Source organism: Globicephala melas, chromosome X, assembly GCF_963455315.2.
Source record: "Globicephala melas chromosome X, mGloMel1.2, whole genome shotgun sequence".
NCBI lineage: Eukaryota > Metazoa > Chordata > Mammalia > Artiodactyla > Delphinidae > Globicephala > Globicephala melas.
The window spans coordinates 59,349,696-59,926,411 of NC_083335.1; the positions used below are offsets into that span (position 1 = coordinate 59,349,696).

General features: G+C 35.7%; 1 pseudogene; it reads left to right on the forward strand.

Annotated features, from left to right (window-relative positions):
- Positions 1–276,801: 276,801 nt before the first annotated feature.
- On the forward strand, positions 276,802–277,215 carry LOC115850483 (ferritin light chain pseudogene; annotated as a pseudogene).
- The last annotated feature ends 299,501 nt before the right edge of the window (positions 277,216–576,716 follow it).

The window sequence follows — 576,716 nt, forward strand, 5'->3', positions numbered from 1 at the left end:
TATCCTGTAAAATACTTTTTCTGCATCTATTAAAATGATTATATGATTTTCATCTTTCATTTTGTTAATGTGGTGTATCATGTTTCCTTCTTTTGGTTGTCATTTACATGGAGTATCATCTTCTATGACTTCACTTTGAGTATTTGTTTGTCTGTAGAGCTGAGATTATTCCCCTAGAGAGAGGCTATAGTTAGATCCTATTGTTTTTAACCCATCTAGCTACTCTGTGTCTTTTGATTAGTGAATTCAATCCATTTACATTTTGGGTGATCATTGATAAATGAGGATTTAGTACTGCTATTTAATATTTTCTTTCCTTTTTCCCTTATATCTCCATTGTTTCTTTTTCCTTGTGTTTCTGTCTTCTATTTGAGTTTAGTTGTTTTCTATGATGTTTTTCTCAGTTTCTTTTTTTATGTTTTATATCTCTGCTCTAGATTTATGTTTTATTGTTACCATGAGATTTCTAAACAGAGACTCATAGATAATATAGTCATTTTTCTGCTGATAGCATCTTATTTTCATTTGCCTATATGTGTTCCATCCTTTTCCCCTTTTATGCTTTTGTTGACTTAAATTATCACTTTTTTGTTATGAATTTATTAGAAAATTGCAGTAGCTACTGTTATTTACTGTTGTTTCCCTTTAACCTTTATGATATAATTAAGTTTTTAACAAACTATTCTGACATAGTGTTGCAATTTTCTGATTCTGTCTTCCCATTTACCACCTTAATCAGAGTTCTGTTTATTTTTGCCTTTTTTATTCCAGGTAGAAGAACTTCTTTAAACATTTCTTGCAAGGCATGTCTAGGGTTGATGAAATCCATGAGATTTTGTTTGTCTGGGAAAGCCTTTATTTCTTCTTCATATCTGAAGGATAATTTTGCTGGATAGAGTATTCTTGGCTGAAAGTTTTCAATCTTTCAATATCTCTAGTATCCCATTCCACTCTGTCCTGGCCTGTGGATATTCTGCTGAGAAATCTGATGATAGCCCAATGGAGGTTCCTCTTTAGGTTACATCCTTTTTTCCATGGCTGCCTTTAAATTCTTTCTTTGTCATTGACTTTGACAATTTACTCTAATGTGTCATGGAGAAGGTCTTTTTGCATTGAGGTAATTAGGTGTTCTCTTAGCTTCATAGGCTTGCATATCCAGTTCATTCTACAGATATGACAAGTTTTCAGCTGTTATGTCTTTAAATAAACTCTCTGCTCCTTTCTCCCTCTCTTCTTCTAGGATGCCCGTTACCCTATTGTTTCTCTTCCTAATAGAGTTTGATAGTTCTCAAGGAAGTTCTTTTTTTTTTTCTTTTAGATCTTAATATTCTTTCCTTTTTTACCTGTATCATTTCTAGATTTCTTTCTTTGGACTTACTAATTCTCTTTTCCATATAGTCTTCTATTTCCAATGCTTTCTAGTGCATTCTTCATCTCATTTATTGAGTTCTTTGGCTCCAGAATTTGTTTGGTTCTTCTTTTAGAGCTTCAGTCTATTTGGTAAAGTTTTCCTTCTGTTCATTAATTTTATTCCTGGACTCAGTGATCAGCCTTTATGCATTTTCTTGTAGCTCATTGTGTTTCTTCATGACAGCTATTTTGATTTCTCTATCAGATCACAATATTCCATGACTTTAAGTTTGGTTTCTGAAGAATTGTCACTTTCTTTATGTGATACCATTCTACCTGGTTTTTCATGGTATTTAATGAGTTGCTCTTCTGCTAATTAATTTGAGGAAGTAGTGTACACATTTCTTCTTAGGTAAAACTTTTTCTTTTTTATAAGTTTAATTTTAAAGTTTCAACAAGTTCAAAATTAAATGATTTTTTTTTTTGTTATTTTCAGTAAGTGGTGCTATAGCACAAGGTTTTTGGGGTTTTATTGTTGTTTTTTTTTTTTTCCGGCACGCGGTCCTCTCACTGTTGTGGCCTCTCCTGTTGCGGAGCACAGGCTCTGGATGCTCAGGCTCAGCAGCCATGGCTCACAGGCCCAGCCACTCCATGGCATGTGGGATCCTCCTGGACCGGGGCACGAACCTGTGTCCCCTGCATCGGCAGGCAGACTCTCAACGACTGAGCCACCAGGGAAGCCCTATAGCACAAGTTTTTAGTTTCACTTACTTGAGCTGTCTTTGTTTATATTTGAGAATTCACACTTTCCACCCTTCACCACTTCTGCCAGAAGTGATGCTTGGTTTCCATTTTGCTGCTGTTTGTGCATCCATGGTCTCCAGTCCCTTGTTGCCACTGGTGTCACTGATGCTGTCACTGTCACTTAGGGAACCAGGATGTTTTTTGCCTCTACCATGTTCATGGTCTTCTGGGTCACAGACTCTGCCACAACAGGGGGGAAGTTGGGGGTGATCCAGGGTCATGGATGCCTCCGCCACTCCTGGGGTCATTGGGTTTGCAGGCATTAATGTTTTGGGTAGAGGGCCAGAGTTGCATACATCTTCATAGCTAGAGGTCTGTTGTCTCAGGCTCCACTGCTGCTGCTGCACTGCTCCTTGTGGCCATGTGCATTGCTGTGGCCAGGATGTTGAAATTGTGCACCACTTCCCCTGCTACTATCAGGTTCTCTGGGGCATTAGGCACATCTGCCATGACCAGGGGTACAAGATTGCAGGCATCACCTCTGCTGTTTCTCTGGTCCCAGTTCCTCTATGTGTTCTAGTCAAACCACCTTTAGATGTACAGATCCGTGGAATTCTCTAGCATCTCAGTGAGTTTGGCACAGACACCTTGTTATGTTATGGACGTTTTACTTGTTGTAGATTGAAGCACAGAGACAAAGGAAACATCTCAGAGTGATATGATGCTGACATAGCTCTCTTTTTTTTTCCACAATGTAGGTATTTATCACTATAAACTGCCCTCTTAAAATTGCTTTTGTAGCATCTCATACATTTTGTTATGTTGTGTTTCCATTATTGTTTGTCTCAAGATTTTTAAAATGTCTTCTTTGACTTACTGGTTGTTCAGGAGTATGGTCTTTAATTTCTATATATTTATGAATTTTCCACTTTTCCTTCTGTTATTAAGTTCTAGTTTCATACCATTGTTTTCAGAAAAAAATACTTGATATCATTTCAATTTTCTTAAATTAGAACATTTTTGTGGCCTAACATATGATTCATCCTGGAATATGTTCCATGTGCACTCGAGAAGAATGTGTATTCTGCTGCTGTTTGATGGCATATTCTGATATGTGCATTATACATTTGATTTATAGCCTTGCTGAAATCTGTTTCCTTATTGATTTTTGGTCTGGATAATCTTTCCATTTCTGAAAGTGAGGTATCATAAAAGTGAGGTATTAGAGCCCCTTGTAACATCATTATATTGCTGTTTATTTCCCCTTAAGTTCTATTAATATTTGCTATATATATTTAGGTGATCCTATGTTTAGTATATATATATATATATACAGTTCTTTCTCTTGATGAATTGACTCATTTATCATTATATAATAACTTTCATTGTCTCGTGGCAATTTTTGATTTAACGTCTGTTTCATCACATGCAAATGTAGCCATTCCTACTTTCTTTAGGCTATCATTTGCATGAAATATTTTTTTCATTCTTTCACTTTCATCCTACATGTGTCTTTAAAGCTGAAGTGAGTTTCTTATAGGGAGCATATAGTTGGGTCCTGTTTATTTTTATCCATTCAGTCATTGTGTGTCACTTGATTGGATAATTTAAACTATTTACATTTAAGTAATTATTGAAAGGTAAGAACACACTATTGCCATTTTGTTTTTTTCTGACTCTTTTGCATTTTCTTTGTTCTTTTGTCCTTCTATTGCTATTTTTCTTTGTGATTTGATTATTTTTTGTAGTGTATGCTCTGACTTCTTTCTTTTTATATTTTGTGTATCTATTATAGGTTTTTTTCTTTGTGATTCCCAAAAGGTTTACAGAAAATATAACAGTCTAAGATGATAACAGCTTAACAGAAATCATATACAAAACTCTGTATCTTGCTTCTCTTTCTTCACCATTTATATATTTTATGTTAAAATTACATTTCTTTATATTGTGTATTCCTCAACAAACTAATGAAGCAATAATTTAAATGATTTTGTGTTTTGATTTTTATACTTGAGATATATGTGATTTATGTACCATCATTACAGTATTATTCTGGATTTTAGTATATACTCACCTTTACCAGTTGGTTTTATATTTCCATATGTGTAAATGTTGCTAAATAGCCACTTTTAAATTTCAATCTGAAAAACTCCTTTTAGCATTTCTTGTAAGACAGGTCTAATGGTGATGAACTCCAATGGAGTTTCTTTGTCTGGGAAAGTCTTCATCTAACTTTAATTTCTGTAGGACAGCTTTGTCACATAAAGCATTCTTGTTGCAAGTTTGTTTGTTTGTTTGTTTTTCTTTTAAGCATTTTGAATATATCATTCCACTCTCTTCTGGAATGAAAGATTTCTGCTGAGAAATCACTAGCAGTCTAAAGGAGGTTACTTTGTATGTGAAAAGTCACTTTTTTTTTTGGTGATTTCAATATTGTCTCTTTGTCCTTGACTTTTGAAAATTTGATTATAATGTGTCTTTGTGTAGACTTCTTTAGCTTCCTCCTATTTGGAGGTTTTTGGACTTCATGGATCTATATGTTAATATTACTCCTGAAATTTGGAAAGCTTTCTGTCATTGTTTATTTAAATAAGATTTGTTGCCCTTTTTCTTTTTCTGCTCTTTCTGAGACTTTCATAGTGTATATTGTTTTGCTTCATTATGTTCCATAACTCCTGTAGGCTTTCTTTACTCTTTTTCATTATTTTTTTTCCTCTAACTGGGTAAGTTAAAGTATTGTCTTTGTGCTCACTGACTTTTTCCTCTGCATGATCAAGTCTGTTGTTGAACCTCTCTACTAAATTTTTCAGTTCATTAATTATATTCTTTAGCTCCAGAATTTATGTTTTTTTTGGATTCTATCTTTCCTTAACTTTTCATTTTGTTCATGTATTGTTTTCCTGATTACATTTAATTGTCTATCTGTGTTCTTTTTTTAGTTTGATGAGCTCCTTTAAGACAATATTTTGAATTCTTTTTCAGGCAGTTCATAGAACTCCATTTATTCAGGATTGGTTACTAATGCTTTATTTTTTTTCATTTGGTGGTATAATGTTTCTCTGTTAGTTAATGACCCTTGTAACCTGGTATTGGTGTATGCTCTTTGGAAGATGTAGTCACGTCTTTCAGTCTTTATAGACTGGCTTTGTCAGGGAAAGCTCTTCATTAAACAGCCTGTCCAGAGATTCTGGATGAGTTGGCTGGTGGTGACTGTGGAAGGGCCTGTTGTCATGTTCCATGGGAAGGCATACCTGTTACCTAGGTCTCTGGGTAGGCAAATTTGTTGCACTGGTCCAAGTGTGAGTAAGTGCTTGAGTCCATATGGGCTGATCTCACATCAAGGTCTATTGAGACGTTTCTGGTTCCTGGGTTCATGGGTGTGGCTGGTACCTGGTCCACAGATGCCAGCCTAGTACTGGGACAGGCCTGGAGTCTGGGTCCTTGGTGGCCAGTCTTGAACCATAGGCAGATTTTGAGCCTGAGTTCATAGGGGTGGGCCTGGAGCCTGGGTCCATTTGGGTGACCTGGTGCTGGGATAGACTGCACCTTGGTTTGTGGAGACTGACTTGATGTGAGCCTGGAACCAAAGTTCACAGGGGATTAGCAGGCTCTAAGGTAGGCCTTGAGGTTAAGTCAGTATGTGTCAGTTTGATATCAAGGACTGCTGGTGTGAGCTGAAATATGGGTCTAAAGGGATCAATCTGATGCTAGGATCCACTGGATAGGACTGCAGCCAGAATGTGTGGTGAAGTTGGATGCTCACCTCACTCTTTTTTTCTCCATGGGAGTGTTCCAGGGCAGAGGGAATCTCTGTGCCTGGGGGAGATATGACTCAGGTAAACTGTTCTTCTTACCCTCTTCGATGTGTGTGTGTGGTTTTTTTTTTCCTAATTTCTGTGTTCAGCCTACCTGGTGCTTGGTGAAGTAATTACCTCTAGATTCTCTGCTAACTTAGACTGTTGACCATAAGTGCAGGTGGATACATGTGAATTTTGCCAGAAACAGAGTAAGCAAGCAATTTAACTATACTCTACTTAACGGACAACTGCCATTTAACTCAGTCTATCTGATCCTGTATGCTAGCTCTATTCTGCCCTGGACATCTTTAGGAAGGCCATAATGTTGACCTTGCTAAAGATAATCTTGCCAGTATCAATCAATGGAGAGCCTACTGTTTATACTACTTGAGAGAAATGCTCCCTGACTCTTGGCTTTTTCCCTCCATTAATTAAGCCATGTTTGGTAGAGAATGTGTGTCTATACTTCGGAATTTTGAAGGAGGTATTCAAATACTGCACTGAGAATCCAGAAAATCATATTAAGGACAAGAAGGAGTACCCAAAATCAATTCCATTTGATCTATTTTTACTATGCTCTATGAAATATACCTATATATCTATATCAATGTCAATAATGGCATAGATATACAGAGATAGATATGTAAATATATAGCTATATTTAGAAACATATACAATAAGTTCCCTACATAAAAACCTTCAAGTTTTGAACTTTCAAAGATGCAAACGTATCTTACTTTACGTTATTCATTAAATATTCGTTAACATATCTTATGTTACGTGATACATTAGTTCATGTTTCTGGAGTACATTGTCAGATGTGTGCATCCTCTAAAAGTGATTGTGCTTTTATGTACTTTAATGTACAGTACTTTATAAAATACAGTAGTACAGCATCTTTATTTCAAGCCCAGGAAAGAGCTACTACACAAACATCACTTGCTCCTTTTTTCAATAGTGTAGATAGAATGAAATCCAACAAGGAACCAGAACCTGTGCCATCAATGTCAGGCTTGAGTGAAATTACAGCTTGCCCTCCATCTCCTATTGCTGATCATCCTTCAGCTCTACCATCTCCCACCTCCTCTCCCTCCTCCAGTCAGTAACTCTTCTTGCCTGTTCACTCAATGCCAACCCCTGTATGCCAGCTGTTGTACTGTACTATGTACTTTTCAAGGTACTGTACAGTAAGATTAAAAATGTTTTCATTATGTTTGTTTGTTTTTTATGCATTATTTGTGTGAAAAGTATTATAAACCTATTACTGTAGAGTATTATATAGCCGATTGTGTTAGTTGGGTACCTAGGCCTACTTCTTTGGACTTATGAATAAATTGGACTTACGAATGTACTCTCAGAACAGAACTCGTTCATATATAGGGGCTTACTGTATCTGTATAAATCCTATACACTAGATACAAGCTTTTCTATATTTAGTGTTTATTTATAATAAAAGAGCCAAGAGGATTTGGATTTAAATTCTTTCTCACTTACTTACTAGCTGTGTATTATCTTAAGCAGATAGTTAACCTTTGGAGACTTCAGTTGCTTTATTGGATAATATTAACAGGCATCTCATAAGGCTGTTATTATCAAATGAGACGATGTTGTATTGAGTGTTTAGCATGTTGTCTTACATACCATAAATACACAATAATATTTTGAATTGATAATAATGCCAAATTTTCTATAGGTTTCATTTTCAGAATCACATAATATACCGCCTGTGATAGTAATTCTATTAGAGACAGGATGGTGGAATATCATTTTGAGACTGAATGAATAAACAGAATGAGGAAGGAAGGAAATTCTCATTTTGCTTTTTCCTATAATCTCTTTTTCTATAAAATGATAACTCAGCTCAGGGGAAAATATACTTCTTTAAAAAAAGTGTCATTATTTCTCTCTAACAAAGTGGATAATTCTATAAAAGATAGAGAAAGGTCAATATTTTGGTACTAGAATAGACTTTTGAGGACATCTTTTCGAACCAGCTTATTTTGTGGATGATAAAACAGATGCAGAAGGCAAAGTGACAAAGGTGACTTAGTCAAGAGCCAAAGCTAGAATATATATCTCACCAAAATATTTTGTTTTGTATTTTTAAAACAAAATACGTTGTTAGGAAAGGCATCCATTAGTACATTGTCCACATAATTTCCGATTTGTCTCAGCTTGGTATCATTTTTAGTATGGCACACTTTCTTCATTATCTATGATAAAATCAAAGAGGTCACAGGACCCATTTTTAAAATGTTATTTATTTCACTTTGGCTAAATGTCAAAATATGAGTGGCTTCTCTTCTTTTGTTTGTGTGTGTGTGTGTGTGTGTGTGTGTGTGTGTGTGTGGCTGCACCATGTGGCATATGGGATCTTAATTACCCCACTCAAAGATTGAACCAATGTCCCCTGCATTGGAAGCATGGAGTCTTAACCATTGGACAACCAGAAAAGTCCCTGAGTGGCTTCTCTTTTATGAGCTGACTATGTTTTTCATTGCATTAATTTATATATATATATATATTTTTTTAATTTTCAGGGACAGATATGTAACAAATCAATAAAATTAAATTTCTTTATATAATCTTGGTTATTCAGGAGAATTAGTTGTGTTGTAGATTGATAATACAAATTCTTCACATCTATTAAGTACTTTACAGGATTTAAACCTTTTATACCAATTATTTCACTGAATATTTTAAACTTCAAGCTAGTTCTTCTTTCTACCTCCCTACTCACTCCTGAGTCACTATATTACTCAGGGTAGATTAATTGTTTTAACAAACAACTCCAATATTTGTGGTTTCACTGTTGTGTATTACTACTTCCTCATGAAAGAGGTGCCCTTACCTGGACATCTCTCCTCCAAAGGTGAGTCAGAGACACATCAAGTTTTCTTCCATGTTTTGATGTAGTTATCTTCAACACATGGTCTCCAAGATCACCATGGAAATGGAAGAGAGCTTGAGAAAGGCTCAGTGGATATTTAAATACCTTGGATTAGAAGGTACACACAGAATTTCCATTCTCATTCAGTGAGTCAGAGCCAGTTACACATCTCCAACTAGATGCAAGGGAGAGCTGGTGATATAGTCCCTGGCAACAAATCTACAGTATGCAAGAGGAATCTGAATCTTTGATGGTCACCTGTCCCTATCATACAGACCTTCTAAGACAGTTTGTAAGTATGTTTAAGTGACAATAAACTTCCAATAGTTTGGGTGTTTTCTGGGAAAAAATGTTTTATTATTTCAAATTATCATTATGTTCTTAAGACTGGGCTGAAATTCATGATAGTGTTTATTTCACATATGCATTTTTATAAATTGCTTGCAGTTTGCCTATGTTTCTCCTCAAGTGGCATTAAAAGTAATTTCCTATGAACTTTTAAAAACAAATGTGCTATGATACATATAATGAACTTTAGCAAAGAACCTTTTGCTGAGACAAATGCAAGAAATAGTTTCTACATTATGGTTTCTTATGTTGCCACTAGAATAAGTTCTTCCAACAGCTTGTTTCTTTTATGCTTAAAATTCAGAACCATTTCAGCTTGGCTGTATGCATCATTTCAGATTCACAAAGAGTTGGTTGTATTTTCTTTCAACAAAAGCCTATCTCACACATTTTATGCTCTTGGAAATTTGTTGTGTGAAGATGAAGGTTATGTAGCTCATAACTATTAAAGTTTAAGGAGGATTTAGAATTAGATATAGCAAATTTCCCCATATAGTGATTTTAATATTATTATGTCTTGCTGGGTTGAAGTTGGAATATTGCTTCTTAATCTCTTCACATGAATGAGAAAGAAGTCTCTTCAAAAGTTGTTAAGATATTTACCTTTTTGCTTAATTTGAATGTCTGCATGTGGAGCCTGGGATATTGAACAGTTCTGTTCTCTTAGGAAATTACTTAAAATATCTTCTGGTTGCATTACATACTAAAGCTTGATACTGGTGATAAAATGTAAAGGTGTCTTTGCTTCTGATTTTAGTAGTTTAACAATAGGTAGTGATTTAGGACCCAATTTATCCAAGTTTACTTACATTGACATTACAATGATTCTGGGCTAATTAGGGAATACATTTCAGACAAAATTTACATTCCAACTAGAATTGTTTAAAAAGTGTATGGAAACACAAATGGAGAGAAAATATATGAGCAAATTATAATTATGATTGTGTAATTTACCTTTATATGTGTCTACTTGATATTTCTACATGTTTTTTCCAGAACTGAATATACTTCAGAACTTATTGATGCACAGATTGATCTCTTTGTAGTTAAAGTCAACTTCTCAGCAGTGACAAGAATTATAGGCATTGGAGAGACCTTCAAGATGACAGAAGAGTAAGAGGTGGAGATCACCTTCCTCCCCATAAATAATTCAGAAATACATCTACATGTGGAACAACTACTACAAGACACCTACTGAACACTGACAGAAGACCTCAGACTTCCCAAAAGGAAAGATACTCCCCATGTACCTGGGTAGGACAAAAGAATAAAATAAAAAATAGAGACAAAAGAAAGAATAGGAATGGGACCTGCACCTCTGGGAGGAAGCTGTGAAAGAGGAAAAGTTTCCACACACTAGGAAACCCTTTCACTGGTGGAGACAAGGCTGGGCGAGGGAGAAGCTTTGGAGCCACAGAGGAGAGAGCAGCAACAGGGTGGCAGAGGGCAAAGCAGGGAGATTCCCACACAGAGGATTGGTGTTGGCCAGCACTCACAACCCAGAGAGACTTACCTGCTTACCCGTCGGGATGGGTAGGGGCTGGGAGCTGAGGCACCGACTTCAGAGTTCAGATCACAGGGAGAGGACTGAGGTTGGCAGCATGAACACTGCCTGAAGGGGGCTAGTGTGTCGCAGCTAGATGGAAGGGAGTCTGGAAAAAAGTCTGGACAGGCCAAAGAGGCAAGAGACCATTATTTTGGGGTGCACGAGGAGAGGGGATTCAGAGAACTGCCTAAATGAGCTCCAGAGATGAAAGTGAGCCACGGCTATCAGCGTGGATGCCAGAGACGGGCATAAGATGCTGAGGTGGCTGCTGCAGCAGCCACCAAGAAGCCTGTGTTCAAGCACAGGTCACTATCCACACATCCCCTCCTGGGAGCCTGTGCAGCCCGCCACTGCCAGGGTCCCGTGATCCATAGACCACTTCTCTGGGAGAATCCATTGCACACCTCAGGCTGATGCAATGTCACACTGGCCTCTGCCACTGAAGGCTCACCCAGCATTCCATACCCATTCCTACCCCTGCCTGAGTGAGCCAGAGCCCCCTAATCAGCTGCTACTATAATGCCATCCTGTCTAAGTGAAGAACATATGTCCTCAGGTAACCTTCAACCAGAGGCATAACCAAATACAAAGCTGAAGCCCAGGAACAGTGAAAACAAAGAAGAGAAAGGGAAATCTCTCCCAGCAACCTCAGCAGCAGCAGATTGAATCTCCACCATCAACGTGATGTACCCTGAATCTCTGGAATAGGTGAATAGAAAAAGAATCATCCCAAAATTGAAGCAGTGGACATTGGGAGCAACAATATATATATATATATGTTTCCTTTATCTCTTTTTGTGAGTGTGTATGTGTATGTTTCTTTGTGTGTTATTGTCTGTATAGCTTTGCTTTTAGAGTTTGTCCTTGGATACAGACTGTCCATTTTTTTTTGGCTTTTTTTTTTTTTTTAGTATACATTCAGCACTTGTTATCATTGGTGGATTTGCTTTTGGGTTTGGTTGCTCTCTTCTTTCTTCTTCACTTTTTATTTTTCTTTATTAAATTACTTTTTATTTTTTTAATAATTGTTGTTCTTTTATTTCAATAACTTTATTTTATTTTTCTTTCTTTCTTTCTTTCTTTCTTTCTTTCTTTCTTTCTTTCTTTCTTTCTTTCTTTCTTTCTTTCTTTCTTTTCCTCCCTTCTCTTCTGAGCCATGTGACTGACAGGGTCTTGGTGTTCCAGACTGGTGTCAGGCCTGTACATCTGAGGTGGGAGACAGGAGTTCAGGACATTGGTCCACCAGAGACCTCCCAGATCCACATAACATCATCAAATGGTGAAAGCTGTCCCAGATCTCCATCTCAATGCTAAGCTCCAGCTCCAGTCAACGACCAGCAAGTTACAGTGTTGGACACACTATGCCAAACAACTGGCAAGACAGAAACAAAACCCCACCCAGTAGCAAGGAGGCTGCTTAAAATCATAATAAGTCCACAGACACCCCAAAACATACCACTGGACATGGTCCTTCCCACTAGAAAGACAAGAGCCAGCCTCATAACACAGGCACTAGTCCCCTCCACCAGGAAGCCAACACCACTGACTGAAACAACCTTAGCCACTGGGGGCAGACAACAAAAACAGTGGGAATTTCACAGCATCACCCTGTGAGAAGGAGACCCCAAACACAGTAAGTAAAGTAAAATGAGAAGACCGAGAAACACACAGCAGATGAAGGAGCAAAAAAACCCCACCAGACCAAAAAATAGAGAGGAAATAGGCAGTCTACCTGAAAAAGAATTCAGAGTAATGATAGTAAAGATGATCCAAAATCTAAGAAATAGAATGGAGAAAATAAAAGGAACATTTAACAAAGATCTAGAAGAAATAAAGAGCACACAAACAATGATGAACAGCACAATAAATGAAATTAAAAATTCTCTAGAAGGAACCAATAGCAGAATAACTGAGACAGAAGAACGGAAAAGTGACCTGGAAGATAAAATAGTGGAAAAATTACCATAGAGCAGAATAAAGAGAAAAGAATGAGAAGAATTGAGGACCATCACAGAGACAACTGGGACAATGTTAAACACACCAACATTCGAATTATAGGGGTCGCAGAAGAAGAAGAGAAAAAGAAAGGGACTGAGAAAGTATTTGAAGAGATTATAGTTGAAAACTTCACTAATATGGAAAAGGAAATAGTCAATCAAGTCCAGGAAGTGCAGAGAGTCGCATACAGGATAATGCCAAGGAGAAACACACCAAGACACATATTAATCAAACTATCAAAAATTAAATAAAAAGAAGAAATATTAAAAGCAGCAAGAGAAAAACAACAAATAACATACAAGGGAATCACCATAAGGTTAACAGCTGAACTTTCAGCACAAATTCTGCAAGCCAGAAGGGAGTGGCAGGACATATTTAAAGTGATGAAAGGGAAAAACCTCCAACCAAGATTACTGTACCCAGCAAGGATCTCATTTAGTTTTGACAGAGAAATTAAACCTTTAACACACAAGCAAAAGCTAAGAGAATTCAGCACCACCAAACCAGCTTTACAACAAATGCTAAAGGAACTTCTCTAGACAGGAAACACAAGAAAAGGAAAGACCTACAATCAGAAACCACAAACAATTAGTAAAATGGTAATAGGAGCTTGCATATCAATAATGACCTGAAATGTAAATGGATTAAATGCTCCAACCAAAAGACATAGACTGGCTGAATGGATACTAAAACAAGACTTGAATATATGCTGTCTACAGAATACCCACATCAGACCTAGGGACACATAAAGCCTGAAAGTGAGGGAATGGAAAAATATATTCCATGCAATAGGAAATCAAAAGAAAGCTGGAGTAGCAATTTTCATATCAGACAAGATAGACTTTAAAATAAGGACTATTACAAGAGACAAAGAAGGATATCACATAATGATCAAGGTATCAATCCAAGAAGATAAAACAATTGTAAATATTTATGCACCCAACATAGGAACACTTCAATACATAAGGCAAATGCTAAGAGCCATAAAAGGGGAAATTGAAGGTAACACAATTATAGTAGGGGACTTTTTAACACCCCAATTTCACTTGAAAATAAATAAGGAAACACATGATTTAAATGATACATTAAACAAGATGGACTTAATTGATATTTAAAGCACATTCCATCCAAAAACAACAGAATATACTTTCTTCTCAATTGTTCATCGAACATTCCCTGGGATAGATCATATCTTTGGTCACAAATCAAGCTTTGGTAAATTTAAGAAAATTGAAATCATATCAAGTATATTTTCTGACCACAACACTATGAGACTAGATATCAATTACAGGAAAAAAATTTGCAAAAATACAAACGCATGGAGGCTAAACTATACACTACATAATAACAAAGAGATCACTAAGGAAATCAAAGAGGAAATCAAAAAATACCTTGAAACAAAGGAAAATGAAAACACAATGACCAAAAACCTATGGGATGCAGCAAAGCAGTTCTAAGAGGGAAGTTTATACCAATACAATCTTACCTCAGGAAAGAAAAAACATATCAAACAAACAACCTAAACTTACACCTAAAGAAATTAGAGGAAGAAGAACAAAAAAAGCCTAAAGTCAGCAGAAGGAAAGAAACCTTAACTACCAAACAGAATCCAAAAGCACATTAAAAGGATCATACAACATGATCAAGTGGTGTTTATCAAAGGAATGCAAGGATTCTTCAATATATGCAAACCAATCAATGTGATACACCATATTAACAAACTGAAGGATAAAAACCATATGATCATCTCATAGATGATCATAGATTCAGAAAAACCTTTCAACAAAATTCAACACCCAATTATGATAAAAACACTCCAGAAAGTAAGAATAGAGGGAACTTACCTTGACATAATATAGGTCATATATGAAAAACCCACAGCCTACATTTTTCTCAATAGTGAAAAACTGAAATATCTCCACAAAGATCAGGAACAAGACAAGGTTGCCCATTCTCACCATTATTATTCAACATGGTTTTAAAAGTTTTAGCCACAGCAGTAGAAGAAAAATAAACAAAGGAATCCAAATTGGAAAAGAGGAAGAGAGGCTGTCACTGTTTGCAGATGACAGGATAATATACATAGAGAATCCTAAAGATGCTACCAGAAGATTACTAGACATAATCAATGAATTTGGTAAAGATGCATGATACAAAATTAATGCACAGAAATCTCTTTCATTCCTATACACTAATGTTGAAAAATCTGAAAGAGAAATTAATGAAACACTCCCATTTACCATTGCCACAAAAATAATAAGATACCTAGAAATAAATCTACCTAAGGACACAAAAGACCTGTATGCAGAAAACCATAAGAAACTGATGAATGAAATTAAAGATGATACAAAAAGATGGAGATATATACCATGTACTTAGTTTGGAAAGCTCAATATTGTGAAAATGACTATACTACCCAAAGCAATCTACAGATTCAATGCAATCCCTATCAAACTACCAATGGTATTTTTCACAGAACTAGAACAAAAATTTCACAATTTGTATGGATACACCAAAGACCCCAAATAGCCAAAGCAATCTTGAGAAAGGAAAACGCAGCTGGAGGAATCAGGCTATACTACAAAGCTACAGTAATCAAGACAGTATGGTACTGGCACAAAAAAAGAAATATAGATCAATGGAACAGGATATAAAGCCCAGAGATAAACCCATGCACATATGGTCACCTTATTTTTGGTAAAGGAGGCAAGAATATGCAATAGAGAAAAGACAGCCTCTTCAATAATTGGTGCTGGGAAAATTGAACAGCTACATGTAAAAGAATGAAATTAGAACACTCCATAACACCATGCACAAAAATAAATTCAAAATGGATTAAAGATCTAAATGTAAAGCCAGACACTATAAAACTCTTAGAGGAAAATATAGGCAGAAGACTCTATGATATAAATCACAGCAAGATCTTTTTGAACCACCTCCTGGAGAATTGGAAATAAAAACAAAAATAAACAAATGGGAGCTAATGAAACTTACAAGCTTTTGCATAACAAAGGAAACCATAAACCTGATGTAAAGACAACCCTCAGAATTGGAGAAAATATTTGCAAATGAAGCAACTGCCAAAGATTAATCTCCAAAATTTACAAGCAGCTCATGCAGCTCAATATCAAGTAAACAAACAACCCAATCCACAAAAGGGCAGAAGACCTACATAGACATTTCCGCAAAGAAGATATACAGATTGCCAACAATCACATGAAAGAATGTTCAACATCATTAATCATTAAAGAAATGCAAATCAAAACTACAATGAGGTATCACCTCACATCAGTCAGAAAGGCTATCACCAAAAATCTACAAACAGTAAATGCTGGAGAGAGTGTGGATAAAAGGGAACCCTCCTGCATTGTTGGTGGGAATGCAAAATGATACAGCCACTATAGAGAACAGTATGGAGGTTCCTTAAAAAACTAAAAATAGAACTACCATACAACCCAGCAATCCCACTACTGGGCATATACCCTGAGAAAACCATAATTCAGAAAGATTCATATACCACAATATTCATTGCAGCTCTATTTACAATAGCCAGGAGATGGAGACAATCTAAGTGTCCATCGACAGATGAATGGATAGAGAAGATGTGGCACATACATACAATGGAATATGACTCACCATAAAAAGAAATGAAATTGAGTTATTTGTAGTGAGGTGGATGGACCTACATTCTGTCATACAGAGCGAAGTAAGTCAGAAGGAGAAAAACAAATACCATGTGCTAACACATATATATATGGAATATTAAAAAAAATGGTTTTGAACAACCTAGGGTAGGACAGGAATAAAGTTACAAACTTAGAGAATGGACTTGAGGACACCCGGAGGGGGAATGGTAAGCTAGCTACCAAATGTAAAATAGATAGCTAGTGTGAAGAAGCTGCATAACACAGGGAGATCAGCTCTGTGCTTTGTCACCACCTAGAGGGGTGGGATAGGGAGGGTGGGAGGGAGATGCAAGAGGGCGGATATATTGGGATATATGTATATGTATAGCTGTTTCACTTTGTTATAAAGCAGAAGCTAACACACCAGTGTAAAGCAATTATACCCCAATAAAGATGTTAAAAATAAAAGATTTAGACATTGACAAGAATTATATGCAATGGGATTATATGCAATATATATGCATTGGGAATATATTATTTATTATTTCAATATAATTTATTAATTCATGCATTTGCCACCTTTAATTATATTTATTGTTATTTTTTAATTAATATTTTTAATACTATAAGAATTAATAATACACTTAATATAATACATTTTATTTGTTTTCTTTTCTTATTGGAGTTTAGTTGCTTTAAAATGTTGTGTTAGCTTCTGCTGTATAGCAAAGTGAATCAGTATATGCATACTTATATCCACTCGTTTCTAAATTTCCTTCCCATTTAGGTCACTACAGGTCATTGAGTAGAGCTCCCTGTGTTATACAGTAGGTTCTTATTAGTTATCCTTTTTATACATAGTAGTGTATGCATGTCAATGCCAATCTCCCAATTCTTCCCACCCCCCTTCCCCCCTTGGTAACTATAAGTTTGTTCTCTACATCTGTGACTTTATTTCTGCCTTGCAAATAAGTTCATCTGTACCATTTTTCTAGATTCCACATGTAAGTGATATTATACAATATTTGTTTTTCTCTTTTTGACATACTTCACTATGTATGACAATCTCTAGGTCCATCCACATCTCTGAAAATGGCACTATTTCATTCATTTTTATGGCTGAGTAATGTTCCACTGTGTATATATACCACATTTTCTTTATCCATTCCTCTGTTGATTGACATTTAGGGTTAAGGTTAGGGTTAATATAATACATTTTATTATTATATAATGCATTTTAAATTTATACTTCATACGAGCATATGCTTATGCTTTCATATATACAAGCATATATATGTTTTAACTCTATGTATCACAGAAAGACTAGTGAATGTCTTCGGGACCAACATTGTACTTGTTCTAACATAGACATGTGAGTAATTCACAAGCAATTTTTTGGGGGAAAATAAAAGATACAATGTGGTCACATATGGTAAGTTGATAAATTTGAGTATTAAAACAGTGATTCCACCCACACAATGCCTCACACCTTGAAAAAACAGATAAAATAGAAATTAAGACATTTTCCCTATACTCAAAGAAAAGCATTCAGAGAATTGGGTTATTTTGTTCTTTTTATTTTGATAGTTGGCATCACAGAAATTCTATTAGTCCAAAACTATTTCTTACAAGACATGAATTATTTACGTATATAAGCTGTAAACTAAAAAATTCAAGGGTATGCACTAGGTGAGGTGCCAATGGGAAAGGAATCTAGAGAGAAATGACTGCTAATATAGACTGGTGACTATATGTTGTCTAACCGTGAAACAATAGACTAGAGACAGCTGGGAAAGAAATTTTAAAATGGCAAATTCCACACAGAAGAAGTGAATTTCCTTTTCCCCTGCAAAATCAGTGAAGTCTCACTTTTACTGAGTCAAGGGGGGAAAGTAGATAAACAACTAACACAGGCAGAATTTAATGACACAACAACTAATTCAAGAAATATAGGAAGAAAGGCCATGTGGATATCAAAATGAGGGAATAGAGAAGGCACAATATCAGGATAAATTTGGATGGAAAGAATTCTTATATTTTCATTCATTATGATAGCATGCACAAGATTAGAAACAGGGTAAGAGGCAGAGGTATGAAATTCATATATCAACCACTGACATAATGTTTTTTATAGTAATTACTTTTATAATTATATAGTGTTCTAGTCCCATATTTCCAATATTCTGAAGAGTTCTTGGAGAGAGCCTATTCCAAAAAAGTACCACGAAACTATTTGACTGGGGAATTTATATTTTGAAAAGGGAAATTGAAAAAATATTAACTAAATGTGTTATGGTATTGCTCAACATAGAGCTCTACTAATACTTGTACTCATGAGTATGAATGACACTTCATGAACATTTTCATTATGTATACATAGGAGCTTAATGCCAAGTCAAAATCCAGCTTAAAAAATAATTGAAAATTACCCAGAAAATCAATGATGATACAAAAGGAGCTTTCTGGGGTAAATTCAATTCAGTATGTCTAAAAGTTAATGGCAAAGCTTTATACACATTATCTACAAGTTGCAATAAATAATATGGCACAACTTCAAAAAAATCAAAAGAGGAAAAGCAATCAACATGCATAATTTTTATTGTGCTTAGACTGTGAAATTATGTTATTGTTTTTATCTAAGGAAACACTGAAAGTAAATTCTGTTGGTTTTCTGTTTCCATCTACTCCTTTGGTAATTTTCTTCCTTTCACCTGGTGTATGATGTGGTAATAATTTTAGCATAATGAAACACTGTGGTTATGATAGAAAAGGAAATCAGTATTGTTAAGAATAAGGCCTTTTTTTTCTTAAGCATGTCCCATTCTGAAGAACCTTGAAAGATCTAAACCTATTCCTAAGAAAGATTATTATTGTCTTCATGGTCTACAACTGGCTTCCCAGAATGGAGGCAGGGTTAATGGCTTTCATGGGCTTAACTTCATTACTTGTTGCAAGAATGAACCTTCCTGCAAGAATAAGTCAGGACCCCAGTGGATAGGTATACAGAAGTAAACAAACAAACAAAAAACAAAACAAAACAGAAGGGAGACATGAGCGAAAGGACCCCTAGATGTTGGTCCAAAGTTTAATATTTCAATGTGTGTGGTAGACAGAATTATAAGATGTAACCCATGAACATTGCCCTCTGGAATTACTCCAGTGTCCAGTGATTATATTATATGGCAAATGTATTATTTTAGATCAGTTACTAATCATATAATAATATTATCCTGTGGTCCTAATCTAATCACATGTGTACTTTGAAAGCAGAGAGCTTTCTTCAGTAGGTAGCAGAAAAGGAAGTCAAAGTGATTCCAAATGTGAGAACAATTTAACATGCTTTTATGGAATCTGAGATGAAGGAGCTCGAAGGCATGACCTGATTATTGCCTCTAGGAACTGAAAGAAGTCCTTGGCTGACAACCAGCAAGAAAACAGGGACCTCAGTTCTATAACTATAAGGAATTAAATTCTGCCAATAACTAGGATGAGCTTGTAACCAGATACTTCCTCATAGCCTTTATATAATAGCTCAGTCTAGTCAATACCTGGATTTCAGCCTTGTGATTGCCTGAGCAAGAGAACCCAGTGAAGCCAACAGGACTTCTGGCCTACAAAACTCTTAGATAACAAATGGATATAGTTTTAAGTTGCTAAGTTTCTGATAATTTGTTTTGAAGCAGTAGAAAGCATATACAATGGAAAAAGTAAAGCAAACAAACCAAAACTATGTTGTAACAGTCTTTTGCTTCCATAAACATTTGTGACTAATAGTGTTGTTTTATTCTGTAATGGCCTGTAACTGAATGTCCTTCCAGATATTAAGGAGCATAAAGGAGGTGTAACCTATGTAAATTGGGTAGTTTGTCAAAAGAATTTAAGCCACTAAAACTTGGAAGGACATGTAAAATCTTGCAGAAAATCATGAAATAAAAATTTGAGGTGTTGAGATCAGAAAAGTTGAAATATCTTTGCCAATATATTGGTAATCCACTCACCTAGACATTAGATTTTTAGTAGAAACAACTATCTCATTCTTTTATGAAACAGAAATAAGAAAAATGGGAAATGAGCAGGAAATATCAGTCTAAAGTCTCATGAAATAGCTTTCACGAGAAAGTGACTAAGTGATTCTCAGATTATCACCCAAAGAATTTTGTATAATGTAAGAAAATATTAAGAATGCACCGAGAATTAACTGCTAATGGAAAAGAAAAGGAAAGAAAATAAAAGAAAGAAAGAAATTAGAATAGTTAAAAAACTATCAGTCCAGGGCACTTTGGAGTATAAATAAGCTCTCTCAATGCTAAGAAATCCTCAAGAACATCATTCTTTTACAGCACAGTAGACAATAAGTCCTAAAATGCAAAAAGATCATAGAATGTTAAAAGTTTAGATTAGTCCTTACAGATCATCTTATCTAACATACTTAGTGTATAAAGCTCCAGAGAAGTGAAACGATTTACCAAAGGTAAGTACTAGAACTCCATGATCATGTCCAGGTTACTTTCTAGAGCACTTTAATAATTAATATTTACTTTTATGATTTTTTTTTTGTGGTATGCGGTCCTCTCACTGTTGTGGCCTCTTCCATTACGGAGCACAGGCTCAGCGGCCATGGCTCACAGGCCTAGCTGCTCCACGGCATGTGGGATCTTCCTGGACTGCGGCACAAACTCATGTACCCTACATCGGCAGGCAGACTCTCAACCACTGTGCCACCAGGGAAGCCCTACTTTTATGATTTTAACCATCAATAAAATGTTAAGTTATCATCTAAATTTTATCAAATTTTTTTAACTAAAATGAAAAAATACTGTTGAACGAGTAGGAATATCTATGAAGAAAACTAATTTATGACCTAGGATAAAGAATATATCTTCTTAAAAACTTCTGAAAATGAGAGGATTTCTGAGAATTGAAGTGTTTGTGAAACTTTATTTATTTATTTATTATTTATAAATTTATTTAAAATTTAAAACTGATCAGTCCAATTACATCCATCCCTTTAGTATTTAGGAGTGGGGCAATTGGACACATAGGATTTATTCCATAAATCAGGAGGGCTAGATACACCATCAAACTCATTGCGTTTGACCATATGACTTAACAGTGATAGCCATATACCCTTCTTACAGGGAGGCCTATCTGGTGCTCTGTGTATTTCTTACACCCCCTTTGTAGGAGGGGTTTTCTTAACTAAGGGAAGTAGACACATGACCAATATTCTCAAGCATTCCTTTCCTTGCTTTTGTTTAATATTGGAACGTAATTTTTAAAATCTTTTTAACAACTTTATGGGAGTATAATTGCTTTACAATGGTGTGTTAGTTTCGGCTTTATAACAAAGTGAATAATATATATATATATATATATATAATCTCCCCATATCTCTTCACTTTTGTGTTTCCCTCCCTCCCATCCTCTCTATCCCACTCCTCTAGATGGTCACAAAGCACTGAACTGATCTCCCTGTGCTATGCGGCTGCTTCCCACTAGCTATTGGTTTTACATTTGGTAGTGTATATATGTCCATACCACTCTCTCACTTTGTTGCAGCTTACCCTTCCCCATCCCCATGTCCTCAAGTCCATTCTCTAGTAGGCCTGCGTCTTTATTCCCATCTTGCCCCTAGGTTCTTCATGACTATATTTTTTTTAGATTCCATATATAAGTGTAAAAATACAGTATTAGTTTTTCTCTTTCTGACTTACTTCACTCTGTAGGACAGACTCTAGGTCCATCCACCTCACTACAAATAACTCAATTTTTGTTTTTCTTCTGGCTCAGTAATACTCCATTGTATATATGTGCCACATCTTCTTTAACCATTCATTTGTCGATGGCCTTAGGTAGCTTCCATGTCTTGGCTATTGTAAATAGAGCTGAAATAAACATTGTAGTACATGACTCTTTTTGATTTATGGTTTTCTCAGGGTATAAGCTCAGTAGTGGGATTGCTTTAAAACAAAGGCTATTACAAGAGAGAAAGAAGGACACTACATAAGGAGCAAGGGATCAATCCAAAAAGAAGATATAAAAATTGTAAATATTTATGAACACAATATAGGAGCATCTCAATACATAAAGCAAATACTAACAGCCATAAAAGGGGAAACTGACAGTAACAAAATCATAGTAGCAGATTTTAATACCCCACTTTCACCAATGGACAGATCATGTAAAGTGAAAATAAATAAGGAAACACATGCTTAAAATGATACATTAAACAAGGTGGATATAACTTATATTTATAGGACATTCCATCTGAAAATAACAGAATAAACTTTCTTCTCAAGTGCTCATGGAACAGTCTCCAGGATAGATCATATCTTGGGTCACAAATCAAGCCTTGGTAAATTTAAGAAAATTAAAATCATATCAAGTGTCTTTTCTGACAACAATGTTATGAGACTAGATATCAATTACTGGAAAAAATCTGTAAAAAATAAAAACACATGGAGGATAAACAATATACTACTTAAAAACCAAGAGATCACTGTGGAACTCAAAAAATACCTAGAAACAAATGACAATGAAATCACAATGACTCAAAACCAATGGGATGCAGCAAAAGCTGTTCTAAGAGGGAAGTTTATAGCATGACAATCTTACCTTAAGAAACAAGAAACATCTTAAAAATACAACCTAACTTTAGACTTAAAGCAATTAGAGAAAGAAAAAGAAAAAAAAAAAACAAACTTAGCAGAAGGAAAGAAATCACTAAGTTCAGATCAGAAATAAATGAAAAAGAAATGAAGGAAATGATAGCAAAGATCAATAAAACTAAAAGCTGGTTCTTTGAAAAGATAAACAAAATTGATAAACCATTAGCCAAACTCATCAAGAAAAAAAGGGAGAAGACTCAAATCAATAGAATTAGAAAAGAAAAAGGAGTAGTAACAACTGACACTGCAGAAATACAAGGATCATGAGAGATTACTACAAGCAAATATATGCCAATAAATTGGACAACCAGGAAGGAAAGGACAAATTCTTAGAAATGCACATTTTTCCGAGAATGAACCAGGAAGAAATAGAAAATACAAAGAGACCAATCACAACAACTGAAATTGAAAATGTGATAAAAAATCTTCCAGCAAACAAAAGCCCAGGACCAGAAGGCTTCACAGGCGAACACCAAACCTTCAGAGAAGAGCTAACACCTATACTTCTCAAACTATTCCAAAATATAGCAGAGGGAGGAACACTCCCAAATGCATTCTATGAGGCCACCATCACCCTGATACCAAAATCAGACAAAGATGTCACATAACAGGAAAACTACAGGCCAATATCACTGATGAACATAATTGCAAATATCCACAACAAAATACTAGCAAACAGAATCCAACAGCACATTAAAAGGATCATACATGATCAAGTGGGGTTATCCCAGGAATGCAAGGATTTCTCAGTATAAGCAAATCAATCAATGTGATACACAATATTACCAAATTGAAGGAGAAAAAAAAACATATGATCATCTCAATAGATGCAGAAAAAGCTTTCAACAAAATTCAACACCATTTATTATAAAAACTCTACAGAAAGTAGGCATACAGGGAACTTTCCTCAACATAATAAGGGCCATATATGACAAAGCCATTGTCATCATCCATGGTGAAAAACTGAAACCATTTCCAGTAAGATCAGGTACAAGACAAGGTTGTCCACTCTCACCACTATTATTCAACATAGTTTTGGAAATTTTAGCCACAGCAATCAGAGAAGAAAAGGAAATAAAAGGAATCTAAATTGGAAAAGAAGAAGTAAAGCTGTCACTGTTTGCAGATGACATGATACTATACATAGAGAATACTAAAGATGCTACCAGAAAACTACTAGAGCTAATCAATGAATGTGGTAAAGTAGTAGGATACAAAATTAATACACAAAAATCTCTGGCATTCCTATATACTAAAAATCTGTAACTGAAATTAAGAAAACACTCCCATTTACCATTGCAACAAAGGAATAAAATATCTAGGAATAAACCTACCTAAGGAGACAAAAGACCTGTATGCAGAAAATTATAAGACACTGATGGAAGAAATTAAAGATGATACAAATAGATGGAGAGATATACCATGTTCTTGGATTGGAATAATCTACATTGTGAAAATTTCTATACTACCCAAAGCAATCTACAGATTCAGTGCAATCCATTTGAAACTGCTACTGGCATTTTTCACAGAACTAGAATAAAATATTTCAAAATTTGTATGGAAACACAAAAGACCCCGAATAGCCAAAGCAAACTTCAGAAAGAAAAACTGAGCTGGAGGAATCAGGCTCCCTGACTTAAGACAATACTACAAAGCTACAGTAATCAGACAGTACAGTAGTGGCACAAAAACAGAAATATAGATCAATGTAAGAGGATAGAAAGCCCAGAGGTAAACCTATGCACATATGTTCAACTAAATTCTGATAAAGGAGGCAAGAATATACAGTGGAGAAAAGACAGTCTCTTCAATAAGTTGTGCTGGGAAAACTGGACAGGTACATGTAAAAGAATGAAATTAGAAAACTCTCTAACACCATACACAAAAATAAACTCAAAATTGATTAAAGACCTAAGTGTCATGTCAGACACTATAAAACTCTTTGAGTGAAACACAGGCAGAACACTCTATGACATAAATCACAGCAAGATCCTTTTTGACCCAACTTGTAGAGAAATGGAAATAAAACCAAAAATAAACAAATGGGACCTAGTAAAACTTAAAAGCTTTTGCACAGCAAAGGAAAGTATAAACAAGATGAAAAGACAACCATCAGAATGGGAGAAAATATTTGCAAATGAAGCAACTGACAAAGTATGAATCTCCAAAATTTACAAGCAGCTCTTCTGGCTCAATATGAAAAAAAACAAACAACCAAATCCAAAAATGGACAGAAGACCTATATAGACATTTCTCCAAGGAAGATATACAGATTGCTAACAAACACATGAAAGAATGCTCAACATCATTAATCATTAGAGAAATGCAAATCAAAATTAAAATGAGATATCATCTCACACCAGTCAGAATGAGCATCATCAAAAAATCTACAAACAATAAATGCTGGAGTGTGTGTGGAGAAAAGGGAACGCTCTTGCACTGTTGGTGGGGATGTAAATTGTTGCAGCCACTATGGAGAACAGTATGGATGTTCCTTAAAAAAATTACAAACAGAAATACCATACAACTCAGGGTTCCCACTTCTAGGCATATACCTTGAGAAAACAATAATTCAAAAAGAGTCATGTACCACAATGTTTATTGCAGCTCTATTTACAGTAGTCAGGATATGGAAGCAACCTAAGTGTCCATCAAGAGATGAATGGATAAAGAAGATGTGACACATATATATAATGGAATATTACTCAACCTTAAAAAGAAACAAAACTGAATTATTTGTAGTGAAGTGAATGGACCTAGAGTCTGTCATACAGAGTGAAGTAAGGCAGAAAGAGAAAAACAAATACTGTATGCTAACACATATATGTGGAGTCAAAATAAAAGAAACAATGGTCATGAAGAACCTAGGAGCCAAACGGGAATAAAAATGCAGACTTACGAGAGAATGGACTTGAGGACATGGGGAGGGGGACAGGTAAGCTGGGACAAAGTGAGAGATCGGCATGGACATATATACACTACCAAATGTAAAACTGATAGCTAGTGGGAAGCAGCTGCATTGCACAGGGAGATCAGCTTGGTGTTTTGTGACCACCTAGAGTGGTGGGCTAAGGAGGGTGTGAGTGAGGGAGACACAAGAGGGAAGTGATATGGGGACATATGCATATGTTTATCTCATTCACTTTGTTTTGAAGCAGAAACTAACACACCATTTTAAAGCAATTATACTCCAATAAAGATATTTTAAAAAATGAAATAAATAAATACAAAGAAAAATATTTACAGCAGCAAGGGAAAAGAAACAAATAATTTACCAGGAAATCCTCATAAATTTACAGCTGATCCTTCAGCCGAAATTCTGCAAGCCAGAAGGCAGTGACAAGACATATTTAAAGGGATGAAAGGGAAAAAGCTACAACCAAGATTTTTGTACCCAGAAAGTATCTCATTCATACTCGACAGAGAAATTGAAACCTTTACAGACAAACAAAAGTTAAGAGACTTCAGCACCACCAAAGCAGCTTTACAAAAATTCTAAGGAAATTTCTCTAGGCATGAACCACAAGGGAAGGAAAAGATCTACAAAAACAAGCCCAAAACCATTGAGAAAAAAGTGATAAGACATATAGGTAATAACCTTATATGTAAATGGATTAAATGCTCCAACCAAAAGACACCAACTGGCTGAATGGATACAAAAACAAGACCCTTATATATGCTGTCTACAAGAGACCCACTTCAGACTTAGGGACACACACATACTGTAAGTGAGGGGATGGAAAAATATATCCCATGCAAATGGAAATCAAAAGAAAGCTGGAATAGCAATACTCATATGAGATAAAATAGACTTTAAATTAAAGACTATTACAAGAGATAAAGAAGGACACTACATGATAATCAAGGGTTCAATCCATGAAAAAGTTATAACAATTGTAAATATTTATGCACCCAACAAAGGAGCACCTGAATACATAAAGCAAATGCTTACAACCATAAAATGGGAAACCGAGAATAACACAATAATAGTAGGAGACTTTAACACCCCAGTTTCAACAATGGACAGATCATCCAAAATGAAAATATATAAGACAACAAAAGCTTTAAATAGCACCTTAGACCATATGGACTTAATTGAAATTTATAAGACATTCCTTCCAAAAGCAACAGAATTCAGTTTCTTCTCAAGTGCTTATGGAAATTTACCCAGGATAGATCATATTTTGGGTCACAATACAAGCCTCACTAAATTTGTGCTTTGAAGATTCTGTTTTTCTATGATATTTTTTCCAAGGAGACTGAGTTTTCTTCTCAATGGGACCTTGCAAGGCAAGGTGTGTTTCCCTCATTTCTGTTCAGGTGGGTTGATTAAACATGATGTTTTGTTCTCAAATAAATAAATAAGAAAATTGAATTCATATCAAGTATTTTTTCCAACCACCACACTTTGAGACTAGATATCAAGTACAGGAAAAAAAAACTGTAAAAAATACAAACATATGAAGCCTGAAAAATCCACTACTAAAAAGCAAGTGATCAAATAAGAAATCAAAGAGGATGCAAAAAAATACCTAGAAACAAATAACAATGAAAAATCAATTATCCAACATCTATGGGATACAGCAAAAGAAGCTCTAAGACAACAGTTTATAGCAATACAATCCTACCTCAAGAAACATCTCAAATAAGCAAACTAACCTTACAGCTAAAGCAATTAGAGAAAGAAGAAAAACAACAACAACAGGAAAAAAAAGCAATATTAGCTGAAGGAGAGATATCAGAAAGATCAGATCAGAAATAAATGGGAAAAAAATGAAGGAAATGATAGCAAATATCAATAAAACTAAAAGCTGGCTCTTTGAGAAGATAAACAAAATTGACAAACTATTAGCCAGACTCATCAAGAAAAAAAGAGAGAAAACAAATCAACACAATTAGAAATGAAAAAGAAGTAATAACTGACACTGCAGAAATACAATGGATCATTAGAGATTACTACAAGCAACAATATGCCAAGAAAATGGACAATCTAGAAGAAATGGACAAATTCTTAGAAATGTACAACATTCCTGGACTGAACCAGGAAGAAATAGAAAATATGAACAGACCAATCACAAGCACTGAAGTTGAAACTGTGATCCAAAATCTTCCAACAAACAAAAACCCAGGACCAGATGGCTTCTCAGGCAAATTCTATCAAACATTTAGAGAAGAACTAACACCTAGCTTTCTCAAAATCTTCCAAAATATAATGGAGGGAGGGACACTCCCAAACTCATTCTACGAGGCCAGAATCACCCTGACACTAAAATCAGATAAAGATGTCCCAAAAGAAGAAAACTACAGGCCAATATCACTGATGAACACAGATGCAAATATTCTTAACAAAATGCCAGCAAACAGAATCCAAAGTACTTTAAAGGGACCATACACAATGACTGAGTGGGGTTTATCCCAGGAATGCAAGGATTCTTCAGTATACAAAAATCAATCAATGTGATACACCATATTAAGAAGTAGAAGGAATAAAATTATGATAATAGATTCACAAAAAGCTTTCAACAAAATTCAACAGCAATTTATGATAAAAGCACTCCAGAGAGTAGGTATAGATGGAACTTACCATAATATAAAAAAGGTCATAGGTGACAAACTCACAGCCAATATCATTTTTAACAGTGAAAAACTAAAACCATTTCCTCTAATTTCAGGAAAAAGACAAGGATTCCCACTCTCAACACTATTATTCAGCATAGTTTGGAAGTTTCAGCCACAGCAAACATAGAAGAAAAATAAATAAAAGGAATCCAAACAGGAAAAGAAGTAAAATTGTCACTGTTTGCAGATGACATAACACTATATGTAGAAAAACCTAAAGATGCTACAAGAAAAATACTGGAGCTTATCAATGAACTTGGTAAAGTAGCAGGATACAAAATTAATGCACAGAAATCTCTGCATTCCTACACACTAACGATGAAAAATCTGAAAGAGAAATTAAGGAAACACTGCAATTTTCCACTGCAAGAAAAAGAAAAAAATACGTAGGAATAAACCTACCTAAGTGGACAAAAGACCTGTACACAGAAGACTATAAGACACTGCTGAAAAGAAATTAAAGATGATACAAACAGTTGGAGAGATATTCCATGTTCTTGGACTGGAAGAAACAACATTGTGAAAATTACAGTACTATCCAAAGCAATCTACAGATTCAGTGCAATCACTATCAAGCTACCAATGGCATTTTTCACAGAACTAGAATAAAAATTTCACAATTTGTAAGGAAACACAAAAGACCCAAAATAGCCAAAGCAATGGAGCTGGAGAATCAGGCTCTCTGACTTCAGACACTACTACACAGCTACAGTCATGAAGACAGTATTGTACTGCAGCAAAAACAGAAATATTGAAATATGGAACAGGATAGAAAACACAGAGATAAATTCACACACATATGGTCAGCTTATCTTTGATAAAGGAGGCAGGAACATACAATGGATAAAAGAGAGCTCCTTCAATAAGTGGTGCTAGACCTCAATACATAAGGCAAATACTAACAGTCATAAAAGGCGAAATCGACAGTAACACATTCAGAGTAGGGGACTTTAACACCCCACTTTCACCAATGGACAGATCATCCAAAATGAAAATAAATAAGGAAACACAAGCTTTAAATGATACATTAAACAAGATGGACTTAATTGGTATTTATAGGACATTCCATCCAAAATCAACAGAATACACATTTTTCTCAAGTGCTCATGGAACATTCTCAAGGATAGATCATATCTTGGGTCACAAATCAAGCCTTAGTAAATTTAAGAAAATTGAAACTGTATCAGTATCTTTTCTAACCACAATGCTATGAGATTAGATATAAATTACAGGAAAAGATCTGTAAAAAATACAAACACAAGCAGGCTAACCAATACACTACTTAATAACGAAGTGATTAATGAAGAAATCAAAGAGGAAATAAAAACATACATAGAAACAAATGACAATAGAGACAAGACGGCCCAAAATCTATGAGATACAGCAAAAGCAGTTCTAAGAGGGAAGTTTATAGCAATAAAATCCTACCTTAAGAAACAGGAAACATCTCGAATAAACAACCTAGCCTTGCACCTAAAGCAATCAGAGAAGGAAGAACAAAAAAACCCCAAAGTTAGCAGAAGGAAAGAAATCATAAAAATCAGATCAGAAATAAATGAAAAAGAAATGAAGGAAACAATAGCAAAGATCAATAAAACTAAAAGCTGGTTCTTTGAGAAGATAAACAAAATAGATAAACCATTAGCCAGACTCATCAAGAAAAAAAGGGAAAAGACTCAAATCAATAGAATTAGAAATGAAAAAGGAGAAGTAAAAACTGACACTGCAGAAATACGAAAGATCATGAGATTACTAAAAGCAACACTATGCCAATAACATGGACAACCTGGAAGAAATGGACAAATTCTTAGAAATGCACAACCAGCCAAGACTGAATCAGGAAGAAATAAAAAATATGAACAGACAAATCACAAGCACTGAAAGTGAAACTGTGATTAAAATTCTTCCAACAAACAAAAGCCCAGAACCAGATGGCTTCACAGGCAAATTCTATCAAACATTTACAGAAGAGCTAACACCTATCCTTCTCAAACTCTTCCAAGATATAGCAGAGGGAGGAACACTCCGAAATCCATTCTACGAGGCCACCATCACCTTGAAAACAAAATTAGACAAGGATGTCACAAAGAAAGAAAACAACAGGCCAATATCAATGATGAACATAGTTGCAAATATCCTCAACAAAATACTAGCAAACAGAATCCAACAGCACGCTAAAAGGATCATACACCATGATCCAGGGGGGTTTATTCCACGAATGCAAGGATGATTCATTATATGCAAATCAATCAATGTGATAAACCATATTAACAAATTGAAGGAGAAAAAACATATGATCATCTCAGTAGATGCAGAGAAAGCTTTTGACAAAATTCAACACCCATTTATGAAAAAAACCCTCCAGAAAGTAGGCATAAAGGGAACTTTCTTCAACATCATAAAGGCCATATATGAAAAACCCACAGTCAACCTTGTCCTCAATGGTGAAATACTGAAAGCATTTCTACTAAGATCAGGAAGAAGACAAGGTTGCCCACTCTCACCACTGTCATTCAACATACTTTTGGAAGTTTTAGCCACAGCAATCAGAGAAGGAAAGGAAATTAAAGAATCCAAATCAGAAAAGAAGAAGTAAAGTTGTCAATGTTTGCAGATGACATGATACTATACAGAGAGTATCCTAAAGATGCTACCAGAAAACTACTAGAGCTAATCAATGAATTTGGTAAAGTAGCAGGTACAAAATTAATGCACAGAAATCTCTAGCATTCCTATACACTAATGATGAAAAAGCTGAAAGTGAAATCAAGAAAACACTCGCATTTACCACTGCAACAAAAAGAATAAAATATATATGAATAAACCTAACTAAGGAGACAAAAGACCTGTATGCAGAAAATTATAAGACACTGATGAAAGAAAGTAAAGATGATGCAGATAGATGGAGAGATATACCATGTTCTTGGATTGGAAGAATCAACATTGTGAAAATGACTCTAGTACCCAAAGCAATGTACAGATTCAATGCAATCCCTATCAAACTAACCACTGGCATTTTTCACAGAACTAGAACAAAAAATTTCACAATTTGTATGGAAACACAAAAGTCCCCGAATAGCCAAAGCAATCTTGAGAACGAAAAACGGAGCTGGAGGAATCAGGTTAACCTGATTTCAGACTATACTACAAAGCTACAGTAATCAAAACAGTACAGTACTGGCACAAAAACAGAAAGACAGATCAATGGAATAGGATAGAAAGCCCAGAGATAAACCCACCACATATGGTCACCTTATCTTTGATAAAGGAGGCAGGAATGTACAGTGGAGAAAGGACAGCCTCTTCAATAGGTGCTGCTGGGAAAACTGGACAGGTACATGTAAAAGTGTGAGATTAGATCACTCCCTAACACCATACAGAAAAATAAGCTCAAAATGGATTAAAGACCTAAATGTAAGGCCAGAAACTATCAAACTCTTAGAGGAAAATACAGGCAGGACCCTCTATGACATAAATCACAGAAAGATCCTTTTTGAGCCACCTCCTAGAGAAATGGAAATAAAGACAAAAATAAGCAAATGGGACATAATGAAACTTCAAAGCTTTTGAACAGCAAAGGAAGCCATAAACAAGACCAAAAGGCAACACTCAGAATAGGAGAAAATATTTGCAAATGAAGCAACTGACAAAGGAGTAATCTCCAAAATTTATAAGCAGCTCATGCAGCTTAATAACAAAGAAACAAACAACCCAATCCAAAAATGGGCAGAAGACCTAAATAGACATTTCTCCAAAGAAGATATACAGACTGCCAACAAGCACATGAAAGAATGGTCAACATTACTAATCATTAGAGAAATGCAAATCAAGACTACAATGAGACATCATCTCACACCAGTCAGAATGGCCATCAGCAAAAAATCTAGAAACAATAAATGCTGGAGAGGATGTGGAGAAAAGGGAACCCTCTTGCACTGTTGGTGAGAATGTAAATTGATACAGCCACTGTGGAGAACAGTATGCAGGCTCCTTAAAAAACTACAAATGGAACTACCATATGACCCAGCAATCCCACTACTGGGTATATACCCTGAGAAAACCATAATTCAAAAAGAGTCATGTACCAGAATGTTCATTGCAGCTCTATTTACAATAGCCTGGAGATGAAAGCAACCTAAGTGTGCATTATCAGATGAGTGGATAAAGAAGATGTGGCACATATATACAATGGAATATTACTCAGCCATAAAAAGAAACGAAATTGAGCTATTTGTAATGAGATGGATAGACCTAGTCTGTCATACAGATTGAAGTAAGTGAGAAAGAGAGAGACAAATACCGTATGCTAACACATATATGTGGAATTTAAGAAAAAAAATGTAATGAAGCACCTAGAGGTAAGACAGGAATAAAGACACAGACCTACTAGAGAATGGACTTGAGGATATGGGGAGGGAGAAGTGTAAGCTATGACAAAATGAGAGAGATGCATTGACATATATACACTACCAAATGTAAGGTATATAGCTTGTGGGGAGCAGCCGCATAGCACAGGGAGATCAGCTCAGTTCTTTGTGACCACCTGGAGGGGTGGGATAGGGAGAGTCGGAGGGAGGGAGGCGCAAGAGGGAAGAGATATGGGAACATAGGTATATATATATAACTGATTAATTTTGTTGTAAAGCAGAAACTAACACACCATTGTAAAGCAATTATACTCCAATAAAGTTGTTAAGAAAAAAAAAGACAACAACAAAACAACAAGAAAAAATTCGTGCTGGGAAAACTGGACAGCTACATGTAAAAGAATGAAATTAGAACATTCCCTAGCACCATACACAAAAGTAAACTCAAAAAGGATTAAAGACCTAAATGTAAGCCCATATACTTTAAAACTGTTAGAGGAAAACATAGGTAGAACAATCTATGACATAAATCACAGCAAGATCCTTTTGATCCACCTCCTAGAGAAATGGAAATAAAAACAAAAATAAACAACTGGGAACTAATGGAACTTAAAAGCTTTTGCACAGTAAAGGAAACCATTAACAAGATAAAAAGACAACCCTCAGAATGGGAGTCAATATTTGCAAACGAATCAACAGACAAAGGATTAATCTCCGAAATATATAAGCAGCTCATGCAGCTCAATATCAAGAAACAAACAACCCGATCCAAAAATAGGCAGAAGTCCTAAATAGACATTTCTCCAAAGAAGATATACAGATTGCCAACAAACATATGAAAGGATTCTCAACATCACTAATCATTAGAGAAATGCAAATCAAAACCACAATGAGATATCACCTCCCACCAGTCAGAATGGCCATCATCAAAAATCTACAAACAACAAATGCTGGAGAAGGTGTGGAGAAATGGGAATTCTCTTGCCCTGTGGTGGGACTGTAAATTGATACAGCCACTGTGGAGAACAGTATGGAGTTTCCCTAAAAAACTTAAAATAGTGCTACCATATGACCCAGCAATCCCACTCCTGTGCATATACACTGAGAAAACTATAATTCAATAAGAGGCATGTACCACAATGTTCATTGAAGCACTATTTACACTAGCCAGGACCTGGAAGTAACCTAAGTATCCATTGACAGAAGAATGGATAAAGAACATGTGGCACATATACAATGGAATTTTACTCAGCCATGAAAAGAAATGAAATTGCATTATTTTTAGTGAGTTGGATGGATATAGAGTTTGTCATACAGAGAGAAGTATGTCACAGAAAGAAACACAAATGCCATATGCTAACACATATATATGGAGTCTTAAAAAAATGGTTTGATGAACCTAGGGGCTGTCCAGGAATTAAGATCCAGATGTAGAGAATGGACTTGAGGACATGGGGAGGGGTAAGTGTAAGCTAGGATGAAATGAGATAGTTGCATTGATGACATATATATACACTACCAAATGTAAAATTGATAGCTAGTGGGAAGCAGCTCCATAGGACAAGGAGATCAGTTTGGTACTTTGTGACCACCTAGAGGGGTGAGATAGGGAGGGAGGCACCACAGGGAAGGAATATGGGGATATATGTATACATATAGCTGATTCATTTTTAAACAGTAGAAACTGATACAACATTGTAAAGCGATTATACTCTAATAAAGATGTTAAAAAAAATAAGCAAATGGGACTGGGTTAAACCCAAATACATTCTCACAGTAAAGGAAACCATCAGCAACCAAAAAGAGAACGTACTGAATGGGAGAAAATATCAATATTTGCAAATGATATGACCGATAATGTGTTAGTATCCAAAATATACAAACAGCCATACAAGTCAATATATAAACAAACAGATAAACCTGATTAAAATGGGCAATGTCCTGAATAGACATTTTTCCAAAGAAGACACACAGATGACAAAGAGGCACCTGAAAAGATGCTCAACGTTGCTAATTATCAGAGTAATGCAAATCAAATTCACAGTGAGATATCACAGCACACCTGTCAGTATGACTATCATCAAAAACACTGGAGAGAAGAGAATTTGGTGTGGAGAAAAGGGAACCCTAGTGCACTGTTGGTGAGAATGTTTATTAGTGCAGCCACTATGGAAAACATTATGGAGGTTCCTCAAAAACTAAAGATAGAGCTACATATGATCCAGCAATCCCATCCCTGGGTATATACTTGAAGAAAACAAAATTACTTATTTTAAAAGACACATGCATCCCAATGATAGCAGCATTATTTACAATAGCCAAGATGTGGAAGCAATTTAAGTTCCATCAACAAATGAATGGATAAAGAAAAGTGATATATATATATATATATGTGTGTGTGTGTGTGTGTGTGTGTGTGTGTGTGTGTGTGTGTGTGTGTAAATGGATTTGGTTGCTTTTATGTTAGTGAATTAAGTCAGAGAAAGATAGGTCCTATATGTTACCATTATTTGTAGAATCTAAAAGTGAAACAAATGTATGAATATAACAAAACAGGCACAGGCTCACAGATGTAGAGAAAAACTAGTTGTTACTTGTGAGGAGAGTAAAGTGGGGAAGGGAAAGATAGGTTTGGGAGATTAAAAGTTACTATGTATAAAATAATCTATAAGAATACATTGAACAGCAGAAGGAATAGAGCCACTATTTTATAATAATCTTTAAAGGAGTATAATCTATAAAATAATGAATTACTATGTTGGTCACCTGAAACTAATATATTTTATTTTATTTATTTATTTTTTTGGCTGTGTTGGGCCTTTGTTGCTGTATGCAGGCTTTCTCTAGTTGCCACAAGCAGTGGCTACTCTTTGTTGTGGTGTGTGGGCTTCTCATTGCAGTGGCTTATTTTGTTGCAGAGCACGGGCTCTAGGCATGCACGCTTCAGTAGTTGTGGCTCACAGGCTCAGTAGTCATGGCTTGCAGGCTTTAGAGCGCAGTCTCAGTAGTTGTGACACACATGTGTATTTGCTCCGTGGCATGTGGGATCCTTGCAGACCAGGATTGAAACCATGTCCCCTGCACTGGCAGGTGGATTATTAATCACTGTGCCACCAGGGAAGCCCTAGCATGATATTTTAAATGTACTATACTTTAATAAAAAATGGAAAGGAAACTATTCTATGACTCAGAAAATCTACCACCTGGAATTTTCCCTAGAGAAAACATATGTGTGTACAGGGAACATGCAATGGGATGTTTATTGTAATAGTTTAATAAATGCAAATAACCTAACTGTCCACCTTTCTAGAAATGGGCATATCAATCGTGATTTATTCACAAAAATGAACACTATACAGATGTCTTAATGAATGAATGAATTTTCTAGGTAACAATGTGTATACAACTCAAAAAAAAACTAAGAAAGCACATCAGAATGGAATGTACAGTGCATTATAAAGTTACAAAACTATAAATGGGTATAATATGGCTCAACTATGAGGTATTTTACCACTGAGGAATAGGGATGGAAGAGAAGGGAGATGATAGTGGGGACTTAGATGTTTTTCTAATGTTTTATCTGTTAAAAAGTTTAGAGAGAGAGTCAGAGGAAGACGGCGGAAGAGTAAGACACGGAGATCACCTTCCTCCCCACAGATACACCAGAAATACATCTACACGTGGAACAACTCCTACGGAACACCTACTGAACGCTGGCAGAAGACCTCAGACCTCCCACAGGCAAGAAACTCCCCATGTACCTGGATAGGGCAAAAGAAAAAAGAATAAACAGAGTCAAAAGTATAGGGACGGGACCTGCACCAGTGGGAGGGAGATGTGAAGGAGGAAATGTTTCCACACACTAGGAAGCCCCTTCGCAGGAAGAGACTGCAGGTGGCGGAGGGGGGAAGCTTTGGAGCCACGGAGGAGAGCACAGCAACAGGGGTGCAGAGGGAAAAGAAGAGACGTTCCCGCACAGAGGATCGGTGTCAACCGGCACTCACCACCCCGAGAGGATTGTCTGCTCACCGGCCAGTGTGGGCGGGACTGGGAGCTGAGGCTCAAGCTTCAACCGGAGCGCAGGGAGAGGACTGGGGTTGGCAGCGTGAACACAGACTGCAGGGGGCTAGTGCACCACATCAGGCAGGGAGGGAGTCCGGGGAAATGTCTGGACCTACCAAAGAGTCAAGATACATTTTCTTCCCTCTTTGTTTCTTGGTGCGTGAGGAGAGGGGATTAAGAGCGCTGCTTAAAGGAGCTCCAGAGAAGGGTGCGAGCCGCAGTTAACAGTGCGGACCCCAGAGACGGGCATGAGATGCTAAGGCTGCTGCTGCTGCCACCAAGAAGCCTGTGTGTGAGCACAGGTCACTCTCCACACCTCCCTTTCTGGGAGCCTGTGCAGCCCGCCACTGCCAGGGTCCCGGGATCCAGGGACAACTTCCCCAGGAGAACGCACGGTGCGCCTCAGGCTAGTGCAACATCCCGCTGGACTTTTGCCACCGCAGGCTTGCCCTGCATCCGAAACCCTCCCTCATCCCGGCCTGAGTGAGCCAGAGCCCCCGAGTCAGCTGCTCTTTTAACCCCGTCCTGTCTGAGCGAAGAACAGACACCCTCCAGTGACCTACACATAGAGGCGGGGCCAAATCCAATGCTGAGCCCCAGGAGCTGTGCAAAGAAGAGAAAGGCAAATCTCTCCCAGCAGCCTCAGGAGCAGTGGATTAAATCTCCACAATGAACTTGATGTACAATGCATCTGTGCAATAGATGAATAGACAACGAATTAATCCAAATTGAGGAGGTGGACTTTGAGAGCAAGATTTATAATTTTTTCCCCTTTTCCTCTTTTTGAGAGTGTGTATGTGTATGATTCTGTATGAGACCTTGTCTGTAAAGCTTTGCTTTCACCATTTGTCCTAGGGTTCTATCCGTCCGTCTTTTTCTTGTTTTGTTTTTTAACATCTTTATTGTGGTATAATTGCTTTACAATGGTGTGTTAGTTTCTGCTTTATAAAAAACTGAATCAGTTATACATATACATATGTTCCCATATCTCTTCCCTCTTGCATCTCCCTCCCTCCCACCCTCCCTATCCAACCCCTCCAGGCGGTCACAAAGCACCGAGCTGATATACCTGTGCCATGCGGCTGCTTCCCACTAGCTATCTACCTTACGTTTGTTAGTGTATATATGTCAATGCTTCTCTCTCGCCGTCACAGCTCATCCTTCCCCCTCTCCATATCCTCAAGTCCATTCTCCAGTAGGTCTGTGCCTTTATTCCTGTCTTACCCCTAGGTTCTTCATGACATTTTTTCCCTTAAATTCCATATATATGTGTTAGCATACATTATTTGTCTTTTTTCTTTCTGACTTACTTCACTCTGTATGACAGATTCTAGGTCTATCCACCTCATTACAAATAGTTCAGTTTCGTTTCTTTTTATGGCTGAGTAATATTCCATTGTATATATGTGCCACATCTTCTATATCCATTCATCCGATGATGGGCACTTAGGTTGCTTCCATCTCCGGGCTATTGTAAATAGAGCTGCAATGAACATTTTGCTACATGACTCTTTTTGAATTTTGTTTTTCTCAGGGTATATGCCCAGTAGTGGGATTCCTGGGTCATATGGTAGTTCTATCTGTAATTTTTTAAGGAACCTCCATACTGTTCTCCATAGTGACTGAACCAATTTACATTCCCACCAGCAATGCAAGAGTGTCCCCTTATCTCCACACCCTCTCCAGTATTTATTGTTTCTAGATATTTTGATGATGGCCATTCTGACTGGTGTGAGATGATATCTCATTGTAGTTTTGATTTGCATTTCTCTAATGATTAAAGAGATTGAGCATTCTTTCATGTGTTTGTTGCCAGTCTGTATATCTTTTTTGGAGAAATGTCTATTTAGGGCTTCTGCACATTTTTCGATTGAGTTTTTTGTTTCTTTGTTATTGAGCTGATTAAGCTGCTTGTAAATTTTGGAGATTACTCCTTTGTCAGTTGCTTCATTGGCAAATATTTTCTCCCATTCTGAGGGTTGCCTTTTGGTCTTGTTTATGGTTTCCATTGCTGTGCAAAAGCTTTGAAGTTTCATTAGGTCCCATTTGTTTACTTTTGTTTTTATTTCCATTTCACTAGGAGGTGGGTCAAAAAGGATTTTGCTGTGATTTATGTCATAGAGTGTTCTGCCTATGTTTTCCTCTAAGAGTTTGATAGTTTCTGGCCTTACATTTAGGTCTTTAATCCATTCTGAGCTTATTTTTTGTGTATGCTGTTAGGGAGTGATATAATCTCATACTTTTACATGTACCTGCCCAGTTTTCCCAGCACCACTTAATGAAGAGGCTGTCCTTTCTCCACTGTACATTCCTGCCTCCTTTATCAAAGAGAAGGTGCCCATATGTGCGTGGGTTTATCTCTGGGCTTTCTATCCTGTTCCATTGATCTATCTTTCTGTTTTTGTGCCAGTAGCATACTGTCTTGATTACTGTAGCTTTGTAGTATAGTCTGAAGTCATGGAGCCTGATTCCTCCAGCTCCGTTTTTCGTTCTCAAGATTGCTTTGGCTATTCGGGGTCTTTTGTGTTTCCACACAAATTGTGAAATTTTTTGTTCTAGTTCTGTGAAAAATTCCAGTGGTAGTTTGATAGGGATTGCATTGAATCTGTAGATTGCTTTGGGTACTAGAGTCATTTTCACAATGTTGATTCTTCCAATCCACGAACATGGTATATCTCTCAATCTACTTGTATCATTTTAATTTCTTTCATCAGTATCTTATAATTTTCTGCATACAGGTCTTTTGTCTCCTTAGGTAGGTTTATTCATAGATATTTTATTCTTTTTGTTGCAATGGTAAATGGGAGTGTTTCCATGATTTCATTTTCAGATTTTTCATCATTAGTATATAGGAATGCAAGAGATTTCTGTGCATTAATTTTGTATCCTGCTACTTTACCAAATTCATTGATTAGCTCTAGTAGTTTTCTGGTAGCATCTTTAGGATTCTCTATGTATAGTATCATGTCATCTGCAAACAGTGACAGCTTTACTTCTTTTCCGATTTGGATTCCTTTTATTTCCTTTTATTCTCTGATTGCTGTGGCTAAAACTTACAAAACTATGTTGAATAAGACTGGTGAGAGTGGGCAACCTTGTCTTGTCCCTTATCTTAGTGGAAATGCTTTCAGTTTTTCACCATTGAGGATGCTGTTGACTGTGGGTTTGCCATATATGGCTTTTATTATGTTGAGGAAAGTTCCCTCTATGCCTACTTTCTGCAGGGTTTTTATTATAAATGGGTGTTGAATTTTGTCAAAAGATTTCTCTGCATCTATTGAGATGATCATACGTTTTTTTCTCCTTCAATTTGTTAATATGGTTTATCACATTGATAGATTTGCGTATATTGAAGAATCCTTGTATTCCTGGAATAAACCCTACTTGATCATGGTGTATGATCCTTTTAATGTGCTGTTGGATTCTGTTTGCTAGTATTTTGTTGAGGATTTTTGCATCTATGTTCATCAGTGATATTGGCCTATAGTTTCCTTTCTTTGTGACATCCTTGTCTGGTTTTGGTATCAAGATGATGGTGACCTCGTAGAAGGAATTTGGGAGTGTTCCTCCCTCTGCTATATTTTGGAAGAGTTTGAGAAGAATAGGTGTTAGCTCTTCTGTAAATGTTTGATAGAATTCACCTGTGAAGCCATCTGGTCCTGAGATTTTGTTTGTTGGAAGATTTTTAATCACAGTTTCAATTTCAGTGCTTGTGATTAGTCTGTTCATATTTTCTATTTCTTCCTGATTCAGTCTTGGCAGGTTGTGCATTTCTAAGAATTTGTCCATTTCTTCCAGATTGTCCATTTTATTGGCATCGAGTTGTTTGTAGTAATCTTTCATGATCTTTCATATTTCTGCAGTGTCAGTTTTTATGTCTCCTTTTTCATTTCTAATTCTATTGATTTGAGTCTTCTCCCTTTTTCTCTTGATGAGTCTGGCTAATGGTTTATCTATTTTGTTTATCTTCTCAAAGAACCAGCTTTTGATTTTATTGATCTTTGCTATTGTTTCCTTCATTTCTTTTTCATTTATTTCTGATCTGATTTTTATGATTTCTTTCCTTCTGCTAGCGTTGGGGTTTTTTTGTTCTTTCTCTGATTTCTTTAGGTGCAAGGTTAGGTTGTTTATTTGAGATGTTTCCTGCTTCTTAAGTTGGGCTTGTATTGCTATAAACTTCCCGCTGAGAACTGCTTTTGCTGCATCCCATATGTTTTGGGTCGTTGTGTCTCCATTGTCATTTTTTTGTAGGTATTTTTTTATTTCCTCTTTGATTTCTTCAGTGATCACTTCGTTATTAAGTAGTGTATTGTTTAGCTTCCATGTGTTTTTATTTTTTACAGATCTTTTCCTGTAATTGATATCTAGTCTCACGGTTGTGTGGTCAGAAAAGATACTTGATACACTTTCAATTTTCTTATATTTACCAAGGCTTGATTTGTGACCCAAGATATGATCTATCCTGGAGAATGCTCCATGAGCACTTGAGAAAAATGTGTATTCTGTTGTTTTTGGATGGAGTGTCCTATAAATATCAATTAAGTCCATCGTGTTTAATGTATCATTTAAAGCTTGTGTTTCCTTATTTATTTTCATTTTGGATGATCTTTCATTGGTGAAATTGGGGTGTTAAAGTCCCCTACTATGAATGTGTTTTTGTCGATTTCTCCTTTTATGGCTGCTAGTATTTGCTTTATATATTGAGGTGCTCCTACGTTGGGTGCATAAATATTTACAATTGTTATATCTTCTTCTTGGATCGATCCCTTGATCATTATGTAGTGTCCTTCTTTGTCTCTTGTGATACTCTTTATTTTAAAGTTTATTTTGTCTGATATGAGAATTGCTACTCTAGCTTTCTTTTGGTTTCCATCTGCATGGAATATCTTTTTCTATCCCCTTACTTTCAGTTTGTATGTGTCTCTAGGTCTGAAGTGGGTACCTTGTAGACAGCATATATAAGGGTCTTCTTTTTGCATCCATTCAGCCAACCTGTGTCTTTTGGTGGGAGCATTTATTCCATTTAGAGTTAAGGTTATTATTGATATGTATGTAACTATTCCCATTTTCTAAATTGTTTTGGGTTCATTATGATAGGTCTTTTCCTTCTCTTGTGTTTCTTGTCTAGAGAAGTTCCTTTAGCATTTGTTGTAAAGCTGGTTTAGTGGTGCTGAACTTTCTCAACTTTTGCTTGTCTGTAAAGGTTTTAATTTCTCCATCAAATCTGAATGAGATCCTTGCTGGGTAGAGTAATCTTAGTTGCAGATTTTTCTCCTTCATCACTTTCAGTATGTCCTGCCACTCCCTTCTGGCTTGCAGGGTTTCTGCTGAGAGATCAGCTGTTAACCTTATGGGGATTCCCTTGTGTGTTATTTGTTGTTTTTCCCTTGCTGCTTTTAATATGCTTTCTTTGTATTTAATTTTAGACAACTTGATTAATATGTGTCTTGGCGTATTTGTCCTTGGATTTATCCTGTATGGGAGTCTCTGTGCTTCCTGGACTTGATTATTTCCTTTCCCATATTAGGGAAGTTTTCAACTATAATCTCTTCAAATATTTTCTCAGTTCCTTTCTTTTTCTCTTCTTCTTCAGGAACCCCTATAATTCGAATGTTGGTGTGTTTAATGTTTTACCAGAGGTCTCTGAGACTGTCCTCTGTTCTTTTCATTCTTTTTTCTTTATTCTGCTCTGCAGTAGTTATTTCCACTATTTTATCTTCCAGGTCACTTATCCGTTCTTCTGCCTCAGTTATTCTGCTATTGATTCATCTAAAGTACTTTTAATTTCATTTATTGTGTTGTTCATCGTTGCTTGTTTCATCTTTATTTCTTCTAGGTCTTTGTTAAATGTTTCTTGCATTTTTTCCATTCTATTTCTAAGATTTTGGATCATCCTTACTATCATTATTCTGAATTGTTTTTCAGGTAGACTGCCTATTTCCTCTTCATTTGTTAGGTCTGGTGCATTTTTATCTTGCTCCTTCATCTGCTGTGTGTATTTCTGTCTTCTCATTTTGCTTATCTTACTGTGTTTGGGGTCTCCTTTTTGCAGGCTGCAGGTTCGTTGTTCCCATTGTTTTTGATGTCTGTCTCCAGTGGCTAAGGTTGGTTATGTGTGTTGTGTAGGCTTCCTGGTGGATGGGACTAGTGTCCGTGTTGTGGTGGATGAGGCTGGATTTTGTCTCTCTAGTGGGAAGGTCCATGTCTGGTGGTGTGTTTAGGGGTGTCTGTGGACTTATTATGATTTTAGGCAGCCTCTCTGCTAATGGATTTGTTGTGTTCCTGTTTCGCTAGGTGTTTGGCATAGGTTGTCCAGCACTGTAGCTCGCTGGTCATTGAGTGAAGCTGGGTGCTGGTGTTAAGATGGAGGTCTCTGGGAGATTTTCACCATTTGATATTATGTGGAGCTGGGAGGTCTCTTGTTGACCAGTGTCCTGAAGTTGGCTCTCCCACCTCAGAGATAGAGCCCTGCCTCCTGGCTGGAACATCAAGAGCCTTTCATCCACACGGCTCAGAATAAAAGGGAGAAAAAGTAGAGCGAATTAGTAGAAGTATGAAGAAAGAAAGAAAGAAAGAAAGAGAAAGAAATGATGGAAGGAAGCAAGGAAGGAAGGAAGGAAGGAAGAAAGAAAGAAGAAAAGAAGCAAAGAAGGCAAAAAGGAAAGAAAGGAGGGAGGGAGAGATTGAGGAAGGAAGGAAGGAAGGAAGGAGGGAAGGAAGCAAAAAAGACAGAAAGAAAGAAGATATAGTAAAATAACATAAAGTAAAGTATAATAAAGTTATTGAATTAAAAAATAATTATTTAGGAAAAAAAAGGGACGGATAGAACCTTAGGACAAATGTTGGAAGCAAAGCTATACAGACAAAATCTTGCACAGAAGCATACACATACACCCTCAGAAAAAAATGTAAAGGGGAAAAAAATCATAAATCTTGCTCTCAAAGTCCACCTCCTCAATTTGGGATGATTCATTGTCTAAAGGAGGGAAGGAAGGAAAGAAAGAAAGAAAGAAAGAAAGAAAGAAAGAAAGAAAGAAAGAAAGAAAGAAAGAAAGAAAGAAAGAAAGAAAGAAAGAAAGAAAGAAAGAAAGAAAGAAAGAAAGAAAGAAAGAAAGAACGAGGGTAAAATATAATAAAGTTATTAAAATTAATTATTAAGAAAAAAATTAAAAAAGAAACAATGGATGGATAGAACCCTAGGACAAATGTTGGAAACAAAGCTATACAGACAAAATCTCATACAGAAGCATACACATACACATTCACAAACAGAGGAAAAGGGGAAAAAATCATAGATCTTGCTCTCGAAGTCCACCTCCTCAATTTGGGATGATTCGTTGTCTATTCATGTATTCCACAGATGCGGGGTACATCAAGTTGATTGTGGAGCTTTAATCTGCTGTTTCTGAGGTTGCTGGGAGAGAGTTCCCTTTCTCTTCTTTTTTCTCACTGCTTACAAGGGCTCAGCTTTGGGTTTGGCCCTGCCTTTGTTGTAGGTCGCTGGAGGGTGTCTGTTTTTTGCTCAGAGAGGATAGGGTTAAAGGAGCCACTGATTCGGGGGCTCTGGTGCACTCAGGCCGGGGGGAGAGAGGTGCATGGCATGCCGGGCGGGCCTGCAGCGGCAGAGGCCAATGTGACGTTGCACCAGCCTGAGGCCCGCCGTGCATTCTCCCGGGGAAGTTGTCCCTGTTTCCTGGGAACCTGGCAGTGGCAGGTTGCACAGGCTCTCCAAAAGAAGGGTGTGGATAGTGACCTGTGATCGCACACAGGTCCCTTGGTGGTGGCAGCAGCAGCCTTAGCGTCTCCCGCCTGTCTCTGTGGTCCATGCTTTTAGCCGTGGATTGCGCCCATCTCTGGGTTTCGTGCTTTTAGCCGTGGCTCGCTCCTGTCTCTGGAGTTCCTTTAAGCAGTGCTCTTAAACACCTCTCCTCTCGCACCAGGAAACAAAGATGGAAGAAAAAGTCTCTTGCCTCTTTGGCAGGTGCAGACTTTTCCCCAGGCTCCCTCCGGGCTAGCCGTGGTGCACTAATCCCTTCAGGCTATATTCAAGCCTCCAACCCCAGTCCTCTCCCTGTGCTCTGACTGAAATCCGAGCCTCAGCTTGCAGCAACGCCCACCCCAGGAGGTGAGCAGACAAGCCACTCAGGCTGGTGAGTGCCGGTCGGCACCGATCCTCTGTGTGGGAATCTCCCCACTTTGCCCTCTGCACCCCTGTTGCTGTGCTCTCCTCCATGGCTCCGAAGCTCCCCCATCTGCCTCCTGCAGTTTCCGCCCACTAAGGGGCTTCCTAGTGTGTGGAAACTTTTCCGCCTTCACAGCTCCCTCCCACTGGTGCAGGTGCCGTCCCTATTCTTTTGTCTCTGCTTTTTCTTTTTTTCTTTTGCCCTATCCATGTACATGGGGAGTTTCTTGCCTTTTGGGAGGTCTGAGGTCTTCTGCCAGCATTCAGTAGGTGTTCTGTAGGAGTTGTTCCACATGTAGATGTATTTCTGGTGTATCTGTGGGGAGGAAGGTGACCTCTGTGTCTTACTCTTCCACCATCTTCACAGCACCCACCCTGTCCGTTCTTTTTGTTTTGTTTTTTTACTTTTGAAAATAATTTTTTAATAATTATTTTTATTTTAATAACTTTATTTTACTTTATATTATCTTATTTTATGTTATTTCTTTCTTTCTTTCTTTCCTTCTTCCTTCCTTTCTTTCTTTCTTTCTTTCTTTCTTTCTTTCTTTCTTTCTTTCTTTCTTTCTTTCTTTCTAGTTTATCTCCCTTTTATTCTGAGCCATTGGATGAAAGGCTCTTGGTGCTGAAGCCAGGAGTCAGTGCTGTGCCTCTGAGGTGGGAGAGCCAACTACAGGACACTGGTCCACCAGAGACCTCCCAGCTCCACATAATATCAAATGGTGAAAATCTCCCAGAGATCTCCATCTCAACACTAGCACCGAGCTTCACTCAACGTCGAGCAAGCTAAAGTGCTGAACACCCTATGCCAAACAACTAGCAAGACAGCAACACAACCCCACCCATTAGCAGAGAGGCTGCCTAAAATCATAACAAGTCCACAGACACCCCAAAATACACCACCAGACGTGGACATGCCCACCAGAAAGACAAGATCCACCTCATCCACCAGAACTCAGGCACTAGCCCCCTCCACCAGGTAGCCTACAAAACCCACTGAACCAACATTAGCCACTGGGGACAGACACGAAAAACAACAGAAACTATGAATCTGCAGCCTGCAAAAAGGAGACCCTAAACACAGTAAGATAAGCAAAATGACAAGACAGAAAAACACAAGAGATGGAGGAGCAAGATAAAAACCCACCAGACCTAACAAATGAAGAGGAAATAGGCAGTCTACCTGAAAAAGTATTTAGAATAATGATAGTAAAGATGATCCAAAATCTTGGAAATAGAATAGACAAAATGCAAGAAATATTTAACAAGGACTTAGAAGAACTAAAGATGAAACAAGCAATGATGAACAACACAATAAATGAAATTAAAAATACTCTACATGAGATCAATAGCAGAATAACTGAGGCAGAATAATGGAGATCTTACCTGGAAGATCAAATATTGGAAATAACTACTGCAGAGCAAAATAAAGAAAGAAGAATGGAAAGAACTGTGGACAGTCTCAGAGACCTCTGGGACAAAATTAAACACACCAACATTCAAATTATAGGTGTTCCAGAAGAAGAAGAGAAAAAGAAATGGACTGAGAAAATATTTGAAGAGATTATAGTTGAAAACTTCCCTAATATGGGAAAGGAAATAATTAATCAAGTCCAGGAAGCACAGAGAGTCCCATACAGGATAAATCCAAGGAGAAACATGCCAAGACACATATTAAAGAAACTGTCAAAAATTAAATACAAAGAAAGCATATTAAAAGCAGTAAGGGAAAACAACAAATAACACACAAGGGAATGCCCATAAGATTAACAGCTGATCTTTCAGCAGAAACTCTGCAAACCAGAGACAACTGGCAGGACATATTTTAAGTGACGAAGGAGAAAAACCTACAACCAAGATTACTGTACCCAGAAAGTATCTCATTCAGATTTGATGGAGAAATTAAAACCTTTACAGACAAGCAAAAGCTGAGAGAGTCCAGCACCACCAAATCAGATTTACAACAACTGCTAAAGGAACTTCTCTAGGCAAGAAACACAAGAGAAGGGAAAGACCTACAATAACAAACACAAAACAATTACGAAAATGGGAATAGAACATACATAGCGATAATTACCTTAAAGGTAAATGGATTAAATGCTCTTACCAAAATACACAGACTGGCTGAATGGACACCAAAACAACAACCATATATAAGTTGTCTACAAGAGACCTACTTCAGGCCTAGTGACACATACAGACTGAAAGTGAGGGGATGGAAAAAGATATTCCATGCAAACGGAAACCAAAAGAAATCTGGAGTAGCAATTGTCATCTCAGACAAAGTAGACTTTAAAATAAAGACTATTACAAGACACAAAGAAGGACACTACATAATGATCAAGGGATCGATCCAAGAAGATATAACAATTGTAAATATTTATGCACCCAACATAGGAGCACCTCAATATATAAGGCAAATACTGACAGCCATAAAATGGGAAATTGACAGTAACACTCTCTTTGTAGGGGACTTTAACACCCCACTTCCACCAATGGAAAGATCATGCAAAATGAAAATAAATAAGGAAACACAAGCTTTAAATGATACATTAAACAAAATGGACTTAATTGATATTCATCGGACATTCCATCCAAAAACAACAAAATACACTTTTTTCTCAAGTGCTCATGGAGTATTCTTCAGAATAGATCATATCTTGGGTCACAAATCAAGCCTTGGTAAATTTAGGAAAATTGAAATTGTATCAAGTATCTTTTCCGATCACCACACTATGAGACTAGATATCAATTACAGGAAAAGATCTGTAAAAAATACAAGCACATAGAGGCCAAACAATACACTACTTAATAACGAAGTGATCACTAAAGAAATCAAAGAGGAAATCAAAAAATACCTATACACAAATGACAATGGAAACACGATGGCCTAAAACCTATGGGATGCAGCAAAGGCAGTTCTAAGAGGGAAGTTTATAACAATACAATCCTACCTTAGGAAACAGAAAAAGTCTTGAATAAACAACCTAGCCTTGCACCTAAGGCAATTAGAGAAAGAAGAACAAAAGAACATGAAAGTTAGCAGAAATCATATAAATCAGATCAGAAATAAATGAAAAAGAATTAAAGGAAAAAACAGCAAATATCAATAAAACTAAAAGCTGGTTCTTTGAGAAGATAAAAAAAATTGATAAACCATTAGCCAGACTCATCAAGAAAAAATGGGAGAAGACTCAAATCAATAGAATTAGAAATGAAAAAGGAGAATAAATAACTGACACTGCAGAAATACAAAAGATTATGAGAGATTACTACAAGCAACTCTATGCCAATAAAATGGACAACCTGGAAGAAATGGATAAATTCTTAGAAATGCACAACCTGCCAAATCTGAATCAGGAAGAAATAGAAAATATGAACAGACCAATCACAAGACCTGAAATTGAAACTGTGATTAAAACTCTTCCAACAAACAAAATCCCAGGACCAGATGGCTTCACAGGCAAATTCTATCAAACATTTAGAGAAGAGCTAACACCTATCCTTCTCAAACTCTTCCAAAGTATAGCAGAGGGAGAAGCACTCCCAAACTCATTCTATGAGGCCATCATCACCCTGATGCCAAAAGCAGACAAGGATGTCACAAACAAATAAAAATACAGGCCAGTATTACTAATGAACATAGATGCAAAAATCCTCAACAAAATATAAGCAAACAGAATCCAATAGCACATTAAAAGGATCGTAAACCATGGTCAAGTGGGGTTTATTCCAGGAAAGCAAGGATTATTCATTATATGCAAGTGAAGCAATGTGATACACCATATTAAAAAATTGAAGGAGAAAAAACATATGATAATCTCAATAGATGCAAAGAAAGCTTTTGACAAAATTCAACACCCTTTTATGATAAAAACCCTGCAAAAAGTAGGCATAGAGGGAACTTTGCTCAACATAATAAAGGCCATATATGAGAAACCCACAGCCAGCATCGTCCTCAAAGGTGAAAAACTGAAAGCCTTGCCACTAAGATCAGGAACAAGGCAAAGTTGACCACTCTCACCACTCTTATTCAACATAGTTTTGGAAGTTTTAGCCACAGCAATAGAAGAAAAGGAAATAAAAGGAATCCAAATCAGAAAAGAAGAAGTAAAGCTGTCACTGTTTACAGATGACATGATACTATACATACAGAATCCTAAAGATGCTACCAGAAAACTACTAGAGCTAATCAATGAATTTGGTAAAGTAGCAGGATACAAAATTAATGCACATAAATCTCTGGCATTCCTATACACTAATGATGAAAATTCTGTAAGTGAAATCAAGAAAACACTCCCATTTACCATTGCAGCAAAAAGAATAAAATATCTAGGAATAAACTTACCTTAGGGGACAAAAGACCTGTGTGCAGAAAATTGTAAGACAGTGATCAAAGAAAGTAAAGATAATACAAATAGATGGAGAGATATACCATGTTCTTGGATTGGAAGAATCAACATTGTGAAAATGACTCTATTACCCGAAGCAATCTACAGATTGAATGCAATCCGTATCAAACGACCACTGGCATTTTTCACAGAACTAGAACAAAACATTTCACAATTTGTATGGAAACACAAAAGACCCTGAATAGCCAAAGCAATCTTGAGAACGAAAAACGTAGCTGGAGGAATCAGGGTCCCTGACTTCAGGCTATACTACAAAGCTACAGTAATCAAGACTGTATGGTAGTGGGACAAAATCAGAAGTATATATCAATGGAACAGGATAGAAAGCCCAGAGATAAACCCACGCACATATGGGCACCTTCTCTTTGATAAAGGAGGCAGGAATATACAGTGGAGAAAGGACAGCCTCTTCAATAAGTGCTGCTGGGAAAACTGGACAGGTACATATAAAAGTATGAGATCAGAACAATCCCTAACATCATACACAAAAATAAGCTCAGAATGGATTAAAGTCCTAAATGTAAGGCCAGAAACTATCAATCTCTTAGAGAAAAACATAGGCAGAACTCTCTATGACATAAATCACAGTGAGATCCTTTTTGACCCACCTCCTAGATAAATGGAAATAAAAACAAAAATAATCAAATGGGACCTAATGAAATTTCAAAGCTTTTGCACAGCAAGGAAACAAGAACATGAACAAGACCAAAAGACAACCCTCAGATTGGGAGAAATTATTTTCAAATGAAGCAACCGTCCAAGGATTAATCTCCAGAATTTACAAGCAGCTCATGCAGCTCAATAACAAAAAACAAACAACCCAATCCAAAAATGGGCAGAAGACCTGAATATACATTTCTTCAAACAAGATATACAGATTGCCAACAAACACATGAAAGAATGCTCAACATCTTTAATCATTAGAGAAATGCAAATCAAAACTATCATGAGATATCATCTCACACCGGTCAGAATGGCCATCATCAAAAAATCCACAAACAATAAATGCTCTACAGGGTGTGGAGAAAAGGGAACACTCTTGCACTGCTGGTGTGAATATGAATTGGTACAGCCACTGTGGAGAACCGTATGGAGTTTCCTTAAAAAACTACAAATAGCACTACCATAAGACCCAGCAATCCCACTACTGGGCATATACCCTGAGAAAACCATAATTCAAGAAGAGTCATGTACCAAAATATTTATTACAGCTCTATTTACAATAGCCAGGATATGGAGACAACCTAAGTGTCCATCATTGAATGAATGGATAAAGAATATGTGGCACATATATACAATGGAATATTACTCAGCCATAAAAAGAAACAAAATTGAGTTATCTATAGGGAGGTGGGTGGACCCAGAGTCTGTCATACAGAGTGAGGTAAGTCAGAAAGAGAAAGAGAAATACCATATTCTAACACATATATATGGAATCTAAGAAATAAAATGTCATGAAGAACATAGGGGTAAGATAGGAATAAAGACACAGACATACTAGCAAATGGACTTGAGGATATGGGGAGGGCCAAAGGTAAGCTGAGAGAAAATGAGAGAGTGCTATGGACATATATACACTACCAAATGTAAAATAGATAGCTAGTGGGAAGCAGTCACATAGCAGAGGGTAATCCTCTCGGTGCTTTTTGACCACCTGGATGGGTGGCATAAGGATGGTGGGAGGGTGTGAGACACAAGATGGAGGAGATATGGGAATATATGTATATGTATAACTGATTCACTTTGTTATAAAGCAGAAACTAACACACCATTGTAAAGCAATTATACTCCAATAAAGATGTAAAAAAAAAAACATTAGAGAACGTCTTCAATGTAAGCATGATAAAATTGTAGATCTATTAAATATGGTTTGTGGCTACATATCTACCATATTAATTTATGCAAGTTTGAGATATTTTATAAATAATTTTTAATTAAAAGAATATATATTATTCCTAATGATACAAAATATCTTCACTTTCATCTATTGTCATTATAAAAGATTGTTGATTTAAAGAAAATCGCTAATGTTTTGTTGTAGAAATATATTGTTAAGGTACAAAAACTTTCAGCTTTTAAGTAGAAATAATGCTACATATATGGAAATAAGATTTAGCTAGATTTATATAACAAATGGACTTTGATGAAAACTGGGATAACAGACATGGTGTATTGTTTTCTTTGAAGGATTGTGGGCATTTGATGTAGCTTGGATGGAAGACCTTATAAGTATTGTGGTTCTTTTAACCTATAAGTAGGTGTTTGGAACTTCAGTATGTACAAGAGCAATTGGCAGCTAGGGAAGTGAGTGTTCACTCTTTTGGCGAGGAAAAGAACATTCAGAATACAACTGCTTGCGTGGGGGCAAAGACAGTGAACCTTTGTCTGCACTATACTTGAGTATCCAGGTAAAATAGCACAGTGACTTTACCTGGATATTAAGAGAGAACCATATAATGACCAAGAGCACAAATTCTGGGATCTGGCTGCTATCCACTCACCAGGTTATTTCATTGCTGAAAGTCTCAGTTTCCCTAGATGTAAATGTGGTTGACAAAATAGTATCTATCTCATTAGACTGATGAGATGACTGTATGAAATAATCCACATAAAATTATTAAAGCATTTTCTGACATGTAGTATGTTCTAAATAAATATTAGCTTTATTGTAGAGACACACTGTGTCCAATTTGGGGCACTATCTGGGTCTGAGCCCTGTATAAAGTATTAAGATTAGATGGGTTCTAATGGCAGGAGTTTCAGATAGCATAAATACCCGTGAGTGCTTTCTCATAATAGCTGATTTGGGGCACTTTCTGGGCCAATCATCTCAGTCAGGATGATAATTTTATCCCAAACAGCAGTCTTATAAATATATGAACATAAGAGAGTCATATATGAAACTCAGTTATGTTCAACACTCACGGTAATACCTCTGGCCTTTTTTGCTGTTCTTTATCTTGTTTAAAGGCCCTGCCGTCTGAATGGATGCTAGAATCCTAGAAGTTGTGCTCGGCACCCCTTTCTTTCATTTCCATTCCCTATTCATGAATTTATTATGTGGATTTTACTTCACAAAGGACCCTAAAATAGATCTTTCTTCCACATTTCTACAAACACTGTCACCACCAAAGCCCAGGACAACATCACCCTGACTGAGGCAACCACATTAAACTCCTGGACTAGTCTCTCCACATCTACCCTTCCTTGACATCCAATCCTTTATCTTTACAGAAGCTACAGCCTTTTTTTTAATACATGACTAATGATCACTGTCTTGCTTTAAAAAGCCTTATATGGCTCCCAGTTGTTCTTAGAATACAGAATAAAATTATGCACTGAATTGTCTGGACCCAAATTACCCTCCAATCCCATCTTATAGCAAGAACTTCCTTTCCTTCTATTCTTAACCACATTCTTTCTTTTTCACTTTCTCAATGGTGTCATACCCTCACCCAATGTAGGGCTTTTGCACATGCTGTTCTCTCTGCTGAAATATTCTTTCTATTCTTGTCTTACATAGCTCCTACTTTTCTTTCAGTTTTCTGCTCCATTGTCATTTCTATCACTTGTTCAGCTGTTCTTGTTATATGCTTTCCTAGAACCATCACACTTTACTTCATAACATATATCTTTTTACATTTATTTAAGTTGCCATCCATGGTTTGTTAGTATCTCACACTAATCATAAACATATGTTTTTGTTCACTTTTCTTATACTCAGAACCTTAACACAGTGCCTAATGATTGTAGTTCAATAACTACTTGTTCAATGCATGCAATATAATTATACATAGATGTTTATCATTATATATTTGAAAGTCTCAATTAAAATATTACCTCCTCTGAGAGGCTTTTCCAGATTGCCTTAACCAAAGATGCTCAACCTACCTACTGACTCCCTATGTTGCTCTCTACTTTATTACCTTTTTTATTTTTTTAAATTGGAATGTATTCCTACTGGAACATATATATTTATTTATTTAGCTATAAACTCTCTTTACACCACTAGAATATGAAGTCTGTGAGAGTAAAGACTTTAATTTTCTGATTTGCTGCTGTATCACCAACAACCCGCACAATGCTTTACTCAGAGGAGACCCTAAATTTATTTGTCAAATGAATGAATGAATAAAAATATTTAACTATACTTCTACTTAGTTTTAGATGTTCAGACAAATGAAAGTCTTCCCTAGAAAGAATTATTTCTAGAAAAATGTTTATCTTCCAAATGTTGAGATCCCCCAATACTTTAAAACTTAATAAATAAAAAATAATGGCAAAAAGTATTTATCAAAAATACTAGGAAAATATTAATAATTAGATTGATGAGTCCAAGTAAGCATGGAATTTTGTTATCTCTCCTGTCTGACCCCAAGATTAAAACAACAAAAGTAACAGAACATAGAAGTTATTTGATGCCTGTAATTGTTGCAAAAAGAAATGAAGTAGTGAAATGATGTTTCTAAGTATCTAGGCCTCTAAAGTATATTATCTATAATGTAATAGGATGGTTTCAAGTCCTCCTGAGAAGAAGACTAATCTCCCTTCAGCCCCTTATCTACTCCTTCAACCCATCCACAATCCCCATTTCAAAATAATAAAATGTTTATTTATTTATGTATTATACTCTCTTTGGTTTCATAAAGGATAAAAGCAGTTTTATAAAGTATGAGTGACCAATACATTTCAATGGCAAATTTTATAAAAAGGTAAAATGAGGGAACATGAACATACCAAATGACTAAGTTGATATAGTTAGAATACTTGAGCTATAATTTTAGCACTGAGAGTCATGTCAGCTACAGTTAACGAGGAATAAAATGGGTAGCCTGATAGAAGGAAATGGGCCAGCTTGCTGGGAGAGGGAAATTTTTCTCTAGAATTGAGTATTAAAAGCTAATTATTTTTTCTTTTTTTTGGTACGCGGGCCTCTCACTGTTGTGGCCTCTCCCACTGCGGAGTGCAGGCTCAGTGGCCATGGCTCACGGGCCTAGCCGCTCCGCGGCATGTGGGATCTTCCCAGACTGGGGAACGAACCCGTGTCCCCTGCATTGGCAGGCGGACTCTCAACCACTGCGCCACCCAGGGAAGCCCAAAAGCTAATTTTTTATGTAAATCATTAATTAGTATCAATGACTAATATAAAAGACTATGTTTTCAACAGTATGTTAAAGTTTCTGTTATTTTGGTAAGATGTGACGTGTTTCCTAGAAAATGTTCAAAAAGCTTCTTGGGAGCAGCCTTCCAGGCATCGTGGTGTTTTCTAGGCTCTATATTCTAATAGTGAATTTTCAATTCCTATTTCTAGCCTTGAGAAATATGTACTGTATTTGTTATGATGTGGTTGACCTTTGGCTTCTCCATCACTTACATTAACCACCTATGATATTCATAATAATATCCTTTAAATTATGTCTGCAGAAGTCTACAGTGCACAGTCAAAGCACACATTGCACTTTATTTATTTACCCAGTAAAATATTCCTTGACAAGATGACCTCAGGAGCGTAACACTCATTACCATAAGGCTTCAGGATGGGAGCTGGAGAGTGAAGGTGGGAGACAACAGACTTATGTTCATCTCAGATACACTCTTGGGAGTTTTCTTCCCATGTTATTTTTTAAAAAATAGCAAGCATGGGCTTCCCTGGTGGCGCAGTGGCTGAGAGTCTGCCTGCTGATGCAGGGGACACGGGTTCGTGCCCTGGTCTGGGAAGATACCACATGCCGTGGAGCAGCTAGGCCTGTGAGCCATGGCCACTGAGCCTGCGCGTCTGGAGCCTGTGCTCCACAACGGGAGAGGCCACAACAGTGAAAGGCCTGCGTACTACAAAAAAAAAAAAAAAAAAGCAAGCAACAATATATGTATCCTGAATTGTAATTGAGAAAAAAGCCACAAGGTTTTGGAAGAGAAAGAAAAGGTCATCAAAAATTGTATTTGACTGCAACAGCAAACAGATATGCCATACATTTATTTTTAAATGTCAAGATAGAAGAACCCCTCCAAACAGAAGTTGAAAGTCAATTCCATAACCATTAAATGAAGTTGTTGAAATCCCTTGCTCCAAGGGATTTGAGATTATACTCTAGACAGGTTGAATAGCCTGCTGTTTCTCACCTCAATGAGCAGCCAGAAATGTGCAGTGACAAAAGATTTCACAAGATTCTGGGTCACAGACATAAAGTGCCATATACATGAAATGAATCTTTAAAATAACATATGCTATAAATATTGTATCCTGACTGCACACTTAGAAAGACTGAGAACAAAAATCATAAAATAAGATACATTTGGCAAACTTTGAGTGACTTCCTTTACTCAATCTTGGAACATTTTGGCTGAAATAACTGTTTGGATGAAATCATTTTTACAATTTAATAATGACATGCACATGTTAGTACTAATCTCTGTAGTGATGATTAATTAGTGAATAAATGATGTCCAACCTGCCAAAAATTGGAGCAGGAACAATAATAACTTTACCTGATAATGAGACTTCATTATTTGTAGGAAGAAATCTGCTTAAGTAAAGATTTTATTGAAACCATTTCATGTGGTCATTAGAAATGCCTGGTGACTTGAGACTCAGATATGACAGCCACTGAAAAAATTGACTAGGACAAACTAAGAACTGGAAATTAGTATAATTTAACGTAACTGATATAGCAGTATTTAGGATTGAACCTCAGCAAAACTATGAATGAGATTGTCTCTGATTCATGACTATCTCTCCTCTATTTCACCTACCTCCATCTTACTTGCTCCTGATGAATAGTTATCAATAAAGATGTTAGGTATTAAGATTGTCAGTTGTACAGTATTTGTTCTCTATTGCTGAATAACAAATTATCACAAGTTTAGCAACATAAACAAACACATTTACTAGCTCAGAGTTTTATAGGTCAGAAGTCATGACAAACTCAGCTAGAGTCTCTACTTAGGTTCTCACAAGGCCAAAACCAAGGTGTTTCTTGGGTTTGATTCAACTGGAGGCTCTGTGAAGACTCTACTTCCATTTTCATTCACACTGTTGGCTGAATTAGATGCCTTGTGGTCATAGGTGTGAGGTCCCCATTTCTTTGCTGACTGTTAGTAATGGGCTGCTCTTAGCTTTTATGAGGCCACCTGCTTTCCTTCTCACATGGCCTAATCCATCTTCAAGGCCAGAAATAATTCATCAAATCTTTGTCTTACTTCAAATCTCTGAATTCTTCTTCAACTGCCAGTGGGAGAAAATTCTCTGCTTTTTTTTTTTTACCTTTATTGGAGTATAATTGCTTTAAAATGTTGTATTAATTTCTGCTGTACAACAAAGTGAATCAGCTATATTTATACATATATCCCCATATGCTCTCCCTCTTACGCCTCCCTCCCACCCCCCCATCCCACTCCTCTAGGTTGTCACAAAGCATTGAGCTGATGTCCCTGTGCTATGCAGCAGCTTCCCACAGCTATCTATTTTACATTTGGTTATATATATATATATATATATATATATATATATATATATATATATATATATATATATCAACGCTACTCTCTCACGTTGTCCCAGCTCACCCTTCCACCCATGTGTCCTCAAGTCTATTCTCTACATCTGCATCTTTATTCCTGCCCTGTCACTAGGTTTACCAGTACCATTTTTTTAGATTCCATATATATGCATTAGCATATGGTGTTTGTTTTCCTCTTTCTGTCTTACTTCACTATGTATGACAGACTCTAGGTCCATCCACCTCACTACAAATAACTCAGTTTTGTTCCTTTTTATGACGAGTAATATTCCATTGTATATATGTGCCACATTTTCTTTATCCATTCATCTGTTGATGGACACTTAGGTTGCTTCCATGTCCTGGCTATTGTAAATACTGCTGCAATGAACATTGTGGTACATGATTCTTTTTGAATTATGGTTTTCTCAGGGTATATGCCCAGTAGTGGGATTGCTGGGTCTTATGGTAGTTCTATTTGTAGTTTTTTAAGGAACCTCCATACTGTTCTCCATAGTGGCTGTTTCAATTTACAGTCCCACCAACAGGGCAAGAGGGTTCCCTTTTCTCCACACGCTCTCCAGCATTTATTGTTTGTAGATTTTTCAATGATGGCCCTTCTGACCAGTGTGAGGTGATACCTCACTTAAACTCTCTGCCTTAAAAGGGCTTATTATGATTAGATTAGATCCACCCAGATAGACTCTCATTGCCATGTAATGTGACAAAATCGAAAGAGTATATCATGTCATATTCACAGGTTCTACCCTCATTCAAAGGGGAGGGTATATACAGGAAAGTCACAGGGTGCCATTCTTAGAATTCTGCCTATCACATCAGCTAAATCTATTATCTGCTAAGACTTAAAACCTTCCACTTTATTTATATTTACAGTGACTTCTTTCATGGAAAAATAAGCATCCAAAGCCCAAAGGAATGAACGTACAATTGTAAAATGCTGACACAAGGGTTGATAATCTGGGTCAGAACACAAAATTTTGGTTATAACTGAGGAATATTATTTTATCCTTTTTCATAGTTACTGATTTTTAATAAAATCAATACATTTATTGCTAATTTAGAGTTATATTTAAAATTTGTTTTGATATGTAGTCTTGAATTTAAGAGCAGTTAAAACAATAATTATAGTCTCAGGTCAGCCTACAGGAGCAGAAATATTTTATATTTTCAATGAAAAAAGGGAAACCAGTAATCGTACTAGAACATAAGCATTTAAACAAAACCAAAATATAGTAATAAGAACAATCATAAGGTATATGAAATAGCCTTTTACTTACCTTGAATATTGTAATTTGGGAATGGCATATTAGATTAGAGTATGAACGTTCTGTGGTGGATACACACAGCCCCAGCCCAGGTTTTGAGGTTAGTCCCTAGAAGAAGGTAGAGTGGGTAGTAGATTGTTTTGGGGCAATGTGAGGTAAAGCTGGAACCAAATTCATAGGGGAAGAAGGGTAAAAGTCAGGAGATGCTAAAAGTCATGACTGAGTTTTCAGGATTGATTGTGTGTCAAAGAACACACAATTCTAGGCTGAGTCTTTAGGTATATAAATTCAGGATGAGTGAGTTAAGAGTGAAAAAAAGGCAGTTGATGAAGTTACTAATTCAAACATCTTCTGGGGCCAGCAAGTTGACATAAATATGTGAAGAGACTGTATGTATGAGTGAAAGGAATGGGACCTGGGAATGAAAGTAGAGTACTTTCCCCACCTAAAGGCATTTATTAAAAAATAATAAAAACACTGCCCCATTTTGCAAAATATATCTATATGGCTGAATGTGACGTTATGGTGTGTGACCCATGAGTACAGACATGTGTGTGTGTGTTTTTTTAATGTTTTAATGCTTGAGTCTAACTGAGGTAATTTAAATAAGGGATAGACTAATATTATGGATAAAAGTAAGGTGGTGGTGGTGTGATGGTGGTGATGATGATAGTGGTGATTTATGATAATGTGTTGGGATTTCTCTGGTGATTCTCCTGGATGGTAAACTTCTAGCCTGAAAGTTTGAAGGTCTGAATGTGCTGATCTTTACTCATACTAATTCTTACTTTATCTAACAATTATGATCTCTAGAGAGAAGAGTGAAAGGAACTAATAATATGAGCAAAGGGCAAGGTTGTCTCCACTTGGCAGATGATGAAACTGGAGCTCAGAGTGGTTATATGAGTTGTTCAAGCTTAAACAGCTAAGCTTAAGGGGTAAATAAGGGGTAAAGCCTGTGAACCGCTTTTCTTACATAACAGTCATAATCGCTTACAAAAAGAGAACCTCGGCTGGGGTGCCAAGGAGCTAAATCTTGCCACAGTTTTGTGTGAATAATTTGTATATATCAGAGCTGCTTTGTGCCCTTCATCATCATGGTGTTAATGTGCTGTAACCTATGAACCTGAGTATAAAAGTACTAATCTCTGAATGTAACAAAGATAAGGAAGTAGTAGAATTCTTTGGGGAAGAATCAGATGAGAACTACTGGACACTTTAAGGTACTTTGGTGGTTATATATAACGGTAGATTTCACTCTCAAACACTCCTTAAGAATATGTGATAAGCTTCTCTGACAAACATCTGAGTAAAAGCCTATAAATCATGCCTAGGGAATTTGGCTCTTTTGTTTGGTTTTAAAATGGAATGAAATATGTGTTGTAAGCAAGAGAGAACTTTTATGTAATAAAGCACGAAATATTTGGCAAGGAAAATAGAACTATAATTGGATTAAAGAAGACATTGTGAAAGAAATAGCCAAATGTAAAACTAACTGAAATGTGAACAGAGGGACACAGAATAAAACAGGTGTGCACAATCCCCTTAAGGGAGAAAATGGAGGGAATACAAAAGAAAATTTGGCTGCTTCCTATGCCAGTAGGTAGGTGATGTTGTTGGCCCAGGAAATTTCTGGCTTATTTGGCCTGGATAAAGGGTAGTATTTGACAGGCATTCTTAAAGTGAGGAGCTTTATATGTGTTCAAATACGAAGTTACAAGATGGATATATCAGGGGTGATGTTTGCATTATGAAACAATTATTGCTTTGCATGAAGATTCACTGCAGGGCTCCTTTAATTATGGAGTTCCCTAAATACATTTACATATCTGCTTACAGATCATTAACTACACAAAGCAGCTGGGTTAGCTGGCAGCAAAGCAGAAAACTAAAAATTTAGGAGTGTCTTCCCCTGAAAATCCATCAACTGTAGAGATAAGAGCTTCTCAAGAGCAGGAAACGTGTCATATTTTTTATGTCCTATGCATACTAAGTACTCAGTAGATCTTCAATAAATCAATGGAGATTTGATGAACAATATCTAAAATTTAATGAATACTTTTATAAATACACCTGGCTTCTTCCAGAAAAGACTTTGACTTGGCCTAAAAGAAAATAAACATGTCCAAATGATGACTGGTGACTGTGTAATAGGCAGAATACTGGTTCTCCAGAGATAGCCATGTCCTAATTCCCAGAACCTTTGAATATGCAATATTATATGGCAAAGGGTAATTGAGGTTGCAGATGGAATGAAGATTTCTAAATATTTATTTGACCTTAAAATGGAGAGATTATCCTGAATTATCCACGTGAGCCTACCGTAATTACAAAGGTACCTAAAAGTGGAAGAAAAGGAAAAGAGTCTGTCAGAGTGCTGTCATGTGAAAAAGACTTGATTAATTATTGCTGTCTTTGAAGAGACAGGAAGGGAGCCACAAGCCAAGGAATATAGACAGCTTCTAGAAACTGGAAAAGGAAAGGAAATGGATTCTCCCCTAAAGCTTCCAAGGAGAATCAGCCCTACTGACTTTGGTTTGGTTTTAGTCCAGTGAAACCCATTTTGGTTGTTTGACCTCCAGAACTGTAAGATAATAAATTTGTGTTGTTTTAAACCACTAAATTTGTGCTAATTTGTTATATCAAAAGCAAGAAATTAATACACTTAGAAACAGAGAAGTCAGATTCCAAGGGTCTGTTTTCAGACATTTTCAGGATGTATTCATTGCATTTAAAGAAGAATGCCTACACCAAGGAATGTTTGGTAAGAAACTCTATGTCTCCTTATTTTGAAAAGTATATCTAGTAGCAGCATCAATTAACATTGCAAAGAGTATATTTTGTTGCTGGTGCTGGAATACCCTCAAACCTTGCTTTGGAAACCATGGCCTTCCTGAGGATCCCCAGAGAGAGGATATCTCATTTGACAGTGAATGGCACTATTCTAAGTGACCAGGATACAGCAATGGATGAAACAAATGTTTACTCTTAGGAGCTTACATCTTAGAGGAAATGCGATAAAAAATTAACAACAACTAAATATAAAATACAATATTAGGCACTATGATAGATATTATTAAAAAAATATAAAGAAAAGTAAGAAGATAGACAGTGATGGAGTATAAGATGTATTTTAGGTAAGATGCCCAGTGAAAGGCTCTCTAAGGAGGTGACCTTGACCTGAATGACGTAAAGACAGAGATTAATATAAAAACGAAATTTCTTGGGAGGTGACGATATGATGTCTCAAATTCAGGTTAAAGGAATAAATATTTACAGAGAAGATTTTTGTTTGTTGCATAAGTTTAAGACCCTCCACATAGCACTTCTTTTCTAGATTTTTCCTAGTTCAACCTTCTTCCAATGCCATAAAAACCCACTTCCCCACAAGAACAATAGAGCCTTATATCAGAAGAAAAAAGGCAACTGAGCATAAGGATGCTGCATTTGCCCCTTTGGGAAGGTGTTTGTTGTGAGGTGTCTTATTTCTTAGTATCTCATGAAATTCATATGGACCAGCCACTTAAAAGCTCCTATCTGAGACAAGGTAAGGCTGCATAAATGCTAAGAATTTATTCTAGAACTATCTACACTACGATTGCAAAAGGGACTTAAAAATTCCTCCAAAATGAAAGGAAATGGCACATATATACAATGGAATATTACTCAGCCATAAAAAGAAACGAAATTGAGCTATTTGTAATGAGGTGGATAGACCTAGAGTCTGTCATACAGAGTGAAGTAAGTCAGAAAGAGAGAGACAAATACCGTATGCTAACACATATATATGGAATTTAAGAAAAAAAAATGTCATGAAGAACCTAGGGGTAAGACAGGAATAAAGACACAGACCTACTAGAGAATGGACTTGAGGATATGGGGAGGGGGAAGGGTAAGCTGTGACAAAGCGAGAGAGAGGCATGGACATATACACACTACCAAACATAAGGTAGATAGCTAGTGGGAAGCAGCTGCATTAGCACAGGGAGATCAGCTCGGTGTTTTGTGACCACCTGGAGGGGTTGGATAGGGAGGGTGGGAGGGAGGGAGACACAAGAGGGAAGAGATATGGGAACATACATATATATATATATATATATATATATATATATATATATAACTGATTCATTTTGTTGTAAAGCGGAAACTAACACACCATTGTAAAGCAATTATACTCCAATAAAGATGACAAAAAAATAAAAAAGAAATAAAAGAAATAAACCACGATAAAATCTCCCTACAAATCTGAAAAAATAATAGTGGGGGAAAAAGAATGCAGGCCATGGTGCATTTTAAATTTAGTAATCACTTTTTCTAATGTAATTATCACCCACAGATCCAACACCCAAAATTAAACCAAGGCCTTAATAATAACTTAACATTTAGTCATATATTTCCCATCTACCATTCTATTATTCTGGGTCACCTACCCTGAATATCTCATTTTCCATTTTCATTCTGTTCCTTTACTTTCTCTTACCTTTGTTGTATTTAAATATATTCTGAAGAAATATATATATATATATATATATATATATATATATATATATATATATATATTCAGAGCCCACCAGGCCCTGAATACCACTAGTCATCTTTCTGTGCCTATTGATACTCTTATTCTGGGTATTTCATACAAATGTAATAACATAATGTACAATCTTTAGTGTCTTGCTTCTTTCACATACTGTAATATTTCCAAGGTTCAAGCATGTTGTAGCACAAATCAGTACTTCATTACTTTTTATGGATGAATAATATTTGATTGTATGGATATACCACATTTATTTATCCTTTCATCAATTGATAGATATCTGAGTTGTTCTAACCATTGGCTATTATAAATATTGCTGCTTCTATTAACACTTGTGTGTAAGTTTTTGTGTAGACATTTGTTTTTATTGATCTTGAGTATATATCTGGGAGTAGAATTGCAGGATCATGTGGTAATGCTGTGTTTAACATTTTGAGGAACTGGCACACTCTTTTCCAAAGTGACTATACCATTTTACATTCCCATCAGGATTCATGAGACTTCAGATTTCTCCAAATCCTTAACAACATTTGTTATTCTCCATGTTTTTTTTATTATGGCCATCCTAATGGTTGTGGAATGGTATATTGTGGCTTTGATTTGCATTTCTTTGATGAATAATGATGTTGAGCATCTTTTAATGTGCTTATAGGTCATTCTAATATCATTTTTGGAGAAATGTCTACACAGATATTATGCTCATTTTTAAAAAATATTATTTATTTTTTGCGGTATGCAGGCCTCTCACTGTTGTGGCCTCTCCCATTGCAGAGCACAGGCTCCCAACGCGCAGGCTCAGTGGCCATTGCTCACGGGCCAATCTGCTCCGTGGCATGTGGGATCTTCCCGGACCGGGGCGCGAACCCACATCCCCTGCATCGGCAGTCAGACTCTCAACCACTGCGCTACCAGGGAAGCCATATGCTCATTTTTAATTGAGTTATTTTTCTTTTTCTTGTTGGGTTATAATGGTTCTTTATATATTCTGGATTCAAGGCCGTTATCAAGTATATGAGTTGCAAATATTTTCTCTCATTCTGTGGCTTATACTTTAACTTTCTTTTGTTTTTCAACATCTTTATTGGAGTATAATTGCTTTACAATGGTATGTTAGTTTCTGCTTTATAACAAAGTGAATCAGTTATACATATATATATGTTCCCATATCTCTTCCCTCTTGCATCTCCCTCCCTCCCACCCTCCCTATCCCACCTCTCTAAGTGGTCACAAACCACCAAGCTGATCACCCTGTGCTATGCAGCTGCTTCCCACTAGCTATTTTACGTTTGGTAGTGTATATATGTCCATGCCAGTCTCTCACTTTTTCACAGCTTATCCTTCCCCCTCCCCATATCCTCAAGTCCATTCTCTAGTAGGTCTGTGTCTTTACTCCCATCTTACCCCTAGGTTCTTCATGACCTTTTTTTTTTCTTAGATTCCATATATATGTGTTAGCATATGGTATTTGTTTTTCTCTTTCTGACTTACTTCACTCTGTATGACAGACTCTAGGTCCATCCACCTCAGTACAAATAACTCAATTTCATTTCTTTCTATGGCTGAGTAATATTCCATTGTATATATGTGCCACATCTTCTTTATCCATTCATCTGTTGATGAACACTTAAGTTGCTTCCATGTCCTGGCTATTGTGAATAGAGCTGCAATGAACATATTGGTACATGACTCTTTTTGAATTATGGTTTGCTCAGGGTATATGCCCAGTAGTGGGATTGCTGGGTCATATGGTAGTTCTATTTGTAGTTTTCTAAGGAACCTCCATACTGTTCTCCATAGTGGCTGCATCAATTTACATTCCCACCAACAGTGCAAGTGTGTTCCCTTTTCTCCACACCCTCTCCAGCATATACAGATTGCCAACAGGCACATGAAAGAATGCTCAACATCATTAATCATTAGAGAAATGCAAATCAAAACTACAATGAGATATCATCTCACACCAGTCAGAATGGCTATCATCAAAAAATCTAAAAACAATATATTTTAACTTTCTTCATGTTGTCCCTTGAAACAGAGAAGTTTTTAATTTTGAGGAGTCCATTTTTTCTATTTTGCTTTTTTCACTTTTGATTTTGGTGTTATATCTAAAATGGTCAGGAAAATTTACTCATATGGTTTCTTCTAATAGTTTTAGCTCTTAAACTTGTGTCAATGATCCATTTTGAGTTAAGTTTTGTATATGATGTATGGTAGCGGTACAACCTCATTCTTTGTCATGTGGACACCCAGTAATCCCAGCATCATTTGTTTAAAAGACTATTTTTTCCCTATTGAATGGTCTTGGCTCCCTTGTCAAAAATCAATTGGCTATAAATGTAAGCATCTATTTCTGGAATCACAATTATATTCTGTTTATCTATATGTTTATTCTTATGCTAGTAGTACACTGTTGGTTACTGTAGCTTTGTAGTAAAGTTTGAAATAACAAAGTATGAGTCCTCTAACTTTTGTCTTTTTCAAGGCTGTTTTCGCTATTCTGGGGCTCTTATTTCCATTTTAATTTTAGGATCAGCTTGTCCATTTCTGCAAAAAAATGTCAGTTGGGGTTTTGACAGGGATTGAATTGAACTTATAGATCAGTTTGGGGAATACTGCCATTAATGATATTAATTTTTCTGTTCCACAAACACCAGATGCCTTTCTATTTATTTAGGTTTTCTTTAAATTATTTTAACAATATTTTATACTTTTCAGTATACATGTCTTTCACTTCTTTTTAAAAAATTTATGTGTAAGTATTTTACCCTTTTTGATGCTATTGTATGTAGAAATTTCTTAATTCTATGTGTAGATTATTCATTGTTCAAATGATTTTTTATACTAACTTTTTACCTGCAATCTTAGTGAACTCATTTATTAGAATTATTAGTGAATAACTAATAAGTAATAAACTCTTATTATTAAGAGTTTTAGTTATTTTTTAGGATCTTCTATATAAAAGATTATATAATCTTTAAGTAGAGATAGTTTTACTTACTCCTTTCCAGTCTGCATAATTTTTATTTCTGAGAAACAATTTTATTTTCAAACCCAGTACACCCTGCCTCCTTTACATTCAAAAGTTTTTACTTTAGCTTAACACTTTTTTTCCATCACATTTTACTATAACAGCAAGAAGAAGCCAGGAGTCCTTTCTATGTTCTGCCTGGAAATCTCCTTAGTTATATCATCCATTTCATTAGGTGAATTTTCTTATTTCCACATTACTATAGACAGAATTGTTGTTAAACTTTCCCTTTTCCTCTAGTTTACAATAATAACTACTGATTTCACTTTAAGTCTTCACCTACAACCTACTAGAGAGCCAACAATCTGTAACTAATAACCTCTTCACAGCCCTTACAATTTTTTCCTGTCTCCTTGTCCTAAAGACTCTGCAAGATTTTTAGATTTTTCTTATGACAGCAGTCTACTCCCAGTATCATAATCTATTCCCATTATCTCATGTTGTATAATAAATTACTTGAAAACTTACTGGCTTAAAATAACAAATAATTTACTATATCTCACTGTTTCTGTGGATTTGAAATTAATGTATGGCACAATAGGAAGAGCTTGTCTCTGCTCCATGATTTCTGAGCCTTTGTTTCAAGCATGGCTCATTGCACAGAAGGCTTGGGCCTAGAATCAACTGAATCAATATGATGTATATATTTGTTGTTTCTGTTTCATGAAAACATACACACCCACAAACAGCCTAACTGAATTAAGCTTTATATTTTTTATGGATCCTGTGTTTAAACTATTCTTCAGAACTAAATACTCACATCTCTTTAGTTCTAAGTAGAGAAAAAGAACTATGGAGGACAAGGGAAGTTGGAAAGAAGGTGCAACTGGCTCATTCCAATATCAACAGTAGGCTTAAGTGGTAATTGTGAATGAATCACAGTATTTTATGCCAAAGTGAGAAAAAGATACTCTAGCAATTTTACAGAAGGTAAATTATCTTCTGTCCAAAAAAACAGTAACATACTTCATTTGTAAAAAAAACATTATTACCAATGTGTAAGCCATATAATCTTGTAGTCTACTATAGTTGTTTTATTGAAAACATCTTTGGTAAGCTAATGTCTATACACTCCTGGTTTTCATTTTTGAATTTTAAAAATATTGTACATTCTAAACTTATAGTTTAAGTTGTTTCTTCTTTCATGGAAATGACATTTATATTGTCACACAATTCCTGTCCAGCATGGAAGCAGAGAATATCTTCTGTTCCCTTTACCAAACATTTCCTTCCTCTTGAGGCAGCCAGAAATGTGAGCTGACCACTACCACAGACATTAAAACACCCAATACTCACCAGTGTAAAACAATGCCCACAGCAATACAGTATTTGTTACACAAGACTTGAGTTCTGCCTCTGTCTCTGTGAGTGAATCACTTCATCTTTTTGTAACTTTTTCAACTGTTTTTTACAAGTTCTTTACTTGTAAAACAAGGTTAATAATGTCAACAATTTATACTTTAAGCATCACTGTGTTGCATTTGCTGGCTTACTTGTATCCATCCTCCTCTCCTCATGCCCAACATAACTCTACCACAAAGTGAATGAAGGAACAATGCTTGTATTCCTCATCATTATTTTTCAAGTGTCAAAAATAGTTCCTGGAACATAGTAGGTGCTCTAAAAAGTTTGTTTTAATAAACAAACAGAAAATTTCCTGTTGCATTTCAGTTTGCTTTGTTTTTACTATTCCGACAGACGGTATAGCAAAGTAATTTGACTTACATAAATTTCAGTTTTATTTTATTTTATATTATAAAATTTTATTATGATGTTCTTTATTAGTAGTACATTTGTTCACAACTACCTTTCGAGATTTTTGTTTAGGTTGCATATGCTGAGTTTAATAGGAAGCTACAATTATAGAGATTTAGGAAATTTTCAGAAAGATATGGCAATTCTATTGCTTCTTCACATCCTATACAATTAAAATGTAAATATGGACATATGACTATGATTTGTAGTATGACATCCACATGATCTAACCTTTGGTATATTTTTAGTTTTATTACCACACAGAAAATGGAGAAAAAATCAACACGGCCAGAAGTTTGAGATTAGTTTATTCTCCCATATGAAGTTTGTTTGTTGCAGAGGGATGATGAATCACTAACATGTGTAAAAGAGGGAAATTTTAATGTAAACTTATAAAACAACTTTAGCTGTTTTCTTTTTATCAACTTATTGAGACTATTTCTCTTAAACAATATGCCTACTGTACAGTTTTTATTCCCACTAGCTAGCTTTGAGGATTCCATGTTATAATAATAAAAATAACTACAATAATAATAATGGTAATAATAATCACTGAAAAAATGGAGGAATTAGTTTTACATTATAGTGGGTGATGGCTTGAAAAAAGCAGTGCCCTGTTCTAATTGCTATGTAATATGGCACTAGTTCCATGCGTTCTATAACTTTATGACTCACATGTTTTGTACTCCTTTAGTAGCACAATTTTAGGTTTGATTTGGAAAGGTAACTCACAGAGGCTTGTTTCTAACCACATCTTCATGCTCCAAGGGTAGCACAAATAACTTCTTGAATATAGAAGAGACTTCATCAGACATGAAGTTCTAACTCAATTAGTGTTTCGATTTCCTTGAAATTCTATATTCCTGTGCAGTGGTTTTATCCAGTGGAATGCTGTGAAGAGAATAGCCTTGGCAAAATTGTAAGATAAGTTTGTCCTGGGCTTTTTTATTCCCCTTCTACCTGCCACCCTTCCTATGTCCTCTTCTGCCTTTACATGCTCTCCTACTATCACAAGCAATAAAGTGGTCCCATACTGCTCCTTTACTGCCAAGGTCCCACAGTGTAGAGTCCTAAACAAACCAAATCTCTATAAGCATATAGTACTGCTCTGGTTCTTCTGTTGTTTCTACCATAAAAATTTACTTTGCCTAGGCTTTTGTTGCTAGAGCCTCATTTTGTGGCTGGCTAGCATCCTAGCAAAGTTATTCAACACATTCAATATTAGGCATAAGAAAATAACAGTGTAGAGAATGAGATCCACAGTTCCTTGGCATTGGTAGTCTACATTTTTGGCACCTAGACCTTAGTGTCTTCTTATCCTCAATGTTTTAATGACTTTCCCTAGACCAAGGACCCCCAGAATTTTGGCAGTTAAAACTTCACTGGCATCTGACTGAAATGATACCCATGTGTTTCTCTTCCTCTCCAAACTGTTGTTCTATTTCTTTCTACTTATAATTTGGTATAAATCCATTGTGTCACAAATTAGCTAATTTTCTCTCATATCATAATTCACTTCTTGGAAAAAACATTTATTGAATATATACTACATAATCAGCACTATGCTATGTATCAAATGGATGCTCCTAAAGATCATGTAATAAGAATATGATGGTGATAAAATAGTCATACTTGAATTATATTCAACATTTCACAGTGCAAAAGAGTTTTTATATTTATTATATTACTTTATTTATTTATTAAACAAATATCTTAAAAAAAACACAAATATTTGTTGACCACCTTGCTATATTCCAGTCACTGTGCACAATGTTAAAAGATATAATGGTGGACAAAACAGGTTTTTATAAATCTTACAGTTTAGTGGGTGACATAAACATTAATCAAATAATTATAGAAGTAAATATATAATTATAAACTGTGATAAGTGCTATAGAAAATTAGAGTATTATGATACTATATAATAGGAGTCCAAATTAATTTTTATTTATGGGGCATTAGGGAAGGCTTTTCTGAAAACTTGACCTGTGAACTGATGTCTAATGGTTAAGTTATTTGAATATCTGGAGTGCAGGGAATGGCAGGGAAGGAAAAAAGGGACTAGTACATACATGCTATAAGATAAGAACTTCAGACTGCTACAGTGTTTTGTCTTTATACTAAAAGAAATGGAAGCCTTTGAAAGGATTTAGGCAGGAAACTAGTATATTAGACCCTACAGTTTGAAAATATCACTCTGTATTAAACTTGAATGAGAGATAATGGTGAAAAATGGAAGACTAGAAGGCTGTTATTATCATAGTACAAGTGAGATATGTTGGTGGTATGAACTAAGGTGGTGTGGTGAAAATGGAGAGAAATTATAAATTTGTGAACTTTTAGAGAGTACTCACTATTATTCTTTGAGGTAGACAGGGAAAGGATTATAATTCTCATTGTGAGAATTAGAGAATGAAGTTTAGGAGATATTCAGTTACTTTCCCAGCATCTTATCAATAGCTCTTAAATGGTGAATGTGGGTCTTAAACCTATGTCTTCTGAATGTCTTCCCAAACAACTTTCAATTTACAAAGTAATATAGGATATGTCCACAAGTAATGTATGGATTTTTACCTCTCTATACAGGATAAAATATTGGGAATGATCTATGATAGATTCAAGATAAAAAAAGAGAAATCATATAGAATTGATTAGACTATGAATAACCAGTCTTGACCTCCATGTTTAAGCTGTGAAGCCTTATTCAAGGTAGTTAACTACTCTGGGCCACACTTCAATTGTCTACTAACATAAACATAAAACTGGTTTTGCAAAAGAGTACTATTTTTAAGAATAACTTCAGGATATATCCAAATATTTGGTGACTGTAACAAAACTGCTTTTATAAGCTAAGGTTGGTGTTCAGATACCAGGTTTAGTTAGCAATTCAAAGAGATTAAAAGAGTTTTAGCATTGAAGATCATTTAAAGAGCATAGGACAGATTAAAATATTGGCAAATAGATTTAGTGTCCAATGAAGGAGAAAAGGAAAACTATATACCTTTCCCAAAGCAATTGCATAACTTGCCTAACTATAGAACCCAACACTATCTTTATGGAAAAGACTGACAGAGGGAGGGAGATCAAGATGGTAGATTAGGAGAATACAAAGCCCACCACCTCCATTAACACATCAAAAAACTTCGACATGTAGAGCAATTCTCAATGAAAAGAAAACAAAAATGGACACTGAAAGAAATATTTTTATACAACAAAGGCTGTAAGAAAGATCCACACAGAATCAGGTAGGAAGGGAAGAGAAACAATCAGGTCAAGACCTGTACCCATGGGAGGGGACACAGAAGAAAAGGGAGATTGCATGGTCTTGGAGACCCTCTGGGCAGTGAGCAGTTCTAACCACATACTGGGAGTCCCAGCCCTGGTGTCAGACATAAGGAAGATGAGTTCCCTTAGCTGGTTTGAAACCAGTGAGACTGACAAAAGGACTATAAAAAACAAGGCTCTGCTTGTGAATAGTGTGCACATGCTTGCTCACTCCCCCAAAAAAGGTGGAGGAATCAGATTGAAATTGCCTAGGACTCTGGCCAGCTTCCCTCAAACACATCAGTGCCTGTCTCAGCTCTAACTGAATACACAGTCCTGTCTGGCTTGCTCTGCAGTGCAGCTCAACACTAGGGCAAAGGCTGCCATGACAAGGGGAGTATGCAGTTGTGGGGGACAGAGCCAGCTCAAACTTAGCATGGTGTGTAAACAAGGTGATGGTGGCCATTGCTGTTGCTCATGGAGGCAGTGAATTGGAATGGTACATGATTCTGACCCCAAGTGCTAGGAACCATACATCTTGTACCCTGAACTATGATAAGTGCCCACTCCAGCCCCTCTTGCTCCAGCACTTCTCCCCACCAGGATGAGGTTGCTGATGATAGGATGAGGGAAAGCACACACTCAGTGGAAATGGAGGTAACTCAGCCCCAACCCTCAGGATTTATACTACAGCAACTTGAGACCTGACTCCACCACCCAATAAGGTGGAGTTGGCCACTGAGCAGAGGAGAAGCCTAGGCATACACCTAACTGTAACCCTAGCTCTTCAATCTCCAGCCCCACTTCCCACCAAGACAATAGCTGCCAGCAAACTCTGAGGGAAGAGGTGATTCATGCTCACTTCAGATCCAGCTCTCCAAGCAAAGCCAACAGGCACATGTAGACTGCATAGGGATGCTCCCACATAAGCACACCCCTTCAAGACCTGGATATGTAACTGTTTCACCCAATTTCATAGAGACAGAGAACCATAAGCAAAATGAAAGACAGAGGAGTATGTTTCAAATGAAAGAACAAGGAAAACCCTCCCCAAAAATTAATGAAACAGAGATAAATAAGTAACCAGATAAAGAGTTCAAAGCATTTGTAATAAGAATGCTAACTGAATTAGGGAAAATAATAGAAGTGAGGATTTTAACAAGGAACTAGAAAATATAAAATGTAACCAGTCAGAGAATACAGACTGGAAACAGAAAAATAAATAACTGAAATGAAAAACACACTACAAGGAATTAAGAGCAGACTAGGTGATACAGAAGGACACATAGTGATCAGTAAGATAGAATAATGGAAATCCTTCAATTAGAACAGGAAAAAGAAAAACAAATGAAAAATTGAAACACATTAAGGGAACTCTGGAACAACATCAAGTGTACCAATATTCCCATCATAAGGGTCCGAGAAGAAGAGAGAGAGAAAGGGGTTGATGATATATTTGATGAAATTTTGGCTGAAAAATTTATGAACTTGAAGAAGGAAATTGATATCTTGGTATAGGAAGCACAGAGGGTCCCAGACAAGATGAACCCAAACAGACCCAGAGGAAGACATATCATAATTAAATGGCAAATTTTAAGATAAAGAAAGAATTCTAAAGGCTGGAAGAGAAAAACAAAGAATCATACACAAGGGAACCCACATAAGGTTATCAGCTGGTTTTTCTCCAGAAAATTTGCAGGCCAGAAGTGTGTGTCATGGTATATTTAAAGTGCTGAAAGGGAAAACAAAATCCATGACCTATGATAATTTACCAGCAAGATTGTAATTTAGAATTGAAAGAGAGATAAAGAACTTCTCAGACAAACAAAAACTAAGAGTTCATCAATACTAAACCTACGCTAATTTTTTTAAAAGAGTCTTCTCTAAGTGGAAATGGAAAGGCTACATCAAGAACTAAAAATATATAGTAACAGAAAGATCTCACCAGTCAAGGAAAATATACAGTAACAGCTGTAGATCAACCATTTAAATAAGTTAGTGCAAAGACTAAAAGACAAAAATTGTAAAATCAAATATAACTGCCATAAACATTTAAGAATAATCATGAAGATGTGAAATATGACATCAAAAACCCAAAACATGGAAGACAGGATGAAAAAAAACGTGGAACTTTCAGAATATGTTTGACATTAAATGGTTACCCATTTTAAAAAACTGGATATATTTATAGGTCAACATATATGAGCCCCTGGTAACAACATAATAAAAGAACAATAAGAGATACACAAAAATGACAAAAGCATTACACTCAAGAAAGCATCAAATCACAAGAGAAGAAATTAAAAGAAAAATAAAAGAACTACAACACACACACAAACACACACACACACACACACACAGAAAGCAAGTAACAAAATGGTAATAAATACATACCTGTATCCATGATCACTTAAGACATCAATGGACTAAATGCTCCAATCAAGAGACAGAGGGTGGCTCACTGGATAAAAAAAAAAAATTAAAAATATAAAAAAAAAAAACTATACATATGCTTCTTACAAAAGATTTATTTCAGAGCTAAAGAGACACATAGACAATAAAGGGGAAGGAAAGGGATATTTCATGCAAATGGAAATGACAGAAAAGCTGGGAGCTAACAATACTCATATCAGACAAAAAGACTAAAAGTCTATAACAAAAGACAAAGAAGCGTGTTATGTAATGATAAAGAGATCAATATAAGAAGAGAATATAACACTTGTTTACATAAACGCACCTTATATAGGGCCACTTAAATAAGTAAAGTAAATAATAACAGAAAAAAAGAGAGAATTGACAATAACACAATAATACTATGGAACATTAACACCCCTACATCAATGGACAAATGATGCAGACAGAAAATCAAGAAGGAAACAGGAGTCTTAAGTGACACATTAGACCAGTTGAATTTAATAAATATCTATAAGATATTTGACTCCCAAACAGCAGAGTATGCATTCTTTTCAAGTTCATGTGAAACATTATCAAGAATAGATCACATGGTAGGCCACAAAGAAAGTCTCACCAACATAAGAGGTTAGAAAGTATATGAAGCACTTTCTCTGAACAAAATGGTATGAATCTAGAAATCAGTTACAGGTAATAAAGTGAGAAAAACACAAACACATGGAGACTTCAAAATTCTACTAAAAAACCAATGAGTCAATGAAGAAATCAAAGAGGAAATTAGAAAATACGTCATAGCAAGTGAAAATATAAACATAATTTTCCAAACTCTATGGGATTCAGGAAAAGCAGTTCTAAGAGGAAAGTTTATAGCAATAGAGACCCACCTCAAGAAACAGGAGCAATTTTAAATAAACAACTTAATTGATCATCTAAAGGAATTAGAAATAGAACAAACAAAGCCCAACATCAGTATAAAGAAGAAAATAATAAAGATCAGAGAGGAAGTAAGTAAAATAGAGATGCTCCCTCCCCCAAACGTAAAAGATCAACAAAGCCAAGAGCTGGTTTTTTGAAAAGATAAACAAAATTGATAAGTTTTTAGCCAGGCTCATCAATGAAAAAAAAAAAAAGAAAGAAAGAAAAAAACAGAGAGGATGAAAATAAATAACATAAGAAAAAAAAGAAATTTCAATCAATTTCACACAGATACAAAAAATCATAAGAGAATACTGCAAACAGCTATATGCTAATAAATTCAACAACCTAGAAGAAATGGATCAATTTTTAGAAACACACAATCTACCAAGACTGAACCAGGAAGAAACAGACAATCTGAACACATTGATCACTACCAGTGAAATTCGATTTGTAATTTTAAAAAAATACCTCCCAGCAAACAAAAGTCCAGGATTGGGCAGCTTCAACTGGGAATGCTTGTGACAGAAGCCCAGACCACCACAGAAGTGAAGTGCCATCGATGAATGATACATAGAGGACAGGGCCACCTTTGCAGCATCTCTCCTCACACACCAGCCCCTGCCTCCAAGGGCACTAAAGAGGGGTCCCACCAGAGCCAGCTCAGGTGTCCCTGTAATCACCTCCTCCACTGCCTGACTGCCTGGGTGGCCTGCTTCTCCCAACTGCAGTCTCATGGGCTCTCATATTCCAATCGCTACCCCAGCACCTTCCTGCCTGAGTAGCCTGCTCGCCCTGACAGCCACCTAGGCTCCTTCCTGCCTGATGGGCTCCTGTGCTCCAGCAACCTCTGGAGAAGATTCTGGTGGGAGGAATACATGCAGAGGTGGGGATAAAACCACAGCTGCATCCCAAGAGTTCTGTGACTAAGGAAGAAGAACTGAAATATCTTCTCGCAGCTGTGGGAAACATGGAGTTACAACTCTGCAGAAGGTTTTCTAAATTCAGCACCTGCAAAATATCCAAAAAGACTACAAGTAATCCTGATGCTTGGTCAGGTCTGGTTTTGGCAGCTGTGAGCTTTGTGGGCATGTACACACAGGTGTTGGGCCAAGCCAGAGTCTGAGTGGCCTCCATACCTCCCACAGCAGGTCCAGATGCATGACTACTGCAGTCCTGGGAACTGACCTCAGTGGATCTGCACCAGTGGCCTGGTGAAAACAATGCTTGAGAGACACCAGGGCCAATAGCCATCATACCCACCATTAAGGTGGGACTGGGAGCAGAGCCAAAAACAGTGTACTTTGTGAGTCCACACAATGGGTGAAAGGAGACACAACAGAACACATTCACAAGTGAACAGCTCCAGAGCAGGATACTCAGTGGCTTCTCTCCCAGTGGAAGTGCTCCAGTTCCACCTAACTTACACTGCAGATCAGAGACACAGCTAAAAACAGATCTGAGGGCCTCTATTCCAACAACTAGGGAGAAGACGCTGCCCCTGACAGGGCAGTGACAACCACAGAGCAAAGGAGAGACCCTGCTCAATATCCAGGGCAGGCTCTGGTCTCCACAAGACCAATCAAATCACCTACCAAAGGGATAATGGCATGAGTCTCTGGACCAATCTCATCCACCAGGGGGAAGACGCCAGAAGCAAGAGGAACTGTGATCCTGCAACCTGAAGAAAGAAGACCACAAACACAGTAAGTTTGACAAAATGAGAAGACAAGGAATTATGCTGCAGATGGAGGATCAAGATAAAAACCTACAAGAAAAACTAAATGAAGAGGAGATAGGAAAACTACCTGAAAATAATTCAGAGTAATGATAGTAAAGATGATCCAAGATATTGGATAAAGAATGGAGGAACGAATCAAGAAGATACAAGAAATGATTAACAAAGACCTAGAAGAACTAAAGAACAAACAAACAGAGATGAAGAATGCAATAACTGAAATGAAAAATACAATAGAAGGAATCAATAGCAGAATAACTGAGGCAGAAGAATGGATAAGTGACCTGGAGGACAGAATGGTGGAAATCTCTGCTGTGGAACAAAACAAAGAAAAAAGAATGAAAATAAATGAGGACAGTCTTAGAGGTGTTGGGGACAATATTAAACACACCAACATTTGAATTATAGGAGTTCCAGAAGAGGAAGAAAAAAAAGAAATGTGCTGAGAAAATATTTGAAAAGATTATAGTCGAAAACTTCCCTAATGAGGGAAAGGAAATAGTCACCAAGTCCAGGAAGCACAGAGAGTCTCATACAGGATAAAATCCAAGGAAGAACATGCCAAGACACATATTAATCAAATTCACAAAGATTAAATACAAAGAAAAAATAATAAAAGCAACAAGGGAAAAGTAACATATAATGTACAAGAGAATCCCCATAAAGTTTTCAGCTGATTTTTCAGCAGAAACTCTGCAGGCCAGAAGGGAGTTGCATGATATATTTAAAGTGATGAAAGGGAAAAACCTACAACCAGGATTACTCTACACAACAAGGTTCTCGTTTAGATTCAATGGATAAATCAAAAGCTTTATAGACAAGAAAAAGCTAAGAGAATTCAGCACCACAAAAGCAGATTTACAACAAATGCTAAAGGAAGTTCTCTAGGCAGAGAACACAAGAGAAGAGAATAAAATAGGAAGGGAAGAAAAAAGACCTATGAAAACAAACCCAAAACAATTAAGAAAATGGCAATAGGAATATACATATGGATAATTACCTTAAATGAAAATGGATAAAATGCTCCAACCAAAAGACATAGATTGGCTGAATGGATAAAAAACAAGACCTGTATATATGCTGTCTACAGTGGAACCATTTCAGGCATAGAGACACACTCTGAAAGTGAGGGGATGGGAAAAGATATTACGTGCAAATGGAAATCAAAAGAAAACTAGATATACTCATATCAGACAAAATATACTTGAAAATAAAGACTGTGACAAGAGACAAGGAAGGAAACTACATAATGATCAAGGGATCAATCTAAGAAGAAGATATAACAATTATAAATATATATGCACTCAATATAGGAGTACTTTAATATATAAGGCAAAGCTAACAGCCATAAAAGGGGAAAACAACAGTAACACAAAAATAATGGGGGACATTAACACCCCAACCAATGGGCAGATAATCCCGACAAAAAATTAATGAGGAAATGCATCCTTAAATGACACATTAGACCAAATAGATTTAATTGATATTTATAGGATTTTTGAACCAAAAGCAGCAGAATGCACTTTCTTTTCACATGCATACAGAATATTCTCCAGGACAGATCACTTTTTGGGTCAGAAATCAAGGCTCAGAAATTTAAGAAAATTGAAAACATATAAAACATTTTTTCTGACAACAATGCTGTGAGATTAAAAATCAATTACAGGAAACAGTGTGTATAAAACACAGACCTATGGAGGCTAAGGAATATGTTACTAAATACCCAATGTATCACTGAATAAATTTAAAAAAACAAAGGAAAAATAAATGAAATAGAGACAAAGAAAACAAGAGCAAAGATCAATGAAAATCAAAGCTATTGTTTTGAGAAGATAAACAAAATTGATAAAACTTTAGCCAGACTCTTCAAGGAAAAAAGAAAGGGGAGGACTGAAATAAATAAAATTAGAAATAAAAAAGAAGTTACAATGGACAACACAGAAATGAAATGGATCTTTGTGACTACTATAAGCAAATATACACAAATAAAATGGACAACCTAAAGAAATGGACAAAATCATAGAAAGGTACAACCTTCTAAGACTGAACCAGGAAGAAACAAAAATATGAACAGACACATCACAAGTACTGAGATTGAAAAAGTGATTAAAACTCTTCCAACAAACAGAAGTCCAAGACCAGATGGCTTCACAGGTGATTTCTATCAAACATTTAGGGAATAGTTAAGTAATACCCTTCTGAAACTCTTCCAAAAAATTGCAGAGGAAGGAACAATCCCAAGCTCATTCTATGAGGTCACCATCACCCTGATACCAAAACCAAAGATATCACAAAAAAAAGAAAATTACAGACAAATATCACTGATGAACATAGACAAAAAATCCTCAACAAAATACTAGCAAACTGAATACAACAACACATTAAGAGGATCATACACCATGATCAAGTGGGATTTATCCCAGGGATGCAAGAATTCTTCAATATAGACAAATCAATCAGTGTGATACACGACATCAACAAATTGAAGAATAAAAAACATATGATCATCTCAATAGATGCAGAAAAATATTTTGAAAAAATTGAACACCATTTATGATAAAGAATAAAATAAAAAACACTCCAGAAACTGGGCATACAGGGAACCTATCTCAACATAATAAAGGCCATGTATGACAAACACACAGTAAACATCATTCTACATGGTGAAAAAAATGAAAGCATTTCCACTAAGATCAGGAACAAGACAAGGATATCCACTCTCATCACTTTTATTCAACATAGCTTTGGAAGTGCTAGTCATGGCAATCAGAGAAGAAAAAGAAATCAAAGGAATCCAAATTGGAAAGAAGATGTGAAAATGTAACTGTTTGCAAATGACATGATACTATACATAGAAAATTCTAAAGATGCTACCAGAAAACTACGAGAACTAATCAATGAATTTGGTAAAGTTGCAGGATACAAAATTAATACACAGAAATCACTTGCATTCCTATACAGTAATAACGAAAGATCAGAAAGAGAGATAAAGGAAACAATCCCATTTACCATCACATTAAAAAGAATAAAGTACATAGGAATAAGCCTATCTAAGGAAGCAAAAGACCTGTACTCAGAAAACTATAAGATACTGATGAAGGAAATAAAGGTGACAAAATCAGGTGGAGAAGGATGCCAGGTTCTTGGATTGGGAGAGTTAATATTGTGAAAATAACTATACTACCCAAAATAATCTACAGATTCAATGCAATCTATATCAAATTCCCAATGGCATTCTTCACAGCATTAGAACAAAAAAAAATTAGAATTTGTATGGAAACACAAAAGACCACAAATAGCCAAAGCAATCTTGAGAAAGAAAAAGGAAGATGGAGTAATCAGGCTCCCTGACTTTAGACAATACTACAAAGCTACAGTCATCAGAAGACTATGGCTCCAGCACAAAAATAGAAATATAGATCAATGGAAAAGGATAGAAAGCCCAGAGATAAACCCATGCACCTATGGTCAACTAATCAATGGCAAAGGAGGCAAGGATATACAATAGAGAAAAGACAGTCTCTTCAATAAGTGGTGCTGCAAAAACTGGACAGCTACATGTAAAAGAACGAAATTAGAACACACTAACACCATACACAAAAATAAACTCAAAATGGATTAAAGACCTAAATTCAAGGCAGGGTACTATAAAATTCTAGGAGGAAAGCATAGGTAGAAATCTTACTGACATAAATTGCCACCAAGTATTTTTTAATCCACCTCCTACAGTAATGAAAATAAAAACAAAATAAACATATGGGACCTAATGAAACTTAAAACTTTTGCACAGCAAAGGAAACCATAAACAAAATGAAAAGAGGACTCACAGTATGAGACAAAATATCTGCAAAAGAAGCAACTGACAAGTGATTAATCTCCAAAATACACAAACAGCTCATGCAGCTCAATATCAAAAAACAAACAAACAACCCAATCAAAAAAATGGGCAGACAAGCAACTATATGCCAATAAAATGGACAGCCTCAAAGAAATGGACAAGTTATTGGAAAGGTAAAATTTTCCAAAACTGAGCCAGGAAGAATTATAAAATATAAACAGACTTATCACAAGTAATGAAATTGAAATTGTTATTAAAAATCTTCCAATAAACAAAAGTCCAGGACCTGATGGCTCAACAGGTGAATTCTATCAAACATTTAGAGAAGAGCTAACACCTGCACTTCTGAAATTCTTCCAAAAAATTGCAGAGGAAAGAACACTCCCAAGTTCATGCTATGAGGCCACCATCATGCTGTAAGCAAAACCAGAGAAAGATATCACACACAAAAAATTAAAGACCAATATTAATGATGAACATAGATGCAGAAATCCTCAACAAAATGCTAAAAAGCAGAATCCAATAACACATTAAATGTATCATACACCATGATCAAGTGGGATTTATCCCAGGGATGCAAGGATTCTTCAATATATGTAAATCAATCAATGTGATACACTACATTAACAAACTGAATAATAAAAATCATATGATCATCTCAATACATGCAGAAAAAGCTTTTGAAAAAATTCAACACCATTTATGATAAAAATTCTCCAGAAAGTGGGCATAGAGGGAACATAAGTCAACATAATAAAGGCAAACACACAGCAAACATCATTCTCAATGGTGAAAAACTGAAATAATCTCCTCTAAGATCAGAAACAAGAAAAGGATGTCTACTCTTGCCACTTTGATGCAACAGTTTTGGAAGTTCTAGCCTCAGCTATCAGAGAAGAAAAAGAAATAAAGGAATCCAATTTGGAAAAGACAAAGTAAAACTGTCACTGTTTGCAGATGACATGACACTATACACAGAAAATCTTAAAGATATACCAGAAAACTACTAGAGCTCATCAATAAATTTGGTAAAGTTGTAGGATACAAAATTAATATACAGAAATGGGTTGCATTCCTATACACTAACAATGAAAGATCAGAAAGAGAAATTATGGAAACAATCCCATTTACCATCACATCAAAAAGAATAAAATACCTAGGAATAAATCTACCTGACGAAGCAAAAGACCTGTACTCAGAAAACTACAAGACACTGGTGAGCGAAATCAAAGATGACATAAACATATGGAGAAATATACCATGTTCTTGGATTGGAAAAATCAGTTTGGTGAAAATGACTATATTACCCAAAGTAATCTACAGATTCAATGCAATCTCTTTCAAATTACCAATCACATTATTCACAGAATTAGAACAAAAATTTTACAACTTGTATGGAAACACAAAAGAACCCAAATAACCAAAGCAATCTTGAGAAAGAAAAATGGAGCTGGAGGAGTAGGCTCCCTGACTTCAAACTTTACTACAAAGCTACAGTCATCAAGACAGCATAGTACTGGCACAAAAACAGAAATATAGATCAATGGTATAGGATAGAAAGCCCAGAGATAAATCCACACACATACGGTCACCTAATTTATGACAAAGGACACAAGAACATACAATGGAGAAAACACAGGCTCTTCAATAAGTGGTGCTGGGAAAACTGGACAGCTACGTGTAAAAGAATGAAATTAGAACACTCCTTAACACCATACAAAAAATAAACTCAAAATGGATTAAAGACCTAAATGTAAGAGGAGACACTATCAAACTCTTAGAGGAAAACATAGGAAAAACACTCTTTGACATAAACTACAGCAATATCTTTTTTGACCCCCCTCCTAGAGTAGTGAAAATAAAAACAAAAATAAACAAATGGGACCTAATTAAACTTAAAAGCTTTTGCACAGCAAAGTAAACTATAAAAAAGATGAAAAGACAACCCTCAGAATGGGAGAAAACATTTGCAAATGAATCAACGGACAAAGGATTAATCTCTAAAATATACACAAGTCATGCAGCTCAATATGAAAAAACAAACAAACAGCACAATCAGAAATGGGTGGAAGGCTTCCCTGGTGGCACAGTGGTTGAGAGTCCGTCTGCCGATGCAGGGGACATGGGTTCATGCCCCAGTCCGGGAAGATCTCACATGCCATGGAGTGGCTATGCCTGTGAGCCATGGCTGCTGAGCCTGCGCGTCCAGAGCCTGTGCTCTGCAATGGGAGAGGCCACAACAGTGAGAGGCCCGTGTCCTGAGAAAAAATAGAAAAGGAAAAGACAACCCTCAGAATGGGAGAAAATATTTGCAAATGATATGCCTGGTAAGGGGTTAATATCCAAAATATATAAAGAACTCATCAACTCAATACCCCATCCCCCAGAAATAAACAACCCAATTAAAAAAGGGGACAGAATACCTGAAGAGACATTTTTCCAAAGAAGATATATAGATGACCAACAGGCATATGAAATGATGCTCAACATTGCTAATCATCAGAGAAATGTAAATCAAAACCACAGTGAGATATTCCCTCAAGCCAGTCAGAATGACTATTATTGAAATGTCTACAATAAAAAAAACAATGGTGAGGATGTGGAGAAAAGGAAACATTGGTTCACTGTTGGTGGGAGTGTACATTGGTGTACCCACTATGGCAAATTCTAAGGAGGTTCCTCAAAAAACTAAAACTACCATATGATCCAGCAATTCCAATCCTGGGTACATACCCAAAGAAAACAAAAATGCTAATTCAAAAAGATACATGCCCCAACTACTTAAGACCTTAACCAGGGTCAGCCAGCCTTGCCACCACTGTTATGCTCAGCACAAGACCCTCCTTCCTGGAATCTCTCATTGTTGATTTTACAGTATTAAATGTCTTTGATAACTCTTCTATGCTCCCATCCCTTCTTTCTAGAGACGGGGGGTTGCATTTTGCAGCTCTGCTACTCCAGAGCGGAAATGGAGCTGATTCTCATTTGGCCAGGTTTCTTCATTCAAACCCTCCTTAATGAAGCATCTACAAAACTCTTCTTCCAGAAGGGCTTAGAAGCAACTAGGAAATAAGCCAAATTGGCCTCCGATCCTGCCCACCCTACCTCAGAGTATTTACCTTACTTAGGTTCCCTTCTCCTGGGCTGACATTAAGTCCAACTGACTAATTGCACTCAAGAGAAAGAAAATAAGTAAATGGCAAGGAGACATTGAGAAACATATACTTTAAAATTGTTTTCATAACTTTTAGGAAGCTGCCATTGAAGACATTTACTATGCTTATAATTTTCTATTGTTTGATCTATATAAAAAAACCTTCCTTTAAATTTTAATACAAAGAAAACATCTCAAAAAAAAAAAAAAAAAGATACATGCTCCACAATGTTCATAGCAGCATTATTTACAATAGCCAAAATATAGAAGCAACCTAAATGTCCATCAAGAGATGATTTGATAAAGAAGATGTAGTAAATAAATATATATATAATCTATATTTATATCAATCTATCTATCTTCTATCTATATTAGCCATAAAAAGGGAAATTTTGCCATTTGCAACAACATGGAAAGTATTATGCTTAATGGGAAAAGTCTGAGAAAGAGAGATACTCTATTTTATCACTTATATGTGGAATCTAAAAAATAAAACAAATGAACAACTATAACAAAACAGAGAAAAACTTACAGATATAGAGAACAAACTAGTGGGTACCAGTTAGGAGAGGGAAGATTGGAGGGGCAAGGTAGGGAAAGGTTGGAGGTACAAAAGACCACGTGTAACATAAATGAGCTATAAGAATATATTGTGCAGTACAGGGAATATAGCCAGTATTTTATAATAATTTTAAATAGAGTATAAGTTATAAAAATAGTGAATCACTATGTTGTACACCTGAAACTAATATAATATTTTAAATCAACTATACCTCATTAAAAAGACAGATAATTACGTATAAATATCCATTCTCACCTTCTTCTTTAGTAACAGAACCCTAGATTGGGAGCTGATACTGCAGAAAAAGTACACTTTCAGCTTTCTTGTGGATAACATTGGCTATGAGATGTAAGCAGTCATTCCGTGATAGTTCTTTAAAACATGGATGTCTTATTCAGCTAAAAGATGTTTATCTTTTGTCCTAATCTTTTTTGCTACCTCGAACATGACTACGTTGTCCTGACCAATAGAAACCATGTAGTGAGCATGACACAAATTTGAAGGTTGAAGTTACTTACATGTTAAGTGTAAGAAAGAAGCAAAATAAAAAGATCTGATGATATCATGGAACCAATCAATGAGCCCTAGATTGGCTACCTCCTGAATACATTTTTTTGTGTGTGTGAGAAAAGCAACAACAACAACAAAAACCCTACAACTTGCTTAAGCCAATATTTTTTTTCAGATTTTTTTTTTACTGACTATAAATGCAATTCCTAGGCAATTGAGTCCTGGAAGTTAAAGAATCTGGTTCTAGGTAAATGTCCATTAACCTGGAAAATGGAAGTTACAAGAAACAACTCTGTCATGTGTTTTCTTTACTGGGACCACACACATCGTTACCTGTCTTCCCAGGTCCTGCCTATTAACCCAAACAACTCTCAATGCCATGAGCAGGGGATGGGTAAAATATGTCTCAAACTCAAAACTGTCTCAGTTCTCTCTTCAAGTATGCTAAAATTTTGTCAAGGTTTTATCATCAATCATCCATTTAGGAGATTAGGTCTACATTGACACATTAATGCCTCTGCCCTTAGGTTTGATATGCTGAACTCCATAGTAGAAGAGACAAATAAACTAAAGAGGGTATAAAAAGCTCATCTTTTAGAACAAAAGAGTAAATACATGTATACTTTATCAATTTTTCAGCCTTCCCAAACACTTAGCAGCTTTCAATTAGCAACAAATATATTCCAACCATAATAAAGGTAGAGATCATATGATCACAGCAAAACAAACTTACTAGATTGAGCATTGTGATGTCACACAGGGAATATATACTAATTTTGATTGCCCACAGACTGTGGACAATAATGAAATAAATGCAAATGAAAATTTCAGCTGAACAATTTACTTCATGCCACAGAGGAAAAATAAAAATGGATTACAAATGGTATTAAGTTACAGTCGAATTATATTGTAACCACTGTTTCTTTTAAGGCTAAATTGAGAATTAAAACTACCTACAGGCGTCTTATAGGAAAATAGAAATCAAGTCATTTGTGAAGTACTGAGCCACTGGTTTATTGCAATGTGAATCACCGACAGCTAGGAAGGACTAAGAACTGAGAAGCTTGAGTGAAGGAAAGATGGTAATCTTCCAGCTTGCAGAGAGTGTGGAATTGTCAAGAACAGAGAGAATGAGAAAAGTGTTACTTTGCAAATTCAGGATAAATACCAAATAAACAGTGAGCTATGAAGAAGGGATTGGGAAAGTGTGAGGCAGTCTGGCCAGACATAAACATGAAAGGGAATAAGACAAAATGGTTAAAAGAGAAAAGTGAAAAAAAAATCAGATGTTAGCTAGCAAGGAAAAATATGATGGAAATACTACAGGCATGTTGGGCAATAGGGTGCTAAACACTATTCTCTATTTTCATACCTCTACCTGTCACATTTAATGTATTAGATTTGAGCATCCCCAACATTGTTATGTATATTCACTTAGATCAAAGCATCAGGCAAAGTCTTGTAGAATAAAATCCATAGAGAAAAGGATCTATTCATTAATATAGGACTTTAGAGAAAATATTAAAGCTCTCAAAACCAAGAGAGTGAAGTGATCACTGAGTAGCCAGATAGACACAAATTCCTTTGCCAGAAGTGTTTTAAGATAATTTGAGGAGAGAAGTGGATTATTAGAGTGGCAACAAGGGTGATAAAAGGAAAAACTTGGAAGTACATATTATAGGAAATAATGAAAGATTAAAGCATAAACAATAAAATTTCCAAATTCCTGAGTCAGCAAAGGGTTGCAGGTTATGATTGCATAGTTGAAGAATTCTGAAAGAAAGTTCTTAAATTGTGCATTAATCAGGTATTTACCATTTGCAAATGATGGAAAACTGTAATCAGACTGGATTTAGCAAAAAATATAAAATAAATGGCCTCTCTCTCCCTCTCTCTCTCTCTCTCTCTCTCTTTCTCTCTCTCTCTCTCTCCCCTCTACGCTGTACTCTGTGCTTATTTCACAGTCAAATTCTCCCCAAGTGTCTCTCCTCGGAAGCTTCAGTCTTACTTCCTACTCTGTTGGTAACCTCCAGTAGATAAATAAAATTTTATCACCCTCTGTGACCAAAACCAGATTTCTGAGCCTAATGTCTTCCAATCTTTGACTACTCTCAAACTATCCTGGATCTTGTTTTCTCACGACATAAGGATTTGAAAATAAGCAGTGGGAAATTGAGCTGAGAAACTTGTGAAGATATAATAAGTAGAGCTCAGAAACTAGGCTGGGATTTCTAGATTTCTAATTGAGAATAATTATTATATACCTTTGTCTTAGAGATCATCCACACTGCAGTAAGGATATCCTGCATTCCAGACAGCTGACAGTGTGTGAAAATTTAGACTTGCTAGAGAGGAAAGGGGACTGAATGATGTAGCCTAGGCTGTAACTGAAATAGAAGGTAGCTCCTTCTTTCCTTGACTGGTGGTGGAAGGCAGTAGTAGAAGATTTATTTGAAGTCCTTGATAGCTTGTTACAGTACACATGATGGAAGAGAGTCCCAGTCTCTTTCTTTTGGTCTATAAAGTCCAGCAAAGAAAGGCATAGAAATGTAAATAACATAAAATTTGGGAGCAGATAGTGGGAAATAGGAAGGGAGAAAGTTTAAGAATTCTTCTGTATCTAGAGAAGAGGGCCATAGCAAGATGTATTTCGAAGAAGGAAAATAGAAGAAACTAGAATGTGGAAGGTATTTTATGTCATAAAGACAGAGAAAGATCACCACAAAAGGCCAGTCAAAGGCAAATAGTGGAACTTTAAGGTCAGTCAATTTTATTTTCATTGCTGGATAATCTTTTAATGCCAACTTAAAGTGTAGCTGAAATGAAGAGGGCTCATCTCTCCTGGTTTATGAAATGGTGGTAAAGGTGTAGAAATCTCATTGGAAAATATAACCTTTGTTCAGCTACCACTCTGTTGTATTCACCTGCTGTCATCTTCTGCATTCACAAATTTTGAAGTTGAATCTTTTTAAGGGAATAAATTCTCTCCCCAGGCAAAAGGCTAGATTTGATTACAAGTCTACATCTTTCCTGCATCTAGCACTTAGAGGTCTGCCTAGCAAATGGGAGGGCAGTAAAACCTTTACATTTAAATCTTACAACATTAGTCCCTAATGAGCTATATTCTTCTCCCTTGGAAGATGTGTGTGTGTGTGTGTGTGTGTGTGTGTGTGTGTGTGTGTGTGTGGATATAGAAAATTGTTTCCCTTCTAGGTTAAGATAGGGATAGGGGCAAGGGAAGAAACAATGCTTAGGGAAACAAAGAGCCTGACTTTGGCTAGGGCTATGATATAAAATGCAAGACGTTCAATTAAATTTGAATTTCAGATAAATAATAAATGATTTTTAGTATAAGTGAGTCCCAAATATCTCAAATATTGCATATTAAATGTTTTACTGAAATTCAAATTTAGCTTGAAATTCTGTACTTTTATTGCTTAATCTGGCAACCTTAGTCTCAAAATGGTAAATCTAGAGGTGAGAAGCTGTCAGTCTTCTATGGTATCTCTAGAAAGATATTTGAGTGATACATTTTCACGACCTACACAATCCACCCCATACATCATATAGATCTACTTACCCATACAGGTTTTAGGAGTAGCTTCTCCATGGTTCCCATGTATAACACATTGAAATTTGGGGGCGTAGATGAATATATTTTGCATTTTGGAAAGACATAAATCTCTGGTGCCCAGATGGTAGACTGTGGAAGACAGAATAATGCCACCCCCCAAAACATCCACATCCTAATCTCCCAAAACTGAATATGTTACCTTTCACAGAAAAAGAGACCTTTTAAATGTGATTAAGTTAAGGATCTTGAGCTGAGGGGATTATTCTGTATTATCCATAGGGACCCAGTATTACCATAGAGGTCCTTATAAGAGGGAGTCTGGAGTGTCACAGTCAGAGATGGAAGCAGAGGGTGAATAGGCAATGTGATGTTAAAAGAGAGATAGAGAAGATGTGACAAAAGAGCTAGAGGTAAGAGTCAGAGAGAGACTTAAAATTGCTACACTGCTAGTTTTGAAGATGGAGTATGAGACTATGAGCCAGGTAATCAGGCAACATCTATAAGCTGGAAAAGACAATAAAACAGATTCTCCACTAGATCCTCTAGAAGGAACAATCCCACTAACACTTTGACTTTAGCCCAGTGTGACCTATTGTGTACTACAGACTTCCAGAAGTTTTAGATAATAAATGTGTGATGTTTTAAGCCACTATGTGGTAATTTGTTAAAAATAACAATAGGATACTACTACAGCGTTAGACTCACTTCCTGAGGGTAAACCTAAAGGGACAAGGCCAGTAAAATAAACTCTAACACATCACTGCATTTGGTCTAGGAGTACACAAATTGTACTCTTCCTTCTTCTCCTCCACTATTATAATTTACCTTCTCTTTCATCTATTACTTCTTGCAGGTTTTGATGGCTTTTCTGGGTGCTGTAAAACCTTTATCTTTTTAGAGGTTTGCTTCCTTGGTAATTATGCTTTTTTCAGGTGGGGGATATTACACATGTCTTTCCATAATTACAATTGAACAGAAGAATTCTATGTGTTCCCAGGTAGGTCACCTGGGCTCCACATGTATTCTTTTCTATCCCTATTATATAAAAGCATCCCTACCTCTTCGTGCTGATCAGATTCAGTTACCTCTGCCAAAATAGAAACTCATTTTCTTACCTGCTAGTCTCTGGACATGAGGAGTTCAACATGCCAAGGCAGAAGCTGTGGCTTATAGTTCAATGGGATTTTTGCTTTCTCATGACAAGAGTGTGCCCCCTTTTGGCAACCTAGATCATCAATTTTATACACTTTGTATTTGTAAGAATGGGAAAGCACAAAATCTTCCAGTGTGTCGTTGAGAATGATAATGAGTGGAGTCATTCTCGTTTCCACCTTTTGATCGTATTGGAGACACAGCAGCATAGAGATTTCTGATTAAGTGAGCATTCATCTTGAGTAATCCAGGATGATAACCCATCTTTTCAAGGTATACTTCCTCTGACCTGACAATCCAACTGTTCCTTCATCAAGATAGCCCAGTTACTATATTAGGCAAGATCCTTCTGTATGGTTTGGTATATAATACATTTGATGGATTTTGTGATCATAGGTCCATTCCTTTTTCTCCTTCACTGTGCAGGATGTCCCATAGTAGGATGATATGTTGTGTGGAATTCTATGACTATGGATTAAACATTTAATAAGCCCCCCAGATAGTGATACTAGTTGAAGGACTGTCAGCAGGAGATGCAAAGGCATCCATCCTATGAGAATAAATTGCTGTTCCTCCCAAGATACACAAAACCAAGACCATTGCATGTTTTAGGTCATTAATATTAGCAATAATCTCAGTCATTATAATACAGTTTTATGAATGCTATCTTGCATCAGTTCTGAGTTCATGTCCTGGGGCTAGACAGTTAAGCTTCTTGAGCAGCTGATTAAATCCACACCCCTAACCAGCTCCCTTATTTTGCTTTCACACTTTGAGCCACAATACACACACCCTAACTATCCCAGGGTCTAGTAATAGACAACCAGGGACATCCTAATTCAGAGCCTGCTGAAATTGTTCAAACTAACCAATCCTAAAGCTGCTTGCCCTGCCTCTTCCATTTCTTCCTACAAAAACCACAATAAGGTCCTCACTGGCAGTTTTCCTCTCTCCCTCTGACTCCTGACCAACACTGGTGTTTCCCTTGAGAGGCCCTGCATGACATCAGTATTCTCCTCAGGAACTAAGTATAGTCAGTCCTGCATATCTGCGGTTTCCACATCCTCAGATATGAAGGGCTGACTGTACTACGCCATTTTCTATGAGGAACTTGAGCACCCGTGGATTTTGATGTGCAAGGGGAATCCTGGAACAAATCTCCCGTGACTACCTAGGGATAAATGTATACCACAACAAGACTCTTATTTCTCTCTTTTGATATGCATCTGGCCTCACCATACCTCATCCAAAGTAATATAGTTAAAACAGTCTTCTCCCATGGGAAGTGAGATTGTTTTTAAGTCTGTGATCATGACAAATGGAGTTTCAGAGGTTTCTACTTGGCCTTCTCCACTAGATTAATTTGATTCTACATGCTAAAGACTCAACGTGGAGGTTACTTCAATTGGAAGTATATTGATTCAAGTTATACATTTGGAGACACATTGGGAAAATGACTACTATGTGGGTCCTTGGCCCCTGATAGCCCACTTTGAGCTGAACTTCAGGTAGGACACCTTTTGTTATGTGACTCTTTTATGCCTCTACTCTAGCAAGGTGGCTGTGATTATCCATTGGATCTCTAGGCATCAAAGTCAATCTAGTCCTTTGTCTAATAGTCATTGAAATATCAAAGTATTCCGTTTTCTTCGAACTTCTAGTAGCTGTGTGTTTTCCCTATTTTGACTAGTCCTTTCAGCTAATGCTAGAGAAGTGTTAGCTCATAATAGAAAGAGATGGTAAATATCAGGAAGTTCAGAGGGTCCAGGAGAGTCTACAGAGTGAAAATATTCCAAGGCAACCATCCAGATGCACCCATTCCACGTTTCAAAGCCCCAAATAGGGGACTGGAATTATCATAACAGACTTGTCTTGCTGAGAAATGAAATGTGTCTGAAGCTCGGCCTTACTATTAAATTCAGTGTCTGCACCTTAGCTATTTCCACTCTTTCAATATGGAAAATGTGTCTTTTTGTAAGGTACCGAAGAGGTCCACTGGTTTTCACACTTAGTCTTTTTCTTTAATTTTATTTTATATTTGAATATAGTTAGTTTACAACGTTGTGTTAGTTTCAGGTGTACAGCAAAGTTACTCAGTTATACATAAACATATATCTATTCTTTTTCAGATATTTTTCCCATATAGGTTATTACAGAGTATTAAGTAGAGGTTACTGTGCTATACAGTATGTCCTGTTGATTATCTATTTTATATATAGTAGTGTGTATCCATTAATCCCAACCTCCTAATTTATCCCACCACCCCCCCTCCCACATTTCCCCTTTGGTAATCATAAGTTTCTTTTTGAAGTCTGTTTCTGTTTTGTAAATAAGTTCAGCTGATTCATATTTTTAGATTCCATACATAAGAAATATCATATGATATTTATCTTTGTCTGACTTACTTCACATAGTATGATAATCTCTAAGTTCATCCATGGCATTAGTTCATTCTTTTTTAATGGCTGAGTGATATTCCATTGCATATATGTACCACATCTCCCATATCCATTCATCTGTTGATGGACACTTAGGTTGCTCCCATGTCTTGGTTATTGTATATATTGCTGCACTGAACATTGGGGTGCATGTATCTTTTTTGAATTATGGTTTTCTCCAGATATATGCCCAGTAGTGGGATTGCTGGGTCATATGGTAGTTCTATTTTTAGTTTCTTAAAGGAACCTCCATACTATCCTCCTTAGTGGCTGTACCAACTTACATTCCCACCAAGAGTGTAGGAGAGTTCCCTTTTCTCCACACCCTCTCTGGCATTTATTATTCATAGACATTTTGATGATGACCATTCTGACCAGTGTGAGGTGATACCTCATTGTAGTTTTGATTTGCATTCTCTAATAATTAATGAAGTTGAGCATCCTTTTATGTGTATTTTTGGCCATCTGCATGTCTTCTTTGGAGAAATGTCTATTTAGATCTTCTGCCCATTTTTTGATTGGGTTGTTTGTTTTTTTGATAGTGAGCTGCATGAAGTGTTTGTATATTTTGGATATTAATCTCTTGCTGTCACATTGTTTGCAAATATTTTCTCTCGTTCTGTGGGTTGCCTTTTTGTTTTGTTGATGGTTTCCTTTGCTGTGTGAAAGTTCTTGTTTATTTAGGTCCCATTTGTTTATTTTTGTTTCTATTTTCATTACGCTAGGAGGTGGATCCAAAAAGATATTGCTGTGATTTATGTCAAAAAGTATTCTGTCTATGATTTCCTCTAAGATTTTTATAGTATCCAGTTTTACACTTAGATCTTTAAGACATTTTGTGTTTATTTTTGTGTATGTGGTTTGAGAATATTCAAACTTAGAATTTAATAGTTTATTAACTGCCCTTAGTTTCTCATGATGCCTATGGAGGCTGTCAGTTCCACTTAGCAATAAACAAAATACTCCACTGTCCTTACAGATATTGTCTTTCTCAATTATTTCAAACCCTTTAATTTTTGCAAATGTAAGGATATTCTAAACTGGAAAAGGGTCACTACAAGTGAAATCATTGACAATTGTACTGCCACTTTTTCCCAAAGACATTAATTTCCCCACATACCAGTGAGAATGGGGTTCGTTTGCTAGCTGAGATATGAGTGACTCAAACTTTTTCTTACTGGTACTACTTACATCCACTTGGTTCCTCTGAGAAGCAGATTACAAGGTGGGATTAGATGTGCAAGAGACTTACTGGTGAGAGGGATAAGGACTTATGTTGGAAAAAGGTAAGGATTGCTTTCACACTGTGATGTGTCTCTGACACTTGTAAAAGGAAAAAAGAAATGAAGGACAATTATATAGGAGGAGTTTCAGACTGCAGCACTCTTCTAAAGAAAGTTCTGGGTTAGCTGATGAGAATACCTCAACGTAACATTGCCTGATAGAGGATTCCAGAGAAATGGGCCTGTCCTAGTACTCTTATTGTGCTCAGTCATTGTCTGGGAAGAAACCTATAGATGTGTGGACATAATGTGAATGTAGCAGTATTCCAAAGAAATGACAGGGTTGTCAGTCAAATATACTTACCACAATCTAAGAACTGAATGGTGCATTTTGACTGCCGCCACATGTGGTTAGAACATTTTTTTCAGACATATTGTGGTCCAAGTTATCTTATCAGCTATTGAACTTTATTTGACCTCTCTGAACCTTATTTTACTGCCCAATTTCATTAAACAAATGTGAAAATTTCATTCTAATATGGCTACCGTAAGTGCATGATAAAGTATAAGTAAAGGATCTTGGGAAATTTTCAGATACTAGAGATATGAGGACATTTATTATCATACAAAATTAGGTAAGTTAAAGGAAGACTTCTTTTCTATGCATATTTAATTTTAAATCACTGAATTGAAACAAGAAATTATATTTCAGGTATAGCTTCCATGTACAAATGAACTACTCTGTAGCTCAATGAATTAACTTTATTCAAATGATACATTCAGTCTGTTCTGTCCCAGGTATTTTCCCAGACTTCTCTCAGGCTCACCCATTTCAATTGGCTCTTTCTTACTCTCAATTCCTTAACTAACTCTTCTATCCTTTGGCTTCATGTCTTACTTCCAATTATTTGCCTCTTGCCCTCTTTGTTTTGGACAGGGTTTTCTGTCTCTGAAAAGTGTACTAATCCTTGATCTCCATTTGTTTGCACCCACTGGCTAAACATATCAACAGATTTGTAATGAGGTGTGCTTCCCACTTCTGCCTTGGTTCTGCATAGCTCATGCTATCTAGGCTATCTCCACCTATCCTCCAATGAGGATATTGGAATCAGACACTTATTAGATTCTAATTTCTGACTGTTTAACACAGCAATCTATTTCTAACACCTAATATTTCTGGTGCTCATTGATGGTTTGTTAAATACATTAATGAATGATCAATCTTTTTTCTCATATTTTGGGTACTAGGCACATTAATGGCCTTCCCAGTTTCTTCTTCCCCAGTCTTTTCTCACTCTTATTTATGCCAGTTCCGATTATGGCATTGCTTGCTCAAAAACTTTTAGTTAATATCTACTGCCTTAAAAAATCAATAAAGAGTCCTTTGTAGTCAGAATTCTCTTTTTGAGGGATGTTTCTTAGTTCTAAGTCTGTGCTAATGTTTGCTCATTGAAGTAGAACAGCCTTTGAAATATGTAAAGCTGTTTTGCTCACATACTAAGACCTATGCCAAATGCTATATCTCCCTTGATTAATTCTTCTTAATCAAGGGACAAATATTCTTGAGAATCTCCCCCTTTCCATGGAGGCCATTATTCCTAAGAATATATTTGTTTTCTAAACAGTGTGGATAATGGATATGGGAAATCCAAGATTATAAGTATCTGGACAGAGCTTTTGTTCTACATAAGGAAAGGAACTCTTTGTATAGATATACCTAGAGGGAAGGTCCAAGGACCTTGAGGTACAGAGCGGGTTGAATAGGAGATATTTGAGGATTTTCTGGAAAGCAATTATAAGTGGGAGGCCTGGTTAGGTGGCAGTTGAAAAGGAAGTGATTCTGATGTAAACATATCTAATTTGGGGTTATTAAAACATATACTGTTATGAAATATAAACTATTTGTCCTTTATTTTCACAAAATATGCAGCAAAATATCCATTATGCACCCTTACTGTGTAGAATAAATTTTCTTGGAAGAGTTGGTTGAAGGGTGCTATAGGACAGGTGGAATAAAGCCAAGTATGGAGTCCTTGGGTTGGCCAACAGGATTAGCTAACACTGAAATTAGTGTCTACCACACGTGGGTTAAATAACATTGTCCAAACAAATGCGATTTCTCCCCTTTTGAACACCCCAAACATTTTGTCTATACATGTATTTGTCATATTCTGCCATGTGTTTAAACCTTGTTTATTTGTCTTAGACCCTTTTCTTGACTACTTGATTATAATTACCTTGAATGTAGGAACTATATGTAGTCTCTCTGTATCCCTTAAAGGGGTAATTTTTACATAAAGTACCCCTTATTCTCATTGATGTTGCTTGAGAAACTCATAGGTGTGCTGTAATTGAGAGGATTTTTTTCAAAATTATCCACTTTTTGTTATTGAAACAAATGCAAGGTAGCATTTTTAAAATTTGTATTTCACATGATTAAATTACTTTATGTAGATATTTCTGTGTATTTTACTTTTGGGCAATATTTGTTTATATTTTTGGAGGGGTAGAATATTTTAATTTTTCCCCAACAATGTATTGTTTAATATTCTATGCTAGTTTAGACCATAACTTGGCAGTCAGCATGGTTTGATTCCTACTTCTGCCACCTTCTAAATGTGTGATGCTGAGAAAATTTTTGAGCTTTAGTGTTCAACCTGTACAATTGAAATGCTAGAAAAACTTAACTCATAGGAGAGCTGTAATGATTAGATGAGCTAGCCTTTAAAAAGAGATTTATAAATGGCAACTGTATGAGTCAGCTCTTACTACCATAAAGGAATATTCTAGCCTGGGTGGCTTAAACAAGAGTAATTTATTTCCCCATGGTTCTGGAGTCTGGAAAGTCGGAGATCAAGGTTCCTGCAAGGTTTGATTTCAGGTGAGAGCTCTTTCTGGCTTGCAGATGGTCACCTTCTCACTGTGCCCTCAAATGGTTGAAAGAGAGAGGGTGAGCTCTCTGGAGTCTATCCTTATAAAGACATTAATCCTATCAAATCAAAGTCTCACATGTGAATCTATATGCTACATTATTTCAATGTCTATGCTAAGGGTAGTTGAAGCAGACCTCATTTAACCTTAATTACCTCCTTCTAGGCCCTATCTCCAAATACAGCTGCATAGGTGTTAGGACTTCAACTCATGAATTTTAGAGGGATATAATTCAGTCCTTTGTAGCAATCCAACTAGTATTTTAAAATGTTGCATAGCTGCACAATGTACCAGGTTTTGTATTCAGTAGGTATACAGTAAACATTTGTAAGTTAATTTTGTGGGGGAAGGCAAAAAGTGAGAGGAATATCACTCCACTTCATCTGCTCTTTCCTTTAAAATCTATCTCCACCTTACTCTTTCTCTTTTCCATTCATTTACACTATCCTTTCTTACTAAAGTTGAAGCAGCATATGAGGGAGGGAGCCAGGCAGTTCCAGGAGATATGGTCAGGATTGGGGGATCGAATCAGGCCTAGGAGAATCATTTCAAGTTACCCACCTTCAAGTCTTCCTTAATTGACTACATTATAATCATTAAATGATCCTAGTTACCTGACATATGTGTAACTGAGTATGTAACATAATGAGAAGTGTATATGTTTCCTCAAAGCACATGTCTCATCACTAAAAAAATATTTCAATGAAAGTGAATACAGAGCTTGAAGAAGAAAACTTCATTTATATTGTTAAGGTGTTTTATTTTGTAAAGTTACAGACAAATATCCAACTCTGTGTGGCACAGCTCTACTTTACCTCAATACATGTGCTTAAGAAATGTAATTACTTTTTATTTATTTATTTCTCCAAGTTACATAAAAGACTCACAAAGCTAGGAGGAGAAAAATACTGACACATATCATCTCATTCCAGCCCTGAGGAATCCCTAAGGTCCAGTGGAAGGTCTTGAGAGGTTGGAGAGTATGTGCCCATATGGAATTATTTCACAGGCTCTAGTGAAATCATCTCAACTAGGGAAACATGTTATTTACAGCATTAAAGCATGGCAGAAAATATTTACCTAAAGGATAAGCAGGAATTCATAGTGTCAAGTAGATGTTGGTATTTGGGGCAAGATTTTATTTGAGGATAAAGACAATCACTATTGCTGCTTCATGTCTTGGAAATATTATAGAAAATCCTTAAGCTGCATCACATGACCATGGAACAGAATGAAGCAACTAATACTAACTGGGGAAACTGCAGCCATGGTCTTAATATCTAGTATTAACCCAATGGATCTCAAAATTGAGCATTCGTGAGAATCACCTCAAGGGTTTTTAAAAACACATATGCTGGACCCCACTTCCAATATTACTAAATCAGTAGGTATGAGGTAGGGCCTGATCATTTGAATTTATAAAGAATTTGGTGGTGATATTGATGCTGTCTGTCTAGACACCACACTTTATGTTAACCAGCTGAGCTTAAGACTAGCCCCATCGCCTTCTAGGAGGCACATTTTATAAATATTTGCTAAACTCTGATGCCAAACTTTTTAGTTGAGAGATGTTCACAGCACAGATTCTGCAGGCCTATGTTGCCACTAAAAGTATTCCTTATGAGGTAAGGAATTATATACCTTATATATATAAGTAAAATAAAGTATACCTCTATAACTTCTATAGTATACCAATATAACCTATTGTAAGTCTGTCCGTTTCAGGAGCAGGAAAAATTTAGAAAACATAGAGACCATGGATTCTGCAGCCATCTCTTCAACAGCTGAGGAAAATAAAGTCCTAAGAATGGAGTGGAGTCTCATAAGGGCATAGTGATGGAACTGGCATTTAAATCTTCTATTCCTGACGTACATTTTTTTCATCTGTCAGTTTTACCCTTACAGTATGACATTTTAAGATGTGGGGTGCAGAACACCTCTGTCATAATCAATTGGAGACTTTGTTAAATGTAGCTTCTTGGGCTCTGTATCAGCCATACTGAATCAGAATGTGCGAAGATGGAAGCCTGACATGTGCATGTCTATTAATGTCTGATACTTATCCTTAAAATCACTAGTTAAAAAACAAACACCCTAATTTTCCACATGTGAATCTAAATCCTACATTATTTTGTTATTGAACCATAGTTGATTTATACTATAGTGTTAGTTTCAGATGTACAGCATATTGATACAGTTACATATTTTTTCAGATTATTTTACATGGTAGCTTATTCCAGGATATTGAATATAGTTCCCTGTGCTATACAGTAAATCCTTGTTGCTTATCTATTTTATATAATGTATTGTGTATCTATTAATTCTATATTCCTAATTAATCCCTCCATCCCTTCCATTTCCCCTTGGGTAACCGCAAGTTTGTTTTCTATGTCTGTTAGTTCATTTATGTTTTGTAAATAAATTCATTTGGATTAACTTTTAGATTTCATATCACATAAAATTTTCTTTCTCTGTCTGAGTTACTTCACTTAGTATGATATTCTCTAGGTACATCCATGTTGCTACAAATGGCAATAATTCATTCTTTTTATGGATGAGTAATATTCTGTGAGATATATATATATATATATATATATATATATATCCTGATTCTTGATGTATTTTTTTCATTTGTCAATTTTACCCTTATTGTATAGCATTTCAATGTGTGGGGCACAGATCACCTCCATTACAATCAATTGGAGACTCTGTGACTTTGTTATATGTAGATTCTTGGGATCCGTATCATCTATACTGAATCAGAATGTGTATGTGTGAAGATGGAAGCCAGGCATGTGAGATATATATATATATATATATATATATATATATATATATATATATATATATATATATATATATATATAAAATCACATCTTCTTTATCCATTCATCTGTTGATGGACATTTAGCTCACTTCCATGTCTTGGCTATTGTAAATAGTGGTGCTATGAACATTGGGGTGCATGTATCTTTTTGAATTAGAGTTTTCATCTTTTCTGGATTAAGTCTGCTACATATGAATGAGTTCCATTTCGAGAGCATGTTCGTAAGTCCAATTTGTTCGTAACTCCAAAAAAGTTAGCCTAGGTACCCAAATAACAAAATCAGCTATTTAGTACTGTACTGTAATAGGTTTATAATACTTTTCACACAAATAATACATAAAAAACAAACACAAAAAATAAAGAAGACATTTTTAATCTTACAGCACACTACCTTGAAAAGTACAGTAGTACAGTACAACAGCTGGCATACAGGGGTACATTCGCATCTTTGAAAGTTCGCAACTTGAATGTTCTTATGTAGGGGACTTACTGTATATGCCCAGGGTGGGATTGCTGAATCATATGGTAGCTCCATTTTTAGTTTATTAAGGGACTTCCATACTGTTTTGCATAGTGGCTGCACCAGTTCACATTCCCACCAATAATATATGAAGGTTCTCTTTACTCCACACCTTTTCCAGCATTTATTTATGGTAGACTTTTTGATGATAACCATTCTGAGCCATGTGAGGTGACACCTCACTGTGGTTTTAATTTTAATTTCTCTAAAGTTAGCGATTTTGAGTATCTTTTCATGTGTCTCTTGGTCATCTGTATGTCTTCTTTGGAGAAATATCTACTTATGTTTTCTGCCCATTTTCTGATTGGGTTATTAGTTTTTTTGATATTGAGTTGTATGAGCTGTTTATACATTTTAGAAATTAACATCTTGTCAATCTCATCGTTTACAAATATTTTCTACCATTCCATAAGTTTTCTCTTCATTTTGTCTATTCTTTCCTTTGTCATGCAAAAGCTTTTAAGTTTGATTAGGTCCTATTTGTTAATTTTTGCTGTTACTTATTTTGCCTTGGGAGAATGACCTAAGAAAATATTGCTACAATTTATGTCAGAGAATGTTTGCCTATGTTCTTTTCTAGGAGTTTTATGGTGTTATGTTTCATATTAAGGTTTTTAAACAATTTTGAATTTATTTTTATATATGATGTGAGGTAGTTTTCTAATTTCATTGATTTACATGAGTCTGTCCAGCTTTTCCAACATTACTTGCTGAAAAGACTTTTTCCCACTGTATACTTTGCTTCCTTTGTCGAAGATTAATCAACCGTAGGTGTATGGGTTTAGTTCCAGGCTCTCTATCCTATTCCATTGATCTATATAACTGTTCTTGTGCCAATAGCATGTTCTTTTGATTACTGTAGCATTGTAGGACTGTATCAAATCTGGGAGGGTTATGCCTCCAGCTTCGTTCTTTTTCCTTAGGATTCATTTGATGATTCTAGGTCTTTTGTGGTTTCACATAAGTTTTAGGGTTATTTGTTCTACTTCTGTGAAAAATGTCCTGAGTATTTTGATAGGGCTTACATTAAATCTGTAGATTGCTTTCGGTAGTATGGCCACTTTAACAATATTAATTCTTCGGATCCAAAAACATGGGATATCTTTACATTTCTATTAATCACCTTCAATTTATTTTATCAATGTAGTTCTCAGTGTATAGGTTTGTCACCTACTTCAATAGGCTTATTCCTGGGCATTTTATGTTTTATTAACATGGTTTTAAATGGGATTTTCTTAAACTTTCTCTTTCTAATATTTCATTGTTAGTGTAAAGAAATGCAACAGATTTCTGTATATTTATTTTGTATCTTGCCACCTTGCTGAATTTATAAATTCTAATAGTTTTTGTAAGGGGTCTTTATGGTATTTGTATATAGAGTATTCTGTCATCTGCACATAATGACAGATTTAACTCTTCAATTTGGATACGTTTTATTTATTTTTTATTCCTGAATGCTGAGGCTAGGACTTCCAATATTATGTTGAATAGAAGTGGTAAGAGTGAGCATCCTTGTTTTGTTCCAGAATTTATCAGGAACGCTTTCAGCCTTTCACCCTTGAGTACTTGAGGACAAAGTTTGCTGTGGGTTTGTCATAAGTGACTTTTATTCTGTTGAAGTATGTTCCTTCTATATACACGTTGGTGAGCGTTTTTGTCATGAATGGATGTTGAATATTATTAAATGCTTTTTTTGCATCTATTGAGATGATAATGTGGATTTTCTCTTCTATTTTGTTAATGTGGTGTATCACATTGGTTTATTTCTTTATGTTGAACCATACTTGCAACCCTGGAATTAATCCAACTTCATCATGTTGTATGGTCTTTTTTATGTATTGTTGTATTTGGTTTACTAATATTTTGTTGATGATTTTACATGTATATTCATCAAATATATTGGCTTGTAATATTTTTCTTTGTAGTGTCTTTGGTTTTGGTATAAGTGTGATGGTGGCTTCATAGAATGATTTTGAGAATATTCCCTCCTAATCAATCTTTTGGAATAGTTTGAGAAATTTAGATAAAACTTATTATTTGTGTGTTTGGTAGAATTCCTGAGTAAAGCCATCCAGTCATGGGCGTTTGTTTGCAGGAAGGTTTTTTTTTCTTCTTAAATTACAGATTCTATTTCAGTTCTAGTGATCAGTCTGTTCAAATTGTCTGTTTCCTCTTGACTCAGTTTTGGAAGGTTTTATGTTTCTAGAAACTTTTCCATTTCTTCTAGGTTGTCCAATTTGTTATTGTATAACTGTTCAAAGTGTTTCTTAGGATTTTTTTTTGTATTTCTGTGGTATCAGTTGTTATTTCTCCTCCTTTATTTTTTATTTATTTCTTTGGGTCCTCTCCCTTTCCTTCTTGGTAAACCTGACTTGAAGTTTCTTGATTTCATTTATCATTTCAAAAAACCAAATCTTGGTTTTATTGATATTTTGTATTGTTTTTTTAATCCGTATTTTATTTATTTCCTCTCTGATCTTTATTATTTCCTTCCATTTGCTGACTTTGAGTTTTGTTTGTTCTTTTCTTTAGTTATTTTAGCTGCTAGTTTAGGTTTTTCATTTGAGGTTATTCTTGTTTCTTGAGGAATGCCTGTATCATTATGAACTTCCCTCTTAGAACTGCTTTTGCTGCATACCATTGATTTTGTAATGTTTTGTTTTTATTGTCATTTATTTTCAAGGTATTTTCTGATTTCCTCTTGGACTTAATTGTTGAACCCCTGTTTTTTTTTTTAATAGCATGTTGTTTAGGGTGCATGTAACCACTTTTTTCTCATATTTCTTTCTGTGGTTAATTTCTAGCTTCATACAGTTTTGGTCAGAAAAAATGCTTGAAATATTTTTTTTCCTCTTAAATTTGTTAAAGCTTGTTTTGTGTCCTAGGATGTGGTCAGTCATAGAGAATGTTTCATTCATGCTTGTTGATTTTTAGTATGGAAGATCTGTCTGAAAGATCTGTCTATTGATGTTAGTATAATGTTAAAGTCTTTTATTGTATTCTTGTCAATTTCTCCCTTTATCTTTTTCAGTCTTTCTTTTGTATATTTAGGTGCTACTGTATTGGGTGCATATATGTTAAGGAGTGTAATATCCTCCTCTTGTATTGATCCCTTTATCATTATATAGTGTCCTTCTTTGTCTTTCTTTATAAATTTTGTTTTAAAGTCTATTTTGTCTGAGTATTGTTATACTTGCTTTCTCGTCATTTCCATTTGCATGAAAATCTTTTTCTCTTCCCTCACTTTCAATTTATGTGTCTTTTGCCCTAAAGTGAGTCTCTTGGAGGCAGTATATTGTAGGTTCATGTTTTTTATTAGACAATCTGCCACTCTATGCCTTTTGATTAGAGCATTTAGTCCATTTACATTTAAAATAATTATTGATAATTGTGTATTTATTGGATTTAAACCTTGTTTCCCAGTTAATTTTGTATCAATAGTTCTTATGTGTTCCTTGCTTTTGTGTGTGTGTGTGTGTGTGTGTGTGTGTGTGTTATGATGGTTTTCCTTTTTATTATGCTTGAGTTCCTTTCTTTTTGTTTTTTGTGACTCTATTGTATGGTTTTGATTTGTGGTTACCCTCATTTTCAATTATGTTAGCCCAGAACTATATCTACTTGTTTTAGATTGATAATCATGTAAGTTCAAACACATTTTAAAAATTGTACTTTTTTTACTCCCCTCTCCCAGAGTTTGTGATTTTCTTGTCCTATTTTATATCTTCATGTTTATCCTTTTGCTGCTAATTGTAGTTGTAATTGCTTTTACAAAAATTTTTGATGGTTTATTCATCTATGTACTGGCTTATTTAAGTGAGCTTCAATTCTTACTACATGTTTGCCCTTTCTATTTTGTTATTCCGTTTCCTCTAGATTCTTGCTTCTTTTCTATTTAGAGAAGCCCTTTCAATATTTCTTTTAGGTTAGATTTAGTATTAATGTATTCTTTTAGTTTTTGCTGGTGGTAGTCTTGCTGGATAGAGTATCCTAGGTTGCAGGGTTTTCCCTTTCAAGATTTTGAATATATCACGCTACTCCCTTCTGGTCTATAAAGTTTCTGTAGAGAAATCAGCTGAGAGCCTTATGGGGGTTCCCTTGTAACTGACTTTTTGTTTATCTCTTGCTGCCTTTAGAATCCTCTTTAAAAAAAAACTAGTGAGGATTTTATAGTTTTAAGCTTTTACACTTAGGTCTTGGGTTCATTTTGAGTTAACTTTTGAATATGGTGTAAGGGAATGATCCAAAATCTTTTTCTTTTTTTTTGAAAGTAGGTATGCAGTTTTCACAGCAACATTTTATTTTCCCATTAAATGGTCTTAGTGCCCTGGTTAGAAAATCATTTAAACATATATTTGAGAGTTAATTTTTGGACTATCCTATTTCATTGGTTATTGTGTCTGTATTTGTGCCTCTCCACACTACCATAATTTCTGTAGCTGTTAAGTAAGTTTAAAATCACGAAGTGAAAATCTTCCAACTTTATTCTTTTTATTTTCAAATGTGTAATTGTTACTTAGGGGTCCTTGAGATTTTCTATTTCTGCAAAAACATCACTGAGATTTTGATTAGGATTACATAGAATCTGTAGATCAATTTGAGTACTATTGACACCTTAAAATCTTTGCTGTTCAAGCCATGAACAAAGGATGTTTTTCCTCTTATATGTTTTCTTTAATACTTTCAGCAATATTTTGTACATTTTAGCCTACAAGTCTATTGACTACTTGGTAAATTATTCCCCAAGTTTTATTTTTTTAATGCTATTGTAAATGGAATTTATTTCATAATTTATTTTAAATTGCTAGCATATAAAGTAAAACTGATATCTGTGCATTGATTTTATGTCATGCAATTTGACTGAAGTAATTTATTAATTCAAAATTTTGTGTATATGTGTGGAGTCATTAGTTTACATATAAGGACATGTCATTAGTCTACATATAAGGACATGTCATCTGTAAACAGAGATAATATTACTTCTTTATTTCCAGTTTGAATAACTTTTATATCTTTCTTTCTTGTATAATTGCTCTAAGACTTCCAGTACTATACTGAATAAAACTGATGAAAGTGAGAGCATATGTTTTGTTTCTGATCTTAGGGGAAAAGCTTTCAGTCTTTCACCATTAAGTGTGAGGTTAGTTATGGGTTTTTCATATATGGCCTTTGTTATGTTGAGATAATTTACTTTTATTCCTAGTTTCTTGAGTTTTTTTTAAACATTAAAAGCTATTGAATTGTGTCAAATGCTTTTTCTACATTACTTGAGATACTCATGTGATTTTTTTTTATTCTGTAAATGAAATATATTGCATTGATTGATTTTATTTTCTTTCCAGGTTTATTGAGCTATAAATAACAAATAAAATGGTATACATTGACACTTATAATTTGATGATTTGACACACATATATATTATGAAATACTTGCAAAATCAAGTTATTTATCACATCCATCATATCATATAGATGCATTTTTAAAATTTTATTTTATTGAAGTATAGTTGATTTTAGATGTCTTTAATTTTTTTATGGTGACAATGCTTAAGATTTATTCTTTTAGCAAATTTCAAGCATACAATACAGTATTATTAACTAAAGTAACTATACTGTACATTGGATCCATAGAACATATTAGTCTTGTAAATAAAATTTGTACCCTTTTAAAATTATCTCTCCATTTTCCCCACCACCCAGTCCCTTGGGACCGCTATACTTACTATTCCTTGTTTCTACTAGTTTATAGATATAGTTTCCACATATAAGTGATATCATACAGTATTTGTTTTTGCCTGGCTGGCTTATCTCACTTAGCATAAAGCCCTCCAGAATCACAAAGATCACAAATGGCAGGATTTTCTTTATTACAGCTGAATAATTTTCCATGGTGTATATACACACCATATTTTCTTTATCCATTAATTCATCAATGATGGACACAGGTTTTTTCCATATCTTAGCTATTGTGGATAATGCTGAAATGAACACAGGAATCAGACATTTCCTTATGAGAGTAATTTTATTTCCTTTGGATTTATAGTCAAAAATGGATTGCTGGATCATATGGTAATTCTATTTTTAATTTTTCAGGTATCTCTACAACGTTTTCCATAGTGGCTACACCAATTTACACTTCCATCAATAATACACAAAGTTTCCTTTTTGGCAACATCCTTGCCAACACTAGTTACCTCTTGTCTTTTGCTACTATCCATCTGAACAGGTGTGAGGCAGCTTTGATTTGCATTTTCCTGATGATTAGTGATGTTGTTGAACAATCTTTCATGCACTGTAGGCCATTTGTACATCTTCTTTAGAAAAAGTTATTTTCCCTATTTCTTTTTCAACATCATTATTGCAGTATAATTGCTTTACATTGTTCTGTTAGTTTCTGCTGTATAAAAAACTGAATCAGCTATACGTATACTTATACCTCCATATCCCATCCATCTTGTGTCTCACTCTCGCTCTCTCCATCCCACCCCTCTAGGTGGTCACAAAGTACCAAGCTGATCTCCCTGTGCCATGAGGCTGTGTCTCACTAGCTATCTATTTTACATTTGGTAGTATATATATGTACATGCAACTCTCTCACTTTCTTCCAGCTTACCCTTTGCCTTACCAGAGGCCTTAAGTCCATGCCCTACATCTGTGTCTTTATTCCTGTCCTGCCCTGAGGTTCATCAGAACCACTTTTCTTTTTAATCCATACTTATGTGTTAGCATACAGTATTTGTTTTTCTCTTTCTGACATAGTTCACTATGTTTGACAGATTCTAGGTCCATCCACCTCACCACAAATAACTGAAATTCATTTCTTTTTATGGCTGAGTAATATTCCATTGTATACATGGGCCACATCTTTATCCATTCATCTGTTGATGGACACTTAGGTTGTTTCCATGTCCTGGCTATTGTAAATAGTGCTGCAGTGAACACTGTGGTACATGCCTCTTTTTGAATTATGGTTTTCTCAGGGTATATACCCATGAGTGGGATTTCTGGGTCATATGGTAGTTCTATTTTTAGTTTTTTAATGAACCTCCATACTGTTTTCCATAGTGGTTGTATCAATTTACATTCCCACTAACAGTGCAAGAGGGTTCCCTTTACTCCACACCCTCTCCAACATTTACTGATTGTAGATATTTTGATGATGGCCATTCTGACCGGTGGGAGGTGATACATCATTGTAGTTTTGATTTGCATTTCCCTAATGATTAGTGATGTTGGGCATACTTGCATGTGTTTGTTGGCAGGCTGTATATCATCTCTGGAGAAATATCTATTTAGGTATTCTGCCAATTTTAGGATTGGGCTGTTTGTTTTTAGATATTGAGCTGCATGAGCTGCTGGTATATTTTGGAGATTAAGCCTTCATTTGCAATTATTTTTTCCCATTCTAAGGGTTGTCTTCCATTCTTGTTCATGGTTTCTTTTGCTATGAAAAAGCTTTTAAGTTTAATTAGGTCCGATTTGTTTATTTTTGTCTTTATTTACATTTCTCTAGGAGGTGAGTTAAAAAGGATCTTGCTGTGATTTATGTCATACAGATTTCTGCCTATGTTTTCCTCTAAGAGTTTTATAGTGTCTGTTCTTACATTTAGGTCTTTAATCCAGTTTGAGTTGATTTTTGTGTATGGTGTTAAGAAGTGTGCTAATTTCATTCTTTTACATGTAGCTGCCCAGTTTTCCCAGCACAACTTATTGAAGAGGCTGTCTTTTCTCCACTGTATATTCTTGCCTCCTTTATCAAAGATAAGGTGACCATATGTGTGTGGATTTAACTCTGGGCTTTCTCTCCTGTTCCATTGATCTATATTTCTGTTTTTGTGCCAGTACCATACTGTCTTGATTAGTGTAGCTTTGTAGTATAGACTGAAGTCAGGGAGCCTGATTCTTCCAGCTCTGTTTTTCTTTCTCATGTTTGCTTTGCCTATTCGGGGCCTTTTGTGTTTCCTTAAAAATGGTGAAATTTTTTGTTCTAGTTCTGTGAAAACTGCCATTGGTAGATTGATAGGGATTGCAGTGAATCTGTAGATTGCCTTGGGTTGTATAGTCATTTTCACAATGTTGATTCTTCCAATCCAAGAACATGGTATATCTCTCCATCTGTTTGTATTGTCTTTAATTTCTTTCCTCAGTGTCTTATAGTTTTCTGCATACATGTCTTTTGTCTTCTTAGGTAGGTTTATTCCTAGGTATTTTATTCTTTATTTTTGCAGTGGTTAATTGGAGTGTTTCCTTAATTTTTCATTCAGATTTTTTATCATTAGTATATAGGAAAGCAAGAGATTTCTGTGCATTAATTTTGTATTCTGCTACTTTACCAATTTCATTGATTAGCTCTAGTAGTTTTCTAGTGGCATCTTTAGGATTCTCTATATATAGTGTCATGTCATCTGCAAACAGTGACAGATTTACTTCTTCATTTTCGACTTGGATTCCTTTTTATTCTTTTTCTTCTCTGATTGCTGTTGTTAAAACTTCCAAAACTATGTTGAATAATAGTGGTGAGCGTGGGCAACCTTGTCTTGTTCCTGAACTTAGTGGAAATGGTTTCAGTTTTTCAACATTGAGAATGATATTGGCTGTGTGTTTGTTGTATATGGCCTTTATTATATTGAGGAAGGTTCCCTCTATGAGTACTTTCTGGAGAGTTTTATTTTTTATCATAAATGGGTTTTGAATTTTGAGGACATTGATTTTTTTCTAATATTTTTCTACATCTATTTGAGATGATCATATATGTTTTAGGTTTCAGTCTGTTATTTCGGTGTATCACAGTTTTTGATTTGCATATTTTGAACCATTCTAGCACCCCTGGATAAATCCAATTTGATCAAGTTATATGATCTTTTTATAATCTTTTGAATTCAGTTTATTAGTATTTTGTTGAGAATTTTTGCATGTATGTTTATTAGGGTTATTGGCCTGTGTTTTCATTTTCTTCTACTTTCCTTGTCTGTCTTTGGTATCAGGGGAATACTGGCTTCACAGGATAACTCTGAATCTATTTCCTCCTCATCAATTTTTTCAAGGAGTTGAGAAAGATTGATGTTAACTATTTTTTAAATGTTTATTTCAATTCACCCAATAATTCATCTGGTCTGAGTTATCTTTTGTTGGAAGATTTTTGACTACTGAGTCAACCTACTTAGTAGTTATATGTGTATTCAGATTTTCTATTTCTTCATTATTTCAGTCTTGGTAGATTGTATTCATTTTTTATAATTTTACCCAATTCGTTAATGTACAATTGTTCATAGAAGGTTTCTTATGATCTTTTGTATCAGTTGTTATGTTTCCTCTTTCATTTCTTATTTTATTTATTTGAGTCTTATTTTTTATTAATGTAGGTAATTGTTGGTCAATTTTGTTTATTTTTTCAAAAACTGCTATATTTGTTGATCTTTTTTTTTCTTTATTTCATTTATTTTTGTTCATATCTTTGTTATTTCTTTCCTTCTACTAATTTTGGACTTTGATTTTTCTTCTTTATGTAATTCCTTGTTTTCTTGAGCTATAAAGTTAGGTTGTTTCATTGAAAGCTTTCTTTTTGTCTTAATTTAGGTGTTTATTGCTGTAAACTTTTCCTCTTAGAACTGCTTTTGCTGTGTCCCATAAAATTTGATATGTTGTGTTTCCAGTTTCATTTGTCTCAATATAGTTTTCAATTTTCTTTTTAATTTCTTATTTGACCCATTCAAGAATATGTTGTTTTGTTTTCAGATATTGTGAAGTTTCCAGTTTTCTTACAGATTTTGATCTCTAGTTTCACATGATTCTGGTCAGAAAAGGTTCCTCTTATAAGTTCAATGTTTTAAATTTGTTAAGATTTGTTCTGTGATTTAACATATGATTGATCCTGGAGAATGTTCCATGGGCACTTGAGAGAATGTATATTCTACTGCTGTTTGACAGAATGTTCTCTATATGTCTTAGATCACTTTGCTCTCAAGTGTAGTCTGAATCCATTTTATCCTTATTAATTTTCTGTGTGCATGACCTATCTATTGTTGAAAGTGGGTTATTTAAGTCTATTATTATTATTAAATTTCTGTCTATTTCCCTCTTCAGAGCCATTAACATTTGCTTAATATATTTAAATGCTTCAATGTTGGGTACACATATATTTACAAGTGTTACATCTTTTCCATAAATTGACCCCTTTACTATTATTCAATGACATCCTTTGTCTTTTGTTACAGTTTTTACTTAAATATTTTCTCTCATATATTTATAATTACCCATGTTCTTTTTTGCTTGTTTCCATTTATGTGAAATCTTTTTCCATCTCTTAACTTTTTCACTTCTAGTCTATTTGTTCACTTAAAGCTTGAGTGAGTCTCATTTAAGCAGCATAGAGTTCGGTATTTTTTTTAATCCATTCAACCACTCTGTGTCTTTTGATTGATAAATTTATTTTTGTACATTTAAAAGTAATTATTGATAAGTTATGTACTTACTCTTGCCATATTATTGTTTTCTGGCTGTTTTCTGGTAGTTCATATCTTCCTCTCTGTCTTCCCTTGTGATTTATTGCTTTTCCATAGTGGTATGTCAAAAAAAATGTTTTTGACAAATTCCGTCACATGTGACAACATCTTTAGCATTGATGAGGTGAAGACAGGCTCTTCATGTCTTTCTCCTTTGGAGCTGCCAGACAGGTCAAAACAATAGTGACAAATTTTTGTGAATGAAGTCTGTTCTGCAACTTTCAGAAGCAGAAATGTGGACTGTTATTTTCAAGGCTATTTTTGCACTGGGTATTGGGAAATGATACTGGGATAATTTAAAATGCCACAAAGCTAATTTTTCTTACTGAGATTTATCTATTTTCTTGAATAAGCAATCCCTGTGTTTCTGCAATCCTTTGGTTAATTTCCACAATTCTGAAAATTTAATTCTTTTTTTCTTTACTTTTTTAAGTTTTTAGAAAACATCTTTATTGGAGTATAATTGCTTTACAATGTTATGCTAGTTTCTGCTCTATAACAAAGTGAATCAGCTATATGTATATATTAATTCTTAAAAATTATAGAGTGGCAGAAATTCAGAGTTTCTTCTCCACTGTTTTCTCTGAAATACTCCAGTGAATTTTGAATTTTACATATTGTAATTTTTAGTTACAATTTAAACTTAGTTCTGTTTTGTATTTCTTATCTTGAGTTGAGATTTTCTATTTTAATTATTTTCAAGAGCCATTATTTCTTGTAGTATTTTTTTTATGATAGCTACTTTAAAGTCTTCTTCTGGCAGTTCTGACATGTGTGCCTTTACAGTGTTGGTGTGTGCAGATTGTCTTTCTCTTGGTAAACTGACATTTTCCTTGTTCTTATTATGTACAATAATTTTAGATTGTATTCTGAAATCTTTGAATATTGCATTATTAGATATTCTGTTTTATTTAAGTTCTGTTTTAACATGCAATGGACCTTTGAGTTCAAGCCTCAAGTTCTGTGGGTGGCAGTTTCAATATCAATTCCATTTTAAAGTCATTTGCAGTGCTATTTAGAACTGTCCCATATATATGCCATTCAGTGATAAGTCTGGACCACTGGGAATCAATCTATCACAAAGCTATTACTATGTTCTCAATGTCTTTGTTATGCTGAATATAATGAAATCCAAGCAGTGAGCCTAGAAATCTATGCACATCTTTATATGGTTGGTTTCAGAACTCTCCTTTCTCCATGATATTGCTAGTACTTTATGGTTCCCAGGACCTCCCCATTTTGATTTTCCAGACAGAAAACAGGAACTTTATTTACACTGTGTGCTTTCTATGTCTGTGCTAACATTCAGGGCCAAGCAATAATAGGACAGATAGTAAAAACTCAGTTGGGCTCTGCCCCAAACTTTTGGGTCCACGGCTACTCCAGTACGAAAATAAGATCCACCTCTCTGAGGTTGTTAGGTTTCCATTGGCCCCTATTTTTGCTATTCTGACCATCATAGGATTAATTAGGAGAGGATCAAGAGTATCAAGAAATGAAGAATAAAATCAAGTGATTCTTCTCCACCTTTACTGAGCATTAGGAAATAATCTCTCCAATATTTGATCCAGATTTAGAATGTTTATTCTGAAGCTCTGTCTGTTGGTGTCAACTGTGACTTCCAGGTTTTGAGCTGTGGTGGATTTTGGTCAGGTCAAAAGAAACAAACAAACAAAAAAGGTAAACTAATGACAATTTTGGTGCTACTTCAAATTCTTTTCTTCTTCCCTAATCCATTTGCTACTATGTAATGTCAATGTTTTCAAATAACTGTCCCATGCATTCTGTCAAGTTTTTATAACTACTTTCTGTAGGAGAGATTGGATGGGAATGTATTTACTCCACCTTACCCAGAAGAGGATCATGTAGGTATTATTGTAATCCATGTTTTAGGGCTGAAAAAACCAAGGCTCATATGAATGTGAAAACATGTCAAAGATCAACAGCAAAGAAGTGGCACAGACAGAATATATACCTCTATTTATGTTGCTGCAAAGTTCTGACATTGAGACACAATACCATTCTACCTTTTACCATGAAGATACTCCAAAACAAGTATACGTTTTGTTCTTGATTGCCCAGCTGACATTCTTTCCTACATGTCTAAGAATTCTTAGATACAATATCTGGTAGCTCATGCCAATTCCTAGAAAAGCAGTCTTATGTATGGTTCAACCACACTTCTCCATTCCCATCCACCATTCCATAGCTCTCTCATCTCTAAATCTCAACTCACAGTGCACTTACAAAGCCTCTACCTATACTGTAAATTTATTCCTTTCTGTCCTCCCTACCTAACCTTATCTCCTGACACCTCTCAGTCTGAATACTTGTATAATGGCTATAGTTTTCTATAAATTTTCTCATTTATTATGTTTGTCTGTTTTCATGTCCACTTTCTATCTTCCTTTATTTTAGGTATCTCTGGAGCCTGTTTGCATTTTAAAAAAATTGTATCCTGTGACATTAGAACCAGGAAATTATTTTACACAGTAGTTTATTTTTTTTCATTTAATTTATCAACAAACATATTCCTCTATGTACCAAGGACTTTGAGAAATGTTGGGAACTCAGAGATTTAAAAATCAAACAAACAAACAAACAATACACTTGCTTTCTTCAAGTGACTCAAAATTTCTTCCTTCATTTCCTTCTTTCTTTCCATCTTTCTCTTTCTTTCTTTCCTTCTTTCTTTCTTCTTCTTCTTTCTTTCTTTCTTTCTTTCTTTCTTTCTTTCTTTCTTTCTTTCTTTCTTTCTTTCTTTCTTTCTTTCTTTCTTTCTTTCTTTCTTTCTCTCTCTCTCTCTCTCTCTCTCTCTTTCTTTCTTTCTTTCAAGGGAACAAAGAGAACAACTTATAAAAGTTATCAAAAACAGAATGTTTAAGTTATGGGAACATAAAAGAGGATTCCCAATGTACATTTGAGGTGGGGAGTATTACAGAAGGATTCTGGTTAGATACTTGGCACCTAACTTCTCAACCTGTTTCACAGAAATTAATGTATATACTTGGTTCTGCCAGTCCCTTCTGTATCATTTCCACAAACATTCAGTGGCCAATGGAATCAGCTGGATCAATGTCACTCTGTCACTGTGACTATATCACTGGACCTATGTCATTTCAGTATCTACGCTTCAGCCCTAAAGGATGAAACTGTTTTATCAGCTGCTCCAACATGGAGAATCCATCATTTTACTCATACCTCATGCAATCTATCCTAGACTTCTTGACACTCTTGAGTTGGAAAAGCCAGAAGAGTCAGTTACTTACACTGTAGTTTAGATAAGGCATTTTCCTTTCAGTTCTGGTTTTCTGATTCTGAGAGTTGCTTCTTCCTTGATGTATATTTGACACCAAGAATTGCCTCACATTAAAAAGTGAAATTTTGGGCTTCCCTGGTGATGCAGTGGTTGAGAATCTGCTTGCTAATGCAGGAGACACGGGTTCAAGCCCTGGTCTGGGAAGATCCCACATGCTGCAGAGCAACTAGGCCCATGAGCCACAACTACTGAGCCTGCACGTCTGGAGCCTGTGCTCCACAACAAGAGAGGCCGCAATAGTGAGAGGCCTGCGCACCGCGATGAAGAGTGGCCCCCGCTTGCCACAACTAGAGAAAGCCCTCACACAGAAACGAAGACCCAAGACAGCCAAAAAAAATAAATAAATAAACAAGTGTGTGGTTTTTTAAAAAAAAAAAAAGAAAAGAATTTAAAAAAAAATGAAATTTGCCTTTACATACAAGCACAATATTTTAACAGCATATTAAACTTATAACAACCTTAACATACATTTATTTATTTTTAACATCTTTATTGGAGTATAATTACTTTACAATAGTGTGTTAGTTTCTGCTTTATAACAAAGTGAATAAGCTATACATATACAGATATCTCCATATATCCACCCTCTTGCATCTCCCTGCCTCCCACCCTCCCTATTCCACCCCTCTAGGTGGTCACAAAGCACCATGCTGATCTCCCTGTGCTATGCGGATCCTACCCACTAGCTATCGATTTTATATTTGGTAGTGTATATATGTCCATGCCACTCTCTTACTTTGTCCCAGCTTACAATTCCCTATCCCTGTGTCCTCAAGTTAATTCTCTAGTAGGTCTGAGTCTTTATTCCTGTCTTTCCCCTAGGTTCTTAATAGTTTTTTTTTTTTAGATTCCATATACATGTATTAGCATATGGTATATGTTTTTATCTTTCTGACATACTTCACTCTGTATGACAGACTCTAGGTCTATCTACCTCACTAGGAATAACTCAGGTTTGTTCCATTTAATGGCTGAGTACTATTCCATTGTATATATGTGACACATCTCCTTTATACATTCATCTGTTGGAGGACTCTTAGGTTGTTTTCATGTTCTGGCTATTGTAAATAGAGTTGCAATGAACATTGTGGTACATGACACTTTTTGAATTATGGTTTTCACAGGGTATACACCCAGCAGTGGGATTGCTGGGTTGTACTGTTGTTCTATTTTTAGTTTTTTAAGGAATATCTATACTGTTCTCCGTAGTGGCTGTATCAATTTACATTCCCACAAACAGTGCAAGAGGGATCTCTTTTCTCCACACCCTCTCCAGCATTTATTGTTCATAGATTTTTAATGATGGCCATTCTGACAGGTGTGAGGTGACAACTCATTGTAGCTTTGATTTGCATTTCTATAACAATTAGTGATGTTGAGCATCCTTTCATGTGTTTGTTGGCAATTGGTATAACTTCTTTGGAGAAATGTCTATTTAGGTTTTCTGCCCATTTTGGGATTGGGTTCTTTCTTTTGCTGATATTGAGCTACATGAACTCCTCATATGTTTTGCAGATAAATCCTTTTTCAGTTGTTTCATTTGCAAATACGTTCTCTCATTCTGAGGGTTGTCTTCTCATCTTGTTTATGGTTCCCTTTGCTGTGCAAAAACTTTTAAGTTTCACTAGGTCCCATTTGTTTATTTTTGTTTTTATTTCCATTTCTCTAGGAGGTGGGTTAAAAAGAATCTTGCTGTGAATTATGTCAGAGTGTTCTGCCTATGTCTTCCTCTAAGAGTTTTATAGTGTCTGGCCTTACATTTAGGTCTTTAATCAATTTTGAGTTTATTCCTGTGTATGGTGGGAGGGGGTGTTCTAATTTCATGCTTTTACATGAAGCTGTCAAGTTTTCCCAGCACCACTTATTGAAGAGGTTGTCTTTTCTCCACTGTATATTCTTCCCTTCTTTATCAAAAATAAGGTGACCATATGTGCATGGGTTTATCTTTGTGCTTTTTATCCTGTTCCATTGATCTATATTTCAGTTTTGTACCAGTACCATACTGTTTTGATTATTGTAGCTTTGTAATATACTCTGAAGTCATGAAGCCTGATTCCTCCAGCTCTATATTTCTTTCTCAAGACTGCTTGGGCTATTCGGAGTCTTCTGTGTTTCCATAAAAATTGTGGAATTTTTTGTTCTACTTCTGTGAAAAATGTCATTGGTTGTTTGATAGGGATTGCATTCAATCTGTAGATTGCTTTGCTTATTATAGTCATTTTCACAATGTTGATTCTTCCAATCCAAGAACATGATATATCTCTCCATCTGTTTGTATCATCTTAAACTTCTTTCCTCAGTGTCTTATAGTTTTCTGCATACAAGTCTTTTGTCTCCTTAGGTAGGTTTATTCCTAGATATTTTATTCTTTTTGTTGTATTTGGAAATGGGAGCATTACCTTAATTTCTCTTTTAGAGTTTTAATCATTAGTGTATAAGAATGCAAGAGATATCTGTACATTAATTTTGTATCCTGCTACTTTACCAAATTAATTGATTAGCTCTAGTAGTTTTCTCATAGTATCTTTAGGTTTCTCTATGTATAGTATCATGTCATCTGCAAACAGTGACAGCTTTACTTCTTCTTTTCTGATTTGGATTCCTTTTCTTCTCTGATTGCTGTGGCTAACACTTCCAAAACTATGTTGAATTATAGTCATAAGAATGGGCAAGCTTGTCTTGTTCCTGATCTTAGTGGAAATGGTTTCAGTTTTCCATCATTGAGGACAATGTTGGCTGTGGGTTTGTTACATTTGGACTTTATTATGTTCAAATAAGTTCCCTCTATGCCTACATTCTGGAGTGTTTTTATCACAATTCCATGTTGAATTTTGTCAAAAGGTTTTTCTGCATCTATTGAGAAGATCATATAGTTTTTCTCCTTCAGTTTGTTAATATGGTGTATCACATTGATTGATTTGTGTATATTGAAGAATATTTGCATTCCTGGGATAAACCTCACCTGATCATGGTGTATGATGCTTTAATGTGCTGCTGGATTCTGTTTGCTGATATTTTGCTGAGAATTTTTGCATCTATGTTCATCAGTGATATCAGCCTGTTGTTTACTTTATTTGTGACATCTTTGTCTGGCTTTGATATCCGGGTGATGGTGGCGACGTAGAGTGAGTTTTGGAGTGTTCCTTCCTCTGCTATATTTTGGAAGAGTTTGAGAAGTGTAGGTGTTAGCTTTTCTCTAAATATTTGATAGAGTTCACCTGTGAAGCCATTTGGTCCTGTGCTTTTGTTACTTGGAAGATTTTTAATCAAAGTTCCAATTTGAGTCCTTGTGAATGGTCTGTTCATATTTTCTATTTCTTTTTGTTTCAGTCTGGGAAGGTTGTACATTTCTAAGAATTTGTTCATTTTTCCAGGTTGTTGATTTTATTGGCATATAGTTTCTTTTAGTAATCTCTCATGATCCTTTGTATTTCTGCAATGCCAGTTTTTACTTCTTCTTTTTCATATCTATTTCTGTTGGTTTGAGTCTTCTCCCTTTTTTTTTTTTGATGAGTGTGGCAAATGGCTTATCAATTTTGTTTATCTTCTCAAAGAACCAGTAATTTTACTGATCTTTGCCATTGTTTCCTTCATTTAGTTTTCATTTATTTCTGATCTGACCTTTACGATTTCTTTCCCTCTGTGAAATTTAGGTTTTTTTGTCCTTCTTTCTCTAATTTCTTTAGGTGTATTTAGGTGTTTAGGTTGTTTATTTGAGATGTTTTTTGTTTCTTAAGGTAGGATTTTATTGCTATAAACTTCCCTCTTAGAACTTCTTTTGCTGCATTCCATAGGTTTTGTGTCATTGTGTTTTCTTTGTCATTTGTTTCTAGGTATTTTTTTAATTTCCATTTTGATTACTTCAGTGATCTCTCGGTAATTAAGTAGTGTATGGTTTATCTTCCATGTTTTGTATTTTTTACAAGTTTTTTCCTGTAATTGATATCTAGTCTCATAGCATTGTGGTCAGAAAAGATACTTGATATGATTTCAATTTTCTTAAATTTACCAAAGCTTGATTTGTGAGACAAAATATTATCTATCTTAGAGAATGTTCCATGAGCACTTGAGAAGAAAGTGTATTCTGTTGTTCTTGGAAGGAATGTCCTATAAATATCTATTAAGTCCATATTTTTTAATATATAATTTATACCTTGTGTTTCCTTATTTATTTTCATTTTAGATGATCTGTCCATTGGTGAAAGTGGGATGTTCAAGTCCCCTACTATGATTGTGTTACTGTCAATTTCCCCTTTTATGGCTGTTAGCAATTGCCTTATGTATTGAGGTGCTCCTATGTTGTGTGTATGAATATTTACAATTGTTATATCTTCTTCTTGGATTGTCCCTTGATCATTATGTTGTGTCCCTTTGTCTCTTGTAATAATCTTTATTTTAATTCTATTTTTCTCTGATATGAGAATTGCTACTCCAGGTTTCTTTTGATTTCCACTTGCATGGAATAACTTTTCCTTCCATTCACTTTCAGTCTATATGTGTCCCTATGTCTGAAGTGGGTCTCCTATAGACAGCATATGTCTGGATCTTGTTTTTGTATCCATTCAGCCAGTCTAGGCTTTCTGGTTGGAGCATATAATCCATTTACATTTAAGGTAATTATTGATATGTATGTTCCCATTACCATTTTCTTAATTGATTTGGGTTTGTTATTGTAGTTCTTTCCCTTCTCTTGTGTTTCCTACCAAGAGAACTTCCTTTAGCATTTGTAGTAATGCTGGTTTGGTGGTGCTGAATTCTCTTAGTTTTGCTTGTCTGTAAAGTTTTTAATTTCTCCATAGAATCTAAATGAGATCCTTGCTGGTTAGAGTAATCTTCATTTTTCACTTTCATCACTTTAAATATGTCCTGCCACTCCTATCTGGCTTGCAGAGTTTCTACTGAATTTCAGCTGTTAACCTTATGAGGATTCCCTTTTGTTATTTTCCCTTGATGCTTTTAATATTTTTTTCTTTATATTTAATTTTTGATCATTTGATCAAATGTATTTTGGTGTGTTTCTCCTTGGATTTTTCCTATATGTGACTCTCTGTACTTCCTGGAATTGAATAACTATTTCCTTTCACATATTAGGAAAATTTTCAACTATAATCTCTTCAAATATTTTCTCAGTCCCTTTATTTTTCTCTTCTTCTTCTGGGACACCTACAATTTGAATGTTTGTGTGTTTAATGTTGTCCCCAATGTCTCTGAGACTGTCCTCAGTTCTTTTCTTTCTTTTTCCTTTATTCTGCTCTGCAGTAGTTTTTTCCACTATTTTATCTTCCAGGTCACTTCTCTGTACTTCTGCTTCAGTTATTCTGCTATTGTTTCCTTCCAATGAATTCTTAATTTCTTTTATTGTGGTGTTCTTTATTGTTTGTTTGCTCTTTAGTTCTTCTAGGTCCTTGTTAAACGTTTCTTGTATTTTCTCCATTCTATTTCCAAGATTTTGGATCCTCTTTACTATCATTACTCCAAATTCATTTTCAGTTAGACTGGCTATTTCCTCTTCACTTGTTTTTTTTTTTTGGTCTTTTGGGTTTTTACCTTGCTCCTTCATCTGCTCTGTGTTTCTCTGTCTTCTCATTTTGCTTAACTTACTGTGTTTGGGGCTCCTTTTTGCAGGCTGCATGTTCGTAGTTCCCTTTGATTTTGGTGTCTGCCCCCAGTGGCTAAAGTTGGTTCAGTGGGTTGTGTAGGCTTCCTGGTGGAGGGGACTAGTGCTTGCATTCTGGTGGATGAGTCTGGATCTTGTCTTTCTGGTGGGCAGGTCCTCGTTTGGTGGTGTGTTTTCGGGTGTCTGTGGACTTATTATGATTTTAGGCAGCCTTTCTGCTAGTGGGTGGAAGTGTGTTCCTTTCTTGCTAGTTGTTTTGCATTGGGTGTCCAACACTGTAGCTTGCTGGTCATTGAGTGGAGCTGGGTCTTGGTATTGAGATGGAGATCTGTTGAAGATTTATGCTTTTTGATATTTTCTGGAGCTGGGAGTTCTCTTTTGGACCAATGTCCTGAACTCATGTCTCCCACCTAAGAGGCACATGCCTGACAGTCAGCCGGAACACCAAGATTGGGTCATCCACATGGCTCAGAATAAAAGGGAGAATGAAAGAAAGATAGAAGGAAAAAGAATATAAAGTTATTAAAATAAAAAATACTAAATATAAAAAATTAAAAAGTAATAAAGAAAGAAGAGACCAACCAAATCAAAAAACAAATCCACCAATAATAAGAAGCTCTAAAACCTATACTAAAAAAAAAAAAAAAAAACTGGCAGACAGAACCCTAGGAGAAATGGTAAAAGCAAAGCTATACATACAAAATTACACACTGAAGCATACACATACACACTCACAAAAAGAGAAGAAGGAAAATATATATATATATCATTGCTCCCAAAGTCCACCACCTCAATTTTGGGATGATTCATTGTCTATTCAGGTATTACACAGATGCAGGGTATATCAAATTGATTGTGGATATTTAATCCACTGCTCCTGAGGTTGCTGCGAGAGATTTCCCTTTCTCTTCTCTGTTCACACAGCTCCTGGGGTTCAGCTTTGGATTCGGTCCCACCTTTACCTGTAGGTTGCCTAAAGGTGTCTGTTCTTTGCTGAGACAGGACGCAGTTAAAGTAGCAGCTGATTAGGGGGCTCTGGCTCACTCATACTAGGGGGAGGGAGAGTTGCGGTGTTACCCTGAGATGGCAGAGGCCATCGTGACATTGCAGTAGCCTGAGCAATGCCGTGTGTTCTCCCAGGGAATTTGTCCCTGAATCACGGGAACATGGCAGTGGCTGGCTTCACAGGCTCCCAAGAGGGGAGGTGTGGATAGTGGCCTGTGCTTGCACACAGGCTTCTTGGTGGCTGCAGTAGCAACCTTAGTGTCTCATGCCTGTCTCTGGTTCACACTGATAGCCAGGTCTCGCACCCATCTCTGGAGGTCATTTAGGCAGTGCTCTTAATCCCCTTTCCTCATGCACCATGAAACAAAGAGGCAAGAAAATGTCTCTTGCCTCTTTGGCATTTCCAGACTTTTTCCCGGACTCCTTCCCAGCTAGCTGTGGCACACTAGCCCCCTTCAGGTTGTGTTCATGCAGACAACCCCAGTTCTCTCCCTTAGATCTGATTTCCGAAACTGGAGCCTCAGCTCCCAGCCCCCATGTACCCCGGGAGGTGAGCAGACAGGCCACTCTGGCTGGTGAGTGCTGGCCAGCACCAATCCTCTGTGCAGGAATTTCTCCGCTTTGCCCTCTGCACCCCTGTTGCTGTGCTCTCCTCCGTGGCTCTGAAGTTTACCCCTGCCCACCCCCCGTCTCTGCCAGTGAAGGGGCTTCCTAGTGTGTGGAAACTTTTCCTTCTTCACAGCTCCCTCCCACTGGTGCAAGTCCAGTCCCTACTCCTTTGTCTCTGTTTTTTTCTTTTTTATTTTGCCCTACCCAGGTACGTGGGGAGTTTCTTGCCTTTTGGGAAGTCTGAGGTCTTCTACCAGCGGTCAGTAGGTCTTCTGTCAGAGTTGTTCCACATGTAGATGTATTTCTGATGTTTGTGGGGAGGGAAGTGATCTCCACGTCTTACTCTTCCGCCATCTATAATGTCTCCTAACATACATTTAAAATGAATCTATTACATGTATAAACAGAAGTCATTTCCACTACGTTTTCAGGTATACCAAATTTAGAATTAATTTTTTTTATTTTATCATTTAATAACAAAATTCTTATACTTCTATTATGGTTCTAATTTCTCTATGCCTTGTACTCTGTGTACAGATATATCACTCTAATAGATTACAAAGTCCTCCAGGGCAGACTATGTGTCTTTGTTCTTTGTTTTTTTTTTTTTTTTCTCTTCCTCTACAACAGCACTTTACATGAAGTCAGAATTCAAAAAAATGAGTATAAATTGGGGTTTATGCACTTTTAATGTAGGAAGTAAATATAATTTACTTCATTGTGGAAAATATTTTGTTAAAATACATCTAGAGAAAAAGATGTAGAAATCGATTTTTTAACTAAAATAATGCTTTGTTTTCAAAATATCCTCTTCTAAACCAGATTACATTTTCAGTTTCCCCAGGTGTCTCTGTAGGATTTAAAAAGGTTCTAAAAAGGTAATAATCAATTTTAATAGTTTCTTAAGAAAATTGTATTTCCTTATATGTTTAATGTGTCCATGCTGTGAGAAATAGATAAATTACTGGACAAAATTATTCCCTCCTGTGAGAATATCTTTGTTCAGATAATCATGAACATTAAAAATCCTTTGGTTTAATTTCCTAATTTTAAAGAAAGGAAAATTATAACAAATAAATGAAGTGACTAAACCAAAGTTACAGGCTTAGGTTGATGGAGAATTTGTAGTAGAATCCATAGTTTAAACAGTCACAGTTTTAAGAGGTCTTTCATATATATGTAGACCAATGTAAATTAGAGTCAGTTGGTAAACTAATAGTGTAAAATCTAGGTAATAGAGTCAGCCTGGATAGCATATGAAAAAATCTACTTTGGATGATAGTTCCCTGAGAACAGCATGTAGCCTGATTTCCTAATCCCATCTCAGACTCCTCAGTCACCTAGGGTGGGGTGTGGAGTGGTGGTCTGTGCTGGTGTATGATGACTCTAGGCTAACTTCTACAAAAGTTATCACCTGATATCCTAATTTTATCACATTTATAGGCTTAATGCAGACAGAAATTCGAATTCTCATCTATGACTCTGAAAAAGCTGGCATTACCAGTAGAGGATATTTACCATATTCAAGGTATTATATGAGTCCACACAGATTGTGTGTGGATTCACTTCAGTTCTTTGAAGGTGATTTCTTGCCAATAATTTTGCCTAAGGTATGTGAAATGGTTCCATTATATTTAATTATTTTTATAGTTCTCAGTTATGTGTAATTCTTTATTATTTTTTAATTCTCAAGTGAAGGAAGACAGATAAGGCCCCAAAATTGGTGTACTTGTTTCTAAACCAAAAACTCACATAATTTTTGCTTGGGATTTTCCTTTAAGTATTTCATTGATTTATTCAAATACTGTTTAATATAATTTAATACCCACTGTTATGCTTGACTCTAAGTGATATTATGTTCTGAGGTATACTAAGATATAATCTTTGCCTCTTAGGAACTTGCAGCCTAGTAGGCTGCAGTTGAGAGGTGAAAAGGCTATAAGAATTATAAATATTTATGCAAAAGGAAAAATTCTGCAAGTAACATACAAATGGTGAAAAATTGAATGGGAATTTGGAAAGATAAGAGCTTGCATTTTATACAGGAAGTCTTTGCTCATTCCCAAAAGTGATCTTTCTTCCCTGAGAGTTTCCCACAACACTTTCTCAACATTTTTCTTATGCATTTTCTCATATCCTACCTTATATATATTTATATACATGTGTTATGTTTCTTCTATAAGAAACACATAGATAGCAAACCAGAGTTCTTTATTTGAGTGGGGTTCTTATCAAATGGATTTTTTTTAATTGGGAAAATATTAAGAGGAATGAATAAAGTGAGTTCTAAAGTCAATCACTGACAGCTCCTATAAACTTAATTTGGAGGTGATGCCTATGAAATGGTACAGTATAAATCTTGGACAAGAAATGTGAAAATAGGCTACAATTGTAAAAATCAACATTTTCAGAATTCTAGAAATTAACCTAAGGCTCGCAGCAATCCAAAAAGCTTTTATTTTAGAAAAAAAAGTTATTACTTGGTAACATCGGTGAGCTTTTACACATTTTAACTTGGCCTATTCCTATCTCTTCCTCTACAGCTCCATGGTAGTGTTAAAATTCTACATCCCATGGTTCACAATTAAATATAGCAACCTGGCACCAACTAGGGGAAAAATAGGGTTAGAGCTCCTTCAAAACTTCATTTTCAGGGATTTGTCAATTATATGGCCTGCCTCGCAGTCCCCTGAAAGACACAACTTGAAAGGATTTTTTTTACATGACTTGGAGTTTGTCAACTGTGAAGCCTTTTCCATGTGGGCATAATTTGAAAATATTTACAGGCAATTGTTTAACTTTAAGACTGTCTGTGATAGTGGATATGAGCTGGGGCCAACAATAGACTGACCAAAAAGCTTAACAAGAAAAATATGGAGAATTAGCCCCCATTGGGGCTTTGAAAATTTTTAGCATATTCTTGCTAATGTAGAAGGAGTTGTATTCATAGGACTATGTGCATATTAAAACTAAGAAGCCTCTATGCTCTTGCTGTGGCTGAACTCAAGGCTCTGTACAAGCAGGAAAGGAAGGCTAAATTAGTTATAAACTACTTTAATGAGTGTGGAAGATGTGTCCTCACACACAGAGAACCTAGGAAATGACTGTGAGACTTTTTGGTTCAAGACATTTGAGGAATAATATGTGCAATTACTAGCTGACTGCTGACATAAATGAGAAGATATTTCATTGGCTAAACAAGCCAAAGGATAAAGACTTTACAAAATAAGATGAGAAATGTCACTAAGCAAGCAAACAATGCCACAAACAACAAACAATGAAAACAAACACTGTACAGGGGCAATCTGATATATACGGCTAACACATTTTTAATTTAAAATATCCAGTTTTCAACAACAAAATCAATCATACCATTCAAAGAAGCATGAAAGACTGGCTCAAACATGAATAAAAAGGCAATCAAAAAAACTTTCCCTGAGAGAGCACCCAAAGACTTTGAATTGGTTTTAAATTGGCTACAGAAAGTATTTTCAAGGGACTAATGAAAAAACATTTGATAGAATTAAAGGAAGTACAAGAACATCTTACCAAATAGAATATCAATACAGAGATAAAATGGTAAAACATTGAATAGAGGTCAGAGGGAAGACGGCGGAAGAGTAAGACACAGAGATCACCTTCCTCCCCACAGATACACCAGGAATACATCTACACGTGGAACAACTCCTACATAACACCTACTGAATGCTGGCAGAAGACCTCAGACCTCCCAAAAGGCAAGAAACTCTCCACATACCTGGGTAGGGCAAAAGAAAAAACAGACACAAAAGAATAGGGACAGGACCTGCACCAGTGGGAGGGAGCTGTGAAGGAGGAAAGGTTTCCACACACTAGGAAGCCCCTTCACGGGCAGAGACTGCGGGAGGCGGAGGGGGGGAGCTTCAGAGCCGCGGAGGAGAGCACAGCAGCACGGGTGCGGAGGGCAAAGCAGGGAGATTCCCGCACAGAGGATCCGGGCCAACCAGCACTCACCAGCCCGAGAGGCTTGTCTGCTCACCTACCGGGGCGGGCGGGGCTGAGAGCTGAGGCTTGGGCTTTGGTTGGAGCACACGGAGAGGACTGGGGTTGGCTGTGTGAACACAGCCTGAAGGGGTTAGTGCACCACGGCTAGCAGGGAGGGAGTCCGGGAAAAGGTCTGGAGCTGCCGAAGAGGCAAGAGACTTATTCAGCCCTCTTTGTTTCCTGGTGCGCTAGGAGAGGGGATTAAGAGTGCTGCTTAAAGGAATTTCAGAGATGGGCACAAGTCGCGGTTAAAAGCGCGGACCCCAGAGACGGGCGGGAGACGCTAAGGCTGCTGCTGCCACCACCAAGGGGCCTGTGTGCGAGCACAGGTCACTATCCACACCCCTCTTCCGGGGAGCCTGTTTAGCCCACCACTGCCAGGTTCCTGGGATCCAGGGACAACTTCCCCGGGAGAACGCATGGCAGGCCTCAGGCTGGTGCACCGCCACGCCGGCCTCTGCCACCTCAGGACTGTCCCGCACTCCGTGCCCCTCCCTTCCCCCGGCCTGAGTGAGCCAGAGCCTCTGAATCAGCAGCTCCTTTAACCCCGTCCTGTCTGAGCAAAAACAGACGCCCTACAGCGACCTACACATAGAGGCGGGGCCAAATCCAAAGCTGAGGCCCTGGGAGCTGTGAGAACAAAGAAGAGAAAGGGAAATCTCTCCCAGCAGACTCAGTAGCAGTGGATTAAAGCTCCACAATCAACTTGATGTACCCTGCATCTGTGGAATACATGAATAGACAACAAATCATCCCAAATTGAGGAGGTGGACTTTGAGAGCAAGATTTATGATTTTTTCCCCTTTTCCTCTTTTTGTGACTGTGTATGTGTATACTTCTGTGTGAGATTTTGTCTGTATAGCTTTGCTTCCACCATTTGTCTTAAGGTTCTATCTGTCCATTTTTTCTTAATTTTTTTCTTAATAATTATTTTTTAATTTAATAACCTTATTATATTATATTATATTTTATTTTATTTTATCTTCTTTCTTTCTTTCTTTATTACTTCCTTTCCTCCTCCCTTCCTTACTTCCTTCCTCCCACCATCCCTCCCTCCCTCCCTCCCTCCTTTCTTTCTTTCCTTCTTTCCTTCTTTTCTTCTTTCTTTCTTTCTTCCTTCCTTCCCACCTTTCTTTCTTTCTTTCTTTCATTCTTCCTACTTCTACTAATTTTTTCTCTCTACTTGTTCTCCCTTTCATTCTGAGCCGTGTGGATGAAAGGCTCTTGGTGCTGCAGCCAAGAGTCAGTGCTGTGCCTCTGAGATGGGAGAGCCAAATTCAGGACACTGGTCAACAAGAGACCTCCCAGCTCCACATAATATCAAATGGTGAAAACCTCCCAGAGATCTCCAATTCAACACCAGCACCCAGCTTCACTCAACGACCAGCAAGCTACAGTGCTGGACCCTAAGCCAAACAACTAGCAACACAGGAACACAAACTCACCCATTAGCAGAGAGGCTGCCTAAAATCATAATAAGTCCACAGACACCCCAAAACACACCACCAGACATGGACCTGCCCACCAGAGAGAAAAGATCCAGCCTCATCCACCAGAACACAGGCACTAGTCCCATCCACCAGGAAGCCTACACAGCCCACTGAACCAACGATAGCCACTGGGGACAGACATCAAAAACAATGGGAACTCCGAACTTGCAGCCTGCAAAAAGGAGACCAAAAACACAGTAAGATAAGCAAAATGAGAAGACAGAAATACACACAGCAGATGAAGGAGCAAGGTAAAAATGCACCAGACCTAACAAATGAAGAGGATATAGGCAGTCTACCTGAAACAGAATTCAGAATAATAATAGTAAAGATGATCCAAAATCTAGGAAATAGAATAGACAAAATGCAAGAAACATTTAACAAGGACATAGAAGAATGAAAGATGAAACAAACAATGATGAACAACACAATAAATGAAATGAAAAATACCCTAGATTGGATCAATAGCAGAATCACTGAGGCAGAAGAATGTATAAGTGACCAGGAAGATAAAATAGTGGAAATAACTACTGCAGAGCAGAATAAAGAAAAAGGAAGAAAAGAACTGAGGACAGTCTCAGAGACCTCTGGGACAACATTAAATGCACCAACATTTGAATTATAGTGGTTCCAGAAGAAAAAGAGAAAAAGAAAGGGACTAAGAAAATATTTGAAGAGATTATAGTTGAAAACTTCCCTAATATGGGAAAGGAAATAGTTACTCAAGTTTAGGAAGCACAGAGAGTCCCATACAGGATAAATCCAAGGAGAAATAAGCCAAGACACATATTAATCAAACTGTCAAAAATTAAATACAAAGAAAGCATATTAAAAGCAGCAAGGGAAAAACAACAAATAACACACAAGGGAATCTCCATAAGGTTAACAGCTGATCTCTCAGCAGAAACTCTGCAAGCCAGAAGGGAGTGGCAGGACATACTGAAAGTGATGAAGGAGAAAAACGTGCAACAAAGATTACTCTACCCAGCAATGATCTCATTCAGATTTGATGGAGAAAATAAAACCTATACAGACAAGCAAAAGTTGAGAGAGTTCAGCACCACAAAACCAGCTTTACAACAAATGCTAAAGGAAATTCTCTAGGCAAGAAACACAAGAGAAGGAAAAGACCTACAATAACGAACCCAAAACAATTTAGAAAATGAGAATAGGAACATACATATCGATAATTACCTTAAATGTAAATTTACTAAATGTTCCCACAAAAAGACAGAGATTGGCTGAATGGATACAAAAACAAGACCTATATATATGCTGTCTACAAGAGACCCACTTCAGACCAAGAGTCACATACAGACTGAAAGTAAGGGGATGGAAAAAGATATTCCATGCAAATGGAAACCAAGAGAAAGCTGGTGTAGCAATTCTCATATCAGACAAAATAACCTTAAAATAAAGACTATTAAAAGAGACAAAGAAGGACACTACATAATGATCAAGGGATCGATCCAAGAAGAAGATATAACAATTGTAAATATTTATGCACCCAACATTGGAGCACCTCAATACATAAGGCAAATACTAACAGCCATAAAAGGGGAAATCGACAGTAACACATTCATAGTAGAGGACTTTAACACCCCAATTTCATCAGTGGACAAATCATCCAAAATGAAAATAAATAAGGAAACACAAGCTTTAAATGATACATTAAAGATGATGGACTTATTTGATATTTATAGGACATTCCTTCCAAAAACAACAGAATACACATTTTTCTCAAGTGCTCATGGAACATTCTCCAGGATAGATCATATCCTGTGTTACAAATCTAGCCTTGGTAAATTTAAGAAAATTGAAATTGTATCAAGTATCTTTTCCGCCCACAACATCATAAGACTAGATATCAATTACAGGAAAAGATCTGTAAAAAATACAAACACATGGAGGCTAAACAATACACTACTTAATAACGAAGTGATCACTGAAGAAATCAAAGAGGAAATAAAAAAATACCTAGAAACAAATGACAATGGAGACACGGTGACCCAAAACCTATGGGATGCAGCAAAAGCAGTTCTAAGAGGGAAGTTTATAGCAATACAAGCCCACCTTAACAAACAGGAAACATCTCGAATAAACAACCTAACCTTGCACCTAAAGCAATTGCTGAGTGTAGATTTTGGCCCTGTCCCCCAGAAATCTTGGCCAGAATACTTGAAAATCTGCATAATTCAGCAACACTGAGTAGGCAGGGGTGATTGTCTATAGAGAAAAACTAGTGGCCCTGTTTAGTCAGAAAACTTGGGGTGTGGGTTGGCTTGAGACAAGTCCACAATCAGAGAGCCTTTTCATCCTTGGAATTAATCTTTCCTCTCCATCTGGGCAGAGAACCTTATTCATAGCCCAATCAATTGCTGAGTATAGCCTTCAGTCAGTGACCAGGGAACCTAACCAGAGCACATGGGAAGTTGCATAGCCCACCCTTGCTTATAGTGGCACTTGAACAGAGAACATAGTTCATGGCTTGCCCTATCTGCTGAGTAAATCAGGTGGCTTTCCCTGGCCAGAGAATTTTGTGCCAAGTCTTGCCTAATTTGGGTCCCCAAACAATGAGCCATGCAGACCTTGGGGCTCATTCTGATGTCCTTCCAGGCAAAGGAGGCTAATTCATATCCATGCCTACCTTTGAGTATAGCACGCAGTGATGACACTTTAGAAAGCCTGGCCAGAGAACACAGGCAAACTGAAGTCTATTCTACAGCCTTGAATGGACAGGGAACCAAGGCAGTCATTCTATCCAGCTGTTCTCAGCCAGTGATAACCTTCCCTACACTAGAGCCTGGGCAGTGGCCTTGACCAAAAATAGAACTTAATAGCAAGCCACACCTGCCCAAGGACATTACCAGCTGACACATCCAGAAACACAAACTGAGCTGACTAGTGAAGTACTGTCTATGCCAAGTCAAATCTGTAAAGTCTGGAAGAGGAGACTGCTTACACAAATGCCAGCTATGAATGTAATAGATCGAGAATATTGAAAAATCAGATAAGCATAACTCTACCAAAGGAAACTAATAAAGCTCCAATAATCTACCTTAAAGAAATGGAGTTCTGTGAACTGCCCAACAAAGAATTCAAAATAACCCTTTTAAAGAAGTTTAGTGAACTACAACACATACAGATTAGAAGTTGAACAAAGAAATAAAAACCATTAAAGCAAAACGGTAATGCTAGAGCTGAAAAATATAATGACTGAATTGAAAAATTTAATATAGAGCTTCAAAAGCAGACTCAAACATTCAGAAGAAAAAATAATTGCTTTACAATGTGAGACATTTCAAATCATCGAGTCAGAGGGACAAAAAGAAAAAAAAGAATTAAAAAAGAGTGAAGAGTGCTACAGTATTTATGGAATATAATCCAAAGAAACAATATCCTCATTATGAGAATTCCAGAAGCAGAATAGAAAGGGACAGAAGGTGTATTTAAAACAATAATGGCTGAAAACTTCCCAAACCAAGGGAGAGAATTGGACATACAGATCCTGAAGCCCAAAGTATCCAAAATAGATTGAACTCAAATAGGACTACAATGAAACAGATTATAATTGTCAAAAGTCAAAGACAAAGAAAGAATTTTGAAAGCAGCAAGAGAAAAGAGAGAAGTTACATATAAGGGAACCCCCAAAAAACTACAGATGGATTTGTCCACAAAAACTTTTCAGGTCAGAAGAGAATAAATAACATATTCAAAATATTGATAAAAAATAAACTGTCTACCAAGAATTCTATACCTGAAAAATCTGCTCTTCAGTAATAAAGGATAGATAAAGACTTTCTCAAAAAAGTACTGAGGATGCCACTGTCTTAGATCTGCCATACAAGAAATAATAAAGGGAGTTCTTTGGGTGGAAGTAAACGTATGCTAATTAACATCATAAAAACATAGGAAAGTAGCATAAAACTACAGTTGAAAGACACAGAATGGCTGAATGGGTAACAAAACAAGATCCTGTGTTATTCTGCTTATAAGAGAGTCACTTTAGCCTTAATGACCTACATAAACTAAGAGTGAAGGGATAGAAAAATATTATATATATTATATATATTTCAAGCAAACAGTAACCCCCAGAAAGCATGAGTAGCTATACCTATAACAGACAAAAGAGACTTTGAATTAAAAATGGTAACGAGACAAAAAAATGTCATTATATAATGACAAAGTCAATGTATCAAGAAGATATATTAATATATTAATCATAGATTTTTAGGAACCCAACATTAGAGCACCTAAATACATTATAAAATAATTAACAGAGCTAAAGCAATACAATAATAGTTGGAGGACATTAATATCCCATTCTCAACACTGAATAGATTATCCAGAGAATCAACAAGGAAACAAGAGATATGAACAACACTGTAGACCAAACAGACCTCATGTATACCCACCATTCTATCTGAGAACAGCAGAACACATTGTCCTTGAGTGCACATGGAACATTTTTCTAGGAAATATCATGTTAGGCCACAAAACAAGTCTTAGAATTTCTAGAAGATTTAAGTCATACCAAATACTTTCTCTGACTACTATGGTATGAAACTGGAAATCATGATAAAGAAAACTGGAAAACTCATGAATTCATAGAAATTAAATTACACTCTCCTGAACAGCCAATGGATCAAAGAAGAAATTAAAGGAGAATATAAAAAGTATCCTGAGACAAATAAAAATGGAAATATAACATATCAAAACTTATATGATGCAAAAAAAAACAGTTCTAAGAGGAAAGTTCAAAGCCATAAATACCTACATTAAGAAACAAGGAAGGGCTTCCCTGGTGGCGCAGTGGTTGAGAGTCCGCCTGTCGATACAGGGGACACGGGTTCGTGCCCCGGTCCGGGAAGATCCCACGTGCCGCGGAGCGGCTGGGCCCGTGAGCCATGGCCGCTGAGCCTGCGCGTCTGGAGCCTGTGCTCCGCGACGGGAGAGGCAACAACAGTGAGAGGCCCGTGTACCACAAAAAAAAAAAAAAAACAAGGGAAATCTTAAACAATCTAACTCTATGCCTCAAGGAACTAGAAGAAAGAAGAACAAAGTAAGCTCAAAGTTAGCAGAAAGAAGGAAATAATAAAGATTAGAACAGTAATAAATAAGAAACAATAAAAAGATTAACAAAATATTTGGTTATTTGAAAAAAATAAATAAAATTTACAAACTTTAACTAGGATAAGCAAGGAAAAATTAGAAGACCAAATCAACAAAACTATAAATGAAAGAGGAGACATTACAACTGATAACACAGAAATACAAAGCATTATAAGAAGCTACTATTAACAAGTGTAACCAATACACTGGACAACCTAGAAGAAATAGAAAAATTCTTAGAAACATAGAACCTACCTAGACTGACTCAGGAAGAAATAGAAAATCTGAGCAGACAAATTAATAGTAAGGATATTGAATCAGTAATCAAACCTATCCCAGGGGAACAAAGCCTAGGACTAGATGGCTACACTGATAAATTTTATCAAACATTTAAAGAAGTAAAACCAATCCTCAAAATCTTCCCAAAAATCAAAGAAGAGAGAACACTCCCAAACTCATTTTACAAGTCCAACATTATCCTAACCTCAAAGCCAGAAAAGAACACTGAAAGATCAAAAAAAGAAGTACATATCACTATCCCCAATGCACATAATACATACAGATGCAAAAATTCTCAATAAAATACTAGAAAACCAAAATCAGCAACACATTAAAGGATCTTTCACAATGATCAGGCAGAATTTGTTAGTGAGAAGCAAGAATAGTCTAACAATCAGAAAAGAAAATGTGATACATCACATTAATTGCATGAAAGATAAGAAGTATATGATCATCTAAATTGATGCAGGGAAAGCACTTGAAAAAATTCAACATCTATTCATGAAAATCTCTTAACAAAAGAGGTATAAAAAGAACAAATCTCAACATATTAAAGTTCATATATGACAAGCCCACAGCTAACATCATACTCAATGGTGATAGTTTGAAAGCTTTCCTCTAAGATCAAGAACAATACAAGGGTGCTCAATCTCACCACTCCTATTCAACATTCTGCAGGCATTCTTAGCCAAAACATATATATATATATATATATATATATATATATATATATATATATATATATATATATATATGAAGTATTACTTAGTCATGGGAAAGAAGAAAATCCTGTAATTTATGACAACATGTATGGACATTGAGAGCATCATGACAAATTAAATGTCAGATAAAGGCAAATACTATATAATATGTGCAATCTAAAAAAAATCACAGAAAAAGAGATCAGATTTGTGATTAGCTGAACAGGGGTGAGACATGTGGTAAATGGATGAAAATGGTCAAAAGGTACAAACATCCAGTTATAAGATAAATAAGTACTGAAGCTATAATGCACAACATGATGACTATATTTAATACTGCTGTATGGTATATTTGAAAGTTGTAAAGAGTGTAGATCCTAAGAATTCTCATCAGAAAAAATTATTTTTCTTTTTTATATCTAAATGAGATGATATATCAACTAAATTTATAGTGGCAATAATTTCAAAATATATGTAAGTCAAATCAGTGACTTGTACACCTTAAACTTACACAGTGTATGTCAATTACATCACAATAAAGCTAGGGGAAAAAACCAAATACATAAAGACAAAATGTGATACATTAAATTGATGAAACACTGCAATGAAAAGGCAGAAATTAGCAGAATGAATAAAAAAAACATGATTCTACTGTATGCCTTCCACAAGAGACATGTAGATATAAATAGATTCAAAGATACAAATAGATTGAAAGTAAAATGATGGAAAAAGTATTTCATTCAAACAGTAACTAAAAAAGAGATGGAGTGGCTACTAATATTAGACAAAACAGATTTTACAACAAAATTTTTGTTAAAGACAAAGGATATTTTATAATAACAAAAGTATCAATCCATCAAGAAAATATAACAATTATAAACATGTATTCACCAAACAACAAAACCTTGAAATAAATGATTTAAAAATTACAGAATTGAAAGGAGAAATACAGAATACAACAGAAATAGTACAATACAATATTCCACCTTCTGTAATGGATAGGACAACAAGATAAATACTTTCATATGAAAATAGAAGATTTGAACATCTGTATAAAGCAACTTGATCAAATTATAGAGAACTATGCAAGAGTAAGATAATGTACATGAAAAATTCTACAAGATATACCATATATTAGGCCATAAAGAATTCTCAATACATTTAAAAGAACTGGGATCATGGTACCAAGTCCAAGCTCACTCTGCATGCCACACGACAGGCCAATAAATTGGGAGGCAGGGTGTTGAGGCAAGGAATACAACTTCATTGAAAAGCCAGCAGACCAAGAAGATGGCAGACTAATATCTCAAAAAAAAAAAACCATCTTATCGGGGTCGGGATGCCAGATTCTTTTATAGAATCAGAGAGGGAGAGGCAGTGAGGAAGTAAAGTAAAAAGGTCCATCAGTCTTACAAAACAACTCTTGGAATGGCCAGCCTTGGGGAGGGGATGTGTTAATTTCTTCATTTTTTCTGCTGTTCACAGGTGGGCAAGGTCAGATTTTCTCCCTGTGAGCTGAACAAAGGCACTTTAGTTTAACATTCAGGCAGAGGGGCAGAGTTCCCTGAGGCAGGCCATTATGTATGATTGTAATAACAAAAGCAACTAAAAGCAAAGTTTAAAGTCAAAGAAACAGATCCAACGTGGAGTCCAATTTAGCTCTTCTGTGTTATAATCACACAAAGTATATTCTTTAAACACAATGAGACAATATTAGAAATCAATAACTGAATGAAATTTGGAAAATTCAAAAATATAGGGAAATTTTATAATGCTCTATTTAATAATCAATGGATCAAAAAATAAGTCATAATCTAAATTAGAAAATACTTTGAAATTAGTTAAAATGAAAACACAACAAATCAAAATATGGGACACAGATATGACAGTGTCTAGAAGGAAATTTCTAACTGTAAATGCCTTACTGAGAAAGAAAAAAGTCATGAAATCAATAATCTCACCTACCACCTTAAAACTTATGAAATAGAAAAAAGTAAACCCATAATAATCAGCATAAAGGAAATAATAAAATTTTAATATAACAAAACAGAAACTAACAGATACAGAAAACAAACTAGTGGTTACCAGTGGGAAGAAGGGTGGGATTAAGGACAAAAGAGGGGAAGGGTATTAAGAGGTACAAACTACTAGGTAATAAAATAAATAAGATATAAAGATGTACTATAGAGAAAAGGGAATATAGCCAATATTTTATAACTTTAAATGGAATATAATCTATAAAAATATTGAATTACTATGTTGTACACTTGAAACTAAAAGAATATTGCAAATCAAATATATATCAATTAAAAAGATTACAGTGCAAAATACTAATGTAGAGAATAAAGAAATAAGAAAACTAATGAAATCAAAAGTTTTTTTTTTTTTTGAAAAGACATTGAGACTGAAACATTTTATCTAGATGGACCAAGAAAAAAATTAAATTACTAAAATCAGAAAAGAATGAAGGTATATTACTGTCATTCTTAGAGAAATAAACAAAAGTATTATAAGGCAATAATATGCATGATTGTATGAAAACAAATTAGATTACCTAGATGAAATAAAAAAATTACTTGAAAGACAAATTATCAAAATAGAATTAAGAAGAAATAGAAATTATGAATACACATATAACAAGATACTGACTTAGTAATGAAAATGTTCCCATTATTTTAATGAAAATGTTCCCATTTTCTTAAAAGCCCAGGAACATTTGGCTCTTCTTCATAATTATGCCAAATATTTAAAGTAGAATTATTACCAATTCTTCACAAACTCTACCAAAAAATAAAAGAATGAGTTCCCAAATTATTCCAGCATGCTAGCATTACCCTGATACCAAAATCAAAGAAAGAAATAAGAAAATTATCTACACGGACATTTCCTCATAAATATAGATACAAAAATTCTAAAAGAATACATGCAATCTGAATCCAGTGACATATAAAAAGCATCATAAACCATGACCAATTGTGATTTATTGTCTGGAATACAAGATTAGCTTAATATGTTATACAGCTAAAATCAATAAACATAATATTCCATACAATTGAATAAAAGTCAAACACCAAATGGTCATCCTAATAGATGGATAAAAAGCATTTGACATAATTTAACAACAACCTTTCATGATACAAACACTCAATAAACTAGGAATAGAAGGGAACATTCTCTAACTGATAAAATCACTTGGAAACATACACAACTACATCATAACAGTGAGAGACTGATTGCTTTCACCTTTAGATCAGAAACAAGATTAAACTGTCTTCCTTTGCCACTACTATTTAACCTTCTACTGGAGGTTCTAACAATGACAACTAGGCAAGAAAAATAAATAAAAATCATACAGATGAGAAATAAAGGAATAAAACTATTTTGCAGATGGCATAATCTGTATATAGGAAATCCCAAGTAATCAACAAAAAATTATTACAGCTAATAACAAATTCAGTTCATTTTCAGGATACAAAGTCAATAGAAAAAATTATATTTCTATACACTAGCAGCAAACAACCTGAAAATGAAAACAATTACATTTAAAACAGCATAAAGAAGAATAAATTACAGATAAATACAAAGAAGTGCAAGACTTGAACACTGTAAACTTCAAAACACCATTGAAAGACATTAAAGAAAATCTAGAAAATGAAATAGCATACTGCTTACTAGGATTGGAAGTCCTAATATTTTTAAGATTATAATATTCCACAATCTGACCTACAGATTCAATGAGATATCTATCAAAATCCCAACTGCATTTTTTTTCAGTAACTGACAGGTTGGCATTAAAATTCTTATGTAAATGCAAAAATCCAGAATAACCAAAACAAACTTGAAGAACAAGAGTTGGAGGATTTACACTTCCCAATCTCAAAACTTGCTACAAAACTACAGTAATCAAAAAAGTGTAGTACTGTCATAAGAATAGATATATAGACCAATGAAATGGAATTGAGAGTTCAGAAATAAACCTATGCATTATCATCAATTGATTATCAACATAGGTGACAAGACATTTAATAGGAAGGAATAGTCTTTTCAATAAATGGTGCTGAAACAATTAGACCTCCACATGGAAAAGAATGAAGTTAGCCACATACCTCAAAATTAACCCAAAATGGATCAAATACTCAAATGTAAAAAATAAACTATAGAAATCTTAGCAGAAAAATGAGGTGCATATCTTCTTGACCTTGGATTAAGTAGCAGTTTCTTAGATAAGACACCATAAGCAACAACAACTTATATGGAATGGATGATTGTGTCTTCTCAAAATTTATGTGTTGAAGGCATTACCCCCAGTGTGATGGTATTTGGTGGTGGGCCTTTGGGAGATAATTAGCTATAGATGAGGTCATGAGAATGGGATGGGATTAGTGTCCTCATGTGAAGAGGAAGAGACCAAAGTTTTTAACCTTCCTGCCATGTGAAGAGACAATAAGGCAGCAATCTACAAATCAGGAAGAAAGTTTTCACCAGGAACCAAATCTGCCAGCACCTTGATCTTGGACTGCTTAGTCTCCAGGACTATGAGAAATAAATGTACATTGTTAAAGCTATACAGCCCATGGCATTTTGTTATGGTAGCCAGTGGTGACTAAGAAAGAAATCAAAGAAAATACACATAAATTAGACTTTGTCACAATTGAAAACTTTTGTGCTTCAAAGGACAACATCAGAAAGTAAAAAGAAAACCCACAGAATGGGAAAAATCATTTGCAAATCATATGTATGATAATTGGCCTGTTTTCAGAAATACATATACATATATATATATAATTTTTTATTGAACTGTAGTTGATTTACAATGTTGTGTTAGTTTCAGGTGTACAGCAAAGTTGTTCAGTTATACATACATATATATATATATATTTTTCAGATACTTTTCCCTATAGATTATTATAAAATACTGAGTAAAGTTCCCTGTGCGATACAGTAGGTCCTTTTTTTATTTATTTTATATATAGTAGTGTATATGTGCTAATTCAAAGTTCCTAATTTATCCCTCCCCACATTGCCCTTTTGGTAACCATAAGTTTGTTTCTATGTCTGCTGATCTGTTTCTGTTTTGAATATAGGTTCATTTGTATCACCTTATTTTAGATTCCACATGTAAGAAATATCATATGTCTGTCTTTGTCTGGCTTACTTCACTTAGTATAATAATCTCTAGGTCCAACCATGTTGCTGCAAAAGGCATTATTTCATTCATTTTTTGGCTGAGTAATATTCCATTGTATAAATATACCACATCTTTATCCAGTCATCTGTCGATGAACGTTTAGGTTGCTTCCATGTCCTGGCTACTGTAAATTGTGCTGCAGTGAATATTTGGGTGTGTGTATCTTTTAGAATTATGGTTTTCTCAGGATATATGCCCAGGAGTGGGACTACAGGATCATGTGTAGCTCTAGTTTTCGTTTTTTAAGGACACTCCATATTGTTTTCCATAGTGGCTGCACAAATTTACAATCCCCCCCCAAAGTGTAGGAGGGTTCTTTTTTCTGCACACCCTCTCCAGCATTTATTATTTGTAGACATTTTCATGATGGCCATTCTGACAAGGGTGAGGTAGTACCTCACTGAAGTTTTGATTTGTATTTCTCTAATAATTAGCAATATTGAGCATGCTTTCATGTGCCTGTTGTCCATAGCATGTCTTCTTTGGAGAAATGTCTATTTAGATCTTCTGCCCATTTTTGAATTGGGTTGCTTAGTTTTTTGTTCTTTTTAATAAATTTATTTATTTTATTTATTTTATGTTTGGCTGCATTGGGTCTTCTTTGTTGTGGGTTTTGCGGGCTTTCTCTAGTTGTGGCAAGCTGGGGTTACTCTTCATTGCAGTGTGCAAGCTTCTCATTGAGGTGGCTTCTCTTGTTTCAGAGCATGGGACCTAGGTGTGCAGGCTTCAACAGTTGCGGTGTGTGGGCTCAGTAGCTGTGGCTCATGGGCTCTAGAGCACAGGTTCAGTAGTTTTGGTGCATGGACTTAGTTGCTCTACAGCATGTGGGATCTTCCTGGACAGGGATTGGACCCATGTCTCCTACATTGGCAGGCGAATTCTTAACCACTGCACCACCAGGGAATTCCCAGGTTGTTTGTTTGTTTTTGATATTGAGCTGAATGAGCTGTTTGTGTATTTTGGAGATTAATCCCTTGTGAGTTACAATGTTTACAAATATTTTTTTCCCATTCTGAGTGTTATCTTTTTGTTTTGTTTATGGCTTTAAGTTTAATTAGGTTCCATTTGTTTATTTTTGTTTTAATTTCCATTACTCTAGGAGAGGGTTCCAAGAAGATCTTGCTGCAATTTATATCAAAGAGCGTTCTGTCTGTGGTTCCTCTAAAAGTTTTATAGTGTCTGGTCTTAGATTTAGGTCTTTAATCCATTTTGAGTTTATTTTTTGTGTATGGTATTAGGAAGTGTTCTAATTTCATTATTTTACATGTAGCTTTCCAGTTTTTCTGGCACCACTTATTGAAGAGACTGTCTTTTCTCCATTGTATATTTTTTCCTTCATTATTATAGACTAATTGACCACGAGTGAGTTTATTTCTGGGCTTTCTATCCTGTTCCATTGATCTATATTTATGTTTTTGTCCCAGTACCATACTCTTCTGATTACTGTAGCTTTGTAGTATAGTCTGAAGTCAGGGAGCCTAATTCCTCCAGCTCCGTTTTTCTTTCTCAAGATTGCTTTGGCTATTCAGGGTCTTTTGTGTTTCCACACAAATTTTACATTTTTTTTTTTCTAGTTCTGTGAAAAATATCACTGTTAATTTGTAGGGATTTCATTGAATCTGTAGATTGCCTTGGGTAGTATAGTCATTTTGACAATATTGTTTCTTCCAATCCAAGAACATGGTATATCTTTCCACCCGTTTGTGTCATCTTTGATTTTTTCATCAGCATCTTATATTTTTCAAGGTACAGGTCATTTGCCTCCTTAGATCAATATATTCCTAGTTATTTTATTCCTTTTGATGCAATGGTAAATGGGATTGTTTCCTTAGTTTCTTTTTCTAATCTTTCAATGTTGGTGTATAGAAATGAAACAGATTTCTGTGAATTAATTTTGTATCCTGCAACTTTATGTAATTCATTGATGAGCTCTAGTAGTTTTCTGGTAGCATTTTTAAGATTTTCTATGTATAGTATCCTGTCATCTGCACACAGTGACAGTTTTACTTCTTTTCCAATTTGGATTCTATTTCTTTTTCTTCTCTGATTGCTGTGGCTAGGACTTCCAAAACTGTGTTGAATAAAAGTGGTGAGAATGGACATCCTTGTCTTCTCCCTGATCTTAGGGGAAACACTTTCAGCCATTCACTGTTGAGTATGGTGTTAGCTTTGGGTTTTTCATATATGGGCTTTATTCTGTTGAGGTATTTTCCCTCTATGCATATTTTCTGGAGAGTTTTTTTTAATCATAATTAGATGTTGAATTTTATTGAAAGCTCTTTCTGCATCTATTGAGATGATTGTATTGTTTCTCTTCAATTTATTAATTTGGTTTATCACACTGTTTGATTTGCCGATATTGAAAAATCCTTGCATCCCTGAGATACATCCCAGTTGTTCATTGTGTATAATCCTTTTAATATATTATTGGATTTGGTTTACTAGTATTTTGCTAAGAATTTTTGTGCCTATATTCATGAGTGTTTTTGGCCTGTAGATTTTTTGTGTGTGGTATCTTTGTCTGCTTTTGATGTCAGGGTGATAGTGGCTTCACAGGATGAGTATGGAAGGGGTAACGTGAAGTGAGTAATGACTGCTATTGAGTATATGGTGTTTCTTCTGGGGTGATGGAAATATTCTGGAATTAGTTACTGGTGATGGTTGGACAATTTAGAATATAAATGAATTTGAATACAATTTAAAAAACACACTGAATTATATAGTTTAAAAGAGTAAATTTTATGGTATGTGAATTATATCTCAATTTTAACAAAACTTTGTCATCAACATGCATATTTGTATAACCCAACTTCTTGGGAATACTATAGAGAGTAGATTTTCGGAGAGCCTGTTTGAATTCTTGAGGAACACCTACAGTTTATGGCCTCTGCTCTTTATTTGGTTCATTCTTAAGAGTAGCTGTTATTAAAGTCTTCTCTCATCCTCCAGGGTTCCAAAATTTTCCATGAAAGAGCTTAAAACACTTTACTTATTTGAACTTAGCAAGTGGTTATGTTGAAGCCACATCATAAAAATGGTAACTGACTCATTTCTCCTCATTCCCTGGGCAAAGAAAAATCCAGTGGGCTTTAGGTGTTTGACACTAAGCAAGTCATATAGTCCTTCTGTAGCATAAGTTTCTTTTCTGTAGAATGGAGGTGAAGTTTGACCCCTGCATACTTCTAGTGGATGTTCTACTAATTGAGAAAATCTCTGCAATGAAGACATTAGAACTTCTCAGTGTTCAGGTACAACTTTAAAATGTTTTTTTTTCTTTTGCTTTATGAGGGAGTTGGAAAAAAATATTCTTCATAAGAAGTATATAAAATATTTTACATGTAAACTTTAAAAGATTATTGGGAAATTGAGGCTACTTATACTGCTTTGATTGGATGCACCATGTATAATAATACAACAGAGAAACAACTGAACATAAACAATGCTCTTTAAACTTTATTGTGCCAGTATTGATTGGTATTAGAATATATACTATGTAAACATGTGTCAAAACAGTAGGAGAAGGGTTATTCCTCCAGAATTTATTCCAGTTAGGCAAAATCAGAGAAGAAATTTTTTGTGGCGTCTGTTGTTTTGGTGCATGTCTCTGAAGAAATATAAATATTAATTGCTAACTGTTATTGGGTTCTTACTATGTTCCAAGGTGTTTTCTATATTCTTTATATGCATTAATTTGTCAACCGTCACAAAATTCTCATTATCATTTTAGTTAGGCAAGACTAGTGTCATTTTGTTTCAGAAATGAGGCAATTAAGTTTGAAAAAACCTAATTAATTTGCTGAAAGTGAAATATGTGATAAGTGGTAGAATCAGGATTTGAACTCTGGAAGTGTGTCTCCAGAGCAGGAGCTCTTAATCCATATGCTTTATTCCTCCATAAATAAGGTTTAAGCTGTCTGTGTAAATGTGGTATAAGGGATATGGGAAGGGGAGTACTAATGATGTGGGATGGTATTGTGCCATTTTATTGAGAATATAAATCCATTTTTACTTCCCAAAAATTATGCCTTTGTGTCCATTATTGAAAAGTTTGATTAGAAAAATCAGTAATCAAAAGTTAACTATTTATTTGCCACCATTAAGGCATAGTACTTGTATATTAAAATTATTTAACAGCATCCTTAATTTATATCTGTATGCATTTTAAATGTGTTAAAATTTTAATTTATTTTGTTTTGCAATTACATTTATTTGGTGACTTCAAACTATATGCAATCAATAAATATGTCAGAGTGTATTTGTGATTTTAATGAGAACTGCACTTATGAGATCTTATTTCTAGTTTTTAAATGGAAATTTTATGAACCTGTGAGGCTTTTGAGGGACAGAAGTAGATGTACCCGTATGATCCTAAGCATGACACAAAAAGCCTGACCTCAATTTCAGCTTCCAATGTGACATTTGGGCATATATTAAAAAGAATGTTAAAAATATAAGATACTGCCTACCATTTTTTGAGCTCATACTACCTTCTACCTTCTAGTTGCTCTTATAATCTTTTTACATGTTAATTCATTTAATCATCACAACAATACTATGAGGCATGCGTTATTATTATTCCCATTTTACATATAAGAAACAGAGGCTCAGGTTATTAGGAGAAGGAGCTATCTTAAAATACTGCTTCTTTTTTTTCCTTTTTCTGTTTCATGAGCTCTAAGTTAAAAATGCCAGTTGGACCAAGGGCCATGATGAATAGCTAGGAAATACATCATTCATCTTTCAGGCTGAGTAGTACTTAGGATTTTCCATCAGAATGTGAACAGGAAGAGATTTTTCTAGCATTTGAATTTGGTAAATAAATGTTACTAAATGCATACTGAAACAGGAATTTTAACGAACAGTTTAAAGGATAAAGAAATGTCTATAATTACAGAAAACATAATGTTCAGGGTGCAAGTAAGCTGGTTGTTTTATAAATGTTGTTTGCTAAAAGATAAGTAATCTTGAGGCATGATTTTTAATTATTTTTCATGAATCAACAATTCAGGACTAACAAATAAAATCGGGAAGGCTAATTTAAAATGTTGAAAGTCAAATATAGTTGAAGAAAAAAAAGACGCTGTAAATGGAAAGAAATATATCACAAAATAGCTGCAGCTGTATATCTCATGAACATAGTAGCAAACAAGGTCTAATTAGTGAGTACAAGTTTATAAAGAGGAAGAAGTCAACTATACATTCTATTTAGTAGATGATTCTCATCTTTAATATTTGGGAAACCAAAGTTTTATGCTCTAAGTGTTGCCTCAAGAATGAGCTACTTAAGAAATTTAAGTCGTGTGTCTATTTGGAAATCTATTGTTATTGTTCCTAGGGATCTGAGCCAAGTAAAATATTGGATCAGTTCATGTTAATTTGGGGAATATTTTGGCATTCATCCTTGAGCCTGGTTCAATAGAGTAGGAGAATGTATTGGCCTGGTCCAAGTTCAAACATATTCAATTAACATTTTTGCTTTTAACTTTGGTTTCATTTGGTAACTCAGTAACTTTATTCCACTTTTATATTTGATGTCTCAGTTTATTTGAAGTCCCCACCTATTTGGAATTCATCCAGGTAAATTATCCCAAATATTTTCCTAGAAGTGTATAGAATTTAAATTGTGAAGAACTCTGCTTGTTTAATGTATACCTGCTTGGTTAATGGTCTACCTCTCTTATACTATTTTAGATTAGTGACAAGATAGTCTAGGCCCCTTAAATGACCTGGCTGTTGAATTTTGCTTGTAAAGATAGCTGAGAATAGGAAAATTGGGAATAGATACAGTAGGCAAAGTACAAGAATGGGCTTCAACTAAGGAAAAAGGCAATAAGAAGGAAAGATCTCCACAGCAAATACAGAAATTGTTCTAAAAGGAGCCTGCTCCAGAAGAAACAACTCATAAGTAAGGCAGAGAAGAAAGAGTAGCTCATGAAGAAAGAAAAAGGGATAGAAAAACAGAGAATGGCTACCTTGAAAATAAAGAAATGATTTGAAATAATGAAGAAAATACTAAACAACAAAGTTACAAAAGAGCTGGCTGAGTCATTATATGATTTAGTAAGAACAATCAATATGTTTAAACACTTAGATGCTGAAAGCTGAGTGCAAGCTAGAAAAGGCAAAATTAAACAGGAGTTTAGGCATACAGTTCAGATTTTTTAAATTTTATTTTCTTTTAGGTTTTGCTTTTCATGGTGATGTTTTAACCATTTAATTCTATTTTTAAAAACAAATGAATATTTCGTAAATAAGTCACTTTCTTACTATATTCAGGAAAACCCTACTGGCATATAACCTAGATTTTCTGAGATCAGAGTGCTCTGTGTCAAAGTTCTAAGATAGGTAAAGAGTATATAACTGTCGCATGAACTTGGAGATAAGATTACTGCCTTGGAGATAAAAGTAGTAAAACATACAATGAATAATATTAGAAGGTTATCATCATTCATCTTACAGGACAATATGTAGTTGTGGTTATTAGGAGATACTGTGTCTCCTATAATCATGGTGATTGTCTTATTTCCTCAGGACTAAGATGTGACTAAAGTTGTAACTTGATCAGTGCTTTGGTGCTCTGAAGAAAGAATGCATCATAGCTGGAGGTGGTCTGCCAAATTCTTCACAAAGAGAAGAAAAGAGTAAGAATTTAAATTAGCTTTTTAATTTTAGTTTTATTGAGATATAATTGGCATACAAAACCATATATGTTTAATATGTTCAACATTATGACTTGATTGACACATATTGCAGAATGATTACCACAATAAGTTTAGTGAACATCCATCACCTCATATAGCTACAAAAAAAGACAAAAAAGTTTTCCCTTGTGATGAGAACTTTTAGGATCTAGTCTCTTCATAGCCTAGTTTATTCAGTAAAATACAATGAAGAGATACACTGCATCTGGTTGACATAAGGTTTCTGTCACTAGACATGTCTGTTTTATTGTGGATCAATAATAAATCATAACTCTATCTTATGATCTAGATCTCATAAGTCTCAATTCTTGCCCTGTTTGGATTTCCTGTTAACTAGTCCCATGACTACCTTCAGTCTACCAAGTACTTTGATGTCATATACATTTTCTTTTTTACTTTTAGATTGAGGTATCTCCCATTGCAAATTTAAAAATAGCATTCTGGCTTATATATCTATCCCTTCTGAAAACGGTTCATGTGAGACTCATTAAGAGAGTATCACCTCTGGGCATAGAAAGAAAAAGGAGTAACTGAGTCTGTATATTTTGTATGGTAAACTAAACTTTTGTAACAAGTACAATAAAAAGTTCAATATACCAAACCCAAACACAGGCTTATTTCTTGCTATTTCTAACATTTCAATTTGGGAGCTTATTGCTGGCAGGATACTCTCCTCCACGTGGTGTTTTCTGAACCCATATTTTTTCTATTTTTTGAATGTGCCACCTTCTAAAGTTTAATTGTCATCTGCATTTAGTTTAAAGAAGAGAAAGTTGTGGGGAAGGCGTACTCACAGCTTATAAGCCTTACCAGAAAATAGCACAACTTCTGCTCTTATTCCATTGACTAAAAATCCACCACATAGCTACATCTAATTTCCAAAGAAGCTGAGACATTTAGTCTGTGTGCCCAGAAGAAGAATAAGTGTTTTTGGTAATCAGCTGGTAGTTTCCGCCAAAACCTGTGAGGCTGAGAGTGAATTTATACCTTGATGAGAGCACCAAATAATGCCAGACAGCCATATTATTAGATATCTATCTTTAATCTCTAACTGTGCTACCAAAAACAGGAATTTATTACTTTGTGATAATAACTGAAGATAAGGTTAAAGTGCTAAGTGCTAGAAGGATTTCATTCTGACATTGGAATTGTCATAATTTTTAACCCCTCAGTAGTAATTAGTGGATCATAATAGGTAGCTAGACAAAACTAGGGGAGAATGTGACTTTGACCTCAAGTCTTAGGGTTTATTGTAAATGTGGGCAAATAAAGAAAACTTACAGAAATATGAGAAAGGATTAAAATCCTTAGGCTATTTAGGACAATTTATTTTACATAGATTATTGGCATTAGAGATGACTTAAATACCTTGTCAGCCTATGTTCCTAGTAGTTTTAAAGTTAGGAGGGAGGGAAGAAAAACTGATGTAAGGTAGACATAAACAACTGAGTAGAAAGAAACTATATGTTAACTATAGCCTGAATAGTAGTGAACACCTATTTATCATCCTATTCATTCCTCTTCTCTATACCCTAGCTAGTCATTCCATTTCATATTATTTTCACGTGGCTCTGATAAGATAGAAAATCCATTCTTAACATTAAACTTACAAAACCAAGATCACAAGAAAAGGTTCTTCTAAAGTAAATGAAAAAAATGTGATAAAGAAACAGAAATAATTCTCAATTTTGTTTAGTATCAGATCAAGTATTATATAATAAAGACATACTTATTATAACTCAATATAACATTAAAACAAATACTTTGTATAAGTACAATATTCACTGCCTCAAATACCTTCTCTCTACAATATTGTCAGATATTAAAAGGTTAATTGTGTCTTGTGAATTTACTGCTATGCATTTTTTAACATCTTTATTGGAGTATAATTGCTTTACAATGGTGTGTTATTTCCTGCTTTATAACAAAGTGAATCAGATATACATATACATATATCCCCATATCTCCTCCCTCGTGCATCTCCCTCCCACCCCACTCTCCCTACCTGCTATGCATTTTTAAAGCCATAAAAAATAACAGCTACCACTATGCTAATACTTTTAATTGATTGAAAGTAATTCATGGAAATTGTAATACATTAACCTGTGTATATATACAGTGACATCACTGAATAGTGTGTCTGAGAGATAGAACATGATATAAGTGAAAAATTAAATGATTTCTTGCTCATGATCCCAATTCATATTTTATAATCAAGGTTTCTTTCACCAATTTCTCAGGTTTTTGGGAAATATATATTGGAGAAGTCTTGGAAGGAGAAAATAACTGCTGAAAACAAATATACATTACTATTTGTAAGTGCAATAGAGCAGACAGTATAAACTCCTTAAAAAAATATTGGGGTGTTCTGAAGATGGTGGAAGTGTAAGACGTGGAGACCACCTTCCTCCCCACAGATACACCAGAAATACATCTACACGTGGAACAACACCTACATAACACCTACTGAATGATGGCAGAAGACCTCAGACCTCCCAAAACGCAAGAAAATCCCCATGTACCTGGGTAGAGCAAAAGAAAAATGGAAAAAACAGAGACAAAGAATAGGGACTGGACTTGCACGAGTGGGAGGGAGCTGTGAAGGAGGAAAGGTTTCCACACACTAGGAAGCCCCTTCGCGGGCAGAGACTGCGGGTGGCAGAGGGGGGAACTTCAGAGCCGCGGAGGAGAGCACAGCAACAGGGGTGTGGAGGGCAAAGAGGGGAGATTCCCACACAGAGGATCGGTGCCGACCGGCACTCACCAGCCCGAGAGGCTTGTCTGCTCACCCACCGGGGCGGGCAGGGCTGCGAGCTGAGGCTCGGGCTTTGGTCAGAGCACAGGGAGAGGACTGGGGTTGGCTGCGTGAACACAGCCTAAAGGAGTTAGTGCACCACGGCTAGCCGGGAGGGAGTCCGGGAAAAGGTCTGGAGCTGCCGAAGAGGCAACAGACTTTTTCTTCCCTCTTTGTTTCCTGGTGTGCAAGGAGAGGGGATTAAGAGCACGGCTTAAAGGAACTCCAGAGACTGGCACGAGCTGCCGCTAAAAGCGCGGACCCCAGAGACGGGCGGGAGATGCTAAGGCTGCTGCTGCCGCCACCAAGGGGCCTGTGTGTGAGAACAGGTCACTATCCACACCCCTCTTCCGGGGAGCCTGTTCAGCCCACCACTGCCAGGTTCCCGGGATCCAGAGACAACTTCCCTGGGAGAACGCATGGCGAGCCTCAGGCTGGTGCAACGTCACGCCGGCCTCTGCCGCTGCAGGCTCACCCCGCACTCCGTGCCCCTCCCTCATCCCGGCCTGAGTGAGCCAGAGCCCCCGAATCAGCGGCTCCTTTAACCCCATCCTCTCTGAGCAAAAAACAGATGACCTCCAGCGACCTACACGCAGAGGCGGGGCCAAATCCAAAACTGAGCCCCAGGGAGCTGTGAGAAAAAAGAAGAGAAAGGGAAATCTCTCTCAGCAGCCTCAGGAGCAGCGGATTAAGTCTCCACAATTAACTTGACGTACTCTGCATCTGTGGAATACTTGAATAGACAACAAATCATCCCAAATTGAGGAGGTGGGTTTTGAGAACAAGATTTATGATATTTTCCCCTTTTCCTCTTTTTTTGAGTCTGTATGTGCATGCTTCTCTGTGAGATTTTGTCTGTATAGCTTTGCTTCCACCATTTGTCCTAAGGTTCTATCCGTCCGTTTTTTTTTTAAATTATTTTTCTTAATAATTATTTTTTAATTTAATAACTTTATTATATTTTACTTTATTTTATTTTACTTTACATTCTTTCTTTCTTTTTTTCCTTCCTTCCTTCCTCCCATCGTCACTCCTTCACTCCCTCCCTCCCTCTCTCCTTTCTTTCCTTCTTTCCTTCTTTTCTTCTTTCTTCCTTCCTTCCTTCCCTCCTTTCTTTCTTTCTTTCTTTCTTTCTTTCTTTCTTTCTTTCTTTCTTTCTTCCTTTCTTTCTTTCTTTCTCTCTTTCTTTCTTCCTACTTCTACTAATTCTTTCTCTCCACGTTTTCTCGCTATTATTCTGAGCCGTGTGGATAAAAGGCTCTTGGTGCTGCAGCCAGGAGTCACTGCTGTGCCTCTAAGGTGGGAGAGCCAACTTCAGGACACTGGACAACAAGAGACCTCCCAGCTCCACATAATATCAAGCGACAAAAATCTCCCAGAGACCTCCATCTCAACACCAGCACCCAGCTTCACTCAACGACCAGCAAGCTACAGTGCTGGAAACCCTCTGCCAAACAACTAGCAAAACAGGAACACAACCCCACCCATTAGCAGAGAGGCTGCCTAAAATCATAATAAGTCCACAGACACTCCAAAACACACCACCAGATGTGGACTTGCCCACCAGAGAGAAAAGACCTAGCCTCATCCACCAGAACACAGGCACTACTTCCCTGCACCAGGAAGGCTACACAACACACTGAACCAACCTTAGCCACTGGGGACAGACATCAGAAATAAAGGGAACTATGAACCTGCAGCGTGCAAGAAGGAGACCCCAAACACAGTAAGATAAGCAAAATGAGAAGACAGAAAAACACACAGCAGATGAAGGAGCAAGATAAAAATGCACCAGACCTAACAAATGAAGAGGAAATAGGCAATATACCTGAAAAAGAATTCAGAATACTGATAGGAAAGATGATCCAGAATCTTGGAAATAAAATAGACAAAATGCAAGAAACATTTAACAAGGACATAGAAGAACTAAAGATGAAACAAACAATGATGAACAACACAATAAATGAAATGAAAAATACTCTAGATGGGATCAATAGCAGAATAACTGAGGCAGAAGAACGGATAAGTGACCTGGAAGACAAAATAGTGGATATAACTACTTCAGAGCAGAATAAAGAAAAAAGAATGAAAGGAACTGAGGACAGTCTGAGAAACCTCTGGGACAACATTAAACGCACCAACATTCCAATTATAGGGATTTCAGAAGAAGAAGAGAAAAAGAAAGGGACTGAGAAAATATTTGAAGAGATTATAGTTGAAAATTTCCCTAATATGGGAAAGGAAATAGTTACTCAAGTTTAGGAAGCACAGAGAGTCCCATACAGGATAAATCCAAGGAGAAATACGCCAAGACACATATTAATCAAACTGTCAAAAATTAAATACAAAGAAAGCATATTAAAAGCAGCAAGGGAAAAACAACAAATAACACACAAGGGAATTCCCATAAGGTCCTTTACAGACAAGCAAAAGCTGAGAGAGTTCAGCACCACAAAACTAGCTTTACAAAAAATGCTAAAGGAACTTCTCTAGGCAAGAAACACAAGAGAAGGAAAAGATCTACAATAACGAACTCAAAACAATTTAGAAAATGGGAATAGGAACATACATATCAAAACTTACCCTAAATTTAAATGGACTAAATGCTCCCACCAAAAGACAAAGATTGGCTGAATGGATACAAAAAAAAGACCCATATATATGCTGTCTACAAGAGACCCACTTCAGACATAGAGACACATACAGACTGAAAGTAAGGGGATGGAAAAAGGTATTCCATGCAAATGGAAACCAAAAGAACGCTGGAGTAGCAATTCTCATATCAGACAAAATAGACTTTAAAATAAGGACTATTAGAAGGGGCAAAGAAGGACACTACATAATGATCAAGGGATCGATCCAAGAAGAAGATATAACAATTGTAAATATTTATACACCCAACATAAGAGCACCTCAATACATAACACAAATACTAAGAGCCACAAAATTGGAAATTGACAATAACATATTCATAGTAGGGGACTTTAACACCCCACTTTCACCAATGGACAGATCATCCAAAATGAAAGTAAATACGGAAACACAAGCTTTAAATGATACATTAAACAAGATGGAGTTAATTGATATTTATAGGACACTCCTTCCAATAAAAACAGAATACACATTTTTCTCAAGCGCTCACGGAACATTTTTCAGGATAGGTCATATCTTGGGTCACAAATCAAGCCTTGGCAAATTTAAGAAAATTGAAATTGTATCAAGTATCTTTTCCGACCACAACACCATAAGACTAGATATCAATTACAGGAAAAGATCTGTAAAAAATACAAACACATGGAGGCTAAACAATACACTACATAATAATGAAGTGATCACTGAAGAAATCAAAGAGAAAATTAAAAAATTACTTGGAATCAAATGACAATGGAGACAGGACGACCCAAAACATATGGGATGTAGCAAAAGCAGTTCTAAGCGGGAAGTTTATAGCAATACACCCCAACTTAAGAAACAAGAAACATCTCAAATGAACAACCTAACCTTGCAGCTAAAGCAATTAGAGAAAGAAGAACAAAACAAAAAACCCAAAGTTAGCAGAAGGAAAGAAATCATAAAAATCAGATCAGAAAAAAATGAAAAAGAAATGAAGGAAACAATAGCAAAGATCAATAAAACTAAAAGCTGGTTCTTTGAGAAGATAAACAAAATAGATAAACCATTAGTCAGCCTCATCAAGAAAAAAAGGGAGAAGACTCAAATAAATAGAGTTAGAAATGAAAAAGGAGAAGTAAAAACTGACACTGCAGAAACACAAAAGATCATGAGAGCTTACTACAAGCAATTCGATGCCAATAAAATGGACAACCTGGAAGAAATGGACAAATTCTTAGAAATGCACAACCTGCCAAGACTGAATCAGGAAGAAATAGAAAATATGAACAGACCAATCACAAGCACTGAAATTGAAACTGTGATTAAAACTCTTCCAACAAACAAAATCCCAGGACCAGATGGCTTCACAGGCGAATTCTATCAAACATTTAGAGAAGAGCTAACACCTATCCTTCTCAAACTCTTCCAAAATATAGCAGAGGGAGGAACTCTCCCACGCAGCCACCATCACCTTGATACCAAAACCAGACAAGGATGTCACAAAGAAAGAAAACTACAGGCCAATATCACTGATGAACATAGATGCAAAAATCCTCTACAAAACACAAGTAAACAGAATCCAACAGCACATTGAAAGGATCATACACCATGATCAAGTGGGGTTTATTCCAGGAATACAAGGATTCTTCAATATACGCAAATCAATCAATGTGATAAACCATATTAACAAATTGAAGGAGAAAAACCATATGATCATCTCAATTGATGCTGAGAAAGCTTTTGACAAAATTCAACACCCATATGATAAAAACCCTGCAGAATGTAGGCATAGAGGGAACTTTCCTCAACATAATAAAGGCCATATATGACAAATCCACAGCCAACATCATCCTCCATGGTGAAAAACTGAAAGCAGTTCCACTAGGAACAGGACAAATTTGCCCACTCTCACCACTCTTACTCAATATAGTTTTGGAAGTTTTAGCTACAGCAATCAAAGAAGAAAAGGAAACAAAATGAATCCAAATCATAAAAGAAGTAATGCGGTCAATGTTTGCAGATGACATGATACTACACATAGAGAATCCTAAAGATGTTACCAGAAAACTACTAGAGCTAATCAATGAATTTGGTAAAGTTGCAGGATACAAAATTAATGCACAGAAATCTCTGGCATTCCTATACACTAATGATGAAAAATCTGAAAGTGAAATCAAGAAAACACTCCCATTTACCAATGCAACAAAAAGAATAAAATATATAGGAATAAACCTACCTAAGCAGACAAAAGACCTGTAGGCGGAAAATTATAAAACACTGATTAAAGAAATTAAAGATGATACAAATAGATGGAGAGATATACCATGTTCTTGTATTGGAAGAATCAACATTGTAAAAATGACTCTAGTACCCAAAGCAATCTACATATTCAATGCAATACCTATCAACCTACCACTGGCATTTTTCTCAGAACTAGAACCAAAATTTTCACAATTTGTATGGAAATACAAAAGACCCCGAATAGCCAAAGCAAAGTTGAGAATGAAAAACGGAGCTGGAGGAATCAGCATCCCTAACTTCAGACTATACTACAAAGCTACAGTAATCAAGACAATATGGTAGTAGAACAAAAACAGAAATACAGATCAATGGAACAGTATAGAAAGCCCCAAGATGAACTCAGGCACATAAGGTCACCTTATTTTTGATAAAGGAGGCAGGAATAAAGGACAGCTTCTTCAATAAGTGGTGCTGGGAAAACTGGACAGGTACATGTAAAAATATGAGATTAGATCATTCCCTAACACCATACACAAAAATAAGCTCAAAATAAATGTAAGGCCAGAAACTGTCAAACTCTTAGAGGAAAACACAGGCAGAACACTCTATGACATAAATCACAGCAAGATCCTTTTTGACCCACCTCCTAGAGAAATGGAAATTAAAACAAAACTAAGCAAATGGGACCAAATGAAACTTCAAAGCTTTTGCACAGCAAAGAAACCATAAACAAGACCAAAAGACAACCCTCAGAATGGGAGAAAATATTTGCAAATGAAGCAACTGACAAAGGATTAATTTCCAAAATTTACTAGCAGCTCATGCAGCTCAATAACAAAATAACAAACAACCCAATCCAAAAATGGGCAGAAGACCTAAATAGACATTTCTCTAAAGAAGATATACAGACTGCCAACAAACACATGAAAGAATGCTCAACATCATTAATCATTAGGGAAATGCAAATCAAAATTCAGTGAGATATCATCTCACACCAGTCAGAATGGCCATCATAAAAAAATCTAGAAACAATAAATGCTGGATTGGGTGTGGATAAAGGGAACACTCTTGCACTTCTGGTGGGAATGTGAATTGGTACAGCCACTATGGAGAACAGTATGGCCGTTCCTTAAAAAACTACAAATAGAACTACCATATGACCCAGCAATCCCACTACTGGGCATATACCCTGAGAAATCATAACTCAAAAAGTGTAATGTACCAAAATGTTCATTGCAGCTCTATTTACAGTAGCCTGGAGATGGAAACAACCTAGGTGTCCATCATCAGATGAATGGATAAAGAAGATGTGGCACATATATACAATGGAATATTACTCAGCCATAAAAAGAAATGAAATTGAGGTATATGTAATGAGGTGGATAGACCTAGAGTCTGTCATACAGAGTGAAGTAAGTCAGAAAGAGAAAGACAAATACTGTATGCTAACACATATATATGGAATTTAAGAAAAAAAAATGTCATGAAGACCCTAGTGGTAAAATAGGAATAAAGACACAGACCTACTGGAGAATGGACTTGAAGATATGGAGAGAGGGAAGGGTGAGCTGTGACAAAGAGAGAGAGAGGCATGCACATATATACACTACAAAACGTAAGATAGATAGCTAGTGGGAAGCAGCTGCATAGCACAGGGATATCAGCTCAGTGCTTTGTGACCGCCTTGAGGGGTGGGATTGCTAGGGTGGGAGGGAGGAAGATGCAAGAGGGAAGAGATATGGTAACATAAGTATATGTATAACTGGTTCACTTTGTTATAAAGCAGAAATTAACACACCATTGTAAAGCCATTATACCCCAATAAAGATATTAAAACATGTATATATATATATGTATATATATGTATATATATATACGTATATGTGTATATATATATACATTTTTTGTTTGTTTGTTTGTTTGTTTTGCTTTGTGGTACGCAGGCCTCTCACCATTGTGGCCTCGCCCATTGTGGAGCACAGGCTCTGGACACGCAGGCTCAGTGGCCATGGCTCATGGGCCCAGCCACTCCGCGGCCTGTGGGATCCTCCCGGACTGGGGCAAGAACCCGTGTCCCCTGCATCAGCAGGCAGACTCTCAACCACTGCACCACCAGGGAAGCCCTATATATATATATATTTATTTATTTATTTATTTTTGGCTGTGTTTGGTCTTCGTTGTTACGTGTGGGCTTTTCTCTAGTTGCAGCAAGCTGGGGCTACTCTTAATTGTGGTCTGTGGGCTTCTAATTTTGGTGGCTTGTCTTGTTGTGGAGCATGGGTTCTATGTGCATGGGCTTCAGTAGTTGTGGCACATGGGCTCAGTCATTGTGGTTCACCGGATCTAGAGCACATGATCAGTAGTTGTGGCTCACTGTATTAGACGTTCTGTAGCATGTGGTATCTTCCCAGACAAGGGCTTGAACCTGTGTCTCCTGTATTGGCAGGCAGATTCTTAACCACCACACCACAAGGGAAGTCCAACTCCTTGGGTTTCAAACGAGTAAAATACTTGATCAACCTGAAAGTCTTCCTTGCTCAAAATGTCATATATAAACATATAAATTAAAACTTGTCTATGCACCCAGATTAACTTATTTGGGAAGCTATTCACAGAGATCTAATAAGGATGCCATTGCTCAAAAATGTTTTACACATTCCTCCCCTTTGAAAAAACTTCTGGGAGTGAGTAACATTATTTTCAATATTCTTAGTGGTGACAAATAATAATCTTTTGAGGATGAACTTCATTTTTAATTAAAATGCCCTCAATACTTAAAGAAGGTTACTACAGGAGAAGACCTTCATGATGGAGGAGGAGTAAGACGTGGAGATCAACTTCCTCCCCACAGATACATCAGAAATACATCTACATGTGGAACAACTTCTACAAAACTCCTACTGAACGGTGGCAGAAGACCTCAGACTTCCCAAAAGGTATATTTTTTTTACATTTTTCTCTTTTTGTGAGTTTGTATGTATATGCTTCTTTGTGTGATTTTGTTTGTTTAGCTTTGCATTTACCATTTATCCTACGGTTCAGTCTGTCTGTTATTTCTTTAATATAGTTTTTAGCACTTGTAATCATTGGTGGATTTGTTTTTTGGTTTGGTTGCTCTCTTCTTCCCTTCTCACCAAACATAAAATAGATAGCTAGTGGGAAGCAGCCGCATAGCACAGGGAGATCACCTCAGGGCTTTGTGACCACCTAGAGGGGTGTTATAAGGAGGGTGGGAGGGAGGGAGACACAAGAGGGAATAGATATGGGAACATATGTATATGTATAACTGATTCACTTTGTTATGAAGTAGAAACTAACACACCACTGTAAAGCAATTATACTCCAATAAAGATGTAAAAAAAAGTTAATTTTTTAATTTTTAATATTTTTTAAATTTAAAAAACATTATTTGTTTTTATTTTATTTATTTATTTCTCCTTTTTCTTCTGAGCCGTGTGGCTGACAGGGTCTTGGTGCTCTGGCCGGGTGTCAGGCCAGTGCCTCTGAGGTAGAAGAGCAGAGTTCAGGACTTTGTTTCACCAGAGTCCTCCCAGCTCCACATAATATCAAAGGGGAAAGCTCTCCCAGAGATCTCCATCTCAATGCCTAAGACCCAGCTCCACTCAACAACCAGCAAGCTACAGTGCTGAACACCTTATACCAAACAACTAGCAAGACAGGAAGACAACCCCACCCATTAGCAGAGAGACTGCTTAAAATCATAAAAAGGTCACAGGAACCCCCAAACAAATCAACAGACCGAGTCCTGCACAACAGAAAGACAAGATTCAGCCTCAACCACCAGAACACAGGCGAAAAATCCCATCCACTAGGAAGCCTACACAACCCAGTAAACCAATATTAGCCACTGGGGGCAAACACTAAACAAAGGGGATTACAAACATGCAACCTGCGAAAAGGAGATGCCAAACACAGTAAGCTAAGCAAATGAGAAGACACAGAAACACACAGCAGATGAACGAGCAAGGTAAAAACCCAACAGACCAAACAAATGAAGAGGAAATAGGCAGTCTACCTGAAAAAGAATTCAGAGAAATGATAGTAAAGAAGATCCACAATCTTGGAAATAGAAAGGAGAAAATAAAAGAAACATTTAACAAGGACCTAGAAGAACTAAAGAGCAACAAACAATGATGAAAAACACAATAAATGTAATTAAAAATTCTCTAAAAGGAATCAATAACAGAATAACTGAGGCAGAAGAACAGATAAGTGACCTGGAAGGTAAAATAGTGGAAATAACTGCTGCAGAGCAGAATAAAGAAAAAAGAATGAAAAGAATTGGGGACAGTCTTAGAGACCTCTGTTACAACATTAAAGGCACCAATATTAGAATTATAGGTGTCCCAGAAGAAGAAGAGTAAAAGAATGGGACTGGGAAAATATTTGAAGAGGTTATAGTTGAAAATTTCCCTATCATGGGAAAAGAAATGGTCAGTCAAATCCAGGAAATGCAGAGAGTCACATATAGGATAAATCCAAGGAGAAAAATGCCAAGACACATATTAATCAAACTATCAAAAATTAAATACAAAGAAAAAATATTAAAAGCAGCAAGGGAAATACAACAAACAATATACAAGGGAATCCCTGTAAGGTTAACAGCTGAACTTTCAGCAGAAAATCTGCATGCCAGAAGGGAGTGGCAAGACAGGTATAAAGTGATGAAAGGGAAAAACCTAAAACCATGATTACTCTACCCAGCAAGGACCTCATTCAGATTTGACAGAGAAATTAAAACCTTTACAGACAAGCAAATCTGAGAGAATTCAGCACCACCAAACCAGCTTTACAACAAATGCTAAAGGAACTCTCTAGGCAGGAAACACAAGAGAAGGAATAGACCTACTATAACAAACACAAAACAATTAAGAAAATGGTAATAGGAACATACATATCGATAATTACCTTAAATATAAATGGATTAAATGCTCCAACCAAAAGACATAGACTGGCTGAATGGATACAAAAAGAAGATCCATATATATGCTGTCTACAAGACACCGATGTCAGACCTAGGGATACTTATAGACTGAAAGTGAGGGGATAGGAATAGATGTCCCATGCAAATGGAAATCAAAAATACCTGGAGTAGCAATTCTCATATCAGGAAAAAATAAAATTTAAAATAAAGACTACTACAAGAGGCAAAGAAGGACACTATATAATGATCAAGGGATCAATCCAAGAAGAAGATATAACAATTGTAACTATTTATGCACCCAACATCGGAACACCTCAATAAAAAAGGCATATGCAAATAGCCGTAAAAAGGGAAATCAACAGTAACACAATCATAGTAGGGGATGTTAACACAGCACTTTCACCAATGGACAGATCATACAAAATGAAAAATATAAGAAAACACAGCGTTAAAAGATATATTAAAGAGGGCTTCCCTGGTGGCACAGTCGTTGGGAGTCCGCCTGCTGATGCAGAGTACATGGGTTCGTGCCCCAGTCTAGGAGCATCCCACATGCCATGGAGCCGCTAGGCCCGTGAGCCATGGCCGCTGAGACTGCGTGTCTGGAGCCTGTGCTCCGCAACGGGAGAGGCCACAACAGTGAGAGGCTCGCGTACTGCAAAAAAAAAAAAAAAAAAAAAAAGATACATTAAAGAAGATGGACTTAATTGATATTTATAGGACATTCCATCCTAAAACAACAGAATACACTTTCTTCTCAAGTGTTCATGAAATATTCTTCAGCATAGATCATATGATGGGTCACAAATCCAACCTTGGTAAATTAAAGAGAATTGAAATTGTATCAAGTATCTTTTCCGACCACAATGCTATGAGATTAGGTTTCAATTACACGAGAAAATCTGTAAAAAATACAAACACATGGAGGCTAAACAATACACTACTTAATAACCAAGAGATCACTGAAGAAATCAAGGAGGAAATTTAAAAATACCTAGAAACAAATGGCAAAGAGACAAGACGACCCAAAACCTATGGGATTCAGCAAAAGCATTTCTAAGAGGGAAGTTTATGGTAATACAACCCTATGTCAAGAAACAAGAAACATTTTAAATAAACAACCTAAACTTACACATAAAACGTTTAGAGAAAGAGGAACAAAAAATCGCAAAGTTAGCAGAGGGAAAAAAATCATAAACACCAGATCAGAAATAAATGAAAAAGAAATGAAGGAAACAATATCAAAGATCAATAAAACTAAAAGCTGGCTTTTTGTGCAGATAAACAAATTTGATAAACTGTTAGCCAGACTCATCACGATAAAAGGGAGAAGACTCAAATCAATAGAATTAGAAATGAAAAAGGAGAAGTAACAACTGACACTGCAGAAATACAAAGGATCATGAGAGAATACTACAAGCAACTGTATGCCAATAAAATGGGCAAGCTGGAAGAACTGGACAAATTCTTAGAAAAACACAACCTTCCATGACTGAACTAGGAAGAAATGAAATAGAAAATATAAACAAACCAATCACAAGCACTGAAATTGAGACTGTGATTAAAAACCTTGCAATAAACAGAAGCTCAGGACCATAAGGCTTCACAGGTGAATTCTATCAAATATTTAGAGAAGAGCTAATGCGTACTTTCTCAAAACCTTCTAAAATATAGCAGAGGGAGGAGCACTCCCAAACTCATTCTATGAGGGCACCATCACCCTGATACCAAAACCAGACAAAGATGTCACAAAGAAAGAAAACTATAGGCCAATATCACTGATGAACATAGATGCAAAAATCCTCAAAAAATTACTAGCAAACAAAATCCAACAGCACAGTAAAATGATCATACAACATGATCAAATGGGGTTTATCCCAGGAATGCAAGGATTCTTAAATATATGCAAATCAATCAATGTGATAAAACATATTAACAAATTGAAGGAGAAAAAACATATGATGATCTCAAAAGATGCAGAAAAAGCTTATGAAAATTCAACACCAATTTATGGTAAAAAACATCAAGAAAGTAGGCATAGAGTGAACCTACCTCAACATAATAAAGGTCATATATGACATTCCGACAGCCAACATCATTCTCAGTGGTGAACAACTGAAACATTTCCTCTAAGGTCAGGAACAAGACAATGTTGTCCACTATCTCCATTATTGCTCAACATAGTTTTGGAAGTTTTAGCCACAGCAATTAGAGAAGGAAAATAAATAAAAGTAATCCAAATCAGAAAAGAAGAAGTAAATCTGTCACTGTTTGCAGATGACATGACTATACATAGAGAATCTGATAGATGCTACCAGAAAACTACCAGAGCTAATCAATGATTTTGGTAAAGTAGCAGGATACAAAATTAATGCACAGAACTCTCTTGTATTCCTATACACTAATGATGGAATAATTGAAAGAGAAATTAAGGAAACTCTCCCATTTATCACTGCAACAAAAAGAATAGAATACCTAGGAATAAACCTACCTAAGGAGACAAAAGACCTGTATGCAGAAAACTACAAGACACTGAAGAAAGAAATTACAGATGATACAAACAGATGGAGAGATATACCATGTTTTTGGATTGGAAGAATCAACATTGTGAAAATGACTATACTACCCAAAGCAATCTACAGATTCAATGTAATTCCTACCAAACTACCAATGGCATTTTTCACAGAAGTAGAACAAAAAACTTCACAATTTGTATGGACACACAAAAGACCCCAAATAGCCAAAACAGTCTTGAGAAAGAAAAACAGAGCTGGAGGAATCAGGCTCCCTGACTGCAGACTATCCTACAAAGCTTCAGTAATCAAGAGAGTATGGTACTGGCACAAAAACAGAAATATAGATCAATGGAACAAGATAGAAAGCCCAGAGATAAACCCACACACATATGGTCACCTTAGTTTTGATAAAGGAGGAAAGAATATATTATGGAGAAAAGAGAGCCTCTTCAATAAGTGGTGCTGGGAAAACTGGAAAGCTACTTTTAAAAGAATGAAATTAGAACACTCCCTAACACCATACACAAAAATAAACTCAAAATTGATTAAAGACCTATGTGTAATGCCAGACACTATAAAACTCTTAGAGTGAAACATAGGCAGGACACTCTATGACATAAATCATAGCATGCTGCTTTTCAACCCCCCTCCTAGAGAAATGGAAATAAAACCAAAAATAAACAAATGGGACCTAGTAAAACTTAAAAGCTTTTGCACAGCAAAGGAAAATATAAACAAGATGAAAAGACAACCGTCATAATGGGAGAAAATATTTGCAAATGAAGCAACTGACAAAGTATTAATCTCCAAAATTTACAAGCAGCACATGAAGCTCAATATCAAAAAAGCAAACAACGCAATCCAAAAATGAGCAGGAAACCTAAAAAGACATTTCTCCAAAGAAGATATAGATTGCCAACAATCACATGAAAGGATGCTCAACATCAGTAATCATTAGAGAAATGCTAATCAAAAGTACAATGAGGTGTCACCTCACACCAGTCAGAATGGCCATCATAAAAAATTCTACAAACAATAAATGCCAGAGAGGGTGTGGAGAAAAGGAATCCCTTTTGCACTGTTGGTGGGAACGTAAATTGATAGTGCCACTATCGAGAACAGTATGGAGGTTCCTTAAAAAACTAAAAATAAAACTACTGTATGACCCAGCAATCCCACTACTGGGCACATACTCTGAGGAAACCGCAATTCAAAAAGAGTCATGTACCACAATATTCATTGCAGCTCTATTTACAATAGCCAGGACATGGAAGCAACCTAACTGTCCATCGACAGATGAATAGATAAAGACGATGTGACACATATATACAAGGGAATATAACTCAGCCATAAAAAAAGATGAAATTGAGTTATTTGTAGTGAGGTGGATGGACCTAGAGTCTGTCATACAGTGTGAAGTAAGTCAGAAAGAGAAAAAATAAATACCGTATGCTAACACATATATATGGGTTCAAAAAAAAATAAAGAATGGTTCTGAGAAACCTAGGGGCAGGACAGAAATAAAGACACAGATGTTGAGAATGGACTTGAGGACACGGGGAGGTTGAAGGGTAAGCTGGGATGAATTGATTGAGTGGCATGGACTTATATATACTACCAAATGTAAAATAGATATCTAATGGAAAGCAGAAGCATTGCACTGGGAGATCATCTCGGTGCTTTGTGACCACCTAGAGGCGTGGGATAGGGAGGTTGTGAGGGAGATGCAAGAGGGAGGAGATATTGTGATATATGTATATATATAGCTGATTCACTCCGTTATAAAGCAGAAACTAACGTATCATTTTAAAGCAATTATACTCCAATAAAGATGTAAAGAAAGAAAAAAATAGGTTACTACAGTACTGAATAAATTGGCTAATATTACTTTAGGCTAACAAATAAAATTTTAAATTACAGTGACATGGCTAGTGTATCAGTGTGATTAAAACTAGTTTCATTAAACATGTATTTACTGAGTATTTGATATGTATGAAAAACTCTGTTCTAGATAATATAAAGAGTTCTTAACTCTGGCTATGCAATAAAATTACTTGGTAAGCTTTATAAATACTGAGTTCCACTCCTATAAATGATGACTTATTAGTCTGAGGTGCAGCCAAGTTATTGATATAAGAATTTTTAATAACCTCAAGTGACTGTAATGTGTTGCCATAGTTGTAAATGGATGAAGTAAAAAATTGAGATAAGTAAGAGAAATAAGATATAACTGAGGTCAAATTGCTTCTAACTCCCTATTCTATGAGCTTCTCTTTTGGGGTCACAATCTATGGAGTAAGACTAAAAGATGAAATCCAAGTACCATTTCCTGAGTGTTTCCTTTGTACCAACCAGGATTTTGGGGTCTTTATATGTTATTTAATTCACAACAATTATATAAATATATAATTGCTATGGTCTGAATGTTTGTGTCACTTCAATATTAATGTTTTGAAATCCTAACCCTCAAAGGTGATGATGCCAGCAAGTAAGGCCTTTAGGAGATGCTTAAGTCATGATCCTGGAACCCTCATGAGTGAAATTAGTGCTTTATAAAAAAGCTGCAGAGCGATCCCTGCCCCTTCTGCCTTGTGAGGACACAGCAAGAAAGTACCATCTGTGAATCAGAAAGTAGACCCTCACTAGACACTGAATCATCAGGTGACTTGATGTTGGCATTCCAGCCTCCAGATCTGTGAGAAATAAACTTCTGTTGTTTATAAGCCACCTAGTCTGTGGCCTTTTATCATAACAGTCTGAACAAACTAAGATAATTATTTTGTCCCTTTTTTCATAAATGAGGGGGGAAAAAAAGTCCAGAGAGGTTATATAACTTACATGCAGTCACCGTAAATAATAGAGCCAGGATTCAGATCCAGACCTTCTAGCTTCAAAATTTTTGTTCCTTCTACTCTACAAAATTGATTCTAATAAGAATAATATAAGATATGACGTATTAAGTTTTTGAAGATGAATTCCGAAGGAGAAGAGAGAATTTCTAGCTGAAGATAATAAGTAAGATGCTGTAAAATATAACATTTAAGTTGAAGTATTGAAGACTGGTGATATTTTTATAGGTGGACTTAAAAAGGCAGGGATTTTAAATATAAAAAAAGCATACAGAAAGAAAAACATGGCGTATATGTTAATGATTAAGAATGGTCCAGATTAATGGACCTCAAGCATGGCAGTACTGCTGTGATGTTTAGAAATGAATCTGAGCAATTTTGATTGTCTCAGAATTGGGGACATTCTACAATGCATACAACAGTCTTGCCAAATTAAAAATTATAGTGTAAATACCAAAAATGTCTTCATTGAAATTTATGCATGTCATATGTGTAGGAAAGGAGCAGGAGATAAGCTATGGTAGAAAATACTAGTACTTACCAATACTTCCAGTTCTTTCTTTCTGGATACATGGGAAGTTTGAGTCTCTTTGCATCCTAGAACTTAGGTACAGCTAGTGAAAGATGAGATAAGGGCAATGAGTTATTTGTAGGCAGAAATATTTACAAGCAGGCATACATTTCTAACTCTCTTCCCCTACTGATTTAAACCCTGAAGCTTAGTAATGAGAAAGTGATGCCACAAAACCAAAGCATCTTATACAACTAAGCCATCGCAGGGAGGAGAGTTATCCTGAAAAGATGGCCGAGACCACATAAGATTTTGTAATATACTTTTGTTACTTTCAGCCATTGAGATTTTGGTATTGTTTGTCATAACCTAGCTTATAGAAACTAAGTTTAGATAGATGAATTAAAAATAGTTTACAAAAGTATTTGAATATTAGAACATGGAGTTTTGACATGGCTCTGAAAGCCTTTCAAATATAGGATTTCCACCAATGTTCAGATTATTGATAGCATGATTGGATTATATGTGTAATCTGCCAATTTAAATTCTTTGAAGGATAGCACTCATCATCAGATGTACAGTTCTGATATTTTAAAAATCACTATCATTCCTTTTTAGTCACAAAGCATGCAAATGATCAGAACAACTACTACATATGTCTGCTGCTCAGCATCAAAAGCAACTGTACAGGTGAACGAAGGGGAAAACTGTCACTGAAATGCAACTGAACCTCACCAGTAAATACAACTGTTCACCACATGGAGTAGAAAGCTATCCTTCATGCATGTTTGGAAGTACTTAAAAATAAGAAACTTTCATTACAACTGTATCCTTTATATAAAAAGGGAGTCTAAGTTCCTCTTACGAAATTACTCATCTCTGTAACAAACATATAGATTCTAATAGTCTGGCTTTCTATAGAAATGAGAGACGTGCCCAAGATATATTACAATGTTTCTGAGCTCTTCTGCTCAGATACAGCCTTCTCTAGCTCTGTATGAAGTTAAGATAAGCTAAAACCATTTTAATACAAATTGGCAACACTTACTAAGGGACTAAACAATGTTTATAGTTTTCAATTGAAGTAATTTCACTTTGGGAAATCAAGCCTAAGAAAATAATACCAAATATAATCAAACTTTAACCACAAAACTATTCAATGCAGCAGTATTTATAATAACAAAAGATCATAAGCAAGTTATTTTTCTAGCAATGGAAATTTACTAAAGTAAATTATAGTACATCCATATTATAAAATATTTTTATTTTTAATATATAAATAATCTATAAATAAGTTAATATAATGTTAATGATTTTATTAATTAAACATATACATGTTTATATTTAAAAAATAAAAACTGATAAAAATAAGAACTAATATAGTATGCACAGTATGTATAATACTATGCTAAATAGATTTGAAGAAAATAGAAGTATACCAAAACTGTTAAGTGGTCATCTCAGGGTGGTAGAATTTTGAGCCCTTTTTCCCATTTTAGGCTTTTCTACATTTTGCAAAATTTCTATACTAAATATGATTCGTTTTAAAATCAAAATATAAATATCCTAAATTCTGCAAGTGCTTCAGCCCAGTCAAGCCCAGCACAACAACAAGGGACAGAGAAAAGAGGTTTTTATAGTGCATCTTGCTTCATTTCTAATATATATCACTCTATTTTACTCCAACTATTATCTACTCTTTCATTCATATTTAGAATATTAGAAGACATTGTTTCAATTCCAGGCCATGATTGCATAAACAAATGATTTATCAGTAAGAAGTCTAGATCATTTATACTAACTCACATATGTATTTGTAAATTACCAGAAATATTTCCATTTTATATGCATATATAGATATATATGTATATATAAGTACAAATATAAGCATATATATGTACATGTCTACATGCAAACACATATATATATATTATGAGAGAGAGAGAAATGAGAAATACATTTTTCCATGGACCAGTGTTGATCTGTGATTAAGTTTTTACTAGTCTTATAAGAAAGTGAAAGGTAAATGAGAAAAATAAAGATCATGCAGTGGGATTTTTCCTGTTTTATACTTACATTTAATTTACTGATTTATATTGAGTGTTTCCCTTTCCTGCTATTTTGGCGTTGATTTTTTTGGCATAAAACTTGTGACGGTATATCGTTGTTTGTTGTTGTTGTTTTCAATGTGTCTATTTAGCAGAAAGAAAATGACAATCCTATGAAATAATCAGTGAAATAAATAATCTCTAGAGTGTCATTACATATCTCTGATACAGTTTAAGCCTGTATTTTGAGGCTAGAGAGTCTTTCTGATCTTTCACCATTCAGAACTTTTATGTAGCTGCTTATATGAGACTAGCCCTGACTAGAAGCCTTGGAAGATAAAACCCATTTTTCAAGTAGGACCTATAACATTATTAAAGATTAAAAAAACCCCTGAGTTTCCTATACTCCCTTATTTCACTCTCCTAAAAAGAAAAAAGCATCTGTCTCTCTGGGGTCAGAAGCCTGGGAATGGTGTGGAAAATAATAAAACGAGGAGAGAACCATGTTTAAACAATAAACAATTGTTACTGCAATACAATGGTCACCTATTTTCTGGCAGTTTCTGAGTTAGAGGGGTAAAGTTTGTCCTACGCATCCCTCATTCTAACATATATAGGTGAAACCTGCCACCAAAGCTATGACATCTGCTGCTGTTCTCTTCATAGCCTGCTAAAGGCCTCTTCATGCTTTTCACTTGGTGTGCTGTTCCTTTCAGGCTGCTGTAATAAAAATACCATAGACTGGGTGGCTTAAACAACAAAGATTAATTTCTTATAGTTTTGGAGGCTGAGAAGTCCAAGATCAAAGTGCTGGCAGAGTCAGTGTCTGGTGAATGCCCTTGTCCTGATTCATAGAAAGCCATCTTCTTGCTATGTCCTCACATGGCAGAAGTGGCAAGAGAGCTCTCTGGTCTCTTTTATAAGGGTAATAATTCTATTCATGAGGGCTTCACCTTTATGACTTAATCACCTTCCGAATGTCTCACCCTTTAATATCGTTACATTGGAATTAGTATTTCATTGTATGAATTTTATTTAGGAGAAACACACATTCAGCCCATAAAACTTGGCCTTTCCTAGTGTCTTCCTGGCTCTATTCTAAAAAGGAGCCCTTCAGATCAGTCTCAGGTGAACCAGTTAGTAGGACTATAAATACATTCCTCTGACTTGACACCTCAGGTCTCTAGCCCTGCTGACCAGGGAGCCAGGGGCAATCTTAGGTAGCAACAGTGGTTACGGAATCTGGAAGAAAATCAGGGGCTCAAGTTACTTGGTTTCTTCCCTTATGGGACACTATCACTCTCCATTTTATTTATTTTTCTGTATTGACCTTAGCAGAAAACAACACCAAAAAAAGAAGGAAATAATGTTTTTGTGTCGCCCCATCATGTGATAGGCAGAGAAAACATTATGCTTGGTTATTTTGGCAAAAGGCAACTGTCCATCCGCTAGTTGAAAGAAATTGACAAACAAAATACACATAAATGACATGAGCTATATATAGCATTTCTCACACACCCAATAGTCTCTGTGGTTGCTGGTTCCAGTAAGGCAAAGCTTGGAGGCTGCTATTATAGGTCTAAAATGTGAGAGAGATGGATCAGACCACCACCCTTTATTTTTTTTATTATTTTTCTCTTTTTGTGGTATGCAGGCCTCTCACTGTTGTGGCGTCTCCCGTTGCAGAGCACAGGCTCCGGACGCGCAGGATCAGCGGCCATGGCTCACGGGCCTAGCCGCTCCGCGGAATGTGGGATCTTCCCGGACCGGGGCACGAACCCATGTCCCCTGCATCGGCAGTCGGACTCTCAATCACTGCGCCACCAGGGAAGCCCACCACCACCCTTTAAATGTTCTTTTCCTGCAAAAAAAATTGAGGCTTTGCAGGAAAATGGTGCCTCTTTGTATAATTAATGAAGATAAAATCCCTACTCCTCTGGTCATAAAATTATTTTTATGGAACACACCCCCATTTTAGACCCCACTTCTAATATTCCTAACTCTTGCTCTATGATGGGGATTAAATGTTTCCATATATTTTCACCAAGTATTGTGTTGGAGACACTCAAAACCTTGCATCATACACACTGCTTTATTTAAAATGAATAACTAAAAAGGACCTACTGTACAGCACAGGGAACTCTGCTCAATATAATGTAACAACCTAAATGGGAAAATAATTTGAAAAATAATAGACACATGTATATGTATAACTGTCACTTTGCTGTACACCTGAAACTAACACAACATTTTTAATCAACTATACTCCAGCATAAAATAAAAAGTTAAAAAAAAACTCACCTTGCATCATGTATATTTGTGAACAGAACACCTGGCTTTGACGTCGATTAACCCCTATTGCTGGGTCATTGCCATTCAGACAATGAGTGTGTTGGCAAGAAACAGAGAAATAGACTTCTGTGGCTGAGACTGGCCACTCCAGCAGCTGTGGTTCTTTATTGCCTACATTAGAGGGGCAGGGACTTTTCACACCTGCCATTCCCTTCAAACGTAAAAACTCACTAAAAGGTGAATTCCTGTGGGGGTTCAACTGGACTTTAAATAGACAATGTCAATGTAAAACTCATTTACTTTTTCAAAGTTGGTTTCTTTAAGTTCTGGCACCCTCATGATTATCACTCAAAAAATATGCTTTTATATCTGGGTTGTTTATATAGTCAACTGATTCACTGACACCTCTGACATCTAATTTTTTTATTTATTGAAAATAAGCTCTTAAAAGTATTGTGGTCTTTTGCTCCCACTTGGTAGGAAAAAATTCTAAAAATTGGCTCGTTTATTGGCTATGGTTTTCATAAGATGTGCCTAATGTTGTTCCAGTTTATTTTTGTAAAAGTTTTCTAACCTATTCCATCACCCCTTAACTGATTTTTGAAGTCAAAGGAAATATGGCTATTCTCTTTTTTATAAGGTTAACATAAAGCTAAATGTCTTATTGAAATAGTTAAGACTGGAAATAGAAGACATTGATAAACATTTCCAAATAGTTTTACTGGTTAAGATGTTACATTTCTCTTTATGCTGTAATTCAATATGTCATTTGTCTCCAAATTAGAGTATCAGAGAATTAACAAAAGGTAATGATTTCTCCCAAAATTAGTATGAGCCCCAAGAAATCACCCAAAGTTTATATGTCGGTAAGCATTACTATGTTTACTTTCTGTTAAAGTCCCATCATTAGACACTATGGGAATAATTAAAATGAAAAGGTTTCTGTGGCAAGACCTAACATCAACAATAAAGTTTAAAATGTCTTTGATCAAATCTGCAGGTTAGAGAAGCAAAATATCCTCTCAGTAAAGATATTTTTGGAATATTAAGAAACTTTTATCCATGTATATGATTTATTTATTTTGAACACTTGAAACCATTGACATTTTCTCCTTCACAACTCTTATAAACCAAATCCGACAAAGATAGACCATTCAAAGTACCAAGCTCCAAGAAATGTCTTTCTTCCATTAGTGGCTACAGGGAGAACTGTAAAAAGCTCTGAAATACCTTCACCTGTAGGAAGTGGGCATCTAGGGAGATCATTATGAAAAGGATTGGTAATTCCTAATGGAGGCCTTACAAAAAGATACATCTATGCAAACCAAAAAAATGAAGCAGTTTGTAGATTGGAAGAATGTAGGTTACTCATTTGCAGGGACCAAAAGCGTGAGTTTTCTTTAACCCTCTATATACCTTGACTGAAATAGAACATACTATTCACTCTTAGTTGACTACAGAGACTAGCTCCTTATTTCCCATAACAAAAAGCTGCTATGAATCTTCTTGCTCTAATTCTCATTCTCCATCTTCCTGAGCAGCCCTCTCTCCTTTACTCAGCCTTGGCTACTTCTTTGTATTTGTAATGGTGCAGTTAATCCTGGCCTTCTCTTCCAATTTCTTATCATCCTTGTCAAAATTTCCTCCTTTAGTTCACTGTGGCTCCCATTTTCTATGCTCCTTCATTTATGCTATATTGAAATATTTATATGCAAATAAGTTTTAACCATCAAATGAAATTATAAGTTCCTTAAGGGTAGAGGCTCTTTTAAATGTACTCATATCCCCCTACAGGACTCATAACTAAAATAGAGAGCCCAGAAATAAACTTTCACATATATGGTCAATTGATTTTCAAGAAGGGTACCAAGACCATTCAATGAGAAAAGGAAAATTTTTGTAAAACATGGTGCTGGGAAACTGAATATCTAATGCTTAAGAATAAAATTGGACCCTTATCTTATATCATATATAAGAATCAACTCATAATGGATCAATGGCCTAAACATAAGAGCTAAAACAATAAAACTGTTAGAAGAAAACATAGGGAAAATTTTCATAACATTGGATTTGACAATATTTTTTTGGATATGACATCAAAAGTATAGGAAACAAGAAAAAAATAGATAAATTAGACTTCATTGAAATTATACTTTTGTTCATCTGGGGACACAATCAACAGAATGAAAAGGTAACCCACAGAATGGGAAAAAATTTGCAAATTATATATCTGAAAGGGATTAATATCCAGAATGTATAAATAAGTCCTACAACTTAAGAACAACAAAACAATTTAATTAAAAATGGGCAAAATATTTCAATAGGCATTTGTCCGAAGAAGATACACAAATAGCTATTAAATGCATGAAAATGTGCTCAATATCATTAGTCATGAGGGAAGTGCAAATCAAAACCACAATAAGATAACAATTCACACCTACTACGATGGATATAATCAATAAATTGGAACATATTTTTGGCATGGATGTGCAGTAATTGGAGCTCTTGTGTTTTGCTGGTGGGAATCTAAAATGGTACAGCCATTGTGGAAAACAGTTTGACACTTTCTCAGTAGTTTAAACAGAACTACTATATGACCTAGCAATTCCACTCCTAGGTTTATATACAAAGGAATTGAAAACAGGGACTTGAACAAATATGTGTACACTAATGTTCATGACAATATTATCCATAATAACCAAAAGGTGGAAACAACTCAAATGTACATTGATGGATGAATGGGTAAACAAAATGTAGTATACGCATACAATGATGTGGGGATGTGTGTGTGTGTAGCTGATTCGCTTTGTTGTGGAGCAGAAACTGACGCACCATTGTAAAGCAATTATACTCCAAAAAAGATGTTTAAAAAAAAGATATTGACGGTTGTATAAAAGAAAATAAATGAGATAATAACACACACACAAAAAATGTTGTCTTTCTATTTGAGTAAGGAATGATCATGGATTTTCTCTCCTCCTTCTTCACCTTCTTTTCTTCTTTTAATATTGAAAAATAAACCAATTCCATTTTCCCCCTAGTCTCTTGAATCATTCTTCTTCCTCTACTACTTGATGTGGATACTCAGGCCCTGAAAAGCTATTATTTAATCTCAGCCTCCTGTGAACTATCTTTTCATTCCTTACCTTTGTGTTTAAAATCACTCTTAGTGCCCTCTTAAACTTCATTAAACTATCATTGGCATTGGTCTCTCAATTTGATGTATTGTAACCTATGGATGCACTTTCTAATTGCTTGATTACCTTTTGCACTTCTTTTCTCTACGCTGGCCTTTAAAACCCACCACTTCACATGCTCTCAATTGTTATTATTTCTATATGGTGTGCATAACCCATGGGAATACATTCATTTACCTTTGAGCACTTTTCTATTTCCCCTCTGTCCCTTGCCTCCATTGTACTAGCCTGCTCAAATTTATCATGCACTTCCAGAAGATGTCTGACTGGCTTTGCTGACTATCACACAGCTCAGTTCTCTATTCCTTTAATTAAAACTCAATTATGAAGTATGACTGTTTAACTGTTCCACATTTCCCAACACAGCAAGTCTAATAAGTGTGGTTTTCTCTAAATCAAATCAAAAATTAATCTTAACCTTAAATATTTTTATTTATACTGTGAGAAATTTTAAAGTCTAAAAAGTAGACTACCTAGCTCAATGCTTTTCCCATACAAAATTCTCAAAAGAGGGTAGGGCTTAGTGGTTAAGGATAATAGTCTTAATATCTACACTTAATATCTAATTCAGTAGCTACAAGATACATTTGGATGCAAGAGATATGGGAACATATGTATATGTATAACTGATTCACTTTGTTATAAAGCAGAAACTAACACACCATTGTAAAGCAATTATACTCCAATAAAGATGTTAAATTTAAATTAAATAAAATGTTATTCCTTAGTTGCACTAGCCACATTTCAAGTGCATAATAACCACACGTGGCTAGTGGTTACCATATTAGACATGGATAGATAACAGTTTCATCATCACAGGTAGTTTTAGTAGACAGTATTACACTAGAGTCTAATAGTCCTAGATGTGACAGCTGTCTTCATTTCCAGCTGTATAATTTTGAGCAAACAAGTATATAACATCACTAAGACACTATTTCTTGGTCTGTAAATATTGGATCATTACCAACTGAAAGGTTTATTTCCTAGATACATAGCATTATACATGACATATAATACATGCTCAAAAAAGTGTTTGTTATTATTAGTATTATCATTAGTATCTGTCCCCTTCCTCTCACTATCAAACATACATCACATTAATAATTAATAAAATATAATTCACTAAATATATTTTAATTGAAATATTATCAATATATATAGTACTACTGCTGATAATTATGCCCAAGTCAGACATAACTATTACTCCTCTTTTATTGAGGACTTTCACTGGATTCACAGAAACATTCTTTTAGGAAACTTTTAGGTGACCCTAATCTAGTAGGATAGCTCAAACAGAAAGTTTTGTATTTAGCAAAAAAAAAAAAAAAATTACCTCTGGGTTATGTTTACACAGCAAAAGTGAGGCAGAAATAGAGCATATTCCCAGTGAATCAAAATCATCTATCTATATAATAAGCCATAATGGATTTAACTATGCCTCTGTGTGTGTGTGTGTGTGTGTGTGTGTGTGTTGTGAATTTTACTAAATTTAGGAAAATGACTGACTCAGCACCACACTACAGCTTGGTATCAGTTCAGGTACTGACTTTAAAAATTGCCTTATATATGTTGTGCTTTCAGCAATTTTATTTTTCTGTCATCTCAGAGAGTTGTAAGTTGGCAGATCCCAAAAACTGAAACTGTATTTGACTAACTTCTGTATGGCATACTGTTTCACTGGCCTGTGTGGTTATTAATATGACTTTGGACATGATTTCTTTTTCCTTATTGGAAATGCTTGATTGTATTTTTTCTTTTAGATCTAAGCGAAGAGTTATGTTAAACTTTTTCATATGAAAAAAATTGTTATCCTTTTCCTGGCTTTGGAAACTTCTTGTTTTTAATCTTCTCTTTAATAATATAAACATTTCTGGTACATAACACTTTCCTTTGAATATGCTGTAGTAAATGAAAATAGAAGAAACAAAGGACCAATCATTTTCAATATTTCAGCAAAATATTTAAAATGCATTACCTGTCTCATTGCTTTTTATAACATTGAATATTTGTGTCTGTTTGATTTAAATAATAACAATAATAATATTGGTTAAAATTACAGCAGGAAAAATGAACAACATAATACACACAAAAGTCTCTTTAGCTATGATTTATTGGCCTTGGTTCTAATTTTTACTACTTAGCTCTCTGTTTAGTAACACAAATAAGATGATATACCACAGCCTGTCTTTCACAATCTTCCAATCTGCAAATCAGTATACTTTGCTTATAATGCCTTAGGTTACAATCTACAGCATATTGTGCTGTTTTAAGTTAGCAGTAAACAAGAGACCTTTCCAATGTTCATTGCTAATTAGAAGTTAAGAAAATTCATACCATGGTGCAGAAAAATTTGAAATGGTAATCTATGAATTCCCAAATGTAATTAAGATAATCTAAACCAACAGTTCATATATTTCTTGATCTGAGAAGGACCCAGAAAGAGCTTTGGACTATATGGGTTATACCTACCAATAACATCCATATTAGAAATTAAATTGAAAGTTTTAAAATATATTAATTCATTAAAAATCATAACAATATTAAACCCATTATATGTTTATATATAGAGTATATTATGAAAAATAACTATTATTTCTACAACAAAAGTAGTGAGAATAATAACTTACCAGACGACAGCTGGATTCTTCTATCAAATTCTGCATTCAGTACTTTGAGATATTTCTTTAATCAAAGAATGTGAAGAAAATCTGGGTTTATGCAGATATATATGGAAAAGGGAGTGTTGCTTGAACAGTGTTTTTAGATAGCTAGATTTTTTTTTGATATTACAGCAAACTGGACATTAGTATTTTCTTAAAGATTATAATTCAGAATTTGAAATTCTCAACGTATTTTATAATGTTATATTAAATTTCATTTCTCCATCTTGCACTTGGGATGAATTTTTTGCACATGTATGATTTTGCACATCACACATCGGTCATTTGAAAAAGGTAATTGTTCATGGAATTAGGCAGAATACCCAAATGTGATAAATATCACTATATAATATAAAAAACATTTATTAATATCACTACTGATCTCATCAGAAAAGATTGTAAGTCAGGGAAGCTATCATGTACATGGTGACGTGTACAAGTTTTCCAAAATTCTACCATATCTTGAGAGCTTAAATTTTAACAATGGCTAAAAATATCACTGTTTCCCTTTGAAGTGAAAGGTTCACTGTTATTTTTTCAGAATATATCTGCCAAATGCCCACAGCTGAATAATCATAGACTCTTTGTTAGGTATTCTTCGAAGTAAAAATTGTTTCTTAAAAAATTAGACAGTTCAGCCAGAGAGTCAAACAATGGCAAAAGCTTTTCTCCTTAAGACAATTATCATGCGTCAGTATGTTTATGTTTCCTTCAGACACTGAAAGAAAAAAAAAGTATTATATTTCACATCTGGTTAAAATTGGTAGAGATTAATTTTTAGGAATTAGTTTCTAGAAACATAGCCTAGTAATGTACTTTCATTCACTTATTTTTAACATCTTTATTCAGATATAATTGCTTTACAATGGTGTGATAGTTTCTGCTTTATAACAAAGTGAGTCAACTCTACATATACATATATCCCCATACCTCCTCTCTCTTGTGTCTCCCTCCCACCCTCCCTATCTCACCCCTCTAGGTGGTCACAAAGCACGAAGCTGATCTCCCTGTGCTATGCGGCTGCTTCCCACTCGCTATCTATTTTATATTTGGTAGTGTATATATGTCCATGCCACTCTCTCACTATGTCCCAGCTTAACCTTCCACTCCCCATGTGCTCACGTCCATTCTCTACATCTGCGTCTTTATCCCTGTCCTGCCCCTAGGTTCCTCAGAATCTTTTATTTTAGATTCCATATATATGTGTTAGCATACAGTATTTGCTGTACTCTTTCTGACTTACTTCACTCTGTATGACAGACGGTAGGTCCATCCACCTCACTACAAATAACTCAATTTCGTTACTTTTTATGGCTCAGTAATATTCCATTGTATATATGTGCCACATTTTTTTATCCATTCATCTGTCAATGGACACTTAAATAGTTTCCATATCCTGGCTATTGGAAATAGAGCTTCAAGGAATATTGTGATACATGACCCTTTGAATTATGGTTTTCTCACAGTATATGCCCAGTAGTGGGATTGCTGGGTCATATGGTAGCTCTATTTTTAGTTTTATAAGGAACCTCCAACTCCATAGTTGCTGTGTCAATTTACATTCTCACCAACAGTGCAAGAGGGTTCACTTTTCTCCACTCCCTTGCCAGCATTTATTGTTTTTAGACATTTTGATGATGGCCATTCTGACTGGTGTGAGGTGATACCTCATTGTACTTTTGATTTGCATTTCTCTAATGATTAGCGATGTTGAGCATTATTTCATGTGTTTGTTGGCAATCTGTATATCTTCTTTGGACAAATGTCTATTTAGGCCTTCTGCCTTGTATTCGGTTGTTTGTTTTTTTGATATTGAGCTGCATGAGTAGCTTGTAAATTTTGGAGATTAATCCTTTGTCAGCTGCTTCATTTGCAAATATTTTCTCCCATTCTTAGGATTGTCTTTTCATCTTGTTTATGTTTTCCTTTGCTGTGCAAAACTTTTAACTTTCCTTAGATCCCATTTATTTATTTTTGTTTTTATACCCTTTTCTCTAGGAGGTTTGTCAAAAAAGGATCTTGCTGTGATTTATGCCATACAGTGTTCTGCCTATTTTTCCCTCTAAGAGTTTTATAGTGTCTGGACTTACATTTAGGTCTTTAATCCATTTTGAGTTTACTTATGTGTATGGTGTTAGGGAGTACTCTAATTTGTTTCTTTTACATGTAGCTGTCCGGTTATCCTAGCACAATTTATTGAAGAGGCTGTCTTATCTACATAGCATATTCTTGCCTCCTTTATCAAAACCAAGGTGACCATATGTGTGTGGGTTTATCTCTGGACTTTCCATCCTGTTCCATTGATCTATATTTCTCTTTTTGTGCCAGTACCATACTTTCTTGATTACTGTAGCTTTGTAATATAGTCTAAAATCTGGGAAGCTGATTCCTCAAGCTCTGTTTTTCTTTCTTAAGATGACTTTGGCTATTAGGGGCCTTATATGTTTCCATAAAAATTGTGAAATGTTTTGTTCTACTTTTGTGAAAAATGATATTGGTAGTTTGATAGGGATTACATTGAATCTGTCGATTTCTTTGGGTAGTATAGTCATTTTCACAATGTTGATTCTTCCAATCCAAGAACACGGTGTATCTCTCCATCTATATGTATCATCTTTACTTTCTCTCATCAATGTCATAGTTTTCTACATACCGGTCTTTTGTCTCCTTTGGTAGGTTTATTCCCAGGTATTTTATTCTTTTTGTTGCAATGGTAAATGGGAGTGTTTCCTTAATTTCTCTTTCAGATTTTTCATCATTAGTGTATAGGAATGCAAGAGATTTCCATGCATTAATTTTGTATCCTGCTACGTTACCAATTTTATTGATTAGCTCTGGTAGTTTTCTGGTAGCATCTTTAGGATTCTCTATGTATAGTATCATGTCATCTGCAAACAGTGCCAGCTTTACTTCTTCTTTTCTGATCTGGATTCCATTTATTTCTTTTTCTTCTCTGATGCTGTGGTTAAAACTTCCAAAACTATGTTTAATAATAGTGGTGAGAGTGGACTACTTTTTCTTGTTCCTGATCTTACAGGAAGTGGTTTCTGTTTTTCACCATTGAGAACGAGGTTGGCTGTGGGTTTGTCATATATGGCCTTTATTATGCTGACATAAGTTCCCTGTATGCTTACTTTTTGGCAGGTTTTTATCATAAATAATGGGTGTTGAATTTTGTTGAAAGCTTTTCCTGCTCTTTTTAGTTGATCATATGTTTTTTCTCCTTCAATTTGTTAATGTGGTTGATCACATAGATTGATTTGTGTATATTAAAAAATCATTGCATTCTTGGTATAAACTCCACTTGATCATGGTGTATGATCATTTTAATGTGCAGTTGGATTCTGTTTGCTAGTATTTTCTTGAGGATATTTGCATCTATGTTCATCAGTGATGTTAGCCTGTAGTTTCCTTTGTGACATGTTTGTCTGGTTTTGGTATCAGGGTGATGGTGCCCTCGTAGAATCAGTTTGGGAGTGTTCCTCCCTCTGCTATTCTCTGGAAGAGTTTGAGAATGATACACATTAACTCTTCTCTAAATATTTGATAGAATTCACCTGTGAAGCCATATGTTCCTGGGCTTTTGTTTGTTGCAAGATTTTTAATCACAGTCTCAATTTCAGTGCTTGTGTTTGGTCTGTTTATATTTTCTATTTCATTTCTTCTTGGTTCAGTCATGGAAGATTGTGTTTTTCTAAGAATTTATCCATTTCTTCCAGTTTGTCCGTTTTATTGGCATATATTTTCTTGTAGTAATCTCTCATGATCTTTTGTATTTCTGCAGTGTCAGTTGTTACTTCTCCTTTTTCATTTCTAATTCTATTGATTTGAGTCTTCTCCCTTTTTTTTCTTGATGAGTCTAGGTAATTGTTTATCAATTTTGTTTATCTTCTCAAAGAAGGAGCTTTTAATTTTGTTGATCTTTGCTATTGTTTCCTTCATTTATTTTTCATTTATTTCTGATCTGATCTTTATGATTTCTTTCTTTCTGCCAACTTTGGGTTTTTTGTTGTTGTTCTTCCTCTTCTTTAATTGCTTTAGGTGTTAGGTTAGATTGTTTATTTGACCTGTTTCTTGTTTCTTGAGGTATGATGTTATTGCTATAAACATCTCTCTTAGAACTGCTTTTGCTGCATCCCATAAAATATGGGTCATCAAGTTTTCATTGTCATTTGTTTATAGTTATCTTTTTATTTCCTCTTTGATTTCTTCAGTGATCTCTTGGTTATTTAGTAGTATATTGTTTAGCTACCATGTGTTTGCATTTTTTACAGATTGTTTTCCTCTAATTGATACCTAGTCTCATTGCATTGTGATTAGAAAAGATACTTGATATGATGTGAATTTTCTTAAATTTATCAAAGCTTGATTTTTGACCCAAGTTATAATCTATCATGCAGAATGTTTCATGAGCACTTGAGAAGAAAGGGTATTCTGTTGTTTTTGAATGGGATGCCCAATAAATATCAATTAAGTCCATCTTGTTTAATGTATCATTTAAAACTTGCATTTCCTTATTTATTTTCATTTTGGATGATCTGTCCATTGGTGAAAGTGTGGTGTTGAATTCCCCTACTATGATTGTGTTTCTATCAATATCCTCTTTCATGGCTCATAGCATTTGCCTTATGTATTGAGGTGCTCCTATGTTGGGTACATAAATATTTACATTTGTTATATCGTCTCCTTGCTTTGATCCCTTGATCATTATGTAGTGTCCTTTTGTGTCTCTTTATTTTAAAATCTATTTTGTTGCATATTAGAATTGCTACTCCAGCTTGCTTTTCACTTCTATTTGCATGGTATATCATTTTCAATCCACTCTCTTTCCGTCTGTATGTGTCCCTAGGTCTGAAGTGGGTCTCTTGTAGACAGCATATATACAGGTCTTGTTTTTGTATCCATTCAGCCAGTCTACATCTTTTGTTTGGAACATTTAATTCATTTATTTAAGGTAATTATCAATATGTATGTTCCTATTATCATTTTCTTAATTGTTTTGCATTTGTTATTGTAGGTCTTTTCCTTCTCTTGTGTTTCCTGCCTAGAGAAGTTCCTTTAGCATTTGCTGTAAAGCTGTTTTAGTGGTGTTGAATTCTGTCAGCTTTTGCTTTTCTTTAATGGTTTTAATTTCTCCTTCAAATCTGAATGAGATTTTTGTTTGGTAGAGTAATCTTTGGTGTAGGATTTTACCTCTCATCACTTTAACTATTTCCTGCCACTCCCTTCTGCCTTGCAGAGTTTCTGCTGAAAGATCAGCTGTTACCCTTTTGGGAATTGCCTTGTATATTATTTGTTGTTTATCACTTCTGGTTTTAATAATTTTTCTTTGTATTTAATTCTTGATAGTTTGATTAATATATGTTTTGGCATGTTTCTCCTTGGATTTATCCTGTATGGGACTTGCTGCATTTCCTGGAATTGACTGACTATTTCCTTTCCCATGTTAGGGAAGTTTTCAAGTTTAATCTCTTTAAATATTTTCTTAGTCCTTTTCTTTTTCTCTTCTACTTCTGGGAGGCCTATAATTCGAATGTTGTTGCATTTAATGTTATCCCTGTGGTCTCTGAGACTGTCCTCAATTGTTTTCATTCTGTTTTTTTAAATTAATTTACTTTTGCTGTGTTGGATCTTCATTTCTCTGCGAGGGCTTTCTCTATTTGTGGCAAGCGGGGGCCACTCTTCATCGCGGTGCATGGGCCTCTCACTATCACGGCCTCTCTGGTTGCAGAGCACAGGCTCCAGACATGCAGGCTCAGTACTTGTGGCTCACGGGTCTAGTTGCTCCATGGCATGTGGAATCCTCCCAGACCAGAGCTCGAACCCGTGTCATCTACATTAGCAGGCAGATTCTCAACCACTGCGCCACCAGGGAAGCCCCATTCTCTTTTCTTTATTCTGCTCTGCAGTGGTTTTTTACTCTTTTATCTTCCAGGTCACTTATCTGGTCTTCTGACTCAGTTATTCTGCTATGGATTCCTTCTAGATAATTTGCAATTTCATTTACTGTGTTGTTCATCATTGTTTGTTTGGTCTTTCTTTCTGCTAGGTCCTTGTTAAACGTGTCTTGTATTTTCTCCACTCTATTTCCAAGATTTTGGATCATCTTTACTGTCATTACTTTGAATTCTTTTTCAGGTAGACTGCCTATTTCCTTTTCTTTTGTTTGGTCTGTTGGGTTTTACTTTGCTCCTTCATCTGCTGTGTGTTTCTCTTTCTTCTCAGTTTGCTTTACTTATTTTGTTTGGTGTCTCCTTTTCGCAGGCTGCATGTTCGTAGTTCCTGTTGTTTTTGGAGTCTGCCTCCATTGGCTAAGGTTAGTTCAGTGGGTTGCGTAGTCTTCCTGATCGAAGTGACTAGTGCCTGTGTTCTGGTGGATGAGCCTGGATCTTTTCTTTCTGGTGTGGAAGAACAGGTCCAGTGGTGTGTTTTGGGTTTCCTGTGACCTTATTATTATTTTAGGCAGTCTCTCTGTTGATGGTGTCATTGTGTTCCCGTCTTGTTAGTTTTTTTGCCTAGGATGTCCAACACTGTGCCTTGCTGGTCATTGAGTGGAGCTGGTTCTTAGCGTTAAGATGGAGATCTCTGGGAGAGCTTTCGCCATTTGATATTATGTGGAGCAGGGAGGTCTCTGGTGGACCAATATCCTGAACTCAGCTCTCCCACCTCAGTGGCACAGGGCTGACACCTGGCCAGAGCACCAAGGCCCTGTAAGCCATGTGCCTCAGAAAAAAAAAGGAGAAAAAAGAAAGAAAAAAAAATTAAATTAAAAGAGTTTTTAAATATAAACTTTAAAATGTCATAAAAAAAGAGAAAAAAACAGCTTACACAGAGAAACTTAGGATAAATGGTAAAAGCAAAACTATACAGACAAAGTCACACATGGAAGCATACACATACACACTCACAAAAAGAGAAAAAGAAAAAAACTATATGTATATATATATATAAAAAGGAATGGAACACTCAAATCAATAAAGAAATCTATCAATGATAATAAGCTCTAAATACTAAACTGAGATAATCATAAAGCCAGAAACATATTTGATACAGAAAGCAAACCCCAAGTCTACAGTTGCTCCCAATGTCCACTGCCTCAATTTTGGGATGATTCACTGTCTATTCATGTATTCCAGAGATTCAAAGTATATCAAGCTGATTGTGCAGTTTTAATCTGTTGCTCCTGAGGCTGCTGGGAGAAATTTCCCTTGCTCTTTGTTCACACAGTTCCTGGGGTTCAGCATTTGATTTGGCTCCACTTCTGCGTGTAGGTCACCTGAGGGAATCTGTTCTTCGCTCAGACAGGATGGGGTTAAAATAGCAGCTGATTGGGGGCTCTGGCTTATTCCGGCTGGAGGGATGGCAGGGTACAGAATGCGGGGCAAGCCTGTGGTGGCTGAGGCCAGTATGACTTTGCTATAGCCTGAGCCATGCCATGTGTTCTCCTCGGGCAGTTGTTCCTGGATGAGGGCACCCTGGTAGTTGTGAGCCTCACATGCTCTTTGGAGGGAAGCTGTGGATAGTAACCTGTGCTTGCACACAGGCTTTTTGGTCTCTGCAGCAGCAGCCTTAGTGTTTCATGCCCATCTCTGGTGTCTGTGCTGATAGCCGTGGCTTGCGCCAGTCTCTACAGCTCGTTTAGGCAGTGCTCTGAATTCCCTCTTTTGCACACCCCACAACAATGGTCTCTTTCCTCTTAGGAAGTTTCGGACTTTTACCAGGACTACCCCTTAGCTAGTTCTGGTGCACTAGCTCCCTTCAGACTGTGTTCACACAGCCAACCCCAGTCCTCTCCCTGGGATCTGACCTTTGAAGCCAGAGTCGGAGGTCCCAGCCCCCACCCACCCTAGCATGTGACTAGACAAGCCTCTCAGACTGGTGAGTACTGGTTGGCACCAATACTCTGTGTGGGAATCATTCCGCTTTGCCCTCTGCACCCCTATTGCTGCCCTCTCCTTCATGGCTCCAATGCTTCCCCTCCGCCCATCTTCTCCAGTGAAGGGGTTTCCTAGTATGTGGAAACTTTTCCTCCTTCACAGCTCCCTCCCAGAGGTTCATGTCCTGTCCCTATTATTTTGTCTCTGTGATTTATTTTTTCTTTTGCCCTACCCAGTTACGTGAGGAGTTTCTTGACTTTTGGGAAGTCTGAGTTCTTCTGCCAGCATTCTGTAGGTGTTCTGTAGGCATTGTTCCATGTTTTTTATGTATTTCTGATGTATTTGTGGAGAGCATGATGATCTCCAAGTCTTACCCTTCTGCTATCTTGAATGTCTCCCCTCTTATTCAATTTTGATTGTCTAAAAAATGAAAACATTTAAATATATTTCATCTGTGACATTTTCACATGTACTTATCTCTAAAGAGCTAATCAAATGGAACTAATGATTGTTTTCAGAAAAATATAATATGTTTACAGCACCATGGTTTTCTAGCTTTTTAAGAAAATGCTATAAATAAATTTTTCTGTACTTGACTCCCTCCACCAGTCTAATTTTAAAATGTTTTACTCTACCTGTCCTACAAGGCCCACCAAAAATGTGATTTCTTTACAAAGTATTCCCTGAATTTTTCAAACAGCAGTAATATCTCCTTCCTCTCAATTCACACAGCTGTATGTTCATTACCCCTATTTTGGCACTTCTCAGTCTCATATTTAGTATAATGATTTTTTGTGTGTGTGTGGTATGTGGGCCTCACACAGTTGTGGCCTCTCCATTGCAGAGCACAGACTCTGGACGCGCAGGCTCAGCGGCCATGGCTCATGTGCCCAGCTGCTCCACGGCATGTGGGATCTTCTCGGACCGGGGCACAAACCCGTGTCCCCTGCATCGGCAGGCAGACTCTCAACCACTGCACCACCAGGGAAGCCCTAGTATAATGAATTTTATAAATGTCCTCTCTTCACAACTCTACTGTAAGCTCCTTGAAGTCAAGGGCCATAACCTTACCAAAAATAAAAGTAGAAAATCCCAAAACATTGCAAAATATTTTTTCTATATTTCTTTTATTTTGTATTTTGGTAAAATGTAGATAATATATAATTTATCATTTTAATCATTTTAAATGTACAATTCAGTGACATTAATTACATTTGCATCGTAGTGCAACCACCACTGCTATTTCTCCAGAAAATTTTCATTACTTCCAATTGAAACTCTGTACCTATTAAATAGTAACTCCCCATCCCCCTTTCATATAGTCCCTAGTACTCTATATTCTACTTTCTTGCTTGATAAATTTACCTCTCCTAGGTACATCAAGTCTATGAAATCATACATATTTGTCCCTTTATATCTAGCTTATTTCACCTAACATAATGTGTTTAAAGTAAATCCATGTTTTATCATGCATCAGAATTTCATCAAGTGGAGTTCTTGATGGCAGAGTAAGAGAATGTGAAGCTCACCTCCTGCCACTAACAAACACATCAAATTTTATTGTCATGTGGAATAATTCTCATGGAAAACTAACTGGAAACTGGCAGAAGGACTCATTTACAGCCAAAACTGTAAGAAAGATACGCATGTATTTGGGTAGGACAAGAAGAAAGGCATCAGGTCAGTACCAGTGTCCCTGGGAGATGCCTATGAAGAAGAAAGAGGTCACACAGGTAAACATTTGCCCTGGAGATTGTAACCAGGTTGAGCCACAGACTGGATATCTCAGACCTGGGGTCCTACATGTAGGAGGCAAGCACCATTGGCTGCTTGGAAGATACCTAGAACAGATAGAAAGTCTGGAGAAGCCTTGGATCCACTCCTGGGGAGTCCAGCTTGGTGCTAGCTTGACCCCAGACAGGGCAAAAAGTGGTCTGCCTTAGAGGCTCTGCCTTGCCACACTCCCCAGTCCTAGCTGAGTGAATGTCCCTGGCTACTCACTACATGCCACAGATTAGCACCAGATTTAGGGTGGTCAGGGCATGGAAAACACTTGATCTAGGGATGAAGTGGTAACCCAGGGGCCCAGGGCTCAGCTCAGGTGGGACAGAAGCAGCCATTTTTTGGTGCTTATTCAAACAGTGCCCCAGAAGCAGACCAGACTTCTGATAGCATCCTGGCCACCAGAATTCCCACAACTGCTTCACTGCACTCAACAGCCACAGCCAAAGGAATATGCTGGCCCCACCCATCCCATGTCACAGCATTTCACTGGATCTGGCATAGACACAACATGGGAAAGGACATAAATTTAGGCAGTATCTGAGCAGAGCCACAGACACCTACACAGGCAGAGCATCAGACCTCTGTAAGCATATATGTCTCACTTGCTTCAGCACTCCACTCCTTTGGGGAAAACGTCACAGCACAGGGAGAAGAAGAAAAGCACACATTTATAGAGAATAGAGCCAGCTCAAGCCTGACCCTCAGTGCTTCCACTCCAGCAACTTGGGAGCAGACCCTACCCATGAAAGGATGATAACTGCCACCAAGCAGAAAGGAAGTCCCTTTTAACACCATGTACAGGCTCCATCACCAGCCACATACCTTACCAAGGTGACAGCTGCCAGCATAACCTGAGGAAAGCCATGATTGGTGATTACATTAAAACCAGCTCTCTCACCAAATGCATAGGGCATACAGTTTACAAAGGGGTATTCACACTTAAGAACACCCCTTCAAAATCATACTAGGCAACTATTTCACCTAAATTCAGAGAGACAGAGAAAGTTAAGTAAAATAAGTAGGCAGAGGAAATACTGTCAATTGAAAGAGCAAGAGGAAACACCTGAAAATTACATAATAAAACAGAATTAAGCAATATATCTGACAGAGAATTCAAAACATTGATTAAAAAATGTTAACTTAATTATGAAAGAAAAGTTATCTAAGCACAGATCATTTTAGCAAGTAGTGGGGAAGGATAAAGACCAAATCAAAATATATACTTCAATATCTGATATTAAAAGCATTCTGGAAGCAATGAATAGCAGACTAAATGATATTGAAGAACACATACTTGATCTGGAAAATAGGATAGTGGAAATCACACAATCAGAACAGAAGAGAGAAAGACAAATGAAAAAAAATAAGATTAAGACAGCATACAAGGTCTCTGGGGTAAGATAACATGTGCCGTCATTTGCAATATAAAATTCTCAGAAGGAGAAGAAAGAGAAGGGGATTGCAAATGTATTTGAAGAAATTATGGATGAAAACTTCCTAAACCTGAAGAAGGAAACAGATCCAGGTACTGGAAACACATAGGGTCCCCCACAAAATTAACCCAAATAGACCCACACCAAGACATATCATAAATAAAATGGAAAAAGTTAAAGAGAATTCTAAAGGCAGCAAGAGAAAAATCAAAGAATCATATACAAGGGCATTCCCATAAGGCTACCAACAGATTTTTCCGCAGAAACATTACATGACAGAAGGGAGTGGTGTGATACAATTAGACTGCTAAAAGGGAAAAAAATTACAAACACGGATACTCTATACAGCAAGATTATCATTTATAATACAAGGAGAGTAAAGAACTTCTCAGACAAGCAAAATCTAAAAGAATTCATCAATACTAAACCTACCTCATAAAATGTTGAAGGCTTGGGCTTCCCTGGTGGCGCAGTGGTTGAGAGTCCACCTGCCAATGCAGGGGACATGGGTTCGTGCCCCAGTCCGGGAAGATCCCACATACTGTGGAGCGGCTGGGCCCGTGAGCCATGGCCGCTGAGCCTGCACGTCCAGAGCCTGTGCTCTGCAATGGGAGAGGCCACAACAATGAGAGGCCCACGTACCAAAAAAAAAAAAAATATTGAAGGCTCTTCTCTAAATGGAAAAGAAGTAAGATCTATAGAAAAGGGAGAATTCCAATAAGAAAGGCAAATACTTAGGATGGAAGATCACTTAATTAAGCCAGTACGTAAATTAAAGAATAACAAAATTGTAAGAGCAACTATAATTATAATAAACAGTAAAGAGATAAGTATGAAGATGTAAAATATGACATCAAAAACACAAAATGTGAGGGAGAGGTATAAAAATGTGGTTTCCATAGAATGTGTTTTAATGTAAATGACTATCAGTTTAAATCAAGTAGATATAACTATAGGTCAACATATATAAACCCCATGGTAACCACACATAAAAAAACAACAAAAACAACCATACATTAGATATATAAAAAGCAAAAAGAAATGAATCCAAGCATATTATGGAAGAAAATCATCAAACCAAATGGAAGGAAGAAAAAGAATAAGAAATGAACAGAGAATAACTACTCAAACAACTGGAAAACAGGTAATAAAATGGCAATAACTACATACTTATAAATACTTACCTTAAATACTTGCCTTAAATGTCAATGAACTAAAAGCTCATATCAAAATACATATGGTAACTTATTGGATTAAAAAGAGAGAGAGACCTTTAAACAGGCTGCCTACAAGACACTCTCTTCAGTGGTGAAGACACACACTGACTGAATGTAGGAGGATAGAAGAAAGATATTTCATGCAAACAAATATGACAAGAAAGCAGAAGTAGGAATACTCGTCAGAAAAAAAATAGACTTTAAAGCAAAGGCTATAATTAAAGACAAAGCAGGGTATTATATAATGCCAAAAGGATCAATACAAGAAGAGGATATTACACTTGTTAACATATACACACCCAGTACAGGAGCAACTAAATACATTTTTAAAAATTAACAGCATAAAAGGAGAAATTGACAGTAAGACAAGAGTAAGAGACTTTAACACTCCACTGACATCAGTGGAAAGATCATCAGATAGAAAATCAATAAAGCAACTGTAGTCTTAAATGAAACTATAGACTAGTTGGACTTAGTTGATACCTACAGGACAATACAAATAAAACAGTAGAATGCACATTCTTTTCAAGCTCACAGTTAACATTCTCCAGGATAGATCACATACTAGGTCAAAAAAGAAGCCTCAACAAATTTAAGAGAACAGAAATTATATCAAGGATTTTTTCCAATTACAATGGTATGAAACTAGAAATCAACTAAAGAAAAAAATAAAAACAGGAAAAAAACAAACACATGTTGAATAAACAGACTGCTGCTAAAAAAAAATGGATCAACAATGAAATCAAGTAGGAAATCATAAAATACCTGGAGACAGATGAAAGTGGGAACAAAACTTTCCTAAATCTATGGGATACAGCAAAACATTTCTAAAAGGGAATTTCATGGTGCTTCAGGCCTTCTTCAAGAAACAACAACAACAACAACAAAAAACCTCAAATAAACTATATAACCTACCACTTAAGAGAATAGAAAAAGAAGAAAAACCAAAGCCCAAAGTCAGCAGAAGGAAGGATTACAAAAGATCAGAGAGAAAATAAATAGAGATTTAAAAGAAAAAGCAATTGAAAAGACCAACAAAACCAAGGTCTGGTTGTGTGAAAAGTTAAGCAATACTTATAAACCTCTTTTAAATTGTTTTTATTTTACATTGGAGTATAGTTGATTTACAAAATTGTGTTAGTTTCAGATGTACAGCAAAGTGATTTAGTTATACATATATCTACTCTTTCTCAGATTCTTTCCCAATATAAGTTATTACAGAGTATTTAGTATAGTTCACTGTGCTATACAGTAGGTCCTTGTTGATTATCTATTTTATATATAGTAGTGTGTATATGTTAATCCCAACTTCCTAATTATCCCTTCTCCCTACCTTTCTCTTTTTTGAAATTTGTAAGTCTGTTTTCTGTTTTGGAAAAATGTTCACTTGTATCATTTTTTAAATTACATTCCACATATAAGTGACACCATATAATATTTGTCTTTCTCTGACTTACTTCACTTAATATGATAATCTCTAGGTCCATCCATGTTGCTGCAAATCACATAATTTAATTCATTTTATGGCTGAGTAATATTCCATTGTGTATATGTACCACATCTTCTTTACCCATTCTTCTGTTGATGGCACTTAGGTTGCTTCCATGTCCTGGCTAAATAGTGCTGCAATGAATATCAGGGTGCATGTATCCTTTAGAATTACGGTTTTCTCCAGATATATGCCCAGGAAGGGGATTTCAGGATCATATGGTAGCTCTATTTTTAGTTTTTAAGGAACCTCCATACTGTTCTCAATACTGGCTGTACAAATTTACATTCCCGCCAACAGTGTAGGAGGATTCCCTTTTCTCCACACCCTCTTCAGCATTTATTGTTGTAGACTTTTTGATGGCCATTCAGACTGGTGTGAGGTGATACCTGATTGTAGTTTTGATTTGCATTTCTCTGATAATTAGTGATGTTGAGCATCTTTCCATGTGCTTTTTGGCCATCTGTATGTCTTCTTTGGAGAAATGTCTATTTAGATCACCTGCCCATTTTTTTATTGGGTGGTTTGTTTTGATATTGAGCTGCATGATCTGTTTGTATATTTTGGAGATTAATCCCTTGTTGGTTGTACTGGTTGCAAATACTTTCTCTCATTCTGTAGGCTTTCTCTATGTTTAGTTAATGCTTTCCTATGCTGTTCAAAAGCTTCTAAGTTTAATTAGGTCCCATTTGTTTAATTTGTTTTTATTATCATTATTCTAGGACCTAAAAAGATACTGCTGTGATTTGTGTCAAAGAGTGTTCTGCTCTGTTTTCCTCTAAGAGTTTTATAGTACATGATTTTTTTTTAATTTATTTATCTTTGGCTGGGTTGGGTCTTCGTCTCTGTGCGAGGGCTTTCTCTAGTTGTGGCAAGTGGGAGCCATTCTTTTTTTTTTTAACATCTTTATTGGGGTATAATTGCTTTACAATGGTGTGTTAGTTTCTGCTTTATAACAAAGTGAATCAGTTATACATATACATATGTTCCCATATCTCTTCCCTCTTGCGTCTCCCTCTCTCCCACCCTCCCTATCCCACCCCTCCAGGCTGTCACAAAGCACCGAGCCAATATCCCTGTGCCATGCAGCTGCTTCCCACTAGCTATCTACCTTACTACGTTTGTTAGTGTGTATATGTCCATGACTCTCTCTCGCCCTGTCACAGCTCACCCTTCCCCCTCCCTATAACCTCAAGTCCGTTCTCTAGTAGGTCTGTGTCTTTATTCCTGCCTTACCCCTAGGTTCTTCATGACATTTTTTTTTCTTAAATTCCATATATATGTGTTAGCATACGGTATTTGTCTTTTTCTTTCTGACTTACTTCACTCTGTATGACAGACTCTAGGTCTATCCACCTCATTACAAATAGCTCAATTTCGTTTCGTTTTATGGCTGAGTAATATTCCATTGTATATATGTGCCACATCTTCTTTATCCATTCATCCGATGATGGGCACTTAGGTTGTTTCCATCTCTGGGCTATTGTAAATAGAGCTGCAATGAACATTTTGGTACATGACTCTTTTTGAATTTCGGTTTTCTCAGGGTATATGCCCAGTAGTGGGATTGCTGGGTCATATGGTAGTTCTATTTGTAGTTTTTTAAGGACCCTCCATACTGTTCTCCATAGTGGCTGAACATGGTGCATGGGACTCTCACTATCGTGGCCTCTCTGGTTGCGGAGCACAGGCTCCAGACGTGCAGGCTCAGTAGTTATGGCTCACAGGCCCAGTTGCTCCGTGGCATGTGGGATCTTCCCAGACCAGGGCTCGAACCCATGTCCCCTGCACTGGCAGGCAGATTCTCAACCACTGCACAACCCTATAGTATATGGTTTTACATTTAGGTCTTTAATCAATTTTGAGTTTATTTTTGTGTATGGTGTTAGAGAATAATCTAATTTTATACTTTTACATGTAGCTGTCTAGTTTTCCCAGACTCACTTTTAGAAGAGACTGCCTTTTCTCCATTATATATTCTTCCCTCCTTTGTTATAGATTAACTAACCATAGGGTGGTGCATTTATTTCTAGGATTTCTATTCTTTTCCACTGATCTGTGAGGTCTGTCTCTGTGCCAGCACCATACTGCCTTAATTACTGTATCTTTGTAGTATAGTCTGAAGTCAGGGAGCCTGATTCCTCCAGCTCCATTTTTCTTTCTCAAGATCACTTTGGCTATTCACGGTCTTTTGTGTTTCCACACAAATTTCAAGATTTTTGTTCTAGATCTGCAAAAACTTTCACTGGTAATTTCATAGGGATTAAATTGAATCTGTAGCTTGCTTTGGGTTGTATGGCCATTTTGGCAACATTCATTCTTCCAATCCAAGATTATGAGAAATCTTTTGATCTGTTTGTTTCGCCTTTGACTTCTTTCATCAGCATCTTATACTTTTCAGAGTACAGGCATTTTGCCTCCTTAGTTAGGTTTATTTCTAGGTATTTTATTCTTTCCGATGGGATGGTAAATGTGATTGTTTCCTTAATTTCTTGTTCTGATCATTTGTTGTTAGTGTATAGAAATGAAACAGATTTCTGTGTGTTAATACCGTATCCTGCAACTTTAGCAAATTCATTGATGAACTGTAGTAGATTTCTGGTAGTATCTTTAGGATTTTCTATAATATCATGTCATCTGCAAACAGTGACAGCTTTACTTCTTCTTTTCCAATTCAGATTCCTTTCATTTCTTTTTCTTGTCTTATTGCCATGGCTAAGATTTTTAAAGCTATGTTGAATAATATAGGCAAGTGTGGACATCCTTGTCTTGTTCCTGATCTTGAAGGAAGTGCTTTCAGCTTTACACCTTGGGCATGATATTAGCTGTGGGTTTGTTATATATGGCCTCTATTATGTTGAGGTATGTTCCCTCTATGTCCACTTTATGGAGAGTTTTTTTAATCATAATTGCTTTTTCTGCAACTATTTAGAAGATCATATGGTTTTTATTCTTCAATTTATTAATGTGATGTATCACACTGATTGATTTGCAGATATTGAGAAATCCTTGCATCTCTGGGATAAATCATGGTGTATGATCCTTTTAATGTATAGTTGGATTTGGTTTGGTAGTATTTGGTCTGTAATTTTCTTTTTTTGTGGTATCTTTGTCTGGTTTTTGTATCAGGGTAATGGTGGCATCATAGAATGAGTTTGGAAGTGTTATCTCTTCTCCAATTTTTTGAAATAGTTTCAGAAGGATAGTGTTAACTGTTTTCTAAATGTTTGATAGAATTTGCCTGTGAAACCAGCTAATCCTTGTCTTTTGTTTGCTGGAAGTTTTCAAATCACAATTTCATCTTTAGTACTTGTGATTGGTCTGTTCATATTTTCTAGTTCTTCCTGATTCTGTTTTGGGAGTTTGTACCTTTCTAAGAATTTGTTCATTTCTTCTTGGTTGTCCATTTTATTGGCATATAGTTGCTTGTAGTAGTCTCTTACCATCCTTTCTATTTCTGCAATGTTATTTTAACTTCTTTTTCATTTCTAATTTTATTGATTTGAGACTTCTCCCTTTTTTTCTTGATGAGTCTGGCTAAAGTTTTATCATTTTGTTTATCTTTTCAAAGAACCAGCTTTTAGTTTTATTGATCTTTTCTATTGTTTTATTTTTGTCTACTTCATTTATTTCTGCTCTTATCTTTATGATTTCTTTCCTTCCACTAACTTTGGGTTTTGCTTTTTCTTCTTTCTCTAGTTGCTTTAGATTTAAGGATAAGTTGTTTATTTGAGATTTTTCTTGTTTCCTGAGGCAAGATTTTATTGCTATATACTTCCCCCTTTGAACTTGTTTTACTGCATTCCATAAGTTTTTGACTACCATGTTTTCTTTTTCACTTGTCTTTAGGCATATTTTTTATTTCCTATTTGATTTCTTCAGTGATCCATTGGTTATTTAGTAGCATGTTGTTTAGCCTCCAAGTGGTTTTGATTTTCACAGTTTTATTCTTGTAGTTGAATTCTAATCTCATATTGTTGTGGTTGGAAATGATGCTTGATATGATTTCAATTATCTTAAATTTACTGAAGCTTGCTTTGTGGACCAGCATGTGATCTGTCCTGGAGAATGTTCCATGTGCTTTTGGAAAGAATGTGTATCCTGCCGTTTTTGGAATGCTCTATAAACTTCAATTAAATCTATCTGGTCTAATGAGTCATTTAAGGCCTGTGTTTCCTTATTAATTTTCTGCCTGGATGATCTGCCCATTGAACTAATTGTGGTGTTAATGTGCCCCATTATTATTGTGTTAGTGTCAATTTCTCCTTTTATGGCTGTTCACATTTGCCTTAAATTATGAGGTGCTCCTATGTTGCATGTATATATATTTACAGTTGTTATACCTTCTTTGTGAACTGATACCTTGATCATTATGTACTGTCCTTCTTTGTCTCTTGTAACAGTCTTTATTTTAAAGTCCATTTTGTCTATATGAGTATTGCTGATCCAGCTTTATTTTTGATTTCCATTTTCCCATTACCAATCAATCCTGATAAAAAGAACAAAACTGGAGGTATAACACTCTCAGACTTCAGACTATACTACAGTGCTACAATAATCAAAATAGTATGATACTGGCACAAAACTAGACATATAGATAAATGCAACAGAATAGAGAGCCCAGAAATAAACCTGTGAACCTATGGTCAATTAAGCTATGACAGCAGAGGTAAGAATACACAACAGAGAAGATAGTCTCTTCAACAAATAGGGCTGAGGAAAACTGGACATCCACATGTGAAATAACGAGATTAGAACATTCCCTCACACCATATACAAAAATAAACTCAAAATGGTTTGAAGACCTAAATTTAATTCATGAAACAATAAAACTTCTGGAAGAGAACATAAGTGGAACAGTCTTTGACATAAATCATAGTAGCAATATTTTCTTGTACGAGTTTCTTAAGGCAAAATAAATAAAATCAAAATTAAACAAATTTGACCTAATTAAATGTTAAAGCTTTGCACAGCAAAGGAGACCATCAACAAAACTTAAAGACAACCTCCAGAGTGGGGGAAAATATTTGCTAAGTATGCAACTGACAAGGGGTTAATATTTAAAATATATAAACCACTCATATAACTCAATATTGAAAAAACAGAGAGTCCTATGAAGAAATGGGCAGAAGACCTTAATAGACAATTTTTTCGCAAAGATGACATATAGATGGCCAACAGACAAATGAAAAGGTGGTCAGCACCTCTATTTTTTAGAGAAATGCAAATATAAACAACAATGAGATATTACTTCATACCTGTCAGAATGGCTATCATCAAAACATCTACGAATAACAAATGCTGGAGAGGATGTTGAGAAAAGAGAACGGTTTTACACTGTTGAAGGGAAGGGAAGTTGGTGCAGCCACTATTTGAAACAGCATGGAGCTTCCTCAAAAAACTAAAAATAGAACTACCACCTGATCCAGCAATTCCACTCCTGGGTATATATCTTGAAAAAATCAAGGACACTAATATAAAAAATACATACACCCTAATGCTTATAGCAGCACTATTTACAATAGCCAATGCATGAAAGCAATACAAATTGCCCATCAAAAGAATTGGGTTAAAAAACGTGGTATACGGGCTTCCCTGGTGGTGCAGTGGTTGGGAGCCTGCCTGCCGATGCAGGGGACACGGGTTCATGCCCCGGTCCGGGAGGATCCTGCATACCGTGGGGTGGCTGGACCTGTGAGCCATGGCCACTGGGCCTGCGCGTCCAGAGCCTGTGCTCCGCAGCAGGAGGGACCACGAGAGTGAGAGGCCTGTGTATCGCAAAAAAAAAAAAAAAAAAAAAATGGTATAAATATATGTGTGTGTGTGTGTGTGTGTGTGTGTGTATCCAATAGAATATTAGCCATTAAAAAAGGATGAAATAATGCTATTTTCAGCAACATGTATGGAACTAGAGGATATTATGTTTAGTGAAATAAGTCAGACAAAGAAAAGTAAGTAGTGTGATATCACTTATATGTGGAACCTAAAAAGAATACAAATGAATGTATATGCAAAATTAGATACAGTCTCAGAGATATAGGACACAACTTTGTGGTTAACAAAGGGGAGGGAGAAGGGGGAGGAAAATTCGGGGCAAGGAATTAACAGATAAAAACTCCTATATATAAAGTAGATAAGAAAGAAGGATACACTGTTAGCAAAAGTAATTATACCCATTATCTTGTAATAACCTATAATGTTGTATGACTGCAGAAATATTGAATCATTATGCTGTACACCTGAAACTAACATATTGTAATTCAACTATACTTCAGTAAAAAAGAATGGCACACACACTAAATAGAATTTCACTTCTTTATAAGATTAAATAATATTCCACTTTATGTATATACCCCATTTTTTTATCCATAATGTAATTGATGAACATTTTGGTTGTTTCCATCTTTCAGTTATTGTGAATGATACTGTTATGAACATTGGTGTGCAAATATTTGGGTCTCTGCTTCCAATTTTTTTTAAATTAATAACATTGATTTGAATTTTATTAGCTTACTTTTCAAAATTTTATTGTGCTAGTAGCACTGAACATAAGATCTACCCTCAAAAGATTTTAAGTGTACAGTACAGTATTGTTATTTACAGGCACAGTATTATATAGCAGATACCTGGAGACTATCTTGTGTAACTGAAATTTTATAAATATTGATTAGCAACTCTCCCTTTTCCTATTCCTCCAACTCCTGGCAATCATCATTCTATTTTTTGTTTCTATAACTTTGACTGTTTAAGATACCTTGTATAAGTCCAATCATGCAGTGTTTTTCTTTTGGTGACTGTCTTACTTCATTAGAAAAATGTCTTCAAGTTTCTTCTGTGTGGTCATATAATTCAGGATTGATATTTTAAGGCTCAATAATATTCCATAATATGTGTATAACACATTTTTAAAACCATTTATCTAGCAGAGGGCATTTAGCATGTTTCACATCTTGGCTCTAATGACTATTGCTGCATGAACATGGGATTGTCAAAATCTCCTCAAAATCCGTCTATTAATTCTTTTTGATATGTATGCAGACGTGAAATACCAAATCATATGGTGATTCTATCTTCAATTTTTTGAGGACGGGCCAAACTCTCTTCACAGAGACTGCATCATTTTGCATTCCAATCAGCAAATACAGTGGTTCCCATTTCAATTGTTCCTCCACAACACTTGTTATTGCCATATATGTGTGTGTGTGTGTGTGTGTGTGTGTGTGTATATATATATATATGATGATGAATAGAATAGAATAGAATAGAATAAAAACTATTCTCCCCAGCATTTGCCTTCTCATTTTGATAACATTCATTCTAATGGACATGAGGAAATATCTTCTAGTTTTGATTTGCATTTCCTTAAATATTAGTAATGTTGAGTACTTTTTCATATAACTGCTAGCCATTGCATGCTTTTTTTGAAAAAATGTCTATTCAAGTTATTTGCCCATTTTTAAATTCAGTTATTATTTATTTATTTATTTATTTATTGCTATTGAGTTGTATGAGTTTCTTGTATATTTTAAATATTAACCCCTTGCCTGAGGCTTACCCCTGTGTTTATTTGTAGTAGTTTTAGGGCTTCAGGTATTATGATAAAGTTAATTAACTCACTTTTAGTTAATTTTCATGTTTCAGAAAGGGTTTCAGTTTCATTCTTCTGCATGTAGTTATTCAGTTTTCCCTATACATTTTATTAAAGGTAACATACTTTCTTATTATACATTCTTGGCCCCTTTGTTGAGAACTAAATTGATCATACGTGCATGGGTTTATGTCTGGGCTCTCTATTCTGTTCCATTGATCTATGTGTCTGTTTTAATGACAAAATCATACTGTTTAATGACTATGGCTTTGTAAAATAACCTGAAATCAGGAAGAGTGATGCCTCTGCCTTTGTTCTTTCTCAAGATCACTTTGACTAGTAAGGGTCATTTGTGCTACCATACAAATTTTAGGACTCTTTTTTTCTTTTTCTTTTTCTGAGAAAAAATACCGTTGGTATTTCAATGAAGATTGCATTGAATTTATAGATCATTTTGGGAAGTATGGACATTTTAACAAAATTAGTTCTTCTAATCCATGAACACAAAATATGTTTTTTATTTGTGTCTTTTTCAATTTCTTTCATCAATCTTATAGTTTTAAGTAAAAATATCTTTCTCCTACTTGGTTAAAGTTATTCCCAAGTGTTTTGGTCTTACAATATTGTAAATGGGATTGTTTTCTTTATTTCTGTTTCTGATAGTTTATTGTTAGTATACAGAAACACAACAAATCTTATATATTGATTTTAGATCCTGATTTTATATCCTCCTGCTTTCTATATATAATATCATTTTTTCTGCAAATAGAGATAATTTTACTTCTTTCCTGATTCTAATAAATTTTGTTTCTTTGTCTAGCCTAATTGTTCTTGCTAGGACTTTGAGTACTCTGTTGGGTACAAGTGGCTAGAGTAAGCCACTTTGCCTTGTGCCTAATATTTGAGGAAAAATGTTCAGCTTTTCACCACTGAGTATGACATCAGCTTCTCATATGTGGGTTTTAGTATGTTGAAGTATGTTCTTTCTATATCCGATTTGTTAAAGGTTTTTGTCATGAAAGTGTGTTGAACTTTGTCAAGTGTTTTTCTGCATCTATTGAAATAATCATATGATTTTCATCCTTAATTTTTTAAATTCAGTGTATCTTATTGATTGATTTGCAGCATCTTTCCATTCTTGGGATTAATCCAGCTTAATCATAGAATGTGATTTAATGTATTGTTGAATTTGATTTGCTGATATTCTGTGAAGAATTTTGTCTCTATGATTGTCAGGGATATTAGCCTATAATTTTCTTTTCTCATATTGTCTTTGTCTGGCTTTTGTATAAGGTAAGCTGGCTTCATAAAATAAGATTGAGAGTGTTCACTCTGCTTCAATTTAAAAAAAAATAGTTTGAGAAAAATTGTTATTTCATTTTTAAATGTTTGGTAAAATTCACCAGTGAAATCATCTGGTACTGGGCTTTTATTTGTTGGGAGGTTTTTTTATTACTGATTCAAACTCCTTACTCATTATTGTTCTATTGTTTTTCATGATTTAATCTTGGTAGGTTGTCTTATGATCCTTTTTGTTTCTGTGGTATCAGTTGTGATGTGTCTTTTCTTTCTGATTTTGTCTTCCCTCTTTTTGTTTTAGTTGTTTGAGCAAAAGTTTTGTCAATTTTATCTTTTCAAAAAACCAGCTCTTAATTTGTTGATCTCTTCTATTGTTTTGTTGTTGTGTATTTTATTATTCTCTGATCAAAGTTATTTCCTTCCATCTGTTAACGCTGGAATTAGTTTTATCTTTTTCTAGTTCCTTGAGATGTAAAATTATGATTGAGATCATACTGATTTATTAATGTAAATTTTTATTTTATTTTATTTATAAGCTTCCCTCTTAAAACTGCTTTTGCACTGTGTTTTCAATTGTGTTTGCTTCAAGATATTTTGTGATTTCCATTTTAATTTATTCTTTGATATATTGGTTGTACAGGAGGGAGTTGTTTAATTTTTATATATTTGTGAATTGTTTAGATTTCTTCCTGTTATTGATTTCTAGTTTCATATAATTGTGATCTGAAAAGGTATTTAATATGATTTCAATCTTTTAAAATTTATTTAAACTTGTTTTGTGGCCTAACATATTATCGACTCTGGGCAATTTTTCATGTGTGCTTGAGAAGAAAATGTATTCTGAAGGTGTTGGATGGAATGTTGTGTATATGTCTATTAAGTTTATTGGTCTAAACTATGGTTCAAGTTCAGTGTGTCCTGCTTGATTTTCTGTCTATATGATCTATCCCTCTCATGAGCCTTTGCATTTCTGTAGTATTATTTGTAATGTCTTCTCTTTCATTTCCAATTTTATTTAATTGTGACCTATCAGTTTTCCTGAGTTAGTCTAGCTAAAATTTTGTAAATCTTGTTTATTTTTCAAAAAACATGGCTTTTGTTTTCACTTATTGTTTCTATTGTTTTTATGGAACCTATTTCATTTATTTCAACTCTGATCTTTATTTCCCCTGTTTTGTTAATTTTGAGCATAATTTGTCTTTCTTTTTATAGTTTCTTGTGGGGTGACCTCCTGTTGTTTATTTGAATTATTTCTTATTTCTTAATGTAGGCATTTATCACTATAAACTTCACATTTAAAACTGCTTTTGCAACATCCTGGAAGCTTTGATATGTTGTGCTTTCAGTTTTATTTGTTTCATAATGTTTCTTGATATATGTTTTGATTTCCATTTTGACCCATTGGTTGTTCAGGAGCTTGCTTATTAATCTCCACCTTTTTTGAATTTTCCAGCTTTCCTCCTGTTACTGATTCCTAGTTTCATACCACTGTATTCAGGAAAGATATTTGGTATGATTTCCATCTTTTAAAATTTTCTAAGACTTATTTGGAACCTATCTTTAATCTACACTGGAGAATGTTTTGTGTATGCTTGAGAATATTGTGTATTCTGCTCTTCTTGAATGGAATATTCTGCTATATATTTCTGTTAGGTCCATTTAACTTAACTATGTTTCCAGCCCAACCCTTTCTTATTGATTTTCTCTCTGGATGATAGATCTTTTGTTGAAAGTAGGGGATTTAATTCCCCTAACATTACTACATTTTTAAAATTTCTCTCTTCATATCTGTTAGAATTTGCTTAGTATACTTATGTGCTCTGATGTTGGGTGAATAGTTATAATTACTATATATTGCTGATTAATTAACCCTCTCATCACCATACAATGACCATCTTCATATCTTTTAAAAAAATTTGCTTTAAAGTCTATGTCATCTGATATAAGAATTGCTATCCCTTCTCATTTTTTTGTTTACACTTGCATGGAATATCTTTTGTCATCCCTCGCTTTACTTTGAACTTATGTGTGTCCTTAAATCAAGTGAATCTACTGTAGACAGCATATAGTTGGGTTTTCTTTTTTTATCCATCCAGATACGTTTTATTGGATAATTAAATCCATTACCATTTATAGCAATTATTGATAGGTGAGGACTTACTAATGTCATCTTGTTAATTGCTTCCTGGTTATTTTGAAATTCCATTTTTTAATACCACCTTGCTTCCGTATTTGTAAATTAATGATTTGTAATAGTGGTATGGTTTGTTTACTTTCTCTTTATCTTCTTGTATATTGTGTATTTTTGCTTTGTAGTTTTCACAAGGTTTACATAAAACAACTTATAGAGGCAAAAGTCTGTTTTGTTATGATAGTTTAACTTAGTTTACATACAAAAACTCTATCATTTTGATCCTCCCTTTCTTATATTTTTTATGTTACCATTTACATCATTTTTAGAAGTTTGTTCTGTGCAAAGATTAATAAAACTGATAGGCCTTTAGAAATACTGATAAAAAACAAGGAGGAGAAAAATGACAATATTAGAAATACAAGAATGCCTATCACTTCAGACCACACAGACATTACAGAAGTAGTAATGAAATATTATGAAAAACACTAGATATATAAATTATACAACTTATGTGAAACAGACCAATTCCTTGAAATCTATAAACTACACAATGAATAGAGAATCTTAATTGCCCTGTATATTAAACATTAATATATAGTTAAAGACCTCCATAAAAATCTCCAGTCCAATAGAGTTTCAATGGTAATTTCCACTAAACACTTAAAGAAGTAACATTAATTCCACACAGTCTCTTTCATAAAATAGAAGGAAAGAAAATCCTTGGCACATCATTTATGAGGACACTACTTCACTAGTGCCAAAAGCAAAGACAATTTGAAAAGAAAGGAAAGCTAAGACCAATATCCCTTACAAAGATAACTTCAAAAATTCTCAACAAAAAGAAGAAAAGATCATATTCAACAATATATACAAAATATAAGACACCACAACCAAATGGGTTTTATTCCAGAAATTTAACACTATTTTAATATTTGAAAAAAATATTAATAGCATTCTTTTTTCTGGTCCAGCATGTAATGAGCTTAGAAATTGCCACTCCATCTTATCAAAAAGCCAAAAGTTAAACAAAGTGAAAAATCAATTTTTTTAGGTCCAAAAAAGAACTGCAGTGACAGAGCAGACCACTGCTCCCAAAATTGAAGAATCAGACAGGAAAATACAGAGAATCTCAAATTGCCAGAGTAGAAACCCACAAGCAAAAATATCCACAAGAACCAGTACTGAGGCTGGAAAAGCTAAACGGTAATTGACAAATTGCTGGTGGCTCAGTATGGTCAAGTCTGATAATTAAAATATCCGGGTAGAAAAAGTCATAAGGGGGCTCTCACACTGCTGTGAATTTTACCTCAGGAGGTCCAGCAAAGTGAAAAATTAAATAAAAATCTCCACTTTTCTGGCAGCAAGTGGGAAGAAATAAACATTTTGAAATCTGTAAGAACATTCTGTCCTTAACATGGCTGGCCCTCAGGAGAAACTATTTTCCCAGGACCTAACCTGCTGGGGTATTAGAGGATAATCATTCAGGGGCAAAGAAATACTCAAATCCAGTACACTCTAGCCATCTTGTCCATTTAAGTGAAGGGGATAACTCAGAAGCACTGGGAAATTTAGAGACCAGGGACACAAGGTTACTAAATGACTGAAACCTAATTATAAGACTATGGAAGGCTTCCCTTCCCACCACGCATAATGACTACATTAGTAAGGTTTATTCACTGTGGTTCATTCTATATAATATATCCTGTCCACTTTCCAATAAAAAAATTATAAGGCATACTACAAAAAATAGACATAGCAGGCGGCAGAACCAGACACAGATATGACAGTGATGTTGAAGTTATCAGACCAGGAATTGAAAAGAACTCTGATTAATATGCTAACAGCTGTGATGAAAAAAGTAGACAACATGCAAGAATAGATGGAAAATATAAGCATAGCAAAGAAAATCTTAAGAACCAAAAAGAAAAGCTGATAGAAAGAAAGAATGTCTTTGATGGGCTCATTTGTAGACTAGACAGAGTAAAAAAAGAACCTCTGAGATTTAGTATATGGCTACGGAAGTTCCAAAAATGGAAAGAAAAGGGGAGCCTGGGTGAAAAAAGAAGAGAATATTCAAGGAATGTGGGAAAACTTTCAAAGGTGTGGCATACACATAGTGGGACTACAAGAAGGAGAAGAAAAAAGGAATTGAATAAATATTTAAAGTATTAATAATAGAGAATATCCTCAAATTAATGTTAGATAACAAGCAACAGTTCCAAGAACCTCAGGGAACACCAAACAAAATAAAAGACAAAAAAAGCACACCTAAGCACATCATAATAAAAGTGTAGAAAATCATATATTTAAAAAAACGTGAAAGAAGCCAGAACAATAAAAACTTACCTGTAGAAGAGCAACAGTAAAAATTACATTTGTCTTCTAAGTAGTCATGAAAAGAGGAGAGAATGGAGTGACATATTTAAAGTATTAAGGGAAAAAAAATCCAACAACTTAGATTTCTGTACCTTGCAAAAATAACCTTCAAAAGAGAGAAGAAATAAAAAACTTTTTTTAGACAAGCAAACTGAGGGAATTTGTTGCCAGTTGACTTGCTTTTCAAGAAATGTTAAAGAAGTTCTTCAGGAAGAAGTAAAATATGGGTCACAAATTCAGATGGGCATAATGAAAGGAAGGGCACTGGAGAAAGAATAAGTGAAGATAAAATAAAAAGTCATATCTCTCTTATTCTTTTTTTTAACATATTTATTGGAGTATGATTGCTTTACAATGGTGTGTTAGATTCTGCTTTATAAGAAAGTGAATAAGTTATGCATATACATATGTTCCCATATCTCTTCCCTCTTGCATCTCCCTCCCTCCCACCCTCCCTATCACACCCCTCTAGGTGGTCACAAAGCACCGAGCTGATCTCCCTGTGCTATGTATCTTCTTCCCACTAGCTCTCTATTTACGTTTGGTAGTGTATATATGTACATGCCACTCTCTCACTTTGTCCCAGCTTAACCTTCCCCTTCACCGTATCCTCAAGTCCATTCTCTAGTAGGTCTGCATCTTTATTCTCATATTGCCCCTAGGTTCTTCATGACAATTTTAAATTTTTTTTAGATTCCATATATATGTGTTACCATATGGTATTTGTTTTTCTCTTTCTGACGTACTTCACTCTGTATGACAGACTATAAGTCCATCCACCTCACTACAAATAACTAAATTTCGTTCCTTTTCATGGCTGAGTAATATTCCACTGTATATATGTGCCACATCTTCATTATCCATTCATCTGAGGATGGACACTTAGGTTGCTTCCATGTGATGGCTGTGGTAAATAGAGCTGCAATGAACATTTTGGTACATGATTCTTTTTTTTTTATTTTTTTATATATATATATATTTTTGCGGTACACGGGTCTCTCACTGCTGTGGCCTCTCCCATTGTGGAGCACAGGTTTCAGAAGCACAGGCTCAGCGGCCATGGTTCACGGGCCCAGCTGCTCCGTGGCACATGGGATCTTCCCAGATAGGGACACAAACCCGTGTCCCCTGCATCAGCAGGCAGACTCTCAAACACTGCACCACCAGGGAAGCCCTACATGATTCTTCTTGAACTATGGTTTTCTCAGGGTATATGCCCATTAGGGGTATTGCTGGGTCGTATGGTAGTTCTATTTTTAGTTTTATAAGGAACCTCCATACTGTTCTCCATAGTGGCTGTATCAATTTATTTTCCCACCAACAGTGCAACAGGCTTCCCTTTTCCCCACACCCTCTCCAGCATTTATTTTCTGTAGATATTTTGAAGATGGCCATTCTGACCAGTGTGAGATGATATCTCATTGTAGTTCTGATTTGCATTTCTCTAATGATTAATGATATTGAGCAATCTTTCATGTGTTTTTTGGCAATCTGTATATCTTCTTTGGAGAAATGTCTGTTTAGGTCTTCTGTCCATTTTTGGATTGGGTTGTTTGTTATTTTGATATTGAGCTGCATGAGGTGGTTGTATATTTTGGAGATTAATCCTTTGTCAGTTGCTTCATTGGCAAATATTTTCTCCCATTCTGAGGGTTGTCTTTTTGTCCTGTGTATGGTTTCCTTTGCTGTGCAAAAGCTCTTAAGTTTCATTAGGTCCCCTTTGTTTATTTTTGGTTTTATTTCCATTTCTCTAGGTGGTGGGTCAAAAAGGATCTTGCTGTGATTTATGTCATAGCGTGGTGAGAGTGTGCAACCTTGTCTTTTTCCTGAGCTTAGTGGAAATGGTTTCAGTTTTTAACCATTGAGAACGATGTTAGCTGTGGGTTTGTCATATATGGCCTTTATTATGTTGAGGTAAGTTCCCTCTGTGCTTACTTTCCACAGGATCCTTGTAATAAATGTGTGTTGAATTTGTCAAAACTTTTCCTGCCTCTATTGAGATATTATATGGTTTTTACCCTTCAATTTGTTAGTATGGTGTATCACATTGATTGATTTGGATATACTGAAGAATCCTTGCATTCCTGGGATAAACCCCATTTGACCATGGTGTATGATCCTTTTAATGTGCTTCTGTATTCTGTTTGCTAGTATTTTGTTGAGGATTTTTGCATGTATGTTCATCAGTGATATTGCCCTGCAGTTTTCTTTTTCTGTGTCATCTTTTTCTGGTTTTGGCATCGGGGTGATGGTGGTCTCATCAAATGCGTTTGGGAGTGTCCCTCCCTCTGCTATATTTTGGAAGAGTTTGAGAAGGATAGATGTTAGCTCTTCTCTAAATGTTTGATAGACTTCGGCTGTGAAGCCATCTGTTCCTGGGCTTTTGTTTGTTGGAAGATTTTTAATCACAGTTTCAATATCAGTGCCTGTGATTGTTCTGTTTATATTTTCTATTTCTTCTTGTCCAGTCTCAGAAGGTTGTGCTTTTCTAAGAATTTGTCCATATCTTCCAGGTTGTCCATTTTATTGGCATATAGTTGCTTGTAGTAATCTCTCAGGAATCTTTGTGTTTCTGCAGTGTCAGTTGTTACTTCTGCTTTTTCATTCCTAATTTTGTTGATTTGAGTCTTTTCCCTTTTTTTCTTGATGAATGTGGCTAATGGTTTATCAATTTTTATTATCTTCTCAGAGGACCAGGTTTTACTTTTATTGAACTTTGCTATCATTTCCTTCATTTCTTTTTCATTTATGTCTGATCAGATGTTTATGATTTCTTTCCTTCGGCTAACTTTGGTGTTTCTTTTGTTGTGGTTCTTTTTCTAATTTTTTCAAGTGTAAGTTTAGGAATTTTATTTGAGATGTTTCTTGTTTCTTGAGGTAGAATTGTATTGCTATAAACTTCCATCTTAGAACTGCTTTTGCTGCATCCCATAAGTTTTGTGTTGTCATGTTTTCATTGTCATTTGTTTCTAGGTATTTTTTGATTTCCTCTTTGATTTCTTCAGTGATCTCTTTGTTATTAAGAAGTGTATTGAAAGTGGAGTGTTAATGTACCCTACTATTATTGTTTTACTGTCCATTTCCCCTTTTATGTGTATTAGCATATGCCTTATTTATTGAGGTGCTACTATGTTGAGTTCATCAATATTTACATTTGTTATGTCTTCTTCTTGGATTGATCCCTCGATCATTATCTAGTGTCCTTCTTTGTCTCTTGTAATGGTTTAATTGTAATGTATATTTTGTGTGATATGAGATTTGCTACTCCAGCTTTCTTTGTTTTCCATTTGCATGGAGTATCTTTTTCAGTCTGTATGTGTTCCTAGGTTAAGTGGGTGTCTTGTAGACAGCATATATATGGGTCTTATGTTTTGTATCCATTCAGCCAGTCTATGTCTTTTGGTTGGATCATTTAATCCATTTATATTTAAGGTAATTATCAATATGTATCTTCCTATTACCATTTTCTTAATTGTTTTGGGCTTGTTATTATAGGTCTTTTCCTTCTCTTGTTTTTCTTGCCAGAGAAGCTCCTTTAGAATTTGTTTTAAAGCTGGTTTGGTAGGGCTGAATTCTCTTAGCTTTTGCTTGTCTGTAAAGGTTTTAATTTCTCCATCAAATGTGCATTAGATTCTTGCTGGGTAATCTTGCTGGTAGGTTTTTCCCTTTCATCACTTTCACTACATCCTGCCACTCCCTTCTGGCTTGCAGAATTTCTGCTCAAAGATCAGCTTTTAAACTTATGGAAATTCCCTTGTATGTTATTTGTTGCTTTTCCCTTTTTGCTTTTAATATTTTTCTTCATATTTAATATTTGAATGTTTGCTTAATATGTGTTTTGCATATTTCTCTTTGGTTTTATTCTGTAGGGGACTCTCTGCACTTCCTGGACTTGATTGACTATTTCCTTGCCCATTTTAGGGAAATTTTCAACTATAATGTCTTCAAATATTTTCTCAGGTCCTTTCTTGGTCTCTTCTTCTTCTGGGACCTCTATAATTCGAAAGTTGGTGCATTTAATGTTTTCCCAGAGGTTCTGAGACTGTCCTAAATTCTTTTCATTCCTGTTTCTTTATTCTGCTCTGCTGTGGTTTTTTCCAATCTTTTATTTTCCAGATCACTTATCCATTCTTCTGCCTCATTTATTCTGCTATTGATTCCTTCTAGAGAATTTTAAATTTCATTTATTGTGTTGTTCATCATTGTTTGTTTGCTCTTTAGTCTATGTTCTTTTTAAATGTTTCCTTTTTTTTTCTCCCTTTTCTTTCCAAGATTTTGGGTCACTTTTATTATCATTACTCTAAATTCTTTTTTAGGTAGACTGCCTCTTCCTCTTCATTTGTTTGATTTAGTGGGTTTTTACTTTGCTCCTTCATCTGCTCTGTATTTTCTGTCTTCTCATTTTTCTTAACTTACTGTGTTTGGGGTCTCCTTTTCACAGGCTGCAAGTTCCCATTATTTTTGGTTTCTTCCCCCAGTGGGTAAAGTTGGTTCCATGGGTTGTGTACGCTTCCTGACGGAGGAGACTGATGCCTGTGTCTGGTGGATTAGACTGGATCTTGTCTTTCTGGCGGACTGGTCCATGTCAGGTGGTGTGTTTTCCAGTGTCTGTGAACTTATTACGATTTTAGGCAGCCTCTCTGATAATGGGTGTTGTTGTATTCCTGTCTTGCTTGTTGTTTGGCATGCAGTGTCCAGCACTGCAGCTTGCTTGTTGTTGAGTGGAGTTTGGTCTTAGCATTGAGATGGCGCTCTCTGGGATAACTCTCACCGATTGATATTACATGGGGCCTGGAGGTCTCTGGTGGTCTAATGTACTGATCTCATGTATTCCAACTCAGAGGCTCTGGCCTTACTCCCTGCTGGAGCCACAAGACCCTGTCAGCCACACGGCTCAGAAGAAAAGTGAGGAGGAAAAGAGAAAGAAAAAAAATAAAATAAAGTTATTAAAATAAAAATTACTATTAAAAATTATTAAAACTTTAAAAAGTTCTAAAAAAGGGAAGAGAGTAACCAAACCAATAAACAAATCTGCCAATGATAACAAGTGTTAAAAACTATACTAAATAAACATAAAAATCAGAAACTAGTCAGTCCCATAGAGCAAACCCCAAGTCTACAGTTGCTGCCAAAGTCCACCACCTCAATTTTGGGATGATTCATTGTCTATTCAAGTATGCCACAGGTGCAGGGTACATCAAGTTGATTGTGGATTTTTAATCTGCTGCTCCTGAGGCTACACGGAGAAATTTCCCTTTCTCTTCTTTGTTCACACGGCTCCTGGGTTTCAGCTTTGGATTTGGCCCCACTTCTGCATGTAGGTTTCCCTCTGGCGACTGTTCTTCACCCATACAGGAGAAGGTTAAAAGAGTGGCTGATTAGGGGGTTCTAGCTGTCTCTGACCGGGTGGAGGAGGGGTATATAATGCAGGGTGAGCCTGCAGTTGCAGAGGCTGGTGTGACGTTGCAACAGCCTGAAGTATGCTGTGTGTTCTCTCAGGGAAGTTGTCCCTGGATCATTGGACCCTGGCAGTGGCAGGCTGCACAGCCTCCTGGGAAGGGTGGTGTGGATAGTGACCTTTGCTTGCATACAGGATTCTTGGTGGCTGCAGCAGCAGCCTTAGCATTTCATGACAGTCTCTGATGTCCGCGCTCATAGCCACACTTGCGCCCAGATGACGTGATCTTATATCTAGAAGATCCTAAGGACTCCACCAATGGGCTTTTAGAACTAATAAACAAATTCAGGTAACTTGCAGGATACAAAAGCAACATATAAAAATGAAGTGTTCTTCTCTATAGTAGTAACAATTTATTTGAAAAGACATTAAAAATATATCCCATTTACAATAGCATCAGAATACACTTAGGAATTAATTTAATCAAAAAGAGGAAAGATCTGTACACTGAAAACTGTAAGACATTGATAAGAAGAATTGAAAGCACAAATAAATAAAAATATATCTTATGTTCATGAATTAGAAGACTTAATACTGTTAAAATGTACTTACTAATTGAAGACATCTACAGATTCAGTGCAATCACTCTCGGGATTCTAATGGCATTACTTTTTTACAGATATAAGAAAAACATTTCTAAAATCTGTATGGTGTCACAGAAGACCCAAAATAGCCAAAACAATCCTGAGAAAGAATAATAAACCTTGAGGCATCACACTTTCTGATTTCAAGATATATTAGAATAATATAGTAATCAAAACATCTTGGTTTTGGCATATAAACAGACACACAGACCAATGGAACAGAATCAAGAACCCAGAAATAAACCCATGCATATACATTCAGTTAATAGATGACGTTGGATCCAAGAATACTCAATGGGAAAAGGGTTGCCTCTTCAATAAGTGGTGATGGGAAAGCTGGATAGGCACATGAAAATGAATGAAACTGGACCGTTATTTTAAACCACTCACAGAATTAACTCATAATGAAATAAAGATTTAAATGTAAGACCTGATACCATAAAACTCCTAGAAGTAAATGTTGGGAAATGCTACTTGACATTAGTCTTAGATATGATTTAATGGATACGACACCAATGGACAATCAAAAAAATATAAATCAACAAATGGGAATACATAAACCTAAAAATGCATAGCAAAAGAAACCATCAACAAAATCAAAAGGCAACCTTTAGAATGGGAGAAAATATTTGCAAGCTACGTGTCTGATGAAGTTAATATCCAAAATATATAAGCAACTTATAAAACTCAATAGTTTTTTTTAATCCAATTTAAAAATGGGAAGAAGACATCATTAGACATTTTTCCAAAGGATATATTCAAATAGCCAAGTGGAAAAAGAAAGATTCTCAACATCACTAATCATTAGGGAAATGCAAATGAAAAGTAGCATGAGATATCACCTCACACCTGTTAGAATGGCCACTATCAAAAAGACCAGAGATAAGTGCTGGTGAGGATGTGAAGAAAAGTGAACCTTTGTACACTGCTGATAGGAATGTAAGTTGGTAGAGCCACTATGAAAACCAGTATGGAGGTTCCTCAAGAAATTAAAAATAGAACTACCATATGATCCAGAAATTCCACATCTGAGTATATATCTAAAGAAAATGAAATCATTTTCTTGAACTAATATCTACACTCTTACATTCAAGACAGTATTATTTACAATAGTCAAGATATGGAAACTACTTAAGTGTCCATCAGTGGATGAAATGGTAAAGATAAGGTGCTGTATTTATATACAATTTAGTATTATTCTGCCATATAAAAGGAAATCCTGCCATTTGCAATGTTATGGATAAAACTTAAGGACATTGTGATAAGTGAAATAAGTCAGATAGTGAAAAACAAGGGCTGTATGATCTCATTTATATGCGGAAACTTATAAAAAAAAATCAGAGAAACAAAGAACAGATTCTTAGTTGCCAGGGCAGGTGTAGGAGTGGGTTAAATGGGTGAAGCTGAACAAAGTGTACAAATCTCTGGTTATAAGTTGAATAAGTTCTGGGAATGTAATGTACAGCATGGTGACTATGGGTAACTCTTGTATTGTATATTTCAAAGTTGCTGAGAGAATAAACCTTAGAAGTTCTCACCACACAAAAAATAATAATAATAATTGTATCTATGTGATGTGATGGGTGTGTTAAATAATTTTATTTTATAATCATTTCACAGTATATGCATATATTTGATTATTACATTGTAATAATTTAATAACTGTTATTTGCCAGTTATATCAATAAATATGGCAAATAGTATTGTAAGAACTAAACTAATAAAATAGTAGCAGATAATTTTTCTTTAATTACAGGAAAGAATATGGTTAAACACAATCTACTCACAAAATGCTAACTAGAGATATAATATATAGGTTACTTACCTTTTCTATGCAATATGTTACCAAAAACATATTTAAATGATTTGAATTTACCAGAAAATAGAGAAATGTAAAACATTTTCTCCTTGAAAATATATATCTTTATCATGAATGTTTCCTTCAAGAAATGGAGATGACTACTATCAATAATTTGATGGAAAGTAGTATTGTTTTATTATATATATATATAATTGCTTCATTATATATATGTGTATGTATATATATATATACTTTTGGAAAGTGTGTATATATATATATATATATATATATATATATATATATATATATATATATATATACACTTTCCAAAATAGAGGTAAAAATGCTGACCCTGAGTTCCAGTCCTGTTGTGGCAGGTGAATAGTTAAGATAATTGCCAACAGTTTCCAAATTTAAAGTAATCGATGCAAAATGATAGTAATATTTTTTTGTTTCTTTTTTTCCTAACTTCAATAATTTTTGTTCAGATAAAAAGAAAGCATATTTTTAATTTCCTCTTGTTTTGTTATAAAAGTCAACACCAGAAGTCAGGATCTCTGTTGTCAGGACTCTGTCTCTTGATAGCTCTGAATGTTTGGTCATTATTTCCCTTTTCTAGGCTTCAGCTTTCTTCTCACTATAAAATGCATTGTAAGCATGAGGGGGGACACAATGGATCATGGAGAGGGACTTTGAAGAATCAGATAAATTTAAATTTCTTCTCTCAGGTATTACATTCTAGGTGTATCTGCATAGCAACACTTTTCATTATAAATAATGACATTTCTTTATCAGTAACCCTCTAATAAATCCACACAAGTCCAGTTCTATAAAGGAATATTAAACAGTGAAAGTGGAAAACCAACAAGTTCCTGTTTCTGTTGTGATGTAATGGTAGAATAATTATATGGGACCAATTTAAATCCCATGATAAAATTAATGCAATAATAAATTTGAGTCCAATTTTTGATTTTCATATTACTTGTTTAAGAAGCTGTGAAATATGGTCACAGTGACTAAAAGGAAGCTGAAACACAGTGGTCCTAATTTGCTTATTCTTATTCTTTACATTTCCATGATACTCAGGCCCATCAGACCTCAGAATCTTTAGAAAAGCACTGAAGGTTATTTATTCTCACTGCTGGTGTTAACTTTTCCCCTCTAATTTTCATTCCTCAGTTTTTCCTCTGCTGTTGTTTTTTTTTTGGGGGGGCATAGGATTATGGATATATTTAGTATTTTGTATCAATTTGCTCATTGAATTTTTACTATATCTATTTGCATGGTTTTATTAATAGTTGTTCTAAGGGTTAAGATTTACATACTTAAATTTCACAGTTGAGTTAGAATTAATATTTCACCACTTCAAGTGAAATGCAATCAGCTTATCATAAAATAAGTTCCTTTACCATTCCTCCTTTTTGTTGTATTTGTCATATGTATTGCCTTTACATATATTTAAAATCCCATCTGACAATGTTATACCCTTTGTTTTCTATATTTGATAGAATTTCAGAGAATACCCAATATATTTACCTATATATTTAATGTTCCTGGTATTCATTTATTTTTGATGCATCAAGTATCTCTCTCATATCAATGCCCTCTCATCTGAAGAAATTTCCTTAGCATCTGTTTTGGAGCAGGACTGCTGACAATGAATTTTCATAGATTTTCTTCATCTGAAAGTGTCTTTATTTCACCTTTATTCCTAAGGTTATTTTAACCAGATGTAGAATTCTTTATTTACAGTCAGGTAATTTACAAATGTTATTCCATTTCATTCTGGTCTCCATTGTTTCTGATGAAAAATGTGCAGTCATTGAAATTGCTTCCCCCCATATATCTAGCATAGTTTTTCTCTGGATATTTTACAGATTTAAAAAATTGGTCTTTAGCTTTCTGAAATTTGATGATGATGGGCATATTTATTTTAATTTATCCTATTTGAAGTTTTCTGAACTTCGTGTACCTATGTTTATGTTTGTGGCCAAAATTAGTAAGTATTCAGCTGTATCTCTTCAAATGTATTTCCTGCACTACATTCTTTTTACTCCTCTTCTGTGATTGTGACAATATGTCAGTCATTTTATTATCATTAGGTAGTTTATTAAGCCTCTGTTAATTTATTTGAATCTCTTTCCCTCTTTTTTCAGATTAGATATTTCAAAATCTATATTTAAGATCATTGGCTCTCCCCTTGGTAATTTTAAATCTGCTAGTGAGCATAGTCAATGAGTTTTTATTTTAATTTCAGCTATTATATTTTTAAGTTCTAAAATTTCTATTTGAGTACACTTTATATCTTTGCTGAGACTTCTTATCATTTTGTTTGTTTCAAGAGTGTTCACTCTCACTTTTTGGAATACAGATCTAGTAGCTGTATTAATGTCTTTAATTCTAATATCTGTATCCCCTTGGGAATGGCATAAGTTGATTTTTTCCTTGTCAAATAGTGATTTTCCTGGTTTTCTCATTCTGAGTAATTTTGGATTTTATCCTTGACATTTTAAATATGTTTTTCTGACACTTTAGGTCTTGTTTAAATTCTAATGAAAATGTTGAGTTTTTAAATTATTTCAGGAGGTAGCCAAACTGGTTGGGTTCAGGCCACAAGGTCTGACTTACATTATGTGGACTGTAGTTTTAATGTCAGTTTGGCTTTTAAAGCCTTTGCAGTGCTACAGTTATGTATTGCATGAACATTACCCAGTGCCTACTCTGGGACCTGGGCAATGGTCTACTTAATAGTTCAGTTCTCAAAGCCTTTATTATACTATTTTGGGTAACAACCCCATGTGAGCTGTTTGGGAGTGATCCCAGGAATTTAAACATCACTTTATGAGATAGCTCTCTTGAAGTCTCTCCTATTTACATTTTTCCTTGGATACTTTCAGATTTCCTGAAACCACATTTTACAGTTCTCCAACAGAAAACAAGGTGCTTATTTCGTTTGTTTGTTTAATGCCACTTTAGCATGTAATTTCTATGACTGCATCTGCGTTCTGGGCAAAACCTTGGGCAAACAGAAAGGGAAAATACAGCAACTGGGGTTCCCCCACATATTCTTGGAATCACACCTTCTCTGATTCACAACTAAGATTTACCTCTCTCAGAGTTTCACACATCTACTCAGACATTACTACTCCTGCAGCATTGAGGGATTTCTTGGTAGCTGGTGAAGGAGAGAATGATAGGGGATGCTTTCCACTCTTTCTGAACTTCAGGTATTTTCTTTAACACTTCCAAGGCCAGATAATAAGGGCTTCTCTTAAAGTTTTCTATCCACACAACTTGTCCACATCTGAATTTCATGCTGGTTTTGAGTCAAGCATGAATGATACCAAAAGGGAAAATGGTAAATTCACCACCATTTTGATGTCCCCTCAATTCAGCTCTCCTTCCCTGGTCTATCTGTTACTATTTCCTTTTCTGGGTCCATTTATAGCTGCTCCCTGCATTCTGTCCAAGGTTTATGTTTCCATTTATCAGCTTTATGACCTTGTGTACATTTATAAATATCTCTACTATTTATTTATCTTATCTGTATTAAATAAACAATAATAATAATGTCTCCTGTCACAGGAGTATTATAAATATTATATGAAAATTCAGTTAGCAAAATGTCTGGATATTAAGTAAATGATACATACTTATTGGATGGTTACATTTATAATTATTATTTTAAATTCCATCACCAGAGAAAAATTGTCAATATTTTCATATATTCCTTTATTTTCATATATATTCCTTTCACATCGTCCTTTATGTACATATATATATATATATATATGAATAAGAACATAGTGCACACACTGCTTAGTAACCTGCTTCCTATCTAAAATTATATCTTAGGACAAGGGGAAGATGGCAGAAGAGTAAGATGCAGAGATCACCTTGCTCCCCACAGATACACCAGAAATACACCTACACGTGGATCAACTCTTACAGAACACCTACTGAACGCTGGCAGACCTCAGACATCCCCAAAGGCAAGAAACTCTCCATGTACCTGGGTAGGGCAAAAGATAAAGCAGAGAAAAAAGAATAAGGATGGGACCTGCACCAGTGAGAGGGAACTGTGAAGGAGGAAAGGTTTCCACACACTAAGAGCCCCTTCGTGAGCGGAGACTGCAGGTGACAGGTGGAGGGAGCTTCGGAGCTGCAGAGGAGAGTGCAGCAACAGGGGTGCGGAGGAGAAAGCGGAGAGATTTCTGAACAGAGAATTAGTGCCGACCGGCACTGACCAGCCCGAGAGACTTCTTTGTTCACCCTCCAGGGTGGGCGGGGCTGGGAGCTGAGGCTCCGGCTTCAGTCGGAGTGCAGGGAGAGGACTGGGGTTGGTGGCGTGAACACAGCCTGCGGGGTTTAGTGCACCACGGCTAGCTGGGAGGGAGTCCGGGGAAAAGTCTGGATCTGCCGAAGAGACAAGAGACTTTCTTCCCTCTTTGTTTCCTGGTGCGCAAGGACAAGGGATTAAGAGCGCTGCTTAAGGGAGCTCCAGAGACGGGCGTGAACCACGCCTAAAAGCGCAGACCCCAGAGAGGGGCAGGAGGTGCTAAGGCTTCTGTTGCCACTACCAAGAAGCCTGTGTGTGAGCCTAGGTCACTATCCACACCTCCCTTCTGAGGAGACTGTGCAGCCTACCACTGTCAAGTTCCCGGGATCCAGGGACAACTTCCCTGGAAGAACGCATGGCGAGCCTCAGGATGGTGCAACGTCATGCCAGGCTCTGCTGCCGCAGACTCACCCCACACTCTGTGCCCTTCATTCACCCCAGCCTGAGTGAGCCAGAGCCCCCGAATCAGTGGCTGCTTTAACGCCGTCCTGTCTGAGCGAAGAACAGATGCCCTCCAGGGACCTACATGCAGAGGTGAGGCCAAATCCAAAGTTGAGACCCCGGGAGCTGAGAGAACAAAGAAGAGAAAGGGAAATCTCTCCCAGGAGCCTCAGAAGCAGTGGATTAAAGCTCCACAATCAACTTGATGTACCCTGAATCTGTGGAATACATGAATAGACAACGACTCATCCCAAACTGAGGAGGTGAACTTTGAGAGAAAGATTTATGATTTTTCCCCTTTTCCTCTTTTTGTCAGTGTGAATGTATATGCTTCTGTGTGAGATTTTGCCTGTATAGCTTTGCTTCCACCATTTGTCCTAAGGTTCTATCCATCCGTTTTTTTTTTAACTTTTTTTAGTAACTATTGTTTTTAATTTAATAATTTTATTATATTTTACTTTATTTTACTTTATCTTCTTTCTTTCCTTCCTTTTTTCCTTCCTTCCTTCATTCCTTCCATCCTTCCTCCCTCCATCCCTCCCTCCCTCCCTCCTTTCATTCTTTCCTTCCTTCTTTTCATCTTTTTTTCTTTCTTCCTTTCTTTCTTTCTTTCTTCCTTACTTTCTTTCTTTCTTTCTTCCTTACTTTCTTTCTTTCTTCCTGCTTCTATTAATGCATTATCTCTAGTTTTTCTCCCTTTTATTCTGAGCCATGTGGATGAAAGGCTCTTGGTGCTGCAGCCAGGAGTCAGTGCTGTGCCTCTGAGGTGGGAGAGCCAACTTCAGGACACTGGTCAACAAGAGACCTCCCAGCACCATATAATATCAAATGGCAAAAATCTCCCAGAGATCTTCATCTCAATGCCAGCACCCAGCTTCACTCAACGACCAGCAAGCTACAGTGCTGGACACCCTATGCCAAACAACTAGCAAAACAGGAACACAACCCCACCCATTATCAGAGAGGCTGCCTAAAATCATAATAAGTCCACAGACACCCCCAAACACAACACCAGAGGTGGACCTGTCCACCAGAGAGACAAGACCCAGCCTCATCCACCAGAACACAGGCACTAGTTCCCTCCACCAGGAAACCTACGCAACCCACTGAACCAACCTTAGCCACTGGGGACAGACACCAAAAACAACGGGAACTACGAACCTGCAGTGTGCAAAAAGGAGACCCCAAACACAGTAAGATAAGCAAAATGAGAAGACAGAAAAACACACCGCAGATGAAGGAGCAAGATAAAAATCCACCAGACCTAACAAATGAAGAGGAAATAGGCAGTCTACCTGAAAAAGAATTCAGAATAATGATAGTAAAGATGATCCAAAATCTAGGAAATAGAATAGACAAAATGTAAGAAACATTTAACAGGGACTGAGAAGAACTAAAGATGAAACAAACAATGATTAATAACACAATAAATGAAATTAAAAATACTCTAGTTGGGACCAATAGCAGAATAACTGAGGCAGAAGAATGGGTAAGTGACCTGGAAGATAAAATAGTGGAAATATCTACTGCAAAGCAGAATAAAGAAAAAAAGAATGAAAAGAACTGAAGACAGTCTCAGAGACCTCTGGGACAACATTAAACACAACAACATTTGAAGTATTGGGGTTCCAGAAGGAGAAGAGAAAAAGAAAGGGACTGAGAAAATATTTGAAGAGATTACAGTTCAAAACTTCCCTACTATGGGAAAGGAAATAGTTAATCAAGCCCAGGAAGCACAGAGAGTCCCATACAGGATAAATCCAAGGAGAAATATGCCAAGACACATATTAATCAAACTATCAAAAATTAAATACAATGAAATCATATTAAAAGCAGCAAGGGAAAAACAACAAATAACACACAAGGGAATCCCCATAAGGTTAACAGCTGATCTCTCAGCAGAAACTGTGCAAGCCAGAGAGGAGGGGCAGGACATATTTAAAGTGATGAAGGAGAAAAACCTGAAACCAAGATTACTCTACCCAGCAAGGATCTCATTCAGATTTGACAGAGAAATTAAAACCTTTACAGACAAGCAAAAGCTGAGAGAGTTCAGCACCACCAAACCAGCTTTACAACAAATGCTAAAGGAACTTCTCTAGACAAGAAAAACAAGAGAAGGAAAAGACCTACAATAACAACCCAAAACAATTAAGAAAATGAGGATAGGAACATACATATCGATAATTACCTTAAATGTAAATGGACTAAATGCTCCCACGAAAGGACACAGATTTGCTGAATAGATACAAAAACAAGACCCATATATATGCTGTCTACAAGAGATCCACTTCAGACCATGAGACACATACAGACTGAAAGTAAGGAGATGGAAAAAGATATTCCATGCAAATGGAAACCAAAAGAAAGCTGGAGGAACAATTCTCATATCAGACAAAATAGACTTTAAAATAAAGACTATTAGAAGAGACAAAGAAGGACACTACATAATGATCAAGGGATCGATCCAAGAAGAAGATGTAACAATTGTAAATATTTATGCACCCAACATAGAAGCACCTCAATACATAAGGAAAATGCTAACAGCCATAAAAGGAGAAATCGACAGTAACACATTCATAGTAGGGGACTTTAACACCCCACTTTCACCAATGGACAGACCATCCAAATGAAAATAAATAAGGAAACACAAGCTTTAAATGATACATTGAACAAGATGGACTTAATTGATAATTATAAGACACTCCATCCAAAAACAACAGAACACACATTTTTCTCAAGTGCTCATGGAACATTCTCCAGGATACATCATATCTTGGGTCACAAATCAAGCCTTGGCAAATTTAAGAAAATTGAAATTGTATCAAGTATCTTTTACGAAAACAATGCTATGAGACTAGATATCATTTACAGGAAAAGATCTGTAAAAATTACAAACAAATGGAGGCTAAACAATACACTACTTAATAACAAAGTGATCACGGAAGAAATAAAAGAGGAAATTAAAATACCTAGAAACAAATGACAATGGAGACATGATGACCCAAAACTTATGGGATGCAGCAAAAGCAGTTCTAAGAGGGAAGTTTATAACAATAGAAGCCCACTATAAGAAACAGGAAACATCTCGAATAAACAACATAACCTTACACCTAAAGCAATTAGAGAAAGAAGAACAAAAAAACACAAAGTTAGCAGAAGGAAAGAAATCATAAAAATCAGATTAGAAATAAATGAAAAAGAAATGAAGGAAACAATAGCAAAGATCAATAAAACTAAAAGACGCTTCTTTGAGAAGATAAAAAAAATTGATAAAACATTAGCCAGACTCATCAAGAAAAATGGGAGAAGACTCAAATCAATAGAATTAGAAATGAAAAAGGAGAAGTAACAAGTGACACTGCAGAAATACAAAAGATCATGAGAGATTACTACAAGAAACTCTATGCCAGTAAAATGGACAACCTGGAAGAAATGGACAAATTAATAGAAATGCACAACCTGCCAAGACTGAATCAGGAAGAAATAGAAAATATGAACAGACCAATCACAAGCACTGAAATTGATACTGTGATTAAAAATCTTCCAACAAACAAAAGCCCAGGACCAGATGGTTTCACAGGCGACTTCTATCAAACATTTAGAGAAGAGCTAACACCTATACTTCTCAAACTCTTCCAAAATATAGCAGAGGGAGGAACACTCCCAAATTCATTCTATGAGGCCACAATCACCTTGATACCAAAACCAGACAAGGATGTCACAAAGAAAGAAGACTACAGGCCATTATCACTGATGAACATAGATGCAAAAATCCTCAACAAAATACTAGCAAACAGAATTCAACAGCTCATTAAAAGGATCATACACCATGATCAAGTGGGGTTTATTCCAGGAATGCAAGGATTCTTCAATATATACACATCAATCAATGTGATAAACCATATTAACAAATTGAAGGAGAAAAACCATATGATCATCTCAATAGATGCAGAGAAAGCTTTCGACAAAATTCAACACCCATTTATGATTAAAACCCTGCAGAAAGTAGGCATAGAGGGAACTTTTCTCAACATAATAAAGGCCATATATGACAAACCCACAGCCAACATCATGCTCAATGGTGAAAACTTGAAAGCATTTCCACTAAGATCAGGAAGAAGACAAGGTTGCCCACTCTCACCACTCTTATTCAACATAGTTTTGGAAGTTTTAGCCACAGCAATCAGAGAAGAAAAGGAAATAAAAGGAATCCAAATCAGAAAAGAAAAAGTAAAGTGGTCACTGTTTGCAGATAACATGATACTATACAGAGAGAATCCTAAAGATGCTACCAGAAAACTATTAGACCTAATCAATGAATTTGGTAAAGTTGCAGGATACAATATTAATGCACCAAAATCTCTGGCATTCCTATACACTAATGATGAAAAATCTGAAAGTGAAACCAAGAAAACACTCCCATATACCATTGCAACAAAAAGAATAAAATATCTAGGAAAAAATCTACCTAAGGAGACAAAAGACCTGTATGCAGAAAATTATAAGACACTGATGAAAGAAATTAAAGATGATACAAATAAATGAAGAAATATACCATATTCTTGGACTGGAAGAATCAACATTGTGAAAATGACTCTACTACCCAAAGCAATCTACATATTCAATGCAATACCTATCAAACTACCACTGACAATTTTCACAAAACTAGAACACAAAATTTCACAGTTTGTATGGAAACACAAAAGACTCTGAATAGCCAAAGCAACCTTGAGAGCAAAAAATGGAGCTGGATGAATCAGAGTCCCTGACTTCAGACTATACTACAAAGCTACAGTAATCAAGCCAGTATGGTACTGGCACAAAAACAGAAAGATAGATCAATGGAACAGCATTGAAAGCCAAGAGATAAACCCACCACATATGGTCACCTTATCTTTGATAAAGGAGGCAGGAATGTACAGTGGAGAAAGGACAGTCTCTTCAATAAGTGGTGCTGGGAAAACTGGACAGGTACATGTAAAAGTATGAGATTAGATCACTCCCTAACAACATACACAAAAATAAACTCAACATAGGTTAAAGACCTAAATGTAAGGCCAGAAACTATCAAACTCTTAGAGGAAATCACAGGCAGAACACTCTATGACATAAATCACAGCAAGATCCTTTTTGACCCACCTCCTAGAGAAATTGAAATAAAAACAAAAATAAACAAATGGGAGCTAAGGAAACTTCAAAGATTTTACACAGCAAAGGAAACAATAAACAAGACCAGAAGACAACCCTCAGAATGGGAGAAAATATTTGCCAATGAAACAACTGACAAAGGATTAATTTCCAAAATTTACAAGCAGCTAATGCAGCTCAATAACAAAAAAACAGCAACTCAATCCAAAAATGGACAGAAGACTTAAATAGACGTTTCTCCAAAGAATATATACAGACTGCCAATAAATACATGAAAGAATGCTCAACATCATTAATCATTAGAGAAATGCAAATCAAAACTACAATGAGATATCATCTCACACCAGTCAGAATGGCCATCATCAAAAAATCTAGAAACAATAAATGCTGGAGAGGGTGTGGAGAAAAGGGAACCCTCTTGCACTGCTGGTGGGAATGTGAATTGGTACAGCCACTATGGAGAACAGTATGGATGTTCCTTAAAAAACTACAAATAGAACTACCATATGACCCAGCAATCCCACTACTGGGCATATACCCTGAGAAAACCATAATTCAGGAAGAGTCATATACCAAAATGTTCATTGCAGCTCTATTTACAATAGCCCAGAGATGGAAACAACCGCAGTGTTCATCATCGGATGAATGGATAAAGAAGATGTGGCACATATATACAATGGAATATTACTCTGCCATAAAAAGAAACAAAATTGAGCTATTTGTAATGAGGTGGTTGGACCTAGAGTCTGTAATACAGAGTGAAGTAAGTCAGAAAGAGAAAGACAAATACCATATGCTAACACATATATATGGAATTTAAGGGAAAAAATGTCATGAAGAACCTAGTGGTAAGACAGGAATAAAGACACAGACCTACTAGAGAATGGACTTGAGGATATGCAGAGGGGGACAGGTAAGCTGTGACAAAGCGAGAGAGAGGCGTTTACATATATACACTACCAAACGTAAGGTAGATATCTGGTGGCAAGCAGCTGCATAACACAGGGAGATCAACTCGGTGCTTTGTGACCGCCTGGAGGGGTGGGATAGGGATCGTGTGAGGGAGGGAGACGCAAGAGGGAAGAGATATGGGAACATATGTATATGTATAACTGATTCACTGTGTTATAAAGCAGAAACTAACACACCATTGTAAAGCAATTATACCCCAATAAAGATTTTAAAAAAAAGAAAAGAAGAAAAAAAGAAAGTCATTCTGAATTTCCAATTGCACTTAATGCTAACATCTAAAATAATTTCCTGAATATTAAACCAGTTGCTTTCTAAAGACAGTAGTATACTATGTACTAGAAAAAATGAATTTTTATTCTTTCACCCCTCTTTGGAAGATTTTCTTATGCTATATAAAACAAGCAATCATAAATATAATTTTCTCTGAGCATATTTTAGGTGATAATTTATAAAAAATAAAATAAAATAAAATTATATCTTAAACATCCTTACATGTCAATACATATAACACTGATTTTTAAACCTGGTTTTCCATTTTCTGAATGTATACATAATTTATCTTGTATTTAATCTTTGTTTGCAAAATTTTATAATAATAACAGTAAACATCATTGTAACCCAGAATTTTATGTCATTCTTTGTCACTTTCATAAAAAGTATTTTAGCCTAATTTCTGATATTATATTATTTACTCATATCAAATTTAAAAAATTCTTATATTGCCTTTTAGAGTTTGTTGTTAGTTTATTTCATTTAAAAGTCTGTTTTTATTGTGGTAGAATATACATAACATAACGTTTACCATCGTAATCATTCTAAACTGTACAACTGTGACATTAGTTCCATTCACAAGGTCGTGCCAGTATCAACAATATCAATCTTGAGAAATTTGTCCTTATCTTAAACAGAAACTCTGGAGCTATTAAAAAATAACTCCCCATTTTTCCCTCTCCTGGACCTGGAAAACTCTATTCTATATTCTGTCTGTATAAATTTGTTTATTTTAAATACCTCATATTTAAAATCACCTAATATTTTTAAAAATTATCTATCTTATTTCATTTAGCATAATGTTTTAAAGGTTTATATCTGTGGTAGTTGTATCAGAATTTCATTCCTTTTTAAGTTGAATTACATTCCCTTATATGTATATATCACTTTTTGTTTATTCATTCATCTGTTGATGAACACTTAGATTATTTCACCTTTGGGATATTGTAAATAATGTTGTTATGAACATTTGTATACAAATACCTGAGTCCTTGCATGCAATTATTCTGGGCATATACCTAGAAGTGAAATTCCTAGATCATATAGTAATTCTATGTTTAACTTTTGTAGTAAATGCCAAACTTTTTATACAGTGACTGTACCATTTGAATTTCCACTAGCAATGTGCAATGGCTCCAATTTCTCCACATTCTTGACAAGACTTATTATCTATTTTTTGATCATAGCTATCCAAATGGGTACAAAATGGCCTCTCATTGTGATTTTCATTTTCATTTCTCTAATGACTAGAATTATTGACCATCTTTTTATAAGCTTATTGGATATTTGTTTATCTTCTTTGGAGAAATGTCTATTCAAGTTCTTTGCTTATTTTAAAATTGGGTTTTTGTTTTCAGTTGTAGGAATTCTCTATACAGTCTGGATATAAATTCCTTATCAGATAGATGATTTGCAAATATTTTCTCCCACTCTGTGTCCTCTTTTCACTCTCTTGATTGTGTCCTTTAATGCACAAAATCTTTAATTTAGATGAAATGCAAGTTATTATTTTTTTCTTTTATTGCTTGTGCTTTTGGTTTCATATCTATGAAATCATTTCCAAATTCAATTTCTTGAAAATTTTTCTTCTATATTTTCTACTGAGTTTTACATATTTGCTTTCACATTTAGGTCTTTTTTTTTTTACACGTTAAATATCTTCCAATTTTATTTGTCAATTATACCTCAATAAAGTTAAACAACAAATAAAATATCACGAAACAAGCTGAGAAGAAAAAAACTGTTAACTGCTCAGCTAAAACCAGACTTATCTTTCCTTTGGGTGAGCTTAAGAGGGGTCTGTCTCTTAGAGTTTAGCCCCTAGAGTACCCCTCAGCCTCTACTGCCTACCCAGCCTCCTAACCCAGAGTGGTATCTGCCCTGCTCTCGTTCTAGTTCCCACCTGAAGCCTTCCCAGCAGCCAGAGTGGCTCAAATCTGCACACACCTGTGGGAACCAGAAATGGCCCCTCTTAAGCTTAATTTCAGGGACAAGAAAGTTCTGTATCATTAAATAATATACGCCCCAGGGGATGGTCCCCCTTCCTTTCCTATGTGACAAATATAGGTCTTGATCAGGTTTGGTTAACTTTTGTATATTGTGTAAGCTAAGTGTCTAAGTTCATTCTTTTGCATGAGGATATCCAGTTGTTCAGTATCATTTGTTGAATAATTTATTATTTCCCCCATTGAAAGATCTTGGCACCCTTGTCAAAAATAAATGTCATAGATGTAACAGTTTATTTCTTGGCTCTCTATTCTAGTCTATTTGTCTATATGTCTATCTTTATTCCAGTACCACATTGTTTTGATTTCTGTAGCTTTACAGCAAGTTTGAAATCAGCAAATGTGAGTCCTCAAAACTTTGCTCCTTTGCAATATGTTTTTGGCTAGTTGGGATCACTTGAATTTCCATATGGATTTGTAGATTTTGTTTTCTGTTTCTATTGATTACTTTGGGTAATATTTTAACATTGTTAAGTTTTTTAATTCATGAATACAGGATATTTTTTCACTTATTAGCGTATTCTTTAATTTATTTCAGTAATGTTTTGTAATTTGTATTAGTCTTTCACCTCCTTGGTTAAATTTATTGCTAAATATTTTATTATATTTGATGCTATTGTAAATAAAAGTTTTCTTAATTTACATTTTGTATTATTCATTTCTGGTGTATAGAAATGCAACGTACTTTTTGTGTGAATGTGTTTGTCTAACATTCATGTTCTTGTGTGTGATATTTGTTTTCTACAAATATAATTACATCATTTACAAGCAAAGATAGTTTTTCCTCCTTTCCAATTTGGATGTACTTTATTTCTCATAACTTTTTCCTACCTGGTGCTTCGCCTCGAACTTCTAACTGTATTTTAAATAGAAATTGTGGAAGCAGGAATCTTTGTCTTGTTCCTGATATTAAAAGAAAATCTTTCTGTCTTTCACCATTGAATATGATGATGTTAGCTATTGATTTTTCATATATAACCTTCATCATCTTGAAGAAATGTCCTTCTATTCCTAGAATGGAGAGTTTTTTATCAAGAAAGAATTTTGAAGTTTATCAAACACTTTTTCTGTATCTGTTGCAATGATCATATGATTTTTTTTCCCTTCATTCTCTTTAGTTAACTCATACGAAATGTTGACTTAGGGTACGTAATTGGAGTATAAAATTGTAGTGGTCCAAATGATTGTTTACTTGTTATACCTACATCTATTGAACAATCTACCTTCATCCACTGATTTGATATACAACTATATCATATACTAAAATTTTATATGTACTTAAATGTATTTCTGAGCTTTCTTCTCACAGTTTAAATATTGTAGTTTTGTAGTACCCTTAATTATCTGTTGAACAATTCTTCTCCAATTATATTCCAAAATGTTCTTTGCTTATTCACTCTTTCATATGAGCATTAGATTCATTTATGTCTCTACACAAAAAAAAAAACTCATTTGAAATTTTATTGTAATTTAATTTATAGAAAATCTGGGGGTAATATTTACATGTCTGCATTTAGCTATGGTTCCTGTATGTCTTTACTCAACATTTGGTAGTTTCCTTCATATGCTTTCTGTGATTTTTGTTAATTTGTTCCAAAACATTTCATGTTCTATAAATGTGACTGTAATTAAGATATCTTTCACATCACAGTTTATAACTAGTTAAGCAAATGGATAGCAATTGTGGAAACTTAGTATCTTAGTGTCAGAGTGAGTGGATACAGATAAACAAGGGGAAAAACAAGATAATTGTTTTGATGCTGAGTTTAGAATCAGGGGCATCAGTATGAACTCATGTTTAACTTAATATAGATACAGATGGATACATATAAAAATATCTGTAGACATATGTTTATAGTTGGCTTAGTGTACATATTAACATTTCTTTACTTTTTCAACTGAGAGGGACTAAAACCAGTGGCAGTGAGCACTGAGCTCAGTGACAATGAGCACAATACAAACCCTAGTTTTTATTTTCTATTACTATTTTCTAATGAAAGGAACCAGGGTTACGTGGAGAAATAGTTGAGTTTAGGGCGAAGGTAGAGCATCTTATAAGGCCAGAAAAGAAGCAAAACAACAACAACAACAACAATGAAAGTATATCAAATGGGCAAGGAGCTACCTGAAAGAGCTCCCAATGATGAAACTGAAACAGCTCCCAATGACTAAAGCTGGAAGAGTTTAGGCAAAAAAAATATTTAAATAATGTTGTATTATAACCCCAATTATAAATATTGAGGAGCCCATATAGATATAAATAAATGGAGTGTAATAGACACAGCTCCCATGTAGAAAAGTTTAAATAAACTATATATATATATATTCCACACTTAAGGAGGTAGAGCATAACTCCACACTCCTTAAGTGTAAATTTCATATAATGACTTCCTTCCACATGGTACACCATAGAAATGGCAAATAAACAGTAACTTATCCAGTAATGAAGAAACATGAAAAAATTAGTTAGGTGTTAACATTAACATTAATGGTAATGTCATGTTGATAGTATATACCTTTGATATGATGTGATGAGAACAGCACTTTATCTCTGTGTCTCACTCCCCAAAAAATACAACCCAATTTAATCATGACAAAACACCAAAGAAACTCATCCAAGGGCATAACTGTGAAATGTCTGACCAGTTTGTTTCAAAACTGTCAAGGTCATATAAAACAAGGAAAGTCTAAAAAACTGTCACAGCCAAGAGGAGCCAAGGGCAACATGACTACTAATTGTAATGTGGTACCCTGTATATAACCCTGGAAGAGAAAAAGGATATTAGCTAAAAACTAAGGTAATCTAAATACAGTTTGTACTTTAGTTAATAATTTATCAGTATTGGATCACTATTTGTGACAAATATATGAAACCAACATATTAACAATATATCATGTTTGTTAGGTAGCTGGGTGTGGATTATATGGGAACTCTATTACCATCACAACTTTTCTCTAAACCTAAAACTGTTCTAAAATGAAAAAATTTTTAACTAATAGTTGTGTAAGTGGGTATATTTCTCTTGTTACTGGCCATAATATTGTTTCTTTATTGCAAGTTATATGTACTTTGCTTTTCAAGTAGGTAGCCTTTATCATGGTTAGAATATTTCTTGTACTGAGTATACTCCTTTTCTACTCTTGCTGTTTTGTTTTAGAAATGTATGTTGAAATTTATATATGCCTTTTTCACAACAATAATGATTTTAATGGTTATTTGCAAGTTTAGGTGAGTTTAAGTATATTGATATATTTTTAGCTATTGTGTCTTAAATTGATTAGTATCTTTTATTTCATAACATATTTTCAAACTATGTCATTGAGAGAGGAACCTTTAATAATTCCCAAGTGAAGGTATTGAAAACTTCACGTGTCAAGTGATTATTTTTAAGTGCTTTTATATGTCTGAAAATGAATTTTGAGATGATATGTACCAGCACAAAGCCACTCATTTTAATTAAAGGCTTCAGTTAGGGCCAGTTCTATAATATATATATATATATATATATATATATATATAAAATTACAAAGAATATATAATTATATTATATATATATAATATTTATAATTACAAATAATATATGTTGTATATATCACATATATTCTTTGTATTTAATTCTTTTCCATTATAGGTTATTACAAGATATTGAGTATGGTTCCCTGTGCTAAACAATAAATCATTGTTGTTTATCTATTTTATATATGGTAGTGTGTATCTGTTAATCCTGTACTCCTAATTTATACCTCTCCCACACCCACCCCTGCTTGCCCTTTGTTAACCATAAGTTTGTTTTCCATGTCTGTGAGAGTCTGTTTCTGTTTTGTAAATAAGTTCATTTGTACTATTTTTTAGATTCCATATATAGGGATACAGTATGATATTTGTCTTTCTTTGTTTTACTTTATTTAGTGTGATAATCTCTAGGTCAATCCCTGTTGCTGCAAATGGCATTACTTCATTCTTTTTTTATGACTGAATAATATTCAATCATATATATGTACCACATCTTTATCCATTCATCTGTTGATGGACACTTAAGTTGCTTCCATGTCCTGGCTATTGTAAATTGTTCTTCTACAAACATTGGGGTGCATGTATCTTTTTAAATTAGAGTTTTGTCTTTTGCAGATATATGCCCAGGTATGGGATTTCTGGATCATATGGTAACTCTATTTTCCAGTTTTTTAAGGAAACTTCATATTGTTTTCCATAGTGGCTACACCAATTTATATTCCCACCAATGTAGAAGGGTACCTTTTTTTCTTCACACCCTCTCCAGCGTTTATTATTTGTAGACATTTTAATCATGGCCATTCAGACCAGTGTGAGGTGTTACCACATTGTAGTTTTGATTTGCATTTCTCTAATACTTAGTGATGTTGAGCATCTTTCCATGTGTCTTTTGGTCATCTGTATGTCTTTGGAGAAATGTCCATTTAGGTCTCCTTCACATTTTTTGATTGGGTTGTTTTTGACATTGAGTTGTATGAACTGTTTGTATATTTTGGAAAATAAGCACTTGTCAGTCACATCCTTTGAAAATATTTTCTCCTGGTCCACAAGGTGTCTTTCTTTTTGTTTATGGTTTCCTTTGCTGTGCAAAAACTTTTGTTTATTAAGCCTCATTTGTTTATTTTTGCTTTTATTCCTTTTGCCTTGGAAGACTCACCTAAGAAAATATTTCTACAATTTATGTCATAGAATGTTTTGTCTATGTTCTCTTCTAGGAATTTTATGGTGTAATGTCTCATATTTAAGCCTTTAAGCCATTTTTAGTTTATTTTTGTGTATGGTGTGAGCGAGTGCTCTAACTACATTGATTTACATGTGGCTGTCCAGCTTCCCCAACACAACTTGCTCAAGATACTGTCTTTTCTCCATTGAATATTCTTGCTTCCTTTGTTGAAGGTTAATTGCCCTTAGGTGTGTGGGTTTATTTTTGGGCTTGTAAGAGTTGATTATGTATTCTGAATAGTAGATCTTTCTTGGGCATATGATTTGCAAATATTTTCTCCACTCTGTGGACTTTCTTCACACTTTCTTTTCAGATATTATATCTTTCCTCTAATAGAATATTAATTATTGAAATGTTCTCTTTGAATTCTAGAACAATTCTCTTTTTTTAGAATGAGGTAGTAATACATTTGAACATTTAAGTTTAATTAAGACAAGAAGCATCAGAACTCCATGTAAGTGGATAATGCCTGTGCTACTTTTCTCCACTACATACCTTAAGAAGGATCAATATATGTATGCCTGCCAAAGCATGATCTAGTATATTTATTCTCCCAGGAAGCATAGTGGCCCAATTGTTCCATATCAAGTATTAAAGCTTTAGAGTGAAGTTGGTAGTACCATGATGAAATTTTATCTCTACAAATCAAAATGGAAGCTACTAGGTGACAAAGGGATGTTACCTCATTTATTTCTATATTTTAACCTAAGAAGATTCTATCACAAAATAAGTATTTGCTGAATTAAGTAGGTCTATACAGTTCCATATGTAGTGGCCTAGTTAATAATCAATAATGTAATTCAATAGGAAATCAATAAATGTTGACTGAATTTAAATATTTACAAATAAAATGTCTGAACCCAGAAGTAGGAATGTGAAAAGTCTTATTTCCTTCCTTTTCTTTTAAGATAAAACCCTAGCCTTATCTTTAGCATCTTTTTTGACAACTTTTCTTATTTAAATCACAGAGGAGAAATATGGAAAAGAAATACATGTTCAGAATTATATAATATGATTGAATTTTTGCTTTGTGAGGACCCAGACCCTCTCTACATCAGGAATAAAAAAGATAAATAAGTATTAGTAACTCATATTTTCCAAAATATAGTAAATTCTCTCTTAGCAGGCCTAAGACTCTCTATTAAATATCACTTCTGCACATCCACAGTACAATTGAAATTGATAATCATAATGATGACATTTCAAGAGCTTTCTGAAATACTGAATCATTGTTACATATGCTAACACTATATTAGCAGGAATATTTGGTTAAACAGAACTTCTCATTCCCAAGCATGTCAGATTACAGAGGGTTTCACCTGTCTAAATATTATATTTCATGTAACTAAATATTACTTGAGTGCCCCTAGGTGTACCTGTATGGAAATTATATTAACATATTTTGTGTCAGAAATAATTTTGCACTGAGCAAAGGACAGGATTTAGTTTTATATCTGGGTACAATTATATTACTATTTGAATAACTCATTGTAAGTAATGGCACCAAAAGTTTATTACCAAGGTGATAAAATAAAAATAGAAACAATACTGCTGTAAATTATTATGAATTTCATAGACTTGAGAGGATATCCTTCAAAAAAATAATTCCTTATAGATGGAAACAAAAGACTATCACTTCAAGTACTTTTACTAAGAGAATGATTTAAAAATTTACCAAAAGGGTAGAAGTCTGTTAATGGGTTCCAGGGCTGTCAGTGAAAATTTTGGTTGGAGGGAAAAAAAGAGCAGAGAAATGTATGCTTTGTTGCTTTAGTAAGAATTAATGTCTTGTAGAGTCCCTTTTCTCACAGCAATGGAATTCCCAACCAACCATAAAAAACAATTGTATTTTTAGCATCCTGGCAATAGCATTTGGTAACAGAGATTGCTGAGTAGAAAAGTAGCAATCAGTTTAGAAACTTACCCAGTAAATTAAGGAGAAAAATAGAACATGCTAATTATAAAATATTTAGAAACTTTACTTAGTCTAAAACAATTTTTATTTTTCAAGTGGCTGAAATTTCCTTTTAATATTTTGTTTTCTTTCTCATAGAGTAAACATTTATTAATTACCTACTGTATGAATAGCTGTGTCCTGAGCCAAATAAAAGATAGCAACACACAGGTACTCAAGGAGCTGAGAGCTGTTGTAAAGATGAGATTCTCAAATATTATTAAGAAAATTAGTGAATGATTACTAGGAAAACAGTGGGGAGTTTAGAAAGGCAACATAGTTTTAATCAGGATAATCCCAATTATGACCGTATTTACTAACGGGGACATCATTCATTGAAAGCAATTTAGTAAATGATATATATATACCATTTTAGAGATGAAGGTATTATAGTAAAAAACAACACATTAATTTATGGAAATATAAAGCTGGGCTTAGGATGTGTAGATGTGATTTGATAAATACTGGGGAGGTTTTTACAGAAAATATATTCTTGCTCTTCTTGAAATATCAACATTAGAAATGTGTTCATTAATTTTCTCTCAAAATATAGGTGCAACTAACAAAAGTTACATATTATGACACTGTCCATAAAATACATCTTAATATGGATTGTTTTCATCAATTCATGTAGATTAGCTTTTGAAAAGGTAAATTGTGAAAGGGTACAATTCATCTAGACAGAAGATAATAAAGGTGAGGGAAATAATTTGGGAGGAAGGCACTGAAACAAACTCACTTCCTATTTTACTTAAGAGCTATATTGTGACTGGGCTGTGACATTTGATTGTCTTGTTGTTTTTTTCTTTTCTAGCACTTACTCTCCGATGCCACAACCATTTCCCAGCCATCCCTTATGAGGCTGCTACATGTAAACTGGGCATAGTGCTGCCACCCAAGGAAACTACAGTTCCCATCATCCCTCTCTTTTGGTAAGGTGATTTTCTATCCCTTGGTTTGGTCCAGTTCTGTCTTATCTAACGTACAAGTTCATCTATCTCAGAGAATATCCGGGCAGTTCCATCTTAATTATAGAGAAATCATAAACTGTTTACGTTACCCAAAAGGCAGAGGGTGAGCATGGGAGCAGGGGCCAAGAGACTGAGAGGGGGAAGAGATGGAGTATGGTCTTTAGGAACAACGTTTGTCCCCTACAACCTGGGATGGAGGATGGGGAGTGAAAGAAGGTAACAAGTTCACAGAAAGGAGAAAAATATTTATATTTTCATTTCTCTAATAATTCACCCTATTTTGTATCATTTCACTCTTATGATAATTTGTAAAATGAATGATTCTTTCTTGGAAATGGCTGGAGCCTCTCGGCACTCACCTGTCTGGTAAGCATAACAGCAAACCATCCTCAAGCCCAAGCATAAAGAATTGCCAGGTACAGTACTATGGAAAAGGTGTGATTATTGAACTAGATCACAATGGGATAAACCACACAGCATGACACCTCTCACTGGATCTTAGTATACAAATTGCCCCTCCAATAGCCATAGAGTTTCAGGATGAAATGCTATTTGCAGAAGAGTTCTCTTATTATCAATAAATAAATGAATGCATCATTTTTTGTGAAAACCTATTTCTCATATTCTTTTGAAGCATTTGAAATAGATTGATGATATTTCATTTTGCCCCTGAATGCAGTACTTTTTATCCACCTGAGATCCAAAGAAAGATTTTGTGTTTGTTTGTTTTGTTTGCAATTTTTGTGTAGAGACAGTATTCTCCTGTATCACTCCTGTGAAGAGAAAGGGATGTTCTTTCACCTGGCTAGTGGAAGATGAGTGTGGAAAGTCTTAAAAGTAAAAGCAACCAAATGAGTAGTTAAAAAGGCTGAAATATATGATAAGCTTTCTGTCTTCTTAGAGGGGGGAGGTTATTGAAAGCGTTCCACTTCCATTATAATTTTAAGCATACTTTTACCAGTATTTACAATGTGCACCATAGCTACAGACACTCTACAAAACAGAACACTTAGATAAAACTTTTTCAATTTAGTCTGAACCTCATTTACTTTTCCCTTAGTCTCAAGAACAACAAATTGTCATTTGAGTTCTGTTCCCTTACAAACAACAAATAGAAAATATTTAATTGCTCCAAAAATAGTGTAATATTTATGTTACAGGAAGAAATCTAGTGTATCTTAGTATCATAGTTTTTCTCAACACACATGAAAAACAGCGTTCTATTTCCAGTCATTACTTGGGACAGGGGTACTATAGAGCAGGTTATTTAATCAAACATCTTGGCTGATAGAAAGTGAATATATTTACCACAGCCAACTTGTCAGTTTTCAAAGCCTTGGAATACAATGAAATACAATGAACACAAAACGTATACTGAGCATAATTGAATCTTGCTTTGATGCATCAGAAGACACTTCAGGACTTTAAGTGCTCCAGGGTCATCATTATGAACATCAATTCTTACTGAAATGTTGAAGCACCAGCTAATGAATGTTTCCAGTTAATAAAAGGCTGGACAGACAACACAGAGATGACTATACATAGGTGTCTAACAGCAGACAGATCTTTTCTATAGTTCATCCCATGCTGGATATAATGGGAGAACATTTTGTGAAGGACTTGGTTTTGTTGGGTAAACTAATGTAATAACTCATTCATTCATTCAAATAGATTTACTGAGAACTAAATATGTACCAGTTTCTGTAGCAGGAAGGGGATAATAAATATAAATCTTTGTAACATGTGCACTCACAGTTAGAAATAAGTAAAACAGTATGCTGTAAGAGTGACTGTTCCTTTGTTTAATTTATTTTGGGCACAGGAATATTGACTTCAATTTACTTAGGAAAGATCTGCCTGGTATAGGTAACTAAATAGCATTGGGACTTTATGGAAACAGCAAAAAAGTCCCTTAAAGTTGATAAAAATTTCCACTATTATAGTATCAAATATATTCTGTGTATGATACAATTAACAACAATATTAATATGAAATCCACACCGTGATTTTTAGAGATAAACTTCCAGTTAATTCTTTGACAGTAAGGTCAAGAAGAATTTTTACCTGTATGAATATGAGGATAGTATCTATTCTGGTATCTCCTGGGTCAAATTCTACCATGTTCTTCTGATCTGTTTCCCTCAACGTTTTTGTCTTACACCTTTTGTCTTATAACTTATCCCTTTCTTATTTAGGGATCTTATAAATTTGTAGATTTCCAATTTTTACTTATGTGATTGCTTCAAGTTCATTTCAAGTATAGAATTTTTTATCATTAAATTCCCGGGTACTTTGTCTAACTTCAATAGCCCCTGCAAAATTTGTTTCTTCTTTTCCTTTGTAGCTATGGGAGTAATTTTGTTGTTAGTTTTCTGGGTTCTGGAGCTCTTTGCTTAATCCAATCACTTCTTCCTTCTTGAGTTTTCTACCAAACTTTTTCTTTCTCATACTTTCACAGTATAGGTTCTGGGGATTTTTATGTATGTTCTGCTCCTTTTTATGGTAGGAAGCAAACTGAAAATGGGTGCTAAACTAAAAAAACATCATTCCATTGATTAGTGGCAAGACTTACTACCAAGAGTTTTGCTAAGCTACACCATTGTATTGCTGCTTCAGTATACATTTTGTTAAGCCAAACAGTCTGCAGGAGCCTTAAAATGACACTAGCCCCCTTATTCAAGTGCATACTTCTTGATATGAATTCCCCAACAACCCTTGTGGTCAACAGTTTCCCCAGCCTCCCAGGGCCTTTCTCTATGTACCCCTTCGATAAGACCCATGGAGCTATTAAAACCCTGTTTTTGGGGAGTTCGAATTGACCAATCTGGTCTTATCCCAGGAACCCCAAAGCATTCTGTCCATGGACCCTAATAAAGTCATGTGCCCCAGGTCCTGCCTCTCTCTCTGCCTGCACCCTGCCTTGACTTCCCCTTATTGCCCCTTGAGGAAAGTTACGGACTTCCTCCAGGTCTTGTGAGTAATAAATTTCTGTATTTCAATTTCTACTGTGGTCTTTTGCTTAATCGCAGCTTACCATCTGGCACCCTGTGCTCCACTTAGCAAATGTTAATTTAATAAAGTCATAACACTTATCTTCTGTACCACACAATTAAATATTAATTTGTAGCTCAGGACATTCCTATGTAACCATGTCACACTGAATACTACATATGATTTATAACAATGGTTTCTGCTCCCAAGAAGGAATAAGATTCATATAAAATATTAGTTGTAGATATCTGCTTTGGATACATACAGACAAATGTAGATCTAAAAATATATATATATCTTCACCATAGTAAGCAGGATGGTAATAGAAAGTTTTTTTCAGTTTTCTCATTAGTTAAAATATGTATAATACTAACTTCACTACCTAGGGTAGTATGTAGTGCTTGGACGCAATCAAGGTAGAAAAGTATGGAATGAGATTATTTAGGGGTTGACTTATAAGTTGTGATGTGCTAGGTGATTTAACACTGATCAGCACTGAGGATCGTGGGAGGTCAAAAAGATGGGAATCAATCTGACAGAGAGAAATCTACCAGAATAAAGTTAGATCCAAAATATTATAAAACAATTTGTTCAACAATTGCTGGGAATTTGTACAAGTCAAATGACATCAGAGTGAGAGGTATATTATAACAGTTAAGAGTTCACATTCTGAAGTCAATATTTAAATTCTAGAACTGCCATTTGCTGTGGAACCTTTACTTAACACTGTAAAAGAAATAAAATGACACATTTCACATAGAATTGTTGAAAGGATTCAAACTGTTGATATAAGCAAAATATTTTTCACAGTGCCAAACATTTAGTCACTGCTCAGTAAGTATTAGCTATATTATTCCTATCAAGTTAATAAGGAATGGAATGTAAAATGACGATACAAAGAGCTTGTTACTTTGCTTTCACTAGAGATGAGAGGCATAGGCATTAGGACACGTACAATGGAAAATGGAAACTTACAACGAGAGGGTAGCAGGACCCCAAAATCATTTCCTACACCTTGTGTGCTGAACTTATAGAAACAATGTATGTATGTTTGCTCATTTATTAATTCATTCAGCAAATATTTATTAAGCAAATATTATGTGCAAGTACTATGCTTGATACAAACACCTAACCTGTGGCAGACACAAGACATGTATCATCCCTACTGTCATAGAGCTTACAGTCTAGTGAGGGAAAATATTAGATTTCTCTAGTCCAATATTTTCCATACTATAATTTGCAAAATGCTAGTGCCCCATGAGATAATAAAAGTTGTTTTATAAATAAATGTGTTTTAATGATCAAATTAAGAAATGCTGCATATTACCCTAATTGGCTATCCATAAAGTATATTAGTACACTAAATATTCTGAGAAATCCTACTGTAAACAAATGTGTTTACCTTGGTTTGATCCAGCATTTCCAAACTGAAGTTTGACCACAGAAACCCTTTTAATGCAAAATTTGCTAATATCACTTAGAATATAATAGACTCATGGAACACAATTTCAGAAAATCTGTTCTAATTCAACCCTCTTATTTTGCAGTTGAAATAACTAAACATTAGAGAACACAACAAACTTGTTTAATGTTATTGTTTCTCATCAGATGAGTAGGGGATCAGAAGCTCAGTTCAGTGCTTTTTCTACCCACCATGATGCTTCTAAGGAATGGAATTCTTTTTGTTATATTATCTTAAGGACAGTTGGAAAGAGATTATGCAATATTTGTAATTATTTTGTGAACGTTCAAACCACAAGTTTAAATGATTCAGAGAAAAACCTCCATGATCCACTGCAGATCTTTCTTAAAAGCCAAAAAGATATCAATTATCAATTTAAATTTTATGTATTATAATTTGAATTATAGAATACATTTTATAATAATATAATGATAGTCATAGTAGCTTGATCTATAACTCCATACTGATTGTCCAAATGGATTGTATAGCTATCTTAAAATAAGGGCTTATTAACCAAAGAAAAGAGAGCTTTAGTTTTATGTTTTTGAGAAGAAATAACTTCTGTGTACTACTGTGTTTGATTATCTTGTTGAGGACTTAGCAAAAGTCATCACCTCTCACAGTACTCTTCCAAATACAAGAAGTGTTGTCAGTAGAGGGATTTTGTTTTTTTTTTTTTGTTTTTAGTTTGTTCGTTTATAGACAGTGGAGGAAACAAAAATAAATAATAGTTATTTGATACAAAGGTGCACAAGTGAGCATTGTCCATTCTTTGTTTTCTGACCTCTTACTACAAATTCTAGTAAAAAGATTAATATAATTTAATTATCTTCATTTTAATAAATACAGAAAATTAAAAAAATTAAAAGATGGCTGTAATATAAAATATCTCCATAATAAGGAAAACAGCAGCAAACTCTTACCACTCTTTGGAAAGAGTAGTTTTAACAAAGTAAGCAAGAATCATTTTCCCTGGTTGAGTGTTGATTCCCCAGTGTGCTCTCAGTAAGCAATTAGAATGGCCCACTGAATGTTAGCATCAGCTTGTTTATTCTCATTATTTTAACATTTTAAAAACCCTCTAGGTGATGAGACATGCAGTATAGAACATAATTACCATTATTAGCATACTAATTGGACACAAAAATAGGCCAACTACAAGGTAGCCAACTGAATAATTTTGCATTAATCAAACACCACAGTGAATAAGCGTATTGTTAAATTGACAGCTTCCATAATTGGCAATATTTTGCAGCAAAATATCAGAATTTTCATGTAATATCTCTCTAGTGTCAGATAATTTAGCAATTTCCCATGGTCCCATCGTAAAATGTGTGCAAATAGCTCAAGTTCAAGAAAACCTCATGATAAGAATACTAGTCTATTTAAGAAATGACCTAATTGTTTAAAGAGAACTTATTGGCTTCAGCAAGAGATGTGAATGATAATTAAACAAATAAGCTACAAATTTAGTCACTTGTTGCTCTATATTGTGTTTTAGTTCTAAAAATGTATTCCACTAAACCTAAAAGATAATTAACCACATTAACAGTCTCTTGAGGATGCCACTTTATAAAAGTACAAGTATGATACCTAGCAGTAATCCCCTACTTAACAATGTAACTTTTTTTTAATGTATTGAGAGTTATGAACTCTAACTTCTCCATGCCAGCAGTATTTTTCCTTTTCTGCAGGTAAGTAGAGATGGTCTAGATTAAAATCCTTTCTCATAGAAGAAAACCATTATGAAGCCCCAATATATAGGAGATGTCCTTCTGATGTCTTGTGATACTGCTTTCATTAGATCATCTGTCTATTCAGAAATTACTAATGGACAACAGTTGCCCTCTGGATCCAGCCCTCAATTGAGCACCATTTAAAGTTTTCTATAATCTGACGTCAGCAGATATTTTTTACTGATCCCCAAGATATAAACTCTGTTCCAGCCAGTCATTCTCCTCTCTTGCAGTCATCCATGCCATATTTCTCTTATGCATATTTTTTCATGCTTTCTCTTCCTGAATTACCTACCCCCTTCTTTTATATTTATACAAAATCCCCTTACCCTCAAATGTTGACTCATATCCCTGCTCCATGAAGATTTTCCTGACTACTGCAAACTGAAGTGAGTTTTCTTCTTGCTAAGCTTCTATTATGTTTATATTTATTTAGCATATATTCATTTCCTCAGTAAACACTGAGTACCTATTAAATGTCAGCCCTATCATTTGGCAACAAAAAAGACTAAGATGGCTCTGGCACAGTTTCCCCTTGAAGTTTCACAGCTGTGGTCCTAACAAATATCTATATTATAGGTTTTTGAGAGTAGAAATCCTGTGTTATGTTCCTTTTGTACCCCTCACCAGTGAGGGGATAGTAGGGAATCTAGAAAAAAAATAATGGAATAAAATTCTTTATTACCTTTTCTTTCCTATCAGTCTTATTGAAGTTACATGTAATTTTAACTTAGAGCCTCCTTATAATTACTTCAACTTTATTAACTTTCTTTTATCCCCTATCATTCCTTTTTCTGGTAACACTTTCACTGATTCTTCTATTGCATGTTAGGATTAGGTGAGTAATAAGCTGGAAAATCTGTTCCTATATTGTCTTCTAAACCTGGGCCTGCACCAAACTTGATTTTGTCTCTTCATTTTTCTGTATCTTAGTTTGCCTACCTATAAAATAAAAGGTATGAACTACATTAATAGTCCATGTAACTAGCTGGACTTCAGAATTATGTGAGTAGCATTTTTAATATACAGCTAAGGGTAGGATTAGATCCATGGTCCCCAATTGAGGTTGCACATAGAACTACCATATGACCCAGCAATTCTACTCCTGGGTATGTATCCAAAAGAAACAAAAATACTAATTCAAAAAGATACATGCACCACAACATTCATAGCTGCATTTTTTACAATTGCCAAGATATGGAAGCAACCTAAGTGTCCATCAACAGATGAATGAATAAAGAAGATGTGGTATATATATATATATATATATATATATATATATATACATACACACACACACAATGAAATACTACTAAGCCATAAAAAAGAATTTTTTGCCATTTGCAAAAACATGGGTGGACTTGGAGGGTTTTATGCAAAGTGAAATAAGTCAGACAGAGAAAGACAAATACAGTATGATATCACTTATATGTAGAATCTAAAAACTTACTCAAACTAGTGAATATAACTAATAAAGAAAAATCTCACAGATATAGAGAACAAATTAGTGGTTACTGGTGGGGAAAGGGAATGGGGAGGGGCAATATAGGGATAGAGGATTAAGAGGTACAAACGATTATATATGAAATAAGCTACAAGGCTATATTTTACAGCACAGGGAATATAGCCAATATTCTATAATAAATATAAATGGAGTATAACCTTTAAAAATTGTGAACCCCTATGTTGTATACCTGTAACTTACATAATATTTTATATCAACTATACTTTAATTTTTAAAAAGTTTTATGGGAAACTTTTTTGAAATTGCTGTTGACTCAACCTCCTCCTTCAAACCAATTTACTCAATTTCTGAGAATGTAGATTAGATATCACTATCATCTAAAAGGCTAGCCCAGATGAATTTAATGTACAGCCGGAGTTGAGAACAACTGGATTTTCCACGCTGAATCTCTGTGACTTTGTAGTTTAAGAAGCATAAAAGTCATTGGAAAGACTTTAGCAAGTCCATAACAGTGGGTTTTTGGAAGTCAACATTTACATGAACAGAAAGATGCTTTTAAGAATCTATTTTAGGATACAGTGAAAATCTAATCTATGATAATTTTGAAAGAAGAAAATTCAACATTAGCTCTATGTATCATCAGCTTGAATCAAAATAGCTGCTTTCTATGTTAATAAATAATCTGCTTCAGTTAGGGGATTAAATAGAGATTGAACATTTAGTTATGACTTACGAAGGTAAAAATAAATAGGATTCATGAATAAGCACAAACCCCGTTTCTGGAACACCAGACTTTTACAACATTTCACTTTTGATGATTTATTTTTGTCATTTATTTTTGCTGTATCAACAGAGAATTTTCCAAGGAGTCTGCGTCCTGAGCGTAGCTTTGCAGCTAAGGCAATTTAACTTGTGAGCCTCGGAAGAGAGAACTGTGGAATGAAGCCCATAGCTAGCCATGGGAAGTGTATTATAGCTGGCTCACCTGCTGTAACAGAGATTGAAAAACAAAACAGTAGTTGTTTAAGTAAGATATAAATTTGCTTTTATCTCATGCAAAATTTGGGTTGGTAATTCATGGCTGGCATAACCACTCTACAACTATTAGGGAACAAGGATCCTTCCCTTCTTCATTGTTGCATCACCATCTTCAAAATGCAGCTTAGATATTTTGATTTAAAATGGCTGCTTCAGCTCCCACTATCGTGTTTACATCCAATCCAGCAGGAAAGAGAAAAGGTGAAAGAGGGAAAATGCTTTTCTATTTAGGTAAAAAAAAAAAAAACAGCTATAGCACCCATCACTTTTCTTACACTCCACTAACCAGTACTTAGCCATGTGGCCACGCCTTGCTGCAAGCGAAGCTTAGAAATATAGTTTTCAGCTGAGTGATAATGTGTTCAACTAACAATTTTATTAGTATATACGAAGAGGCTACATGTTGGGGAAAACTGACTTTCTGTCAGGCAGAATCTTGTAATACCCTGCAGAATTCCTTTCCTTTAACTATATCTTTCAGCATCCATAGCTGAGGATAAATTAACTCTTCCTTTCCTTCCTCAGCTCTGCTTCCAAATCTCCACACCCACATGTGAGAGAATATGGCAAAACACATAAAAGACTTTATAATTTCCAAAAAATAAATATACTTCTAAAAGTCAATCTATATATGCGATCAGTAATTTGATTAAAATTTATGTAAACAACATTCATCAAAGCACAAAAGTAGTTGAAAATATAATAATTATTCAAGAAAATTAATAAAAGAAGGAAGTGGTAACTATGTGAGGTGAAGGATAAGTTAATTATCTTGATTGTGGCCATCATTTCACAATGTATATGTGCATCAAACCATCATGCTGTGCTCCTTAAACATATACATTATTTATTTGTCAATTATACTTCAATAAAGCTGAAACAAAAAGATGAGACAGAGGAAAAAAAAAGAAAATACAACTGGTTCAATGAATTAGAGCACATTTATACCATTTATTATGCATGCAGCAATTAAAAAATTAAAATAATATTTGTGATGTGTTTTAAACAGTATGGGGAAAATAATCACAAAATAATGTTAAGTGATTAAAGTGAGATGTAAAACTATAAATACATTATAATATTCACTATGTTTTATATATACTACTTTGTGTGTGTATTTAAGTTTAAATAAGTATATACAATATTGAAAGTAAATACACCAAATATTAAAAATGGTCATCTCTGGATGATAGGATTATGGACAATAGGATTAAAGTCTTTCTTTTACTTCCTTTCATTTTATTTCTATGTATTTTTATGTACTATATTGTATATTTGAGTAACATTGAATTAAATAACATTTGTATGGACACACACATGTGTGTATATATATATGTATACATATATATGTGTATGTATATGTATGTGTGTATATATATATAGAGAGAAAGAGAGAGAGAGAGAGAAAGAAAGACAGAGAGAACACGGATATGTTTTCAGCATTGTTCTCAATATCCCCTTTTGAATTCTTATCCAGATCCTGACAATCTTTGCCATTCCCACCTAGATAACTTTCTTGGGACTCATTTTACCAGGACTTCATGCTGAATGAACTGCTAACAAAACCATGTGAGGACTCAGCAAAGAATGCCTTATGTTAGAGTTTTTCAAGTGTGTTCCTGAAAACGTTAGTTCATCGGGTTGTTGTTAGTGGACATTTCATGTAAAAAAGATTTTAAGATCATATATGTTTGGGAAATGCTGAATTTTTAAAAATGGTAAACTTATTTTTTTTTATGGAAAGACATTTCCAAGGATTTAATATGCTAAGATACTTTGTGAATCTTGGTGGAGGGGATAGAGAGTGGGAAATGGCAATGTCTCCAAACTTATTTGGTCATGGAATGCCTTTTTGACAGGGGATATACTGAGGCACTAGGGTTCCAAAGAAGGCAATTTAGAAAGCTGGTCCCTCTTCCTGGAGACTCTAATTTCATTGAGGACTCTGAAAGGCTAATCCTTCATATCTTAAAGGAATAAATATGTCATGGTGGGACTTTGGTCCCTGTGAGAGACTAATGAGAGGTATGGAGCAGGAGACTTTCCAAGTTCTGTTAGAATCACACCTGGAGCCATTTCTAATCACTTACAAGGTTAGCTCTGGTGTTTAGACTTAACCTGCAACCTAAAAAACTGGAGTCAAGGTATTTTGTATCCTAATGAAATGATTGCATAGATGAAAATGTGTTCTTATTTGCACTTAAACCAGGGTTAAGCTTTTAGTGCTGTGTGGTGCCTTCAGGCCACATGTTGCCTCAAACTAGCTCCTGTGTGAGTCAGCCTCAAAGGACTTGCTGCCCACATTAGAAACCAGATTTTAAAAATGAAGTTAATTCTAGTGCTCTGCCAGATAGATCACAAGAGACAAATGCAAACACCACCTAAGTGTTTCCTAAGGAAAAGTGTCCACAGAAAAAGAGAGATGTTATAATCCAATGACCCCGAGAACTCTGTCCTAATACATGCACTTACCAAGGCTTTTTGACATATTCTCTAAGCATTTTCTGATCTTACATGCCAATTCAATGAAGTCTAGGCTGGTATTTAAGAAATGGAATATGGAATTAATATTTCCTTGAACCCAGGTATTCTGACACATGAAATATATGGATATTTATCTTTGTGGCCTGGCGCAGGAAGAATGACACTCCTAATATTATTCTTCATCATAGCACTGCAATCCTGGGTGAGAGCTTTAGGCAGTGAAGAGTTTGTTCATTAATATATTGTTTCAAGCAATGTATTCCATTTAGCAATCAAATGAATTTATCTTTTTTTGTTGGAAAAAATATTAAAAACCTCTTGTCTATAATTTTTTCTTTTTTCTAAAGCAAATAAATTAATTTCAAAAACATTTAAATCTTTAAAATTAAGATACTTCTTTTGACTTAGTCTGATGCAGATATTTTATATACAGCCTAGAAAATCTATGCACTATCTGTAGTATATGTATGTGGTCTGATTGATTTCTGGATAGACACAATTAATTGCTTTGATTAAATTATCTTTTTCTCTCTGAAAAACATGCATAGAAAAACTCAATTAAATGCCATAGAGAAGTAAGACAAGCCTTTGTGAGGGAAGTTGTGGCAGCCTGTCCAGAATCTGATGGACACAAGAACAGACACAATACTCCTTGGTGTGCTTTCTGACTTCAAAGGCTTTCAGGAAATTTGGGCATTAAAGGATTCTGTTTTGCAGATAGACATAATGTGTTTATGTCACCTATAACTATGCTCCTCCCAAAACTGATCAAGTGTCCTAGAGAAACTGGCTAAATTCTTAAAAATCTTGTGTCCTCTTCCTTGGCACAGGAAGACTACATCCCCCAGTCTCCCTTACAGTTAGGTTGAAGCAGTGTGACAAACATCTGGCCTATGAAATTGACAATGGAAATGATCAATAAACAATCTATAATAGGAATAGAAAGGAGTCTTATTTGAGCCAAACTGAGGACTATAGCCTAGGAGACATAGATTCAAGAAGCACATGAATTGCATTCTGCTGGGATACAAAATTGATGAGGCTTATATAGGCAAAGACCACAAAATTACATAAGTGGTTTATCAAGAATAAATGGAGCTGGAAAGAAGTAAGGGTGCTTGCTAAGCAAGGATTGGTTGGGGTCCAAAATGGTTGCGTAGTTACAAGAGGAGACCTTGAGACCATAAGGTTGCAGCTGACAGCTGCTAGCAGATAGTATCTTGAGAATGGATGATGGTGTCCTTGAGTCTGATACAGATCAGAAAATTCAAGTTCTCAGTAATTAAGGGAAGTATCTGAAACCACATCCACAGTGGCTACCCAGCTCCATTTTGGATACCTAAATCACAGTTACTCCATTTTTTCGATATTTTAAAGTTTATTTTTTATTAATTTTTATTAGAGTATAGTTGCATTACAATGTTGTGTTAGTTTCTTGCTGTACAGCAAAGTGAATCAGTCATACGTATACATATATCCACTCTTTTTTAGATTTGCTTCCCATTTAACAATGTTTTTTTTTGTTACATCTTTATTGGAGTATAATTGCTTTACAATGGTGTGTTAGTTTCTGCTTTATAACAAAGTGAATCAGTTATACATATACATTTGTTCCCATATCTCTTCCCTCTTGCGTCTCCCTCCCTCCCACCCTCCCTATCCCACCCCTCCAGGCGGTCACAAAGCACCGAGCTGATCTCCCTGTGCTATGCAGCTGTTTCCCACTAGCTATCTACCTTACGTTTGGTAGTGTATATACGTCCATGCCTCTCTCTTGCTTTGTCACAGCTTACCCTTCCCCCTCCCCATAGCCTCAAGTCCATTCTCTAGTAGGTATGTGACTTTATTCCTGTCTTACCCCTAGGTTCTTCATGACATGTTTTTTCTTAAATTTCATATATATGTGTTAGCATACAGTATTTGTCTTTCTCTTTCTGACTTACTTCACTGGAATATAATTGCTTTACAATGGTGTGTTGGTTTCTGCTTTATAACAAAGTGAATCAGCTATACATATACATATATCCCCATATCTCCTCCCTCTTGCATCTCCCTCCCACCCTCCCTATCGACCCCTCTAGGTGGTCACAAAGCCCCGAGCTGACTGACCTCCCTGTGCTATGTGGTGGCTTCTCACTACCTATCTATTTTACATTTGGTAGTGTACATATGTCCATGCCACTCTTTCATTTCGTCCCAGCCTACCCTTCCCCCTCCCCATGTCCTCAAATCTATTCTCTACGTCTGCGTCTTTATTCCTGTCCTGATCTAGGTTCTTCAGAACCTTTTTTTTTTTTTTTAGATTCCATATATATGTGTTAGCATATGGTATTTGTTTTTCTCTTTTTGACTTATTTCACTCTGTATGACAGACTCTAGGTCCATCCACCTCACTACAAATAACTCAATTTTGTTTCCTTTTATGGCTGAGTAATATTCCATTGTATATATGTGCCACACCTTCTTTATCCATTCATCTGTCGATGGACACTTAGGTTGTTTCCATGTCCTGGCTATTATAAATAAAGCTGTAATGAACATTGTGGTACATGACTTTTTTTGAATTATGGTTTTCTCCAGGTATATGCCCAGTAGTGGGATTGCTTGGTCATATGGTAGTTCTAATTTTAGTTTTTTAAGGAACCTCCATACTGTTCTCCATATGTAAATTGATAGTTACTCCATTTTGATTTTTAAATGCATTCTTCTCTTTAAGAGTTAAAGCAGATGTACAATGCATGTTTGACATGCTATAAGACAGTTTTACTTAGCATAACATTCATGCCACACCAAGTATGAGCCCGAATGATTTCCCCATGCATCAAGATGTGAAAATTCCTTCCATCAAAATGTTCCAGGACATACACTTGTCTCCCCTTATTAGAAATTTTACTTTCTATGTTTTCAGTTACATGTAGTCAACAGCAGTTCAAAAATATTAAATGGAAAATTCCATAAATAAACACTTCATTGGCTTTAAATTGCATACTGTTCTGAGTAGCATAAATAAATCCCACCCTGCTGTCCCATTCTGTTCCTCCAGGGACATGAATCATCCTTTTGTCCCGGGTATCTATGCTGTGTAAGCTAAGTGTCTGTTAGCACCATCTAGAAAAAAAAATTATATATATATATATATATATATGTCATATATATATGTGTGTATGTATATATATATATATATATATGCCAATTTCAGGCAATCACTGAGGATCTTGGAATGTATGCTTAACAGATAAAGGGAGATTATTGCATTCAAAATGGATGAAGCCATGAGATGAAACGAAAATGTCAGAAGCAAAGTTTGAAGGGGAGTGGAACTATAGAGCCTCCTCATCTAATGTGAGAAAGAAATAAATTCTTTTATTAAGACACTGAGATTTGAGGGTTGGTTTATTACTGTAGCCAGTGCTTCACAAGGACAACAAGTTAACTACAATTCAACCAAAGTTTCAGGCTAAGATGACTTCTCAAGTCTGACACCTATTTGTGTGACTACAATTCCTTGCACTTTAGCAACTCTTTACACACCCAATTGATCCATTTGATCTAAACAATAGCATAGTTACTACCTTAAGTATTAGTGTGTAGACCAACCCAGAACTTTCAAATTTTGTTTATAACACACTATATCAATCACTCAGAGTTCTCTACAGTAACAAAAACAATAAGGTGTGTGTGTGTATATATATATATATATATAGTATATATATATACACTATATATATATAGTGTGTGTATATATATGTATATATATATATATACACACACAATATATATAACAATTATAATATATGTTGGATATATGTAGGATATTTACTGGGCATACATATATATAGAGAGAAAGAGACAAAGAGACAGAGACTGAGAGAGAATAATTTCATGGAATTGGTTCATGTAATTGAAAAGACTGGCAAGCCTGTAATTTGTGTGCCTGGATGGTTGCATGAAAACTCAGACAGGAGTTGATGCTGCAGACTTGAGGCAGAATTTCTTCCTTGGGAAACCTCTGTGTTCATTCTTAAGGCCTTTCAACCGAGTGGATTTGGCCCGTCTGCATTATCCAATGTAATCTCCTTTACTTAAAGTGATAGTTTACTACAAAATATCTTCATAGCTAAACATAGATGAGTTTTTGATTAAATAACTGAGTACTATAGGCTAGCCATGTTGACATATAAAACTAAATATATGTCACAATCCCCAAGAACTTGAGTTTTCTTCAAGGTATGAGTTTATAGCTTTCTTTAAGCTTCTTTTCTTTTTTATCATCATGTTATATTTTTATTACAGGTGGTCAACCTACAAGAATAGCCATAGGACAATGACCAAGACATGTATACCATAAATATTGTTCCTTTGTGCGCCTTTTAAACTACACTCATCTCTTACTGACCTCATAAAATACAGGATTCTGACATCCTGAGTTTTTGGGTTTTTTTCACTTCATTATTGCAGTATAATTGCTTTACAATGGTGTGTTACTTTCTGCTTTATAACAAAGCAAATCAGCTATACATACACATATATCACCATATCTCCTCCCTCTTGCATCTCACTCACACACTCCCTATCCCACACCTGTAGGTGGTCACAAAGCACCGAGCTGACCTCCCTGTGTTACGCAGCTGCTTCCCACTAGCTATCTGTTTTACATATGGTAGTATATATAAGTCCATGCCACGCTCTCACTTCGTCCCAGCTTACCCTTCCCCCACCATGTGTCCTCAAGTCCATTTCCTACGTCTGCATCTTTATTCCTGTCCTGACACTAGGTTCTTCAGAACCATCTTTTTTGAGATTCCATATGTATGTGTTAGCATACATATTTGTTTTTCTCTTTCCGACTTACTTCACTCTGTATGACAGACTCCAGGCCCATCCACCTCACTACAAATAACACAATTTCGTTTCCTTTTATGGCTGAGTAATATTCCATTGTATATATGTGCCACAGCTTCTTTATCCATTGATGGACACTTAGGTAGCTTCCAAGTCCTGACTATTGTAAATAGAACTGCAGTGAACGTTGTGGTACATGTCTCCTTTTGAATAATGGTTTTCTAAAGGTATATGCCCAGTACTGGGATTGGTGGGTCATATGCTAGTTCTATTTTTAGTTTTTTAAGGAACCTCCATACTGTTCTCCATAGTGGCTATATCAATTTACATTCCCACCAACAGTGGAAGAGGATTCCATTTTCTCCCCACCCTCTCCAGCATTTATTATTTGTAGATTTTTTGATGATGGCCATTCTGACCTATGTGAGATGATACTTCATTGTAGTTTTGGTTTGTATTTCTCTAATGATTATTGATGTTGAGCATCCTTTCATGTGTTTGTTGGCAATCTGTATATCTTCTTTGGAGAAATGTCTGTTTAGGTCTTGTAACTATTTGTGTATTGGGTTGTTCGTTTTCTTTTTGGTATTGAGCTGCATGAGCTGCTTATATATTTTGGAGATTAATCCTTTGTCAGTTGCTTCATTTGCTAATATTTTCTCCCATTCTGAGTGTTGTCTTTTTATCTTCTTCATGGTTTCCTTTGCTGTGCAAAAGCATTTGAGTTTTATTATGTCCCATTTGTTTATTTTTGTTTTTATTTCAATTTCTCTAGGAGGTGGATCAAAAACGATCTTGCTGTGGTTTGTGTCACAGAGCATTCTGCCTATGTTTTCCTCTAAGGGTTTTAAAGTATCTGGCCTTACATATAAGTCTGTAATCTATTTTAAGTTTATTTTTGTGTATGGTGTTAGGGAGTGTTCTAATTTCATTCTTTTACATGTAGTTGTCCATTTTCCCCAGCACCACTTACTGAAGAGGGAGTCATTTCTCCATGTGTATTCTTGCCTCCTTTATCAAGGATAACTTGACCATATGTGTGTGGTTTTTTCTCTGGGCTTTCTATCTTGTTACATTGATCTATATGTCTATTTTTATTGCCAGTACCATACTGTCTTGATTTCTGTAGCTTTTTAATATAGTTTGAAGTCAGGGAGCCTGATTCTTCCAGCTCCATTTATCTTTCTAGAGATTGCTTGGCTATTCAGGGTTTTTGGTGTTTCCATACATATTGTGAAATTCTTTGTTCTAGTTTTGTGAAAAATGCCATTGGTAGTTTGATAGGGATTATATTGAATGTGTAAAATGCTTGAGTAGTAGAGTAATTTTCACAGTACTGATTCTGCCATTCCAAGAACATAATATATCTCTCCATCTGTTTGTATCATCTTTAATTATTTCATCAGTGTCTTACAGTTTTCTGCATACAGGTTTTTGTCTCCTTAGGTAGGTTTCTTCCTAGGTATATTATTCTTTCTGTTGCAATGGTAAATGGGAGTGTTTCCTTAATTTCACTTTCAGATTTTTCATCACTGGTCTAAAGGAATGCAAGAGATTTCTGGGTATTAATTTTGAATCCTACTACTTTACCAAATTCATTGATTAGCTCTCTAAGTTTTTTGGTAGCATCTTCAGGATTCTCTATGTATATTATCATGTCATCTGCAAACAGTGACTGTTTTACTTCTTCTTTTCCAATTTGGATTCATTTTAGTTCTTTTTCTTCTCTGATTGCTGTGTCTAAAACTTCCAAAACTATGTTGAATAATAGAGGTGAGAGTAGGCACCCCGGTCTTGTTCCTGATCTTAATGGAAAAGGTTTCAGTTTTTTACCACTGAGTACGATGTTGGCTGTGAGTTTGTCATATATTGCCTTTATTATATTGAGGTAAGTTCCCTCTATGCCCACTTTCTGGAGGGTTTTTTCATAAATGGGTGTTGAATTTTGTCGAAAGATTTTCCTGCATCTATTGAGATGATCATATTGTTTTCCTCCTTCAATTTGTTAATATGGTTTATTACATTGATTTATTTGCATATATTGAAGTATCCTTGCATTCCTGGGATAAACATCAGTTGATCATGGTGTATTACCCTTTTAATGTGTTGTTTGATTCTCTTTGCTAGTATATTGTTGAGGATTTTTGCATCTATGTTCATATGTGATATTGCCCTGTAGTTTCCCTTCTTTGTGACATATTTGTCTGGTTTGGGTAACAGGGTGATGGTGGTCTCTTAGAATGAGATTGTGAGTGTTTCTCTCTCTGGTATATTTTGGAATAGTTTCAGAAGGATAGGCATTAGTTCTTCTCTAAATGTTTGAAAGAATTCACCTGTGAACCGATCTGGCCCTGGGCTTTTGTTTGTTGGAAGCATTTTAATTACAGTTTCAATTAAAGTGTTTGTGATTGGTCTGTTTATATTTTCTATTTCTTCCTGGTTCAGTCTCAGAAGGTTGTGCTTTTCTAAGAACTTTTCCATTTTTTCCAGGTTGTCCATTTTATTGGCATAGAGTTGCTTGTAGTCATCTCTCATGATCCTTTGTATTTCTGCAATGACAGTTGTTACTTCTCCTTTTTCATTTCTAATTCTGTTGATTTGGGCCTTCTTCCTTTTTTTCTTGATGAGTCTGGCTAATGGTTTATCAATTTTGTTCATCTTCTCAAAGGACCAGCTTTTAGTTTTATTGATCTTTGCTATCATTTTCTTCATTTATTTTCCATTTATTTCTTATCTGATCTTTATGATTTCTTTTCTTATACTACCTTTGGGTTTTTTTTTTTTTGTTGTTGTTGTTGTTCTTTCTTCTCTAATTGCTTTACGTTTAAGGTTAGCCTATTTATTTGAGACTTTTCCTTTTTCTTGAGGTTGGATTGTATTGCTATAAACTTCCCTCTTAGAGCTGCTTTTGCTGCATGCCATAGGTTTTGTGTCATCGTGATTTCATTGTCATTTGTTTCTAGGTATATTTTGATTTCTTCTCTGATTTGTTTAGTGATCTCGTGATTATTTAGTAGTGTACTGTTTAGCCTCCATGTGTTTGTAATTTTTACTTTTTTTTCCCTGTAATTGATATCTAGTCTCATAGCATTGTGGTTGGTAAAGATACTTGATACAATTTCAATTTTCTTAAATTTACCAGGGCTTAGTTTTTTACCGAGATAATGATCTATCCTGGAGAATGTGCCATGAGCACTTGAGAAGAAAATGTATTCTATAGTTTTGGATGTAATGCCCTTTAAATATCAATTCAGTCCATCTTGTTTGATGTTTTATTTAAAGCTTGTGTTTCCTTATTTATTTTCATTTTGGATGATCTGTCCATTGGTGAAAGTGTGTTGCTAAAGGCCCGTACTATGATTGCATTACTGTCAATTTCCGTTTTTGTGCTTTGTAGCATTTGCCTTATGTATTGAGGTGCTCCTATGTTGACTGCATAAATATTTACAATTTTTATATCTTGTTCTTGGATTGATGCCCTGATAATTATGTATTGTCCTCCCTTGTCTCTTGTAATAGGCTTTATTTTAAAGTCTATTTTGTTTGATAAGAGAATTGCTGCTCCAGCTTTCTTTTGATTTCATTTTGCATGGAATAACTTTTTCCATCCCCTCAATTTCAGTCTCTGTGTGTCCCTAGGTCTGAAGTGGGTCTCTTGTAGACAGCATATATACTGGTCTTTTTCTTTTTTGTATCCATTCAGCCAGTCTACATCTTTTGGTTGGAACGTTTAATCCATTTACATTTAAGGTATTTATCAATGTGTATGTTCCTATTACCATTTTCTTAATTGTTTTGATTGTATGCCTTTTCATTCTCTTGTGTTTCTTGCCTAGAGAAGTTCCTTTAGCATTTGTTGTAAAGCTGGTTTGGTGGTGCTGAATTATCTTAGCTTTTGCTTTACTGTAAATGTTTTAATTTCTCTGTTGAATTTGAACAAGATCCTTGCTTGGTCGAGTAATCTTGGTCGTAGGTTTTCCCATTCATCACTTTAAACATGTCCTGCCACTTCCTCCTGGCTTGCAGAGTTTCTGCTAAGAAATCAGCTCTTTTCCTTATGGGGATTCCCTTGTAGGTAATTTGGTGCTTTTCCTTTGCTGCTTTTAATATTTTTTCTTTGTATTTAATTTTTAACAGTTTGATTAATATGTGTCCAGGAATGTTTCTCCTTGGATTTATTCTGTATGGGACTCTCTGAACTTCCTAGACTTATTTGACTATTTTCTTTCCCATATTAGGGACATTTTCAACTATAAATACTTTCAAAATTTTCAAATATAAGTAGTTTCAAATATAAATATTTATAAATATTTTCAACTCTTCAAATATTTTTTCACTCCCTTTCTTTTTCTCTTCTTCTGGAACCCCTATAATTCGAATGTATGTGCATTTAATGTTGTCCTTGAGGGCTCTGAGACTGTCCTCAATTCTTTTCATTCTTTTTTCTTTATTCTGCTCTGTGGTAGTTATTTCCACTCTTTTACCTTCTAGGTCACTTATCCGTTCTTCTGCTTCAGTTTTTCTGCTATTCATCTAGAGAATTTTTAATTTTGTTGTATTTTTCATCATTGTTTGTTTGCTCTTTCATTCTTCTTGGTTTTTGTTAAAATTTCTTGTATTTCCTCCATTCTATTTCCAAGATTTTGGATCATCTTTTCTATCATTACTCTGAATTATTTTTCAGGTAGACTGCCTTTTTCTTCATTTGTTTGGTCTGCTGGATTTTTACCTTGTGCCTTCATCTGCGGTATGTTTCTCTGTCTTCCTATATTGTTTAACTTACTGTGTCTGGGTTCTCCTTTTCACAGGCTGCTGGTTCATAGTTCTCATTGTTTTTGGTGTCTTCCCCCAGTGCATAAGGTTGGTTCAGCCGGTTGTGTAGGCTTCCTCTTTGAGGAAACTGGTTCATGTTCTCTGGTGGTTGAGTCTGGATCTTGTGTTTCTGGTGGGCAGGACCACATCTGATGGTATGTTTTGGGGGTTTTACTACCTCATTATGGTTTTAGGCAGCCTCTCTGCTAATGGGTGGTATTGTTTTCCTGCCTTGCTGGTTGTTTGGCAAAGGGTGTCGAGCACTGTCACTTGCTGGTCGTTGAGTGGAGCTGGGTCTTAGCTTTGAGGTGGAAATCTCTGGGAGAGCTTTCCCCATTTGATATTACATGGGGCTGGGATGTCTCTGATTCACCAATGTCCTGAACTCAGCTCTCCCACCTAAGAGACTCAGGCCTGACACCCAGCTGGAGCAGCAAGACCCTGTCAGCCACACGGCTCAGAAGAAAAGGGAGAAAAAAAGAAAGAAAAATAATAAACAAAATAAAATAAAGTTATTTTAAAAATTATTAAAAATAAAAATGTAATTACAAAAAGTAAGAAAGAAGAGAGAAACCAAACCAAAAAAAAAAATCCAACAATGATAACAATTCCAAAAACTATACAAAAATATATAAATAAATAACATACAGATCCCTAGGACAAATGGTAAAAGCAAAGCTATACAGACAAAATCATACAAAGAAGCATATACATTCACACTCAGGAAAAGAGAAAAGGGGAAAATATATATATATGAATAAAAAGAAAAAAGGAAAAGAAGAACCAAATCAATAAACAAATCTACCAATCATAGTAAGCTGTCAATACTAAACTAAGATAAACTTAAACCAGAAACAAATTAGATACAGAAAGCAAATCCCAAGTCTAAAGTTTTTCCCAAAGTCCACTGCCACAATTTTGGAATGACTCATTGTTTATTCAGGTATTCCACAGATACAGAGTAGATCAAGCTGTTGTGGATATTTAATCCACTGCTTCCGAGGCTGCTGTGAGAAATTGCCCTTTCTCTTCTTTGTTTGCCTAGCTCCTGGTGTGCAACTTTGGATTTGGACCTGACTCTGCTTGTAGGCCACCTGAGAGCACTTTTCCCTGCCCAGAGAGGATGGGGTTAAAGTAGCAGCTGATTTGGTGGCTCTGGCTCACTCAGGTCAGGGAGATGGAGGGGTACAGAATGTGGGGCAAGCCTGCAGTGGCAGAGGCTGGCACGACGTTGCAACAGCCTGAGGCATGCTCTGTATTCTCCCAGGGAAATTGTCCCTGGATTACGGAACCCTGGAAGTGGTGGGTTGCACAAGCTCCCAGGAGGGGAGGTTTGGATAGTGACCTGTGTTTGCACACAGGCTTCTTGGTGGCTGCAGCAGCACCCTTAGTGTCTCATGCCCATCTCTTGTGTCTGCGTTGATAGCCAGGGCTTGCTCCCATCTCTGAGCACGTTTAGGTGGTGCTCTGTGTCCCCTCTCCTCGCACATGTCAAAACAATGGTCTCTTGCCTCTTTGGCAATTCCAGACTTTTTCCTGGACTCCCTTCTAGCTAGCTGTGGTACACTAGCCCTCTTCAGGCTGTGTTCACATGGCCAACTCCAGTCCTCTCCCTGGGATCTGACCTCCAAAGCCTAAGCCTCAGCTCCCAGCCCGCACCCACCCCAGCGGGTGAGAATCCAATCCTTTAGGCTGGTGATTGCTGGTTGGCACTGATCCTCTGTGCAGGAATCTCTCTGCTTTGCCCTCCACAACCCTGTTGCTGCACTTTCCTCTGTGGCTCTGAAGCTTCCCCTGCAGCCACCCACTGTCTCCACCAGTGAAGGGTCTTCCTAGTGTGTGGAAACTTTTCCTCCATGACACCTCCCTCTCAGAGGTGCAGGTCCTGTCCGTATTCTTTTGTCTCTTTTTTTTTTTCTTTTCCCTTTTGCCCTACCCAGGTATATTGAGAGTTTCTTGCCTTTTGGGAAGTCTGAGGTCTTCTGCCAGCTTTCAGTAGGTGTTCTGTAGGAGTTGTTCCACATGTAGAAGTATTTTTTTTTTTTTTGCGTTACGTGGGCCTCTCACTGTTGTGGCCTCTCCCGTTGTGGAGCATAGGCTCTGGACGCACAGGCTCAGAGGCCATGGCTCATGGGCCTAGCCACTCTGTGGCATGTGGGATCATCCCGGACTGGGGCACGAACCTGTGTCCCCTGCATCGGCAGGTGGACCCTCAACCACTGTGTCACCAGGGAAGCCCTGGAGAGTCTTTTTCTAAAAATACCATTATTACTCCATTTTGGTCACAGGAAAATATTTCTACTTTATTATAATGTTTTTCAGGATTTTTTAAAGAATTTTTTTGAGGTTGACCATTTTTAAAGTCTGCATTGAATTTGTTACAACATTGCTTCTGTTGTATATTTTAGTTTTTTGGCTGTGAGGCATGTGGGAATGTTAGCTCCCCGACCAGGATCAAACCCACATCCCCTGCATTGGAAGGTAAAGTCTTAACCACTGGACCACCAAGAAAATTTCTCTTTATTATTATCTTCTTCTTCTTTCCTTTCTCTTCCTTGTTCATTTCAATTATCTTTTCCATGCTTGGTATTAAGATGAATAAATCTTGAATGTTATTAAGGATTCTTGGGTTTGTTCTAACAGCAAACAAATTGTGATTATTCCAACAATCATTGGATCATAAGGACTAGTTTATTTGATTAATTTATAAGTAATTTATTTTATAGCTGTAGATTTCCAAAGTAAATTTATTTGTTAGATAATTATTTAGTTTTTCATTATTGCCAGTGGGCTTTGGAAAATAAATTCTTTAAAAATAAATGTCGAACTGAAACAACTTGATTCTCTATTCCATCAATCACAAATTTTCTGAGTGATAGCAAACAAATGGCTTCTCCATCTTTCTATTTTGTTTATAAAATAGGAATGCTAACTCTCAATATATTTCACAATTAAAGTTTTCTAAAGATTGTTTAATCCTCATTTATAAGAAAATATAAACCAAACAAATCACTGAAAAACTCTGGTAAGAACTGAGTGTAGCTAATTAATATGTTGTTCCAAAGTCAACCAAAAAATATTCTTTACAAATAAGAGGCGGAAGAAATAGAGGAAGACAGAATTTGTCCAGAGAGAACAAACAAATGAAGTACTTGACTGAAGATCAAGTACTAATGTGATACTTATTTTGAAGAGCAAATTTTTTATATAATTTCTTTCACATCTTCATATACTACTCCATATGCTTCAATCACATGAAGAAGTGCCACAGTAAATCTTTAGAGGATTTTTGGTTTGTTAATTTCCTGCTATTTTTTTCTTTTTGAAGTGTGTTTGTACCACTACAAAATTTGTAAGAAAGGCACCTTCTACATTATTTGGTAATACAAATAATAATAGAGTAAAATCTAGACATATTTTTACCATTTAAATATTTGATTTTTAAGAGAATAGTAAATAGTATATTTTAGAATATTTCAAACTAGATATAATCAACATATAAAATTATATTAGTTTCAGGTATACAATGCAATGGTTTGATATTGGTATCTATTGCAAAATGACTGCTGCAATAAGTCTAGTTAACATCCATCACCATGTCCACTTGTAATTCTTTTTTTCCTATGTGATGAGAATGTTTAAATTTCACACTCTTAGCAACTTTCAAATATACAATTAAATATTATTAACTATATTCACCATGCTGCACATTACATAACCATGGCTTACTTATTTTGTAACTAGAAATGTGTACCTTTTGGCCACCTTTAACTATTTCTCCCACCCATCACCCCTACCTCTGGCAGCCACCAATCTGCTTTCTATATCTGTATTCATATTTTCTACTACAATTATTAAAGGTTAAACTACATTTACAGTAGAAAACTGTACATTTACAGTTAGAAAACTGTACATTTACAGTTAGAAAACATTGGCTATATTCCCAGTGCTGTACAATCATTTTACCCTATATACAACTAATATTGTGTACCTTCCACTTCCCTACCCCTATATTGCCTCTCTTCCCTCTCTCCACTGGTAACCACTAGTTTGTGCTTTATATTTGTGAATCTGCTTCTTTTTCATATTATTCACTACTTTGTTGTAATTTCTAGATTCCCACTTATAAGTGATATCATATAGCATTCGTCTTCCTCTGTCTGACTTATTACACTTTGCATAATGCCTTCAAAGTCCATCCATGTTGCTGCAAATGGCAACATTTCATTCTTTTTTATGGCAGAGTAGTATTCCAGTGTGTGTGGATGTGATATATATATATATATATATATATATATATATATATATATATATATATATCTCACATCTTCTTTATCCATTCAGCAGTTGATGGACACTTAGGTTGCTTCTATATCTTGGCAATTGTAAATAATGCTGCTATGAACATTGGGGTGCATGTATCTTTTTTAATTAGTGGGGTTTTTTTCTGATATATATTCAGGAGTGGAGTTGTTGGGTCATATGTTAGTTCTATTTTTAGTTTTTTGAGAAACCTCCATACTGTTTTCCACAGTGGCTACACCAATTTACATTACCACCAATAGTCTTCCCTTTTCTCCACATCTTCACCAACATTTGTTTTTTGTGTTCTTTTTGATGATAGCAATTCTGACAGGTGTGAGGTGATGTCTAATTGTGGTTTTGACTTGCATTTCCCCAATGATTAGTAATATTGAGCATCTTTTCACATGCCTGTCAGCCATCTGCATTTCCTCTTTGGAAAAATTTATCTTCAGTTCTTCTGCTCATTTTTTAATGAAGTTGTTTGGTTCTTTTCGATTTTGACTTGCATGAGCTGTTTATATATGTTGGATATTAATTCCTTATTGCAAATATTTTCTCCCATTCAATAGGTCGTCTTTTCATTTCATTGATGGTTTCCCTTGCTACACAAAAGTTTTAAGTTTAATTAGGTCCCATTTGTCTATTTTTGCTCTTATTTCATTTACTTTTATATTCCACATATAACTGAGATCATATGGTATTTGTCTTTCTCTGTCTGACTTATTTTATTTAGTATAACACCCTCAAGGATCATCCATATTCTCACTAAGAGCAAGATTTCTTACTTTATTATGGTAGATAGAATTATATATATATATATATATATATATATATATATATATATACATTCATTCTTTGATGGACACTTGGGTTGCTTCTATGTCTTGCCTATTGTAAAAATGTTGCAATAAACATGGCTTTGCAGATATGTTTTTGAATTAGTGTTTTCTTTCCTTTGGATAAACCCAGGAGTGGAATTACTGAATCATATGGTATTTATTGAATATAATTTGAATTTTTGAGGAACCTCCATACTGTTTTCCGTAGGTGCTGTACCAGTTTAAGTTCCTACCAACAGTGCACAAGGGTTGTTACTGTTTCCCCACATTCTCTCCAACACTTGTTATTTTTAATAGATATTTTAACAGTTATGAGATGATGTCATATTATGGTTTTGATTTTCATTTCCCAGATGATTATTTATGTTGAGCAACATTTCATATACCTACTGACCAACTGTATGTCTTCTGTGGATAAATGTCTATTCAGGTCCTCTGCCAATTTTTTTTTTTTTTTCCGTACACAGGCCTCTCACTGTTGTGGCCTCTCCCATTGCGGAGCACAGGCTCTGGATGCATAGGCTTAATGGCCACGGCTCATGGGCCTATCCGCTCTCTCTGCCAATTTTTAATCAATTTATTTGTTTCCTTGTTTTTTTTCTTATTGAGTTGTATGGGTTCTTCATATATTTTGCTTATATATGATTTTCAAATATATTCTCATATTTGATAGGATCTCTTTTCATTTTGTTGATGGTTTCCTTTGTTGTGCAAAAGCTTTTTAGTTTGATATAGTCCAATTTGTTTACTTTTGTTTATGTTGCCTTTGCTTTTGGTGTCAAGTTCAAAATATCATGCCCAAGATTGACATCAAGAAGCTTACCAGCTATCTTTTCGTTTTGAAGATTTGTGATCTCAGGCCTTACCTTCAAGCTTTTCATTGCTTTTGAGTTATTTTTTGTATATGGTATAAGATATTGGTCCAGTTTTATTCCTTGTCATGTGGACGCCCAGTTTTCACAACACCATTTATTGGAGGGACTGTCCTTTCTTTATTGTATGTTCTTTGTTCCTTTGTTGTATATTAATTCACCATATATGTGGATTTCTGAGATTTCTATTCTTTTCCATTGATCTATGCATATATTTTTATGTCAATACCATACTGTTTGATTAATATAGCTTTGTAATAGCTTGAAATCAAGGAGTATGATGCCTCCCGCTCTGTTATTCTTTTTAAAGATTGCTTTGGTTATTTGGTGTCTTGGCAATTCCATACAAATTTTAAATTGTTTATTCTATCTCTGCAAAAAATGCCATTGGAATTTAGGTAGGGATTCCATTGAATCTGTTGATGGTTTTGGATAGTACAAACACTTTAACAATATTAATTTTTCCAATCCATGAGCACAGAATATTTTTCCATTTTTTGATGTTTTCTTCAATTTCTTTCATCAATATTTTATAGTTTTCTGTGTGCAGTTTTCATCTCCTTGTTTTGATTTATTCCTTAGTTTCTTATTCTTTTTGATGCAATTGGAAATGGAATTGTTTTCTTAGTTTCTCTATCAGATGGCTTCTTATTAGTGTATAGAAACACAAATGATTTTTTAAAATATTAATTTGGTATCCTGCAATTTTCTGAATGTGTTTAATATTCTGACTGTTTTTGATGGAAACTTTAGGGTTATTTTTATATAATATCATGTCATTTGCAAGTGGTGACACTTTTATTTCTTTTCCAATTTGTATAAGTTTTCCTTCTTTCTTTTTATTTACTTATTTATTTTTTTGCCTTATTACTCTGGCTGGCTAGGACTTCCAGTACTATTTTGAATAAAAATGGCAAGAGCAAGCATCCTTGTCTTGTTCCAGATCTTAGAAGAAAAACATTCAGCTTTTCACTGTTGAGTCTGATGGTAGCTGTGGGCTTGTCATATATGACCTTTATTATGTTGACATATGTTATTTCTATACTCAATTTTTAAGAGTTTTTATCATAAGTGGACATTGAATTTTGTCAAATGCTTTACCTGCATGTGTTGACATGATTACATGAATTTTATCCTTCATTTTGTTAATGTGCTGTATTATGTTAATTGATTTGTGCATTTTGAGCCATCCTTGGATCCCTGGCATAAATCCCCCTTCACCACAGTGTATGATCCTGTAAATGCATTGTTGGATTAAGTTTGCTAATATTTTCTTGATGATGTTTTCCTCTATTTTCATTAGGGATATTGGTTTCTAGTTTTCTTGTGGTGTCCTTGACTGGTTTTGGCTTCAGAGTAATGCTGACCATGTAAAATTAGTTTGGAGGTGTTTTCTCCTCCTTGATTCTTTGGAAGGCTTTGAGAAGGATCAGTATTAATTATTCTTTAAATATTTGGTACAATTCACCAGTGAAACCATCTGGTCCTTGACTTCTGTTTGTTTAGAATTTTTTGATTACTGATTTAGTCTCCTTACCAGTATTCAGTCTATTTTCATTTTCTATTTTCATGACTCTGTCTTGTTGGATTCTGGGTAACTAGTAATTTATCCATTTCTTCTGGATTTTCCAATTCATTCTTCATAGTATTCTCATGATTCTTTGTATTTCTGTGGTATCAACTGTAATTTATTTCATTTATTTCTGATTTTATTTATTTGAGCCCTCTCTCTTTTTTGTCTTAGTGAGTATAGCTAAAATCTAATCTATGCTGTTTATCTTTTCAAAGAGAAAAGAGCTTTTTGTTTCATTTATCATTTCTGTTGTCTTTTTAATCTTTATTTCATTTATTTCTCTTCTGATCTCTGTTATTTCTTTCCATCTACTAATTTTAGGCTTCATTTGATATTTTTCTAGTTTCTTGAGGTGTAAATTTAGGTCAATTTTTTGAGATTTGTGTTTATTCTTAATAGAGGCACTTATCACTATGAACTTCCCTCTTAGAATTATTTATGCTGTATCCCATAAGTTTTGGTATTTTTCATTTCCATTTTGATTTGTCTCAAGTTATTTAAATTTTTTTTCTTTTCATTTATTATTTGACCCATTGGTTGTTTATTAGCATGTTGTTTTATATCACATATTTGTGAATTTTCCAGTTTTCTTCTTGTAATTGATTCTCTAGCTTCGTTTAAGTGTGGTTAGAAAAAATTCTTGATATGATTTCATTTTCTTAAATTTATTAAAACTTGTTATGTGGGTTATGTCTCTCCTGGAGAATGTTCTGTGTTCACGTGAGACAAATGTGTATTTTGTTGCTTTGAAATGTAATGTTTTACATATGTCTTTCAAGTCTATCTGGTCTAACATGTCATTTAAGTCCTACTTTTTTAATGTTCTATATGGATGGTCTATCCATTAATAAAAGTGAGGTATTAACATCCTTTATTATTATTGTATTGCTGTCTATTTCTCCCTTATAGGTCTGTTAATATATGTTTTGTACATTTTGGTTCTCCAATGTTGGGTGAATACATGGTTATAAATGTTACATCCTTTTGTTGGATTGACCTCTTTATCATTATGTACTAACCTTGCCTTTTATTATAGAGTTTGTATTAAAGTCTGATATAATTTTAGCCACCACAGCTTGTGTTAAACCTTTTTTGTTTTCAAGTTGTTTTAATTTAATCTGCCATTAGAATTGTTTTCTGAATTTTTCAGTTTTTCTCATCATGTTTGGTATTTTCTGATCAAATATCCAAACAAGAAACTAGCAAATGAATAAGAAGTCACAAGTTTTTTTAAGATGGTGTACTTAATCACTCTGTTATGTGGAAGACTCTAGTATGATGCAATAAGAAATATCAAACCAGAAAGACCTGGATTCATGTAAGAGTACCAACTCTTACTCCTTGTGTAATTTTAGACATATTGATAAACTCATTGCCTAAATTTTCTCATATATAAAAGCTGTAGTCAATGATTCCTTTGAATTTAGCTCACATTGACTCACATTTCATACAGGGGCTCCATCATTTTTTCCGTAGCTCCAGGTACTCTCATTGTTCTTATGTTTCTCTTACTCATCCCTGCCTCTGAATTCTTGATTCTGCTGAATATGTTCAATTTACAGAGCATCTCAGTTTTCTAAGTGTGTTGTCCCTTTTCTGTGCAATGTGCTCTCATGTTAGACTTTACATTAATTCCTTTGCTCCTGAAAATGAACTTACACAAGCTGTTTGAGCATGAAGCATATTTGTTGAAGTGTAGCAAGCAACTTAAATTTAAATTAAATATATTCACATTTTTACCAAATCTTTGCTCATTACAGTCATAGCAATTTCTCTCACGGGACATTTTGTATTTCTTTCAGGCTCAACCTTTAACCTTATTACCCATTTTCAACTCTGTCTTCACTGAATCCTTCCATCTCTTTTGCCCTTACCCCAAACTACGGTTAATATTTCAAGAAAACAAATTCATTATTTTTCCATATTTCTCTTTAAAGTTTCACTCTCTACCAGTAAACCTGGTGTCATGGTATTTTACTAAGTAAACACAATTCTATATGAGGGAGGAACATTCTCTCTCAGAGAATATTAAAATAACATATTTTTTTGTTGTGTCAAGGTAATAATATAAATCCATATTTACTAAAGTGTATTTTAGGATTAAATAAATTAATACATATAATAGTGCTTTGTAAAGCAGTTAATAACTGTAAAACACTGTGTGATGTTAAAGGGAATGGGTGGCTGTGTGGAGAAAAAACAAAACAAAACAAAACAAAACAAAACTTGTACACACGATGCCCATGGTGGTTTGTCTGTATTTTTAACCTCTTATCTCATCTCAAATATTTCTCCAGATCTTAGGTTATCTTGTCAGATAACCTAGGTTATCTCAGAGTTTCCAAGAGCCTAAGAATAGCAATAAAGGGATCTTTTTTCCTTTTGGAGAAAAGAAGAATTCCCTCATTTGGAAAGAATAGGTATTGTAAAGCAACATTAATAGACATATCTCAGCATATTTATTTCAAAAAGAAATGCTCTCATAGCTGCCCACTTATTCTTTCCCTTTTGGTTCTTTTCAGTTCTGATTACAAATAGAAGAAAGAGGCATTTAAGTGCAAATGATCTAATGCACATCCCTTTATCTATTGCTAATTTCCTTTGTGACTGAGAAGTTAAATGGAAGCATCAGCAGGCAGGCAGGGAACGGGGTCACAAAAGGGGAATGCTATGGTTATTGGAAATGAAGAATTTGAATTTCCAAACAGTAGCATTACCTGGAATGCTCACCATTTCTTTTGGGTAGAAAGGGTTAGTAAGTAAGTTTCAGTTAAATGCCATAAATACCCAATTTGTGTTATATTAGCATGAATTAATAAACTATGTCTAAATATATGCAGACAGTTTTGAATAGTCTTAAGAGATTTATACTGTAAGAAGTTGCAAAGACAAAAAAAATTAGCAAACTTCTCTATTTACAAAATCCATCCTTTTCAAATGTTCTTTGGGAGCAGTTATGGAAATCTCAATGCTACACACACATTGTGGGTTGTGTCAAGAGACTAGTTTGACATTTAGGAGAGAGAGGACTATTCATATCAGTTACATTTGCACTCAGGAGGAAAGCTAAAATGAGACTGGTAGCAAAACCTGACCTTCTTTGATTATCCTCACTTTTCTGTCATTACCTTTATTCTTTCTCCAGGCAGATCAAAACAACCTGAGCCAATTATCTTCTGGCCAGGTGAGCTACTAAGGCTTGTGTACCCCTTCTAAATATAGAAGGCAGTGTGGAACAGAGAAAAGATCATGACGTTTGAAACCAAATAGCCATGCGTTTTACCCTTGTCTATGACAAGAATTGGTGGTACAACCTTAGACGAGAGGTTTAACTGAGCTTTGATTTCATCACTTGAATAATAATATTTTAGTGCTAGGCTCATAGTACATACCAGTAAATCCTGTCTTCACTCAGTTATGCATGTACTGGATCTCTTTTGTACATGTTCTCTATTTATTAACTCTATGAAAATGTCTATTGAAATATAGTTGATGTACAGTATTATGTTAGTTTCAGGTCTATGACATAATGATATGGCATTTGCATACATTAGGAAATGATCACCATGATACATACAGTTATTATCTGTCCCCATACAAAGTTACTGAAATACTTTTGACCAGCTCCTATTCCTCCTCCCTCTCACCTAGTTTGGTCTCTTCACTCCTTCTCTGGTGCCTGCAGCCTTCCCCAGATCATGCTGGGGACTGAGACCACACACCCTGAGGGTCTTTGTTAATGGACCTGGTGGCCCAAGGCACCATAGTCCAGAGTAACAGGTTGAAAAGATCTGATGGCAGCACTAATTTGACCAGCTTCATTCTCAGACAGGAAGGAGTTGTTTTCGCCTGTGGTCATGTCTGAGAAAATAGATGCTTGTGTTCTGGGATATTCTCTCATCTCTTCTGAAAGAATAGTTCATGAGATATAAAAATACACACTTATGTAATCAGTTTCCATACCCTCCTGGAAATCTTGTTAAAATGAAGATTCTGGGCCAAGAAAGAAGACAAGATGGTGGAGTAGAAGACCTTGAGCTCATTGCATCCCACAAGAACACGAAAATCAAAACTAACTGCTGGAGGACCATCATTAAAAAAGCCTGGTGCCTACTAAAATAGATACTCTACATTCAAAGACAAAGAAGAAATCACAAAGAGACAGTAGGATGTGTGAACTTGCAATATACTCAAAACCAATACCACCTGGATGGGCAACCCACAAACTCTAGAATTATTATATCACAGAAGTTTTCCCACAGAAGTGAGAGTTCTGAGCACTGCCTCAGACTCCCCAGCCTGGGAGTCTGACATTGGGAAGATGAGCCCCCTGAGCATTTGGCTTTGAAGACCAGCGGGTCTTGATCATGGAAGCTCCACAGGAGTGAGGGAAAAAGAGACTCCACTCTTGGAGAATGCACACAAGTTCTCAAGTGCACTAGGACCCTTGAGAAAAGCACCAACTTCATAGGAGCCTGGCCAGAACCATCTTCTGGTCTTGGAGGGCTTCCTGAGGAGGCAGGGGCAGCTGTGTCTATCTCTTGGACATAGAGCTGGTGGCAAAAGTATACAGGAGTACTCATTTGAAGACTGACATCTTGCTTGGGTCATTAGCACCAAGACCTGACAACCCAACAGCCTGTAGCCTCCAGTGCTGGATTGCCTCAGGCCAAACAACCAACTCGGCACGCACACAACCTCACCCATCAACATACAGGCTGCCTAAAGACTTCTTGTGACCACAACCACTAGTAGACAGAACCCTTGACACAGTCCTGCTTACCAGAAGGCCAAGACCCAACTCCACCAACCAGTGGGCATACAACAGCCCCTGCAACCAGGAAGCTTGTGCGAGCCTCTAGACCAGCTTCATTCACCAGGGGGCTGACATGGAAGCAAGAAATGTACAGTCCCACAGCCTGAGGATCTGAGTCCTCAAACACAGGTCAGAACCTATCCTAGGACCAGCAGGTCCCTGGCCTTTGGGTGAGAAGAGGGGAGTGCACTGGACACATAAGACATCACTTACAGCAGGCCACATATCCAAGGTCGAGAAATATAACTAACCTTACACACACATAAAAATACAAATAGAAGTTTAGACAAAATGAGATGACAGAGGAATATGTTCAACATGAAGGAACAAGATAGAACCCCAGAGAACAGCTACATGATATGGAAATAGGGAATCTACCTGAGAAAGAGTTAAGAGTAATGATCATAAAGATGATCCAAGAACTTCGGAAAATAATGGATGCACAGAGCAAGAAATAACAAGTAGTTTTTAACAAAGAATTAGAAAAAAATAAAGTTTGAACTGAAATGAAAAAATTGCTGAAATAGAAAATAAACTAAAGGAATCAATAGTGGAATAAATGAGACAGAAGAATAGAAAAGTGAACTGGAAGACAGAGTGGTGGAAATCACTGCTGCAGAACAGAGTAAAGAAAAAGACTGAAAAGAAAAGAGGATAATTTGAGATCTCTGGGACAATACAAAATGCAACAGTATTCACATTATAGGGGCCAAGAATGTGAAGAGAGACAGAATGGGCCTGAGGAGATATTTCAAGAGATAATAGCTGAAAACAAACCCTAACAAGCAAAGGAAGCAATCACCCAAGTACAGGAAGCACAGAGTGTACCATAGAGGGTAAACCCAAGGAGAAACACAATTTGACACAACCAAATTGACAAAAATTTAAAAAGAGAAAATATTAAAAGCAATGAGAGAAAAACAACAAATAACACACAAGGGAACCCCCATAAGATTATCAGCTGGTTTTTCAGCAAAAATTCTCCAGGTCAGAAGGGAGTGGCATGACATATTTAAAGTGATAAAAGGGAAAATCCTACAAACAAGAATATACTACACAACAATGCTCTCATTCAGATTTGACTGAGAAATCAAAATCTTGACAGACAAGCAAAACCTAAGAGAATTCAGCACCATCAGACCAGCTTTACAACAAATGCTAAAGGAACTTCTCTAGGAGGAAAAGAAAAGGCCACAAATAGAAACAAGAAAATTACAAAATGATAAATCTCACCAGTAAAGGCAAACATGCAGTAAACGTAGAAAATCACCCACATGCAAATATGATAACTAAACAAATAATTGTGAGAGCAGGAGAGTAATATGCAAGATATTAGAAATGAATTTGAAATTAAGAGACCGGCAACTTAAACAATCATGTGTAAATATATATATATATATATATATATATATATGTATGTTGCTATATCAAAACCTCATGGTAACCACATGCCAAAACTCTATATTAGATATACACACAAATAAGCAAAATGAATCCAAACACAACACTAAAGATAGTCATCAAATCACAAAAGAAGCAAACAAAAGAGGAAGGGAAGTAAAAAAGACCTACAAAAAAAATTCAGAAAAACTAACAAGATAACAATGAGAACATACATATGGGTGATTAACGTAAATGTAAACGGAATAAATGCTCCAACCAAAAGACATAGACTGGCTGAATGGATACAAAAACAAGACCTATATATATGCTATCTAGAAGAGACCCACTTCCAATCTAGAACCACATACAGACTAAAAGTGAGGGGATGGAAAAAGGTATTCCATGCAAATGAAAATCAAAAGAAAGCTGCAGTAGCAATACTCAGACAAGATAGACATTAAAATAAAGACTGATACAACACACAAAAAAGGACACTACATAATAATCAAGGGATCAATAAAATAAGATATATTATAGATATATAGATAGATAGATAGATAGATAGATAGATAGATGCACTTGACATAGGAGCATGTCAATACATACGGCAAAAGTTAGCAGACATAAAAGGAGAAATAGACCATAACACAATAATAGTGGGGGACTTGGACACCCAACTTAAATCAATGGAGAGATCATCCAGACAGAATATCAATAAGGAAATACAGGCCTTAAATGCCACAGTAGACCAGATGGACTTAATTTATATTTATAGAGCCTCCCATCCAAAAGCAGCAAAAAACCCCACATTCTTTTCAAGTGTACTTGGAACATTCTCCAGGATAGATCATATGCTGGGCCACACAGCAAGCCTTGGTAAATGTAAGAAAATTGAAATCTTATCAAACATTTTTTTTACCATAACACTATGAGATTAGAAATCTACTACAAGAAATATATATATATATATATATATATATATCAAAATTCACAAACATGTGGAGGCTAAAATACATGCTATGAAACAACCAATGGATCACTGAAGAAGTCAAAGAGAAAATCAAAAAATACCTAGATACAAATGAAAAGAAAAATATGATGATCCAAAACCAATAAGATACATCAAATCAGTTCTTAGCGAGAAGTTTATAGCAATATGATCTTACCTCAGGGAATAAGAAAAATCTCAAATAAACAGCCTAATGTTACACCTAAAGCAGCTAGAGAAAGAACAAACAAAACCCAAAGTTAGTAGAAAGGAAAGAAATTGTAAAGATCAGATCAGAAAAAAATGAAATAGAGACAAAAAGAAAAAAATAGAAAAGATCTACAAAATGAAAAGATTATTCTTTGAAAAGATAAATAAAATTGATAAATGTTTAGGCAAACTCATCAAGAAAAAAAGAGAGAGGACACAAATCAGTAAAATCAGAAATGTAAAAGGAGAAGTTACAACTGACACCACAGAAACACAAAGGAGCATAAGAGAATACTGAGAGCAATGATATGCAATAAAATGGACAACCTAGAAGAAATGGACAAAATCTTAGAAAGGTACAATCTCCCAAAACTGAAACAGGAAGAAATAGAAAATATGAATAGAATAATTACAAATATTGAAATTGAATATGTGATTAATCAACTCCCAACAAACAAAAGTTCAGAACCCGATGGCTTCGGAGGGGCATTCTACCAAACATTTAGAGAAGAGTTAACACCTATTCTGTGAAACTATTCCAAAAATTTACCAAGGAAGGAACACTCCCAAACTCACTTTATGAGGCCATCACCCCGATACCAAAACCAAACCAAGAAACCAAAAGAAAAAAAAAAATTACAGGCCAATATCACTGATGAGAATTGATGCAAAAATCCTCAACAAAATATTAGCAATCTGAATCTAACAATACATTAAAAGGATCACACATGATGATCAAGTGAGATTTATCCCAGGGAAGCAAGGATTTTTCAATATCTACAAACAATCAGTGTGATACACCACTTTAACAAATTGAATAATAAAAAAATAATATCTCAATAAATGCAGGAAAAGCTGTTGATAAATTTCAACATCTATTTAGGATGTCCAGAAAGTGGGCATAGAGGAAACCTACCTCAACATAATAAGGCCATATATGATAAACCCACAACTAACATCATACTCAAAGATGAAAATCTGAAAGCATTACCTCTAAGATCAAGACCAAGATAAGGATGCCCACTCTTGCCACTTTTATTCAACATAGTCTTGGAAGTCTTAGCTACAGAAATTAGAGTAGAGAAATAAATAAAAGAATCAAAGTTGGAAAAGAAGAAGTAAGATTGTCAGTTTTGCAGATGACATGATACTATACATAAAGAATCCTAAAATATTACCAGAAAACTACCAGAGCTAATTGATAACTTTAGTAAATTTGTAGGGTACAAAATTAATACACAGAAGTTTCTTGCATTTTTGTATAATAACAATGAAATGTTAGAAAGATAAATTAAGGAAACAATGTCACTTATGATCACATCAAAAAGAATAAAATACCTAGGAATAAGCCTACCTAAAAGAGGCAAAAGACCTATATTCATAAAACTATGAGATGCTGATTAAAGAAATGAAAGATGACACAAAGAGATGGAAATATACTGTGTTCTTGGATTGGAAGAATCAATATTTTCAAAATGACTATACTACACAAAACAGTCTACAGATTCAATGCAATTCTTATCAAATTACCAATAGCATTTTTCACAAAACTAGAAGAAAACAAAAAAGAAATTTGTATGGAAACACAAAAGACCCCAAATAGCCAAAGTGATTTGGGAAAGAAAAACAGAGCTGGAGGAATCAGGCTCTCTGACTTCAGACTGTACTACAAAGCTACAATCATCAAAACAGTATGGTACACACAAAAAAACAGATATATAGATCAATGGAACAGGTTAGAAAGCCCATAAATAAACCCATGCACCTATGGTCAATTAACCTACCACAGAGGAGGCAGGAATATACAATGGAGTGAAGACAGTCTCTTCAATAAGCGGTGCTGAGAAAACTGGACAGCTATATATGAAAAAATGACATTAGAGGGAATTCCTTGGCAGTCCAGTGGTTAGGACACTACACTTTAATTGCTGAGGGCCTGCATTTGATCTCTGGGTAGGGGAACCAATATCCCACAAGCTGTGTGGCGTGGTCAAAAAAAAAAGAATAAAATTAGAACATTCTCTAATACCCTACACAAAAATCAACTCAAAATGGATTAAAGCCCTAAATGTAAGGCTGGGGAATATAAAACTCTTAGAGGAAAACAGAGGCAGAACACTCTTTGACATAAATTGCAGCAATATCTTTATCAACCCATCTCCAAAATAAACAATTGAGACCTAATCAAACTTAAAAGCTGTTCCACAGAAAAGGAAACCATAAACAAACATAAACAAACAAACAAAAAAAACCCTACAGAATGTGAGAGTATATTTGAAAATGATGCACTAAAAACTGATTAATCTCCAAAATATACAAAGAGCTCAAGCAGCTCAATATCAAAAAAACACCACTCAATCAAAAAAATAGGCAGGAGATATGAAAAGACATTTCACCAAAGAAGACACACAGATTGGTAAAAGGCACTTGAAAAAATACTCAATATCACTAATTATTATATAAATGCAAATTAAACTTTCAATGAGGTATCTCCTCACTCCAGTCAGAATGGTCAACATCAAAATGTCTACAAATAACAAATGCTGCAGAGGGTGTGGAGAAAAGGGAACTCTCCTACACTTTAGAAGGGAATGCAAGTTGGTGCAGTCACTATTGAGAACAGTATGGAGGTTCCTCAGAAATCTAAAAATAGAACTACCATATATACCAGCAATATCACTCTTGGGCATATACCTGGACAGAACTATAATTCAAAGAGATACATGCACCCCTATGTTCATAGCAGCACTATTCAAAATAACCAGGACATGAAAACAACCTAAATGTCCTTCGACAGATGAACAGATAAAGATGTGGTACATATATACAACAGAATACTACTCAGCATAAAAAGAATGAAAGAATGACATGTGCAGCAACATAGATACAACTAGAGATTATCATACTAAGTGAAGTAAATCAGAAAGAAAAAGATAAATATCATATGATATCACTTATATGTAGAATCTAAAATATAGCACAAATGAACACATCTATGAAAGAGAAACTTATTCACAGACATAGAGAACAGATTTGTGGTTGAGATGCAAACTATTACATATAGACTGGATAAACAACAAGTTCCTACTGCATAGCAGAGGGAACTATATTCAATATCCTGGGATAAACCATAATGAGAAAGAATATTTAAAAAATGTATATATGTGTTTAACTGAGTCACTTTGCTGTACAGCAGAAATTAACACAACATTGTAAATCAACTATACTTCAATTAAAAAATACTAGGTGATAAGGGGATTTATTTTATTAACATTAGTCTAATTATGTATAACTTCATTTTTCATAATGGTTTTTAAAAGAATGACAAGAATAATAGATAAAACAGAAGTTTAAATCCTTGGAATTAGTGCTTTGTAACTTGTTTAAATGTAAATTAAATCGATCAGTTTTGTTATTAAAATATTATGCATTTTAAGGTAAAGATGTCTACAAATAATAAATGCTTGAGAGGTTGTGGAAAAAAAGGAACACTCCTACACTGTTAGTGGAAATGTAAATTGATGCAGCCACTATGGAGAACAGCATGGAGAGTCCTTTAAAAACTAAAAATAGAGCTATAATATGGTCCTGCAATCACACTCCTGGGCATATATTTGGAGAAAACCATAATTAGAAAAGCTACGTGCAACCCAATATTCATTGCATCACTATTTACAATAGCCCAGACATGGAAGCAACCTAAATATCCACCAACAGATTAATGGGTAAAAATGATGTGCTATATATAGACAATGAAATATTACTCAGCCATAAAAAAAGAATGAAATAATTCAGCAACATGGATGGACCTAGAGTTTATCATACTGATGAAGTAAGCCAGACAGTGAAAGATAAATATAATATATATCATTTATATGTGGAATCCAAAAAAAAGTGATACAAATAAACTTATTTATAAAACATGAATAGACTCACACACATAGAAAACAAACTTATGGTTACCAGGGGGAAAGGGGGAGGGATTAATTAGGAGTTTGGGATTAATACATACAAATTAATACATACAAAATAGATAACCAACAAGGACCCACTATATAGCACATGGTACTATACTCAATATCTTGTAATAACATATAATGAGAGAATGTGAAAAAAAATCTACATTTATATATTTATATATGCATACATATACATCTTAGTCCCCTTTATCTATTTGGCTGACACTCCTAACTCACCTCCCTTATGACAAACAACCATTTGTTCTCTGTATCTATGTCTGTTTTCATTTTTGTTTGTTTTTAGAGTCCACATATAAGTGAGATCATGCAGTTTATGTCTTCGTCTGACATATTTCACTTACCATAATACACTCTAGATCCATTCATGTTTTCACAAGTGGCAATATTTCTTTTTTATGGATGAGTAATGGTCCTTTGTATATATGATCCCACATCTTTTTATTCATTCATATATTGATGGACACAATTTTCTTCCATATCTTGGCTATTCTAAATAAAGCTGTAATGAAAATTTGGGGGCATACACATTTTCAAATGAGTGATTTTGTTTTATTCAGGTAAATACCCAGAATTGAAATTTCTGGATCATATGGCAGATCTATTTTTAATTTTTTGAGTAACCTACATAAGATTTTCATTTTGGCTGCACCAATTTTCAATTCAACTAGCAACACACAAGGTTTCCCTTTTCCCCACATCCTTGCCAACACTTATTTGTACTCTTTTTGATGACAAGCATTCTGAGAGATATGAGGTGGTTACTCATTTTGGTTTTGTTTGCATTTCCCTGAAGATTAGTGATGTTGCACACCTTTTCATGTGCCTGTTGACCATCTGTATGTCTTCTTTGAAAAAATGTCTATTTAGGTCCTCTGACATTTTGTAAATGGTTGTTTGATTTTTTTGATGTTGAGTTATATGAGTTTTTTGAATATTTTGTATATTAATTCCTTATCAGATACATTGCTTGCAAGCTTCTTCTAGTTCCTTTAGACATGAGGTTAGATTGCTTATTTGAGATTCTGCTTCTTTCCTGAGGTAAACTCCTATCACTATAAACTTCTCTCTTAGAACTGTCTCTGATAATTCCCAGAGATTCCAGATCTTGTGTTCATTTCTGTCAGGTATTTTCTTTTAATTTACTCTTTGATTTTTTCAGTGAATTATTGATTGTTTAGCAGCATATTATTTAGTCTTTACGTGTTTGTGTTTTTTGTAGTTTTTCTTGTAGTTTATTTCTAATTTCATATTGTTGTGATCTGAAAGGGTGCTTGCTATGATTTTAATCATCTAAAATTCACTGAGATTGTTTTATGGCTTAGCATGTGATCTATCCTGGGGAATATTCCATGTGTACTTGAAAAGAATGTGCATTCTGCTGCTTTTTGTCTGTGATAAATATATATCTCTATATCTATATCTAATCTTCTGCTCTAATCTATCATTTAAGGTAAAGTCATTGATCTTCTGTGTGAATGATCTTTCTGTTGATGTCAGTGGTGTGTGAAACTCTCCTATTCTTACTGTGTTACTGTTAATTATTTCCTTATGTTTCTTTATACATATATGCTTTATGTATTTAGTTGCCCCTATGTTAGGAGTATATATTTTTATAATTTTACAATTGTTATATGTTATTTTTTTAACATTTTTATTGGGGTATAATTGCTTTACAATGGTGTGTTAGTTTCTGCTTTATAACAAAGTGAATCAGTCATACATAAACATATGTTCCCATATGTCTTCCCTCTTGCGTCTCCCTCCCTCCCACCCTCCCTATCCCACCCCTCCAGGCTGTCACAAAGCACCGAGCCAATATCCCTGTGCCATGCGGCTGCTTCCCACTAGCTATCTACCTTACTACGTTTGTTAGTGTGTATATGCCCATGACTCTCTCTCGCCCTGTCACAGCTCACCCTTCCCCCTCCCCATAACCTCAAGTCCGTTCTCTAGGAGGTCTGCGTCTTTATTCCTCCCTTACCCCTAGGTTCTTCATGACATTTTTTTTTCTTAAATTCCATATATATGTGTTAGCATACAGTATTTGTCTTTTTCTTTATGACTTACTTCACTCTGTATGACAGACTCTAGGTCTATCCACCTCATTACAAATAGCTCAATTTCATTTCTTTTTATGGCCGAGTAATATTCCATTGTATATATGTGCCACATCTTCTTTATCCATTCATCCGATGATGGGCACTTAGGTTGTTTCCATCTCTGGGCTATTGCAAATAGAGCTACAATGAACATTTTGGTACATGACTCTTTTTGAATTTCGGTTTTCTCAGGGTATATGCCCAGTAGTGGGATTGCTGGGTCATATGGTAGTTCTATTTGTAGTTTTTTAAGGAACCTCCATACTGTTCTCCATAGTGGCTGAACCAATTCACATTCCCACCAGCAGTGCAAGAGTGTTCCCTTTTCTCCACACCCTCTCCAGCATTTATTGTTTCTAGATTTTTTGATGATGGCCATTCTGACTGGTGTGAGATGATATCTCATTGTAGTTTTGATTTGCATTTCTCTAATGATTAATGATGTTGAGCATTCTTTCATGTGTTTGTTGGCAGTCTGTATATCTTCTTTGGAGAAATGTCTATTTAGGTCTTCTGCCCATTTTTGGATTGGGTTGTTTGTTTTTTTGTTATTGAGCTGAATGAGCTGCTTGTAAATTTTGGAGATTAATCCTTTGTCGGTTGCTTCATTTGCAAATATTTTCTCCCATTCTGAGGGTTGTCTTTTGGTCTTGTTTATGGTTTCCTTTGCTGTGCAAAAGCTTTGAAGTTTCATTAAGTCCCATTTGTTTATTTTTGTTTTTATTTCCATTACTCTAGGAAGTGGGTCAGAAAGGATCTTGCTGTGATTTATGTCATAGAGTGTTCTGCCTATGTTTTCCTCTAAGAGTTTGATAGTTTCTGGCCTTACATTTAGGTCTTTAATCCATTTTGAGCTTATTTTTGTGTATGGTGTTAGGGAGTGATCTAATCTCATACTTTTACATGTACCTGGCCAGTTTTCCCAGCACCACTTATTGAAGAGGCTGTCCTTTCTCCACTGTACATTACTGCCACCTTTATCAAAGATAAGGTGTCCATATGTGCATGGGTTTATCTCTGGGCTTTCTATCCTGTTCCATTGATCTATCTTTCTGTTTTTGTGCCAGTACCATACCATCTTGATAACTGTAGCTTTGTAGTATAGTCTGAAGTCAGGGAGCCTGATTCCTCCAGTTCCTTCTTTCGTTCTCAAGATTGCTTTGGCTATTCGGGGTCTTTTGTGTTTCCATACAAATTGCAAAATTTTTTGTTCTAGTTCTGTGAAAAATGCCAGTGGTAGTTTGATAGGGATTGCATTGAATCTATAGATTGCTTTGGGTAGTAGAGTCATTTTCACAATGTTGATTCTTCCAATCCAAGAACATGGTATATCTCTCCATCTATTTATCATCTTTAATTTCTTTCATCAGTGTCTTATAATTTTCTGCATACAGGTCTTTTGTCTCCTTAGGTAGGTTTATTCCTAGATATTTTATTCTTTTTGTTGCAATGGTAAATGGCAGTGTTTTCTTGATTTCACTTTCAGATTTTTCATCATTAGTATATAGGAATGCCAGAGATTTCTGTGCATTAATTTTGTATCCTGCCACTTTACCAAATTCATTGATTAGCTCTAGCAGTTTCCTGGTAGCATCTTTAGGATTCTCTATGTATAGGATCATGTCATCTGCAAACAGTGACAGCTTTACTTCTTCTTTTCCGATTTGGATTCCTTTTCTTCTCTGATTGCTGTGGCTAAAACTTCCAAAACTATGTTGAATAAGAGTGGTGAGAGTGGGCAACCTTGTCTTGTTCCTGATCTTAGTGGAAATGCTTTCAGTTTTTCACCATTGAGGATGATGTTTGCTGTGGGCTTGTCATATATGGCCTTTATTATGTTGAGGAAAGTTCCCTCTATGCCTACTTTCTGCAGGGTTTTTATTATAAATGGGTGTTGAATTTTGTCAAAAGCTTTCTCTGCATCTATTGAGATGATCATATGGTTTTTCTCCTTCAATTTGTTAATATGGTTTATCACATTGATTGATGTGTATATATTGAAGAATCCTTGCATTCCTGGAATAAACCCCACTTGATCATGGTGTATGATCCTTTTAATGTGCTGTTGGATTCTGTTTGATAGTATTTTGTTGAGGATTTTTGCATCTATGTTCATCAGTGATACTGGCCTGTAGTTTTCTTTCTTTGTGACATCCTTGTCTGGTTTTGGTATCAAGTTGATGGTGGCCTCGTAGAAGGAGTTTGGGAGTGTTCCTCCCTCTGCTATATTTTGGAAGAGTTTGAGAAGGATAGGTGTTAGCTCTACTCTAAATGTTTGATAGAATTTGCTTGTGAAGCCATCTGGTCCTGGGCTTTTGTTTGTTGGAAGAGTTTTAATCACAGTTTCAATTTCAGTGCTTGTGATTGGTCTGTTCATATTTTCTATTTCTTCCTGATTCAGTCTTGGCAGGTTGTGCATTTCTAAGAATTTGTCCATTTCTTCCAGATTGTCCATTTTATTGGCATAGAGTTGCTTGCAGTAATCTCTCATGATCTCTTTTATTTCTGCAGTGTCAGTTGTTACCTCTCTTTTACATTTCTAATTCTATTGATTTGAGTCTTCTCCCTTTTTTTCTTGATGAGTCTGGCTAGTGGTTTATCTATTTCGTTTATCTTCTCAAAGAACCAGCTTTTGGTTTTATTGATCTTTGCTATTGTTTCCTTCATTTCTTTTTCATTTATTTCTGATCTGATTTTTATGATTTCTTTCCTTCTGCTAGCTTTGGGGTTTTTTTGTTCTTCTTTCTCTAATTGCTTGAGGTGCAAGGTTAGGTTGCTTATTCGAGTTGTTTCCTGCTTCTTAAGGTGGGCTTATAAGGCTATAAACTTCCCCCTTAGAACTGCTTTTGCTGCATCCCACAGTTTTTGGGTTGTTGTGTCTCCATTGTCATTTGTTTCTAGGTATTTTTTTATTTCCTCTTTGATTTCTTCAGTGATCACTTCATTATTAAGTAGTGCATTGTTTAGCTTCCATGTGTTTGTATTTTTTACAGATCTTTTCCTGTGAGTGATATCTAGTCTCATGGCGTTGTGGTCAGAAAAGATAGTTGATACAATTTCAATTTTCTTAAATTTACCAAGGCTTGATTTGTGACATAAGATATGATCTATCCTGGAGAATGTTCCATGAGCACTTGAGAAAAATGTGTATTCTGTTGTTTTTGGATGGAGTGTCCTATAAATATCAATTAAGTCCATCTTGTTTAATGTATCATTTAAAGCTTGTGTTTCCTTATTTATTTTCATTTTGGATGATCTGTCCATGGGTGAAAGTGGGGTGTTTAAGTCCCCTACTATGAATGTGTTACTGTCAATTTCCCCTTTTATGGCTGTTAGTATTTGCCTTATGTATTGAGGTGCTCCTATATTGGGTGCATAAATATTTACAATTGTTATATCTTCTTCTTGGATCGATCCCTTGAGCATTGTGTAGCGTCCTTCTTTGTCTCTTTTAATAGTCCTTATTTTAAAGTCTATTTTGTCTGATATGAGAATTGCTACTCCAGCTTTCTTTTGGTTTCCATTTGCATGGAATATCTTTTTCCATCCCCTTACTTTCAGTCTGTATGTGTCTCTAGGTCTGAAGTGGGTCTCTTGTAGACAGCATATATAAGGGTCTTGTTTTTGTATCCATTCAGCTAATCTGTGTCTTTTGGTGGGAGCATTTAGTCCATTTACATTTAAGGTAATTATCGATATGTATGTTCCTATTCCCATTTTCTAAATTGTTTTGGGTTCATTATTATAGGTCTTTTCCTTCTCTTGTGTTTCTTGCCTAGAGAAGATCCTTTAGCATTTGCTGTAAAGCTGGTTTGGTGGTGCTGAACTCTCTCAGCTTTTGCTTGTCTGTACAGGTTTTAATTTCTCCATCAAATCTGAATGAGATCCTTGTTGGGTAGAGTAGTCTTGGCTGCAGGTTTTTCTCCTTCATCACTTTCAGTATGTCCTGCCACTCCCTTCTGGCTTGTAGGGTTTCTGCTGAGAGATCAGCTGTTAACCTTATGGGGATTCCCTTATGTGTTATTTGTTGTTTTTCCCTTGCTGCTTTTAATATGCTTTCTTTGTATTTAATTTTTGACAGTTTGATTAATATGTGTCTTGGCGTATTTCTCCTTGTATTTATCCTGTATGGGACTCTCTGTGCTTCCTGGACTTGATTAACTATTTCCTTTCCCATATTAGGGAAGTTTTCAACTATAATCTCTTCAAATATTTTCTCAGTCCCTTTCTTTTTCTCTTCTTCTTCTGGAACCCCTATAATTCGAATGTTGGTGCGTTTAATGTTGTCCCAGAGGTCTCTGAGACTGTCCTCAGTTCTTTTCATTCTTTTTTCTTTATTCTGCTCTGCAGTAGTTATTTCCACTATTTTATCTTCCAGGTCACTTATCCGTTCTTCTGCCTCAGTTATTCTGCTATTGAACCCATCTAGAGTACTTTTAATTTCATTTATTGTGTTGTTCATCATTGCTTGTTTCATTTTTATTTCTTCTAGGTCCTTGTTAACTGATTCTTGCATTTTGTCCATTCTATTTCCAAGATTTTGCATCATCCTTAACATCATTATTCTGAATTCTTTTTCAGGTAGACTGGCTATTTCCTCTTCATTTGTTAGGTCTGGCACATTTTTATCTTGCTCCTTCATCTGCTGTGTGTTTTTCTGTCTTCTCATTTTGCTTATCTTACTGTGTTTGGGGTCTCCTTTTTGCAGACTGCAGGTTCGTAGTTCCCGCTGTTTTTGATGTCTGTCTCCAGTGGCTAAGGTTGGTTCAGTGGGTTGTGTAGGCTTCCTGGTGGCGGGGACTAGTGCCTGTGTTGTGGTGGATGAGGCTGGATCTTGTCTCTCTAGTGGGCAGGTTCACGTCTGGTGGTGTGTTTTGGGGTGTCTGTGGCCTTATTATGATTTTAGGCAGCCTCTCTGCTAATGGGTGGGGTTGTGTTCCTGTTTTGCTAGTTGTTTGGCATAGGTTGTCCAGCACTGTGGTTTGCTGGTCGTTGAGTGAAGCTGGGTGCTGGTGTTAAGATGGAGGTCTCTGGGAGATTTTCGCTGTTTGATATTATGTGGAGCTGGGAGGTCTCTTGTGGACCAGTGTCCTGAAGTTGGCTCTCCTACCTCAGAGGCAGAGCCCTGACTCCTGGCTGGAGCACCAAGAGCCTTTCATCCACATGGCTCAGAATAAAAGGGAGAAAAAGTAGAGGGAATTAGTAGAAGTATGAGGAAAGAAAGAAGGAAAGGAGGGAAGGAAGGAAGGAAGGAAGGAAGGAAGGAAGGAAGAAAGAAAGAAAGAAAGAAAGAAGCAAAGAAGGAAAGAATGCAAGAAGGAAAGAAAGGAGGGAGGGACGGAGGGAGGAAGGAAGGAAGGAGGGAAAGAAGGAAAAACAGAAAGAAGATACAGTAAAAATAAAATAAAGTATAATAAAGTTTTTGAATTAAAAAATTCTTATTTAGAAAAAAAAAAAAGGGACGGATAGAACCTTAGGACAAATGTTGGAAGCAAAGCTATACAGACAAAATCTTACACAGAAGCATACACATACACCCTCACTAAAAGAGGTAAAGGGGGAAAAATCATAAATCTTGCTGTCAGAGACCACCGCCTCAATTTGGGATGATTCGTTGTCTAAAGGAGGGAAGGAAGGAAGGAAAGAAAGAAAGAAAGAAAGAAAGGACGAAGGTAAAGTATAATAACTTTATTAAAATTAAAATTGATTATTAAGAAAAAAATTTTAAGAAAAAACCATGGACGGATAGAACCCTAGGACAAATGGTGGAAGCAAGACTATACAGACAAAATCTCACACAGAAGCATACACATACACATTCACAAAAAGAGGAATAGGGAAAAAAATCATAGATCTTGCTCCTAAAGTCCACTTCCTTAATTTGGGATGATTGGTTGTCTATTCATGTATTCCACAGATGCAAGGTATATCAAGTTGATTGTGGAGCTTTAATCCGCTGCTTCTGAGGCTGCTGGGAGAGATTTCCCTTTCTCTTCTCTGTTCTCACAGCTCACAGGGGCTCAGCTTTGGATTTGGTCCTGCCTCTGCGTGTAGGTCACTGGAGGGCGTCTGTTTTTTGCTCAGACAGGACGGGGTTAAAGGAGCCGCTGATTCGGGGGTTCTGGCGTACTGAGGCCGGCGGGGAGGGAGGGGCATGGAATGCGGGGCGCGCCTGCGGCAGCAAAGTCCGGCATGACTTTGCACCAGCCTGAGGCCCGCTGTGCGTTCTCCCGGGGAAGTTGTCCCTGGATCCCGGGAACGTGGCAGTGGCGGGCTGCACAGGCTCCGCGGAAGAGGGGTGTGGAGAGTGACCTGTGCTCGCACACAGGCCCCTTGGTGGCGGCAGCAGCAGCCTTAACGTCTCCCGCCCGTCTCTGGGGTTCGCGCTTTTAGCCGCGGCTCGCGCCTGTCTCTGGAGTTCCTTTAAGCAGCGTTCTTAAACCCCTCTCCTCACGCACCAGGAAACAAAGAGGGAAGAAAAAGTCTCTTGCCTCTTCGGCAGGTGCAGACTTTTCCCCGGACTCCCTCCCGGCTAGCTGTGGTGCACTAACCCCTTCAGGCTATGTTCAAGCCGCCAACCCCAGTCCTCTCCCTGCGCTCCGTCCGAAACCGAAACCCAAGCCTCAGCTCGCAGCCCCGCCCGCCCCGGCGGGTGAGCAGAGAAGCCTCTTGGGCTGGTGAGTGCCGGTCGGCACCGATCCTCTGTGCGGGAATCTCCCCGCTTTGCCCTCCGCACCCGTTGCTGTGCACTCCTCCGCGGCTTCGAAGCTCCCCCCTCCGCCTCCCGCAGTCTCCGCCCGCGAAGGGGCTTCCTAGTGTGTGGGAACTTTTCCTCCTTCACAGCTCCCTCCCACTGGTGCAGGTGCCGTCCCTATCCTTTTGTCTCTGTTTATTCTTTTTTTTCTTTTGCCCTACCCAGGTACGTGGGGAGTTTCTTGCCTTTTGGGAGGTCTGAGGTCTTCTGCCAGCCTTCAGTAGGTGTTCTGTAGGAGTTGTTCCACGTGTAGATGTATTTCTGGTGTATCAGAGCAATAGTTCAGATCCAGGTGTTACGATGACTTGCTCCAGCAAATATATCAGACAGTATATACTTGTGGCAGTGTTTCACCATCCTTCTTCAAGGGATGCTGGCCTCCTCCTTAGGCTCTGGGTCTGTGGAACTGGCCCACATCTCTCTCTGGGCTCCTATTTTGACCCCGACGATGCGGCTCTGCATGGCGTGGGACACTTTCTTCAGGAATTGGCCGAGGAAAAGCGCGAGGGCGCCCAGCGTCTCTTGAAAATGCAAAACCGGTGCTGGAGCCACGCCCTTTTCCAAGATGTGCGGAAGCCTTCTCAAGATAAGTGGGGTGAAACCCAGGACACTGTGGAAGCCGCCATTCTCAGGGAGAAGAACCTGAACCAGGCACTATCGGATCTGCGCGCCCTGGGTTCCGCCCGCGCAGACTCCCACTATGTTTTTTTTTAATTGGAGTAAATTTGCTTTACAATGTTGTACTAGTTTCTGCTGTATAGTGACCTTAATCAGCTATATGTATATATATATTCCCTCCCTCTTGAAACTCCCTCCCAACACCCCATCCCACCCATCTAGGTCATCACAGAGCACCGAGATGAGCTCTCTGTGCTATACAGAAGATTCCCACTAGCTATCTATTTTGCACATAATAGTTTAAATGTGTCAATACTAATCTCCCAAATCATCCCACCCTTCATTTTCCCCCAGGGTCCACATGTCCGTTATCTGCACCTGCATCACTCTTCCTGCCCTGGAAATAGGTTCATCTGTATCATCTTTCTAGACTCCACATATATGCATTAATATATGGTATTTGCTTTTCTCTTTCTGACATACATCACTCTATGACAGTCTCTAGGTCTATCCACATCTCTATTAATGCCACAATTTTATTTGATTTTAAGGCTGAGTAATATTACATTGTATATATGTACAACATCTTCTTATCCATTCATCTGTCAATGGACGTTTAGCTTATTTCCATGTCCTGGCTATTGTAAATAGTGTTGCAATGAATACTGGGGTACATGTGTAGTTTTGAATTAAGGGTTTTTCAGGTTATATGCCCAGAAGTGGGATTCCTGGGTCATATGGTAGGTCTATTTTTCATTTTCTAAGGAACCTCCATACTGTTCTCCACAGTGGCTGTATCAAGTTATATTTCCACCAACAGTGCATGAGGTTCCCTTTTCTCTGCATCATCTCTGGCATTTATTGTTTGTAGATTTTTTGATGATGGCCATTCTGACTGGCATGAGGTGATATCTCATTGCAGTTTTCATTTGCATTTCTCTAATAATTAGTGATGCTGAACATGTTTTCATGTGTCTCTTGTCCATCTGTATGTCTTCCTTGGAGAAATATCTATTCAGGTCTTCTGCCCATTTTTTCTTGGGTTGTTTGTTGTTTTTGTGATTGAGCTCCATGAGCTGTTTGTATATTTTAGAGATCAATTCTTTGTCCATTGCTTCATTTGCAAATACTTTCTCCCATTCTGAGGGTTGTCTTTACGTCTTGCTTACGGTTTCCTTTGCTGTGCAAAAGCTTTTAAGTTTCATGGATCCCATTTGTTTATTTTTGTTTTTATTTTCATTACTCTAGGAAGTGGGTCAAAAAGATCTTGCTCAGGTTTATGTCAAATAGTGTTTTTCCTTTGTTTTCCTTTAAGAGTTTTGCAGTGTCTGGTCTTACATTTAGGTCTTTAATATATTTTGAGTTTATTTTTGTGTATGGTGTTAGGTAGTGTTCCAATTTCATCCATTTACATGTAGCTGTCCAGTTTTCCCAGCACAAATTATTGAAGAGGCTGTCTTTTCTCCATTGTATATTCTTTCATCATTTGTCATATATTAGGGGACAATAAGCATGTGGATTTATCTCTGGGCTTTCTATCCTGTAACATTGAAGTATATTTCTGTTTTGTGCCAGTACCATACTGAAGCTTTGTAGTATAGTCTGAAGTTGGGCAGCTCAATTGCTGGAGATCAATTTTTCTTTCTCAAGATTGCTTTGGCTATTTAGGGTCTTTCATGTTTCCATGAAAAGTCTAAAATTTTTTGTTCTAATTCTGTGAAGAATGCCATTGGTAATTAGATAGGGATTGCATTGACTCTGTAGATTGTTCTGGGTAGTATAGTCATTTTCACAATATTGATTCTTCCAATCTGAGAGCATGGTATATTTCCCCATAAGTTTATGTCATCTTTGATTTCTTTCATCAGTATTTTATAGTTTTCTGAGTACAGGTCTTTTGCCTCCTTAGGTAGGTTCATTACTAGATATTCTATTTTATTGTTGTGATGGTCAATGGGATTGTTTCCTTAAATTGTCTTTCTGATCCTTCATTGTTAGTGTATAAGAATGCAAGAGATTTCTTTGCATTAATTTTGTATCCTGCAACTTTACCAAATTCACTGATTAGCTCTAGTAGTTTTCTGGTGGCATGTTTAGAGTTTTCTATGTATAGTATCATGTCATCAAAATAGTGACAGTTTTATTTCTTCTTTTCCAATTCATATTCTTTTTATTTATTTTTCTTCTCTGATTGCCATGGTTAGGATTTCCACAGCTACGTTGAATAAGAGTGGCAAAAGTGGACATCTTTGTCTTGTTCCGGGTCTTAGAGGAAATGCTTTAAGTTTTTCACCATTGAGAATGGTGTTTGCTGTGGCTTTGTTGTATATGCCCTTTATTATGTTGAGGTAGGTTCCCTCTATGCCCACTTTCTGGAGAGTTTTTTTTATCATAAATGTGTTGAATTTTTTCAAAAGTTTTTCACCATCTATTGAGATGGTCATAAAGTTTTTATTCTTTAATTTGTTAATATAGTGTATCACATTATTTGGTTTGCGTATATTGAAGAATCCTTGCATTCCTGGGATGAATCCCACTTGATCATGTTGTATGATCCTTTTAATGTCTTCTTGGATTTTCTTTGCTAGTATTTTGTTGAGGATTTTTGTGCCTATGTTCATCAGTGATATTCTTCTGTAATTTTCTTTTTTTCTGATATCTCTGTCTGGTTTTCATATCAGAGTGATGATGGCATTGTAGAACGAGTTTGGGAATGTTCTTCCCTCTACAATTTTTTGGGAGAATCTTAGAAGGATAGCTTTTAGCTCTTCTCTAAATGTTTGATAGAGTTTGCCTGTAAACCCATCTGGTCGTGGACTTTTGTTTGTTGGAAGATTTTTAATTACAGTTTCAATTTCATTACTTGTGATTTGTCTGTTTATATTTCCTAAATCTTCCTGGTTCAGTTTTGGAAAGTTGTCACTTTCCAAGAATTTGTCCATTTCTTCCAGGGTGTATATTTTAGTGGCATATTGTTCCTCATAGTAGTCTCTTATGATCCTTTGGATTTCTGCAGTGTCAGTTCTAATTTCTCCTTCTTTATTTCTTATTTTATTGATTTGAGTCCTCTCCCTTTTTTTCCTTGATGAGTCTGGCTAAATGGTTATCAATTTTGTTTATCTTCTCAAAGAACAAACTTTTAGTTTTATTGATTTTTGCTTTTGTTTTCTTCATTTCTACTTCATGTATTCCTGTTCTGATCTTTATGATTCCTTTGACTAACTTTGGGTTATCTTTGTTCCTCATTATCTAGTTGTGTTACGTATAAAGTTAGGTTGTTTATTTGAGATTTATTTTGTTTCTTGAGGTGAGATTGAATTGTTATAAACTTCCCTATTAGAACTGCTTTTGTTGTCTCCCGTAGGTTTTGGGTCATAATGTTTTTGTTGTCATTTATTTCTAGGTATTTTTTAATTTCCTGTTTGATTTCTTCATTGATCTCTTGATTACTTAGCAGCACACTGTTTAGCCTCCATGTGTGTGCTTTTTTTTTCTGTGATTGATTTCTAATTTCATAGTGTTGTGGTCCAAAATGATGCTGGATGTGATTTTAATTTTCTTAACTTTTCCAAGGTTTGATTTGTGACCTGAGGTGTGATCTATCCTGGTGAATGTTCCATGTGCACTATAGAAGAAAGTGTATTCTCTGCTTTTGAGTGGATTGTCTCATACATATCAGTCAAATCTATCTGGTCTATTGTTTCATTTAAGCATAGTGTTTCCTTAATTATATTCTGCTGGGATGATCTATCCATTGGTAAGTGAGGTGTTAAAGTCCCCCACTATTATTGTGTTACTGTCAATTTCCCCTTTTATGGCTGTTAGCATTTGCCTGATGTATTAAAGTGCTCCTATATATTTACAATTGTTATATATTCTTCTTGGATTGACATCTTGATTGTTATGTAGTGTCCTTCCTTATCTCTTTTAACAGTCTTTATTTTAAAGTCTGTTTTATGTGATATGAGTATTGCTACTCCAGCTTTCTTTTGATTTCCATTTGCATGGAACATCTTTTTCCATCTCCTCATTTTCAGTCTGTATGTGTCCCTAGGTCTGAAACAGGTCTCTTGTTGACGGCAAACATAAGGGTCTTGTTTTTGCATCCATTCAGACAGTCTGTATCTTTTGTTTGGAGCATTTAATCCATTTACATTCAAGGTAATTATCAATATGTATGCTACTATTAGCATTTCCTTAATTGTTTTGGGTTTGTTTTTGTGGTTCTGTTTCTTCCTTTGTGTTTTCCACCTAGAGAAGTTCCTTTAGCATTTGTTGTAAAACTGGTTTGGTGGTGCTGAATTCTCTTAGCTTTTGCTTGTCTGTAAAGCTTTTGATTTCTCCATCAAAGCTGAATGAGATACTTGCTGGGTAGAGCAATCTTAGTTGTAGGTTTTTCCCTTTCATCACTGTAAATAAATCCTGACACTCCCTTCTGACCTGCTTATTTCTGCTGAAAAATCAACTGATAACCTTATGGGGATTCCCTTATATGTTATATATTGCTTTTCCTCTGGTGCTTTCAATATTTTTTCTTTGAATTTAATTTTTGTTAGTTTGATTAATATGTGTCTTGGTGTGTTTCTCCTAGAGTTTATCCTCTGTGGGTCTCTCTGCACTTCCTGGACTTGGTTGGCTATTTCCTTTCCCATGTCAGGGAAGTTTTTGACTATAATCTCTTCAAATATCTTCTCATACCCTTTCTTTTTCTTTTCTTTTTCTGGGACCCCTATAATTCCAATGTTGGTCCATTTAATATTGTCCCAGATGTCTCTGAGACTCCTTAATTCTTTTCATCCTTTTTTCTTTATTCTGTTCTGTGGCAGTGATTTCCACCATTCTATCATCCAGCTCACTTATTCGTTTTTCTGCCTCAGTTATTCTGCTATTGATTCCTTCTAGTCTATTTTTCATTTCTATTATTTTGTTGTTCATCCCTGTTTGTTTGTTCTTTAGTTCTGCTAGGTCTTTGTTAAACATTTGTATGTGCTCAATCCATGCCTCCATTCTATTTTTGAGATTTTCGATCATCTTTATTATCATTACTCTGAATTATTTTTCAGGTAGGGTGCTTATTTCCTCTTCATTTATTTGGTCTTGTAGGTATTTACCTCACACCTTCATATGTAATGCTTTTTTTATCATCTCATTTTTTTTTGATGGATAGGGCTTTTTTACTGTCTTACTTTTTGTTTGGCTTGAGGCTTCCAGCACTGAAGTTTGCAGGCAGTTGGGTAGAGCCAGGTCATGGTTCTGAGATAAGGATCTCTGGGAGACTTCACACTGATGAATATTCCCTGGGATCTGAAGTTCTCTGTTAGTCCAAGCAGTTTGTATCCCACACTTCCAATATGGAAGCTCAGTCCAGATCCCCGGCCTGTGAAACAAGATTCCACAAGCTGTGCAGTGTGAGGAGAAAAGAAGCAGAACAATGACAAAGAATAAAAAATAAAATAAAATGAGAAAAATAAAAATATATATTAGAAAAAATAAAAATCTACATGAAACAACACCACCAAAGTAAAATAGAACTACAGTAGGAAAAAAAAATGCAGAAAAGGCCTTGGCTGTTGGGGGCAGAGATTAGGCAGGAGTGAGGCTTAGGCAATTGAGGGGTTTAGGCAGTGGTGGATTCTAGGTTCAGGACCCATGCAGTTGGAGGGGGCCTTGGAGTGCAGAGGTTTAGGCTCAGGACCCTAGCATGCTTGCCAGGACCCAAGTGGGCAGGGGAAATGCTGGCTGCTTTCCCTTCTCATCCTCTAATCCCCCTAGGATCTCTTCTTTCCCCACTGATCTCTTCACCATGAGTGGGTCCCTTCTGAGCTTGGGAACCCCTACCCTCACCCAGCCGCCTCTCAGAGTACCAATCTCATATTGCCTCTACTTTTCCTCTCCCCTCCCTCCCTTCCATTCCCCCAGGTCCCACATAGCTACAGGGGGCCTTGGAAGGGGGAGGAACTGGCCTTGGACCTCAGTGTGCTTCCTGGGCCCGGGTGGGTGGGGGAAATGCTGGCCGTGTTCCCTGCCTATCCTCCTCTCACCCTTTGGTCTTGTCCCTTCCCCATTGATCCCTTCATGGTGAGTGGGCCCCTCCAGGTGGGAGAACCCTTCCTCTTCTGGCCACCCCTCAAGGGTGCCAGTCCTGTACCACCTCCACTTATCTTCCCCCCTCACTCCCCCCAGCATCCTACCTGGTCACTCAGCAGTTCCTCCCATCCTCGCATCCTCGTTGGTGTCTGATGTCCCCCACCAATGCCTGGTAGATGCCCTACATGTGAGGAGATGCTAACTTTGTGTCCTCATACTCTGCCATCTTGACTCCGCCCCCTTTATATCTTCTTGATGGATTAATCCTTTTATCATTATAGAATATCCTTATTTTGTCTCTTCTTACAGTCTTTGTTTTAAAGCCGATACAAGTATTTCCACCCTAACTTTCTTTTCATCTTCATTTGCATGGAATACCTTTTTCCATCCTTTCACTTTCAGTCTGTGTGTTTCTTTAGATCTGTAGTGAGTCTCTTGTAGGCAGCATATATATGGGTCTTGTTTTTTGTTTCAGTCATTTAGCCACCCTATGCCTTTTAATTGGACCATTTAATCCACTAACATTTAAAGTAATGCTTGTTAGGCATGTCCTTATTGCCATTTTGTTCATTGTTTTCAGGCAGTTTTGTAGTTCTTTTCTGTTCACTTCTTCATCTTTTTCCCTCTTCCCTTGTGATTTGAGGATCATCTTTAGTGTTGTGTTTGGATTCCTTTCTCTTTTTTTCTGTGTATAACTATTATAGGTTTTTTGGGTTTTGGTCTCTCTCTCTCTCTCTCTCTCTCTCTCTCTCTCTCTCTCTCTCTATATATATATATATATATATATCATTAAGTTGATAGTATTTAAGGTAAAACTCATTCTAACAACCCTGCATTTTTACACCCTCCCTCACGTTTAATGTTTTTGATATCATATTTTACATATTTTTGTTTTGTATATCCATTAACTACTTATTGTGGACATAGATAATTTTACTACCTTTGTCCTTTAATCATTTTACTAGGTTTATAAGTGGTTGACCTACTACCTTTATTGTAAATTTGCCTTTAACAATGAGATTTTTTTCATTTGTAATTGTCATACTTCTAGTTCTGGTCTTCTTTCAGCTTAGAAAATGCCTGTTAACATTTCTTTATATTAAGCCTATTTATTGATGCTGAACCCTTTTAGCTTTTGCCTATCTGTAAAACTCTTTATCTCTCCCTCAAAATTGAATGATAGTCTTACTGGGTACAGTATTCTTGGTTGTAGGTTTTCTCCTTTCATCACATTGAATATACTGTGCCACTACCCTCTGGCCTGCAATGTTTCTTGTGAAAGGTCAGCTGATAATTTTATGGGACTTGCCTTGTTTGTAACTAGTTGCTTTTCTCTTGCTCCTTTTAAGATTCTTTTTTTAATCTTCAAATTTGGACATTTTACTTATGTCTTGGTTTGGACTTCTTTGGGTTTATTTTGTTTGGGGATCTGCTTACTGAACATGAATGTCTGTTTCCTTTCCCAGGTTTTGGAAGTTCTTAGCTATTATTTCTTCATATAAGTTTTCTTCCCTTTTCTCGCTCTCTCTCTCTTTTCCTTAGAGGACCCCTATAATGAAAATCTTAGTAAACTTGATGTTGTTTCAAAAGTTTCTTAAACTATGCTAATTATTATTTTTCTTTTATTTTTTTCTCTTCAACTTGGGCAATTTCCACTACTCTGTTTTCCAGTTCACTGACCTTTCCTCTGTATTATCTAATTTACAGTTGATTACTTCTAGTATATTTTTTATTTGTTACTGCATTCTTCAATTTTGTTTAGCTCTTCTTTAATATTTTATAACCCTTTTTCAAATTTATCATTTTTCATCCATTTTTCTCCTGAGTTTTTTAGCATGATAAGTCATTACCTTGAGCTTCTTATTGGGTAGATTGCTTATCTCCACTTTTTAAGTTATTTCTCTAGATCTTGTCTATTATTTTTTTTTTTGGAATATGTTCCTCAGTTTCCTAATTTTGCCTTATTCTTTGCATGTATTTCCATGTATTGAATAGGTCAGTTACCTTTCCCAATCTGGAAAACTGGCCTTCTGTAGGAGACATCTTAGATATTCAGCATCACACTCCCCTCTGATAACTAGAGCTATATGCTCTGATGATGCTCTCTATGTGTACTGTGTGGGCCCTTCTGTTGCTGTGGGATCAACTACTCTGGGTGCAGGGTGGGTGGAGGTTGGCCTTTGGCACTTTTGTTGCCAGAACCTGCCTTTTATGGTGTTTGCCAGCCCATTGGTGGGCAGGATTGTGTCCTAGCATAGCTGGTTGCATAGCACAGTGGATTCTGGTGCTGGTACCAGCACTCTGGTGGGCAGGTAAGCCCTGAACATAAAGAGGTTTGTAGGAGGACACCAAAATGGTGCTTGCCAGCATCAGTGTCTTTGGGATAGAACAAGCTCTGGAAAATGGCCACCACCACTGTCTATGTTTCCAAGGGGAGTCCCAGTTGCCTCCTGCATGTCTGGGAGTCTATCCAAGATCAGCTAGTGGTTGTGACACAGGCTCCTTTCAAATTAATGCTTCTACACTGGGATTTAGAGTTTATGGGATTTTGCATGTGCCATTTAAATGCAGAGTCTCTTTTTTCTACAGCCCTCTTGATCTCCCATACACCAGCCCCTCTTAGTGTCAAAGCCAGACATCCTAGGGGTTCTTATTTATGATGCAGGATCCTGGGGCTGAGGAGTCTGATGTTGGGATCCAATCCTTCACTCCTTGGGGAGAATCTCTGTGATCATGATTATCCTCCCTTTTGTGGGTCAACTACCCAGGGGTCTGGGTCTTGAGTATGCCACATCTTCACCCCTTCTACCTGTTTCATTGTGGTTCCTTCTTTATATTTTTAGTTGTGGAAAATCATTCTTCAGGTTGTTCTAATACATAGTTGCTCCATAAATAGTTGTAATTTTGGGGTGCCTATGGGAGGAGCTGAGCTCAGGATCTTCTTACTCTGCCATCTTGGCCACACATCTACAATAATTTGGATATATTCATTTCTTAATTTTCAATTTCTAAAATTTCCCTGAGCCAATCCAACATATTTTTTTCCAATCATAGTTTTTCTGGTTTTAATCTCCTTGCTTTTCTCTCTTTCTTGAACACTGCCAGTTTGTTTTTATTTTACTTTCATTTTCTGATACTCCTTTTAAGTCCCTTTAGGGATACTATGTTATCTATATCTATATTACAGATAGATAGATAGATAGATAGATAGATAGATAGATAGATAGGCAGATAGATAATATAGATAGATAACATATATTTGAGACTGTAAAGGATTCTTTGTTAATATTCTTGCATGTTCTTGGGCAAGTTCTCTTACAGTGCATGTTCTTCTTATGCTTTTTATTGTCTTATGTTTTCTTCCTCCTTTACTTTTGCTCATTGTGTGCAAATATTCTTTAACTTCTTTTTCCTACCCTTACTTTTAAATTCAATTACTAGAATAAAAAATAATTTATATATCACTTTCAGGATAATAACATCTAAGTTGGGAAACTTTTATGTTTTTCCTTAGAAGTCCAAGAAAGCATGTTTCTTGATGAGAACAACTGGGTCAATTTTTTTGCTCATCATTGTATTCTTAGCCCCTATCATACTGCCTAGTGTAAAATAGATACTCAATACATGTTTTCAAATGAATAAATAAGTGACAATGTCAGTGCTCAGCATGCTATTTTAGATATCTCAACATTTTTTAGGTAATTTGTAATTTATGATTTGAGCTTTTACCAAATTTCCTATTTCACTAAGAGTAGTTTTTTTTCATATTATTAATTGAGTTTCAAAAGAGAAAAATGTTGTAAAAATGCCTTTATTCCTCCATCTTTAACCAAAAGTTTCACCCATCTTTTAATGACAAGAAGTTATCATTCTTTAGTTACTAGTGTACATAAATGATCACTTTTAGTATTTACAATGACTCTATCAGGTTGATATTATTATTGGGGAGACTAAGACTAAAGGAGGTTAAGCAACTTGCTAAATGTTGCAGTATTATTAGACAGAAGTCAGAATTCAAACCCACAATGGCTTGTTTCCTAACTTTAAGTTGTACATTTATGTTAACTAAGCAGTAACTTTGCTGCCTCTTTCATTCAACTACATGGAAGATGATCTGAAGAATATAGATATTAGAAATGTACTCATTTTTTGCTCTAGGAACTTATATTCTGGTTGAAGAGATCAGCAGCTATGTCAAGAATAAACTCAGCTACAAAACAGTAGATGCCAAGTTATGTAAGAAAAGATAAGTACTATGTGAATTCTTCATAGTGAGGACAATCACAACTGAATTAGTCAAGAAAGGACTCATAAAGAGGTAGGATGCTAAAACTAAATCTTATTTGCAAAGCAAGTATTGGGGTCAAGCACAATACACTTGGTCACCTTAAAGTCCTTTGAAACCACTTGGAGAATATAGCTCTTTTGTTTTTTTGGTTGGGGCTGGGAATCATGGGATAAAATGTGTTAATTTCATATGCCTTCCTTCAAGAAATGTGTATGTGTGTATGTTGCTTCATTTATACTAAAATTATATTTTGCATGATTATGACTTGAAGGCAATGATAGTTGAATGTCAGCAGAAATTGCCAGTACAAATGTAATAGAAGCTTGTATCTCTTGCATGCTCTAAGTAATTTTTTTCCCTCCACTTATAATGTGGCATGTAAGTTTTCCTGAGTGCTGGGTGTTTGGACCTTGAAGTTTTAAGATTTTATTTTCCTCAGAATATAAACTTTGATCACATAATACAGTAGAATATTCCACTCTCAGTAGGAAAGGAATGTGATATCATAAAATTTTGTGTGAATTAATTTGGCTTCTAATTCTAGTCATATAACATTGACTATTTGGTGATCTCAGATGACCTTAGGTTATTAATATCATGAAGGCTTGGCTTTCTAATCTGTGAATTAAAAGGAATAATAACTACCTCTAAGTGTCATTACCAATGAGATAATTTATAAGACAATGTTTAGTATTATGTCTAGGTCATAGGTATTCAGTAAATGTCAGTTTCCTTCTTTCCTTGTGCTTCTCCCATCTCTTTTGTATCATTGTTTTTTCTTCTTTTTTATAATTAACTGTTTTCATTGTGTTAAAATATATATAACATAATTTTTTTATTATAACAATTTTTAAGTGTATAATTCAGTAGCATTAAATACATTTCTCAGTGTTCTGTAATGATCACAGCCTTCTATATCTGAATGTTTTTATCACTGACAAAAAAACTCCTTAACAATAAAACAATAATTTTCCCTTCCCACATCCTCCCAGGCCCTGGAAAACTCTACTTTACTTTCTGATTCTATGAATTTGTCATTTTAGATACTTTATATAAGTGGGTTAAAACAATATGTATCTTTCTGGTAAAACCTATTTAACAGAGCATATTTTCAAGGTCTATTCATGCTGTAGCACATATCAAAATTTCAGTCCATTTTAAGACTGAATAATATTCCATTTTATGTATATACCACATTTTGTTCAGTCACTTATCTTTTGATGAATACTTGGGTTGTTTATACCTTTTGGTTATTGTGAATAATGTTTCTATCATGAACAAAGGTGGACAAGTATCTGAGTACCTGCTTTCAATTATTTTGAATTTGTATAGCTAGGAGTAGACTATTTCTGGGTCATATGGTAGTTTTATGTTTAACATAAGCTAAAACTGTCAAGCTGTTTTCTACAGTGTCTGCACCATTTTACATTTTCTCCAGCAGTACACAAAGTTTCCAAATTCTCACATCCTCATCAGCACTCATTTTCTGCTTTTTCTTTCTCTCTTTTTTAAATTATAGGCATCCTAGTAGATGTGAAGTGGTACTACATTGTGGGTTTTGCTTGCATTCCCCAATGACTAATGATGCTGAACATCTTTTCATACCTTTGTTAGCTATTTGTATATTGTCTTTGGAGAAATATTTATTCAAATCCTTTGCACATTTTTGAACGTTCCTTGTTGTTGATATTTTAGGGGTTTTAAACATATTTGGAATATTAATCCTTCATCAAATATATATTTGCAAATATTTTCTTATACTGTGTAAGTTGTAGTTACTCTTTCCTGATAGTATTCTTTGATGCACTAAAGTTTGCTATTAATAAAGCCTAATGTACCTATTTTTTTCTGTGCTTTATTTGGCATATCCATGAAATCACTGCCAAATTCAATAACATGAAATTTTCCCCCAATGTTTTCTTCTAGGAGTTATATAGTTTTATCTCTTAAGTTTAAGTCTTTGATCATAATTTGAGTTAATTTTTACATATGGTGTAAGAGTTCAACTTTATTCTTTTGCATGTTTATATCCATTTCTTTCCCAGCACCATTAGGTAAAAAGGGTGTTCTTTCCCTATTTATTGGCCTTCGCACCATTTTGAAAATAAATTGACTATATATGTTAGGGTTTGTTTCTTGGCTTTCTATTTTATCTATTTATCTATGTCTGTCCTTATGTAAGTACCATAAAGTTTAAGTTACTGTAGGCTTGCCATAAGCTTCAAATTTTGAAAGTGTGTTTTTCTTTCTTTTTTTTTCAAGATTATTTTGACATTAAGAGCCCCTTGTAATTCCATAAGAATTAGATGAGTAGATTTTCCATTTGTGAGGAAAACACTGTTGGAATTTTGATAGGAATTATACTAAATCTCTAGTTTACTTAGAGTAGTATTGTCATCATAGTAATGTTATCTTCTAAACCATGTACATGTGATGCCTTTCCATTTATTTCAGTCTTCTTTAATTTGTTTTAACAATGTTTTGTACTTTGCAGCATACAAAACATTCACCTCTTTGGTTAGATTTATTTCTAATACTTTTTGATGCTATTGTAAATAAAATTGTTTTCTTAATTTCATTTTTGGATTGTTCATTGCTGGTGTATAGAAACACAACTGATTTTTGTGTTGTTCTTGTATACTGAAACTGCTGAATTTATTAATTAGCTTTAGTAGCTTTTGTGTGGATTTGTTGGGATTTTCTACATATAGGATAATGTCATATTCAGATAGAGATAGTTTTAACTCTTCCTCTCAATTTGGATACCTTTTATTTATTTTTTCTGCCCCCAAGCTCTAGCTAGAATTTCAGGACAATGTCAAACAGCAGTATGAAATGTGAGCACCCTTATCTTGTTTCTGATGTTGGAGGAAAACTTTGTCTTCACGATTGATCTTAATGTCAACTGTGGGTTTCTTATTAATACTACTTTTTCATGTTGAGGGGATTTCTCACTGTTGTTAATTTTCTGAGAGTTTTAATCATGAAACAGATTTAGATTTTATCAAGTACATTATTTTCCATCAACTGCGATAATCATGTGCATTTTTTTTGTTCTATTAATGTGACATATTACACTGAAATTTCTTTTATGTTTACCTACCCTTGCACTCTTGGGATAAATCCCATTTGGTCATGGTAAATAAGATTTGTAATACTCTCGATTCTATTTGCTAATATTTTGTTGAGAGTTTTGAACCTATATTTATAAAGGATAGTGACATGCAATTTTCTTTTCTTGAGGTTTCTTTATGTGACTTTATTATCAGTGTAATGCTGGCCTCATGAAATGAGTTAGGATGCATTCCACTGTATTCAATATTTAGCAAAAGTTGAAAAGGATTACTACTGAATATTTGTGTTTGTTAGAATTCACTGGAGAGGCCATATTATCCAAAACTTTTCATGGTTGGCATGTTTTTGTTTACTAATTTTTTTTTAACTTGCTATTGTTTGGTTGAGATTTTTTTTTCTTTTTGAGTCAGTTCAGGCAGTTTGTGTGTTTCAAGGAATTTGTTCACTTCTAGATTATATAATAAATTACTGTACAACTGTCCATACTATTCTCTTTTATCCCTCTTATCTTTGTAAGATTGATAATGGTAATATCCCCAGCTTTATTTCTGATTTTAGTTATTTCCTTCTCTCATTTTCTGTGTTAATCTAAAGTTTTGTTAATTTTCTTGATTGTTTTAAAGAACCAACTTTTGGGTTTACTTATCTATTGTGTTTCTATTCCTTATTTCTTTATATCTTATATAATATTTATTATTTTCCCTTTCAGCAAGCTTTGCATATAGCTTACTCTTCTTTTCCAAGTTTCTTAATGTGTAAAGTTTATCTATTGATTTCAGATTTTTCTTTCTTTAATAGGCATTTCTGCCAACTGTTTCCTTCTGAGCACTGCTTTTTATGTACTGCATATGTTTTGGTAGGTTTTGTTTTTATATTTTTTAATTAATTTTTTTTTTATTGAAGTATAGCTGATTTACAATATTGTGTTAGTTTCAAGTGTACAGCAATGTGATTCAGTTATACATACATATATATCTTCTTTTTTCAGTTTCTTTCATCTTATATATTATTATATAATATGGAGTATAGTTCCTGGTGCTATACAATAGGTCCTTGTTTTTTATCTATTTTAAATATAGTAGTGTGTATATGTTAATCTCAAACTTCTAATTTATCCTTCCCCCTACTTTCCACTTTGGTAACAATAAGTTGGTTTCTATGTCTGTAGGTCTATTTCTGTTTGTACATAAATTTATTTGTATCTTTTTTTTATATTCAATACATAAGTGAAATCATATATTTGTCTTTCTCTGTCTCACTCACTTCACTTAGTATGAAAAACTCTCAGTCTAAACATGCTGCTGCAAATGGCATTATCTCATTCTATTTTTTTTATGGCTGAGTAATATCCTATAGTCTATATATACCATATTTTCTTTACCCATTAATCTGTTGGTGGATATATAGATTGCTTCCCTGTCTTGGCTATTGTAAATAGTGCTGCAATGAATATTGGTGTGTGTATATATGTTCAAATTATGGTTTTCCCCGGATATATGCCCAGGAGTGGGATTGCAGGATCATATGGTAAATCTATTTTTTTGTTTTTTTTAAGGAACTTCTATACTGTTCTCCATAGTGACTGCAACAATTTACAATCCCACCAACATTGTAGGAGGTTTCTCTTTTCTCCACAAGCTCTCGAGCATTAATTATTTGTAGATTTTTTCATGATGGCCATTCTGACTGTTGTGAGGTGATACCTCATTCTAGCTTTGATTTGCAATCTTCTAATAATTAGTGGTGTTAAGCACTTTTCATGTGTCTTTTTGGCATCTGTATGCCTTCTTTGGAGAAATGTCTATTTAGATCTTCTGCCCATTTTTTGTTTGGGTTTTTTTTTTTTTTTGGTATTGAGGCATATGAGCTGTTTGTATACTTTGTAGATTATTGGAACATTTGCAAATATTTTCTCCCATTCTGTAGGTTTCCTTTCCCTTTTTTTATGGTTTCCTTTTCTGTGCAAAAGCTTTTAACTTTAACTAGGTCCCAATTGTTTATTTTGTTTTTTATTTCCATTACTCTAGAAGATGCATCCAAAAAGATATTGACTGCTATTTATGTAAAAAAGTGTTTTGCCTAAGTTTTACTCTAGGTGTTTTATATTCTCCAGTCTTACATTTAGTTCTTTAATCTATTTTGAGTTTGTTTTTGTATATGGTGTTAGAGAATGTTTTAATTGCATTCTTTTACATGTAGCTGTCAGGTTTTCCCAGCACCACTTATTGAAGAGAATGTCTTTTCTCTATTGTGTATTTCTGCCTCTTTTGTCACAGATTAATTAACCATAGGTTGGTGGGCTTATTTCTCTCCTGTTTCATTGATCTACATTTTTGTTTTTGTTCCAATATCACACTCTTTCGATTACTGTAGCCTTGTATTATATTCTGAAGTCAGGGTGCCCTTTTCATCCCATTCTGTTTTTCTTTCTCAATATTGCTTTAGCTATTCAGGGTTTTTTGTGTTTCCATACAAATTGTAAAAATTTTGTTCTTGTTCTATAAAAAAATGCTATTGTTAATTTGATAGGGATTACATTGAATCTATAGATTTCCTTGGGTAGTATATTTGCTTTGACAATATTGATTCTCCCAATCCAAAGACACAGTATATCTTTCCATCTGTTTGTGTTGTCTTTGATTAGTTTCATCAGTGTATTATAGTTTTCAGAGTATAGGTCTGTTGCCTCCTTAAGTCAGTTTATTCCTAGGTATTTCAAGAGTTTTAATGTGATGGTAAATGGGATTGTTTCCTTAATTTATCTTTCTGATGTTTCATTGTTAGTGTATAGAAACACAATGGATTTCTGTGTATTAATTTTGTATCATGAGACTACTGAATTCATTGATGGCCTCTGGTAGTTTTCTGGTAGAGTGTTTAGGTGTTTCTTTTTTTAAAAAAAAATATTGCTGTATAGTTTATTTACAATGTTGTGCTAGTGTCTGCTATACAGCAAAGTGAATCAGTTTTACATATACATGTATCCACTCTTTTTTAGATTCCTTTGCCATATAGCTCACTGCAGATTATTGAGTAGAGTGTCCTGTACTATACAGTAGGTTCTTATTAGTTATCTATTTTATATAGAGTAGTATGTATATTTCAATCCCAATCTTCCAATTTATCCCCCCCTTTCCCCCTGGTAACCATAAGATTGTTTCCTACATCTGTAACAGTATTTCTGTTTTGTAAATAAGTTCATTTGTACCATTTCTTTTTTTTAGATTCCACATAAAAACGATATCATGTGATATTTGTCCCTCTCTATCTGACTTACTTCACTCAGTATGACAATCTTGAGGTTCATTCATGTTGCTGTAAATGACATTATTACATTCATTTTAATGGCCAAGTAATATTCTACTGTATATATATATATATACCATATTTCCTTTATCTACTCCTCTGTCAATAGACATTTAGGTTGCTTCCATGTCCTGGCTATTGTAAATAGTGCTGCAATGAACATTCGAGTGCATGTATTTTTTCAAATTATGGTTTTCTCCAGGTATATGCCCAGGAGTGGGATTGCTGTATCATATGTAGCTCTATTTTTAGTTTTTTAAGGAACCCCCATACTGTTCTCCATAGTGGCTGTACCAATTTACATGCCAACCAACAGTGCAAGGGTATTCCCTTTACTTCACATGCTCTCGAGCATTTATTTTCGTAGATTTTTTGATAATGGCCGTTCTGACTGGTGTGAAGTGATACCTCATTGAAGTTTGACTTGCATTTCTCTGATAGTTGGTGATGTTGAGAACCTTTTCATGTGCCTTTTGGTTATTTGAATGTCTTCTTTGGAGAAATGTCTCAATGTCTATCTTCCATGATAGATACATTTACATTTTTGATTTGCTTTTGTTGTTGTTATTGAGCTGCATGAGCTGTTTGCATATTTTGGAAATTAATCCCTTGTTGTTCACTTTGTTTGCAAATATTTTCTCCCATTCTGTGGGCTGTCTTTTCATTTTGTTTATGGTTTCCTTTATTATGCAAAAGTGTTTTAGTTTAATTAGGTACCATTTGTTTATTTGTGTTTTTATATTTATTACTCTAGGAGCTGGGTAAAAAAGATCTTGCTGCTATTTATGTCAGAAAGTGTCCTGCCTATATTTTCCTCTAAGAGTTTTATAGTATCCGGCCTTACATTTAGGTCTTCAATCCATTTTGAATTTATTTTTGTGTATGGTGTTAGAGAGTGTCTTAATATTTTTCTTCTACATGAAGCTGTCCAGTTTTCCCAGTACCATTTATTGTAGAGACTGTCTTTCCTCCATTGTATATTCTTGCCTCCTTTGTCATTGATTAGTGGACCATAGGTGCATAGGTTTATCTCTGGACTTTCTATCCTGTTCCAATGATCAATATTTCTGTTTTTGTGCCAGTACCATACTGTTTTGATTACTGTAGCTTTGTAGTATAGGGTGAAGACACAGAGACTGATTCCTCCAGGTCCGTTCTTCTTTCTCAAGATTGTTTCTGTTATTCAGGATCTTTTCTGTTTCCTTACAAATTGTAAGATTTTTTTCTAAGTCTGTGGAAAATGCCATTGGTAATTTGATAGGGATTGGATTGAATCTCTAGATTGCTTTGGGTAGTATAGTAATTTTGATAATATTGATTCTTCCAATCCAAGAATATTGTATATCTCTCCATCTGTTTGCATCATCTTTGAGTTCTTTCAACATATAGTTTTCTGAGTACAGGTCTTTTGCTTCCTTAAGTAGGTTTATGCCTTGGCATCCTAGGTATTTTATTCTCTTTGATGCAGTGCTAAATGGGATTGCTTCCTTAATTTCTTTTTCTTATTTTTCATTGTTAGTGTATTGGAATGTGAGAAATTTCTGTGTATTAATTTTGCACCCTACAAATTTACCAAATTCATTGGTTAACTCTAGTGTTTTTCTGGTAGCATCTTTAGGATTCTCTATGTATAGTATTATGTCATCTGAACACAGTGACAGTTTTACTTCTTCTTTTCCAACCTGGATCCTTTTTATTTCTTTTTCTTCTCTGATTACTTTGGCTAGGACTTCCAAAACTATGTTGAATAAAAGTGGCAAGAGTGGACATCCTTGTCTTGTTCTTGATCTTAGAGGAAATGCTTTCAGTTTTTCACCATTGAGAATGATGCTAGCTGTGGGTTTGTCATATGTGACATTTATTTTGTTGAGATATGTTCCCTCTATGTCAACTTTCTGGTGAGTTTTTATCATACATTTATGCTGGATTTTATCAAAAGCTTTTTCTGCATCTATTGAGATGATCATGGGTTTTTTATTCTTCAATTTGTTAATGTGTTGTATTACTCTGATTTATTGATATTGAAAAATCCTTGTATCCCTCAGTTAAATCTCACTTTTATCATGGTGTATGATCCTTTTAATGTATTGATGGATTAAGATTGATGATATTTTGTTGAGGGTTTTTGGGTCTATATTCATCAGAGATATTGACCTGTAATTTTTTTTTCTTTTTTCTTTTTTTTGGTTTCTTTGTCTGGTTTTGTTATAAAGATGATTGTGTCATCGTAGAATGAGTTTGTAAGTGTTCTTCCTCTGGCAATTTATGGAGTAGTTTCATAAGATTAGGTGTTAACTCTTGTCTAAATATTTGGTAGAAGTTGCCTGTGAAGCCATCTTGTCCTGGATTTTTGTTTGTTGGGAACATTCATTTACAGTTTTAATTTCAGTATTTGTGATTTTTCTGCTCATAGTTTGTATTTCTTCCTAGTTCAGTCTTGGGAAATTGTACCTTTCTAAGAATTTGTCCATTTCTTCTATGTTGTCCATTTTATTTGCATATAGTTGCTTGTAATAGTCTCTTATGGCCCTTTGTATTTCTGTGGGGTTGGCTGTAACTTCTCCTTTATCTTTCCTAATTTTACTGATTTTAGCTCTCTCTCTTTTTTTCTTGATGAGTCTGTCTAAAGGTTTATCAATTTTGTTTATCTTTCAAATAACCAGCTTTTAGTTTCATTGATCTATTTAAATTATTTTCTTAGTCTCTATTTCATTTATTTCTGCTCTAATAGTTACCATTTCTTTTCTTCTACTAACTTTGTGCTTTGCTTTTCTTTCTCTCATTGCCTTAGGTGTAAGGTTAGGTTGTGTGTCTTGTTTTCATATTTTTAATTTTGGGGAATTTTCTAATTTACCTAGTGACTTATTATTTGACCTATTTGCTCTTGAAGAGTATGTGTTTTATTGTTTGTTTGTTCGTTTTCATATATTTGTAAATTTTCCACCTGTTATTCTTCTCTAACTTTACCCCATTGTGGTAAAAGATGATGATTTGTATGATACTTATATTTTTCAAATATATTGTGGGTTGTTTTATGGTCAAATAAAGATCTATCCTGGAGAATGCTCTATATATCTTTCCAAAGAATGTATGTTGTGCTGTTGTTGAGGTGGTCTTTACATATGTGTTAGTCCTAATTGGTTTAGTTTATTGATTAAGTTTTTTTATTTCCTTACTCATCTTATGTCTCATTAATGCTATGGAAAGTGAGATATTGAAGTTTCCAACTATTATTGTATTTTAGTCTGTTTCTTCTTTAATTCTGTCAACTCTTCTTTATATATTTTGATGATCTTTCATTACACATGTAAATATTTATAATTGTTATATGTTCTTCATGTATTGAGAGGTTTATCAAAATATAATTTCCATATTTTTCTCTTGTAACAATTTTTGACTCACATTATATTTTACCTGATATTACCTAGCCACCCAATGTCTGTTTTCTTTACTATTTGCATGGAATATCTTTTCACATCCTTTTATTTTCAATCTATGTGTGCCTTTGGATCTAAAGTGACTCTCTTGTAGCACCGTATTGTTGAATCAAGTATTTTTTAATGCATTCTTTCAATCATTTTTTAATCCATTTATATTTGAAGAAATTAACGGTAAGGTGGTTGTCACATTACTATTTGTTCTCTATATTTTTATAGATTATTTTGTCTCTCATTTCCTCCATTACTATCTTCTTTTCTGTGTAGTTGCCTTTTTTTGGTAGTGAAACATATTGATTTTCTTCTTTCATTTTTGCAGGCATTTTATTTGTGTTTATCAAGGAGATTACATTTAACATCCTAATGTTAGAGCCATGTAATTTGAATTAATACCAACTTAACTTGAAAAGCATATAAAATGATGTCTCTATACAGCTTCATTTCCCCTTTTTCTTTTGTAGTTGTCACAGATTATATATTTATATGTTGTGTATAAATCTTTATTATAATTTTTTTTTAAATATTGTTGAAAATGAAAAGCCTTGCAAACTAAAATCACAGTAACATTAGCTAACAATTCCCCATGTAAAACCTTTGCTAGAGGTATTTCTTTCTTCATGTGCCTTCAAGTTACTGTCTAGTGTCCTTCCATTTTAACATAAAGGACTCCTTTTAACATTTCTTGCAGGACAGGTCTAGTGTTAAAAAAAACTCCCTCAGCATTTTATAAAATCTGAGAATATCTTTATCTCTCTCTTATATTTGAAAGGTAGTTTTGCCAGATACAGAATTCTCAAGTGACAGTATTTTTTTTTTCTTTCAACACTTTGAATATATCAACCCACTTGCTTCTTGCCACCAAGGTTTCTGATGAGAAATCAGATCATAATCTTTAACATCCTTTCTATGTAATGAGTTACTTCTCTTTTGTTGATTTCAAGAGTCTTTCCTTGTCTTTATTGTTTGACAGTTTGATTATATTTCTTTCTGTGGGTTTGAATTTATCCTATTTGAAGTTTACTCAGTTTCTTTGATCTGTGGATACATGTATATTAACACATTTAGGAAGTTGTCAACCATCATTTTTCAAGTATTTTTTTCTTTTTATTATTGAAACATAGTTGATTTACAATATTGTGTTCAGGTGTACAGCAATTTAATTTAGATATAAATTTTAGATCATTTTCCATTATAGGTTATTAAAATATATTGAATATATATTTTCTGTGCTGTACAGTAAATCCTTGCTTTTTATCTATTTTATGTATAGTAGTTTGTATCTGTTAATTCCATGCTCCTAATTTATCCCTCGTCCCTCTCTGATTACCCTTTGGTAACCATAATTTTATTTCTATGTTTGCAAGTCTGTTCCTGTTTTGATTATAGATACATTGGTATTATTTTTTAGATTCTACATATAAGTGATATCATATAATATTTGTCTTTATCTGACTTACTTCACTTAGTATAATATTCTCTAGGTCCATCCATTTTGCTGCAAATGACAATATGTCATTTTTTTATGCCTGAGTTATATTCCATTGTGTGTGTGTGTGTGTGTGTGTGTGTGTATCACATCTTCTTAAACCAGTCACTTGTTGATGGGCACTTGTGTTGTTTCCATGTCTTGGCTACTGTAAAAAGTGCTGCTATAAACTTTGGGGTGCATGTATGTTTCTTTCCCAGATAAATGCTCAGGAGTTGAAATGCTGGATCATATGGTAGCTCTATTTTTACTGTTTTGAGGAACCTCCATACTGTTTTCTATTTTAGTTGCACCAGTTTAATATCACCACCAACTTTTTCCCTACACCCTCTCCAGCATTTATTATTTGTAGATTTTTTGATAATCAATATATTGACTAGTTTGAGGTGATACCTCATTGGGGTTTTGATTTGCATTTCTCTAATCTTTAACAATGTTGAGCATCTTTTTTATTTTTGACAGTAAGTCAAGTTTATTTGTTTTCACAGAACATACCAATAAACCCCATTGTCACTCTCTAACAGCCCACCAACCCCACAGCCACCTCTTGTGGGTAACTTAGAGGATACTGAAGGCCAAGGACTTTATTTTCAATGGTCCACTGAAGCCTCACACAGTAGACCCATGAGTTGAGATGCTGTAGGACCAATGTTGAGCAGCTTTTCACATACCTGTTGGACATCTGTATATCTTCCTTGGAGAAATGTATATTTAGCTCTTCTGCCCATTTATTGATTAGGTGGTTTGTTTTTTTGCTATTGAGTTGTGTGAGCTCTTTTTATATTTTGGATATTAGCCTGTTGTCTGTAACATCATTTGTAAATATTTTCTCCCATTCCATAAGTTGTCTTTTTGTTTTATTGATGATTTCCTTTGTTGTGAAAAAGCTTTTAAGTTTGATTACATTCCATTTGTTTATTTATTTATTTATTAATTTATTTTTGCCTTGGGAGACTGATCTGGGAAAATATTGCAGCTATATATGTCTAAGAATGTTTTGCCTAAGTTCTCTTCTAGGAGTCTTATGGTGTCATGTCTTTATTTATATCTTTAAACTACTTTGAGTTAATTTTTGTATATGGTGTGAGGGATTTTTCTAATTTAATTGATTTACATGTGGCAGCCCAGCTTTCCCAACATCACTTGTTGAAGACACTGTCTTTTCTCCATTGTATATTCTTGACTCCTTTGTTAAAGATTAATTGAATGTAGGTGTGCGAGTTTATTTCTCTGTTCTCTATTCTGTTCCATTGGTCTATGTATCTGTTTTGTGCCAATATCATGCTGTTTTGATTACTGTAACTTAGTAGTATTGTCTGAAGTCTGGGAGGGTTATGCCTCCAGGTTTGTTCTTTTCCCCCAGGATTGCATTGTCTCTTGTGTTTCCATATAAATTTGAGGATTGTTTGTTCCAGTTATATGGAAAATGTCATGAGTATTTAGATAGGGATACATTAAATATGTAGATTTCTTTCAGTACTATGACCATTTCAAGAATATTAATTCTTCAAATCTAAGAGCATGGAGTATCTCTCCATTTCTTTCAATAATCCTCATTACCTTTTTCAATATTTTATAGATTTCAGCATATAAGTCTCACCTTCTTGTTAAGTTCATTCTTAGGTATTTTATTTTTATCTACTCCATTTTAAATAGGACTTTTTAAACTTACTCTTTCTGATAGTTCATTTTAGTGTAAAAACTTTCAACAGATTTCTATATATTAATTGTATCCTGCTACCTTGACAAATTCATTTATTAGTTCTAAGAGTTTTTATGTGAAGTCTTTAGAGTTCTCTATAAGGAGTATTATGTCATCTTCAAATAAGTACAGTTTTACCTCTTCCCTTCCAATTTGGATAACATTCATTTCTTTTTCTTGTCTCATTGCTGTGGCTAGACCTCCAAATACCATGTTCAGTAGAAGTGGTAAGAATTGTCATCCTTGTCTTGTTCTTGAAATTATTGGGAATGTCTCAGGTTTTCACCACTGAGTATTATGTTGTCAGTGGGTTAGTAGTAAATGGCTTTTATAATGTTGAGATATGTTCCCTCTATACCCACTTTGGTGAGAATTTATTCATGAATGCATATTGAATTTGTCAAATGATTTTTCTGCCTCTATTGAGATGATAATATTGTCATGTGGTCTTTTGTTGTTGTTATTGTTAATGTGGTGTATCACACTGATTGATTTGTATATGCTCAACAATCCTCATGAGCCTGGAATGAATCCAACTTGACCATGGTGTATGATTCTTTTTAGGTATTGTTGGATTTTGTTTGCTAATATTTTGCATCTCTATTCATTAAAGATATTGGCCTGTATAATTTTTTTTTAGTGTCTTTGGTTTTTGTATCCTTGTGATTGTGGCTTCATAGAATGAATATGGAAGTGTTCCATCTTCTTCAATCTTTTGGAATATTTTTAGAAGGATAAGTAAAAGTTCTTCTGTGTGTGTTTGGTAGAATTCCCCAGTAAGACCATCCAGTCCTGAACTTTTGTTTGTGGGAAGTTTTCATTTGTTTGTTTTTGTTTTTTTTACAGATTCTATTTCCCTTCTAGCAATAGGTCTGTTCAAATTATTTGTTTCTTCTTGACTCAGTTTTAACAGACTGCATGTTTCTAAAAACGTGTCTATATCTACTAGATTGTCGAATTTGTAGGCATATAAGTGTTCTTATACTGCTGTGATTTTTTATATTTTGGTGATATCAGTTGTTATTTATCCTCTTTCATTTCTTATTTTGTTTATTTGTGTCTTGTCTATTTTCTTGTTGATGACCCTGGCTAGAGTCTTGTTGATTTTATTTATATTTTCAAAACAAAACAGCTCATGATTTTTGATCTTTTTTAATTTTAGTCTCTATTTATTTCCTTGTTGATCTTTATTTTTTCCTTCCTTCTGCTGACTTTCCATTTTGTTTGTTCTTGTTTTTCTAATTCTTTTATGTGGTATGTTAGATTGTTTATTTGAGGTTTTTCTTGTTTCTTGAAGAAGACCTGTATGGTATGAACTTCCTTCTTACATAGATTTTATGAAGTTGTTTTTTTTTTTTTTTTTTTTTTTGTGGTACGTGGGCCTCTCACTGCTGTGGCGTCTCCCGTTGTGGAGCACAGGCTCCGGACATGCAGACTCAGTGGCCATGGCTCATGGGCCCAGCCACTCTGCGGCATGTGGGATCTTCCCAGACTGGGGCACGAACACGTGTCCCCTGCATCGGCAGGCGGACTCTCAACCACTGCACCACAAGGGAAGCCCGAGGTTGTATTTTTTATTGTATTTCTAGAAGTATTTTCTGATTTCCTCTTTGATTTCATTATTGATCTGTTAGTTTTTTAGTATTCTGGGGTTTTTTTTAGCCTCCATATGTTCATTATTTTTTGTTTTATTTGTCTTTCTGTTGTTACTTTCTAGTTTCATATCATTGTGGTCAGAAAAGATGATTGAAAGAATTTCTATCCTCTTAAATTTGTTGAGGCTTGTTTGTGACCTAGTGTGTGGTCTATCTTAGGTAATGTTCCATGAGCTTGAAAAGAATTTTTTTCCTGGATTTTGGGGATGTAATGTCCTGTGGATATCAATTAAGTCCATTTGGTTCATTGTTTTATTTAGGACCTCTGATGCTTTACTGTTTTTCTGTCTGGAATATCTGTCCATTAATGACAGTGAGGTGTTAAATATTTCTACTATTATTGTATTCTTGTCAATTTCTCCTTTTATGTCTGTTAGTATTTGTTTTATATATTTAGGTGCTCCTATATTGGATGTGTATATGTTAACAAGAGTAATATCCTTTTCTTGTATTGATCACTTTATCATTAAATAATATCTTACTTTGTCTTTCTTTAAAGACTTTGTTTTAAAGTCTTTTTGTCTAATATGAGTGTTGTTGCCCCTGTTTTCTTGTCATTTCCATTTTCATGAAATATCTTTTTTAATCTTCTGACTTTCTATCGATTTTGTGTCTTTGGCCCTGATGTGAGTCTCTTGTAGGCAGCGTATTGTAGCTTCTTGTTTATTATCCAAGCTGCCAGTCTATGTCTTTTGATAGAAGCATTTAATCCATTGATATTTAAAATAATTAGTTATATGTATGTATTTATTGACATTTTAATGCTTGTTTTCCAGTTGATTTTGTAGTTCTTCTTTGTTCATTTCTTTTTCTTTTTCCTTTTGTGCTTTGATTGTTTTCTTTTGTAATATGCTTCTCTTCCTTTCCTTCTGATTTTTGTGAATCTATTGTTTGTTTTTGATTTGTTGTTATCCTAGTGTTCAAGTATGTTGATCTATAACTATATCTACTTGCTTTAGACTGATAGTCATAAAAGTTCAAACACATTCTAAAAGAGCTACATTTTTTACTCCCTTACCCCACATTTTGTGAATTTTGTAACTTATATTACATCTTCATGTTTATATTTTTGCTGTTATTTGTAGTTGTAATCACTTTTACAAAAAAACTTTATTGTTTTTAAATTATGTACTGGCTTATTTAACTGAACTTCAATTCTTTTATATATTCACCTTCCTTATTGTGATTTTCTCTTTCCTGTCGATTTGTGCTTCTTTTCTATTTAGAGAAGACCCTTCAGTATTTCTTTTAGGGTCAATTTAGTATTGCTGTATTATTTTAGTTTTTATTTGTTTGATAATTTTTTATATGTCCTTCTATTCTAAATGATAATCTTGCTGTGTAGAGTATTCTAGGTTTCAGGTTATTTTCCCTTTCAGGACTTTGAATATATCATGCTACCCCTTCTGACCTGTAAGGTTTCTGCAGCAAAATCAGCTGACAACCTTATAAGTGTTCTGTTTTAAATGACCCTTTTTTTTTCTCTTGCTTTCTTTAGAATCCTGTCTTTGTCTTTTACTTTTGACATTTGAATTATGATATATCATTTTGTAGATCGTTTTGGGTTCAACTTGTTTGTGACCCTCTGTGCTTCCTGTCCCTGGATACTTCTTTCCTTCTTAAGGTTTGGAAAATTTTCAGACAAAATTTTTTAAAATACATTTTTGATCCCCTTCTCTTTCTCTTCTCTTTCTGGAACCCCTATTATGCATAGGTTGGCATGTTTTGTATTATCCCATAGATTTCTCTCTCTCTCTTTATATTTTTTCCTTTATTTTATCTTTCTATCTGCTGTTATGATTGATTGATTTCCTTTATTCTGTCTTCCAGATTACTTATTTGTTCTTCTGCACTATTTAGTCTGTTATTCATTGTTTCTAGATTGGTTTTTATTTTGGCAATTGAGTATCTAATATTGATTGATTCCTCTAGTTTTTTGTTATAGTGGTCTACATTTCTATCAATAATCTTTCTTAATTCTCATAGCATTTTTATTACCTCCTTTTTGAACTCCAGGTCTAGTAAACTGGTGAAGTTGATTTCAATATTAGTTCTTTCAGGAGATTTCTCTTGTTCTTTTACTTGGGAGTAGTTCTTCTGCTTTTTCATTTTACTTAACCTTATATTTTTCTAGATTTGAGGAGAAACAGTTATCTACCATGGTCTTGAAGGGCTGTTTTCATGTGGAAGCATACCTGTTTAGAGTATATAAGTCCAGTATTTTTGGTGTGAGGGCTGTTTTTGGTATGGATGCCAACCACATCTTTTCTGAGTGTGCTGGTCATTATTCTCTTGATAGGGAATGTGATTTGTGTTGTCATGTCCAGAGTCTGCACTGGAACTTGGGTGGGGCTTTCTCTTTGCTCCTGTGGCTGTACAACCCTGTTGGTATTAGGGCCTGCTCCCCTGTTTTTGAAGTACAGTCCTTGAAAGTCTGATTCAATATGTCTCTCTTGCCCTTGAGTGCATACTTTGTCCCAACAGATTTGAGGCCCCCATGGTCACAGCATACCTGTGCACTTCCCATGCAGACATTCACAGTTCCACCCAAAGGCAGTCCAAGTTTGTGTCCCTTTCTCTGTTGTGTTCATTCCAGACTTAGTACTAGGCCGTGGTGTGAAATAACCTGGTGCTGGGGGCCTGGGTGCTGTGACTACAGGAATTGAGGTGGTTGTGCTGCTGTCTGGGACCTGAACCACCTCTGTGGCAGGCCTCTTTGAAAAGATATTTACCCAAGATCTGGTTGCAAGCTGCAGTGTGGGGTGGGGTGAATTGGAGAGCTCCTGCTGAGAAACAAAACTCCTCCCCAGGGATTTTCTGCAAGAGATATGCTTTTCTGTGGTGCAACCTGGTTTTTGTGCTGGGAAAATGCTCTGCTTTTTGACCTGCTCCCAGCTTTGTATTCATTGATGATGGGCTCAGAGGCCAGAGCAACCCCTACAGTGTGCCTGCCCACAAAGTCCACAACAGCTGGACCATCCCCCACCATATTTGCACTGACAATGGGTTCTGATGTTCAACCTGGACCACACCCCAGGCTGTCTTGGCTGTCTCAGAGCAGCTAGACTGTGTCTTCTCCCAGTGCCTGACCACCTGAGATTCAGCACCTATCTGCTGCACGTACTAGCAGCCCTTCCCTATGTGCATTTTGGGCTGGGAAGTGTGGAGCAGTAGAAGCTGTCAGTGCAGGCCTCTCTACACCCTGACTGTTAGCAAGCCACCACATGCCTACTCCTTGCAAGCAGATTCCAGGTTCTCCAACCCCTCTATCTGTCCCAGCCTACCTCCCAGAATAAAGGGGGCTCCCCAAGGCTAGGGCCTATGTGGACCTTCCCTCCTCCACAGCTCCCTCCCCAGGGCACCAGTCCCATCCTGATGCCTTTTTTTTTCTGTCCTGCCCAGGTACATTGAGATATTTTTTGCGGTTTGTTTGTATAACAGACCTTCTGCCAGTTTCCAGTTAGTTTCCTGTTAAAATTGTTCCACATTCAGATATATTTTTGATGTGTTTGTTGGAATAGGTGAGTTCCACATCCTCCTACCCTGCCATCTTGATCCTCTTCCTCTTTCTGCCATTTTCTCTCTCTCTTCTTCTTCTGGTATTTTCACAATGTGAATATTGGTACATTTGAGAATGTACCACAAGTTCTTTAGGCTCTGTTCACCTTTCTTTACTATTTTTTTCCTTTCGTACCTCAGGTTCAATGATTTTAATTGTTCTACCTTGAAGTTTACTGGTTCTCTGTTTTGCTTGCTTAAATCTTCCCTTGAGTGTCTATAGTGTAGTTTTTACTTCAGTTACTGTACTTTTCCACTCCAGAATTTATTTATATTTTTTATAATGCCTATCTATTTATTAGTATTCTTTTTTTTTGCATACATTGTTTACCTGTTGTTTTCCATATCTTCCTTTAGCACTTTGACCTTTTTTAGTCAGTTCTTTTAAAACTCTGTTCTATAACTCCAATGTCTTGGCTTCTTCAGGTATATTTTCTGTCAATTTACTTCATTTATTTGAATGGACCATACTTTTCTGTTTCTTTGCATGCCTTTTGACTCTTTTGTTACAAATTGGATATTGGAATCTTATAATGTGTTAATTCTGGGAATCAGATTCTGCCCTTTCCCTACAGTTTGCTGTTTTTTATTATGTTGTTTTGCTGGTTTTGCTGTTGTAGTGTGTCACTGTGCCAAGGATCAGCCTGAGGTGAAAACTTAATATCTTGTTAGATCTTTTATGAGCTTGTGTCTTTCCCAGAGCATGTACGGTGGACTTCCAAATCCCCCAGTATATGCAGTTTTTTTTTTCAAATGTCAAAAAAGCAGGGACAGATTATTTACATCCCCTGGATGCTGCTTTAACCAGTTTGTGTTGAAACTATGGCAGCCAGCTACTATGACTATACTTCAGTTATCAGAATCAGAAACCCTTACTCAGAACTCAGAACCCCAATATTTGGAGGACAACATTCTTATTGGTTACCCTGGCTCTGGCAAAACACACAAGAACTATGTGGTTCTAGTCTCAGGGCTTCCTGCCACAGATCTAAGTGGGAGAGGTGGGTAGCCACTATCACAGTGTGGGCAGAAAATGACCAATATTAACCAAAATTTACCATCCAAGCTTCCCCTAGTAGCTGCAGGCATTCAAATAGATTTCAGAGTTCCAAAATAGTTGTTTCAGACAGATTCTGCCAGTACAATTGTTCTCTCAGTGGAAATACAGGTTTCTGGTGATTTCTATTCTGCCATCTTCTATATCACCTCATGTATCATTGTTTTTGTCTTACTTTTTCTTGCTTCTTTACCTCAACTAAAAGAAGGAAATCTGCAAGCAGTATTTGAAGAGCTCCCTATATTTACTATCATGTGCTTCTATCCCAGATCAGCTCTTCTCTTACCTACATATTACCATAATTAGCCCTTACATATGTATGTTCTTATCTTTTATATAGCTTTTTCACCTGAGTCATAGTTCTCCTATGAACTTTCTCCTCTATATATTAAAAATTCTATTCCACAGGGAAGAAACTGAGGCTCAGATAATTTAATTATTTGCTCAATATCACATAATTAGTAAGAGTGCAAGGCAGCTTAGAGGGAAATTAGTTCTTGCTTATACAAGGACTTGACAAATGGAGAAGTGTTCAAATTTGATCTATGAGACCACAGAGTATAGATCTCGTATGAATGGGAGAGGTCTCAGGCTTATCAGATATTGTTGGACATCCTTAGATTCACTGAACTATTCCAGACCTCTTCTAGGCCTATAAATCCATAGGTTTATAGTATTATCTAACCTGATTTATTTACCTAGAAAACCCCTACCCATTTTTCAAGGTCCAGATCTCATATCACGCACTTTATGAAGCCTTCCTCCGATCTTATGCAGGTTGTTCTCTTCTCTGCACTTTCCACTGTGATTTTTATGCAATTCTTGTTTATGCAATTCTTATTTAGAATATATCACATTTTATTGTGTTTTTCTTTTGTTTACATGTGTGTCTTTCTACTACACCATAAACTCCTTAAGAGTAGGGACCATGTTTTACTCATTTTGCATCTTCAGTGACTGTTATTGTGTCTTGTACATAACTTATGATGGATAAATGATTTATGTCCCTCAGTTTCCTCAACTGTAAAATGTGGCTAAAAGTGATATCTACCTCTTATGGCTATAGTGAGGAATAAATAAAATGAAGTCTATGTAAAGTGCTTAGAATAGTGCCTAGAGTATAATTAGTGACCCATAAATGTTAATTATTTTTATTATTATCACAAATATGATTATTAAATTTATGTTAAATTATATTGGAAAAGTAAAGACTAGAATACAGTTCTCAAAGTCTCGTGTGACTTCTACTACTCCAGACCACTCAGCTATCTCTTCCTGAGCATGGCTGCTAAGTCTTTCCCATCCATAGTCCCTTATAGTGCCTCAGATGAGTCCAGTCTCTTTAGGCAATGCATCGTGTTCAGGATCTTTCTTAAATTTTTTCTCCATTAATCCAGCCAGGATAAGTCCCACTTCCTGAGTTTTAATTTATATTAAGAGAAAAAAGTATCAATAAGTTTTAATCAGCTAAACATAAATTCTTCACTAGTCATTATGTGTTTTGATCATCTGCAATATATAAAATGGCATGATACATTGACTTGAATAAAAAACCTGTTCCCAGAAAGCCTTTTTGCATGAAATATGAAATTAAAAATTCACAAAATTTTTAACAAACTAGATTCTCCCCGTCTTCTAGCTCAGGGGCTTTGACAGTTTTTTAATATAACTAACATCAAGAAAATATATTTTATACCATTACTTGTTATAAAATGTACATGTAAATGCACACTATACAATATACACTTGTATGTATAGATAAAAATATAAAAGTTTCACAAACCTGAATAATCTTAAAACATGCTGTGCTATTTTCTACTCTATCCTATTTTTTTTAAATGTATTGAAGTATAATTGATTTACAGCACTGTGTAAATTTCAGGTGTATAGCACAGTGATTCTTATATATATATGTGTGTGTGTGTGTGTGTGTGTGTATATATATACATACATACATACATATATATATATATATATATATATACTTTTTCAGATTCTTTTCCCTTAGAGCTTACTACAAAATATTGATAATAGTTCCTTGTGATATACAGTGAGTCCTTGCTGGTTATCTATTGTATACATAGTAGTCTGTATATGTTAATCCCAGACTCCTAATTTATCCCACCCCCACCCCATTCCCCTTTGGTAACCATAAACTTGTTTTCTGTGTTTGTAAGTCTCTTTCCGTTTTGGAATTAAGTTTTTTGTGTGTCCTTTTTTTCTTTTTTTTAGATTCCACATAAAAGAAATATCATCTGATATTTGTCTTTGTCTGGCTTACTTCACTTAGTATGATAATCTCTAGGTCCATCCATGTTGGTGCAAATGGCATTCTTTCATTCTATTTTATGGCCGAGTAATATTCTTTTGTATATATATATTTATATATTTATATTTATATTTATATTTATATATACAGTAAGTCCCCTACATACGAACCTTCAAGTTGTGAACTTTCAATGATTCAAACGTGCATTTTCATGTCAAATCTGGTGTACATTGTCATGTGTGTGCATCCTCTACAAGTGGTTGTGTTTTTGTGTACTTTACTGTACAGTACTGTATAGAGTACAGCAGTACAATACCTTTATTTTAAGCCCAGAACTTGTGTCATCAACATTAGGTGTGAGTGAAATTGCAGCTTACCCTCCATCAACTATTGCTGACGATCCTTCAGCTCTACCATCTCCCCCCTCTTTTCCCTCCTCCAGTCAGTAACTCTTCTTCCCTATTAACTGATGCCAGCCCCTCTATGCCTGCTGCTGTACTATACTACTGTACTTTTCAAGGTACTGTACTGTAAGATTAAAAATGCCCCCTTTATTTTTTGTGTTTGTTTGTTTTGTATGTATTATTTGTGTGAAAAGTATTATAAACCTATTACAGTACAGTACTATGTAGCAGATAGTGTTATTTGGGTACCTTTGTTGGACTTACAAACAAATTGGACTTATGAATGGACTCTTGCTATGGAACTCATTCATATGTAGGGAACTTACTGTATATCACATCTTCTTTGTCCATTCATCTGTTGATAGAAATTTAAGTTGATTCCATGTATTGGCTATTGTAAATACTCCTGCAGTGAACATTGGGGGGCATGTATCTTTTCAAATTATGTTCTTCTCCAGATATATGCACAGGAATGGGATTGTAGGATCATATGGTAACTCTATTTTCAGTTGTATAAGGAATCTCCATACTGTTCTCCATAATGGCTCTACCAATTTACACTCCCCCCAACATTATAGGAGAGTTCCTTTTTCTCCACATCCTCTCCAGCATTTATTATTTGTAGACTTTTTGATGAAAAGAAAAAGTAAAGCTTTCACTGCTTCCAGATGACATGGAACTATATCTAGAACATCCTAAAGATACTACCAGTAAACGAGTAAAGCTCATCAACGAATTTGGTAAAGTTGCCAGATACAAAATTAATACACAGAAGTCTGTTGTATTTCTATACACTAAAAACAGAAGATCAGAAAGAGAAATTAAGGGAACAATCTCATTAACATCACATCAAAAAGAATAAAATACTTAGGAATAAACCTACCTAAGGAGGCAAAAGACCGGTACTCTGAAAATTATAATATACTGATGAAAGAAATCAAAGAAGAGGCAAACTGATGGAAAAGTATACCATGTTCTTGGATTGGACAAATCAATATTGTCAAAATGACCATACTACACATGGCAATCTACAAATTCAATGCAATTCCTGTCAAATTAATAATGATATTTTTCACAGAACTAGAAAAAAAAATAAAATTTGTATGGAAACACAAAAGATCCTGAATAGCCAAGGCAATCTTGAGAAAGAAAAACTGAGCTGGAGGGATCAGGCACCCTGACTTTAGACTATACTACAAAGCTACAGTAATCAGAAGAGTATGGTACTGGCTCAAAAACAGAAATGTAGATCAATGGAAAAGGATAGAAAGCCCTGAAATAAACCCACCAACCAATGGTCAATTAATATACAACAAAAGAGGCAAGAATATACAATGGAGAAAGGACAGTCTGTTCAATAAATGGTGCTGGGGTAACTGGACAACTACATGTAAAAGAATGAAATTAGAACATTCTCTAACACCATACACAAAAATAAACTCAAAATAGATTAAAGACTTAAATGTAAGACAGGATACTACAAAACTCCTAGAGAAAAACATAGGCAAGACACTCTTTGACATAAATCACAGCCATATCTTTTTCAATATCTCTCCTATAGTAAGGGAAATAAAAACAAAAATAAGAAAAAGTGACTTAATTAAACTTAAAAGCTTTTGCACATTAAAGGAAACGATAAATGGAATGAAAAAACAACCTAGTAATGGGAGAAAATATTTGCAAATAATGTGACTGAAAAGGCATTAATTTCCAAAACATACAAACAGTTCATACAGCTCAATATCAAAAAGAAAAACAAACAACCCAATCGAAAAATGGGCAGAAGACCTAAATAGACATTTCTCCACAGAAGACATACCGATGGCCAGAAGACACATGAAAAGATGCTTAACATCACTATTTATTAGAGAAATGCAAAGAAAACTACCATGAGGTATCACCTCACAGTGGTCATACTGGCCATCATCAAAACCTCTATTCTATTTTATTTAAAAATGCAGGTCATGCCTTCTTAAATTGATTTTATTACCCAATATTGTATAGCAGTTCACTTTTCAAAAACACTGTTCATATTAAACTACTTCAATCTCTATTACACAGATAATAAAACTGAGTCCAAGGAGCTGTGCTTATTGTTGCACAACTCATATTGGAATCATGTTAAAATACTGGGACAGTAAATTCTGATAACTTTCCTGATATCTGGAAACCCTTCTATAATACTTTGAATAAGTACTTAAGCAATGTTTCAATGCTTAACACAGTTTCCACTCAAGAAGTGTTTGTTGAATTACTTTGCTGAATCCATGACTACTATGTAGGTAGTCACTTATTAGCAGTACTAACAGAGTAAAGTATACTGAGAATACTTGGAAAAGGAGTCTCTGGAAAATTACTGGAAGGAGCAATTATTAAAACTATGATTGGAAATCAGTGTAGTAAAACCCAAATTCAATACAAGATAAATCCAGTGTGAAAAATATGGAAGTCATCAAGAAGAGATTTATTAAATCCTGAGAGGTGGGAAACAGAAATGTAGAGTATTAATGGGATATTTAAACATTACATATTTTTGGAGGAATTCAGAGTGTCCCTGGAGTACTGCCTAAAAGGCACCTTCACTCTTCGTGGAAGCATCACAAATGTGATATGTTTTCAGTTTTAAGGTTTCCTTGACTATTCATTTTCAGTACTGCATCAACTACTTCTGTCATAAAAGAGCTTCCCATGTTTTTGTGACATTTTTAAGGCAATGAGTTATCCCAGGGTCCAGTGACTGAAGCAAAGTTGCAAATTTTTTGATACTTAAAATATAACAATAGTAGTGGCTGACAGTTAGGGACTTGTTTCAGTCCAGTTATATTTTTTGAATTCTGTTTCATGTGTTTTACTGGTCTATTTTGTTGATGTTGAAAATATCTATGACATTTTTAGTGGGCAATTAAGTTGGTTAAAGTAAACAGTTGTTTGCAAAACATGATAGGGTTTTTGTTGTAATGTTTTATTTTGGAAATCAACATGTGGGTGTCTCTAACACAGATTGATAGAGATGAAATAATTAACATTATTAAAATATTGATTTTTTAAAGCAGTGTGACATTCAACAAATTCCCAAAAGATGAATTTGTTTAAAAAAATAATAAATGAAAATAATCTACTGAGAAAGTTATGTCTGTAAAAATGGCCAATAAATCCAAATTTCCCAATGTTTCTAATGCAAACTGCACCCAGGAAAACTGCTTTAATCTCCTAATGTCTGTATGTTCACAGTTCACTACTTATAATATGTTATATTCAGTAATTTCTACTTTTATACAATCTACGTCTTTTCTTCCTAGAAAATAAGCTAGCACCTCTTTTTCCAATTAATTTTTCAGTTAAACTGAAGCTGGACCTCTGTGAATGAAGGATGGGAAAGAAAATCAAAGTAATCAAAGTAATCAAAATATCATAACCAAATGAATTTCTTTCTGTGATTCTTCAGGATTCTGCATTTTTCTACAGGTTTTTCTTTGCTTACAAATGTCTACAGCTAGACCCATCTCCCTGCATATTTTAAAGACTAGAGATCACATTGTTAGTTTCCCATAAAATATTAAAATATATTTTAAAAATAAAAATACACTGTAGGGACTTCCCTAGTGGCACAGTGGTTAAGAGTCCATCTGTGAATGCAGGGTACAAAGGTTTGGTCCTTGGTCTGGGAAGATCCCACATGCTGTGGAGCAACTAAGCCCGTGTGGCACAACTACTGAGCCTGCGTACTGCAACTACTGAAACCTGCATGCCTAGAGCCCGTGCTCCACAACAAAAGAAGCCAGCACAATGAGAAGCCAGCACACTGCAACAAAGAGTAGCCCCCGCTCGCCACAACTAGAGAAAGCCCATGTGCAGCAACAAAGACCCAACACAGCTAAAATAAATAAATATTTTTTAAAAAGAAAATACACTGCAATTTTGAATTAGTCAGTGCATTTATATACACATTATTTTGGAGGGAATTTTAGAAGATTTGAGATTTTTTTTTCTTGATTTCATTTTTTGAAAAAAATCAGGTTTCTTTTGTGAAAAAAAGGGCAACAAAATCTTCTTTGCATCGTGTCTTTCTAAATTTAATAATATGTCTGTGCTTGACCAGAAAGAGTTTTTTATTTCTTCAAGATGTTATAAACAAAAGTTACTTTGTCCAGGAATTATCAAATTACAGTCAAAAAGCTGGAGCACTTCCATTATAAAATTCAGTATTTTTCCTATTACAGGAGGATTTCCTATATGTCAGAGTGAATCATTTTAGAATTGGGAAGGCAAATGCTATTGCTAGTTTTATTTTTATTGCTTCATGAGTTTATACATTTTAGAGTTGGCAAAGTCTGTAAGAATGTTATAATTTGAAAAAATATTTTTTTAAAATCAAAAGGTTTTTTTTTTAATCAAATACCTGGGAGAATGATTAAAATTTGCAAAATTGAGAGAAGAAGGGTGACTATAATAGGAAAGAATAATATAGATATACAGAATTAATGGAAATACAGAATAAAGAATAATGGTAGTGAGAAAAGGAAGCTGAAGAGGGAAGGAAGGAAGGAAGGAAGGAAGGAAGGAAGGAAGGAAGGAAGAAAGGAAGCTAGCTGGTGGGGGGGAAGAAGAAATTAATAGATAGCTTTATTTTTAATCTCATCAAGCTATGTGTCTAGTTCTACTATCATATTGCCAAATAAAACCATTATTATTCTTCCTTAAAGGAAAACTATTGAATTTATTTTCATCTCAAATGAATATTTTGAGAATCATGATCTTAAGATTGTGTGATATCTAGTGTTATTTACAAAAAACTTCTTTATAAATTATTCTATAATATTCTATAATATTCTATAATTATCTAGTTTCAGACTGTTAAAGTTAAATAAAATGTCAACTTTCATATGAAAGGTTAGCACTAATACTAGAGTTTACAATATATGATAGGAATAACTAATTAAACACACCAGAATTGGGATTGACATATATATGCCGCTGTGTATGAAGTACATAACAAGTGAGGACCTGTTGTATAGCATGGGGAACTCTACTTGGTGCCCTGTGATGACCTGGATGGAAGGGAAATCCAAAAGGGAAGGGGAATATGTATACATATGGCTAGTTCACTTCACTGTGCAGCAGAAGCTAGCACAGCATTGTAAAGCAACTATACCCCAATAAAAATAAATATTAAAAAATAAAATGCAAGGAAACAGATAAATAAATAAATACTCCAGAATTAAGAATGGACTAAAAGTTATCAATTCAGGGGGGATAGCAAAAATATGACATTAATATAAATCTCTAGAGTAATTTTCTCTTAATTTATGGGTTTTATAATATATGGGCAGGAAGAACCACAAAGGAAGTCACTAGATAAAAGACAAATATAATTAAAAGACCAAAATTTAACGTGTTTTTATCCTCCCCTTTCCTTCTAAATGTGATGTGAATGACAATTAGGTGGAAATTATCCTTTCTCCCTATATACTAGCAACTTTACCATTTTAATGGTTGCTTATATTCATTGAAATGAGTAGCTGAAAATATATCCCAACTTCCAGCTAAGATAAATGTTATTTAAAGAACAGGGATTTTATGGAATATGTCAAAAGAAGCATAAATAGCATCTTAAAAGACAGATTATAAGTTTAGTAACACATCACCAGAAAAAAGAACAACAAAATTGTTATTTTCTAACTATTGGCTAACTAAGATGACTAAGCTGAGTAAATATATAAACATTTATATTGGAAGTAAAAACTACTAGCAAAGGTATTTTATTGTGAAGCCCAAACACAAACTTGGATTTTTCCACTGCTCTAGGCAGCTCAGCTTCTATCCTGAAGGATATCTTACCCTTATGTGCTTTGGCAGAGCTCCAGGGTCCCCAAGGAGAAAGCAATATCTCGATTTACATATCAAAGCAAAATAAGGATCAAAACTTATTAGACCTCTAAGGAGATGTGAAAGGACTCTGTGAATTAGAAGTCTCAACAATTTTCTTCCCCAAAATCAAACTACTTCTTTGTCACACAATGCTTAGTATACTGTAGTATTTCTTGCATAGAGGCAACCAAGATAAGCCTAAGAAAGAGTTAATGATACTATGCAAATGGTTATTGAATTAGTTTAAATAAATGTTTTGAGTAAAGATATAGGGAAAGGAGATGTCAGTCCAAGGATCTGGGCCCATTCTAATGGTTTTACTGTTTTGGACGTCTACAGAGTTACACAGAGAAGTGGCTAATTGCAGTTCTGCACTTCATGAAAAAGGATGAATGCCCCATAAACCAAAAGGTACTTAATCTGTTTTTTACTGACTATTGAAGAATATTTGTAACGACCATCTCAATTTTTACATATTTAGTAGAATGCAGTTTCCATTTTGTAGCTTTCTGCTCTTTGCACAGCCTGCAGTATACAGTGCAGTAAGCAGAAACAAATGCTGAGTTAGGGTGTGGTTCAGAAGCCAGCCTACCCTAGATGCCTTCAGCAAGGTTTTCTTGCTCATACAGCAATAAATGCTTCCTATGAAGATATTAAAATAAAGAAGGCTAAAAATATAAATTAAATAATCATAGTTCTCAACAAACAGTACATAAAGCACTCATTAGAGGTTAATATATTTTTTCAGGTATTTTTACAAAGATTTTCACAAGTGTACAAATATTTCTTTTCACAATCAAATTGTGTCCTCTGTCAACTTTTAACCTTTCTAAAACTGCATGTTTTCCTCCACTGTATTTAATTAACAGGAAATAAAGGTTCTTTTATTTTTAAATGTCATCTTCACTTCAAACTCCCCCTCTTCAATGAAATTACATTCATAACACTAACCATGATAATTCCTCATATTTATGAAGTGCTTTTACTTTCTTGTAAAATTCCTTTGAGGAAGGCAGAGAAAGGACTAACAGCAGACACTCCAGATCAGACTGAGATTGAACTATTGTTTTCCCTTCCATCAAACACAGTTTTCTTTGCTACCTCCTCCCCCTCTCCCCTTCCCACTCCTCCCTTCTTCCTCCTCCTCCTTCTCGCTGCCTTCTTCCTCCTCCCCTTCTTCTTCTTCTTCTTCTTCTTCTTCTTCTACTCCTCTGCCTCCTCCTCCTTCCTCTTCTCTCCATCTCTCTTTTTTTTCTCTCTCTCAATCTTCATTCTTTCTGCCCATAATGATTTATTGAGTTCTTTGTATGCTTCAGACACTGTGTTAAACTGTAATCCATACATTATCTTCGTAAATGCTCACAACCTGTACCTCAGTGATGAAGCAGAGTGTCAAGAATGTAAGTATGGGCCTTCTTTGTGGTCTTTGTTCAGAGTTTCTTGTCTCTTTCATTATTACTATAAATATTTCTTGAGCATAAATTATGTGTAGTGTCAAGTGTTAGGTATTTAAAAGTCCTTGCAACTTTAGCTATATGAATAATACAATCAGTATCAATGTTTTTTGGTGTTGTTTATATAGTCCTATATTGTCCTGAGTACAATTCCAAGATCCTGAAGGCACTTAAGCATATCCTTGAAGTTATTGAGAACAGTTATTGCATTTTCTTTTAATGAATGTATATTGAGCATCTGCCATGTTCCAATCACTGTGCTGTATGCTGGAGATATAAATGAAGTACAGAAAAATCACTGATCTCAAGACATGAGTCTTAGTTAGAAAAAAATACCAAAAAAAAAAACGATGAATATAAAGCAATGATAAGTCTTATAATAAAGGAATAGCAGGATGTTATGGGGAAAATAAGAAGCACACAGTTTTGTGTGGAGGATGAGTAAGAAAAATGTTCACAAAAGAGATGGGTTTTAAAGATGAAGACTTTTTTCAGATGGATAATAGTATTAATAATAATATTATTATCTTTTATTAAGCATCTACTATGTCTCAGGTAGAAGGCCAGGTATAACTCCATTTTACAGATAAGGTAGCTGAGGTTGAGGAGGTTAAGTAGCTTCTCTAAGGTCTCATAGCAGGTAAGTAACAGAGGAAAAATCCAAACCCAGTTTCCTTACTCCATCTACATGGTGACACCATAGTTTCCCATCATGTTATAGTGCTCCCTCTAATTTGGTCTCATGATATGTTATTTTAAAACTGTGATCATCTGTTTCACAAATATTTCTTGTATTTATATTGTGCTTTTTAAGGTTGTTAATTAAAGATCAGCTTTTTTCTTTTTGTTTACAGAAATTAAGTTCAACAAACATAATGACTGCAACTGTGCCTATCTTATATGAGAGGTTTAAAAAGGCCTGTAAAAATATGAAAAATTGAAAAAGTACAAGTTATTATTTATTCTAGGTATTTTCAGCTCCAAAACTTTGCTTCATTTTATTAATTTAAGTTTTGCTTTCACTCTAAGTATGATTTCCTTGTGTCTACTGATTTCATTTTTGCATGTAAGTTTCCATATTCTGTTTCTTTGCAATTATATTTAATTGATTTATAGTTAGTAATATGATTTGGCAATAATTACTTGCTCATCTATGGATAATGTGTATTTAGTCATTTGTAAACTGGCTACCATTAATTACTTTCATTTTCCACTCTTGTACAATTTTGTAAATGCATATGTGCCTGCATCTGCATGTGTAGCTCTATATTACACTGTTACCAAAGCTGAATTTAACTAACGTAAGCTTCACTTCACGTCACCAATATATGCATTCAATAAACTTTATGTCATTGACATTTTTTGAGTTTTCAATATGGTTGTGGCACCAATAATTTTGTTTTCATTTTTTTTCTTGTTTTGAATGTCATTTTCCAACAAGCAGTTGTGTTTTGGACACTTTTCTATGAAATTTACTAAGAGATAAGCATGTCTTTGTACATTATTCGTTTTTAGTAGTTTTTTTAATACTTCTATTGATTTTTATACTGAAATATTTATTTCTGCCTTATTAACAAGTAGCTTGTTTTCAGTCTCCTGGCATCTAGACTCTAAGACATTTTAGTTGATTTATTTATCTTTTAAAATAGTAAATAATTTGTAATACCTTTAATAGTGATGCCATTATAATTTCCTTCTTCATTATAATTTTTACATTCACCTAAAAATTACATAAGGTTAACTAGGGCCAAAGATCTAGAGATTTGAAGCAATATCTTAGATATTTTTACTATGTATTTCTCTTTTCTTCTGTATTTCATTACTAGATACTAGAATTTTAGAATATCAGGGAATTGTAGCCATATTCTTCATTGACTCAGCCTGATAGCAAGATGATGACCTTACTATATACAGGGTGAGAATAAAATGATACATACTTTCGAATCTATGTATTAATTTTCATTAAATTAATTATTTTCAGAAAGTGTCTTATATATTGAATATAATTATTTATTTGTGTGAAGTAGCTTTTTCTTTAGTCCAAAAACACTACCCTGATTAATATCTTCATGATACATATTTCTTAGTTTAAATTAGGACATTTTTATAATTAATAAACAAAATTAAACTGGGCAAAATGGTTGATTATCTTTTTTCTCCATGTATGTTTTCAGTTAGATAATAGTCTGATCTATGTTTGAACAAGAAGCTATAGGCTTGGGAAATAAAAGTGAAAGTTTAGAATACTTTAATAGTCTGTGTACAGTTGGCAGTATAAAACGTCTTGACATACAAGGTTCTCCTTCACCACCACCCTTGGATCTTAAAACAGAGATGAGAGGATAAAAACCAGTAGTGTATTCCCCTTTGTGGCATAAAAAAAATAATATGGGGAAAACAACTCTATCAAGTATTTGAAACGTATTACCCACATTCCTTTCCACCATGCCCTGGCAATTTTTTCTACATTAACTACCACCAAACACAGTTAAGGAAATGTGTCACAACAATTTGTATTTTACCTTCCTGGTGGATTTCCAGTCTTTATATTGTGGAAATTCATTCCAGAACTATTGGCTATAGAACTGAATTCACTAAGTTATATCCACACTAAAGCTTCTCCAAAAGAGCATACTTATTAAAATATCTAAAATGCCTCATCATATGATAGTCTAGTTTATAAGGATGCAGCACAGAACCTGTGGATCACTTTTGAAGAAAGCTATAGCAGATGGCTTGCTATCTTGCATTATGCACTCTTAGGAAAATTTGGATAGATTGTCTCCATTCTAACACAAGAATTCTACAGCTTAGAGTAATATGTAGGGGAGAATAGATTAATTGTGTTAGTTGAAATTGAGCACAAACAGTAAGTGCCAATGATTAGCAAGTCTTTAATTTGTATAAACCAATATAGTATCTTCCTAAATTTCCAGGAGAAAATAAAGAGAAGACAAAGGATATGTGAACAGATGTTTTTTTGTGTGTGTGGTTGATAACAACCACATTGTATACTGTCACACATAGCCCCCTTCGATTAAATTTGAGTTTATATATGGAAATATGCATTCCAGGTTAACCTGTGTCAATACTTCTTACTTAGTAACATTTCAGAAAACTTTTGAATCAGTAGATAGTAAATAGTCTCTGGCAATTTAAAAAAATGGACTCTGCACCCATATTATTCCTGAGAAGAAACTGGAAAGTTATCACAAAATAAGACACTTGTTATCAGCTAAAATTGTGAAAAGCAGAAAAATTAAACAAACTTTATATCTGACAACATGACATTCATTCCACATGCATTTAACAGAGATTTACTATATGAACACTGCAGGCATCGTCCTGGGCTAGGTGCTATGGGATACAAAGAAGCACGTAATATGAACCCTGTCCTTAACGTACTTACACCATATGTGAAGAGACAAATAATTATGCATTAAAAGCTACTGAACAATTCATGAGTTAGCATAAGCCAACATCACAAGGCATGATATTATCTGAAAAATCAAATGTGAGGATTAGATTATCAGTGTTATGTGTGTTTAATGAAGAGAGAGCAATGTGGTTTGAAATAATCAGGGGACACTTTCTTGAAGAAGTAGAACTTGAGCTGAGCCATGAAGTGGTTCAAGATGGTAAGGAATTGTGTAGATAGCAGTAAGGAATGGGAATTATTCTGTGTCTGTAGAAAAATGAATCGTAAATTCTTAAAAAAAACTGTAATTAATGATTGCAGGATTACTTTTTGGAAAGAAGATTATTAGTGAAGAGCAATGATAGAGTAGCAATCGTGGACCCCTAGGTTAAGTTCAGTGCTACCCTGACTTGTTCCTATTGTCATAATTCCTGTGTTCCCAAATTACTTTGCTGGGACAATTTTATTATTTCCTAGTCCCAAATCATCATCAGTCAATAAACTGCCATGTGCCATGTTTTACTAATAAACAAAAGCAAAACAGCTGAGCATATATAATATGGCACAGAGGACTTTCATCTTATGATTGTGGACTAGCTAGCTAGCCCTATTTTGTAGAAGGATCACTCACAGATGTTTCACAGAAAGAGAAGGCAAAGAGAGAGAAAGAAATCCTCCAACTGAGACTATATATAGTTATTCTTACTAGGCCATCTGCATGAATGATGCAAGCTGTGCCAAAATATTAAACTTAAATGTGCCATATTCTGTGCATGTCTATAAAAAGAAAAGTACAGGCAGACCAGCGAGTTAGACAGATATATTGAAAGTTATTTTTCACCTTAGTGGTTTCAAGGTGTGCCTGCATGGGTTATGGGTTGTTATTGATGTCAATTTTGTACAGCCTTCAAGGTCAGTGGTGGACTTTCTCTTCTTTTTTTAGTTGAATAGAAGAGGCACATATACCCAAAAGTCCTCCAAGTTCAAATAATTAATTTAAGAGTAGCTTCTTTTCTCCTGGAGTTTATAATTAGCATTAAATGGAGGAAAGAAAAAAATGTATTAAATCTTTGTTTCCCCAGATGGAAAAATCAGATTCATTAGGTTTTTCTTCCTCTGTGCCCACTATCTAGCTTGTATTCTAGCACAGGAACCTACAGTTTCTGAATTTTTCTAGGTGGATTCAGTTTTGATACTGGCTGGTTTAGAAGGTCCCTGGCATATTCCAGGCTAGCAAGAAAGAAGAACTTTGCCTCCTGAGGAAGACTAAGTCTGGATCAGGTCTGCAAAAGGGTCATTTTCTCTAAAGATGCCTTTGCTGTTGCAAGAAAGTGTTTCCTGTTCACTTTATATTCATATATATATATATATATATATATATATATATATTCAAAGCATTGCCTTGGCTTTCATCTTGTAACTCTCTCTTTGCATCCTAGATTATAAGCCTCTAATTTTTTGTTCACTCACAGTAGTTACAGTAACTATTAATAATAGAGTAATATAAACCCTTCCCAATTTAAATGACTTTAGAAAGGAAAAAAATTGTACTGAATATTTACTATATAGTATGCTTATGCTATCTCACTGAATGCTTAAGACATCCATGGGACTTGTATCTGTTACCTATTAACTTTTAACAGTACCACACTTAAAAATTAATTCCACTAGCACAGTGTGATGAGGTTATGGACAATAATGACCATTTTATCAATGTAGACTCACCCAGAAGCACTATACATTTTTTACTTTTCCAGAATGTTGGACAACATGAAAGTGAGCTGCATTTCAGAAAATTAAATTTATTGGGATCTTCCCAGGATACATTAGAGAAATCATCCCACTCAGTCTATTTGATTTAGAGATGACGTTTCAGTGCAGGTATATGGATAGTGTTTTTAGAAGTTTTGTTGTTTTGTTTTGTTTACTAACAGTGATGTTAAAGCTGTTTGTTGTTATAAACCTCACTCAAGTATAAAGAACATTGAGTTCTAGTATTTGCAACTTCCTGCTGAGCAGATGTTTTGACATTTTTTGTTTCTGGATTCAGATCGGAACTTTTGGCTACCACATGAGAGACTGTATCCACTGAGTGTAGAAGTTAGCCATAGTGTAAAGAAACATATTGTAATAGAACTCACCTTCTAATCCAAACCCCTAAACTTCTGCAAGTGTCATGTAAGCAGTCCTCTGTGGGCATTAAATTTTGTTAATGCAAAAACTGGATGGGATGAATTTTAGGTTGTAGTTGCAAGATTCTTGCCTTTTTAACTTATTCAAATCAGTCAAGAAAGAAAATTCGGAAAAATCTGTGCATTATTTGCCTTTTCCCTTACTTCTCTGGTGCTTATGTAATTTAAGGAGCCAGAGAAAACTATAATGTAAATTATATCCAGGAGAGACTTTCTGGGAAGATGTTTTTCTCCCAGCTTCAGCTATGAGAAGACAGTTTACTCATTATGACCTGAATGGGCTGTCACAGCACACTCATAAGACCTGAACATCATTAAATCTTAGCTCAGTGTCTTTCTTGTTCCATTGCACAAAACAAGTAAATGCTTTTTGTGATCAATTGCATACATTGATTTTGTGCATGGATTCTTTAAAAAAGAAGTAAATGAGGGAGAAAAGGTGGATACATCAGTGATATTTGGTCTTAGTGCACACATACTCATTTTAGTGACCCATGAATACTGGTTTGCTTAAGACACACAATCAGATGCAACAGATTAGCCTCAGGCTTTGCTGATTTTGCCTTTGGCATGTTGGATGTTGTTTTCCATCATGACACACAGAGACTGGAAATAACTAAAGAACAAAACTGAAGCTTAATGAGATCAATTGTGTTGCATTCTCCACATTATATTTACCCTCTTTGTACGTGGTGTGGCTATTCCCGTAACAATTTTGGATGATGATGCTAAAGAATCTTTAGCTACTTTTCTCATGAACTTTAATTCTGGTATTATGAGTCTTAAAGTAAGTTTGTTGTTATTATATTCTAAATACTTTAACAATATATTTCCTTATTTAATACTTCAGAAAAGTTCTGAGGCACTATAGTAGATATTGATGATTGCCTATCCAATAGTAATCCAGCCTTCCCATTCCTCCTCTCTAATAGAACCCTAATTTTTCTTTAGGTATCACTTCTATCCTTGAGGTTTTACATTTAATGGAAGTCAATGCCTTTACTATTCCAGGGGATGAATGACAATGCATAGGCAAAATTAGTGACATCAGTTTCCTGACCAGTAATTGGTTTCATTATAAGCATAGGACAGACTTCTGACCAATGAGTCTTGAGAGGAAGTCTGTTTGGGAGCACGTAGGACAAACATTCCTTGATGATTAAATTTTAAAAAAAGATATATACAAGAATAGGTCCTTTTGTTCTTGTTCTTCTGGATATTTTCATGCGTTTACCTAATTCCTGAAAGTGCTACAGCTATCTTGTTCCCATGAGGAGATCTAAACTTAAATGCTTGGAATGGCAGGCTAAAACTTCGCAAAGAACCTTAGTCTTTCATGGTGTCACCAAGATATTGAATAAACTAATCCTAGAATCACTTTATCCTTGGATTTATTTTTATGTTAAATAATACATATCATATTGTTTAAGCTGTTTGAGTCAGGGTTTTATGTTACTTTCAAGTAAAAGAATCTAAATTGATATAAATACATATTATCTTCATTTATCAGATGAAGAATCTGAGGTTCAGAGATGGTAACTGAATTGCCCAATGTCTTAGAGACAAAAATTGGGAGGGCATAGATTCATATCTAGAGTTAGATGGTTATAAGTTTTCTACTATTTTCACTGCAACACAGAGATTACTGTGGTATATTGCCACATTCATATATTGTTTAAATGCTTCTGTTATTCATCTAATTTAATATTAGAAAGCAAAGTAGCAAAGTCTGGGAAAATACTACCCAAATTTGTTGGCTAACTTGGTATCTACTATAGTTTCTGACCCTGAGTAGCTACAATATATATATATTTTTACCAAAGTCTGGAGTTTTTGAACATCATACTGTACTTCCAACAGCATATTGGCTATTTCCACCTTGATATCACAGTCATCTCTTCTTCAACATGTCCATTATTGAAATCAAAACCCATTCCACCTTCTGCATTCCATATCTTCATTTATGGTACAAAAATTTATCCAGGAACCTAAAGCAAATATCTGGAAATCATTCCAACATGTCTATCACTCCTCATGGCTGAGTCATAATGATATTTTGTTATTTTTATCCTGTAAATATCTTTTTTCCGCCTTGCTAATGTATACTATACTTAGAAATTAGGATCTATGCCTTGGAGCATCTTGCATATTCAAAACACACAAAAAATTGTTAAAGACTACATGGATCTTTCTATAACTCAAGATTCAGTGCTCAGCCCTGGCATAGTATGGCCAACAACTCCAAACATCTACTCTTACAGGTAGTACTACTCGGGTCCCAGGGACACTTTCTTCCATATCCCTTACCTTATGTCTTTGAACCAAATGATGATTGCATTTAAATGTCATGAAGGTTTGTGGATTGTACCAATGTTGGAGCTGGGCACTACTTTGGAGTACGAGGAAGATTTAGGCAGCAGAGGTACATATCTAAGTGAAAGGTAAATAAACTTGTCACAACCTTTTTCTCAGATGTTATAAATGTCATAGATTCTTACATAACAAAATATCATTTCTGAGTGGTACCAAACAGGCATTTTTCTTATTTCTCTTCATGTTCCAATCCACAGTTCTAGATGAATTTGCACATCATGACATATATTAGCTGAGGAACGTTTTGCATTGTTGAACAATTCATAGTACTTTTACATACCTATGTATGTATTTCCAGATGTTATATGAATCAAGCACAATACTGATTCTTTATTTTGGCAACTACATTAATATTAGAATGTTAGAAATACAAAATGCTCTACTTTATAAAATAATTTAATAAGATTTAATTAGGGTTTAGTTAAATTAAAAGTCTTTCAGGCTTATTTACATAACTTTGAAAACATAACTTTGATTTCATTAGTTATAATTTGTATTTTGTCTTTTAAGGTCAATAAATTATCTCTGAATATTTTAGAAGAAAATGAAAATATAAAATATTTTAAATTTTGTTTTATATTTACCTAAATTTACATTTTTCTTAAAAATATATCCAAATTCTGTACCCTTTGAATACAACTAATTTTTTAATTCTTTAGATTTATTAAGATGAGGAAACATTCAGATAATAAAAATAGATAATGTTAAAGTAGAACATAGAAAAGAAGTAAAGATAAAAAGAAATAGAAAAATATTGTGTGTTTAAAGTTTTAAAAATAAGATCAATGAAAGTAAGCAGATTTCTGTTGAGCATGACCCCCACAGAAGTCATTAACAGGGCAAGACATACATTCTTTATTTAATGCAAAGTTAATTCCGGATTACAACAAGGAATTTAAGCAAGGAAATTATTCTCATCAGGTCCACAGTTTGAAGAGATCAGATGAAATCCTTGAATCTTTTTTGTTTTGCTATAAGAAATTTAATTACTACTCAAAACAATGAAACAAAAAAAGAATTTATTCATATAAAATTCACAATTCAGATGCAACAAATGCAGCAACTCTGGCTAGTCCATTAGGTGATGAAGGGAATTGCATTCATGAAATCCAGAAAAATGAAACATGAAACTCTGAATCTTTACTATGTTTATTGGATTATGATCACGGAAAATGGCTGTCATATCCTTATGACAGCATGACAATGTTTCTAGCATAGAATAATAAAATTTTAATTAATGCTATATCTTCCCCAATTAGATGAGCATAACACAACATTTAGTATTTAATTTTGCACCAAAATTCTTTCAAATGAAGAAATAAACTATGGAAAATGGATTTTGTATTCTACATTCAGAAACAATGTATCATCAACCTCACTGTACATTTTATACCCAGTCCTCAAGGTCAGCTTGGGTCAATGAAGGTACTTATGACACTGAAGCAGTTAGATTCATAATTAAAGAACACAAAATGTCACTTGCATATACGCAACTACTGGAACTAATGAAAAAGGTTAAATAAACAACAACAATTAGCGTTCAACAAAAACAAAGAAAAATATAGAACATTTTCATGATGTTCTTATAATAATATGTGTCTAATATTTAGCAAGCATAATAGTGCACACTATTTATAGGAAAACAAAAATTTTAGATTTATTAGATATCATTTTGAATTCTTTTGGCTACACTTGTAAAATGAATAAAATAAGTTATCACTAGGATGGAAAACCAAAACTAAATTTTTTTAATTTAATAGATTAAAAAGTAAGAAAATAAATCATATATACAATTTAAAAAGTAAATTTTATTTAGTACACCTTGATTATAGCAGGGAAAATTCATGTTGAATAAATAACATTTAATATAAAAAGTACAGGTTTTGATTTTGTAAGGGACTGAAAAATTATTTTCAATGTTAAGCATTGATTTAAAGGATTTTTCAGAGTGAGCCTGTTAATGATATGAACAAGTTTGTTTTTTTAAAAACAAGTGTACAAGACAAAATTTTGGCTGAAAATACAGAAGCATTTTTTGTGTGCCATGTACAGAGCACATATTGAGCATATTGAATTTGATACTGGTAGGCATGGCCTCAAATATACTGATAGTAATGATATTTTCTTTTAACAATTGAGATGTTAGACCTGCAAAATAACAATTAAATACAATCATTTCCAGTGTTTTGTCCCAAACTCTGTGAGTTTTAGTGAATAGTTTTTTGCCCATTTCCACTGCCATTGTCTTATTTTAAACCTTCGATTATCTCTCAGCCTCAATATTTTAATATTCTTCTAACAGCTCCTACCCTCACCACATCCTCAGATTCTCTCTTCATACAATCCTCAGAAAATTACTTGGAAAATATTAAAATCTTATGCCACTATTCTGTTTAAAATTCTTTAGTGATACTTTATCATCTGTAAGATAAAATCCAAACTCTTTGGCAGACATCTAGTAACCTTCATGAATGGGCCCTTGCTTACTATATTTTCAGCCTCTTTTTTCAACATTCTCCCCATAGTCACCCTTCACTGTAGCCAGGTCTAATTTGTGGAACCAGTGCAAAACTTTTTCTCAAATGTTATTAACAATTTCAAAATGGTGATGTCAGATTATTAAATAAAGCATGGGGTCCTTCTGAGTGGGGGGTGATGTGCAGCTACACATGAAATCAGACCTGACTTCAGCCACCCCAAATGATTTGAACATCTCCACTCATTTCTCACTTATGCACCTTTGCATATCCTGTGATTTTTGCTATAATGCATCTTTCCCCATTTCTTTTAAGAATTTTCAACCAAGTTAAAAAATGTTTCCTCCTCTAGAGTTCCATAATACTTGAGGCATAACCCCATTATAATACTTTCCACATTACTACTACGTGTTTACATTTGTTCACAAATCTTTCTCTTTCACCAGTCTCTGGAAATGTTTAGGGCAGGGATCGTATCTTTATTCATCTCTGTGTCTTTAGCCTCAAGATCTACTACAGAAGAGGTGCTCTGAAATGTAGATAACAACCTTTATGTGGCTTAAGTTTCTCCAGTGTGAAAAGAAAATAACTTATACTTCCCACTTAACTTGCAGAAATTAAAGAACTGATTAAGTTGCAGAATTGCTTCAACGATGGTACCAACATATCATGAAGAAGCTGTGTATTTAATCACTGTGCTGTGCTCATCTACAAATATTGATGAAGCTTCTTTCAGTGACATTTGCAGACAAAATGAGGAATATGACCCAATATATTTTTATTGGGTCAATGGAGAAAAATATGACGGCTGATGCTATGTCTTTTGGTTAAACTGACAGGGTAACAATATCTGAGAGCAGCCATTTATCATTTTAGACTGTATCTCACTATTTAATCACACTTTATTTGCTAAGGGGACAGAGGATAGCTCTGACAAAACTTGTGACTATTAACATTATGGATCTAGTTATGAAAAACACTTCAAATTTTATATTTTTGAGAAGCAAAACATTCACACAAAAGTAACCAGAATGCAGAGGTTTGTAAGAAGGAAATCCAATAAGTGTTTGTTGTAAAGCACATATAGGTACTAGATTTTAGAGCATTGAGTTTTCTATATAGTGTTACTGAATTAAGGCCTTTCTGAAAGGCCTTGGCTTTCAGACCACTTACTTAGAAATGCATGTGTTTTAAAATACGATTAGCCGTGCCATAACTATGGAAGCCTGCACGCCTAGAGCCCTTGCTCCACAACAAGAGAAGCCAATGCAATGAGAAGACCGCGCACCGCAACAAAGAGTAGCCCCCTCCCCTCGCTGCAACTAGAGAAAGCCCGCTTGCAGCAATGAAGACCCAATGCAGCCAAAAATAATAAATAAATAAATACAAATAAATTTATAAAAAAATAAATAAAATAAAATATGATTAGCTTCTGAACCTGTGCCAAGGAACAAAGACCAGAATGATGGGGTCCTTCTGATGCATGCTTTTGTTGGATATTATGTCCTGTCACATTTGAACAAGAATCTCAGTTTACTAGGTATGTCTGAAAGAAATCTTATTGCTGTTAAGAAAGTCCTTACCTTGATAGATCAAATTTTGCTTTATGATGATCATCAGAAAATGCATTTACCATGATTCAAAAGTGCAATATTACAAAGCTCCTTATGAAGGGCTTCAGGAAATATGTCTGCATGTACACAGTGATACAGACATATAACTCCTAATATCTGTGCTTTAATTGAAATGTACTCTATTTGGCTTATTGAAATTTTAGATAGTCATTTCTTCCATTTGGATACACTTTGGGGTAGGGGGTTTCTTACACTACAGAATTTCTCTACTCTGTATTTAAAGGTGATGTTAAAGAAAATATTGTGTCTCAACTAATAACAATAAAAAAAAACATGTATTGAGTGAGGCTCAGAAATATTAAGTGACTTATCCAAGGTCCCATAGATAGAAGGACATCAAGCCAGGACTTCAGCCCAAATCATTTTGAAACCAAAGCCCATGTTCCTATCCACAATGATTCTACTTCCTGATCGTAAGCTACTATTTGAACCTGATAGGTGAATGAAAGCTACACCTCACAGCATTAAGGGAAACATAATTAAATAACAGTAGCACTTATTGAGTGTACATTATATGCTAAGCAAATTTGGAAATTTTTATATATTTTTGACTTAATTATTTGAACATCCCCTTGAATAAGTACCCATAAACAACAAATAAGAATTAAGAATCAGAAAAATTTAAATAGTTTTCTGATATCACAGAGGTAAGATATTGTGGAAAATGTGTTTTATTCTAAAGCCCATGGCCTTATTCACTAAACTAGGGCTATAGATCAGCAATGCTGTTTTTGCTCTGACTGAATTTCTATAATGCTGTGCAGTGCCGTTATTTAAGGTAGTGTTAATTCAGCAGCTGTCATCACAGCAGAATTTAGCTTCACTGCTACTAACATATTAAAGCAACAGTAACAGAGCATGGTGCCACAGGAAGGGCTAAGTGACAGCATGAAGGAGTCTGAGACAGGCAGAAAATACACCCTACCTACTTAACTTTGCCTAGATCAGTCTCTAATAAAATGTTTCCTTGTGACATACATTCTCCACTGAAGTTTCCATCCATTGTTGTTCAGTAGTATTCTGGTCATTTTCTTACATCTTGTTTAGAATCAGACAGGCTACTAAAGATTAGGAGAAAGGGTTTGCAAATTCATAAATGTCTCTTCTTTCAGTTTTAACATACTTTAGCCATTCATGGAGCTACTGTGTACATTCTTCCCAGTTGCAGGTCTTCATCTTTATTGTGAATGATAAGGCAAAATTATATGGATGTCTCAGCTCTTTATCTTAATCCTGAAATGGATGTGAAGAGTTAAGAAAGAAAAATGTATAATTTAAAAATCTTTAGAAAAAAGGCTCTTAGAGACCACCAAGCATACCAAAATAAAGCAACATTCTTCACATTCCTGAAGTTGAGTCTCTTGTCTACCAATTACATTGCATTAAAATTGGTTTGTATTCATCTAATGAATGAATTATTGAAATTTCCTAGGGAAATAAAACTCCCACTTTTCTCAAAGCCTAATGTTTCAGCAAATATATTGAGCATTGGTGAAGTAATTTCAGTCTCTCATTTATTTAATATATTACAGATGGATATCTGTTTAAGTTATAATGGGTCATTTCTGCCAAGAGGCAAGCCCTTCAGAGTTTAGCAGGGAAAACACATGCATGCTTCATGTATCCTTAATTTAGTGTGAGATTCTCCATTTTTTTATCTCTGGAAAGGAGTTCTGTCAGCAGGATGCTTCTCTGTGAGGAAGTAAATTAGTTTGAGTGTGGCGGAAATCCCACTATCCAATGCTTATTGTCTCTCCCAATCCTGATGCAACATGCCTCACCACAAAAGAGAAATACTGAATCATTGCAATCTTTAGCATCTTTCAGCAATATTTCTGACCATCCACTTATAATTAGATGTACCCACAATTTTTCTTTAACTATTTGGTATAAGAAGTCTTTCCTTTTTTTCCCATATTTTCCTACATTCATGATTCTGACCAAAGTAAACCAAAGTTTACTTTGTCTATCCTGTGTTTCCATGTTTCACAAATTTTGGCTCAGTCTATCCTAATAAGTGACTGAATCAAGCTTGATCTATCTTGCATGTATTTCTATAATTGTTTTTTTTTAATCCTTTGCTAGAAATCTTAAATGGATTAGAATATGTACCTCTGAGATCGGAATAGGTGGTTTGGTCATAATTCATTTCTCACTTTGATAGGTGCTTATTATAAAAGATTTAGAAGAAAACATAGGGGATGTATTTAAATAATCCTGGCCTTTTAAAGCAATTCAATTAAATAAAAAATAAAAATTAGATAAATGTGACTTTATAACATTTTAATTACATGCATTGAGGGACTTCCCTGGTGGTCCAGTGGTTAAGACTTCACCTTCCAATGCAAGGGTTGTGGGTTCGATCCCTGCTCAGGGAGCTAAGATCCCACATGCCTTGTGGCCCAAAAACCAAAACATAAAACAGAAGCAATACCGTGACAAATTCAATAAAGACTTTAAAAAAATGGTCCACATCAAAAAAATCTTTAAATTATATGCACTGAAAATTATACCATAAATAAAGACAAAAATGTAAATGGCAAGGTGAAAGTGGAAGGTAAAATATACCTCTGACAAGACATTCTTTCCTTACTTACCAAAAATCCTAAAAATCAGTAAGTAAAATCCAACAGCACTATAGAAAAAGCAGCCGAGCACATATATAGATAATTCACAGAAAAGTGCAAATGACTTTTAAACATATGAATTAAAGTATAACATCAATAATAGGAACATTTATACAAATTGAAACTATGAGATGCAATTTTTTTTGTCTATAATTTTGACATTATTTAAAATGTTTGATTTTATATTACATTGTAAATGCTGTGGGGAAAGAGGCACTCTGACAAACTGTTGGTGGGACTTAACTTTGTACCACTTCTTTAGAAGACAAATTAGTAATACCTATCAAAGTAACAAAATGCACATACCATGAATCCCAGCAGTTTCACTTCTAGTAATTTTACCTTTTGCCATAGGTATTTTCATGTGTTAATACACATATGTACAGTTGCATATATATATTTAAATTTCTATTCATACACATATCTACATATACATACACATATATACATGCAAGTATATGAGTAAAGTAATAGAATATCCTTGGACAGATACACCAGAAACTGGTAACAGTAGTTGCTTTTTGAGTACAGTAAGCATGAGGGTTGAGGTTTCTGGGGAACTCAGTGATCGGGGTTCATTGATGAAAGAGAAACATCCTTTTCACTCTATTCCTTTTTGTATTCTTTGATTTTTAACATATGCATTATATATTAAGATATATTTAATTATATATTTTACATGTGTATTATCTACTTTAAATATTTTAAAAACTAAAAGGTCTATTTTTGGTGCCTAGATATCTGAGCTTCTAAACTAAGAAATGGATCCTGTGTGTGAATTTAACAAATGATTTAAAAGAGAAGGTCAAATTGGAAATGCAGAGCTTCAAAGTAAACAACTCTTAGTCTAGGACTAGTATGACGTGCAGATAGTGGCTTTGAATAGAAAATAATATGGACTTAATAATCAAACAAATCTCGCCTAAAATCCTAGCTCTACCATTTACTAATTATGTAGTCTGAGTCAAGTCACCAAATTGTATGAAATTCAGTTTCCACATCTTTAATACTGGCATGATAATGCTTATGTCATAGTGTGTTTCAAAGGATTCAATGAGACAATATGTGTAAATTGACTAATAGGGGGCTTGTTGTATAGTAAGCCCTCAATAAATGTTCATTTGTAATTTTAGAAAATTATTGTAGTGGAGAATACCACTGAACAATGACGTTAGAATATGTGAATTTATTTTTTCTTGGTTCTATCCCTAATTAGGCATAGGTGATACAAACCACTTATTTAAAGATTCTCAAGTTTCTCATATGTAAAGTTAGAATAATTATTTCTATCTCACATGCCTCATGGAAATTTGAAAGACTGATATGAGATTATGTGTACGTAAGAGCCTTGAGTACTACAATACACAGAGGAATTAATCCCATCCCAGAAAGTTTAATTTATTCTTTTTTTATAGATATCTCATGATGAAGATTCTGCAGCCAGACCCTAGATATTTTGAGGCTGCCTCTGGACTTCTATTTGGGTTATGATTCACTGGGCAAGGGAATATGTTTGAGGAAGTATGTGAAAAAAAGCCATCTCCACAACCCTCGTCATGTGGCCTACTTCCTTTCATTTCTTACCCTTCTTTTCAGGACATGAAATGAGCAGATGTGTTGGATTCCATTCTGAACCGCCCTGCATCCCTTTCTTGTTTGACTGCCTGGGGTAAATCACTGACTGAATGCAAACATTTTTATCTGTTTGGATAAAACCATTAACCTATTACAACACACTTTTCTTGGATTATGGTCTGAATTGCAAACATAAAATGGAAAAGGAAAAAAGACTAGGGGGGAGTCTAAGAAAGGAACAAAGCATGTGGTCTGCCAGGAAAGACCTTATCTACTGGTGGTGGATGAGAAATGGTGGGGTTTATTGGGCAGCTGCAAGTAACAGTAAAAGTTCCCAGTAAAGGAAAGGAGTATTGAAAAATATGATGGATTATCTTCATAATTTTGCCCAGGGTCACACTAAGGTTCTAGTCCCTGAATGCCTGAGGGAACTTGTGTATAGACTCAGAGTAAGAAGGGGACCTTTGAGACCTGTTATAGACTGGATGTTTCTTTCTTCCAAAAACTCATTTGTTAAAATAAATGATGGCATTTGGAGGTGGAACATTTGGAAGGTCCTTAGGTCATGAGGGTAGAGCCCTCATGAATGGGATTAGTATCTTTATAAAAGAGACCCAGAGAGTTCCCTTGTCCCTTTCACCATGTGTGTATATAGTGAGGATGAACGATCTATGAACAAAAAATATCTCTTCACTAGACACAGAATATTCTGGCGCCTTAATCTTGGACATATAGCCTCTAGAATGATGAGAAAAAAATTGCTTAAGCCATATAGTCTATGGAATTTTTTATAGCAGCTGGAAATGGACTAAGACAAGATCCTTCATTGCCATCCTCCAAAACTTGAATCCCCTCTACAATATTTTAAATAAATGAATATGAAGTATCTTTGCTTGATGAACTCCATTGACAGATAACTCACTAATTTCCCAGACAATCAATTCTACCTTTATTTCCCCTAAAAAACATTGGAAAAAATTTTCTCTTAATTTATGTTATGTATTAATACAGGTTTTATTGCTATTACATGTAACAGTTCTTCAGCTATCTGAAGACAGAAATGAAAGCACTTGGACATCTCATTACTCTAAGTTCTATGTTCTATTAATTCTTCCTACTCTGACATGATTTTTTTATCCCTATATTATCCCAGAACTTTTCTATTCTTTTTTATACTTTTACTGAAGTATAGTTGAATTACAATGTTATATTACTTTCAGAGTACAATATAGTGTTTTGATATTTTTGTATATGATGTCCCATATAAACTGATTATAAAATATTGGCTGAATTCCCTGTGCTGTATATTACATCCTGGTATCTTATTTATTTTATATCTTGTAGTTTGTACCTCTTAATCCCCTTCCACTATCTTGTCCCTTTCTTCACCCCTCTCCTCACTGGTAGCCACTAGTTTGTTCTCTGTATCTATGAGTCTGTTTATGCATTGTAATATTTGTCTGTTTTAAATTTTAGAATCCACATATAAGTGAAAACATACAGCATTTATATTTCTCTGTCTGATTAAAGAAAATACCCTCCAGATCCATTTATGTTGTTGCAAATGGAAAAATTTCGTGTTTTTATGCTTGGATAATATTCCATTATATATGTGTATATATATATATACATATACACATATATATATACATATATATATATATACCAAAACTTCTTTATTCATTCATATGTTGATGTACACTTATGTTGCTTTCATATCTTGGCTATGGTAAATAATGCTATTAACATTATGTGCATTTATCTTTTCAAATTTGTGTTTTTGTTTCTTTGGATATATATCTAGGAGTGGAACTGCTGTATTATATGGTAGTCCTATTTTTAATTTTTGAGGAACCCCATAATTTTTTCCATAGTGGCTTCACAAATTTACATTCCCACAAACAGTGTACTATGGTTCCCTTTTCTCTAAATCCTCACTTGTTATTTTTGATCTTTTTCATAATAACCATTCTGACAGGTATGAGGTGATACCTCATTGTGGTTTTGATTTGCATTTCCCTGATGATTAGTGATGTTGAGCGTCTTTTCATGTGCCTTTTGGGAATCTTATATCTTCTTTGGAAAAATGCCTACTCAGGTCCTCTGCCCATTTTTTAATCAGGTTGTTTGGGGTTTTAGTTTTGATATTGAGTCATATGAGTTATTTATATTTATTTAATATTAACCTCTTATCAGATTTATTGTTTGCAAATATCTTCTCCCATTCATTAGGTGCCTTTTCATTTTTCTCTTGGTTACCTTCAGTGTGCAAAAGATTTTAAGTTTGAAAAGGTTCCATTTGTTTATTTTTGCTTTGTTTCCCTTGCCTGGGAAGACAGATCCAAAAGAAATTTTTCCTAATATCTATGTCAAAGAGTGTACAGCTTATATTTTCTTCTAGAAATTTTATGATTTCTCATCTTACATTTAGATCTTTAATCTACTTTGAGTTTATTTTTGTATATGGTGTGGAGAATGGTCTAATTTCTTTTTGTTTACATGTAGCTGTCCAGTTTTCCCAATGCCACTTATTGAAGAAACTATCTTTCCCCATTTTATATTCTTGCCTCTTATCATATATTAATTGATCATATGTGTTTATTTCTGGGCTTTCTATTATCTTCCATTTATCCATGTGTCTGTTTTTGTTACAGTCTAATACTGTTTTGATTACTGTAGCTTTGTAGTATACTCTGAAGTTAGGGAGCATAATAACTCTAGTCTTGTTCTTCTATCTCGAGACTGCTTTGAATAATTTAGGTCTTATGTGGTTCCATACAAATTTTAAGAGTATTTGTTGCCGTTCTGTGAAAAATGACATTGATATTTGGATAGGTATTGCATTAAATCTGTAGATTGCTTTGGATAGTATGAACATTTTAATGATATTAATTATTTCATTCCATGAACACAAGATATCTTTCCATTTACTTGTATTGTCTTCAATTTGCTTCACCTGTGTCTTATAGTTTTCAGAATATAAGTCTTTAACCTCCTTGGTTAAATTTCATCCTAGATATTTTATTCTTTTTGATATGCTTGTAAATGAGATTGTTTTCTTGATTCTCTTTCTAAAGGTTCATCATTAATGTATAGAATAGCAACAGATTTATATATTAATCTTGTATCCTGCCACTTTACTGAATTAATTTATTAGTTCTAAGTTTTTTGGTGGAGACTTTAGGGTTTCTATATATAGTATCATGCCAACTGCAAATACTGAGAGTTTTACTTCTTCCCTTCCAGTTTGGATACCTTTTATTTCTTTTTCTTGTCTCACTACCATGGCTAGGAAATCCAATACTATGCTAAACAAAAATGACATGAGTGAGCATCCTTGTCATGTTCCTTATCTTAGAGGAAAAAATTTCAATGTTTCACCATTGAGTATGATGGTTTTGTCATAAATGGCCTTTATTATGTTGAGATACATTCCTTTTGTACCCACTTTGCTGAGAGTTTTTATCATAAATAGATGATGAATTGTGTCAAGTGTTTTTTCTGCATCTATTGAGAAGATCATGTGATATTTATCCATTGTGTTGTTAATGTGGTATATCACGTTGAATGACTTGAAGATATTGAACCATCTTTTCATTCCTGGGATAAATCCCACTTGATCATGTTGTATGATCCTTTTTATGAATTGTTCAATTCAGTTTGTTAATATTTGGTTGAGGATTTTTGCATTCTTCACACATATTAACCTACAATTTATTTTGTGCTATCAAGGTGGAGATGGCCTCATAGATTGAGTTTGGGAGTATTCTTTATTCTTTTTATTCTTCAATTTTTGAAATAGTTTGAGAAAGATAGATATTAACTATTCTTTATGTGTTTGCTATATTTCCCCTGTAAATCTGTCTGGGCCTGAACATTTGTGTGTTGAGACTTTTCTGACTACTGACTCAATTCCAATTCTAGTAATTGATCTGTTTAGGTTATCTATTTCTTTCTGATTCAATCTCGGAAGACTGTATGTTTCTAGAAATGTATCCATTTATTTTAGGTTGTCCAATACTTTGGTATATAGCTATTCATAATATTCTTTATGATTGTTTGTATTTTTGTGAAAATGGTTGTACCTTCTCTTCTTTCAATTTTTATTTTGTTTTGGGGTCCTCTCTCTTTTCTTCTTGATGAGCCTGGCCAAAGTTTTATCAGTTGTGTTCATCTTTAAAAAAAAATAGCTCTTTGTTTCCTTGATACTTTCTATTGTTTTTTATCTCTATTTTATTTATGTCCTCTATGAACTTTATTATTTTTTTTCCTTCTGCTGACTTTGGACATTGTGTTCTTCTTTTTCTAGTTTCTTTAGCTGGGAGGTTAGGTAGTTTGAAATTTTTCTGATTTCTTGAGTTAGGCTTGTATTGCTATAAACTTCCGTCTTGGAAGTTTATATGCTGTAGATTTTGGATTTTTTTTTGTTTGTTTGTCTCAAAGCAATTTCTGATTTCATCTTTGACCCATTCCTTTTTTATTAGCATATTTCTTAGTATCTATATATTTGTGTTTTTTCTAGTTTTCTTCCTGTAGTTGATATCTAGCTCTTTAGTGTTGTAGTCAGAAAAAGTCTTGATACAAATTCTGTCTTCTTAAATTTGTTGAGACATGTTTTGTGGCCTAGCATGTGATCTATCCTGGAGAACCTTCTATGTTTACACTTGAAAAGAATGTGTATTCTACTGTTTCTGAATGAGATGTTCTGTAGATATCTATTAAGTCCAACTGATTTAATGTGTCATTTAAGTCCGTTCTTATTGATTTTGTCAGGATGATCTATACTTTGATGTAAGTGGGGTGTCAAAGTCCCCTATAGGGGCTTCCCTGTTGGCACAGTGGTTAAGAATCCACCTGCCAATGCAGGAGACATGGGTTAGAGCTCTGGTCTGGGAAGATCCCACATGCCGTGGAGCAGCTAGGCCCATGCACCACAACTACTGCAATCCATGTTCCTAGAGCCCGTGCTCTGCAACAAGAGAAACCACTGAAATGAGAAGCCTGAGCACAACGATGAAGAGTAGCCCCTGCTTGCTGCAACTAGAGAAAGCCCACACACGGCAATGAAGACACAAACACAGCCAAAAATAAAGTAAATAAAATAAGTAAATTTATTAAAAAGTCCTGTATAATTATTATATTACTGTCAATTTCTTTTTCTGTCTGTTAATGTATTTATGTGCTGTTATATATTTATGTGCTGCTATATTATCTGCATATATGTTACAAATGTTATATCCTCTTCTTCTATTGACCTATTTATCATTATTTAATGCCTTTTTTGTCTTTTATTACAGACTGTTTTAGATGCTACTTGTCTGCTATGAGTATTGCTATGTCAGAGTTTTTTTATTTCCATTTGCATAGAATATCTTTTTTCATCCCCTCACTTTCAGTCTGCATGTGTCTTTAGCTCTAAAAGTGAGTCTCTTATAGGCAGCATATAAATGAGTATTGTTTATCCAATCAGCCACACTATGCCTTTTGATTGGAACATTTAGCCCATCATCATTTAAAGTGATTATTGATAGATATGTACTTATTGCCATCTGTTTATGTGTTTTGGGGTTGTGTTTGTAGTTTTGGCTCTTCTTTTCTCTTCTTATAGTCTTTTCCCTTATGGGTTGATGACTTTCTTTAATATTATGTTTGTCTTCCTTTCTAGTTTTTGCATATATATTATAGGTATTTTTGTGATTATCATGAAATTCATGTATATTTACCTTAAATATATCTACTTCTTTTAAATGGATAGTTGTTAGAGTTCAAACACATTCTAAAAGATTGCCATTTTTACTCCCTCCGCCCATGTTTTGTGGTTTTGATGTCCCATGTTTTGTGGTTTTGATGTGTTATTTTATATCTTCATGCCAATCCCTTAATTGCTTATTGTAATTATAGTTTATTTTACAATTTTGTCTTTTAACATTTATAGTAGCTTATTTACATGGTTGATCAACTGTTTTCACTTTATATTTGCCTTTATCAATGGGATTTTTCCCTTGATATATATATATATATATATCAAATATATATATATTTTTCCCTTGAGATACATTATATATATATATATATATATATATATATATACATATATGTAGCCTTTTGGTTTTCACTTAAAGAATACCCTTTAACATTTCTTGTAAGGTTGGTTTAGTGGTGATGAACTCTTTTAGTTTTTGTTTGTCTGAAAAACCATTTATCTCTTCTTCAATTTTGAATAATAACCTTGCCCTTATCCTAGGTTGTACTTTTGTTTTTGTCTTTCAGTACTTTAAATATATTATGACACTACTTCCTTCTGGCCTACAAAATTTCTGCCAAAAAAGCAACTGATGGCCTTATCAGGCTTCCCTTGTATGTGATGCTTCATTTTTCTTATGCTGCCTTTAAAATTCTCTAATTTTTGCCATTTTAGCTATGATATGTCTTAGTGTGAGTCTGTTTGTGTTATCTTGTTTGGAACCCTCTGTACTTTCTGTACCTGGATATCTGTTTCCTTCTTCAAGTTTGGGAAGTTTTAAGCCATAATTTCCTCAAATATATTTTCAATCCCCCTTCTCTCTGTCTTCTGTTTCTGGGACCCCTATAATATATTTATTAGTGTGTTTGATGTTGTCCCCAGGTCCTTTAAACTAAACTATTTGTAAACATTTTTGCTGTTCTTATTCAGCAGCTTCCACTATTCTGTCTTCTGGATCACTTATGAGTTCCTCTGTGTCACCAATTCTGCTCTCAATTCCTTCTAGTGTATTTTTCATTTTAGCTATTGTATTCTTCAGCTCTGACTGGTTCATTTTTATATTTTCTTTTTCTTTGCCAATGTTCTCACTGTGTTCATCTATTATTTGCCCAAGTCCAGTTAGCATTCTTATTACTATCGCTTTGAACTCTTTATCAGTTAATTTATCTTTGTTTCTTTAGGGTTTTTTCAGGGTTTTTCCCCTTGTTCTTTAGTTAGAAACAAATTCCTCAGTCTTTTCATTTGTTGAACTTTCTCAGTGCATATGAAACTGGGTGAAACAGTTACCTATTCTTGTTTTGAAGGGGTGTCTTTTTGTGGGAGCATTCCTATGTGGTCTGAATATATCCAGCAGCTTTGGTGGGAGAGCTGGGCCAAGAGGCTGTAGCAGTAGCCCTGAGGGAGTTGGGCTTCTCCTTAGTGTGATGACAGTCTCTGCCTTGGTTGTGGGTGTGGTCATAGCCTAATAGCTTGGGTCTACAATTCTGAGCTGATTTCTACTTTTTCTCTTATGGGTGTGCCTTGGTTAGAGGCTGGGTCAGGGCCAGAGGGATTGGAGCTGCACTACTGAGTCCATTCCACTCCTGCTGAAGTGTACACTCATGTACATGTTGGCAATGTTGTTCTCTGCCTTGACCAGAGGCAGGGCTGAGGCCCAAGTTGGCTCTCTTAATTCAAAGTACATGCAAGCCCATTGGCAATGGCTGCTTCTTAGTGGTGAGCAGCACTGGAGCAGGAATTGCAGGAGCAGAGGACTAGTGCAGGCTGGTCGGGGGCACACTGGGGCAGTCCTAGCTTGCCTGCTGGAACACCCAGCAGTTTTCAGTGTGCTGCCTACTCAGTGGGACAAGGAATAAGCTAGTCTCTGTGAATTTTTCAAGAGTTGCATCCCAGTTTTTTACAGCCCTCCAATAAGCCCCACTGGTTTTCAAACCAGCTAAGGGAGCTCCTCTTTCCAGTGTTGGATACCAGATTTGAGGTGCCTAATATGTGGCTTGAACCCCTTGCTCCCCAAGGAGGATCCTGAGCCTGTTATATCCCCCTCCTGCTTTGGGTCACTTGCTATGGCTGCAGGTCCTGACTAGATCTCTTCTTGCTTAACAAACTCTGTGTCATTCTGTCTTTGCAGTCGTGGTTATAGAAGAGCCATTCTGCTAGTTTTGGGGTCAAAAAGAGGGAGTCTTTCTACTTTCTGTTGGGCTCTGCTATTGTCATAGTGTATGAGTGCTCCCCCTTCTGGTCTCATGGGCCTATTTTAATTTAGGCTTTTATTTATTAATATTCACATTTTCCCCTTTTGATCAATATATTTCTCTGAAAGTATTGTTGATCAAGAGTCAGGTTGTCTGGTTTTAAAGTTTTGGTTAAAAAAAAATAAAACTCAACAGAACTGGTGTGGATATCTTGAGAAATCTGTCTCATCAGATGTTGTCTGCTTAAATTCCAGGAAATCCTTATTTTCATGTCACCAAATGATGTGCAGTTTCAGTCAGGTTTGGTGCTTTCTTTAGGTCTGTCATGTGAATCCAAGAGTCTGTTTCCTGAAGACTGGCAGCACAAGGATAGGTCAGCAATATCTGAGAAGGGCCTTTCCAATGAGATTGAAGAGAATCCTTACAGAGGTGTCTTTTCCAATAGAAGAAATATACAGGTTTCAAGGTCTTCATCTCCTGAGAGTACACTGTCACAAGATTGTTCTATCAAACATGATTATTTTTAATAGAAGCAGTTAAACTTTTGCAATATTGAAGTATCTCTCCTTTTATCAGTTGTGGATCAAAAAAAACCCAGGAGCCCCTAATCTATAACAAAGGAAGCAAAAATATACAGGGAGTCTCTTCAATAAGTGGTGAGGGGAAAACTGGACAGCTACATGTAAAAGAATGAAATAAGAACATTTTCTAACATCTTACACAGAAATAAACTCAAAATGGATTAAAGACCTAAATGTAAGACTGACAGTATAAAACTCTTAGAGGAAAACATAGGAAAAACACTCTTTGACATAAACCACAGCAACATCTTTTTTGACCCACTTCCTAGAGTAATGAAAATAAAAGCAAAAATAAACAAATTGAACCTAATGAAACTTAAAAGCTTTTGCACACCAAGGGAAACCATCAACAAAATGAAAAGAAAACCAATAGAATATATTTGCAAATGAAGTGACCAATAAGGGATTAATCTCCAAAATATACAAACAACACATGCAGCTCAAAATCAAAAAACAAACAACCCAATCAAAAAATGGGCAGAAGATCTAGATAGACATTTCCCCAAAGAAGACATACAGATGACCAAGAGACACGTGAAAAGATGCTCAACATCACTAATTATTAGAGAAATGCAAATCAAAACTACAATGAGGTATCATCTCACACTGGTCAGAATGGCCATCATCAAAAAATCTACAGACAATAAATGCTGGAGAGCGTGTGGAGAAAAAGGAACTCTCCTACACTGTTGGTGGGGGATGTAAATTGGTACAGCCACTATGGAGAACAGTATGAAGATTCCTTAAAAAACTAAAAATAGAGCTACCATATGATCCAGCAATCCCAATCCTAGGCATGTATTCAGAGAAAACCATAATTTGAAAGGATACACGCACTACAATATTCATTGCAGCACTATAATAGACAGAACAGGGAAGCAACCTAAATGTCCATCGACGTGGGAATGGATAAAGAAGATGTGGTACATACAGACAGTGGAATATTACTCAGCCATAGCAAAGAACAAAATAATGTCATTTGCAGTGACATGGATGGACCTAGAGATTTTCATACTAAGTGAAGTAAGTCAGACAGAGAAAGACAAATATCATGTGATATTGCTTATATGTATACCATTTTAAAAAATGGTACAAATGAACCTATTTACAAAACAGTAATCGAGTCACAGGTGTAGAAAACACACTTATTGTACCGAGGGGGAAAGGTGAGGAGGGATAAATTGGGAGATTGGGATTAACATATACAGACTACTATACACAAAATAGATAACTAATAAGAACCTACTATATAGCACAGGGAACTCTATTCAATACACTCTAATGACCTATATGGGAATAAAATCTAAAAAATAGTGGATATATCTATATGTATATCTGACTCACTTTGCTGTACAGCAGAAACTAACACAACATTGTAAATCAATTATACTCCAATAAAAAATGAATTAAGAAAAGAAGCAGAAGCCAAGTGCATTGGGTATTTGTGACTATCTTAAAAGTTGAGAGTTTATGAATTGCAAAGAGGTGGATCTGAGATTTATAAGGACCAATGGCAATGCTTTTGGTCAAGTTATTTAGAAGACCTCTATGAATTTTGTCAATTGAGTCTTAATAATGTCATTAGGGTGTTCCAATAAAACAGAGGATTGAGTGTGCTAAGCTCAGTGAAAATGTTTTTACAACTGAACAAAGATTGCAGATTTGTCAAAGTGCCTTACCAGCCAAATGGCTTCCTTGATTACCATGAAGTTTGAGAGGAGTTCCCCAAGTAGGAATAATAGTTTCCAAGACGACTTTAGTCACAGAGAAGTCAGTAGTCTGCAAGGAAAGGCAACATTCCAGTGTGAAAACATATAGACTGTGATTAAAATATATTTACATCCATGAGAGGTAGTCAGTTGTATGAAAACCATTTGCCAGATGTCAAATGGTCCATTAGGCAATATAAAATGTCCTGGAGCAGTACAAACAGACTTCCCTGTGTTGTATTTCAGACAAATGGTACAAATGAGGTAGGAATTTTTTGGCTTTGCTAATGTTTTCCCATCAATATTGATTGATGAATGCTATCATTTTGTCAGTATAACAATGGTTTAATACATGTACAATGGTGAGGAGTGGGAATTTTAGAGTCTCTGGTAGGACTGGGTTATTCTTTAATCTGAAGCAGAGCTTTCTCTTCTTATCAAACCAACAACTGTTGAATTTCCAATCTTGTTTTTCCTTTCCTTAGGCCAATTGTTGGGATTCTCTAGACAGTTTTTCTCTCTTATCATTTGGGGAAATATTCCTTTGGTCCATGACAGAGGTTTGACTGCTGTTAATTCATTTAAGGGTAGTATTCCTTGCAAAAATGTCAGCAAGGTGATTTCCCTTAGCTTTCAGAGTCAAGTTTAGAAGGCCCCAGAATCTTAACAATAGTTAGAGTGGCAGGTAAAATTATTGCCTCCAAAAATTCCTGAACATAGGGGCCATTTTTTTGTCTTATATCCACCGGAAATAAGGAAGTTATGCTGCTCCCACAGTATTCTAAAATCATGACTACTCCAAAAACATAGCTACTATCAGTATAAATATTGGCTTTTTTGCATGTGGCTAATGTGTAAGACTGTGTAAGATTATATAATTAAGCCTATTGTGCTGAAGTAGCCATAGGTAAAGTTTTCACCTCAACAATATCAAGATGGTATTGAATTTTCCATGTTCACAAAAATTTCCATGTTCACCTTTTATATAAGAAATATCAGTGAGCCATGAGAAGTCAGCATTACCCAAAAAACTTTCTGACAGTTCATCACAAGGAGTTAGGAGGTGATCCTTCAGTATTAGACATGAAGTACTTTGTTGGTAATGGAGGGGAGAAAACTAGCAGGATAAAGTTATTACAATGCAAAAGAGTTATGTGAGAAGCAGTTAATGAAAAGACTTCATAGGTGAGGTGGCTGACGGAATTGTTCAGTGTGATGAAAGTTCAGGAGGGCTTCTACTACACAAAATACAAAAATAGTTAAATGGAGTCCCACAGTGATTTTCTAAGTGGTTTTAGCTAAAAAGACCTTGGTGTTATTAGCTCCAAAGCAAGGTGGGTATCCTTGTGACACAGGGTCCAGTTTCTGGCTATAAAATAATCTATAGGTCTATGGTGGACCCTGTGTTTTGGGGTGAGTACCCCAAAGGCATATGAAACAAAGAAAAAAGATAATCTGATAATTGGGTTGCCCAAGGGCAGGTGGGTTTATCAAACTCTCTATTAAGACCTTAAATGTTATGTTGTCTTGTTCTTCCCATAAAATTGGGTCAGGTTGTTATTCTTTCGTAAAATACATAGAGGTTTAGCCATAAGAGAGAAATTTGAAATCTAATTTCTCATTAACTTACTAGCCCAAGTAAACCTTAATATTGGCACTATTTTTGGGTTTTGGGTAACTTAGGACATCAATAATCCTATCTGGGTCTAGATATAGCTCTTGTTCTGAATTCACATGCCTTAAATATTACACCTTGTTTTGGATAAACTGCAATTTTTCCTTGTTGGCCTTATGTCTGTTTAAGGTTAAAAGCTTTAGCATATGGATGCTATCTTCCTATAAGGTGGCTTGAGAAAGAGAGAAAAGATCTTGTCATCCACATATTGCAGCAAGGTAGAACACTTATGAAACTTTATATCATCCAGATCAACCTTCAGGATTTGTGAGAAATAAGGACTCAGTATTACCCTGAGACATTACTGCCCAGGTGAATTGCTTTCCTTCCCAAGTGAAGGCAAAAATGTATGGCTAGCTTCATCAACTGGAATACTAATGAATGCACTGCATAAATTAATTACAGTAAAGAATTTGCTTCTGGTTGGAATGGTTGTTAGTACCATTTGAGGGTTAGGAAAAACAGGGTGTCAAGGGATAACAATGTTGTTTTTTGCTTAGAGATCCTGGACGAACCTCCACCATACTCAGCCTTTAGATTTTCTCACCAGTACAATAAGTGTATTACAGGGAGTAGTAGAAGGGATAATGAGGTCTTGAGCCTTGTAATCTCTGATGGATTTTATGCCTTGAAAAACTTCTTTACTCACAGGGTATTGATTAATTCTGGAATGAGGTTTTGAGTGATCTATTCGAATCTTGATGGGAGGTGTGCTATAAATTTTGCCAAGGTTATTTGGAGATTTTGCCCATGAGGGTGGTAGCTCATTCAATAGGGACAAATCATCAGTGTTTCCAGAATCTGCTTTAGTAGCGTCAAAGACAGAACAAATGAAAAATGTACAAAGGTTCATTTAATTTGCCTGTTTGGCTGCTTCGATGACTACTGTCAGATTCTAGAATGATTTCCCCCTTTGGGAGAAATTCCAGCATGATGATTCTCTAAGAAGCCTCAGACTAATAAATAAATGGGCTTAGAGGAACTAAGGAGTAAAGGGTGTGTATCTCTCAAAGGGCCTAAACAAAATGGAATAACTGCAGAGACAGAAACCTCTTGAGGTTCATTAGAGATCCTCACAATTTCAACTAGTTTAGTACTCAGAGGCAGGACCTGTTTAATAGTAGTGGGTTTGATCACTAAGAGTGTAGCTCCAGTGTCAGTTTAGACTGGAAAAGATTCATCTCCAATGCAGAGGGATGTTTCTCCAAGCCAATTAAGAGGAAAGATTGGGAAGAGATCCTATAGCTATTTCGAGCCCTATTACTGAGAATTGGGAGGATGTTGCAAAGGCTGGTTAGAGAGCTGAAGGCACCTGAAGCACTTAAATTTATACCAATATCTTGTTTCAATGTCCTGGCTCTTTTCAATAATAGCAGAAACTAAGAGAGTTTTGATTTCTTTTAGGGGCCTTCATTTGTTGAAGTTGAAAAATAAGAATTTTAGTCATCTTCTTTTTAGATGACATCTGAATTGGAGAGAGCTTTTGCCAGATTAACTAAATCTGGAGGGGAGATAGTTTACCATTCCCTTCTGGTCCTTTTTACTAGAAGGAAAAAGTCCTAGTTCAGACCATTAGTAAACATAGAGTTAAAGGCTACCCAGGTAAAAATCAGTATCTGAAGGAAGATGAGAATTTTCTTTAAAAATAATCTGAAGTCAATTTTAATAGTTATGAACAGGTTTATCAGATTCTTGTGTGTAAGCCTGACTTTTGTTTCAATCAACCAGCTTTGGAAAAGCCTTAGGAATTGCTCGATAAAGTTGCCTAGTGATTGCTCAAGCCTAATCACATAACAAGTTAGCCAGCTGGCCTCCTGTAATTGTAATTCTAGAGACCTTTCATGTTTTCCCAATTAGCAGTTTTCGTCCAATGCTGGGTCTGGCCTTCACTGACAAATGTGTGAACTAGCTGATATAAGTCAGAGAAACCAGCTTGATAAATTTGAATGACCATATTAAATTCCTCAGCAAATTTGTGAGGATCTTTTGGTACTTTGGGAAAATCTTTGACTATGATCAGATCAGTTTTAGTCCAGGGAATATAAGAAAGTAACGGTTTAGCCTTTGGATCCACAGGGGCTTAATTTTAAAGAGACAGACTCTAAGTACAGAGGAAAAGAGGGTGAGGAGAGTTTCAGGGAAAAGGGAAGTTGAACTAGAGAATTAGTATATGGGAACTGAGGTTATAACAGAGGTGTAGGTGGTATATAAGGGAAGGAAGAAGATGGCACTGCAGGTAGGGCCTGATCACAGAGAGCTGAGGAAGAGAGACAAGACAGCTCCAGAGTCAGACCCTGAGCCAAAGAAACTAAGAAGATCATGTGGTTTTGAAAGCCATTTTCTTTCTTCAATTGTTTGTTTATTTCAGTTAATCTTAAAATTTTGTGTTGCAGAGACAATTTTAGGCTCCTGATAATATTTGAAAGCTTCAAAATACCAATTGAAACAGGTTCCATTGAATTTTGGAAATTTTAGAGCTATGGTTATCTAATTAATTTTTAAGAAAAGTAAGTTTGGGAACTTCAAAAGTTACCCAAAATGGCCATTGATATTCTGAAGTACCTTTGGTCAGACTGGTCCAATTAGTAAGAAATGCACTAAGGAAGGACCTCTGTTTTTAAACATAGAATCAGCTGTGGTCCCTTTAGGGGGACATGCTCAAAATATTTAGAAAACTAGGATCCTATGTCTCTGAGGGTTTTCTTTAGAGTAAGAGAATAATTTACAAACAGCCTAAGCAACTCAAAACAGCTCCAATACCTCAAATAGCATAAACAGCCTAAATAGCTAACAGGCTTAATACCAGCCAGTTTGAATGGAACTGGCTGGTCTTGGAGGAGACAAGCTGAAGGCTGTTCAGAACAGTTCACATAGAACAGTCTCTATTCTAAAGGAATGGGCTAAATGCTGAACCAGCTCTGTTCCAATGAACCAGCCCCTGTTTCTGAAGGAATGGGCTGAAGGCTAGCCAGTTTCAGTTGGAACAGTCTTATTAAAAATATCAGGTCAAAGTGCCAAACAAGTACCCACATACAGAATAAGGCCTTAAGTAGAAAGGCCAAAGGCTTAAAATACATCCTGAATAAAACTTGGAGAGCTTTAAAATGCAAAGAGGGCAGATACTCACATCCAGGAGTAAAACTTACCTTTAATTTTCAGGGTCAGTGACAAAAGCAGTGAGCAACAGTGGGCTCATGTGAGTACCACACCTGTTTTCTCACCAGCCTCACAGTTGTCAGGGGTCTTCTCTGGATCCCTGTATGGGCCACCAAAATGTTGACCTAAAACAAATAGACTGCCAGGTATTTCTCTAGCAAAAAATGCATTTATCCAAGATCTACAAAGAACTGCAATTTGGGGTCTGCAACCATGGCAAGCCATGTGCAAATCCTCATGCAGCAGGAAAAAGAGAACTAGTTTATAAATGGGAAAAGGAAGTCAGAGCTATAATAAGAGTCCATGGCTTTTCATTGACTGAGTTGTGACTGTCACTCATTGGATGAGTTCTTGCCAGGCAAGAAGAGTGGGCCTTTCTTCTTCCTACTGGGCTCTGCTATTATTGCAGGGCATGATTGCTCACCGTTCGGTCTCCTCACTCAATTTTAATTGAGGTTTCTGTTTATTAACTTTTATACTTTATTTCTCCCTCTCCCTCTCTATCCTTCTCTTTCTGTCTTTCTCACTTTCTTGATTTATTTCTTTCTAATTTATTTTGTTTAAAACATATTTATCTTGAGATCAATATGATACATACTATTTTAACTCAACTATATTAAGAAGTTTAGGTACTTCTAACTTTCTCAACTGTGTGCACACCAGCCATTAACCTAGAAATCTCATGCAAGTTGGATAACTTTTGATATATATATATATTTTTTTCTTTTTTAAACATGCGTGTCAAGACATCAATAAAAGAGCTCATGGTACCTCTTCCCTTGCAGTTTCTAACCACAGTTGAAGCAGCAATTCAAAGAGAAAAACTATCGAAATGTTTTTTTAGTTTAAGGAAAAAACACTCCCAAACAATCAAATTACCCCTAATGATGATTTATACACTCTAAAATCTTCTTTAAGGTCATTTGAAGGTTGGTCATCTTAGAGAAGTATGTAATCTCCACTTAAGATCAAATCGTTCCATTTAAACTAAATCGAAGTGAGGATTGGTGGTGGGGATAATTACGACTTCCTAATCCTTTGTGGCACTCTGGCCAGAAATGAAGGCAGCCCTACTCAAATAGTTTACTGCATGTAGCATAAAAGAGTTGACATTCTTTCACTCTATTCCTTCCATCCCACCTAGTCCAAATATCAACGCAGCATTTACAACTCCCACAATGATTTCTTATATTTGACCTATTTCATTTTCATTTTCTGTGTGGTCTAAGTGAAGCAGTGTGAGCATGTGAAAGAACACTGAGCTGACAGGGACTTTGTTTCACAGCCTCAAGTGTTTTTTAAAGCTGAAATACATCTGAAGGCTTAGGGTTTTATCCCCTAGCCTTACTGTGTAGCCTTAGGAAGGTAATTTTACTTCCCTGAGCTTTAATTTCCTCTACCACAATACCAGCATGATTACACAACCACATGATAGCTTTTAAGAGAGGAGAACTCTTTATCATACTTGGTTATAGAATTATAGCTTCTAGCAGAGCACCTTATATTCAGCAGTCCACTAGAAAATATTTTGTTTTTAGAAATACCTCGGACTTCTTCAAAAGATTGTTGTAAGGATTAATTGAGTACTAGATGTGAAAGTGTTTTGAAAATTAAGAATTATGTAATTGATATTTTGACTCACAATTAAGAATAACTAATATTAATTTGGCTTTTTAAATACTTTCACATATGTTTTCTCCATTGGTCTTGATAACAACCTTATGAGGTGGATGTTCTTATTTTATTTCATAGATAAATAAATTGGGGGTCAGTGGCTCACTTGCTAGTGAGGAATTGAGCAGAGACACTAATGCAGGATTTCTGGAATTGCCTCAAATTTGCTTTTCAATTGTTAAATATTTAGGTGAATTTTATACTAAAACAAACACGTATTAATACATGGCCCAAAATATAAAGCCATCTAGTTTTAAAGGTAGTACGCAGTTTCATTGTTCCCCTTGCTTTACCCACACATGATTTGTGAAAGTCATTGTTAAAGACACAGCATTATTAAAGATGTAACTCATGCTTTTGCAGGGCCAGAATTCCAAACTGACAGGGAAATCAAAATTGATCAAGAGTAAATTTTCAACAGTAAAAGGCAAAGAAAATATTTCTTGCTCTAACATGTAAACCACATGACTCATTGTAACTTTCTCAAAACTTATATGAAAGAGATTTTCAAATTGTTTTTAAATTGAGTATACTGATATCTGACACTGAATTTAGAAGGAAAGACTACATCGATTTCACATAAACTAAAAATTTACATTTTATTATTATTACCTATTTTAATGGCCAAGGAACTTTACGTAATGGCCTCTGAAGTAGTGTCTTTTAATTTCATAGTGTGTGCACTGCCATCCTTTACTTATCACCTTGGGACAAGCAATACTAAATAACGTTTTTCTGAAGTCAAGGACAAAACACACATGCTTGATGGTAAATAATTCTGAAAGACCATTGTTTGATTCAGTGTTGTTTTATTTCTCTTGAACCTGGTAGGCATATCATGCCACTTGGAGAAAAAAGCATTTCTTCTCTCCAGCAAGGTTATTCTTTACGATGAGCATTAAAAGATAGCTTTAAGCCATCCACAATTATGACCTTGACTAGGAAAATGTAAGTTAATAAGGCTTCAACAAATTATGGTCTTTTTGGTCGATTTGCCTAGTGAACTGTTAATTGTAAAACTGAAAGACATTATGTTCAGCTTTCTCTATCACATCTTTTGTGTTTTAACAGTGACACTTCATTGAGTGCAATTAACAAAGCCTAGGAGATTTATTAACACACTTCTTCATGGCCAATGATCCATTCCACTTAAGACATAACACTGTAAAAATGCACATTATCTCCTTTTGGCACTTACAATAATGCTTCATGAACTAGGAAGGCATATGTTAAAGCAGATAAAATAGCATTATTAGCTGACAAATCTTACAATTTATTAGACAGTTAATTTATCAGCTTAAAAGACACTTAAAACAGCTGTGCATTTAATGTCTTTTTAATGTATCCAGTAAAACTTGCATAATTGCCTGTAGTGCAATTTATTTTGAGCTATGTTGCAAAATGCCTGCATTTACTGTTTGCATCTTCTTTAATTTTTCCTGCAAGGCTCATCACATCTCTGCCTGAGACTTAACAACCAGGGCCAATAATCAGACAAAAAGCCTCCTCAAACAAATGGTTCCCCATGAATGAACTATTCAAGAGTCCATGCTGCTTGTGACCCAAGGAGTGTTAGCATTTTATCTCTACCCCAAGGATAAAGGCTAAGTTTCCAAATAAATAAATACAACACAAGAATAAAACCAGGGTGACTCAAATCAGTAGGGTGTAGTTGAAGGCTGATTCAAGCCTTCACTTTACAGTCAGAGAGCAGCAGCCTTTCTAAGTATTTGAATTTGGAACCCATTCAGAACTAAATGTCTGTGTGTGAACCAACAAGGCTTTCAGACTACATTATCAAAGTTGTTTCATTTTATAATTAAGGTAACAGTCCCCTGCTGATCAACTGGTACATACCCAAGTACTGCACTAGTGGAACAGGGGCACAGGAGAAAAGTGTGAAAGATAGACACATATCATGGCTCTGACATGTCATTTGGTTGAGTTTGTTTATTGCTCTTTGATTTAATGAAACCTTTGTAAAGCTTGCTTTTTTCTTCTATAGAATCTTTCACAGTAATGATGAGGCAAGTTGTCCCTAATGAAACAACTTATGATTTGATCTTTCGTCTTTAGGAGAGTTTGCAGTAGCCTACTAAGAGAGAGAGTTGACGTATTCTAACATTTAAAAGTTTCTCCCTTTCCCCCATGTGATGTGAGCATGCCCACAGCTGTAATGTAAAGGCATGTGCTAATTGTTTAGATAATGAGCAGTGCCCAATTTCAACTTTTCCCTTCTACTGACTTAAAGATTTCTTATAATTTGAGAACTTAATTGAAGTCTTTTAAGCTGCTTTCAGGACTTGAAATTACAACCAAAAGAGAGAGTTACATTGCTGAAGCTGTTCTCTAAGAACATGTTGAAATATTTGAGCAGGTTTTGGCCAAGAAAAAAAAAATCTGCATCATCCTTAGGATAGAATCATTTATGACTCTAGTGAATACTTTCCCAACATTAATAGGAATTGGACAAAATACCCCACTCACAGCAAAATGTCCTCTCATTTGTAATTTCTAACAGGAAATTGTACTTATCTACTTGTCAGATTAAAGTTTTCAAAAAGCATTAAACTACTGAGTTCCGAGTAGTCTCACTGTGTTGCCTGCATTGCAGGTGTGTGAATGTACTTGTTCTATAATGTATGTATCTTAGTGACAGCATGAGCATGTGTGTGTGTGTGTGTGCATGTGTGTGCACATTCAAATGAGTGTATGCTCAAAATCAGGAAATAAAGAATAAGACATTGTCGTTAACAACAATATTTATGCCCCTTACCTACTTGCACAGAAATGAGCCACTTATCTGTTTCATTTTTAATTAATTATAAACATTTAATAGCACATCCTTCACATGAGCAATAGTCTACTAATGATAGTTCCTTTATCATCTGATTAGTCCTGTATTGTGGACAATTTTACTGCTACAGTGGAAATGATAGGGCCATCATTATTTTCTCCATTGTGGTCTAATTCCAATTTGGTTTAGATATTTTCTTTTGGGGAAATCAATCTGCTAATTAGTGACTCTAATAAAGATCCTTTAAAAAAGGGCCTGAAGTTTTACAGAAATGAACTAGTTCACATATTGGTACTAAAGACCTTTCATTTACTGAGTTTAAAAGCTAATGTTTTTCAAAGTGTTTCAATTATATACTAATAATTTCTATGTCTTGAACATGGAAACCAAAGAGTTATGAACTGAGATCATGGATGGACCTAGAGAATAATATACTTAGTGAAGTAAGTCAGACAGAGGAAGACAAATACTATATGATATCACTTATATGTGGAATCCAAAAAAATAATATGAATTTATATACAAAACAAGTAGACTCATGGACATATAAAACAAACTTATGGTTATCAAAGGGGTGAAGGAGTTGGGGGAGGGGCAAATTTGGAGTATGAGGTTAATGGATACAAACTACTATATATAAAATAGATAAGCAACAGTATTTACTGTATAACACAAGGATTTATACTCACCATCTTGTAACCTATAATGGAATATAATCAGAAAAAAATAATTGAGTCACTATGCTGTACACCTGAAACTAGCACAATATTGTAAATCAACTATACTTCAATTAAAAAAATAAGATCTCACATGAAATCAAAGTAATATATTATTGCTTCCTTGTATTTTGAGTAAAGTAATTTATTTTTCCTCCATAAAAATGATAAGCTCCACAAATACATTTGAGTTCCTCTAGGTGCTATGTGTCCAGGGAAAAATCATATACCTCCCCTGTTTTATGTTGCATGAATTTAAAAAGGAGAACATCTTCTAAGAGTTAAAGTTCTTGGGAATCAAGTTTTCTCATAATAGTGAAATCATCAGTGAGCCTTGAAAGAAGATAGGGCTGACTTGTCAAGGGACCTGGATTCTAGCCCCAGTTTGGCCTTGAAATAGGAATATTACCTTAGGAATAAATGACTTAACTTCTCTATAAATTTATTTAGCTATCAAAAATGTGAGAACCAAAAGAAAGGATTTGAAAAATTTAAAACTAAAAAGAATAAAGATGTTTACATGAATAATTTAAATTGCCTACATTACTTCAGTGCAATTTTAAGTTTAACTTTAAAATTATTTTAACACATATAATTTTATCAACTCATCATGCCCAAATTATTATTGCCTCTTTTTATTAACAAGACTATCTCTGTTTATTTATGGTCAAATTACATAAATATAAAATATTGTTTTCTCCAAATTTTAGGCAATGATTTTAGATCCTAGACCCACATATATTATAGATGCATTCTGAGCATGGTGTTTGGGATTTCATAGATGATTTTTATATTTCAACATTTCTTTATAAAAAATAATATAATAAACCATGAAGAATGTGACTGTTTTAATTCTTTTCTATGGCTGAGTAATATTCCATTGTGTGTGTGTGTGTGTGTGTGTATAGTATATTCCATTGTATATATTCACATATTCTTTATCTATTCATCTGCTGGTGGACAATTTAGGTGGACAGTGTAGATTTCTTCTACATCTTGGCTATTGTAAATATGCTGCTATGAAAATTGGGGTGCATATATATTTTCAAAGTAATGTTTTATTTTTCTTCAGATATATACCCAGGAGTGGAATTGCTGGGTCATATGATAGTTTTAATTTTTGGAGGAACTCTCATAACGTTTTCCATAGTGGCTGCACCATTTTACATTCCCACCAACAGTATACTATGCTGCCCTTTTTTCCACATCCTCACCAAAACTTGTTATTTGTCTTTTTGTTAGTAGCCATTCTGACAGTTATGAGGTGTTATCTCATTGTGGGTTTGATTTGCATTTCTCTGATGATTAGCAATGTGGAACATCTTTTCATGTACCTGTTGTCTTTCTGTATATCTTTATTTGAGAAATGACTATTGTGGTCTTCTGTTCATTTTCTAAAAAAATTTTATTGGAATATACTTGATTTACAATGTTGTGTTAGTTTCAGTTGTACAGTGAAGTGAATCAGTTATACATATACATATATCCACTCATTTTAGATTCTTTTACCATATAGGTAATTACAGAGTATTGAGTAGATTTCCCTGTGCTTATATAGTAGGCCATTATTAGTTATCTATTTTATGTATAGTAGTGTGTATATGTCAATCCCAATCTCCCAATTTATTCCCCCAACTTTTTCCCCACTGGTAGCCATAAGTTTGTTTTCTACATCTGTGACTCTATTACTATTTTGTAAATAAGTTCATTTTACCACTTTCTAGATTCCACATATAAGTGATATCATATGATATTTGTCTTTCTCTGTCTGACTTACTTCACTCAGTATGACAGTCTCTAGGTCCATCCATGTTGCTGCAAATGGCATTTAATTAGGTTGTCTTTTTTTCTGATATTGAGTTGTATGAGTTGTTTATATATTTTGGATATTACCCCCTTATCAGTCATATATTTGAAAATACTTTCTCCCATTCAGTAGGGTGCCTTTTTGTTTTGGTGATGGTTACTTTTGCTGTGCATAAGCTTTTAAATTTAATTATGCCCCACTTGTTTACTTTTGTTTCCTTTGTCTTAGTAGACAGATTCAAAAATATATTGCTACAATTTATGTCAAAGTGTGTTCTGCTTATGTTTTCTTCTAGGAGTTTTATGGTTTCCAGTCATATTTAAGTCTTTAATCCATTTTGAGTTTATTTTTATATACAGCAGGAAAATGTTCTAATTTTATTCTTTTACAATATATGTAGCTCTCCAGCTTTCCCAGGAGCACTTGTTGAGGAGACTTCTTTTCTCCATTGTATATTTTTGCCTCCGTAATCAAACATAAGTGTTTGGGTTTATTTCTGGGCTCTGTTTCATTGATTTATGTGTCTGTTTTTGCTCCAGTACCAAAAAAAAAAAAAATTAACATCTTTATTGGAGTATAATTGCTTTACAACGGTGTGTTAGTTTCTGCTTTATAACAAAGTGAATCAGCTATACATATACATATATCCCCATATCTCCTCTCTCTTGGGTCTCCCTCCCATCCTCCCTATTCTGTAGCTTTCTACTATACTCTGAAGTCAGGGATTATGATAACTCAAGCTGTGTTCTTTTTTTCTCAAGATTGCTTTGGAAATTCTTGGTCTTTTGTGGTTCCATATAAATTTTAGGATTATTTTTTCCAGTTCTGTGAAAAGTGGCATGAGTATTTTAATAGAGATTGCATTAAATCTGTAGGTTATTTGAGTAGTATTGATATTTTAACAATATTCATTCTTGCAATTTATGAACAGGAGATATGTCTCCATTTCTTTGTATCATCTTTAATTTCTTTCATCAAGGTTTTATAGTTTAGAGTATAGGTCTTTGACCTCCTTGGTTGAGTTTATTCCTCAGTATTTTATTTTATTTTTTTTGATACAATTTTAAGCAAGATTGTTTTCTTGCTTTTTCTTTTTGATAGTTCATTATTAGTGTATAGCAAAGCAACAGATGTCTATATATTAGCCTTGTATCCTGAAACTTTACTGAATTCATTTATTAGTTCCAATAGTTTTTGGTGGCAACTTTAGGGTTTTCTATATATAGTATCACATCATTTGTAAATAGTTACAGGTATAATTCTTCCTTTCCAATTTGGACATCTTTTATTTCTTCTTGTCTGATTGCTGTGGCTAGAACTGCCAATACTATTTTGAATAAAAGTGGCAAGAATGGTTATCCTTGTCTTGTTCCCGATCTTAGAGGAAATGTTTTCAGCTTTCCACTGTTGAGTATGCTGGCTGTGGGTTTTTCATGTATGACCTTTATCATGTTGAGCTATGTTCCCTCTATATCTACGTTGTTGAGAGTTTTTATCATGAAAAGCTATTAATTTTGTCAAAAGCTTTTCCTGCATCTAATGAGATGGTCAAGTGATTTTTATCCTTCTTTTTGTTAATGTGCTATATCACATTGATTGATTTGCAGATACTGAATCATCCTTGTATTTGTGGAATAAATCCCACTTGATTAGAGTGCATGATATTTTTTATATATTGTCAAGTTCAGTTTGTTAATATTTTGTTGAGGATATTTATATCTGTATACATCAAATACATTAGCTTGTACTTTTTATTCTTTGTAGTGTCTGGGTTTGGTTTCATGGTAATGGTGGCCTCATAGAATAAATTTGGGAGTGTTCCCTCCTCTTCAAATTTTTGACAGAATTTCCCTGTGAAGTTACCCAGTCATGGATTGTTTGTTTGCTGGGAGTTTTTTTTTTTTTTTTTTAATTACAAATTCAATTTCACTACAGGTGATTATTCTGTTTATATTTTTAATTTTTTCTTGATTAAATATTGGAAGGTTGTGTGTTTCTAGAAATTTATTAATTTCTTCTAGGCTTCCAATTCATTGGAATATAACTGTTTGTAGTATTATGACTTTTGCATCTCTGGGATATCAGTTGTAATTTCTCCTCTTTCATTTGTTATTTTGCTTATTTGGGTCCTCTCTCTTTTTCTCTTAATGAACCTGGTTAAAGGTTTATCAATTTTGTTTTTCTTTTTTTATAAAACAGTTCTTCTTATCATGGATCTTTTCTATCATTTTTACTATTTACTTTATTATCTCTTCTCTGTTCTGTATAATTTCCTTCCTTCTGGTGACTGTAGGCTTTGTTCTTCTTTTTCCAAATCCTTTAGATGGTAAGTTAAATTGTTTACTTGAGAATTTTTTTGTTTCTTGAGGTAGGCATGTATTGCTCTATACTTCCCTCTTAGAACTGATTTTTCTGTGTCCCTCAGATTTTGGAAATTGTGTTTTTATTTACATTTTTCTAGAGGTATTTTCTGATTTCCTCTTTGATTTCTTCCCTGACCCATTGATTTTTCAGTAACATCTTGTCTTGCCTCCACATGTTTGTGTTTTTCCCATTTTTCTTCTGGTAACTGACTTTTAGTTTCATATGGTTGTGGTCAGAAAAAAAAATTCCTTGATATAATTTATATCCTGTTAAACTTGTTGAAACTTGTTTTATGGCCTACTATGTGACCTATCCTGGAAAACATCTTATGTGCACTTGAAAAGAATATATATTCTTCTGGTTTTGGATGGAATGTCCTCTTGTTAGTTAAGTACAACTGGCCTAATGTGCCATTTAAGACTACTGTTTTCGCTCATTCATTTTCTCTCTGAATGATCTGTCAGTTGATATGAGTGGGGTGTTAGGGTCCCTGACTATTTTTGTATTAATTTCATTTTCTTTCTTTTATGTCTGTGAGTATTTGATTTATATATTTATGTGATATATTAGGTGCATATATGTTTATGAGTGTTATATCCTCTTTTTGTATTGATCCCTTTATCATTAAAAATGTCTTTGTTTGCCTTTTATTACATAATTTGCTTTAAAATCTACTTTTTCTCATATGATTATTGCTACTGCAGCTTTCTTGTCATTTCTGTTTGCATGAAGTATCATTTTCCATACCTTCACCTCTAGTCTATGTGTGTCTTTGGCTCTAAAGTGAATGTCTTGTAAGCAGCATATCAATGGGTCTTTTTTTTTTTCCAATCAGGCAGCTTATGTCTTTTGATTGGAGCATTTAGTCCATTGACATTTTAAGTTATTATTTATAGATCTGTACTTATTGCCATTCTGTTATTTCTTTTCTGGTTGTTTTTGTGGTTCTTCTTTGCTCTTCTTCTTTTACTTTGATCTATAACTATATCTGTTTTTTTAAAAGAGAAAACTGATATTCATTTAAGTTAAAACATTCTAAAACATGTACATTTTTACTTCTCTTGTTCACATTTTGTGCTTTAGATGTCACATTTTATACCTTCATGTTTATATCTTAACTGTTTATTGTAGTAGCAGTTGATTTTACAATTTTTGTCTTTTAATTTGGGTACTAGCTTATTTAAGTGGTTTATCCACAGCCTTTACTACTATATATATGTGACTTTACTAGTGAGATTTTTCCTTTCCTATAAGTTCTTAGTTTTTGTGGTAGCCTTTTGTTTTCCACTTAGTGAAGACTGTTAAGCATTTCTTTTTGAGTTGTTTTAGTATTAATGAACTCCTTTAGATTTTGTTTGTCTGAAAAGTTTTCTTTCTCTCCTTCAATTCTGAATAATAATCTTGCCATGTAGAGTATGCTAGGTTCTAGGTTTTTCCTCTTTCAGCACTTTTAATATACCATGCCACTGCCTTCTGCAAAGTTTCTGCAGGAAAATCAGTTGATAGCCTTACGGCAGTTCCTTTATATGTGACTCTTTGTTATTCTCTTTTTGCCCTTAGAATTCTCTCTTTTACTTTTGTCATTTTAATTACGATATTGTCTTGGTGTCAGCCTCTTTGGGTTGAAACTCTCTGTGCTTCCTGTACCTGGATATCTGTTTCCTTCTTCAGGTTTGGCAAACTTTCAGCCATAATTTCATCAAATAAATTTTTGACCTTTTTCTCTTTCTCTTTTCCTCCTGGTACCCATATAATATGATTGTTAGTAAGCTTGATGTTGTCCTATAAATCCCATAAACTGTCCTTATTTTTTAATAATTTCTTTTTCTTTTTGCTGTTCTGATTGAGTGATTTCCATTATTCTGTCTTTCAGATCACTTATGAATTCTTCTCTATTACCTAGTCTGCTGTTAATTCCTTCTAATATGTTCATCATTTCAGTTATTGTATTCTTCAGGCTGTTTGTTTTTAAAGTATATTTTCTTGCTCCTTGTTAAAGTTGTCACTGTGTTCATCTAATATTTTCCCTAATTCATTTAAGATTCTTATTACTAATGCTTTGGACTCTTTATCTAGTAAATTATTTACCTTTGTTTCGTTAGTTGTTTTTTCCATGTTTTTTCTTGCTCTTTCATTTGAAACAAATGTATTTGTCTTCTCATTTTGCTTAACTTTCTCTGTGTTTATGAAATTTAGTGAAACAGTTACTTATTCCCATCCTGAAGGCATGTCCTTGTTCTGGAGCATCCCTATACAGTCTGCATGTGCCCAGTGGCTTTTGTGGGAAAGCTGGATCTGAAGTAAGCAGGAGTCACATTTTCTCCTATGGTGTGCTGGCAAGTATTACCTTGGTGGGAGGTGGGACTGAAGATGGAAGGGCTAGAGCCAGAGCCAGGTGTGAGCTGGGGCTTCTCCACTGCTCAGTGGCCAACACCATACTATTTGGGGTTTGGTCAGGTATCCAGTTGCTAGGTCTAAGCTGTTTCTGTTCCCTCTAATTTTGTGCTCCCCACTCCCAGTATCGGCTCTTTTGCCTAAGAGGGGAGCTGTGCTGGAGCAAGGGGGGCTGGAGCAGGCTCTTGACATGAGCTGTGGCTGGGGCTATACTGGTTCCAGTCAGAGGTCCAGACCACTTGCAATATGCCACTGCTGTGTAATGGCTGCCTTCAGCCCATTCAGATTCTATACCAGGTCAGTCATCCACAACTGTACACTCTCCTCAGCAACGGCAGCCTTTGTGCTACTGTGGAACTGTGCCACAGAGTAAGAGGGGCAAGAAGTGGCACTAGGTGTGGGCTGGGGCACACACTGGGGTGGTCACGAGAAGCAGACCAGAGTCCCAGGCAGTTTCAATCTGCTTCTTCTGCTTTGTTTTGGGAGTAAGCAAGTATGTGCACATTCTTCATGAGCAGAGTCTAGGTTTTTTACAACTCTGCTATTAGACTGAGTCATTTTCACACCAGCTAAGGGAACTAGCATTCCTGGTGTCAGTCCCCATGGTTGGTGTGCTCAACATGTTTGAACTACTCATTACCCAGGGAGGATCTCCAAGCTCATGTAATCCCCCTCCTCTTCCGTATCCCCTCCTAGGGGGGCAGGTCCCAGTCTGGTTGCTTCTCTTCCCTTCCTACCTGACTCTTATTGAATCTTTCTTATAGCCTTTGTTGTATAGAGTCTTTCTGCCAAAAAAAAAAAAAAGTCTTCCTACCAGTCTCCAGTTTGTTTTCAGTGAGAATTGCTCCACATGATATGTATGTTTTATGTGTATGTGAGGGCAGGTGAGTGCCACATTTTCCTAAGCTGCCATCTTGATCTACTCCTAAAGTGTTTTCAGTTAAGGTATGTACATTGGTTTTTTAGACATAATAGCATTGCATACTTAATAGCCTACAGTATAGTGTAAACATAATTTCTGTATGCACTGAGAAATAAAAAAAAATAATGTGACTCACATCTTTGCAATATTTGCTTTATTGCAGTCGTCTGGAACTGAACCCACAATATCTCTGAGGTATACCTGTACTTGGCTACTTCAAATGCTTAAAGAAAGCCCTTAAGACTGAATAAACACTACTATCCTTCCTTTGTTCTTAGAAACTCAAGCAGTTAGCAGAGCCTTTCAGAGAGCAGAAATCACTGAACTCTCAAAGTTCCTCAGTATTTGGTCTCCTGTTCACTTCAGGATTATAATTATTGAGTATTTGGAATATCCTTCTAAACTAGTTATTATGAGACAGGCACACTCAATGAAAATAAAACAACAGTTATTGTGCAATGGTCTAACAAATTTACATGATCTAATTTATTCTAAGAAAATCCAATGAGCTAAAGTGAAGTGGGAGGGAGCTCAAAGAGGGAGGAGATATATGTATACATATAGCTGATTCACTTGTTTGTACAGCCGAAACTAACACAACATTGTAAAACAACTATACCCCAATAAAAATATAATAAATAAATAAATATAATCATCATCTCCATTTACAATTGACGGTGAATCTTAGAGAGTTTAAGTGATTTTACTAAGGTTATGTAACTACTATATCAAAGCCAGAGTATGAACCAGAATCTGTCAGATATAGAAACCTATGTTCCTAAACCCTATGCTATACTGCCACAGTTTTCCTTTCTATTTTTGCCAGATTTAGCAAATAAAAATAAAGAATATCCTGTATTTTATCTGTCAACCCTAACTTGGCTAATAGGTTAATGTTACAATACTTGTCTTTTGGGCCCAAATGAAAGAGAATTTTTTGCAAATTAGGTCATTTTTGAGTTTGAGAATTAACAGCTCATCCCGAATCCTTGATGGACAGTGGAAGAATAATGAAGCTCATGCAAAGTAGTTTGAGAATAGATAATGCTTGAAACTTTTGTTCCATCATTTTAATTTTCCACATTCTTGAGAGAGTCAACTTCAGCCAGAAAAGGCATTTTCCTTTTGTTTTTCAGATTATTGAGTAAAATCTAGAGACTATGAAGGTATCACATGATAAACAATGTTTCATTTTGTACTAAGTGAATATGGCTACTGTACCACATAGTAGCTGGGTGATTATGTTTTCTCTTTCCAATAGCATAGGGTATTGAATCAGATCATTATGAGTGTAACCTTCATTTCCATCATATGTAACAGACATATATTGAATGTCAACAATATACTAGGTATGAATTAGAATAGATAAAATATTAAGAGACTCCCAGTGCCTAGCAGGACATAATGAATATGGTCAGGGGTCATAGTGCGATTTAACATACTTACTCATCTCAGGAAACCAAGAAGTCATGGCAATCCACAGATTCTTAAACTTCTAGGAAGGAGAAAAGGGGGACATTTGAAAGACCAGAAAGTGGGTTTCTCATCTTGGTGAACAGTTATTTTTCAGAGAACTATGTGACCAAATGTCAAGAAACTAAAGCAAGGTACAAGGCATATTATTTTTACTGAACTTGGCTAGAGATAGATATATGTGCGCCCACTGTAAGGTCTAGCAGATAAAAGAGGTTAAATTCAACAAGAACAACAATCTCTCCCTTCCAGTGCTGTAACATCTTTGGTGTTAATCTCTTATAAATGAGAACTAATATGGGACACAGAAGGATTTAGTGACCTTAAAGAGCTATCATACCCAATGGCAAGCTAGTCCTCAGCGAGGTTCATTAAATAGACCTGAAATTAGTTGTGCATGTCCCCTTATATTATAGGTAGATAACCATTATTTTGTCATAAAGAATGTTACGCATTAACATCACATATTCAGTGAACACTTAGATAAGAGTAACAGCAGATAAGATGAATAATGAGAATGGAATACTCTAAAAAATGGGAATTTAAGATTTGACCTACAGTCTTAATACCATACGCAAAATTATAATTTAGAATAGAGCTTTTCTATTTCTGATACTTCCTATAATTTGCCTTCTAGGTGCCTAGAACACTCATATTTTAAGGATATCCTGGTCAGAGCTCTGCCCCTCTCTTCCATGTTCCATAATTACCCTGTAGCCCTTCAACCTTGTCCTCAGATTTTTAAAACTTTAATGCAAATCAAAATTACAATGAGGTGTCACCTCACAATGGTCAGCATGGCCATAATAAAAGTCTACAAATAATAAATGCTGGAGAGTATGTGATGAAAATGGAACCCTCCTACACTGTTGGTGGGAATGTAAATTGGTACAGTGACTGTGGAGAACAGTATGGAGGTTCCTTAAAAAACTAATAAGGGAGCCACCATATGATCCTGAAATCCCACTCTTGGGTGTATATTCAAAGAAAACCATAATTTGAAAAGATACATGCACCCTAATGTTCATTGCAGCACTATTTACAATAACCAATACATGGAAGCATCCTAGATGTCCATTGACAGATGAATGGATAAAGAAGATATTATATATATATATATATATATATATATATAAAATGGAATATTACTCAGCCATAAAAGGAATGAAATAATGCCATTTACAGCAATATGGATGGAGCTAGAGATTATCATACTAAGTGAAGTAAGCTGGACAGAGAAAGACAAATATGATATTGTTTATTTGTTGAATCTAAAAATAATGATACAAGTGAACTTATATACAAAACACAAATAAACCCACAGACACAGAAAACAAACTTCCGCTTACCAAAGGGGAAATGGGGGGGAGGGATAAATTAAGAGTTTAGGATTCAGATATACACACCACTATATATAAAATAGATAACCATCAAGGGCCTACTGTATAGTAGAGAGAACTTTACTCAATATTTTATAATAGGGCTTCCCTGGTGGCGCAGTGGTTGAGAGTCCGCCTGCCGATGCAGGGGACACGGGTTTGTGCCCCGGTCCGGGAAGATCCCACATGCTGTGGAGCGGCTGGGCCCGTGAGCCATGGCTGCTGAGCCTGCGCATCCGGAGCCTGTGCTCCGCAACGAGAGAGGCCACAACAGTGAGAGGCCCGAGTACCGCAAAAAAAAAAAAAAAAAAAATTATAATAGCCTATAAGGGATAATAATGTGAAATATATATAAACTTTAGATTATTATATATATACAAATATATACACATTTCAGATTATTTTATATCTATATTTATCTATCTATATCTATATCTATCTATCTATATATATATCTGAATCACTTTGCTGTATACCTGAAAGTAAACAACATTGTAAATCAACTATACTTCAATTAAAAAAAAAAAACTTTCATTCGTTCAATGCTTGTAGTAGAGCTAATTTTTAGGAAGAAAGCATTTGACATAAAAATATAAGCAACTGATAACATATTACAGTATATGATTAACTTTCTAGAGGTATTTGAATTTTTAATTAATGATTGTTTTTAACACCAAGAATTGAATCCTTAATGGAAACATTTAAATAAGGACACTGTGTAATCAGGAACAGAGATTTTTTTCACACTCCTCCTCAAATCACAAAAACACACAAGTCTATGAAGATCCATGAGCATGATCACTCTTTTTTTTTTTTGCAATTAAACAAACTTCAATTGAGCATCTCATATATATACTCTTGTTAATCATAATTACATGTTTTAAATCCTTTTAAGTTCAGCAGCCAATACAACATTTTTAAGCAAATAATGGATGTAAAAATCATGGGCATAGATTTCATGACTTATGTTTATCTGATGACTGATAGACCAGGTAATGCCTATACCAGTGGTTCCCAAATGCCAGTTCTCATCTAAATACCAAAAAATGTGTCATAGTGAAATAAGAAAAATATGAAAAAGACGTGAATAACATAGTGTTTCTAACTGGATATTTTGTCTGTCTTACACTTAGTTGCTGTTAAAATAAACTTCCTTATATCAACTCACAGTACAAGTAGATAGCATTAAATAAGTAATTATTAGGCAGAATGAAAATTTAGCAGTCTTGAAGGCTTGTGTTGGTCAAATAATCTTTTCTTGCGGCTGAGCAGTCTGTGAAATCTCTAAATCTGAGAACTACTCTTCTCAACAACTGTAAAGCAATTCATCAACTCTGAAAATTTCGTAAGTGGTGGCAGGGGGTGGAAATAGATGTTGAGTGGTAGACAGTGAACTGAAGGACTGGGGAAGGAGAAATTTGTCTAGCTACCAAAATGGCCAACTGACTGAACTTTTGCCACATAAAATGACTTTGGCTGTTACAATCACTGAAATTTCCCTAAAGTGTCTGTCTTTGGACTTTAGCCCTGAAAGACAGATGCAGTTCTCATCTGTACCTTGCATCATGCAACCTAAAAGTACATTTTCTCCTTCAGAAGAAAAAAATCTATCAAAACATAAGGTATAGGGGAGAAGGAAAAGAACTGTAGGGAGAAGGGGAAAACAGAAATCCCCTTTATCTCTGTTCAAAGAGGATTGAAAGAAAAGTCCATTTGGCTTTGACTAAACTGAAATACCTTTTCCTATGTGCTTGGAATTCAGACACTTAAAAATAACCAGTAATTTCTATTGGGACTTCTTTACTAGTCTAGTAAATAGTACTTGTCATTGACTCACAGCTTCCTCTGAATTAGGAGTTGAGGGATGTGCTGGTGAGACTAATCACTGCAGCATCACTCACCCCTCTTAGCAAATTCACCTTTGGGCAGCTTTCCAGCAGGCATAGAATGGGATGGAGGAGTGGTAGGAGGAAACATGCTGAAGATATAGCCAGCAGAGATGGTACAAGCCAGATGTCTGTTGTGAATGTCTTGCTAAGCCCACCCACACAACTGTTTATTTTTGGCAACAAATCTGGCATTTGACTTCTTATCGATTGGTGCCAAACACCTGCCTGCAGCCAATTCAGACAGTTAGGCACAGAGGCAGAATAACCAGCCACCCAATGAAAGTGTGTTTTCAGGGATGACAGGAAGTAATCAACGACAGAAGAATATACACATATGTGTGTGCACATGCATATTCATTCTTTTACAGCCAAGTTCCTTTGCCAGAGTACTTTCACTTCCCACTGATATATTAGCCTTTAACTGAAAATCCCTTATTGGAGACAGAACACATTTATACTAAGATGTAAAACACTAATAGCAGAACCTTTCCCCAGGATTATTTTTTGCTAGTCAAAAGCTGCTGAGACACTAAAAAGGGAGAGTTTTAAGCCTCAGAAGGAAAAAAGGTAAAGAAAGTGTACTAAAGTTGTAGTAGGCACACTTCAGCTATTTTGGCAAGGGTCAAGCTTAATGATTAAAATACAATTTAGTAGTATCTGGAAGGAAAAAGAATCTGGCCAATAAACATGGAATATTATGAGACATAAAAATGAGATATATTCAATCTATTGTTAGCAATCTTATAATCTAAAATAATAATGATATTCACTTTATCTTCTTACCATCTGGCAGAAAAATAATTCAAGGCAGGAATAACAATTATAATCCAAACTCATATTTTATCATACTTCATATTTGGGAAAGTTTTTAAATATTTACTCTCTAATTTAAAATGATTGGTAATGACTCATTGTCAAAAAGTGAGTGGAATTATATTTAAAAATAACAAAACCAATTTAATCAATCTTTTGTCTGAGAATGTTTCTAAACCAAGCAGCTTATACAGTCTCCTTTCTTTTAAATTTTTGCCTACATTCTGAACTCTTGTCTATGGTTTTAACCTACAATCATAGATGATGAACCTGTTATTAAACTCGCTTGCAGCTAATATCAGTTTATTCCCAAGCATCAGACGCCAGATGTTTTTGGTAAGAAGAAAATTAATGGCCTAAATAATGAATCAATTGAGGAGCAGTGGCCATAATCCATCTGCTCTTTAAGCTAAGGCCCTGAGTCAGGCTGGCTTCTGGCTACACAGAATATTAATCAGTTGAAGAGTTAAACGGAGGACTCAAAGCCATTGTTTTGAGATGCCTCCGGGCACCCCAAAGCCACTCCTTCTATAGGCTAGTCTTTGTACAGGAAATGAATAGGCAAACAAAAAGCAGGAGACTGAGAGAGAGCTGTATAGGATGAGTAATTTTTATTGACTGCCCCTTGTGTGCCCAAGGAGAGAATGACTAAATACGGACAGTGAGAGTCCAAGCCAAGCCTCCTCTATTTGGATGAAATAATATTCCCTAAACATATAATCCATTTTGATGACAGTGAAATTATTTATTTATTGGGTTTCACCCATTTGCCATTGTTGTCTTTACTCCTTTAACATTCCCTCCCAGTCTATACACTGATATCTTATTGTGGTTTAATGTGAGGAATCAGTTTATATCAAACAAAATTCTTGCATATACATAAATTTTCTGAGGGCTTGAGACTTCAGCCTATGACTTCTTGTTTTTTATTTCCATTTTTTTCTGGATACTTGAAAAGCAAATTATAAGGGAGGCAATGAATGGCCTAATCAGGCACTTCCTCAAATGATGGTATGTGACTTGATTCATTCCTTTTTAAAGTCCTAAACTAACTTATGTCATAGGTTTTACAGGGAAAACACAAAGCAGCTTTGATACTTCTTTTAAATTCTTTTTTTTTTTTTTTTTTCTGTATGCGGGCCTCTCATTGTTGTGGCCTCTCCCGTTGTGGAGCACAGGCTCCGGACGCCCAGGCTCAGCGGCCATGGCTCATGGGCCTAGTCGCTCCGCAGCATGTGGGATCTTCCCAGACCGGGGCACGAACCCGTGTCCCCTGCATTGGCAGGCAGACTCTCAACCACTGCGCCACCAGGGAAGCCCAACTTTGATACTTCTTTTAACCTTTTGGAAAGATATGTGTTTGAAAGAAGACAGCTAGTAAGCTAGCTAGCTAGATGATAGATACATAGATAGATGGATAGATAGATACATAGATACCTAGATGATAGATATTAGTATAGAACAGAATCCAAATAACTTTATCTTAACCTCTATCTCCTCAGTTCTTTCAAAATTTCTCAGAAACATTTGCAATGGTGGTGTGAAGCATACTAGAAAAAAAATATTTGGCAACTAGTGCATACTTCTACCTATTCCTGCTTTTGCCCTTCAACTACATAGGTAGCAAATATAGAAGAAAATTTAAAAATTCAAACCAAGATTGCTAGAGAAGGCCAAAATTCCAGATAATAAAAATTAATATAAACAATTTTGCTTTTGTGGAGCCATTGGCCAGAGGCATGGATAAAAAATTAGCGATTGGGTGCACTGCCTAGTCACCATGACAAAAACATGCCAAACAGGAAGCTGGGTCCCCTGACTATGAGGATAGCTATATAGATTAATTTGTGTATATTGCATCATGTCCTAAAGTGGAAATGATGCCCCTAGACACATGAGTAGAAGTCAGTGGTAACATGAGTTCCACTTTGTAAATTACAACTAATCATAAGGAGGCTTATGCTTTGTCAGGTCTGTGGTCAACTTACCTCAAGTCAGCAAGAGTTTATTGAGCTTCCTTTTTATCCACAACATGTAGCAGTCTGCACTGGTTGAAAGGGATTATTTTAAATAAGACCAGCCTTGCATAGGGATCAATAAGTAGCCATTTATGCCTATGAGAGGTGTTTTTTGAGGGGTCTCAAAAAAAAAACTGCACAACTCATTGCCTCATCATTTTAGGCTTTAATTGCCCACACTTTCCTATTTTCCACTGGGAAGGATCCTACCTAATAAACAATAACTACTCATTATCAGATAGTCCTTTGATAAGAATTAATTGAGAGGCATCAGGAAATAAGAGGAACATGGATTAGGGAAAAGGAAGGAAAGCTCTGTAAGAAATGAAGAGATGTTTATTTATTTTTTTAACATCATTATTGGAGTATAGTTGCTTTACAAAGCTGTGTTCGTTTCTGCTTTATATCAAAGTGAATCAGTTATATATATACATATGTTCTCAATATCTCTTCCCACTTGTGTCCCCCTCCTTCTCGCCCTCCCTTTCCTACCCCTCTAGGTGGTCACAAAGCACCAAGCTGATCTCCCTGTGCTATGCGGCTGTTTCCCACTAGCTATCTATTTTACGTTTGGTAGTGTATATATGTCTATGCCACTCTTTCACTTTGTCACATCTTACCCTTCGCCCTCCCCATATCCTCAAGTCCATGCTCTAGTAGGTCTGTGTCTTTATTCCCGTCTTGCCCCTAGGTTCTTCAGGACCTTTTTATTTTTTTTCTTAGATTCCATATATATGTGTTAGCATACGGTATTTGTTTTTCTCTTTCTGACTTACTTCACTCTGTATGACAGACTCTAGGTCTACCCACCTCATTACAAATAGCTCAACTTCGTTTCATTTTATGGCTGAGTAATATTCCATTGTATATATGTGCCACATCTTCGTTATCCATTCATCTGCCGATGGACACATAGGTTGCTTCCATGTCCTGGCTATTGTAAATAGAGCAGCAATGAGCATAGTGTGATTGCTGGGTCGTATGGTAGTTCTATTTTTAGTTTTTTAAGGAACCTCCATACTGTTCTCCATAGTGGCTATATCAATTTACATTCCCACCAACAGTGCAAGAGCATTCCCTTTTCTCCACACCCTCTCCAGCATTTATTGTTTCTATATTTTTTGATGATGGCCATTCTGACCAGTGTGAGGTGATACCTCACTGTACTTTTGATTTGCAATTCTCTAATGACTAGTGATGTTGAACATTCTTTCATGTGTTTCTTGGCAATCTGTACATCTTCTCTGGACAAATGTTTATTTAGGTCTTCTGCCCATTTGTGGATTGGGTTGTTTGTTTTTATTATATTGAGTTTCATGGGCTACTTGTAAATATTGGAGGTTAATCTTTTGTCAGTTGCTTAATTTGCAAATATACTCTCCCAATCTGAGGGTTGGCTTTTTGTATTGTTTATGGTTTCCTTTGATGCGAAAAAGATTTTAAGTTTCATTAGGTCCCATTTTTTTATTTTTGTTTCTATTTCCATTTGTCTAGGAGGTGGGTCATAAAGGATCCTGCTGTGATTTATGTCATAGAGTGTTCTGCCTATGTTTTCCTCTAAGAGTTTTATAGTGTCTGGCCTTATATCTAGGTTGTTAATCCATTTTGAGTTTATTTATCTGTATGGTGTTAGGGACTGTACTAAATTCATTCCTTAACATGTACCTGTCCAGTTTTCCCATCATCATTTTTTTTTCAACATCATTATTGGAGTATAATTGCATTACAATGGTGTGTTAATTTCTGCTTTATAACAAAGTGAATCAGTTATACATATACATATGTCCCCATATCTCTTCTCTCTTGCATCTTGCACCCTCCCACACTTCCTATCCCACCCCTCTAGGTGGTCACAAAGCACCGAGCTGATCTCCCTGTGCTATGCGGCTGCTTCCCACTAGCTATCTATTTTACATTTGGTAGTGTATATATGTCGATGCCACTCTCTCACTTTGTCCTAGCTTACCCTTCACCCTGCCCGTATCCTCAAGTCCATTCTCTAGTAGGTCTGCCTCTTTATTCATCTCTTGCCCCTAGGTTCTTCTGAGCAATTTTTATTTATTCTTTTTAGATTCCATATATATGTGTTAGAGTATGGTATTTGTTTTTGTCTTTCTCACTTACTTCACTCTCTATGACAGTCTCTAGGTCCATCCACCTCATTACAAATAACTCAATTTCGTTTCTATTTATGGCTGAGTAAAATTCCATTGTATATATGTGCCGAAACTTTTTTATCCATTCATCTGTTAATGGACACTTAGGTGGCTTCCATGTCCTGGCTATTGTAAATAGAGCTGCAATGAATATTTTGGTACATGACTCTTTTTGAATTATGGTTTTCTCAGGGTATATGCCCAGTAGTGGGATTGTTGGGTCATATGGTAGTTCTATTTTTAGTTTTTAAGGAACCTCCATAGTGGCTGTATCAATTTACATTCCCACCAACAGTGCAAGAGTGTTCCCTTTTCTCCACAGCCTTTCCAGCATTTATTGTTTGTAGATTTTTGATGATGGCCATTCTGACCAGTGTGAGATGATATCTCTTGGTAGCATTTTTTAAACACCTTTATTAGAGTATAATTGCTTTACAATGGTGTGTTAGTTTCTGCTTTATAACAAAGTAAATCAGTTATACATATACATATGTTCCCATATCTCTTCCCTCTTGTGTCTCCCTCCCTCCCACCCTCATTATCCCACCCGTCTAGGTGGTCACAAAGCACCGAGCTGCTCTCCTGGTGCTATGCGGCTGATTCCAGCTAGCTATCTATTTTACGTTTGTTAATATATATATGTCCATGCCACTCTCTCACTTTGTCATAACTTCCCCTTCCCCTTCCCCATATCCTCAAGTCCATTCTCTAGTAGGTCTGTGTCTTTATTCCTGTCTTACCCCTAGGTACTTCATAATATTTTTTTCTTAATTTCCATATATATGTGTTAGCATATGGCATTTGACTTTCTCTTTCTGACATACTTCACTCTGTATGACAGACTCTGGGTCCATCCACCTCACTACAAATAACTCAATTTCGTTTCTTTTTATGGCTGAGTAATATTCCATTGTATGTATGTGCCATATCTTCTTTGTCCATTCATCCGATGATGGACACTTAGGTTGCTTCCATGTTCTGGTTATTGTAATTAGAGCTGCAATGAATATTTTGATAAATGACCCTCTTTGAATTATGGTTTTCTCAGGGTATATGCCCAGTAGTGGGATTGCTGGGTCCTATGGTAGTTCTATTTGTAGATTTTTAAGGAACCTCCATACTGTTCTCCATAGTGGCTGTATCAATTTACATTCCCTCCAGCAGTGCAAGAGCATTCACTTTTCTCCACACCCTCTCCAGCATTTACTGTTTAAAGATGATTTGATGATGGCCATTCTGACCAGTGTGAGACGATATCTCATTGTAGATTTGATTTGCACTTCTCTAATGATTAATGATGTTGAGCATTCTTTCATGTGTTTGATGGCAATCTGTATACCTTCTTTGGAGAAATGTCTATTTAGGTCTTCTGCCATTTTTGGATGGGATTGTTTGTTTTTTTTGTTATTGAGCTGCATGAGCTGCTTATAAAATTTGGAGATTAATCCTTTTTCAGTTGCCTCATTTGCAAATATTTTCTCCCATTCTGAGGGTTGTCTTTTAGTCTTGCTTATGGTTTCCTTTGCTGTGTAAAAGCTTTTAAGTTTCATTAGGTCCCATTTGATTATTTTTGTTTTTATTTCCTTTTCTGTAGGAGGTGGACAAAAAGTATCTTGCTGTGATTTATGTCATAGAGTGTTCTGCCTGTATTTTCCTATAAGAGTTTGATAGTTTCTGACCTTATATTGAGGTCTTTAATCCATTCTGAGCTTATTTTTGTGTATGGTGTTGGGGAGTGATCTAATCTCATACTTTTACATGTAGCTGTCCAGTTTTCCCAGCACAATTTATTGAAGAGGCTGTCTTTTCTCCACTGTTTATTCTTGCCTCATTTATCAAAGTTAAGGTGACCATATGTGTGTGGGTTTATCTCTGGGCTTTCTATCCTGTTCCATTGATCTATATTTCTGGTTTTGTGCCAGTACCATACTGTCTTGATTACTGTAGCTTTGTAGTATAGTCTGAAGTCAGGCAGCCTGACTCCTCCAGCTCGATTTCTCATTCTCAAGATTGCTTTGGCTATTCGAGGTCTTTTGTATTTCCATACAAATTGTGAAATGTTTTGTTTTAGTTCTGTGAAACATGCCAGTGGTAGTTTGATAGGGATTGCATTAAATCTATAGATTGCTTTGGTTAGTAGAGTCATTTTCACAATGGTGATTCCTCCAATCCAAGAACATGGTATATATCTCTCCATCTATTTGTATCACCTTTAATTTCTTTCATCAGTGTCTTATAATTTTCTGCATACACTTCTTTTGTCTCCTAAGGTAGGTTTATTCCTAGATTATTTATTCTTTTTCTTGCAAAGGTAAATGGGAGTGTTTTCTTAACTTCAGTTTCAGATTTTTAATCATTAGTGTGTAGGAAAGCCAGAAATTTCTGTGCATTAATTTTGTATCCTGTTACTTTACCAAATTCATTGATTAGCTCTAGGAGTTTTCTGGTAGCGTCTTTACAATTCTCTTTGTATAATATCATGTCATCTGCAAACAGTGACAGCTTTACTTCTTTTCTGATTTGGATTAATTTTATTTCTTTTTCTTCTCTGATTGCTGTGGCTAAAACTTATGAAACTATGTTGAATAATAGTGGTGGGAGTGGGCAACCTTGTCTCGTTCTTGATCTTAGTGGAAATGGTTTCAGTTTTTCACCATTGAGGACAATGTTGGCTGTGGGTTTGTCATATACAGCCTGTATTATTTTGAGGAAATTTCCCTCTATGCCTACTTTCTGTAGGGATTGTATCATAAATGGTGTTGAATTTTTTCAAAAGCTTTCTCTACATCTATTGAAATGATAATATGTTTTTTCTCCTTCCATTTCTTAATGTGGTGTATCACGTTAATTGACTGGCATATATTGAAGATTCCTTGCATTCCTGGAATAAACCCCACTTGATCATGGTGTATGATCCTTTAAATGTCCTGTTACGTTTTGTTTGCTAGTATTTTGTTGAGGATTTTTGACTCCATGTTCATCAGTGATATTGGCCTGTAGTTTTAATTCTTTGTGACATCTTTGTCTGGTTTTGGTATCAGGTGATGGTGGCCTCATAGAATGATTTTGGGAGAGTTCCTCCCTCTGCTATATTTTGGAAGAGTTTGAGAAGGATAGGTTTTAGCTCTTCTCTAAATGTTTGATAGAATTTGGCTGTGAAGCCATCTGGTCCTCGGATTTTCTTTGTTGGAAAATTTTTAATCACAGTTTCAATTTCAGTGCTTGTGATTGGTCTGTTCATATTTTATATTTCTTCCTGATTCAGTCTCGGCAGGTTGTGCATTTCTAAGAATTTGTCCATTTGTTCCAAGTCGTCCATTTTATTGGCATAGAGTTGCTTGTAGTAAAATCTCATGATCCTTTGTATTTCTGCAGTGTCAGATGTTACTTCTCCTTCTTCATTTCTATTTCTATTGATTTGAGTTTTCTCCCTTTTTTTCTTGATGTGTCTGGCTAATGGTTTATCAATTTTGTTTATCTTCTCAAAGAACCAGCTTTATGTTTTACTGAACTTCACTATCGTTTCCTTCATTTCTTTTTCATTTATTTCTGATATGGTCTTTATGATTTCCTTCCTTCTGCTAACTTTGGAGTTTTTTTGTTCTTCTTCCTCTAATTGCTTTAGGTGCAAGGTTAGTTTGTTTATTTGAGGTGTTTCCTGTTTCTTAATGTAGAATTGTATTGCTATAAACTTCCCTCTTAGAACTGCTTTTGCTGCATCCCATAGGTTTTGGGTCGTCCTGTCTCCCTTGTCATATATTTCTAGGTATCTTTTGATTTCCTCTTTGATTTATTCAGTGATCATTTTGTTAAGTAGTGCGTTGTTTAGACTCCTTGTGTTTGTATTTTTTACAGAACTTTTCATGTAATTGATATCTAGTCTCATAGCATTGTGGTCGGAAAAGATACTTAATATGATTTTAATTTTATTAAGTTTACCAAGGTTTGATTTGTGACCTAAGATATGATCTATCTTGGAGAATGTTCCAAGAGCCCTTGAGAAAAATGTGTATTCTGTTGTTTTTGGATGGAATGTCCTAAAAATATCAATTAACTCCATCTTATTTAATGTATCATTTATAGCTTTTGTTTTCTTATTTATTTTCATTTTTGATGATCTCTCCATTGGTGAAAGTGGGGTGTTGAAGTCCCTTACTATGATTTTTTTACCATCAATTTCCCCTTTTATGGCTGTTAGTATTTGCCTTTTGTATTGAGGTGCTCCTATGTTGGGTGCATAAATATTTACAGTTGCTATATCTTCTTCTTGGATTTGTCCCTTGATTACTAGGTAGTATCCTTCTTTCTGTCTTCTAATAGTCTGTTTTAAAGTCTATTTTGTCTGATATGAGAATTACTACCCCAGCTTTCTCTTGATTTCCATTTGCATGGAATATCTTTTTCCATACCCTCACTTTCAATCTGTATGTGTCCCTAGGTCTGAAGTGAGTCCCTTGTAGACAGCATATATATGTGTCTTGTTTTTTTTATCCATTCAGCCAGTCTGTGTGTTTTGGTGGGAGCATTTAATCCATTTACTTTTAAGGTAATTATGGATATGTATGTTCCTATTGCCATTTTCTTAATTGTTTTGGGTTTGTTTTTGTAGATCTTTTCCTTCTCTTGTGTTTCTTGCATAGAGAGTTGCCTTTAGCATTTGTTGCAAAGCTGGTTTGGAGGTGCTGAACTCTCTAAGCTTTTGCTTCACTGTAAAGGTTTTAATTTCTCCATCAAATCTGAATGATATCCTTGCTGGGCAGAGTAATCTTTGTTGTAGGTTTTTCTCCTTCATCACTTTAAGTATGTCCTGCCAGTCCCTTCTGACTTACAGAGTTTCTGCTGAAAGATAAGCTGTTATCCTTATGGGGATTCCCTTTTGTGTTATTTGTTGTTTTTTCCCTTGCTGTTTTTAATATGTTTTCTTAGTATTTAATTTGTGATAGTTTGATTAATATGTGTCTTGTCATTTTTCCCCTTGGATTTATCCTGAATGGGACTCTCTGTGCTTACTGGGTTTGACTGACTATTTCCTTTCCTATATTAGTGAAGTTTTCAACTATAATTGCTTCAAATAGTTTCTCAGTCCCTTTCTTTTTCTCTTCTTCTACTGAGACCCCTATGATTCAAATGTTGGTACGTTTATTTTTGTCCCAGAGGTCTTTGAGAGTGTTCTCAGTTCTTTTCATTCTTTTCTTTTATTCTGCTCTTGGGTAGTTATTCCCACTATGTTATATTCCAGGTCACTTATCCATTCTTTTGCCTCAGTTATCCTTCTACTGATTCCTTCTAGAGAAGTCTCCCTACAATCCACCTTCTCTCATTGTAGTTATGTTTTGCATTTATCTAATGATTAATGATGTTGAGCATTCTTTCATGTGTTTGTTGGCAATCTGCATACCTTCTTTGGAGAAATGTCTATTTATGTCTTTTGCTCATTTTTAGATTGGGTTGTTTGTTTTTTGAAATTGAGCTGCATGCATTGCTTGTATGTTTTCTTGATTAATCCTTTGTCAGTTGCTTCATTGGCAAATATTTTCTCCCATTCTGAGGATTGTCTTTTCATCTTGTTTATGGTTTCCTTTGCTGTGCAAAAGGTTTTAAGTCTCATTAGGTCCCATTTGTTTATTTTTGTTTCTGTTTTCATTTCTCTAGGAGGTGGGCCAAAAGGATGTTGCTGTGATTTCTCTCATAGAGTGTTCTGCCTATGTTTTCCTCTATGATTTTGATGGTGTCTGGCCTTACATTTAGATCTTTATTCAATTTTGAATTCATTTTTGTGTATGGTGTTAGGAAGTGTTCTAATTGGATGCTTTAACCTGTAGCTGTCCAGTTTTCACAAAACGACTTATTGAACAGGCGGTCTTTTCACCACCGTATATTCTTTCCTCGTTTAGAAAAGATAAGTTGTCCATATGTGCATGGGATTATCTCTGGGCTTTCTATCCAGTTCCATTGCTCTATATTTCTGTTTTTGTGCTAGTACTATACTGTCTTGATTACTGTAGATTTGTAGTATAGTCTGAACTCAGGGAGCCTGATTCCACCAGCTCTGTTTTTCTTTCTCAAGTTTGCTTTGGCTATGAAGGGTCTTTTATGTCTCCATACAAATTGTGAAAGTTTTTGTTCTACTTCAGTGAAAAATGCCAGTGGTCCTTTGATAGGGATTGCATTGAATCTGTAGTTTGGTTTGGGTAGTACGGTCATTTTCACAATGTTGATACTTCCCATCAAAGAACATGGTATATCTCTCCATCTATTTGTATCATTTTCATTTTTTTTCATTATTGTCTTACACATTTCAACATACAGGCCTTTTGTATCTTTAGGTAGGTTTCTTCCTAGATATTTTACTTTTTTGTTGCAATGTTAAGTGGGAGTGTTTTCTTAATTTCACTTTCAGATTTTTCATCTTTACAGTATAGTAAGGCAAGAGATTTCTGTGCATTAATTTTGTATCCTGCTACTTTACCAAATTCATTGATTAGCTCTTGTAGTTTTCCAGTAGCATACTTAGGATTCTCTATGTGTAGTATCATGTCTTCTGCAAACAGTGACAGCTTTACTTCTTCTTTTCCAATTTGGATTCCTTTTATTTATTTTTCTTCTCTGACTGCTAGGGCTAAAACTTCCAAAACTATGTTGAATAATAGTGGTGAGAGTGTGCAACCTTTTCTTGTCCCTGATCTTACTGGAAATGGTTTCAGTTTTTCACCATTGAGAATGATGTTGGCTGTGGGCTTGTCATATATGGCTTTCATTATGCTGAGGAAAGTTCTCTCTATGCCTTGTCTCTGAAGTGTTTTTATCATAAATGTGGGTTGAATTTTGTTGAAAGCTTTTTCTGCATCTATTGAGATGATCATATGGTTTTTCTCCTTCAATTTGTTTATATGGTGTATCACTTTGATTAATTTACGTACATTGAAGAGCCCCTCTTTTCCTGGGGTAAACCCCACTTTATCATGGTGTATAATCCTTTAAATGTGCTGTTGGATTCCGTTTGTTAGTATTTTGTTGAGGAATTTCTCATCTATGTTCACCAGTCATATTGGCTTTTAGTTTTCCTTGTGACACCTTTCTCTGGTTTTGGTATAAGGGTGATGGTGGCATCGTTGAATGAATTAGGGAGTTTTCCTCCCTTTGTTATTTTTCGAAGAGTTTGAGAAGGATAGCTGTTAGCTCTTCTCTAAATATTTGATAGTGTTCACCTATGAAGCCATTTGTTTCTGGGTTTTTGTTTACTGGAAGATTTTTTTTATTAACATCTTTATTGGGGTATAATTGCTTTACAATGGTGTGTTAGTTTCTGCTTTATAACAAAGTGAATCAGTTATACATACACATATGTTCCCATATCTCTTCCCTCTTGCATCTCCATCCCTCCCACCCTCCCTATTCCACCCCTCCAGGCAGTCACAAAGCACCGAGCTGATATCCCTGTGCTATGCGGCTGCTTCCCACTAGCTATCTACCTTACGTTTGGTAGTGTATATATGTCTATGTCTCTCTCTCGCTTTGTCACGGCTCACCCTTCCCCCTCCCCATATCCTCAAGTCCGTTCTCCAGTAGGTCTGTGTCTTTATTCCTGTCTAACCCCTAGGTTCTTCAGGACATTTTTTTTTTCTTAAATTCCACATATATGTGTTAGCATACGGTATTTGTATTTCTCTTTCTGACATACTTCATTTTGTATGACAGACTCTATGTCTATCCACATCATTACAAATAGCTCAATTTCGTTTCTTTTTATGGCTGAGTAATATTCCATTGTATATATGTGCCACATCTTCTTTATCCATTCATCCAAAGATGGGCACTTAGGTTGTTTCCATCTCCGGGCTATTGTAAATAGAGCTGCAATGAACATTTTGATACATGACTCTTTTTTTTCTTTTTTTTACATGACTCTTTATTAAGTAGTGTATTGTTTAGCCTCCATGTGTTTGTAATTTTTACAGATCTTTTCCTGTAATTGATATCTAGTCTTATGGCATTGTGGTAAAAAAAGATACTTGATACAATTTCAATTTTCTTAAATTGCCAAGGCTTGATTTGTGACCCAAGATATGATCTATCCTGGAGAATGTTCAATGAACACTTGAGAAAAATGTGTATTCTGTTGTTTTTGGATGGAGTGTCCTATAAATATCAATTAAGTCCATCTTTTTTAATGTATCATTTAAAGCTTGTGTTTCCTTATTTATTTTCATTTTGGATGATCTGTCCATTGGTGAAAGTGGGGTGCTAAAGTCCCCTACTATGAATAGGTTACTGTTGACTTCCCCTTTTATGGCTTTTAGTATTTGCCTTATGTATTGAGGTGCTCCTATGTTGGGTGCGTAAATATTTACAATTGTTATATCTTCTTCTTAGATCAATCCCTTGATCATTATGTAGTGTTCTTCTTTGTCTCTTCTAATAGTCTCTATTTTAAAGTCTATTTTGTCTGATATGAGAATTGTTACTCCAGCTTTCTTTTGGTTTCCATTTGCATGGAATATCCTTTTTCCATCCCCTTACTTTCAGTCTGTATGTGTCTCATGGTCTGAAGTGGGTCTCTTGTAGACAGCATATATATGTGTCTTCTTTTTGTATCCATTCAGCCAATCTGTGTCTTTTGGTGGGATCATTTAGTGCATTTACATTTAAGGTAATTATCAATATGTATGTTCCTATTCCCATTTTCTAAATTGTTTTGAGTTCGTTATTTTAGGTCTTTTCATTCTCTTGTGTTTCTTGCCTAGTGAAGTTCCTTTAGCATTTGTTGTAAAGCTGGTTTGGTGGTGCTGTACTCTCTCAGCTTTTGCTTGTCTGTAAAGGTTTTCATTTCTCCATCAAATCTGAAAGAGATCCTTGCTGTGTAGAGTAATCTTGGTTGCAGGTTTTTCTCCTTCATCACTTTCAGTATGTCCTGCCACTCCCTTCTGGCTTGCAGAGTTTCTGCTGAGAGATCAGCTGTTAACATTATGGGGATTCCTTTGTGTGTTATTTGTTGTTTTTCCCATGCTGATTTTATTATGCTTTCTTTGTATTTAATTTTTGACAGTTTTATTGATATGTGTCTTGGCGTATTTCTCCTTGGATTTATCCTGTATGGGACTCTCTGTGCTTCCTGGACTTGATTAATGATTTCCTTTCCCATAGTAGGGAAGTTTTCAACTATAATCTCTTCAAATAATTTCTCAGTCCCTTTCTTTTTCTCTTCTTCTTCTGGAACCCCTATAATTCGAATGTTGGTGCATTTAATGTTGTCCCAGAGGTCTCTGAGACTGTCCTCAGTTCTTTTCATTCTTTTTTCTTTATTCTGCTCTGCAGTAGTTATTTCCACTATTTTATCTTCCAGGTCACTTACCCGTTCTTCTGCCTCAGTGATTCTGCTATTGATCTCATCTAGAGTATTTTTCATTTCATTTATTATGTTGTTCATCATTGTTTGTTTCATCTTTAGTTCTTCTAGGTCCTTGTTAAATGTTACCTGAATTTTGTCTATTCTATTTCCAAGATTTTGGATCATCTTTACTATCATTATTCTGAATTATTTTTCAGGTAGACTGCCTATTTCCTCTTCATTTGTTAGGACTGGTGCATTTTTACCTTGCTCCTTCATCTGCTGTGTGTTTTTCTGTCTTCTCATTTTGTTTATCTTATTGGGTTTGGGGTCCCCTTTCTTCAGGCTGCACATTCATAGTTCCCATTGTTTTTGCTGTCTGTCCCCAGTGGCTAAGGTTGGTTCAGTGTGTTGTGTAGACTTCCTGGTGGAGGGGACTAGTACCTATGTTCTGGTGGATGAGGCTGGATCTTGTCTCTCTGGTGGGCAGGTCCACGTCTGGTGGTGTGCTTTGGGGTGTCTGTGGACTTATTATGTTTGTAGGAAGCCTCTCTGCTAATGGGTGGGGTTGTGTTCCTGTTTTGCTAGTTGTTTGGCATACGGTTTCCAGCACTGTAGCTTGCTGGTCATTGAGTGAAGCTGGGTGCTGGTGTTGAGATGGAGATCTCTGGGAGATTTTCGCCATTTGATATTATGTGGAGCTGGGAGGTCTCTTGTTGACCAGTGTCCTGAATTTGGCCCTCCCACCTCAGAGGCACAGCACTGACTCCTGGCTGCAGCACCAAGAGCCTTTCATCCACACAGCTCAGAATAAAAGGGAGAAAAAGTAGATAGAAGGAATTAGTAGAAGTAGGAAGAAAGAAAGAAAGAAAGCAAGGAAGAAAGAAAGAAAGAAAGGAGGAAAGGAGGGAAGGAAGGAAGGAAGGAAGGAGGGAAGGAAGGAAAAAAGAAAGAAAGAAAGATGATAAAGTAAAATAAGGTAAAGTAAAATGTAATAAAGTTATTAAATTAAAAAATAATTATTAAGAAAAAAATTTTTTTAAAAAGTGGATGGATAGAACTTTAGGACAAATGGTGGAAGCAAAGCTATACAGACAAAATCTCACATAGAAGCATACACAAACACCCTCACAAAAAGAGGAAAAGGGGAAAAAATCATAAATCTTGCTTTCAAAGTCCACCTCCTCAATTTGGGATGATTCGTTGTCTAAAGGAGGGAAGGAAAGAAAGAAAGAAAGAAAGAAAGAAAGAAAGAAAGAAAGAAAGAAAGAAAGAAAGAAAGAAAGAAAGAAAGAAAGGGGATAAAGTAAATTGAAATACAGTTATTAAAATTAAAAGTAATTATTAAGAAAAGAAAATTTAAAAAAATATGGACGGATAGAACCATAGGACAAATGGTGGAAGCAAAACTATACAGACAAAATCTCACACAGAAGCATACACATACACACTCACAAAAAGAGGGAACGGGGGAAAAAATCATAAATCTTGCTCTCAAAGTCCACCTCCTCCATTTGGGATGATTCGTTGTCTATTCATGTATTCCACAGATGCAGGGTACATCAAGTTGATTGTCGAGCTTTAATCCGCTGCTTCTGAGGCTACTGGGAGAGACTTCCCTTTCTCTTATTTGTTCTCACAGCTCCCAGGGCCTTAGCTTTGGATTTAGCCCCGCCTCTGCATGTAGGTCGCTGGAGGGCGTCTGTTTTTTGCTCAGACAAGATGGGGTTAAAGAAGCCTCTGATTCGGGGGCTCTGGCTCACTCAGGCCGGGAGGAGGGAGGGGCACGGAGTGTGGGGCGAGCCTGCAGCGGCAGAGGCCGGTGTGACGTTGCACCAGCCTGAGGCCTGCCGTGCGTTCTCCCGGGGAAGTTGTCCCTGGATCCCGGGAACCTGGCAGTGGCAAGCTGCACCGGTTCCCTGGAAGAGGGATGTGGTTAGTGACCTGTGCTCACACACAGGCCCCTTGGTGGCGGCAGCAGCAGCCTTAGCATCTCCTGCCCATCTCTGGGGTCCACGCTTTTAGCCACGGCTTGTGCCCGTCTCTGAAGTTCCTTTAAGCAGAGCTCTTAATCCCCTCTCCTTGCACACCAGGAAACAAAGAGGGAAGAAAAAGTCTCTTGCCTCTTTTGCAGCTCCAGACCTTTATCCGGACTCCCTCTCGGCTAGTCGTGCTGCACTAACCCCTTCAGGCTGTGTTCCTACAGCCAACCCCAGTCCTCTCCCTGTGCTCCAACCAAAGCCCGAGCCTCAGCTCGCAGCCCCGCCACCGTGGTGGGTGAGCAGACAAGCCTCTTGGGCTGGTGAGTGCTGGCTGGCACTGATCCTCTGTGCGGGAATCTCTCTGCTTTGCCTTCCACGCCCCTGTTGATGTGCTCTCCTCCATGACTCTGAAGCTACCCGCTCTGCCACCTGCTGTCTCCACCTGCGAAGGGGCTTCCTAGTGTGTGGAAACCTTTCCTCGTTCACAGCTCCCTCCCACTGGTGCAGGTCCTGTCCCTATTCTTTTGTCTCTGTTTTTTCTTTTTTTCTTTTGCCCTACTGAGGTACGTAGGGAGTTTCTTGCCTTTTGGGAGGTCTGAGGTCTTCTGCCAGCATTCAGTAGGTGTTCTATAGGAGTTGTTCCACGTGTATATGTATTTCTGGTGTATCTGTGAGGCGGAAGGTGATCTCCGCGTCTTACTGTTCTGCCATTTTCAGAATACCTCTACTGGAAGATTTTTAATCACAGTTTCAATTTCAGTGCTTGTAATTGGTCTGCTCATATTTTCTATTTTTTCCTGGTTCAGTCTCAGAAGGTTGTGCATTTCTAAGAATTTGTCCATTTCTTCCAGGTTGTCCATTTTTTTGGCATATAGTTGCTTGTAGTAATCTCTCAGGATCCTTTGTATTTCTGCAGTGTCAGTTGTTACTTCCTCTTTTTCATTTCTAATTCTACTGATTTGGGTCTTCTCCCTTTTTTTCTTGATGAGTCTGGCAAATGGTTTATCAATTTTTTTTGTCTTCTCAAAGGACCAGCTTTTTGTTTTATTGATCTTTGCTATCGTTTTCCTCATTTCTTTTTCATTTATTTCTGATCTGATGTTTATGATTTCTTTCCTTCTGCTAACTTTGGGTATTTTTGTTCTTCTTTCTCTAATTGCTTTAGGTATAAGGTTAGGTTGTACATTTGAGTTGTTTCATGTTTCTTAAGGTAGGATAGTATTGCTATACACTTCACTCTTAGAACTGCTTTTGCTGCTTCCCATAGGTTTGGGTTGTTGTGTTTTTATTTTTTTATTTCAAGGAGTATTTTGTTTTCCTGTTTGATTTTTTTGGTGATCACTTGTTTACTAACTAGTGTGTTGTTTAGCCTCCTTGAGTTTTATTACTTACATATTTTTTCCTGTAACTGATACCTAGTCTCATAGTGCTGTGATCGGAAAAGATACTTGATACAATTTCAATTTTCTTAAATTTAGCAAGGCTTGATTTGTGAACCAAGATATGATCTATCCTGGAGAATGTTCCATGAGCACTTGAGAAGAATGTGTATTCTGCACTTTTTGGATTGAATATCCTATAAATATAAATTAAGTCCATGTTGTTTAATGTATGATTTAAAGCTTTTGTTTCCCTGTTTATTTTCATTTTGGATGATCTGTCCATTGGTGCAAGTGCGGTATTAAAGTCCCCTACTATGATGGTGTTACTGTCAATTTCCCCATTTATGGCTGTTAGTATTTGCCTTATGCATTGAGGTGCTCCTGTGTTGACTGCATAAATATTTACAATTGTTATATCTTCTTGGATTGATCCCTTGATCCCTATGTAGTGTACTTCTTTGTGTCTTCTAATAATCTTTGTTTTAAAGTCTATTTTTTCTGATATGAGATTGCTACTCCTGCTTTCTTTTGATTTCCATTTGCACAGAATATCTTTCTCCATCCCCTCACTTTCAGTCCGTATCTGTTCCAGCGTCTGAAGTGGGTCTGTTGTAGACAGCATAGATATTGGTCTTGTTTTTGTATCCATTCAGCCAGTCTATGTCTTTTGGTTGGAGCATTTAATCCATTTACATTTAAGGTAATTATTCATATGTATGGTCCTATTATCATTTTCTTTATTGTTTTGGGTTTATTATTGTAGCTCTTTTCTTTCTCTTGTGTTTCCTGCCTAGAGTAGTTCTTTTAGCATTTGTGGTAAAGCTGGTTTTAGTGGAACTGAATTCTCTTAGCTTTTGCTTGTCTCTAAAGCTTTTAATTTCTCCATCAAATCTGAGTGAGATCCTTGCTATGTAGAGTAATCTTTGTTGTAGGTTTTTCTCCTTCATCACTTTAAATATGTCCTACCACTCCCTTCTGTTTTGCAGAGTTTCTGCTGAAAGATCAGCTGTTAACCTTATTGGGACTACCTTGTGTGTTATTTGTTGTTTTTCCCTAGCTGGTTTTACTATTTGCTTTTTGTAGTTAATTTTTGATAGTTTGATTACTCTGTGTCTAACCGTGTTTCTCCTTGAATTTTTCCTGTATCGGACTCTCTATGCCTCCTGGACTCGATTAATTATTTCCTTTCCCATATTAGGGAAGTTTTCACCTATAATCTCTTCAAATATTTTCTCAGTCCCTTTCTTTTCCTCTTCTTATTTTGGGACCCCTATTATTCGAATGCTGGTACATTTAATGTTGTCCCAGAGCTCTCTGAGATCGTCCTCAATTCTTTTTATTCCTTTTTCTTTATTCTTCTCTGCAGTAGTTATTTCCACTATTTTATCTTCCAGGTCACTTATCCGTTCTTCTGCCTCAGTTATTCTGCTATTGATCCCTTCTACAGTATTTTTAATTTCATTTATTGTGTTCTTCATCATTGCTTGTTTCCTCTTTAGTTCTTCTAGGTTCTTGTTAAATGTTTCTTGCATTTTCTCTATTCTATTTCCAAGATTTTGGATTATCTTTACTATCATTATTCTGAATTCTTTTTCAGGTAGACTGCCTATTTCCTCTTCATTTGTTAGGTCTGGTGGGTTTTTACCTTGCTCCTTCATCTGCTGTGTGTTTTTCTGTCTTCTCATTTTGCTTATCTTACTGTGTTTTGCATCTCCACTTCACAGGCTACAGGTTTGTAGCTTCTGTTGTTTTTCTTGTCTGTCCCCAGTGATTAATTTTGGACCAGTGGGTCATGTAGGCTTCCTGGTGGATGTGACCAGTTCCTGTGTTCTGGTGGATGAGGCTGGATCTTGTCTTTCTGTTGGGAAGGTCCATGTCTGGTGGTGTGTATAGGGGTGTCTGTGGCCTTATTATCATTTTAGGCAGCCTATCTGCTGATGGATGGGGTTGTGTTCCTGTCTTGCTAGTTGTTTTCATAGAGTGTCCTGCACTGTATCTTGTTGGTCGTTGTGTGGAGCTGGGTCTTGGCACTGAGATTGGGATTTCTGTGAGTTTTTTGCCATTTGATATTATGTGGAGCTGGAGGTCTCTTGTGGACCAGTGTCCTAAACTTTGCTATCCCGCCTCCATGGCAGAGCCCTGACACCTGGCTTTAGCACCAAAAGCCTGTGCTCCGAACAGCTCAGAATATAAAGGAGAAAAAAAAAGGAAAGAAAGAAGAACATAAAGTAAAATAAAATAAAGTAAAATAAAACAAAGAAGTTCTTAAAATAAAAAAATAAAAAGTAATTATTAAGAAAAAAATTATGTAATTAAATAAAAAACAAAACCGACAGAGAGAACCCTAGGCCAAACGGTGAAAGGAAAGCTATACAGACAAAATCGCATACAGAAGCATACACATAAACACTCACAAAAAGAGAAAAAGGAAAAAAATATATATATATCATTGCTCACAAAGTCCACCTCCTCAATTTTGGATGATTTGTTGTCTATTCAGGTATTCCACAGATGCAGGGTACATCAAGTTTACTGTGGAGATTTAATCCGCTCCTCCTGAGGCTGCTGAGAGATATTTCCCTTTCTCTTCTTTATTCACACAGCTCCCAGGGTTCAGCTTTGGATTTGGACCCACTTCTGTGTGTAGGTTGTCTGAGGGCATCTGTTCTTCGCTCAGATAGGACGTGGTTAAAGAGCAGCTGATTCAGGTTCTCTGGCTCACTCATACCAGGGGAAGGGAGGGGTACAGAGGAGTGGCGAGCTTCCAGTGGCAGAGGCTGGCGTGACGTTGCAACAGCCTGAGGAGCATCATGTGTTCTTCCGGGGAAGTTGTCCCTGGATCACAGGACCCTGGCAGTGGTGGGCTGCACAGGCTCCCGGGAGGGGAAATGTGGATAGTGGCTTGTGCTTGCACACAGGCTTTTTGGTGGCTGCATCAGCAACCTTAGCGTCTTATGCCCGTCTCTGGGGTCTGCACTGATAGCCGTGGCTTGCGCTCATCTCTGGAGCTCCTTTAAATAGTGCTCTTAATCCCCTCTCTTCATGCACCAGGAAACAAAGAGGCAAGAAAAAGTCTCTTGTCTCTCTGCCAGCACCACTTTTTGAAGAGGCTGTCTTTTCTCCATTGTATAGTCTTCCCTCCTTTATCAAAAATTAGGTGACCATATGTGTGTGGGTTTATCTCAGGGTTTTCTCTCTTGTTCCATTTATTTATATTTCTATTTTTGTGCCAGTCACATACTGTCTTGATTACTGTAGCTTTGTAGAATAGTCTGAAGTCCAGGAGCCTGATTCCTCCAGATCCATATTTCTTTCTCAATATTGCTTTGGCTATTCATTGTCTTTTGTGTTTCCATACCAATTGTGAATTTTTTGTCTACTTCTGTGAACAATGCCATTGGTAGTTTGATAGGGATTGCATTGAATTTGTAGATTTCTTTGAGTAGTATAGCCATTATCACAATGTTGATTATTCCAATCCAAGAATATGGTATACGTCTCCATCTGTTTTATCACCTTTAATTTCTTTCATCAGTGTCTTATAGTTTTATGCATACAGGTCTTTTGTCTCCTTAGGTAGGTTTATTCCTAGGAATTTCATTCTTTTGTGGCAACCATATATGGGAGTGTTTCCTTAATTTCTCTTTCATTTTTTTCATCATTAGCATATAGGAATTCAAGAGTTTTCTGTGCATTAATATTTTATCGTGCTACTTTACCAAATTCGTTGATTACCCCTAGTAGATTTCTGGTAGCATCTTTAGGATTCTCAATGTATAGTATATTGTCATCTGCAAACAATGACGGCTTTAATTCTTCTTTGCCAATTTGAATTCATTTTCTTTTTCTTCTCTGACATTTGTGTCTAAAACTTCCAAAACTATGTTGAATAATAGTGGTGAGAGTGGACAACCCTGTCTTGTTCCTGATCTTAGTGGAAATGCTTTCAGTTTTTCATCATTGAGAACGATGTTGCCTGTGGGTTTGTCATATATGGCCTTTATTAAGTTGCCATAAGTTCACTCTATGCATACTTTCTGGAGGGTTTTTATCATAAATGGTGTTGAATTTTCTCGAAAGATTTTTCTGCATCTATTGAGATGATCATATGTTTTTTCTCCTTCCATTTGTTAATATGGTATATCACATTGATTTGTATATACTGAACAATCCTTGCTTTCCTGGGATAAACCCCACTTGATCATGGTGTATGATCTTTTAACTGTGCTGTTGGATTCTGTTTGCTAGTATTTTTTGAGTATTTTTACATGTATGTTCATCAGTGTTATTGGCTTGTAGTTTTCTTTCTTTGTGACATCTTTGTATGGTTTCAGTATCGGGGTTATGGTGGCTTTGTAGAATGTGTTTGTGAGTGTTCCTCCCTCTGCTATATTTTGGAAGAGTTTCAGAAGGATAGGCGTTAGCTCTTCTCAAAATGTTTGATAGATTTCACCTGTGAATCTATCTGGTCCTGGGCTTTTGCCTGTTGGAGGATTTTTAATCACAGTCTCAATTTCAGTGTTTGTGATTGCTCTGTTTATCTTTTCTATTTCTTCCTGGTTCAGTTACAGAAGGTTGTGTTTTTCTAAGAATTTGTCCATTTCTTCTGGGTAGTCCATTTTATTGGCATATAGATGCTTGTAGTAATCTCTCATGGTAATTTGTATTTCTGTATTGTCAGTTGCTATCTCTTCTTTTCATTTCTAATTCTATTGATTTAAGTCTTCTCCCTTTTTTTTTTTTGATGCGTCTGGCAAAAGGTTTATCAATTTTGTTTCTCTTCTCAAAAAAAACAGCTTTTTGTTTTATTGATCTTTGCCATCATTTTCTTCATTTCTTTTTCATTTATTACTGATCTGATCTTTATGATTTCTTCTGCTAACTTTGGGGTATTTTTGTTTTTCTTTCTGTAATTGCTCTAGGTGTAAGGTTAGATTGTTTATTTGAGTTGTTTCTTGGTCCTTGAGGTAGGATTGTATTGCTATAAACTTCCCTGTTAGAACTGCTTTTGATGCATCCCATAGGTTTTTGGATTGTCGTGTTCCATTGTCATTATTTTCTTGTTATATTTTGATTTCCTCTTTGATTTTTTCAGTGACCTCTTGGCTATTAAGTAGTGTATTGTTTAGCCTCCATGTGTTTGTATTGTTTACAGATATTTTCCTGTAATTGATATCTAGTCTCATAGCATTGTGGTCAGAAATGATACTTGATGTGATTTCAATTTTCTTAAATTTACCAAAACTTCATTTGTGACCCAAGATATGATCTATCCTGAAGTATGTTCCATGAGCACTTGAGAAGAAAGTGTATTCTGTTGTTTTTGGATGGAATGTACTATAAATATCAGTTAAGTTCATCTTGTTTAATGTATCATTTAAAGATTGTGCTTCCTTATTAATTTTCATTTTGGATGATCTGTCCATTGTTGCAAGTTGGGTGTTAACGCCCCCTACTATGATTGTGTTATTGTTGATTTCCCTTTTATGGCTGTTAGCATTTGCCTTATGTATTGAGGTGCTCCTAGGTTGAGTGCATAAATATTTACAATTGTAATATCTTCTTGGATTGATCCCTTGATCATTATGTAGTGTCCTTCTTTATCTTTTGTAATAGTCTTTGTTTTAAAGTATTTTGTATGATATGAGAATTGCTACTCCAGCTTTCTTTTGATTTCCCTTTGCATGGAATATTTTTTCCATCTCCCCACTTTCAAACTGTATGTGTCCCTAGGTCTGAAATGGGTCTCTTGTAGACAGCTTATATATAGGTCTTATTTTTATTTCCATTCAGCCAGTCTGTGTCTTTTGGTTGGAGCATTTAATCCATTTACATGTAAGGTAATTATCAATATGTATGTTCCTATTACCATTTTCTTAATTGTTTTGGTTTATTATTGTAGGTCTTTTCCTTCTCTTGTGTTTCCCAACTAGGGAAGTTCCTTGAGCATTTGTTGTAAAGCTGGTGGGTGGTGCTGAATTCTCTTAGCTGTTGCTTGTCTGTAATGGTTTTAATTTCTCTGTTGAATTGGAATGAGATCCTTGCTGGGTACAGTAATCTTGGTTGTAGCTTTTTCCCTTTCATCAGTTTAAATATGTCCTGCCACTCCCTTCTGGGTTGCAGAGTTTCAGCTGAAAAATTAGCTGTTAACCTTATGGGTATTCCCTTGTATGTTATTTGTTGCTATTTCCTTGCTGCTTTTAATATATTTTCTTTGTATTTAATTTTTAATAGTTTTAGTAATACGTGTCTTGGTGTGTTTCTCCTTGGATTTATCCTGTATGGGACTCTCTGCACTTCCTGGGTTTGACTGACTATTTCCCTTTCCATATTAGGGAAGGTTTCAACTATAATCTCTTCAAATATTTTCTCAGCCCCTTTCTTTTTCCCTTCTCCTAAGACCTGTATAATTCAAATGTTGTTGCATTTCATGTTGTCCCAGAATTCTCTTTGACTGTCCTCAATTCTTTTCATTCTTTTTATTTTTTCTGCTTGTGGTAGTAATTTCCACTATTTTATCTTCCAAGTCACTTTTCCATTCTTCTGCCTCTTTTATTCTGCTATTGATTCCTTCTAGAGAATATTTAATTTCACTTATTTTGTTGTTTACCATTGTTTGCACTTTAGTTATTCTAGGTCCTTGTTAAAGGTTTCTTGTATTTTCTCCATTTTATTTCCAAGATTTTGGATCATCTTTACTCTCATTACATTGAATTATTTTTCAGGTAAACTGCCTATTTCCTCTTCATTTGTTTGGTGTGGTGGGTTTTTTCCTCCCTCCTTCATCTGCTGTATGTTTCTCTGTCTTTTCATTTTGCTCAACTTACTGTGTTTGTGATCTCCTTTTCACAGGCTGCAAGTTTGTAGTTCTCATTGTTTTTGGTGTCTGGTCCAGTGCCTAAGGTTGGTTCAGTGGGTTGTGTAGGCTTCCTGCTCTAGGGGAGTAGTACCTGTGGTCTGATGGTTGAGGCTAGATCTTGTCTTTCTGTTGGGCAGGACCGCGTCCAGTGTTGTTTTTGGCGTATGTGACCTTGTTGTAATTTTAGGTAGCCTCTCTGCTAATGTGTGGTGTTGAGTTCCTGTCTTGCTTTTGCTTGGCATAGTGTGTCCAGCACTGTAGCTTGCTGGTAATTGAGTGGAGTTTGGTCTTAGCTTTAAGATGGAGATCTCTGGGAGAGCTTTTGCCCTTTGATATTACATGGAGCCAGGAGGTCTCTGGGGGACCAATGTCCTGGACTCGGCTCTCCCACCTCAAAGGCACAGGACTGACACTTGGCTGGAGCACCAAGACCCTGTCACCCACATGGCTAAGAAGAAAAGGGAAAAAAAAGGAAAGAAATAAAGAAATGTAAAATAAAATAAAATAAACTTATTGAAATAAAAAATGATTATTAAAAATTAACCAGAAAAATAAAGAAGAGAACAACCAAACCAAAAACAAATCCATCAATGATAACAAGTGCTGAAAGCTTTCCAAAAAAAAAAAAAAAAAGGACAGACAGAACCTTTTGACAAATGGTAAAAGTAAAGCTATACAGACAAAATCACAGAAAGAAGTATACACATACACACTAACAAAATGAGAAAAAGAGAAAAATATATATATCTATATATAGAAAAAAAGGAGTTAGAGAACAACCAAATCAATAAACAAATCTTCTAATGATATTAAACTCTAAATACTAAACTAAGATAAACATTAAACCAGGAACAAGTTAGATGCAGGAAGCAAACTCCAAGTCTACAGTTGCTCCCACAGTCCAACGCCTCAATTTTGGGATGATTTGTTGTTTCTTCAGGTATTCCACAATACAGGGTACATCTAGTTGTGGAGATTTAACCTGCTGCTCCTGAGGCTGCTGGAAGAGATTTCCCTTTCTCTTCTTTGTTTGCACAACTCCTGGGGTTCAGCTTTGAATTTGGCCCAACCTCTGCATGTTGGTCGACTAAGGGTGTTTGCTCTTCACTCAGACAGTATGGGATTAAAATAGAAGCTGATTAGGGGGCTCTGGCTTCCTCAAGCTGGGTGAAGGGAAGGGTATGGAATGCAGGGCAAGCCTGCGGCAGCAGAGACCAGCATAACGTTTCATCAGCCTAGGGCACACCGTGTGTTCTCCCTGGGAAGTTGTCCCTGGATCATGGGACCCTGGCAGTGACGGACTGCACAGGCTCCCAGGAAGGGAGATGTGGATAGTAAGCTGTGCTTGCACACAGGCTCATTGGTGACTGCAGCAGCACCCTTTGCAATTCATGCCCATCTCTGGTGTCCATGCTTATAGCCACGGATAGTGCCCATCTCTGGAGCTCATTTAGGTAGTGCTCTGAATCTCTTCTCCTCATGCACCCCAAAACAATGGTCTCTTACCTCTTTGGCAGGTCCAGACTTTTTCCTGGTTTCCCTCACACGTAGCTGTGGTGCACTAACCCCCTTCAGGAGATTTTCATGCAACCAACCCCAGTCCTCTCCCTGGGATATGAATTCTGAAGCCGGTGCCTCAGCTCCCAGCCCCCACCCATCCCAGCGGGTCAGCAGACAAGCATCTCTGGCTGGTGAGTGCTGGTTGGCACTGATCCTCTGTGTGAGAATCTCTCCGCTTTGCCCTCTGCACCCCTGTTGCTGCTCTCTCCTCTGTGGCTCTGAAGCTTTCCCCCCGCCCACCCCCCATCTCCACCAGTGAAGGGGTTTCCTAGTGTGTGGAGAATTTTCCTCCTTCACAGCTCCCTCCCAGAGGTGCAGGTCCCGGCCCTCTTCTTTTGTCTTTGTTTTTTCTTTTTTCCCTACCCAAGTATGTTGGGAGTTTCTTGCCTTTGGGGAAGTCTGACGTCTTCTGCCAGCCTTCAGTAGGTGTTCTGTAGGAGTTGCTCCACATGTAGATGTATTTCTGTTGTATTTGTGGGGATAAAGGTGATCTCCATGTCTTACTCCTCTGCCATCTTGAAGGTCTCCTCCGTGAAGGAGGAGTCTAAAACTATTTAAATCAGAGTCTAAATCAGAGTTTAAATCAGAGTCTAAAAACCTCAAAATACCAAAAGCAAATTTTACTTCTTCATATAGCACTGCTCTAAGAAACCACTGTATCTCTCACCTGTACCTCCTATCTTCTGCTAAACTCACAGAAATAGGGTCATAGTGAGAATACCCAGTCTGACCCTTGGTTGGAACATTGTTGATAAATCAGCAGTCTCCAGGGCATAGAAGAAATGAGGGTCCCATGATCCCTCCTTGGTTCTAGCCATTGCCTAAAGATTGCCTGGCTCCCAGGTGAAAGTGGTCAGTTTTCCTCAACACAACGTGCTGCATGGTTGCCTACACAAACATGCCCACACACACGCACAAACACACATCTCATCCACAAAAGTCGTCAAAACGTCCCTGTTCATGATCAGGATTTTGTATGCCAGTGGGTCCTCGGAAATTATCTGGTTAGAGGTGGACCACATTCCATTGGTCTAAGTAAAGTGTCCCTAACATAACTCCACTCTGCCTACTACTTATGGGTGCAGGAATGTGGAGCTATGACTTTCCACATGCAGAAATTGTACCACCAGATAAACACTCTTTGACATCAGATTTCACTTATTTAGTTACCACTAGCACTTAAAAATCTTTCTATTTAAAAGCTTTCTAAAATATCAGCAGTTTTGGTCACTTTTTAAACTGGTTAATATTTTTCAGGTTTGGTAAGTGAGAAAATAGAGAAAAGGAAAAGATTTAGTAATATTGCTAAATAGAAGAATTCGATACCTGGATGCTATTTTGAGATGTGGAAAGGACAGTGTGACTTAAAGAAGTGAGCCTAACTTCCTTATTCCTTGAGACTGCTACTTTGGGCAGCTCTGCAAGCAGAGCTCATTGTGATTGGCTTCCTAAGAAATAAAAATCTGTTTATTTTGAAATGCATGTGTACCATTTTCTCATAGAAATATAATCATGTATTTTTTGGTAGGTGGAGGGAGCATCCAGAGAGACTGTTTTGATCACAATCACCCTCAACTCAGGTATTACAACTGAATTCTTTGAAATTGGAAGTGTTTTTGTTTACATCATGAAACAAGCCTCAACTATGGCAGCAATGGTGTGAGTAGCTTTTCTTTCTTAAAATTCAGTCCAAAAAGCCAAAGTAAAATGTTGTCTCAAAACTTTTTTCAATCATCATATTTGGCTTAGTTGTGTTTCATTTATTGTATGCATAATTCTAAGGAAGATTATGAGTTTGCTTACTTCTAAGTGAAAGAGAAAGAAAGAAAAAAAAGAAAGAAAGGAAGGAAGGAAAGTGCTACAACATCTAAAGGTTTTTTTTTTTATGTTGTTGTTGTTGCTGTTGAGTGACTTCTATATCCATTCTTATATGCATTAACACTTTCAAAACCTCAGTGTATTTTCCTCTTTTTAATCCTTTGTGTAAATTATCTTCTTTAACACTGATTTTAATGCTTTAAAAATTGAATTTTTCTGATTTGCCTCCTTATCTTGACACATCAGGTAGTCTCCATGAGAAAATTATATTTTCTTTTAGGAGTTGTCTGTATTTTGGTGAACCATAACAATGTTGAGTGATCTGGTTATTAAAATACAGAATGTGAGTTTAACCAGGGATCTATTTTAAAATTAAACAATCAGGCAAAATGGCATTTTTAGATCAAATTTGTGATTTGTTTGTACTTTTGATCAGGTGTATAATTTTATCAGCCTATTTTTGCTTTATAAAAATCAACAACTGAGTATAAATGTATGATAAACAGAATGTGAAAAAATTTCCAATCCTAGTGCCTCATTTTGATCTTCGTACAAAAAAATTATTTCCCACTCAATTTTACTTGTTTGAAATTTAATGTAAATTCTAAATAATATTCTAGAAGATAAAATACTAATTTTTTCTTTCTACCAATTAAAAAACTAAAATGAGATTATTAGTAGAGAAAAAGAGAGGCTCAATTGCATTAGGGAAAAAAATTCAAACAGTTCTTACAGAAGTCCATTTTCAAGGATCAGCTAATTAGATTATCCCCCTTTCATTCACACACCCTTCTCCAGGCACCCCTGAATATCAGTTCACCTTCTGTAATATTTCTATGGGTCTAACCAGCCTAGGGAATGAAAAGGAAAAAAAAGTTGCTTATAGACATGAATTAACTATTTCAGACCTTGAGATTACCAAGAGGGCACTTAGGAGTCCGTTTTTTATTTTACTCTTCTCTCCTCTTCAAAAGACCAGTTTTTTTTTTTTTATCACAAAAGAATCTTGTTCTTTTTCTCAGATATTTCAACCATTACCATTGTTTCCCTGTGAGTTGGTTATTATTGAGCAGAACATAATGAAGTGAGGATTTCTATGTCTACTTCCTTCTGAGGAGGCCTAATCACTTGTCCCACCTCTCAGTGAATATCCCTGTGAGACATGTGTGGTTACACTCAGTCCGCTGACAGAGGAAGGGAGGCACAGTGAAGTGGCTAGTGATAGGCCTAAGAATATGACCCTACGCTCCTAATCCCTTAGCCTGGGTTCTTTTGTTAAACTACATTGGCCAGTGACAGAATTTCTGGAATTTGTTTTCCCTTTCTTTAATTGTAAACTTTCTTGCTAAGAATGAAACTCATCAGCAGCCCTATGCATCTACAGATACATTGAATTTTATTTGTCATCAAGTGACAATACTTCCCTAGTCTTTCAAGGTTAACTACTTCAGCAATAATTTTGTTTCAGTCTTCTCTGTGGCCAGCCAGCAACCCCCTCCTTCCCTGCTCCAGTCTCACCCTACAACAGTACTAAACACTGGAATTGGTTGATTTTTTTTTCTCAGTGTTTGCACACTGACAGCAGTATTGTAATTCTGCTGCTTCACATTGCAATAGACTCCTAAGTAGCCTATTTGGTCTAGACTTCCACCTATTTTAATGCAGCACTACAAACATGGCCAGAAATTTTATCTTTCTATGGCATCGTTTTGATCATATCCTTTATTTAAAGACAGTCGATCTCTCCTCTTTACTTACAAGATAAAATCTGAATTTCTCATCTGGTATTTATGGCCTACTTTTAGAACACAGAGCTTGCACCACAACCACTCACCACATATAACTATTACAGATATTTGTAAAATCATTTAGCATTTTTGGTTCCTAAAGTTCAGAGACTATGTTGTTTTCAACTTTAGACTTCACATAACACCTAACATAGTGATGTGTACATCAGAAATGTACAAGAAATATTTTAGAATGAATATATGAAAAAATACCTAAAGTTTTTCACTTCAACTTACTACTTGTCTCACTATTCTCAAAACTGTAAATCAGAATGGTAAATTTTAAAAGTTTCAAGTGGTGCCTATATAAAGAAAGAAAATAAGTATGTGGTAATACCAGAAACACAATTTAAAAAATGACGTGCTCATCCTACTAATGTATTGTAGAAAATGTAGGAAATTCAGATAAGTACCAAGTACAAAGAAAGTACATAAAGTTACTCAATGTTAAGATTTTGGTGTCTAACCTTCTAACCTTTTTTTTTGTTTTTCTTCTACTGGTAGGCAGAAGCTCTGAGATGAAAAAGATCAGAAACTTCTCTTCTGTTCTAAGTGGAATTAATTATCTCTTTCTATGGATTTTCTGTGTGGTTATGATTTTTAGTAAGGTGAAGTGTTTTTGAGTTTGCAACTAGAAATATAATGAATAGATTCTTGTATTCTTACATATAAATCTGTCTACTATTTTTCCTGTCACTGAAATAAATTAGATCTTCAGAGGAGAAAGGACAGAAAGTTGTATTTCCCCATACTATTTCTGATACAGAAAATATTTAAATATTTCAATCCCCCACAGGAAAGCAGAAAACAATCTCAAATTTCATGTAAAGATTGATACTGGCAAGTTTCTCAGGGATGTTTCAAATGGACAGTAGCATTTGTATTATCTTGTTATTCATTTTTTAAAAAGAAGGAAGTTAAATTTTCCATGTGGATAAAGAATGACAACTCTTACTGAAGTAAAAGAAATAGAATTTATTGTTTCAAATATTTCTTTAGTGCTACTTTATCTGAGCATTCCTCTGTTAGTTGGTCTCCTTAGGTTAAAAAAAAAATCAGTGCAACATTTTATTTTCCCAAACAAGAAGGAATGTTTTCCCTCTTCAGTCACTCTCCCTGCATACTTGTCAGACAACTGCATTACAGGGAAAAGGCAATGGGCTTGGAAATAAGTTGTTCCTCTGCCTCTGGCTATGTGTAGAAATTCCATTTCTTCTTTTTTTCTGTTTCAGATGTATAATAAGTTTTCTTCTCCTTAATAAAAAGTTAGCATCAAATTACCTCATTTAATAAATATCCTCTTATTTGTCTCAGACTGAACTTCACATAGTATTAAGTTCCCTTGAGCCTATAAATAATAATTTTCTTGGTTAAATGAGCAGCAGTTCAGATCAATGACACATGTGTAATTAAAAGGTTTTTGCTGCCGCAGGTAAATGAAAGGAACACTATGGTTTATAATATTAAAATATCTCCTACTACCAAATTATAGGTTTGTCTTAAGTAAGGAGGTACTCATTGTCGATATTGACAACTGTTAAAATACACTTTTTGTCAAAGAATTTGAATCACATGTATGACATAAAAGGCAAGCATTTATTCACTGCAGTGGTATAAAGGCTTTTTGTAAATAGTGTGTGTATTGGGGAGGTCTCTCCTTTCAGATTTCAAAGCTGTAATTTTCCATTTGACTAACAAGGAAAGCAATATTACTGTAAAAAGATAAATGGAGAGAAAAGTTCTATGTTACAGTTCAACTACAAGAGGCTAATTCTTTTCATGCACAAGAAAAATGTTGCACTGAATATTATTTTTAAATAGTCTTTCCCCTTTCAACATGACCTGGGACTTGGACGATGTCTCATTGTATTGAGATATAAGTAAGTTTTAATGCTATTTCTTTTAAATGCCCCCATGCTCTGTGAAGCCTTCCTATAAAATCTCACATTATATCAACAATTAAGAAATAAATTTACCTCTCCTCAACTATCACCCCTCCCTGAAATTTTTGTTAAAACAATACAAATTTAAACCTATGGTTAAGTCAAGATTTGTATTTAAATCAAACCAAGAAGAACTGAGAAAATGTTCTCACAATCTGAACACTTCCCAGACCACAGTGTGTAAAGGATTAGGAAAAAACACATACAGTATAATGCATGTTACATAGCATATTCATACTTGATGAGCACATATATAGCTGACCGAATTAAATCCTTCCTCCCTGTAGTCTAACTCCAAAATTCTTTTTAAAACTGACCCTATAATGCAATAATGATTCTGATTCCTGCACATTGGATGAACATGTTGTCCTATAAATATAATAGATGATGGTGTGTGTGGTCAATTTGCTTGAAAGCCTTTGAAACAGAGACCAAATGGTAAGCTCCAGTTTCTTGATATTTTGATATAAAGGGTATAGGTTTCAAAGTTCTATTTTCATGGAAACCAGCATGCATGCTGGGTGAAAGAAGTTTTGAAAAATCAGAATTTTTTTTTTAATATAAATGATCTGGAGAAAAGCAGAACTGTCCATTTGTATTACCCAGGGTACTTAGCTGCTCCGTTGCCCTTGTGTAAATAACTTTATCCAGAAGCAACTATTTGGATGTGCCTCACATCTGTCAGTGAAGCATTTGGATCCAATCTAAACAAAAGACTGAAACAGGGTAGCAGCAGCACACATGAAACTTACCAAATTACCCTATTTTGGAAACTCAGTTTTTGTTTTGAAATACACAACTGAAGGGAAAATGCAGACATTTGACATTTCAGTCTCTGTGCTGTTTTTTTTTTTTCTTTGATCTCTCAAGCCACCAGAAAAACTCTGGTGTTACTTGTCCTCATAGGTGAAAGCCAAGTCATTGTATAGTAGAGTCAACTGCATGGAAGGATCCTCTCTCTCTGTATCTCTCTCACACCGACACATACACTTGAAATGTAGAATATTCTTATACGTGACATGCATTTTTGTGACAATTTTTTTAAGAAGGGGATTGGGGGTTTAAGTAAATAATTTTCAGAACCTGAAAGTCTAACAGGCTGCTAATTCTTTTCACTTTATTGTTTTTGTTTATAATAAAATTATCTATATGTTACCTTCAGAATCTTGCACTTTTCTTCTCTGGTTCCCTGTGCTCAGCGATGTAGGAAAATGTGTTGACTTGAAATAATACTGCAGAAGTATCTACAAGTCTAGTGTACATTTTAAATATACAACTCAAAAACCATTTCTGATTCCAAAACTGCCCCACTTGAGGGAGAATCAAAAAATTTAACATTCAACTATGTTGTTTTATGAGAAAGAGATAAACAAGTATATAAAAATTGATATTCAGGATGTGTATTTCCCTACCACCACCAAGTATCTACTAAAATAATGTGTTTCAAAATTGAGAAAATCATCTCGATCTTAAAAGCCCATTGCCCTTTAAAGTGAGAATTGATGTTTAGAGTGATGGCCCTGAGTTTTGCACTGGCTCAAAAGTGGTTATTTTATTTTATTTTTTAAAACATTTTTCTTGCAGTATAATTGCTTTACAATGCTGTGTTAGTTTCTGCTTTATAACAAAATGAATCAGCTATACGTATACATATATCCCCATATCTCTTCCCTTTTGTGTCTTCCTCCCTCAAACTCTCCCAATCTCACCCTTCTAGCTGGTCACAAAGCACTGAGCTGATCTCCCTGTGCTATGCGACTGCTTCCCACTATCTATCTATTTTTAATTTGGTAATGCATATATCTCCAAATATACACTACTATTCTCTCAATTTGTCGCAGCTTACCCTTTCCTCTGCCCATGTCCCCAAGTCCATTCTCTACTACATCTGCGTATTTATTCCTGTATTGCCCCTAGGTTCTTCATGACCTTTCTTTTTTTATGATTCCGTATATATGTCTTAGCATATGGTATTTGTTTATCTCTTTCTGATGTACTTCACTCTGTATAACACACTCTAGGTCCACCAACCTCATTACAAATAACTCAATTTCGTTTCTTTTTATGGCTGAGTAATATTCCATTGTATATATGTGACAGAGCTTCTTTATCCATTCATCTGTTGATGGAGACTTAGGTTGCTTCCATGTTCTGGCTATTGTAAATACAGCTGCAATGAATATTATGGTACATGATCCTTTTTGAATTATGGTTTTCTTAGGGTATATGCCCAGTTGTGGGATTGCTGGATTTTATGGTAGCTCTATTTTTAGTTTTTTAAGGAACCTCCACACCATTCTCCATAGTGGCTGTATCAACTTACATTCCCACAAACAGTGTATGAGGGTTCCCTTTTCTCCACACCATCTCCAGCATTTATTGTTTGTAGATGTTTTGATGATGGCCATTCTGACCGGTGTGAGATGATATCGCATTGTAGTTTTGATTTGCATTACTCTACTAATTAATGATGTTGAGCAGCTTTTCAGGCACCTCTTGGCCATCTGTATGTCTTCTTTGCAGAAAGGACTATTTAGCACTTCTGCCCATTTTTGGATTGGGTGGTTTGTTTTTTTGATATTGAGCTGCATGAACTGCTTGTAAATCTTCAACATTAATAGTTTGCCAGTTGCTTCATTTGCACATACATTCTCCCATTCTGAGGGTTGTCATTTCGTCTAGTTTATGGATTCCTTTGCTATGCAAAAGCCTTTAAGTTTCATAAGGTCCCACTTGTTTGTTTTTGTTTCTATTTCCATTTCTCTAGGAGGTGGGGCAAAGGGATTCACTTGCTGTGATTTATGTCATAGAGTGTTCTGCCTATGTTTTCCTCTAAGAGTTTGATAGTCTTTGCCTTACATTTAGGTCTTTAATCCATTTTGAGTTTATTTTTGTGTGTGGTGTTAAGCAGTGTTCTAATTTCATTCTTTTAGATGTAGCTGTCCAGTTTTCCCAGCACCACTTATTGAAGAAGCTGTCTTTTCTCAATTTTATATTCTTGCTTCCTTTATCAAAGATAAGGTGACCATAGGTACATGGGTTTATCTCTGGGCTTTCTATCCTGTACCAATGATCTATATTTCTGTTTTTGTGCCAGTACCATACTGTCTTGATTACTGTAGCTTTGTAGTATATTCTGAAGTCAGGGAGTCTGATTCCTCCAGCTCCACTTTTCGTTTTCAAGATTGCTTTGACTATTCGGGGTCTTTTGTGTTTCTATACAAATTGTGAAATTTTTTGTTCTACTTCTGTGAAAAATGTCAGTGGTAGTTTGATAGGGATTGCATTGAATCTGTAGATTGCTTTGGGTAGTAGAGTCATTTTCATAATGTTGATTCTTCCAATCCAAGAACATGTTATATCTATCCGTCTATTTGTGTCATTTTTAATTTCTTTCTTCAGTGTCTTATAATTTTCTGCATACAAGTCTTTTGTCTCCTTAGGTAGGTTTATTCCTAGATATTTTATTTTTTTGTTGCAATGGTAAATGGAAGTGTTTTCTTGATTTCATATTCAGATTTTTCATTGTTAGGGTATAGGAATGCCAGAGGTTTCTGTGCATTAATTTTGTATCCTGCTACTTTACCAAATTCATTGATTAGCTTTAGTAGTTTTCTAGTAGCATCTTTAGGATTCTCTATGTATAGTATCAAGTCATCTGCAAACAGTGACAGCTTTACTTCTTTTCTGATTTGGATTATTTTTTTCTTTTTCTTGTCTGATTGCTGTGCCTGAAACTTGTAAAATTATGTTGAATAATATTGGTGAGAGTGGGCAACCTTGTTTTGTTCCCAATCTTAGGGGAAATGGTTTCAGTTTTCACTACTGAGGATGATGTTCGCTGAGGGTTTGCCATATATGGCCTTTATTATGTTAGAGGTAAGTTCCCACTATGCCTACTTTCTGGAGGTTTTTATCATCAATGGGTATTGAATATTGTCAAAAGCCTTCTCTGCATCTATTGAGATGATCATATGGTGTTTCTCCTTCAATCTGTTAATATGGTGTATAACATTGATTGATGTGCATATATTGAAAAATCCTTGCATTCGTTGGATAAACCCCATTTGATCAAGTTGTATGATCCTTTTAATGTGCGTTTGGATTATGTTTGCTAGTATATTTTGATGATTTTTGTATCTATGTTCATCAGTGATATTGGCCTGTAGTTTTCTTTCTTTGTGACATCTTTGTCTGGTTTTGGTATCAGGGTGATGGTCAAATCGTAGAATTAGATTGGCAGTGTTCCTACCTCTGCTCAATTTTGGAAGAATTTAGAAGGATAGGTGTTAGCTCTTCTCTAAATGTTTGATAGAATTCACCTGTGAAGCCATCAGGTCCTGGGTTTTTGTTTGTTGGAAGATTTTAATCACACTTTTAATTTCAGTGCATGTGATTGGGCTGGTCATATTTTCTATTTCTTCCTGGTTCAGTCTCAGAAGTTTGGCATTTCTAAGAATTTGTCCATTTCTTCCAGGATGTACATTTTATTGGCATAGAGTTGCTTGTAGTAGTCTCTTAGGTTGCTTTGTATTTCTGCAGTGTCTGTTGTAACTTCTCCTTTTTAATTTCTAATTCGATTGATTTGAGTCTTCTCCATTTTTTTCTTGATATTCTGGCAAATGGTTTATCAGTTTCGTTTCTCTTCTCAAAAAAACAGCTTTTAGTTTTATTGATCTTTACTTTTGTTTCCTTCATTTCTTTTTCATTTATTTCTGATCTAATCTTTATGGTTTATTTCCTTCTGCTAACTTTGGGTATTTTTTGTTCTTCTTTCTCTATTTGTTTTAGGTGTAAGGTTAGGTTGTTTATTTGAGATGTTTCTTGTTTCATAAGGTGTGATTGTACTGATGTAAACTTCCCTCTTAGAACTGCCTTTGCTGCATCCCATAGGTTTTGGGTCATCATGTTTTCATTGTCATTTGTTTGTAGGAATTTTTTGATTTCCTCTTTACTATCTTCACTGATCTCTTGGTTATTAAGTAGTGAATTGTTTAGCCTCCATGGTTTTTTTTTTTTAACAAATTTTTCCTGTAATAGATATCTCATCTCATAGGCTTGTGATCACAAAAGATACTTGTTAGAATTTCAATTTTCTTAAATTTACCAAGGCTTGATTTGTGACCCAAGATATGATCTATGCTGGATAGTGTTCCATGAGCACTTGAGAAGAATGTGTATTCTGTTGTTTATGGATGGAATGTCCTATAAATATCAAGTAAGTCCATCTTATTTAATATATCATTTAAAGCTTGTGTTTCTTTATTTATTTACATTTTGGATAATCTGTCTATTGGGGTGCTTAATTCCCCTACTATTATTGTGTTACTGTCAATTTCCTCTTTTTTGGCTGTTAGTATTCGCCTTATGTATGGAGGTGCTGCTATGTTGGGTACATAAACTTTTACAATTTTTATATCTTCTTCTTGGATTGATCTCTTGATCATTATGTAGTGTCCTTCTTTGTCTTTTGTAATATTCTTTGTTTTAAAGTATTTTGTCTGATATGAGAATTGCTTCTCCAGATTTCTTCTGATTTATATTTGCATGGAATATCTTTTTCCATCCCCTTAATTTCAGTCTGCATGTTTCCCTATGTCTGAAGTGCATCTCTTGTAGACAGCATATATATGGGTCTTGTTTTTGTATCCATTCAGCCAGTCTATGTCTTTTTGTTGGAGCATTTCATCCATTTACATTTAAGGTATTTATCAATATGTATGTTCCTATTACTGCTTTCTTAATTTTTCTTGGTTTGTTAGTGTAGGTCATTTCCTTCTCTTGTGTTTCCTGCCTAGAGGAGTTCCTTTAGCAGTTGTTTTAAATCTGGTTTAATTGTGCTGAATTCTCTTAGTTTTTGCTTGTCTGTAAATGTTTTAATATCTCTGTCAAATCTGAATGAGGTCCTTGCTGGATAGAGTAATCTTGGTTGTAGGTTTTTCCCTTTCATCACTTTCAATATGTCCTGCCACTCCCTTCTGGCTTGCAGAGTTTCTGCTGAAAGACCAGCTGTTAACCTTATAGGGATCCCTTGTGTGTTATTTGTTGTTTTTCCCTTGCTGGTTTTAATATTTTGTCTTTGTATTTAATTTTTGATAGTTTGATTAATATGTGTGTTGTGTTTCTCCTTGGGTTTATCCTGTATTGGACTCTGTGTCTCCTGGACTTGAATAAGTATTTCCTTTCCCATATTAGGGAAGTTTTCAACTATAATCCCCTCAAATATTTTCTCAGTCCCTTTCTTTTTCTCTTCTTCTTCTGAGACCCCTATAATTCAAATGTTGTTTTATTTAATATTGTCCCAGAGGTTTCTGAGACTCTTTTAATTATTTTTTCTTTATTCTTCCCTGCCGCAGTTATTTCCACCTTTTTATCTTCCAGGTCACTTATCCATTCTTCTGCCTCAGTTATTCTGCTATTGATCCCTTGTAGAGAATTTTTAATTTCATTTATTGTGTTGTTCATGATTGTTTGTTTACTCCTTAGTTCTTCTAGGTCCTTGTTAAATGTTTCTTGTATTTTCTCCATTCTATTTTCAAGGTTTTGTATCATCTTTTCTATCATTATTCTGAATTACTTTTCAAGTAGACTGCCTATTTCCTTTTCATTTGTTAGGTCTTCTGGGTTTTTACCTTGCTTCTTCATCTGCTGTGTGTTTCTTTGTCTTCTCATTTTGCTTAACTTACTGTGCTTGGGATCTCCTTTTCACAGGCTGCAGGTTTGTAATTCCCATTGTTTTTGGTGTCTGCCCCCAGTAGCTAAGGTTAGTTCAGTGAGTTGTGTAGGCTTCCTGGTGGAGTGGACTAGTGCCTGTATTCTGGTGGATGAGGCTGGTTCTTTTCTTTCTGGTGGGCCTATCAACGTCTGGTGGTGTGTTTTTGGGTGTCTGGGACCTTATTATGATTTTAGGCAGCCTCTCTTCTAATGCATGGTGTTGTGTTCCTGTATTGCTAGTTGTTTGGCATGTGGTGCCCAGCCCTGTAGCTTGCTGGTCGTTGAGTGGAGCTGGGTCTTTGTGTTCAGATGGATACCTGTGGGAGGTTTTCACCATTTGATATTACTTGGAGCTGGGCAGTCTGTTGTTGACTAATGTTCTGAACCTGGCTCTCCCACCTCAGAGGCACAGCCTTGACATCTGGTTGGAGCACCATTGCCCTGTCATCCACATGGCTCAGAAAAAAAGGGAGAAAAAAATGGAAGAAAGAAAGAAAAAGATAGAATATATAAAATAAAATATTATTAAATAAAAAACAAAAAATAATTTTTAAAGAAAAAAGTTTAAAGTAATTAAAATGAAAGAAGAGAACAATCAAACCAAAAAACAAATTCACCAATGATAACAAGCACTGAGAAATCTACTAAAGAAAAAAAAGAAAATGACAGATAGAACCATAGAACAAATGGTAAAAGCAAAGCTATATAGACAAAATTAGACACAGAAGCATACGTGTACACACTCACAAGACGAGAAAAAGGGAAAATATATATATATATATATATAGTTACTCCCAAAGTCTACCTCCTCAATTTGGGATGATTTGTTGTCTATTCAGGTATTCCACAGATGCAGGATACATCAAGTTGACTGTGGAGATTTAATTCTTTGCTCCTGAGCCTGCTGGGAGAGATTTCCCTTTCTCTTCTTTGTTTGCACAGCTCTTGTGATTCAACTTTGGATTTAGCCCTGCCTCTGTGTGTAGGTCGCCTGAGGGAATCTGTTCTTTGCTCAAACAGGACAGGGTGAAAGGAATAGCTGATTCAGTGGTTCTGGCTTACTTAGGCTGGGGGAGGAGTACAGAATGCAGGGCGAGCCTGCAGCAGCAGAGCCCAGTGTGACATTGCACCAGCCTGAGACGTGCTGTGTGTTCTCCTGGGGAAGTTTTCCCTGGATCATGGCACCCTGGCAGCGGTGGGCTGCTTAGGCTCCCGGGTGGGGAGGTGTGGATACTGACCTGTGCTTGCACACAAGCTTCTTGGTGGCTGCAGCAGCAGCCTTAGCATCTCATGCCCGTCTCTGGGGTCTGCACTGATAGCCGTGGCTTGTACCCATCTCTGGAGTTCCTTTAAGCAGCACTCTTAATCCCGTCTCCTTACGCACCAGGAACCAAAGAGGCAAGAAAAAGTCTCTTGCCTCTTCGGCAGTTCCAGACATTTTCCCGGACTCCCTCCTGGCTAGCTGTGGTGCACTAGCCCACTTCAGGCTGTGTTAACACAGCCAACCCCAGTCCTCTCCCTGCGATCTGAATTCTGAAGCCGGAGCCTCAGCTCCCAGCCCCCAGCCATTCCAGCGGGTGAGCAGACAAGCCTCTCGGGCTGGTGAGTGCTGGTCGTCACCAATCCTCTGTGCGGGAATCTCTCTGCTTTACCCTCTGCACCCCTGTTGCTGTGCTCTCCTCCATGGCTCTGAAGCTTGCCCCCTCCGCCACCCACAGTCTCCACCCGAGAAGGGGCTTCCTAGTGTGTGGAAACCTTTCTTCCTTCCCACTGGTGCAGGTCCCATCCCTATTCTTTTGTCTGTGTTTTCTCTTTTTTCTTTTGCCCTACCCAGGAACGTGGGGAGTTTCTTGCCTTTTGGGAGGTCTGAGGTCTTCTGCCAGCGTTCAGTAGGTGTTCTGTAGGAGTTGTTCTACCTGTAGATGTATTTCTGATGTATTTGTGCAGAGCAAGTTTATCTCCACGTCTTACTCTTCCGCCATCTTGAAGTTCCTCCAAAAAATTGTTATTTTAATTAGCAGCTACTACTTTTTAAACCCACAAAATGTTTTTATTAACCTGTCGATCTCTTTATATACATTATGTAATTTAATATACCAATAAATATGTGTAAATTACTTGATCAAATAAACAACAGAGCCAGGATTTGTTCTTAGGAATGTCTGACTTAAAATGCTAACTCTTAAACACCATTCTTTAGTGGTATAGTATCTAATACTTCCTATGATATACTAAGTATAAGAACTTTATACACTAGGCCAAGCATTTTAATATGAAGATAAGATAATTCATGGAAAACCCCCAGCAAAATATCTGGCACAGAGTATGCATTCCTTAAATGTTAAAACGTAACTAGTAAAATTCATAAGTAAATAGTAGACCTCTTTACAAAAAAAAAAAAAGAAAAGAAAAGAAAAGGAATTTACAGCTTAATGGGGACAGAAGACAAGCTAGTAAAGTTTTACATAACAGAATTTGCATCAGTAGTTCAAGATAGCAATAGAGATGTGATAAGGTAGTACATAACTCATTATATAGACAATATTTCTTTAAAAGAGAGAGTATTTTAAAGTGAAAGAGCCATAAATTTTCAAAGGATAAATAGAATTTGAGATTTTCTTGAATGATAGGTAGAATTTGCATAGGGAAGATAGTTAAAAAGAGATTTTAGATGGTTTAAGTTACCTGAGCAGAGGGAGGGAGGTGGAGTTGTTAAAAATATTGCTATGATCATTACATTTTTTAGAATTCTGTATTCTCTCTTAAAATTTGTGATTCATTTATAGCAGACATAGTAACCATTGAATGAATACACTCTAGTTCATTTATGAGACCTGATGGTATAATAAAACTAATATCAGTGTTGAGGTCAGAAGACATTTCCCTCGGTGTTTTGCAAAAGCAACATAATATTCTACTTAGAATCCAAGAAAATTGAATTTATATTTGTCTGGAGGTGGAAGTTTTTCTCCACCAAATTCAGAATATAAACAGATAAATTGTGCTTATACATCTTGAAAAGCATAGTCTACTGGGCTATGAGTCTGCATGTTTTATGTGTTTATGACACATATATTTACCTTAAGAGAGAAGGAGGGGTATAGCAGATGAATTGAAATAATGGGTCATCTCACTTTTCTTTCTAATAAAAATTATGGAAGCTACTGCAAAAGTAGGAAGGATCAGAGAACATGAATCAGAGAAGCAGTCATTTAGCCTTATCCCCAAACACAAGCATGGCATGTCAGTTAATAAGTATGATTATCGTTACAGTTAATGCCCTCAGAAACAAAGCTTTTTTGTATGTCAGTTGCTTTTGTAAAATATTGCTGTGCTGTTAGGTCCTTCTGATGAATTACTAAGGATTCTAGGCCTTAAAGAAAATTATCAATAGAGTATCAAAAATCTCCTGCTTTACACCTGGAACTCAAATGTAGTAATTCTTTTATCCTCAATCTCAGGGTATGTTGTACACTTGTCGCTAAGAATATCAACATAATGGGATCTTAAACATTCCAGCACATTTTCATCATTACTACCAGGTGTGGGTCTCACCTAAATGAATATCCCTGTAAGCAATGAAGCAGCTTTGAGGTCACAAAGATACCCAGGTGAATTCTCAGCTCTCTTTATTATAGAGCATCTTCAATTTATATCCTAAAGTAGTGATTGTGCTGTATTTTGTAATCCAAAGGGGATTGGTCAGGCTTCCTCTCTTAAAAAGAATCAATTATTTTTTTAAAATTAGTTAATATTGAAACAAATAAAAATAATGAATATATTTATTTATTATTTTGGCATAGTATTTTCTATTTATCTACTTTTATTTTTTACTTATAATACAATTTGTAATACAATTGCTACAGTTAAGAATGTGATGGTAACAGAATTATGGTATCATGATTAACACAACATGGCTAGGAAAACATTTGCCTGTGGTTCCCTGACTTCTTCTGAAATGTACTGCACTCATTTAAAAAAACTACACTGTTCAGCTGTGAGAGGAACTAAAACATAAAGTAGTTACTATATAGCTAATCTAAAGAGAGCCACATAAACCAAACACAATTCTTACTTTCTATGGTGTTGTTCTCCCAGTTCATTAGAACAAAGAATTGTATATACAATTAAGAGAAATGGAGAAAATGAAATTAAATAACTGCAAATATCCAAGTATGTTAAATACTTTTATTTTTACTTATCTATTTACTTTTTATTTGCTATTTTTGGTAGGTTGTAGTGACTTTAGATGGAATAGAGCCATAAAAGTCCCTCTGAGTAGTGGTGAGACAAATAATAATACCTTGCCAATATACAAATTACTCTTTTCTGACTTGTTTCCCAAGGAATCCAGCTTGGCTATGTTTACCCTCAGTTGGTATTTCTGACTATACACCCTATAATTTTGAACATGTTGAATGTTTTTAATATGAATTTGAATGAAGTCCTCTCATTTGACAATACTTTAATTTTATGAATATAAATGATGTCAAACAGTTTACACAATGACCAAAAGAAGAGAGACTTCTATTCTTGGCCCTCAAGACAAATGTTAGTAAATTTGACCATTCCTTATATGAAAATAACAAAATTTTCAGATGTTAGCAGAGAGAAAAATCCATGTAAGAGTAACAGAGGCTTTTATTAGGACAACCCATTACTTTTCTTAAAAACATGGTCAGTATGGATCAACAGGTTAGAAAAATATATTATCCTAAATCCTAAACATGTTTCAATCAATTGTATTTGCTTCTAGGTATATAATTATTTACTCCTAAATTTATTTATTCTAAACTATTTAAATTGCTTCTAGCAGCAGACTAAAACAAAGAGAAATTTTAAAAAAATCTAGCTTGTGTAAAATTGTAAAGTTGCTGATTTAAAACATAAACAGAAGACAACATCATCACAATACAGAATTTAAACATACCTGAAATATCACTAATCAAGTCCATATCAATTGAACAAAGAACATGTGCTATGGCCATCCTATCTTTTGAACTAGTACTTATATCAGAGGCTACTTATTTCCAACTGCTCATGTTGAAACTTCTTGGCAGGATGTTTCTTTGGTTTTTCAAAATTCTGTCACAATAAACATTGTTATGTGATTTAAATATATGAGCACATCAAATTCATTTTCCTAGAATGTCCATAAAAGCACCCCCTGCCTCTCCCCCCTCCCAAAGGATGTAAACTATGGTTACTCCAAATACATAGAATATATATATATATTTATATATATACATTTATAATGCATACATATATATAATTTACATATATGAATATATAAGTACACATTGTGTATATATATATTTAAATGTATATATTTTTAAAGAGTAAGAAATATAACCCACAATGCAGAAGACCCTCTCCTTATATTTTTGTATGTGTTCTTTAATTTAAACCTGTTGAATTGGAGGTTGAATATGTAAGCCATTTACACAGGCAAGAAAGCATTCTGTACCCAATTAGCACAAGAAATTCAGGAGTGAAAGGTTTTGGTATTCTACAGTTTGGTTAACATTGTGGGGAGGCTAAATTGGGGAAGGGTAAGAAACAGCTATGGAAAGAATATTCCTTTTTAATTAACTCTTGAAAATCGACTTCAAATTCCAGACAGAAGTACAAAGTGAATGTAGATTCCTTATAGTACTAGGCTAATAATAATACTTCAAAGCAGCAGTCTCCAACCATTTTGGCACTAAGGATGAGTTTTGTGGAAGACAATTTTTCCACTGTGTGTTGTGTGTGTGTGTGTGGGGGGGGATTGTTCAGGCGGTAATGTGAGTGATGGGGAGCAGTTACCTGCCACTCACCTCCTGCTGTGCAACCTGGTTCCTAACAGGCCACGAATGGGTACCGATCCACAGGCCGGGGGTTGGGGACCCCTGCTTTAAAGACATCTTAAAGAATCTTGACAAAGTGAAGTAACATTTCATTTACTTCAGGTTGATTTCTCCATTTGTACGCCATGCTACTTTGAGCAGGCCATATTTAGAAAAACAACTAAAACTACAAAAATGAGTCATATATGAAAATTCAATTAGATGCTGACTATTCACATTACAAAAAGACTGTTCAATTTTCTAAAAAGTTCCTCACATCTCAGTACACACACCTCCCCACACACAGACCATTAGCGCTTATCTGGAGTCTGAGAAACGTAGAGCAAACACTTTAGGAGCAACTGTCTGTTGAAGACCTGTCAGCTATAATGATAAAGCAGCTCTGAAATTTTAATGTGAGTTGATGGGAAAATGGGATTTGATTTAATAAAATAACACCTTGACTTTGTATCATACTTTTCTCCTTTTTAAAGGTACTTGCAAAGAATCCTCATAACAGATCTATGAAATTGGTTGTAATTATGAATTCATAAAATGTCAGACCTGAAAGAGTTCTGTGTTTTTATCTGTCATTTCTTCATATTAAAGGTAAAGAAACCAAGGTTTAGAAGTTGGGTAGAAAACCTTAGGCCACATGTGCATAGTGGAATAAAAACTGATCATGGCCAGAATGTGGTGAATTTGAGATTCAGCTCTGCCACTCTTGAACTATATAAACATCCTTGAGCAAATAATTTAAGTTCATTGAGTCTCATTTTGGTCACCTGTAAAATATGAAACACTGTACCTAATTTTCTGACATGTTGTATAGATTAAGTGAAACTAGTTAAGTTTCACTTAAGATTAAGTTTCAAAAACACCTAGCACAGTATCTTCTACATTGTAGGTGCTCAATTAAAGAAAGTTCTATTCCTGCAGGACAGTCTACAATGCATACACACACATATATCATCAGGAATATACTTATTACTAGAGGCAAGGTGTACCAGTACACAAAGAAGGGAGAACCTTGGCAAATCTTAAAAAAAAAAAAAAGAGTTTACAGTCTTTGATAATAAAACTGGGTTTAGGTTCTGTTAGTTGTCATACATTTTAGCATAAGCCACTTAGAGCAGACTCACAATTGAAACAGAAGTAGCCTTGTCTCTATGCATTTGCCTAGGTGATATGACTTTGGAGGTGAGAGGATACCCTTTCTGTACCATGTACTCTTTTACTCTACTCTTATTGAAATCCCTTTATTTATTTTTCAGGTTTAGCATGCCCAGTACAATATAATTATGACCTTTTCTGATTAAAACAGCAATATATTTTATTGCAGACCTGTTAAAAATATACAGAAGAATATAAGTAAAGTTAGCTAACTTACCACCTACAATAAATGAATGCAAATATTTTGGTATATTTCCTTAGTCTTTTAGTTTCCATGAGTGTGTCCATGTATTGGGATTGTAATATATATATACATATATATATTGAAAAGGTTCTGATAAAACTCTCTCTCTCTCTCTCTCTCTCTCTATATATATATATATATATAGAGAGAGAGAGAGAGAGAGAGAGAGAGAGAGTTTTATCAGAATCTTTTCAATCTTTATCTTGTAAGAATTTCACATGTCATTAAATATTCTTTGAAAACATAATTTTAGCTACATACTATTTTCATGATATATTTCACATTCTATTGTAAATACATGTATTTCTTACAAACTGTTTGTGTTTCTTACAAACAGTTTAATTGGACTTAGTGCAGCTATCAACAGTGTTACTTGTCTGCATAGGCAACTCTGTCCATAAAGTTTATAACTTATTTTCTTCCAGGGAGGTAGAATCCTGATACCCTAGGCAGGTGACAAACAATATATTGGTAGATAGGGTATATTAAAATAATTGTAAATTTTAAGCTTTCAGGTAGGACAAGTTCATTTATGTTTTATCATGATCCCCACAACTTCCTATCATTCTATTACTAGTTAGCTTACCTTACCTGCCTGGCCCTGGAGGGTATTTGTTTATGACTTTTTATAAAACTATCAGATTGATTAAGTTGTAATTATTTCAATAATTTTCTCCTCTGCCAGCCTGTGAAATATTTAAAGACAGATAATACAGCTAAATTCATCTTTGTATGTTAATTAATGCCTTTAATCAAGACTAAATCCCAGGAATAATAGAAAAATTTCTGATGTTCAACATCAGCCCGGAGACACATCTAGAAACTAATTGACATTTTGTCTGACTTAGGGCAACAGACCTTTTTACCCTGATCTGTAATGTTCTCACTTGCATTCCATTGAGCTACATTAGTCAAACAACATAGCTTCACTGCACTCCTACCATTACTAAACTGTCCTGAGATTAGTAATGGGAAAAACACACAGGAGGGTCAAAATGTTACAAAAAGAATAGAGAGTAAGGACTTGCTAGTCTTAACCTTTCAAGCATTTAGGGATGAAAAGTGCCTTCTTGTTCTATCACCAATCAGGCCAAATAGGTAACCATCAAATGAACTTCTGTGCAAAGCTGAATCTTATCAATAATAAAGTGACCCTTCTAAATCTAGAAGGCAAAACTCATTTTCTTTCTGAAGTGTGTGAACCTTCATCCCTTTTATAGTTTTATTTTAGCCAGTGCTTACACAGGGAAAATATAGCCCTAAAACTAATAATCACCTATTGACACATTTTTGTAATACGTTCATCAGTGGGGAGTGTGGGAATGCAGCTATCATATAGATATTCCTGAGCCCATCCATTTCTGTATAGAGTGTCAGCTAGGCCAGCTGTAATCAGGCCTGGTGGAAAAGCACACAGTTGACCAGATTTTACATCAAATATTAACAGCACTGACTTTGTCACACTACCTCTCTTTTGAGTTTTCTATAATAGAGCAAATTCTTTGAAGAGATCTGGAAACACCACTGTAACAGATTCCTCTATAGCATTCATCTATAACATGCATCACTGAATTAGTACATGTCCCACTCTAGGGTCTCTGGAAAATCTAGTAAAACTATGCATAAGTAGAAGCATTGTCAAATGTAGAACTCCATTGGAGTAGGAATAAAAATTTCCTTTCCATATGCATTGCTCTTTTCTCCCTCCCTAGATATGACCTTCACAATAGTGACAATTTTATCTTTTCTGTCTGGTGCTCCCTCCACCACTAAACTCAATACAGGGTATGCCATAGGAATGAAGTGAACTCATATTGACTGACAGATGTAGTTTGGTAAGATGAAAGCAAGATCGTTACAAAACCGTTTAGAGAGTTCTGTGACCCCCAAGTCAGACAAAATGACGATTTGTAACTAGCTGTGTCTCCAGGCTGATAATGATCATCAGGACTTTTCTATAATTTCTGGAATTTGGTCCTTGTTAGAGGCATTAAATGACATACAGAATCCCATTTCAATTTCATGATTCCTCCTTGAATTTTAATTGTTCTCCTATCCTTAGCCCTGTTTTTAAAGACTCAGGCATCATGAGAAGTGTGCATTTCTGCATGATAGAAGACAATGACTCTGACTGCTGTCTTACCAAAAGCAAAATTAAAGTAAGTATTTAATCCTTAATCTCCTCTTCTGTCTACTCCTACACATCCACACAGGAAGGTTAATCGGGGATCAGAGAGGTCAAGGGATAGTTCATCTAAGCATCAGTGAGAAACAAGGCCCTGACAGTTCATTCAAATTAGAGCTCCAAAGGGCATGGTTCTGAAAGGAGTAGCTGGAGGCCCAGCTGACGTCAGTCACCTCCCTGAAGAATATCACATTACAGCTCTGCAATCCAGATGAATAATTGCAATCCATTTGGGGGGAGTGGTGGGAACCAGCACTGAATTTGGAAGTGGCAAGAAAGGGGTATTTAGAAAGTCCCTTTGAAAAGTGTATTTAGGCATGATCTAACTAAGATGATCTCCAAGACGATCATCAGAATATGATTTCCAGGGCTATTGGTAAAATCTTGAGGAGTCTCTGAAGGGATTCCAACTGGTCCTTTAGTCCCAAGTTATCCTAACACTACTTGTCAGAGGATCTAGGATTGCAGTATTAGAGATACTTTCATTTGGGCTTTGTGGGACCATAAGTCAAGGACAAGAAAGTGGAATCTAGACTTTAGAAGCATTTTACTTGGTCTTACAGTGTTTTTAGACAAATGAATTGAATGCTATTTGGTGATATATACATTATCCAGTTATCTACACCACTCGTCTTGTGTCACACTCTACCATCTTCCTGCAGTTATGATACCTCGAGCCCCCTGAAGAAAACCTCTCAGGTCCCTTCCATCTCTGATAGACCCATGATCTGCAGTTTTGAGAAGTTAGGTCTCAGCAAAGCCTCCTAGTAGAATGCTAGTATTTACACTGGAAATCTGTGTTTTTTTAAAAATCGTTTTAAGGAATTGCTTCCAGTATGCTGAAGATGAGATAAAGTGGAAATGTTGCAGGAGTAAGAGATGCTGTCTATAGATAGAATTGTTGATATGAGAGAAAAATGGGGAAATATAATGTGCCTTGGTAAAGGCACATTTCTACTTAACATATTTTGCTATATCATTTTTCCTTATGCAGAGCTGAGGGTGAGTGGAGGCTAGAAATCTCATTGTAAGTTTTCTAGTTAAAAAAACAAACAAACAAAAAAGCAGTGTCAATCTATTGTACATAGAACCTAAGAAAGTGGTTCAGGTGACTTGTCTGCCTGTGATCACTTGTTCTCAAGTGCTTTAGGTTATAAAGATACAAGAGTAGACACTATCGACCAAAATTATCACATGACTTCTGTGTAACCCAGGTAAATATAAGCTGAGAATCCCTGTGACACAATCAATGAGCAAAACATACTCATCTCTGATGTAGCTAAGAGAGATTCCCATGGAAACTTTCCGGCCTACTATGGCAGCCACTCTTCATACCAGTTTCATTCTCATAAGAGACATGATAAACTCTAAGGTATTCAAGGGAACTTGATGCACAGTCAAGTTCACAAAGGCATGTACAAGTGCCTTTATATAAATAGATACAATTTACACCAAATTGGAAAATAGATGCTCCAATGGTTCTCACTTTTTCTTGATCTTCCTCAATACTCAGGTTACAATGATAATCAAAATGCATATGATAGTAGCGTTTGTAGCTAATATTTGCTGAGCTTTTATTATTTGTTGAGAATAATGCTTTATCTATTTAATAATCCTTTGTCCTAAGTGCCATTTCTATCATCCGCATTTTATAGATGTAACAACTGATTTCTGATTTCTTAAATAAATTATCTAAGTTATTTTTTAAGTAAGACAGCCAGAAATCGAGCCCAGATTTGTCTTATGCCAAAGCTTGTTGGGCTTCATCCTGCTGCGTTGGACTGCTTCTCATAATACTGCAGCCAGCAAGGAAAAAATGTCTCCACACATTTTCATTCAAACACTAGGTACTAACTGTCATATTCCTAACAGAGGACTGGTATTTTCAGCACCATTAAGTGAGAAGGATCTTTTGAAGTTGAACCTTCAATCCAATGATTAGCGCTTCCACAGAAGCGCTAATGGATGATCTCTTAGCTTCTGCTTGATAGACCTAAGTAATGAGGAGCTTACTACTTATTAACTCCTTGCTACCAAGAGCTGACATGTGTTTTCCTGTGGAAATCTGGAAAATATTTTCAGGAAGTTATCACACTCTTCCCAAGTCTTCTATCTTTCATTCTGAGCATTACTAATCTCTTCTGCCACTTCTGTTTTCAGATACTTGTTACAGCATCTATTTACTCATTCACACATTCAAAGATATATTGAGCATCTATTATGTGCCAAGTACTATAGAGATCCAGTAGTGTACAATGTGGATTCCTTTTTTTTTCTTCATGGAACTAATTATAATGGATCATGCAGACAAGTAAATAAATTTCAATTTATAATTCTGATTATTTTTAAGTGACTCACAAAGAGTAATAAAGACAAAATTTAATTTAAGTGTCCATTTCTGGCACCAACGGAAGAGAGAATTGGGAATAAAACAATCCCCTCAGTGGTTGTATACTTCCACTGTATCAGTTAGCTATTACTGCATAACAAACCATCCCCAAACTTAATGGTTTAAAGCAACAAGCATGTAATAAATGTTTAATTTATCAATAGTAATAATTTTACTTTTATTAAACAGTAATAATTATTAAGAGGTAATAATTTTCATTAGTCTACAGATTGGCTAGGCAGCTCTACTGATCAGGGAAATATTTGGGTGATCTCAGTTGGCTCTGATCATTTGTCTTCATTCATCTTGCAGGTCACTTTTGTCCATGTCTAGGACTCCTTCACATGGCCTATCAATGTCTCTCAGACTACCCTGGGTATGTTTCATGAAAAGTCAGGGTTCCAAGATAGAGAACAGAAGTGTACAAAGAGCCTAGGAGCTGAATTGACACATTGTTTTATCTGTTTCATTATGTTGACCAAAGCAAGTCAGAAGGTCAGTCCAGATTAAATGAATGGAGAGCTAGATTCCATCACTTGAGGTAGGATAACTAGGGCAAAATCAACTGCCAAGAGCATGAATATAGGGAAGGCTGGAGAAGTGAGCCTTTTTTTTTTGCACTCAATCTACCATAATATCAGATTAGGGTGTTCTTAAAAGCAAAAACTAGAGATTACATTTTCCTTGATTCCAACAAATGAGTAAAAACAAAAACCAATAAAACCTTGTTTAGAAAGCAACAGTTGTGACTTTGCATTCCTCATCATTCAAGATCTAGTGGCAGAGCTACTCTATGCCACAGCCCTGGACCAATGCTGCCCAAATACCATATAGAGTCCAATTAGAATGCTGCAGCTGACCCCAGAGAGAACAACTGAGAGACAGGGAATCACCTTCTCTCCATCAGGGAAACCCAGTGAGGCTTGACATCTTTTTGTCTTATAGTCTGAATTCTTACACATGGATAGAGAAGACAGTGATTCATCAAGATAACAAGATTTAAGGAGCACCAGGAAAGTCACATAGTTCCAAAAGTCTAGTGTGCAGTGCATCAGGGCTATGCCAAGATAGACCTCAAACACTGATCTTATAGTGCTAGAAAATTCACTGAAGTTCATTCCTAAGCTCCTTCATTCTGAATTAATCGAGTTGATTCTTTATGAGGTGACATGAAAAACCTGAAAAAGAAGAACACTGGGGACCTAGGTGAAGAGGCAACTTTGAAAACTTTGCAGAATTATTTAAGTGCAGTGGCTTTCAATCCTGGTTGCATATAAGATTTGCCCAAGGAGAATTAAAGAAAATATTGGTTCTCAGGGCACCAGTTGCCAGGGATTCTAATTCAATTGGTCTGGATTGGAACATAATGAACATTTTGTAAAAGCACCTCCAAGTGATTTTAATACCAACTTGGGTTGAGAACTACTAGAAAATCTAGCTGACTTAGAACTATTTCATTTAAATATTAATTATATTGAGATCTACTATTGTTTCTTGTCAATCCTGACATCTATATTGGCACAACCTAGAATGATGACACTTTCTGGTCCCAGCTAGATATACTAAGTGCTTACCTTAGTGGCATAGATACCCAGCGTTTATAGTCTACTTGCCGAGCTCTCACAATTTCTTCCATGTAACTCCTCAGATTGAGCAAGAGTCTATGAAGCAAGCAGCAATACATTATCTAATTTAATCTTCACAATAACTCTGTATGAGATAGACATCATCATTCTCATATCACTTCTGTGAAAAAACTGGGGTTAACGGCGGTAAAGAGATTTGCAGAGTAACAAAAAAAATAAATGAGAGATGTGTAATTTAAACCTAGGAAAGAAGAGCAATCAGTATGTAGATCATAAAATATATACTTGTATTCATTTATTCCCAATCGGCCACAAAAAAATTCATGCAAGCATCAATTAAGGGGTGCCAGTGTAGAGTGCTTTAGAAAACACCAGTAAAACTCCTTATTCCCAAATATTTTCATCTGTTCTAGAACTTGAAATTTTCACCACTAGAGATTAATAGAATTTTAGAATCACACACCTTAAGGAGCAGCAGTGTTTTTGTTTTTAGTATTCACTGGTTTGTCTCACTGATCTGTGAGAAATGTAATAAGCATTTTGTTACTGATAATGAATATTTATTATTATTTTTTATTGTTAATAAATTGAATAAAGAGTTAACATACACATTGAAAAACTTGCTTTTTATATATCAAAGCAGACTCAATACTTTCCCTACAGAAACATCACTCTTATATGTATTTCTACATTTTTCTTGAGTCACAAATCAGCATTTGAGTGAGACACAAAAATATGTCTTAGTATACGTTATCCATCCTGTATTTAGTGGCAAAAATGCCTTCAAAATCTTTAAGTCTAGTGATTCTCATCTGGGAATATATACATGTAGAGGGAAGAAAATCCCAGGGGTGGGGGTATTTCAGGTTAACTGTATAAATTTTTTTTGGCTTTTTAAGCAAATTATTGAAATATAGTTGATTTACAACGTTGTGTTAGCTTCAGGCGTACAGCAAAGTGATTCAGATATATATACACACACACATATATATACATAAATATATATATTCTTTTTTTATTCTTTTCCATTATGGTTTATTACACGATTCTCTGTGCTATACAATAAATCTTTATTGTTTATCTATTTTATATATGGTAGTGTGTATCTGTTAATGACATACTCCCAGCTAAGTAGACGTTTCTCCAAAGAAGACATACAGATGGCCAAAAGACACATGAGAAGATGCTCAACATCACTAAGTATTAGAGAAATGCAAAGCAAAACTACAAGTTATCAACTCACACAGGTCAGAATGGCCATCATTAAAACATCTACTAGACTGGAGAGGGTGTGGAGAAAAAGGAGCCCTCCTACACTGTTGGTGGGAATGTAAATTGGTTCAGCCACTAGGGAGAACAATATGGAAGTTCCTTAAAAAGCTAAAAATAAGGTTCCCTGTATGATTTTTGAAAGCTACCTCCACTCACATTTTTATATACTCCTCCCATCATTGAGGCATGACAACCTCCATTGAAAATAACCAATCTGGTTCAAAAATACATAGGTGGGTGGGGCCTTATCCAGATCCGTAAAGCAATTTAGTGACAAAGACAGAACATAATTCACATTCCCTCCAAGATTATCTGATCAATACCAATTGTTCTATTAAACAACAAATTACCCTGAAAGGAAAACATTCTATCTCATATATCAGAGTTAGGATCAACTTGAATGAATTATTTTAGATACAGAAAGAAGACAGTAGAAAACTTTCTCATATAAAGGTATGTTTAAGAAGAATAGTAATAAGGTATGGACAGAAGAAAAGAGCAAAGAAAGCTAAGAAGACAAGCTTCAAATATTTTTCCATCTTGCCTAGATTCTTGTCTGATTCAGATGAGGATTTTGTTCTGGTACTTAACAATGCCTGGAGGTACCCCCTTCTCCACTGTCATATACTCTTAAAATAACCAAGGAAGAACAGAAAACATGTATAATTTTTCAATCTATCTCTATAGTGGAATTATAGATATTCATTGGGATCTGTAATACACGGGCCTTGGAACTTTAAAAGAAGAGTGATTCATTTGGTGTTTGAATTTTTTTTTTTTTTTCTCAAAATGACTGCGGATCTCAGAGTTAATCACTGTTTTAACCTAAGGAGATGGTGACAGTTGTAATACTAAGTACTTTTGTTTTTAATGTGTAAATTAGTTAAATGAATAAATAGTCTCATAAAAATGCATGTTTATTGTAGTGCTTATTTTACTGCTGCCCTGAGCTATAGAACTTCCTTTGTAAATGTCTTTATGGTTATGACTTCATTATATTGAAATGCATGGTATGTTCTTCCCTATTTATGCACTGAACTTGGTAAGCTCCTTTGGGCTGCATATGCCTAGAATACAGTGAGGTGAGATGTTTGCCTTGCATATGGAGGGGACATGTCAATACTCATAGATAACTGAAATAGAAATAGTCCTGAAAATTGTTTCAGTGTATTCAATTTGCCAAATCGCCTGAAGAGTAGCATTCCATTTATTCAGTATTTAATAAGTGCAGAGACTTCTGGAAAGGTTGAAAAAAAAAAAAGCAAAATCACTTTCAAAATAAGTAAGCTAAGTGTATAACTCTTACTGTGTCCAAAATAGACTTTTAAATTACTTCCTATATTTGAGGATGATACCATCTTCCTGTACTGGTAACCTGAGATTCTGATGTTCTGATGTAGAAATGGAGAGTGAGTGGTCTTTTCAATGATTATTTCTTTCTCTCAAATAGTTTTTAATATCCTTTAATATGGCATTTTCCATTGATCTCCCTTTGTTTCTTTTGTGTCTCCCATATGCCCCATCTCCATTTGCATCTAGCACATTGTAGGGTATTTTGTAGATGCTCAGTAAATGTTTACTGGCTGCAGAGAGGAAGGGCACAAAGAAGGAAAGAAGGAAAAGATGTAGTAAAGAAGGAAAGGCAGGACAAAAAAGGAGAGAGGAATGAAGAGAAAAAAGGAAGGAAAAGAGGGAGGAGAAAAGGGCAAAAATACTTCCCCTATGATAAACTAATAAAATCATTATCAGCTGTTTGTATAAAATGACAATGTAGGAATTTGGGAAAAGTTTTATTATATTGAATTAACATTTAAAAAGAAACAAAAAATTGAAGTTGCAATATGACTGCTACCATTTTATTGTTGTATAATATGTTGATAAATAATAAGCTTCACTGACATCATTCGTTAGTGAATTTGTGTTTACTTTAAGGAGATATTATAAAAAGAATTTGAAAAAGTATAGATACATGTATATATATAACTGAATCACTTTACTGTAACATGAAACTAACACATTGTTAATCAAATATGCTCCAATATAAAATAATTTTTTAAGAAAGGATGTATTATAAAATTTAATATATATATATAATCAATAGTTGCTCATTATTATATTTAAAATTTTCAACATTTTATTTTTAATTTTTATTGAAATATAGTTGATTTACAATGTTGTGTTAGTTTCAGGTGCACAGCAAAGTGATTCAGTTTAAAAAATATATATATATATATATATATATATATATATATATATAGGTTTCTTTTTCTCCACACACTCTCCAGAATTTATTATTTGTATATTTTTTGATGTTGGCCATTCCGACTGGTGTGAGGTGATACCATATTGTACAGTATGTTACTGGCACAAAAAAAGAACTACAGATCAATGGAGCAGGATAGAAAGCCCAGAAATAAACCCACACCCATATGGTCAATTAATCTATGACAAAGGAGGCAAGAATATACAATTGAGGAAAGAGAGCCTCTTCAAAAAGTGGTGCTGGAAAAACTGGACAGCTACATGTAAAATAATGAAATTAGAATGTTCTCTAACACTATACACAAAAATAAACTCAAAATGTATTAAAGACCTAAATGTAAGACTGGATACTGTAAAACTCCTAGAGGAAAACATAGAATAATTTTTGACATAAATCCCAGCAATACCTTTTTAGATCTGTCTCCTAGAGTAATGGAAAATAAAAAAAAAAATAAATGGACCTAATTAAACTTAAACACTTTTGTACAGCAAATGAAGCCATAAACAAAAAAAAAAGGCAACCTACAGAATGGGCGAAAATATTTGCAAATGATGCAACTGACAAGGCATTAACCTCCAAAATATACAAATAGCTCATGTAGGTCAATATCAGAAAAACAAATACCGAAACACAAAATGAGCAGAAGATCTAAAAAGACATTTCTCGGGCTTCCCTGGTGGCGCAGTGGTTGAGGGTCCGCCTGCAGATGCAGGGGACGCGGGTTCGTGCCCCGGTCCGGGAAGATTCCACGTGCCACGGAGTGGCTGGGCCCATGAGCCATGGCCGCTGAGCCTGCGCGTCCGGAGCCTGTGCTCCGCTATGGGAGAGGCCACAGTGGTGAGAGGCCCGCGTACCGCAAAAAAAAAAAAAAATTAAAAAGACATTTCTCCAAAGAAGACATACAGATGGTCAAAAGGCACTTGAAAAGATGCTCTACATAACTAATTATTAAAGAAATGCAAATCAAAACTACAATGAGGTATCACCTCAAATTTTTATTTTAAAATAAATTCAAAATTACAGAAATGTTGCAAAATACTGCAAAGATATCTGTACATTTTCCACCTGGATTCCCCAAATGTTGTTAACATTTTCCTGTTTGTTTTATCATTCTCTCTCTCTCTCTCTCTCTCTCTCTTTCTCTCTCTCTCTCTCTCTCTATATATATATATATATATATGTGTGTGTGTGTGTACATATACATATATATGTCTATATTTATGTGTGTATGCAAAAATATACATATATATATTTTCTGAACCACTTGAGAGTAAACTGCATGATGCTCTTTTAGCTTTATATTTCACAGAGCTAAGGTCATATTCAAATGTAAAAAAGTGAAACCCATTACTCTAAAATGATGAACAAGACAAGGGTGTTCACGCTCACTACTCGTATGCAATATAACTTAAAGGAATTAGGCAAGAAAAAGAAATAAAAGGCTCCCAAATGGGAAAGCAGGAAGTAAAATTTTATCTATTTACAGATTAAATTATATTGTATACAGAAAACTCTAAAGACAAAAATAAAATCTCTTAGGGCTTTTCTGGTGGTGCAGTGGTTGAGAGTCCGCCTCGGGTTCGTGTCCTGGTCCGGGAAGATCCCACATGCCATGGAGCGGCTGGGCTCGTGAGCCATGGCCACTGAGCCTGCGCGTCTGGAGCCTGTGCTCTGCAATGGGAGAGGCAACAACAGTGAGAGGTCGGCATATCGCAAAAAAATAAAATAAAATCTCTTAGAACTAATAAATAAATTCAGTCAAGATGTAGGGTACAAAATTAATGTACAAAAATCAGTTACATTTCTATGCTCTAACAATGAGCTATCAGGAAAAGAAAAAATCCATATACAATAATAACAAAACAATAAATTACTTAGAAATAAATTTAACCAAATACATGAAAGACACGTACACTGAAAACTGTAATATAGTGATGAAGTATATTGAAGAAGACCCATGAGTGGAAAGATATCCCATATTCATGGATTGGATAAATTAATATTGTTAAATTTTTTATATTACCCAAAGCTATCTACAGATTCAGTGCAATCCCTATCACAATTCCTATTGCAAATCCCTATCACAGTGCTTTAAAAACAGCATTTTTTAAAGAAATAGAAAAAGTATTCCTAAAATTTGTATAAAACCTCCAAAAACTCTGAACACCCAAATAAATCTTGAGAAAAAGAGAGACAAACCTGAAAGCATCATACTTCCTGATTTCAAACTAAACTACAAATCTATAGTAATCAAACTAGTATGGTGTTGGCATGAAAACAAACTAATAGAACAGAATCACAATCCAATAAAGAAGACAAGTAACTAATATTTGACAAGAGAGCCAAGAATACTCAATAGGGGGAAGAACAGTCTCTTCAACCAATGGTACAGCAAGTCCCCTACATATGGATGAGTTCCGTTCCGAGAGCACATTCCTAAGTCCAATTTGTTTGTAAGTCCAACGAAGTTAGCTTAGGTACCCAACTAACACAATTGGCTACATAACACTGTACTGTAATAGGTTTATAATACTTTCCATACAAGTAATTTTTAAAAAACAAACACAAAAAATAAAGAAAACATTTTTAATCTTACAGTACAGTACCTAGAAAATACAGTACAACAGCTGGCATACAAGGGCTGACATTGAGTAAACAGGCAAGAAGAGTTAATCACTGGAAGAGGGAAAGGAGGTGGGAAATGGTAGAGCTGAAAGATTGTCAGCAATAAGAGACAGAGGGCAAGCTGCAATTTCACTCACACCTGACGTTGATGGAACAGGTTCTGGTTCCTTGCTCAATTCAATTCTATCTACCCTCTTGAATAAAGGATCCAGTAATGTCTGGATAGTAGCTCTTTTTTTCTCATCTTACATGACACAGTAGCACTGGATTGCATTCTGAACAGCTGCTGCAACCTTCATATACCATTTGGGTCCTGTGCCTCAAAAACTTACAGTTCCTCCTCAAATAAAGAAAATCCCCTTGCCATTTCCTGCATCCTGAATCTCTTCAGTTTTTCAGTTACTTCTTCCTCTTGTCTCTCTTCATCCTTTCTCTGGGCCTTCAATTCCATTAGGTCTTCATTAGTTAGCTCCTCGAGTTGCACAGAAAGTTTCATTATTATCACTTGGTGCTTCTTAGCAGTACGAGTTACATCACTACTGCTTTTACTCTTGCTTCTGGGCATCCTGAGCTTGAAATAAAGATACTGTACTACTGTACTCTATACAGAATTGTACAGTAAAGTACACAAAAGCACAACCACTTGTAGAGGATATATGCATGTGACAATGTACACCAGACACAGGAACTAACTTACATGATTGGACATGCAAATGCACATTTGCATCTTTGTAAGTTCACAACTTGAAGGTTCATATGTAGGGGACTTACTGTATTCAGAAAACTGGATATTCACATGCAAAAGAATAAAATTAGATTCCCATTTTGCACTACTCACAAAGATTAACTCAAAATGAGTTTAAAACTTTAAAAAGTAAGGCCTGAAACTGTAAATATCCTAGAAGAAAACATAGGAGAAAAGCTCTTTGACATTGGTCTTGGTGATGCTTTCTTGAGTATGATGCCAAAAGCATATAATTACAAAACAAAAGCAAAAATTAACAAGTGGGACTATATCAAAGTAAATATCTTCTGAACAATAATCATCAAAATAAAGATACAATTTACAGAATGGGAGAAAATATTTGCAAACCATATATTAGATATATGGGGTTAATATCCACAAAATATAAGGAACTCATAAAACTCAATAGCCAAAAAACTAATAATCCTTTTTTAAAAATGGACAAATAAACTGACATTTTTCCAAAGAAGACGTCCAAATTGCCAACACGTTCATAAAAAGATGTTTAATATCGTCAGGGAAATGCAAATCAAAATCACAATGAGATATCACCTCACACCTGTTAGAATGGCCATCATCAAAAAGACAAGAGGTAACAAGTGCTGGTGAAGATGTGGAAAAAAGGAACACTTGTGTACTGTTGGTGGGAATGAAAATTGATTCAGTCATTATGAAAAACAGTATGGTGGTTCCTCAAAAAGTTTAAAAATAGGACTACCATAGGATCTGGCAAACCCACTTCTGGATATATATCTGGAGAAAATGAAATCACTATCTCAATGAAATATCTGGACCCCAATGTTAATTGCAGTATAATTCACAATAGACAAGAAAGAAATGGAAACTAAGTTTCCATGGATGGATGAATAGATACCTAAAATGTGGTATATATAATGGAATATTATTCAGCCATAAAAAAACAGGAAACCTTGTCATTTGTAACAACTTGGATGGACTTCAAAGGTACTATGTGAAATAATTCAAACAAAGACAAATATTTTTATGTTGAATCTTAAAACAAACAAACAAACAAAATCTTAGAAAAAGTCAAATTGCTTTCCTAAAATGAAAATAATTCTCTTTCATAAGAATAATACAATTATCAAAATCAGAAAATTAATATTGATGTATTCTATATTGATATAAGTAAACAAAAAATAAACAAGTGAATGGGTAGAGGAGAAATTTTCTCTTTATAGTAGAATTCCAACTAATAAATGTAGAAGGAATAAGAAAATTATAAAATCACCACTTGACAGCCACCATAGTAATATTTGCTTGAGGCAAGAATCATCAATGTATGTTAAAACTATTGAGTGAAAGTATGATGAGAAACAGGATATTTACATGCTGTCAAAGTCTCTCTCCATATGACACTTACTAACAAAAAAGGTAAAAAAAAAAGTAGTTACAGTGGAGAACCCCTGCAGAAATCAGTTTAACAAGGGATGAAAGTTATAATTATCAGTAATAGGACTGGAAGATGTCATGTGTCCCCTATATGATGCAATTAGAAGGACACAGTGTCACTTCTGTGATATTCCTGCCAAAAATACAGAAGCTGAATGTCATCATGGAGAATCTGTAAATAAATCCAAATTGAAGGACTTTCTACAATAATTGTCCTGAACTCTTTAAATGTCAATGTCACGAAAGTCAAAGAAAGGCTAATGTTCTAGATCAGTGCTCATTAAAGAGATAATGACAACTAAAAGCAACAGAAAATCCAGATTTTCTGTTGGTAAGAAGAATATTATTGAGGTAATATTATCCTGATGTTTTCTTTGAATGTATTGCTCTTACAATATTATTTTAATGCCTACAAATTGGAATACTCCCCCGGCCAAAGTCATTCCTTCCTTTTCTATTTCTCTCCCTCATGTCAAAATAGTACAAATGGTAACTACAACCTTAGGATCTAAGAAATACGAATTGGTTTTGTGAAATTGAGAGACTTAAATTGAGTTACCCTGGAATAGGATGCTATTTTTCAGAATGCTAATCACCTAAAGAGTTCAAAGACATTTTGGTTTTGAAGAAATCCCTCACATTGCAGTGGAAGAGTATCCAAAGACATGATTAGTGTTATTTGAAGGGCAACAATGTCTACCAATACCCAACTTCTTACTACTTTTATTGACTAATAGCTGAAATGTTACAGGAAATATTTTATCTTTTAGTTTAAGAAAATTCCCATTTAAATGTTATTTACTTAGTTTGCATTTCCTTGTAACCTTAGTATAAATGAAGGTGCTGACCATGAATGTGGCTTGGAGAGATGGGGAAAAAAATTATTAATGACTCTGATAACTTGAATTAAGATGTGTAGTGAAGATAATGGAGGGGAAGATACAGAACCAAAAGAGGGAACAAAGGCTCAGCCATCACACTGTATAAATTTATCATTTATCCTAAGAAGGGTCCTATCTTTGCAGCAGTTGGGAGACACAGTTCATTAGTACGTTTTAAGATTTCAACTATTCTGAAAGTCCCTAGTGAAGCAAGAACTGTAAGGAAGCTACAAATAACTAAGTTGTAGTAGTTACACTTTATAATTTTGAAATAGAGGATGATATTTGCTTGGTGACTAGAATACCATAGATTGGATTAGCTTAGGTCACAAACTTAGTGCTGCTTTTTAAATTAATTCTAATTCTTAATACAGCTAGTTTCTCCATGTAGGATGCTCATGACAACCAGATTTCTATACTTGATGTTCTTATTAAACTCTTAGTGGTCTAATGTAAACAACGGATATTTAATTAACATACGATCACTTGACTAAATTTTAAATAAATGCTCATTTAAAACACCTCTGATGTTATCTATTCCAGGTAAAGTAGATTCGCTTCTTTATAAACCTATTTAAAATTTATCCTCTCCTGTTTGACAATGAAATACAGATTCACTAAGACCTAGCATAGCAATATATTCTATAATAGATTGTAAGGCATTGAGTAATCATTGGTAACAATAATAATAATGATATAGCATCATTTTTTATTTATATATCAGGTGAAATTTTGCTATAAGACACATTTCCTTAGATATATAAGAAATACAATCAAGGAAGCTATCTTAAATTGTATTTCAGATTTTATTGTTGTATGATCTAACTTCACTAGCTACCACACAGTTCTCTCTTCTTACAGTTTCTTGCTTCTCCAATCCACAATATTCACATTAATTCGTTTCTTCTTTCACCCACTCATTTTTACCAGTTTTTATTAAGTATTTATTTAAGCACAAGGTAACATGCTCACTGTTGTGCAGGATACAGAAATGAGCAGTGCACATCTCAAAAGCTTATGAGTATATTATTTAGTAGAGGACATTAGATGAGAATATGAAGAATTATAAGTGACTCAAGAAAGTAAAAAATATTTAATGAGGAGAAAGAAGAGTTTGACTTCTAATTTCCACACTAAACTTTTGATTCCACAAGTACTTAGTTGAGTTACTTAGGGGAGACACTTGCGTCAGGGAGCTTTGGAACTGCTCCTGGAAACTCATTTCAACAAGCATTCTTGGAGCGGAAAGTAGTCCAAGCACTGGATTCAGTTGTTTGGGTGTAGAGAAAGTTGTCAAGTTTGACTATAGTAGACAATTGTAGAGCAGCGTAGATTAGAAGACCAGATTTGCCTAAAATGTGGCAAACTTAATTGAGAGTGAAACACATCTCTTATATTATTTGTACCATTCCTTGAAATGCACATACTTTGGGTCAATTAATTCTGCTTAAATCCTTGTAAAAACTTGACATTTTACCTAGGATGTAGCACAGGAAGATAATTTACGGTTTCAGTTTTCTGTTTCCTTGTTAATTTTATACCTAGTTGTACTATACGTTACTGAAAGTGGAGTATTGAAGTTTCCTACTATTACAGTTGACTTGTCTATTTTTCCTATTAATTATGACAGTCTTTGCCTCCTGTATTTTGGTGCATATGTGTTTATAGTTGTATGTCATCCCGATGTATTGACCCTTTTGTCATTATAAAATGTCCTTTATCTAGGAATATTTCTTTTCCTTAAAGTCTATTTTGTTTGATATTAGTATGGTGACTCCAGCTGTTTTGTTCCTCGTTTTCATGGTATAACATTTTTCATCCTTTTACTTTCAACCTATTTGTGTCTTTAAATCTAAAATAAGATCGAGTGTATAATGCCTTTTGTAGAAAGCATAGAGTTAGGTATATTTTTAATCCATTCTACCAATCACTGCCTTTTGATCAGAGTGTTTGATCCATTTACACAATATAATTATGAATAAGATAGAGACTACCTCTGTCATTTTGCTATTTGTTTTCCATATGTCTTATGTCCTTTTTTGTTCTATTGCTGTATTACTGCATACTGTATTTCTATGTTGACTGAGGTTGTCTTCTTTTAGCCCTCATTTGAAGGATAGTTTAACTGGTTGACCGTCTTTGCCTTTCAGAACTTTAAATGTGTTAACCCACTGCCTTCTGGCCTACATGGTTTCTGATGAGAAATTGATAGTGAATGTTTTGAGAATATCTTGTCTGTGATGAGTCACTCTTCTATTGCTGATTCAAGACTCTCTATTCGTCTTTGTCTTTTGAAAGTTTGATTATGATCTGTCTAGGTATGAATTTCCTTTGAGTTCACTCTACTTAAAGTCATTACACTTTTTGAATGTGTAGATTAAAGTTTTTCATTAAATTTGAAAGTTTTCAACCATGTTTTCTTTAAATAGTCTTTCTGCCCCTTTTTTTCCTCTCCTTCTGGGATTCCCATTATGCATATATTGGTATGCTTATAGGATCTCACAAGTTACTGATGATCTTTCATTTTTCTTCTTTCATTGCTCTTTCTGTTCCTCAGATTAGATAATCTCAATTGACCTATTTCTAGTTTCACTGATTCTTTCTTCATAAACAGTACAAACCTTTTGATTATCCCCTTTAGGGAATTTATTTTTATTTCAGTAATTGTATTTTTCAACTCTAGAAATTCCTATTTAGTTCTTTTTTCAATATATAATTCCTACCTCTTTAGTGGTAGTTTTTATTTGGGAAAGCATTGCTTTACACTTTTCTTTAATTCTTTGGACATGGTTTGTTCTAGTTTTTTGAACATATTTATGATAGTTCATTGAAAATTTGTATCAAGTAAAACCAACAAATGATGTTCATCAAGGAGTTTCTATTGACAATTTTTCCCTTTTTCTTTGAGTGTTTTGCAGCTTATTCTGAAAAGTGGACATTTACAATAATATAATTTAGCCATTTTGGAAATAATATTTTCTCTACCCAGAGTCTGCTACAATTGGTGTTTTGTTGATGTCATTGTTGTCAGTTTTTGCTTGTTTGGTGATTGAAAGAAAATGCTTGGTTAGTTTAGTGCTCAGGTAATGACTGTTCAGAAATTTCTGTCAGAAATTTTAGGAATGCCTAAAACCAATAAATTTTCTATCCTTTGCCAAAGGACTTTGTGTGTTTTGGACACAACTTCAATAATCAGGGAGTAGATGACACTATTTTAGATTTTACTTCCTGTTTTCACAAGGCATCAAAGTCAATCAGGGGTGAGAGATCAAGTGTTAGAGAATGTTCTAACTTTATTCTTTTACAAGTAGCTGTACAGTTTTCCCAGCACCACGTTTTGAAGGGATCTTATAGATTAATTGACCATAACAGTGTGGGTTTATTTCTGGGCTATCATGTTCCATTGATCTGTTTGTCTGTTTTTGTGCTAGTACCATACTGTTTTGAATACAGTAACTTTGTCAGAGAACATGATCTTTCAGCTCTGAATTGGGAGATTAGGATTGACATACATGCACTACCATGTGTAAAATAGATAGCTAGTGGGAACCTGATGTATAACACAGAAAACTCAGCTTGGTGCTCTGTTATGACCTAGATTGGTGGGATTGGGGGGTGGGAGGGAGGTCCCAGAGGGAAGGGATATAGGTATATAGCTGATTCACTTTATTATACTGCAGAAACTAACACAACATTGTAAGGCAACTATACTCCAATTAAAAAAAAAAAGTTGTTTTGGCTACTTAGTGTCTTTTGTGTTTCCATACAAATTTTTTAATTATTTGTTCTAGTTCTGTGAAAAATGGTAAATGGGTTTGTTGCCTTAATTTCATATTCTCATAGTTCATTATTAGGGTATAGATTTCTATACAACAGATTTCTGTACGTTAATTTTATATCTTGCAATTTTACCAAATTCATTGATGAGTTCTACTAGTTTTCTGGTAGTGTCTTTAGGGTTTTCTATGTATAGTAACATGTCTCTGCAAACAGTGACAGCTTTAAATTTTTCTTTCCAACTTGGATTCCTTTTATTTATTTTTCTTCTCTGATTGCTGTGGCTAGGACTTCCAAAACTGTGATGAATAAAAGTGGTAAGTGTGGGCATCCTTATCTTATTCCTGATTGTAGAGGGAAAGCTTTCAGATTTTCACCATTGAGTATGATTTTAGCTGTGGGTTTGTTACATATGTCCTTTATTATGTTGAGGCATGGGACTTTTTGAGGAAATCTAATTTTGATCTGCCCCACTTTCATGGTTGCTAGGCCACTTTCTAGTTTGGCTAACTAGTTACCATGTTTAGGAGGCTGCTGGTTTTTAAGATTTTCGTGAAACTGGAGACAGTTTGATGGTTTTCCTGTTATTGGATATTTTCTCTTGAATAAATGCTTCTTGGATTGTTTCAAGACTTTAGTTAATTTACCAAGTTATGAAACATTTGATTTGACTTTTTTTAGTGTTATCATTGCTTTATTGAAGGAGTGCGTTTCACAGGTCTTTATACTGCCATTGAGGAAGTTTGACCTATCCAATTTACTAAATAGGTTTTCATCATTGATTGAATATACATATGATAAAATATTGAAGAAGAATTTCAATTCAGGAGGTGGGATATCAGTAAAATAAAACCAAACAGCTATACTGTTATACTTATTGTAAGAACTGAAGTTCATAAAACACAATGACAAGAGAGGGACAGTAATACTCTTGGCAGATATACAGGGTGAAACATTTTTTGAAATATAATTCAATGTGGAGGAGTGATCAGTAACAGGAACAAAAGTAAATAGGGACAAATGAAGAGAAAATGCCAGAGTTGAGAAGGTAGTACTGGATGATATCAATAAGAAACACAGAAGCCTGATCAAAGGAAGGAAATGTTGAACAAAAGGGGAGATAAAACTGAGCTGGTCCTTTAAATCAACAGAAAAGAGACAGCTTACAAGATACAGTTTGAGGTTTTTGGGCATGGCACACCTCCCCTGTCCAAAAGGATCTCCTCCAAACAATCTGACATGACTACCACTTAGAAGACTTGGCTGTATTAGGCTTTCTAAATTATCTAGATTCCTTTATAAGATATTAAAAGACCTATGGGCAGGATCAAGACAGTAGAGAAGGAAGACCTAGAACTCACCTCTGCACATGGGCACACCAAAATTACAACTACTTGCAAAAAAACTATCAGTGAGAATGATTTGAAGACTAACTGAAAAGATTTTGTACAAATAAAGATGTAAAGAGCCACAAAGTAATGGGTAGGAGAGGTGGAGATGTGGTCTAGTGAGGACTCACGTCCCCAGGTCAACAACACACATATGGGAGGGCTTTCACAACTGAAGTGTTCTTCCTGGGAATTTAGTTGTCCAAGCCCCACAATGAGCTCCCTATCCCAGAGGTCCTGTGCAGGAAGACAAGCCCTCAGAACATCTGGCTTTGAAAACCAGTAGAATTTGTTTGGGAGAGCTAGAAGTCTATAGGAAATAGATACTCCAGTCTTAAAGGGCACACACAAAATCTCACATGCTCTGAGTTCCAGTACATAGGCAGTAGTTTGGAAGGTGTCTGGTTCAGACTCACTTGCTGATCTTAGAGAGCCTCTCAGAGAGGCAAGAGGAAGCTGGGTCTCCATGGAGACTGAAATGTTAGCAGCAGCCATTTTGGGTATCTGGCTCTACAGTGCTGATACCTGCACTAGGAAGTGCCATTTTAGAACCCTTCCTCTAGGATATTAACATTGGGTTCTTGCTCTACCCACCAATAGGGTCACAGCAGTAACATGCTGACAGGTTGCATGGCCAGCTGAGTAGGGGCCTACCCAGGCCACCAGTGGGGCTTCAGCAGTCAAATGATGCCAAGTAACGTGGCCAGTGGAGTGGGGACCCTGGCCCACACACTTGCAGGCCCACAGCTGTTGTGCCCAAACTGGTATAACAACCAACATTTGTGGGTTCTGCCTCACCCACTAGCATTCGTACAGCAACCACACAAGGAAAGGCCTCATAAACTACCAGGTCTGGGACCAAAACCACCTACCACTTCTCCTAAAGTAGCCCCATCACAACAAATGTGTGTATGCAGCCCACATAGTGAACACCCCTGAAGCATACAACTCTGTTAGCCAAAGGACATCATGATGCTGAGAGTCACAGGACAACCCCCCTACATAAGGCCACTTCTCAAAGATTGAGAGATATAATGGACCTACTTAATCATAGAAATAAACATAAAGCATTAGACAAAATGAGAAGAGATAGGAGTATGTTTCAAATGAAAGAACAAGTCAAACCCTCAGTAAAAGATCTAAAAGAAATGGAGTTAAGAAATCTATCCAATAAGAGTTCCAGTTAATGATCATAAAGATGCTCACTGAACTCAGAAGAAGAATGTATACACACAGTGAAAATTTTAAGAAAGAATTAGAAACTATGAAAAAGAACCAATAAGAACTGAAGCTTGGTTCTTTCTGACCACCTAGAGGGGTGGGAGAGGGAGGGTGGGAGGGAGGGAGATGCAAGAGGGAAGAGATAAGAGAACATATGTATATGTATAACTGATTCACTTTGTTATAAAGCAGAAACTAACACACCATTGTAAAGCAACTATTCCCAATAAGGATGTTAAAAAAAAAAAGAACTGAAGAATACAAAAACTAAAATAAAAAATACAGTAGAAGGAATCAACAGTAGATTATATAACACAGAAAAGTTCATCAGTGATCTGGAAGACAGGATAGTAGAGATCATCCAAATAGAACAGAAAATAGGAAAAAAGAATTTTTAGAAAATAAAGATCATTTGAGACCTCTGGAACAGCATCAACCATGCTAATTTGCATTATAGGTGTCTTAGAAGGAGAAGAGAGAGAGAAAGTTTCAGAGAATGTATGTGATGAAACATTGGATGAAAAATTTCCTAGCCTGTGGAAGGAAACAAATATCCAGGTCCAATAAGCTCAGAGAGTCCCAAGCAGGATAAACCCTAAGTGGTCCACACCAAGAAATATTATAATTAAAATGGCAAAAATTAAAGATAAAGAGAGAATCTTAAAAACAGCAAGAGAAAAGCAACAATTTATGTACAAGGGAACATTCATAAAACTATCAAATGACTTTTAAACAGAAACTTTGCAGGCCAGAAGGGAGTGGCATGACATATGCAAAGTCATGAAAAAAATAATACAACTAAGAATACTCTACCCAGAAAGATTACCACCCAGAATTAAAGGATAAGTAATTTTACAGGCAAACTAAAGCTGAAAAAGCTCATCAGTACTAAACAGGTCTTAAAGGAAATGTTAAAGAAACTTCTCAAGGTGGAAAAGAAATTGCCATACTATAAATAAGAAAATTATGGAAAAAAAAACCTCATTGGTAAAGGCAAGCATACAGTAAAGATATTGGATCAACCACTTAAAAAGCTAATAGAAAAGTTAAAAGACAAAAGTAGTAAAATCCTCTAAACCTACAATAAGTAGTTAAGAAATACACAAAATAAAAAGATGTAAAGTATGACATCAAAAGCATAAAACATGACAGAGTAAAAATTAGAATGAATTTGAACTTAATAAATAATCAACTTAATTATATATATATATATATATATGATGTTATATATAGACAGTATGGTAGCCAAAAACCAAAAATCTGTAGTAGATACATAAACAAAGAAGAGAAATGAATCCAAACATAACACTAAAGATGATCATCAAATCACAAGGGAAGAGAGTAAATGATAAAGAATGAAACAAGAAATAACTACAAGAAAAGCATACAGAAAATAATTAACATAATGGAAATTAGAATCTACTTATCAAAAATTTATTTAAATTTAAATGGACCAAATCCTCCAACAGACAGAGTGGCTGAATGGGCAAAAAAAAGAAGAAACAACTGTATATGTTGTCTAGAGGAGACTCACTTAAGCTCTAAAGACACACACATAGACTGAAAGTGAGGGGATGGATAAATGTATTCTATTCAAATGGAAAATAAAAATAAAAAGCTGGTGTAGCAATACTTATACCAAACAAAATAAACTTGAAAGCAATGATGGTAATGAGACAAAGAAGGACATTACATAATGATAAATGGATCAATACAACAAGAAGATATAACAATTGTAAATATATATGCATCCAAAATAGGGGCAACTAAATACATAAAGTGAATATCAACAAATGTAAGGGAAAAATTGACAGTAACATGAAAATAATAGGGAAACTTAACACCTCACTGACATCAATGCACAGACCATTCAGAAATAAAATCAATAAGAAAACAATGGCCATAAATGACACATTAGAATTAAGAGATATATAGAGAATATTCCATCCAAAAACTGTAGAATGCACATCTTTTCAAGTGCACATGGAATATTCTCCAGGATAGATCAGATGATAGTCCACAAAACAAATCTCAATAAATTTAATAATACTGATATCATATTAAGCATCTTTTCTGAACACAATGGTATGAGATGACAAGACATTAACTATAAGGACAAAAAAAGAAGAAACAGCACAAACAAATGGAGTTAGAAAAGTAGGCCAATAAAAATCAATTGTAATTGAAATCAAAGAGGAAAACAAACAAAAGAATTGAGACAAATGAAAATGCAAATACAATGTTCCAAAATCTGTGGGACATAATGAAAACAGTTCTAAGAGGAAGTTTTATACAGGTCTACATAGGAAATTTAAAAAAAAACCTCAAATAATGTAACATTCTTAAAGGAGGTGGAAAAATAACCACTAACCCCCTCAAAGTTAATAGAAGAAGAAGAATAATAAATATCAAAGTATAAGTAAAAAAAAAAGAGAGACAAAAAACAATAGAAAAGATCAATGAAACTAAGAGCTGGTTCTTTAAAAAGATAAACAGAATTGAAAAATCTTTATCTAGAATCATCAAGAAAAAGAGACAAGACCAAAATAAATAATATCAGAAAGCTGTGCTAGTTTCTGTTGTGCAACAAAGTGAATAAGCCATATGCATACATATATCCCCATATACCCTCCCTCTTGAACCTCCCTCCATTGAGACCCCATATTTTACTGTGCCAAATATATTAATAAATTCCTAAACATCAAAAATGAAGGAGAAATTACAACTGACACTAAAGATATAGAAATGACCATAAGGGATTGCTATGAACAATTACATGCCAATAAAATGGACAACATAGAATAAAGGGACAAATTCCTAGAAAGGTACAATCTCCCAAGACTAAAACAGGAAGAAATAGAAAATATGAACAGGCCAATTACCAGTAACAAAACTGAATTAGTAATTAAAAAAAAAAAACAAAAATACAGGACCAAATGGCTTCACATATGAATTCTATTAAACATTTATAAAAGAGTTAACACCTATTCTTTCTAAGATAGTCCAAAAAATTAAAGAGAAAGGAACACTTCTTAACTCATTCTATAAGGCCAGCATTGTCCTGACACAAAATCCAGACAAACACACCACAAAAGAAGAAAGTTACTGGCTAATATCACTGATGAACATAGATGTAAAAATCCTCAAAATAATTAGCAAACTGAATTCAACAATACATTAAAAGGAGTTCCCAACTTTTATGGAATTGGATTTGTTCCATGGATGCAAGGATGGCTCAGTATCTGAAAATCAATCAATGTGATACATGATATTAAAAAAAGGAAGGATAATAATCATATGATCATCTCAATAGTTGCAGAAAAGGTTTTTGACAAAATTCAACATCTATCCATGATAAAACCTCTCAACAAAATAGGTATAGAGGGAACATAACTTAACATAATAAAGGCCATAAATGACAAGTCTACAACCAACATCATACTAAACAGTGAAAAGCTGAAAGTGTTTTCTCTAAGACCAGGACGCCCACTCTTTTCATGTTTATTCAACATAACATTGGAAGCCCTAGCCACAGCAATCAGTGAAGTAAAATAAATAAAAGGAATCCAAATCATAAAAGAAGAATTTAAACTGTCACTGTTTGCAGATGACACACTATATATAAAAAAAATCTTTAAGGATTCCACCAAAATACTACTAGGTCTAATAAATGAATTAATTAAAGTTGCAGGACATAAAATTAATACACAGAAATGTGTTGCACTTATATACACTTATAACAAATTATCAGGAAGAAAAATTAAGGAAACAATCCCATTTGCAATTCCTTCAAAAAGAATAAAATATCTAGGAATAAATCTAACTAAGAGGTGAGAGACCTGTACTCTGAAAACCATAAGACATTAGCAAAAGTTATTGAAGGTAATATAAATGATAAGATATATTGTGCTCATATATTAGACAACAATATTGTCAAAATGTCTATACTATCCAAGGCAATTTACAGACTTAGTATAATCCCTATCACACTACCAAAGACATTTTCCACAGAACTAGAATAAAGAATCCTAAAATCTGTGTAGAACCAGAAAAGACTCCCAGTAGCCAAAACAATCTTGAGAAAGAATAAAGCTGAGATGTCATACTCCTTCCTTGATTTCAAAGTATGCTACAAAGCTACAGTAATCAAAACAGTATGCTACTGGAATAGCACATAGATCAATGGAAGAGAAGAAAGAGTCCAGAAATAAACCCACACTTATATGATCAATTAATCTATGACAAAGGAAGCAAGAATATACAATGTGAAAATACAACCTCTTCAATAAATGGTGTTGGGAAAACTAGTCAGCTACACACAAAATAATGAAAGTGAACCAACTGATCATGTCATACTGAAATATAAACTCAAAATGAATTACAGACTTAAGTATAATATCTGAAGCCATGAACTTCTAGAAGAAAATGGTCAATACGCTCTTGACATTGGTCCTAGACATATTTTTTTTTTTTGGATATGTCTCCTCAGACAAGGGAAACAAAAGCAAAAATAAACAAATGGAACTATATCAAACTAAAAATCTTCTGCATAGCAAAGAAAACCATCAACAAAATGAAAATGTAGCCTACTGAATAGAAGATATTTGCAAACAATATATATGATAAAGGGTTAATATTCAAAATATATAAAGAACCCATATAACTCCACATCAAAAAAAAATGAACAACCCATTGAAAAATGAGCAGAGGAAGTGAAAAAATATTTTCCAAAGAAGACATACAGAAGTCCAACAGACATGTGCAAAGACATTCACCATCACTCATCATCAGGAATATGCAAATCAAAAAGAAAAACAATGAGATATCCCCTCACACCTGTCAGAATGGCTGTAATCAAAAAGACAACAAATAGCAAGTGTTGCTGAAAATGTGGAGAATCCCACGGTTATTAGGAGTGTAAACTAGTGCAGTCACTATGGAAAACAAAATGGAGGTTTCTTGAAAAATTTTAAATAGAAGCATTATATGACCCAGGAATTTCACTTCTGGGTATTTTCCTGAAGGATATGAAAAAACACTATTTCAAAAACATCTATGCACCCATTTGTTCATTGCATCTTTATTTATAATAGCCAAGATATTGAAGAAATCTAAGTTTCCACTGATAAATGGATGGGTAAAGAAGATGTGATATGAATGTATGAATATTCCTCAACCATAAAGAATGAAATCTGGCAATTCGTGACAACATGCATGGATCTAGAGGGTGTCATGCTACACGAAATGAGTTAGACAGAGAAAGACAAATACTGCATTATCTCACTTTTATGTGGAATCTAAAAAACAAAACAAACAAAATAAAATGAAAACAGACACATAGACAGAAGTTACAAGTGTTTGTTAGAGGGGATGATGTTAGAGGTAAGGTGAAATTGTTGAAGTAGATTAAGAGGTATAAACTTCCAGTTATAAAATAAATAAGTCATGGGGATGTAAGATATAGCATAAGAAATATGGTCAATATTATTTTAATAACTTTGTATGGGGACAGATTGTCACTAGACTTATAATGGTGATCATCTTCTAATGTATTTAAATGTCAAATCACTATATTGTGCAATGTATTTAAATGTCAAATCACTATGTTGTGCACCTGAAGTTAACATAATATTGTACATCACTTATATTTCAATAAAATGATACAAAGTCCCCTACAATAAACAGGGAAGAGTTCACATAAAGTTTATATAAATAAAACAGATTATTTCAACTGAAAACTAGAGCTAACATCTTAGCAGGATTAGTTATTAGGTACTAACAAAAACTGTAAAGCTCTAAGAAGACTAAGAAGCCTATTTTGGGCTGGGGTAAGGATTGGCAATAGCAAAGACAGTGCATAAAAGACTGAAATTTCCCAAGACAATCTTGGCTAGATACATAATATAGGGTTGGTCAAAACATTCAATCGGATTTTTCCATAAAATGTTATGGAAAAACCTGAACGAATTTTTGGCCAACACAATACTAAGACACACTAATCTTGTAGTGATTGTTTAAGTATAAGGGACGGTTAATTGAGACTCAAGAAGATCTACGAGTTTGCACACTGTACAGTGATTAAACAGATACTGTCAAAAATGTTTAAAATAAAAAAATGAGAGTAATAGGGTGAAATTATCCACTTCGTAGAGGAAACAGTGATGTAAACTATCTCAACTAGGGTCTTTCCTTTTCTAATCCTTCACATTATGAGTGGTGAAGCTTCAGAGACCACAGAGGAGAGTGAAACAACAGGGGTGCAGAGGGAAAAATGGAGAGATTCTCGCAGAGGGGATCAGTGCCAACTGGCACTCACCAGACGAGAGGCTTGTATGCTCACCCACCGGGGCGGGTGGGGGCTGGGAGCTGAGGCTCGGGCTTCGGAGGTCAGATCCCAGGGAGATTAATGGGGTTGGCTGCATGAACACAGGCTGAAGGGGGGTAGTGCATCACAGCTAGCTGGAAGGGAGTCCGGGAAAAAGTCTGGAGCTGTCAAAGTGGTAAGAGACTTTTTCTTGCCTTTTTATTTCCTAGTGCACAAGGAGAGAGGATTAAGAGCACCGCTTAAGTGGCTGAAGAGATGGGTGTGAGCCATGGCTATCAGCATGGACCCCAGAGACGGGCATGAGATGCTAAGGTTGCTGCTGCAACCACCAAGAAGCCTCTGTGCAAGCCCACGTCACTATACACACCTCTCCTCCTGGGAGCCTGTGCAGCCTACCACTGCCAGGGTCCCGTGATTCAGGGACAACATCCCTGGGAGAACACATGGCATGCCTCAGGTTGGTGCAACGTCACACTGGCCTATGGTACCACAGGCTCACCCCACAATCCATATGCCTCCCTTCACATGACCTCAGTGAGGCAGAGCCCCCTAATTAGCTGCTTCTTTAACCCCATCATGTTTGAGAGAAAAACAAAAGCACTCAGGGGACCTACATGCAGAGGAGGGTCCAAATCCAAAGCTGAAACCCAGGAGCTATGGGAACAAAGAAGAGAAAGGGAAACTTATCCCAGCAGCCTCAGGAGCAGCGGATTAAATCTCCACAATCAACTTGATGTACCCTGCATCTGTGGAATAACTGAAGAGACAGCAAATCATCCTAAATTAAGGAGGTGGACATTGGGAACAAAGATATATTTTTTTCACTTTTTCTCTTTTTCCGTGTGGATGAAAGGCTTTTAGTGTTCCAGCCAGGCATCAGGGCTGTGCCTCTGAGGTGGGAAAGCCATGTTCAGGACACTGGTCCACAAGAGAACTCCCAGCTCCACATAATATCAAAAGGCAAAAATCTCCCAGAGATCTACATCTCAATGCCAAGACGCAGCTCCACTCAACGACCAGCAAGCTACAGTGCTGGACACCCTATGCCAAACAACTAGCAAGACAGGAACACAACCATATCCATTAGCAGAGAGGTTGCCTAAAATCATAATAAGTCAACAGATGCCCAAAAACACACCACCAGATGTTGACCTGCCAACCAGGAAGGCAAGATCTAGCTGCATCCACCAGAACACAGGCAACTAGTCCCCTCCACGAGGAAGCCTACACAACCCACTGAACCAATCTTAGCCACTGGGGGCAGACATCAAAAACAACAGGAATTATGAAATTGCAGCCTACAAAAAGGAGACCCCAAACACAGTAAGTTAAGCAAAATGAGAAGACAGAGAAACACACAGCAAATGAGGGAGCAAGGCAAAAACCCACCAGACAAAACAAATGAAGAGGAAATAGGCAGTCTACCTGAAAATGAATTCAGAATATTGATAGTAAAGATGATCCAAATCTGGGAAATAGAATGGAGAAAATAAAAGAAACGTTTGCCAAGGACCTAGAAGAACTAAAGGGCAAACAAACAGTGATCAACAACACAATAAAATAAATTAAAAATTATCTACAAGGGATGAGTAGCAAAATAACTGAGGCAGAAAAATGGATAAGTGACCTGGAAGATAAAATAGTGGAAATAACTACCACAGAGCAGAATAAAGAAAAAAAGAATGAAAAGAACTGAAGACAGTCTCACAGATCTCTGGGACAACTCTAAACGCACTAACATTCGAATTATAAGGGTCCCAGAAGAAGAAGAGAAAGAGAAATGGACTGAGAAAATATTTGAAGAGGTTATAGGTGAAAACTTCCCTAATAAGGAAAAGGAAATAGTTAATCAAGTCCATGGAGCAGAGAGAGACCCACACAGGATAAATCAAAGGATAAACATGCCAAAACACATAATAATCAAACTAACAAAAAATTAATACAAAGAAAAAATATTAAAAGCAGCAAAGGAAAAACAACAAATAACACACAAGGGAATCCCCATAAGGTTAACAGCTGATCTTTCCGCAGAAACTCTGCAAGCCAGAAGGGAGTGGCAGGACATATTTAAACTGTTGAAGGAGAAAAACCTACAACCAAGATTACTCTACCCAGCAAGGATCTCATTCATATTTGATGGAGAAATTAAAATCTTTACAGACAAGCAAAAGATAAGAGAATTCAGCACCACGAAACCAGCATTACAACAAATGCTAAAGGAACTTCTCTAGGCAGGAAACACAAGAGAAGTAAAAAAACCTAAACTAGCAAACCAAGAAAAAATAAGAAAATGGTAATAGGAACATACATATCAATAATTACCTTAAATTTAAATGGATTAAATGCTCCAATGAAAAGATATAGACTGGCTGAATGCATACATAAACAAGACCCACATATATGCGGTCTACAAGAGACTTACTTCCAAACAAGGGGCACATACAGACTGAAAGTGAGAGGATGGAAAAAGATATTCCATGCAAATGGAAATCAAAACAAAGCTGGAGTAGCAATTCTCATATCAGACAAAACACACTTTAAAACGAAGACTCTTACAAGACACAAAGAAGGACACTACATAATGATCAAGGGATCAATCCAAGAAGAAGATATAACAACTGTAAATATTTTGGCACCCAAAATAGGAGCACCTCAATACATAAGGCAAATACTAGCAGCCATAAAAGGGGAAATTGACAGTAGCAACATCATGGTAGGGGATTTTAACGTCCCAGTTTCACCAATGGACAGATCATACAAAATGAAAATAAATAAAGAAACACAAGCTTTAAATGATACATTACACAACATGGACTTAATTGATATTTATAGGACATTTCATACAAATAAACAGAACACACTTTCTTCTCAAGTGCTCATGGAACATTCTCCAGGATAGATTATAACTTGGGTTACAAATCAAGCCTTAGTAAATTTAAGAAAATTGAAATTGTATAAAGTATGTTTTCCAACCACAACAAATGAGACTAGATATCAGTAACAGGAAATGATCTGTAAAAAATACAAACACATGGAGGCTAAACAGTACACTATTTAATGACCAAGAGATCACTGAAGAAATCAAAGAAGAAATCAAAAAATACCTATACACAAATGACAATGAAAACACTACAACCCAAATCCTATGGGGTACAACAGAAGGAGTTCTAAGAGGGAAGCTTATGGCAATAAAATCATACCTTAAGAAATAAGAAACATCTCAAATAAAGAGCCTAACCTTACACCCAAAGCAACTAGAGAAAGGACAAAAAATCCCAAAGTTAGCAGAAGGAAAGAAATCATAAAGATCAGATCAGAAATAAATGTAAAAGAAATGAAAGAAATTATAGCAAAGATCAATAAACCTAAAAGGTGGTTCTTTGAGAAGATAAACAAAATTGATAAACCATTAGCCAGACTCATCAAGATATAAAGGGAGAAGACTAAAATCAATAGAATTAGAAATGAAAAAGGAGAAGTAACAACTGACACTGCACAAGTACAAAGGATCATGAGAGATTACTACAAGCAACTCTATGCCAATAAAATGGATAACCTGGAAGAAATGGACAAATTCTTAGAAATGCACAACTGAACCAGGAAGAAATAGGCAATATAAAGGGAAAAATCACAAGCACCGAAATTGAGAGTGTGATTAAAAATCTTCCAACAAACAGAACCCAGGACCAGATGGCTTTGCAGGTGAATTCCTTCAAAGATTTAGAGAAGAGCTAACACCTATCCTTCTCAAACTCTTCCAAAACATAGCTGAGGGAGGAACTCTCCCAAACACATTCTACGAGGCCACCATCACACTGATACCAAAACCAGAGAAAGAAGTCACAAAGAAAGAAAACTACAGGCCAATATCACTAATGAAAATAGAAACTACTATCAAACTACTAGCAAACAGAATCCAACAACACATTAAAATGATCATACACCATGATCAAGTGGGGTTTATTCTGGGAATACAAGGATTCTTCAATATACGCAAATCAATTAACGTGATACACCATATTAACAAATTGAAGGAGAAAAGCCATATGGTCAGGTCAATAGATGCAGAGAAAGCTTTTGACAAAATTCAACACCAATTTATGATAAAACCCTCCAAAAAGTAGGCAAAGAGGGAACTTTCCTCAACATAATAAAGGCCATATATGACATACCCACAGCCAACATTGTCCTCAATGGTGAAAAATTGAATCCATTTCCACTAAGATCAGGAACAAGACAAGCTTGCCCCATCTCACCACTATTTTTCAACTTAGTTTTTGAAGTGTTAGCCACAGCAATCAGAGAAGAAAAAGAAATAAAAAGAATCCAAAACAGAAAAGAAGAAGTAAAGTTGTCACTGTTTGCAGATGACATGATACTATACATAGAGAATCCTAAAGATGCTACCAGAAAACTACTAGAGCTAACCAATGAATTTGGTAAAGTAGCAGGATACAAAATCAATGCACAGAAATCTCTTACATTCCTACACAATAATGAAGGAAAATCTGAAAGTGAAATTAAGAAAACATTCCCATTTATCATTGCAACAAAAAGAATAAAATATCTAGGAATAAGCCTACCTTAGGAGACAAAAGACCTGTATGCAGAAAGTTATAAGACACTGATGAAAGAAATTAAAGATGATACAAATAGATGGAGAGATATACCATGTTCTTTGATTGGAAGAGTCAACATTGTGAAAATGAGTCTACTACCCAAAGCAATCTACAGATTCAATGTGATCCTTATCAAACTACCACTGGTACTTTTCACAGAACTAGAACAAAAAATTTCACTATTAGTATGGAAGCACAAATGACCCCGAATAGCCAAAGCAATCTTGAGAAAGAAAAATGGAGCTGGAGATTTCAGCCTCCCTGAGTTCCGACTATACTACAAAGATATAGTAACCAAGACAGCATGGTACTGGCACAAAAACAGAGAGATAGATCAATGGAACAGGATAGAAAGCCCAGAGATAAACCCACGCACATATGGTCATCTTAACTTTGATAAAAGAGGGAAGAATATACAGTGGAGAAAAGACAGCCTCTTCAATAAGTGGTGCTGGGAGAACTGGGCAGCTACAGGTAACAGGATGAAATTAGAACACTCCCTAATACCATACACAAAAATAAACTCAAAATGAATTAAGATCTAAATGTAAGGTCAGACACTATCAAACTCTTAGACGAAAGCATAGGCAGAGCACTCTATGACGTAAATCACAGCAAGATCCTTTTTGACCCACCTCCTAGAGAAATGGAAATAAAAACAAAAAATAACAAATGAGACCTAATGAAAATTAAAAGCTTTTGCACAACAAAGGAAACCATAAACAAGATGTAAAGACAACCCTCAGAATGGGAGAAAATATTTGCAATTGAAGCAACTGAAAAAGGATTAATCACCAAAATTTACAGGCAGCTCATGCAGCTCAATATCAAAAAAACAAACAACCCAATCCATAAATGGGCAGAAGACCTAAATAGACGTTTGTCCAAATAAGATATACAGATTGCCAACAAACACATTAAAGAATGTTCAACATCATTAATCATTAGAGGAATGCAAATCAAAATTATAATGTGATATCATCTCAGACTGGTCAGAATGGCCATCATCAAAAAATTCTACAAACCATAAATGCTGGAGAGGGTTTGGAGAAAATGGAACCCTGTTTCACTGTTGGTGGGAATGTAAATTGATACAGCCACTATGGAGAACAGTATGGAGGTTCCTTAAAAACCTATAAATAGAACTACCCTATGACCCAGCAATCCCAGTACTGGGCATATACCCTGAGAATACCATAATTCAAAAAGGGTCATGTACCAAAATGTTCACTGTGGCTCTATCTTCAATAACCAGGACATGGAAGCAACCTCAGTGTTCATCAACAGATGAGTGGATAAAGAAGATTTGGCATATATATACAATGGAATATTACTCAGCTATAAAAAGAAATGAAATTGAGTTTTTTCTAGTGATGTGTGTGGACCTAGAGTATATCATACAGAGTGAAGTAAGTCAGAAAAATAAAATAAATACCATATGCTAACACATATATATGGAATCTAAAAAAAGAAATTGTAATGAAGAACCTAGGGGCAAGATGGGAATAAAGAAACAGACCGTCTAGAGAATGGACTTGAGGGTACGGGAAGGGGAAGTGTAAGCTGGACTTGAGGGTATGGGAGGGGGAAGTGTAAGCTGGGACAAGTGAGAGCATGGCATGGACATATATACACTATCAAATGTAAAATAGGTAGTGCAAAGCAGCCCCATAGCACAGGGAGATCAGCTCAGTGGTTTGTGACCACCTAGAGGGGCGGGATAAGGAGGGTCGGAGGGAGGGAGATGCGAGAGGGAAGATATATGGGGACATATGTATGTGTATAACTGATTCACTTTGTTATAAAGCAGCAACTAATACACCATTTTAAAACAATTATACTCCAATAAAGATGTTAATAAAAAAGAGAGAGAGAAAAAAGATTTGGATATAACTTTTCTATGTCAGTTTCTTCTTAAAACTAGACTCTGTCTTATAGGGTAATTTTGAGGATTAAATGAGGAAACACACTTTAAAAAGCTTAGCAATTTGTTTGGTACATACTAAGCTATCAATAATTAATAATAAAATATTTTGTCTATTTTATTTAATATTTTAAGGTAGCCATATATTAAAGTTGTACCTAAATATATGTACATATACATGTCCACCTCCCACATGTGTGTGAATTCTTGCTGGTTAGACATCGTGAAGTTTTCCTCCATCACTCCTAACACAAGTATTTGCACATAATATTTGTTTAATAACTGTTGAATTGCAGGTTGAAGCAAATTTGAATAATTATGAAAGTGTGGAAAAGATAAAATCCTACAGCATTCAAGTGCTCTGAAAAATACAATTATTATTCCAATATAAAAACATATATACCAATGTACAATAATTTATATTTAAAGAAATGAGCAATATTTCCATGTATCAATAATCACATTTTCTGCAAAAACATACTATCAAGGAAAAAAACAGGTTCAAACATGTTTAGTCATATTGTTGGATTCATATAAGCAATACACTTTCCTTTTTTCTTCATAAGTACTTTACTTTTTTCCTCATAATCTGTTAATCCAGAGGCCTTAACAGCCTCGTCAAACACATGTTCTGTAAATGAGCCATGGTCCCATAAAGTATTCTGAAACCTGGACCTCTGAAAAATTGATTTTCAGGCTTTCATCATTATCATTTCTATCATTCATTTGTAGGTTGATCACTGAGCAGCCAGATATAACTGGGACTGAATAGAACTGACTCTTCAGTAGACAAGTTATTGCTTGCTAATTGGCCTTTTGACAAGTAGGAAGGAAAAATACATACATGTAAATTAATTTTGGTCACTTTAGTATGCTCTTACAGAAATAGCCTTTGTCCCAGTTTTAAATTATCCTTACAAGTAAACAATGGTTATCACTCATAGCTTCCTTTTAGTTTACTGATTTTCTTCTTAGAATGAAATTAATTTATAAAATATTAACTAGGAAGACAAAAATACATATATTGCAATGGAGATCAAGGACTCAAACTTGAGCTTCAAAGTTAAACTTTTTTGAGGCTGGGAAAAGGACTGTGATAAGTATCTAGGGGAGTAACTATGATGCTTACATATTTTTGCCTGATTTGAACTTTAAATATATTTTGAGCATGAAATTTATAGAAATGATTGTAAGTGAAGTTAACAAAGACATGTTATAATTTTCCCATTCACATTCAGTAAAATGCTTTATATAGTAGAGATTATATATCAAATAATGCTAGATTATGATATTTAATTAACTACAGAATACAGCTGACACCCAAGAGGCTAATTTGTTTGCATTAGTTGGTCAGGTCAACTGCCGAAAAACCTCAGATTGTAGAACTACTGGTAGATTGCATTACACCATTAAAATAAATAGTGGCAATTTGTCAATGTCATCTTAGCTTCAAAATTTCCTTTGAAACACCAGGAAACAGTAATTCCAACTAAACTGGCAATTTCTTTTTTAGAATGTGATGACCCGAATCTCCTTGTGCTCATCAGATAAATGTTTGTATGTCCTTTATAAATTCTTACTTAGCATTTTTTGGAAAGTAAACTTTGGAAACAATGAGGAATTGATTAATTCCAAACTATATTAAATACTGAAAATGTTGGATTTCAGAAGTCTGGCCTAAGAAATGGATTGAAAAGCAAATTTTAAAGTTATTTTGATAACTGACATAGCATCACTCTGAAAAGAACTCTAACCAAGGCTACAAATCAACATGTATTTTGTAGTCAAAGTGGATTTTTTGGTTTTGTTTTGTCATGTTTTTCACAATTATCTAAAATTCTACTGTTGACAATATTTATTGTAATGTCATTTTAATCATTAAGTTCATTTATTAAGATGATCCAAAATAAAATACCACTCTAAAATGATCAGAGGAACAGAGAAGCTGAGGAGTGACCTTAAGCAGGACAAATTTAAATAATTGGAATTCTTCCATCTGGAAAGATGAGTGTTGATAAGGGAAATGATCAAAGTCCACATACCCAGAAAGAATACAGAGAGGAAAAAATAGAATTATTTCCCCAACCAAATCCTGCTAAAGTAGAATAAAAGGGCTTCCTTTGCTGCTTGAAGATAGGGTAACTCAGGAAAATGAAAATAAATATTATTCTACCTAAAAGAATAAATTGTATGAGACCCATTTTCCTGGGAGGTAATCATAGGCTGAGAAGATAATTTACAGAGAGGTTTTAGTTAACTAGTGATTGGGAATATATGTTCAGTGATCAGGAATTATAGTTTAATGCCTGGTTTTATTTATACCACTCAACATTATTTTCTGACTGTCTTTTATGTGCCAGACACTCGATATAGGGTAATAATTAAAACCTCTGGTACGCACCTCCATGGAACTTACTATCCTATAGGGGACATAAACATTTAACAAAGAGCCATCCAATTAATGTAAATTAATAATTTTCAAGTTTTTTAAGTCTCATCAAGAAAAGGTATAAGCGTTTATGTTTATGAGAGAGAAAAATAGCTGTGATGAGCTAGACCTGAGGGTTTGGGTTGAATCAAGGATTGGCTTCTCTGAGAAGATACTGTTTAAGTGATGGCTTGAAAAATGAGTAGAAATAATTTAAATAGAGTAGGCAGGGTAAACACTGCAGACATAAAAAAGTCTGTGTAAAGTCCTAATTTTTTTTAATTAGTAAATACTGGGGATAATAACAGTATTTATCTCTCATAGTTTTTTTTTGTGAGAAGTAAAGGAAAGCAGATATGTGAAGCACTTTTAGAATGCCTGGAAAATGAGTGCTCAGAATATGTTAGGTTTAGCTATTATTATTTGAGAAGCAATGGAGCCTATAATTACATCTTGGAGCCATGCTCAAATTGAAATAAATCTGGCTGTACCCTTAGGTAATATTGGGCAAATTATTTAACCTCTTAAACTCAGTTTTCTCATCTGTAAAATAAAGATAGTAATAGTAACTACCTCATGGGGCTGTTTTGAGGCTGAATTCAGATAAAGATAACTGGAAACATAGTGAGCATCCAATAGACATTAGCTGCTCTAAGAAATCAGTAGCCAATTGAAGAAGTTTGGGAAACATTCCTAACGTTGAGATCTATGTCGAGGAGGACAACTTAACCTTTGAACATAATAACCCTTCACTGTGAGCTTGAGAAAAATCGTAGGGCTGACTTATTTCGCATTTATCAAAGATAAGTAGAGAAATATGTTGGAAGCCGTCAGACTGATGTCATTGATAATTATAGGAGAAGCTCCCTCCCTGTTCATCTATTCACTCATTCATTCATTCACTATTACTGAGTACCTACTATGTGGCAAGCACTGAGCTAACTTCTGGGGATAGTAAAGCAAATAACATGTAGTCTCTGCCCTCAAGGAGCTCATATTGCAGAAGTCTTACTGTATGGTGCAGCAAGTGAGGGAGTGTGCAATTATAGCTTGGGCCTTGGCAGGAAAGTTTTTATTAAACTGGTGGGATTTTTCATTCCAGCAAAAATGTACACAGAAGAGGGATTGGTGAGAGTTTTGTTAGGTGTATGGTATGGCTTGATTTAACTAAAATTATGGCCTTTATCCTAAACTCCAGAGAAGTATTAGTTGTCACTCAGGGAACTCCAGGTGTAACCCAGGAGTACAGCAGCTCAAAACCACTATTCCAATACAATGTGGTTATCAGAAGGTGGAGAGACCATAGCATTTCCTATGCTTTGGAAAAAAATAATTGGCTATATAATTACATTATCTAACTGTGTGACACAGAGTATTTTATTTAGGTTCTTTTAATCTCAGTTTTCTCTTATGAAAATAAAGTAATTGATAACAGCAATGCCTCATAAGTTTGCTGCAATGATTGCATGATATAATGCAACAGTTCTTCATCCATGAAGCATATTAAGATCACCTAAGGACCTTTTACAAAAATGTCAATGAATGACTGATACACACTGGCAGTTATTATTATTATTTAATTAGTCTAGATGGTGTCTGAACATTACTTTATAAAAGCTCTCTATGTGAGTCTAATGGGTAGTCAGTGTTGAGAAACCTTGAGACAATGCATACAAATTTTTAGTATAGAACCTAGCATATATTAGATACTAAGTGTGTTAGGGGACATTAACTAACATTGCAGGTGCTATTGTTGATACTATTATGGTTGTTGTTATTCTTATTAATATTTTACTTGATTAGTTTTGCTAGGGGCTTGTCAGCTCTAAATGTTATATTGAAGCAATAGGTTCATTTACAGTGATACGGATATTTTCTAATTACTTTTTAAAATTATTAATTTATAGCTTAATTATTCTTCAGAAACAGAATATATTTTGTATAGTTTCTATACCTTGAAATTGGCTAAAATTTTCTTTAATATCCAGAATATGGTCAGTTTTTTCAGCTTTTGGGTACTTTTTATATACAACCCAATTTTTTTATTATGTAATTCAAGCCTTTATATGCCTTATTGATTTTTAATCTTTTCGACCTATCAGTTACTGAGAAAAAGGAGTTAAATATATTTGTCTATTTATCTTTTTGTCTACTTGTCTAATTCTTACAACTTTTGATTTAGAGATTTTGAAGCTGTGCTATTAGAATCATTCAAATTTAGAATTATTTTACCTTCCTGGTGGATTAACCTATTTATTTTTATAAGGTATTTCACTTTTTTTCTAGTAATACTTCTTGAGTTGAAGTTTATTTTTTTTTTCTTATGTGGAGTAAAACTAGTTCAGCTTTCTTCTAGCTAGTGTGTAAAAGGTATATAATTTTTCATACATTGTTTTCAAACTTTCTGTGTCCATTACTTAAGATGTACCTCAGGAAGCAGCATATATTTTGGTGGGTTTATATGGATTTATATGCAGTCTGATTTCTCTGCTTTTTATTTTTTTAAATTTTACTTTATTTTTTAACATCTTTATTGGAGTATAATTGCTTTACAATGGTGTGTTAGTTTCTGCTTTATAACAAAGTGAATCAGCTATACATATACATATATCCCCATATCTCTGCCCTCTTGCGTCTCCCTCCCACCCTCCCTATCCCACCCCTCTAGGTGACCACAAAGCACCTAGTTGATCTCCCAGTGCTGTGTCTGTTTTCCACTAGCTATCTATTTTACATATGGTAGTGTATATATGTCCATGCCACTCTCTCACATCATCCCAGATTACCCATCCCACTCCCCATGTCCTCAAGTCCATTCTCTATGTCTGCATCTTTATTCCTGTCCTGCCCCTAGGTTCTTCAGAACCTTTTTTTTTCTTTTTTAGATTCCATATATATGTGTTAGCATATAGTATTTGTTTTTCTCTTTCTGACTTACTTCACTCTGAATGACAGACTCTAGGTCCATCCACCTCACTACAAATAACTCAATTTCATTTATTTTTATGGCTAAGTAATATTCTATTGTATATATGTGCCACATCTTCTTTATCCATTCAGCTGTCAATGAATACTTAGGTTTCTTCCATGTCCTGGCTATTGTAAATAGAGCTGCAGTGAACATTGTGGTACATGACTTTTTGAATTATGGTTTTCTCAAGGTATATGCCCAGTAGTTGGATTTCTGGCTCGTATGGTAGCTCTATTTTTAGTTTTTTAAGGAACCTCCATACTGTTCTCCACAGTGGCTGTATCAATTTACATTCCCACCAGCAGTGCAAAAGCGTTCCCTTTTCTCCACACCCTCTATAGCATTTATTGTTTGTAGGTTTTTTGCTGATGGCTATTCTGACCTGTGTGAGGTGATACCTCATTGTAGTTTTAATTTGCATTTCTCTAATGATTAGTGATGCTGATCATCCTTTCTTGTGTTTGTTGGCAATCTATATCTTCTTGGGAGAAATGTTTATTCAGGTTTTCTGCCTTTTTTGGATTGGGTTGTTTGTTATCTTGAAATTGAGCTGCATGAACTGCTTGTAAATTTTGTAGATTAATGCTTTGCCAGTTGCTTCGTTTGCAAATATTTTCTTCCATTCTGAGGGTTGTCTTTTCATCATGTTTATGGTTTCCTTTGCTGTGAAAAAGCTTTTAAGTTTCATTAGGTCTCATTTGTTTATTTTTGTTTTTATTTCCACTTCTCTAGGAGGTGGGTCTCTGCCTTTTAAATGGAGTATTTAGCTTATTATATTTAATATAATTTATGATATTTTGGTTTATATCTACCATGCACTATTTATTATCTATTTGTCCTATTTGTGCTTTCTTCCTTACTTTCACCCTTTTTTTCCTTCATTTGAATTAATCAAATTTATTATCATCATCATCAACATCATTATTTTTCCCCATTTATTCTCTATTATATTATTAGTTACATATTTTTGGATTATATTTTTAGAGATTACACCAGAGATTACAACATGCATCCTTGACATAAAAATTAGTATTTTTACCATTTTCAAATGATGCAAGGACTATGGAGAATTTTAATTCAATTTACCTTTGCTATCTTTTGTGCTATCATTATCATACATTTTAATTATATATATGTAGGTGTATGTGTATATATATGCACATATATACACATATGTATTTGAAATATAGAACGCATATTTATTTCTACTTTTCAAAATTAATATTAATTTATTATTCATGTATATCTAATTATAGTTATTGAGATGAAATTTACATATAACATTCTATAAATTTAAATTATACTTACAATATTTGTCTTTCTCTGTCTGGCTTAACTCACTAAACATAATGCCCTCAAGGTCCAAATGGTTGTCACAAATGGTAGGATTTCCTTCTTTTTCATAGCAGAATAATATTCCATTGTGTGTATATATATATCATATCTTCTTTATCCATTCATGCATTCATTGACACTTAAGTTGTTTCCATATGTTTTTTATTGTGAATAATACTGAAATAAACATGGGGTGCAGATATCTTTTTGATATCTTCAGTTGCTCTGGATATATACCCAGGAATGGGATTAATGGATCATATATTCGGTCCTTTTTTTTTTTTTAGGAACCACCATACTGTTTTCCATAGTGGCTACACCAATGTTTACATTCCCACCAACAGTGCATAAGGGTTTCTTTTTCTTCACATCCTCACCAACACTTGTTTTATCTTCCTGATTTTAGCCATTCTAATAGGGTTCAGGTGATATCTTGTTTTTTTTTGGTGGGGGGCATTAATTTTTTATTGAAGTATAGAAGATTTATAATATTATATTAGTTTTGGGTGAACAATATAGTGATTGAATATTTTTATAGAGTATTCTCCATTTAAAGTTATTAGAAAATAATGGCTATACTTCTCTGTTCTGTACAATACATCCTTGTTGCTTATTTATTTTATACATATAGTTTGTATCTCTCTTTTTTAAAATTTTATTGGAGTATAGTTGATTTACAATGTTGTGTTACTTTCTGCTGTACAGCAAAGTGAATTAGTTATACATATACATATATCAACTCTTTTTTAGATTATTTTCTCATATAGGTCATTACAGAGTACTGAGTTGAGTTCCCTGTGCTATACAGTAGGTCCTTATTAGTTATTTATTTTATATATAGTAGTGTGTATATGTCAATCCCAGTCTCCCAATTTATCTTTTCCCCCTGGTAACCATAAGATTGTTTTCTACATCTGTAGCTCTATTTCTGTTTTGTAGATAAGTTCAATTGTACCATTTTTTTGGATTCCACATATTTGGAAATATTTTCTCCCATTCTGTATAGGTTACTAAGGATCTTAGGACCAATTTCCAATGTGAAGTGGGAGGCAGTTTCTGCACCTCCAAACAATTCTGCATCACCAACTGTGTGTCCTACAATTCAACTCAATTCTGAAACTAACTACCTGGAGTTTAGCTTCAGATTTCACAGGTTGAGGGTTCAGCCCTACAAGACTTCCTTTCCCAGCTTCCAAAGCCAAGCACAAGGCTGTGTTGTCACCTGTGCTTTTGAATCACCAGCTATAGATCAGAGGTTCTAAGAACCTCATCCTTGGGATTAATTAATCTGCAGGAGAAGTTCTCAGAACCCAGGTAAAAATTTTATTTACTAGATCATTTTTTTTGTAAGAGGACATAAGTCAGGAACAGCTAGATGGAAGAAATGCAAAGGGCAATGTATGTGTGAAGGAACATTGAGTTTCAATTCTCTCTCCATGTGAGCCATTCTCCATGTCTCCATGTGTTCACCAACTCAGAAGCTCTCCAAACCCTTCCTTTTAGGTTTTAATGAAAATATGATTTCATAGGCATGACTGATTAGATTATTGAACATTGTTGATCAATCAAACCTCCAAACTGTCTTCCCTCCCTGGAGGTCAGGAGGGTGTTACAGAAAGTCCCAACCCTCTAATCACATGTTTTGTTCCTCTGGTGACCAGCTCCTATCCTGATATACTTTTCAAAAGTTACCTCATTAACACAACAAAAGACAACTTTTTTTTCTCTTATCACGTAGTAAATTTGAAGGGTTTTAGTAGCTCTGTGTCAGAAAGAGGGACAAAGAGCAAGTATATATTTCTTATTATAAATCACAATATCACAGTTGACTTTTCATTTTGTTTATGGTTTCTTTTGTTGTGTAGAAGCTTTTTAGTTTGAAGTGGTTCCACTTGTCAATTTTTTGCTTTTGTTGCTTATGCTTTTGGTGTCATATCCAAATAATCATTGCCAACATCAATGTCAAGAAGCTTCTTTCCTATGTTTTCTTCTAGGAGTTTTGCAATATCAAGTCTTATCTGTAAGTTTTTAATCAATTTCAAGATAATTGTTGTGAGTGATATAAAAAAGAGGTCTAATTTCTGTCTCTCTTTCTTTTCTTTTTTTTTTTTTTGCATGTGGTTATCCAGTTTTCCAGCACCATTTGATCAAGAGATGATCCTTTTCCCATTGAGTGTTGTTGGCAACCTTGTCAAAATATTAGCTGACCATATATAAGTGGAAGGTTATTTCTAGGCTCTCCATTCTGTTATATTGGTGTATGTTTCCATCTTCATGCCAGTAACATACTCTTTTAATTATTATAGCATTTTAGTATAGTTTGAAATCAGGAAATGAGATGTCTCTGGCTTTATTCTTCTTTCTCATGATTGGTTTGGCCATTTGGCATCTTTTGAGGTTCCACACAAATTTCAGGATTTTTTTTTCTATTTCTGTGAAAAATCATTGTAATTTTTATAGGGACTGCATTGAATTTATTGTTAGCTTTGGATAGTGTGGACATTTTAACAATAGTAAATATTTCAATACATAAACTCAAATAAATTTCCATTTGTTGGTGTCTTCAATTTCTTTCATCAAAGTCTTGTAGTTTTTATTTTATAGCTTTTTAACTTCTTTGGTTGAATTCATTTCTCAGTATTTTTGTTTGTTTTTGATGATATTGCAAATGGGATACTTAATTTCTTTTCAAGATATTTTATTTTTGGTGTATAGAAACACAACTGATTTTCTCTGTTTATTTTATATTCTGTAACTTTCCTGACTTTATTGATTAATTCCTATAGCTTATTGGTTAAGTTTTTAGGATTTGCTATATGTAAAGTCACATCTCCTGCAAATAACTATTTTACTTTTTCCTCTCCAATTTGGAGGAGTTTTATTTTTCTGTCTTGATGCTTGCTTGAGGTAGAAATACCAGTATTATGTTGCATAAGAATAGTGAGTGTGGACACCCTTGTCTTATTCCTCATATTAGAGGAAAAGCTTTTATTTTTCATCATTGACTATGATGTCAGCTCTGGGTTTGTCATATATCACCTTTATTATGTTGAGGTTGTTCCATTTAAAACAAATTTGGTGAGAATTTTTATCATGAAAGGATGTTATTTCTGTCTAATGCTTTTTCTGCATCTATTGGAATGATCATATAGTCATCTTTTAATCTATTAATTTGGTGTATAACATTTATTGATTTATATATGTTGAACCACCATGCATTCCAGGGATAAATCCCACTTGGTTATGGTGTATGATTCTTTTCATGTATTGTTGAATTGACTTTGCCAACATTTTGCTGAGAACTTTTCATCTATATTCATTAGGCATATCAGTCTATAGTTTTTGTTTTGTTTTTTTCTCAGTGTCCTTATCTGGTTTGGTATCAGGGTAATACTGGCCTTGTAAAATGAGTTTACAAGTGTTTGCTCCTCTTTAAATTTTTGGAAGAATTTGAAAAGGACTGGTATTAATTCATCTTTAAATGTTTGGCAGTTGGTGAAGACACCTGGTCCTGGGCTTTTCTGTTTTGATAGTGTTTTGATTAATGATTAACTCTCCTACTTCTTATTGGTCTGTTCAGATTTCAATTTTCCTCTTGGTAGGTTGTCCATTTCTAGGAATTTATCCATTTCCTCTAGTTTATCCAATTTCTTGACATATAAGTCAGATAATTGTTCATAGTACTTTCTTATGGCCCTATTTATTTCTGTAGTATCAGTTTTAATGTCCCCTTTCATTTCAGATTTTATTGGAGTCTTCTCTCTTTTTTTCTTAGTCTAAAAGTTTTGTCAATTTTGTTTATTTTTTTGAAATACCACCTCTTATTTTGGGGGACCTTTTCGATTGTATTTTCTCATCATTATATTATTTTCTTCTGTTCTGATCTTTGTTATTTCATTCACTCTATTAACTTTGGCTTTAGTTTGGTCTATATTATTTTCTAGTTCCTGGAGGTGTAGCCTGTTACTTCTAGCTCCTGCGGGTGTAGGCTATTTATTTAAGATCTTTTTTCTTAGTGTAGGTATTTACTGCTGCAATCTTCCCTTTCAGAGCTGCTTTTGCAGCATTCTATAGGTTTTAGTGTGTTGTGTTTCAATATTCACCCTTTTTGAAATATGTTTTCATTCCCCTTTTTATTTCTTCTGACACATTTGTTCAGGAGTGTGTTGTTTAGTTTCCACGTACTACTAAATTTTCTAGATTTTTCTCTTGTTGATTTCTAGCTTTGTACCATTGTGATCAGAAAAGATACTTGGTATGATTTTAATTTTCTTATTTTGCTAAGATTTCTTTCATGGCCTATCATATGTTCAATCCTGGAGACTGGTCCATGTACACTATAGAGGAATGTGTATTCTACTGCTGTTGGATGGAATGTTCTATAAATGTCTGTTAGGTCTAATTTGTCTAATGTATAGTTCAGGTACAAAATTTCCTTTATGATTTCTGCCTGGATTAGCTATAATTGCTGAAAGTGCTATATTGAAGTCCCCTGCCATTAATGTATTATTGTCTATTTCTCCTTTCAGACCTATTAGTATTTGCTTAATATTTTGAGGTACTCCATATTGAGTGTAAATATAGACAATTTTTTTATATTCTTGATGAATTGACCTCCTTATCATTATGTAATGACCATTTTTGTCTCTTGTTATCATTTTTTGCATAGAGTATATTTTGTAAGACATAAGAATAGCTATGCCCACTTTCTTTACATTTCCACTTCAATGGAATATATTTTCCATCCCTTTGAAACTATGAGTGCACTTAAATCTGAAGTGAGTCTCTTATAGGCAGCATATTGTTGAGTGTTTATTGTTTGTTTCTTTGTTTGTTAAATTCATCTAGCCACTCTGTGTCTTTTGAATGTTGAATTCAATACATTTATAATCAGAGTAATAATTGATATATAAGGACTTACTAATGCCACCTTATTAATTACTTTCTCATTGTTATGTAATTCTATTGTTCATTTTTTTCCCATTACTGGCTATCTTTGTACATTTGTGAGTTTTTATGATGATATACTCTGATTCCCCTTTCCTTATCTTTTAGAATCTACTCTAGGTTTTGCTTTGTGGTTATCATTAGGCTTACATAAAAAAATCTTATAGATAAAACAGTTCATTTTAAGCTGACAGTGTGAACAGTAACCACATCCTTTTAATTCCCTTTGATATTCTTATCTGTCACTTTCCCAATCTCTGTCTTTTCCCTAGTCATGAAAGTACCAGTTCAGCACTCTGGATACTGCTGGAGTGAAATGGGTTTCTTCAGCAGCATCCCACTCAACTGCGGTAGCTTGGCACTCACCCATCACTCACATTTTCCCTGGTGGATTGGTTGCTGCTGGCAATTATAACCTTGCATTTTGTCACCTTAGGAATTGGCCAGTGTTGACAAAGTTTCTCTTATCTTGTCCAATGTTTTCACACAGGATTTTTTTCTCTACAATATCATGCTGAAATATCCCCTCAGTAAGGCTAGATTTTTACAGTTCTTCTTCTTTGTGGGTGTCTGCCCAAGTGAGCACTCTGTCTGTGGCTGAGAGGGGTTGAGGCAGGTTTTCTTTCTCCTGCAGGTTCTGCAGCACTTATTGAGGTTTATCTGCATATTGCTGGGTGCACAGCTATGCAAGATTCCTCATGGATCTTTTAGTGCATTGTGCTCGATCTTACAACTCCCAAAGAGGTACTTTGTAGGTGAGTGCCCAAGTATTTCTTTGAGAAGTTTGACAAAAAGGAAGGTGGTCTTATGCCACCAAGATATTTAATTAATTATTTATATTTTCAGTGTTCTTTACTCTTTCATGTTTTTTCATGCTTCAAACCAAGATTTTTTTTTTGGTTTGTTTGTTTTGTTTTTTAGGTTTGAGGAACTTTGTTTAGCTTTCTATGTGGTGTAAATCTGTTGGCAATAGATTATGTCAGTTTTTGTTTAACTTAAAATATCTTTGTTTAAACTTTATTTTTAATTTTTTTTTTTTTTTTGCTGGATATAGAATTCTTTTTTTATTTTTTTTTTATTTATTTTTTTTTTGCATTATGCGGGCCTCTCACTGTTGTGGCCTCTCCCATTGTGGAGCACAGGCTCCAGATGCTCAGGCTCAGCGGCCATGGCTCATGGGCCTAGCCGCTCCACGGCACGTGGGATCTTCCTGGACCAGGGCACTAACCCATGTACCCTGCATCGGCAGGTGGACTCTCAACCACTGTGCCACCAGGGAGGCCCATGGATATAGAATTCTTGATTGGCTTTTTTCTTTCTTTAAAGATATCATTCTATTTCTGTCCTCCACTGTTTTCTTTGAAATATCTTATTGTTTTTGTTCCTTTGAAAGTAATGTGTTAATTATTCTGATTATTTTAATCAATTTGTCATTTTACTTGCTTTTCATCAGTTTCACTAAGATGTTTTTAAGAGTGTTTTTTTCATATTTCTCTTGATTGGTGTTTGAAGTGCTTCTTGATTGTGTGTTTTGTAAAAAAAAATTAGTTTTGAAAATTTCCCATTTACATAAGTATTTAGAAATGTACTTCTGGTATTACTTCAACAACACTGTTGCTCTCTTGCCTGCACTCCAATTACATACATGTTACATTTTTAGGTACCATGCCCATGTCTCTAATGTTCTTTAGGTCTTTTGCATGATCTTTTTCTCTTTGTGTGTTAATATATACAGCACAACCTAGTGTACTGACCTATCTTCCAGGACACTAATCCTGTTTTATGCTTTGCTTAAACTGCTGTTAAACCATCTAATGAAATATTAATATCTTAAAAGTATACTGCTTCAAGTTTTGGCTGCCTGGGTTGTCCTAAACATTTTTTGTCTCTCAAGACCTATTAAATTGTCAAAAGTTTTGAGATGTATCAGTCTATTCAAAATTTAGTTCATGCTTATCTAGAAATCAATAAATTCTGTGAAGAGAAAAGTGACAGAGAAAGTCAGACTGTCTTCACTGTTTTCCCCTTGTCCCTCGGATCTTGGTCTTCCATGTTTTGGCTGCCTTATTTACTTTCTGATGACTTTGAAAAAGTGGCTTTATGTATTTGAAATTTTTTTCCAAAGAGTTTAGTTATTCTAATTAGAAGGGTCATTCTAATATAGGTTCTTCAATCATAATGAAAAATGGAAGCCTCTGGCCTCTGTTATTCTCAGTGTTACATTAGCATATTTAAAGAGTAGGACTTCGGGGGACCTTCAAGATGGTGAAGAGTAAAATGTGGAAATTACCTTTCTCCCCACAAATACATCAAAAATACATCTACATGTGGAACAACTCCTACAGAACACCTACTGAATGCTGACAGAAGACTTCAGACTTCCTAAAATGCAAGAAAATCCCAATGTACCTGGGTAGGGCAAAAGAAAAAAGAAAAAGAATAAAGAATAGGGATCAGACCTGCACCTCTGAAAGGGAGCTGTGAAGGAGGAAAAGTTTCCACACATTAGGAAGCCCCTTCACTGGTGGAGATGGGGGTCGGCAGGGGAGAAGCTGTGGAGCCATGGAGGAGAACACAGCATCAGGGGGGCAGAGGGCAAAGTGGAAAGATTCCCACACAGAGGATTGGTACCCCCCATCACTCAACAGCCTGAGAGGCTTGTCAGCTCACACGCTGGAATAGGTGGGGGCTGGGAGCTGAGGTTCTGGCTTCAGAGGTCAGATCCCAGGGAGAAGACTGGGGTTGGCTGAGTGGACAGAGTCTGAAGGTGTCTAGCACACCAGAGCTACCCAGGAGGGAGTCTGGGAAATAGTCTGGAACTGCCTAAGAGGCAAGAGACCATTACTTTGGGGTGTGCAAGGTGAGGGGATTCAGAGTACAACCTAAATGAGCTCCATAGAAGGGAGTGAGCTGTGGCTATAAGTACAGATATCAGAGATGGGCATGAAGTGCTAAGTCTTCTGCTGCATCCAAGAAGCCTGTGTTCAAGCACAGGTCATTACCCATACCTCCCCTATAGGGAGACTGTGCAGCCTGCCACTGCCAGGGTCCTGTGATCCCAGAACAACCACCCAAGGAGAATACATGGTGTGCCTGAAGCTTTTGCAACATCACACCAGCCTCTGCCACCACATTCTCACCCACATTCCATACCCCTTCCTCCTCCTACCCTGAGTGAGCCAGAGCCCACGAATCAGCTGGTATTTTAACACTGTCCAGCTGGGTGGGGAAGAGAAACCCTCAGGTGACCTACACATAGATGCAGGGCTAAATCCAAAGCTGAACACCAGGAGATGTGCAAACAAATAAGAGAAAGAGAAATTTATCCCAGAAGCCTTAGGAGCAGTGGATTAAATCTCCACAATCAACTTGATCTAACCTGCATCTATGGAAAAACTGAATAGACAAAGAATCATCCCAAAATTGAGCTGGTGGATTCGGGAGAAACTGTACACTTGGGGTTTGCTTTCTGAATCTAATTTGTTTTAGGTTTTATGTTTATCTTAGTTTACTATTTAGAGCTTATTATCATTGGGAGAATTGTTTATTAATTTGGTTGTTCTATTCAATTTATATATATATATATATATTCCTTTTTTTTTCTTTCTGTGACTGTGTAGGTGTATGCTTTTTTCTGTGATTTGTTTATACAGCTTTGCTTTTACCAATTGTCCTAGGGTTCTGTCTGTCCTTTATTTATATATTTATTTTATTACTGTAGTTTTAGCACTTGTTATCACTGGTGGATTTGTTTCTTTAATTTGGTTGCTCTCTTCTTTCTTTTTTTATTACTTTTTTATTCTTTTATTTTGATTAATTTTTTTATTTTAAAAACTTTATTGATTTTATTTTTGTCTTTTTTCTTCCTCTCTTTTTTTTCTTCTTTTTCTTCTGAGACATGATCCTGACAGGGTCTTGGTGCTCTGGCCTGGTGTCAGGCCTGAGGCTCTGATGTGGGAGAGCCGAGTTCAGGACATTGGTCAACGACAGACCTCCTGGCTCCATGTAATATCAAATGTTGAAAGCTCTCCCAGAGATCTGCATCTCAATGCTAAGTAAGACCCAGCTCCACTCAACGACAAGCAAGATAGAGTGCTGGACACCCTATGCCAAACAATTAGCAAGACAGTAACACAACCCGATCCATTAGTAGAGAGGTGGGCTAAAATCATAAAAAAGTTCACAGACACACAAAACACAACACTAGACTTGGTTTTGCCCAAAAGAAAGAAAACATCCAGCCTCATCCACCAGAATATCAGCACCAGTCCCCTCCACAAGGAAGCCTCAACAACCCACTGAATCAAACATACCCACCGAAGACAGACACCAAAAACAATGGGAAATATGAACAAGAAGCCTGCAAAAAGAAGACAACAAACACAGAGAGTTAAGCAAAATGAGAAGACAGAGAAATATACAGCAGATGAAGGAGTGAGGTAACAACCCACCAGACAAAAGAAATGAAGAGGAAATAGGCAGTCTACCTGAAAAAGAATTCAGAGAGTAATATGAGAGTAAGATGATCCAAAATCATGGAAATAGAAGAAATAAAAGAAACGTTTAACAAGAACCTAGTAGAACTAAAGAACAAACAAACAATGATGAGCAACACAATAAATGAAATTAAAAATTATCTAGAAGGAATCAATAGCAGAATAACTGAAGCAGAAGAACAGACAAGTGACCTGGAAGATAAAATAGTGGACATAACTATGGCAGACCAGAATAAAAAAAAAAAGAATGAAAATAATTGAGGACAGTCTCAGAGACTTCTGGGACAACATGAAACACACCAATATTCAAATTATCAGGGTCCCAGAAGAAGAGAAAAATAAAAGGATTGAGAAAATATTTGAAGAGGTTATAGTTGAAAACCTCCTTAATATGGGAAAGGAAATAGCCAATCAAGTCCCAGAAAAACAGAGAGTCCCATACAGGAAAAATCCAAGGAGAAACATGCAAAGACACATATGAATCAAACTATCAAAAATTAAACACAAAGAAAAAATATTAAAAGCAGAAAGGGTAAAGCAACAAATAATATACAAGGGAATCCCCATAAGGTTAACAGCTGACCTTTCAACAGAAACTCTTCAAGGCAGAAGGGAGTGTCAGGACATATTTAAAGTGATGAAAGGGAAAAACCTACAACAAAGATTACTCTACCCAGCAAGGATCTCATTCAGATTCGACAGAGAAATTAAAACCTTTACAGACAATCAAAAGAAGAGAATTCAGCACCACAAACTAACTTTACAACAAATGTTAAAGGAACTTATCTAGGCAGGAAACACAAGAAAAGGAAAACACCTACAATAAAAAAAACAATACAAAATGGTAATAGGAACAGGCATATTGATAATTACCTTACATTTAAATGTATTAAATGTTCCATCCAAAAGACATAGACTGGCTGAATGGATACAAAACAAGACGTGTATATATGTTGTCAAAAAGAGACTCACTTCAGACCTAGGGACACATACAGACTGAAAGTGAGGAGATAGAAAGTGATACTTCATGCAAATGGAAATCAACAGAAAGCTGGAGTAGCAATTCTCATATCAGACAAAATAGGCTTTAAAATAAAGGCTATTACAACAGACAAAGAAGGACACTACATAATGATCAAGGGAGCAATGCAAGAAGAAGATATAACAATTGAAAATACTTATGCACCCAACAAAGGAACACCTCAATACATGAGGCAAATGATAACAGCCATAAAAGGGGAAATTGTCAGCAACACAGTAATAGTAGGGAAGTTAACCCCCACTTTCACGAATGGAAAGTTCATCCAAAATGAAAATAAATGAGGAAAACAAGTTTTAAATGATACATTAACAAAAAGGTCTTAATTGATATTTATAGGACATTCCATCCAAAAACAACACAATACACTTTCTTCTCAAATGCTCATGGAATATTCTCCAGGATAGATAATATCTTGGGTCACAAATCAAGCCTTGGTAAATTTATGAAAATTGAAATTATATCAAATATATTTTCCAACCACAATGCTATGAGACTACATATCAATTACAGGAAAAAATCTGTAAAAAATACAAACAAATGGAGAATAAACAATACACTACTAAATAACCAAGAGATCACTGCAGAAATCAAACAGGAAATTAAAAATGCCTAGAAACAAATAACAATGAAAATTTGATGACACAAAACCAATGGGAAGCAGCAAAAGCAATTGTAAGAGGGAAGTTTACAGCAAAAACATCCTACCTCAAGAAATATGAAAAAACTCAAATAAACAACCTAAACTTATACCTAAAGCAATTGGAGAAAGTAGAATGAAAAACACCCAGTTTTAGCCTAAGAAAAGAAATCATAAAGGTCAGGTCAGAAATAAAAAAAAAAAAAGAAATGAAGCAAACAATAGCAAAGATCAATAAAATTAAAAGCTGGTTCTTTCAGAACATAAACAAAATTGTGACACCATTAGCCAGACTCATTAAGAAAAAAAGGGAGAAGACTCAAATTAATAGAATTAGAAATGAAAAAGGAGAAGTAACAACTGACACTGCAGAAATACAAAGGATCATGAGAGATTAATACAAGCAATTTTATGCCAATAAGATTGACAACCTAGAGGAAATGGACACATTCTTAGAAAAGCACAACCTTCTGAAACTGAACCAGGATGAAATAGAAAATATAAACAGACAAATAACAAGCATTGAAATTGAAACTGTGATTAAGATTTTTCCAACAAACAAAAGCCCAGGATGAGATGGCTTCACAGGTGAAGTCTATCAAACATTTTGAGAAGAGCAATCACGAATCATTCTCAAACTCTTCCAAAACATAGCAGAGGGAGGAATATTCCCAAACTCATTCTATGAGGCCAGCATCAACCTACTACCAAAACAAGACAAATATGTCACGAAAAAAGAAAACTACAGACCAATGTCACTGATGAACATAGATGCAAAAGTCCTCAACAAAATACTAGCAAGCTGAATCCAGCAGCATATTAAAAAGATTATACACCAGGAGATTTGAGAAGATGGCAGAAGAGTAAGACGCAGAGATCACCTTCCTCCTCACAAATACATCAGAAATACATCTACATGTGAAAAAGTTCCTATAGAACACCTACTGAAGTTTGACAGAAGAACTCTGACCTCCCAAAAGGCAAGAAACTCCCCACGTAACTGGGTAGGGCAAAAGAAAAAACAGAGACAATAGGGACGGAACCTGCACCAGTGAGAGGGAGCTGTGAAGGAGAAAAGGTTTCCACACACTAGGAAGCCCCTTCACGGGTGGAGACTGTGGGTGGTAGAGGGGCGAAGTTTTAGAGCCACAGAGGAGAGTGCAGCAACAGGGGTGCAGAGGGCAAAGTGGAGAGATTCCTGCACAAAGGATCAGTGCCAACTAGCACTCACCAGCCCGAAAGGTGTGTCTGCCCACCAGCTGGGACGGGTGGGGCTGAGAGCTGAGGCTTGGGCTTTGGTCAGAGTGCGGGGAGAGGACTGGTGTTGGAGGCATGAACATAGCCTGAAGGGGACTAGTGTTCCACGGATAGCTGGGAGGGAGTCCGGGAAAATGTCTGGACCTGCCGAAGAGGCAAGACACATTTTCTTCCCTCTTTGTTTCCTGGTGTGCGATGACAGGGGATTAACAGCGCCACTTAAAGGAGCTCCAGAGATGGGCACAAACCACAGGAATCAGTGCGGACATGAGGGACAGGCATGAGACACTAGGGCTGCTGCTGCACCCAACAAGAAGCCTCTGTGCAAGCACAGGTCACTACCTACACCTCCTCTCACAGAAGCCTGAGCAGCCCACCATTGCCAGGGTCCCGTGATCCAGGGACAACTTCCCTGGGAGAACGCATGGCACGCATCAGGCTACTGCAACGTCAGGCTGGCCTCTGCTACCGCAGGCTCATGCCGCATCTGTACTGCTTCCTTCCCCAGGCCTGAGTGAACAAGGGCCGCCAAATCAGCTGCTCCTTTAATGCCGTCCAGTCTGAGTGAAGAACATTGGCCCTCAGGCCACCTGTAAGCAGATGCTGGGCCAAATCCAAAGCTGAACACCAGGAGCTGTGTGAACAAGGAAGAGAAAGGGAAATTTCTCCCACCAGCCTCAGAAGCAGTGGATTAAAGCTCCACAATCAACTTGATGTACCCTGCATCTGTGGAATACCTGAATAGAAAACAAACAATCCCAAATTGAGGAGGTGGACTTTGGGAGCAAGATATATTATTTTTTTCCCTTTTCCCCTTTATGTGAGTGTGTATGTATATGCTTCTCTGTGAGATTTTGTCTGCATAGCTTTGCTTTCACCATTAGTCCTAGGGTTCTGTCCATCTGTTTTGGATTCATTTTACTTTTTAAATTTTTTTTTGTAATAATTATTTCTAATTTTAATAACTATTTTATTTTATCTTATTTTATTTTATTTTATCCTCTTCCTTTCCTTCATTCTATTTTTTCTCCCTTTTATTCTGAGCCATGTGGATGAAAGGTTCTTGGTGCTCCAGCCAAAGTCAGTGCTGTGCATCTGAGGTGGGAGAGCCAACTTCAGGACACTGGTCCACAAGACACCTCCCAGCTCTGCAAAATATCAAACAGAAAAAATCTCCCAGAGATCTCCATCTCAACTCCAAGACCCAGCTTCACTCAACGACCAGCAGGCTGTAATGCTGGACACGCTATGCCAAAAAACTAGCAATACAGGAACACAGCCCCATCCATTAGCAGAGAAGGTGCCTAAAATCATAATAAGGCCACAGACACCACACTGTAACACACCACAGACGTGGAACTGTCCATAAGAAAGACAAGATCCAGCCTCATCCACCAGAACACAAACACTAGTCCTCTCCACCAGAAAGCCTACACAGCCCATTGAACCAACGTTAGCCACTGGGGACAGACACCAAATACAAAAGGACCTACGAACATGCAGCCTGGGAAAATGAGACCTCAAACACAGTAAGATAAGCAAAATGAGAAGACAGAAAATCACACAGCAGATGAAGGAGCAAGGTAACCCCCCCCCCAGACCTAACAAATGAACAGGAATTACACAGCTGACTTGAAAAAGAATTCAGAATAATGATAGTAAAGATGATCCAAAATCTTGGTAATAGAATAAAGAAAATGCAGGAAACAATTAACAAAGACCTAGGAGAACTAAAGAGGAAAAAAGCAATGATGAACAACACAATAAACAAAATTAAAAATACTCTAGAAGGGATCACTAGCAGAATAACTGAGGCAGAATAAGGGATAAGTGACCTGGAAGATTAAATAGTGGAAATAACTACTGCAGAGCAGAATAAAGGAAAAAGAATGAAAACAACTGAGGACACTCTCAGAGACCTCAGGGACAACAATAAGCACACCAACATTAGAATTATAGAGGTCCCAGAAGAAGAAGGGAAAAAGAAAGGGACTGAGAAAATATTTGAAGAGATTATAGTTGAAAACGTCCCTAATATGGGAAAGGAAATAGTTAATCAAGTCCAGGAAGCACAGAGAGTCCCATACAGGATAAATCCAAGGAGAAACACACCAAGACACACTAATCAAACTATCAAAAATTAAATACAAAGAAAATATATTAAAAGCATCAAAGGAAAAAAAACAAATAACCCACAATGGAATCTCCATAAGGTTAACAGCTTATCTTTCAGCAGAAACTCTGCAAGCTGGAAGAGAGTGTCAGGACATATTTAAACTGATCAAGAATAAAAGCCTACAACCAAAATTACTCTACCCAGCAAGGATCTCATTCAGATTTGATGGAAAAATTAAAATCTTTACAGAGAAGCAAAAGCTGAGAGAGTTCAGCACCACCAAAGCAGATTTACAACAAATGTTAAAGGGAATTCTCTAGGCAAGAAACACAAGAGAAGGAAAAGACCTACAATAACAATCCCAAAACAATTAAGAAAATGGCAATAGGAACATACATATCAATAATTACCTTAAATAAAAATGGATTAAATGCTCCCACCAAAACACACATACTGGCTGAATAGATACAAAAACAAGACCCATATATATGCTCTGTAAGAGACCAACTTCAGACGTAAGGACACATACAGACTGAAAGTGAGGGGATGGATAAAGATATTCCATGCAAGTGGAAATTAAAGAAAGCTGGTGGAGCAATTCCCATATCAGAAAAAATAGACTTTAAAATAAAGCCTATTAGAAGAGACAAAGAAGGACACTACATAATGATCAAGTGATCAGTCCAAGAAGAAGATATAACAATTGTAAATATTTATGTACCCAACATAGGAGCACCTCAATACATAAGGCAAATACTAACATCCATAAAAGGTGAAATTGACAGTAACACAATCATTATAGTGGACTTTAACACCCCACTTTCACCAATGGACAGATCATGTAAAATGAAAATAAATAAGGAAACACAAGCTTTAAATGACACATTAAACAAGATGGACTTAATTGATATTTATAGGACATTCCATACAGAAACAACAAAATACATATTTTTCTCAAGTGTTTATGGAACATTCTCCTGGATAGGTCATATCTTGTGTCACAAATCAAGCCTTGGTAAATTTACGAAAATTGAAATCATATCAAGTACCCTTTCCAACAAAAACGCCATGAGACTAGATATCAATTACAGGAAAAGATTTGAAAAAATACAAACACATGGAGGCTAAACAATAAACTACTTAATAACCAAGTGATCACTGAAGAAGTCACAGAATAAATCAAAAAATACCTAGAAACAAATGACAATGGAGACATGACGAACCAAAGCCTATGGGATGAAGCAAAAGCAGTTCTAAGAGGGAAATTTATAGCAATATAATCCTACCTTAAGAAATAGGAAAGATCTTAAATAAGCAACGTAACGTTGCACCTAAAACAATTAGAGAAAAAAGCACGAGAAAACCCGAAGTTAGCAGAAGGAAAGAAATCATAAAGATCATATCAGAAATAAAAGAAAAAGAAATAAAGGAAAAGATAGCAGAGATCAATAAACCTAAAAGCTGATTCTTTGAGAAGATAAACAAAATTGATAAAGCATTAGCCCGACTAATTAAGAAAAAAAGGGACAAGACTCATATCAATAGAATTAGAAATGAAAAGGAGAAGTAACAACTGACAATGCAGGAATACAAAGGATCACAAGAGAATACTAAAAGCAACTCTAAGCCAATAAAAAGGAAAACCTGGAAGAAATGGACAAATTCTTAGAAATGCACAACCTGCTGAGACTGAACCAGGAAGAAATAGAATATATGAATAGACAAATCATAAGCACTGAAATTAAAACTGTGATTAAAAACCTTCCAACAGGGGGGACCTTGAAGATGGCGGAAGAGTAAGACACGGAGATCACCTTCCTCCCCACAGATACACCAGAAATACATTTACACGTGGAACAACTCCTACAGAACACCTACTGAAGGCTGGCTTAAGACCTCAGACCTCCCAAAAGGCAAGAAACTCCCCACATACCTGGGTAGGGCAAAAGAAAAAACAGAGACAAAACAATAGGGATGGCACCTGCACCAGTGGGAGGGAGCTGTGAAGGAGGAGAAGTTTCCACACACTAGGAAGCCCCTTCACGGGCGGAGACTGCGGGAGGTGGAGGGGGGAGCTTCGGAGCCGTGGAAGAGTGCACAGCAACAGGCGTGCAGAGGGCAAAGTGGGGAGATTCCCACACAGAGGATCGGTGCTGACTGGCACTCACCAGCCCGAGAGGCTTGTCTGCTCACCCGCTGGGGTGGACGGGGCTGTGAGCTGAGGCTAGGGTTTCGGTTGGAGCACAGGGAGAGGACTGGGGTTGGTGGCTTGAACATAGCCTGAAGGGGTTAGTGCACCAAGGCTAGCTGAGAGAGAGTCCGGGGAAAAGTCTGCACCTGCCAAAGAGGCAAGAGACTTTTTCTTCCCTCTTTGTTTCCTGGGGCGCGAGGGGAGAGGGGTTTAAGAGCGCTGCTTAAAGGAACTCCAGAGACGGGTGCGAGCCGCAGCTAAAATCATGGACCACAGGGACGGGCAGGAGACGCTAAGGCTGCTGCTGCCACCACCAAGGGACCTGTGTGCGAGCACAGGTCACTATCCACACCCCTCTTCCACGGAGCCTGTGCAGCCCGCCACTGCCAGGTTCCAAGGATCTAGGGACAACTTCCCTGGGAGAACGCACGTTGGGTCTCAGGCTGGTGCAATGTGATGCCAGCCTCTGCTGCCGCAGGCCCGCCCTGCACGCAGTGCCCCTCCCTCCCCCCAGCCTGAGTGGGCAGAGCCCCCGAATCAGTGGCTCCTTTAACCCCGTCCTGTCTGAGCAAAAAAACAGACGCCCTCCAGCGACCTAAACACAGAGGCAGGGCCAAATCCAAATCTGAGACCCTGTGAGCTGTGAGAACAAAGAAGAGAAAGGGAAATCTCTCCCAGCAGCCTCAGAAACAACAGATTAAAGCACCACAAACAACTTGATGTACCCTGCATCTGTGGAATACATGAATAGACAACGAGTCATCCCAAATTGAGGAGGTGGGCTTCAAGAGCAAGATCTATGATTTTTTCCCCTTTTCCTATTTTTGTGAATGTGTATGTGTATGCTTCTGTGTGAGATCTTGTCTGTATAGTTTTGCTTCTACCATTTGTCCTAGGGTTCTATCTGTCCATTTTTTTAAATATTTTTCCTTAATAATTAATTTTAATTTTAATAACTGTATTATACTTTTCTTTCTTTCTTTCTTTCTTTTTCTTTCTTTCCTTCCTTCCTTCCCTCCTTTAGACAACGAATCATCCCAAATTGAGGAGGTGGTCTCTGAGAGCAAGATTTATGATTTTTTCCCCTTTACCTCTTTTTGTGAGGGTGTATGTGTATGCTTCTGTGTAAGACATTGTCTGTATAGCTTTGCTTCCAACATTTGTCCTAAGGTTCTATCCGCCCCTTTATTTTTTTCTAAATATTTACTTTTTTAATTCAATAACTTTATTATACTTTATTTTATTTTACTGTATCTTCTTTCTTTCTGTCTTTTTTCTTCCTTCCATCCTTCCTTCCTTCCTCCCTCACTCCCTCCCTCCTTTCTTTCCTTCTTGCCTTCTTTCCTTCTTTGCTTTTTTCTTTCTTTCTTTCTTCATACTTCTGCTAATTCTCTCTAATTTTTCTCCCTTTTATTCTGAGCCATGTGGATGAAAGGCTCTTGGTGCTCCAGCCAGGAGTCAGGGCTCTGCCTCTGAGGTAGGAGACCCAATTTCAGGACACTGGTCAACAAGAGACCTCCCAGCTCCACATAATATCAAATGGCGAAAATCTCCCAGAAACCTCCATCTTAACACCAGCTTCACTCAACGACCAGCTAGCTACAGTGCTGAAAACCTATGCCAAACAACTAGCAAAACAGGAACACAACCCCACCCATTAGCATAGAGGCTGCCTAAAATCATAATAAGGCCACAGACACCCCAAAACACACCACCAGACGTGAACCTTCCCACTAGAGAGACAAGATCCAGCCTCATCCACCACAACACAGGCACTAGTCCCCTCCACCAGGAAGCCTACACAACCCACTGAACCAACCTCAGCCACTGGAGACAGACATCAAAAACAGCGGGAACTACAAACCTGCAGCCTACTAAAAGGAGAACCCAAACACAGTAAGATAAGCAAAATGAGAAGACAGAAAAACACACAGCAGATAAAAGAGCAAGATAAAAATGCACCAGACCTAACAAATGAAGAGGAAATAGACAGTCTACCTGAAAAATAATTCAGAATAATGATAGTAAGGATGATCAAAAATCTTGGAAATAGAATGGACAAAATGCAAGAAACAGTTAACAAGGACCTAGAAGAAATAAAGATGAAACAAGCAATGATGAACAACACAATAAATGAACTTAAAAGTACTCTAGATGAGAACAATAGAAGAATAACTGAGGCAGAAGAATGGATAAGTGACCTGGAAGATAAAATAGTGGAAATAACTACTGCAGAGCAGAATAAAGAAAAAAGAATGAAAAGAACTGAGGACAGTCTCAGAGACCTCTGGGACAACATTAAACACACCAACATTCGAATTATAAGGGTTCCAGAAGAAAAAGAGGAAAAGAAAGGGACTGAGAAAATATTTGAAGAGATTATAGTTGAAAACTTCCCTAATATGGGAAAGGAAACAGTTAATCAAGTCCAGGAAGCACAGAGAGTCCCATACAGGATAAATCCAAGGACAAATAAGTCAAGACACATATTAATCAAACTGTCAAAAATTAAATACAAAGAAAGCATATTAAAAGCAGCAAGGGAAAAACAACAAATAACACACAACGGAATCCCCGTAAGGTTAACAGCTGATCTCTCAGCAGAAACCCTACAAGCCAGAAGGGAGTGGCAGGATATACTGAAAATGATGAAGGAGTAAAACCTGCAACCAAGACTACTCTACTCAGCAAGGATCTCATTCAGATTTGATGGAGAAATTAAAACCTTTACAGACAAGCAAAAGCTGAGAGAGTTCAGCACCACTAAACCAGCTGTACAACAAATGCTAAAGGAACTTCTCTAGACAAGAAACACAAGAGAAGGAAAAGACCTACAATAACAACCCAACACAATTAAGAAAATGGGGATAGGAACATAGATATTGATAATTACCTTAAATATAAATGGACTAAATGCTCCCACCAAATGACACAGATTGGCTGAATGGATACAAAAACAAGACCCTTATATATACTGTCTACAAGAGACCCACTTCAGACCTAGAGACACATACAGACTGAAAGTAAGGGGATGGAAAAAGTTATTCCATGCAAATGGAAACCAAAAGAAAGCTGGAGTAGCAATTCTCATATCAGATAAAATAGACTTTAAAACAAGGACTATTAGAAGAGACAAAGAAGGACACTACATAATGATCAAGGGATCGATCCAAGGAGAAGATATAACAATTGTAAATATTTATGCACCCAACATAGGAGTACCTCAAAACATAAGGCAAATACTAACAGCCATAAAAGGGGAAATCGACAGTAACACATTCATAGTAGGGGACTTTAACACCTCACTTTCACCCATGGACAGATCATCCAAAATGAAAATAAATAAGGAAACACAAGCTTTAAATGATACATTAAACAAGATGGACTTAATTGATATTTATAGGACACTCCATCCAAAAAACAAGAGAATACACATTTTTCTCAAGTGCTCATGGAACATTCTCCAGGATAGATCATATCTTAGGTCACAAATCAAGCCTTGGTAAATTTAAGAAAATTAAAATTGTTTCAAGTATCTTTTCCGACCACAATGCCATGAGACTAGATATCACTCACAGGAAAAGATCTGTAAAAAATACAAACACATGGAGGCTAAACAATACACTACTTAATAATGAAGTGATCACTGAAGAAATCAAAGAGGAAATAAAGAAATACCTAGAAAAAATTACAATGGGGACACAATGACCCAAAACTTACGGGATGCAGCAAAAGCAGTTCTAAGGGGGAAGTTTATAGCAATACAAGCCCACCTTAAGAAGCAGGAAACATCTCGAACAAACAACCTAACCTTGCACCTCAAGCAATTAGAGAAAGAAGAACAAAAAAACCCCAAAGCTAGCAGAAGGAAAGAAATCATAAAAATCAGATCAGAAAAAAATGAAAAAGAAAAGAAGGAAACAATAGCAAAGATCAATAAAACCAAAAGCTGGTTCTTTGAGAAGATAAACGAAATAGATAAACACTAGCCAGACTCATCAAGAAAAAAAGGGAGAAGTCTCAAATCAATAGAATTAGAAATGAAAAAGGAGAAGTAACAACTGACACTGCAGAAATACAAAAGATCATGAGACAATACTACAAGCAACTCTATGCCAATAAAATGGACAATCTGGAAGAAATGGACAAATTCTTAGAAATGCACAACCTGCCAAGACTGAATCAGGAAGAAATAGAAAATATGAACAGACCAATCACAAGCACTGAAATTGATACCGTGATTAAAAATCTTCCAAGAAACAAAAACCCAGGACCAGATGGCTTCACAGGCAAATTCTATCAAACATTTAGAGAAGAGCTAACACCTATCCTTCTCAAACTCTTCCAAAATATAGCAGAGGGAGGAACACTCCCAAATTCCTTCTAGGAGGCCACCATCACCTTGATACCAAAACCAGACAAGGATGTCACAAAGAAAGAAAACTACAGGCCAGTATCCCTGATGAACATAGATGCAAAAATCCTCAACAAAATACTATCAAACAGAATCCAACAGCACATTAAAAGGATCTTACACCATGATCAAGTGGGGTTTACTCCAGGAATGCAAGGATTCTTCAATATAGGCAAATCTATCAATGTGATAAACCATGTTAACAAATTGAAGGAGAAAAAACATATGATCATCTCAATAGATGCAGAGAAAGCTTTTGATAAAATTCAACACCCATTTATGATTAAAAACCCTGCAGAAAGTAGGCATAGAGGGAACTTTCCTCAACATAATAAAGGTCATATATGACAAGCCCACAGCCAACATCATCCTCAATGGTGAAAAACTGAAAGCATTTCCACTATGATCAGGAGAAAGACAAGGTTTCCCACTCTCACCACTCTTATACAACATAGTTCTGGAAGTTTTAGCCACAGCAAGCAGAGAAGAAAAGGAAATAAAAGGAATACAAATCGGAAAACATGAAGTAAAGCTGTCACTGTTCTCAGATGACATGATACTATACATAGAGAATCCTAAAGATGTTACCAGAAAACTACTAGAGCTAATCAATGAATTTGGTAATGTAGCTGGATACAAAATTAATGCACAGAAATCTCTGGCATTCCTATATACTAATGATGAAAAATTTGAAAGTGAAATCAAGAAAACACTCCCATTTACCATTGCAACAAAAAGAATAAAATATCTAGGAATAAACCTACCTAAGGAGACAAAAGACCTGTATGCAGAAAATTATAAGACACTGATGAAAGAAATTAAAGATGATACAAATAGATGAATAGATATACCATGTTCTTGGATTGGAAGCGTCAACATTGTGAAAATGAGTCTACTACCCAAAGCAATCTACAGATTCAATATGATCCTTATCAAACTACCACTGGTGCTTTTCACAGAACTAGAACAAAATATTTCACTATTAGTATGGAAGCACAAATGAACCCGAACAGCCAAAGCAATCTTGAGAACGAAAAAAGGAGCTGGGGGAATCAGGTTCCCTGACTTCAGACTATGCTACAAAGCTACAGTAATCAAGACAGTATGGTACTGGCACAAAAACAGAGAGATAGATCAATGTAACAGGATAGAAAGCCCAGAGATAAACCCATGCACATATGGACACCTTATCTTTGATAAATGTGGCAGGAATGTACAGTGGAGAAAGGACAACCTCTTCAATAAGTGGTGCTGGGAAAACTGGACAGGTACATGTAAAAGTATGAGATTAGATCACTCCCTAACACCATACACAGAAATAAGCTCAAAATCGATTAAAGACCTAAATGTAAGGCCAGAAACTATCAAACTCTTAGAGGAAAACATAGGCAGAACACTCTATGACATAAATCACAGCAAGATCCTTTCTGACCCACCTCCTAGAGTAATGGAAATAAAAACAAAAATAAACAAAATGGAGCTAATGAAACTTCAAAACTTTTGCACAGTGAAGGAAACCATAAACAAGACCAAAAGACAACCCTCAGAATGGGAGAAAATATTTGCAAATGAAGCAACCGACAAAGGATTAATCTCCAAAATTTACAAGCAGCTCATGCAGCTCAATAACAAAAAATCAAACAACCCAATCCAAAAATGGGCAGAAGACCTAAATAGACATTTCTCCAAAGAAGATATACAGACTGCCAACAAACACATGAAAGAATGCTCAACATCATTAATCATTAGAGAAATGCAAATCAAAACTACAATGAGATATCATCTCACACCAGTCAGAATGGCCATCATCAAAAAATCTAGAAACAATAAATGCTGGAGAGGGTGTGGATAAAAGGGAACCCTCTTGCACTGCTGGTGGGAATGTGAATTGGTTCAGCCACTATGGAGAACAGTATGGGAGTCCCTTATAAAACTACAAATAGAACTACCATATGACCCAGCAATCCCACTACTGGGCATATACACTGAGAAAACCATAATTCAAAAAGAGTCATGTACCAAAATGTTCATTGCAGCTCTGTTTACAATAGCCCGGAGATGGAAACAACCTAAGTGCCCATCATCCGATGAATGGAAAAAGAAGATGTGGCACATATATACAGTGGAATATTACTCAGCCATAAAAAGAAACGAAATTGAGCTATTTGTAATGAGTTGGATAGACCTAGAATCTGTCATACAGAGTGAAGTAAGTCAGAAAGAAAAAGACATATACCATATGCTAACACATATATATGGAATTTAAGAAAAAGAAATGTCATGAAGAACCTGGGGTAAGACAGGAATAAAGACACAGACCTATTGGGGAACTGACTTGAAGATATGGGGAGGGGGAAGGCTGAGCTGTGACAGGGTGAGAGAGAGTCATGGACATATACACACTAACAAACGTAAGGTAGATAGCTAGTGGGAAGAAGCTGCATGGCACAGGGATATCGGCTCAGTGCTTTGTGACCGCCTGGAGAGATGGGAGAGGGAGGGTGGGAGGGAGGGAGATGCAAGAGGGAAGAGATATGGGAACATATGTATATATATAACTGATTCACTTTGTTATAAAGCAGAAACGAACACACCATTGTAAAGCAATTATAACCCAATAAAGATGTTAAAAAAAAAAAAAGAAAACCTTCCAACAAACAAAAGACCAGGACCAGATAGCTTCACATGTGAATTCTGTCAAACATGTAGAGAAAAGCTAACACTTATCCTTCTCAATCTCTTCCAAAATATAGCAGAGGGAGGAACACCCCCAAACTCATTCTAAGAGGCCACCATCACCCTGATACCAAAACCAGACAAATATGTCACAAAGAAAAAAAATACATGCCAAAATCACTGATGAACATAGATGCAAAAATCCTCAACAAAATACTAGGAAACAGAATCCAACAGCACATTAAAAGTATCAAACAACATGATCAAGTGTGGTTTCTTCCAGGAAGGCAAGGATTCTTCAATATACGGAAACGAATCAATGTGATACACTGTATTAACAAATTGAAGCGGAGAAACCATATGATCATCTCAATAGATGCAGAGAAAACTTTTGACAAAATTCAACACCCATTTATGGTAAAAACCCTCAAAAAGTAGGCATAGAGGGAACTTTCCTCAACATAATGAAGTCCATATATGACAAGCCCACAGCCAACATCATCCTCAATGGTGAAAAACTGAAAGCATTTCCACTAAGATCAGGAACAAGACAAGGTTGCCCACTCTCACCACTCTTATTCAACATAGTTTTGGAAGTGTTAGCCACAGCAATCAGAGAACAAAAAGAAATAAAAGGAATCCAAATCGGAAAAGAAGATGTAAAACTGTCCTCATTGTTTGCAAATGACATGATATTACACGTAGTGAATCCTAAAGATGCTACCAGAAAACTACTAGAGCTAACTGATGAACTTGGTAAATTAGCAGGATACAAAATTAATGCAGAAAAATCTTGGCACTCCTATAAACTAATGATGAAAAATCTGAAAGTGAAATTAAGAAAACACTCCCATTTACCATTGCAACAAAAAGAATAAAATATCTAGGAATAAACCTACCTAAGGAGACAAAAGACCTGTATGCGGAAAATTATAAGACACTGATGAAAGTAATTAAAGTTGAATCAAATAGATAGAGTGATATACCATGTTCTTGAAATGGAAGAATCAACATTGTGAAAATGATTCCAGTACTCAAAGCAATCTACAGATTCAATGAAATCCTTATCAAATTACCACTGGCATTTTTCACAGAATTAAAACAAAAAAAATCACAATTTGTATGGAAACACAAAAGACCCGGAAGAGCAAAAACAAACTTGAGAATGAGCAATGGAGCCTGAGGAATCAGGTTCCTGGACCTCTGACTATACTACAAAGCTACAGAAATCAAGAGAGTATGACACTGGCACAAAAACAGAAATATAGATCAGTGGAATAGGATAGAAAGCCCAGAGATAAACCCACACACACATGCTCACCTGAACTTTGATAAAGGAGGCAAGAATATACAGTGGGGAAAAGACAGCCTCTTCAGTAAGTGGTGCTGGGAAAACTGGACTGGTACATGTAAAACTGTGAAATTAGAACAATCCCCAACACCATACACAAAAATAAACTCAAAATGGACTAAAGACCTAAATGTAAGGCCAGACACTCTCAAACTCTTAGAGGAAAACATAGGCAGAACTCTCTATGAAATAAATCACAGCAAGATCCTTTTTGACTCACCTCCTAGAGAATGGAAATAAAAACAAAAATAAACAACTGGGACCCAATGAAACTTAAAAGCTTTTGCACAACAAAGAAAAACATAAAGGAGACCAAAAGACAACCCTCAGAATCGGAAAAAATATTTGCAAATGAAACAACTGACAGAGGATTTGTCTCCAAAATTTACAAGCAGCTCATGCAGCTCAATATCAAAAAAACAAACAGCCCAATACAAAATTTGGCAGAAGATCTAAATAGACATTTCTCCAAAGAAGATATACAGACTGCCAACAAACACAGGAAGGAATGCTCACTATCATTAATCATTAGAGAAATGCAAATCAAAACTACAATGAGATATCATCTCACACCAGTCAGAATGGCCATTGTCAAAAAATCTAGAAACAATAAATGCTGGAGAGCATATGGAGAAAAGGGAACTCTCTGGCACTTTGGTGGGAATGTAAATTGATACAGCCACTGTGGAGAACAGTATGGAGGTGCCTTAAAAAACTAAAAACCATACTCCCCAGCAAACCAACTACTGGACATATACCCTGAGAAAACCATAATTCAAAAAGAGTGATGTATGAAAATATTCATTGCAGCTCTATTTACAATAACCAGGACATGGAAGCAACATAAGTGTTCATTATTGGATGAATGGATAAAGAAGATGTGGCACATATATACAATGGAATATTACTCAGCCATAAAAGGAAACAAAATTGAATTATTTGTAGTGATGTGGATGGATATAGAGTGAGTCATACAGAGTGAAGTAAGTCAGAAAGAGAAAAACAAATACCATATTCTAACACATATATATGGAATATAAGGAAAAAAGAAAAAAAGGTCATGAAGTACCTAGGGGTAAGACGGGAATAAAGACACAGACCTACTGGAGAATGGACTTGAGGATATGGGGAAGGGGAAGGGGAAGATGTGACAAAATGAGAGAGTGGCTTGGACATATATACACTACCAAACATAAAATAGATAGCTAGTGGGAAACAGCCGCATAGCACAGGGAGACCAGCTCAGTGGTTTGTGACCACCTAGAGGGGTGGATAGGGAGGGTGAGAGGGAGGGAGGCACAAGAAAGAAGAGATATGAGAACATATGTATATGTATAACTGATTCACTTTCTTATAAAGCAGAAAAAAACACACATTTGTAAAGCAATTATACTTCAATAAAGATGTTAAAAAAAAGATTATATACCATGCTCAGGTGGGGCTTATTGCAGGAATACAAGGATTTTTCAATATACACAAATCAATCAATATTATACAGAATATTAACAAATGGAAGGAGAGAAAATAAATGATCATCTCAATAGGGGCACAAAACACTTTTAACAAAATTCCACAGCCATTTATGATTAAAACACTCCAGGAGGGCTTCCCTGGTGGAGCAGTGGTTGAGAGTCCACCTGCCTATTCAGGGGACACGGGTTCATGCCCCAGTCTGGGGAGATCCCACATGCCGTGCAGCGGCTGGGCCCGTGAGCCGTGGTGGCTGAGCCTGCATGTCCGGAGCCTGTGCTCCACAATGGGAGAGGCCACAACAGTGAGAGGCCCGTGTACCGCAAAAAAAAAATAATAATAATAATAAAAAATAAAACCCTCCAGGAAATGGGCATAGAGGGAACTTACCTCAACATAATATAGGTCATATATGACAAACTCACAGGCAACATCATCCTCAATGGTGAAAAACTGAAACCATTTCCACTACGATCAAGAAAAAGACAAGTTTGCCCAGTCTCACGGCTATTACTTCCATTATTTTGGAAGGTATAGCTACAGTAATCAGAGAATAAATAGAAATAAGGGGAATCCAAATTTGAAAAGAAGTAAAACTGTCACTCTTTGCCGATGGCATGATACTCTACATACATAATCCTAAAGATGCTACCAGAAAACTGCTAGAGACAATAAATTAACTTGGTAAAGTAGCAGGATTAATTCACAGAAATTTCTTACATTCTTATACACTAATAATGAAAAATCTGAAAGAGAATTTAAGGAAACACTCCCATTTACCATTGCTACAAATAGAATAAAATGCCTAGGAATAAACCTACCTAAGGAGACAAAAGACCTGTATGCAGAAAATTATAAGACACTGATGAAAGAAATTAAAGATGATACAAATAGATGGAGAGATATACCATGTTCTTGGATTGGAAGAATCAACATTATGAAAATGACTCTATTACCCAAAGCAATCTACAGATTCAATGCAATCCCTATCAAACTACCACTGGCATTTTTCACAGAACTAGAACAAAATATTTCACAATTTGTATGGAAACACAAAAGACCCCGAATAGGCAAAGCAATCTTGAGAAGGAAAAACGGAGCTGGAAGAATCAGGCTCCCTGACTTCAGACTCTACTACAAAGATACAGTAATCAAGACAGCATGGTTCTGGCACAAAAACAGAAAGATAGATCAATGGAAGAGGATAGAAAACCCAGAGATAAACCCACGCACATATGGTCACCTTATCTTTGATAAAAGAGGCAGGAATGTACAGTGGAGAAAGGACAGACTCTTCAAAAAGTGGTGCTGGGAAAACTATACAGGTGCATGTAAAAGTATGAGATTAGATCAGTCCCTAACACCATACACAAAAATAAGCTCAAAATGGATTAAAGACCCAAATATAAGGCCAGACACTCTCAAACTCTTACAGGAAAACATAGGCAGAACATTCTATGACATAAATCACAGCAAGATCCTTTTAGACCCACCTCCTAGAGAAATGGAAATAAAAACAAAAATAAAAATATGGGACCTAATGAAACTTAAAAGCTTTTGCACAGCAAAGGAAACCATAAACAAGAACAAAAGAGAACCCTCAAAATGGGAGAAACTATTTGCAAATGAAACAACTGACAGAGGATTAATCTCCAAATTTAACAAGCAGCTCATGTAGCTCAATAACAAAAAAACAAAAACCCAATCCAAAAATGGGCAGAAGACCTAAATAGACATTTCTCCAAAGAAGATATACAGACTGCCAACAAACACATGAAAGAATGCTCAACATCATTAATCATTAGAGAAATGCAAATCAAAACTACAATGAGATATCATCTTACACCAGTCAGAATGGCCATCCTCAAAAAATCTAGAAACAATAAATGCTTGAATGGGTGTGGAGAAAAAGGTACACTCTTGCACTGCCGTTGGGAACGTGAATTGGTACAGCCAGCACTGAGAACAATATGGAGGTTCCTTAAAAAACTACAGATAGAAATACCATATGACCAAGAAATCTCACTACTGGACATATACCCTGAGAAAACCATAAGTCAAAAAGAGTCATGGGGCTTCCCTTGTGGCACAATGGTTGAGAGTCTGCCTGTTGATGCAGAGGACATGGGTTCATGCCCTGGTCTGCGAGGATCCCACATGCCGCGGTGCAGCTAGGCCCGTGAGTCATGACTGCTGAGCCTGCGCATCTGCAGCCTGTGCTCTGCAACAGGAGAGGCCACAACAGTGAGAGGCCCGTGTACCACAAAAACAAACAAACAAAGAAACAAACAAAAGAAAAAATCAAAACAAAAGAGTCAAGTACCAAAATGTTCACTGCAGCTCTATTTACAATAGCCTGGAGATGGAAACTACCTAAGTGTCCATCATTGGATGAATGGATAAAAAAGATGTGGCACATATATACAATGAAATATTACTCAGCCACAGAAAGAAACGAAATTGTGCTATTTGTAGTGAGGTCGATGGACCTAGAGTCTGTCATACAGAGTGAAGTAAGTCAGAAAGAGAGAAACAAATGCCGTATGCTAACACATATATGGAATTTAAGAAAAAAAAACAATGTCATGAAGAACCTAAGGGTAAGACAGGAATAAAGACACAGACCTACTAGAGAATGGACTTGAGGATATGGGGAGGGGGAAGGGTAAGCTGTGACAAAGCGATAGAGAGGCATTGACATATATATACTACCAAACTTAAGGTAGATAGCTAGTTGGAGGCAGCCGCATAGCACAGGAAGATCAGCTTGGTGCTTTGTGACTGCCTGGAGGGGTGGGAGAGGGAGGGTGGGAGGGAGGGAGATGCAAGAGAGAAGAGATATGGGAACATATGTATATATATATAACTGATTCACTTTGTTATAAATCAGAAAATAACACACCATTGTAAAGCAATTATACCCCAATAAAGATGTAATAAATAAATAAATAAATAAATAACTACCGAAAGTGACAAAAGACCTGTATGCAGAAAACTATAAGACACGGATGAACAAAATTAAAGATGATACAGATAGATGGAGAGATATACCATGTTCTTGGATTGGAAGAATCTACATTGTGAAAATGACTATACTACCGAAAGCAATCTCCAGATTCAATGCAATCTCTATCAAACTACCACTGGAATTTTTCACAGAACTAGAACAATAAATTTCACACTTTGTTTGGAAACACAAAACACCCCAAATAGCCAAAGTAATCTTGAGAAAGAAGTACAGAGCGAGAAGAATCAGGCTCCCTGACTTCAGACTATACTACAAAGCTACAGTAATCTAGAAAGTATGGTACTGCCAGAAAACCAGAAATATAGATCAAAGGAACCGGATAGAAAACCAAGAGATAAACCCATGCACATATGGTCACCTTATCTTTGATAAAGGAGGCAAGAATATACACTGGAGAAAAGACAGCCTCTTCAATTAATGGTGCTGGGAAAACTAGACAGCTACATGTAACATAATGAAATTAGAACACTCCCTAACACTATTCACCAAAAAAAGGCCAGACACCATCAAACTCTTAGAGGAAAACATAGGTAGGACACTCTATGACATTAATCACAGCAAGATCCTTTTTCACCCACCTCATAGAGAATTGGAAATAAATACAAAAATAAACAAATGGGACTTAATGAAAGTTAAAAGCTTTTGCACAGCAAAGGAAACCATAAACAAAACGAAAAGACAACCCTCAGAATGGGAGAAAATATTTGCAAATAAAGCAACTGGCAGAGGATTAGTCTCCAAAATTTACAAGCAGCACATGCAGCTCAATATCAAAAAAAAAAAAAAAGCCCAATACAAAAATGGGCAGAAGATCTAAATAGACACTTCTCCAAAGAAAATATACAATTTTCCAACAAACACATGAAAGAATGCTCAGCATCACTAATCATTACAGAAATGCAAATCAAAACTACAATGAAATATCATCTCACACTAGTCAGAATGGCCATCATCAAAAAATCTAGAAATAATAAATGCTGGTGAGGGTGTGGAGAAAAGAGAACACTCTTGCACTGCTGGTGGGAATGTGAATTGGTACAGCCACTATGGAGAACAGTATGGAGGTTCCTTAAAAAACTACAAATAGAACTACCATATGACCCAGCAATCCCACTACAGGGCAGATATCCTGAGAAAACCATAATTCAAAAAGAGTCATGTACCACAATGTTCATTGCAGCTCTATTTACAATAGGCTGGAGATGGAAACAACCTAAGTGCCCATCATTGGATGAATGGATAAAAAAGATGTGGCACATATACACAATGGAATATTAGTCAGCCATAAAAAGAAACAAAATTGAGCTATTTGTAATGAGGTGGATAAACCTAGAGTCTGTCATACAGAGTGAAGTAAGTCAGAAAGAGAAAGACAAATAATGTATCCTAACACATATATATGGAATTGAAGAAAAAAACATGTCATGAAAACCTAGGGGTAAGACAGGAATAAGGACACAGACCTACTAGAGAATGGACTTGAGGATATGTGGATGGAGAAGTGTAAGCTGTGACAAAGCGAGAGAGAGAGCCATGGACATATATACACTACCAAATATAAAGTAGATAGCTAGTGGGAAGCAGCTGCATAGCACGGGGAGATCGGCTCGGTGCTTTCTGACTGACTGGAGGGGTGGGATTGGGAGGGTGGGAGGGAGAGAGATGCAAGAGGGAAGAGATATGGGAACATCTGTATATGTATAACTGATTCACTTTGTTATAAAGCAGAAATTAACACACCATTGTAAAGCAATTATACTCTAATAAAGATGTAAAAAAAAAAAGGGCCCAAGATCTAAATAGACATTTCTCCCAAGAATATATACAGATTGCCAACAATCACATGAAAGGATGATCAACATCACTAATCATTAGATAAATGCAAATCAATGCTACAATGTGATATCACCGCAAACCCGTCAGAATGGCCATCATCAAAAAGGCTACAAACAATAAATTCTGGAGAAGGTGTGGAGAAAAGGGAACCCTCTTGCACTGTTGGTGGGTATGTAAATTTTTACAGCCACTATGGAGAACATTTTGGAGGTTCCTTAATGAACTAAAAATGGAACTGTCATACGACCCAACAATCCCACTACTGAGCATATACCCTGAGAAAACCATAATTCAAAAAGAGTCATGTACCACAATGTTCACTGTAGCTCTATTTACAATAGCCAGGATATAGAAGTAACGTAAGTGTCCTTCGACAGTTGAATGGATAAAGATGATGTAGTACATATATGCAATGGAATATTACTCAGCCATAAAAAGAAGCCAAATTGAGTTATTTGTAGTGAGGTGGTTGGATTTAGAAACTGTCATACATAGTGAAGTATGTCAGAAGAAGAAAAACAAATACCGTATGCTGACACATATTTATGGAATATAAAAAAATTAAATGGAGCTGAAGAACCTAGGGGCAGGACAGGAATAAAGATGCAGACCTAGAGAATGGACTTGAGTACACGGGGAGGGGGAATCGTATGCTGGTTCGAAGTGAGAGAGTGGCATAGACATATACACACTACCAAATGTAAAATAGATATCTAGTGGGAAGCAGCCACATTGCACAGGGAGATCAGGTTGGTGCTTTTGGTCCACCTAGAGTGGTGGGATAGGGAGCTTGGGAGGGTGATGCAAGAGGGAGGAGATTTGGGGATAAATGCATATGTATAGTTGATTCACTTTGTTATACAGCAGAAACTATCACACTTTTGTAAAGCAATTATACTCCAATAAAGATGATAAAAAAATTAAGACTAGGAGTTAAAGAAAACAAAATTATATTGAATCATAATTTTAAGCATGCCATCAAAATTAATTCCAAACCATTCACAGACCGCATTTTATACAGTCTAATTTGAGTCTATTTCTCTATAATCCAATATATGAACTAAAATCCACAGATTACCATGGGTAGTAGTAGGAATAAAATGATCCAAATCTGTTCTCCTGGAGTGTTGGAGTCCAGTAGACTAGGAATGCTTTAACCCCTACTACTGAATGTGGGGAACTATCTATTTTTTTGTTCTGTTTTGTTTTGTTTTTGCGGTACGCATGCCTCTCACTGTTGTGGCCTCTCCCGTTGCAGAGCACAGGCTCCAGACGTGCAGGCTCAGCAGCCGTGGCTCACGGGCCTAGCCACTCCACAGCATGTGGGGTCTTCCTGGACCGGGGCAGAAACCTGTGTCCCCTGCATCGGCAGGTGGAGTCTCAACAACTGCACCACCAGGGAAGCCTGAATTATCTATTTTTAACAAATTATTGGCTTAACGATTTAAATGGTTTCCAGCAAGTCATATATTCTCAATGTGACAATGAAATTTCTCTAAACAAATACGTTTGAAAGGGGAAGAGTGGGAAGATTTAGAATTATATTATGTGACACAGTCACCTGGTAACAAAAACTACAAAGGCATCATAATCATCACCATTATTGAAATGTATTGTGCCAGGCATTGTACTCTGTCATTTACATTTAATTAGCTTTCCTAATTTATAAGTGCTGTTGCTGTCCTCATTTTGTGGATGAGAAAAGAAATATGTAAAGAGGGAAAATTATTTTCATAAAGTACCTTTTTTTTTAACATCTTTATTGGAGTATAATTGCTTTATAATGGTATGTTAGACCTAGAGTCTGTCATACAGAGTGAAGTAAGTCAGAAAGAGAGAGACAAATACCGTATGCTAACACATATATATGGAATTTTAAAAAAAAATGTCATGAAAAACCTAGGAGTGAAACAGGAATAAAGACACAGACTTACTAGAGAATGGACTTGAGGCTATGGGGAGGGGGAAGGGTAAATGGTGACAAAGTGATAAAGAGGCATGGACATATATACACTACCAAACGTAAGGTAGATAGCTAGTGGGAAGCAGCCGCATAGCATAAAGTACCTTTAAGTGGTCAATACAGAATTAAACTAGAGTGTTTCTGACTTCAAAGTCCATGCTATTAACCATTATATACTGTCTTATATAACCTAGGAAGTCCTTATAGATTAAAAAAAGTAAAAACAATCACATCTAATTAAGGAGCATTTTTTAATTTCAAAAGATAATCCTTAGATCCAAAACAAATTTGACTTTTTTGACACCTGGGCTATATTTTCCCCTTTTCTCTATTTAGCTAATATTTACCTGGGTCTCATAGCTCAGATCAATTTTTTGTTTCCTCCATTGGTCTTCTTCAGCTCCAGTTCAGACAAGGTATTTAGGAATAAACTTCGTTGATAATGTGGAGGAAGCCTAGAACACTGAGTATGGAAGCAGAATATTTGGGATTGATTTCTGTCTCCAACATTTCTAACTTAAAATATTTGGTAAATAACCTCTGTCTACATTTCCTTATCTTTAAAATGGTTATGAATAGTAAAATATATATATATTGTTGGTATGATTAAATTAATTAATACATATAATTAAAAGAAACAGTTTCTGACAGAAAAGGTGTCCAACAAATATTACTTTTTTTTATTATACTAACTTCATCTTTAGACTGTGAGTTCTTTAAGATCTGAGTGTGGATTTAATTTATATATACATATTCAGCATTTAGTTTATTTCTTGGCACTGAATAATCATTCTGTGATTACGCTATACAGCTGGAAGACACAGACCTTAAATAAAACAATGAAATTTAGTAATAGAAAATGCCCATAAGTGTTATATGACCTTTAATTGAATAAGCATTTATGATATACCTACCAAATGTCAGGTACTCTAGTAAAAATTACTTTATAAAATTTTAATCTTTATTATTTTCTAAGCACTTTCACATCCATAAACTGATTCAATCCTGAAAAAATTCCTCTGTGGCAAGTGAGGAAGTTAGTATTACCCCACTCTACATATGAAGAGAATTAAGGACCATAGCGATTACATGAAGTTTTTTCTAAGGATACATAGTAGCAAACAAAGATTAAGAGCTCAGATTTTGGTTCCTATCCACTCTTCACAGCTACCATATTATCAGATGTCCACAAACCCAAAAAATACTTGAGGATAATTCATCTCTGAAAGTCTACATTCTGCAGTCCTTTATTTTTCTTTTTTTTAAAATGAGTTATATATTACATGGACAGAATTCATCCTTTTTGATATACAGTTCTATGAATTCCTACAAATAAATCCAAATGTATAGACAACTATCTACATCAAGATGTAGAACATTTCTATAACCACAAAGAAATTCCAAATACTGCCTCTTTGTAGTCAACCCTCTCTGCTCCTAGCCTGGACAAGCACTCATCTGTTCTTCATTGCTAGATTTTTGCCTTTGCCATTCATACAAATTGAATCAGACAGTATAGCCTTTTGAGTATGTCTTCTTTTACTTTGTATAATGCATTTGAGATTCATTCCTGCTTTTGTGTGCATTAATAGTTTGTATTTTATCGTTGAATAGTATTCCAATATATAGGTAAACTACATATTTTTTCAATTCACCAGTTGAAGAACACTTTTGTTTTTCACATTTTCTGGTAATTATGAATAAAGCTGCTTCCATAATTAGTGTATAGATATTCATGTGAACATAATTATTTACTTTATGTGAGTATATATCTAGGCATTCAATTGCATATTCATATGGAAAGTGTGTCTTTAAGGTTATAAGAAATGTTCAAATTGCTTTCCAAAGTGGCTTAATAGTTTGCATTCTCTACAGCACTGTATAAGAGTTCTAGTTTTTCTGCATCCTTGTCAGGACTTGGTATTATGAAGTTTTTTTAATTGCAGCCATTTTAATAGGTATATAGAGATATTTCATTGTGGTTTGAACTTGAATATCCTTAGTGGCTAATGCTGTCAGACATATTTTAATGTGATTATTTGTGATCCTATTTCCTTTTTGGAGAACTGTTTTATCATGAATTCCTTCCCACTTTTTAAAAAACTGAGTTGTTTATTCTCTTATTATTGGGCTTTGAGTGTTCTTTATATGTTCTGGATACATGTAGTTTGTCAAATATAAGTTTGTTTATATTTTCTCCCAGTCTGAGGCTTGTCTTTTCATTCTTTTAGTCTATTTCACAGAGGAAGATTTTGTTTTGATTAAGTCCTATTGATTTTTTTCTTTTATGTATTCTGCTTTTTATCTTTTGTCTAATCTTTGCCTAATCCAAGGTTATAAAGATTTTATCTTACACATCTTTTTTAAAATAATAAATTATCCCAGGTCACCAAGAATATATGTAACGCCTCCATTTATTTAACATGTACTCTACCTATGCTTCTTAACATTAAAGAAATCAAATCCCTTTAGAAATGTTGACAAAAATTAATGTCACTCATATGTGTTGAATTCTTGGCAGCTCTCACGTGTATCTATCACAGAGGTCTGGTCAATTTCCAACATATGCCTTCAAAAAGCTGGGTTAATTTTATCAATAGAGTCGAACAACTAGTCAAATAATTGAAAAACATTAGCCTGTTTATTGAATTGTTTGAATTATTTGACAGTTTTATTCAACCTGTGTCTCCATAGACACATTAGCTTGATTTCTGGCTGAATTAATATATTAGTGGCCAAACTAATCTGGCATTTAGATTAACACTCGACCAAATATTTAATCTGATAATTCCAAGTTAATACAGCATATATCTAGAATAAAACCTGATTTTGTTTCAAAAGTAGCATAGTTTAATGTGATGTTTATTTGTATATCTAATTCATTATCAAAAGATATAGACAAGGTCCAATAAATGTATTTTCCCATATTTCTTCAAAGTCCTATTTTCTTCTTCCTTCCATTTACCATTTAACAGTACCTCAGGCTACAGAGGGAATGAATGATTGAATCTAGAGTAAATAACAATCATGGGTAATTGAACTCGAGAGCTTGTGTAGAAGTTGGAGAAGCGAAATAAACACCTAACTATATACCTCTGTTCCTCTACCCGTGACCAGACAATGACCCTCCCTCTATCAGAGTTGTCCATCCCCTTCCAACAATGGAAGCTTTGAGAGCTTATACACATAAGACAGTAAAGAGGGAGAGGCAACCTGCTTCACCAATCTGATCATCAAATCACCTGTGGGGATCAATGTGGTGATAGATGTCTCAGCCAAATCAACTGCACATTCAGCAATAATTGGTGGAATGGTAAAACTGTCACCTGTGATATGTGGTAGCATTGGGCTAGGGTTACCTATGTTATTATGGCTGAACTTAACAAGTAACATATAAAGGATATAACAAAAAGAGAAATTAAAATCAAAGAAATGTGCTGTATGGTACCCAGTGGAATTTACCATACTGTCAAAGGGACTTTTGTTGTTATAGTTGCTCCACTGGTAAATTCTGTAAACTTCTGCAAATTCTCTGTCTTGCAACCATGAACATGAGGAATACTAATTCTCTTAGCTAGAACCCTTAAAAAAACAGAGGAAATGGGATTTAAAGCCTAAACCTACACCTCAAATTTATTTATCATGTACCTAAACTGAGGCATTGAGAGAGGAATTGGCTTATACAAGTTCATAGTTAACGAATAACAAAGCTAGGTCTAAATCCTAGATCTCCCTCACACCCACTATAGATATCTCTAACTTTATCATTCTGCCTTCTTCCTGTCATGAGATATTATAATTTCTTGAATTTAAACAGAGTTGGCTGAGTAATTAAAACTTTTGACTATGCAGCTTCAGTTTCTTGAAGTAAAAAAAAAAAAATGTAAGTTTAAGATGAATTCTATCCACCACGTTTTTTTTACAACTGCCTTGATGGACATAGTAACATACTTAGAAACTGAGGTGAAATTGTATTTCTTCTTCTTGGGATACATGTCTGCTTGGCATTGTGCATGAACCATTGAAATTTAATTTATGGCAAATATTTAAATTGTCAAAACCAACTTTCAAATTATTGTTGAATTCTGCTACTTCATACATGTTCTGTTAAATTATACAGTAACCAAATGTAGAAACTCAGATTATAAGAGCCAATTCACCAAAGTAATGTATCATATATTTCTAATTCTAATACAGCATAAATGTCTAGCCCAGTGTTTTCCAACTTTCACAAGACAATAGTTCTTTAATATGTTAATAAGTACACTGGGGTAGAAAATTTGATTTTTGGCCAAATAAATATCAGATATGCAAAGTTATACAAAGTTAACAGGGTTTCTTATCACAGTATTTCTGAAGAAATGTGCATTAAAGTAGCCATAGTCCAGATGGTGTAAGACCTATTATGGTATGGACTCTGTTTCTTATTCTAAGTGTGATAGAATATCATGGAGAGTTTTAAGCAGGGAAGTAAAATAATTTTCAAGAAGACTAATTAAGAGAATATTAAAATAGTCTAGGCAAGAGATGATGGCAGTTTGGAGCAGGTAGTAGCAATAGAAGTATTTAAGAAGTCAAATTTTAACATATTTTGAAGTTAGAGGCAACAAAATTTCCTAAAAAACTAGATACAGGGTATGAGAGACAAAGAGAAGTCAAGAAGGCTTATTAGGTTTTGGACCTAAGCCATTGGTGAATTGTGATATTACTGAGACAGGGAAGACTAGACCAGATATGGGAGATATTATTAAGAGATGAAATTGGAATCAAGAGTTTATTTTTGAACATGTTAAATTAAAGAAGCCTATTAGGTAACCACGTGGAAATGTCAAATAGGCAGTTTGAAATATGAGTCTGAAGATCAGGGGAAAATTGAACCTGAAGATATAAATTGTGGACTCATTGATGTCAAAGTGGAGTTTAAAAGTCATGGAACTGGATGGAATCACCTAGAAGAGAATATAAATAGAGAACAGATCCATGAACTAATTCTTGAAATACTCCACCATTTAGAAGTCAGGGAAGTGAGGAGGAGTCAACAAAATATACTGCTCAAAGAGTGACTATAAGGTAAGAACAAAACAAGGAAAGTTTGTTGTCTCAGAATCCTAGTCAAAGTGTTTTAAACAGAAGTAATTAATCCCTTGTTCCAAATGTTGCTGAGACATCAAGGAAGATGAGAACTGAAATTTGACTATTTGGTAACATGAAATCCTTGGATTTTTGAGAAAAATTTTGTGATGGGAAGAAAATTCTAATTGGATTAAGTTAGAGATGAAAAGGTAAAGAAATATATGTGTAAATATAAACCACAGTTTGAGGAGTTTCACTGTAAAAAGAAGGAGAGAGATTGGGTTGGAAGGGGCTAAGAGGTTATGGTATAGTTTGTGGGTTTTTTTCTTTTTTTTTACAGTTGGAGAAAGTAGAGCATTATGTTTGCTTATGAGAAGGATTCATTAACAAGAAAAAAAAACATGATGGTGAAGGGACAACAAATCAAGGAGTGACATCCTTGAGCAATACTCAGGTAGAAAATGTAGGCTTTAGGCAGGAACATATTTTACCTCTAGCAACCAGGAAGGAACACATGGTGATGTCTACATATGTAAATAAGATGACTTACTCAATGATAGGAAGATCAAGTGGTGCTCTTTGATGCCTTCTTTCTTCTCAATGATATTTTAAAAAATACAAGCTCATTAGCTCAGAGAGAGTAAAGGAAGGAGGGTTTAGAAGACTGAAGAGAATAAAGAAAATCTGAAATAGTTATCTCTGGGAATGAGAAAGTAAATTGATGATGTTAGGGGTCATAAAATTATGATCCATGGGCCAAATCTGTCCATTACCTTTATTTTTTGTATAATTAAGTTTTATTGGAACACAGTCATGCTCTTTTTATTACATAATATCTATGGTGGCTTTACAATAGAAGAGTTGAATATTTTCAAAATAGGATACATGGCCCACAGACTCTAAAAATATTCACTATATGGAACTTAGAGGAAATGTTTTAAAACTCCTGGATAAGAGATATGTATTACGATCACCTGGCAGTGTAAAGGACCATTTTCAGGTTTTTGACATAAAATTAAAGTGAGACTAGTCAACATGGTTGTATATGTTCCTCCATTATCATTGTGCTGCTAAGGACAAGTTATAGAGTAATTAAAAGTCAAATATAACCAAGGTTATGATTTGTCAAGCAGTTGTGAGGAGAGAGAGAGGCTAGGAGTTTTTAAGTTTTGGCTATCATGGTAGTCCATAGAATCTACTCAAGGTAATAAAAAAAGAGAATAAAAATAGAGAGGAATTTAAAGATGGTGATGTCAGTAAGATGGAAGAATTGGAAGCCCCAAAAACTCCTCCTCACTGCAGAGACACTGACTCAACAACAGTACAAGAAACAACTCCTTTTGTAAGAAATCCATAAGCCAATTAAAAGGCTCCTGCACTTCAGGCAAGCAATAAAGCAGCTGCATCAAAGCTGGTAGAAACTCTGACACCATTATCCCTACCTCTGGTTCAACACGGCATGATCAGGAGGAAACTCCCAACTCCCAGATTGTTCCTGGAGAGGGATGGAGAATTAAACATATATCCAGTGCTGGGACTTTTTAGAATACTGGTTTCTGTCATGCCTGAATCTAAGTGCTGACAGGAAAGTGTGTCCTGTTGTGGGTCACTGAGAACAAAGGTAATGGCTTGGACAAAGACACACTTATTAATCATAGTCCCTCCCTTCATGTTAGTGGGAAAAAACCCCAACTACAGGCTTCTTCCTGGGGAGGGGAAGAGTTGAAACATGCACACAAAATACCGGCTTTTCAGGGAACTACCTGAGGGACTGGTTTCTGCCTTGCCTGTCTCAGAGTACTAATGGGATCCAGAATACTCTAGAAACCTAGGAGACACTGAGATTAAAAGCAAGCTAAGTGGCTTGCTGCTGCTCTAGAGGACATACGGTACAGCAGGCAGAGGACAATATAGTTTAGGGACATCTCCACAGTGGGGAAAGAGAAAGTCGAGCATGTCCCCAATATTATGGATGTTCAGAGAGCTGGCTAATGGACACAGTTCTCTTTCCTACCTTGAAGCACTTGTAGGAATTGGCATCCTCTAGAAGCCTTGGAGCTTCTGAGAACAAAAAAGAGCTGTAAAGCTTTCTGTATCTCCAGAGAACCTGCAGTGGCATAGACAGAAAATGAAGGAGATAGAGATTATGATCTACTTAAAAAAGAAACCAGCAGCCGGCATAAATGGCAGAGGAAGAAGAACCTGAGCTCACTTTTTTCATGGGAACACCAAAGTTACAAATATTTACCAAACAACTATCTATGAAAATGACCCAAAGATAAATGGAAAAGATTTTCCATAACTTAAGATAGGAAGAAGATACCACAACAAGATGAGTAGGAAATATGGAGACATAGTATATTCGAGACCCACACTCCTTGGTAGGTGACTAGCAAAAAGATAATCACAATTTCAGAGAATCTACACAAGGATCAAATGTTCTGAGCCCTGCATAAAGATTCCCAGGTTGGGGATCCTGCACCAGGAAGATAAACCCCCAGAAGGTCTGGCTTTGAAGGTCCTCACATATGGGAGAGCAAGAGGGCTGTGGGAATGAGATACTTCACTTTTAAAGGGCACATGCAAAAATCTCACAGTCTCTGAGTACCAGAACAGAGGCAGTTTTTGAAAGAATCCTGGGTCCAAGCCAATTGCTAATCTTGGAGAGCCTCCTGGAGAGGCAATAGGCAACTAGGATTTGCACTGGAGACAAAGATGCTGGCAAGTGCCATTTTGGAGTTCACTCTCTAGCCTGTTGGTGCTGGGTGCTTACTCACTCACCAGAAGGTCTGCACCAGACTCAGGTTCCCCCCAGCCCCACATCCAGCCACTCTGGGACCCAACACCATGAACCAGTAGGCTGGCAACAGCCCCAGGCTCCCCTGGGTCCCACAGCCAACCACCCAAGACACAGCCACACCCATAATGCAGCCATACCAGCTATGGGAGACTCTTCACAACATGGCCAGCCAAATCAGGAACTGGCCCCACCCATCCACATGGTGACAAAAGCCCGAGGATGCTCCAGGCTGAGTAGCCAACTGTGTCATGTCTGGGATATACCCACCAGTGGGCCTGCAGCCACAACACAAGGCAGGGCCTAGCAGCCAACAAGGCTGGGGCCAGCCCCACTTACCAGGATGCCCACAGTAGTCAGCCCTACAGCAACAGAAGGGTCCACACAACCCACAGAGGGGGCACCTCTAGAACATATGTCTCTGGAGACCAGAAGAGTATGTGCTGTTGGGTCCCATAGGACATCTCCTACATGAAGCCACTTCTCCAAGATTGGGAGAAGTAACCAATATATATAATACACAGATATAAACACTGAATTAAGCAAAATGAGCAGAGGAATATGTTCCAAACAAAGAAATGGGACAAAACCTTAGATATATCATACAGCAAAGGTAAATATAACCATTATTTTGTAATAACTTTAAATGCAGTAAAATCTAAAAAATATTGAATCACTACATTGTACACCTAAAACTAGCATAATATTGGAAATCAAATGTACTTCAATACGAAAGACAAAACCTCAAAAAAAGAACTAAACAAAGTGGTCATAAACTATCTACCTGGAAAATAGTTTAAGGTAATGATCATAAACATGTTCAATGGACTCAAAAGAATAATGTATGAACAAGTGAAAATATTAACAAATATAACATTACTAACAAATATAAAGATGAAATAAACAGCTGAAGAATGCAATAAGTTAAAAACTACATTAGAAGCAATCAACTGTAGATTAGCTGGTATAGAACAGCAAACTCCAAGTCAAGAAATGTTAGAAGGACTTCAAGCAAAAAAGAAAAGGCTACAACTGGAAATATGAAAATTAAAAAAAGAAAAATCTCATTGGTAAAGGAAAATTTACAGTAAAGGTAGTCAATCAACAACTTAGATAGCTATTAGAAAGAATAAGACAAGTAGTAAAACTATCTATATCCACAATAAGTAGGTAAGGGATACACAAAACAAAAAGATGTAAAATATGATGTCAAAAGCATTAAATGGGTGTGAGGGAAGTAAAAATGTAGGGTTGTTAGAATGAATTTGAACTTAAATAGATCATCAATTTAAATTAATCATATATATATATGCGTGTATATAGTTATACTGTTATATAAGAACCCCATAGTAAAAACAAAACAAGAACTAATAATAGACACACATAAAAAAGAGAAAGGTCCAAACATAATACTAAAGATAGTCATCAAATCACAAGGGAAGAGAGGAATGTGAAGAAAAAAAAAACTGCAATAACAACCAGAAAACAATTAATAAAGTGACAATAAGTACCCACCTATCAAACATTACTTTAAATGTAAATGGATTAAATGCTCCAATTAAAAGCCATAGTGTGGCTGAATGGGTATATATACATATATATATATATATATATATATATATATATGCTACCTACTGAACACTCACAACAAAGCTAAAGACATACAGAAACTGAAAGTGAAAAGATGGAAAAAGTTATTTCATGCAAATGGAAATGAAGATAAAGTTGGATTAGCAATACTTATATAAGTCAAAATAGACTTTGTAAAACAAAGACTGTAACAAGAGGCAAAGAAGGATACTACATAATGATAAAGGGATCAATTAAACAAGTACATGTAACAATCATAAATATACATGCAACCAACACAGTAGAACCTAAAAACATAAAGTAAATTATCAGCAAACATAAAGGAAGAAATTGACAATAATATAATAATAGTAAGTGATTTACATCAACTGATAAATCATACAGACAGAAAACCAATAGGGAAACATTGGCCTTAAATGACACATTATATCACATGGATTTCATAGAAATGCATAGAACATTCCACCCAAAAACAGCAGAATATGCATTCTTCTCAAGTATACATGGAACATTCTCCAAGATAGATATGTTATGGCACAAAGCATGCCTCAATAAATTTAAGAAGATTTAAATCACATCAAGCATCTTTTATGTCTACAACAATATAAAACTAGAAATCAATTACAAGAAGTAAACTGGAGAAAACACAAACACATAGAGACTAAGCAACATGCTACTAAACAATCAATGGGTCAATAAAGAGATCAAAGAGGAAATTTCAAAGAAATCTTAAGACAAATTAAAATCGAAGCATAACATTCCAAAATCTATGAGATTCATAGAGTCCAAAATCTATGAGTTCTAAGAGACAAGTCCATAGCAATACAGGCCTACCTCAAGAAACAAGAAAATTTTACAGTAACAATCTAACTTTACACTTAAAGGAATTATATAAAGAAGAACAAACAGAATACAAAGTTAGTAGAAGGAAGGAAATAATAAAGACCATAGAGGAAATAAATAAAGACAAAAGAGCAAGAGTATATATCAACCAAACCAAAAGGTGGTTCTTTAAAAACATAAACAAAATTAATAAAACTTTTGCCAGAGTCATTAAGAAAATAAGGAGAGAATGATGTAATAAATAAAATCAGAAATGAAAGAGGAGATATTACTACAGATACCTCAGAAATACAAAGCATCAAAAGAGATTATTAAGAACAGTTATACTCCAACACATTGGACACCCTAGAAGAAATGGATAAATTTCTAGAAACACACAATCTTTTAAGACTGAATCATGAAAAAACAGAAAGACTGAATAGACAAATTACTAGTAATGAAATTGAATCAGTAATTTGCAAACTCCCAAAAAACTAAAGTCCAGGACCAGACAGCTTCACAATGTAATGCTACCAAACATTTAAACATTTATCCCTATCAAACTATTCCAAAAACTGAGGGGGAAAAACTCTTCCAAACACATTTTACAAGGCCAGTATTACCCTCATACCAAAACCAGAAAAAGACACCACAAAAAAACAAAATCACAGGCCAATATTCCTGATGAACATAAATTTAAAAATTCACAAAAAAAATATTAGTAAAACAAATTCAATAACACATTAAAAAGATCACACACCATGCTCAAGTGGGATTTATTCCAGTGATGCAAGGATGGTTCAACAACAAATCAATCAATGAGTTACACCACAAAACAAAACAAAGAAAAAAGATGATATGATCATCTCAACAGATGCAGAAAATTTCATCTGACAAAATTCAACACACTTTAACAGTAAAAACATTCAACATTCTAGGAATAAGACTTGTATTCAACACAATAATAACCAAATATGAAAATACACAACTAAAATATACTCAGCTGTAGAAAACTTATAGCCTTTCTTTTAAGATTGGGAAGAAGACAGGACGCCTATTTGTGTCACTTCAATTTATCATAGTACTAGAAGTCTTAGTAGGAAGAATTAGGCCACAGAAAAGAAATAAAATCCATCTAAATTATAAAAGAACATGTTAAATTATGTCTGATTGCAGGTAGTAAATATTATATGTAGAAAACCATAATGAGTACACAAAATGACAGTTTGAAGTAATAAACAAATACAATGAATTTGCAGGCTTCAAAATCTGCATACAAAAATTGGTTGCATTTCTATACACTAACAATGAACCATCTGAAAAGAAAATTAAGAAAACAATTACACTTAACATAGTATCAAAAAGAATAAAATATGGCAGGGGACGAGGGGAAGATGGCAGAAGGGTAAGACGTGGAGATCACCTTCCGCCCCACAGATACACCAGAAATACATCAACACGTGGAACAACTCCTACAGAACACCTACTGAACGCTGGCAGAAGACCTAAGACCTCCCAAAAGGCAAGAAACTCCCCACGTACCTGGATAGGGCAAAAGAAAAAAGAATAAACAGAGACAAAAGAATAGGGACTGGACGTGCAACAGTAGGAGGGAGCTGTGAAGGAGGAAATGTTTCCACGCACTAGGAAGCCCCTTTGCGGGCAGAGACTACAGGTGGCAGAAGGGGAAAGCTTCGGAGCCGTGGAGGAGAGCACAGTAACAGGGGTGTGGAGGGAAAAACAGAGAGATTCCCACAAAGAGGATCGGTGCTGACTGGCACTCGCCAGCCCGAGAGGCTTGTCTGCTCACCCGCCGGGGCAGGCGGGGATGGGAGCTGAGGCACGGGCTTTGGTTGGAGAGCAGAGGGAGGACTGGGGTTGGTGGCGTGAACACAGCCTGCAGGGGGTTAGTGCACCACGGCTAGCTGGGAGGGAGTCCGGGGAAAAGTCGGGACCTGATGAAGAGGCAAGAGACTTTTTCTTCCCACTTTGTTTCCTGGTGTGCGAGGAGAGGGGATTAAGAGCACTGCTTAAGGAGCTCCAGAGACAGGCGCAAGCCGCGGCTAAAAGTGCGGACCACAGAGACGTGTATGAGATGCTAAGGCTGCTGCTGCCATCACCAAGAAGTCTGTGTGTGAGCACAGGTCACTATACACACCCCCCTTCCAGGGAGCCTGTGCAGCCCGCCACTGCCAGGGTCCCGGGATCCAGGGACAACTTCCCTGCGAGAACGCAGGGCATGCCTCAGCCTGGTGCAACGTCATGCAGGCCTCTGCCGCCGCAAGCCCACACAGCACTCTGTGCCCTTCCCTTGCCCCCCCCCACAGGCCTGAGTGAGGCAGAGTCCCCGAATCAGCGGCTCCTTTAACCCTGTCCTGTTTGAGTGAAGAACAGACGCCCTCCAGCAATCTACAAACAGAGGCGGGGCCAAATCCAAAGCTGAGCCCCTGGGAGCTGTGAGAACAAAGAAGAGAAAGGGAAATCTCTCCAAGCAGCCTCAAAAGCAGCAGATTAAACCTCAACAATCAACTTGATGCACCCTGCATCTGTGGAATACATGAGTAGGCAAAGAATCACCCCAAATTAAGGAGGTGGACTTTGAGAGCAAGATTTTTTATTTTTTCCGCATTTCCTCTTTTTGTGAGTGTGTATGTGTATGTTTCTGTGAGAGAGTTTGTCTGTATAATTTTGCTTCCACCATTTGTCCTAGGGTTCTATCCATCCGTTCTTTTTTTGTTTGTTTGTTTAAAAAAATTTTTTTCTTAATAATTAATTTTGATTTTAATAAGTTTATTATATTTCATTTTATTTTATTTTACTTTATCTTCATTCTTTCTTTTTCCTTTCCTTCCCTCTTACCTTCCTTCATTCCCTCCCTCCCTCCCTCCCTCCTTTCTATCTTTCTTTCTTTCTACTTCTACTAATTCTTTCTTTCTACATTTCCTCCCTTTTATTCTGAGCCATGTGGATGAAAGGCTCTTGGTGCTACAGCCAGGAGTCAGTGCTGAGCCTATGATGTGGGAGAGCCAACGTCAGGACTCTGGTCCACAAGAGACCTCCCAGCTCCACATAGTATCAAACAGCAAAAATCTCCCAGAGATCTCCATCTCAACAACAGCACCCAGCTTCACTCAATGACCAGCAAGCTACAGTGATGGGCACCCTAAGCCAAACATCTAGCAAGACAAGAACACAACACCACCCATTAGCAGAGAGGCTGCCTAAAATCATAATAAGTTCACAGACACAACAAAACACACCACCACACGTGGACATCCCCACCAGTAAGACAATATCTAGCCTCATCCACCAGAACACAGGCACTAGCCCCTTCACCGGGAAGCCTACACAACCCATTGAACCAACATTAGCCACTGGGGACAGACACCAAAAACAACGGGAACTACAAACCTGTAGCCTGCAAAAAGAAGAACCCAAACACAGTAAGATAAGAAAATGAGAAGACTGAAAAACACACAGCAGATGAAGGAGCAAGGTAAAAAACCCCAAGACCTAACAAATGAAGAGGAAATAGGCAGTCTACCTGAAAAAGAATTCAGAATAATGATAGTAAAGATGATCCAAAATCTTGGAAATAGAATAGATACAATGCAAGAAACATTTAACAAGGAACTAGAAGAACTAAAGATGAAACAAACAACGATGAATAACACAATAAATGAAATGAAAAATACTCTAGATTGGATCAATAGCAGAATAACTGAGGTAGAAGAATGGATAATTGACCTGGAAGATAAAATAGTGAAAAAAACTACTACAGAGCAGAATAAAGAAAAAAGAATGAAAAGAACTGAGACTGTCTCGAACAACATTAAAAGCACCAACATTCAAACTATAGGGGTTCAAGAAGAAGAGAAAAGAAAGGAATGAGAAAATATTTGAAAAGATTATATTTGAAAACATCCATGATATGGGAAAAGAAAGAGTTAATCAAGTCCAGGAAGCACAGAGAGTCCCATACAGGATAAATCCAGGAGAAATACGCCAAGACACATATTAATCAAAGTGTCAAAAATTAAATACAAAGAAACCATATTAAAAGTAGCAAGAGAAAAAACAAATAACACACAAGGGAATCATCATAAGGTTAACAGCTGAACTTTCAGCAGAAACTCTGAAAACCAGAAGGGACTGGCAGGACATATTTAAAGGGATGAAGGAGAAAAACCTGCAACCAAGATTACTCTACACAGAAAAGATCTCATTTGGATTTGATGGAGAAATTAAAACTTTTAAAGACAAGCAAAAGCTGAGAGATTTCAGCACGACCAAACCAGCTTTACAACAAATGGTAAAGGAACTTCTCTAGGCAAGAAACACAAGAGAAGGAAAAGACCTACAATTATGAACCCAAAACAATTAAGAAAATGGGAATAGGAACATACATATCGATAATTACCTTAAATGTAAATGGACTAAATGCTCCCACCAAAAGACACAGATTGGATGAATGGATACAAAAACAAGACCCATATATATGCTGTCTATAAAAGACCACTTCAGACCTAGATACACATACAGACTGAAAGTAAGGGGATGGAAAAAGATCTTCCATGCAAATGAAAAGAAAACTGGAGTAGCAATTCTCATATCAGACAAAATAGACTTTAAAATAAAGACTATTAGAAGAGACAAAGAAGGACACTACATAATGATCAAGGGATTGATCCAAGCAAAAGATATAAAAATTGTAAATATTTATGCACCCAACATAGGAGCACCTCAATACATAAGGCAAATACTAACAGTCATAAAAGGGGAAATTGACAGTAACACATTCATAGTAGGGGACTTTCACACTCCACTTTCACCTAGGACAGATCATCCAAAATGAAAATAAATAAGGAAACCCAAGCTTTAAATGATACACTAAACAAGATGGACTTAATTGATATTTATAGGACACTACATCCAAAAACAACAAAATACACATTTTTCTCAAGTGCTCATGTAACATTCTCCAGGATAGATCATATCTTGGGTCACAAATCAAGCCTTGGTAAATTTAAGAAAATTGAAATTGTATCAACTATCTTTTCCGACCACAATGCTATGAGACTAGATATAAATTACAAGAAAAGATCTGAAAAATCTACAAACAAATGGAAGCTAAACAATACACTATTTAATAATGAAGTGATCACTGAAGAATTCAAAGAGGAAATCAAAAAATACCTAGAAACAAATGACAATGGAGACACAACGACCCAAAACCTATGGGATTCGGCAAAATCAGTTCTAAGAGGGAAGTTTATAGCAATACAATCCTACCTGAAGAAACAGGAAACATCTCGAATAAATAACCTAAACTTGCACCTAAAGCAATTAGTGAAAGAAGAAAAAAAAAAAAAAAAAAAGTTAGCAGAAGGGAAGAAATCATAAAAATCAGATCAGAAATAAAGGAAAAAGAAATGAAGGAAACAATAGCAAAGATCAATAAAACTAAAAGCTGGTCCTTTGAGAAGATAAACAAAATTGATAAACCATTAGCCAGACTCATCATGAAAAAATGGGTGAAGACTCAAATCAATGGAATTAGAAATGATATAGGAGAAGTAACAACTGACACTGCAGAAATACAAAAGATCATGAGACATTACTACAAGCAACTCTATGCCAATTAAATGGACATCCTGGAAAAAATGGACAAATTCTTAGAAATGCACAACCTGCCAAGACTGAATCAGGAAGAAATAGAAAATATGATCAGACAAATCACAAGCACTGAAATTGATACTGTGATTAAAAATCTTCCAACAAACAAAAGCCCAGGACCACATGGCTTCACAGGCAAATTCTATGAAACATTTAGTGAAGAGCTAACACCTATCTTTCTCAAACTCTTCCAAAATATAGCATAAGGAGGAACACTCTCAAACTCATTCTACGAGGCTACCAACACCTTGACACCAAAACCAGACAAGGATGTCACAAAGAAAGAAAACTACAGGCCAATATCACTGATGAACATAGATGCAAAAATTCACAACAAAATATTAGCAAACAGAATCCAACAGCACATTAAAAGTATCATACACCATGATCAAGTGGGGTTTATTCCAGGAATGCAAGGATTCTTTAATGTATGCAAATCAATCAATGTGATAAAGCATATTAAATTGAAGCAGAAAAACCATATGATAATCTCAAAAGATCCAGAGAAAGCTTTCAGCAAAATTCAACACCAATTTATGATAAAAACCCTACAGAATGTAGGCATAGAGGGAACTTTCCTCAACATAATACAGGCCATATATAACAAACCCACAGCCAACATCATCCTCACTGGTGAAAAACTGGAAGCATTTCCATTATGATCAGGAGAAAGAGAAGGTTGCCCACTCTCACCACTCTTTTTCAACATAGTTTTGGAAGTTTTAGCTATAGCAATCAGAGAAGAAAAGGAAATAAAAGGAATCCAAATTGGAAAAGAAGAAGTAAAGCTGTCACTGTTTGCAGATGACATGACACTATACATAGAGAATCCTAAAGATGCTACCAGAAAACTACTAGAGCTAATCAATGAATTTGGTAAAGTACCAGGATACAAAATCAATGCACAGAAATCTCTTGCACTCCTATACACTAATGATGAAAAATCTGAAAGTGAAATCAAGAAAACACTTCCATTTACCATTGCAACAAAAAGAATAAAGTATCTAGGAATAAATCTACCTAAGGACACAAAAGAACTCTTTGCAGAAAATTATAAGACACTTATGAAATAAATTAAAGATGATACAAATAGATGGAGAGATATACCATGTTCTTGGATTGGAAGAATCAACGTTGCGAAAATGACTCTACTACCCAAAGCAATCTACAGATTCAATGCAATCCCTATCAAATTACTACTGGCATTTTCACAGAACTAGAACAAAAAATTTCACAATTCGTATGGAAACACAAAAGACGCCGAATAGGCAAAGCAATCTTGAGAAGGAAAAACGGAGCTGGAAGAATCAGGCTCCCTGACTTCAGACTCTACTACAAAGCTACAGTAATCAAGACAGTATGGTTCTGGCACAAAAACAGAAAGATAGATCAATGGAAGAGGATAGAAAACCCAGAGATAAACCCACGCACATATGGTCACCTTATCTTTGATAAAGGAGGCAGGAATGTACAGTGGAGGAAGGACAGACTCTTCAAAAAGTGGTGCTGGGAAAACGGGATGGGTACATGTAAAAGTATGAGATTAGATCACTCCCTAACACCATACACAAAAATAAGCTCAAAATGGATTAAAGACCCAAAAATAAGGCCAGACACTCTCAAACTCTTAGAGGAAAACATAGGCAGAACACTCTATGACATAAATCACAGCAAGATCCTTTTAGACCCACCTCCTAGAGAAATGGAAATAAAAAGAAAAATAAACAAATGGGACCTTATGAAACTTAAAAGCTTTTGCACAGCAAAGGAAACCATAAACAAGACTAAAAGACAAGCCTCAGAATGGGAGAAAACATTTGCAAATGAAACAACTGACAAAGGATTAATCTCCAAAATTTATAAGCAGCTCATACAACTCAATAACAAAAAAAAACAAACAAACAAACAAGCCAATCCAAAATGGATAGTAGATCTAAATAGACATTTCTCCAAAGAAGATATACAGACTGCCAACAAACACATGAAAGAATGATCAACATCATTAATCATTAGAGAAATGGAAATGAAAACTACAGTGAGATATCATCTCACACCAGTCACAGTGGCCATCATCAAAAAACCTAGAAACAATAAATGCTGGAGAGGGTGTGGAGAAAAGGGAAAACTCTTGCAGTGCTGTTGGGAATGTGAATTGGTACAGCCACTATGGAGAACAGTATGGAGGTTCCTTAAAAAACTAAAACTAGAACTATCATACTACCCTGCAATCCTACTACTGGGCATATACCCTGAGAAAACCATAATTCAAAAAGAGTCATGTACCAAAATGTTCATTGCAGCTCTATTTACAATAGCCCAGAGATGGAAACAACCTAAGTGTTCATCATCGGATAAATGGATAAAGAAGATGTGGCACATATATACAATGGAATATTACTCAGCCATAAAAAGAAACGAAATTGAGCTATTTGTAATGAGGTGGTTGGACCTAGAGTCTGTAATACAGAGTGAAGTAAGTCAGAAAGAGAAAGACAAATACCATATGCTAACACATATATATGGAATTTAAGAAAAAAATATCATGAAGAACTTAGGGGTATGACAGGAATAAAGACACAGACCTACTAGAGAATGGACTTGAGGATATGGGGAGGGGGTAGGGTAAGCTGTGACAAAGCAAGAGAGAGGCATGGACATATATACACTACCAAACATAAGGTAGATAGCTAGTGGGAAGCAGCTGCATAGCACAGGGAGATCAGCTCGGTGCTTTGTGACCGCCTGGAGGGGTGGGATAGGGAGGGTGGGAGGGAGGGAGACACAAGAGGGAAGAGATATGGGAACATATGTATATGTATAACTGATTCACTTTGTTATAAAGCGGAAAGTAACACACCATTATAAAACAATTATACTCCAATAAAGATTAAAAAAAAAGAAAGAAAGAAAGAAAGAAAGAAAGTAGCAGACCTAGACCTGAAGCCGGTACTGACAACCTGAAAGGCCTATGCCGTCCAGCTACCCTATACCACCTGCCTCCATGGAAGTCTCTCTACTGTGGTCATTGCTACCACCAGGAGCCATCTGTAGCTACAGGGCAGCATAGCAGATAACAGCCCTTTCCCCACTTCTGACTCTTTGTTTCATCACAGACTGAAAACATTTGAGGGTTTCCCTAGTGGCGCAGTGGTTATGAATCCGCCTGCCAATGTAAGGGACACAGGTTTGAGCCCTCATCCGTGAATATCCCACATGCCACAGATCAACTAAGCCCATGCACCACAACTACTGAGCCTGCACTCTAGAGCCTGCAAGCCACAACTACTGAGCCTGCGTGCCACAACTACTGAAGCCCACGCCAAATCCCGTGCTCCACAACAAGAGAAAACACCGCAATGAGAAGCCCGTGCACCACAACGAAAAGTAGCCCCTGCTTGCCGCAACTAGAGAAAGCCTGCACGCAGCAATGAAGACCCAAGGCAGCAAAAATAAAAAATCAATAAAAAGAATAAAATACTTCAAAATAAACAGCCAAGAAATAAAAGGCTCGTACACCAAAAATATAAAAAACATTGCTGAAAGAAATTATAGAAGACACAAATATATGAAAATATATTTCATGTTCATGGTTTGGAAAACTTAAATTGCTAAAATGTTTACACTACCCAAAGTGATCCACAGATTCAATGTAATCCCTATCAATATTCCAATGACATTTTTAAGAAAAAAAATCCTGAAATTAATGTCAGCATAAAGAACCCCAAATATTGAAAACATTCATGAGAAAGAAGAACAATGCTGGAGACCTCATATTCCCTGACCTCAAATCTTGCAAATGTACAGTAATTAAATCAGTATAGTACAGGCATAAAGAGAGACATATAGACCAATTTAACAGAATAGAGAACCTGAGAACAAACCCATGCATGTACAGCCAAATGACCTTGGACAAAGGTATAAGATTGCATAATGGGAAGAGGATATCTGCTTAACAACTCATGTTGAGAAACTGTATATTCACATACAAAAGAAAGAAATTAGACACTTATCTTATGCCATACACAACAGTCTTCACAATATGGATTAAAGACTAAAATATACCACCTGAAACTAAAACCTCTAGAATAAAACACAGGGGGAAATCTTCATAACATTGGTCTTAACAATGATTTATTGGATATCACACCAAAAGCAAGATACTAAAAGCAAAAAATTGATGTGAGACTACAAAAAATGATAAAGCTTCTTTAAATCATCTGAGTAAATTGGCAACTGACATAATGGAAGAATATATTTGGTAATCATATATCTCATGAGAGGCTAATATCTAAATCTGTAAGAAACTGCTATAATTTAGTAGCAATAAGTACATAAAAATACATAGATAATAGATAGATGATAGATAGATAGTCTATTTTAAAAATTGGCAAAGGATTTGAATGGTCATTTATCCAAAGACATACAAATAGCCAACAGGTATATGGAAAGGTGGTCAACATCACCAAAATTCAGATCAAAGCTACAATAAACTATCACCTAACTCATGTTAAGATTGTCCTTAATTAAAAGAAAGAAATAAAAAGAAAACAGTTGCTGGTGAGTATGTGGACAATTTTGAACCCTTGTGCTCTATTTTTTGTAATGAGAAATGGTGCGGTCAATTAAGGAAGAAAGTACGGATATTCTTTAAAAATTAGAAAAAAACATAGGATCCAACTATCCCACTTCTGGCTACTTATATGAAAGTATTGAAAAGAGTCTTGAAGAAATATTTACATTGCCATGTTTACTGCAGCATTATTCACAATATCCAAAGGTTGGAAAGAACTTAAATGACCATAGACAAATAAATCAACAGAAAATAGAATAGTATTCAACCTTTAAAAATGATTGAAATTCTGCCATAGTCCACAAGAAGGATGAACCTTGAGGACCTTATGCTATGTTATATAACCCAGTCACAGAAGAACAAAAACGAAATGATTCCAGATATATGAAGTACCTAAAGTAGTGAAACTCATTGAAACAGGAAGTAGATTTGTGGTTGTTAGTGGCCCAGAGGAGGGGAAAATAGGGATTGCTGTTCAATAAATATAGCATTTCATTCATGCAAGATGAAAGTGTTCTAGAGATCTGCTGTAAAGCAATGTGAAAATTCTTAACAACACTTTCCTGTACTCTTAAATAATTAAGAAGGTAAATTTCATGTTACATTTTAATAATAGAATAATAATAACAATAAATAATAATAACCAAGAGGGTAGTTGCAGTTAAAAGAAGGTAGAGTAAATGGGATTAGACAGTCTTGTAGGATTAAAGAATTGTACAGAGGGCATAAGTGTGGTGATATGGAAATCATTTTTGAATTGAGTAAAGAATATATATGAACAGGGTAATGTGTGATTGTATTAGAAATAAAGGATTAGGAGATTGGGATTGACATATATACACTAATATGTATAAAATTGATAATAAGAACCTGCTGTAAAATAAATAAATTAATTAATTAAATTTAATTAAAAAAAGAAATAAAGGAATGAATTTTTGAAAACAGAAAATAAAACCCAACTTAGATTACAGAGTGTTGGAATGATAACAATTATCTTAGAAGGGAACCCAATTCGATACTTCAAAAGGACAGATGAGATAGCACATGGATAAAGTTATCAGGCTCTGTTAGTAGATAGGTATATTAATGTGGTTATACATATAAACAGTTATACATACAACATTTGGGAGATGACAACATTTAAATTGTGACTTAAAGGGAATTTCAAAGTTGAGTCATCAGGTTCTTTACTCAATTCTGTAGTATTTAACATTTTTCTTAAAGACATCAAGACAAATAAATCTGAAGGTTACAGGAAGCTGAAGGGTCCTAAGTATTCTTCTAAGGTCATGTCTGATAGTAAACTCAACCTGATGAAAAACAACCTATTGATATGTCACTCTCAATTACATTACATGGTTACATCTAAGACGAAGGTACTTAAGCTATTTGATGAAATACAGGTAGGTATATGTGGTAAGATAGGCTAATTGATTAAAACAAACATACCAGAAGATTCTATATAGATGTTATGAATAGGGTCAATAAAAGCCCATTGCCTTCTTGCACAGTTTTGGAGAAAGTTCAGTTAATTATATTATTCTCCATTTCTACACTTTGCCTCCATTTTTTATCCCTTCCCAGGAGCACAGCATGCACACTTGCCAACTCATTCAACAGGAACTGCTACGTCTATTTCATCCCATCTCTGCTTGAATACTGATGCCTAACAAGTTGCATTTTGATCTATAACCCAAACAGAAAATAGCTTTTCTATCTTTGGAACAAACTATATAAGACACTGCCAGAAGTTCTTTATTCTTCATGGAACATTTAATATTTATTCTGAAAAGTTTCTATGGGGGTAGGGACAAATATCTACTTAATCCTAACCACTTCCTTAGTTTCTCAGCTGTGGCTATTTGGTATTTTAGTGAAACCCTTCTTTGTATCTATCAGTGATTTCTAGATGGTTATCCTTGGGGGCATTAGAATTTTTTCAATATTTAGATAACATTATTTTTAAAAATTCTATAGTGAGTTACAATTTTCAAAACTTTTATATATGAATTCATGTAATCACATAATAACCCTTTTTATCCCCTACTCCTATATTGCCACTCCCTCCTTTCCCTCTTCCCACTGGTAATCACTAGTTAGTTCTCTATATTGCAAGTCTGTGTCTTTCTTGTTTTTTTTTCCCCCTAGTTTGCTGTGTTTTTTAGGATTCCACATATAAGTGATCTTTTGTAAATGCTTTCAAAATTATGGGTCTTGATAAGAGAATATATTTTCCCCTTCAACTAATTATGAAGAGAGGTAAATAAATGGTTCTGAAAACAAAAGCAGACAAAGTACTTGTAAAAACTAACATTTTATGATGTTTGAATAATATAACTGGTTACACAAGGGCAAATAAACTCTGTGTTAAAATGTCAATTTTTTAATTTAAATTGAAATGATTAACCTAAGAATGACAATAAAAGCCTGAGAAACCATACCACAACATTAGGTCAACTCTTAGTCTATGCAAAGTGAGGGTTTTTTTGTTTTGTTTTGTTTTTTTGCTTCTATTAAGAAGATTTTGTTTTGTCCCCTGTGCAAAAACTTCTCTGAAAATTCTGCTTATTTATGCCTCCTGATTCAACTATCTGGAAACCACAGTGGTGTGTAGAGGAACTGCCTCAAAGAACCAATTATTAATTTCTAGGTTTAGAAAGAGACTTTAATGGATCCATTAATGTCCTCAATGTTATCCTAAATTTTGTGCATATGTCTGTATTTATATTTTTCTGGAGAAAATTCCATGTACTTTATGAGAATCTTAAAGATGTAGGTGACATCTCCATCTCCCTCCCCTCAAAAAAGGTCAAACTAAACAATTGCTCTGAATATATTGTAACTTACCACTTAGTGGCCTGTTGATATTTAGTACTCAAACTCTCCAGACCCCAAACCTCATCATATGGCAGAAGGGGTTGATGGTTTAGGAAAACAAGATATTTGATGCACATAACTAGTGTACCCTGAGTACTTTTATTAAGGGTTCAGAGTCTATTTCAAAATTGTAGATGTGTGTTTTTATGAAAGTTTATTGATGATATGCGTAATATTATTTGCAAATTGTTTCCCCCTTATTACATGGCTTTATTGTGATAAGCAGGAATTGTACTCCTAAGAACATGAGAAAAGTTGTCATACAGTGCTTTGGGATCCCAGTGTAATCTTAAATTATAAAGATTGAATCTGAAAGTTTTCCCCTTGTCAACCTGTCCTACTTTCAGTCTAGGTGGGCATAATTCTTCTTTTGTACTTATCTGTTTGGGAACTAACTCAGATGAAAATAAGACAATTTTAACTACTGCTATAGTAATAGCAAAGGTTCCTGCAAGCTCTTTCACACAGAGAGATGAAAAAGGATTCGCGAGGCAACAGGAAAGAGTGCAGAAGGTCTGGAAAGTATCATACAATATTTTACTTTACAAAGAAGTAAAGTCAAATCACCAAGATACATTTTTGGTATAAACAAAAGGAAGGGGACACCCATCTCAACAACTAGACTGGTTCAATCAATTCTGGCAATCAGAGGGCTAACAAATATCACAAGATATCACTCATTGCTACGGACTGAATGTTTGTGTCCCCTCCCAGCCAAATTTATATATTGAAGCTCTAATATGATGGTATTATATATGGAGCTAGAACACTTGGGAGGTAATTAGATCATGAGGATAAAGCCCATATGACGAGATTAGTGTCCATAAGAAGAGGAAGAGAGCTATTCTTTTCTCTCTCTGCCATTTGAGGTCATAATGTGAAGAGAGACATCTACAAGGAAGGGAGAGGGTTCTCACCAAAAACTGAATCTGCTGGCACCTTGATTTTGAACTTCCCAGCCCCCAGAACTGTGAGAAATAAATGTTTATTGTTTAAGCCTCCCAGTCTATGGTATTTTTTATAGCATATAGAACTAAGATAGAAATAGAAAAAAACATACCAAAAAAATAGCAACAATATATCACAATTGGTGGATTACAGTAACAATTTCTAAAAGATATATGAAAAATTATTTTCACTTGTAAGTCAGTTTTGGACAGTAAAATATAAACCTGGCTTAAATCTGCCCCTTCACTGCTTTGGCAATTGTTCATTACATCTATATGTATTTGTGTAACTAAATAAGCCTATTTTCTCATTGGTTCTTCACATGTAGCCCATGAAAGAGGCAGAACAAGGATTAAGTTTCCCCAAGTTCTTGGCACAGTGTCTGGGAGATAAAAAAGTATTCAACAGTGCTTCCCTGGTGGCACAGTGGTTAAGAATCCGCCTGCCAATACAGGGGACACGGGTTGGAGCCCTGGTCTGGGAAGATCCCACATGCCGCTCGTGGAGCAGAAAAGCCCACACACCACAACTACTGAGCCCGTGAGCCTAGAGCCTGTGCTCCACAACAAAAGAAGCCACCACAATGAAAAGCCTGTTCACCGCAAAGAAGAGTAGCCCCTGCTAGCCACAACTAGAGAAAGCCTGCACGCAGCAACGAAGACCCAACACAGCCAAAAATAAATAAATAAATTTATTTTTAAAAAATAGTACTCAATAAATATTCGATAGATTAATAAGTAGTAAGCCACAATATTGCTACTAGAGCTCATAAACACTTGGGTCATTGAACAAGGATATATTATGTTTTCTATTTATTTGTAACTGTTTATTATGTTTGTCTTGTCTTCCTAACTAAATTGTAAAGTAAACTCCATGAGAATGAAGATACATCTGGTACTTTTGTATCCCTCACAGATTTCACTGTTATGCCTTAAATAGGGTGAACACTCAATAAATCTTTGTTGATTTCATTAAAGACAGGCTATGGAGACAAACTACTTTCATGTATTTTTAATTATGAGTAGTTAAATCTTTAAAAAAAATGAAACAAAAAGTTCAAAAAATATTTTATGAATGGAGACTATTGGGATTCTTGTATCTAAAGAGTCAGAATTATCTCTTTTCCTTAAGAAGTCAATTTTCAACATTTTTTACCCTTAAACTGGTATCGACTAATATAAACATTACAAAACAGTGTAAGAGACAAGGTTTTTTAAGTTGTTATTACCTATGATTTAACAATAGTATTTGGAAATAAACTATTAAATCTTAATTTTATCATTTATTGTCTAGGTTATTGTTTTTCCATATTCATATGCACATTTCAATGATTAGAATATTGATTTAGGAGAAGTATTTTTGAAAGTACTCCCTGGGTACCTTGCTGATACAATAGCCCAGTTACTCCAAGAACGGCCCTTTAATATAACCCATTAAATTCAGACAGTGAGACTTTTTACTGTGAATACATATTATTTCATAGTAGAGGCAAGAGCTGATTTTCTTGATGTGACTCTTACAATAAATCAGCTGAATTCAAATAAATGAAAAGGATGGTGTTTTTATAACAAGCTGCCTTGTAAATTCATCAATAAGTAAAAAAAAAATGCTGTTGTGGCAAAGACTAAGTTTTATTATTTTCTCTCCTTAGTAATAAGATGAAAAATAGGAAGAAAAAGGAAAACTTCATTGTGTATAAAACCTTTTGCACTTTGACATGAATCCTTCAAGCCAACCTCTCTTTTTGATTGAAACAGACTTAAACCATATTCCATTTCACAAAAGCAAAATGTGCTTAACATGTGGTTTTTAAAATAGTAGCATGTGCATCAACTGTTTTACATGAAGATACTTTCTGAGAAACGTCTCTGGGGAAAGTTCATTACTCAAAACCAGGGAGTACAGGAAAAGGCACAACAGACTGAGATCAAGCCTTTCTTAAAGTGGATGGCCCAAGCAGAGGCAAAAGTGACATTTAATATGCACGCATAGGGGCTCCTGTTGAGTGCCCTCTTTGGTAACCCGGATCTGGATGCTTGTTTAGTGGATAAAAGTGTAACTTTAGAAATTGGCAGGAACTCTGTGTTCAGCCACCTGTATTCTCCAGCTACAGATGGTGGAAGGGGTATTAACCAAGCACACATTTCAAATTTTATTCTATTTTTTGATTTCTTACAACTTTCTGGTTTCAAAAGAGCTGTTTATAAAACTGGTAGTTTAAAGATGCATTGACAACACTCAGTGGCCATCATGATATAGCTTTTATTGTCTTTCCATTGTTAAATATATTTTTAAATATAAAATGAGGGAAAAGTAGACATTATCTTACTGTAATAATTGAGGTGAATTGCCATATGAATGGGTATCTTTGTTGCAGACTTTTGGCTATCAAAAATACTATTCATATCTAAAATAAATACCGTGAACTTTGAAAGCAGTCTGCAGAGTCAATCAACAGTGAATATTAGCATTTCAAGGAAATCACCCCTTCCAACCAGGAAAAGAAAAAAAAAAAAAAAAGAAGTTTGGGCTGTGAATTTTGACATAAGAGTATAATAATGTCTTTCTAGATCTCATTATGCCTTATGTCCATTTAAGGCCATCTGGGGCCCAAATGATGAAAGAGTGGTGCAAATGTATGACCCTCTAGATCTAGCAATAGCATTTTGGATATTAGGTTGGATTAGCAGATTTACTCTACTGTAAACACTGTAGGCCAAATTTTGCCTGATACATCTGCACTTCAAGTTTGTGAAAAATGTAGCAAGTTGAGATTTTGAAGAGCTGACAGCAGCTTTTGTGCTCCAGGCACAGGCTGCATGTGGTTTGCCATCAAGTACAGTTCTTCAGATCTTCATTTCTTTCACATTTGCAATGGCAGCCCCTACCCTCACCCACACACACCATGCTAATGGCCATTGTTAGCAATAAACTTAATCATATGTTATTTTCTGGATGAAACAAATTTTGAGTCAATTTTATGCATAAGATATACATGATATTTGAAATAGAGAAAAAAAAGCATTTATGTTCTTGACACTTGTCAAAGGTTGAGCCAAGGAAGATATCTGAAAACAAATCTTACATTAATTCCTGCTAAATCACAGATTAATTTACAAATTTGTATCCAAGCAGACATTATATTATTTGGAGTACTCTTTGGAGTTCCTGATTTTTTTCAAATTAGTAAGTCTGTGATATCAAAACATAAGTGGCACTATTTTCATCTGTAATGTGATAACTTCCATTCTGCAATATAATATTGTAGGAGTATCAGAACAAAAATCATGTCAGTATTAGATTCAACGTATAAAATGATTTAGAAATTGTGTGTGTCAGTTAAAACCGGACGGCACTAATTCTACTAAACATAACCTTGCCTACTACTTATCTGACAAAGGAATCTTTCACTAATATTAATATCACTTTTAACCCCCAACTATGATCCATGCTTTGTACATTAACTAGCATTGATCTTTACAGAACAGGATTAGGTAAATATTCCTGTCTCCATTTTACACGTATGGAAATGAGGTTCAGAAAAGATAAGTGACTTATGTAGGGTCCGAGGTTGAGCCAAAGTTTAATCCCTGATACGTTTCTAAAATGTTTGTTTTTTGACTATGGCACTGTTATGGGTTGAATTACATCTCCCCCCAAAAAAAAGATATGTTGGAGTCCAAATCACCAGAGTGTAGGAACTGGGATCATTTTGTATATGTAGGGCTTGATCTTGATGGCTTGTCATGAGAATTTCCAATATCATAATATTTTAAAATATGATATAAAATGACCACATGGTATTCTATCACAATTGTGCATTATTCATTTAAAAATCCCTTAATTTAAATCATTTAGGGTATTTCCATATATTATATACTTACAAATAATGTGGCAATGATCATCATTATATATAAATATTTGTTCAAAACACTGATTATTTCTTTAAGATAAGTCCTAAAGGTGGAATTCCTGAGTCACTTTAAAACACATTGCTAGAGGCAGGATCAAGATGGTGAAGTAGGAAGACTCTGAGTGCACATCCCCCTACAAATACATTAAAACTACAAATACATATAGAGAAACTCTCACTGAGAGTTATCTGAACACCAGCAGAATGGCTCTTCTACAATCAAGGCTGTAAAGAAAGAAACACACATAATCTGGTAGGAAGGGAAGAGAAGCAAGCCAATCATGACTCACACTACTAGAGAGTGATTCAGAAGATGAGAGAGATATCACAGGTACAGAGAGCCTCCTTGGTAAGTGAGGTGTTCAAGCCACATATTAGGCATCCTAGACCTGGGTTCCAACATTGAGAGGATGAGCCCCCTTATCTGGTTTGAAACCCAGTGGGGCTTGTTGGAAGGCTGTACGAAACCAAGACTCCACTCTTGAAGAAAGTATGCACACACTTGCTCTCAGCCTCAGAATGGAGGCAACTGATTGAAAACTGCTGGATGTTCTGGCTGGCCTGCTAGGACTGACTTAGTACACCTTCTAGCTCACACCAGGTTCCTGCTCCAGCACTTCCTGTTCTGGCACTGCTCCCAACTAAGGAGAAGCCCACCATTGCTAATGAGCGTGTGAACTCTTGAAAGGAGCAGAGCCAGCATGGACCCTGCCTATAGCCAAGGTGAAGATGACCATTGTCAGTGCACTTGTGCTCCATGGAAGAAGAACCAGCTCAGGAGTGCAGCTCCAACCTCTCTGTCATCAATACTGCATCTAATCAAGGCATGCACACCAAAGAAAATGGAAAACCAGCTTAGAAGTTTATCACCAAGCCTTTGGACCAAGCCACAACCCCAACCATGGCAGAGACTGCCATTACATCAGGAGGAAGCCCAACTCCATCAGGGCTCTTGCTCTAGCCCCTAAGGCCCTGGACCCACTCTCAATAAGGCATCAACTACCACTTTGCCTAGGAGAAACCCCAGCTCACATGTGGCTCTAGCTCTAGCCACTCCAAATCCAGACCTACATCCCAACAAGGCATCAGTTTCCAGTGCACCCCAGGGAAAGTTGTAGCCCATTCCCACTTTGAATCCAACTCTCCCACCAAAGACACTGGGCACATCAGAATGTATACAAATACTCCCACACAAGGACACACCTTCAAGAGAGGGATAGGTAAATGTTTCACCTAATTTGACAGAAACAAACAGAGAAAATTAAATAAATGAGAAAACAGAGAATGTGTTTCAAACCAAAGGATAAAACTAAACTCCAAGAAAAAAATAGAGATAAGTAATTTATCTGACAAATAGTTCAAAGCAATAGTAATAAAAATGCTAACTGAACTCATATAGATGGATTGAGTGAGAAACTTAACAAATAATTAGAAAATCTAAAAAAAGAATCAGTCAGAACTAAAGAACACAATGACTAAAATGAAAAATACACCAAAGGGAATTAACAGCAGATTAGGTGACACAGCAGAGCACATAAGACACCTAAAAGCTAAAATAGTGGAAGTTACACAATCAGAACAGCAAAAATAAATAAATAAATGAAGTTATTTTAAGGAACTTCAGGGACAACATCAAGTATATTAGCATTGACATTATAAGGATTTCAGAAAGAGGTACAAAATATATTGGATTAAATTATTGATGAAAATTTTCCTAACCTGAAGAAGGAAACAAATATCAAGGTACAGGAATCACAGAGAGTCCCAAATAAGCAAAACCAAATAGACCCTCACCAAGACATAGGATAATTAAAATGGCAAATGTTAAATAAAAAGCACATTGTAAAGGCAGCAAGAGAGAAACAAAGAGTCACATACAAGGAAACGCATTTGAGGCTATCAGCTAACATTTCAACATAAACCATGCAAGCCAAAAAGGAGTGGCGTGATATATTTAAAGTAATGAAAAGAAAAACCCTACAATCTACGATATTCTACCCAGCAATGTTATCATTCAGAATTGAAAGAGAGAGAAAGAGATTTTTAGCCAAAACTGAAAGAATTCATCACCACTAAACTAACATTACAAGGAATGTGATAGGGTCTTATTTAAGTGAAAAAGAAAAGGCCACAGGAAGAATTTAGAAAGCATAAAAAAGGAAAAATCCCACAGGAAAAGACAAATATGTAGTAAAGGCAGTGGATCAACACTTTAAATAAGCTAGTACAAAGGTTAAAATACAAAAGTTGTAAAATCAAATATAAATACAAAAACTATTAAGGGATATGGATGCAGGTGTAAAATAAGATATCAAAAACACAAAATGGGGCTTCTCTGGTGGCACAGTGGTTGAGAGTCTGCCTGCCAATGCAGGGGACACAGGTTTGTGCCCTGGTCTGGGAAGATTCCACATGCCGCAGAGCAGCTAGGTCTGTGAGCCATGGCCACTGAGCCTGCGCATCCGGAGCCTGTGCTCCACAATGGGAGAGGCCACAACAGTGAGAGTCCCATGTACCACAAAAAAAAAAAGAAAAAAAAAAGAAAATTCAGATGATGGAATAAAAAATGTACATCTTGAGAATGTGAACATAAATGACTATCAGTTCAAAACCAGTAGACATAGTTATACATCAATATATATGAACTCAATGATAACCACAAATCAAAAACCTACAATAGATACACAAAATCTAGAGAGAAGGGAACACAGCATAACACCAAAGAAAATCATCAAACCACAAGGGAAGAGACTAAAAGATGAAAAAAAGAAAAGAGAATAACTACAGGCTGGAGTCAAGATGGCAGAAGAGTAGGAGGACATGGAGTCCATTTCTCCCCACAAATGCATCAAGAATACATCTATGAATGGAACAATTCTCACAGAGCACCAGCTGAACACTAGAGGAGGACCTCAGACACCATAAAGGACAAGAAAGACCCCCACATAACTGGGTAGGACAAAAGAAAGAGGAAGGGAAAAGGAAGAGGAGAAGTGGGAGGGGACCTGTACCCCTGGGTGGGGAGCTGAAGGAGAGGAGAAGTTCCTGCATCTGGGGAAGCCCTCTCACCAGAAGAGAGATCAGCTGAGACAGAAGGGAATCTTTGGGAGATATTGGAGGAGAGCGCAGCAATCAGTCTGTGGCAGGCAGAACAGACTGAAACGTACACAGATGGTCTGTGTCACAGCCCTCCATGCCCCAGCCTGAGACATGTGTCCTCTGGTGAAGATGGGGATGGGGTGCCGCAACATGGGGTTTGGAGAGTAAACCTGTGAACAGGACTGCTGTTGGCTGCAACGATACAGCCTAAGAGGATGGGAGTTAGGAAATCCACAACTTGGAATGCTTGTGGAGGAAACTCAGACTGCCATAGAAGCGAAGCACCATTGTTGAGTGAGGTGCAAGGGGCAGGGCCACCATGGCAGCCTCCTTCTCAATGCATTGGTCTCTGGTCTCTGGGAACTAGGAAGGACCACAGTCAGGGCCGGCTCTCTTGCACCCATGGCCAGGCAATAGAAGAGGCTCACACTGGGACCATCTCTCATGCTGACTGCCTCCCCTACATGCACTGTCACCACCAGGGCCAGCTCTCTCATGCCTGCAGCTGCACACTAGGAAAGGGCCCCCACTGGGGCAGGCTCTCTTGCACTCACAGCTGCCGGCTACCCCATGCACTTCGTTTCCACCAGAGCTCCAGTGACTCTAGACCCCACTGCCTCCACACCCCTTCCTTGCCTGGATGCACTCGTGTGCTCCAGGGTAGCTTCTGGAACAGAACTTTGTGGGTGGCCCACATTCAAAGCTGGGGCTGAAACCAAAGCTGAGCCCCAAGAACAGTGCAATTAAGGAAGAAAAGCTGAAATCTCTCCTCACAGCTGCACAAACCACAAATTAACACCCCCACAAACAGGTTTGTAAACACGCCATCTACAGAACATCTTAAAGTATAATGAGTGCTCCCACAGCCAATATGAGTATAGCTTTATCAGCTGTAGACTTTGTGGGCCCATACATTTGGGGGTTGGGCCAGGCCAAAGTCTGAGATGCCCCGACAGGAGGTTCAGAGTCTGAGCACCCACAGCGGATCAAGATTCATAATTACTGCAATCCTGTGACCTGACTTTAGTGGATTTACGCTGGTGGCTTGGTGAAAACAACGTCTGAGGGACACCAGGGCCAATTGCCAGCATACCCACAGTTAAGGTGGGGCTGAGATCAGTGCCAACAACAGTGTAATTTGAGAGCTCACACAACGGGTGAAAGATGACACAACAGAGCACAACTACAGGTGAACAGCTCCAAAGGAGGAATATTCAGTGGCTTCCCTCCCAGTGGAGTTCTCCAATCCTGCATATCTCACACCACAGATCAGGAACACAGCTAAAAGACAGCTCTGGTGTACTCTAATCCAACAACTAGGGAGCAGACTCCACCCCTGACAGGGAAGTGAGAGCCACAGAGCAAAGCTGAGGCCTTGCTCAATATCCAGTGCATGCTCTTGTCACCATAACATCAGTCGCACCTAATATAAAGGACATAACAGCCAGCATTCACTGAGGAAAAAGATGGCAGACATCTATACTAAAAACAACACTTGTGCCAAAAAATACTAAACCCATGCAGGCTACATAGGGATGTTCCCAAATAAAAGAGCCCTCCAAGAGAATCTGAGGGTCTGGCATTTGATGGAAGAACCCCCAGAATATTTAGCATTGAAAGCCATCAAGGCTTGAGTGCAGGAACTCCACAGGGCTGGGGGAAACAGATATTCCACTCTTGAAGAGTGCACACAAGGTCTCACGTGCACTGGGACACAGCACAAAGCAGTACATCAATAAGAACCTGGGCTACACCTACCTAGGCATTTTGCAGAGTCTCGTGAAGAGGAAAAGGTCTATTATATATCACTGTGAGGGCAAGCACACTGGTAGTGGAGGCCCCAGGGAACATTGATCAGAGTGAGTTCACACAGAGGTCCACATTTCAGTACCAAGACCCAGCCACATGAAACAATCTGCAGGCTTCAGTGCTGGAAAGCCTTAGGACAAACAACCACCAAGATAAGAGCACAGCCCCATGCATCAGATAACAGGCTGCTTAAAGTCAAACTGAGCTCACAGCCACCTCAAAACACACCACTTGATATGGCCCTGCCCATCAGAGGGACAAGACCGAGCTCCAGCCACCAGGAGACAGACACCAGAAGCAAGAGGAACTACAGTACTGCAGCTTATGGAAAGGAGACCACAGACTCAGAAAGTTAAACCAAAGGAGATGACAGAGAAATATGCTGCAAATGAAGGAAGAAAATAAAAACCCATAAGGACAACTAAATGAACAGGAGACAGGCAATCTACCTGAAAAAAGAATTCAGAGAAATGATGGTAAAGATGATCCACAATATCACAAAAAGAATGGAGGTACAGATAGAGAGGATACAAGAAATGTTTAACAAAGAACTAGAAGATCTAAAGAACAAACACAGATGAACCATACAATACCTCAAATGAAAAATATACTAGAAGGAATCAATAGCAGAATAACTGAGGAAGAAGAATAAGTTAGCTGGAAGATAGAGTGGTGGAAATCACTGCCACAGAACAGAATAAACAGAAAAGAGCGAAAATAAATGAATAAAGTCTCAGAGGCCTCTGGAACAATATTAAATACACCTAAGTTTGCATTATAGTGGTGCCTGGAGGCAAAGGGAAAGAGAAAGGGCCTGAGAAAATATAGCCGAAAACTTCCCTAACATGAGAAAGGAAACACTCACTCAAGTCCAGGAAGTGAGCATGGAGGGCACATACCTCAACATAATTAAGTCCACATGTGACAAAACCACAGAAAATATCATTCTCAATGGTGAAAAACTGAAAGCATTTCTTTTAAGATCAGGAAAAAGACAAGGATGTCCACTCTCACCACTCTTATTCAACATAGTTTTGGAAGTCCTAGCCATGGCAATCAGAGAAGAAAAATAAATAAAAGGAATCCAAATTGGAAAATAAGAAGTAAAACTGTCACTGTTTGCAGATGACATGATACTATACATAGAGAATCCTAAAGATGCTACCAGAAAACCACCAGAAAATTGTAGGATTCAAAATGAATACACAGAAATAACTTGCACTCCTATACATTAATGATGAAAGATCAGAAAGAGTAATTAAGGAAACAACCCCATTTACCATTGCATCAAAAAGAATAAAACACGAATAAATCTACCTAAGGAGGCAAAAGACCTGTACTCAGAAAACTTGAGATACTGATGAAATAAATAAAATATAACACAAAAAAGATGGTGAGATATACCATGTTCTTATATTGGAAGAATCAATATTGTCAAAATGATTATACTTCCCAAAGCACTCTACAGATTCAATGCAATCCCTATCAAATTACCAATGGCATTTTTCACAGAATTAGAACAAAAAATTTTTATAATATGTATGGAAACACAAAAGACCACCAATAGCAAAAGTTCTCATGAGAAAGAAAAGCAGAGCTGGAGGAATCAGTCTCCCTGACTTCAGACAATACTACAAAAGTACAATCATCAAAAGGGTATGGTACTGGCACAAAAGCAGAAACATAGATCAGTGGAACAGGATAGAACGTCCAGACAAAAACCTAAGCACCTATGGTCACCTAATTTATAACAAAGGAGGCAAGATTATACAATGGAGAAAAAATAGTCTGTTCAGTAAATGGTGCTGGAAAACTGAACAGCTGCATGTAAAATAATGAAATTAGAACATTCTCTAACACCATACACAAAAATAAACTCAAAATGGATTAAAGACCTAAATTTAAGACTGGATACTATAAAACTCTAAGAGTAAAACATAGGCAGAACACTTTGTCATAAATCACAGCAACCTCTTTTATGATCCACCTCCTAGAGTAATGAAAATAAAAACAAAAATAAACAAAAGGGGCTTGATTAAACTTAAAAGGTAATACACAGCAAAGGAAACTATAAACAAAACAAAAAGACAACCCACAGAATGGGAGAAAATATTTGCAAATAAAGCAACTGACCAGGAATTAATCTCCAAAATATATGAACAGCTAATGCAGCTCAATATCAAAAAAAAATACAACCCAATCAAAAAATAGGCAGAAGATCTAAACAGACATTTCTCCAAAGAAGACATACAAATTGGCCATCATGGCCAAAAATCACATGAAAAGATGTTCAAAGTCACTAATTATTAGAAAAATGTGAACCAAAACTTCAATAAGGTATCACCTCACACCTGTCACAATAGCCATCATCAAAAAATCTACAAACAGGGCTTCCCTGGTGACACAGTGGTTGAGAGTCCGCCTGCCAATACAGGGGACATGGATTCATGGCCCGGTCTGGGAAGATCTCACATGCCATGGAGCGGCTGGGCCTGTGAGCCATGGCCGCTGAGCCTGCTCATCTGGAGCCTGTGATCCACAATGGGAGAGGCCACAACAGTGAGAGGTCTTTGAACCACAAAAAAAAAAAAATCTACAAACAATAAATGCTGTATTGGGTGTGGAGAAAAGGGAACCCTCCTACACTGTAGGTGGGAATGTAAATTGGTACAGCCACTACGGAGAACAGTATGGATATTCATTATAAAACTAAAAATAGAGCTACCATATGATCCAGCAATCCCACTGCTGGGCCTATATCTGGAGAAAACCTTCATTCAAAAAGACACATGTACCCCAGTATTCATTGCAGCAGTATTTACAATGTTTCCAGGACATGGAAAAAAACTAAATGTCCATCAATGGAAGAATGGATAAATAAGATGTGGTATATATGTATACAGGATGGAATATTATTCAGCCATAAAAAAGAAAGAAAGAATGCAATTTGCAATGAAATGGATGAACCTAAAGATTGTCATACTAAGTGAAGTAGGTCAGAGAAAAACAAATATCATATGGTATAACTTATAGGTGGAATCTAAAAATTGGTACATATGAATTTATTTACAAAACAGAAATAAAGTCACAGATGTAGAAAACAAACTTATCATTACCAAAGATGAAAGGTGAGGTAGGAAGGGATAAATTGGTTGATTATGATTGACATATACACACTACTATATATATAATAGATGACTAATAAAAGCCTACTGTATAGCATAGGAAAGTCTACTCAATACTCTGTAAAAACCTATATGAAAATGAAATCTAAAAAAGAGTCAATATGTCTATATGTATAGCTGATTCACTTTGCTGTACAGCAGAAACTAAGACAACATTGTAAAGCAACTATACTCCAATAAAAATTAATTTAAAAAATGAAAAGAGAATACTACAAGAATAACCAGGAAACAACAAATTGGCAATAAGTATATACATATCAATAATCACTTTAAATATCAGTGGACTAAGGTTTATATCATAAACCATAGGGTGGTTGATTGGATTAAAAAAAGACCCATCTATATGCTGCCTAGAAAATATTCACTTCAGTGCTGAGGACACACAGACTGAATGTGATGGGATGCAAAAGATATCCCATGCAAAGTGAAATGAAAAGAGAGCTGGAGTAGTAATACTCATATCGACAAGAATACTTTAAAAGAAGGTTTATAATAAAAGATAAAGAAGGGAAGTATATAATGATGAAGAGTTCAATAGAAGAGGAGGATACATCATTTATAAACATATATACACCTAACATAAGTGCACTTAAATATACAAAGAAAATATTAACTACTAAGGGAGAAATTGACAGCAATATAATAATAATATGAAACTTTAACACCCCAGTAAATAAAAGGATATATCATCAAGACTAAAAATCAATAATGAAACATTGGCCTTAATTGATACATTATACCAGATGGACATGCCATCCAGAAAGAGCATAATACACATTATTTTCAAGTGCTCAAGGAACATTCTCCAGGAGAGATCACATGCTAGGCCACAAATCAAGCCTCAAAAAATTAAGAAGATAGAAATTACATTGAGCAACTTTTTTAACCACATGGGTATGAAATTAGAAATCAGTTATAGGAATAAAAGTGAGAAAAACAAAAATCTGTGAAGACAAATCATGGTATTTAAAAAAAACAATGGTACAAAAAAGAAATCAAACACAGAATCAGAAAATATCTTTGACATACGAAATTTAAAGAACAACATTCCAAATTCTATTAGACACAGCAAAAGCAGTTCTAAGGGGGAAATTAATAGTGATACAGACCTACTTCAAGAAATGAGAAAAATCTCAAATAAACAGCCAAATTTACCATTAAAGAAATGAGAAGAAGACGAACTGACAAAGCTCAAAATCAGAAGAAGTTATAATGATCAAAAGGAAATAAATAAAACAGACTCAAAAATTCAATATGAAAATATAGTGCTTCCCTGGTGGCACAGTGGTTGAGAATCTGCCTGCTGATACAGGGGACACGGGTTCAAGCTGTGGTCTGGGAGGATCCCACATGCCGTGGAGCAACTGGGCCCATGAGCCACAACTACTGAGCCTGCGTGTCTGTAGCTGTGCTCTGCAACGAGAGGCCACAACAGTGAGAGGTCCACGCAACATGATGAAGAGTGGCCCCCGCTCACTGCAACTGGAGAAAGCCCTTGCACAGAAATGAAAACCCAACACAGCCAAAAATAAATAAATAAATTTAAACAAATATAGATAAAACCAAGGGCTTTATTTTTTTTAAATAAAATTGATAAGCCTTTAGTCAAACTTATTAAGAAGAAAAGATAAAACAGAAATAGAAACATTCATAAGAGAATGCTAAGAAGAGTTAAAAGCCAAAAAATTGGATATACTAGAAGAAATGAATAAATTCCTGGAAACACACAATCTTCCAAGACTGAATAGGAAGAAATATATAATCTGATCAGATCAATTACTAATATTCAAATTGAATCACTAATCAAAAATTCCCATCAAGTAAAAGTCCAGAACCAGACAGGGTCACAGGACAATTCTTCCAAACATTTAAAAAGAGTTAGTACCTATTCTTCTCAAATGATTAAAAAAAAAGTAAAGATGAGAGAAAACTCCCAAAAACATTCTATGATGCTGGCATTATCTTGATACTAAAACCAGACAAGACACTACAAAAAAAAAAGAAAAATACAGGCCAATATCCATGATGAATATAACTGTAAAAATTCTCAACAAAATATTAGCAAAATTTAACTGGACAATACAGTAAAAGGGTCACACACCATGATCAAGTGGGATGCAAGGGTTGTTCAATACATGCAAATCAAACAATGTGATACACCACATTAAGGAAATTAAAAATAAAAATCATATGATCATCTTAATGAATGGAGAAAAAGCATTTGACAAAATTGAATGTCCATTCATGATAAAAACTCAACAAAATTGGTATACAGGGAACATATATCAAAATAATAAAGGCTGTATATGACAAACACACAGACAGCTAACATCATACACAAGGGTGAAAAGTTGAAAACATTTTCCCTAAGATCAGAAACAAAAAATGGATGTCCACTCTCACATTTCTATTTAACATAGTATTGGAAGTCCTGGTCAGCAGAATCAGACAAGGAAAAAAGCAAATGGCATCCAATGTAGATGACATTCTATACATAGAAAAACCCTAAAGTTTCCACCAAGAAGAAAAAAAAAACTATTAAGTAGAACTAATAAATAAATTTAGTAAAATTGTAAGATATAAGATAAATATACAGAAATAGTTTGCTTTTTTATTTATTATTTTTTTGTGGTACACAGGCCTCCCACTGCTGTGGCCTCTCCCATTGCAGAGCACAGGCTCCAGGCATGCAGGCACAGTGGCCATGGCCCACAGGCACAGCCACTCTGTGGCACGCGGGATCCTCCCAGACTGGGGCACGAACCCGCGTCCCCTGCATTGGCAGGCAGGCTCTCAACCACTGTGCCACCAGGGAAGCCCTAGTTTGCTTTTATATACACTAATAATGAACTATCAAAATGAGAAAGCAAGAAAGCAATCCAAATTACAATAGCATCAAAAAGAATAAAATAGTTAGAAATAAATTTACCAGGGAAGTTAAAGACCTATACTCTGAATACAATAAGATATTGATGAAACAAACTGAAAAAAAATACAAATAAAAATAAATTGAAAGATATACGGTGTTCATGGATTGGAAGAATTAATGTTGTTAAACTATCTGTACTTCCCAAAGCAATCTACAAATTTAATGCAATCCCTATCAAAATACCCACGACACTTTTTACAGAACTAGAACAAATAATTTTAAAATATATGTAGAACCACGAGAGACCCTGAATAGTCAAAGCAAACTTGAGAATAGAAGAAAGCTGGAGGGATCATTCTCCCTAACTTCAGACTATACTACAAAGCGACAGTAATTAATATGGTAGTGTCACAAAAACAGACACAGAGATAAACAGAACAGAATAGAGAGCATAGAAAAAACCTACACTCATCTTATCAAATAATCTAACAGAGGCAAGATTATAAAATGGGGAAAAACAATTTATTCAATAAATGGTGTTGAAAACTAGACAGCTACATTTAAAATAATGAAATTAGGACATTTTCACACACCATACACAAAAATAAATTCAAAATGGATTAAAGACCTAAATATAAGAATGGAAACCATAAGATTCCTAGAAAAAAACCTAATCAGTATGCACTTTGACATAGGTCTTTTAAATATTTTCTTGGATTTATCTTCTCAGACAAGGGAAGAAAAAGCAAAAATAAACAAATGAGACAATAAAAGATAGAGCCTTTGCACAATGAAGGTAACCATCAACAAAATAAAAAGGCAACTTACTGAATAGAAGATATTTGCAAATGATATGTATAATAAGGGATTTATATGCTAAAAATGTGAAAAACTTATACAACACAATGTCAGAAATCAACCAACTTAATTACATAATGAGCAGAGGACCTGGATATACATTTTTTTCCAAGGAAGACGTAAAAACGCAAATCTAAACCACAAAGAGGTATCACCTCACACCTGTCAGAATGGCTTTCATCAAAAAGACAACAAATAACAAGTGCTGGTGAGGATGTAGAGAAAAGATAACCCTTGTGCACTCTTTGTAGGAATGTAAATTGGTTCAGCCGCTGTGGAAAGCAGTAAGGAGTTAGCTCAAAAAATTAAAAATAGAGCTACTGAAACTTCAAAGCTTTTGCACAGCAAAGGAAACCATAAACAAGAACAAAAGACAACCCACAGAATGGGAGAAAATATTTGCAAATGAAGGAACTGGTAAAGGATTAATCTACAAAATTTATAAGCAGCTCATGCAGCTCAATAACAAAAAAAACAAAAAAACAAATCCAAAAGTGGGCAGAAGACCTAAATAGACATTTCTCCAAAGAAGATATAAAGACTGCCAACAAACACATGAAAGAATGCTCAACATCATTAATCATTAGAGAAATGCAAATCAAAACTACAATGAGACATCATCTCACACCAGTCAGAATGGCCATCACCAAAAAATCTAGAAACAATAAATGCTGGAGAGGGTGTGGAGAAAAGGGAACACTCTTGCACTGCTGGTGGGAATGTGAATTGGTACAGCCACTATGGAGAACAGTATGGAGGTTCCTTAAAAATCTACAAATAGGGGCTGGTGGTGCAGTTGTTGAGTCCGCCTGCCGATGCAGGGGACACTGGTTTGTGCCCCGGGCCAGGAAGATCCCACATGCTGTGGAGCGGCTGGGCTTGTGAACCATGACCACTGAGCCTGCGCGTCTGGAGCCTGTGCTTTGCAACGGGAGAGGCCACAACAGTGAGAAGCCCACGTACTGCAAAAGAAAAAAACAAAAAACTACAAATAGAACTAACATATGACCCAGCAATCCCACTACTGGGCATATACCCTGAGAAAACCATAATTCAAAAAGAGTCATGTACCAAAATGTTCATTGCAGTTCTATTTACAATAGCCCGGAGATGGAAACAACCTAAGTGTCCCTCATCGGATGAATGGATAAAGAAGATGTGGCACATATATACAATGGAATATTACTCAGCCATAAAAAGAAACAAAACTGAGCTATTTGTAGTGAGGTGGATGGACCTAGAGTCTGTCATACAGAGTGAAGTAAGTCAGAAAGAGAAAGACAAATACCATATGCTAACACGTATGTATGGAGTTTACGAAAAAAAATGTCATGAAGAACCTAGGGGTAAGACAGGAATAAAGACACAGACATACTAGAGAATGGACTTGAGGATATGGGGAGGGGAAAGAGTAAGCTGTGACACAGCGAGAGAGTGGCATGGACATATATACACTACCAAACGTAAAATAGATAGCTAGTGGGAAGCAGCCCCATAGCACAGGGATATCAGCTTGGTGCTCTGTGACCACCTAGAGGGGTGGGATAAGCAGGGTGGGAGGGAGGGAGATGCAAGAGGGAAGAGATATGGGAATATATGTATATGTATAACTGATTCACTTGGTTATAAAACAGAAACTAACACACCATTGTAAAGAAATTATACTAAAATAAAGATGTAAAAAAAAAAATAGAGCTACATATGGTCCAGCAATTCATCTCCTGAATATATGCACCCCAATATTCATAGAAGCATTAATTCAAATAGAAAATATAAAGAAGCAACTTATGCCTATCAACTGATGAATAAAAAAGTTATACACACACACACACACACACACACCGTGGAATATTACTTGGCCATAAAATAGAATGAAATTTTGTCATTTGCAACAAAATGTATTAATCTGGAGGGTATTATGTTTACTGAAATAAGTCAGACAAAGACAAATACTGTATGTTTTCACTTATATGTGGAATTTGAAAAGTAAAACACATGAGAAAATATAACAAAACGGAAACAGACTTACAGATACAGAGAACAAATAAGTGGTTCCTAGTGAGTAGCAGGGTGGGGAGAGGCAGAAGATAGTGGAAGAGCGTTAAGAGTTACAAACTACTAGGTATAAAATAAATGATAGGAAGGCGGAAGATGGCGGAAGAGTAAGACGCGGAGATCACCTTCCTCCCGACAGATACACCAGAAATACATCTACACGTGGAACAACTCCTACAGAACACCTACTGAAGGCTGGCAGAAGACCTCAGACCTCCCAAAAGGCAAGAAACTCCCCACGTACCTGGGTAGGGCAAAAGAAAAAAACAGAGACAAAAGAATAGGGACGGCACCTGCACCAGTGGGAGGGAGCTGTGAAGGAGGAAAAGTTTCCACACTCTAGGAAGCCCCTTCGCGGGCGGAGACTGCGGGAGGCGGAGGGGGGAGCTTCGAAGCTGCGGAGTGCACAGCAACGGGTGCGGAGGGCAAAGCGGGGAGATTCCCGCACAGAGGATCGGTGCCGACCAGCACTCACCAGCCCGAGAGGCTTGTCTGCTCACCCGCCGGGGTGGGCGGGGCTGAGAGCTGAGGCCGGAGCGCAGGGAGAGGACTGGGGTTGGCGGCTTGAACATAGCCTGAAGGGGTTAGTGCACCACAGCTAGCCGGGAGGGAGTCCGGGGAAAAGCCTGCACCAGCAGAAGAGGCAGGAGACTTTTCCTTCCCTCTTTGTTTCCTGGGGCGTGAGGAGAGGGATTTAAGAACGCTGCTTAAAGGAACTCCAGAGACGGGCGCGAGCCGCGGCTAAAAGCGCGAACCCCAGAGACGGGCGCGAGCCGCGGCTGAAAGCGCGGAATCCAGAGACGGGCGCGAGCCGCGGCTGAAAGCGCGGAATCCAGAGACGGGCGCGAGCCGCGGCTGAGGGCGCGGACTCCAGAGACGGGCGCAAGCCGCGGCTAAAAGCGCGGACCCCAGAGGCGGGTGGGAGACGTTAAGGCTGCTGCTGCCGCCACCAAGGGGCCTGTGTGCGAGCACAGGTCACTCTCCACACCCCTCTTCCGCGGAGCCTGTGCAGCCCGCCACTGCCGGGTTCCCGGGATCCAGGGACAACTTCCCCGGGAGAGCGCACAGCGCGCCTCAGGCTGGTGCAAAGTCACGCCGGCCTTTGCCACCGCAGGCCCGCCCCGCACTCTGTGCCCCTCCGTCCCCGCCGGCCTGAGTGCGCCAGAGCCCCCAATCAGCGGCTCTTTTAACCCCATCCTGTCTGAGCAAAAAACAGACGCCCTCCAGCGATCTACACGCAGTGGCAGGGCCAAATCCAAAGCTTAGCCCTGGGAGCTGTGAGAACAAAGAAGAGAAAGGGAAATCCCTCCCAGCAGCCTCAGAAACAGCGGATTAAAGCTCCACAATCAACTTGATGTACCCTGCATCTGTGGAATACCTGAATAGACAACCAATCGTCCCAAATTAAGGAAGTGGACTTTAGGAGCAAGATCTATGATTTTTTTCCCCTTTCCTCTTTTTGTGAATGTGTATGTGTATGCTTCTGTGTGAGATCTTGTCTGTATAGTCTTGCTTCCACCATTTGTCCTAGGGTTCTATCCGTCCATGTTTTTTTTTTAATTTTTTTCTTAATAATTAATTTTAATAACCTTATTATACTTTACCTTCGTTCTTTCTTTCTTTCTTTCCGTCCTTCCTTCCCTCCTTTAGACAACGAATCATCCCAAATTGAGGAGATGGTATCTGACAGCAAGATTTAGGATTTTTCCCCATTTACCTCTTTTAGTGAGGGTGTATGTGTATGCTTCTGTGTAAGATTTTGTCTGTATAGCTTTGCTTCCAACATTTGTCCTAGGTTCTTTCCGTCCCTTTTTTTTTTTTTTCTTCTAAATAAGAAGTTTGTAATTCAATAACTTTATTATACTGTATTTTATTTTTACTGTATCTTCTTTCTTTCTGTCTTTTTTCCTTCTTTCCCTCCTTCCTTCCTTCCTCCCTCCCTCCCTCCTTTCTTTCCTTCTTGCCTTCTTTCCTTCTTTGCTTCTTTCTTTCTTTCTTCCTTCCTTCCTACCCTCCTTTCCTTCTTTCTTTCCTCATACTTCTACTAATTCCCTCTACTTTTTCTCCCTTTTATCCTGAGCCTGTGGATGAAAAGCTTTTGGTGCTCCAGCCAGGAGGCAGGGCTCTGCCTCTGAGGTAGGACAGCCAACTGCAGGACACTGATCAACAAGAGACCTCCCAGCTCCACATAATATCAAACGGCGAAAATCTCCCAGAGACCTCCATCTTAACACCAGCACCCAGCTTCACTCAACGACCAGCAAGCCACAGTGCTGGAAAACCTATGCCAAACAACTAGCAAAACAGGAACACAACCCCACCCATTAGCATAGAGGCTGCCTAAAATCATAATAAGGCCACAGGCACCCCCAAACACACCACCAGACGTGAACCTGACCACTAGAGAGACAAGATCCAGCCTCATCCACCACAACACAGGCACTAGCCCCCTCCACCAGGAAGCCTACACAACCCACTGAACCAACCTTAGCCACTAGAGACAGACATCAAAAACAGGAGGAACCACAAACCTGCAGCCTGCAAAAAGGAGACCCCAAACACAGTAAGATAAGCAAAATGAGAAGACAGAAAAACACACAGCAGATAAAGGAGCAAGATAAAAATGCACCAGACCTAACAAATGAAGAGGAAATAGGCAGTCTACCTGAAAGAGAATTCAGAATAATGATAGTAAGGTTGATCCGAAATCTTGGAGATAGAATGGACAATAGATTGGACAAAATGCAAGAATCAGTTAACAAGGACCTAGAAGAACTAAAGATGAAACAAGCAACGATGAACAACACAATAAATGAAATTAAAAGTACTCTAGATGGGATCAATAGCAGAATAACTGAGGCAGAAGAACGGATAAGTGACCTGGAAGATAAAATAGTGGAAATAACTACTGCAGAGCAGAATAAAGAAAAAAGAATGAAAAGAACTGAGGACAGTCTCAGAGACCTCTGGGACAACATTAAACGCACCAACATTCGAATTATAGGGGTTCCAGAAGAAGAAGAGAAAAAGAAAGGGACTGAGAAAATATTTGAAGAGATTATAGTTGAAAACTTCCCTAATATGGGAAAGGAAATAGTTAATCAAGTCCAGGAAGCACAGAGAGTCCCATACAAGATAAATACAAGGAGAAATACGCCAAGACACATATTAATCAAACTGTCAAAAATTAAATACAAAGAAAGCATATTAAAAGCAGCAAGGGAAAAACAACAAATAACACATAAGGGAATCCCCATAAGGTCAACAGCTGATCTCTCAGCAGAAACCCTACAAGCCAGAAGGGAGTGGCAGGACATACTGAAAGTGATGAAGGAGAAAAACATGCAGCCAAGACTACTCTACCCAGCAAGGATCTCATTCAGATTTGATGGAGAAATTAAAACCTTTACAGACAAGCAAAAGCTGAGAGAGTTCAGCACCACCAAACCAGCTTTACAACAAATGCTAAAGGATCTTCTCTAGGCAAGAAACACAAGAGAAGGAAAAGACCTATAATAACGAACCCAAAACAATTTAGAAAATGGGAATAGGAACATACATATCGATAATTACCTTAAATGTAAATGGACTAAATGCTCCCACCAAAAGACACAGATTAGCTGAATGGATACAAAAACAAAACCCTTATATATGCTGTCTACAAGAGACCCACTTCAGACCTAGAGACACATACAGACTGAAAGTAAGGGGATGGAAAAAGATCTTCCATGCAAATGGAAGCCAAAAGAAAGCTGGAGTAGCAATTCTCATATCAGACAAAATAGACTTTAAAATAAGGACTATTAAAAGAGACAAAGAAGGACACTACATAATGATCAAGGGATCGATCCAAGAAGAAGATATAACAATTGTAATTATTTATGCACCCAACATAGGAGCACCTCAATACATAAGGCAAATACTAACAGCCATAAAAGGGGAAATCGACAGTAACACATTCATAGTAGGGGACTTAAACACCCCACTTTCACCCATGGACAGATCATCCAAAATGAAAATAAATAAGGAAACACAAGCTTTAAATGATACATTAAACAAGATGGACTTAATTGATATTTATAGGACACTCCATCCAAAAACAACAGAATACACATTTTTCTCAAGTGCTCATGGAACATTCTCCAGGATAGATCATATCTTAGGTCACAAATCAAGCCTTGGTAAATTTAAGAAAATTGAAATTGTATCAAGTATCTTTTCTGACCACAACGCCATGAGACTAGATATCAATTACAGGAAAAGATCAGTAAAAAATACAAACACATGGAGGCTAAACAATACACTACTTAATAATGAAGAGATCACTGAAGAAATCAAAGAGGAAATCAAAAAATACCTAGAAACAAATGACAATGGAGACACAACGACCCAAAACCTGTGGGATGCAGCAAAAGCAGTTCTAAGGGGGAAGTTTATAGCAATACAAGCCCACCTTAAGAAGCAGGAAACATCTCGAATAAACAACCTAACCTTGCACCTCAAGCAATTAGAGAAAGAAGAACAAAAAAAACCCAAAGCTAGCAGAAGGAAAGAAATCATAAAAATCAGATCAGAAATAAATGAAAAAGAAATGAAGGAAACAATAGCAAAGATCAATAAAACTAAAAGCTGGTTCTTTGAGAAGATAAACAAAATAGATAAACCACTAGCCAGACTCATCAAGAAAAAAAGGGAGAAGACTCAAATCAATAGAATTAGAAATGAAAAAGGAGAGGTAACAACTGACACTGCAGAGATAAAAGAGATCATGAGAGATTACTACAAGCAACTCTATGCCAATAAAATGGACAATCTGGAAGAAATGGACAAATTCTTAGAAATGCACAACCTGCCAAGACTGAATCAGGAAGAAATAGAAAATATGAACAGACCAATCACAAGCACTGAAATTGAAACTGTGATTAAAAATCTTCCAACAAAGAAAAGCCCAGGACCAGATGGCTTCACAGGCGAATTCTATCAAACATTTAGAGAAGAGCTAACACCTATCCTTCTCAAACTCTTCCAAAATATAGCAGAGGGAGGAACACTCCCTAACTCCTTCTACGAGGCCACCATCACCTTGATACCAAAACCAGACAAGGATGTCACAAAGAAAGAAAACTACAGGCCAATATCACTGATGAACATAGATGCAAAAATCCTCAACAAAATACTAGCAAACAGAATCCAACAGCACATTAAAAGGATCATACACCATGATCAAGTGGGGTTTATTCCGGGAATGCAAGGATTCTTCAATATACGCAAATCTATCAATGTGATAAACCATATTAACAAATTGAAGGAGAAAAACCATATGATCATCTCAATAGATGCAGAGAAAGCTTTTGACAAAATTCAACACCCATTTATGATAAAAACCCTGCAGAAAGTAGGCATAGAGGGAACTTTCCTCAACATAATAAAGGCCATATATGACAAGCCCACAGCAAACATCATCCTCAATGGTGAAAAACTGAAAGCATTTCCACTAAGATCAGGAACAAGACAAGGTTGCCCACTCTCACCACTATTATTCAACATAGTTTTGGAAGTTTTAGCCACAGCAATCAGAGAAGAAAAGGAAATAAAAGGAATCCAAATTGGAAAAGAAGAAGTAAAGCTGTCACTGTTTGCAGATGACATGATCCTATACATAGAGAACCCTAAAGATGCTACCAGAAAACTACTAGAGCTAATCAATGAATTTGGTAAAGTGGCAGGATACAAAATTAATGCACAGAAATCTCTGGCATTCCTATATACTAATGAGGAAAAATCTGAAAGTGAAATCAAGAAAACACTCCCATTTACCATTGCAACAAAAAGAATAAAATATCTAGGAATAAACCTACCTAAGGAGACAAAAGACCTGTATGCAGAAAATTATAAGACACTGATGAAAGAAATTAAAGATGATATAAATAGATGGAGAGATATACCATGTTCTTGGATTGGAAGAATCAACATTGTGAAAATGACTCTACTACCCAAAGCAATCTATAGATTCAATGCAATCCCTATCAAACTACCACTGGCGTTTTTCACAGAACTAGAACAAAAACTTTCACAATTTGTATGGAAACACAAAAGACCCCGAATAGCCAAAGCAATCTTGAGAACGAAAGAAGGAACTGGAGGAATCAGGCTCCTTGACTTCAGACTATACTACAAAGCTACAGTCATCAAGACGGTATGGTACTGGCACAAAAACAGAAAGATAGATCAATGGAATAGGATAGAAAGCCCAGAGATAAACCCATGCACATATGGACACCTTATCTTTGATAAAGGTGGCAGTAATGTACAATGGAGAAAGGACACCCTCTTCAATAAGTGGTGCTGGGAAAACTGGACAGGTACATGTAAAAGTATGAGATTAGATCACTCCCTAACACCATACACAAAAATAAGCTCAAAATGGATTAAAGACCTAAATGTAAGGCCAGAAACTATCAAACTCTTAGAGGAAAACATAGGCAGAACACTTTATGACATAAATCAAAGCAAGATCCTTTCTGACCCACCTCCTAGAGTAATGGAAATAAAAACAAAAATAAACAAATGGGACCTAATGAAACTTCAAAGCTTTTGCACAGCAAAGGAAACCATAAACAAGACCAAAAGACAACCCTCAGAATGGGAGAAAATATTTGCAAATGAAGCAACCGACAAAGGATTAATCTCCAAAATTTACAAGCAGCTTATGCAGCTCAATAACAAGAAAACAAACAACCCAATCCAAAAATGGGCAGAAGACCTAAATAGACATTTCTCCAAAGAAGATATGCAGACTGCCAACAAACACATGAAAGAATGCTCAACATCATTAATCATTAGAGAAATGCAAATCAAAACTACAATGAGATATCATCTCACATCAGTCAGAATGGCCATCATCAAAAAATCTAGAAACAATAAATGCTGGAGAGGGTGTGGACAAAAGGGAACACTCTTGCACTGCTGGTGGGAATGTGAATTGGTTCAGCCACTATGGAGAACAGTATGGAGGTTCCTTAAAAAACTACAAATAGAACTACCATATGACCCAGCAATCCCACTACTGGGCATATACCCTGAGAAAACCAAAATTCAAAAAGAGTCATGTACCAAAATGTTCATTGCAGCTCTATTTACAATAGCCCGGAGATGGAAACAACCTAAGTGCCCGTCATCGGATGAATGGATAAAGAAGATGTGGCACATATATACAATGGAATATTACTCAGCCATAAAACGAAACGAAATTGAGCTATTTGTAATGAGGTGGATAGACCTAGAGTCTGTCATACAGAGTGAAGTAAGTCAGAAAGAAAAAGACAAATACCGTATGCTAACACATATATATGGAATTTAAGAAAAAAATGTCATGAAGAACCTAGGGGTAAAGCAGGAATAAAGACACAGACCTCTTAGAGAACGGACTTGAGGTTATGGGGAAGGGGAAGGGTGAGCTGTGACAGGGCGAGAGAGAGTCATGGGCATATACACACTAACAAACGCAGTGAGGTAGATAGCTAGTGGGAAGCAGCCGCATGGCACAGGGATATTGGCTCGGTGCTTTGTGACAGCCTGGAGGGGTGGGATGGGGAGGGTGGGAGGGAGGGAGACGCAACAGGGAAGACATATGGGAACATATGTTTATGTATGACTGATTCACTTTGTTATAAAGCAGAAACTAACACACCATTATAAAGCAATTATACCCCAATAAAGATGTTAAAAAAATAAAAAATAAAAAAAAATAAATGATATATAAGGTTGTAATGTACAGCACAGAGAATATAGCCAATTTTTTAAAATTTTATATGCAGTGTAATCTATGAAAATATTGAATCACTGTGTTGTATGTTGTACACCTGTAACTAATATAATATTGTAAGTCAACTATACATCAAGTAAATAAATAAATAAACTTGAAATGGATAAGGAAAAAAACATTAAAAAGCTATTGCTTCATATTACCAAATTGCTCTCTATAACATTTGTACCAATTTGCACTCTTAGTTAGCTGTGTATGATTTCTTTTAATTCCATGATGATCACACTTGTTGCTATATTTTAAAAATTAAGCTTACATTCATTAATAAAATGTATGTTAATATTTTTATGTCTTTCTACTACTTGTCTTCAAACCTGGTTTTACTTTTAAGTAAAAGTACTGCAATTGTGATTTTTGAAACACTCACAATTTTCCTGTTATTTTGATCCTCAATAAAACTTTGTATGCAGTTATATTAAAAGAGATATTTCCGTAAAATTGAGACCTTAATATTTGTATACTCTTTAATGAGCAGGAGGTTTGATTTAATGAATGGTTTTCATTTGGCATATCATATATTGACTTTAATGTAAAGCAAAATAGATAGTTTCTAAAATATTATTTGAACAGAATACCTTTTAAATGTATAAAACCTATCTGTAGGAGTGTATAAAATGTTTTCTTTTAAATGGAGAATATTAAAAATATTATTTCATCCAGTATTCAAGACTAATAGGTTATATAACTAATACATGTTGATATGAAAACATAAAATTAATAGAGAAAGTTATATTATGTGGTAAACATTTTTATTTGTTTTTCTGGCTCTCTATATTTTTTCTGTTTATTAAACTTGTAATTGATGCAGAAAGGATTATTTTATTTTTCTTTTTTACTTCAATAATACCCATATTAATGACCTATTAGTTATTTTATACATAGCTTCCAATAAAATGGATTGCATTAAGATATTGAAAAGTGACTAAAATAATTACACATCAAAATAAATCGTACTTACTTTCTCTCATGCATTTGACTAAGTAAAATAAAATATTTTGGCTTAAATATACAGCAAAAAGTATTTTTTAGTAATAAATTTAAAAATGTTATATTTTTGAAGTTTGTCACATCTGCTTACCGCAAATTCCCAAAATCTAAATATCCAATGTTTATAAGTATTTCTACTTCTCAAAAGATTGCTTTGAATTTGAAATATGAATATATAAATTGTGGTTAATTACAAAATAAACTAGGTGGTTATGTATTTATAGTTCTATTTACTTTCTTCAATGAAATTTAAAAATGTTGTTTATTGTTTTAATGTGTTTTCATTATTTAATGAAATATATGGTATATATTATATAATTTGTTTTCCCTGCAATCATGGGAATTGACTTAATAATCCGCCCATGTTACACTGATGATGAATTAGATCCTTCAGGATGACCTCTTTCCTTGACTTTAATGTGTAACAATAACAACCTGAATAATTACTATATGCCAGGCCTTGTGTCAGGTACTTTAAATGCATTGCCTCATTTAATCTTTATCACCCTTTGAAGTGAATACCATTGCCTACATATTTTAGAATAAAAAAGCAAAACCTAGGGAGCCTAAATGGACTCCTTGAGGGCATGCACTATTAAATGGCAGACCTCAGTTTTGAATTCACATTTCTCTGCTGCCAAAGCCCATGCTGTTAGCCACCATGTTACACCATCTTTTATTCTCAGAATGTCACCACTTTATTTTTATTGACCTGGAACTGGTCTGCCTTGTTCAATTGTAGCACATGTCCCAGCATAAATGAATAAAATTGAAATTCAAAATAGAAAAATCTATTTCATGAAGATGGCCTTACATGTGAATCATAATTCCAACAATTATAAAATTTTTGGAACTTAGACATGCTATTTAAGGCTTCTGAACCTTAGTTTCCTCACTTGTATATTGGAAATAACACCTAACCCCACCTACACCAAAGTTATTGAAATAATGTGTGTAAAGCACCTAGCACAATGCCTGGTGTATTGTTAGGAGCAGAGGAAATATTAATACCCTTGCTCCTGGTAAGATGTTAGCCTAAATGACTCTTCCTGTATTTGTTAATCCCTTTTCTCATAGTTTTCATCCAGTGAAATGTAAAACTTTCACATCTTGAAAGAACTAAGTCATACCTGTCTGCTTTGATATGAACAAGGAAAAGAGAGAGGAAGAACAGAAAAAAAGTGAGTAAGGAGAAAAGAAAAGAGAAGATTATAAAGGAGGAAGGTGAAAATGAATAGAGTATGAGGAGGAGAACTTTCACACCAATGTACCAACTGGAACGAATCAATCTTAGACTCTCACACACTTGTTCATGACAAGAGTCTGGCAAAATTTTCTGGATGAATAGCTAGAAGCTCAGAAACTCAGAGAATTTTACAGTCCATCAAAACCAACTTTGTGTGAAATAATTGAATATCTCTCAAAAGGATTTATTTGAAAGAAGTTGATTTTCATTTTTTCCCAAATAAAGCTAAGTAAAAATATTTTTGACTTGCTATACTGCTAAAACTATACTCTGAAATCAAAATATTAGAGAGTAAACTGACTATGGTATTTTCTTTCCATACATGATTTTTTTTTTTTTTTTGGTGCTTGAAAAGCAAGAATTTACTGATTAGTGTGGGCACAGAGTTTCATTAGCTGCCAAATTTCCTTTTTTAGGGCACACTGAGAAAGAGAGTAATATATGTTTCTTATGATCATTGCTCAAAATATCCTTCCAGTTGGGGCCAGGGTATCTTCCACTGCAATCTGAGAATTTGAATACTGAGAATTTGAATGTATTTTGTCCTCTGTACCTCATCATTATAATTGTTGTTGAGAATACCATATAAAGACATTGGGCCAGGGACTACATCAAACTGCCAATTCTAAGCCCATTCTACACAAAAGCTATTCTTATATAAGTAATTTATAGTTATCTTCTATAGCACTTCAATATACTCAACATTCCCTTCCATGATCATATTTAAAATAAACTTATTTATTTATTTATTGCGGTAACGTGGGCCTCTCACTGTTGTGGCCTCTCCCAGTGCGGAGCACAGGCTCCGGACATGCAGGCTCAGCGGCCATGGCCCACGGGCACAGCCACTCCGCGGCATGTGGGATCCTCCCGGACCGGGGCACGAACCTGTGTCCCCTGCATCGGCAGACGGACTCTCAACCACTGCGCCATCAGGAAAGCCCTAAAATAAACTTACGTTTGAATTGTTTTAGGTTTACAGAAAAGTTGCAAAGGCAGTACAATTTTCCCTTTTGTTAATATATAATTGAGGTATATTTGTTATAATTAATGAATCAATAATGATATACTATCATTATCTAAAGTCCATATTTTATTCCTATTTTCTCCATTTATACTTAATATCATTTTATTGTATACCAGGATCCCATCCAGTATACATTACATTTAATCATTATGTCTACTTTGGCTCCTCCTGGCTGTGATAGTATCTCAAACTATCCTAGTTTTGCATGACCTTAGCAGTTTTGAATTACACTAGTCAAGTATTTTGAGGAATGTCCCTCAGTTGAAGTTTATCTGAAGTTCTTGCTGGGATACTGGCTTTTGAGGAGAAAGACCATAGAGGTAAAATGCTATCCACATCCCCTGACTTGATCTCAACAGAAAGAAACAAACAAACAATACTTATTAGCCAAGAATTTGTCTCTCTTCTGAGCAATCAAGCCTTTAGCAAGACCAAACCTTTAGTAAGACCTAATTTCTCTTTATAAAATGGGAGGATTGATTACAAAAATCAATTTTTAAAACTTAGATGTGACAGTAATGGAGCTGTTAAATTTAGTTTGGGAAATTGTTATAAAAATTTTGAGGAAAAAGACCATAGAAGTAAAATGACCTCAAAATCTCATCATGTTAAGGGTACATGCTATCAATATGACCTATTTCTATTGATGTGCACATTTATCACCTGGGTGAGCTAATAATTGTGAGGATTCTACAGTGTAAAATTACCTTATTTTTCCTCTTTCCATGGTTAGAAATGTTACACCTCCTTGAGAGTGGAGTGTCTACTTGCTATTTTTATTCACTAGAGTTTTGTTTTCTGTGCAATTTCTTATTTAATCAATCATTAATTTTTAAATTAGTTTGAAGTCCTGGTTATATATTTTCCCCATTTTATTGAGATATAATTGTCATATGGCGTATATAAGTTTAAGGTGTACAGCAAAATGATTTGACTTACATACATAATGAAATAATTATCACAGTTAGTTTAGTGAACATCTATTATCTCATTAAGATACAAAATTAAGGAAATACAAATTCCTTGTCATGAGAACTCTTAGGATTTACTCTCTTAACAAATTTCCTAAAAACATGCACCAGAGTTAATTATATTTATCATGTTGTACATTACATCCCTGGAACTTATTTATCTCATAACTGGAAGTTTGTATATTTTGACTGCTTCCAATCAATTACCCTTTCCCCCACCTCCCAACTCTGGTAACCAAAAATCTGATCTAATTTTTCTATGATTTTGATTATTAGTGTGTTTGTTTTAAGTGTAATTGACCTACAACACTATGTTCATGTTACATAACATAGTGTTTTGATATTTCTATACATTTCAAAATGATTTCCAGGACAAGTCTAGTTATGATATGTTATCACCCAAAGATATATCATATATTTATGTATAATTTATTGATTGATATATATTTATTGATAATATTTATAATATATATATTGATAATACATATTATATATTTATTGATAACATTTCCCACAATGTATATTTCATAGCCATGACTTATTTATTTTTCAACTGGAAGTTTGTACATCTTAATCTTCCTCAATTATTTCTTTCCTCTCTCCACCCCAGTCACCTCTGGCAACCATTTGTTTCTTTTCTGTGTCTATAAATCAGTTTCTGCTTAATCGTGTTTTTGTTTTGTTTTGATTTATTGAATTCCATATATAAGTGAAATTATACAGTATTTTTCTTTCTCTGACTTGTTTCACTTAGTATAATATGCTCTATGTCCATCCATGTTGCTGAAAATGTCAAGATTTCATTTTTATTAGTGAGTAATATTCAATTATATGTATATAATTATATACATTATATATATTATATATTACATATATATCACATTTTTTATTCATTTATCTAAAATGGGCACTTAGGTTGCTTCCATATCTTGGCTATTATAAATAATGCTGCAATGAATATACAGGTACATATGTGATTTTGAATTAGTGTTTTTGCTATCTTCAAATAAGTACTCAGTAGTGGAATTGATGGCTTATATGATAGTTCTATTTTTAATTTTTTGAGGGATGTTCATACTGTTTTCCATAGCAACTCTGCCAATTTACATTCACAAAAACAGTACATAATGGTTTCCTTTTCTCCACATCCTTGCCAACACTTGTAATTTGTTTTCTTTTTGATGATAGCCATTCTGAACAAGTGCGATGTGATATGTCATTATGGTTTTGATTTGCATTTCCCTGATGATTACTGATGTGGAGCATCTTTTCAGGTGCCTGTTGGCCATCTGTATGTCATCTTTGGAAAATGTCTTTCATGTCCTCAGCCATTTTTTAAATGGGTTGCTTGTTTTTCTGATGTTAAGTTTATGCATTCTTTGTATATTTTGGATACTAAGCCCTTATTGAATATATAATTTGCATATATATTCTCCCACTCAATAGGTCTTATTTTTTTGTTGATAGTTTCCTTACTGTGTAAAAGCTTTGTAGTTTGACATAGTTCCATTTGTTTATGTTTGTTTTTATTTCCCTTACCTGAGGAGACATATCAAAAATATATATATATAAAACTACTACAAAAAGACTGATGTCAAAGAGCATACTTCCTAAGTTTGCTTCTAGAAGTTTTATATTTTCAGGTCTTACATTTAAGTCTTTAATTGGTTTTAAATTTATTTTTGTGCATGGTGTGAGAAAGTAGTCCAGTTTGATTATTCTTCTGTCTAGTTTCCCAAAACAATGTGTTGAAGTGGGCACCTTTTCCCCATTGTATATTTTTGCTCCTTTGTCATAGATTAACTGCCAAAATATGTGTGAGTTAATTTCTAGACTTTCTATTCTGTTCCACTGATCGATGTCTTTGTTTTTGTGACAGTAACAAGCTACTATGATTACTGTAGTTTTGTAGTATAATTTAAAACCAGGCAGCATGATACCTCCAGCTTTGTTTTTCTTTCTTTCTTTGTTTTTAATTTTTATTGGAGTATAGTTAATTTACAATGTTGTGTTAGTTTCCAGCGTACAGCATGTTCTTCTTTCTTAAGATTGGTTTGGATATTCAGGGTCTTTTGTATTTCCATACATATTTTATAATTATTTTTTATTTCTGTGAAAAAATATAATTGTTGTTTTAATAGGGATTACCTTGTGTTATATGGACATTTAAAAAATATTCATCCTCCAAATCCATGAGCATGATATATATTTCCATATGTTTGTGTTATCTTCAATATATCAGTCATAGTTTTTCAAGTACAGGTTATTTACCTCCTTGGTTAGATTTATTCCTAGGTATTTTATTATTTTTGATGCAGTTGTAAGTAAGATAGTATTCTTAATTTCTCTTTCTGATAGTTAATCACTAGTGTATAGAAAATGCAACAGATTTCTGTTTATTACATTTCTATGCTGCAACTTTGCCAAATTCATTGATGAGATCTAGTAGTTTTTCAGGGATTGATCAATTCAAATTATCTATTTCTTCTGATTCAGTTTTGGCATGTTGCATGTTTCAAGAAATTTGTCCACTTCTTCCAGATTTTCCAATCTGTTGGTATATATCTATTTGTAGTGTTCTCATAATTTTTTGTATCTCTGTGGTATTGGTTGGTATTTCTCCTCCTTCATTACATATTTTGTTCATTTGGGTTCTCTCTCTTTTTTTAATGAGGAGCCTGGGTAAAGGTTAAATAACTTAGTTTATTTTTTTAAAGAACCTGCTCTTAGTTTCATTGATGTTTTTCTATTTTTTGTTTGTATTTTATTTATTTCCTCTCATCTTTATTATGTCCTTCCATCTGCTGACTTTGAGCTTTGTTTTTTTCTTCTTTTGCTAATCCATTTAGTTGGAGAGTTTTTTGTTTTATTTGAGATTTCTCTTGTTTTTTCCAGGTAGGCCTATATTGTTATAAACTTCCCTGTTAGAACTGCTTTTGCTGCATCCCATAGATTTTGGAAAATTGTGCTTTTATTTTCATATATCAAAGGTATTTTCTGATTTCCAATTTGATTTCTTCATTGACTCTTTTTTTTTTTTTTTGTGGTACGCGGGCCTCTCACTGTTGTGGCCTCTCCCATTGCGGAGCACAGGCTCCAGATGTGCAGGCTCAGTGGCCATGGCTCACGGGCCCAGCCGCTCTGTGGCATGTGGGATCCTCCCTGACCAGGGCACAAACCCATGTCCCCTGCATCGGCAGGCAGACTCTCAACCACTGCGCCACCAGGGAAGCCCCATTGACTCATTTTTTTAGAAGCATGTTGTTTAGTCTCCACGTGTTTGTGCTTTTCCCATTTTTCTTCCTACAATTGATTTCTAGTTTCATACTGTTGTGGTCAGAAAAATAATAATTTCTACCCTCTCAAATTTGTTGAGACTTGTTTTGTGGCCTAGCGTGTGACATATCTGGGAGATTATCCCATGTGCACTTAAAAAGAATGTATATTCTGCTGTTTTTAGATGGAATGTCCTATAGATATCTGTTAAGTCAAATGGTCTATTGCATCATTTAAGACCACTGTTGCTTTATTGATTTTCTTTCTGGATGATCTGTTGATTGTTGTAAATGAGGTGTTAAAATCCCCTACTGTTATTGCATTGTCAATTTCTTCCTTTATGTCTTTAAATATTTGCTTTACATATTTATGTGCTCCTGTATAGGCTGCATATAAGTTAATGAATGAAATACCCGATTCTTCTTATGCCAACCCCTTTATATAATTACCTTCTTTGTCTCCTGTAAATTATTTTGTTTTCAAGTATATTTTGTCTGATATGTGTATAGCTACCTCCACTTTCTTATCATTTCTATTTGCATGAAATATCTTTTTTGTATTCCCTACCTTAAAGTCTGTGTGTCTCTTTAGTTCTAAAGTGAAACTGTTTTATGCACCACATGTGTCCTTTTTTATCTAATAAACCACCCTACATCTTTTGATATGAACTTTTTGTCTATTGATATTTAAAGTAAATATTAATAGGTATGTACTTATTCCCATTTTGTTACTTGTTTTCCAGTTATTTTTGTAGATCTTCCCTGTTGTTGTTTTCTTCTTTCAGTTTCCTCCCTTGTAGCTCAATGATTTTCCTTTCTGGAATGTCTCTGTACATTTCTCTCTTGTTTTTATCTATCTATTGTAAGGTTTTGATTTGTTGTTATCATGAGGTTTGTATATGTTGACCCATAACTCTAACTATTTTCTTTAATCAGGTAGTACTTTAAGTTTAAACACATTGTAAATATACATTTTTTACTTCCTTCCCCCACACATTGTGTTTTTGATGTCATATTTTACATCTTTATGTCTTTCCCTTTACTGATAAAGTTATATATGATTTTAAAAGTTTTTATTTTCATAATAGCTTATTTAAATGATTGATCCTCAGTCTTTGCTATATATTTGCCTATTCTAGTGGGATTTTTCCTTTCCTATAGATATTTACTTCTTGTTAAAGGCTTTTCTTTTCTACTTAGAGAAGACCCTTTAACATGTTTTTTAGTGTTGGTTTAGTATTGATTAGCTATTTTAGTTTTTGCTTGTCTGAGAAATTCTTCATCTCTCCTTCAATTCTAAATGATGAGTAGGGTATCCTAGGTTGTAGATCTTTCTCTTTCAACAGTTTAAATATGTCATACAATTCCCTCTGGACTATAACATTTCTGTAGAAAAATCAGTTGTTAGCCTTACTTGGTTCCCTTTTATATGACTCTTTGTTTTTCTCTTGCTGCCCTTTGAATTCTCTCTTTATTTGCAACTTTTGTCATTTTAATTATGATATGTCTAGGTGTGGGTCTATTTGGGTTCCTCTTGTTTAGGACCCTCTATGCTTTCTGCACCTTTGCATCTATTTCCTTATTCAAGCTTGGGAAGTTTTCAGCCAAATTTCTTTAAATATATTTTTGACCCACTCCTCTCTCTACTTATTTTTCTGGGATCTCTGTAATGTGAATGTTGGTATGCTGAGTGTTTGTTGACAGCTATCAACTTTATAGGAGATGGGCCTACAAGAGGAGGGCCTAGGGCTGGAGCCAAGGGTGAAGCTAGGCTTCCCCTCTGCTCAGTGTCTGTCAGTTCCCTATTAGGGCACCAATTCTAGAGCAACAGGGACTGGTGTGAGAATTAAGCAAGAGTCAGAGCATTGGGTGTGACCATGTGGCTGCTATCAGACATCTAATCTGCCTCTGATGGGTTGTATTTGCAATCTCCAGTAATGGCTAACCCCTCCCTGCTCAGATGTCACTTAGAGTTTGAGCTGCTATTGTGTCTCACAGTTAAGTTTTTTTCCTCTGTCATGGCCACTCATGTTCCATTGTGGAGCTGCAACATGAGAAAAATGTTGCTGGTGGGATCACTTGGCTTAGGCTGGGGTGAACACAGAGGTGGTAGCAGCAAACCAGTCAGCCAGCTCCACAGATTTAATTCACCCTTTCCAGCCAGCTTCAGAAGCAAGCAATAATTCACACATTCTTCATGACCAGAGTCCAGCTTCCCACAGCCATCCTGTTATTTCCAACAGCCCTACAACCAGCCAATGGTCCTTACCATCTTTGTCAGATCCCAGGTTTGGGGCACCCAGTAAGTGGCTCAAACCAGTCACTCTACCCATGCAATTTCCCTTTTTCTCTGAGCCCCCTTCCAAGAGCACAGTTCCCAACCTGAAAACTTAACCTCCACTTTGACCCTATTCCTCATGTATCATTCTTACAGCCTTGGTTTTACAGGAGACTTTTTGCTACTCTCCACATAGTTTCCAGTGTGAATTGTGGCACATGTAGATTTATTTATGATGTATTTGTGGGTGGAGGTGTGTTCCCCATTGTTTTACTCTGCCATCTTAATTCAAGTCCATTAGGATTTTCTGTGTAAAGTATTAAGTCCTGTTCAAACAGTGACAGTTTTATTTATTCCTTTCCAATTTGGATGTCTTATATTTCTTTTTCATATCTGACTGATGTGTCTAGGACTTCCAATCCTACACTGAATAAAAGTAGTGAGAGCAGGTATCCTTATCTTCCTCATGATGTTAGAGGAAATGCTTTTAGCTTTTCAACGTTGAGGATGATATTAGCTGTGGGCCTGTTGTATATGGCCTATATTATGTTCTCTCTATACCCACTTTGTTTTGAGGTTTTATTATAAATCCATGTTGAATTCTGTCAAAAGCTTTTCCTGCATCTACTAAGATGTTGATGAAATTTTTATTCTTCAATATATAAATGTGGTATATCACATTGATTTGCAGATATTGAGCCATCCTTCCATCGCTGGCACAAAACGCACTTGGTCATGATACATGACCTTTTTAATATATTAGGGAATTTGGGTTACTAACATTTTGGTGTGAGTTTTGCGTCTATGTTCATTAGTATATTGGCATGTAATTTTCTTTTTTGTCATATCTTTGGTTTTAGTATCATGGTGGTGCTGGCTTCATAAAATGCATTCAGAAGTGTTCCTTTCTCTGAAGTTTTTGGAATAGTTTGAGAAGGATATGTGTTAACTCTTCTCTAAATGTTTGCTAAAATTCAACTGTGAAGCCATCTGGTCCTGCTTTTTGTTGGTCGAGTTTTAATTTTCATTCCTGATTCAATTTCATTACTGGTAATTGGTCTGTTAATATTTTCTAGTTCTTCACTGTTCACTATTGGGTGTTTGTACATTTCTAGGAATTTGTCCATTTCATCTAGATTGTCCATTTTATTGGTGTATATTTGCTCACAGTAATCTCTTATTATCCTTTTTTATTTCTACAGTGTTTGTTGTATCTTATTTGTCTTATCTGATTATATTGATTTGAAAACTCTATTTTCTTCTTGATGAGTCTTGCTAAGGTTGTTTAATTATGATACCTTTTCAAAGAACCAACTCTTAGTTGCATTAATCTTTTACATTTTTCCTTCATATTATTTATTTATCTTTTGATTTATGATTTATTTCCTTGTACTAATTTTCAGTTTTGTTTTTTCCTCTGTCTGTCAGCATGTATGACTTTAGGGACCCTGTCTGCTGATGGGTGGGCTCTGCTCTTGTCTTGCTGGTTGTTTGGCATGAGCTGTCCAGCACTGGAGCCTGCAGGCAGTTATGTGGGGCCAGTCCTTGGTGTTGATATGGATACCTTTGGGAGCATGCTAGCTGATTAATATTCCCTGGGCCTGGTAATTCTCTGGCAGTCCAGTGTTCTGGACTTGGCACTACCAGAGGCCCAGGCCCAATCCTTGACCAGGGAACCAAGAGCCTTCAAGCCACACAGTGTGACCAGAGAAAAAACAATTAAAAGAAATTAAGCAGACAAAGGAAACCCAAGACAAATAGCAAAAACAACAGTAAACAAACAACAGCTACAACTCAACACAAACACAGAAAAAAGAAAACAAAAACAACAAATCCAAAAACAAAACAAAAAAACCACAAGAGAACAAAGAATTAAAAAATGAGAACAATCAATAAGGACTAAACTATCAAAAACAAAAAATAAAAAATAGAACAAAACAGGAAGCAAACAACAACAACAAAAATAATGAAGAAAACATAAAATATACACATAAAGACAATCTAAAAAATAAATAAAAGAAAAAACAAGAAAAAACCCACAAAACAACAAAAATTAAAGTAAAAATAGAAAAATAATATATATGTTGAAAGAAATAAAAAATAAAAATAAAAGCAGTAATACCAACAGCTGAACAAAATGAAACAAACAAATAAAGAATAATAGTGTTAAAAATATTTTCGTGGGACCTCCTGTTTCAGTGTCTTTGCTCCCACAGTGATCCAGAGCCACGCCCTGCCTCCCCAGGAGGCCTTAATACCTTTAGGTAGGTCTCTGAACCAGTTGTGGGCACTGTGGGGTCAACTTAGACTCTGACGTGGCCTGACTCCCATATGTACTTGCCCCCACAGTACACTGCTGCGAAAGCTTGACTGACCTCAATTGTGGGAACACTCATTGTCTATTCAGGTATTTCACACATGCAGGATTTGCCAAGCCAATCTCAAGGATTTAATCCGTGGATTGTGCAGCTGCAAAAAAAATTTTCTGTTCCTCTTCCTTAGTTGCACCTCCCCTGTGGCTCATCTTTGGTTTTGATCCCACCTCTGCATGTGCACCACTCTCAGGCATCTGTTCCTTGCCCAGGTGAGTGGGAGCAAAAGAAATGGCTGCTTGGGGCACACATACTCACTAAAGCCAGGGAAGGGTACAGCAGCCACAATTGGGGTGTGTTCGAGTTTCCTGCAGTTGCAGAAGCAGCAAGCAGTTGCAACAGACTGTGACATGTTCACTCTGGTGGGAGTCTCTCCCAATGCCCATGGAGACAGGAGATGACATGTGGGGGCAGTAGCAGCCTCACCCCCCCATGTGCCTCTCAACAATTGTGTCTCACTTTCCAGGCAAAATACACTTCCCTTAGAGATGTTCCCAGCTGCATATGCCCTCACTCCCATCCCTTCTGCTGCATCCACACAGCCAATAACACTCCTCTCCCTGGATCCATTTTCCAAACCCATGCTTTAGCACTCAGACCCTGACAACATTGGCAGACTCTTATCCTAGGCAGGGTCACCCAGGGCTGATTTCCAAGGAGGCTGTGGGATGCGCAGTACTCAGGCCCCCTTAGCTCAGGGATGGAGGAGACCTTGGCCTGAGGGGTGGGTGAACCTGCTCAAATGGGAGCTCTTCCCAGTACCTGAGGAGGCCCAAGAAGCTGGTGGGTGGATAAAGGTGTTGTAATGATGGCTCTGACCCTTGTGCACCACTCAAAAATGATGCATTGCCTTTACAGTGTCCCAGGCTTTTTCCACAGACTTTCCCCATTGTGGAGCTCCTTACTCCTATCCATTCAGTCTGTCTTTTCACAGCCAACAGCTGTCCTCTCCCTGGGTCTATGCTCCAAAACCCACTTTCCAACACCCAGCCCCCCTTTGCAATAGGTGACTCATGACTCAGGCTGGAATGCACAGAGCTGCTGTGTAGACCATGAATGCAGCTCTTACTTTGTCCTGCCTTACACAGACCATCTGCTGAATTCTCCTTTGAGCCCCTGAATGTCCTTTCTGTCCCAGCTGATTTCCCCACTGTGAGGGAGTTTTTCTGAGTGTGGGTACCTATCCTCAACTTCAGCTTCCCATCAGGCTTGCTGGCCAGTGTTTTACTTCCTCTTTTCTTCTTTCTTTCATCCTATCCAGTTGTGAGAGGACTATTCTTGTCCTTTTAGCTGTCAGAAATCTTCCACTAATGTTCAGCAGGTGCTCTAGGAGAATCGTTCCATTTGTAGATGTATTATTGATATACTTTTGATGAGAGGTGAATTCAGCATCCTCCTATTCCGCCATTTTGACTCCTCCTCACTGTCATAAATTTTAGATAATTGTGTTTTTGTTTTTGTCTCCAGGTATTCTTTGATTACTTTTAAAACTTCTTCTGTGAACCATTGTTTGTTTAGTAGCATGTTGTTTAACCTCCACATCTTTGTGTTTTTGCAGTATGTTTTTCCTTGTAGTTCATTTCTCATCTCATAGCATTTTGGTCAAAAATGATACTTGATATAATTTCAATTTTATTAAATTTACTGAGACTTGCTTTGTGACCTAGTATTATGTCATCTACCCTGCAGAATGTGCTATGTGCACTTGAAAAGAATGTATATTCTGCTACTTTTTGATAAAATATTTTATATATATATATATATATATATATATATATATAGAGAGAGAGAGAGAGAGAGAGAGAGAGAGAGAGAGAGAAAGTGATACATCTGATCTAATGTGTCCTTTAACAGCAGTGCTTCTTTATTGCTTTTCTGTCTGGATGATCTCTCCATTGATTAAAGTGAAGTGCAAAGTCTCCTACAATTATTGTGTTACTGTAAATTTGTCCCTTTGTTCCTGCTAATATTTGTTTTTTGTAATTATGTTCTCTGAATTTGGATATATCTATACCTATATCTATCTATCTATCTATATAAATATATACAATTTATATGTACTCTTCTTGGCTTGATCCCTTGATTATCATATATTGTCCTCATTTGTCTCTTGGTACAGTCTTTGTTTTAAAGTCTATTTTGTTTCTCGTAAGCATTGCTACCCTGGATTTCTTTTTCTTTCCATTCCTCTGGAATACCTTCTTCCATCCCCTCACTTTCAGTCTGTGGGTCTGTAAATCTGAAGTGAGTCTATTGTAGGCAGCATTATATGGGTCTTGTTTTGTATCCTTTCGCCCACTCTATGTCTTTTGATTGCAACATTTAGTCCATTTACATTTAATGTAATTATTGATAGGAATTAATTTATTACCTTTTAGTTAATTGTTTTGGGTTGTTTTGTAGTACTTTTTTGTTCCTTTTGCTTTTTGCTATCTTCCATTGTGATTTGGTAATTATAATTATATTTTGATTCCTTTCATTCTTTTCTGTGTGTATCTAATATAGATTTTGGGGTGTATAGCAAATATAGATATGTGAATATATATATATGTGTGTGTGTGTGTGTGTATATATATATATATATATGAATAGTTTAAGTTTCTGATCACTTAAATTCAAAACATTGGTTTTTTTCCTATTTACTATTTAACATTTTTATCAGAGCATAGATGTCTTTACATTGGTTTGTCAGTTTCTGCTGTATAACAAAGTGAATCAGCTATTCATATACGTATATACCGATATCCCCTCCCTCTTGCATCTCCCTTCCACCCTCCCTACCCAACCCCTCAAGTGGACACAAAGTACCAAGCTGATCTCCCTGTGCTATGCAGCTGCTTCACACTAGCTATCTAGTTTACATTTGGTAATGTATATAACTCCATGCCAGTCTCTCACTTAGACCCAGCATACGCTTCCCCCTCCCCATGTCCTCAAGTCCATTCTCTATATCTGCGTCTTTATTCCTGTCCTGCTCTTAGGTTCTTCAGAACCTGTTTTATTTTTTTAAGATTCCATATTTATGTGTTAGCATATGGTGTTTGTTTTCATCTTTCTGAATTTCTTCACTCTGTATGACAGTCTCTAGGTCCATCCACCTCACTACAAATAACTCAATTTCATTGCTTTTTATGGCTGAGTAATATTCCATTGTATATATATGCCACCTCTTCTTTATCCACATTTGTCGATGGATATTTAGGTTGCTTCCATTTCCTGGTTATTGTAAATAAAGCTGTAGTCAACATTGTGGTACATGACTCTTTATGAATTATGGTTTTCTCACAGTGTATGCCCAATAGTGAGATTGTTAGGTCGTATGGTAGTTCTATTTTTAGATTTTTAAGGAAACTCCATACTGTTCTCCATAGTGGCTGTATCAATTTACATTCCCATGAACAATGCAAGAGGGTACTTTTTCTCCACACCCACTACAGCATTTATTGTTTGTAGATATTTTGATGTTAGCCATTCTGAGTGGAGATATCACATTGTAGCTTTGATTTGCATTTCCCTAATTATTAGTGATGTTGAGCATTGTTTCATGTGTTTGTTGGCAATCTGTATATCTTCTTTGGAGAAATGTCTACTAAGATCTTCTGCCCAGTTTTGGGTTGGGTTGTTTGTTTTTTTTGGTATTGAGCTACATGAGCTGCCTGGTATACTTTGGAGATTAATCCTTTGTCAGTTGCTTTGCCTGCAAATATTTTTTTCTTTTCCATTCTAAGGGTTGTCTTTTCATATTGCTTTTGGTTTCCTTTGCTGTGCAAAGGCTTTGAATATTCATTTGGTCCCACTTGTTTATTTTTCTTTTTATTTCCATTTCTCTAGAATATGGGTCAAAAAGGATCTTGCTGTGATTTACATCATAGAGTGTTCTGCCTAAGTTTTCCTCTAAGAGTTTTATAGCATCTATCTTTATATTTAGGTCTTTAATTCATTTTGAATTTATTTTTCTGCATGGTGTTAGGGAGTATTCTAATTTCCTTATTTAACTTGTAGCTGACTAGTTTTCCCAGAACTACTTATTGAAGAGGCTGTCTTTTCTCCATTATATATTCTTGCCACCATAATCAAACATAAATTGACCATATGTGCATGGGTTTATCTCTGGGCTTTCTATCCTGTTCCATTGATCTATATTTCTGTTTTTGTGCCAGTACCATACTGTCTCAATTACTGTAGCTTTGTAATATAGTCTGAAGTCAGGGAGCCTGATTATTCCTCTCCACTTTTCTTTCTCAAGATGGCTGTGGCTATTTGGGGTCTTTTGTGTTTCCATATAAATTGTGAAATTTTTTGTTCTAGTTCTGTGAAAAATGCCATTGGTAGCTTGATAAGGATGGCATTGAATCTGTAGATTACTTTCGGTAGTATGGTCATTTTCACAATTTTTATTATTCCAATACAAGAACATGGTATGTCTCTCCATCTGTTTGCATGATCTTTAATTTCTTTCATCATTGCCTTATACTCTTCTGCATACAGGTCTTTTGTCTCCTTAGATAGGTTTATTCCTAGGTATTTTATTATTTTTGTTGCAGTGGTAAATGAGAGTGTTTTCTAATTTCTCTTTCAGATTTATAGTGAGTAGTGTATAGGAATGCAAGAGACTTCTATGCATTAATTTTATATCCTGCTACTTTACCAAATTCATTGATTAGTCCTAGTAGTTTTCTGGTAGTATCTCTAGGATTCTCTATGTATAATATCATGAAATTTGCCAACAGTGACAGCTTTACTTCTTCTTTTCCAATTTGGATTCTTTTTGTTTATTTTTTCTTCTCTGATTGTTGAGGCTAAAACTTCCATATATATGTTGAATAATAGTGGTGATAGTGGGTAACTTTGTCTTGTTCCTGACCTTAGTGGAAATAGTTTCAATTATTCACCATTGAGAATGAGGTTGGCTGTGGGTTTGTGATATGTGGCCTTTATTATGTTGAGGTAAGTTCCCTCTATGCCTACTATCTGGAGGATATTTATCAAAATAGGTGTCAAATTTATCAGAAAGCTTTTCCTGCTTCTATTGATATGGTCATATGATTTTTCCCCTTCAATTATTTATTATGGTTTATCACATCGATTGATTTGCATATGTTGAAGGATCCTTGCATTCCTGGGGTAAACCCCACTTGATCATGGTGTATGATCCTTTTAATGTGCTGCTCGATTCTGTTTGCTAGTATTTTGTTGAGGATCTTTGCATCTATCTTCATCAGTGATATTGGCCTGTAGTATTATTTCTTTGTGACATCTTTGTCTGGTTTTGATATCAGGGTGATAGTGGCCTTGTAGAGTGAGTCTGGGAGTGTTCCTCCCTCTGATGTATTATGGAAGAGTTTGAGAAAGTTTAGTGTTAGCTCTTCTCTAAATGTTTGACAGAATTCGCCCGTGAAGCCATCTGGTTATGGGCTTTTGTTTGTTGGAAGATTTTTAATCACAGTTTCAATTTCAGTGCTTGTGATTGATCTGTTTATATTTTCTATTTCTTCCTGTTTCAGTCTCAGAAGGTTGTGCTTTCTGAAGAATTTGTCCATTTCTTCCAGGTTGTCCATTTTATTGCCATATAGTTGCTTGTAGTAATCTCTCATAATCCTTTGTATTTCTGCAGTGTCAGTTGTTATTTCTCCATTTTCATTTCCAATTCTATTAATTTGAGCCTTCTCCCTTTTTTTCTTGATGAGTCTGGCTAACAGTTTATACATTTTGTTTATCTCTGAAAGAACCAGCTTTTAGATTTATTGATCTTTACTATTTTTTTCTTAATTTCTTTCCCTTTATTTCTGATCTGATCTTTATGGTTTCTTTCCTTCTGCCAACTTTGGGTTCTTTTTGTTCATCTTTCTCTAATTGCTTTACTTATAAAGTTAGATTGTTTATTTGAGATGTTTCTTGTTTCTTGAGGTAGGATTTTATTGCCATAAACTTCATCTTAGAACTGTTTTTTTGCATCCCATAGGTTTCTGGTCATCGTGTTTCACTGTCATTTGTTTCTAGGTTTTTTTCTTTATTTCCTCTTTGATATCTTTAGTGACCTCTTGGTTATTTAGAGGTGTACTATTTAGACTCCATATGTTTGTATTTGTTATAGATTTTTTCCTGTCATTGATATCTAACCTCATAGTGTAGTTGTCAGAAAAGATACTTGATATGATTTCAATTTTCATAAATTTACCAATGCTTTATCTGTGACCCAAAGTATGATCTATTCTGGAGAATGATCCATGTGCACCTGGGAAGAAAATGTGTTCTGTTTTTTCTGGATGAGACGTCCTATAAATATCACTAAAATCCTTCTTGCTTAATGTATCATTTAAAGCTTATGTTTCATTATTTATTTTCATTTTGGATGATCTGTCCATTGGTGAAAGTGGGTTATTAAAATCCCCTACTATGATTGTGCTACTGTCAATTTCCCTTTTTATGCCTTTAGCATTTGCCTTATGTATTGAGGTGCTCCTATATTTTGTGTATAAATATTTACAACTGTTATATCTTCTTCTTGGATTGATCCCTTGATCATTATGTAGTGTTTATCTGTCTGTTGTTATAGTCTTTATTTAAAAGTATATTTTGTCTGATATGGGAATTGCTACTCCAGCTTTCTTTTGATTTCGATTTGCATGGAATATCTTTTTCCATCCTCTCACTTTCAGTCTATATGTGTTCCTAGGTCTGAAATTGGTCTCTTGTCAACAGCATATATGTTGTTCTTGTTTTTGTATCCTTCAGCCTGTCTATGTCTTTTTGTTGGAACATTTAGTCCATTTACATTTAAGGTAATTATCAATATGTATGGTCCTATTACCATTTTCTTAACTGTTTTGGGATTGTTATTGTAGGTCTTTTCCTTCTCTTGTGTTTCCTGCCCTGAGAATTTCCTTTAACATTTGTTATAAAGCTGGTTTTGTGTTGCTGAAATCTCTTGGCTTATATTTGTCTGTTAAGATTTTAATTTCTTCACAAATCTGAATGAGATCCTTGCTAGGTAAAGTAATCTTTGTTGTAGGTTTTTCCCTTTCCTGACTAGAAATATGTCCTGCCACACCCTTCTGGCTTACAGAGTTGCTGCTGAAAGATTAGCTGTTAACATTATGGTTATTCCCTTGTATGGTACTTATTGCTTTTTCCTTGCTGCTTTTCATAATTTTTCTTTGCATTTAATTTTTGTTTGTTTAATTAATATGTATCTTGGCCTTTTGCTCCTTGGATTTATCTTGTATGGGACTCTCTGCACTTCCTGGACTTGACTGACTATTTCATTTCCCATATTAATGAAGTTTTCAACTATAATCTCTTCAAATATTTTCTCAGTCCCTTTCTTTTATTATTCTTCTTCTGGGACCCCTATGATTCGAATGTTGGTGTGTTTAGTGTTCTTCCAGAGGTCTCTGAGATGGCTCAATTATTTTCAAACTTATTTTCTTTTTTTGCTCTGCAGTAGTTATTTCCACTATTTTGTCTTCGATGTCACTTTTCCATTTTTCTGCCTCAGTTATTCTGCTTTTGATTACTTTTAGAAAACTTTTAATTTTATCTATTTTGTTTTCATCATTGTTTGTTTGCTGTTTACTTCCTCTGGGTACTTGCTAAATGTTATGTGTGTTTCCTTCATTCTATTTCCAAAATTTTAGATCATTTTTACTATCAACACTCTGAATTCTTTTTCAGGTAGACTACCTAGTTCCTCTTCATTATTTTTTTCTGGTGGGTTTTACCTTGCTCCTTTATCTGTTGTGTTTTTCTCTGTCTTCTCATTTTGCTTAACTTACTGTGTTTGGGGTCTCCTTTTCACAGGCTTCAGGTTCATAGTTCCTGTTGTTTTTTGGTATCTTCCCCCAGTAGCTAAGTTTGGTTCAGTGGGTTGTGTAGGCTTCCTGGAGGAGGGTATTGGTGCCTGTGTTCTGATGGATGAGGCTAGATCTTGTTTTTCTGATGGGCAGGACCATGTCCAGTGGTCTGTGTTGGGGTGTCTGTGAACTTACTATGATTTTAGGTAGCCTCTTTGCTAATGGGTGGGGTTGTGTTCCTGTCTTGCTAGTTATTTGGCATGGGGTGTCCAGCACTGGAAATGTGGGTCGTTGAGTGGAACTGGGTGTTAGTGTTGAGACAGAGATCTCTGGGAGAACTCTCGCTGATTGACATTACATGGGACTGGGAGGTCTCTGGTGGACCAATATCCTGAACTTGGCTCTCCCACCTCAGAGGCTGAGACCCAATACCAGCTCAGAACACCAAGACGCTGTCAGCCACATGGCTCAGAAGGAAGGGGAGGAAAAAAAAAGATAGATAGAAAAAAATAATAAAATAATAAATAATAAATTTATTGAAATAAAAAAATAAAAAATATTAAAATAAAAGGTAAGAAGAAAGAGAGCAACCAACCAATAAACAAATCCAACATTGAAAATAAGCACTTAAAATTATACTAAAAAAAAAAAGTACACACAGAACCCTAGGGCAAATTGTAAAAGAAAACTTATACAATCAAAATCACACAAAGAAACATACACACTCATGAAAAGAGATAAAGGAAAAAATATATATATATATAAAAAGAAGAGAGCAACCAAATCAATAATGAAATCTACCAATGATAATAAGCTCTAAATACTAAGCTAAGATCAACATAAAACCAGAAACAACTTAGATGTAGAAAGCAAAGCCCAAGTCTATAGTTGCTCCCAAAGTCCACTGCCTAAATTTTGGGATGATACATTGTCTATTCAGGTATTCCACAGATGCAGTGTACATCAAGTTGATAGTGGAGATTTAATACACTCCTCCTGAGGCTGCATGGAGAAATTTCCCTCTCTTTTCTTTGTTTGCACAGCTCCTGGGGTTCAGCTTTGGTTTTGACCCTGCCTCTGTATGTAGGTTGCCCTTTGACATCTGTTCTTCACCCAGACAGGAAGGGGTTAATGGAGCAGCTGATTAGGTGGTTCTGGCTCACTCAGGCCAGGGGGATGGAGGGGTATAGAATGCGGGGCAAGACGGTTGCAGCAGAGGCTGGCATGACATTGCACTAGCTTGAGGATTTTGTGTTCTCCCGGAGAAGTTGTCCCTGGATCACAGTACCCTGGCAGTGGTGGTCTGCACAGGCTCCTGGGAAGGTAGGTGTGGATAATGACTTGTGCTTTCTCACAGGTTTCTTAGTGGCTGCAGCAGCAACCTTAGCATTTCATGCCCGTCTCTGGTTTCTGGGCTGATAGCTGCAGCCTGCACCCATCTCTGGAACTTGTTTAGGCATTGCTCTGAATCCCCTCTCCTTGCAATCTCCAAAACAGTGGTCTCTTCCGTCTTCCGCAGATCCGGACTTTTTCCTGGACTCCCTCCTGGCTAGCTGTGGTGCATTATCACCCTTCAGGCTGTGTTCATGCAGGCAAACCAAGTCCTCTCCCTGGGATCTGACCTCCGAAGCCTGAGCCTCAGCTCTCAGCCCCCACTCGCCCTGGTGGGTGAGCAGACAAGCCTCTCAGGCTGGTGAGTGCTGGTCAGCACTGATCCTCTGTGTGGGAATCTCTCTGCCTTGCCATCTGCACCGCTGTTTCTGCGCTGTCCTCTGTGGACCCCCGTCTCCACCAGTGAAGGGGCTTCCTAGTGTGTGGAAACATTTCCTCCTTCACAGCTCCCTCCCAGAGGTGCAGGCCCCATCCCTATTCTTTTGTCTCTGTTTTTTCTTTTACCCTACCCGGGTGTGTGGGGAATTTCTTGCCTTTAGGGAAGTCTGAGGTCTCCTGCCAACGTTCATTAGGTGTTCTGTAGGAGTTGTTCCACATGTAGATGTATTTTTGATGTATTTGTAGGGAGGAAGCTGATCTCCAAATCTTACTTCTCTGCCATCTTGAAGGACCCTCAAACATGTGTTAACAATATTGCATTTTTACATTTCTCCCATGTTTACTGTATTTGATATCATATGTTACATGTTTTTGTTTTGTGTATTCCTTAACTACTTATTGCACCTATAGACAATTTTACTATTTTCATCTTTTAAATTTCCTACTAGCTTTATACATCATTGATTTCCTACCTTTACTCTATATTTGCCATAACCAATGAGATTTTTGCTTTTTTTAAGCTTCATTTTTCTAGTTCTGGCCTTTTACACTAAGGTAAGTTATTTTTAACATTTTTATAAAGGTGGTTTGTTGGTGCTGAAATCTTTTGGCTTTTGCTTATCTGTAAAATTTTTTATATCTTCAACAACTCTGAATGAAAGTATTGTTGGGTAGGTAATAGTATTTGTTTTCTTTCATCACTTTAAATATATTTTGCCACTGCCTTTTGGTCTGCAGAGTTTCTGTTGAAAAGTCAGTTGATAGACTAATGGGAGTTTATCTGTATGTAACTTGTTGCTTTTCCCTTGTTTCTTTTAATACTCTCTATTTATCTTGAACTTTTCCATTTTCATTATAATTTGTCCTGGCATGTGTGTCTTTGAGTTCTTCTTGTTTGGGACTCTGTCCTTACTGTTACTGTATGTCTGTTTCTCTGTTTTGGAAAATATATAGCTATTATACCTTTAAATATGTTCTATGCCCCTTTCTGTCTCTCTTCTTTCTGAGCCTCCTATTATGTGAATATTCATAAGCTTTTTTAAAAAAAAATGTGTTGGAGTATAGTTGACTTACAGTGTTGTTTTAGTTTCAGGTGTACAGTGAATCAGTTATACATTTACAAATATCTACTCTTTTCTTTTAGATTATTTTTCCATATAGGTCATTATAGAGTATTGAGTAGAGTTCCCTGTGATATGTGGTAGGTTCTTATCTGTTATCTATTTTATATATAGTAGTGTGTATATGTATGTCATTCCCAATCACCCAATTTATCCCTCCCTGACTTATCCCCTGGTAACCACAAGTTTGTTTTCTACATCTGTGACTCTATTTCTGTTTCATAAATAAGTTCATCTGTACACTTTTTTTTTTAGATTCCACATATAAGTGATATCATATGATGTTTTTCTTTCTGTGTCTGACTTACTACACTCAGTACGACAATCTCTAGGTCCACCCATGTTGCTACAAATTGCATTTTTGTGCTTTTTATGGCTGAGTAATATTCCATTGTATATATGTACCACATCCTCTTTATCCATTGCTCTGTTCATACACAATTTAAGTTGCTTCCATGTCCTGTCTCTTGTAAATTGTTCTGCAATGAACATTGGGGTGCATGCATTTTTATGAACTATGTTTTTCTCTAGGTATATGGTTAGGAGTGGGATTACTGGGCCATATGGTAGCTCTATTTTTAGCTTTTCAAGGAACTTCCATACTCTTCTCCATAGTGACTGTACCAATTTACATTCCCACCAACAGTGTTAGAGGGTTCCCTTTACTCCACACCCTCTCCAGCCTTTATTACTTGTAGATTTTTTTGATGATGGCATTCTGACAGGTGTGAGGTGATACATCATTGTAGTTTTGATTTGCATTTCTCTAATGATTAGTGATGTTGAGCATCCTTTCATGTGTTTGTTGGCAGTCTGTATATCTTCTTTGGAGAAATGTCTATTTAGGTCTTCTGCCCATTTTTGGATCAGGTTGTTTATTTTTTTTTGATATTGAGCTGCATGAGCTGTTTGTATATTTTGGAGATTAATCTCCTGTCAATTTCTTCATTTGAAAAAATTTTCTCCTATTCTGAGGGTTGTCATTTTGTCTTGTTTATGGTTTCAGTTGCCGTGCAAAAGTTTTCAAGTTTAATTAGGTCGCATGTCTTTATTTTTGTTTTTATTTTCATTACTCTAGGAAGTGGATCAAAAAAGATTTTGCTGCAATTTATGTGAAAGTGTGTTTTGCTTATGTTTTCTCTAAGAGTTTTATAGTATCCGGCCTTACATTTAGGTCTTTAATCCATTTTGAGTTTATTTTTGTCTATGGTGTTAGGGAGTGTTCTAATTTCATTCCTTTACATGTAGCTGTCTTGTTTTCAAGCACCACTTATTGAAGAGACTGTCTTTTCTCCATTGTATATTCTTGCCTCCTTTGTCACAGATTAGGTGACCATATATGTGTGGGTTTATGTCTGGAATTTGTATCCAGTTCCTTTGATCTATATTTCCATTTTTGTGCCAGAGCCATTCTGTTTTGATGACTGTAGCTTTGTAGTTTAGTCTGAAGTCAGGAAACCTCATTCCTCCAGTGCATTTTTCTTCCTCAAGTTTGCTTTGGCTATTCAGGATCTTCTGTGTTACATTACAAATTGTGAATTTTTTTTTTCTTCTGTACGTGGACCCCTCACTCTTGTGGCCTCTCCTGTTGTGGAGCACAGGCTCTGGACATGCAGGCTCAGTGGCCATGGCTCATGGGCCCAGCCACTCCACAGCATGTGGGATCTCCCTGGAACAGGACACGAACCCGTATCCCCTGCATCGGCAGGGGGACTCTCAACCACTGTGCCACTAGGGAAGCCCAGATTGTGAAATTTTTTGTTCCAGTTCTGTGTAAAATGCCATTGATTATTTGCTAAGGATTGCCTTGAATGTGTAGATAGCTTTGGGTAGTATAGTCATTTTCACAGTATCGATTTTTCCAATCTAAGAACATGGTATGTCTCTGCACCTGTTGTGTCATTTTTTATTTCTTTCATCAGTATCTTACAGTTTTTTGAGTTTTTGAGGTTTTTGCCTCCTTAAGTAGGTTTATTCCTAGTTACTTTATTCTTTTTGTTGGAATGGTAAATGTGATTCTTTTCTTAATTTCACTTTCTGATCTTTCCTTGTAAGTATATGGGCATGCAAGATTTCTGTGTATTAATTTTGTAACCTGTAACTGCCAAATTCAGTGATGTGCTGTAGTAGTTTTCCAGTAGCATCTTTAGAATTTTCAATGGATAGTATTATGTCTTCTGCAAACAGTGACAATTTTACTTCTTTTACAATTTGGATTCCTTTTATTTCTTTTTCTTCTCTGATTGCTGTGGCTAGGACTTCCAAAACTATGTTGAACAAAAGTGGTGAGAGTGGACATCCTTGTCTTGTTCCTGATTTTAGAGGAAATATTTTCAGCTTTTTACCATTGAGTATCATGTTTCCTCTGGTTTTGTCATATATCACCTTTTTTTATGTTGAGAAATAGTCCCTCTTTACGCACTTTCTGGAGAGTGTTTATCACAATTTTTTGTTCAATTTTGTCAAGAGCTTTTTCTGAATCTATTGAGATGATTGTATGCTTTTGATTCTTCAATTTTTTAATATGGTGTAACATATTGATTGATTTGCGTTTACTGAAGCATCCTTGCATCAGTGAGATAAATCCCAGTTGATCAAGGTGTAGGATCCTTTTAATGTGTTGTTGGATTCAGTTTGCTAGTGTTTTGTTGAGAAGTTTTGCATCTATGTTCTTCAGTAATACTGGCCTGTAATTTTCTTTTTTGTGATATTTTTGTCTGGTTTTGTTATCAGGGTGACGTTGGCCTCAAAGAATGAACTTGGGCATGTTCCTTCTTGTGCAATTTTTGTGGAACAGTTTCAGCAGGATAGGTATTAATTAGCCTTTTTCTAAATATTTGATAGAATTCACCTGTGAAACCATCTAGGAGTTTTGTGTTCGAAGTTTTTTAATCACAGTTTCAATTTCCTTACTTGTCTGATTTGTCTGCTTATATTTTCTCTTTCTTCCTAGTTCAGTCTTGGAAGTTTGTACCTTTGTAGGAATTTGTCCATTTCTTCCTGGTTGCCCATTTTATTGGCCTATAGTTGCTTATAGTAGTCTCTTCTGATCTTTATTATTTTTGTGCTGTTGTTTGTAACTTCTTATTCATCTCTAATTTTATTGATATGAGTCCTCTCCCTTCTGTTCTTGATGAGTCTGGCTAAAGGTTTATTAATTTTGTTTATCTTCTCAGAGAACAAGCTTTTAGTTTCATTGACCTTTGCGTTGGTTTCTTTGCCTCTATTTCATTGACTTCAGATCTGATATTCATGATTAATTTCCTTCCACTAACTTTGTGTTTGTTTGCTCTTCTTCTTGTTGCTTTAAGTGTAAGGTTAGGTTGTTTATTTGAGATTTTTCTTGTATCCCAAGGTAAGATTGTATTGCTATAAACTTCTGTCTTAGAACTGCTTTTGCTGTGTCCCATAGGTTTTGGATCAGCGTGTTTTCATTGTCATTTGTCTCTAGGTATTTTTTTATTTCCTTTTAGATTTCTTTAGTGATTCATTGGCTGCTTAGTAACGTATTGTTTAGCCCCCATGTGTTTGTGTTTTTTACAGTTTTTTTTCTCTAATTGATTTCTGATCTCATAGAGTTGAGGTCAAAAAAGCTGCTTGAAATGATTTCAATTTTCTTAAATTTACTGAGGCTTGATTTGTATGTAACGTGTGATCTATCCTGGAAAATATTCCATGTGCACTCGAGAAGAAAGTGTATTCTGCTGCTTTCACTTGGAATGTCCTGTAAATATCAATTAAGTCTATGTGGTCTAATGTGTCAAATAAGGCTTTTATTTCATTATTAAATTTTTGTTCATATTATCTGCCTTTTGATGAAAGTGGGGTGTTAAAATCTCCCTCTATTATTGTGTTACTGTCAATGCTTCCTTTTATTGTTTTTAGTATTTGCCTTATCTATGGAGGTGCTTGTATGTTGAGTGCATATATATTTACAATTATTATGTCTTGTTGTTGGATTGATCCCTTGATCATTATGTAGTGTCCTTCTTTGTCTCTTTTAACATTCCTTATTTTAAAGACTGTTTTGTCTGATATGAATGAATATTGCTACTCCAGCTTTCTTTTGTTTTCATTTGCATGGAATATCTTTTTCCATCCCCTCACTCTCAGTTTGTATGTGTCCCTAGGTCTGAATTGGGTCTCTTGTAGACAGCATATACATGAGTTTTGTTCTTGTATTCATACACCCATTCTATGTCTTTTGGTTCGAGAATTTAATCCATTTACATTTAAGTTAATTATTGATATGTATGTGTCTATTGCATTTTCTTAATTTTTTTGGTTTGTTTTTGTAGTATTTTTTCTTCCCTTCCTCTTTTGTTTTCTTATCTTGTGTTTTCCACCTACAGAATCTCCTTTAGCAATTGTTGTAAAGCTGGTTCTTTGGTGCTGAATTCTCCTAGTTTTTGCTTCTCTGTAAAGCTTTTGATTTCTCTATCAAATCTAAATGAGAGCCTTACTGCTTTGTGTATTCTTGGTTGTAGGTTTTTCCCTTTCATCATTTTAAATATATCATGCCTTGCTTGTTGGCAGTGTTGTGTCATGAGGTGGCTAGTTGCAGTGTCCTGGGGCTAGTCCTGGTCCACTGGTGGATGGAGCCATGTTTTAGTGTGGGCGATTGTGAGACTGGCCATCCCAGATATAGTGTTGTCCAGCTAGTGGATGGGGCTGGTTTCTTATATGGCCAGCTGCAGGGTCTGGGTTGTCCCAAAGTTGGTATCCACACTCTGGTGAGTGTGGCTAGATCCCAGGGTGGCTGGCTGGGTGGTCTGATATTTTTAGGATCTGGTGTTTGCCTCTTGGTGGGTTTTGCTGTACTCTGCAGCAGCTTACTGAGGAGCTCAGGTGTTCCAGAACTATTATTGGTCTGCTAGTGTCAGTGCCAAGGCTCAAGATGATAAGGGTGGATGCTGGCCTTTTGGTGAGTGGGCTGGGTCTTGATGTGACAGGCTGCAGTGCTGAAGTAGTCCTGGGGTTTGAATCTGCCCACTGGTGGGTAAAGCAAAGTCTCATTAGATCCTAGGACTTGTGCCCACCCAGTGTGAGTGAGGCCATGTCCTGGGGCTAGTGCTGGCCCACTGGTGAGTGGGGTCATGTCTTGGGTTTTCTGGTTGTAGAACCTAGTGTTCCTGAATAGTGTTTGGCCCACTGGTGGGTGGGGTCAAGACCTGTGAGTCTCAAGTTTAGTACTGGCTCACTTTTAGGCAGACCCGTGTCCTGGATTCTCTGGTTGCAAGGACCTGGGTTTCCCATTTTTAGTGTCAGTCTGCTGGTGTTTGAGGCCAAGAACCGATGGCTGGCTGTGGGGCCATTGGGGGTGTTCCACAGCTAGTTATTCCTGTCTGCTGGGCAGGGCTGGGTCCTGGCGTACTTGTGAGCTCAGGGCATCTTAAGGCAACTCCCTGCTGGCAGGTAGGGCTCTGTTCCTGCTCAGCTAGCTACTTGGCCTAAGACATCACAGTACTTGTGCCAAAAGGCTGCTCAGTTGGGTCAGGTCCCTTCACTAATAAACTATAGGGAGGATACCAAAATGGCTGTCACCAACACCAGTTTCCTTGTGGTAGAACAAGCTCAATTCTGAGTTAGTCATTTATCCAAGGAACCCTTGTTTCTTTAATTGGAGAATGGTATTATGATATAAGATTTAGTTGATTAGTGTAAATATTTCTACTGGAGTATTATTATTTCTAGGTCCTCTCAGCTGACAGAACAAGAAAATATAAGCTTGTATAAAGTTAACTTGAAAACAAATAGAATGCCAGATATTTCTCCAGCAAAGATAAGTTTATTGAGAATCAGTAGAGGATTGCATTTTGGGGTCTTCAACCATGGCAATACATGTGCAAGCCCCTTCACAGCAAGGGAAAGAGAACACTTTTATAGAGAAGAAAAGAAAGTGGGGAAGGCTTTAGTAAACAAAGAGTCTATGGGTTTTCATTGCCTCAGTCTTTGCCAAGAAAGAAGAGGAATCTTTTTAGTTCCTGTTGGGCTCTGCTAGCATCACAGGGTGTGAGAGCTCCTCTTTCTGGTCTCCCAACAAATTCTACTGAACTGAGGTTATTGTTTATTATTATTTTAGAACATATTTATACCTATGAGACAGAGGAAGTTGTATGAAATTCATTTGCCGGAACTTGTACAGTCCACTAGGCATTCTAAAATGTTGAGGAGTAGTTTTCACAGACTTCCCTGGGTTTTAGTTTGGACCAGTGAGACAAGTGAGTTAGGCATTCTTTATGTTTTTTTAATGTTTCCCTACCAGTATTAATTCATGAAGACTATCATTTTATTACTAGATGAATAATTTAATGCACATACAGTGATGGAAATTGAGAATTTTAGAGTCACAGGTAGAACTGGGTTGTTATTTGCTCCAAATCAGAGCTTTCTTCATTATTAAATCAGCAATTGTTGAAATTTCAATTATGTTTCTCCTTTTATGAAGACAATTTTGGACCTCCCTAGACAGTTTATTGTTTCTAAATTATCATTTGGGAAATATCCCTTTGGACCATAACATCAGTTGGTCACTTTAAGGGTAGTGTTCCTTGAAGAATTAACAGCAAGATGATTTCCCCTAGCTTCCAGAGGATCAAGTTTAGAACATCCCAACATCTTAATAATAGCTAAAGTAGCAAGTAAAAGTATTACATTCAATAATTTCAGAACATAGAGAACATTTCAAATTTTATTTCGTCTGGAAGTAAGAAAGCCATATTGCTTCTACAACATTCCAAAATTATGAACTACTCTGAAAGTATATGTATTATCAGTATAAATATAGGTAGTTTTGCCCTCAGTTAAAGTACAAGACCATTAGTCTGTTGGGCTGAAGTAACCACAGGTAAAGATTCTGCCCCAACAATATCAAAAGAAGTTATAATAGCATACCCAGCACAATACTTGCCATTGTCACCTTTTACATAAGAACCATCAGTGAACCAAGAAAACTCAATGTTACCCAGTGGAATTTTCTGCAGATCATCATGAGGAGTCAGGAGATGATCTGTTAGCATTAAAGAGTTGTGAGGAATTTTGTTGGTGACAGAAGGGAAAAGAGTACTCAGGTTAAGCTTATTACAATGTTAAAGGGGTTATGTCAGAGACGGTTAACAAAAGGATGTCATAGGAGATAAGGTGACTGGCTGAGAATTGTTGAATGTGGTGAGAATTCAGGACAGGTTCCACTGTACAAGGTACACAAATGGTTAAAGAGATTCTGCAGTGATTTTCTTGGTGGCATTAACTAAAATGGAAGTGGCCATAATGACTGTAAGGCAAGGGAGGTATCCCCATGTCACAGGGTCCAGTAGCTGGCCATAAATCCATATGGATAAATGGTGGTTCCCATTGCTTTGGGTGAGCACCCAAAGAACATTTCTTTCCTTTTTATGTACAAAAATTACAAAAGAGATTATGTTAATTGGGATGCCCAAGGGCAGGTGGGTTCATCAAACTCTCCTTTAAGATCTTGAACGCTATGTTGTCTGGTTCTTCTTATAAAATTGGGGCAATGTTGTTATTATTGAGTAAAACATGTAGAGGTTTTGCTGTAAGAGAGAAATTTGAAACCCAATTTTGGCAGTAACCAACTAGCCAGAGAAAACATTTGGGTTTTTGGGAACTTAGGGCACCATGAAATCTATCTGGATTTAGGCGTAGCCTTTGTTCTGATATCAGATGAACTAAATATCAAAACTGGGTTTGAGTAACTGCAATTTTTCTTTGACAGTGGTATGTCCCTTTAAGTCTAAAAGCATTAACAAGTGTATTCTGCATGCCTGAAAGAAGGCTTGAGAAGAAGAGCAAAAAAGCAAATCATTAACATATTGCAACAAAGTAGAACTGCTAGAATATTTAATGTCATCCAGGTCAGTCTTCAGAGATTTGTGAGAGATAAGAATAACTCTCAGTAAAGCCCTGAGGCATTATTGTCCAGGTGAGTTTTTTCCTTCCCTGGTTAAGGTATTGGCTAGCTTCATTAACTGGAAAACTAAGGAACGGACTACATAAATCAGTTACAGTAAAGAATTTACTTTCAGTGGGAATGGATGTTAGTAACAATAAGGGTTAAGAACAACAGGTTGTTGAGGGAAAATGATATTAGGACAAACCTCTAATCTTAGCTATTAGGTTTTCTCAACAATAAAATGAGAATGTTACAGGGGCTAGTACAAGGGCTAATCAGGTCTTAAGCCTTTCAATCTTGTATTATTGTCTTTAGGCCTTGAAGGGCGTCTTTACTTATAGGATATTGATAAATGCTGTGAAGATATTTAGAAGGGTCTATTTGAATTTTGATGGGAGGTGTCATGTGAATTTTACCAACATTAAGTTGGAAATTTTTCCCATAAGGAAAGTGGTAACTGATACAATCAGAACAAATGATCAGTGTTTCCAGAATTTGCTCAAGTACCATCAGAGACTAAACATATAAAAGATGTCAAAGGATCATTTAAATCACTGATCAGTTACTTTGATGACTACTTTCAGTTTCTAGAATTATTTCCTCCTTTTGGGAGAAAGGAATTCTGGCATATTTCTCTAAGAAGTCTTGGTGTAATAAATGGTTAGGGGAAGAAGAACTAAGGTGAAAACAATGTGTATCTCTCTTTTTTTAACATCTTTATTGGAGTATAATTGCTTTACAATGGTGTGTTAGTTTCTGCTTTATAACAAAGTGAATCAGTTATACATATACATATATTCCCATATCTCTTCCCTCTTGCGTCTCCCTCCCTCCCACCCTCCCTATCCCACCCCTCTAGGTGGTCACAAAGCACCAAGCTGATCTCTTAAAGAGCCTAAACAAAAGTGAATAGGTCCAGAGAGAGGAATCTCTTGAAGTCCATTAGAAAGCCCCACTATATGAACAGTTTCAGTACTTCAAGGCAGGGGCTGCTTGATAGTAGTGGAATTGAGCATCTAGACTGTGGCTTTGGTGTCACTTAGGACAAAGACAGATTTATCCCCAATCTGGAGAAATATTTCTCCAAGATAATTAAGATGGATCATTGGGAAGAGTTACTGTAATTTTCTTGGAGCCCTATCATTGATAATTGGGAGAAAGTTGGAAAGACTGGTTAGAGGGCTGAAGACTCTTAAAGCACTAAATTTGTAACAATCTCTTTCCAAATGTCCTGGCTCTTTGCAATAATAGCAAAAGCTATGAAGACTTTGGTTTCATTTGAGAGCCATCATTTGCTGGATTTGAAGATTAATAAGTTTGGCAGTTTTCCTTGGAGGTGACTCCAGAAGTTTAAGAGAGCTGGTTTGTTAAACTAATTAAATCTGTAGTGAACATAGTTTCCCATTCCATCCTGGTCCTTTTTTTACTAGAAAGGAAAGATCCCACTTCAGTCCATTAATAAACATAGAGTTCAAACTACACAGGTGGAATCCACATCTAAAGGGAGATAAGAATTTTCTTTAAAATTATTCTTAAGTCAATTGTAATAATAATAAACAGGCTTGTCAGATTGTTGTATGTAAAATTGAAATTTGTTCCTATCAGCAGTCTTTGGAAAGCCCTAAGAATCACTCAATGAAGTTGCCTAGCAATTGCTCAAGCCTGATTACATGCCAAGTTAGTGGGCTGGAAACCCAGTTGTAATTCTAGAGAGCTTTCAGGACTTTCCCAATTAGCAGTTTTCATCCAATGCTGGGTGTGGCCTTCATTGACAAATATATGAACTAGTTGATATAAATCAGAGAAACCAGGTTGATGAATTGAATGGCTATATTAAATTCCTCAGCAAATCTGTGAGGATTCTTATTAACATTGGGAAAACTTTTGACTGTGGTTCACAGATCAGCTTTAGTCCAGGGAGTATAAGATGTTAAGAGTTTAGTCTCTAGACACTCAGAAGGCTTAATTTTAAAGGAGTAAGTTTTGACAAATTCAGAAGAAAAAGGAGTGGGCAGAGTTTCAGGGACAAAGGAAAGTTCGGTGAGAGAATTAGTATGGGGGAATTGAGGGTATGGAGGAGGTATAGGCGGAATAGAAAGAAAGGAGAAAAATAGCACTGGAGGTGGAGTCTAATAGAGTCTGTGTGAGAGAGAGAAGATGCTGCTGGAGGTGGAGACTGAGATAAAGAAGCCAATAAAGAAGAGCCTGAGGCTTCAGGAGTACTTTTATCTTTCTTTAATCATTTGCCTAAGTTAATATTAAAATCTTGTTTCGCAGAGAGACAATTTTAAACTCCTGATTACTTTGGGAACCCTAAAAATACCAATCAAAACAAGCATTCCACTCAGTTCTGGAAATTTTAGAGCCTTTTTAGTCAAATTCAGTTTGAAGGAAATTAAGTTTGAGGATTTCAAAAGTTCCTTATAATGGCTATTGATATTCTAACTTGCCTTTGGTTGGGTCAGTCAATTTAGTTAGAAATAGCTTTTGAATTTTGAACCAAATCAAAACATAAAGTAAAAGATAATTCCAAAGGAGGCAAAACAAATGAAACTGAAAAAAATTCAAAACGAAAAGCTTTAAAAAAAACCTGAAAAAAATTATTTTACCTTCATTAAGATTTTTTTAAATGTCTAAAAATTATATCATTCCCTGATAACCATTTCATGACATATGTAAGTCAAATCATTATGCTGTACATCTTAAACATTTACAGTGCTGTATGTCAATTATATCTCAACTAAACTTGAGGGGAAAAAAAAGCACCTGAGTAAGACTGCAGTTTTTAAACATAAAATTGAGCAAAAGCCCTGTGGTGGGGGAAACCCTCAAAATACTTAGATGACTGGGATCCTTTTTCTCAGAGGCTTTTCTTCTAGAGTAAAGAACAATTTTAAACAGTTTAAATATATTATAGCACAAATGGTTCAACTAAAACGTCTTACAAATCAATCCTACCCAATACTATGAAGGCAGCTTGGTCCCAAAGGAACCAGGACAAAGGCTTTTTTAAGCCAGTATCCAGAGGACTGCCCTTCCAAAGGAACAGGCTGATAACTAAAATCACAATGCAGTTTTATTAGAAGCAGCACCTTCCCAAAAGAATTGGGCTGAAGGCATTTTCAGCCAGTTTTAGTTGAAATAGTCTGATCTCAAGATCAGACCGAAGTGCCAAATGAGTACTTGCAACAGAACAAGTACTTAACCAAGAATGACAAAACCTTTAAATAAAATAAAGCTTGGAGTGTTTAAAATGAAGAGGGTGTGAGCTTAGATCAAGGAGAAAGATGTACCTTCAAACTCCAGGGTCAGCAAGAAAAACAGTGAATGACAATGGGCTCAATTGTGGGTACCACTCCTGTTTTCTTACCAGCTCCAGAGCTGTTGGGAGTCTTCTATGGTTCACATATGGGCCACCAAAATGCTGACCTGAAAACAAATAGAACACAGATATTTCTCCAGCAAAGATGGGTTTATTTGGGATCAGCAGATAATTGCAATTCAGTGGTGAGCCATGTGCAAGTACCCACACAGCAAGGGAAAAAGAATGCTTTTATAGAGGAGAAAGGAAGTTAGGAGTGCTATAGTAAACAAAAAGTTCATGGCTTTTTATTGGCTCAGTCCTTGCCAGGAAAGAAGAGGAATCTTTCTTCTTGTGGGGCTCTGCTACCATCTCAGGGTGTGAGAGCTCCCCCTTCTGGTATTTCAACTATTTAGCTGAGGTTTCTGTTTATCTTTTTTTTTTTTTAACAATACTAACCTATGTATGTGACATATTTATAAAGATTTAAATGCATATCCATCTGTATGTATATTAAACTAAACATGAGTTCATGTATCTACCTCTGTAATCCATCTCCACATGTTCCATTCTAGCCTTCTATCTCTGCTTGTCTGAGGTTCCCACTCCAACAATTAAAGGTCTGCCTTCTATCATTCATTATCCACCATCAGTTTATTAATTGTTCAATTATAGTACACATATATAGAATTTTAACAATTTTAACTCATAATTTTAGGAAAATTTACATTATTAACTAAGGTACAGTGTTTATTTTACCTTTAATATTAGTTAGTTACATCAACACCATTTCCCCTCCCCTTCAATCAGGATACTTTATACATTTGCAATACAGTTAGATACTTTTTCTGCAATCTCCATTCAATTCTATGATCTCCAAAACTTTTACTTTTTTTAAACTTGCATATATTAATTTACTCTTTGTGCTCTAAAATTCTACAGGTTCTCACAGGTGCATAGTGTTATATATTCACCACAACATCAAACAAAATAGTTTCACTTTCCTAAAAATAAAATGCCCTATGCTTCACCTATTCAACTATTCCCCTTTTCAAGGCTCCTGGAAATCACTAATCTAGCTTTTGTCCCTGTAGTTTTGTCTTTTCCAGAGTGCTATATGCATGGAATCACAAAATATGTAGCCTTAAAGTCTGGCTTCCCTCACTTAGCCATATGTGTTTAAGATTAATCCATTTTGTTGATTAGACAGATAGTTCATTTTTTATTGCATTCTATTTTTTATTCACCTACCGAAGAACATCTTGCTTGCTGTCAGCTTTTGGCAATTTTAAATAAAATTGCTCTAAATCTTCTTGTACAGGATTTTAAAAGGACATAAGTTTTCAAATAAGTTGGAAAAATACCTAACACCATGATTGCTTGATGGTATGGTAAGACTATATTTAGCTTCATAAGAAACTAACAAACTGAAAGTGAGACTTCTGCTATGATGGAGTAAGAAGTTCAACAAACTATCTTCCCAGCAAAACAACAATTTAAGTGGTGAAAAGTATAAAAACCAATGATTTTAAATCTCTGGAAATTATCTTAAGGGAATATAGCAAAAAGAGAAATATTCATTTAAGAATATCTATTAAATCTCTGTAACAATAGCAAGAGACTGTAGCATTTGAGCCCCTCCCCTACTAACTCTATATTATAGAAATTCTACCCCAAGGGTATTCAGCCAAAGAGACTGGCTTTTTCTTTTCCTAGATTCATATCTAGACTACGGTTTCCTCCTAGGAGAGGCAGACGGTTAGCATTTGTCATCTTCTCTCAGCCTTGTATTACAAAAGCTCTATCCCTGGCAATCACACTGAGATGTCTGGATGTCCCTTACTCCAACATTTCATAGGGTGGATGTTCTACAATTAGTGCTGCAGGCTGAGATTATTCTGGCTCTTACTGCTCATGCCCCAGATCAATCACAGGGTGAAACTTTCATATGTAAGAGCAAGCCAAGAAGAGCATGTGCTTTAATTTTCCCTCAGTACCCACTAAAAGAGTAGGTGTATCACTCAGAAAAGTAAGTTGCTACCCCAGACATTTTGTGATGGTCCAGAGGTTCTGCCATGAAGAAAGCCTGGCCATAAGGATGGAGAGCACTGCATATTTGCCTGAGAGAATTGACATCTTTCAGAATTGAGTGGAGAACTAGATGCCGAAGGGTGTTACAAATGTCAATGGAGACCTTGGTGGAGAAGAACTTAAAAGAAGCTGGTAGCCATGATACAAATAGAAAGACAGAGCATCAAAAATTTTAATGAAAATAATCAGATAAAAAAACAACCAATAAGAGTCTTCCTGGTAGCACAGTCAATTCTGGGCACACATACTCAGAAGCAATCAGAGCAAGACACAGGGCAGAGTTCAGAGCATTTCCCAAACCTTGCACACCCATTAGGAGAGGTCTGAAACTTCATTGGAAAAGGGGATTTAAACACAACCTTTGACTAAACACTAAACTACTCTGAGCCAAGTTCAACTCCTAGTAAGCCAGTCTCAGATATGATTTTACAATAATTACTGGAAATCTGGAAGGCAGGACATGTCTTGAAATCTTCACTTTCTCAGAAGTGTTCAGAGAAAGAATCTGCAAACTACTAGTGCCTAGATGGAACAAAAATATATTAACTTCTTGCACTGTAATACAACCTTCAAGCCATACATATATCCAATGGTAAAGGATAAAAATTTCACTAAAGAATAAGGCTTAAGCACAACTTTTACCAATAAGTCAATTATGCCAACACAGGGGCAATCTCTAGCTAAGGAGGCCAAAAGATAAAAATATGGAGAAACATGTATGATCCAGAACATAAGCCTGAATATTTTTGGAGGAAAATAATTACTTCACTCAAGTAATAAGACAAATAAATAAAGAACCAAGCAAATAACAACAATAAAAGGGGGAAAGATAAATGGATATCTAGAATAGCTTAAATATATTTTAAATGTCAAAATTTCAGCAAAATACCAGGGCATGCACAGAAACAGAAAAGTCTGACCCAGTCACAAGAAAAAATATTAGGTAACAGAAACTACATTTGAAAGACCCTAGATGGTTAACTTAGTAAACAAATAATTAGTTATTATCAATATGTCCAAATTACTTTAAAAATGCCTAGCCAATTATTTGAAGGTATGAAGACATTGTATCATCACATAAAAATATCAAATAAAGAGACAAATTATTAAAAAGAGTCAAATGGAAAATCTTGAGTTTAAAAATAAAATAACCAAGACGAAAATTTTACCACAAGGAGGTAAACATTACGTTTTATCTTGCAGAAGAAAAATAATCAAGAATAATAAAGGTAAATTGATAGAGATTATGCAATCTGAAAAACAGAAAAAATAAAGAAAAATAAAGAGTCTCAGAGAAATGATGTGCACCATAAACTGCACCAACACATGTAATAGGGTTCCCTGAAGGAGCAGAGAGAAAGTGTTAGAAAAGATATTGGAAAAGAAAATGACCAAAAACTGACACTAAATTTGATCTAAAAAATTAATTTACACATCCAAGAATCTCAAGCGGGATGAACAAAAAGAGATCTGTACCCAGAGACACAGTGGCAAAAATATTAAAAACCAAAGATGAAGAGAACATCCTGAAAACACTAAAAGAAAAATGACTTGTCACATACAAGTGAACCAAAATAAGAGTAACAGGTAACTTGATATCAGAAACCAGAGGCTGGAATGCAGTGGAATGTCATATTTAAAGTGTTCATTATAAAAACAAAACAACAACAAATATGTACATCAAAAATCTTATATCCAGCAAAACTAACATTCAAAAATGAGGGTAAAATGAACACCTACTTAAAAATTTTTTAACATCTTTATTGGAGTATAATTGCTTTACAATGGTGTGTTAGTTTCTGCTTTATAACAAAGTGAATCAGGTATGCATATACAGATGTTCCCATATCTCTTCCCTCTTGCATCTCCCTCCCTCCCACCCTCCTTATCCCACCACTCTAGGTGGTCACAAACCACTGAGCTGATCTCCCTGTGCTAAAAAAGATTATTCTTTGCTAAAAGACCCACCATATAAGAAATAATTAAGGAAGTTCCTCAGCCTGAGAACAAGTGACAGCAGACAGTTAGTAAAATCCACAGATAAAAATAAATAAATAAACACAATAGTAAAATGTAATTATGGTGACAATTACCAAATAAATAAATTGTACATTTCTTCTCTTGACTGATTTAAGACAATAATTTCTTAAAACAGTAGGAACAAAATCATTACCTTGGGTCTATTACTTATAGAAATGTAATAAATTTGGCAATAACATCACAAAATATTAAGTTAGGAACAAAGATATATTGGAGAAAATAAATGAGACCAGGTGGCAACTGAAATTCTGAGGAAAAACTTTAAAAAACCCAAAAGGCTAAATACGAAATTTAATATAGCACAATCTATAAACACACTGCTTGCCTTTTTTGTTTAAATAAATAAAAATTATATAAATTGTTATATCAATGTATTGTTGGGTTTGTAACATATATAAACATTGCAGGCATTTCATTTTTTAAACAGTACAAAAAATAGGGAGAAAACAGAGCTTATAAATGTGATGTTTTCATATTTCACTGGAACTGTCAGTATAAATCTGAAATATTAAGATATTATACTGCAAGCTTTAAAGCAACCACTAAGACACTAAGATTATAATCAAAAACATATTTGAATTTAATAAAAGAATTAAAATATTACCTAAGAAAATGCCCACTAATTACAAAAGAAGACAATAAAGAACAAAAATTATTTGAGACACACAGAAAACCATATATGAGAGATGTTAATCTAACCATATAATTAATAACATTAAATGTCAAAAAAATTAACCATCTAATTAATAGTGAAATCAACATCATCTTGTCTTGAAAGGATCTTTTTCTCTCTCCTTCAATGTACAACTAAAACATCCATAACTCAATAAATGTTTATCTACCCAGAAAACCAAGATGCCAGAGAGATTCACACATCTGTACATCTGAAAGTGGATGGATGGGAACATGCAGATGAAGTGGAACTAAGAAACAGGGGAGGCAGTGCTTGCAGTACCATGCCACAGACCACAGTGGTTGAGTCTGCAGCACCAGAGAACCTGGCAGCAGCAGTGGAGGCAGTATAGATGACACCAGTCTTCTGGTTACAGTAGTACTCAAGGCCATAGGGAACTGGAGAGCTATAGTGGAAGACCCCACAGCCATAGTCCCTCCAGCTTCAGCAGCACCTTCAACTGCAACTGTGGCCTCCCTGTCTGTGGCAGCACTGTGCACAAACCTAACACCCCAAACACAATAGAGGTGCCTATGACCCCAGCTCCCACTCCATCTTCTCCTTCCCCCTGCCATAGTGGAAGTGTGTCTGACCCATAAAATCCCAGATACAGTAGAAATACCTGCAATCATAGTGACCCTGGTGGTAAAACCAGCAACAGCAGTGACACTGTCAGCAGCAAGGCATCAGTGACCCTGAAGCCAAAAATGGTGATTACAAGGACGCTGCCACACCTCTAGCAGAGGTGTTGGAGGGTAAAAAGTGACAATTCTCAAATATAGACAGAGGTAGTTCACATAAGAGGAAGCAAACACTTGTGTTATAGCAACACTGACTACAAAACAAAAGAAAGACCTCTAATTACCAAATTCTTGAATTACTAGAATTAAAGTAAACAAAGCTTTACCTAAATAAGAAAGGTGTTTGCTACCTTAAATGTGCTGGCAGAAGAAAAAACTCATCAAGCACCATGAAAAACCATGGAAAAACAATATCACTAAAAGAAAATGACAATGCTCCATAAACCAAACTTAAAAGTATGGAAGATTGTGATATAACTGATAGTGATTCCAAAATAGCTGCAATGTAGAAACTCAATGAGCTATAAGAAAACTCAGAAAGACAGTATAAATGGGTCAGGAATACAATTAATGAACAGAAGTAATATTTTACCAAAGAGATTGAAATGCTAAAATAATCAGAAATTCTGGAGGTGAAGAACTCAATAAATGAAGAATGTATTAGAAAGTATGGGAAATAAAGCAGACCATATGTAAAAGAGAATTAGTGAGCTCAAAGATAGAAATATAGAAATGTTTCAGGTAGAAGAGGATAAAAAACTACGATTTTTTTTAAAATAAAGAAATTCTACAAGAACTATTCAACTCCATTAGAAAAGGAAACAAGAAAATGGGTATGCCAGAATAACAAGTAAGGAAAAGGGGAGCAGAGAGCTTATTTAAAGAAATAATAGCTGAAAACTTCTGAAACCTGAGGAAGAACCTGGATATATAAGTCCATGAGGCAAAGAGAACACCTAATCACCTCAACACAGAGAACTTTTCCAAGAAACATTATAATAAACCTCTCAAAAGACATTGATAAAGAAAGAATGATAGATTAAGAGAAATGCCTTCCACCAGGAAACTAAAAGAGCTGGAAATGAGGATTCCTCCCAACAGGGATTCTCAGGCTTGCCTCTTGTAACATGAATGTTGCCTTTACAGAAAAATATTTAGAAGAAGAGAGGACCCTCTGGGCTGATCTTTGAGATCAAAGTATACAGGTACTACAAAATCCTCTAGCTTCCACTCCAGGCAACATTTCAGTGTGAAAGGAGAAAAGGTGCTCTCCTTTCTTTGTTCTTCCTTTAGAGTATCAGAGACCTTTGGGCACTTTAAACACCAAGGCATCTTGTGACTATAAAAGGAGCCAGCCTGCAGCTGACAGAATGAGCAAGACAGAAAGGTAAAGGGCTAAACAAAGAG